The sequence below is a fragment of the Candoia aspera genome, chromosome 1 (assembly GCF_035149785.1).
Source record: "Candoia aspera isolate rCanAsp1 chromosome 1, rCanAsp1.hap2, whole genome shotgun sequence".
Taxonomy (NCBI): Eukaryota; Metazoa; Chordata; class Lepidosauria; order Squamata; family Boidae; genus Candoia; species Candoia aspera.
In genome coordinates, this window is record NC_086153.1 from 148,775,197 (window position 1) to 149,309,737 (window position 534,541).

The 534,541-nt window shown below is 40.6% G+C and overlaps 15 protein-coding genes and 1 pseudogene across 23 annotated transcripts; 8 read left to right on the plus strand and 8 right to left on the minus strand.

Annotated features, from left to right (window-relative positions):
- The first annotated feature begins 3,668 nt into the window (after window positions 1-3,668).
- SERPINE3 (serpin family E member 3) lies at window positions 3,669-15,769 on the plus strand. Its single transcript, XM_063299797.1, has 8 exons — window positions 3,669-3,957; window positions 5,495-5,728; window positions 7,641-7,832; window positions 9,854-10,052; window positions 10,564-10,664; window positions 11,779-11,865; window positions 12,931-13,014; window positions 15,726-15,769. Exons 1-8 carry the CDS (start codon window positions 3,699-3,701, stop codon window positions 15,767-15,769), a joined length of 1,200 nt encoding a protein of 399 aa, XP_063155867.1. The 5' UTR covers window positions 3,669-3,698.
- Window positions 15,770-18,232: 2,463 nt separating this feature from the next.
- On the plus strand, window positions 18,233-73,015 carry WDFY2 (WD repeat and FYVE domain containing 2). Of its 2 annotated transcripts, XR_010068736.1 has the most exons (13): window positions 18,233-18,424; window positions 43,720-43,787; window positions 51,328-51,401; window positions 59,343-59,397; window positions 61,750-61,900; window positions 63,093-63,205; window positions 64,703-64,829; window positions 66,085-66,190; window positions 67,776-67,877; window positions 68,896-69,026; window positions 69,350-69,458; window positions 69,543-69,927; window positions 72,774-73,015. XR_010068736.1 is itself a non-coding variant. In XM_063315306.1 (12 exons), exons 1-12 carry the CDS (start codon window positions 18,285-18,287, stop codon window positions 69,570-69,572), a joined length of 1,206 nt encoding a protein of 401 aa, XP_063171376.1. In that variant the 5' UTR covers window positions 18,233-18,284; the 3' UTR covers window positions 69,573-70,501. The 2 variants fall into 2 exon arrangements, 1 of the variants encoding a protein (XP_063171376.1); XM_063315306.1 differs by lacking the exon at window positions 72,774-73,015 and having other exon boundaries at window positions 69,543-70,501.
- A 283-nt stretch (window positions 73,016-73,298) lies between these two features.
- TMEM272 (transmembrane protein 272) lies at window positions 73,299-76,011 on the minus strand (the record flags this gene model as incomplete). Its single annotated transcript, XM_063315322.1, is given in 5 exon segments — window positions 73,299-73,578; window positions 73,580-73,644; window positions 74,366-74,447; window positions 75,957-75,981; window positions 75,984-76,011. Coding segments are annotated over 5 exon segments (447 nt in total), but the record flags the coding sequence as incomplete, so codon positions are not given.
- Window positions 76,012-88,238: 12,227 nt separating this feature from the next.
- Window positions 88,239-125,637, minus strand: ATP7B (ATPase copper transporting beta). 5 transcript variants are annotated; one of them, XM_063315342.1, is made up of 21 exons: window positions 125,535-125,637; window positions 112,373-113,597; window positions 111,076-111,321; window positions 110,499-110,662; window positions 109,633-109,794; window positions 108,938-109,014; window positions 108,175-108,343; window positions 107,784-108,017; window positions 104,491-104,582; window positions 102,737-102,864; window positions 101,550-101,704; window positions 99,774-99,908; window positions 98,100-98,294; window positions 96,964-97,149; window positions 95,530-95,686; window positions 93,950-94,096; window positions 93,447-93,589; window positions 91,655-91,873; window positions 91,448-91,565; window positions 89,208-89,310; window positions 88,239-89,025 (listed from the first exon to the last, which is right to left on the minus strand). In XM_063315342.1, the coding sequence occupies exons 2-21, from the start codon at window positions 113,550-113,552 to the stop codon at window positions 88,770-88,772; spliced, it is 4,266 nt and encodes a 1,421-aa protein (XP_063171412.1). In that variant the 5' UTR covers window positions 113,553-113,597; window positions 125,535-125,637; the 3' UTR covers window positions 88,239-88,769. The 5 variants fall into 5 exon arrangements, with proteins under 5 accessions (XP_063171412.1, XP_063171421.1, XP_063171405.1 ...); XM_063315351.1 differs by lacking the exon at window positions 125,535-125,637 and adding an exon at window positions 120,668-120,961; XM_063315335.1 differs by lacking the exon at window positions 125,535-125,637 and adding an exon at window positions 115,837-116,443 and having other exon boundaries at window positions 91,670-91,873.
- Window positions 125,638-126,576: 939 nt separating this feature from the next.
- On the plus strand, window positions 126,577-133,039 carry ALG11 (ALG11 alpha-1,2-mannosyltransferase). The gene is made up of 4 exons (XM_063315384.1): window positions 126,577-126,682; window positions 129,290-129,523; window positions 130,539-131,467; window positions 132,747-133,039. The coding sequence occupies exons 1-4, from the start codon at window positions 126,582-126,584 to the stop codon at window positions 133,016-133,018; spliced, it is 1,536 nt and encodes a 511-aa protein (XP_063171454.1). The 5' UTR covers window positions 126,577-126,581; the 3' UTR covers window positions 133,019-133,039.
- Window positions 133,040-133,606: 567 nt separating this feature from the next.
- On the minus strand, window positions 133,607-160,946 carry NEK5 (NIMA related kinase 5). The gene is made up of 22 exons (XM_063315396.1): window positions 160,824-160,946; window positions 158,786-158,882; window positions 157,423-157,520; window positions 155,002-155,085; window positions 154,847-154,917; window positions 154,224-154,310; window positions 153,341-153,395; window positions 151,314-151,514; window positions 150,661-150,727; window positions 149,291-149,421; window positions 147,230-147,426; window positions 147,062-147,128; window positions 146,724-146,837; window positions 144,691-144,774; window positions 141,991-142,095; window positions 140,894-140,974; window positions 140,438-140,509; window positions 138,595-138,694; window positions 137,269-137,391; window positions 135,835-135,972; window positions 135,114-135,228; window positions 133,607-134,227 (listed from the first exon to the last, which is right to left on the minus strand). The coding sequence occupies exons 1-22, from the start codon at window positions 160,938-160,940 to the stop codon at window positions 134,011-134,013; spliced, it is 2,421 nt and encodes an 806-aa protein (XP_063171466.1). The 5' UTR covers window positions 160,941-160,946; the 3' UTR covers window positions 133,607-134,010.
- Window positions 160,947-163,289: 2,343 nt separating this feature from the next.
- NEK3 (NIMA related kinase 3) lies at window positions 163,290-186,832 on the minus strand. The gene is made up of 14 exons (XM_063315409.1): window positions 186,672-186,832; window positions 184,010-184,204; window positions 177,410-177,503; window positions 177,150-177,247; window positions 176,058-176,141; window positions 175,239-175,306; window positions 175,031-175,117; window positions 172,569-172,623; window positions 171,614-171,814; window positions 171,078-171,183; window positions 169,879-169,983; window positions 167,900-168,034; window positions 165,733-165,853; window positions 163,290-164,802 (listed from the first exon to the last, which is right to left on the minus strand). The coding sequence occupies exons 2-14, from the start codon at window positions 184,124-184,126 to the stop codon at window positions 164,685-164,687; spliced, it is 1,389 nt and encodes a 462-aa protein (XP_063171479.1). The 5' UTR covers window positions 184,127-184,204; window positions 186,672-186,832; the 3' UTR covers window positions 163,290-164,684.
- A 6,359-nt stretch (window positions 186,833-193,191) lies between these two features.
- CKAP2 (cytoskeleton associated protein 2) lies at window positions 193,192-205,817 on the minus strand. The gene is made up of 8 exons (XM_063315423.1): window positions 205,709-205,817; window positions 199,789-199,837; window positions 198,530-199,329; window positions 196,995-197,208; window positions 196,334-196,501; window positions 195,917-195,986; window positions 195,339-195,678; window positions 193,192-193,612 (listed from the first exon to the last, which is right to left on the minus strand). Exons 2-8 carry the CDS (start codon window positions 199,789-199,791, stop codon window positions 193,363-193,365), a joined length of 1,845 nt encoding a protein of 614 aa, XP_063171493.1. The 5' UTR covers window positions 199,792-199,837; window positions 205,709-205,817; the 3' UTR covers window positions 193,192-193,362.
- Window positions 205,818-205,966: 149 nt separating this feature from the next.
- VPS36 (vacuolar protein sorting 36 homolog) lies at window positions 205,967-236,866 on the plus strand. Its single transcript, XM_063315636.1, has 14 exons — window positions 205,967-206,087; window positions 208,311-208,379; window positions 217,285-217,355; window positions 217,895-218,009; window positions 218,335-218,424; window positions 220,200-220,286; window positions 223,181-223,213; window positions 223,721-223,798; window positions 224,654-224,788; window positions 230,162-230,227; window positions 231,451-231,515; window positions 233,315-233,399; window positions 235,346-235,422; window positions 235,503-236,866. Exons 1-14 carry the CDS (start codon window positions 205,992-205,994, stop codon window positions 235,594-235,596), a joined length of 1,161 nt encoding a protein of 386 aa, XP_063171706.1. The 5' UTR covers window positions 205,967-205,991; the 3' UTR covers window positions 235,597-236,866.
- Window positions 236,867-242,502: 5,636 nt separating this feature from the next.
- On the plus strand, window positions 242,503-255,519 carry THSD1 (thrombospondin type 1 domain containing 1). The gene is made up of 4 exons (XM_063315436.1): window positions 242,503-242,643; window positions 247,079-248,029; window positions 251,986-252,153; window positions 253,353-255,519. Exons 1-4 carry the CDS (start codon window positions 242,586-242,588, stop codon window positions 254,726-254,728), a joined length of 2,553 nt encoding a protein of 850 aa, XP_063171506.1. The 5' UTR covers window positions 242,503-242,585; the 3' UTR covers window positions 254,729-255,519.
- Window positions 255,520-256,117: 598 nt separating this feature from the next.
- On the minus strand, window positions 256,118-274,973 carry LOC134494616 (fibrinogen-like protein 1). Its single transcript, XM_063299896.1, has 7 exons — window positions 274,863-274,973; window positions 274,188-274,398; window positions 266,182-266,341; window positions 263,971-264,068; window positions 260,831-260,919; window positions 259,601-259,791; window positions 256,118-256,783 (listed from the first exon to the last, which is right to left on the minus strand). Exons 1-7 carry the CDS (start codon window positions 274,971-274,973, stop codon window positions 256,603-256,605), a joined length of 1,041 nt encoding a protein of 346 aa, XP_063155966.1. The 3' UTR covers window positions 256,118-256,602.
- A 20,662-nt stretch (window positions 274,974-295,635) lies between these two features.
- LOC134494711 (phosphatidylinositol 3,4,5-trisphosphate 3-phosphatase TPTE2-like) lies at window positions 295,636-325,847 on the plus strand. The gene is made up of 17 exons (XM_063299990.1): window positions 295,636-295,751; window positions 296,448-296,522; window positions 298,928-299,089; window positions 300,547-300,666; window positions 301,164-301,263; window positions 302,755-302,818; window positions 307,313-307,377; window positions 311,434-311,494; window positions 313,390-313,471; window positions 317,420-317,508; window positions 318,443-318,504; window positions 319,261-319,341; window positions 319,712-319,817; window positions 320,722-320,819; window positions 321,819-321,914; window positions 324,539-324,609; window positions 325,715-325,847. The coding sequence occupies exons 1-17, from the start codon at window positions 295,636-295,638 to the stop codon at window positions 325,815-325,817; spliced, it is 1,551 nt and encodes a 516-aa protein (XP_063156060.1). The 3' UTR covers window positions 325,818-325,847.
- A 2,442-nt stretch (window positions 325,848-328,289) lies between these two features.
- Window positions 328,290-343,088, minus strand: SLC25A15 (solute carrier family 25 member 15). Of its 3 annotated transcripts, none has more exons than XM_063315449.1 (7): window positions 342,815-343,088; window positions 339,747-339,875; window positions 336,388-336,646; window positions 333,577-333,714; window positions 331,431-331,600; window positions 330,892-331,050; window positions 328,290-328,494 (listed from the first exon to the last, which is right to left on the minus strand). In XM_063315449.1, exons 2-7 carry the CDS (start codon window positions 339,799-339,801, stop codon window positions 328,373-328,375), a joined length of 903 nt encoding a protein of 300 aa, XP_063171519.1. In that variant the 5' UTR covers window positions 339,802-339,875; window positions 342,815-343,088; the 3' UTR covers window positions 328,290-328,372. The 3 variants fall into 3 exon arrangements, with proteins under 3 accessions (XP_063171519.1, XP_063171526.1, XP_063171533.1); XM_063315456.1 differs by having other exon boundaries at window positions 342,811-343,088; XM_063315463.1 differs by lacking the exon at window positions 342,815-343,088 and adding an exon at window positions 342,782-342,800.
- A 1,265-nt stretch (window positions 343,089-344,353) lies between these two features.
- On the plus strand, window positions 344,354-364,913 carry MRPS31 (mitochondrial ribosomal protein S31). Its single transcript, XM_063315475.1, has 7 exons — window positions 344,354-344,518; window positions 345,741-345,965; window positions 350,186-350,338; window positions 354,096-354,227; window positions 360,930-360,994; window positions 362,496-362,645; window positions 363,863-364,913. The coding sequence occupies exons 1-7, from the start codon at window positions 344,430-344,432 to the stop codon at window positions 364,120-364,122; spliced, it is 1,074 nt and encodes a 357-aa protein (XP_063171545.1). The 5' UTR covers window positions 344,354-344,429; the 3' UTR covers window positions 364,123-364,913.
- A 26,928-nt stretch (window positions 364,914-391,841) lies between these two features.
- Window positions 391,842-449,143, plus strand: FOXO1 (forkhead box O1). Of its 2 annotated transcripts, none has more exons than XM_063315485.1 (3): window positions 391,842-392,828; window positions 443,681-445,048; window positions 446,116-449,143. In XM_063315485.1, exons 1-2 carry the CDS (start codon window positions 392,259-392,261, stop codon window positions 445,022-445,024), a joined length of 1,914 nt encoding a protein of 637 aa, XP_063171555.1. In that variant the 5' UTR covers window positions 391,842-392,258; the 3' UTR covers window positions 445,025-445,048; window positions 446,116-449,143. The 2 variants fall into 2 exon arrangements, with proteins under 2 accessions (XP_063171555.1, XP_063171565.1); XM_063315495.1 differs by having other exon boundaries at window positions 443,681-445,033.
- A 53,130-nt stretch (window positions 449,144-502,273) lies between these two features.
- On the minus strand, window positions 502,274-504,623 carry LOC134488583 (endophilin-B1-like; annotated as a pseudogene).
- Between the last annotated feature and the right edge of the window lie 29,918 nt (window positions 504,624-534,541).

Sequence of the window (534,541 nt, forward strand, 5' to 3'; positions counted from 1 at the left end):
TTATGAAAAGCTGGTCTACTTGCCGGCTCTTCATTCCGCCGCAGTTGTCAGCTCTGCTAAAAGCTGAGCCATCTTCAGTTCACCATTTCTTCTGCGGAAGTCAGAAAAGGAAATGGTAGTGATTAACAGTGATATGTAAATACTGAGGGACAATATTTAGTTAATTTGGATGTATATCCCACTGAGTTACCTGGTGCATGTAGGATCACAATGTGTTTGTATTAATTGGTTAACACTGATTGATTAAAGAAAAACCATTGTGTTCATCTAAATTTTCCCCGTTTAATACCAGCATGCATTCACAGAGAGAGCAAGAGAGAGTTATAAAAATTACCTGATGTAAGACCAGATTTCATATTTGTTCCAGCTCCCCAAAGCAACATTTGTTACTTTAGAGTACTCTAGAATTCTAAAATTATGAAATGTAAGACTTTAATGCAATCATTATATTCATTGTTAGATTTACTAGCAAAACACTGGAAAACTGAAGTTATTTTTCTTTGGGTCAATGGGAGAGTGTGGAGAATAGCATCAGAGGAAAAATTAATACTATGGCAAAGTGTTTTGAAAAAGTCTTTTGTTAAGGACTCTTTTACTAAAATTTGGCTATTTTTCCCCTTGTAATTTACATCAGTCCACAAAAATATATTTTGGACAGAAATATTAATTATGAATATCTAAATTTTTATTTATTTATTTTGTTTTATGATTTTTTTAAAAAGTAAGTTTGATGATGTAGCATTTGCACATTTTTCTTTACAAATTGCCAAATAAAATGTAAAAAAAACCCAAATACCCAACAACCAACAACAATGAGAAACAAAACCTTTACAAGATCACATGATAGTTAGGAAAATGTAAGAGAGGTAGGCCTGTAACATACCATTCCTTATTCACAAGAAGATCAATTTTATTGGTCATTCAGGCCCAAATTTGTGCTTGGTTTCCTTTGCCACTGATCTCCAAGAAAGCCTAAGGGCCTGTTCAATGATTCATTGCTCCTTGGGAATCATGAGAATAGAGGGCACCATGTTGGGAAAGGCTGGTTCAGTTCCTTAGACTTTCTGAACTTCAACTTTTTTCCTCCTTACAGCTAAGAGCCAGTCTGGTCTAGTGGTTAAGGCACCGGGCTAGAAACCAGGAGTCTGGGAGTTCTAGTGCCACCTTAGGCAGGAAAGCTGGCTGGGTGACCTTGAGCCAGTCCCTCTCCCTCAGCCCAACTTACCTCACAGGGTGGTTGTTGTGGGGAAAACAGGAGGAGGAAGGAGTATTAGGTATGTTTGCCACCTCGAGTTATTTATAAAAATAATAAAGGCGGGATAAAAATTAAAACAAACAAACAAGCAAATAAGGCACTGATTTGCACATTTGATTTCCATCTGAACAGCAATGGCATTTGTGTGCTATTTGTAGCAAATCTACTATTTGTAGTGTTTCTAATTTTAATTATCCACTTTCCCACTTTTAAAGGTCTAAGGCCACCCTACAACATTTACCCTGTTTTAGAATTACAGTAATTTATTATCACAGTTTTAAGCCAGATGTTATAAACAAAGGCTAACTCCCAGGCACTAGACTACAAGCTTCTGAGTATGGCTTATTTATTGACAGTATTCTATTTATTTATTTATTCTATTTATATAGCCACCTGTCTCAAACCAGTGATTCTGGGTGGCTAACAATAATAAAAACCATCAGCAATAAAAACAATACCAAAAAATTAAATAAAATTTAAATACAGCTGAGAGATCTTAAAAGCCATTGGTGTTAACACAACCATGAAATGGGGCTCTTTGCACACTCGGGGCCCCAGGCCCGGGCACAAAGCCAGGTCTTTGGCCTTCCGAAAAGCCAAGAGGGTCAGGGCCATCCTAATCTCAGGAGGGAGGATGTTCCAGAGGCCAGGTGCCATGGCAGAAAAGGCACGTCTCCTGGTGTCCGCCAGCCGACATTCCTTGGCTGACAGGACCCGGAGCATGCCCATCCTGCTGGACCGGATTGGACGGGTAGAAACAACTGGGAAAATTCTGTTCAAATGCCGTCTGTATTTTCTTCTGCTGAACCTGAATGTTGCCAAAGGTGCTCTTTCTCCAAACAGTGACCAGATTTGGAACTGCGTAGTTACAATAATAATGCTACATCATTCCACTTCAGGCAATGCCATGGGACTTTCCTTAGAGGTCAGTAACAGAAAAGAGAGTCAGGTCTCTTCATTCTGCCAGTTCTTCTTGGCACTGTTGATCTCGAAATCGGTCAGTGTTGAAGTATGTCTTACCTGGGGCATCTTGATGCCAGCTATCCACAATAGTTTCATTTTTTGTGCAGCTCAGCTACTGTTTCATATGCATTTTTCAAGTGATTTCCTTCCTCTTCTTCTTAAAAAAGGAAAGAGAGTCATAGTTAAAGAACGGCAAGAGAGACATCCAATCGAGTGGGTCTCTTTTCAGTGTTCCCTAATCGGTAAGACAAAAGGTTTAGATTGGAGCGAGGAGTCATGGAAGTAATTCTGTCCAGCATGGCCAGGCCTTCTTCTTTCTCCTCCTTAATCCCTCACCCTGTCTGGGTTCAGATCAACACTGTGCCTGGTACACACCTGCCACACTTTCTGCTTCCATTAGCAAATCTGTGGAATGTGTCAAATTAGCAGGAGGGATGGAGGCGATGCCGGCAGGTGATACCCTTCTGAGCTGAAGCAGGTCACACGTCTCCTGAGGCTTGAATGGTGCTTGTTGGCTCTTTCTCCCTCCCTCGGTACCTCTCTGGGATTTGCTGGCCCTCTTTCCCTGGCTCCATACAGGAATTTGGACAGGGTGGTACAGACATCGCCAACAGAGTCCCAGGTCATTGGGTGTCTTATGACTAAGACCCCACCTGGTTATATATTGGGGAAGAGGTTAGACCTACAGCAGACATAGGTCTAGCTTAAGCACAACAGAAGGACCCAGCCACGCACTCATCCATAGCTGACAGTAAGTAAACCGTGGAAGTTTTGTGTCTTTCTGGAGGAAAAGGCACAGATAGTGGTAGGCACTGGTGGAAAATGCTGAAACAAACCTAAATATATTATTTTTGGATAGTATGCTTTGATTGTATGCTTTGCTTTTGACCTAAGAAAATTTGATGATAATACACATTAATATTTGAACCATACTACAACATAGCTAAAAAAGAAAAACTTATTTGCGCTTTCCTTGTTACAGATTTTTATACATTGTAGAGGCTGGTCTGTTTTATCACATGCTTACCGAGGTCCAGTCTTAGATATCACCTTTTTAATTTCTTTTCTAAATTATGATTGTTAATTTATATAGTTTATATACCACTCTTTTGCCTGAAAGTCTTTCAGACAGATTGATAGATTAGTATAAATGAGACAGTCCCTGGCCTCTGGCTTGCAAGTTTAAAAAAATGACAGTAAAGGAAAAGGGGATGAAGAGGGAAAATTAAAAATTCAGCCCATGCACGGGCACAAAAGAACCAAATATATCCACAGTTATCATCTTGCCAATGTGTATGATAAGAGTGTCCACATGTTCTGCAGAATGTCTCTCACAGTTGACCTAACAGGAACATGAGGCATTTTGCTATTCTAAACATTATATTATTATAGTATCCAGTTGTCATTATATCTGAAACAGACTATTCCTATTGTTTGTTGCAGGAAGGACTATCTTTTGGCAGTCGAGTCTTCCACCTTCATGCAGTCTCTTTCCATCACTTCCTTTCTTCTGTTATTTTGTGTTCTGAATACTGGAAGCTGTGAGAACAATGACGACCTGAAAAACCGGGAAGCAGAGTTTGCACTCGCTCTTTACCAAAAGCTAGCAGAACATGATAACAGAACAAATCTTGTCATTTCACCAGCAAGCATTTCTTTTTCTCTGGGACTTCTGCAGTTTGGAGCTCAAGGGAATACCTTTGGCCAACTGAAACATGCTTTGGGATATAGCACGCATGGTAAGGAATCATCTGAGAAATTAGTATTTAATAAACACTGTATGCCATCATAAAATTCCCCTTAGAATTTTCATTGTTCTACACTGCCAAGACCAGATAAAGCAAAACTCTTGACCTGCGTCCTCTCTGAACCTACGAATATGTAGTTTTTATCTGATATGCATGGCTTTGTTTTTTACGTGCGTCTAAAATCTTTCTTCCATTCAAAATCAGCCAGCATGTAAATAATAATTTTTTTAAAATTCTGCTTTTGTTGCAATATGTTGAATTTTTTTTCGCTCTTTGTTAAATCATGAAAAACAGTTTTCCCTATAGAATTCATATGCCATTTAAACCTTTGAGAACTCACCCAAGAACCTCCGACAACTGGAGAGGATCCAACAATCATTTGTTTTCAAAGTTAGCAGACTGCAGTGAGTCACTGGTCTGTTGCCCCCAGAAGAGCTAAGAGCACCAGCTAAGAAGACACAGAGTTCTTATGTATTTGTTGTTGATCACAAACAAAAAGAGATTGGGCATTAACGTACATTGACATAAATGTAAACACAATTGTTTTACAACTGATGATGAGGAAGGGAAATAAGATAGAAAGTCAGGGTAATATCCTAAAGATGTAGCTCCCTTTGAAATGCAGAGCACACCTGCAAAAACATCTGCTTTGATGCACAAGAACACCAAGGTCTTAACTGTTATTCTAACAGTTTGACCCAGTGTCCTCCTAAGGAAGAAAGAAGTGGTAAGAATGTTGTTAATCAGCATTTTTGAGAGTGTTTCCCAAGGTTCATAACTTTTATATGAATTTGGGTTGAAAGTCAATTAAATTTGACTTACAGTAAATGCTAGTTTTCCCATGGCAAACACAAATATTTCCTCCTCAAAACAAACAAAATAACAAGCAAATTCATGCCTCCCTTTTCTTTACAACTTCTTAGTCATGGCAACTTCAAAGACTGAAACAAATATTCAGAGATGGAGAGGTTGACAACTGATGGCATCCAGTTGTGTCCAGCTGCAAATGGAATGACGTATGCCAATGGAACAGACTCAACCCTCTCTTCTTCACCTCCACTTATGCCCCCAACCCCAATTTGTTCTGGGGTAAATTTTGGGAGCACACATTAGAGAGAAGAACCAGAGGAAGACTGCTGCAGGAGCAGACATCCAATGTAGCCATTGCATACGAAAACTGGAGGCAGTGTGAGACAAGATCAGCAATTGTATTTATTGGCTCTCTAATAGTCATCTAAATTCTAGCAAAACAGATCTTGGCTAGAAGTGCATTTTCCTAGCGTCTGCTCCTCATTCCCGTTCAACTCCTTCATTGGTAGGACTGCTACTGGGCTTTGGGATAAAAAAGCAGGCAAGTCAGAAGGCTACAGGGAGATGAGGAAGACTGTAGAAGCTATTATTCATTCTCTCCTACAGTATGACCTTCTAAAGATCACAGAGGGGGAAATTCACATTTAGTCGTATTACTTTGTATCGTTATGATTTTCTCCCCTTGTCTAAGATAACACAGGACATTTCTTGTTCTTAGATGAGAACGTCCAGAACTTCTTGCACGCAGCCTACAAAGAAGGAATTAATTCCAACCAAGGTGCCATAGTGCACTTGGCATGTGCCCTCTTTGTTCAAGCTGGGGTGCAGCTTTCACCTCAGTTCATTCAGCATGCCGCATGGTGGGCAAATAACACAATACAGCAAACTAACTTCAGTGATCCTAACAGGACCGAAGCACAGATTAAGGAATGGATTGCCCAGAGCACTGGAGGTAAGCATCGGTAACCCTAATCTGTTGTTCTGTTTTGCCCCTTTGCAATGCACATATTTTGCACCAGCTCCTTTGAAACCTCACCCAAGTACACCATAGCACAACCTTGCTCTGGCGCTCATATTGAGAGGCTGCACTGGGGAGAATTTTTCTAAGAAAAAGAAATTCTTGCAGTCACTGCAGGAACAGAGGGAACCTGTCTGACACCGAGCCAACCTTTGGCCTGTCTAGTTCCTTATTTTCCTACTTGGCTGCAGTCGCACAAAATGTTAGGCCAGGATTCCTTTAACTATTTTTTTTAATTGAACTATAGTGGCTTGGTTCACATATCATGCTAAATTATAATAAGTGGTTTCACACAGCATGTTAGCCAAAATCAGATAAGCCGCATGTAACTTAACATCGCGCTCGAATCAATCCATAGACTAGCAGAGGTTCTCCAGGAGCTCAGACCTTTTGCTGACCTACTGGGAATGAACCTGAGGTCTTCTCCATGGATATAGTGCATTTCCTCTACCAGGGAGATATGGATCTGCCTTCATATCTTTTTTTTCTTTTATTCATAATATTTATATATGCTTTTTAAACTGTATTCTTGAGCTGGTTTTAATCAAAACTAAAAATAAATGAAAATTCATACAGTATAATAAAATCACATGTCATAAAGGAACAGCATGAGAAAGCAGCTATGACAAATTTAAAGCAGGGATGGATTAAAAGAGAAAATAATAAAGTAAGATCTGTCACTAAAATCATCCTCAGTGTACTATATGCTAGCAATTCCATAACCAGGTGACCATCACTGAAAAGACCTTTTCTCTTCACCTCACTCTGTGGGGGCTGAGAGGAGGGCCTTTAGATTCCTATCTAAAGACCCTGTATGCATATATGGATGGAGGCAAGCACTCTTCAGCTTGCTCACCAACTTCCTCCCATTACCCCTTTGGGCTGTAACTTACTGAGGATAGCAAAAGGAGGCATGAACCCTAGAGCAGAAAGGCACTGGAAAAATTTTATTGCTCAGGCTGAACCAAGAAACTCAGAATTTGAGGGCCACACATCTTGCAGGCAAAGGTGTAATCTTCTCTACAGCCTGGGTTTACAGAATTCTGCTAGTAGCTAAGGTTCCCAGGCAAGGCATCCAAGTCAAGCAAGGTTTCTGATGAGAACCAACTTCAGCACAGCTTAAAGTGAAGTATGTGACATGCAAAGGAGGATTATCATGGAGTTGTTTCAGCCCAGGACTAGCATGCAGGAGCACCAGTGACACTGATTGGTCCTAATTATGCTTCCAAGTTGAGCTGCCTGAGCCAGATGCTCCTCTGTGTAGCTGAGCACTTCACACAGAGAGCAGTGGTGCTATAGGCTGGATGGGTGGGACCCCAGTTGAGGGTTGAATGTTAAGGGCCAGAGTTAGAGGGGTGGGTCCTAATGCCAGCTCACCACTGATGCTCGGGCCAGGACTTTCTGTCTCTGAATCCCTGACTCCCTTGTCTTGGTCCTCCTCTTCGTATCCTGAGGATGACACTGCTACTTTAGCCAGAATAAAGGCCCCAGGAACCCATGGGTAGTTTTTAGCAGCCAGACCCCAGTTAAGTACATTGGAAAGGGAATTGTTAGGGTGCTGCCAAAAGAATCTTGGTAGTGAAACTAAGGTTCCCTCCCCCTGTCTGAAAAGGTGCCACCCACGAGGAATAGCTATGCATGTTTCCTATGGACTAAGTATATAGTTCTCTTAAATAAATAAGCTAAAACATCTGAAATGTGCCTTAAAGTAGTTTTCTTTGACCTTATGCACGTCAGGGCTCTGATTCCTTTCCTTGCCCATTTCAAACAGAGGAGGATAAATGTGTTACATTCAACTCTGTTAATAGATTCCACTCTTTTGTTCTCTGTCCTTTTAACGATATAGAAACAAGCTGCCTATCCCTGGACACGATTGAGTCTCCCCTTAGCCAGATAGCTGTGGTAAGCACCATGGACTTCAGAAGCACTTGGCAAAGGACATTCACTTTCACACACACTCAGGCTTTGTCCTTTACCACTGCAGATGGCATCACCCTGAAAGTACCTACCATGTATCTCCGAGCTGAAGTCAATTATGGTAAGGATATTGGGAGTGGTGGAACTCCCTAGCTATGAAAAATGCTCCTCTTCTCTACAGAGAAGTTTCCATCCAGCCACCCATGCGTATGATAGATAGAGAGAAGCCTGAAGAAATAGAGAGCCAGCATGGCATTAAGGCACCAGGAAGACTTAGGACCAAGTCCACCCTCAGCCAAAAAAGCTCCCTGGGTGACTCTGAGCCAGTGACTCTCTCTCAGCCCAACCCACCTCACAGGGTGGTTGTTGTGGGGAACCATGGGGGAGGCAGCACTGTGTTCATTGCCTCAAACCCCTGAAAGAAATGCAAGTTATAAATCAAACAAATGTAAAGACAAACAAACAAGGAACCTCTGAGAATATGCAGCAGTGAAAGAAATCACACCTACGCTAGAGTTCTCTGCACTTGCGAAGGGGAGCCTGCTCTGCACCAATAAAGCAACTAGCTGTCAAGTGCTGCCCGTCAAATAGTCCTTAATGTTAAACTGTCATGTAAGAAAAAACGGAGAGTAGCACAGTGTTTTTCCTTTTCACAACCCACAGCCCTGCCCACCAAAGCTTTTTGTGCAGCCTCCAGTTTCCTCTTGCCAGTTGCCACTTAACATCTTTTTACTTAAAAGCTGATAATTGGTTCCCACCATTCTGCTCAAACAAGCACTCAGGCTGGCTAATGGCATTTTAAAATGCAACACAAAAACGTTAAATGAATGATAAAACCAGCTAAGTATTAAAACCTTGGTGAAACAGATATATTTCTACAGATTATCTAAACACTGATACAATGAGCACCAAATAGTTTCCAAGAGGGCACCTTCTACAGAACAACGCAGAACACACAGTTTTATGTCAGAATTATGAATCTGATGTGTGTTCTGATTTTTACCCTAACCTAACCCTTCTGTAGAGGTGGAAACATATCCAAACTCCTGCGTAGCCCAGATTAGCTTTTGAATGGTGGCCTGATGTATTTTATTCAGGGCTGCAAGGGGGGGGGCAAGTGCGGCATGTGCCCCAGGCGCCACGCGGGGGGGTGTCTGTGTGTGCCAAACTGAGAGCTGGGGGGGGGGTGCCAAAATGGGCATGGAATCCGTGCTTGCCCCGGGTGATACAGAATCTAGTTGCGGGCCTGATTTTACTTATTAAATTCAGAGAGAGAGATGCAACATCTATGATCAGAACTACGAAAGCTAAATTAGTGTCCTATAGTGGCTAAGAGGTTGTGCTGTAAAGCAGAAAGTCCTTGATTCCAACTTCACTTCTACTGTGAATTCAGTTGGCAGCCTTTAACACATCACTCTCTTTCAGTTCAGTTTCCATTTCTGCAATAGGGGAAATGCTACTACTAAACATATAGGACTGTAATGAGGATTCCTAGATAATGCAGAAAACTCTCTTTTAGTATCAGAAGAGTGCTACCAGTATTATTTATTTTTACTTTATTTACTGAAATTTCTATACTACTCCATTCTGCAGGCTCTGAAATTTTTTTTTAAAGGATACATAACTCAACCATATAATCTCAAAAACGTTACTAGCACTATTCACCAGGGTCAGGCCAGATCTCACCATCCCCCAAATGCCCTGATTTCGCCACCTCTTCTTACTGCTACAAAAAGTTGCATCTGATTAAACATAGTTGACATTTTTTAAGAATATCACCCAGTGCATTTATATTTTGCATATGCACATAAACACAAAAAGAGAATGACTTTTCAGAGGGATTGAATATCTAAAGTATTATTTTAAAATCCAGTAAAATATGCAAATAATGGTCAAAGACTAGAAAGAGGTAGGGGGAAAGCTTTCAACCTGTTTGACTACCTAGATGTAATTATTAATCAAGGATCTGGCAGAAAAACCATGGCTTTTCAGAATGCTCAGAACTAAATGAGTAATAGCTCATTAAGCCCTTGGTGAACAATGTTCCACAGCTGAAGTATCACCTCTGAGAAGGTCTTACTGCAATTTTTGAAAATCCTGGTACATTTGTTAATGGTATATCATTGGTTTTCTAACTTGCAGGTGAATTCCTAATGGGCTGTCTGGATCAGATCAGTGTGGTTGAATTACCTTATCTGGAGGAGATGGTTAGCATGTTTGTGGTGCTTCCATCCAACAGGAGAACCTCTCTAGCCAGGATTGAGACTTACCTCTCAGCTCAAACCTTCTTTCTATGGTCCAGCACCTTGAGAAGAACAGGGATGGATATCTTTCTCCCTAGGTAAAGAATCAATGTGCATTCAGTTGCTTCAACATTTGGATCTCTGCTCATGTTTGCTGTGTGTGTGTAAAAATTACAAACATGATTACAGACAAAATGCCATGAATATGAGATTAGAAATATGGTTGGAGAGAGGAGAGGACATAGCCATAGCACCTGTACCTGTGTTGCCTAAAATCTCAAGTGTAGAGAGCCCTGGAGATGACCTTGGAGAAACTATGCAGAAATGGTTACAAAAACAGATGTATGTCTTCAGCCGAAGAAACAGAGAAAGAGAATAGACCCATGACTTATTCTTGTAAATATGAAATATGTAGGGATGGATCATGTGCCCCTGGGATGTTGCTGGATTGCAATTCCCATCATATCTCATTCTTAGCCATGCTAAGTAGGCTGTTGGGAGGTGAAGCTCACTAAGCCCTGGAGAGCCGTATGTCACCTCCCCTCGTAGAGAAGTTACAGTGAAAAACTAACGCAGCACATTTACAGTGCTCATCTACCATCTTTCCAGGTTCAACATTCAAAATCACTTGGACCTAAAGACAATTTTACCTGCCTTTGGAATTACAGACATGTTTGACCAAACTGAAGCTAATTTTAAAGGCATTTCAGGTAAGCTTGTTACTTCTTTAGAATGCCTGCGCAACTTTTCAGGCCAAGCGCCGTATGCAACCTTTGAGGGCTGAGGAGCCACAGTCTAAAAAGTAGGCAGGATCAGAATAAAGAAATGAAAACGCGCCTAAACTTAATTAAAAACAAGTTAAGCTTATACAATAATCCCCTATATATTTAAAGTTTTCCCTCTGCTGTGATATTACAAATTGCAGTTTGTAACATGGAAACTTGTGGAAGATCTTTGGAGCTGCATGTGCTATGTTGAACTGAGGACTCTGATTACAGGTTCTGCTCTGTGCATTCACCACAAAAGACCTTCTAATTGGAGTTCTGGGTCTATAAAACAGTTTTCTAGTCACAGGTGGACATGGATTATTTCCTAAGCAAGATACTTGAAATGTGCCTTGTACTCTGTCCATTTCACACAATGCTTAATTTGAGCCACTGTCACCTACAAATATTTTGCATGAAGCTTACAAATCAGCTATCCATAGAGGTGCATTCAAAAGCTACAGTATTGCTGTTAAAATGAAAACCCTTCAATTGAAAAGCCCTAGGTAGATCTTTAATATAAGAAGAAGGAATAAGTAAAATAGGCAAAGGAGTAGTGACAGAAGATGGTAACAGAGCCTCAGGCGTGACAGGTAAACTAGAGAGAATTAATGCACGGATCTGGAAAACAAGCAAATGGTTTATTATGCACTTCATCATGTGCCATCTCTTGGGTCTTTTTGGTAAGGATAATTGTGTAGAAGGATACAGGACTTCTTCAGAAGAGGTAGAGGTGAAAATGTTGACCCAGTCCTCATTGTAACTTGTGGATTCATTAATGGATGGGCTCCATTTCATTGGGGATACTTCCTAAATTTATATCTGACACCTACTCAGCTTTATAAATTTTGGAAGAAGCCCTCTCTTTTCCACAGGCCTTTATTTTATTTGTCAAACCGCAATACCCAGCTGTCTCAGTACATTTTGACTGAGCACTCAGATAGTTATCTTCCAGCATCTATGTGACAGGAAATCTCTCCCTAGCAGTTTCTTCTTTGGATAAGAAAGTAAAGTTGCTTTGGCTTTGCAGTGGCAAATGATAAATGCTTTCATTTGCTAGAACAAGGAGGTCTTTATATCTCAGAAGTAATCCACAAGGCGAAGATTGAAGTGACAGAAGACGGTACAAGAGCCTCAGGAATGACAGGTAAACTAGAGAGAATTAATGCATGAATCTGGAAAACAAGCAAATGGTTTATTATTTAAATAGTACTTCCGACATAAATAATTCTCCTGTAATCCAACAAAGGTGGCTCTTTGGGGCAATCCATTTGCCAACAGGAAGTTTTAAGACAGCCTAACCCAACCTAGTCAAATGTTATATCAGCCATGCACCTATGATATTTGGAGTAGACCCTGTTTTCCATGTCATGTCATGTCATGTCATGTCTTTTGCTGCTTGGTGGCAAAGGGGATGCAAGCTTTCATTCCTATAGAAGAGCTTCCCATCTGTGCTACATCAGGCTTCATCACTGGCAAGTTCTGGGCCTCTTTTAAAAAACACATTTTTCATGTTGACTTTCCCCAGGCATTAACCTTTTTTCTTTCTTTTAACTGCTTTAATTTTATAATGCTGTCTGGATAATTGCTATGATGTACATTTCAGAATTTCTACAGTGAGAAACGATATACACATAATTATAACAATTCCAAGAATAACAATAGAATTCCCAGTCAACTTGGTCAAATTGGCTGGGAATTCAGGAAGTTGTACTCTGGAGGGCAACAAGTATTTGAACCAAAGAGCTTTCAAATGGATGTGGACAGACTTAATGAGGAAGAGTGCTATGTTGTATCATATAATTCCATATACTATTAATTTTTAGTGCTGCTCCTTATAGTATAGAGCCAGAATATGACCATTCACGCACAAGACAGTTTCTCAAACCCTATCAGTAGACCAGATAAGACAAAACTGAGGGAAAAAACCCCTCGATAACGAGCATGTGCTGTAAGAAGTGCCGGAAAGAAACTAGATGAATGGGTGATGGGTAGATGGATAGAATCAGAGGCAAGGTAATGTAGGGGCTGGCTGGAAATGTGAATAAGAATGTCTTAGCTTGCAACATTCTGTTACTGATCCCACTTCTTCTTACTGTCATCAGGACTGAGATATTTTAATTCTTGAGTAGTAATTTCACTTTCTGTGTGATACCTGAAATTGAACAAATGTAAACAAAGCCAGATATTCACAAACTGTTTTACATCACAGCTATGGTGTTGTTAAAAAGATCGAGGGCTCCTGTCTTCAAAGCCGACAGACCTTTTAATTTCATTCTAAGGCAAGCCAGAACAGGTAAACATGAGTTATTTTAGCCATAAAAACCATTATTATGATACAAAATATTGTTGCCTTTTTTGACATACTAGTAATTTGACATTTCATAAAACAAAGTTCTCTTATTTATTTATGTATTTATTAAATGTATATGGCTGCTCATCTTAAGTATATGACTCTGGGCAGCTAACAATTAAAAACAAAATAAAAATAGTGCACAAAATTATAAATAACATAAAATAGCAGCTGACCAACAACACTAACAGTCATCCCCAATCAATACAGTCCTGAAATGGGTTCACCCACACTACCAGGGCCTCAGGCTTGTTGTGAAACCAGGTTGTCAAGGCCCTGCAAAAAGCAGCAGGGTTGTGGTGAGTCTGATCTGTGGGGGGTGGGGGTGGTATAATGTTCCAGAGAACAGGTGCCATGACAGAAAAAGCTCTTTTCCTAGGTCCTGCCAGATGGCACTCCCTCCCTGATGGGATCCAGAGCAGGTTTTAGAAAACTTTACTTTAGAAAAGTAGCACCTAGACCAGTGTTTCTCAACCTTGGCAACTTGAAGATTCAACTCCCAGAATTCCCCAGCCAGCCAACCCCAACTCCACACATCTTCAAGCTGCCATGATCGAGAAACACTGATCTAGACTAACACAATTTCAAAGTGGTCAATACACTATCTCAGTGGCAAAACTCTAGATAACCAGTAGGGGACAGCAAAGATACAGTTTTCTGTTTTCTTTACAGCTATCTAGTGGTCATTCATATTTTTAGTATGCCTATCTGAATTCCACTCTTCTAATTTTAGCCTATAGAAATCCAGATACTTTTGCCTCATTCATACTAAGAAGCAGCTTCATATACATTAAGATAGTATTTCTTAAAATGGCACTGATGTAATTCAGTTAAGAACAGAAACAGATATCAAGAGCTATACTTTCTACTACAATACTCTCTCGGGCATTGCCTTCGAATTAAATAAAGTGCTCAAGATCTGTTTCAAACCATCACAAAGGTTTCTGTCATTGTCCTCTCAGTGAATTTCCACTACAGGGGAATGAAAGGAAGGAATTGCTCTCTTGAAAGTACCACTATACCAAAGACTAAAGGCCAATCAAAATTAGAGCTTTTCCTTGATATTATGATGTGTGGCTCATTCATACAGCACATGAAGCACTCTGCATTTTTCTGACATTCCTCCCTCTACATTAAATTTTTTTCTCAGGGTAGTTTTATCACCTTTTTTTCAGTGATTGAGAGTTCTGACTGTTCCACTTCAACTCTTGTAAGTTTTAAAATTTCAGAACTTGCTTTGCAACATGACTCCCATTTCCCCCTTTGACCTCAAGAAGGGAAAGGGATCTGCAGGAAGGGAAATCTGCTGTCAATTTTTTCTCCTCTTTGTAACTGTGCAGTTGTGAAAATTTCCATCTCTGCCAAGCTTAAGCTTGAGCAGGTGTGGTGTGTGCGCGTGTGGGGGGCACGTGCAACTTCAAATGGCCATATCATCTTTCTCTCCTCCCACAGTTGAAATGACATGGTTGGCTTATTGCGTGTGCTATATACACATGTGATAAAACCCACACCATCTTTGTTTCTACCTACTTCCACAATGATAAAATTATGCATTGCTCTGTGACATTACTTCGTTATAAATATAGAAGATATGACACTGTATTCATTAATATTTATCTCCAGAATGCTAAATTGAGTTAATGTTCTAGATGTGAACGTTTTATATGAGAAACTTGTTATAGTAAGAGAGATCAACCTGCAGATCTCATTTCTGACATCTGTGTGTGTCAGAAATGAGATCTGCAGGTTGATCTCTTATTATAACAAGTTTCTCATATAAAACGTTCACATCCAGAACATTGCTTTTAGCCACAATTATCAAAAGCTGCATAACTTATTCTCCAGAACAAATGGATCACCCTATTCAGAGCTAGATAAAGTACCTTAGTAACAAATCTGGGATATTTTTAAATTTCATTTCATTTCTGAAGAGCCCTGTTCTAACTTTTTCCTTCCCTTTCTTTTCCTTTTTTGGCTAGCTTGCTTGGGAGTCCCTTTCTATTAGCCATGTTACATAAACAATAGCATTCTGTTTTTTTAAGTTGTAAACATCTTATTTCTTGACCTTCAATATTACTAACTTCCAGTAGTGTGCAGTAAATTTGGCTCCCTAATTCAATGTTTCTCAACCGTGACAACTTTAAAGTATCTGGACTTCAACTCCCAGAATTCCTCAGCCAGCATCTTAAAGTTGCTAAGGTTGAGAAACACTGCCCAAATTGCTTACACAAGATCATTCTGGTCTACCAAAAAGCTTTGCTCAATCTACCATCTTCCAGATATTTTTATTTATTTATTTTATTTTCTCTCCAGCCTTTATTATTTTTATAAATAACTCAAGGCAGCGGACATACCTAATGCTCCTTCCTCCTCCTGTTTTCCCCACAACAACAACCCTGTGAGGTGAATTGGGCTGAGAGAGAGGGACTGGCCCAAGGTCACCCAGCCAGCTTTCATGCCTAAGGTGGGAATGGAACTCTCAGTCTCCTGGTTTCTGGAGCCTTAACCACTAGACCAAATGTTGGGGCTTTATTACTCAACTAAGTCGGCAAGTTAGAGAAGACTATATAACAAGAAATCCATTGAAGTTCAGTTACTCTGCTATAGGCAGCATGTTTAAACTGAGGCTGAACTGATTCTTTTTTCTTTTACAGGTTCAATTCTGTTCATAGGAAGACTTACAAATCCTACACAGTAAACTTAAAATTAGTGTATCTACCTGTCTACTTTTCCAAAGCGTTAAGGCAAATTTATGCATATCTCAGTAGCACATTTGATCTTGGAATATCCAGAGGAAATTGTGGGAACTATAAATCATAGTGAGGTTTTTTTTTGGCGGGGGGGGGGAGGCCTTCAGTGACCAAGAAGATATGGAAATGACCTGTGAAGCCAGTGATGCTACCAATTTTAATTCAAACATATTAAAAAAGATTTGTGATGGTAGGAAAGAACTGAAGGCAGGCACCAGATATAGTAGTGGCTGGGCCATTTCTTGTCTTTCACTAAGCCAGTGCTTCTCAGCCAGGTGTCGTCTTGATCTGCCCCTCCATCATTTCAGTGACTCTGCATTGCAGGGCACAATGTTGGGGAAGAACCACTGGAAAAAACCCTCCTTATATTGTCTCAAGGTCATATGTCGGCCAAAGTGCAGGGACAATCCAATAGATCTAGAAGTCATAGAGTTGAGGAAGCTTATGCTAGATATATGATATCTCTAAAGTTAAGATATCCGTAGCATAGCCTGCATCCCCAAACCTTGGGTATAACACAAAGAGTTCCTCCCAAAGTTTTTACCACATTGTAATTTTTAATGTGTCAGGGGGAGAAATCACTGAAAGTAATAATTGCATTTGATTAGTTTTAAATATGTTATACACACATACACACACACACAGTATATATTCAGTCAAAGTTTGATTTGGTCTGGACCTACCCACTTCTTGGAGTACGGCTGCCAGTATTTGTTCAAGGGGCAATGCTGATGTCCATCTGAAATTTTTTTTTGCATATTCCCAACTAAAGGTTACCTACAAATGTTTATATCACTTGGATTGTTACTGCTGGTTATTTGTAGATAAAGCCGTATTATTTGAACTGATTTTGGATGATAGTGCATTATAGACTTATTTTTTAGTTACCCTGATTGGGCCAAGGTGAGTTTGCAATAATTCTAATGCTGCCCTCTTATTCCTGCTGATTTGAGAATAAACCCATTGATCTCAGTGGAACCGCTTCTGAATAAAATACTCACTTAGAACTGGGCTGACTGCAGCGTTCTCTCAGTTTCTTCATAAGTTAAAAGTTGGCGTGCTTGCTTGCTAAATTTCAGCAGTTTTTTAACTGCTGAAGGAATCCAGCCAAGCAATAAGCCAGAAAGGTTCTCTGACCTTTGGTAGGGCTTTTTCCGAACCAGTAAAACACAACTGAACGAAGAGGCATCTTAAGCGGCTCCCCCAGTAGCTCCTACTACCGGTTCTGATTGGACTTTTCCATAGGCGGCAAAAATACAAGGAATAATTGTTAAAATGCCAGAAGACCCAATTTAGAACCTTTCCTATCAATGAAATCATGACACTTTAGAAGGACTGATGTTCACTGCCACAACCCGTTTCCTCCTCATCTGCCTCAACCGAGCGCTCTGGTGACCTTTTCTTTAATGCGGTTCGTCAAAGAGTTAAGAAAAAAAAAAAGCTCGTTAAGAGTTAGACCGAAAATACCAAAGCGGGCCGGATAGTTGCGCAGCAATCTCGACAGGATTTCCACTCCAAGCCTAATGGTCGGACCTTAACTGTAGGCGCGCCCTTCCAAGTTTTATAAGTCAGTTCGACAGAGGGGAAAACCTCCCGGGCTTTTCCGAACCCTTGTAACCGACAGAAAATCAATCTTGTTGTCTTTTCATTGGGGGAAACGATCAAACCCTTTTCTGTCTGGAGATGGCTTTGGGCGTCCAATGACTATTTTGATTATATATTTTAAAATCCGAAGCAAATAGGGAATGTGGGAATCATACGTCGCCTCCACACGCGCACTCGCGGCCCTCTCCGTCTTCTCCTCCCGAATTTTAATCTCTCTTCATGCAGAGGACCTGGAAACCCGAAAGCGCGTTTATAAGCTTCCGCTTGGCCTAATCATAAACGCCTCAATAGATGGACTTTGGAGTTTTAACTATTTTTGCTTTGGTTTTCGGGAGGAGGAGAAGAGGACACTGTTTTTAGGCTACTGCATCAAAAGAGAGCTTGTCGTTCTTTAGTTTCCTACGGTTTACAAAACAGGTAGATATTGTCTCGGTGAAAACTCTCATCCTTGATCTCTCTCTCTCTCTCTTGTCGAACACGCAAGAGAAAATTGGCAAGAAGAAAAGGGGTCTTCCCCCTCCTTCACAGTTCTTTGTACTTGCGGTGGGAGGGCGGCATAGCGATGGCGACTATTTCTTATAACTGCAATGAAAGTGAGTTTGCAGCTAAGCCGGCTTTTCCTTCCTGGTGGGTGTTATTCCACTGCCCAGTCCCCCTTTTCGGTTCGGCGCACAGATGAGTCAAGCGGCTACACTCGAGATCCGGAAGTCGCATGAGAAAGCCGTTGCGACCGTAGCCTTTTGTGGTCGCCGCTCTCCTCCGGATGCGCAAGCGCGGCCAGAAAGGGTAGGGCGGGCTGTGCGTTCAGGGCTTCTGCTGGCATCGGCGAAGAAACCTGGCCCCGCTCGCGCGCTCTTCATGGCTGCTCAGCCTTCGCCGTCCGTGCCGCTCACTCGGCGGCCCCTGTTGCTCGGCCAAGTGGAGGGCTCGCAAGACGCGGTGACCATGGCGGCCATCGTGCCCAAGGAAGAGGGGCTCATCAGCGTCTCGGAGGACAGGTGAGGAGGGTCCGGGGGCGGGCGGGCGAGGCTTGGCGCGTCGCATGGTCCCAGCATTAGGGGAGGGCTTGGCCGCTGTGCCTGCCTGGGGTTGTGTCCCGAGCGCTGCCTGACCAGCTGCTGCAAGGGCACAAGTTGGCGCTTAATCGGAGACTCAGAAGTCAGCCCAGCGAGGCGACCTGGCGCGCCGGGCTGTGTGCAGAGGACTGAGTCGGGGCTCGCGCGGCTTCCGGGCGAAACAGCGCTCCGCCGCAGGCAGTGCGGACGAGGGCTCCGGAGTTCTGCGCGGAAGGAGCTCTGTGTAGCATCAGGACAAGGCGGCTGCGCCAGGTGCGGCGCCGTCGCTTGCCTGAGTGACTGTCCCCTGTACTGAACCGGCGAAGCCGGGAAGCCAGCCCGCCGATCCGTCAGTTCTGAGTCTCGCAGCTCTGCCCTTAAAGGAGGGTTGGGAAGGGGGCCGTTAAAGGAAGGACTTGGTGGGAATGGAGTAAGCTGCAGACTGTCCTGCGAAGGGCTGCTGAGATCCCAAAGGAGTGGATCCCTTTCTTTCCTGGGTTTTCTGATCCCAAAGCAAAGCTTAGGGGGTTGGAAGTTCTCTTTAACTCTAAGCCAAGCGGCTGTCTTGTTTTCTCAAGCTGTTCTGTACCTGAAATTAAGAAGTTGGCCGACTTGTTGCCTTCAATCAGTATGCAGCCAATAATTGCTCTGGGGCTTTCTCGGTTGACCTGCATTGCCCCTTTGTGGTTGCCAGCTTGCAATGCTGCAGTGCATAGTTGGCAGGATTCTTCGATGTGACTTTTAGAGAGGCAGTGGCAGAGAAGAGTAAGGAACCCTGAGGCTGCTTCTGGGAAAAGGAAAAAGCAGTTTGGGAAGAAGTAGGGATTTAGAGGAGAAAGCCAGCATGATCTGCTTATCATAGCTTCATCCCACTGTTTTTTTCCCTTGTGGGGCCAGAATGCATGTCTTAAGTTAGGGAGAAGCTTTACCAATGCTGCCGAATTAAACTCCCAGCTGCTCTGGTCCCTGCGGCCAAGGGACCTTGGAGCTGTATTCAGCAACAGCAGGAGGACCACAGGTTTCCCAGCCCCATGGTAGAGGATAGAAACAGGCTTGGAATGCCAGATTGGGGGATGGTGGTGGTGGGGAGAAATAGTTGAGGGGAAGAAAATTCATCAGTTGCTGTATCTTAATCTGTATATGTGCTGTAGAGGGCCTACTGACTGATATTTCAACCATCTAAGAATGTTTTTTTTTCCTAAGTAGGCAGTTTTCAGCAAAAATCACAAAGATAGATAGATAGATAGATAGATAGATAGATAGATAGATAGATAGATAGATAGATAGATTAACTCCTACAATGACCAAATCCAAGGTTACATTTAATGGCACTTACTCAGTCAATCAATGCTAGTTGAGTATTTATATTTGAAAAGCATATGCTTATACTTTCTGGATGTCTGTAGTCAATGCAGGTTTTGTAGTACGTGACTTAACTTTCTTTGTTTAAACAATTTTTATGGCCACCTTTCTTGCTGGGGTCTTGGGGAACAAGAATTAAAACCAGGACACAACAAAACAACTCAATGAATTAAAAAAAAAAAAACTGCAGTCATGAATGTGACTCCCCTGAGAACTATTACATTCTTTAGGGTTACACAGAATACTTGATCACTGCTGGGGACTGGAAGTGGATTCTTTGAACTCTGTTTGTGTAACCAGCTGTGGTCCCTTTTATTGCGGCTCCATCCTTCTCATGTGTGCAGCTGTTGCAGTAGGTTCCAGGCTTCATTTTCTAGCCAGAATTTTTTGGGATGCAGGAAATCCCACCACGAAGAGTGCGCTGTCTCCTGCTGCTCTTTCACCACAGGTTAATCCAAAACCTTGTTCTCAGTTGGCTAAGGAACAGTGAGGTGCCAACTCCTGAGGCCTGCTTCTACGCTGTGAAAGTCAAGTCTGAATTTGCCACTGGGGTGTGCCTGTCTTTAATGGCCAAGAGGAGCTTTGGCCATGTAAGAGTCATATGATTTTGAAGCATCTTCCCTGGAAAATATTGCTTGCTCAGCTAATTAGAGCTTGAAAGCCAAATGTATGAAGGATGTAGATGAGAAGTTGCTTTAGCCTCATCGCCTTGTCTTAGCTGAGGGTTTTGTTTTCTGTTTGACACGATGATGTCCTGAACCATTAAGAAGCTAATGATGCAGGGTGAGCCATGGTGTGAAATATGTATACCTGTATTCTCTTTTCTTGCAAATAGGATCTCCTGTCATCTTTGGTTGAGAGATGTATATAGATATAATTTTTCTTTTCTTTTTTTTTTTAAAAATATTACTTGGTATAGTTCAGTCAAATGCACCGGTGGCCTGGCTGTTGGGCGAGTGTGGCCTGAATCAACATGACAGAAAGAGAGCAGTCATTGCAGTGAAATACAGCACTCCTAATTTATTGAGTCACAGATTCCAAAACAGCCTGATCAGTCCCATTCCGCTGCAAGTATCAGCCTAGGCTGTCCTGTTCTTCTCCAGAGAGGATCCATCCCTCCTGTGCATCTTTTTGGATTTGGCGGAGGTCATTGTGAAAGCAAACAAGCAAGTTTATATATATTCCTTCCCAGTCTGAACTCTGATTACATTTGGTGGGGGTTTGCCCTGTTTTATTGCAGCAGTGTTGCCACTTGTAAACCAAGTTTGACAACAGACAATTCTAGCTGGGAAGTTTCTTCCTCTGTTTAGTCAAAATCTGCTTCCTATTGTTCCCCACTGTTGGTTCTAGCCCTGCCTTCTGGAACAATAGAGACCAGACATATTCTTAGAGGCTGCTTCTTCCATTCTGAAAATATTTAAGTAGAGAACGCACATGTTGACAATATTGCTACTATGAGTCAAAATAAATACATAAAATACTTGGTATTTTTAATAACACAGTTGATTGCTGTCAATTTTTCTTCAGAGTTACATATTTACATAGCTTGATGTTTCTGTGCCTAGTGAACATTTAATGGTCCACTTTTAGTCTAAACGGGACTTCAAAAAATGGAAGCAATACAGGAAGTGTTCTAGGTTTTCCTCCTTTGGAAGAGATAACTAAAGTATCAGGAGGAATTGAATATGGGCATGCTTTGGTGGGAGCAGAGTGCAATTAACGTTTATTTATGTATTTAATACCCTTTTATAGCACTTCCCAAATAATCATCTTGAAGCGGAATACGAATAACATAATGTTTGGACTGTGCAAGCCACAGTGAGGTGGGAGATGATGCAGAATGGGGGGGAATTGTGTCATACGTGTGAGCAAGACTGGTGTCTTTTAGGAGAAGTTGTTTTCTTTGATTCTTTTTTTAATGAGCTTCAGCCTATTTTAGGGCTTATACTGCCATCTGTATCTTTTATGTCCCAAGTCAAGAAGCCATCTCATTGGTTTTGGCTCAGGAAGGGTTCTTGAAGCCACAAATATGAAATCTGGGGGCTGCAAGATGTCTACCCCTGCCATAAAGCAACCATCAGAAAGAGAAAGAACTTCCAGGTTAGAGAGTGAGTGATCTAGATAGGTTGGACAATGTAACTTTCTGGGGGGCGGTGGGCAGTGGCAAAATTTGATAAATAAATAAACTTTTAAATTTAGGAAATTAAGGACCCATATAACTGAATTACGTATCTGTGGCTTTTTTTTGGTTATTTGTATTCTTTTATTTATTCTACTTCCTTTACTGCTGCATATGTTTCCCCTTTCCTTTCTTAGACCTAATTGTTCTAGTATCTACTTTGGTTACACATTTTTATTGTTATCATTTGTTTTTTTTTCCCCATAAATTATGTATTGAATTTTTTCCTTGCCTGTTTGGCTTTTCTACTTTATCCCAGCCTTGTTTCACCATCACCATCATTACCTTTTTTATTTTGTTATTTCCTTTGGAACTTTTACCTTGCATTATTCTCTGTCCTCACTATTGCTCCATGTAGTGGCTTTCTCTCAAACAAAAAAGGATGGATTTATGTCCAGCAGGACTTTGTGGTTGGAATTCCTTGTGGAACACATTTGCCTAATCAGAAAACTGCAGGAGTCCCTGTGTTGTCAGAAGAAGTGAGCATTCAAGAATATCTTCCTCTAGGAAGAATACAGTTTGAGCTGAAAGAGAAAAGACATCTAAACAGTGTGCAGTTACCAATTACCATTTGAGAACTGATCCTGCCAGAAACTGGCTACTTACTTCTATGATGCTGTATGCTGAATTTTATGTATAATTATTTTTCATGGAGAAGGGATGAAGGATTGCTTCCCTGCATAGCAGACAGGAGGCATGTACTGATGCCTCCTACATCTGATTCTCTACCCAGTGGACAACATTATGAAGAGATGAAGGTTATTTTGTTGACTGGCGTAAGGCAACTTTGGGTTATTGGCCTTGGAGCGACTATAGAGTTGCCCTCTTTCTCTTCTCCCCCCTCCACTAAGAATTGCCCACTTGCATGACTAATATAATATGACATCAGAAGACTTCATTTCAGCCCCATCACTTTCACAAATTCCAAAGTAGGCTGTAGAGTCCTGAGAAACCATGACAGTCGCAGCAGTAAAATTCAGTGGGGACTTTCCTTAATCAGGCAGTGTCCTCCAGATATCTTGGACTGCAGTTCCTAGAATTCATTGCCAGTATGACCTTTGAAGAGCAGGAGTTAAAGAAGGTTGTTCTCTGGTCTGCTGTCTCCAGAGAGAGAGAGGATCACCTCCAGTTGCATGTGTGAACTGGTAGACCCAGACCCAAAGCTTATTGAACCAGACATCGCCCATGATGATAGTTATTTCCTGAATACCTTCATTTCTTTCAGTAATGTATAAGGCAGCTAAATTCTGCCTTGAGCCTGATCTCCAAATATAACCTATTCTGTTATGGTTTTCCTGCCCCCTGGACTTACAGTACAGATGGATGAGGTGGTGTGCTTTTTCTTCACTGCATTATGGTTCTCATTTATTTTGTCTTTCATGTGACAAGTGAATAGGTATAGGCATGAATCTGAGCTAAAATTAAGAAGAATGTTCAGTTGCCTGGAGTTTGATGCTGCACTTAACGTCCTTGAGTGCATTTCTAGTAATGAGCTACTGCAAGTGACAATTGTCCTCCCAGCTGAAGCCCTTGGGCAGGTCTTGTGTCACTCAGCATAGCTAAATTGGAATGAACAGGACTCTTATCCCAAATAAAATGCTGAATACATAGAAGCCCTTTGATTTCAGTCATACTATACCAATAGTTTTGATTTTATTAATGATAGTTCTCTTCTAGAACAAGCTTCCCTGTATAGGTGCCTTCCACATGTACATATTGGACTCCTATGCTTATCATCCCTAGACTACAAGTAGTCCTCGATATTTGTTCAGCAACCGTTCAAAGTTATGACGGTGCTGAATGAATGGTGGTTATGACCAGTCCTCAGAGTTCCCACTGTCCCCGCATCCCCATGGTCACATGATCACGATCTGAGTGCTTGGTAACCCGTTTGCACTTACAGCCAGTTGACAAGTGCCCTGCAATCACATGATCACCATTTGCAACCTTCCCTGCTGGCTTCCCCAGAAAGTCAATGGGGAAGCCAGCAGGGAAGGTTGCACGTCACTGGGGTAAGTCTCCCTCAGCCGTGCAACTTCCCCCAGCCCCTCTGCACTTGTGCGGGCCACTAGCACACCCCTGCGCACCCTTTTCAACCCATACTGTGCCTCTCATGCACCTTGCCAACCCGCGCAGCACCCCTTGCACAACCTCCCTCACCCTCCCTGGTGCCCTCCCTGACACCCTCCCTGACCCTCACACCTCCTCACACCTTTGTGCATCCTCCCCAACCTGCATGGTGCCTCTCACACATCCCCTCACACCCCCTTCCTCGCACCCTCCCTGAGCCTCCCCCACATTCTCTCACCCCCCTCCCAGCAGCCACTTACCTGCCTGTGGGCCTGAGGCTTTTAACTTCCTGCCTGCTTCTCCACTGACTTTGGTTGTGGGAAGCTGGCAGGAAATTCCCTCGCCTAACCTGGGATTCAGTTAACGACAGCAACCAGGAGTGCAGGGATTGCCATCACTAAATGGTGTGGGTTTGCTTTTCCACTGCATTGCTTAGCGATGGAAATTCTGGTCCCGATTGCCCTTGTAAATCGAGGACTACCTGTATAGATTAGGGAAAGCACCATTATCTTGAAATACATTACCAGGCTAAAAATAAATTATTTAAAAACATTACTTCAGTTGCTAAAGGCCTCTTTATTGAAGTAAGTAAGTATGCAGAAAGCTAAAAAAACCAACTCTTTGAGGATGTTAAATAAAAAAAGATAAAACATACATTTTCCTTCCTTGCTCCTAATTCTTTCCTTCTTTACAGCTCTGGGATGCATTTTTCAACTTGTTCCTGGGCAAGAATGGGCTACACCCCCATCCCCCCAGGGCTTTGAAGTGCATCCTGAATTTAGGCCTCCATCTGTTTTTAAATTGTTTCAGATTGCACGGATTTTCTGGAATGAGTGGGACCTTGCAACTTGTTTTTCTGAATGATGATCTTTGCTAGGAACAATGTGAATTCTATTCTGAGAAATCGGGGTAGGAGCCTTAGAATGACAACGAGTGTGTATTTGTAGAAAAATTAATCTTAGAACTGCACATTAATGGTGAAGTTTGTCCTTTGTCCTTCTGACCTGGCCATGTTTAAAAGTAGTGAAACCTGCTCCCTCCCCAATCTTGCATTATACTGGGTGACCAAATTAATCTGTCAGTGTCTGAGGCAGGCAGAAGAGGACTTCTTTTCCCTGCTCACACCCCCCTGATGGTTATCCTGATTTCCTGATAGGGTAGTGATAATTTTATTTGACTGCTCTCATGTAACAATACATCAAGTAAATAACTACAGACAAGATAACACTCTCAAACTATTCAGCCATCAAACGAGTTATCTCAAAGTGCCGAAACAGATTACATAATATAACTTCAGTTTGTCCAAACTTATCTGTTACATTAGTGTCCAAGTAAGTTTTGTACTTCCGCTTTGTCAAGGCTAAAGTAAGTGCTACAATTTGTTTGTATGACTTGAATCACTTCTTGGGAGTGGATGTGTGTTGAATTTTTTTGTGCACTTCAGAGGCTTGTGGGAACTGTCCTAGGGTGAACATTGTTTGCACAAAATAAAGCTGAGCACCACATTCATTCTCGCACTTCTTTAACACCAAGAATTAGAGGGCCACTACAGGTAGTCCTTGTTTACTGACCACTCGTTCAGCAATCGTTCAGAATTATGACAGCCTGAATAATGAGACTTACAACTGGTCCTCAAAGTTGTGGCTGTTGCAGTGTCTCCATGGTCCCGTGACTGCGATTCAGGCACTTGGCAACCGGCACTTGGCAACCTGCAAGGGTACCAAATTACAATTTTTTATAGAAAAAAAGGCAGCAATCATATTCACTATGTTTACTATGTACATGGAAGGAATATTTCTTACTGGTAATCCAGCCATTGGGGAAGGCAATAGCAAACCACCCCGCTATAGTCTGCCAAGAAAATGTCGTGAAAGCGGCATCCCCCCAAAGGGTCAGACATGACTCGGTGCTTGCACAGGGGGCCTTTCACCTTTCACAATCCAGCCATACACAAAAGCTCTAAGGTGCCAAACCTACTTTCTTCTCTGGTAATTGAATCTTCTGATACCTGTCTGTGTAGGAGAGACACAGATGTGGACTCACCGGGTCAAAGTCTTAAGAGAGCTCATTGTTAGAAAGAAGCAACAAAACTATACTTTGCTTCCTTTTGAACATTTTCAGCTGAGTGGCATGGGAGATTGCCACATTGTGTTATTTGTTTCTTGAATGCTTGCTGCAAATAACAATAATAATAATGAATGATGTGTAGCTTTTAGGTTAATGGCACTGGCAAAGTTTGAAGGGTTTGTTGGTCATCTGAACAAGTAAATTGGATGCTAGAAATGATGCAGTCTACAGAAATCTATAATCTAAAGAAGAAAGAAGCTGCCATGGTGACAGAATTATAAAACCATATTTGGGGCATGGTCGTGTTTGTGCATATGCATAGAGAACTTCAAGGTATTTCTGAATGGTGATTAAGATAGGTAATATTTGCTGGGAATGGCACTGCTGTTGTTTTTTAAGTAGCTGTAATACCTGCCCAGCTAGTATTGTGCTTGTTTAATGCTCAGATGATTTCTTTGGCACAGTTTATATTGATGTACCTCTGTGAACCCACTAACCTTAGCAGTGTATATGAGAAGAGGAAAACATTAATGTGTACAGAAGATGACGGGAAAACACAATATATGACTGGCAGGTTCTATTACTTCATCATCCACAGTATATTCTCTCTGATTTTTGACTCTAAGTCTTGCATGATGGCCATAGCTGTTAGAGCCATGAAGTTGCTAGCGTAGGGGTTCTTTATCTGACATCCTCTGGATGTCAACCTGTAACCTTTTTCTCCTCTTTAGAATGAGAGTACTGTGACTGTATGAAGCATTGTTGTCCAGGTGAACCAGACAAAGGCTCATGACCAACCTTGACCTCTGGGAAGGGTTGGTCTCTTTGCTGAGTTTTGGAAAAGCATACAAGATTTTTGCTACTTCCAACTGTCTACATGAAGTGAAGCTGATTTCTCTAGCTCAATATAAGAGAGAGATCCCCCTCATTAGTAGTCAGTGGTTATGGGAGAAGGCTTCTATTATGTGCTGGGCTTTGAGACAGAAGTGACAGCTATAGGATTTAGTGTTGCTTCTTTGACCTTACAGTTCCATTTTGAAGATTGAAACCTGGCTGTATTAGATGCTTATAAAGCTACAGAATCTGCTGTTGATGTAAAAACAAAGATTGTTATGCAGCAAGGACAAACTGGTCAAATTTAATACCTCAGTTTCTCATTTCTCCAACAGATTCCTTCCTTCCTCTTTCTGAAATTTTGTGCCTATTGGTGCCTACATTTATGTTTGTGTTTCTTCTCACATTTTCTGCCTACAGTTTTTTCAAATAGAAAGACTTCCATTCATTTTTGTTCAGTTTTCATTAAATGCAAAACTGCATTGTAAAATTTAAAAAGTACAAATATTGACTATGGTAGCTTGAGAAATGCCTCTATCATGGCCATACTTCCTCTGGTGGCTGAATGTCAGTTACTTTCTTTATGTATTCAGAGATGGTGTAGTGTTTTTTTCAGTATGGCTTATCTGCAGACAGAAATAAAGAACATGCTTCTTTTATATCAAGAAGTTGGATATTGACAGACCCGTCCAATTTAATGGTAAAGTACTAAGCTTGGATAGAATTCTACATAAGGACAAAAGGTTCAACGCTGTGTTGGAAGACAGCATTGAGAAGCCATGGAAATCGATTTGGTGCCTTATATTTCTTTTTTGCAATCAGTCTGTCTAGCCAGGCTGTCAAACTGTTATTCCCTGGGAAAGAATTGTGTTCATGAGACTTATTTCTACCTCTACAGCCTCTTTATTGATCTGATTGAGAGAAGCAGGGCATAAATAAGAGAAAATCCATTTCTGTGTCCTCTGCCGTATGAATATTCAAAATATCCCTGTAGAACCCACAATTTAAGGAATGGAATCCCTAAAGATAGTTAGCTGTAGCTTAAATCAAAAGCTGACACTTTGCTGATGTGGAATATTATCAAGGAAATTATTTGGCTGGAGATCAGCATTGTTTAGCTGTAACCACTAGCTTCCAAGAGTTGTTTCCCTCATTGATGGTAGCATTAGCTTTTGCTTCAAAATGGGGATCCAGTAATATTTACAGGTAGTCCTTGGTTAACAACCATTTGTTCAGTGACCATTCAAAGCTATGATGGCGCTGAACAAATGGTAGTTATGACTGGTCCTCAAAGTTATGGCCGTTGCAGCACCCCTGTGGTCACATGATCAAAATTTGGGTGCTTGGCAACCAGCTCACATTTACAACCACAGAGTGAGCTTCAACTCCCCCTGCCTATCTCTCCCCATCTCTGCCCTTTTTGCTGCCCTGCATTACACTACTTCTGCCCCCTGCCGCCCCCAGCTGGCCTTCGCAGTCTTCCTCCTGCTGCTGGCCTGGGATCCAGGCACCCAGCATGGCAGGGTGGTGGAGCTCATCTGCTGAAGGGAGCCTGCTGGGCCCAGCTGGGGAGGAGGCAGCACGATGGAGCCAGTAGAGGAGGCAGAGCAGCAGTGCGAGCGGCAGGTCCTTAGGTGAAGGTGGTGGCTGTCAGCGCTTAATGACCCTAATTGGGACTGAAATTTCCATCGCTAAGCAAAGCAGTTTTTAGGCGAAATATCACATGACTGTGCTGCTTAGCAATGGCAGTTCTGGTAATCCTGGTTGCAGTCGTTAGGTGAGGACCTCACACTTCTCCTGCCCTGTGCGAACTGCCAGCTCTGTCCCGCTGCCTCCTCCCTGGCCAGACCTGGCAAGTTCGCTTCGGCAGACGAGGCCCCACCAACCTGCTGCACTTGCCACCCGTGTCCCAGGGCTGTACCCTCTCCCGGTGCCTGGATCCTGGGCCAGCAGTGGTTGGAAGAAGATGGCAAAGCTCAGCTGGGGGTGGCAGGGCTAGTATCAGTAGCAGAGTGCAGGGTGGCCAAAAGGGCAGAGATGGGGGGGAGAGATAGGTGGGTGGGAGGAGTTGAAGAAGAGGTAAGTGTGACTGGGAGGGCGCCTTGTCTGCCAAAGGGAGCTCATCGGGCCCAGCTGGGGAGGAGACAGCGGGATGGAGCCAGCAGTTTGCACAGGGCAGGAGAAGTGTGAGGTCCCTGCCTAATGATGGTGCAGTCTTCGACTAACGACCACAACCAGGTATACTGGAACTGCTGCTGCTGCTAAGCGGCACAATCATGTGATGGTCAACTGCTTTGCTTGGCAATGGAAATTCCAGTCCCAGTTAGGGTCGTTAAGCAAGGGCTACCTGTGTAGACTATGTAGCTTTAAGGCAAAAAAATAGGCATCTTCTTTCCTCAAGGGCTGCATTCTTTCAGGCATGATCTGTTGGAGACATATTGATGGGTAAAGCTGAAATAAGCAGGGTGTGTGTTCAGGGCCACAAGTTAATGAATGGCATCCATCTCTCTCCTGCACAGCTTTCCCCTCACACTCCCAACTTGCAGGGAAGGGACAGGTAGCTGTTAGCAGTCAACTGAACTGACTTCTTGCAAGGACCTTTTGAAATAAAGCCACAGGCTGAATGCTTATTGGCACCTTGTCTTGTTCTTAGTCTGCTAAGGTTGAATGCATTTCTGAGCTATGACCTGTTCTTAGATTATATCTCTCATTGTTTACTCTTTTCTTGTCTACCACTGGATTCATGCAAGTTTGGGCTTGTTAAGTCCTACTGCTGCTTGGATACTCATTATAAAATAGTCAGTGATGGGAGGTTCTGAGTGGCATGTTTGAGATGCTGCCTGTTGTAAATAAAATTGAAACGAGCCACTTGGTTTTTGTTTCTCAAGGATCCATTAGGCCTGATCTTACAGAAGAGAATTTGCTGGTACAGCTGTTCTAGGCTGGGCTGCAGAATTAAAATGTATCGATCTCTTTGATTCCTTTTATGCTAAGTTACATAAAATAGCTTTAATAGAGAAGTTTGTTGGCTGTGGTAGAGGGGAGGTTAAGTGGCTCATGATTCTATGATGTGTGCACTTTAAATTTATTTTTAAGAAGAGAAGAGTATTATAGGTGCTGTTCTCATTCTAGTCTACTGTCATGGAAACTCACTGGATGACTGGATCAACCACTCTCTCAGCCCAATCTATTTCACAGTGTTGCTATGTGGTGAAAATGGGAGGAGGAAGCATTGTGTACTGTAGTTTACCTTGAGCCCCTGAAAGAAATATGGGATATAAATCTAACAAATCAATAAATGCATAAATTCTGAGTAAAAAACATTTACTGGATGTTATTCAGGATCTCCCCATCTCCTCTTGGATTTGTTAATGATTTCGTCCTATCCCACTAAGCCCAGGAAGTTCCTCTCAAATTCTCTAACATCCAAATATGCTAGAATTTTAAAATGCTTAAGCCTCTTGCTTTTGGGCAGTTTTGGTACATCTGGAGTTTTTCCATCCTATGTTCTTCTTTCAGGCCCTCTCTAGAAGTGGCCTGTTAGTTTATATCATGTGGCTCTTGGGGAAATATGCTAAGGTTCAATATTTCGAAGACCAGCCCTCCACGGACCACCATTGCCATCTAGTTTGCATCTTTCCATTTTTTTTGGTCTACTGGCTCTGGGAGTCAGGCCATGGGAATATCAAAAAAAGAATGTTGTATTGTGCCCTGTGTGAGCTTCATTATGGCTGCTCACTGCTTGGAGGAATTGGTGTTCTGTCTGTCTTAACTTCTCTGAAAAGTTGGTATGTAGATCTGGAAACATTAGGGAACTGGGCATGGGGCTGTGTTGCTGATTACCAACTTAGAGTTAAAAGAGTTGTACTGCTTCATCTTTATCACTGCCTGCAATGCAAGCAAATGCAGAAAAGAAGAAATATAATGTATTTCCAAAATGCAGAAGAGTCACAACCAAAGCCAGTTCTGCCCAGTGTCAATGACAGCCTCTCTCATTGCCAAGAAAATGGGGTAACTGTCAGGCAATAAGTGCATGCAAGATTTTGTCTGCTTGTTTTCTTTGTGGCAGTCCCTTGCTTCCTTTCAGGAAGGGGCAAATGCCCTCATTTACTTGGTTCATGTTCCTTCCAGCTTGTCAGCAGTATTCATACACTCTTCCCACCCCTTCACTTGAGCAGATATGTGAAAAGGAAGGGGACCCACCCGCAGTTAGAATGAGATGCAGATCGCTTGCTTGTGGAAGAGGACATGTATCAACTGACATAGAGCTTGGTGAATGAATAAATAAATAAGCAGAGCAATAAAATATAAAATATTTAACAAAAAATTCTGTAGACCAGTAGCTGTTTCTGGAAACATTGCCACAATAGCTTGTTAGTCAATTAACAAACTGGCTATTCTTTCTGGGGAAAAAAACCCCAGAAAGTGTTTTCGCTACCCATCCTCACTTAGATTGTTACTTGAAAGTGTTGATGCAGTTTCACTACTGATTGTGTCAGTTCCCCAGGTTTTTGGAGTTTGTGCTATGGCTTATATTAACCTGGGAACTACAACTTAACAAAATTTATTTGTTAATAGGTTGATTAAGTTTAAATTAAGTATTAATTGCAGATTTTTAAACTTGTATTTTATGACAATGCTGCTCAAGATAATTTTTGAAAGACTGCAAAAATCATGGTGTTAAAAAGATACACCAGTCCAGTAGACTAATTAAGCAGTAACAGGATATTTTCAAGAGAAAATGTAATTATGAGACCAAAAGATCAGATAGAAGACAGACTCACAGGTTTCCTGAACAGAAGAGATTTAATCTGATAGTGAACTTTCTAGTGACAGGCCTACAGTCAGGACCAGAAATAGTGGAACAAGGATAACTGTTTTGTCAGCTGTCATTCAAGGGGTTTGACAAAAGTGGGGCACCAACCATTCAGGAAGTACAGCCAGTGGCATACACATATCCCCATCGTTGGTGGCTCATAAGTAATGGAACGAATGGCTGACAAGCAGCTGCATGGCCAGGTGTGGCCTGTTTCCTGGGTACCCCATGACCAATCAAGCAGATAAAAGGCCTGGAGGTGGTTCGGAGTGTTACATTTGCATTTGGTAGCTGTTCACTGGAACTCTCAACATGAGGTCCAAAGAGGTGGCCATGCGAGTGAAGGAGGCCATCATTAGGCTGAGAAAACAAAACAAACCCATCAGATAGCAAAAACATTAGGAGTGGCCAATACAACAGTTTGGAACATCCTGAAAAAGAAGGAATTGACTGGCAAGCTCAGCAACAGCAAAAGGCCTGGAAGACCACGGAAGACAACGAAAGTGGATGACCGCAGAATTCTGCTCATGCTCATGAAAGGAACCCTTTCACAACATCTAGCCAGGTCAAGAACGCTCTTGAGGAGGTAGGCACGTCATTGTCAACATCTACAGTCAAGAGATGGCTATATGAATGTAAATACAGAGGCTTCACAACAAGGTGCAAACCACTGGTAACGCTCAGGAACAGAAAGGCCAGATTAGACTTTGCCAGCAAACACCTAAAAAAGCCTGCCCAGTTCTGGAATAAGATTCTTTGGACTGATGAAACCAAGATTAACTTGCACCAGAATGATGGGAAGAGAAAAGTATGAAGAAGGAAAGGAACAGCTCATGATTCAAAGCATACCACATCATCTTTCAAACGTGGTGGAGGCAGTGTTATGGCATGGTGTAAGGGTTGCCTACTCCAAAACAATCTCAGACTCACAAGCAAGTGCTAAATAAAATCTGGTTTATTTGAGAATAGTATGCAAGTACAAAGAAAGCTGAGAATGGGAAAAGCATGCCAAATGCAAACTAAAAACCCCTTGGTACAAACAAGATCCCTCCCCCCGTAGAATCTTCCCAGGCTCACAATTCCAGGTGCTCCTAATGGCTCCTGATGGTGCAGTGGAAAAGTCCTTGAGCCGAGCACATAACCCAAACACATTCCATTGAAATGAACATAGATACAGAGCTTGGCACAAGGTCAGCAACATGGCATGTGAAACGTTACGATGTACAGTGCACATTGGAACAGTGAACATGACATACCGCGCCCCCCCCAAAAAAAACTCTAAGCAGAAGGCTTCAAAGGGTAAGCTAAGTGGAAACGGTTTACTAAATCAGGAGCATTAACGTGGTGAGCAGGCACCCACTCAGGGTGAGGAAAATGCTTCCAGTGGATCAGATACTGGAGGGAGTCTCGAAGCTTGCGAGAATCAACAACCTCCTTGACTTCAAAGTGTTGTTGCCCGTCAATCATGATCGGAGCAGGAGGAGGAGGTTGGGGATGCCAGTGGGAAGAGTGGTGAACAGGCTTGAGCAGGCTGCAATGAAAAACAGGGTGCAAGCGTTTCAAATTGTGAGGCAGATCCAACTTAACAGTAACTGGATTAACAAGACCAATAATAGGGAAGGGACCAATGAATTTGGGAGCAAGTTTTTTTGAGGGTTGTGGGGACTTTATGAATTTGGTAGAAAGGTAAACCTGATCCCCAATTTTGAAATCGTGCTGCACAGAACGGTGTTTATCAGCTTGGAACTTGTAAGCAGCCTAGGCATCAGCCAAAGCCTGCTTAATCACCGGCCAGGAATCAGCCAGCTGAACAGCCCAGTCAGAGGCAGAACAAGATTGGGGAGGGGCTTGTGGTAGCTCAGGGATGGGAACAAAGTCGTGCCCAGAAGCCACACGAAAAGGGGTTTGCCCAGTGCTCTGATGGACAGCATTGTTGTAAGCCACCTCAGCAAAGGGCAACAATTCAACCCAATTGTCCTGATGGTAATTTATGTATGCTCTAAGGAACTGTTCAAGGGTAGAGTTCAAAACCTCTGTAGATCCGTCAGTCTGGGGATGCGACGATGTGGACAACGCCTGTTTGGTGCCAATCAATTTTAAAAATGATTTCCAGAACTGGGAAGTGAACTGTGTCCCGTGGTCGGTTACCAAACGGGAGGGGCAACCGTGGAGACAGTAGATGTGGATGAGAAACAGGCAGGCCAATTGTGGGGTTGACGGGATGGAAGCACACGGAATGAAATGGGCTTGTTTGGAGAAAAAATCTTTTACAACCCAGATGACTGTTTTCTTTTGACTGGGTGGTAGGTCTACAATAAAATCCATAGAAATTTCATCCCAGGGGCGGGATGGGTCGGCCATTGGCTGCAGAAGCCCCTGTGGTTTACCCCCTTTTCTTTTTGAGATGGCACAAGTGGGACAGGAGGTAACATAGTCTTTGACATCCCGCCTTAAGGTTGGCCACCAAAACTGACGCCTAACCAAATGCAAGGTTTTGACAAAACCAAAGTGTCCAGCAAGTTTGTCATCATGGGAAAGCTGCAAAACATCAGCCCTCAAAGCTACAGGCACATAAAGGCGGTGTTCCACCCACGCCAGACCGTTTTCAAAAGAAACATTGTCTCTGTTAGCTAGCAACCAAGTGTCAGATTTCAGTGCCTGGAGAAAGTCTTTTTGTAACTGCCAAGGAACCTGCATTTTCTGCTTCCCAGCCGGGGCTGGGGGCAGGGTTGCCTGCGCACGGGTCTGGCTCCGGGTGACAGCAGCCAAGCCCAGTTGTGGTTCAGTGAGAACAGTCCCTACTATATCTGACACGTGGTCAGAGTCCTGAGGTAAACGTGACAAGGCATCGGCCAGGAAGTTTTTCTTTCCCGGAATAAACTTCAATTGGAAGTTAAAGCGACTGAAAAATTGAGCCCTGCGAATTTGTTTAGGACTGAGACGCCGAGGGGTGCAGAGGGCTTCCAAATTCCTGTGATCTGTCCAGACTTCGAAAGGGCATTTAGCGCCTTCCAGGAGGTGATGCCAAGCTTCCAAAGCGGCTTTTACAGCAAAAGCCTCCTTTTCCCAAACATGCCACCAGCATTCAGTTTCAGAAAATTTTCTGGACAGATACGCGCAGGGTTTTAGGTGATTGTCGGAGTCTCTTTGTAATAATATAGCCCCAATTGAGAAGTTAGAAGCATCAACTTGGACCACAAAGGGGCGCTCAGGATCAGGGTGCTGTAGAATAGGTTCAGCAGTGAAGAGGGTTTTTAACCGCTCAAATGCTGTCTGGCATTCAGGTGTCCAATCCAGCACTGCCCCAGGATTTTTCACCTTGCGTGTCTCTCCCAAACCCTTGGTGCATAGCAAGTCAGTAAGGGGCAGAGCAATCTCAGCAAACCCTTGGATAAAGTGGCGATAATAGTTACTAAACCCTAGAAAACTTTGTAGTTGCCGCTGGGTGCGAGGGCGTTCCCAACTTAAAATCACCTGATTTTTTTCCGGGTCCATCTCAATGCCCTTGTCAGATATCCTATAGCCTAGATAGTCAAGTTGGGTCTTGTGGAACTCACATTTGGAAAGCTTGGCATAGAGTTTGGCATCTCTAAGCTTGCTTAACACCTGTTTGAGGAGGCATTCATGTTCCTCCTCAGTTTCAGTGTAAATGAGCACATCGTCTAAATAAACCAGGACCCCTTTAAACAAATGATCATGTAACACTTCATTAATCAATTGCATGAAGACCCCGGGCACCCCTGCTAACCCAAAAGGGAGGACTTTGTACTGAAATGAACCCAATGGGCAATTAAAAGCAGTTTTCCATTCGTCTCCAGTTCGTATGCAGATGCAAAAATAGGCTTCACGAAGGTCAAGCTTGGAAAAAATCTTGCCCTTGGACAAATGGGCTAACATGTCTTTCATTAGTGGCAGAGGATATTTGTTGCAGATCGAGATGGAATTTAACCCCCGATAGTCCGTACAAAGTCTAAGTGTGCCATCCTTCTTTCCCCGGAAAAGTACAGGGGCCCCAACTTGGGAATTAGCAGGTTCAATAAACCCCCTTGACAGATTTTTGTTGATAAATTCCTGCAACGCCTCTAGCTCTTTCTGGGTCATGGGATAAATTTTCGGCTTGGGCAATTGAGTGTTGGGAACCAACTCTATTGCACAGTCAGTCTTTCGATGGGGGGGCAGCTGGTCCGCTTCCACTTCCCCAAAGACGTCTGTAAAGTCTCGGTATCGCTCGGGCAAGCCTTCTAAGTGGGGTAAGCTGGGGCGCAGTGTTGCGATCGCAGCTCTTCCCATCCCCACACATAAAGGTCTCTCCGCTGTGGGAGCTTGGTAAAACCCATCCTTAAAAGTAACAGTTTGGTGCTCCCAATTTATATATGGGCTGCGCGAAGTCAACCAGGGAATTCCCAGAATTACCATGGGATGGCCCATGGGATGAATTTTAAAACCTCCCTGTGGCTGCCCATTTGCATTGCTACATTTCCAGTGAAATGAGTTGCTGGACCCCCACCCACCATCGACCCGTCTAACTGGGTGAAGATCAAAGTCTGCTGGAGGGGAAAGCTAGGCAGGTCCAATGCAGCAACCAGATCAGGGTGGATGAGACACCTTGAACACCCAGAGTCAACGAGAGCCCAGACTTCCATGGCCTTAGTGCGGGAGCCCAACTTCACTTTCACTGCTAGAGTGGGGCAATCAGCACTCATCATAGCGTCTTCGCGCCCATCCTCCTCCACCTGCCTGCAGGTGCTGTTCAGGGCAGGTGGCTGGCGTTTCCCACCGGCTCCTTAGAGGCAACATTAGCCTCCCCGGAGAAGTAAATCTCTTCTTCCACATCAGTAGCCCCCTTGGCCACTGTCATCTGTTGCGATGGGGGGGGGGGGCAATTTGGCCGGCACTTTTGTCACTTGATCTCCAGCCCTGGGTTTTGGGCAGTCTGCGGCTCGATGCCCGACTTTCCACATCGAATACACTGGCCCCGTGTGTAGCGCCGCTGCCTCTCCTCATCCCACATTCTGTAGCCTGATGGGGCAGCTGTTGCTCCGATTCGGGGTCCCCGCATCGCGGTTGGTGGTCGCTCATGCCGTCTGGCTTGCATGTAGGTGTGCTGGGCATGCTCAGCCTTCCCAGCCAGACAGATCCAGTCATGCAACGACTCTGGGTCATCTCTGCATAGTGCCCATTTTAGGACGTCCCGATTGAGCCCGTCTTTAAACCTTTCTACGAAGGTTGACTGAGACCAATCGGGGACCTTGCCTGCCAAAGCTTTGAATTCCAGGGCATAGTCGGCTACTGACCTGGGGCCCTGGATGAGATCCTTTAGCGCCTCCTTAGCTCTTGCCTTGGCCAGAGGATCCTCAAAATGCAGCTTTAATGCTAACATAAAGTCCTCAAAGGACTTGAGCTCAGGGGCGTCAGCCTCCGTTAACTGGACATACCAGTCCGCTGCTCTGCCTTTGAGCTTAGTGGCCACTGCCGTTATCTTAGTCGCCTCGGATGGGAAGCATGGCCCGAATTGCGCCATGTAGCTCTTCGCATTGGTTAGGAAAAAGGATAGCTTGGTGGGATCCCCATCAAACTTGACAGAAAAGTCCTTCACTGCTCCTCCTGTTGGAGCGGAACCGGTGGCAGGCAGAGTGGTGGGACCCCAGGTCACGGTAGTGGTCCCTCTTCAGGGCGGAGATCCATCCCGGAGCCATCCGCGGCCCCGCTCCGCCAGCGGTTCGGGGGGAAAGATGGGGGATGGTTGCGTGAAGCTGGGACTTCCCTCGTACCTCGCCTGGCCGCCCACCGCTAAAGACAGGTTTTTCAACAGATACTCCATCGACTCCATTTTCGCCTCCAGTACTCTCAGCCTCTCAGGGGTTTGAGATTCCTCCCCCTGTCGCACGCCAGGCTGTCTCCCTGTTTCTACCGTGGTAGATTCCACCTCTGGGGTCAACGGGAACCGGTGCTTCCAGGATGCCTGGGGCGTCCCTGGCTGGGGCTCTCCCATCGTATCCCAGGTGGTCAGCTCCGCAGGCGGTCCGCTCGGTGCCGGTTGCTCTGGCTCTCCCCCATCACTAGATCCCCCCAGCTCAGGGCTGGAACTCGAATCCTTCGGGTAATATGAAAGTTTGGGGGGGGCGGCTTGGCTCTCTACTCCGGATTGTTGACTCAGCTAATGGGTTAGTCAGCTCCCCAAGCTCTCCGGGCGCTAGTTTCGACTCTGCCATCGCTAACTGCTTCCCTCACAAGAATTGATCTTGGTAGGAGCTAGCGGTGTACTTTGGTGATTCTCAGCTTTATGTAAGGGTTGCTTACTCCAAAACAATCTCAGACTCACAAGCAAGTGCTAAATAAAATCTGGTTTATTTGAGAATAGTATGCAAGTACAAAGAAAGCTGAGAATGAGAAAAGCGCACCAAATGCAAACTAAAAACCCTCAGTACAACCGAGATCCCTCCCCCCGTAGAATCTTCCCAGGCTCACAATCCCAGGTGCTCCTAACGGCTCCTGATGGTGCGGTGGAAAAGTCCTTGAGCTGAGCACATAACCCAAACACATTCCATTGAAATGAACATAGATACAGAGCTTGGCACAAGGTCAGCAACGTGGCATGTGAAACGTTATGATGTACAGTGCACATTGGAATAGTGAACATGACACATGGGCTGTATGGCTGCCAATAGAACTGGGTCACTGGTGTTTCTTGATGACCTGACTGCTGATAAAAGCAGCAGGATGAATTCTGAAGTGTATAGGGCTGTACTTTCTGCTCAGATTCAGCCACATGCTGCCAAACTGATAGGATGCCACTTCATATTGCAGATGGATAATGACCCAAAACATACAGCAAAAGCTACCCAAGAGTTTCTCAAGGCAAAGAAGTGGGATGTTCTTTAATGGCCAAGTCAGTCACCTGATCTCAACCCAACAGAGCATGCTTTTCACTTACTGAAGACAAGACTGAAGGCAGAAAGACCCACAAACAAGCAGCAGCTGAAGGCAGCTGCAGTAAAGGCCTGGCAAAGCATCTCAAGGGGGGAAACTCAGCATTTGGTCATGTCCATGGGTTCCAGACTTCAGGCAGCCATTGACTGCAAAGAATTTTCATCTAGGTATTAAAGGCGATCCTTATGTTTGTAATGATGTTGGTTTGTTCCATTACTTATGAGCCACCAACGATGGATGTGTGTGTATGCCACTGGCTGTACTTCCTGAATGGTTAGTGCCCCACTTTTGTCAAACCCCTTGAATGACAACTGAAAGTCCTGACTTCGCTCCCATCTGGGTGCGTTTCCTTTCAACTTCAATGTGGTGGTGTACAGAGGCCAAAGGCCAAAACAGTTATCCTTGTTCCAATATGTCTGGTCCTGACTATATACAAATTTCATGGAGAAAGAACTTTCTCAGTGATGGGACCCTGTTCTCGTGACGTTCTCAGCCATATTGTGGCTTAGTTTAGCATGCTGTGTGAGCCTGTCCTGACCCATTTATGGTTAAAGCTCCGTTCCTTAATAATAATCTAAAACCATGTCTTGTTCTTGACTTAGCTGGTTCAAACACAGCTCCATGTTTTGTCTAAACTGAAACAAATGACTATCTTATGGAGGTGATGGAGAGGGCCAAATCCAGAGTTGGAGGTAGAAATCATTAAGGTATCACTTGCATGCACTATGAGAAAAGCCTATGATGATTCAGAATTTGGATGTTTGTGCTCTGATAATTATGGGCTAGATAAAATGACATGACTTAGCTTTACTAAAATTCTTGGACAGTTATAGTTAGAGATTATTGAACACAAAATTCATTTGTAGATTAGATTGCTGCCTTGTGTAGAGAGATTTATTGCAAGTTTTAACAACATAGCTTATAGCAATGGCCCAATAATGTTTAATTTATTCAGTGCTGTGTCAAAGGTTAGTAGCAATCATAGTACATTTATTTAACACATGTCTATAGCTGCTGTTGTGGGGAAAATAGGAGGAAGGAGTATTAGCTATGTTCACTGCCTTGAGTTATTTATAAAAATAATAAAGGTGGGATAAAAATTAAATAAGTCCAGAAGTACAAACAATGTTGAAACTTTTGATTACACATTATTTCATTCTAAAGAAATCATCCAAAATTTCTGCCTTGATTAAGAGTGGAATAGGTTTCAAAGCTAACCAGTAGGATTGCATCAAGGTTTTTATTTCCTGGTAGCCTAGCACCTGTGAATAAAACATTAGCTTGTTCCATGAACTGTTGTGTTAAAGCAATGTAATAGTTGGCAAGAAGTTAAGCCGGCTAATTATGGATCTTGGCTGCTATCAAAGGAGGAATGTTCATGATAGCAACTATAACCAACTCTAGTGCCTGAATTGATTTTTATATTGTCATAATCTTTGCACTGATGGAAAATATGTGTGGAATGTGAAAACATGTAGCATGTGCAGTGATGAGAAAACTGGTTCATGGTAGTGGGAAGGAAAAGATGTGCTAACTTGAAGAGGAGATAACTAATATCAAATACCCTATGTGTTGTACTCAGTTACAATTAATTAGCTCAAACCTGAGGGCTAGGTGCTACAAGGTTTTTACATTTCTATTTTAATTAACTTTCTAGTTTATAATTTCAGCTAGGATGCTATCTTATATTTCTAAGTGGCTGTTTCTTTGATATGATTTATAAGGCCTTCTCCAACTAGGCACCTTCCCTATATTTTGTTCCTAGAATCCCCAGAATTCCTAGTCAAGTTGGCTAAGAATTCTGGGATTTGCAGTCCCAGGATACAGTATCTGGGAGGACAGAAAAGGCTGACGTAATTGGTTGCTGGGAGAGAGGTTTTGTTTTGAAAGTTCTTTGCAGTGCTATTATAAAATGGTGGGAGGACAAAGTAACCTCTTATTACAGCCCCACTTCTTCTCTGGAGGGTGGTGAGATGCTCTAGAGCAGATCTGGTGTGGGTGATTGATATGATGGATTAGGGGATGGTCACTGTCCTCCTGGACTGTGTGCTCCTGTGTACTCAGAGTAATGGGAAATTAGCAACTTTAGTGTGACAGATAAAGAACATAAAAAATACAATGGGAGCCATCCTATTAATATTTTATTAAATGTAGCTGTCGATCGGAAGGTCGGCGGTTCGAAACCGCGCGGCGGGGTGAGCTCCCGTTGTTAATCCCAGCTCCTGCTCACCTAGCAGTTCGAAAACATGCAAATGTGAGTAGATCAATTGGTACCGCTTCGGCGGGAAGGTAACGGCGTTCCGAGTCGTCATGCTGGCCACATGACCCGGAAGTGTCTATGACAACGCCGGCTCCAAGGCTTAGAAACGGAGATGAGCACCGCCCCCTAGAGTCGGATTCGACTGGACTTTACGTCAAGGGAAACCTTTACCTTTACTTTAAATTAAAATTAAATCCAATTACATTTTTATGTTCTCTCCTACCCATCCCTCATGTTTGTTCTACCCCTCTCTCTTTTTGGAACGTGTCTCTCAAAAATTGCATATACCTGTGCAACTGAAGGGATTTCTCCACTTTTACCTGCTTCAGTAGGTGAAGAATGGTCTAGATTAGAATTAGGGCTTGGGGAGTAAAAGAATAAGGAGAATGAATGGAAGTCCAATTCTACCAGTGGATGTTTGCTTATAGTACTTTAGACATGCTCAATAGATCCATCATTGCTCCTTCTGTGAAAACATTGTACTCTACCCTTAAAATAAAGCTAGTTTACCATTTCTGTGGTTATATTTTTAAAAGAAAGTAATGTATTGAAAAGGCATTATAAGCTTATACATTGTAATGTAAATTGTAATGTACTGTAAAAGTTTTTTAAATAAGAAATAAAATACATAGAAGTAGGAATCCAAGCAAAGAATAACCCAGAGATCTTATCTACAGTTCTTAGACAGCTATGGCTATGAACTTCCCTAGCTGAAGGATCCCAGAAGTTGTTTTGTTTTTTAAAATGCTATTTATTGTAATGTTATTGATGCTTGATGATATTACTTAATAGATATGGAGTCCTGAAAGTAGTATTAGCTTACTTATTTATGTAATAAGTACAAAAATAAAATTAACAGACTTTGGCATATCATGATAATGCAAAGTAATGCAATGTGGTGTTTGAGTATTTACCTTGCTTTCAGCAGGCTGGGAATCTGGGAGTTGTTTTCCCACACATCTGGGGGCATCTGGAGAAAGCTGCAACAGACCCAACAAATTGAAGGTGGCAATTACTGCAAAATATGGTGGTTAGCATTCAAAAATCAGCATATGGAACAAGTAACTTACATAGGCTCTTGTCTTTCTGCATCATTTTTCTGACCTTAGCTCATCCTTTCAGAAAAAATTTACAGGGATGTGTTTTTGGAGATATGTGTACTCAAGCGTTAAGTAAAGTTTCTCCCTGGGCATAATATGCATTTTCCTGAAACTGGTTTTTCTGGCTTGTAATCCCCTGATTTGTTTTTCTCCCTCTGAATCTAGTAGCTGCTTTGTTTGCTCTACCTCTGGCTGAATAAAACAAAGAGGCTAATACTGAACATCAGATATAGTTCTTCAGGTATTTCTTTCCCCGATGGCTTGCAGTTGACAGATACGCCAAAGAAGAAAGGCAGAGGAGCAGGAAGGCAAGGAGGATAAGGATAAATGGCCTGCAGAGACAGTTCTTGGAAAGTGGCAGTCAAACAGCAGTTGATCACCATTCTTTCTTTTTTATGTTGCAGTTAGTTGATGTGGCTGCTGATACTGACTATTTTAGCAGTGACCAGATACGCGTAGCCCAATGTCCTTCACGTAAATGGCTTTGGAAGAATTTTGTTATGCATTAAGCGTTCTTTATTATTATTGTTTATTAAATTTTAGTGAAGTGTTAGATCTTTGCCTCTGTCCTGTTGTCAAGAAAATGGATTTAATAATTATATCAAGAACTGTTGCAGATATTCAGATAGTAGCCCATAGGTTCCTAGGATCCAGAATGCACTGACACCTCTTCCTGTAATGGATTGTTTGGGCCACTTCACTACTAGTGGTTTATCATGTCTTCATTGTACCATACAACCATCTCTGAAGTGCCTGTTGTCATTATTATTACTTTTGCATGACCCTGGAAGATGCCACAAGTCCTTAGCGGGGAAATGTAGTCTTGATAGCCGTAAATGCTGCAGGAAGACACATTGCAATTATATGACAATTAGGTCCACTCACCACACTGAGCCAAAACCAAGCAAGCCATGTGTGCTTTCTGAAACCCAGTCTTTGGGGTCTGCAAATCATTGTTTATGGGTTTTTGTGATGTAACAGTCAGGTCTGTGTGTGCATGTGGGGGTGGGCAAATGAAAGCTTTGTAAAATGGATTATCTTACAACATTTTGAAGCATTGAGAATGCCCATGGTTTAGCATGTGCAGTTCTTCACATGCTAAAGTTTGAAAGTACATAATACACAAATAGCATATCAGTAGTATTAAGAGCAGAAGTATTGCCTGTGCTTGCCAAATGGCTTTTTTAAATGCTCTCTCTGTTCTTCATGCTCTAATAAAATATTCCCATTCGACTCTTATCGTTTATAAGGGTAAAAACCTGCCATATTTATGCAACATTAAAATTAGGTGTGTTCATTTTTAGCGGCTGACTAAATATAACTGAATGTACCATGACAAGAATGATCTGGAAAAATTGCATTAGTTCAAAAAAATAGAATGAGGAAATGAATGCAGGATCATTTTGATGTTCTACTTCAACTGGGTGCTAGCTCTGAGTTGTGGCTGCAGTTCCTGCTTCATGTTTTAGTAGAAGGAACAAGGTGACCAATTCTCTCTCATTTCATTCCTTCCAAAGCCTTGACAATGAACTTCTCATAGTTAGAAGTTTTCTATTTTCTTTCTGAGAAGCTTTTCATTGTAGGGAAATGTTATTAAATGTTCTATCCCCTCTTTTGCAGGACAGTTCGGGTCTGGATGAAGAGAGACAATGGTCAATACTGGCCAAGCATCTACCATGCAATGTCATGTAAGTATTTTGTGATATTAAATATTATTTCCCCCTTATTTTTTCTCACTGCCCTTGTTTGCAGTTAAATGTTAGGAACGTATAGTTGAACAGTGCTTAAAATTTGGATTTTCAGAAATACTGATATTATTTCAGTTTGTTCATTTCCGATATTCTAAAAATATTGGAAAGGAAATATTAATAGGAGAGTAGACTAATAAGTGGTAGGTTCTGTTAAATTCTACAACAGACTTGCTCACCTAATACCTAAAGAACATGAAACATGTCCCTCAAACATAGTGGTGCAGAAGCAAATGCTGGCAGGGCTTCTGAAGAAGATGGAATCCATTTAAACTTTTGACTGAAAGATGCATTTCTGTATTAGAGCTCTCTGGGTTGCAGAAAGGGGCATGGTTGATTTGTGTAGTAGGTAATGCATGAAGCCAAGAGACTGAAAACTGTTTGTAAATTCAGGCATATGGGTTGATGGGCAGTATTGATTTGCATAAGTGAGGAATATGGTATGTGGGAAAGATAGCATAAATGGCTTTGAGGATATCTAAATTAAGCTGAAAAGTTGATTGCTATTCCTTTTCTTGTTTAAAATTGGAAATAAGATCAGCCCAAATAGACATCTGATACATTGAAAATATTAAAAATCCAAAAAGTTATAACAGGAGTGAAATATTTCTGATCTGGTTATGGCTGTCAGTTTAATTAATCTGACATGGAAATAATCAAACAGTGCATAGCTACAAGTGTGTCAACATGTATCTATTGCTTGGTATTTTTGTTCATTTTAATTGCTGGTAACAAACAATAGCCAACTTGATCTAAAACATCCAGGGTCAGGACTTGTAGTTATAGTGATGACAAGAAATTGCCCTGAAATGTTTTTATTTCTTTGTTTGTTGGATTTATATCTTGCCCTTATTCATTTCTGGATAAATCAACCTCACATTCATTTGCTTGACTCAGACCTAACCTCTCCTTATGAAACGACAACTGCTCCATCTTCAGGTAACCCTGTCACAGAGTCCAGGAGGCCCAAACAATTCTAGGACCCACCAGCTCTGTGTTTGGTGCTTCGGCTTTGCTGGGTGCCTTGCTTCCTCTCCTGGCTTTGCGCTGATGGTTCTTCCTCTGTTATGCTTTGAGGTTTAGCCTGTGTCTGTCTGTTTCCCCTCAGGCTGTTTTGATTTAGATTCAAGGATCTGGAAAAGTTTTGTTTTCTGTTGCACCTGTGGCTGGCAACTTGCAGGCCTAAGAGTTAAAGTACACCAGCTTCATGATCAGTCCCCACATGCTCTTGTGGTGCGAGTAGGTGGTGCTTGGGAGACGCACATTCCTTCCTTCTTGCTCTCACCTCTAATATACAAGCTCTATCAAGTATGCATTATATTCTATATATTGTCCAGCTAAAGGTAGTTGGTAATTTCATGCCATCTCTCCTTTTTTTCTTTCTTAATCCTATCTGTAACATGCTTATGAATCCTTTCTATCCTTCTGTGTTTTCTCTTTTTTTCTAACCTCCTGGCAGTAACCTAGCTGGGAAGGGAACATCTCAATGCTGCCTTTGGCTCAGCATATCCTGTTTATCAGGAAAGAGGAATTGAGTTTTCCTATATTTGAACCAGGTTAATTCTGTCCATTATTAATCTCAGCCTGATCCCGTGCTTAATCACACACATTGTCACAGCATGCTCAGGAATAACAAGGAGAGGGGGCTCCAACCCGAGTGCACCCTTTCTTCTAGGACCTGTTCTCTGGGCAGCTGCTGTTGAGGGGATGTGCTTTGCATAAGCAATTGTAGGTTACTGCTTGGTATCTAAACCCTTCTCTGGGTGGGGAGGGGACACTCAGTTGGGGTTTGCTTTCCCGGTCTGTGAATCCTGTCTGGAAGTGTTATCCCAATACCTATTGTCTGTTTATTGTCTGACCGCATAAGATGTTTTTGACATTGCTAAACAATATACAGTAGTGTGATAAAGTAACTTCGGACTGTCATTCAACAAGCAGTTGTAAGTCGAGGACTACCTGTATGGGTAGTCCTCGACCTACAACCATTCATGCAGTAACTGTTCAGAGTTACAACAGCGCTGAACAAATGGTGGTTATGACCTGTCCTCAGGGTTCTGGCTGTCCCAGCACCCCATGGTCATGTGATCTTGATCTGGGCACTTGGCAACCAGTTTGCACTTAAGACCGGTTGCAGCGCCTTGCGACCACATGATCGCCGGTTGCAGCCTTCCCTGCCGGCTTCTCTAGAAAGTCAGTGAGGAAGCCAGCAGGGAAGGTCGCAAGCAGGGAGCACAGAGCAGCTCCCCCAGCTGCTCTGTGCTCACACCACACTGGCCACTCATGTACCCTTATGCACCCCCGTGCACCTTCCTTGACTTGTGTTACACCTCTGTGCACCCTCCCTGACCCGTGCCGCACCCTCCCTGACTTGCGCCGCATCTCTCGCACAGACTCTTGCACCCTCCCTGACCCGCACTGCACCCTCATGCACACTCCCTGACCCTCGCCACACCTCTCAGGCATCCTGTTGCACCCTTGTGTGCCTTCTCTAACCCTTGCCATGCCTCCCCCACACCCCCACTCACCCCCTCACTCCCTTCCTTCCCCCTCCCCCGCAGCAGCCACTTACCTGCCTGCCAGCCTGCTGGTGAGCTGCCTGATATTGCAACTTCCTGCTGCCTTCCCTACTGACTTTGGTTGTGGGAAGCCAGCAGGAAGTTGCCTCACCTAACAACTGTGGGATTTGGCTAATGTTGGCAACTGGGACTGGAGGAATTGCTATTGCTAAGTGATGTGGTTGCACTTTACGACCGCATTGCTTAGCGATGGAAAAGTCCATTTCCAACTTAGAATTGCTGTTGTAAGTTGAGGACTACCTGTCACAACATGTCTTCTAGATCCTGCCCATCCTGGCTTCTAATGACTATTAGAACAGGGCTGAACATTAGATTTCAAAAGGAATAAAATAGTCCCTAATCTCTTTGGATGGGTAAATGATAGGTTGCTCCTGAAATGATTAGCCCTAGATTCCAAACGCTGTAGTGGAATGATGATCCTTACATTTTAAAATGGGATTTATAATTCATTGTTGGATCTGTTATTGAAGAATATTGTCATTGTAGTATACACCACTGTAGGAGTACCACGGTACTGAAATGTTGGTAGGAAATATTTTAAAGGAATAAAACCAAAATAGTAAATATTTGCATTGGTTTCCTTTTATTAGAATGTTGTGAATAGTAGCTTTAAAATTATTTGATGATAAAGCAAGTATTATGATTTAATTAGCTTTGTGTTCTTAATTCTTGGAAATGTCTAAATTGAGCAGTGCCAGTCCACCTTCTCCACATTTATTTTAATGCTCCTACACAATTTAATGAGAGAAAAATGCTTAGAAATGGAAGGCAGAGGCAACAGCTTTTGGATTGTGAAGTTTTTGTCATGCATAATTTCTGACCATATTTTATGGCAATTGTACACTGTAATATGGGAAGACAGTTTCTCAAGAAACAGGTTCATTTAAAAAGAACAACAGAAATCAGTTCCAGCTCACATGCATTGTAAAGATAAATTAGCTTGGAATATAATATAACTTAAATTGCTGTAAATTTTCTGTGTTCATCCTCAGAGAGGGTAAACTGCCACATCATGCAATGTGTGGGTGATTTGTTCTCGGATGTTGACACAGGACATTTGTTTTAGTTCTGTAAGAACCCACAGGGAGAAAATGGTCCATTTTTTTTCATTGTGCTTAGAGATTCCTAATTCTTCACATGCAATATTTTGCAAACCTCCCCTAGACAGACAATGAAATAATAAGCCTATTGTGGCATTTCCTGTACCAGGTTATTCTTTGAGAGGTTTCCTGTAAAACATAATCCCTCTGACAGCACATTACTGAGCCTTGCTATGCAGGCAGATAGGTTCTTAAAATGATGGGGTTTACTGTACTGGTGTAATAATGCAAATGTGAAATGGAGATTTCCTGATATCAACTGAGCTTGTTAGGCATGAAGTGTATCTAAACATTAGTATAGAAAGTGCAGCCTACCAATATAGGTCGTCCTCGCTTAACGATTGCCCTGTTTAACAACAGTGCTGAAAAAGTAACTTTATGACCAATCCTCACACTAACGACTGTCACAACACGTAATCTAAATTCAGGCACTTCGCAAATGGTGTTTACAACCATCACAGCGTCCTGCAGTCATGTGATCACCATTTGTGTAATTCACAGCTGGCTTCCAACAAGCAGAGTCAATGGAGAAGCTGGCAGTAAAATCGCAAGTCGGGATCACGTGATGTCTCGCTCAATGACTGCAGTGGGAGTGATGCCATAAGTCCAGCACGGTCACATGATGTTTTGCTTAATGACTGTGTCACTTAGCGATGGAGTTGCTGGTCCCAATTGTGGTTCTTAAGCAAGGACTACCTGTATCTTCTACTTGAAAGTGTGTGTCTATGAGTGAGAGGGAATTTGGGAACCTTTTTGTTTCTTCTGGGGACAAAACAAGTAGCTTAAGCCTGGCAGATGAAACCCATTTTATCCTTTAAAGCTCTGAACTATTCCTGTCCCAGAAGTTTAGCTTCTGTGTGTGGATCCCAGGGGTAGAATAAAGACCCTGCATATAAAATCTTTTTGGTGAATCTTTTAAATGTTCCCTGGCATACCTATATTTGGAGTGGGCTCAGCATGTTGTGCAAAGCATTGATTGTCCTTTAGGGCTTTTTTTGGTGTATGCGTGTGATAAACTATCAAAATTTAAAAAAATTAAAAAGTCTGCTTGGAGTTAACTTCTGGAGACTACATAGACATGTCTATGCAGTTGTCCTAGCAACAACACTAAAATGGTTTGATGATGATGATGATGATGATAATAAATAATAATTTATTAAACCTTTATGCCACCTGACTCTCAACGACTCTGGGCAGCTCACAACAATCAAAGAAATTGCAATAAAATTGATAAAAGATAAAGATAAAAGATGGCAAGTGCAATGAAGCGAGGGGTCTCCCTCTCCCTCACTGAAGGCCTGGGTGAAGGGGCAGGTCCTCATGCCTCTTCTAAAGAAGCAGAGCGGGGGCCATCCAGATCTCAGGATGTTCCAGGTGGCTTTCCTACCCAAGAGGGATCAGGTTACCCTAAACAGAGCCACTATCAGCGCACGCAATAAGGGTGGAGAATATTGATGTTTTGCCACCCTTCTTCCTGGATATTTTTTCAGTTTCCACTCAACCCTATAGCCATGTGCTCTCCTGATGGTCTCCCATCTAAGAACTGACTAGGTCTGACACTGCTTACAGTTTTGGGATCTGCCCATGTCAAGTCTTTTTTTTTGTTGTTTATTCGTTTAGTCGCTTCCGACTCTTCGTGACTTCATGGACCAGCCCACGCCAGAGCTTCCTGTCGGTCGTCAACACCCCCAGCTTCCCCAGGGACGAGTCCATCACCTCTAGAATATCATCCATCCATCTTGCCCTTGGTCGGCCCCTCTTCCTTTTGCCTTCCACTCTCCCTAGCATCAGCACCTTCTCCAGGGTGTCCTGTCTTCTCATTATGTGGCCAAAGTATTTCAGTTTTGCCTTTAATATCGTTCCCTCAAGGGAGCAGTCTGGCTTTATTTCCTGGAGGATGGACTGGTTTGATCTTCTTGCAGTCCAAGGCACTCTCAGAATTTTCCTCCAACACCACAGTTCAAAAGCATCGATCTTCCTTCGCTCAGCTTTCCTTATGGTCCAGCTCTCGCAGCCATATGCTACTACAAGGAACACCATTGCTTTAACTATGCGGGCCTTTGTTGTCAGTGTGATGTCTCTGCTCTTAACTATTTTATCGAGATTTGTCATTGCTCTTCTCCCAAGGATTAAGCGTCTTCTGATTTCCTGACCGCAGTCAGCATGTGCAGTAATCTTTGCACCTAGAAATACAAAGTCTTTCACTGCCTCTACGTTTTCTCCCTATATTTGCCAGTTATCAATCAAGCTGGTTGCCATAATCTTGGTTTTTTTGAGGTTTAGCTGCAAGCCAGCTTTTGCACTTTCTTCTTTCACCTTCATCATAAGGCTCCTCAGTTCCTCTTCACTTTCAGCCATCAAAGTGGTATCATCTGCATATCTGAGATTGTTAATGTTTCTTCCAGAGATTTTAACTCCAGCCTTGGATTCCTCAAGGCCAGCTTGTCGCATGATGTGTTCTGCATACAAGTTGAATAGGTAGGGTGAGAGTATACAGCCCTGCCGTACTCCTTTCCCAATCTTAAACCAGTCTGTTGTTCCGTGGTCTGTTCTTACTGTTGCTACTTGGTCATTATACAGATTCTTCAGGAGGCATACAAGATGACTTGGTATCCCCATACCACTAAGAACTTGCCACAATTTGTTATGGTCCACATAGTCAAAGGCTTTAGAATAGTCAATAAAACAGAAATAGATGTTTTTCTGAAACTCCCTGGCTTTTTCCATTATCCAGCAGATATTGGCAATTTGGTCTCTAGTTCCTCTGCCTTTTCTAAACCCAGCTTGTACATCTGGCAATTCTCGCTCCATGAACTGCTGAAGTCTACCTTGCAGGATCTTGAGCGTTACCTTACTGGCATGTGAAATGAATGTCAAGTCTAGATGCTGCCATTTAGTTAGCCTCAAAAACTAAATATATCTTGAATGCTCAGTTTCACAATTAAACATGTTTTCATAGATTAAGAAGTTTGAGTATGCTTAGTTCAATCAAAAATGTTTTGAAGCTCCACTGAGACAGCACTGTCTTGCCGTGTTTGATGACTTCAAGAGAATTTAGTTTTGGGAAAGCAGGTTATAGTTTGCATACTTTGAACAGAAAGAAAGAATGCATATTAAATGCATTCCTAAAATTGGGACTAAATATCAGGGTTTGTTTTAGCCACTGTTCCAAAGAAGCAGTCTCATAAATTGTGGTACAAATTACAGTGGGGCTACAATAGAAGGGCTCTTTACTGAAATCAGAGCATTGTAGTAGAATACTGTACATTGCAAGAATGGGGCCTGAAAAGCAAAGTGGCTAAAGAGACACAGTTATAGATAACAGTTTCAATGACTAACTATTAATAGGACTTTGAAATATTTCTGGGATTTGTAAATAGAGCTACCTCAAATAATATGGAAAAAAACAACACTCTGAATTCAAGGATATTCCTCATGCGATGGGCAAGCGATTAGATTAATATATTTTAGCATGAAGTTACAAACAAAGCACTCGTTCCCAGCTGGTCCAAGGAGCCCAGATATGGCACATCTCACATAGCCTATTCCTGTCCCAGAAGTTTAGCTTCTGTGTGTGGATCCTAGGGGTGGAATAAAGAGCCTGCATATAAAAGCTTTGTTGGTGAATCTTTTAAATGTACTTTTAAAGTAACAGGTAGTACATACTAGCTCATTTGCTCTGCTTTTTCCCTCCCACCCAATTTGAGCTAGAACAAAATGGGCAACAGAGACTCTATGTGTTCATAAGCAATGAAATAAGGGAGTTCAATGTCACAACTTATTCCTTTTTTTTTTTTTTAACAGCTCCATGTTCATGCATGTGTGTTAACCCGGAAACAAGAAGGTTATCTGTTGGTCTTGAAAATGGTACAATCTCAGTAAGTATATATAATTAAGACTTCCGGTTAAGATCTGAGTTCTTGAAGTTGCAAAACTCAATTGAAATATGGTTTTGGGTAAGGGTCATAGCTCTACACTAGACCACATGGGTTGCCTGCAAAGGTTTCTGATTCAGTCTCTTGTTGTTAACAGATAAGCTAGTAAAAGGCCTTCAGGTTTTGAGAACTGCTGGACTTCAACTCCCAGCTGCCCAGCCAGCATGGCCAATGATAAGGGATACTGAGAGTTGTAGTGCATCAGCATCTAGAGGGCTATAGCTTCCCCTCTCTTAAATGTAAGTAGCACTGAGCTAAGGTGGACAACTGTTGTGTAGATTACTATGTTCCTGAATTCATTTGTCTTGAGAGGGAACAAGCAAGGGTGTTTTGATTTGGCACCCATAGTCTGCATCTTTGGCAATCATGATCATGTTCTTAAGTTCTGGAATGTTACTTGGATACTTGTGTAATTTTAATATTGCTGATTTAAATGTAGAGTCGTGGTGAGATGTATATTACCTGTCACTGGGGAAGGAATGTAGTTGTTAGCAGAACATTAATTAAGCCTGAGAAAGGAAAGAATTATTAGAAAGAAACTTGAAATGACTCCATCTTGAAAGTAGAGAGTGGACTTACTTTTCATGCAAACTTCACTCATTTGGTCCCTGATTTTTCTGTACATTGAAATTCACCTGAATGGAATTAGAAGCCACTACCCAGTTAGGAATTTTGATTGGAGATCCAGCCCCTCCCCCCAAAGAATAACTTTTTAAAAGCAGCATACATTCAAAACAGTGACGTTGAGCATTTATTAATAGAGTTTTTGCTTCTCCTTTCCATACATAGAAACTTCAGAGCAGTCAGATAGAACAGTGCATGATTAACAATGCTGCAACAGGGCCATTCAATTGGAGAGAAAAACTTGCAAGATGTAAAAGCAACATCCTGCAAAAAAATAGTTAAAAAGTAATGCAAAAGATTAACTTTTGTACATCACTTTTAGTTGGGAGCCAAACCATTGGGTATTTGATCCTTTCAATTCTTGCTTCTGAAACATTTTTGCCCCAGATAGTGGTGGTGAAATTGTATTAAAGGTGCAATCCTTATGTGTCAGAAGTAAACCTCATTCATCCAATGAGATTTACTCCCACACAATTATGTAAAAAATTTCAGACTTATTGCTGTAGTACAGGTGTGGTTTTTTGTTTTGTTTTTTTCAGAGACAAAACTCTTGGGTTACAAAACTTAGGACTGAGGATGGGGGAAAAAAACGAAGCAAAATCAGCTGTCAGATTATTATCTTTTTTAAGTTACAAAGTTCTTACGCTTTCTCAGTGCAGTGTAAACAGTATAAGAGGAGACAAGACCAAAAGTCAACTGGTTCTTCAGCTGAGCTGGAATGAATCCATGTTCTCACTTCATTTTACTTCTCCCTTTACTAGGAGTGGAATAGATCCTAGTAAATTAGTATGGGGAAACTAGAGCCCTTCAAATGTGGCTGAATTATAACTCCCAGAATCCCTCACTTTGGCCATGCTTGTTGGGAGTTGCAGTTTAGTCAGCTGTCAGGGGTCTTTTATGCAGAACATAGATACAAAACAGGTGCAGTGCCAGAAAGCTGGAGGGTGGCAGAGGGCCTTGGTGTTTTAGGAAAATGACTAAAGACCCAGACCATTACAGTCACCAAATAGTTCTTTCTACTGAAGAAGATACTAGAAAAAGTGTTTCACAATTGATGAGTAAGCAATTAGCAGTAAATAAAGCTATTATTAGACCACAGCCAAAATGGCATATGAAGAATATAAACCATCCTTCAGGAACCACATACTTTTGGTAAAGTAATTGGCGGATTGAATCAGAGGGAAACAATATTGCAGGATGTTAGAAAGGCTTTTTTGTTGTTTATTCGTTTAGTCGCTTCCGACTCTTCGTGACTTCATGGACCAGCCCACGCCAGAGCTTCCTATCGGTCGTCAACACCCCCAGGGACGAGTCCGTCACCTCTAGAATATCATCCATCCATCTTGCCCTTGGTCGGCCCCTCTTCCTTTTGCCCTCCACTCTCCCTAGCATCAGCATCTTCTCTAGGGTGTCCTGTCTTCTCATTATGTGGCCAAAGTATTTCAGTTTTGCCTTTAATGTCATTCCCTCAAGTGAGCAGTCTGGCTTTATTTCCTGGAGGATGGACTGGTTTGATCTTCTTGCAGTCCAAGGCACTCTCAGAATTTTCCTCCAACACCACAGTTCCAAGGCATCGATCTTCCTTCTCTCAGCCTTCCTTATGGTCCAGCTCTCGCAGCCATATGTTACTATGAGGAACACCATTGCTTTAACTATGCAGACCTTTGTTGTCAGTGTGATGTCTCTGCTCTTAACTATTTTATCGAGATTTGTCATTGCTCTTCTCCCAAGGATTAAACATCTTCTGATTTCCTGGCTGCACTCAGCATCTGCAGTAATCTTTGTGCCTAGAAATACGAAGTCTGTCACTGCCTCTATGTTTTCTCCCTCCATTGGCCAGTTATCAATCAAGCTGGTTGCCATAATCTTGGTTTTTTTGAGGTTTAGCTGCAAGCCAGCTTTTGCACTTTCTTCTTTCACCTTCATCATAAGGCTCCTCAGTTCCTCTTCACTTTCAGCCATCAAACTGGTATCATCTGCATATCTGAGATTGTTAATGTTTCTTCCAGCGATTTTAACTCCAGCCTTGGATTCCTCAAGCCCAGCATGTCGCATGATGTGTTCTGCGTACAAGTTGAATAGGTAGGGTGAGAGTATACAGCCCTGCTGTACTCCTTTCCCAATCTTAAACCAGTCTGTTGTTCCGTGGTCTGTTCTTACTGTTGCTACTTGGTCGTTATACAGATTCTTCAGGAAGCAGACAAGATGACTTGGTATCCCCATACCACTAAGAACTTGCCACAATTTGTTATGGTCCACACAGTCAAAGGCTTTAGAATAGTCAATAAAACAGAAATAGATGTTTTTCTGAAACTCTCTGGCTTTTTCCATTATCCAGCGGATATTGGCAATTTGGTCCCTAGTTCCTCTGCCTTTTCTAAACCCAGCTTGTACATCTGGCAATTCTCGCTCCATGAACTGCTGAACTCTACCTTGCAGGATCTTGAGCATTCCCTTACTGGCATGTGAAATGAGTGCCACTGTTCGATAGTTTGAACATTCTTTAGTGTTTCCCTTTTTTGGTATGGGGATATAAGTTGATTTTTTCCAGTCTGATGGCCATTCTTGTGTTTTCCAAATTTGCTGGCATATAGCATGCATTACCTTGACAGCATCATCTTGCAAGATTTTGAACAGTTCAGCTGGGATGCCGTCGTCTCCTGCTGCCTTGTTATTAGCAATGCTTCTTAAGGCCCATTCAACCTCACTCTTCAGAATGTCTGGCTCTAGCTCACTGACCACACCATCAAAGCTATCCCCGATATTGTTATCCTTCCTATACAGGTCTTCTGTATATTCTTGCCACCTTTTCTTGATCTCTTCTTCTTTTGTTAGGTCCTTGCCATCTTTGTTTTTGATCATACCCATTTTGGCCTGGAATTTACCTCCGATGTTTCTAATTTTCTGGAAGAGGTCTCTTGTCCTTCCTATTCTATTGTCTTCTTCCACTTCCATGCATTGCTTGTTTAAAAATAATTCCTTATCTCTTCTGGCTAACCTCTGGAATTTTGCATTGAATTGGGCAGATCTCCCCCTATCACTGTTGCCTTTTGCTTTCCTTCTTTCTTGGGCTACTTCTAGTGTCTCAGCAGACAGCCATTTTGCCTTCTTGGTTTTCTCTTTCTTTGGGATGTATTTTGTTGCCGCCTCCTGAACAATGTTGCGAACTTCTGTCCAGAGTTCTTCCGGGACCCTATCTACTAAGTCCAGTCCCTTAAATCTATTCTTCACCTCCACTGCATATTCCTTAGGAATATTAGTCAGCTCATATCTAGCTGATCTGTGGGTCTTCCCTATTCTCTTTAGTCTGATCCTAAATTGTGCAATAAGAAGTTCATGATCGGAACTACAGTCAGCTCCAGGTCTTGTTTTTACCTACTGTATAGATGTCCGCCACCTTTGGCTGCAAAGGATGTAGTCAATCTGATTTTGGTGTTGTCCATCTGGTGAAGTCCATGTATAAAGCCGTCTCTTAGGTTGTTGGAAGAGAGTGTTTCTTATGCAGAGTGAGTTGTCTTGGCAAAAGTCTATCAGCCTATGTCCTGCTTCGTTTTGTTCTCCCAGGCCATGCTTACCTGTAATTCCAGGTGTCATTTGACTGCCCACCTTAGCATTCCAGTCTCCCGTGATGAAAATAACATCTCTTTTAGGCGTGTTGTCCAGTAGGTGTTGCACATCCTCATAGAACTGCTCTACTTCAGCTTCTTCAGCATCTGTGGTTGGGACGTATATTTGGATCACTGTGATGTTAGATGGCTTGCCCTGAATTCGAATTGAGATCATTCTGTCGTTTCTTGGATTGTATCCAAGCACTGCTTTAGCCACTTTACTATTAATTATGAAGGCTACTCCATTTCTTCTGTGGTCCTCTTGTCCACAGTAGTAGATCTGGTGGTCATTTGATGTGAAGTGGCCCATTCCGGTCCATTTCAGTTCACTGATGCCCAAAATGTCTATCTTTAATCTTGACATCTCACCAATAACCACATCCAATTTGCCCTGGCTCATAGATCTTGCATTCCAGGTTCCAATGGTGTGTTGATCCTTAGAAGATCGGATTCGCCGTTCACCACCAGCACCGTCGGCCGCTAGCCATCCTTTTGGCTTTGAGCTAGCTGCGTCATCACATCTGGGGCTAGTTGAACTCATCCTCTGTTCCTCCCCAGTAGCATTTTGACCATCTTCCGACCTGGGGGTCTCATCTTCTGATGGTATACTGACATATCTCTGGTTGTACTGATCCATTTAGTTTTCACGGCAAGAATACTGGGGTGGGCTGCCATTACCTTCCCCAGGGATCGCATTTAGCCTGACCTCTCTGTCATGACCTTCCTGTCTTGGGTGGCCCTTCACGGTTTAGCTCATGGCATCATTGAGGTGCTCAAGCTCCAGCACCATGACAAGGTAACAATCCATTGCTGAAGAGAAAGGCTTTTTACAACAATTCAAAATAGAAAAAGTTGAATAATAATTAGAGGACATGATTCTAAAATAACCATTCATCGTAGAAAGTATAGCAGTAAAAGATTAAGGGAGCTGGGAGAGAGAGAAGGCAGAGATAGTTTTATTTTTAAAGGTGATTTGATGACACAACTTTGATGAAAACTCTGTGTGTGCATGTGTAAATATATTTATATATAAATAGTTATTTATCCAAAAAAGAAAGAAGATCAGATGGATGGGATATTAGTAGTTTATTTGCACACATGGAGAAAAGGCAGCACATAAGGCTACAGGAAAGGAATGTTGACTAGATCCTCTGGCAAAAGCTGAGTTCATTTCATGTGTTTGCTGTTTTTTTCCAAGCTCTTGTGTAAACTTAAATTCTGTGACAGGAACATTGTGCAATTTTCTTTTTGTTCCTTATTCCCCATTTTATTAAGCGAATCTGGGGAGGGCTGCCTGCTTTCCACTTGCAAATGTGCTGCCAGAGTCTCTTTTCTGTTTCCCGTCCCTTCAGGAGAGGCAGCTCAAATATGCTAATGTTTTTAGATGGCTTGGCAGTGTGGGAAGCAACAGGGGCATTTTTAAAGTCCCTCTTACCCCTCACTGAGCTTGCTTCACCTTCTTTTTCAAGGAACATTTTGCTTATTCTCAGAACTTTTTAAATAATTGATTTCTGCATGGTGTTTGTCAGTTTATCTTAGCAGATGCTTGTACCAGCATTTCTTAAAAGAAAAAAGCAATTTGTCACCGTAAGTTCAATCTGGCTACTTTGTATGTGTTGGTTAAGAAGACATTTCTGTATAAAGCTTTGATCTTATGGCAATTCTGAACACTTTGTCTCTTCTCCATCCTTTAAAAGAAGGGACTTGTCTCCTGGATTAATTTCTTTTTTTTTTCCCCCTGAAGAGAAGCACTGTGCTAATTTTTACAATATGACAAAGCTGCGTTGTTCCTGGCATGTAAACATTTTAAAACAGTGCTTTATTAAACATTCTGTTTCTCCAAGCCGGAATCAAGACTGCAGGTATTCCCCAAAGTGCATACTGGAAGTGGCATGTTGGAACTGTAACACAAGAGAGTGCAAGCAGAGCATCGAGCGTATTTCTGTTGCAAGGAGAGATGGATACTGATCTGTGCAATTGTCACCTGAGCAGATGAGGCCCGGATTCTTTTTTATTAATGGGTTTCTAGTGATCGCTATAAACACCCTCTTGAAGAGGCCTCATTGCTAATATGCAGCAGAATAATGTGCATCTTAGACATACTATTGTAAATTAGGCTGATTGGAGTGTTAACTGTGTTTCAAAAAGCAATACATGAGCTTATAATAGTATCCAATAACAAAATTAGGCATCTGTGTTCTTGACTTGTATTTTTCTCAGTTCCAGCATAATGGCTTTGATGGAGTTGCCAGTTCTTCAACACAGTCAGATTGCAGCAGTGATGATTGTCCTGCAGTGAAGATGTACATGGAGGCAGTTTGACTTGTTGCCTCTGTGGCAGCAAAAATGCCAAGGTCCTCTTGTTCTTTCTTCCAACCTTGGATTTGAAGACATGACTCCAACTACTTTTTGTGCAGTACTATGTGGCATTTTCTTTTAATGCCACTATGTGGCATTAACATCCCTTTAGGTGGAAGTCATTGTTTTTTAACTTTGCTAACAGTTTCTTCTACTGCTGCATGCTATCCGCCTTCTTTTTGGTCACTCTGTGATGACAAATAAGCTGCAGATAACTGTAATCATCAACCCTTTCTTTTGTGTGCTTCCAGAAAATTGGAGTGATTTCTGGTGACAGTAGCAACTTAATCACCATCCTGTTGCTTACTAGTTCTTATTTTATTTTCTCTGAGCTTTTAAAAAATATTTATCTTGATTAGTCTCAACCTCCCATCATACAACTTTCCATCTGCTTTTCAGCAAAAATCCTGTAGTTAAGTAACTCTATAGAGAATCTGATTTAAGTGAATCATCATCAATTGTGCCTATGAAATGCTTTTATCAGTGCATCACAGGACAGCCTTCTCCAGTTTGAAAAGATAGTGGATTAGAAGCTACTGATTATCCACTACTGGTAGAGATAATTGGGTATAAGGAAATCTGTACCATCTGTCAGTACTCTTGTATAAGCATGTACTAGGCAGAAAGAGCTGCATCAGAATGCAGATTTCTTTGAAGCTACACTAAGCCTCAGTTTGTTTTAACCATAGCTTATCAAATAAATCACAAGTGGGTGGTTTTCCACAACACACTAAGCCAAAACTAGCAAATCACATTCCATCTTAATGTTATATGTGAAGCCAGTCTGTAAGTCAACCATTCCCAACCTGGTGCTCTCTGGACATGTTAGAATTCCTAGAATTTCCTATCAGCATTCTGGGATAGTAGTTCCAACACATTTGGAGAGTCCTAGGTCCAATAACATATGTTTGCCACACAGCTCTTAAAAAGCATGCCTAGATTTTGTTTGGTTCTGAGAAGAAAAACTTTGGTATGCAGATGTTATGTAGGAAAACCAGGATTTCCAAGCCATGTTTACATTTTTCACAGATCCCCCTGAGTTTGTGGGGCGGGGAGGGTGTGGTTGAAAGGGTCAGATTTCTTGCATTCTGAACTGAGATGCCTTCAGTGTTCTCAGACAAGCCAATGAATCTGAGGTGAAGAACTTGCCATTTTCACAGGAAACTAAAGGGATGAGATCCAAAACAATTGACACAAAATGATAAATTCTTGGATTTTAACAAGAAATGTTACATTGCAAACTAATATTTAGATATTTAATACATTCTAAAGTGGCTACTCTGTTATTTTCCAGGAATTTATTTTATCAGAAGATTACAACAAGATGACAGCAGTTAAAAGTTACCAGGGTAAGAGATGCAGTTGGTATTTTAAGAGACAAAGAAACTCCATTTTTTTTCCTTATTCCATAGCCTACAAAAGCAATCAATATTTAGATTTGCTTTTTAAAAGTTCTGGCTGGTCTGAGACTGTTTTCTGGCATAATGCATATTTTAGGGTGGTTTTTAATTCTTTTCTTAAAGCCACTATCTGCAAACTTAACTGTATTCCATTCCTCTCCATTATTAAGTTCTGGGGCTATGAATTATGAAATATTTTTGCTACTACTGTGAGAAAAGTTTGAAACAATATCACCTTTTAAAAAGAAAAGATAATTTTTTTCAAGGATCTGTGTTAACTGCATCACAACATGACCAGACCTTCAACTTCTTGCATTTGTCTGGAATTATACAATGTCAAGCAAAACCTTTTCCTGCCTTTAAAACCACTTGAGGTCAAATGAAGGGGCAGTCTGCATTCTTCCTCCACAGCTCAACACCTTTGGATGACTGGGCATTTTTTCACATCTCAAAACCATCTCCATTCCAGCCTTTAGCTGAGTCTCAGTCAATAACATGAATAAATTCCTATTAGAAGAAATTAATTTAATGTAACAAGTGTTGTCACTTAATTTGGGAATATTAGCTACACTGATTCCAAATACAACACTCTTCAAGATTCCTGGTCTAAAACTGTTTTTAAGTCTTCCACTGTCTGGAAATAATTGAACAAAAAAAAAAGAGAGAGAGAGAGAGAAGAGACATTCTGAGAAGTTTATAGGCATAAGAGAAGAAAACACATGGTTTAAGCATTCAAAGAGTGAATAATTAGAAAGTTAGTTTGCTAAATCTGTAACTCTTGATTGTTTAATACTGATCAGATTTTCTACTTAATGAATACTTCAGCTCCCCTCAGGTCTGGGTCTTCAAAATCATTCATTTTAAATGTCATTTTAAAAGAAAGGTGGGCACTGTGTAGCCGTCTAGATATTTGTACTTAGGCAGCATGGTTTGTACACTTTGAGACAAATTAGGATTTGATCTTTCAAATCCAATAAAGGCACTTCACTATGAAGCCTTCTGCTGGAACAAATATTGCAGTCTGACCAAAGAGCTTGTCCATAATACTATCTCTATGACAACAGGACCAGCTGAAAGTACAATTTTTCTGTCAAAAAACACCTACCCATACAGGATGATTATTTTTCCTTTTTTTTTTTAACTAGCTTTCCTTGGTCCTCTTATAGGACAACTTTCTTCAGTCTGGTGCTGCTGTACTATTGTGCTGGATTACAGATCCCATAATCTTCAGTCTGAACAACTGTGTCTGGCAGATTATGGGAATTATAATCCATGCATCTAGGGACCGTCTAGTTGGGAAAAGTTGCTATAGATTTTTGCCCTCCCCAGAAGACTTAAGCTGGGTTCTGGTCTGTGTGCTGCAGTTAAATTTATCCCATGGTGATTTCGTCACTTTAGTTGAGACATGAGATTAGGGAATGCAAATAGATGGCCTTTCTAAATGGAGTGATTCACTATGAAAGCCAACACTCTGCTTGTTGTGAAGAGGTGATGAGAAACAAGGCTAATTAATTGTTTGGATTCATTAATCGGATGACACTTGTAATAATCAGATAACAAAATGAAAGCTTTATTTAAATTAAAACTGTACATTTGCACCTCAGCTTTGGAAAGTGTAAATGAAAATACAGTTCCATGTGATTGAGCCAGAAAAAAACCAACGTATTTCCACACTGAAACTTAAATAATTTGGGGTTCTTTATTAAAGACATATGGGAACAACTGCAGATGCTTCCATTCTGTCATTAGTGTAGATCAGTGTTACCTGAGCAAGTGCACACCAGGTGTGTTAGGTATTTAAAATTCCCAGAATTTTAGGTCACTCTTTTGGCTATGCTGGTCAGGAATTTGGGAGTTGCATCCCAATACATTTTGAAGAAAGCCAGTGTAGAGAATGAAGGCTACAGTATTGATATCTGAGAGCAAGATTAACTCATCTTCTCCCCTCACTGCTCTTTGAATTAAACTTTGGTTTCCTGTTGTCGAAGCATTTCCATTTGGTGATGACTTGTTTTTAGGGCCGTCTGTGTCACTTTTCCACACCATTGCTCCATTCACATTGCTTCTTCCCTGCTGAATAAGGCATACAGCATGGCTTGATCCTGCAGCTCCATAACGCTTGCATTCCTTTGAGGTCAGTTCAGCGACTTGAAGGAATCCATGACAATAGCAGAAATGGAAGGAGGCTGCTTGAGGACCGCAATAAACTTTAACTAACACAAATATAATTTGGAAGTAATGTAAGTGGACGGAAAAGCTCTCATGTATATGACGTTAACCATTTTGTTCTTCCTCTTCCAGCTCATCAGAGCAGAGTGATGATGGTCCTTTTTGTTTTGGAGATGGAGTGGCTCCTGAGTGTCGGGCAGGATAAATACTTTACTTGGCATTGTTCTGAAAGTGGCCAGCGGCTTGGCAGTTACCGAATTAGCGCAGGCGCTTGCGGGTTACAGTATCCTTTCCAGGAATGGTGGCATTATGTAAGATCTTAAGGGGTTTCCAACTTGCCATTTCATAACATAACAAGCATAGAATTTATAAATGTGCTTCTATTAATTGAAATTATAAACTGATTTTATGTTTCTAATACACTGTAGCTGCGTATTTATGCTGACTAAACAGCCCATAAATATCTTGCATTGGTTCCTGTACAGTATTTTGAAATACTGATTTTTTTTAGGAACTAGAAGTGCAACAGTTGCTGGTTGGAAATGTGTCATCTGTTTGCAGAGCAGACAAGGGTGGGTTGGAATAAATGAAATGATACTTAAACGTTTCTGAGCCTGATGCACTACAGCGGTGTTTCTCAACCTCGGCAGCTTTAAGATGTGTGGACTTCAACTCCCAGAATTCCGTTGCTCTCACATGCTGGCTGGGGAATTCTGGGAGTTGAAGTCCACACATTCTAAAGTTGCTGAGGTTGAGCAACACTGCACTAGAGTATTTGTGGGCCATGCCTTGGAAGGTGTGGTCGGGTTTTATCTATGCACCAGTACATTTGAAATCAAGATGGCTTTCCCCGTTACAGTATTCAACTGGAATGAGAGGAAACTGAGGGCAGAGGGAGAATAACTCCTGTGCCTATAGCAAATGGGTTCTGCCAAACTAACCTCTGCCAAGGGAGCACCACCCACTTCAAAGAGCAGTTTGCTGAGAGTGAGCTGGATCACTGCTGCTCTTGGATTTCACAATGAGATGGATCTGAATCTGAATCACTTAACAAAACATGGGTTGGTGTTTGCTATTAATGCAAGTATTACAGTCAGAGCGGGAACTTGACTGTGCTCCACAGAACATGAATACCCTAGTACAGGAAAAACATAAATGGATCCAGAGCACAGTTCTCCTTCTCTGAGTTGAAAGACTTCCACTGTTCCCCTTGAGGAGGCACTTCTTAGCTTGCAGAGACACAGGACAGAACATTTAGTTTCAACTGTAAAAGCAAAACCTGTGTTACCTCCTCCTAGGCTGGAGGGGGTTTGGGTATTAGGTGTTTTCCAGCTGCCTCTTGCCAGCAGCCCTGAGAGTAAATGGTGGCTCCTTTGGGGATGGCTCTGGGGGGGAAAGGTTCAGTCCATGCAAGCCCTGGAGTGTGGGGAGAACCTGTCCTCGTGCAGTAGGTTTCCTGAATGCCTCTGTACCAGATTTGATGTGGAGACCCGGAATGTTTTTATTGGTGATCATTCTGGGCAAGTGACCATCCTTAAGCTAGAACAAGAAAATAGCAGCCTCATAACAACTTTCAGAGGACATACAGGTATGATTTTGAATAACTTGAATAACTTGTTCTGTGATCAGCATAAAGGGATATGAGGCACTCTACAATAACTGTGTATAACCCTGGGGTTCAAAATTCTGTTGAAATCCTTTCAGTTTTGATTTGAATTGCTTACATGTTGTGGGTGCTTAGAATATCTTGTCATTTTCAGTATTGTGGGTGTCTTTTACAGTATTACTTGAAATGGTTTTTCTGCTATTGTTGGAGGGCTTCCTTCAAACTCTGCCTTACAACCAAATATTTCGAGTAGGAAACAGATCTTGGGAAGGTTAGGAGAAGCTGAGTGCCTGTAGGCAACAGTTGTGGGAGAGCAGGCTTGGGAGGGAACGATGAACAGAAGGAGCAGAGGCTGGGAAAAACAAGGGCTGGGGCTTAATGTAGAAGTGGTTAATCTGCAGCCATAGAGCCAAATTTCCAGTGTTCTCTGGAACTGATTGATTCAGACTTCTACTAAAAGCTACCTATCTCTCCTATAGTCATCTTCCTCTTCTGGGAGAGAAAAGAGAGTGTCAAGGGAGAGTGGACAACATCACCTACTACTTGGGCCCTACCTACCAGAAGGGTCCATCCCAGACAAGGCTCATCTCTGGGCTCCCATCCCACCCACCTGCTAGATGAAGGGACCTCCCAACACCCCCCCTCTGCTAGACCATATTAGGTGGACAGATGCTACCTGTCCTAACTACCAGGAAACACACTGAGACAATGAACTGGTCTCTAATATTTATTACTAGTACTTAACAAGAATCCTAACAAACTGAAGAAGCGTGGGAAAAACCCAGACATATAACCCCCAAGGGTTAAGGCGGTCCCGATCTGTGTCTCTTTGAATGGCTGAACAGTTCCTCAGTGCTACACATGCGCTTGACAGTCTGGATGGGAGCCCCCTGCTCGCCATCCTTACTCATGACACTACCTGCCTCAAAGGCAGTTGCTTCTCAGAGGGAAATTCCTCTTCTGCCTTTGACCTCTCCAAAAGGGACTGAAATTTCAGGGAGAAGCATTAAAGTGTGGCAGAGGCTGGACCGTTCTGTTTGACAGAAGATATATGCTCCTGTGCAGGTATTCTCTAGCAGCTGGGGAATGGCAGATGCCCGCATTCAGCAGTTCAGCAGTCAGAGCTGTGAATATTTTTGCTTGTGCCAAAATCCAGATGGTAGCTGCCCAGAATGGAAAGTAAACCCACTCCATTCTTTGACAAACAATTGATTAGTCGGACTAATGCTCAGCAGCAACCCTGTGAAGTAGGCTGAGCTGAGAGGAGTAACCAACTCGAGTCACTCAGTCAGCTTCCATGGGCTTTTCCTGCCTTAGTCCTGCTCTTTAACCACTAACAAGGTCTGTATTGCCTACCCAGGTTCTAATGTCTAATAGAAAACGGCAGATCCTTAGTTACTCAATGGTAATGTTGTATGTGGCTAATACAAATCTCCATCCTTCTCTTTTTTCTACTCTTCCCTGCCCTCACCTTTTCAGGTGGAATCAGTGCCCTCTGTTGGGACCCCGTGCAACGTGTCTTATTTTCAGGCAGTTCTGATCATTCCATTATTATGTGGGACATTGGAGGACGAAAAGGAACAGCCATCGAACTCCAGGGACACAGGTACAAGATGGGCATCAGATGCTTCTCTCTGTAGTCTTTCCCTTGATAATATCCCAGTCCCAAATGCTTGTTTTGTTAATATACATTTAAGGAGAAGTATATCATTCAGAATTGTGGCTAAACTGAAATTTTTCAGAATGAATGAGGTTCAAGAATAGCCCTTGAAACAGTATGCTCCAATACATTTCTAGCATGTGAAAATGAAATAATCCTGTTTCACGTTAATACAAACCAACCAAAATACAAAGTAAATTGAAGGCCTCTCGGGCTTGTTTCAAACTCTGAGCCACTACAGTCCCTGGGATACCACAAAATTTCAGAGCTCTATGAGAGATTTCATGACATTTTGGACATTTAATTATTTTTGAAAAATTATTTTTGACACCTAAGAACACTGTATGAAATCCTGCAATAGGGCCTGTTTCCTGAAAAAATTGTTGACCCTGGAAATACAATAATATTTTCAGGGATTTGTAGGAAAGCTTGCATGCAAATATGACATATACTTTTGTTTCTGAAAGTTAAGTCAGGCATTTCACTGAAATAATTTAATTATCTTTTTTTAATTATTATTATTAGCAGTAGAATTTAGAGGTAGGCTTCACTTCTAGTCATACTCTCTTTAGGTTATGGCTAATTTTTTAAATGGATGTATGACAATTGAGTAGTTCAGTTACTTCAAATTATTAAACTTTTGGAATCCACATGCTTTGACACCATACAGATTGTTCAAGTATATATCAATGGAGTATAAACTTGGGAAAAGGTTGAGACAGAAGAGAGATTGGGATCTACTCACAGATCTCTGGAGTGGAGCAAGAATCTCCAATTCTTTATTGTTTGACCAACATAATTTTAAGGTCTAAATTACACTATTGGAATCTCTCTCAAGTGGTGGTTTTGCACCTGGCTCTAATTGGTGGATCTCAGGATCCTATTAAAACACGAAGTATCCTGACATCTGTGTTTCCTGTCTTAAACAGCCATAGAGATCATTATTTGATAGAAAAACAAGTGGGTTATGGAGGAGTGTATACTGAAGTTGTAACACTCTCCTATTAAATGCCACAATATATGATACATGCTCTCAATTTTTCTATGGATAAAGGCAGGACATGGAGAGAGCATTACAGAATTCAAAATTGTGTGTGTGTGACAGACAAGAGAGACAGAGGAAAGTTGGCATGTTCCAGTTGCTGATCCTATCATAAATGGTTCCTGATATTGTTTTTATTTTACTCTGTGTGCTCTGCAGTGATAAAGTTCAGTCCCTCTCTTATTCCCATCACACTCGACAACTCATCTCTTGTGGGGCAGAGGGCAAGATCGTTGTCTGGAATATGGATGTTGAGAGGCAAGAGGTATACAGTCAGTTCTTCCCTTTTATATGGTCAGGGAAATTATCGCTTATATAGTCTTCAGAAGATGCATCAAAAGCCATTTAAGCCAAAGGTGACTGCCTGAAAGCTCGATATAAAAGTGCCGTGTTGTGTTTCCCCGTTGGGGGCTCATCTGCTTCACCACTCTCCCCTCTGCCTGGTGCCCTTCAGATGCCCTGGACTAGGTCAGGACCTTAATTTGGAAGGTCGAATAAAAAGGCTCCCAGAAGACAACTGCTTCTATTCCTATTTGCCAAACCTGTTTAAATGGGACCAAAATTGGCCTCCTCTTCCAAACTGTTTTGGGACTATTTTGCAAGGCTGAGGAGAGTTTAAGAGTAGTAATGGAAATTATTCCCACTCTTAATTTGAGGGAAAGGAGAATGTCTCCTATATTTGGTAGTTCTACCAGCAAATGTTGGTGGTACAGTCTCAGATTGCTGGGGGTCACAGGTGGAGTGCTTGAGAGCTCATGCATCCCGTGAATGAAGGATTGTCTATCCCTGCTTTTGGTGCTTTGTAAGGCCATTGCTATTAGGAGTGACAGATATCCAGGGCTGTCTGTCTCTCACACACAAGCACACATATATTATCATTGGAACTACATCTACTGAATATAATTCAGATTGTATTGAATCTGGTGCTGGATACACATTTTTGTTTCTCTTAGAAGCTGGGCTCAGATCTTTAATGGAAGTAGCCAATTCTGTAGTTTTGGTATTTGAGGAAATGCATATAGTAAAAACTTAATTTAACAACCCTCATTTGCCAAACTTCAAATGCAATGGACAAAATTTATGTCTAGGCATCCCCTCAAAATAATAATAGACTAAGTCCACTGTACAATATCCAAAGTTGTCTGGATGATTCACTTAATTTATGTTATTTCTGTCTATTTACCTCAGTTGTGTACATTTGTAAGTATACAAATGATGTAATTTACATAATTAGGCATATTTTCATAATTACATGCTTATATAATTGCTTTAAATTGACATGAATGTTATACATTTAGATTTAACAGACATTCAAGAGTAACAAATATCCCCTCCCCTAAATAATCAAGCTTTTACTGTATTCCTATGGAGGAAATTGCTTCACTTTGCACTCAAGATTTTCAGTAAGGAAGAACAGAATTGGCTGACGGAACATATATTCATAAGCAACAGGGGAAGACATTTTACACCTTCACACTCAATAACAAATGGCTAGGCCATTCCCCAGCATGTCAAGTGGCATTATGATTCTGAATACTAAAATCTAAGGAAAAAATTGAGACAAGACAAACTACATATACAACAGAAGGTAGTATGAGGGAAACATCAGAGGTTGGACTGCGAATCCATTGTTTGGACCTTCTGACTATCAATTTTACATCTAAATTGCACAGTATAAACAAATGTATACATAAATTGTTGATTTACTTAATGTAGAATTTCAAAATAATTTGCTATGCCAGCCCAGAGAAGAATGGAGCAGCACATCTCCTTAAGTGACTAGACCTGGTTTCTATTTGTGGCCTGTGTACAACTGGGTTTAAAGATCCCCCCACCCATTCTCTTTTTAGACACCAGAGTGGTTGGATAGTGATTCTTGCCAGAAATGTGACCAACCATTCTTCTGGAACTTCAAACAAATGTGGGATAGCAAGAAAATAGGCCTTAGACAGGTATGTGTCATGCTGCCTTTTGGATGATTTAAGATAGTCTCCTGTTCCCTTGATGCAACTTCCTGTGTACCATTAGTGAACATTTCAGAAAGGTGGGTGCTTACGGACCTAAAACTACACTACTGGTACAAAAGAGTGTGTCTGTCAATTTGGGAAAACCCTGTGTTCTAGAAGTCAACAAAACATTTGCATTTGAAATGTTTCAAGTATTCAAATTTCATTGGAAGCACCTTACTGAAATGTGGTTCAAAATGTTTTGTACACTTCTTTGTTCAAAGATGGTATATTTTAGGGCTTAGTAACCATAAAATGCTGGGTGTTTGAGAGAGAAAATAATAACAGAAAAAAGGGGTGGTGGTGAAGCTGAATAGATTATGGGACCTGGAGGATGCAGCTGAGAAACTGACTGGTTCAGCATTTTTAGTGAGGGAGGGAAAAATAAACTGAGATTTTTCCAAGTAATCCATGCCATATTCTATTGCAGTTCATTCTTTTTCTTAACACTGATTCCCACTTACAAAACTCATTTATACTTTTTCTGTGTATGATTTGCTAAAATCCCAAAAGTTAATGGGCATCAAAGCAAATTAATTTATATAAATCGGAAAAAAAATGGTGAGGATTCACACTAACTTTTCTATGGAAATAATGGAACATTTTAAAAATCTCATTTCACATTAGAGCAGTGTGATTACCAGTATTATTACTATATACTGTGACTTCCTCCATGAATAAAAGTTGGAAACAGCAACTCCTGTGCGACATGATCTTTGGGCTTGATGCTCTATGTTAATGAAATACTTGATTCTTCCTGGTGATCTACTAGAGATGAGTCTGCTTTTATTTCTTTCCTAAATTAGTTTCTAATTTTTAACTTGGAATGGCAGAGCTTTGGGGGCAGGGAGGGAAACTGATAGGATCCACCCTAGCATGCTTTGATGGGATAGCTGTACATATAGGTACACAAGCTAATCCTTTCAGTTCATCTGGTGAATCTTACGTGCTTTTTAAATTTCAGCATCATTGCCGGAAGTGTGGAAAAGCAGTGTGTGGTAAATGCAGTTCGAAGCGCTCTTCCATACCTCTGATGGGGTTTGAATTTGAAGTGAGAATCTGTGATGCTTGCTATGAATCAATAACAGATGAGGAGTAAGTAATGTACCACCTTCAGTTGCTGGGAAAATTTACACCAGTTTCTGGAGAGAAATGAAATACCAAGACAGTTTTGAAGGTTTTTCTAGGTCTAAGTCAGAGATGGGAAATTTTTATGTTGCCAGATGATAGCTCCCTAAATAATCCACCATGGTTATGGTGGCTAGAATTGTGAGAAATTATACTTCAGTGACTTACTGAAGGCCACAGGGTCTGAATTAAGACTTAATTTGCTTATTTTCAGCATGTAAATATGATACAGTGATCATAACCTTCCAATTCCTGTATTTTCACTTTGTCCTATTGTGTCCTTCCTTTAGACGTGCTCCCACGGCCACTTTCCATGACAGCAAACACAATGTTGTCCACGTACACTTTGATGCAACACGGGGGTGGTTGCTGACATCTGGAACAGATAAAGTTATGAAGGTAAGAATCCAACTTTCCTCAACTGAATCTACAGTGATTGCAGATCATTTTGATAACTGTGTTCTTTTGTCTCCTTTTGAACAGTTGTGGGATATGACGCCAATAGTATCCTGATGCTGGGTTGAAGTGGGAAGCGACACAGTATTAATGAAGAAGAGGTTCTTAATTCTGTAACAGAAAATGAAGCAAGCTACGTACTGACTGATAAACGAGAACTAATATTTCTGGATGCTTTTTTTTTTCAAGTAATCTACCAAATCCAGAGTGAAGACTTTGCACCAAATGATCTACTTCACAAAATGCAGACAGTTTTTTTTTTAAACTTAAAAACTACACTGTCTGGCTGCATTCAGCCATTTGGAACTCATCTGGAAGATTCTGTGTGTGACATTATTTGTGTTTTGTATTGACATGTGGCTGGGGTGGTGGATCTTCTCAAATGTGAGCAGCTGCCTGCAATATTAGACTGGTAAGAGAAAGCTGAGTATTCCTATTTTTTGTTGGTGGCAACTGACCAAGAACTTTCATTATGAAGTACAAAAGATCAGGTCAAGCAGCTCCGTTGCATTTATACTCTAGAAAATGGTACCATGAGTTTGGGAGTGGGCAGGGAGAGAAAATAGGCAAGGTCCAGTCATTTTTCTTCCAAAGCCAACTGAAATGTTTATGTCATTATCAAAATAGCCAATCAAACCTTTCTAGGCCCGGGCACCACCAGTAAGTACATGAACCAGTTTCAACTGAAAAAACATAAAATGGTTTCATAGCTGGCAGTAATTAGTCTCTGGAGAAAGGGCCCGCCATGTGTGTTGGAGCATTACTTCTGAAATTTCCTCTGGGGAGTCTGCTGGAATTGTGCTTTACTGGGTATGGTTTGGAACTAATTGTCCCATTCTTGTCACTTCTCTGGAAGGATGTATATTTTTTAAAAAATGCTGATAATTGTAACTTTTAATTTTCAGTGTAACTCTCAAATTAATATAGTGAAACTTCACATTTTGCATTATTAGGAAGTTTTTCAAAAAATAAAAACATAAATTAAATATTTAGTATTTACTATGCTTTAAATCTCTCAACTAGCTCATAGAGAATCCTAAATTCAGCTAATTTAAAGACTGATATTTCTTGCTTTTAGTTTGCTAAAGAAAACAGACATTGCTACTTTATTTACATGCAGGTGCTACACTTGCAAACACTTAAAAGATACCCTCTTGTACATCAGAGAGCACACTCTTTTCCATTCACTTTTCAACACCTGTGGTGTGTAGCACATTTCTACACAGTCAGATATAAACCACAATTATGAGAAGTCAGGGAGAGGACATGGGCATCCCAGGGTCTCCGCTAAAGGAGGAGACAGAGAGTAGTCTCTTTACACTGTAGCCATATGTATTCGCAACAGAGAATATGCAAGTGGGACATCTCTATTCTGAGACTGCACTCTGAATATGAAACAACAGTATGTCAGTGTAGTCAATGACTGACTCACGTTTGTGGAACTGGGAATCAAGACACTGAAGCCTCTGATATAGAGGGGCAGGAAAGCTGATATTCTTCCATTCAGAAATCTGAATAATTTACGTTGCACTGCTTTGCATGCTGCTTACAATGCCCATGCACTTAGTGCCCTTCAAGTGGTGAACTATAATACTAGGATGTCAGGGCTGGAACAGATCATGGAGATCATCTAGGCCAAGCCACTGCCTGGTTCAAGAATCCGCTAAAAGCACCCCTGAGAGATGGCCATCCAGACTCTTTTTAAAGATCTCAAAGTATTTTTTAAACTCTGGGTTTTAATGGAATTTTGGCAAGTGTCAAGAGGTACAAAATGCCTCCCCCCCACAAAAAAAGGGGTGCTCTCAGTTTGGTCTTACAATGTTTCTCATCTTGGCATGTTACTATTAAGGAGGTGATTGATTAATTCATAGTGACTTGGGTCATGTTGAGTTTTTGGCTGCAACCAGTACTTTGAGATTTCTCAGATGATAGATACTACTTGCAGATTATTAAGACTGTCTCATCCTCATGGAAAAATAAAAAGTGCCTAGGAGTTTTAAATAGCCAACACACATATGATGAACACCCCAGTGATGAAGTAGAAACAGCCATGGAAGTGAATAGAAGTCTTCTTCTAGCCCGCAGCTCACAATCAAAAGTGAGGTCTTTCATAGACTATACTGCAAATTATATAGACTATAACTTACAATAAGAAGTAAATTCAGAAAGAGGCATATTTACACATACATTATAATAAAGAAATAACATTGAAAACATTTGTCTGGATAGCCACTTGGTGTCACAAATACTTCCCCATCCCCATTTGAAAAATTATATCCAGCTGATCAAACAATATTCATTTGTTTGCCTTAAAATATAAAGCATTTCAAGACCATTTCATATCCCATTTGGCAGATAGTGAGGAAGCTTGCATTTAAAAAAAAATATCCCGAGGTGTTTATTGATCAGCTATAATGGCTACCAAAAAAAAATCTTTAAAATCCATACAAATCAACTCAAAAGCAATTGAATGAAAGCAACAATCTTAACTGATAAAAGGTAAATAGCAAAGAGTGGTAGCACCTAAATTAACTCTCACAATTATCACAATTCTCCTGACTCATGTACACACTTAAGCAGGTTATGAACTTAAGCTAACCCAATGAACTGGCTTCATGCAACACAGTCACAAAAAATCCTCTAACCAAGACTGCAGCTAAGGAGGATTAGTGTATTATGCACATGTAGCCTCTTTTCCTTTAACTAGACTGGTTTAGGATCTTATAAGAAGAGAGCCAATGTGTTTAGGAAGATTAGCAAGATTCCCATCGTTATGATGGCCTGTGTCTAAAAGAGGGGTAACGGACAGGTTGCACATTGCAAGAATCCTGAAGGTCAAAGAATGCAATTTTAGGTTTCATTCCTGTTTTAGGGGATTAAAGATAAAGCTGGCAAATGTGCAAATTCAAATTACAATCTAAAAATGTCATCCCACAATCCTCCCAAACAAGGGTGCTCACCCTTTTTCAAGTGCACAGTACACAGGGGTTTTTAATGGTGGAAAGGCCCAAGACAAAACTCAATTACAGTTAATCTTTAATGTTAAAATTTAATAAAACGCAATCAACATGGTTTTTAACCTCCTTTGCCATATTAAGCCTTGCGGTCTGGGGGCAACTTTCCAGGGTTACAATTGCTGCCCAAGGCCTTTGAAGCTATTTGCAGTTCTGGGACTTCAGACTGCATTTACTTTCTGAGTGTTTTATCCAATTCTAAGGAAAATCATTTGTCACTCTGACACTTTCTCTCTCCTTCGAGAAAGCAGTAACAACCTCTTTGTAGCTGATAAGTTGCAGAGCAATGGAAATCAAAGGTAGCTTTCAGCCAAGACCAAGAACATTTTTCAACACCAGACTTTTGTCCCTGCTCGCTCTCCTCAACATCTGCCAAGACTGGGCTTTTTTGGGGGAGGGGGAGAATCTGGCACATTAAAGAGAAGAGCAATTTGGAGCACATGTTGTCTAGCCATTTTGGATAATATATTGGTAGTGGGCATAGATGAACAGTCAGGAACAAAAGCCAATAATTTAAACATTTTACAGATTACATTTTTTGAAAAGATGATTTGATTCCAAATGCACCAGGAATTATGTTAAGCCAAAGGAGTTGTCCAGCCATCGCATTCAGCAAGAAACAAATAAGCCACATTACTGCTCAGTCATATGTGTAAATCAGGGCACACTGAATGTAAAACTAGGACATTTGCTATAATCCTTATGTATGCTATACAACGTTTCCAATAGTTTCATACCCTTGATTTTATACTTCTTAATCTTCCTCTGCAATTTATTGTTGCTTGGAATTACAATAGATGCCTCAGAGGTAAAAGAGAAGGAAGGTCACCCCAGTATGACTAGTCAGAAACATTCCCTGTGCAAAAATGCACAGGCTTTCATCATGGTAATTTTGAAGATGATGGAAAGATAGGATGAACTTTTGCAAGTGGAGTGAAAACACCCAGTGAGTGCTCAGAATGAACCAGGGATAGGGGAAAATGGTGAGTGTGAGATGAATGTAATCTTTGTGGGCATTCTGCCACCATGGATGTTTGTTACTGTGATTTCATCGTCACGAGTGATTTGGAAAGCAATTGCACCATACTAGTAGAATCCAAAAGTAGAAGATATGCCTTTTTTTTTAAGGAAGAATCAAAACAGAAGAAAAACTCACTGAATTGCATGTAAAAGCAATTCATTAAAGTACTGGCTGCTTTGTAACACATGTCTGTTAGTAGCTCCTATGCCTCTTGGTCAAGGTTTACACTTACGGCTATGGTCTAATTAATCTAAGTGCATGAGTTGCAGTCTAGATCACAAATAGTCATATATTTACATTTCAAGAACCTACTACTCTCTCCAGAAAGTAGACTATAGGAACAAGTAGGGTGTTATCTACTAAACATGCCAATATATTTTATTTATACATTTTCCCAGTGTTTTTAACCATTCCTAGCAAAGTAGATTTGGCAAGCTAAAATCTTCCCAGGTATTCATTGTGTCAGGGAATTTTCTTACATTCCATTTCTTTCTGTAATATAGCACAAGTGTTCTGTTGCAAAAAGTCATTTGCTCCTTCTGTGAAATGGTAAAGTTTTCCCCAACCTGCAAAAGGAAATAAAAGGTATTATTAGCCATTGTCACTTGGTTCTTGAGTGCCCTTTCTTCCACATTCTAAATATGGCAATGGGTTCTATCCTGAGTGAAACTTTAATTTCTTCGGTACTGATTCAGTTCACAGGAACAGAAGCAGCTGATGGTTTTTTCCTCACATCTTCTTCAAACACTTCTCTTTCCAAACATCCTTAATCAGAAGTCTTCTCCCTGGAAATATTGTCAGATGAATAACAATACCTTTAAGCTGCCAACCACACCACTCACAAGCAATTGTAAGGGGATTTGTGGCTGGACTGGGCAATTGTCAAAAAAGTCATGCCTGAAAAAAAGAAAAAAAAACAATGCTTAGATAAGTATCTGAAGGTGATGACCAGGGCCACAACTACGGGGGGCAAGCAGGGCATGTGCCCCGGGCACTGAACTGGGGGTGTGTGTGCCAAAATGAGTGCAGAATCCATGTTTGCCCCTGGTGACACAGACCCTAGTTGCGGGCCTGGCGATGACTTGGTTAAAAGGGGCAACTGAAAAATATACTTGCTTAACTGACAGTAGTAAATAGGAGCTAATTTCAGTTGTCCTTCTGACTATTATTTGTAGATATGCAATCTGTTTGTGTAATCTGAGAAAGTTTATCCATCTGCTTTGGAGCCAATTAAAACATTTTATATTCAAATGGTATGGATACAAGAATTTGCTTCAAGAAGGAACATCAGTGATGCCCTTCAGAATGGGTTGGACAGGAGCCCAGTTCCCAGCTGAATGAAGTGTGCAGATAGCTTTTAAAACCCGTTCAGCACCTTGAGCTTTCATAGATATATATTCCACATCTCCAAACTTGAATCAGTTCAATTAGTGGAAACTGAAGTTCTCACAGACAATAACCATACAGAGGTTTCAGTAACAGTGTTGATTCTTAATTCTTACTTTAAAGTGCAGTGTTATATCTGTCTACAGACATAAGCTGTACCAACGTCAGAGATTTTTTTCCCTCAAATGTATAAACTTTTACAAAAACCCTAATGGCAAATTTGACATTATTTTCCTGCAAAATTATGTTGTTTTGCTTTAATTCTATATATCATTCATTTCTGCGTGATTTCTCTAAGTGTCTCAGAAGCAAATTCAGAGCTGCTAAGAGAGAGAGAAAACAATAAATATAGATATTGGTACTTGCATAGAAGTTTTTCTACAAAGGTGAAATTCTTCAATTCCAGCCCTAGGCGCAATAAATATTTTATTGGCATAGCATTGGAAGATGTATCATGACTTGTTCCTTTCTTATGTATTTACTGATAGCTAACCAGATGTATAATCCACGCAGGTAAACATGTATTTTGAGGGTGGGTATCAGTGGCAGTGTGTCCCAGTCAGTCCAGTAACCACCTCTCATGTGAAACAGGTTGCCCCATGAACAATTACTTCTCTCTTAGTGGAGACCTTGAGAGGTTGGATGGGCATTTTCTGAGATGTTTTAGTGGATCCTGCACTGAGCAGAGTTGCAACAGATGACCTCTGAGGTACCTTCCAACTCACTGCCCTAAATTCTGCTAAAGACAACCAAGGTATGGCTGGTTACATGAATACCCTTTCCCCAAAGGTAGAAAAGAGCTATGAATATATGCACTGTGACACTTGGTGGGACCAGGGAGGTTTAAGGAGGAAGTTCTAGGTATTTGGTAGAACAGAAAGCAGGTTGCAGAAACCATGGCCTGTGCATGTGATAAGGCCAATGATATGGGAGCAAGAGATAAAATTAGGTTTGCTGACTATTCTAGTGATACTCTAAGTACGTAATGAACAAAGAGCTCAATGTTTTTAAATAAAAAGCATACCTGTAAAAGCCATAGATGGAGTAATGCTAGAAAAGTAGTAAGTCCAAAAATAAAACAGGTTGTAAGTTAAAAGGTTGTGGCAGTGTAAAAGTAAAGGTTGCTTCCAAATGCACTCTCATGTGTTCATAAAGAGACTGTGGAGCCAACTGCATGATGAGGATGACACCGCTTGTGTCCACACTAAATTTCTGATTTGTAATTGCTTTGCACTCAGTTTTTAGGGAGATTCTGGACCATCTGATGATTAAATCCAGTATTTGCTATGTTGTTCATCTATTCCTTTCTAAGATGTACCAGCGCCAAACTTTCTTCAGGTCTACCACCATTACTGGTGACTATGTTCTTTACTGTCTGGAAAACTTAAAATCATGGGTTGAATTTCAAATATTTTCTCAGTAATTGCACAAATCAATCAAGTACATGAAGTTTTCTTGAAGATTTTTAAGGATCCCACTAAAGCCTTTTTTTAAAAGAATAGTCAGGCCATAGACAAAATATTCCACAATCTAGGGTAATTTGTAGATCTGACTAGTGCAAAATAAACTAATCAGAACAGACATACACATCTCCAGTTCTAAGATAGAATTTTTAAATTTTACTTTAAAAGGAACAATTGCATAGAAAAGAATTTATACAAACATACTTAGATACTGAAAATGTTATTTAAGTATCAGAAGCATCAGATCCTCCATGTGGCAAACCCTGATTTATTATTTTTGGGGAAAAAATTAACACAGTTTAAAATCTCACTGCCACTACCTAAAAATATGATGTTGAGTTCTAATACCAATGTTTCTTCTTACTTACACTCAGTTGTTATCCACAAGGCTTACATTCTTAGAAAACCCTGCAGAAACAAAAACCGTGGTTACTGAAGCACTGATCCTAGTGAGAACGTGATCTGTTATCAGAATGACGTGGAGACTTGTTAACGCAACAAACACTGTGAGAACAAGAATGCAGTTTTCCTAGGTATAGCTTGTGTCAGTGCTGCATGGTAAATCAGACTTTTTCCCTACTGTGCATGGCTGTGTATAGCCGTGTTGAGACCACGTTTGATGAAAAATGGGTTATACTTCTATAGAAGTGCATAAAGGAATCTGCGGAAAGAATGTGTAGATAACCAGGACTGAGTGTACTAGTTCTTTTCCTGCTAGCACAGTATCTTAGATATTAGGAGTTATTAAAATCTATCTCTTAAGAACTCAGGGGATTAGTCGATTCTGAATCATTAAAACTTTCATATGGGTTGTAAGTTATTTCTTTTTCCAAAGGAACAACAGGAAAACTCCTGAGTGCTTAGCTGGAATTATTATCACGGGGGTGAAGAGTCTCTCCCTCTCTCCCTCTCTTTTATAGGTTTTTCTTTTATGGCTATCTTTTCCCCCTTTCTTTTCCTTTTTATTCAGTGCAGTCAAACACCTTTTTTCCTCTCACACTCTGTTTCTGTCATTTTCTGCCCACCATCCATAAAAGGAAGGCTCCCAGAAACTCTTCGTTTTGTCAGAATGCAAAGCATCTACCATTTCATCCCCTCCTTGGTTAAAGCATACTTTGTCCTCTAGCATATCACCGCCACCAGCATCTCACCTATTCCTGCAGATGGCAGTCAAAGGCCCAGAGAAATACTTGCAAACGTATTTGGAGAGAAATAAAATCAGAGAAAATCAAAATGGCGTGTGTGGCCAACCCACAGCTCTGTGCAGATTCTGCAAGGGAGGTCACACACCCAGTACAGCTGACTGCTGATAGCCCAACCTGTTTTAATTGTTGCTTTCTCCTCCCTGCCCGCAAAGCTTTACACGAGAGTGATCGTCTATCACAAAAAAGCACATAGATGTTTCAAACATCCACCAGACTATTCTTTACAGCAGTGGCGCTTTTTTTCCCCATAGTACTTGAGGGCCACCTTTGAAAGGGTGAGGATATAATTATCATCATCACAAGGGCAGGACGGATTTCCAGACTTTTCCCCCTCTGAGAGTGAAAGGGATGTTGTGAATATAAAAATATTTAGGTGTACTATGCCTATTTGAGGCTTCAGACCAGTTTTCTTTTTCATTTATTGCCTGTTTAAGAAATTGCACCACTGTTGTTTGGCAACAATTGCTGTCATCTGCACATCCCAGTTAGATCACCCTGGCCTTCCACTGAATATAATGTTGTTAGTTTCCTTTGAGTCGTTTATGACTCATGGCAACCCTATAAGCTACCATTTGTCTAGTCCAAAATTCTTTCCCAGATCATTACTCACTGGCACTTGGTCTCTTTATCTTTTACTTGGAGATGGCAGGAATCTGAGACATTTTCCCTGAAAATCCTGGCTACAGCTTTTTCCTAGACACACACCAACAATTCAGAATACCACAGATTCTTTCATTGTTTCAGTTATCTTGTAGTTGCAACATTGTATTCTCCAATGTCATTTGTACTTATCTTATTGTGCCAAATACAAGTAGTCCTCGACTTATGACCACAATTGGGACCAGAACTTCAGTCACTAAGCAGTGCGGCCATTGAGGCATCATGTGACTGTGACCAATTTAACAACCTTTTTTGCTGCAATTTTTAAGTAGATCACGTGGTTGTTAAGTGATCCAGCTTCCTCCATTGATTTTGCTTGTCAGAAGCTGGTTGGAAAGGTCAGTCACAAATAGTGATTGTGTGACCCCAGGATGCTGCAACCATCATAAATATATGCTGGTTGCCAAGTGTCTGAATTTTGATCATGTGACTGCAGGGATGCCGTGACAGTCATAAGTGCAAGGACTGTTTCAGCACTGTCATAACTTCAAATGGTCACTAAATGAATGGTCATAAGTTGAGGACTACTGATAAAATGCTGGGAGGAGAAAAGGTCAGGTCTTTCTTCAGGCTGTTTTGGATGCTCTCACATTGTGGACCACTTGCTTTTTGTGAGACAAACCAAGTGGAGCAACCCTTCTGCTGATATGATAAGCGTTCAAATTGAGTTCATTCCACAAACCAGCAACTTTGCAAGGACCTAAAAGGTGGTGGTATTATTATTATTATTATTATTATTATTATTATTATTATTATTCCCTTGTCGACCTCATACACACATATTCTTTCTCATATACATCAGGATAACAATACAGCTTCTTGCCAGACAACATTGTTATTTAAGGATACTACAGAAGGAGAAGTGCTTTGAATATGAAAAACTTGTGCTGCCAGAGGGAAAAAAAGCACTATCTTGCTAGAAGATAAAATTAGATTACTGTGTTGGGTTAAAAAAAAAATCTGGATTAAATCCTCAGGTTTCTGTGGCAGGCCATTATCTCTCAGCCTAACAGCCTTGCAGGGCTCTTAGCTCAGTGTATTTTGTTTAAATATAATTTTTATTGAAAAGAGGCATCTCTGGCCTGATTCATGCAACACACTAAGCCATAAACCAAGCAAATCACATGATGGTTTAGTATGTTGTGTGAACCAATTTTGATTTATTCAACAAACCATGATTAAGCCAACTGTGGCTTAGTACAGTGTATGAAGTCAGACTAAGTATTCCTCTTTGGGTAGCCTCATGGCAAAGCAGGAGCAGGACTGCACTGCTCACCCCATTCCAGTGCAATGCAGTGCCAGATGCTCTCAACCCCAACCTGGTGCCAGCCAGTTCGGTGGGCCTGCAACTTACACAATTCCTGTGGAAGATGGCCAATAGTCAAGCTGCCTGGAGGTTCCCAGAACAAAAGCTGATTGATACTGGAATCCCTCTGGGTGATTGGGACCCTGTGCAAATCAGCATCCTGGGCCAAGGAGTTCCTTGTTCAAACTATCATCTCCCTAGCATCATTCCCAGCCCACCTTAATAAAAATGATTGGTGGATGTTTTCCTGCCAGATGTGGACATTGGGTGCTGGTGGTGGGGAGCAAGAATGTTCATGGGGAAAGGTGAACAAAGCCAAGATGGCAGTTCTGACTGAATTTTTTAAAAAATCCCTCTTTTACATACATGTGACACCAAAAAAGGAATGGGACTTTGACCATATAGTCATAAGATCCCCCCTTGAGTTTTTTCATCCCTTTTACAGACACCCTTGAGGGAGGTAAAAAGACAAGTGGATCCACCAGTTTCTCTCAACTTGCCCTGTATACCATAAAGTAAAAAAGGACCACTTGCTGGCATTACAGGTAGTCCTTGTTTAGCAACTCTTCACAGTTACAACAGTGATGAAAAAGTAACTTTATGACCAATCCTTGCATTTATGACCTTCACAGGTCTGTAAAACAAAGGAAAGCTGAAGTAAGATCATAAGCACAGTCATGGTTTAACTTAGCAACATAGCTTAACAATTGAGTTTCCAGTCCCAGTTGTGGTTGCTAAATGAGGACTACCTGTATATTTTTGGCAGAATAAGAGACAATAGAAGATATGCTTGTACAGTATTCTGCCAGCAAAAACATTGGTGAATAAGGCTTTAACTCAGCTTTGAGGAAGAGCCCTGAGATACTAAGCAATGGCACATATGAACCAATTCATTCTGTGCATGACAGAAGTGGTATAACAATGTGCATCCAAGTTTGAATTTCTAACTGTGAGAAACAGATAAGCAGGGATAAAAACTACACTTAACAAATGGATCTCTGTGCTTTTAAAAGAAGAAAAAAAGACTGAGAGCAGCGGTTATTTAAAATGCATCAGATGGAAAATGTCAGGCTTAGGGTTAGTTTCCATTGAAATCTAGGCCAAAAATGAGCATGATGGAAACATTTTGGGTGATGATTTGGACCTCTAAGACTTCCATTTCTAGTCAATCCTTCCCCTAAGGAAGACCAAGGAGAATGACCAAAAATAAGTTAGGGTTAAAATTAAGCTTTCCACAAGACACAGAAGAAAAGAAATGCAGTGTTAAGATTTCTGGTAAGATTTTATTAAAACTGAAATTATCATATTTCCATGTTCAGTCAGTTTACATTCTGGGACAAACAAATGGGTAAAAATTATTGGAAGGGAAATTAATGACCTCGAATTACAGAGAGGCATCTATTAATCACACAAAAAAAGAAAAATAACAAGAAAGAAACATTGAGAGGACTATAACACACACAGTGTGCATCTAAACACTATTATTTCAGAGATTTCCTCTGGCACAAATTAAATGGGAAATTCCAAATCAGAAGAAAAACTTAACACAGGGTTATTGTTAGGATTAATACAACTCAGGGCAAGATCACAGATTAAAGAGGTTGCTTAACAAAATGTAGCCTCTTACCTACCAATACTATCTCAGGTTTCCACTAGAGAAAAATGCATGGCAAATTCTACTCAGAGATAAAACTCCACCTAGTATTAGGGTCAGGCTTCCTTGAAGTTGGGGCAAAAAAACAATCTTGCAGTTAGATTCTCAGAGGATTTTGAAGGAAAGGAAGGGAGACAGCTTTCTCTGCTCACATAGTTTTGGACCACAGTCAAGTGCATAGAAAAATCCTATTCCAAGCGAAAATTGAACCTAACATTAGGATTAAAGTTAGGGTTAGGGTTCAGCTTTCTTGAAGTTGGTGCCCAAAACCAATATTGTGGTTAGATTCACAGAGGTTTTTTAAATAAAGAGTGGGTGAAAGTTTTCATTTCTGACAGTTTTGGACCACAGTCAAATGCATGGGAAAATCCCATTCCATCTGACCACTGTAGGGTTAGGGTTAGGGTTAGGGTTAGACTTCCTTGACATCAGAAGAATAAACCAACCAGACGGTCAGATTCCCCGTGGCTCTAGTAACAAGGGAAAAAAGACTAGGATTCTTTCTGACTTAATCTTGGCCCTGGGCAAAATGCATGGGCAATTCCCTTTCCCATTATAAATCTGAGCTAGGGTTAGGGTTAGGCTTAGGGTTAGGCTTCCTTGAAGTCAGGAGTAAAAACCAATGTGATGGTCACATCCCCCATGGGTCTCATAGGGAAATCATGAAGACTTGGACTCTTTCTGACTTAATCTTGGCCCTGGGCAAAATGCACGGGCAATTCCCTTTTCCATTATAAATCTCAGCTAGGGTGAGGGTGAGGGTGAGGGTGAGGGTGAGGGTGAGGGTGAGGGTGAGGGTGAGGGTGAGGCAACACACAGTTTTAGGGTTAGGGTTAGGCTTCCTTGAAGTCAGGAGAAAAAACCAACATGACGGTCAGATTCCCCCTGCCTCTTATAAGAGAGGAAGGAAGACTTGGTCTCTTTCTGACTTCATCTTTGCCCAGGGCAAAATGCATGGGCAATTCCCATTGCCATTTTAAATCTGAGCTAGGGTTTGGGTTAGGGTTAGCATTCCTTGTAGTCAGGTAATAAAACCAATTTTATGGTCAAGTTTTCAGAGTTTCTTATAGAAATTGCAGGTTCAGACTGTGTGTTTTTGACTTAATTTTGGCCCTGGGTAAAATGAATTGGACATTGATATTGCCCCTTTAAATCTGTGCTGGGGTTTGGGTTAGGGTTTTGGTTAGGGTTAGAGTTAGGGTTGGGGTTAGGATTCCCTGCAGTCAGAGAAAAAAAACCATCATTACAGTCAGATTTGCAGGGGCTCTTTTAGAAAAGGGTTAGGGTTGGGGTTAGGGAGGGTTAGGGTTATGGTTAGGGTGTGGGCTAGGCTTCATTGAAGACAGAAAAAATTGAATGTTATGGTAAGATTTGTAGGGGTTCTTACAGGAAAGGGAGGTAGAGTCTCTGTCTTTCTGATTTAATTAAGGTTAAACCAACTTTACTGTTAGATTTGTAGGGGCTCTTATAGGGTAGAAAGGCTGACTCTCTTTCTTTCTGACTGAATTTTGACCCTGGACAAAATTCAAGGGAAATCGGCATTGCCATTTTAAATGTGTAATAGGGTTAGGGTTAGGGTTTTAGGCTTCCTTGAGGTCAGGGAAAGAAACCAACATTATGGTGAGATTTGCAGGGGTTCTTAGAGGAAGGGGAGGTGGAGTCTCTGTCTTTCTGACTTCATTTTGTCCCAGGGCAAAATGCATGGGAAATTTGCATTGCCATTTTGAATCTGAGACGTGGTTAGGGTTAGGCTTCCTTGAAGTCAGGGGAATAAACCTATGTTATTGTGAGATCTGCTGGGTTTCTTAGAGGAGAGGAAGGTGGAGATTCTGTCTTTCTGACTTAATTTTGTCCCTGGGCAAAATGAATGGGAAATTCATATTGCCACTTTAAATCTGAACTAGGGTTAGGGTTAGGCTTCCTTGAACTCAGGGCAAAAAACATATATTATGCTGAGATTTGCAGGGCTTCTTAGAGGAAAGGGAGGTGGAGTCTCTGTCTTTCTGACTTCATTTTGTCCCAGGGCAAAATGCATGGGAAATTTGCATTGCCATTTTGAATCTGAGACGTGGTTAGGGTTAGGCTTCCTTGAAGTCAGGGGAATAAACCTATGTTATTGTGAGATCTGCTGGGTTTCTTAGAGGAGAGGAAGGTGGAGATTCTGTCTTTCTGACTTAATTTTGTCCCTGGGCAAAATGAATGGGAAATTCATATTGCCACTTTAAATCTGAACTAGGGTTAGGGTTAGGCTTCCTTGAACTCAGGGCAAAAAACATATATTATGCTGAGATTTGCAGGGCTTCTTAGAGGAAAGGGAGGTGGACTCTGTATTTCTGACTAATTTTGGCCCTGGACAAAATGCATTGTAAATTCACTTTTTCATTTTAAATCTGAGCTAGGGTTAGGGTTAGGGTTAGGGATCAGCTTCCTTGAAGTCAGGGGGAAAAAGCAGTGTTATGGTCAGATTCGCAGGGTCTCTTTTAGGAAAAGGACGCTGACTCTCTTTCCTTCTTAATTTTGGCCCTGGGCAAAATGCACGTGAACTTCACATTGCCATTTTAAATCTGAACTAGGGTTTTGGTTAGACTTAGGGTTAGGTTTCCTTGATATCTGGGTAAAAAAACGACATTACGGTCAGATTCACGGGGGCTCTTATAGGAAAGGGAGGGTGACTCTTTTTGTTTCTGGCTTAATTTTGGCCCTGGGCAAAATGCATGGGAAATTTGCATTGTCTTTTTAAATCTAAGGTAGGGTTAGGGTTAGGGTTGGATTTGGCCTCCTTGGACTCAGCACCCAATGCCATCATCACAGTTAGATTTAGAGGGTTTTTAAGAAAAGGGTTGGTGACAGTGTTCCTTTCTGATGCAGTTTTGGGCCATGGTCAAAGGTGTGGGAAAATCTCATTGGAACTGACAACTCCAGCTATAGTTAGGTTTAGGGTTTGGTTCAGCTTCCTTGGAGTCAGCGCCCAAAAACAATGTGGCACTTACATTCACAGAGGGTTTTTAAGGAAAGGGTGGGTGACAGTTCTCCTTTATAACACAGTTTTGGACCACAAATACATGGGCAAATCCTTTTGCCAATGAAAATTGAAGCTAGGTTTAGGTTAGGGTTAAGGCTTCCTTGAAGCCAGGGCCAAAAACCAACCTCACAGTTAGATTCACAGCAGCTGTTCAAGGAAAGGGATTTACAGTCAAATCCATGGAAATATTCTATTCTCAATGAAAAATGTAGGTAGCTTTAGAGTTAGGCTTCCTTGAAATCATGGATAAAATCTACCATCACGGTTCAATTTTGGGTGGGTGTTTATGGTGGGTTTGTCACCATTATGTTGAATTTTTAAATCCTTTTCTAAGTGTAAAATCCACCTAGGGTTAGGATTTAGCATCCTTGTTTATATTTACTTTTTAAATAAATTTATGTCTGCCCATCTCACTGAATGTTACTCTGACCTGTGTACATCCAACGCTTAGAAGTTTAAGAACATACATTTAAACAGAATATAACCATCATGCATGTTCCCTACAGGATCCCCAAGGCTGCTGGAAAAGCATCATTTTTAGGGTTCTGAAAGGCTAATAGAGATGGGGCTAACCTCACTTGAGGGGAGATGATGTTCCAGAGAGTTAGGGTTAGGCAGGAGCCACAGCAGAAAAGGCACACCATCTGGGTCCCGTCAGATGGAACTCTTTTGCAAATGGGACACGCAACATAACCCTCCTGGACTTGATGCAATGGGTAGATGTGACTGGGAAGAGGCAGTCCTTCAAGAAGCCTGGCTCCATGCTTTAAAGGTCAAAAGCAGCACCTTGAATTGCACCTCGAAGCAAACTGGCAGCCAATGCAGCTCGGAACATAGATGTAATGTGTGCCATCCTAGGGGCAGACATAACTGTCTGCACAGCCACATTCTGCACCACTTGAAGTTTCTGGATACTCTTCAAGGGCAGCCCCACATAGAGTACATTAATTCACTCTGGAGGTGAGCAGGTCATGACTGAGTAGAGCCTTCCAATCCAGGAAAGGACGCAACTGGCACACAACACGAAGCTGTGCAAAGGCCCTCCTAGCCATGACTGCCACCTGCTCAAGCAGGAGTCATGAGTCTAGAAGGACCCCCAGATTGTGCACCAGGTATGCCTGGGGTAGTGCCACCCCCATCTGGTACTAAAGATGGTACAGTCCCAGATCCAGAAGGCCCAACAACCCAGAGCCACTCAGTCTTGCCAGGGTTCAGTTAAAGCCTGTTTTCCCCATCCAGACCCCCACAGCCTCCAGGCACCAGGACAAAACATCTAAGCATTGCTTAGTTTGATAGGGGTGGAGATGTATAATTTGGTATCATCAGCATACTAATGATACTTCACCCCATGATGACAAATGATCTCGCCCAGCAGCTTCATGTAGATGCTAAATAGGAGTGGAGAGAGTACCGAACCTGCAGCACCCCATATAGTAAAGGCTGCAGGCAGAACCTATCACTCCCAATCAACACCGGCTGGTACCAGCCCTGCAGGAAGGAACAGAACCATCCCAATACTGAGCTGCCCACTCCCAACTCACAGAGCCAATCCAGAAGGATACCATGATTGATGTCTCAAAGGCCACCAAGAGATCAAGGAGAGCAAGAACAGATGCACCACCTGCTCCCACCAAAGATCATTCAAAAACAGCCAATGCTGTTTCCATCCCATGCCCAAGCCTGAATCTTGACTGAAATGGGTCCAAATAATCTGCTTTATCCAGGGCCCACTGAAGCTGCTGCGCAACTACCTTTTGCACAACCTTCTACAGGAACAGGAAGATACTGAATGAGAATTGTCCAGGATGGTGGAATCCAGCAATGGCTTCTTGAGGAGGGGGCAAACCAAAGCCTCCTTAAGGGAAGTTGGAAAACCCCCCTCTCAAGGATGAATAAACTACCACTAGAACCCAACCACATGACACCCCCCAGGCAGCCTCAACTATCCAGGAGGGGCATGGATCTAAGGAGCAAGTGGCTGAGGACCCCACCCACTTCCTCAGGTCCAACAGGTTCAAGCGTTCCCAGATAACAGGGCAAGACCATGTCCCAGGCATCTCCACTGGACCTGTACCAAGCTGGCGTATAACGAGGAACTATTCACAGCCTGCACTATTATCCAATTGAGAGCTTCACTGACCGAGAATGATGAGATTAACCCTGCAAGATACCAAGCTGGAAAAAGGCTGGAATAGAAGATTGCTTTGGAAAGCATTGTGGCAGCTGTAATCTATATCCATACCCCCATTGCTGCCTCCAAACCAAGGAAGTTTTAGCATGGTTGCCCCTCACATTGCATAGCTAGGCTGGCAGAGTTTTGAATTCATGTGATTCTCCCAGATGAGAACAGACACAAGTCCTACAATAACTAACGCTGGCAATTGTCTGTGAAAATTACCTGCTCCAGATCCAAAGAGGAACTGGGAAGAATATCAGAATCCTGTGATCCTGTCCAAATATTAGATTATGTATTTGTTAATCCAGTGTTTGTTATGACACACTGCCAGGATAAGAAATATAATAAAGCAGCCTAATGATTTACCCTAAATTCATATTTTATGTACTAACATTGTAACCTTCCATTTTTCTCTATAAGCATGGAGACATTATTTATTACACTGACTCCATCTTTTCTTCAGGGAGTTCAATTAATTTCTTAAACACTCTTATTCATGGAAAGGTGTTTTTCCTTCAGTATTATCTTCTTCACAGCCCTATGCAGTAGATGGTTGAAATCCTAGTGACTAAATCCACCACAGTTTCATGGCAAAGCGATGGTTTCAACTGCTTGTCCCTTTCCATATCCCAAAGTTCAACACTCCCAGCACTTGCTATTTACACAAAAGCTTTCATGACTTAAGAAGACTTCTGTCATGGATCCACCTTGACTGAGTGCCCAGGTTCATTACAAATATTTCTCCCCTCCCTTTCCAACTTCTGATGGTAATTCAGGTCTTTATTGTAAATTAAGGTGTGTAGAATTCATGGATAAATGGCAAATGTGGATTTTATTTAATTTTTCAGATGAGATGCTGCAGTTATATATTCACAGTATGAAAAACTGGCCTAAGAGTAATGAATAATTGGATGAAATTATAAACAAGAAATGCAGTGAGACTTCAAATAATTATTTCTGAACCATGTTTGTGTTGGAATTATCAGGGGTCAACTCAGCATTGTCTCATAAGCATAAGGGGTCTCTCTAGCAAACGCATCTCTATTGTGCTTGTGGGATGTCACATGGGTCACCTGATTCCCACTTCCTCCTTCTCCTTGAGCTTGGGGATTAACAGTCTCCATTACCCTTCTGGCAGACCTGCTAGCTGGAACTGCTGCAGGATGCAGCTCTTGTCCTTCAGAAAGTGTCTACAAAGAACCAGTGATGATTAAATGCTTTCTACTATGAAACTACCTGTATCCAGATCTACCAAATAAAAGTAAGCTATCTCTATTTTTCTTCATCTAACTACAGTGTGAAGACTGAATTTATTTCTGAACGTAATTAAGCTTAATGTGCAAGTTCTCTTTTGGTTCACGCTTCTACTCTGCAAAATTGCTGTTAGCTGCTTGGAGTTCTTTTATTAACCTTTAAAAACTCAATCACTTTGTTGAGTTTTTTTGTTTTTACTTTATGTAGGAGAAATAATGAATTTATTTACTGGAATTTGGTTAATTATGATTGCTTTTAAAATGTCGAATTTTCAACATTTGGGGCACTGTTTTGATTTCAATATAAAAAGAAGGTAGTATAAATTCCTATTAGAATGTTTAGGGAACTGCCATGCCTAACAATACTGTACTTTTCATTTTACAAATGCTCATGTTTCTGTCAGTTGAAGCATAAGAAACATTTCTCTTTTTGTGGAACTTGAGACAGATACACAACATGGGATTTAGCATCAATAAGGGGAAACTAAATATATCGAACAACTTTCCATACACCAGTCTGCTTGATCCAGTATTATAAAAATGCACATGATATGAGAAAGCCCGAAGGTTTGTGCTTCGTTTACTTTGCCATGTTTAAGAAAAAGAGTAAATACACACTGAAAAAAATGAAAATACAGTATACATTAAAAAGTATGCTTACACCCCCTCCCCTCCCCCACCCCCAAATATCAATCACTAGGATCCAGCATTCCTACATTGTGCACTGTTTGTCAATTATGATGTACCACCAGCCTGATCATTCATTTCTGAGCTTTATGGGAATATGGTTTTTCTGGTATTACTTGGTAATGTTTCATTGTCTAAATGTGTAATATTTTCTGGGTAGCATTTGGTACTAAGATGCAAGAACTGCTGTATTCTTTGATACACATACTGTGATGAGGCCGTGTCCTAATTCAGGAGCCACCAGGATCAGCTGAAGGTACATTCTTCCATTCAGGTGAGAACAGGCAGCACAGTGCACACCTAAGCACACTTCTCTATAGGTGCTCCAGAAACAGAATCTTAACAGAATCTTAAGCCTCTCTTAGTCCCATCCTTGCATCTTACTGCTCAGTATCAGATTATATCGTTTAAATATATTGGTCTTCATCCTGACTGTTGGTGAGCAGCGACCATTTGTCTGCTTCATTCTCCAGGCCTCCTGACACTAAGTCTGAAGTCAGGGGAGAAAGAGACACTTGACTGACATCATCCCAGGTGGCTAATTTGGGAGGCTTTGGTCTCCAGTCATCCATCCCAATATGGACACTAACTTGGGAAGGAGTCAGTGGCTTCATGCAGCCTTGAGCCTCAGCTTCATATCTTTCCAGGACTGTTTTCTTGTAGCTATGAAAAGAAAACAAACACACACAAATATATGTCCAATAGAAGCACAACCCCATTAAAACCTAGCACCAGCCTTGACTATTACCAATAGCCTAGATTTAAACTTTTAGGGACAAGATACCCCAATTCTATTTGGTGCCACTGGGTAGAGCTCACTAATTCATGACTAGGAGAAGACTTACCATTTTAGCTGCAGGGAAGAGAGTAATACGGATACTGAAGATGCCGCCATTGCAGCTGACCCCATCCATGGCTGTAGCACAAGTCCTAAAGGCATAAATACTCCTGACACAAGAAAGCAGACAGACAAGATTTAGAACATTGGTTAAATAAAGTTATATGTAAGTATCTCCAAGAATGCAGAATTTAGTCTTAAATCATTTTCTTTTCACCTGCATGTTCAAAGCTGAGGAATTTACTGCAAAATGCAACTACTTTTGGTGCTTGTGTATTCCTTCTCCCACAAATGTATTGCTTGCTTTCTATGTTTCATGCTCAGAATGACATCAGTTCACTACAAATGGAGCTCAGAATTGGCATGCAAGTATTAGAGGGACTTCATCAGCCTTCCCTAGTTTGCTGCCCTCCAGAGGCATTGGACTTCCACTTCCATAAAGCCCTAGTCATCATGGTCAAACAAGATGAGCAAAGGCTATGTAAACTAGGACACTGTTGACATTAAAATCCAATCTGCTTAGATAACACCACAGTGAGAAGAAAAAAAAATTAAATTTACAGGAGATGTGGCTTCCGACTTCTAACAGCAAGGATATACAAAATTTCCGTAATTAGTCTCTTACTCTGTATTAAACCAAAAACACCACATTATTTCTATAAATCATTTCCCCTTAACACATAATAAAAATCACTAAGTATAGTTACTCCTCCCCCTTATATTAAAATAAAGAAAAAGAAAAAATCATATAAACCTCCTAAACATCTTTCTCCCCTCCAAAAAATAAAACATATTTAATTATTCACTTCCTACCATTATTCTATACATTTCTGTCTACTACAATAAAAATCAAATTGAAAGGCAGATAAATTGTCAGCTATTATACTTAATGGTATAACAATTTTAATAATCTCAATCTTAATAAACCCAAAATCTTAACACAAAAAACAAAGCCAGTTCAAGACAGTAAACCCAAATCTTTAAAGGCAAATAACATCAGTCAAATCCTTAAAGCAAACCAAATAAACATTCTTCAACCCTTATCCCACTTCAAAATAAACCAGAGCAGTTACATATTCCAAAGATATGCACAGAGCTTTCTTCTTTAAAAAATCAAACAGCCCAGTTGCCCCCCTCTAAAATTCCAGGTTCTTTTCATGGCATTCCACTAGGAGATCACCCCTACTTATGGCTTGCAGATCACTCTCTCCCCTAGATTTCTCCAGCTCCATTATCCAATCTTCATCCAGCATCTTGACAGAAATCCTAAGCTCAGTCTTAAAAGAAACCTTTCTATCGCTCTTAGATTCCTCAATTTCATTCACCACATCCCCAACCTGATGGCACATTTTAGCTCTCATATTTTCCACAATATCCTGGATTATCTTGCATAAAGGTTTGATAAAAGTCAGAAGATATTTGTTTGAAGTCCTGGTGAAGTCAGAAAGAATCTGTTTGAAATCCTCCATGTCTCACACAGTAGATTATGGTGCCCCCTAGGAACTTAATCAGCAAAAGTCAAAGATATGGGAAAGTTTGAAAGTTGTTTCCACAAAGTAAGAGTGAATAGCAGACTGTTTCCCAGGGAAAGCGAAGACAGAAGGCTGAAGGTTCAAATGAGCCGATTCAACATGTAGGAAAATGCTAGCATCTTCAAATTTAATACAAAAATAATAACAGGAAGACAATTATTTACTCAATCTTTGACATTTCCTTTGGAAGGAAAACAAAATCCAAAACTTAAAGAATTTTTTTTTAAAAGTAATCCCAAAAATAACATTAAGCACCAAGAGAACCAGTTTCTCCTCACTGTAGAAAGCCTCATATACTTAAAAAAAACAACAAATTGGTGATTTAGAAATGGGGTGGCTGGTCTTAGTGTCCCTTTAAAGGCTACAGCATGGCTTGGAAATGGTGACATCCCCGCCTCCCAGGTGCTCTTACTGTCGACCGCAAAATGCTGTTTGCGATCTCCTGGCTGCAAGCCACCGTTCTGGAGGACAAATGGGATAATTCCAAGTATTCTCCTTGATCTGGAGAATATTTCTGGGCTTCAGGAAAGCCTGCCTGAGCCCGAAAAAAGCCACCACACTGTCCGCTCCGCCCACCAAAACAGCAGGCACAGCCGTTCGGTCTGCCATTTCCACCGGAAAAATAATCTGACTGTGATGTTTCTAAATAATTAATAAATCTCTTACTTTCCACCAACCCATCTGCTTGAGAATCATAGTTGGAATAATAAGTTACCTGCTGCTATGGGTATGCCAATGAGATTGTATATTAAGGCCAGGATTAGATTTATTCGGATTCTTTTCATTGTCTTCCTAGACAGATGGATACTTGCAACCACATCAAGCAAATTATTCTGTACCAAAAAAAAAAAACAGAGGGGATTTTTTTTTCTCCCAACTTTTCAAAAAGTCCCAGGAATCTCCCCTACCTCCCCATCACTACATTTGTTAAGCTCACATGAATCAGCACAACATCTGCTGCTTCAATGGCAACATCTGTGCCTGTTCCAATAGCAATGCCAACATCAGCCTGGGCCAGCGCTGGTGAGTCATTGACCCCATCTCCAACCATGGCAACTTTTCTTCCAGAGGTTTGGAGCTCCTGGACCTTGGCTACTTTGTGAGATGGGAGAACCTCAGCAAATACTTTTCTGATCCCAACCTAAATACAGAAAGATATCTTTTGTTTGAATCTACATACTTTCATAAAATAGAGAGTCTATTGGGAAACATAGCATTAAAGCTGGATCTAGAGCTCTTCTGAATCTAGTCTGGCATCTGTTTTCCAAAACAGCCAGAGAAATATGAAGGCAAGAGCTGACATTCAGCAGCATACCATCCTTAAACCCATGGCTGGCATAAAGTCATCATGACTACTACTAAATATCCAACTTTCTTTTCAGAAATAGGAAAGGTATTAATATTAGCTTGTCAAAAGTTTGGGTGGGTGAGGAAAGAGGGAAAGGCAGAAATAAAAAGTACCATAAAAGATATAGTTTTGTAGGAGGCTGACCGTTTTTAAACTTTGCTATGTAAAATATTGCCACACGTACTGAAAGATCCACACAGAACTATACGTATCTTAACACCGATGCAGAAGGACAACTCAACACTCAGATTTAGATTCTGTACTGGATGGTCACATTCTCTTTTGAAAGCTGGTATCTCTAGGTATGAAGGAAATGACCCATACCAGGAAGAGTTTATACTGAGCTTCTAGGCTTCTCTGTCTGGCTGTTTGAAAGATAATTGATAGAAACTATTATTTGGACTAGGAATTATCAATCTGGGCCCTCCCAAATTTTTTGGATTACAGTCCCCACAAACTTGCCATCGCAGTGGTGTCTGGAAGTGATTGGAAGTGAACTCCAAAACATCTTGAGAGTACCAGGTTGCACATCCCTAAATTAGACTGACAGGCTAGAATGAGGATAGTAAAGGCAAAGGTTTCCCTTGACATTAAGTCCAGTCGTGTCCGACTCTAGGGGGCGGTGCTCATCTCCGTTTCAAAGCCGAAGAGCCGGCGTTTGTCCGTAGACACTTCCGTGGTCATGTGGCCGGCATGACTACACGGAACGCTGTTACCTGCCCGCTGAAGCAGTACCTATTAATCGACTCACATTTGCATGTTTTCGAACTGCTAGGTTGGCAGGAGCTGGGACTAGCAACGGGAGCTCACCCCGTCATGTGGATTCGAACCACCGACCTTCCGATCAGCAAGCTCAGCAGCTCAGCGGTTTAACCCGCAGTGCCACTGTGTCCCTCACAGAATGAGGATACTTGGATTTAAATCCCCATGTAGTAACAAACCTTAATGAGAAACCTTGAGTCAGTCTCTACCCTGCCTCACAGAACTTTTTGGTGGCCTAAAAGGATTGGAAGGGAACACATCATGTTATATTCCTGACTTACTTATCTTGAGGAACAGTGAAAAAAAAAGGTGAAAAAACAGTAGAATAAAATATTATCATGCATCTTTAATGATTGCATTATAAACTCTCTGTTTTATTCTACTGAAGCCAGCATTACTTGTTTCTGTTCATTGAACCATTCAGCCTGTTAATTGGTACAATCCAATTTTGGTGTTGTGCTGTATCAACTCTGCAGGATGCAAATTAGTTTTATACACAGTGAGACTCTCCAAGAAATATGAAAGCCATGGTCACCTTCTCAATTCAGCACCCTCTCAATGAGCCACACAAGGGTTAATAATTCTCTTAGACAAAGAACCATACCTGAGTTGCAATTGCTTTGGCTGTTTTCCTATTGTCTCCTGTAATAAGCACCACATCCATTCCCATATTCTGCAATGTGTGCATTGCTAAAGCTGCCTCTGGCTTGACTGTGTCTGCTATTGCCATCATGCCACAAAGTACACCTACAAAAAAACCCATATCTTTACTTACATTTATGAGATCTGTGTTATGGGTCCCCTGGGCAGCTACGTGGTACTCCATACTGTAACCGTCCCTACCCTAGTGTCCTTCAGAGGTGCTGGACAATATCTCCTGTAATTCTTCCATCCAGCATACCCAGTGGTGATTTTAGTGGAAAGAATTAGGGAAGCTAATGTTCAATGCATCTAGAGGGCACTAGCTCGGGGCAAGTTGTTGCAATGCAATGGTTCATTTATTCTGAATTTTTAGCTGCAGAACTGAGCAACATCCCATTAGCATAGCTTTGTCCATCTTTCAGAAGTCAAGCTATTTCTTCCTCTAGTCCTAATAGGTCAGCCTACCATTTATGGCCACCAGAATAGCTGTGTGTCCTTTCATTTCATGGCCGCTCATGGCCTCATGAACATCACTGGAGATAAGCAGGCCATTCCGTCTCATCCATTCCCGATTCCCAATCAACACTGAATAAGCATGAGAGACTGCAGTATCTGTCAGACATAAGAATCAGAACTGTGAGAATTGAAATAGTTTAAAGACTTTTATAAGCTACTGGGAAGGCTTGCTTAAGAACTTACGTTCCAATCTGCTTACTTAATAGGTATCAATCTATATAACTAGATAGGAATGGTAAAATATCAATTTCCTTGTCCTGGTAAGCCAATTCAGAATATGCTTCAAAACTTTCACGATGTTATGAGAAGTACAATGTTGTGGAGCTAGATTTGTAAGAGATCCCTTTACAGCTTGACAATGGTTAAAATCAAGTAGAAAAGAGTACACAAAGCAAATAACTAAAAAAAAACATTATTCCCTGACTATGAGGAACCAGGAACTAGGAAAAAACTGAATTCCAGAGAGAAGGGACTAGATTTCGCAAATCAAAAAGGAACTGCAAAATGGAGTACTCATAATCAGACAATTCAGACCACGCTAAAGCAAACTTCTTTCACTAGGAACTGCACAGAATCTCTGGCATTAAGGTATCACTGTACAGCCCTGAGCTTCTATCTTGCCTATAAACAAAGGGGGGGGAGGGTTGATAGATTTGGGCTTCCTTCAAAATGGGGCAGTTTGGTGCCCTTCTGCACTGTGGCAGGAACATGAAGATGGCAGCAATCCCTGAGCCTTGTCTGGACTGCCCAGGTTGCTCAGTTCCTCAACTTACACAAGCTGGAGATACTTCATTTAGGAATATTCATTTCATTTAGTTCTCCCTCTATCTTATGGGTTATTCAAATTATTTATATTTTTATAATGTATTTTAATTGATATTTTACTGTTATTGTTTTAAATCTTTTGTAAACTGCCCAGAGTCATTTTGAGATGGGTGGTATAAAAATACAATCAATCAATCAATCAATCAATCAATATTCCAACCTTCTTGCAAAACTGATTCCTACAGGCCTTAAGAAGTTTTATGTTAATGAAACAAACTCTAAGGGATTTTGTTTAAAAAAAAAAACGTTCCTAAGCATTATCTATTATCAGTCAGATGATTTACTAAATCTAAATCAGTGCTCTTTTGGTCTTCTTTTTGCCAGAGGCCTGTTGCTTGCTAAATTTGAAGCTGCTGAACAGATCAGAACACTCTATTGTCCAAGCTTAAAAAATTACCTTTTATGATGTCTTCCTCATTTAAGAAACTTAAGAATCCCCTCATCGTTTTAAATGTCTAATTTTGAGATATTCCCGGAAAATATGAAATTAGGAAGGAAAGATGGCACAGCTGCACAATACGCTTTGATTGGTAGAGCATTTGAAAGGCTCTATAATGTCTTCAACTAGGAAAATAGTCAACCTGGGGTAGCTTGACCTACTGTAACTTAGGTCATTCCTTAAGCAAGCCTGCCCCATTTATAAATAGCACCTTGCTTATCCCTTGCTTTGGGGACTGGAGGCCAAAAACTCTGCTCTTTAATACCTTTATCAAGGCCATCAATATGACGGCTGAGACTGGTCACATCCTGATCAACCTCGTCACCCAATATGGTTTCAGTGCTGCTAACGTTACAGCTTATTCCACATCCAGGAACTGTCTGAAAATCTTTACAGCATCCAAGGACCTCTGTGCCAAGTTCCTGCAAAATACATGCTTTAAATATCACTTTGAAGCAGCAAAATGCTTCATTTTCATGCATAAATAGAAGCATTTACAACAGAAACAGTTTTCAAAAGCTTCTCTGAAATGGTGATACGCAAAGTGCATGGAATTAATACCATATGTAGCTATTTCCTGGAAGAATAACTTCCCCAAATTTAAACTTGAAAAGCATGTACAAAATGAAGTGCACTTTAAACTCAAATTATGTGTCCCACTATACTACTTTAATTTTAAATCAAATTAGTCCTACAAACTGGCTTTGAAGAATATTTTACAATTCAAAATAAAGAGTTTCTCACAACTATCCTGAAACCTCAGCTTGGATGTCATGAATTCCCTCAAAGCAAAGCAAAGTAGCCCTTTTCTTTTTCAAAGAAAAGTAGCTATAGCTTTGGGGGATGTTGGACTTGCTTAAGTCTATTTGAGGACCCTTCGAAGGTGACTGAATTACAACTCTTGGAAGCCCAGCCAGGATGGCCAATGGGAGGGATGCTGGGAATTCTGCTTCTGCCATTTTTAGAGGGCTAGGGATTTCCCCTCTCCATTTTAGACAAGCTCATACATGAGAGATACACTGGCTTGGCAACTTTGTCCCCTCAAGGACTGAAGGACTGTAGCCCCTCTTGTTCCAGGCTACTACCCTGGGCCAGCTAAAGGGGAATTGGGTGGGAGCTCTCATCCAGTGGGTTCCCTGTGCAGCCACCTATTCCTGGCTCCACTCAGCTCAGGAGTGGTGCTTAAGAACAAGTCTTAAAAAAGGGAGGCCCACACTTCGTGAAATACACAGCAATCTGGCCATGAACTAGAACAGCAGGACTCACAATATGCCTTTCAGGGTCATTATAGTCAGGCAGCCATGGAAACTAACTGACCACGTTCCCTCAGCTTCAGCTGGAGGTGGGCTGCCATAGCCATAAGAAGGGAGCTTCCTCAAGTAGCGGCACTGGCTCTGAAGAAATTGATCCTAGGAAAAAGCACCATCATTTTTCCAAAGAGCTGGGGAGAAGGGAGGCACTACCATCTCACTTCTCAACTCTCTATTCTTTAAACTGAGAGGGTTCAATTTTCTGATAGCAGTTGTCACCATAAGACATTGATGTCTTCTGCTCTTTGACCGTGCCTCTTTCAAGACATTTAATGCAACTTAAGATGTTTTAAATAAGAGTTAACAATTAAACCATCTTAATGCTTGTTATATACCAAGACAGAACTTTCTACCTGAAGCAGGACTGAATGTCAATGAAAAGAACACACCTTTTTGCAATACTGAGTGACAGCCATTCCTAAAGGATGCTCACTGCTGGCTTCGGCAGTGCCAACAAGAGCATGGAACTTCTTCAGAGGCAGGGTAGCTTCTCTGTCTCCTAGCAAGAGAACGCGTATGACTCTGGGAACACCGTAAGTCAGGGTTCCTGTTTTATCAAACATCACTGTCTTCACCTGGAAGAAGTCATATTGGCAAGTGATGGCTCTGACGGCTGATTTGAAACATCCAGAGTTTAATTCCTTTGTGATTGAGAGGATAAGTTTGCTCATAGAGTAGGGCGTATTATCTAAGAAAAGCTGCCCCAGGCTTTGGCAGTAGAGGGCCCTCTTTCTTTCTTGGGAAAGGGACCAGCTGCCTGTTTTTAGAGATGGCAAAAACATATGCATAATGAGAATTTGAAAAGTGTCCTTTTGAATCAATTTTTTGACACCAAGTATTTTTTGAATACTGAAACATGTAAGCAACAATTCAAAATCTAGTACTTTTCTCTTATCTAATGTCCTTTAGGGAGAAAAGGTTTGCATAGTTTGTACATTTCTTCTGAGTTCTGCACTGGTGGAAATTTTTCTTGTTTATGAAGTAAATTCTTTTTTCTTTTTTTGTGATTTTTTTGTTAGGTAAAGTCTCTTTCAAGTCAAAAACTCATGGACACATCCATGTAGTTTTCTTGGCAACACACAGAAATAGTTCGTCCCAGCCTTCTTCTAAGAAGTATATGACTTCATTAGGGCCATTAATATTACCTGACAGATCTGCTAATGTCTTAAATGCAAGTCAATCTCTGCATTTAAGTCTGACAAAGTTTCACATTTTGGTCCTTCAATGCTCAACCAGGTGCCAAGGACAGGAGCAAAATAACTATTTATCTCTCTGAAGACCAAGAATTGGAACTATTTGCTATGTCAAACCTGAATTCTGGGCATCTGAATTAAGTTGCACACTAAGGCTGCAATTGTTAGCCCCTGGAACCATTCTAGTGTTTACTACTCAGTAGGCATGCAAAGGAACACACGGTAAGCCTGCTTTCTGGTTTGTTTAAAAAGAGAGTGGCACAGGCTATAAAAACTTGCTTCCAGTCTAGGGCTAATAACAACAGTCATGAGTTAGCAATGATAATATTAACCTTGTATGCCATTTCCAGCGGTTTCCCACCTTTGATGAGAATACCATTCTGAGCAGCAACTCCAGTGCCCACCATCACAGCAGTTGGAGTAGCCAGGCCCAAAGAACAAGGACATGCAATGCACAGCACAGTGATGGAGGTTTGGAAGGCAAACCGTAGGATAATTTCGGCTTTCGGGATGTGTTTGCTGTGATTCTGGAATTAAAGCAAGAAATATTTACTTGCAAGAGATATCTAGTTATTGGTAATCCTTTATATTAGCAAGATTACACACACACACATGCTCTCACATACCTTTATGCTGTTCTTTTGGAGATAAATCACTGCATGTGATAATTTAGCCCCTCTACCAATTAGCACACCCAGAACTGTAAATTTCTTTAGGTTGCAATTGACAAATAAGAATATTCTATCAATTGTGTTTAATTGCCTAGTGAGAATACATTGTCTTCTCCTAATAGTTAAATCTGATCATTTCCATTTTGCTCCTGTCCTTAGTACCCTGCTGAACAGCTGCTCTTCTTCTTCTTTAGTAGCATTTTGGGTATTTGAAGACTGACAAATAAATAACTTGGGACACTGCAAGATGGCTAAGATCCAAAGATTTCCTCATTCTGTTTAATTTTATGATTGCTGTTCTGTTTGGCAGCCCAAACTAAACAGCCTCTGCAACTGTACATAGTAACACTAGAACTAAAACTGCTGCTTTTGCCCAAATTATATTTGGCAATTAATCAGATTAATTCACATAGTAACATTCACCAATCATATTAATGTGAGAGAAAGAGAACAAACACACGTCTTGACAGTGAGATGCTATGATAACTGGGTAGAAGTAAAAAAATGTTCCCCTGGATTTGTTTGCATTTCATTCCCAAATATGATAGCTAAGATCTTGCGAAACCCATTTGCTTCTCTCCTCTTTTCAATCCCAATTGAGACGTAAAGAAACTGCATTGGAAACCAGCATGAAAAAAAAATCTAATGCCTTTTCAGATTTGAGTGATAAGTGACAGATATCTGGATCCTGGATTTCATAATTTCCTGGCGATCTTAAATGTATGTTCCAACTTTCACAAAAATACTTCTGAATAATTGCAAAAAAAAGGTACAGGTATATGAATGTAGGGATGTGGTGGCGCTGCGGGTTAAACCGCTGAGCTGCTGAGCTTGCCCATCGGCGGTTCGAATCTGCGTGACGGGGTAAGCTCCCATTGCTAGTCCCAGCTCCTGCCAACCTAGCAGCTCAAAAACATGCAAATGTGAGTAGATTAATAGGTACCGCTTCAGCAGGCAGGTAACGGCATTCCGTTTAGTCATGCTGGCCACATGACCACGGAAGTGTCTACGGACAAACACCGGCTCTTCAACTTTGAAACAGAGATGAGCACCGCCCCCTAGAGTCGGACACGAATGGACTTAATGTCAAGGGAAACCTTTACCTTTACCTACATGAATGTACAACATACACATGTGCAAACCTCTGGGCTGTTCATTGCTAGTTAATTCTCAACTTATTTATACCTTTTATACTCTCCTACCACAATACCCTTATAAGAAGATACCCTGAAAAGTTATGTTTTGGTATTGTTCACTTGCATTTTTATTAATGCATGTTAAAGCCATGTTTGTCTGGATATAAGTAATTACAATAATTAAATAAACAGTACTTACAGGAAAATATTTCAGCACAACATCAAATTGTACAAATCCAATTACAATCCACGTTATCAGTGTTGCTGTTGAAATTATTATGATAAATGGGACAAAATAACTACTAAATCTGTCAGCCAGTTGCTGGATGGGTGCCTGCAAGTCAGAAACAATAGCTTCTTACTGGTGCACAATACAAAAAAGATACATAAAGAGACTTACCTAATCAAGTCTTTTACAAATACATCTGGTTGAGAGAAATAGAGATTTCTCTCCATATTCCTCACCCACTTAAATCCTCTGATTAAAATGCCATTTGTGAATTAACTGAAAGTTAATTTGCCTCTTGAAGGTGTGAGCTGAACTGGACATATTGTCAGAAATCCATCTGATTTAAAACCAGAGGCTGCCTTATCAAATATAAAATGAAACTTCCTTTCCACATGTTTGTGTGTATGTGTGTGCATGCACAAAAGTGCTTTGCTATTTTTCTTCTCTACCCCACTCCTGTAACAAGATTGAACTCAGCTAGAACTAAAGAATTTGAAGCTGTGAGGGGGGCGATGGACAGCCACAGAGCAGCCATGAACGGGATTTAGTTCTCATTATCCATGTGACTTTCTTATGCTCAAAAACTGACACTGGGAAGCAAACTGAAAGAATTTAACAAAATAATTTCCAGTCTCACTAGTTTGCTCCAAAACAAATAGTATTTGATTTGAGGGGGGTCGGGGAGGCTGACAAGTTTCAGACCAGATCCATGATTTATTCTGTGTGCGTGCATAAACCCAAGGAGTTTATGCAGCCCGCTAAGTCAAAGCCTAAACACATTCCAACTTATTATAGTGAATAAACCCAGTTTCTCTTAAATCCAAACCAGCAGCAGTACTTCTATGCCTACTTTACATCTATTGGCTGGCAATGGAAGCATCCAAATGGACGTAGCTCCCACATGCCCTCCAGCACAAATCTTCTAATGCTGAAGAGTAGAACCCATTGATTCATCATTCCAATAGGCAATCTCATGGCGAACAGACATTTTGTCAATCACTACACTGTGGAGAAAACACAGCGTCTCATTTCAGGAGAAGTACTAATTTGTAGTACTAATTTGGATCTAACTCAACTTCTGGGTAACCACCAAATAATTATTGTGCAACAAAGCAGCAGTCTGAAGAAATGCTTTTAGCCTCCTACTGAAAGCAAGAGGATTTACTTCCAAGGAAATATGTTCAGGACTGTAAGGACTAGAGCAATCTATATAAGGTGCTTCAACTAGTACTTCTGTGGTGACGAGGTCCTTGGCCCAGCAGTTGCAACTGCACATGATCTTTCTGCAGTAAGATCATAAAGGCCTTCTGCAGTCTCCTATCTCTTAGCCTGTGCTAACACGTGCTTTCCTTACCAGTTCCCTGTCCCAGCAGGACTGACTAAACCATAGAATCAGGATGGAGAAGACTATGTAGGCCATCTCATCCAACGCAGTTTAACACAGTGGCTTAAGGTCATATTGTGAACTGGGCACAGAAAATAAATAGGATTCAGAAAGCAAGAAGGCCAACTAAGTGGACTAGATTTAGATTATCTTCCTAAACCAGGTCCCCTTCAAATGCTGGCAGAAGCTGGAATTCAGAGGGTCCCAGATGGGGAAGGATGGGAAAAGAACTTTGAGAAATATTTTAGGAGAGGGGTTTTAGTTTCATACAAGGGTTTGGGAGTGGGCTCCAGTAATTTGAACAACCAGATGAGCATATGAACTCAAAAGCCCCCTCTCCGCCAACACTTTGTTTGTTTTACCTTTGACATCTGAGCTTCTTCAACTAGTTTCACAATTTGCGCCAGGGTGGTATCAGAGCCAACATGAGTTGCATTTACAAGCACAGAGCCATGAGCATTGAGAGAACCTGCAATTACTGTGCTGCCAGGTTTTTTAGTGACTGGCATGGCTTCTCCTATAAATAAAATACGTTAATCCACCAACATGTTTTAATAGCATTTCACACATATAGGGGCAGTTACAAAAAATTAGAGGTACATTAAGATATATGCTCAGTTTTGAAGAAAGCCACACCTCAGTGCAAAGTAACAAGATCAAGGTGCAGATGAACTGCAACTGCTCTTTGGTGAAACTGAATCCTAGCCAGCCAACACTTTGTTCTCTGTTTTTGCTATTTTCTTCCCCATAGCAACCTTGCATCTCGTTCTCAACAACTAAGCCACTCAAGCAGCAAAATACAACTCTTTATCCAGAAACTGATAACGTGAACTCTTGTTTTTTCCCCAAAGCTATTTTATTAAATTATTTCTGCAGTTTATTAGGAAAATAAATTTGAATTCCAAGGAATGCCTTCAAATATACTGTAGCTTGTGCAAAGTAAATTAGGAATCAAGAGCTCTGGACCAAAGGGTGTGGGGGCAGAGCAGAAGAGGAGGGAAAAATGTTTGTTAATGCGGATAACTTCATTATTTCACCCAGTTATTAATAGGACCCAACAGTATCCATCTGGGGCTAAAGGGATCCCCTTCCCAATTTCCGTTCCCTTCAGGCACCAAAGCTGCTGGGATTCTTTCTAGACAAGATTTGGGCCATATGTAGCTAATGCAACATGGAGAGAAGCCCAACCAGAGGCCAAGAAGTAAAAATGCCTTCAAATCAAGATGAATCACTTAAACACATCCATATAATTTTCTTGGAATGAAACAGAAGTGGTTCACCTTTCCATCTTCAGGGATCTTTTTTGACTTCCCATTCTACCCTAAACCCTTGGACTTCCAACATGGCTCCCCCATCCAAGTACTAACCTGAGCTTATCCAGTTTAGCCTTCTAACCAATCAAGGTCAGCTAGACGTTACCTTTTTGGATGCTACCTAGCTCTGGTTTATTTCATCTCCCCCCAATCTATCTGCATGTCAGCAACTCTTTGATACAGAGATCAAGGCTTTGGAAAGGTAAATTATTTCTTCTTTAAAAATAAGGAATTACCAGTTATGAGAGATTCATCGGCCATAGAACTGCCTTCAATCACTTTTCCATCAACTGGAAATTTCCCACCAGGGACCACCTTTACAATATCTCCTCGTTGAACTAGTTCAACAGGAATTTGCTCTTCCCTGTAAGATAGAACTCAATTAAAATTCAGTGCAACTTTTTTGTGCTATCCTAATAAAGATAAATATCCAGCAATAGAAAAAAAACACATGTGATAAATAAGTTTTTTTTTAATATCCAAAAACTATTTTTATGTACAGTCATTTGACTGCATATGCCAAAAGATTACAGTATTGGACTAAGGCCAGGGATACCAGCTTCATCTCCACTTTCAACTTCAAAAACTCACTGGGTGACTTTGGGCTAGTCACTCTCTCTTTCAGCCCAGCCCACTTCACTGAGCTGTTGGAGGGAAACCTAGAGAAGAAAGTGCTGTGCATATCCACTTGAGCTCTTGGAGGAAAGGCAGCTAATCTAATATGTTAATAAATTTCAGAATGCTGGGAAATTGAGCTCCTCTCCGACCAAGTACCACAAGACAACATTTATTGCCCCAAGATTTTTAATCTACTTCTTATCTGTAGTCAACTGACTTTACAAGAGAGAATAAAACTAAACACAATCATTTATTTAAATTTTATTTATACTGATTGCTTGCATTTATATTTCACTTCCATCAACTCTCAGCAATGATGAGTTAGAACAAATATAAAAGAAAAGACATGTATAACACTACACATGTAAATTTTTAAAATTCAGTCATACACACACACACATACATACACTGTATATCTACTCCAAAAAAATAAAAGATCTTAAAAAGATCAAATTTAAATCACATTGTTTTAAGTCGGATTTATACAGACATTGTTAGATCCTTTGAGTGTTAAGATTAACATACTTGTTATAATAAACATATTCCTTGTAATAACACTTACAGAAATACTAGATGGAAAGACTCCCTGGAAAGTCTTTAAGCAAGGAGCAAACAAAGGACATACTTCACTTATTTTATATGTCCATCTAAACTAAGGCAGATTTAGGGTCATTGGTGAATGTTTGTAGTGAAGGTATCAAATATGATCAGTAAGAAAATCCTTCTCTACATGTAAACTCTAAACTCATTCAGTAATTTATACATATCTCATTAGAAAATAAAGGGATTAATATTTGGCCCACTAAATAAAAATTATTACCGAAGGTCAGATGTTGCTTCTTGTCAAAATCCAGAAACTGTTGTTTTAAAATGCCTTACTGCACTGTTTTTTTCAAACTTGGCAGTTTTAAGATGTGTAGACTTCAACTCCCGGAATTCCCCAGCCAGCACACTGGCTGGAGAATTCTGGGAGCTAAAGTCCACACAACTTAAAGCTGCCAGCTTTGAAAAACACTGCCTTACTGCATCCATACCAATACTAATAGCTGGGGAGAGAATCCCAAAGGGGAAAAAACAGCTTTAGGCTTTTTCTTACCACTGGACAGTGAAGAGATCATTAATCACAAAGGAGAATTTTGCAGGCACAACTCCACTTAGCTACTTAATCTACATACCGCAGTTCCTAACAGATGGATCAGACATAAATGGATTATTTAAAACATGGAGCTATGTTACAGTGTGCCCTCAAAATCAATTACATCCACCACAATGCATTTACAGCCACCACTTCCATACGAATTTTCCACGTTATTGGAAGAACTGGAAATACTGCTGCATAAAGAAAAAAAAAACATTTGTACCACTAACATACCTCATGATGCAGCCGTCAGGTCCAAGTGTCACTACAACAGCTTCTGTAGCTTGAAGAGAAATTAATTTAGCAAGCGCTTCTGATGTTTTACTCTGAAACAGAGACAAATGTCTGAAGCTAGTCTTCACAGTATACTTGCACCGCTTCCAGCTGAATTACACATGCTGTATTCTAAGAACTGATTGGTATTATTATATACTATATTATACTATTACTGGTGCACAAACAGAGTGGAATGTTAGCTATTCTAAGACGTTTAGACTATAGATCCCATTCTGTAAGTAGTCATGCACTGTGCAAAAGCATTAGTGTTTTACCGAATGGGGGTCAAAAGGGCATTGTGTTTTGAAATACACAAACCAAAGGAAGCCAACCAGCATTTCTGGGAAGCTCCTTTTTCTGCACACTTTAATTGCTATTATTAGTCTGGATGCCTGCATTAGAATTTCACTGGTTTGCTCTTTTTACCTTGTCTGTCTGTCATCCATGGTGACTGCCCATCTCTCTCACCCCCCATTATAACCACTGCTGCTTTTCTTCCATAAAACAATGGAGCACATAAGACCTATTTCTATGCAGTCCTAGGGCACACTAAATCTGCTTAGCTTCACCAAGCTTGCATCTCTGTGTGCAAACAAAATGCACCTTGTAAAAAAGTTTTTTAAAAAGTGAACAATTGAATCCTTTCACCATAGTGTGCTACTGTATGTTATGACAAATGCATTTGATACAAACCCTCAAGCAATTGTATTTGCTTCTTGCTATTATTCCAGAGACCTTCATAAGAAATCCATGTGTCATCACATCCTTGCAACCATCCTGAGAGGTAGCTGGGGCTGAAATGGTCCAGCCGGCCAAGATGATGAGCAAACTTCATAGTCAGTGGAGGATTAAATCCAATTCAGCTGTTCAACCATACAGACTCAGATCAAAGCTACTCTGAGCAACTGAGAGTTTGGGCAAACAAAACCTGCTGCTCTGAATGCCGCTTTCCTTTCAAAACTAAGATGCAGCAGGTGGCTACCAAGGCAAGGGACTTCTTCCGGGTGATGCTTGCTGGTGGAATGTTGCCCATAGGGAGGCTCAGTTGGTATTTATATTAAATGATATCATCTGAGTAGAGTGCAAAGACTGACCTGCCCTGTTCGTCTTTGCCAATTACTTATACCAGCCTGCATTTTTCCATCTCTGATTGCTTTTACATGAGTCTTCTGAATGATATTTTCACTCTACTGCCATTTTAATAGTTGAAAGCCGTGCTGAACGTTTTAAGGACATGGTGCAAGTTTCAAAGAACATATACCTGCCTTATTGGGGGAATTACCAATTATAACCTCCTTTTGAACGATAAAGCAGTGGGGAACCTTTTAATGGCGAGCCCCACGTTTGTTTGGGGTTTACAGGGGAAGTTGCAGGGGATATGCTGATGCAAAAATGGATGGGGCACCACTTTATTTATTTATTTATTTATTTATTTCCCTTTGTTGCAGTCAAAAGGCCAGCACTAGGAATATGCACATTCAATTCTTTAAGAGAAGAATAAAATTAAAAGTAGAATAAAAGTTAAGGCATTAAAACAGTCATTACCCTGCCACATTCTACACTGAGCAGTCATTACTTCCAGAGATAGCAAACCATAGCACAACATTTGCAACCTTGTAGGTATGGTGTACTTTATCTACCAGCAGATATGTATCTCATCTAAAAATATATAAAAATTGACTGCAGTATGCAATCTGTCCGTAGGGTGACGGTAAAATGATCTATATTGTCCCTATTGTCATCAAAACAGGTACAGTGTAAGTCAACAGGAAGAACATAAAGATTCTACTTAATCAGACCCATATGGCTGACATGACTCTTCATTAATGTCTTCTGAAAACACACTGGAGGGCACACAGGTTGGGCCACATATTACACATTAAAGAAGTAGGAGCTACAAGGCATTCAACCTTCAGCCATGGAAGCTCAGACTTTGGGCCAGTCCCTATTTCTCAACACAAACTACCTGACAGGATTGTTGTTATGGGCAAAACTGGAAAAGGGAATGCTGCCTGGAGGAAATGCAGCATGTAAACTAACAAACTGTCATGATCACCGTTGCGATGCTTGTGACATCGCAACGGCTCGCATAACAATACAGGGAAATGGGTACCGGGCGGATTAAGGAAAAAGGCAACTAGCTAACAAAAGAGAGCAACAAGTGCTGGCAACAAAGTATTGACTCTAGCCAGAGGCACGGAGAGATACAATGTTGCAAAGAAGGTAATTGACAAGACCAGACCACGAGGCTCGCCTGAGCTGACAAAGAGATTACCAACCGAGATTACGAACCTGATCGCCGGCAATGAACCATCACCGGCCGGGAAAACAGTCAAGGAAATGCCCGAAGCACAGGAGGGGCTCCACGACCCCTCACCTACCGGCAATGGAACCAACGGGGCTCGGGGCGCACCCGGAGTAAGAAGGGGTGGAGCGCTGACCGGCGCGGGCTATTTAAATCCCGTTCTGGCGCGCTCCACTCACTCTCAGCTTTTCAAAAGGGCATGCATTCTGTTCTATCAATAAAGCCAGAACCTAAGCCCACGCTAGCGTCTGTGTCTTTACTGGTTAGCAGGCAGAGCCTGACACAAACAAACACAATATCAAGGCAGATATTGCAACTAAACATTCATTCTAGTAAACCAATGCAAACAAATTACCTGGAGAACTTGAGGAATCATGGCAGGGTTTTTTTAAGGGAAAGGCTGGAGGAGAATCTTCCAGCATGGAAAGAGAAGACTGGCCGGTTGTCAGCCAGGCCAGAACCAAGAACACATGGGAAGCCCTTTCCCTTCCCCAATTCCTTCTGTCACCTCTCCTTTGTACAACTCTCTCCCTTCTCCTTATCTGCTCAAATGATGCAGGAGATGGACAAGTCAATTGAAGAAGGCCCAGTCTTGCTTTAAGTTTAAACCTTCTCAAGCTAGAAAAGTGACCTAAATGTTCTCTAGGACAGGTGGGCAATGTGCTGCAATGACTGACACCCCAGTAAGGAGCACCTACAAATGCCATTTTTTCAAAATCAATATGAATATAAGGAGTTAAAATGGCTGAAGCCTCGTAAGACATTCCAATCTCTTATATGTGGCTATTGCATGAGATTTCTGTTTTTTACTTGAGATGTAAATCATTAGACTTTGACGCATATCTTATTTTTTGATACCCATGACAACATACGAGATTGTATGATGATGCCTGCTGCCCTAGAAAGATTGTGGATTCTTGCCCTTGAGCCCTCAAGAAATACCAACCTTTGCTATGTGTTCTAGCCATCTCCCAAGAGCTATGAATACAAACAGCATTGGAGGGGTGTCAAAAAATGTGATGGGACTCTGTTCAGCCTCTTCAGTAACTGCAACCATCAAAATGATACATGAATAGACGTAAGCAGTTGATGTGGCCAATACTATCAGGACATCCATATTGGCCATTTTGTGCTTTAATGACTTGTAGGCTTGAACATAGAAGTACCATCCACCCAGAAACTGGAAGAGAGAGGCAGGGGGAGAGAGAGGAGCAGTTAGCATTCCATCACGTTCTGTCTAGGTGGCTCAATCAAATTTGTTATTCTTAGAATAAAGATTTATAGCCAATTATATAACGAGAGATGTTAAAAAGAGAGAATTTAAAGAACCTCCATACCTGAACCAAAGTACAAAGTACAAAAAAGAGAAGGTTTAGAACAGACAGTCCAGGAATCAGGTTTTGCTCCAGCACCATTGATCCATGATCAATGGGTAATAACATATAAACCATTAAGACCAAAACTGGAATACCAAACACCAGGCTGCAAAAAAATGATTTCTTCCATCTGCAAAGGGAGAGAATCCACGCTGTTAGAAGGTGAAGCTTCCCTGGCAACTTGATTGACAAAAGCAAATTATACCATGTTTATGCCTGTGGATATCAGTGTCATCAGATTTGATACAAATGAGCCCTGAACATGGATTTGTGTGCTTCCATGTTTTATTGCGGCACATATGCGTCCAGGGCTACAATATCTGGCCTGCAGCAATCTGGATGGCCACTAGGTGGCAGCAAAAAGCCACCCGGGTTTTTGCAGCTCAGCTATGATAGCCCATACATGCACAGAAGTGTGCAACAAAGGAAATCAAAACTCTACAGTAAAAGGCACAGTGTGTAGTTCACCAATCAGATTAGAAACAATTTCTAGTTTACAAGTGGTAGACTTTTATACATGAAGGGAGGGCTGTCCCCATTTCTCCTCCTCACTTGCAACTCCATCACAGAGTTGGCAACAAAGAATCCCTCAATCTGGCACATTTCAACAATGCATGGGTATTGCAGGGAGAAGGTGCTTTTCAGCGGGCAGACGGCTAACTGGAGAGGAATATCCCCAAAACATTTGTTTATAAAATATTCTCTGGGTGGCAGCTATACTTACTGCTGGATCTCCTGTTTATGATCCAAGTTATGATCTTTTGGATCTCTTTTAGCCAAAGATGCTTGAAAACCAATTCCCTTTATAACAAAAAGCAAAGGAAATGCACTTACAAATATAAATACAAAGGGTTAATAGGTGATCATGTTACACTAAAATGGTGCTTTATTAATTACCAGAGCCACTTTTGCAATGAGTGGTAGAACTGCTTTAAAATAGGTAGACATAATTTATAGTCATGCTGAATACAGCGCAGTGCCCAAATACTGCAGGCTTGCTGACTAGGAATTTTGGAAACTGTAGCCCAATATATCTGGCAGATGATGGGTTAGGGAAGACTACCATATTGATTTGCAACCTACTAAAAAGTGCAAAAGAGCACAGAGGTTACCCGTGGTCTTCCAGTATCAGTCACTCGTCTAGGCAATCCAGTTGAGATTTACCACCTTCCCAGGCCTCTGGAGGCCAGTCCTAGCTGCTGCAGCAGTCTTCCCTAAACATTCCAGAAGTGCGGACTTCAACTCTGAGAATTCTCAGAAAGGAAATCAAAACTCTGCAGTAAACAATAGCAACAGTAGCAACACTGGATTGCGAATTCTGAGCATAAGAACTTGGACCGTTAAACTGGGGAAGATTAAACATGATGTTAGTATTATTTAACATAATGGCTCTTAGAAATGCTTGCTTTAATAGCTTACCTCAACAATTTTTATAATGTCTCGAGGACCAATCACTTCAGGATCATAATGAACACAGGCTTTTGAAGTAGCTAGGACTACAGATGCATAGAGGATGCCAGGTGTTTCAGTGAGCTTGGATTCAATGCTATGAACACATGAACTACAAGTCATTCCTAGGACCTAAAGAGAATTTCAATTAGTTATCAGCATAACTATATTGGAACTTTATATTGGAATTTTATTGTATAGTTATTGTTTTATGCTGTAAACCGCCCAGAGTCCCTCCATTCAGAGATGGGCGATGACAAAATTGATAAATAAATAAATAAATAGGAATGTCCTCTGGGCTGTCAAATCGACCATTGTTCCACTGTATCTGTATCTCCAATGTAAAAAAAAAAACTACACAAAGTTTCCTCAGTGTGGCACTTTAAACACCTTCCTGCTGTTCCAGATCAAGAAGGCATCTACAGTAGACAGAAAATGGAAGAGAAATATAGCCAGTGAGAATCCCAAGGATAAACCAGCCTTCCCTAGCCTAGTGTTTTCCAGGTGTGCTGAACCTCATCACGTGGTAGCTGGGAGACGGACTGGCAATATATTGGATTCTCAGCTGTTATATTTGCCTTTCATAAGCAGCTTTGCAACAATTCTTACACATCCCTCAGTGAATCTTTTTCTTGGGAGCAACTCAGATGCTCATGTTTGTCAGCAGTAGCTGGAATAAACCTAGAATTGTCTGTAGAAATTCTACATTCATTTGTTGTTCTGGAAACCCAAATCTTCCTTCCTTCCTATTCAAATTCCTTGCTGAATATTCACATCGATACTGTTCTGTTTGGGATGAATATGAAGCTTCTAAGTGTGTGTGTCATGATGCTCACCTTAAGATCTATGTTGCCGTCTGCCCCAGGATAATCTTGTAAAACTGAAGCTTCAAAACCCAAGTTCTCAATCAACTGGATTATTTCAAGAGGCTGAATTTTATCTGGCTTATATATTACCTCCACTTTCCCTGCCATCAATGCAACAAGCACAGAGACTATTCCTGTAAAAACAAAGCTGCATCAGACATATACATTCCTTTCTGAGTTACACAATGGTAGCACTTAGTCCAGCCTTAAAATATGGCCTTTATTCCAGCTACCATTTTAGGTACCCTGATGAGGAAGTAGATCTTTCTGAAATCTGAAGGGAAGTAGATCTTCCCTTCTAAGGCAATATATTTACAACACATGTCTAACACTAAAACCATAGCTGCATTCATGTCACTGCTAAGTACTCAATATTTGAGCTAGGTTCATTCCAATACAGTTATTCACATAACAATAAGACACTAAGATAGCCTCTATGGTTTGGACCAACAGCAAGCTATATTTAGATAATCAGCAATGGTTGAAAGCCACTAGTTCAAAAGGAGGACCCAAACGACATAAAGAGAAATGTGCTATGCCATTTTACCATCTTCTTTTTGTAAGTTCTTCTCAATGCTTGAAACACATGATGTACAAGTCATGCCTGTTACAAGCAGGAAACATTTTTCAGTGGTTCGTTCAGTGGACAACTTTGGAAAGTTAGCACGCAATTTCTTCTCCTGCAAAAATACATCTTCAGATGGCAATTCTGGGACAACTTTACTTTTCAAGGAAACAGAGGTTAGCTCACGCAGCTCCGTGCCTCCATCAGTAGGTTTTCCAACTGCTGAATCTAAAATAAGATCAACACTGCATGAATATGTGAAGAGGAAGAAATATTAGCTAATCATTATCCCAAAAGTATCTTAGGTTGCCTTTGGAAGCATTGCCTTCCTTCCTAGCAGTATTATATTTCTGAAGTTAAATGAAGAATTTTAAACAAATACAGTATATGTTGGAATGCAAACCCCAGATGGATTTAACTTTCAAAAGATGAAAAGTATGGAATCAGGACTGAGAGATTTGAACTATTTAAAACATGGGCATTCTTTTTGTGCTGAAGACCACATTCTGTCAGTGGTAATTGATTGGGGGCTGTAGGGTAGAGAGAACAAGCAAGCAGCGGAGGCGAAGAATAGCCATTGTCTCTGACGGCCTCCTTTTTCCTCTTCTTGAAAGCTCTTTCCTTTATTTCCCAAAAAATAAGTTGCAAGGAAGTGACACATCTTTCTTATGAGACATGTGATCTCTACCAAAACAAATTGTGAAGTGTTTATGCCAGTCAGGCCTAGTTAGTACTTTGATGGGAGATTATCTAAGAATACTAGGATTGTAGGTTAAACTGGAAAATCAATCCTAAAAAAGGCAATGGCAAACCTCTTCCATGCTATTACCAAGAAAACTTAATGGAAGTGTCCATGAAGTCACCAGGAGTCAAGCTTGACCTAAAGATGACATTTCAAACATTTGTTATGCTAAGAGACAACAGAACAAGCTACAATGATCTTATCCTACACATGATGGAGTATTCCATCAGCAGCCCAGAATATTAGCATTCTGAAATAATGTTGTTGAGTTTATGGATATGGCAATGTAAGGAAGTCTGTGCTGGACATAGTGTTCGCCTGATAGCTCCCTACGAAGTCTAAGGGGCTTAAAAACAGTAAGCATAAAATTTAGCTTCTAACTCTTTCCAGAGCAACTGAAAGTTAGTTTCTAATTATTTACAGATCATCCAAATCAGAAGCCACACAGAATGTCTGGGTATTTAAAATTCATTAGGTTGACACAAGAGTGTTCATGCACCCTGATTCAATAGCATAAAAAGCTGTATCATACAATACCTGTTAGGACAAAAGCATCAAATCCCATGTCTTCTACAGCAGCTCGTAACTCTTCAGAATTGGTTATAATGGAATTGTAAGATACAACTGCAGTACCTTCAGTTAAAGATACAGAAATGTGCACTACCCCTTTCCTTTGGGATATGGAGCCTTTAATAGAATTTACACAAGAATTGCAGGTCATTCCATCAATTCTAAGGATAGCTGTACTGGATACATTTGCCCCCTGTACTTGGGGAAGGTGACTAGAGAAGGAAGGTAAAGAAGATGCAGCATTTGAGATAAGTAGTCCATTTTGGCCTTCCATTCCACAAGAAAAAACAAGGTTAAAGTCACCAGGGAGAATGGCTTGGATAGCTTGCTGCAATGAAGATGGAATGATGAGTTTCTGGTCGAACCACACAGTAATCTCTTTTTGTTCCAGGGATACTCTGGTGTCTTGTATACCAGGCATCTCTGAAATCAAACTTTCAATATTGTTGGCACAAGATTTGTCATGCATTCCTTCCACTTCTAGCACTGCAACACATGTGCTCGATCCATTGTTGTCCACAGTATTTCTGTCACCACCATGTTCACTGGCCATTTTTACATTTATCTGCTGTAAGCGTTCAGCATCAACGAAACCTAGTTCTAATGGGGCTTGCTTATGCCTTATGGTGCATTCATATCCCAGGCTGTCTATGCTATTCTTTAGTTCTTCAGGCTTAATAATAAGGGGATAATAAACAATAATAGCTTCTTGGTTGTTGAGGGCCACTTTGATTTTCTTCACCCCATGTAATTTCCCAATCTTTTCTTCAATAGTATGGACACAAGACTGGCAGGTCATGCCTTCTATTTTCACCTTAATCAAAGCTTCACAGGACCACTGGCCTGAAGACTGGGCTGCCTCTATAACACTGGGATAAAATCCCAGTTTTTTAATTTCCTGGCAGATCTGCTGAGAGCTTATCTCCAGTTGCAAATATTTTACCATTACATGACTTTGCTCAAGAGATCCCTTGACATTCACAATTCCTGATATCTTGGAAATTTTGTCCTCTATGGATTGGATGCAGTCTTGGGAAGTGATACCCGAAAGATCAATTGCAACTGTGTTTATCTGAGAATGAAGAGAAGGTGAATGACCTGAATCCTCCTCAAAGCTGAGGTTGGTAAAAGCAAGCTTCTGCTTCATCGCCAAGGCTGATTCGCAGGTAGGTAAAAGGTGCTGAGGCACAGCCTGAAGTGGGCACAGAAAATTTAAAGCAAACATGAATTCTGCTGTTTTAATAAATGGGATAAATAAGAACAATCTTCTTTTTTGTGTATGCTTGCTACTTATTTGTTAGCAGTGCTATATTTGGACATTTCTAGAGCTAACAGTTGTGAACGTACCTATTTGCAACATATTTCTGTGCTCACAAAGAAGTTTAACTGAGAAATCACTTATTTTCTTCCAAAAGGGCTTATACTTCAAAGTCTTAGCAAGAGCAAGGAACACTGAAACCAAAATACAATTGTCTGATCATTTTATTAACATATGTTGTGGGGAAAATAGGAGGAGGAAGGAGTATTAGGCATGTTCGCCGCCTTGAGTTATTTATAAAAATAATAAAGGCAGGATAGAAAATAAGTAGATAAATAAATATGTCCCAATAAATACTCAGGAAAAAAAGAAAAAGGATTTTTAGAACTAACATCTAGCAGGCAGTAACAAGATTCTTCAACTTCGTATTTTTAAAAAACAGAGAGTTAGAGAAAAACTTGAAATTGTGCCCCACTCCGAAATAAAATTATTCTATCAATCTAGCCCATAATTCAAGAGCAGTGTACATATATACACAGGTATAGAGAGCTAAACAAACTGAAGACAATGTTTTACATTCAATAGGTATCCAGGTTCTATTTTATATTCACTTTTCTCTACCTTCCTCAACTGATAGCCTCTTGCTGTATTCTGTATTGCTCTTCCAGAGGAAATCTGCGATTGGACTATAAATGTAACTGAAAGTGATTAGATTAGGGAAAATTAATCAAAATATTACGAAATTCTACATTGCACTTCATCTGAATGTCCCTTCACAGAGATACGTCTTCTACTTCATGGAACCAAGGCGCAGCATTTTCTGCTAGATCCTGAGTTTCTCACCTGTGCTTAAAATTCATACCTATATTTGAAATGCATGTCTCTAGTCAAGTATTTTAGTGTTAGGGCTGCCGTCCAAAACATACCACCTGGTTCACATATTGCACTAAGCTACAGTTTGCTTCTTGCCCAAGCCTCACAAATTGTGCTAAAGCATAAACCATGGTTAAGAAAACATAAATTTACCAAGCATGCTAAAATAATTCAACCAATCAATAACTAGGACAGAACTCTAATGAAATTGGTGAGATCTGTTATTAGTCTGCCACGTCTTTGATATTTCAAAGCACATCCTATACTTCTACAGTAAACACAGTATAAAATGCTGGACTTTTGTTGGCTGAAAAACTGATACATCAAAATACAGTCTTAAGCATGGTTTCAATGTTAGGTTTAACCACACGTTCCTGTTTAGGGGACCACTGATGTCAAAGGAGAAAACACGATGGATTAAAATAAGCCACATTGACCCAGGATGCTGTGAGAAAAAATGGGGTGAGGAGGGGAGATCAAATAAGTATTCTGCCATAGACTTCTTGGAATCTGTCACAACAAAAAAGTAAAGTTTTCTGCTCAAGACAGACTAACAAGACCAACAAGCAAAACACCATTTTTTTATTTTGTCTGCTGATTTTTTTTTTATTAAGTTATTTCAAGTTAATTTCTTTGAAACAAGAGACAGGAAACACCTACCGTATGCTTAAGTCTAAAGTGATAAAACTAGGTACAGATGGGTATTATGTATGATCTAAGGCTTTTAAGAAACCTCTAAAATTAGCCTACATATCTACAGAACAGTAGCTGCTTACATTGCTGCAGTTTATTGAACTAAGAACTATTGCTAGTATCAGTTTCCAACAGGGAGCTTATCTATAATTACAATTTGTTTCCCCTTCCAAGCAATTACTATTATTAACACCCTACATACAGTCCATCATCTGATACCCTGTAATAGCATAAGTAACAGTAACAGCCAGAATGCTGGCTGATGCAGCTGCAGAAATGTCTTCTCTACCAACAAAAGAGGGACCTTACTCATTTTTCTATTCTGGAGGGGAAAAAGATATGTTACTGGCGCATACATAAGATTACAGAATCCTGCATAAACTGCTACTAAACTGAATGTTTCAAGAGACCCTGCTGCATTCTGTCTGTATGAAGAGAGCTTACATTCATACCACAACTCGTAACTCCACTGAGTTCCATGAGGCTTCCTTTAAGGACACAGATATTGTACCAGAGCCTGAATTTCCACAAGCAAAAGCCCAAACACACAACCCAGCATAAGGTCAAAGCATGTTAATTTGAATCCCTCCAGCCCCTTTACACTGACCTGTCTGTCACTGAGGTCCAGTGCTCCTGGCAAGACCTTGGAGGAATCGTCCTTCTCTTTTGGAAATGCCTCTCTAGTTCTCACAAGAGCTCCTTGCCCACAACATTCGTCATTTTGCAACACGCATGGCTTTTTAGAAGATTGTTCTTTACAGAAACTGACCAGAGTAACATTTTTGTGGTTCAGAGCTGCAAATGAGGACTGGCTTGTTTTCAGAGACATTTTTTTTTCTTTTTTGCTTTCCTATCACCTTATGGTGCTGACAGCCAAATGAAAGAATGCTGGTTGGTTCATTTGGTACTGCAAGAATTCCTACCCCGCTGCCCTTCGTACTCTCTGGATGGTTAGATCATTGCGTGAACCTTAAACTTCTCCCGTATCCATAGGTTATGCCTGGCTGTGCATGGTTACAAATAGTTTTAATTTTTTCCCACCCAGTCAGCCTTGCACTCATTGAAAAATGGCATTTAATACGATTAATCTTTGCACACGGCTCTCCAGTGCCCTCAGCCAAGGCTGCCTTTCACAAGCTTGTCAAATACGGCCTGGATGAGGCAATCCAATGTATAATTAACTCTGCCAGCCAAACTTATTTTCTTCTTCAATCAACGGCATGTTCAAAACACTGGGAACCCAGATTTAAAGAGATCAGTTTTTAAACATGAAAAGGGTACAATATGTATTGCAGTTTTCCTATGGGACAGAACAGAAAATGCAAGCTGTGGGATGAAGAGTGACCAATCCTACTACCAAATGCAGAAGGAATGAAAATATCAAGTAAAGGAACTTCATGAGTTCTATCTAACAAAAAAAGTTTGAGTAAGTGTTATCTGGCTGTTCTTTCTTGCTGCAAATTACTCCTATCTCAATGAATTCTGACGTCTGCAAACCTCAGATAATGAATCCGTGGCAGTTTGTTCTCTATAGAATTCCATTTCACATTGTGTTTACTGGATGAATCAAAACAAGCTTACTATTCAAAGTTCAGCTGATGTTTGTTTTCATCAAACTCTTCTGAATTTGCATACGTTAACTGGAATACTACTGCCAGGCATCTAGCTCCCTAGTATTTTATCAAACCAAGCTGCCTTTGTCCATATCACAACTTCAGTTCAGCAAGGTTTCATTGTACTTTCTTAGGATGGCCTCAAGATAACTTTTCTGGAGAATCTTAGCCATTTTCAAATTCATTACTGAAGTATTCATCCCAATTCTCCAGTCAGTGAGAAGCTCCCTGGGGCAGCTCTGACTTCTTTTGAAATAAAGTTATAGCAGATTTATTGGCATGTTGTAATGTTTGTGCTTATTTGCACATTTGTAAAGTGAATATAGATATAGGCACACAAACTAGAAGTGGGGAATATGGACCTGCAAATATCACTGAACTACAGTTCCCAGCATGCGTCATTATTTGCCATGCTGGTTGGGGATGCTGAGCTCCTAGTTCATTAAGATCAAGAAGGCCCTGCATTGCCTGCTCTTGTCTCAAATGCTGCACAGCCCAAGTTCATTGAATATCTCTATCCTCTCCCCCCCCAGCATACTTATCTAAGTTTTCTAAGAATATCCTTCCTTAGTGCTCCTAATCTGCAGTTTCTCCTCAGATAAGGACTTGCAATAGAACATCCTCAAGTAGAATGAAAGAGAAGACTTTCCCCTGTTTTTGATGTCTCCCCTTTGATTCATACCACAGCTTAAAGGAGAAGTGTTTTTCCACAGAACCACAGAAAATGTCCTTACAAACTATAGCATGAAAACAGCTAGCTTGTTCTTGGAGGAACAAATACGCCCCTTTTTTATAATCTCTTGGATTCTCTCCCAACAAAAGCTTCTTAAAAGCACTAAACAATAGGAATGCAATTTGAACTTTAGACTCTAGAATAAACTGAAGGGAAAAGATGTTTAATAAGAGAATAGAGATCAGGTGTATTTATGCATTAAAGCAGCTTATTCTCTAAAAAGAGGATGCCTCTACTATAAATTTTTATCAAGATGAGACACATGGTTAGGCAGCATTTTCAATATCTTAATTCTGGCTCTATCATTAGGTGTATCAAATCCAGGTAACAAAAATCCAGATGACCACTAAATAGTAATAAAGAGTTCAAGTTGCTGACTGGTGATCATTCAGAGGTGTGCATCCCAGATATGGTAACCCTATTTCAAGAGGAGGAGGAGGAATCCTCTTATTTTAGAATAAAGCATTATTTGTTGGTTGGTTTAGAGAAATGATGGGTCCTACTGCCTAAGTGGTAAGAAAATAAATTCAACAGATGCTTCCCTTAGAGTTGTCCATTCTGTGGAAAGAATCACATTGCTGGTTAGAACACAGTTACTGTGCTTACATATCACACTAAGCCATGCTTCATACACTAAGCCATAAATTATGGATGTCACTATCATTCTATCAGTTTTAAGACAAGGATGTGAAAGATGTAGTTCTCCAGGTTTTGTGACTTGCACTCATGATTCCCAGCTGGTATAAACATTAAAAATGGAAATTGCAAACCCAAACACTTAGAAGGTCTCTGTGTTCCTATCTGTTTGGTCTTGATAATGTTGGATTACAACCTCCATCAGTCCCCACCATACGACCAAATATCAAGAAAGATAGAAATTACAGTTTAGCAATGTATGGAGAGCACGTGCTTTTAAATGATGAAAGATATAGATCACTATGTACCATTTTACAAAGTGAATTTCTAGCCTAAATGCATGTTCAAAAGTTCACTGTCTTTGACTCTAACATGTCCAGGAAAGCAATTAAAATATAACATAATTGTCTAGAGAATGAAGATACAAAGACAAACCAATGGGTAGGAGTTAAAACCATGTAAGTCTAAGATTATGTCTAAAAACTTAGGACAATGCACATCAGAGAGTGCTGAATCCAACAGGCCCAGTAGGCTGTTGCATTTCATATGTAATAAAGGATCTTTACAATCCTGAGGAGGAATGTAATACAACTTTAAAAGTCCTACAGTACATACACACGAATCCAAATGGATACTTGACGCCTATCGCAAACTGTTGCTGTGCCTGTGATTTTAAAATATGGAGCCAGCTGGGAAAACATGAATACAAGTATAACAGAATGAGTATAGTTCACAATAAAGAAGCTAGCATCATTGAAAAGCATATTAGGTTCATATTTTATACTAACCCCCAAATACAGTTATTTCTGCCTTAGTAGTTTTTGGGGGACCCAGCCATTTTGACTGTAAACCATGGTATATGGATTAGTGTGATGGTTTATTAAACAGTAATTTACTAAATGAACCATTGTTAAACCACTGTTAAACTTTGGCCTTATTCTAAACTTGCACTCTTATTCTAATCTACTCTTCTAAAGCAATAGCACAACTGTTCAAAATATTTTTCTTCATTCCTAATTTTTCCAGGATAACAATGAACCATGGATATTAAAAACAAAAATAAAAAGTTGTTTCTTCACTGTATTTTTCAAGGCCTTTCTAAAGGAAATAGTGCAATGCACTTATAAAACATAAATACTAATTACTGAAGTGATGAAAGACCTATTTCTTTGGCTTCATATTACTCTGTCTTTTAGGAGTACAACTGCATAATTAGTCTTCAAATGATTTCCTACTTTGCAACAATCCTGGAATCCCTATTTTCTTAACCAAGTCTTGCAACTCAATCCTGCACATGTTTGCTCTGGAGGAAGTTCAGTTGAATTCAATGACATGTATTGCCAAAAACCTACACAGAATTACAACATCAACCAGCTTGAGATGCCACAGCTTATTCACAGTGAAACACACACATTCAATGTGTGGCACAAGAAATCTGTCTAGTCTATCAGTATGTCTACTTACTGTGTATGCCTCTAATTTAAAATGTCTTCTGTTCGAAATATTTGAATACATTCTGGAAGCTAAGCATTCAGCATTCCACTGTTGTCAGTACTGCTATAATGCATACCATGAGAAAAGCAAAAGTTGACAGCTTTGCAATCAGGAATTAAAAGCCACATGCTGATCATATGAAGGGACTTATGTTTCATTAATCTAATTTGAAATTTACAAGTTTATTGCATAAAATTGCCTGCATACGTTTTATCCAGTGATCACAAAAATATCTAAATATCTGAAAGGCTGAAAAAAGGGATTTTTTTTTCATTATTTTCAGAGGCCTTTTCCTGAAAACCTGAACAAATGATAACAATTTCTTTTAAAATTATAACATAAAACAATTTAGATAAAAAATGAATTAGACAATGTTGGATACAATACCAAATCAAGAAATAAACCAATATGTGAAAGGCTAGAGAACCTTGTCTCAAATATAAACAATGTTTCAGTTTTCAGAAGTCCAAGAAAATAATACCAATAAACTGAAAGAAACTGATAGTGATATTATTCAGATTCAGAACATAAAAGTAATTAAACATTACATGTAGCAAAATAAGAATTCTGAGACTTGGATTCCCCTTTTCATTTTTTTCTGAAGTTATAGTTTTCTTTAATTCTCCAGATAACGTAATATTCTTTGTTTATTAAAAAGTTGATAATTTCTTGTTTTCAGTTTCTTCTGTTTTGCCTGGTAGGAAGAGAGCTATGTTAGTCTATGCTACAATTTCTATTTTTACACAGTGTATATCTTAGCATAACATCTGTATCTCTGTTCTGAGAGCTTAAGAGAAGATAGACTATATATACCATTCTGATAGCATGTTAGTCTGTGATGGCTAAAACTGGGAGTCTAGCTGCACCTTTTCCAACTAACAAACAAAAGAGAAGGGAAGGCAGGTTGGTGATGCAGATGCAGATTACTTGTAATTACAGATTACAAGTAATTTATCAATTACCAGTTGCAGTGTGTTAAAATCCCCTTGTGTTTGTTGAGACCTTCTGGGATTTCTTGAAAACTCCTGATGTATTTCTCACTCAACAGTGCTGTTAGAGCCCCACTTTTCCAAAACATTGATACTGAGGTCTGCGATGGAGTAACCAGAGAGGCTGAAACACTCTGATATTACTTCGTCCTTGTTTTGAGTCCTGATGTCAAACTTGTATCCATCAACTCTTTTGTACAAAGCTTGTCCCATTTGTAGCAATGCTGGCAGATGATGGCATATACCACCTTGGAGGAAGGAGAAAGGAAAACCTCTTTGAACTTTTACAAGTGTTGGTGCCAGCCTTTGGTTTGATAAGTTCTGCACCTCTCTCTTTTTTGTCTGTTGCCCTTTGACTTTTTAAATCAAAGGCTTCTTGTGCAGAGAGGTAGCAACTGGCTGTACATTTAAAGCAAGTGCATTTTCCTGTATTTAAATATAAGACTGACCTTTTTCCTCTAGCTTACAATTCATACAAGATCCAATTATATACTGAATTATTGCATTCTGGAATAATTACCACTACTGCTACTGAGAGCTCTGCAAGTGGCCAAGAATCGGCATGAACGTATATTGCATACTGACAAATAGGGAGGATTTTCATGTTACAGTCCAGTTTTTCTGCTGGAAAACTGAAAAAGATGGAAAGCAAAAGATGAAAAGCAAAGTCCAAAAGATGGAAAGCTAAGAGATGACTCAAAGTGTAGTAAATTGTAATGAATTTGCTTTGTATGAACTCACAACTGCAACCTTAAAAACTCATCTTCCTTAGATCAAGAAGAGCTCTATAATCAAATGGAATGATAAACACTTCAAAAAATTCTGTTTATCATGAACATCACTAGTTCATTCAGTCTATTCCCACTTGCTTAGTTGCTCCTAATTAGCATAACTGCTGAACAAACCAAAAATTATTTGTTTAGTTAAGTCACTCAAATGCGAACATGTTGACCTGTTCCTTCTCTTATCAGCCAAGCTGGGAAATCAGAATTAAATTGGCTTTTAACAGATAGCTTGTAACAGAGGCAATAAACCAGAACTTCCTGTTTGGGTGTTCTCTCTCTCCCGAATAAATATGGTGTGCCTGTGTGTGTGTATACACACACATAGACACTATAAAAAATATACCCAATATATTTAGAGAATATATTTGTGAAGAGGTGCGGATCTGGAGCAAACGGACTAGTTTATCCTTCTGGGCTTCACTCAGTAATGTCCTTTAATGCTTGGCAAATGAGAGAAACTAATCCTGACATGTCGTCTATTAAATAAAACCTCATTATTTTAAGTTGATGCTAGCTTAAGGTATATAAGACTACAATTCATCTGGTAGCTATAAGAAGGAAACTTTTTAAGAGGGAGCACAAGTGATTTTCTCTTCAACATATCCTCTTTAGCATATTTTTCTTTTCAGTCATGCTGCACTAACTGCTTTGGGCATTCTGCTCCATTACAATGTCACTAGCTGATGACTGGTTTGCCTGTAGCACTATTATTTATTTGTTTATTTAATTTGTTCCCGCCCATCTCCTCCCATCAGGGGACTCTGGGCGGTTTACAAAAAAAATAATCGATTAAAACAGCAATATATAAATATAAAATTACTCTTAATAAATAATTATACAATAAAAGTAAAAAAGTCCAAGTGGCAAATACTTGCTAACTGTTAAAAGCCAATTATATACTATAATTTATAATAGGGTTTGTTCAGTTTTGCCTTAGCACTCTGTGTGTATTCAACCACCATGGTCTGTAAGTCTCATCTATAGCTTAGCATCGTTCATGAACCTAGCCACAGTGGCTTCTTCAACACACTATGGTCACAGCAAACCATGGATGTGTGAAGCTAGCCATGATTCTTGCTATGACATGTCAGCTGTCATTTCTCACAGCCTCTCAGAATTTCATACTTGCCCTATTCCTGTGAAGCTGAATAGGGCAGTTTGACAATTATCTTTTAGTGTGTGCAAAATTTAGCAGCAAGACTGATAACCTGTACAAGGAATGTATGAGGCCTTTGTGATTAATGACAGACTGCTTGCAAAAGAGTTAAGTGGAGATTAGTGTGCAGCAGCAGTCAAAGTCAACTTGAGAAGAGAGGTGGAGAGAGGAAGTTGACAGAGGAAAATATATACTTTAAAAAAAGACCCTGGTGACCCCTGTGAAAAATTAAACCATTATTCTGTAAATAAGGATGGTTTTCTAGACCTCTGGATAGACACAATTTTTTTCCATATCATTTGGTCACACAATGTTATAAGTAAAGATTTAAGTGTTTACAACAATCTAGTCCTCTGAGTAAATGAGAGAGAAGTATAACCCCTCTCCCCTCCTGGAGAAGCACTAATGAGAGAAGAAATATTGTTCAGTATAAGAACTCAGACTTGATTATTTTGAAGTAGTGGCAGCAATAGTTAATCTTCTATTTATTTATCCCCCAATAAAATAAAGATATGCCACTTCTGACCAAATAAACCCATTTTCACCACCCTGCACGAATAACTTAAAAAGCCCTAAATGCCTTAGGGCCCCTTGATGGAACTGCCTCTCCTATTACGAACCTAGACAACTGCTGAGATCTACAGGTGAGGTGTTGCTCTCGGAAGCAGGCAAGGAAGGCCTTCTGCATTGCTCCCAAGCAATGGGACACCATCTCCCAGGTTTTGCATTATTACCTTTTTGTTCAGCATTTCAAAAATCTATGAAGATGGTTCTCTTTTTCCAGGCTTTTAACTGTTAATGGGCTTTAATATTAGTTGCACTTAAACTTCCATATTATCTTTATTAATTCTGAATGCTCATCTAAGCAGGAAGGCAAACATAAATAACTACATTTCTTAAAGCAAAGAAATCTTTAACTTTGTTACAAGAATAATCTGATTTCTTTATCTGGGAGATACACTGAGCCTGGAAGAAAATGCATTACAAATGCTGCCATCTTGATTGACCATTTGGCTTATTTTGATAATAGGCTAGTTTACTGTGAAGCTAATCTGTAGGCATTTTCAGACAGACATCTAGTCCTATCTTTATATTATAGGAGGAAGGACAAACAGAAAAGGAATACTTTATACTGTATTCTAAATAATTGAACAAATTGAGGCTGAATTCACAGTTGCTGGAAGAAAGCATCCCACTGTAAATGGAAGCATCTCATTTTCATAATAATACCATTTTTAAAAAAATGTGCATGCACTGAAAAATAATTTAAAGTAAATCCTTTGTTCTGTATAAAGTATAAAATGAAACACAAGTTCAGGTTAAAATTCTAACTAAACAACTCAAATTAGGATTGCTCAAATGGAATTCGTTGTCACACTGGCTTTCCCCCCTTGTAAAAAAAAAAACAGTTTGCCCTTACCATTAATACTATAGGAAGTCATGAGAACTGTTCAAGCACCTCTGCTGGGCCCCACTGATTCTAGGACTATCCTCTGATCTTTTCCCCATTTATCCTGAGTAGATAAGCTACTTCCATTATAGGACAGTTTGAACAGAGCTCCTGAACAGCTGAAACATTTCAAAGGATCAGAAGCTAGAAAGAATCTGTATCAATATCTCCTTCAAAACTTTGCATCGCCTTGCTGTTTCTCATTCCCAATACATCTCCTTCCAGTGACCTTTGTTCAACTAGTTTCACTATCTTCAGTGTTTCTGAAGGTCTTCTACTCAGCTCGTCTCTTCTCTCATGATACCCCTCTTTTCCTGACACAGTCCTCCAAAATATCATATGGCCACCTCCCTTATTTCCTTACAGTCTCTTCCCCAAATGCTGGAAAGTCCTTAGACATTGTATATTAGCTAAAATACATGCAATAAAAATAGTTACAAATTCTTCCTTTGTTTGCCTCTTCCTCCATTCCCAGACAGTCCTGGTGTTTGTTAAATCCTGTAATCAAATCAGGATTTGAGATTTCAAAGTGCTTGGAGGAGGGATTTCTCAGACTAGTTGAGAAAACCATGCATTGGACAATCCTACAAATAAAATTAAAGGTTATTTTTAGTCTAATTTTTGCCTCATTTTGCCTGACAGATAAACAAATAAAATGGTGGAACAAAACAATTGCTCTAACAGTAAAGCTATGTCTGAAAATGAAAATTAGGTAGGCAAAATAACCATATCCTGATGAAATTACTACTGGATAGTTTATTTTATACTTTTTTTTGCAGACCAAGATAATATATTAGTCAGCAAAAAGCATATTTGAATACTGTGTTTCTTTCATCTGTGATTTTAAAAAACACTCTACCTTCTTTACCCCCTTTGTTAACAGCAAAACCCAGTATATTTCCATAAGCTTGTGATTGTTTTTTTTTTATTCTTTGACTCTCCTAAATACTCACCCAGCTATCCAGCAGGTAGATTTTCAAGCTCACTGGTTTTCATAGTAGTTGGCACACCTGAAGAAGTGTTTTTATAATAACCAGAGCGCAAATTACAAATGGCATAAAATTTAAAAAATCACCAAGATTGCACATGGGGGAAGTAATCAACACATTCAAAATTATGATCTTTTCATATCAAACTTTCCATAGTCTACCTGGATTTTGAAGAAACAGAACATAAATTTCCTTTAAACTATGTTTCAAAATATAATTATTTCAAAATCAGTCTGTGGAGAGTTTAAACAAAATTGCTGAGATTCTTCTCTGTAACATATGAAATATTCTTTAGCAGTGTTAATAGTGCCACAAATTATATTTTCACTATATTCTCATTCCAAGATCACAAGTCAAGTTCCTTAGTATGTAAAAAGAAAAAAGAAAAAGAAACTAAAATCATTACCAACTACACCCTAAGCAAAAGTAATTAAAAATAATAACATTACAGAATGCTCACCAATGCAGGTTTAGTGGAGAGCTTTAGGAGAAAGTATCAGACAGCAACACCTCCTGGACTTCAATAACGGTGAATTCAGTTTCCAGCTCCAATAGAAAGCCTACATAAAACCACTGTGTCATGTTTGTAAAACACTTCAGTTTTAGCTATATTTAGCTATTTATCTATGTGGTCGCTAAGAGTCGACAACGATTTGATGGTACATAATCAATCAAGCTATAATGGTCAATGATTTTTTAAGAAAACTCCCTATCTTCAGCTATAAGCAGAAACTTGAATTCATTCGTATTAAACAGATTTCATTTAAGTTATGCTAGGGTTTTTTTCCCAAGTGGCCCTTAGAATGAAAACTTATTATTTCACAGCATAATACGTGCATATTATCTACCCAGCCAGTGGCTGCCCCTTTCCATGCCTCGCCGCGAGAGTTTCTTCACGAGCCGCTTCCCACCCACAAACAACGCAAGCAAAACACTCCAAATGTTAGCGCGGCTTATCTCTGGCTACTGATTGGCTGCCTTTTCGGCCTTCCAGTGGGTACTTTGTAGGGGGAGAGAGCCGTGAGAGTCTGTGGAGGCCAAAAATTAGGAGGAATCTGGTAACACTTTTTCCGACTGACCGGTTTTGTAAGAGACATAAGCTTTGCGGGCTGCAGCTCACTTCACCAGCTGCATAAAGTGGGTGTTTTTGCAACCCTCCTTGTCATAGAAAAGCAAGAGACTTTTGGCTATTAGGAAAGGACCATAGATCTACGAAAGATGAAGAGGCAGAAATTGTAAATCTGGCGTCGTTATTGGAAGCAGTTGTCCGAATATGTTCTTATCCCGCTGCAGGAAACGCTATTGACGAACAAAAGCGCTGATGTACCCTCCCATCCGTTTGGGAAGGGAACGGTCCCACTAGAAGAGAATACATGTAGCTCAGGTTGAACTGCGGAGTTCTTGGTGCTCTCTGAGCTTGGTTGTTCGCTAGCAGACGTTGCGTTACCTAGTCGGGTAACGAAACGTCGGCCACCGAACCAGAGAACACCAAGGACTCCACAAGGGAATGGTCGTATCACGGCTAGAGCTTCCGGGGCGGACCAACGGCTTCCTGGTCAGGAAAGCGACGGTCCTTCCGAAAATGGCGGCGTTCAATGAGCTGTTCAGGTGAGAGTTGACGCTTTTGTGACATTTTTAAAGAGTAACAAATGTATTATGGTATAAAGTTTCCTAGATGCCTTTCTATCATCAGATGCAAGGAGTATCAACCTTTCATCTTACATAACAAATGTATTATGGTATAAAGTTTCCTAGATGCCTTCCTATTATCAGATGCGAGGAGCATCAGCCTGAAGCAGGATAGATACAATCATGATGATGGTAAAACGAAAAATACGGGAGAATCTCTGAGTTTACTGTTTTACGTATTCGCTCAACCATAATGTCTGTGTGTGTATATTTATATTTATATTTATTTATTCGTTGTAGTTTGGTCGTTTTGCATTTTTCTTCTGCCAAAAGTCTCTTGCGTTTCTAAGACCTAAAATTAATGAGAAAGAGATCTAAGCCATCAGCATACTGCTGAGAGAGGCAAAATGCTATGCCAAGACGCTCCGTCCGCTCTTTTTATTCTCCATCTTTTTCACCCGTATGAATTTGGCAGATTAGCGTTCTGCCTCTTTTCCGCTGAATTGCATACCATTTCACCGGGATGCTCCTGCCCATTGAGAACAGAATATCTTGATTCAAGAGTACCAGTTACTGTGATAGATCTGCATTGACAGTCTACCTGTCTTACATGAACCACTTGTGACTGGAAGGGTTGTTGCAGCTCAGGTACCCTTATTAGAGAATACCTTGGAAAGGAATTCTTTCCAACTGTGCTAGATAAATGCAAATGAGCAGGCCTATATCATAAACTGTATCATTAGTTTAGAGACCCAGTTTGGTGTCATGGTGAAGGTGCTGGGCTAGAAACCAGGGGTGGTGGATTCTAGGCCTCCTTCAGGCATGAAAACTTGCTGGCCTTTTCTTACAAAGAAAAACAGCCAAGCCCGGCTACATTTTGCAAAAACCTACATCAAGTCTGACAAAAGCATGTGGGAAAATGTGTTATGGTCTGATGAGACCAAGGTTGAACTTTCTGGCCATAATTCCAAAAAGTGTGTTTGGCGCAAAAGCAACACTGCGCATCACCAAAAGTACCCCAGACCCACAGTGAATCCTGGTGGTGGCAGCATGATGCTTTGGGGCTGCTTTTCTTCAGCTGGGACTGGGCTTTAGTCAAGGTGGAGGGAAGCATGAGCAGTTCCAAATATCAGTCAGTTTTGGCACAAAACCTTCAGGCTTCTGCTAAAATGCTGAAGATGAAGAGGAATTTCACCTTTCAACACAACAACGACCCAGAGCATACCTCCAAATCAACAAAAGAATGGCTTCACCAGAAAAGGATCAAGGTTTTGGAATGGCCCAGCCAGAGCCCGGACCTGAATCCAAGTGAAAATCTGTGGGGTGACCCGAAGAGGGCTGTGCGCAGGAGACGCCCTTGCTGTCCTGACAGATTTGGAGCGCTTCTGCAAGGAAGAGTGGGCAAAGATTCTCAAGGGAAGATGTGCCATGCTGATAGACTCCTACCCCAAAAGACCGAATGCTGCCATAAAATCCAAAGGTGCTTCAACGAAGTATTAGTTTAAGGGTGTGCACACTTCTGCAACCACATTATTCTAGTTTTTTTATTTTTATATTTCCCCCCTAAGAGATTTCAGTTTGTTTTTCAATTGAATTGTACAGCTTGTATGTTATATTAAAGGTGGAAAAAATTCTGGAGTTATTTATCTTGATGTGACTTTTTACATCTCAAAAACCTGGCATTTTAACAGGGGTGTGTAGACTTTTTATATCCACTGTACATTGCTAAGTACATATAAAAGCTGTATACCAACCCTACAGGAAGCCCCTTACATAGATGGTTTCTTGATAAAAGTGTATTGTGCAGTAGTGGCTGAACCTACAAGATCTGTGGATATGTACTGGTTTTGATAGCTGGCTAAAGCAAAGAGTTGCCATTTGTCTTCCCCATCTGTGCAGGAGAATGCCCCTTTATGATCACTAGTGAGATAAAAAAAACATTCCTTAATGGGGGATCAAATGAATGGACTGTTTCTGGCTTTTTTGTGAAATTTAAGTTCTGCTCTATGGATGGTGATCTTGCAGTGTGGCCCTCAGCAATATAACTGATTTACTTTAATAGATGACAGCATTAATGTATATTATTGATATGAACCCAAATATTTCAAACATTGATTCTTTTTTCTAAGTTTCTGAATAGTTTCCAGAGTTCAGTACTGTCATGTTCACTGTTTCAATGTGCACTGTACATCGTAACGTTTCACATGCCATGGCGCTGACGCACGTTTCTGTTGGGAGGGAGCTGCTGTGAAACCTTGTGCCAAGCTCTGTATCTGTGGAATGTGTTTGGGTTATGTGGTCTACTCAAGGACTTCTCCCGTGGACCATCAGGAGCCGTTAGGAGCACCTGGGATTGTGAGCCTGGGAAGATTCTACGGGGGGAGGGATCTCGTTTGTACCGAGGGTTTTTTAGTTTGCATTTGGTGCGCTTTTCCCATTCTCAGTGATCCTGCATACTATTCATTAATAAATCAGATATCTTTATGAACCTGTTCATGAGTCTGATGGTGTTTTAGATAGGCAGTCATTACAAGTACTATGCATTATGACTATATGTCAACTTTCCACCCTTTTTTTTTCTTTCAGATTGCTATATTCATTGATTATACCAGCACTGATATTAGGTGGATTTTTATGCCTCTGTCTGTTGCTTCTACTGTGTGGTTTACGATTATGGATTCAACGACAGAAAAATCTGCTAATTCCTCCAGGGAATGATGGGAGAAGGCCACTTGTAGTTGCATTTTTCCATCCATATTGTAATGCTGGTGGTGGTGGAGAAAGAGTGTTATGGTGTGCTTTGAGAGCTTTACAGAAAAAGTAAGTAAACATATTTTCATGCTCAGATATATGAATTACAGCCTTATTTTCTAGAAGCTCTTACTGAGAATTTATAAAGATTATTGCCATCAACTGAAACAATTATTTCTATTATTATGTGTTTTTCATTTTACATCTGTATTACATTTTGTGCTTGCTGTCCATCACATGACTAGAGAAAATTACCTGGCCACAAATTAATTAGAAGTGGCTTATGTGTGTCTGTGTGCGTATGTATGTATTTATGACAAGGTCAGTTTTCATTTTAAAAAAAAGTTTTGCAGATCCTGTCAGTTAAGGAGCGTTAAGTTATGAATAAATAGCAAAATGTGTTTTAAACGTCTGGTTTCTAAAAGGGTCCCCGTGGGGGGAGGGAGCAGGAAATAAAAAAAGTCAGCTTCATCTTGACTTTTTGACCCCTGCCAATGCTCCCAGACCCTCTCAGATAAGGGTGAATACAGTACATTTAAGGAAAAAGCCCAGTTGACTTCAGTAGGCCATACTGAATAAACATGCTTAGGATTGCATTGTCATAAACCTAATTTAGAATTGATTTAAACAACTCTATATTGTGCAGTGAAGTGGGCCTTCTGAAAACTTGTATGATGCCCTAAATGGATTGGAGCTGTTATAGCATATAATTTCTCTTTAAGAAACCAACTATAAAACTATGCTATGAGCATAGTGTGGCAGTAGAATTAATCATTTTTCTTCATTTCAAAGATTCTTAAATAAAAACTCTTAAGAAGAAGAAAATAGCAAACTGCAAGGGATTTATGCAGTTAGGAGCTACTTAGATTAAGTACTCATTTTATAAGTTCATTCATGTGTTCCATTCATTTGTTGTTAATTTTTTAAGGAGTTTCTGCAGACCCTGATACTGAAAGCTTTGGGAGTAACTTTCTAAATATCCCGATATTGTATAGCATTAAGCCATGGATTTAAAATTGGCCAAAAAGAGGAAGAAACAATATTGCATCTGAAATATTTTAATAGGAAAACATTTCATTTCCAGGTACAAAGATGCCTCCTACTTTGTCTACACAGGTGATACTGATGCTACAGCTGAGAATATTCTTGAAGGTGCATACAGGCGATTCAACATCAGACTGAAACATCCTGTGAAGTTTGTGTTCTTGAATAGGCGCTACTTAGTAGAAGCTTCCCTTTATCCGTATTTCACTCTGTTAGGTCAGAGCTTAGGATCTGTGTTTCTTGGCTGGGAAGCTCTTATGAAGTGTATCCCTGATATTTACATTGACTCTATGGGTTATGCATTCACACTTCCTCTCTTTAAATATTTGGGAGGTTGCAGGATAGGATGTTATGTTCACTATCCTACAATCAGCACTGACATGCTTTCTGTGGTCAGGAATCAGCATGCTCGATTTAATAATGCAGCTGTTATCACAAAAAATCCCCTCTTAAGTAAAATGAAACTTGTATATTATTACTTCTTTGCTTCCATATATGGGTTAGTTGGTTCTTGCAGTGACGCTGTCATGGTTAATTCTACATGGACTCTCAATCACATCCTTTCCCTCTGGCGGTGTAGCAACCGCACAAGCATTGTGTATCCACCTTGTGATGTACAGACTTTCCTGGATATTCCACTGCAGGAAGAAAAGAGGACTGTAGAACCAACAATTGTTTCTGTAAGCCAGTTCAGGCCAGAGAAAGACCACTCCCTGCAGATCAGAGCCTTTGCTAAATTGTTAGCAAAAATTGAAGGACAGCAGCTATTGCCAAAGCTTATTTTGATTGGGGGCTGTCGTAACCTGGAAGATGACCAGCGTACAAAGGAACTTAAAAAGCTTTGTCAAGAGTTAGGCATTGAAAAAAAGGTGGAATTCAAAGTTAATATTCCATTCGAAGAACTAAAGAAGCATCTAGCTGATGCAACTATTGGACTCCATACCATGTGGAATGAACATTTTGGAATTGGTAGGTATTTTTGTGTACGTTCTGTGAACTGTTTCTTGGCTTCTGTGGGTCATTGAAACAGATTGTGTAATTAAGATCTAATTTGCATTTTCAGATCAAAAAGTGCCATTATATTGTCCACAGCTATTATATCAAATTGGCATGGCGATTTACTTACTATATTGACCTGTAAAATGATCCCTATATATAAATCACCATGAATACTGCCTATTAATAACCATATACTGTATTCTCATCTAGGTTTTAAGTATTATCTCAAGTTTTCTGGGTTTACTCATTGTCCTAAGAAATAGCAAATGCTACTTGCTATGATTCACATAGCATCATAAACATTATACATGATTAACTCTGAAATTTGCTTAATGTTTTTAACATTCATGGCCAAATTGTCAACTCTGTTAAATACTGAAACTGAATTCTTAGGAATTTTAAATAAGACATAAAGATTAGCAAGTAAAAGGCAATCACCCCAGAAATCCATTAACCGTTAAATAAATGTTTTATGGGAGAGATATACTAATATGCTGTAAGACATTAAACATTTCGCTGAAACTTATTTAACGGTATCTGTAACCTGCCCCAATTGTACAGACTGAGTGGTATCTAACATTAAATCAACCCAGTATGAGCACAATATCCATATGAGAGTACATTCAGTACATTTGAATTGGACTCAGAAGCTTATTAGCAATCAATGTAATGACCTCAAAATCAGTGTTATTCTGCTCTAGCAAGGTTCTCCTACTCAGTCTAGGCACCACACTCTGTATCAACTGTAACATCTGCATTGTCTTCAAAGGCAGCCTGGTATAGTGATACAGGGCATGAGTTACTATTAACCAGGGCATCCTTGATTAGGTAGGGCTGAAACTGGTGCACCAGCCAAAGCTGGGCAAAGCCCCTTCTGCCCACGGCCTCCCTAGCTGTTGAGGCAGGAACTGCCAGTCAAGAAAGACCCCCTAGTCACAGACTACATCTTTTAATGTCCTTAGCAATTTACTTGGATTTTGTGACTGCAGGATCAGGACTTGAATATTAGTACAAGCACAGAAATGTACCCCAGTGACTACTTTTTGGAGAGTATACATTATGTGATTTTTGGCTGTTTCCAATTTTCATTGGTGCAAGAGTGATAGGTGCTACTTTAAAATCAGAAAAAATACGAGTCTAAATTGTGCCTTTTCTTTTGCTTCCAAAGTTGCAATGGAGGATGGGATTCTTTGTTGAGAAAGAATGAAAGAACCACAGTTAACAGCACTCTGTTTTATTTCTTTTATAGGAATTGTTGAATGTATGGCAGCTGGCACAATTATTCTTGCTCACAATTCTGGAGGCCCAAAATTAGATATTGTGGTACCCTATGAAAGAAACATTACTGGATTTCTAGCAGAAGATGAAGATGGCTATGCAGACTCTATGGCTCATATCTTTTCATTATCTCCTGCAAGAAGGCTGCAGATCAGACAAAATGCTCGTCAGTCTGTGAAACGATTTGCCGAACAGGAATTTGAGGAAATGTTCCTATTATCTGTAGAACAGCTATTTAAATAAAATATTTTGCTTATAAATATACTTGAGTTATTATGGCACTACAAATTATACATGAACAATGAAGATCTTACTCCTTACATACGGAAGATATCCTGACAGAGCATATTTCTTTGACAAATGTTTATTTTATAACATCAGACAGGACCTAAGGTCCCACTTACTTTCTAAAACTTGTCACAAAATATTCAGCTTTCAGTAGTGATTACCTAGTTCTTGTCCTACTAGCATTGAGCATATATTTTTAATGATTTAATTGTATCATAGCTTAAATCTATTTCATCAGTTTAATTCTTTCCATAATCTGTTCTTTAGTTAACAAAATCTATATAATACATCCAAGACTGAATGCCTAAAACCTTTCATTACATATCAACAGTCAAAATGTTTAATGAAAAATGGCTATCTAAAACCAAATTGTATATTATCTAAAGCTGTTAGATAGTGTATATAATGAAAATTAACTCAAAAAATCAAATTATATATTTTTCTTCAAGAGGATAGCAGAGGCTTATATAACTGAATTCTTCACTCATAAAATTAGTACATAAAACGAAATTAGGTTAGAAACTATCTTAACTTCTGTTATGTTGAGATTTTTTTTCCCATTGGAGCAATCAACTATTTAAGCTCCCTCATCATAATTAGTCCAGTCTGGATCCAGGCTTACCATCTTACCAAGAATTAGATCTAGGTTAAGACAGAAAAATGATACATGGTGAATAGTGAAGCTCTATATTTATAGGTGTTAAAAATTTGGTTATTGGGGTGCACCCTTGAAAGTATCTACACTGACTGCTTATTAATGGCAAAGAGATATATACAACATAGGGCAGAGAAGAATTCCAGCTCTAGAGATTTTTACTTTAGTATACTAGCCTACTGTGTAAAATTTGCAAGGAAAAAATTAAGCACCCACTTTCTAAACTCTTGGTTCTTAACATGCATACAATTGGTTATCATTAATTTTTAAGTATTTATTGCCCAGTAATGTCTTAACTGATTGCACCTTGTTTTTCTCCAGTCAAGTCATTGTCTTCCAGACTTTCTCTAGACTTGCTAAGTTTGCTATTGGCTATACTTTGTTCCTGCTGTTCTGTGTTTGCCGATTCAATGGGACCTTTTAAAATCTCCTCCTCTAGAGAAGTTACCACGTTTTCCAAAGATTCCACTAGTTCATCCCTCAGTTCATCTTCAGATTCTTCAAAGTTTCTGTACAAGGAAAAGAATAATGTTATGTTTTTACTAAATTATCAAACTGCTGCATTCACGAATTGTGTAGCACTTCTGAGCATTAAATGGTAGGTGTGATAACATCTACACAACAGGATTGGTTGAATGCAGAATCCGAAACAGGATTATGATTTGGGCAGAACTGTCAGAATGGTATTTATATAAAGACGTGTTCTTCTAGATCCATTAAATAAATAGTATCATGTCCCTATGGCAGTCTCAGTTCTATTGGTGTTGTAGCGTATATTTGAATCCATTGCAAATAGAAAAACTAGAGTGATACACTGTCACTGTGAGGGCCTTTGGTTATACAGATTCACAGCTCCCTACAATCCCAGCCAGCTGATAAACTCAACAATGGGCATGCAAGCTCCTGGAGATCTCACTGGAGTTCATTACACAGATGAATTATCTATGTGTAGTGCAATGTTTTATGAGCCCATTCAAACAATCAACTTTGAATACTGCAGTTGAGAATTGATTAGATAACTGCAAAATTTAGCTCATCATAACAATTTTGCTCAGCTTACTAATCACCCATATATTGGTGACTTGAACATCAATGTACTCACCATCAGTTAAACTTACATTAAAACATGAGTTCAGTTGTATGTGGGGTAATGACCTTATTCCATTACTTTTTAGACATGCGGAGCAAACTTGATTTTAGTTGGCAGTATTTTAATCTACTGTTTTATTCCAATTCATGTGTTTAATGTGATTATCATTGTCAGCCTTTGCCTATTGGTACACGTATTAAAATCTAGAGTGTTATTAGTTCAATAATGTTGTGTGCTGAACAAAAGACTATATGAACCAGTTCTGTCTGGACTAAGTGACACATCCAGCAGTTACAATAACTTACGTGTCGTCGTCGTCATCAGATCTTGGATCAAGTTTACCTTCATCTGTGTTAGCAGCAGAACTCACTTTTGGTGCATCTTTAATAGATTCCAGAGTCCAATGATTTATTGTGTCATCTGAAAGAAAAGTATTTTTATTAGCTGATTTGATTTCATAATGATCTCAAATGTACCAAGCTATCTTGAACTGATAGCAAAGATAAATTGTTTTAAAAATAAAGTTGTACAGAGTAGGATGAAGGACTGCTTTCATATTTACAACAGGTCTAGACTAATTTTGTATAAACGTACTCCTTATTTGATCTGGTTCTTGCACTGCACTAAAGCATTATGTGCTTAAATCTGATTCGCTGAATATCCCACAACTGATGAAACAAAAATCATGGTTTATATGGTTTACAAGCTACAGTGGCAGGGTTTACCCAGTACACTAAGCCAAAGCCAAACATTATGGCTTAAGTAGACTTGTGAATCCAGCTTATATGTAACTTGGCACTTTCATCTTTAATGGTGAGCATATTACCATTGCTGACCTGTCAGGGTTGACTCTACTCAGTCTCAAGAATTAAAACTCACTGTTGGTGAGCAAAGGATCTTAGAGGCTATTCTGTTTTTAGTCTAGTTCAACCTGTTATGCACAGATATCTTCAGTTATTGCACCACTTATTAAATAAAATTGAACGTTAACTATCAGATAATAAAAGGTGCAAAAAAACAACTTACTAGGTTGTTCAACTTGGCACAAGGTGTCACTGGAGCATTCTGCTTCTGCTAACATGTTCATTAGAGTCTTAGGTAATTTGGGGCTCCATTTTTTTCTGGTTTCAGGGAACTCGGAATGTATTTCGTTTACCTGGCCCACTGAGGAAAAAAAAATGTTATCTTCCTTGTTTTTTGAAAGAATATTAATATAAATTTGATCCTCTTCTCTATACTTTTCCATTTTCCCCATTTCTCCCTTTTTTCATTCCTGGAAATTACTGAATTCTCCCCCAATCAAGATTACTGAATGTTAATTTGTTGATGCAGGCAAAACCAATCTTCTAGGTTGTTGAGGACCACATCAACAGTTCATGAGCTACCTCAAGAAGCATGTGAAGAGGAATGCATGAAAACACAGGAGACAGAAGTACTGCTGAAGATGTCAGTCATTCCATGTTATGCAGCACTGTTGGGCCCTGGGAAATCTAAGTTCTCAGACTGGATTCAGTGTTTTTTGCACCAGTATGAGGACTCCTGGTTCTGCCCAGAATGCTGTAAACTGTAAAATTCTATTTCATTCATAAAAATGTTCTGTCTGGTAGAAGGACAATTTGTAACAACTTTCCCTCCCACTGGAGCTCCTAGATAACACTTCCCATATTGTTCTACAGAATCCCACAAATCTTTGGAACAGATTTTTGGGAGAGCAAAGGGGCCTAGGGAAAACCGGAAGTAGATGAATTACTTTATTTCTCCTCTTTTGCCAGTGAGAGAAGGATACTTCTGTCAGTGAGTGTAAATTTCATACTTCTACCCTTGTTCCCTTGGGGATTGTACCTCAGGTGTTAGCAAACTATTCTTTCTAAATTAGTTTGTATCACTGTTTTGTAGATTGTATTGTCTGCTTTTGTGCTTTATTTAGACTATAAAGTGGGCAGAATACAATGTAATAAAATATGGTTTTGGACTTCATTGGATTGTACTTTTGAAGCAATAGAATTGAAAAGTCAGTTTGGTCTAGTAGTTAAGGCACCAGGCTAGAGACCAGGAGACTGAGAGTTCTAGTCCCACCTTAGGCATGAAAGCTGGCTGGGTGACTTTGGGCCAGTCACTCACTCTCAGCCCAACTCACCTCACAGGGTGGTTGTTGTGGGGAAAAGAGGAGGGGGGAGGAATATTAGGTATGTTTGCCACCTTGAGTTATTTATAAAAATAATAAAGGGATAAAAATTCAAAAAAAAAAAAGCAAACATTTAGTCAGGAATGATCAGGAAAAACTACATCTTACAGTTTTAAACTTGCCAATATCTTTTTTAAAGGATGCCTACTTTATATCTTGAAAACTACTGAAATAATATTTCAGATCATAATGGAAAACCTAAGACTATTGTATTTCATATCTTAAGATGTAATGAACATATTTTATTTGATATAAAAGTATTTCAGAAAGGTCACCTTCATCCATTGTAGTGCATACAGAAGTGATATCTGCATTTTCTAAGAGATTCAGCAGTGTCCGTGGAGTTGAAGTTTGCCAGTGTTTTCTGTCTTTTATTACATTGTCTTCATTGTCAATCTCTAAGGTGAAAAAAAATCTTTATTAGTTTTTGTATCTGAAAGGATACAATACTGATGTTGATTATAGCTTATTCATGCAATTTATCTGTTTCATCCAGGATGTAAAAATTTTTTGGCAGAAGTCTTATGATAAATATCTGTTTAAAATCCATTCTTGTTATGGACTAAATAATCAGACTATAAATTACCCTGGAACTAACAAACCCTTTTCACAAAACATCAACAAGCTGATCAGATGCAGATAGAAGTTCTTGACCAACATAGATGTGGGCATTCTACAACAGGAAAGTGAGTCAGTTCTCAAAAATGTATGTTCATTGATTAAGAGACAAAGATTGGATATGGAAAAATGCAACTACTAATTAATAATAAGAGCATGTTTGTTTGTTTATTAATCTATTTATTAATCAAATTTCTATGACTGCCCATCTATCCAAAGAAGTTCTGGCCAGCAAACATAACACAAATTACAATCTATTAAAAACACAAAACCCAAGTTGAGGCCCCTGTAAAAAATATCAACACCAAAGCTCTGCCTGGAGAAAGAGCCAGGTCTTCACAGCCTTCCAAAAGGCCAGTAAGGTTAGGGTTGTCCATATCTCGGGGAAGGGGGGGGAGGCTGTTCCAAAGGGCAGGCACCATGACAGAGAAGGCATACTTCCTAAGGCCTGCTAGATGACACTGCTTCACCAAGGGAACCCAGAGCATGCCCACTCCGGCAGGTCTTGGTGATGGATCAGGCAGAAACCATCGGGTACAGGCAGTCCCGCAAGTAACCTGGTCCCATGTCATGCAGGGCTTTAAAGGTAACCAGCAGGCCAACCACCTTCTCAATAACCTTCCCCAGAAAACTGTCCAGTACAGCTGGGTTCAGCGATGGCCTCATAAGGAGAGCACAGCTTCCTTCAAGGCCAGAGGAACCACACCCTCCTGCAAAGAGGCATCTGCCACTGCTTGAACCCAGCTACATATCACTTCCTGAGTGCCTGTGACCTACTAAGAAGGGCATGGATCTAACATACAGGTGGCAGGATGCAACATCCCAAGGATCTTGTCCACTTCCTCAGGAACGCAGTTCAGATAATCAAGCAAGGCTGGGCCCCAGTCATCTCCACAAGACCAGCACAGCCAGGGTCTAACTCCAAGCGGATCCCAGTGACTTTATCTGATAGATAATGATGTTAATAATTTCAAGAAGCATACCCATCTTCCAGTGCCATAATTCCTCCTCACAGTTTGCCAGTTTTTTCTTAAGGTTTTCTCCATTTTCAAAAGTCAGTGTTTCGTTAAGTTTATCATGCTGCTGAAATCAAACACGCAAAAACACTATTTTGAAAAATTAATTCACGTTGTTTTCCTTCAGGCAAAAGCAGCAAAAGCATTGCAATAACATATCAGAACCACACAAATTTCATTATCAAATATCTATCGTATCTATTGTATGCGTTTCAGTGAGATTCACTAAAACAGCACTTAAACTCTCTTCGTGGAGTCTCAAATTTATATGAGAAGAATTTCACAGGAGTGTCATACTTTCGGTCAATCATTTTGAGAATCTCTTTTAGAAGGCTAGAAATCAAAACTTGATTCAGAGTGTTGTATGTGCCAATCTGCACACTTTCTGTGAGAGAGATGCCCTATTTATCCAGCTCATGGAAACATATGGCGTAACTAAAGAAGCCTGTGAAGTAATACTTTATTTTATATGTATGTTTTGTGGTTTTTATATTCTGTGAGTGTCCTCTGTGAGGTTATAATATAGCTAATAGGGCTGTGCATCAATCTAGACTCAAAAAGGAAAAGGTGATTCATATTGTCACCACCTCCTTAAATCAAACACAACATTTCCTCTTTGACTCCAAGTTGCTGCAGAGCCCTAGTAACTACGTAGGCTTTTTTTCCTTTTATATTGAGACATAAATCAGTTGTGGTTGCTTTGCTTATAACTGCTATGGCAGAGACGTTCCAAATGAAAATTAAATACCAGCAGTTTAGTTGGTAGCAGAAATCAGTGAAATAAAGCTAAGGAAAGAGCCAGCCTTCTACTTTGAGAGTCTTGCTAGAAGATCTGAAGGCAGGCATTAGTGGCAGATGATAAGCAGAATGCCATGTTGAAAGGTTATAACAAAGCTATGCATGAAAAGCAGAACCAAGGGTCAAGCAAAAGTCTAGCCAGAGGGAAACTTCAAAAACTAGCCCTTGAAACATGACTTTTCTTAAAAGCCAGATGCAGCAGTAGGAGATTGTGCAAGAGGAAGATTGATGAGAATATCTGCTCCTACTGGAATACATAGATTGGTAAGAATGAAGATCAGAAAATCTAAACTGAGAGAAAAATTACTGACAGCTGATATAGCTGAGGAAGATGCCTTTATATATAAGAAGGATGAATTTAAGCAATCCCATCTTTCCAGCAAGAAAAAAAAAAGACACTGTATTTCCTTAAGTAAATTCACTGGGTAAACAAAGGTTGGTACAGTGCTTCAGATTTAAAGGCAAAATGGTACCTCAGAATGTGCCAGCACATAACATAACACATGGCTGTAGCTCCTTAAACCAAACATGCCTTTTCCTGGGATTGCGTAGCTGTGAGAAAAGGCAAGTCCACTTTAAACAATTGCAAACAGGTACATTTGCATCTTGAAGCACCTTTTGCCTTCAAATATGCTGTATAACTCTGATTATCTCTATTTTTTTAATGTGTCAGCTTATCTGTAGAGATGGTGTCAATTGCATGCCAATGCCACAAGAACAAAGCAACTCAGATTTTATAAAGATATGGGAAGTTTATTTTGGCAGCAGCAGATATACATTTTCTAGCTGAGGGTACATTCCATAGCTGTGATATCTAAAGACTTTCTTAAACAATGAGGTAGGAAGTTCCATACATTAAAGCCTCAAAGTTTCAAAAAAGAGAACACTGTGGAACACTCGCCTTCTCTTACCACATAATCTTTACCATAGGCAGGGGATCTCCATGCACAGATTGATGCTCATATACAATCTTATCATTAATTGCAAATGTAACTATAGTCCAAAATTATACCTCATTCTCTTCCTGAATGTTTTTCTCATCTGCTGCATCACCCCTTAGATCAATCTGAAACTTTATACCTCCCTGAAATATAAAATGCAAAAATACCATGTCATGGCTAAAATATAAGTTAGTACATATATATATTGATAATCATCCCTGTTGTGCTAATAAAAGTAGCAACTTCTCTCATTTTCTCCCTCTGGGGAAGAGGGGAGCAGAAAATTAATTAAAAAGGACAAGAACAAGAGGTTTCTCTCCTTTACTTTGCTGAAATGTCCATTACAGCAAAATGAAGGGAAAAGACCCCTTGTTCTTCATTCCTTTAAATTTAGAGATATTGATACTAAAATTCCAGTTGAAATGACATGAATAGAAAGGTGGTATTATTATTGTTGTTAATATATATATATATATATATATATTGAATGAATGAATGAATGAATGAATGATATATATAAATTGAACCTTTGCTTTCTGTTTTACTTCTTGGATATTCTTCTCCAGCCAACTCTGCAGTCCAATTTGTTTCAAGTTTTGTTCCATGTCCTGAGTGAAGGAGGAGGAGAAAAAAGCAAATTGGGCACCGATACTTTCAGTAAAAAAAAAAACCAGTATGCAAGCATTAACATTTTAATAGGCAATCAAAAACAGTAACAAGCCTTATACTGTAGCTGTGGGGAAGGAAGATTTTATAGATGCTGAACTGCTCTAACAGAATCATTTAAAACTACTTTAGTACAGAGTGACAGAGTATAAATCAGAATTATTACCACAGGAATGGGCAATGTGGTGCCCTACTATTCCATCTGTGGCCCACAGGCCTCCCAGTCAAAAGGGCTGATATTTTTAAAACTTGTTTCAGGTGTTCAGATGTTTTAGGGGTGAAATAGGTGCTTTAAGCCTTGAAGAGGCTTAGACAACCCTAAAACCTTGAATTCCTCCCCTCAGTATTTTGGACGGTTTAAACAAGCAGAAGTTTAAACACATCTCTGCAAAAAAAACAATTCAAGATTATTTGCCCTGCCCAGTCCTGTGGCATCAGGTCATTTGGCCATGTGCCCAAAGCCTTAGGAAGGCTCCATGGTCACCTCTCCCCACAAAGACCCAACACTGTCTAGTAGATTTCTGATTATTTGCAGTAGATGGGAAGGGTTTTTTTTTCAACCACCAGTTATTTAACAATTATTTCTAAGGCTGTTAGAATTCCTAATCTGTATTCATTTTGATGTAGATTTGTATATGCAGATTTGTATATGCAGGTTATCCCAGTATATGCCATATGTAATGTTTTAGATAACTAACTCCAACATTTAAGCTATCATTTTATATTTTGCATGGATGGATGGATAGATGGATGGACGGATAGACAGACAGAAAAAGCAGCTAATTCATAACTTAAATTTGCACTCTCTTATTCAAAAAAGATTAAACAAGAACATATCCGCTGGAAATGTCAATAATAAGATCACTGACTTGTTCTTTTATTTTAATCCATGTTAACAAAATAGAGTTCTTCCCATTAATGAAGACACTACAATGTATCAAATGAAAAGTGTTGATACCTGGCCTGGTTCATTTCTTTCTCCATGATTAATATCAGGAGCAGACTGGTCCTCACTCTTTCCCTGTTTCACAATATAGGTTTTGTCCTTTATGTTTTTATTTTCCTTTAAGGTAACAGTCATAAACATAACATGTTATAGGTTCCGCAGATGAATGCAAGTAAAACTGTTAAAACTTTCTTCTACAGGAAGGTTAAATTAAAATGAAAATACTGCCGAAGTAGTTTTACCATGTCATAACACAAGAAATAAATGCTTGAAGAGAATAACATTTGAATATGCATTTCTTCCAATTATTATTTCTAAACTTCTGGAGTATGTGCATTAAAGCAATCTACATTTAGGACTATGCAAAGTGACTTTAACTCTGCAAAGCTAATAAAATATAATGATAGGTTTTTGAGATCTGGCAGGAGATGTTTAAAAAGAAGTGGGTATAATTTTGTCTGACATGAATTTATTATTGACCAAAATTTTGTTCTCTAATACTGATGACTTTGTAGTTGACAAGGATTTGAAATAACATATATTTTAAAAGTGTAAATATACATAAATGCACTTTAATCATTTATTAATATTAACACAATATAAATTCAATTATGCCAACAATAGTATCAGCCAATATCAGCCAACAAGGGAACGCTCCAATGGAAAGGGAATGAAGTTGACTTTTCCAATAGAACCCCTTGGTTAGATATGTTTGCAGTATGTCACAGTATGTTCTGATATTGTTGTTTGGATTTGCCATTTTGGTTTATTTCTCTCATTGTATTTCTATTTATTTTGTTGTACTGTTTTGATGTTATTTTGTACTGTGAGATGCTCAGAGAAATTGAAGTAAAATAAATAAATAAATAAATTCCAAAAAGTTGATTATGTGCCATCAAGTCATTTTCAACTCCTAGTGACCACATAGATTTTCTCCATGACAACCTGTCCCTAACCAGTTCGTTCAAGTCTCCCAATGATGCACTCACTGCCACCGTAACTGAGTCCATCCATCTTGCTGCTGGCCGTCCTCTTCTCTTTCTTTCCACCTTTCCCAGGATTAGAGCCTTTTCCAGAGAGCTGGGTCTTTGCATAATGTGCTCAAAGTAGGGTAAATTGAGCCTGGCTATTTGTGCCTCAAGTGAAAACTCAGGGTTTATTTGTTCAATGATCCATCTGTTTGTTTTCTTGGCTCTCCACGGTATTTTCAGGAGCCTTCCCCAACATTAAAATTCAAAAGCATCAATGGTCTTTCCATCTTGCTTCTTTAAAGTCCAACTTTCACTTCCATAGAGTGTCACAGGGAATACCATGACCTGCACAGTTCTGATCGTTGTAGGTATAGACGCATCACGGCATTTGAATATCTTTTCCAAGGCTTTCATAGCTGCTCTGCTAAGTACTAGTCTGTGGCATATTTCTTGACTGCTTGTTCTTTACTGTTGATGGTTGATCCTAAAAGGCAGAAGCCATCCACCACTAATTTCTTCATTGTGAATTCTAAGGCTGGTTGCTCTACCTGTTGTCATTAGTTTGGTCTTCTTTATATTTAATTTTAGCCCTGTTTTTTCAGTGCGCTCTTTGACTTTTAGTACTAGGGCCTGCAGATCCTTTGCATTTTCAGCTGTCAGGGTACTGAAATCAGCATAGCACAGGTTAATGATGTTTCTTCCTCCAATTTTAAAACCATGCTCATCTTCTTCCATTCCATCCACCCATAGAATTAGGAAGGGGAAAATCTGGCTTATGCTTGCAAGTGGATAATGTCAGTTTTCCAACCAGTTCTTTCTTTTACATCTTTGTAACAGTAACTGATCAAAAATGCACAAACATCAAATTTGTTTATTTATGTGTTTTATAGCCACTAAAATTATCCTTCCAAATCTTTTAAACTCTGACTCTGATATGTCATCCAAAAATATGCTCTCCAGTGTGAAAAGGTAAAATCTTGGTTCCATTTCCTGAACAAAAAAGAATTGAATATTGAGGTTCAAAAGGTAAAAAGGAGGTGTTTTGGGGGAAAAGGTTATGAAAAAAAGAACTCTTAGAGGCTGGATAAGTTTACCCATGCAACCCAGAAGCAAACTTCCATAAACGTAATGATAATAATGAGATCTTGCCCTGCATAAGAACGTAAGATGAAAAATTATTTTGTGTTTTTTCAGGAATCTCTGTCTTTTTAGTGCAAAGCTACCATTTCACTACAACAGACAATAACAATATTCACCTTAAAAAGCCAAGTTTTTAATTTATCACATTAGAGATTCTTAAGATCATAGAAAGACAAATATGAGAAAACAATGGTATGCCAGCACCTGCTAGTAACCATAATGACACCAAAATCACATACACACAGTGACAAATCATGTAAATGCCGTAAGCATGTACTTGTGTCCCAACAAGTAATTAAATCACAACATTTGTATGAGTGACATCACATGCATGTTTTGCCATCTGCCTCCCTTGTCCCCATCCCCCAGACACTCATGTGATATGCATTAGGCCTGCATTTGAAAGACGAGTTTCACATTATGTGTTAGTTTGAATACCCAAACAAGCAGGAACAGCTTTTGAAGCAGCCAGGCTAGTCTTGCAAGCTTTTTTTAATGCTTTGAAGAAAGATCTGTGTTTGGACTAATGTGCTTTGCAAATCATCTGTTTCCAATGCTTACCACAGCCCACCAAGTAACCATTTGGTGCAAGGGACTTTACCTTGAGTGCTTCTGCTTTAATACGAATTTCATTTACTTCACTCTGGTACTGTTGGCGAATTTCATGCAGCTGTTCCAGGTATTCCTGCCAAACATTATTGGATTTGAACAAAATGTATCCATAAAGATATCTTTAGAAAAAATACTTAATATATAAGCAACATATCCATTAACAACACAGTCCTATACAAGTTAATTCAAAACTAAGTCCGACAGAGAATTAACTTCCCCAGAAGTGTACTGTAAGAATTGGACTGCAGTTTTAATATTCAAGGAGACATATGGGAAACGAGTATCTATATTATGGGGATATGCTTGCTTTTTTAAATTTTGTACTGTGAATAGTCTGTAATTTGACTTGTACCGACATTTTTAAAGCCCCTGTAACATTTCAAATTATATTCAGGTCTGTTAATAAACAACTGTATAGTTTCTCTACTATTTTCCCATCTAACAAAGGAACTGTGTTTTACCAAGGACTGAGATAAGTTGAATATAACAGCTGGATTTTATTTTTTTTAAAAACAAGGGAACCATTTTAATTAATTAATTACAGGAGTTATGTGGCTGCCTATGTCATATAATGGTACCAGACGGCTCACAACAATCCATAAAAACAAAGTTAAAAACAAAAATACCCTTCCCAAGCACCAGACCAAACAACTTGTTTCTTTATCCCAACAGTCCTTGTAGAGAGAATTTTAGGTTTAATGTGAAATGTACCTCTACATGCATGTTTACAGTCTAGTTCAACCTTCCATATAAGACTGTAAAAAATGCAGACATGGGTATCAAACACTTTTACCATCTTGCCTGTTGAAAAGATCTTGAGAATGTAAAAGCCTGCACACTATTTTGTGGCCTAACAAAGAATTTCCCTTACTATGGATTTTGTAACTTTTCTTATGGTGAATATAGCTGTATTTTTGTTGTTGTTGTTATAAAAAAATTATACCACCTTTCTGTTGTGGTTTCCCCAAATCGCTCTGCAGGGAGCACTCTTGGACACAGCAAAACACTATGCCCTTGTGGAATCCCCGGAAAACAGGCACTAAAAGCCAGCTGGATCAGAACTCTATTAAGGGTAAATGTAAATACTTACGAGGGCAAACATGCAATGCTCCCTGGGACGGACACCAGGTGTACACGAAATGTTCAGTGATGGTATGTCCATGCCAGGGGACAGGTCTGCAAAGTTTTTATAACTAACACACCGAGCGCTCGTTAATCATGGGTGCAAACAAGCTGTCAATTAGGAATGCGAGAAACTAACTTATTAGCCTATGAAATGCCTTCCCTGTGAATTCCTCAGCACCTCCGCACGTGGCATTTCCCCTCAGGCCAGGCCAGGCCAGGCCATGCCATGCATTTACTACTATTTAAGCTAAAAACCCATGCAGTGGTTAAACATAGCATTAGCTTGGTTCAGAGTATACGTCTTCTCCTTGAGTTCTAAGGCTGTGGCATGCTACTTAGAAAATGGAGGGGTTTTCAAAAGCTTCCCATATTGAAAGATCATAAACACCTGCCAATCAAGTCAAAATAAGTTGTCCTGGTAGTTGTCAAACTGAACAATAGCATAGAAAAGAAGTATATTACAAATTCATTGAAGCAGCTGCTTGGACCATACTCTTGGTTAAAACTAAATGATATAAAAGTAGTGTTGAATACCCCATCATTAAATGGACACTTTTAAAGAAGGATTAGAACTAGATAGCAGAAGCATAGAGTTGAAAGGGACCTTAGAGGTCATCTAGTCTTGTCTCCAGCTCACGCAGGTTCCACTACAGCATCTATGGCAGGTGACCATCTCACCTCTATTGTCCTTCATAAAATCAACACAATCTGTATTCTTTCTTACGGCAAAGTAACATGTGTACAGTAGATTTTGCTATTACTATTTTGCATAGATTCCCTTTGGCAACTGAAATGCATGCTGTATCCATTAAAAGTAGGTATAAAAGTCTATTATTCCCATCATAGTTTCTTCAGTCCATATCCAAATGTACTATTGCTCTGGACAGGCTATCTTACCTGTTGTTTCATTTCATTTTTTTGAGCAAGAGCATTTTTATAGGCTTTGAGCTGTTGTTCCTTCGTTTCTTGATTCTGCAGCTGACAAAAGTCAGTAGAAGATGGTCGTAGCCCCTATCGAGAGGCAAAAGAATTAACAAATGTTAAGAGCAGGGTCTGAAAAAGGCTCTTCTTTCATTTTATGAATCCACTACACTGAACAGGAAAACCAAAATGCATACATTATTACATATAACAGTTAAAGTAGCTTTTCGCGTTAGCACCAAGAAATAAGAATAGGACCTCCAAAATCTATTTCCTCCAATCTGTGTTTTCCCTTGATTACAGAAATTGCTTACCAGTTGCTTCTCTACTTTTAACTTGTTTTGCTGGGCATTGAATCGTCTCTGAAGATACTCTGAAGGCCTGAAAAACATAAAATTCATTGAAAACTCTAAATAGTAAATAAAAGGGGCATCGTGTCAAAAATCAATAGGCGTTTCCATATTCAAGAAAAAAAATACAACCCGTGAGGTGGAGGAGGAGGTGGTTCTTGTCCTTTCTGCTTATAATACTCTTCCATTCTCTGACCAATACAAGGATCATCATCTTGGACTAAAGATCTCTTCTGCAAGTTTGCCAGCTTTACGTAATAATGGTCATAATGTCCACACATTCTAATGACCTCTGATTTCCCACATATTTTAAACGCAGGACCCAAGGGCTGAAAATATCAAATTTATAAAGACAACAAATCCAAAATATTGAATATTGATCAAATCTGAATTGCTACCTATTCTGATATACATTTTACTAAAACATGTTCATTCTGAGCCCAGTGAATGGAAATCAGTTTTACACAAAGTAGTGTGATCTGATCATTGTCCAGATAAAAAGAAACTGAGATCCTCAATTACAATGCTATGTTTCCTCCTAAGCAAAAGCAGAATGTAACAACAAAACATGCAAATTGTTTTCCTGGTTCCTATCCTCTGCTGAGCTTTATTCATTAATCCTTCAGCTAAATATCTGAGCACTGATGCTTTATAAAAATGAATCTTGAGAAGCCAATCTTGGTTCTCAAAGACCTCAATAAGTTTTAGCACAGCTTCCTAAACATCCTTTCCCCCTTGGCACTAAGCCACACAGACTTCTTCCTTTCGATATGACACAGAGAAAGGGTAATTTGCATACACAGGGTTTTCATGTTAGCATTGTGATTAAGGTTCAGGGTAGTATAATAAATCAGTATGACCTTTGCCTGATTACACTACACATCAGCATAGACTCTTAATAGTTCCAAGGATCTCCAATCTGGACTGGGCTCCCATGCATTATTTTAAGTTGGGGTGGGGGGACAGGGAGAGGTGAGGAGAAATATTTCAAGTATAATAATCAAAGAGCATTTAACCTCACATACTTTTTATTTTTATTTGGTAAGCATTAAATGAATTACTGCTACCTATTCCTCAAAGTGAAAGTGCATGATAAAAATAGTCCATTAAACAATTAAATGGCAGGCATACATAGCTTTACCTTAGAGTGAAAAAGGTGAAAGGCCCCCTGTGGAAGCACCGAGTCATGTCTGACCCTCTGGGGGGACGCCGCTTTCGCGACGTTTTCTTGGCAGACTATAGCAGGGTGGTCTGCCACTGCCATCCCCAGTTGTCACCTTCCCCAGCAAGATGGGTGCTCATTTTACCAACCTCGGAAGGGTGGAAGGCTGAGTCGACCTGAGCCGGCTACTCGAGAGAGAATCCAGCTTCCGCTGGGATCGAACTCAGGTCGTGGGGAGAGTTTCAGTTGCAATACTGCTGCCTACCATTCTGTACCACACAAGGCTTTACCTTAGTAAACGACCCTAATTGAGCCTGGAATTTCCACTGCTAAGCGAAGCAGTTGTTGGGCAAAACATCACGTGACCGCACTGCTTAGCGATGGCAGTTCCATTAGTCCCAGCTGTTGTCATTAGGCCAGGACCACACCGTCATTAAGCAAGGACCGCACACTTCTCCTGCCCTGCTGCACTCACCTCCAACTCCCCCCATCTCTGCCCTTTTGGCTGCCCTGCACTCCACTGCCCCTGCCACCCCCCACTCCCCAGCTAACCTTTGCCATCTTCTTCTTCCCTCTGCTTGACAAGGCATGCCTGGCCTGGCCCTTCGCGAGGCAGCTACTGGTCTCACAAGGCCTTCCCGAACAGTGGGAGGAAGAATACGGCGAAGGTCAGCTGGGGGCAGCGGAGAACAGCAGGAGGATGGGGGGAAGCAGGGCAGCAGAGAGCAGAGTGGCAAGGGCAGTGGAGTGCAGGGTCGCCAAAAGGGCAGAGATGGTAGGGAGAAAGACAGGTGATGGGAGTTGAAGCACACACTGCGGTCATAAATGCGGGTGGGCTGTGAAGTGCCTGAATTTTAATCAAGTGACCATGAGGCCATCGCAACAGCTGTAACCTTGAGGACCAGTCAAAATACAATTCATTCAGCACTGCTGTAATTTCAAACAGTCACTGAACGAATGGTTGTTAAATGAGGACTACCTGTAAAAGTAAGCAATATATAACTCTTACGTTAGCAAAAGGTAATTTATACCTTAATAATTGGATCCTGAATCCTTGGAGAATAGCATTCATTTTTATACAATAATTCTTTTCTAGGAAGCATTTCCATCTTGATTTTTGGAGAACAATGACCATGGAGTCTTCGTTTTTGAACTTTAGGAGCTTATGTAACAATACAGTTAAATAATGTTTGGTTATTTACTTCTACTATAATAATTAGTAAGGTAGGGATTGATAGACCAATTTTGTACTCTGCTTATACCTACACTTTGCAATTGAAAAAAACAGAGCCATAATTCCCTTGAAAATCAGCAGCAAATACTGAGTTGGGAATCATTTGAGTACCTCAAAATATGCAGTTCTCCTCTAAATAAATGTTTTTCATTAAGATGTGCAGTAAGAGAGTTAGCCCTGAAATATATAGCATTTCTATTCAGCCAACATATCAAATTCCAGTTATGTTTTCAGGCTCAGTTTCCAGTACTAAGGAAGTCTTTAGTTATGTGCCAACACAACATTTATCAGAGCAAAATTAATCCTCAGGCCAGCTTTCTACAACTACCAGGTATTTTACCATGTACAGGATGGAAAGTTCCAGGCTGCCAACACCCAACATAACCAGCTCAGCTGGTTTTCTCCCCCCAATGTTTTACAGCCATTGTCACCAACTGCCCTCTTGGAAGGATCCCTGAAGGGAAACAGAAGGGATACACCCACCACAACAGATACTGAACTCTTTCACCACCACCCCATCATTATAACCAACTCCTCTGTGGATGAAAAGAGAGCAAGAACTGCTCAGCAGGACTTTTTCCTTCCTTCCCTCCAACCTCACAATTACAGCAACTCTTTGCAGGAACAACAGCAGATAGGTAGTTGCTTACTTTTAAATAATATTTATTTACCAATGTTTATGTTGACTGTGAACTACTTTGGAAGGATTGTTATCCTGAAAAGCAGCATATAAATATTCATAATAAAAAAGGAAATAATAAAATACACATTAGCTTAAATTACAGTATGGCAATTTTAACCATGTTTGTGCTTATAGAAGCAGAAGCAGAGGCCTGAATTCATTTTAGTACAATTCAATTTTAATTTTCTTGAAGGAAGTCACTCCAACTAAAGCAATCCCAAGGTTCCTCAGTGTCCCTCCTCTCTCCTATAAACCAGAAGGACCTATTAAATTTACCCTGCAGAATGGAAAGTATAGCTTTCAAGTTACAGTCCACATTTGCTTAATTTCTACTGCCACATTTTCCTCATTGAAAAGATGCAGGCAAATTTATTTTACAACATCTTCATTTCTTGAAAGTGATCAGAACCAATCTCAGTTTAAAACAAATTTCATTCCAATGGCCAAGTGTAATGTTCTTATTTTTAATATAAACAACCACTTGCCTGATGATAGTGAAGCTAAAGATTTTTTCCTGTGAATAACAGTATGACTGAATTCTGCCTCCATGATCTAGAAACAAATATAACAGAGTGCAATTATTTATTTCTGTGCTATATCAGAGGTGTTCCAAGTAAGTGTCCTAAATGCTAATTTATTCTAATTCAATGCAGGCGGGAACAAACATTCCCCTTTGACTTTTTTGTCCTGGGGAAAGCAAGCAATAGCAACAATTTTTATCTGGCAACTGAATCTAAGTGTAATTTATTTATTTGGGGAATTTATATGGCTACCTATCTTATATATATAACCTTGGTCAGCTAATGATACACAAAAAGAGTTATACAGAAAATAAACCTGTAATCATAAAATACAAAACAAATGTTAAAATAGCCATCATACAGTAACTACCATACACAACACAGCTACACCTATATTGGGCTCAACCAGCATCCTGGCCCAATGCCTGGGGCAAAGGCTAAGTCTTCACAGCTTTAGGGGCCCTCTAAATCTCAGCGGGGAGGCTGTTCTATAATAAACACAGCCAAAGGAATCCTTTTCTTCCACAGAAGAAGAAGAGGTAAAGAAGAACGTTGACCAACAGATAAAGGGTTTTTCAGTGTACCAAGCAACTTTGTTTCTCTCAGCAGATACTCACCTCAGGTGGCAAATAATTCTTTATCTGCTTCTCCAAAAAGTTTTTTTTTAAAATAGAGTTAATAGAAGGACGATCTCTTGGAGATGTTCTAAACAACTGGGATAGTAACAATCTCAGATCAGATGAGTACTTTGTAGACACAGGAATGAAATGGCCTCTGCAGATCTTCATTATAAGTTGGGGCAAATTGTTTCCTTCAAACTATCACATGAAGATAAAGTCAATATATTAAATCAAAACTGTGATTTAAACAGAAATATGTAAAAGTACTTACATAAAATAAAGGACAAACAAGGGCAGAATAATCTTAGTCTTCTCTTAGTAGCACTGTCCAATTCATCAGATCATTTCAGATCTACTATTTCTCAGCTGTGAATTCTTCTGCTTCCTTTATTGCAACTATCGTCCTGCTTATCAAAAAGAACTATTACAACAGCAATCAAGGTATATTCTACTCTACATTATACTCAAATGTTGAGGCCATGTAACTGAATCTTTCGCAAATGGCTGTCACAGAGGAAGAACTTACCCATTCATAAAATGGGTGCCACAGTATGTGTGGCTAGTAACAAAACAATAATTTACCAAAAAGCAAACCAATGAGAATCTTCAATGCTATCCCTTCTAGCTTTCCAAGATATTCCCTACTACCTCCAATCTACCTTTAACTGTTTCCCTGGCAGGTGATTCCTTTCAAACATTGCTATTTTCTTTTCTAAGATGATGATGATGATGATATTTTTATCCTGCCTTTTTTATTATGTATATATATTTATATTTATATATATATGTAGTCAGCTTCCCATTTAATTATGCTTAACTTTTTAGAAACATTTGAAAACATTTGAAAAGAGCAGGGTTTCTGGACTCTCATTTTTTGTACCCCACATGTGGCAGCCTCTGCCAACTCTCCCAATTGCCTTCTTAAGTTCATGCTTAATACTGACAGTATATCATTACCTGGTCAGTCTAAATAGCCCAACATTTCATTTGTTCCATCTTTTTTTTTCATTTTCCATTGCTAAAATAAAATTTCAACAATACCTGAGTTTTAAAAAACCTTAAATATCTGATTTACTGGGCGTTAAGGGCACATGGCTATGTGTTAGACTGCAGTCACAATCATTCATATGTTCAAAGAATCACTTCCTAAATTACTTTTGTTCTTCAAGCGAACTATGGATGACCATAAGTCCCAGCAAGAAAATCTGACCAGATAACTTTAATCTGTTACTTCCCTTTCCATCATCATTCTTCTTTGAAATTTTCCTTATTAACTCTCCACCCTTCACCCAAAAGAATCTGGGTATGCTGACAGACTGAACTCCAGCACTTCCCAAACAAATCAACAAACATAAAAAAATGAGTATGAACTTGTCCACCTTTTTAAACCATGGTTCAAACTACCAGTGGTAAAAATGACAGCTAACATTAAGAAGGTCAGAACTAGAAACACAGAACAGAATATGCACAGCACACAACAGTTGGAATGAAAAAAATATTCAAAAAATAGTTCATGAAGAATACTCATATCTATGTTGTGCTTTTGATTTCACCAATGGAAATTGTAAGAATATACAAGCCATTCTAGATCAGCCCAAAGCCCATCTACTCCACTATTTTACTCCCATGGTAGCCAACAAAATGCTAAAAAACACCCAGAGCAACACACAAATACCACAGCAGAGTTGTGCTCCTAACATTTTACGTCAAGATGCATATTGTTCCAATACTACATACGCAGCCAGTATGACTAATAGAAATTGCTGGCCTTATCAATTGTGAATTTGTCTATTTCTCTTTTGAAATCCTGGTAATTTAGACATTTTAAGGAACATTTTTGATGGAGTATTTCTTTCCATTTGAAAAGGAAAACCTAAATGATCTTAGTACTGTACTATAAAACTGGTATCTTTCTACACTGTCCAAAATGTTGAAGGCCTGCTGTATTTAAGTTATGATTCTAATAGTTGTCACTAAATGATCTTGATAAATATTCTGTTATGAAAGTGTAAACATTTACTTACAGGATGCTTTAAAGTACACAACTCATATAATACACAGCCAAGAGACCATATATCTCTATAAAAGAAAGTAGGGAATTAGGGAAATGGAAACAACATTTAGTAACCCAGCAAAAAATCTATCTCAGCTGTGTACATAGGCAAAAAGCTAATTCTTAATATTCTATTTATTACTATTTATAACATACTATTTATTATTTTAATACTTTATTATTTGATTATGAAAAAGTGGTAACTTCTTCAAAGGCTTCCCTATTTTACTATATTTAACCAAGTTATGCCTGCAAACACCGTATTATTAAAGCAGCTATTGAGGCCAAATAGGGTGTTTCAAAACAGCAAAAATCAATGTGTGCTTCACAAGTAAGCTGATCTTTTAAGAACAGATTCCACAGAGAAGTGTTCAAAAGTCTGAAGGCAAAGACAGCTCGCAACACTATATTTACTGCTCTCTCTCATTTCAAGAACTTTAAGAACTGCAGGTTAATTGCCAGTTGGAAAGCAGTATGAATGAATTATCTATCAAAAAAGATCCTTGGCTTGTGAGAAGTTATACAGCGAACCCCAGGCTCCAAATTAAGATTTGTTAAAATGAAGTTGGAGGAAACAAAAATAACAGATTTATTCTTAAATAGCAGAGAGCCTTTAAAAAAAAATCTTAAAAGCTGACTTGACAGGAGCAAGAGTCACTATCAAGTTTGCACAGTGAATAATCCGTATTTTTAAAACCTGTAGTGCCAGGGGAAACAGTTGAGTGGAACAGGGAGAAACCTCTGATCAGGCTTTAAAAATTAGATTGTCAAGAGTTTTTGCACTCATTTTTTTCCAGTTTCACCATCCCTCTCTCTCTCTCCCCCCAAAGACAGAGGAATGTTCTAAAACTTACGTTTTATTATTATATGGCTTATTTTCACAGATTTCAGGTGATAGGTAATACGGTGTTCCTACACAGGTACTAGCAAATTCCATCGTGCTAAAGAAAATAGCAAACAAAAAATATGTTTTTCATTTGCAAATAAGGGTGGATGAAGCCCTATATGTGATTAAAGAAGCTATCTACGGAAACTACAGAAAATAGAACTCAGTCCATTATTAGGAGTACCCTATATGAGAGTCCACTCCATGCTTCATTGAGATAGCAGGGTCCAAATAATTTAGGAGAATCAGTTTTAAAAAAACAGATTCACACAATGATTTAAATTTCTGGTTTAGAGCATATTAAAGAGTTTCCCAATTTCAAATGTACAGGTAATGGGAAATCACTGTTGTAAAAATGCAAGTTAGTTTTCTACTTTTTTTTCTCACATGCGAAGGAAGGCAGAAAGAACACTTAGATGAAATCCAAAGTTTTACTGCAGTTCTTTTCCATAAGGGTAAGAGATACTTTAAAGTCAATATCTAGCCAATTCTATGCCCTGTTCTCTGGCATTTTAAAACATGTGTGCAATAAACTCATCCATTTTGGACCTAATACTAAGGGAATAACATTGTCCATAAAAGTATGCTTACTTGCTTAACATCCTTGCAATCCCAAAATCTCCCAGTTTTGCTGTTATTCCATTATTGCTAAGAAAAATGTTCTGTAAATAAAATATAACATAATTAAAAGGGAATGGGTATTTTATGTCTCAATGATGAGGTTAAAAATTATCTCCCAAAATTACCTGTGTTTTTATGTCTCTGTGCAGAATCTTCCTGTCATGTATATGCTTCAGGCCTAAGGCAATTTGCACAAACCAACCCAAGATCTATGTATAAAGATAAAATATCAGTACTTCATAAAACACAATTATTATAATTTCTACAAGAATACAGTGCTGGGGAGGACAAAAATATTTCATTATTTTAAATATATACATACTAATACTGAAGCATTAGGCTAATATTGTATTTTTCAAATACAAGCAGAACTTTTGATACAATCTCACACTCCTCAAAGTAGGTCACAGAGCTGATGAGTTCTACAAGGTCAGAACATACACTTCCAGTGTAGACATTCAGGGTGAAATCCAACAAGATACGACTGTGATTTGCTTACTCCCAACCACCCGTGCCCATCTGACCTTGTCTACTCCAGAGGGTCCTCATCCCTCCAAAATAGACTTTAGGAAGGAAGGAACATTACATTCTCCAGGTTCCATCAACAAAAGATCTGCACTAGATTCCACTCTTGGTCAATAACAAAAATGCAAGGCAACAAGATAGATGAGGGGTCTGAAATGCAGTACCTGCCCTGACCTCCAAGAAGCATTCTCAGCCCCAAATTTTTTTTGAAGGGGGCTGAAATCATATAATGTGTTGAAAATATCAAATTAGTTTTTGGCACCAAGACTGTTACTTGATGTCTGAGGGTCAGGCATTTGGGCCAGGGTGTTAGGTGAGTCCTGTCAATTGGATTGTTTGTGGTTGATGTTCTTTGGTTGATTGTAAGATGGAATTATCTGTTTGGACCTCAAACACATATGTTGCCCAGTAGCAGTAGTGAGCTGGGCGGCCATATAAATTGTTTAACTAACCAACAAACGTTGCTGTCTTCTGGGATAAACCAATTCATTCAGGTAGGATTGGCCTCAAACAACTCCCAAATTATTGAAAATATTCAGCGTATAATTGAGTGACATGCCCCACCACTCGAATGCCTAAAGGTCTGGAAACACTTTAGAAAACATGATCTGAACAGCAGAGTATGTGAAATAAAGAGTGTTTCTGAGCTTGAGCCAAATGCTTTTTATTTTCCACTGAGTAACCAAGGTCAGAACCTGCACATATGGTTCCAGGCAGGCCTCTGCTGGGAAACATGCATTTCAGCCAACACTAGCCATGTATTTAATCTGACAAAAAATAACACTGATAAAAGAAGCTTAGGCAGCCCTTCCCCAATCAGGTCTTGGCTATACCCTACACTATCCAGATGCAATGGCTATAACATACACTATCCTAATTTGCCATGCAAAAAGTCATGCTGTCTAGAGAGGGAAGTATATTCCAACAAATGGAGAAGATGTGGAAAAGGAATTATTTGTATGTGTGTTTATATACGTACATATATGTTATGTATGTAGACAAACATTGCAATAATAATACCACCATGCTTTATCAGACTCCCTTGACAATCAGGAGCAAAAAACCAGGAATCTGATAGCCTTTTTTCGACTAACAAATTTTATTAGAAAGCCCAAGCTTTTGTGAACTACAGCTCACTTCATCAGATGCATATAGTGGCTTGAGTATTTTAGGATTTAAAATACTAAAAATTATTTTTTAAAGAGGGAAGGGAAGACAGGTTGATTATGCAGATGCACTTTGCATGTGAGACCTTATCAATTAACAATTGTAATGTGTTAAAAATCCCATTGTTTTTATTTGTGGAGACCTTCTGAGATTGCTGAACTCACATACATCAAAAGGTTTCAGGCAATCTCTCACTCAGTGGTGCTGTTAAAGTCTTGTTTTTCCAAGATGGCCACTTTGAAGTCTGTCCATAGAGTGACCTGGGACTAAAACACTGCTATATTATTTGTCCTTGTTTTGAGTCTTGATGTCAAACTTGTATCCATTAATTCTTTTGCACAAAAGAAGATGGCATGTATCACCCCTAGAGGAAGAGCATGTGAAGGCATTTCTAATCTTGTATGTGATGGCATCTTCCCATGCTGTTCCTCTAATGTGATCCTGGATAATCAACTAGGATTGGTTTCAGCTGAAGCTGGCAATCCTACTGGAGGGCACTTGGTTGAGGAAGACTGGCTTACCCTCTTTCATCGGTGTGCTTTTATTTCAAATGAAATGCATGTTTGGAGTATGCAATCTTGGAGCTGACAAGGTGGAAATACTGGGCATTGCACAAGGTTTTTATCTGTTTTTATCATCTTCTATTGATTTTCCTTTGTGGAGTCTGTCCTAATTTTTACCTTTCAGGTAAATACGATATGCCAAATTGTATCTTGTTAAAGCACAGTTACACTGTAACATAAAAATAAATAAAACAAAATGTAAGCCAGGATCTCTACTTTGAATTTTTTGCTGTGATGAACAATGAAGGGATTATAAATAAAGGAAAAACATTCCTCAAATTGCAAACTTACCTTATCCTCATCAAGCAGCACTCCATGTTGCATATTTATTCTCTTCATTAGGTCACCTCCATCACAATATTCCATCATAATATATAACTTATTTTTCTCTAAAAATGTAATAAATTAGATTTTGAGCCATTTTTTAAAAAAAGAATACAATATAAAACAGAGGGAGAATCCTGCTGGATTAGACCAAAGGTCCATCTAGTCTAGTATTGTGTGTCCTATACTGGCTGGTGATGTACCTGAAAAGCTCACAGGGAGGATATGAAGGCAAAATCTGCTGCTGCTGCTGCCAGTATATTTTGCATTTATTTATTTATTTTATTTTATTTTTATCCCACCTTTATTATTTTTATAAATAGCTCAAGGCAGCAAACATACAGTGGATATAAAAAGTCTGCACACCCTCATCAAAATGCCAGGTCTTTGAGATGCAAAAAAATCAGACCAAGATAAATCACCTCAGAATCCCCTCCACCTTCAATACAACTTAAGGCATGCTACTTTTGACTCTGCAACACACACACACACACAAACAAAACACACATACAATTTTCAAAGCCCTAGCAATTCAGTGTTTCCCCCAGATTTCAAATATATTGATCTAAAGGCTTTTAAAACAGCCAGCATCATTTTATAGATCTGGAGAGGATTTTGAATACAGTCCTTGTGTAGAACTGCCCTGTGACCTCTAAAATTATCTGCTTCTTGACTTCCACTTAAAATGGCTAAATACCTCTTCCCCAAAGATACAAGTAACATCTGCTAATATTCTGTCTTTAATATTTTCCGTACTCATCTCCTCAACCCCCTTCAGTCTAGGCATACATGGCATTAGGTAACCAGAAAAAAAAAAGATATTTATTATTATTATTCTACCCCACTACAATAAAATGACTCTCAGTGGCTTACAAGTTATAAAAACAATAGTTAAAACATCCAAGGTGAGGTGAGAAACAACCAAAACAATCTTAACAATGATAATGATAATGACATCAGCCCCCACAATAATAGGAAACAAAGAATAAAATAAGAAACAAAAAGTAAGATGGCATTCAGTAAAAATTCAAGGAAACAACCTTCGAAACAACTTAGTTTTTAAAAGTTTTTGGCAGAAAGAACTTGTATGTCTTTCAAAAAAGGAAATTTCAGAAGGAACTACTTATCATTGCCCTATTCAAGGAGTTAGCCAAAATATATTCTATACAACAATTAAAGTTACAGGTAGCCTGCTAAAACACTTTACATCTAATCCCTTCAAAAGGATATACACCAATTATTCACCAATATTCTCACTGTTGAGAAAAACAGAATTTATCAAAAGATCTTTTTAAAAGAATAACTGAATAACTATAGATCAAAATGATACCTTGAAGGGAAGCATAGAAGGCTACTATATTGGGATGCTTCATCTTGGCTAGAAGAGTTGCTTCTTTTTGAGATGATTCTTTTTCCTTCCTTGGCATCTTTGTTAATTAAAAAAAAAGATAGCAATACAAGATGTTATTATTTATGTGACTGTATGGTAATATTACAAAGGTATTGAAAGAATCCTGAATGCCACTTAAGAGTAGTTTTCTCTAAATTGATGGTCTATTGTATTAACATTATTTCAGAATTAAAGGTTACTAATTTCACATTATTTAAAGGAGGTCTCCTCTGATTTACCTGGACAGGGCATTCCAAGCTCATTATTTCAGCAGTCTCATAAATAATTAAAACATTTCATCAGTTTTCTTCAGCTTCCTTTAAGAAACAGACTGTAATATTAGGCTACAGCTGATATTTTCAAAACCTCAAATTGCCATGGAACCTCAGAAACAGCAATAGTATTGGACCAAATAACACATTGAATTCATTACCAAAAGACCTCGGAGGTAAAACAAACTCACTTTCAGTTCTACAAAAGTGTTAAAAATAGCTTCCTCAGAACTAAATTGATTTAAAAGTTAATAATTATATAAAAAACTCAGTTTATCTAGAAAATGCATTTACTTGCTATTTTAAACTGGAGTTATCTCATAGGTATCTATTTCATGGGTAAAAAAGTCTAAATTGTGTATGTGTTCTAGTATTTTCCATACACTCATCTTGGACCATTAACTGAAGATACTGAAACTAATTTCTCCCCAAGATCTCATTACTTGCCAGATTCAGTGGGATCAAATAATAACTCCAAAGCTGAGTTCAAAAAGTTAAATTCCTTTTTCTAGCTAGTAACCAAAGCTAAAATAAATGCCAATGGTAAATCTGAAAATATAGGATAATATGGAAATTAAATTCACCTTTTCCAATGGTTGATTGTAATTTGCACGATGAAAGAAGGCCTTCTAAAGAAATGTATTTAGTATCCTGCAAATTCACTCAATATGTAAAAGCTCAAATTCTTAATCTGATGCTAAATATTCAAAAGAATTCTAAACCATCTGTCTAAAGTTTCTTTTGTAATGAAATAATGGATATATTCAAATTTACCAGTTGAGACAGATTCCTGGCAGCAGCATCTGCCAGGGGAGTCAAAATCTGCAGGATGACCATGGCATCACAATCCAAGCCCTGGTCCTTTTGTACATGTATCACTGTCACACAAGCATCCAAAAGGGCTTGGATCTTGATGCTGTATCTGCCATCTTGCAGATTTTGATCCCTGCCCTCACCCCTGCCAGAGGAATCCTTATACTACATCAAAACAAATAAAGGAATCGAAAGACTGCGGGCACCAAATTTTTATTACACGTACACACACATTTGGTATTCAGTCCACATTTATCACCCATTCATTCTTGTCCTACAACACATACTTAAGTACCCCACCCCTATTGCATTTAACTTAGTTTTACATTTCTCCTAACACAGCCAACTTTTACACCTGTACAACAAAGTTGCAAAAAGCGTGTTATACCCAGTACTTTTTGCTTACCTACAATAAAAACGTAAAACTGAAACAAAACCACCATTGAAAAGGATTGTTCCTAAGCCTTGTAGTAATGTGTTTCATCTTTTGTCAAATAATTAATAGTCTTTTTAGGATTTGGCTAAGGAATTTATTACTTTAGACTTCAATTATACTGAATATGTAATTGTGATTTTAATACTATGTATCTTCTGTATACATGAACTCAGCCAAGGATGATGCTAGAGCTGATTACTTATGCACAGTGATTATCACATTTATTTTTTTTACAATCACCTCTTTGCTACCTATTCTCACAATTTTAGGCAGTTTGCAATAAATACAATAAAACATTCATGAAGTACCCACAAAACCAAAACCAAATAAAACCTATAAATATTGTTAATAAAACTGTTGCTAGCATTAAACAGATCTTCCTGTCAGATTGCCCTGTTCACCATGGACTGTAAATATACATGCTATATAGAGTACTATTGTAAAATATAAATATTACCTTGGTTAAATTGATCTCCTTGATAACACATTGTTGATTATCCTCTTTTTTTCTGGCTAAGAATATTTTGCCAAATGATCCTTCTCCAATCATTTTAATTATTACATAATTATCCATGGTTCTGAGTTTTGGAGAAATATCAAAAACAAAAAGAATGTAGCACTTAATATTTAAATTCTAGACTTTACCTCAAACTGCAACCTTTAGTTCTTCAGTTGTAGATTTTTTTTCTTTTTGGAAATTTTATCTACTTTTATTTTTTTAAAAATCTGGGTCAGATACTCACAATTGAAAGAACAGTATCCCTATTCCTATAAGGAGTGAAGTAGTTGCAAAATAGGGGAAATTATTATTTCAGATCAATTATTATGACACATGTGTATGAAATAAAAGCATTATTGGACTCAGAGGTTGAAAGTATGAAAGACAGACATGTACACATCACTGTTTGTAGTCTGGGGTTTATTCCAAGTCAGTCATTCCCAACCTTGTATCCTACAGATGTTTTGAACAATTATCATCTCTTCTCTTCCAGGGAAATGGAAGATACATCCTAATTCATCACCAGGTTGGAAAAGACAGCTACCTGGCACACGACCTATTTAACAGATGTCTGGTCAGGGACTGGATCCAGATGGGAGACAGCTTGGGATCTGCATGTAAGTTCCATGAAAGAAGAAAACTGTAAAGAAATGTACTATATAACACAATTGTAACAATTTGAGACCTTTGACCAGGTATTTTAAGTCCTTCCAGATTCCTTTCCAAGCAAACCAGTCATTAGTCAGAGCATCTCTAGAAAACGGATCCCTTGATCTGTTTTCCCGTGAAATGTGGATCGTACACAATCCACCCATTAGGGCAGATGTGAATTTGAGGTGAGTGGCAGTTCTGCTAGGGTGATAAAAACTAAGCAGTTCTCTTACTCTGAGGAGAAGGCGCCTTAAAACGGATGCAGGCTACAACTTTCCACAGGCTTTGCCCAGGAGTAAGCCCCAGTTACCTATAAAGGCTTACTTCCGAGCAAACCTACGTAAGTTTGCGTTGACAACCTTATTAAAGGGTAGGACACACAGGGAGGCTCAAGTTATCCCCTTCCTCTGCGAGGAGGGGGAGAATCTTCCCGCCTTTCCCAGCTCCTCCCCTTCTCCGTTGCCAAGGGAACAGAACAGACGCGCGCGCAGATTCCCTGCGTTTTCGCCCTGGGCAGCTTTATTTTCTCTCAGTCATCCCCTCGCCGCGGGGACGTTTTTCTGCCCCATGAGAAGGGGAGAAGGGAAGAGTCCTTCAGGACCGAGAACACCAACTTGCAACGCCGAAACTACCTGGACGTCCGCAGCCGACGGAAGCAGTCGCTTCTTCAGCGTCCGCGGGGGCGTGCTTTCTTCACACTCCGCCCTGTTGCCGCGTCACGGATCGATTTCTGCAGCCTTCCGCAACCTGATGCGCTTATGTTAAACTACAGCTCCCATCATCCCTCTTCAGCATGGCTCTATTGTGTAGTCGCAAAGAACTGGAAGGTATCAGGCTGTAGCAGGGCACGTTTGTGGAAATTAGCGGCTCTAAACTCCAGTGTGCACATCATCCCCCTCCCGTGCTTTCAATTACTTTATATTTTCATAAAAATAGCCACATGGAACAAGAATTTCAAAATGCACAGGAACAGAGAGTTGCTTTAACAAAGCTGCACAATACCTACAAAAGTTTTATTCGTTTAAACTGGATTTAATTCCAGGTAATTGAAGGACCTATCTCATTCTTACTTAAATTGTGTGTGAAGTTCAGCTCCCAGAAATCTAGGCAATGTCTTGCTTGCCAGGCACCTACACATCTGAAAGGCACCAAAGTTGGGGAAAGTGGTCTCTTTTTTAATTTCATCAGAATACATTTCTTTTAACATCTCAATATGGTGTCCTGAAGGGGAGGGGGGTCTCTTTCAGCAAAGCATTTTTTAAAAGCTGTACCAGTTTAGCATGTTCAATTAATATAAAATTAATATAATCCCTAAGGGATATAATATTCTGTATGAAAAGAAATTACATAGTTTTGCTAAGGTACTTGGATGGAGAAATTTGCTACTTGAGAGGCACCCCAAAAAAGAGATTTTTGCTTTGTCTCCTTTTCACTGACATCCTTTTAGCAGCTAACAACCAGTACACTTCAGTCCAAAATCACAGTAAACACATGAACTTTCATATGCAAGATAACAGGAAACTGGAGATTTAGATTTTTGGATCATCTATAATCTTTCAGCGGCATAGGAGTTATGGAACTTTTGTTTATCCCTTGCCATTAAAGCAACCTTATTGCATCTATTATGTGCCACATGTTTGAGCTTAACACAGAGATTTCTTTCAGTTAGGTTAAAAACAATCCCTCTCCATAACCATCACTAAAATATAAATTAAAACACATATAGCAGCTTAAAATGATTGTGTAAATGAATGATTTGAAGGTATTATAATGTTTTCAGACTTATACCACACGGTTTATTGCTAAGGGACAACTTCTAAGCATGGGCATCTATGGGAGCAGGACAAATGATAACATGTATACAGTTACATGATGCAACTTTCTTAAGTACATCAAACAAATTTAACCACCTTCCCATTTGCATAACAATATGCATATGTAATTTTGACATCATGGCTTATTGTAGACTAAAGTTAACGTTTCTATTCCAATTCTGAAAGCTATCTCCCATAATTCATACCCAGCATGACCAGTCACTAAACTGCATAAGATGGAAAGAAGTTCTACACGTTAACAGAGATCCAGTTTAGGGAAGACATGTTAAGAGTCTTCAACAGTCTGATTCTTATCAGATCAAATTTAACACATAAATTTGACTGTCAGCATGTTACAGCACCATTTGTAGCTAATTTAAAATAGTTTAATATAGTACAATAACTAATGTATATGAAATATGTAATATGTAATAAAACTACATACTAATTTTAATAAATAAAATTATATACTAATTTTATTACATATTTAATAATATATTATTTATTTATTAACAACTGTGAGCTGCCCAGAGTTTGGTACAAGATGGGCAGCTATATAAATGTTTGAAATAAATAAACACACACACACACACAAGCAAGCCACGGAGGGCTAGCTAGACTCCTTTGTGAAAATCCTGTTTGGACACCACAGTAATGGCAGGGTGGTTTGTTTGGTGGTTATGCTGCCAACACCTATCCCGCTGGAGATCAACTGGCCAGGTCCCCCTGCGGTTTCCTGTCTGGGATAAATAGGGCTCCCCAAGCACCATCTCCCTAACTATGAATTAAGCTCATATGACTGAAGAATAACCCTGAAGTCATGCTGATGAAAGACATGGTTCCAGAAGATACCCTCTTGGAATTAAGGAAAAATTGAAATAAACAGGTTTATTAACTATTGCAAAACACACAATCAAAGAAAATGATAAGATCTAGCTAATGCTAGTATCTATCTAGATTTTGCCTTATTCTGAAATCCAGACTCAATTTTCCTGAAGCCTGGTTACCCTAAGTTTCAAGGCCAGCAGTCCCAAACGCCTGGGAATATGAAATACCAGAGAGGGAAAACAAAAAAGCTGTACCTTGCTGTCTCTGTCAGGCTCTTGGTCAGACTCTGCTAATCCTTGACTGCCCTCTAATACAGTATATTTCTGATTTTGACAGAATATTTCTATATTGAGTAAAGAATTTTGTATAATGAATGCTTATTTTAGTACCTTTAAGAAGAATGTAATTGCTCTATCTTTTTTGCATCAAAAAACCCAACGCAAATTAAATTTGTCTCCTCAAAGAAATACATTTGGAATCTTTATGTGTCAATTAGTATGTTTCTGCTAGTCTCTGAAATCATTCATCAATATTTTTGCATTGATATTGGATTAGTTGTTGGTACTCCTTGCTTTAGTTCCATTGGTTTGGACATCTTTTGCAGTTCAGAAATCCAGTCTGGATCATCTTCTGCTTCAAAATCCCTATGAAAATGTAATAAAACAATTAGGAAGAGGAGGATGAGATTATCATTTATTTTAAATAAAACTAGAACCACTAAATACATATATTTTCTTATTAGGAACTCCCAGGACTTCAGGAATCCACTTGAGATATTTTTCCCATTAAAATTATTCTATAAATTCTAAAATTTTCTGAACAATCTGTTCTGTTGTCCATTACAGTCAAAAAGTTTTTTCTAGCTATCTAACCTAAAGCCTACAGTATGTATATAAACCTGTATACTTAATATGTGCTTGAAAGACAGAGATTATTCTTCTCTGGGGAAAGTTTTAAATATCTGAAACAAATATTTATATCCTCTGTTTAAATTTGCCTATCTGCTTCTTTGAGAACCTTGATTGGTCACACATCCGTTTTATGACTCTATTCTTAATAATCTCCAATATTTTTATTTGTAGACAAAGGGCACAAGGTATAAATCAAACACTTTTCTCCACTAGTGGACTCCCTGAAATTTACAGACTAGTAGATATGTAACAACCATTATGCTGTTACATAAAAGGGAGATTGAGTCCAAATTTCAAGTTCCAGTGATAGCACAATACACTATATGGCAGACCACTCATGAAGACTCCCAATTTTTTATATGTTGAGAGGCTATAATTTCAGAAGTTCTTCAGCATACTACTTGTTACAGTATAACTGCTTCTAAACTGAATTAGGGATATATCACACTGAGTGACCAGAATTCTGCTCATCCAAGCAGAATTGGAGAGGCGGGAAGATAGAATTGGGGGGATCTGATCTAATAGCTGATAAATACAACCCATGGTTGAAAAATGGCATGAAGCTACAGTTGGATTTTGTTTGAGAGATGTTTACACTGAAGCATTTGTTTAAAATAGAGAAGAATTCCAACAATTCGCTTTTCAAACTGTATTTCAACATACGTATCCTCTTCATCTGATCTAGGTTCAAGTCTCTCTGCATCCTCCATAAAAGTTTCACCATCTGGTTCATCAGAGGCTTCATTCTCTCCTGTAAGTGGTCCTCTCAGTAGGTCATCTGAGGCTGTAATATTTAAAAAAATACAAACATTCATGGTTCCTTCCATTCACATATTTATGAATGGAAGTAAGAAAATCAATAAAATTGCATCTTGCTCCATCATTGCACAATCTTTACCCCCTTATTTTTTCACATAAAATTCTAATTAAAATATTTTGTTTGTTTGTTTGTTGAATTTTATTACCGCCCATCTCCCCCTCAAAGGAGGGACTCTGGGCAGTTTACAGAAACAGAATTTAAAATTCAGTATCAATATAAATACAATAATAAATAGACAATAAAAATATAAAAATATAATAAAATATGATAAAATCCAGATGGCTAAAAGTTGTGTTTAAAATATACAAGGTTTAGTCTCACATATCAGAAATGTGTGGTGCTATTCCCTCAATATTTTTTTTTAATTTTGTTGTTGTTGTTGTTGAACTAGCCCCATTACATCCAGAAATTTAGCATTGATTTTTTTAAGATTTTGGGATGGTAGTTTGTTAAAATAGATATGACTTATGTTTTTTAGCATCTCACATCTATTTAGAGCTGGACAGAGAGACAATAGTCTACAGTGAATTAAAGGCAATTTTGAAATACTACCAGTGGTATAAATGTTAGTGCAGAAAATATGTTTATTATACGCATTTATTATTTTTAAAATCTGCAGAATCAATTGAACCAGAGCTAGCAGTGACTCAGTTTAAATATATTTGGTCTCTAAATTAAGATCAATATTATATACTGCTATAATCACATTCTAGGCTCCCACATACTGAGCCCACAATGATATTCAATATTTTTCCATTTCAACACATGGTTGAGGTAAAAAATAAGCCTAATGATTTGTCTAAAATCAGAAAAATTAAAACTACCATCATCATAAGAGAGTTGTAACTTTAACAAAGAAATCCAGGGTATTTGTTCCTTCCATAAAAATGTCACCCTTAATCTATTTAAAATATTTAAGTGGTACCAACATAGGCATTGCTCTCAATATCTTTATCAAGACATTAGGCCCACATACCCTGTGAATGGTCCACACCCTGACTCCCACCATACCACTGCCCATCAATCTTTCTACCTGCCCCTGACCGCCCCCACCCTCATGCACTAATTTCCCCCAGCTCCTGCCAACTCACTTCCCAGGCTAGGGGCCTCATCCACAGTCAGTCCTAGCACATCCACAGCAGGACAGTCAGCACCAAAACGCTACTGATCTCAGCACCTAAGCACAATCCGCCAGTTCCCACTGCCCCCTCATCCGCCACCAATTTGACTCCCTCTTCTCATCAGGGGAAACCGATGAGCAACAGAAGAGAAACAACCAAACAAGCACTCTACAGCTAGGATAAGCCCCCACCCCGCTTTACATCTCCCATCCAGGGGGGGAAATGAACAGCTATAATCCCTATTGCCTACAAACCATACTAAAACTACCAGCTAGCCCCAGCTCCTACTGAGACTCAGTGCCAGGGTTTGATCACATCTAGTCCTGAAAACCTCAGAAGGTAGTAAGAGCAGGTAGACCAGCTCATTCCTGTTATGCCAAAGGGGCAGTGCACAAAAGACTGGTCATTGCTGCTGCAGCCAGGAGAGTAGTCTTCTCCAGCTCTGTCATAATTGACAAACCACCCAACAGCTCAGCTGTGGCATTTAGGAGTAGCTGATAGGTGGCTCTCCTGCTGCTGCTGCTGCTGCTCCACTGTGGCCACATTCACTCTTTCCACCACTTTCACTGCCACCACTGTAACCTCTCCTCACTGTTCTATTTACCATTTTGGAGACCAGCATCCACTCCACTTATAAGACCAGCCACTAGTTCAGCCCAAATCTCAAAGAAGGGCTCCATCTTCCTACTGAAAGGAATCCACGGAATTCAAAACCAGAATCCATAGCAGCCATGCTGGTCTGCTGAAGCTTGGGAAACACTAATTTAATCTTTGTAAGACCTCCAAACCCCCAAACCATCAACTCCACATGCTAAAACCACCTATCCATGATCCCATTCTAAGAAACTTTAACTGAGTCTGTCTCCATGATGGGGAGGGGGGGAATTACCTGCTTTGTGGATTGTGTATGTCTTAAAAGCTAAGCTAACATCAGCACTGTGAAGAATATTCATCAAAGTCTGTGAAGGTTCCTTGTTCCATTGTTTACGTGTGACATTTTCATCATATTTGCTCACATGGCTACCTAATTAAAAGAACAGAAATACTGTATTACTGGAGAATCTACCCTTATAAAAAACTAGTAATACAAAAAAAATATTAATGTGTAACTGTGGAAGCCAGTAGTAGGAACCAGACAGAAACATGTATCTAAAAACATATAAGATGGACATAAGCACAGTTAATTCTAGGGCAGATGGTGGCCACTTTGGTCAAGTCTACGTGAATGGGATTTTCTCCTGCTCTTTATTTATTACATCATTTCTATCCATCCTATACCAAATTACTCCAAGTAGTATAGAACATAAAACAAAATAAACATCTTAAACTATTGCCATAAAACCACCTAAAAGAATTTTATAACACTACATACTTTAAATAAACTTAGGAACACAAAAAATGAAACTCTTTTTCTTCTAATCTGTAGTTCCCATTCTGCTGGAGGACAGCCAGAACTAGATTCAATTTATCTAGATACTGTATGTTTAATGAACCCATGCTAAGGTGTAGCTATGCAGCATGCTTATCTTTTGAAAGAAAGTACACTTTAACTGATCCATTGTGTGCACAATTAACTCACTATCCTAAATTCATTGTACTAAATCACATGCTTCAGTATCCTTAAAATGAAGTGCACATTAGTATATCTCACAGAATCGTTTGAGCATAGAAAATCTAAGGACTGTATATGTCATTCTGATCTGACCAAAAAACAAAAAATAATATAAATCAATATATTGTATTTCACAGATGTTGAAATTGGAATTCTGAATGTACAACTATGTAACAATGTTTTCTCACTGTTTGCTTTCAATCACAATTGTTTGAAAAGCCTAGAATGGGTCCTTGGATAATGTACAGTATGCAAGCAGACTCAGCTTTTAGTGGGTAGTGCTGAACTTCCAAGAGACTACTTATGGCCTGTGGCGAGATAATTAATCTAAATAATCATTAAGGTCTGATGAAATTGTAACAAATCTCTCAGTGAACTTCAGTTCAAGAATTTTATACAAACACAATGATTTGTCTTTGCCCTACCTACTGTCTACAGTATGTTACCAAAAATACATACTGTATTTTTGTATGTAACATACGGTATGTAACAACCACCAATCTCAGTTTAGAATGAGTCCAATCTTTCCAAACTCTACCCTACTCTTGGTTTCTGTCCTCCCAAAAGGATGCCAATTGTATCAGGGAAGTTGGGGACAAATGGCACTAAAGCAAGCAAATCACAAACCCTCCTGGATTTGGGAGGACAATTTAATTCTATTTAAAATTGACATGCTTCTGGGTTAATTTCTGATACCATTCCCATCATTCTGATACCTGGCATCATTCTCCCAGATCAGAGCAAAACCTGTTTCTAGATAAATTAGAAATACATTCTGGATAACCTAAATGCAGGATTATCTAATTAATCAAACAGAATTCTTTTCTCCTTCTGGTTTCCCCTCACTCCTTCTTTAAAATATGATTCTTTTGTCCCAGATTTTTTAATATATTGTAGACTTCTATTTCTTCACCCCCTGGTTTGTGGGACCTATTCCTCTTTCCACATGCTGCACTGACATAAAAAAACATGCAAGCCAAGAGTTGCCAACAACAGTTCCAGCAGAGCTTGGCTGAAGATGTCTGTGATTTTGCCTATGGGGGAAGCTCATCCACTGCTGCATCTGTATTCTCACTCTGTGCTGAGAATGTAGCCCTGTCAGTTTCTCATTCAACATCCAAATGGTCCTTCTCACACCCACTAATATGGGCTGAGATGATTGGTGCAAACATGGGGGGTAATTCCATCTTTAAATGTCACAGTGATTTCTAATGGCAAACAACATAATATGCAAATAAATATGTATATTATCTTACCTGTGTCCTCCTTGGTTGCAATACTGGAAGAAAGCAAAGGTGCATTTTCTAAAATTTTTATCACTGTACTGGATCTTCCTTTTTCCCACTTTTGTCTATAAGGTTCTGGAAACACAGTATTTGGGAAAACGTTTTAAAGAAATGTTTTAGGAAAATTCAGTAGAGTCTTCATACTTTTCCCAGCTTCAACAACCAGTTCTTCAATGTGGTATTTTATATGCGTGAAATGTGATTAAGCCCTTGGAAGAGAATGATTTTTCTACCAAAAGGGAAAGAACAGTGATTCTTTCATGTTAACCCTTATTTCCTACAAACCTGCTTCTAACGCAGAGGTACCTCCAGCATTCTGTTTGTGATTTCCCCAGTACCCAGTGTCTTGCCAGTGACTGGGAACAAAAGAGCCAAAGTTTGTGGTGTAATTTTAGGCATATCTCGGGTAGGATTAAGGTTGATAATGATAGCACTGTCTCCCTCTCCTATTCCTGCCTTTAAAATCTAAAGCCCAAAAGTGGGCAAAAAATATCCAAAAAGGGCAAAAAAAATATCAGCCTGACAATTTATGGTGGCATCCCAGCATCACTGGGTTGTAACTTGCAGCCATTAGGTCAGGAGACTAAATTGTGGCCCTAACATTTTAGAAGTTGTTCTTATCTGTACTAAATGTTTCAGACTTTCAAGAATATAGTGGGGAAGCACAGAGAGCTTCAGGAAGGAGAGAAGAAATTCCTGTTGAGTAATCCTAGGCTCACACAATTCAGATTTCATCTTCTATCACCTGCCCCCATATTAACAAGTTTTAAACATTAAAATATAAAAATGTTAAGACTATATTTAGAACCCTAAGGTACAAGTATTTTAAAAAATCTCCACTATGGTACACATACCAATCTTTTAATCTGTTGTTTGTTTGACATGGCTAAGAAGGTCATTCATTAAAAAGTGCAATCTTACTCAGAAGCAAGTCTCACTGTATTCTGATAAATGTGCCTAGGACTGCAGTCTCAGAAAAGCTTCAGTCATCTGCATTGGTGTAAGCCCCACAATCAACCTTATCAAAACTAATCCCAGGCCCTGGTCCACAAACAGATTTCTTAATTCAACATTCATTCATTCATTCATTCATTCATTCATTCATTCATTCATTCATTCATTCCTCACATTTCTAACACTGCCCATAAGGGGACTCTGGGCGGTTATACCTTTTTGATCCATACTTGTTTTCCCCAGTCCCATTTCACTGAAGCTCTTGGAGATGGCTTCTGCTTCTGAACAGCTATACTTGCTTCCTGCATACGTTCCATCCTCCTTCATAAGATTAAGATAGTATCTATCATTATTAACTTTATTATTAACCTACATAAAAGGGAGGGGAATGCTACATTCAATATTATGTAAGTAAACAACCATTTATATAAAAGGACTTTCCTGTGCTCTTCCTGTGTTCACTCCACGTATGGCCACCATAGCTGCTCAGGAGGATCTCTGAAACTCTTGAGCAGATATAAAAGCTGCATATGAGTAAGACAAGGGAATGGAACTTGGAGAGAGGAACTCATACAAAGACAATGCTTCCTTCACTCACATTTTTTGGGGGGACTGTGTGGCTACTGTGTCTGCCAAGGAAGAGCTGCAGCTTTTCTATAAAGCTGTCAATAGATACAGCAACTGTGCCCACATGAGACTTGAGGTACCTTTCCTACTGACCCAAATACTGTGTTCATTTGTATGCTATTACCTCTGGTAATGAAAACTTTCCAGTACATTTTGCCAGGCACTTTCTTGCAAGAATTGTACTAGCTGATGGACGGTACTTGGGGTTCTTCTTGAACATCTGCTTTATCAAATAGTGAAGTTCATAACTATAGTGTGAGGGAAGTGGATTGTAATATCCTTTACATATCTTAAGTATAAGATGTTTCCAACTCTTAGCCTGAAACTAAATTGAACAAATACATGAAAAACATATAGCTTAGTAGTATTAACATTTATTGTTTATTAATAACTCTACAAATATTAATTCACATGATTTTTGCACCTTTCATGTTAATGATCTAATAGCACATGATACATTGGAGGTGAGAATTCTATTGTCAGGAATGAAGGCAGTGCGACACAATCCAGTGACTCTCAAGCTTGGGAAAACCATTGCATCAACATAGCCCAGAAGCCTCTCATAGCCTTGGGTATGAAGAAAAGGCCAAGAATTTTTAATTTTTAAATTAAATTTAAATTATGTAATTTAATTGAATAAGAGTCTTAATTTTTGGAGCACAGACCTATGCAGTATATAGGCTTTAAAAGCTGTTACTGCAGTTGGCAGATCTTTTCTGGTATATTATTTCATTCTTGTCTGCAATAAAGAAGTAATCTAGCTGTTTCAGATCTATGAGACTTCTGCTGAAAAACACATTTCTGAATATGCGATTTAGTGTTTGGAGAGTTAAGATTTGTTTTCATCTCTGATGTGAAGCCTGACACCTATGATATGCCATATTTTCTGCTTTTCAGTGCTCCCTGCACATTTACTAGGTGGCCTATGGGGCAAATTATTAGAGTCATTACACCCAGCTATATTACACTATTCTTTACATTCTAATATGCATGCATTACAAAATTAAGTGTTGCTCACTGGGGAAAAAAAACATAGGAACTGGATCAGCTCTCGGAAATAAAACATAAAGAATACTCACTGGATGTTTTAGGGTGCACAGCTCATATAAAACACATCCCAGAGACCAAATATCACTAAAAAGGCAAGTTTTAAATATGTTAGCTTAAGATCACAGTTAGCACAACTTTTGCTAGAAATAAGTTATGAGGGTTTTTTTCCCCTTTTTCGGTCCCAAAGTGCTGCATGAGGCATAACAAAACCCATGTCTGTTAGAATCTTGGATACCACAAAATCATTTATTGTAACGTGAGGCAGCTCTCCCTAATAGTTCTTGCCTCAGCAAGAACAAGAGTTTAATATAATAAATAAAGAATTGTGGGGTGTAGGGGATGCTGATCTCTTCCCCCTCTAAACTCTAGTCAGCTGGAGAAACTGGAAGAGAGAAGCAATAAAGCAACATGAAGCAGAAAACAGAACAAAACGTTAAATAGGCTGTCTGAACCCTATCAAAATGTTGCATCTGTTTTCCCCAAACAGCACACCAGCGTGTTGCATGTTGAAATTAAAATACAACTAGACAGGATGACAAATAGGCTCAATCCTGGTCCTGCCAATTCAGCACAATCCCCAGGGTTGAGTTAATGTAAAGGATGGCACAGTGGGAGGTGAGGAGAAAAACTTCTTTTGCTCAGTTCCTTACTAGAACGCAAGTTTCACCGGACTACTGTTGATGCTATTATTTTCAATATCAGAGTTTTTCCTGAGTGAAACTAGGCTTATTTTTTTCAGAAGGGGCATCATTCCTTCTGAGTTTATTTGGGGGGATAAATAAGTGTAATTTTAATACCTCACTGCCAGCACTCCAAAATGGCAACCTCTGAGTTCTTGTATTAACGTTATCTCCGGTGCTATTGATTCTTTTACCGGCAGCCTAATCTCTTAAATGTAAGAATGGGAGGTTGCTATTATATTCATTCATTCATTCATTCATTCATTCATTCATTTTTCCTTCCTTCCTCTTTCTCTTATTCAGAGGATCACTTGATTATGATCACTTTTCTTTTGGTGGAATCAAATCAAATCTGGTATGATGGTCACTGACTAAAATTCTGTAAAGTAACACAATGAAAGTTAATGGGGGGGAACCAAAATACTTAAGAGCTAACTTGCTAAATTACTAAGCAAATAAGATACTAAAATGTTAAAACACTACCCTAACCATTAAACTCAACTGAACAACATGAATAGATAATATAAGATATAATTTACTTCTGTTAGAAATTATCCACAAAACTTACCTGCAATGCTTAACCATAGATTGACTGTCACAAGGGCTACTGGTATTCTCTCTCTCTCTCTCTCTCTCTCTTTCCACACAGAGAGAGAGAGAGAGAGAGAAAGAGAGATTACCTCCCTCTCCTTTCCTTTCTTCTACTAACTCCAACAGTCAAATGCCTCTCTTCTTAATGTTGGAAATTCTCCAAGTTCTCTTAGCTTCGTACCCTGCCCTCCTAATAAACAAGTTTTCTACTAAGGTAACAATGCATTATCACACCACTTCCAAAAATAATTTTTTAAAAAAGTGATTTTAGCTGGAAAAGTAGAGAGGTTCTATTCATACTGTATTTTAAATGTCCTCTTTCACCACCACTTCATAGTTTATTTTGGCAGCAGATTTAATCTACAGTACACACTGTTCTACCTGTCACATCCTCAGGAAGTTTCAAGAGCAATATATGGAATGTCAAAATGTCCTGCAGACTGGCCTAAGCTCTTTGCCTCTATACCTCTTTATAGTCTCTAACACCAGCAATACCCATTATTAGTCGCACATTCGCCACCACAGCTTCCTTGCTTTATGCCAGCCAAATGCCAACTTTGCTTCCATACATAGAATAGTTGTCATGGGCTATTCAAATAGCTGTGAAATGTATAGCAACCAAAATTCATTTTCCTATACAACCAGGGTGTCTCACAAATGAAAGAAGGATAGGAGACATGCCTGTTTTAATGCTGAAGGCTCCATTCCTAGCTTCAGTGTTCCCCAACCAAGCATTCTCCAGATGTGTTAGATTACAATTCCACCATTCTCAACCAAAGTGACCAGGCTAGCTACAGGTGATGATAGTCCAACACATCTGGAGATACAGGAAACCAAAGAAAAGTATTATAAAGAAGAGTGCTGAATGAATGCAGAGACTGTGACTAGTGCACAGATTAGCACATGGAATTCCTTCTGAAATTTGGCATGTACTTATAGAAGGATTTGAGGTTACGAGAACCTGCCTCATATAGTCATCTTTTGCATGGAATACAGTCCCCTTACTTACATTATTTAAAGAATATTTTCTTTAAATATTCATGTTTTTATTTCTGTCAGTTATTCTTTGCCACAAGGATATAAAAATAATACTTGGTTTTGAATCACATTTGTAAACTGAGTAATTTTCTTCAAATTGTGAGTATATGATTTTTGCATTATTTCTCCAATATTACATAGTTATAAAGTCAAGATTCTTGTAGACTTGGATTAACTCTTACCTTTTATTGTTGTATGGCATATTCTCCCAAATTTCTGGAGGCACATAGTAAGGGGTTCCTACATATGAACAAGCATATGCCATGGGGCTAGTCCAAAAACAAATATAAATGTTAGGGATGAACAGGTGAATATTCCAACAGCAGCCAGCTACTACATTTAAAAAATATGTCAAAACAGACTTCTAGTCACAACTTGACATATACTTGCCTGTTAAGAAGAACTGCAGATCCAAAGTCTCCCAGTTTTATTTTCCCATTTTGTGTGAGAAATATGTTCTAGATTATGAAACAGAAATTAGAGTGCATTCTATTATTATTATTACTATTATTATATCCAAATGTTAATCATAATGTCCCAGCTCAGCTTAAACAAAAATCTCCCCTAGTAAATCAGATACACATTAGAAGAATTAACTTATTTCAGATGATGAGACTGGCACAAATGGAGTTCACATCATCCCTGTGCTTTGACGTTGGATAAAGTGCATGCCACCATTTGACTGTGAACTTGGACTCAAATAATATTGTAGAGACGGGCCATTCTGGAGGCTGGAGACACATTTAGAATCTTGAGACCGTGGACAGGGAGCATACTCAATGAATGGTTGCCTATTCTAGAACATCTGCCAGAGTGGATATGGCCAGTAACACCACACTCATTTATCAGAAGGCAACCAGCTCACTAAGGCACTATTATTCCAATAGGAATTTTATGGAGATCACCATGATATTAGAGGCTGGTGCCTTGCTATGCAATATGAAAGTTACTGGTTTATTTCCATTAAAATAATATTTTATAAGTCAAGTCAATAGGGAGCCCAGTGAGCATGAACAGAGCTGTTTTCTGTAATATGGCTTGTGAGGTTTTTAATAAAAAAAGGAAATGATACAAATATTTGTAGATGGTTAAAGTAATACTAAACCATTGAAATTTACAGCACAGCTGCCTTCGTAGTTTTCTGCTTGCTAAACAGGAGAAGTCTGGCAGCAATTTTATAGTAAGAATCATTAAGGAGATTTCAGTTACCTTTGATTTGATGTCTCTGTGCAATATACATTTCTCATGAATATATTTTACACCCAAACACATCTGTGTAAACCACTTAAGTATCTGTGGGAGAAACACAGTGCATGGAAATGAACTGAACTGTGAAGGATATAAAAGAGCAAATACTCTACGAAGATGTTGGTCAGTGGCAACACAATGGGTGAAATCAAGTAAGACATTTACATTGTAGTACTTTAAAATATTCTAGTACTAATTTGCCCTAGTACTATGAATACAACTAATTCATTATTTCATATATGAACTATATTGATCTCAAAGAAATTTTTACATTGGATTATTATGAGCTACTTGGGACATGTCCCATTACAGAAGCAATACGTTAGTGCATCTAAAAAATGTTTAATTAAACTCTTACTCAAGTCTGAAATCTAAAGAAAAGTATATGGATACCATCTACAGTGTGTAAAGTACATTTCCAGATTCTAAAGGATGAAAACAATCCTCAATCTTTTACAAATACTGGCATGCAGATTTATGCTAATTTTAATGTGCAAAAAGCCAAAAATAAATATAGTTTTGAAATAATTTATTCTTTATAACATTTATTTTTCAAAATGAAAAACAAAAAGTTATGAATTCTGTCTGATCTGCCATTGCTAATACAAAATATGACTTAATATTGTATAAAGAAACACTATTAGTGGCCCTGTAGAAGGAGAGCCGTATTTGTTGTAGCCAAAATTCAGGAGGAATCTGGAGCATCCTTCCTGTCTAACAAATTTTATCTGATAAAGAGAGCTACTATATGGCTCTCAAAAGCTTATGCCATTTAATGAAATTGGTTAGTCAGAAAAGCTGGTACCAGACTCCTCCTGATTTTTGGTTATCAGTGCCACAATCTTTATAAAGTTATCCTTTTTACTTTGTACTTTAATTTCTTTGTATTTAGCTCCATTTTTAAAACAGTTCTGGTCTACTGCTATGACTACAACAATAAATCAAGAGGTGTTAATAAAGGAGAGATTATTTCTCTAAAGCCTATGGATACCTCCATTCATCAAAGTCCCCCATCTCAATTATTTAAAAATTTAAATATATTTGGATTCTTACCATATCTTCAGGAAACAATTTCCCCTTCTGAAATTTAATCTTTTGTATGAGATCTCCATCATCACAATATTCCATCACTATATGCAAATGTCCATCAGCTAATGTTTAAATAATTTAAGATTCATTAGTAGTATTACCTCATGTAAAATGTTACAAACAGTACACTGGATCAAGAAGATAAGAAATAAATTTTCAATTCAGCACTGAATAATGCAATTGTAACAACATGTAACATTAATTATTAAAACACACATATTTACCTTCAAAAGATTCTGCATATGCCACAATATTTGGATGTTTCATTTTAGCCAATATAATAGATTCATTCCAGGACTTTTCTCTATTGAGGACAGACTAAAAATATATTACTTATAAGTAGAAATAGATAATTCCTTCTTTTATACATTCCTTATTGTATTTCCTGCTTTTCCTCATCAAAGAGGCTTAACATTTATGAATATATCAAAGTAATATTTTAAAAAAATTAAAAGCATCTTTCAAAAAAATTTACAGCAGTGAGGAGAAAAAAAAACACAAAGAACCAAACATTCTATTTAGCAAAAGGAATTAGAACATAAAATTAAACAGAGATAAGCATTTGCTAAAGAGCACATAAAAATGTTCTCTAACAAGACATTGCCACCAGAACAAAGAGAGAGGAAAAAAAGCAATTTCTTGAGGCAACGAGATCCTCATACAGGGCACCATTAACACAAAAGCCATCTCATGCTTTACCACCAGCCAAAGCACTGAAGGCAGAGGTTAGCTGTTAATTGTGCATCAGCTAATTATACAGGCCTGGCAGATTCATCCAAGATGCACTCACATAACACAAATACATATATATATTTATATGTATTTATATGTATATTTATATTGTTTTATTTTAATAAGTTATTCTCTATTTTTAATTGTTGTAAACCGCCCAGAGTCATTGTTATGTGATGGGCAGTAAAAAAAATACAACAAATAAATAAATAAACAAATGATTTCACATGGTTGGAAACACAGTTAATAACTTATCTGGTGATCTGTCACCAGACAATCTAGGCAGCCATCTCAGGCAGCATCCCTGCTACCTTTATGATAGCTGGCAGACTGTCATTTCTTAGGTGTTTTCTGTTTGACTGTTTAGGGAAAATTTAAATCCACAATAGCTACGCTTATTCACCTTCCCATATATCCATAGGGGATGAAAAGAAAAACACAGAGACTGAATGGGTAGAGCAGCCCACTTAATGGAATTCTCTTTGCCTGGAAGTACATACAACTTGCTTTTTAGAGGCAGGTCAAGAGTCCTAATACTGACTTCCGGTGGGACATGGTGGACTGAACAGCTGTGCTCACAGGCTCCGCAGGGAGAACTGACAACGCGGCAGTTTGTTTTTTGGTTCAGGCAGGTTTTTCCTGAAGCCCAAGAGCATTTTACCAGGAAAGGAAATAGCTCAGAATCAACCCATTTGCCCTCCAGGATGGTGGCTTGCAGCCAGAAGATCACAAACAGCATTTTACACTCGACTGGTAAGAATGGCTGGGAGCCTGGGACATCACCATTTTCCAAGCTCCGCTGTAGCCTTAAAGGGACATTAAGACTGGCCACCCCATTTCTAAACCACCCAATTTGTATTTTTTAAGTTTATGTACCCTAAGAGAGGCTTTCTACAGCAAGGAGAGGTGGACTTTCTTGGTGCTTATTGTTATTTTTGGGATTAATTAAAAAAATCCTTTAAAGTTCTGGCTTGTTTTCCATCCAAATATTAAGAAGGATTGTGAGTAAATAATTATTATTTTTGTATTAAATTTGAAGATATTAGCATTTTCCTACACATTGAATCAGTTGTTTTGAACTCTCAGTTTCCTGCTTTTACTTTCCCTGGGGAATTGTCTGCTTAACACTTTCACTTGTATAAACATACTTTGTAACTCTTTCATACCCCTGACTTTTGCAGGTTAAGCTCCTAGGGGGCGCCATAATCTCTGCCTGAGGCATGGAGGATCTTGAGCAAACTTGCTTTGGTTTCTGCCGAGACTTCAAACAGATTCTGAGTCTTTTCAACTTCTTATGCAAGGTATTCAGGACATTGTGGAAAATATGAGTTTTAAAATCTGTCTCTTGATTGGGGATGTTGGGGATGAAATTGAAGAATTTAACAGCGACAGAAATGTTTCTTTGATTTCTGCTGAAAAGTTGGATGAAGATTGGATAGTCAAGTTGAAGAAATTAAAGGGAGAGATCGAGTTGCAAGCCATAAGTGAAACGGATCTTCTGATAGAATACCATGGAAAAGAAGGGGTTATTATGTATGGGAGGTCTCCTGAGGAGAAGTCAGAGTTTTTGAGGGAGGCAGTTGGGCTGTTTGATTTCTGTAAGAAAAAGCCTCTGTGCATATTGCGGGGACATGTAAATGCTTTGGTTTATTTTGAAGTGGGATAAGGGTTTAAGAATATCTATCTGGATTGTTTTTAAGGTTTGGCAGATTTAATTTATCTTTAATGATTTGCATTAAGATTGTTGTTGTTGTTTATTTGTTTAGTCGCTTCCGACTCTTTGTGACTTCATGGACCAGCCCATGCGAGCTTCCTGTCAGTCGTCAACACCCCCAGCTCCCCCAGGGACAAATCCATCACCTCTAGAATATCATCCATCCATCTTGCCCTTGGTCGGCCCCTCTTCCTTTTGCCTTCCACTCTCCCTGGCATCAGCATCTTCTCCAGAGTGTCCTGTCTTCTCATTATGTGGCCAAAGTACTTCAGTTTTGCCTTGAATATCATTCCCTCAAGTGAGCAGTCTGGCTTTATTTCCTGGAGGATGGACTGGTTTGATCTTCTTGCAGTCCAAGGCACTCTCAGAATTTTCCTCCAGCACCACAGTTCAAAAGCATCGATCTTCCTTCTCTCAGCCTTCCTTACAGTCCAGCTCTTGCAGCCATATGTTACTATGGGGAACACCATTGCTTTAACTATGTGGACCTTTGTTGTCAGTGTGATGTCTCTGCTCTTAACTATTTTATCGAGATTTGTCATTGCTCTTCTCCCAAGGATTAAGTGTCTTCTGATTTCCTGACTGCAGTCAGTATCTGCAGTAATCTTTGCACCTAGAAATACAAAGTCTGTCACTGCCTCTACGTTTTCTCCCTCTATTTGCCAGTTATCGATCAAGCTGGTTGCCATAATCTTGGTTTTTTTTGAGGTTTAGTTGCAAGCCAGCTTTTGCACTTTCTTCTTTCACCTTCATCATAAGGCTCCTCAGTTCCTCTTCGCTTTCAGCCATCAAACTGGTATCATCTGCATATCTGAGATTGTTAATGTTTCTTCCAGCGATTTTAACACCAGCCTTGGATTCCTCAAGCCCAGCATGTTGCATGATGTGTTCTGCGTACAAGTTGAATAGGTAGGGTGAGAGTATACAGCCCTGCCGTACTCTTTTCCCAATCTTAAACCAGTCTGTTGTTCCGTGGTCTGTTCTTACTGTTGCTACTCGGTCGTTATACAGATTCTTCAGGAGGCAGACAAGATGACTTGGTATCCCCATACCGCTAAGAACTTGCCACAATTTGTTATGGTCCACACAGTCAAAGGCTTTAGAATACTCAATAAAACAGAAATAGATATTCTTCTGAAACTCCCTGGCTTTTTCCATTATGCATCGGATATTGGCAATTTGGTCCCTAGTTCCTCTGCCTTTTCTAAACCCAGCTTGTACATCTGGCAATTCTCGCTCCATGAATTGCTGAAGTCTACCTTGCAGGATCTTGAGCATTCCCTTACTGGCATGTGAAATGAGTGCCACTGTTCGATAGTTTGAACATTCTTTAGTGTTCCCCTTTTTTAGTATGGGGATATAAGTTGATTTTTTCCAGTCTGATGGCCATTCTTGTGTTTTCCAAATTTGCTGGCATATAGCATGCATTACCTTGACAGCATCATCTTGCAAGATTTTGAACAGTTCAGCTGGGATGCCGTCGGCTCCTGCTGCCTTGTTATTAGCAATGCTTCTTAAGGCCCACTCAACCTCACTCTTCAGGATGTCTGGCTCTAGCTCACTGACCACACCGTCAAAGCTATCCCCGATATTGTTATCCTTCCTATACAGGTCTTCCGTATATTCTTGCCACCTTTTCTTGATCTCTTCTTCTTCTGTTAGGTCCTTGCCATCTTTGTTTTTGATCATACCCATTTTTGCCTGGAATTTACCTCTGATGTTTCTAATTTTCTGGAAGTCGTCTCTTGTCCTTCCTATTCTATTGTCTTCTTCCACTTCTGCGCATCGCTTGTTTAAAAATAATTCCTTATCTCTTCTGGCTAACCTCTGGAATTTTGCATTTAATTGGGCAGATCTCCCCCTATCACTGTTGCCTTTTGCTTTCCTTCTTTCTTGGGCTACTTCTAGTGTCTCAGCAGACAGCCATTTTGCCTTCTTGGTTTTCTCTTTCTTTGGGATGTATTTTGTTGCCGCCTCCTGGACAACGTTGCGAACTTCTGTCCATAGTTCTTCCGGGACCCTATCTACTAAGTCCAGTCCCTTAAATCGATTCTTCACCTCCACTGCATATTCCTTAGGAATATTAGTCAGCTCATATCTAGCTGATCTGTGGGTCTTCCCTAATCTCTTTAGTCTGATCCTAAATTGTGCAATAAGAAGTTCATGATCGGAACTACAGTCAGCTCCAGGTCTTGTTTTTACCGACTGTATAGATGTCCGCCACCTTTGGCTGCAAAGGATGTAGCCAATCTGATTTCGGTGTTGTCCATCTGGTGAAGTCCATGTATGAAGCCATCTCTTAGGTTGTTGGAAGAGAGTGTTTGTTATGCAGAGTGAGTTGTCTTGGCAAAAGTCTATCAGCCTATGTCCTGCTTCGTTTTGTTCTCTCAGGCCATGCTTACCTGTAATTCCAGGTGTCATTTGACTGCCCACCTTAGCATTCCAGTCTCCCGTGATGAAAATAACATCTCTTTTAGGCGTGTTGTCCAGTAGGTGCTGCAGATCCTCATAGAACTGCTCTACTTCAGCTTCTTCAGCATCTGTGGTTGGGGCGTATATTTGGATCACTGTGATGTTAGATGGCTTGCCCTGCATTCGAATTGAGATCATTCTATCGTTTTTTGGATTGTATCCAAGCACTGCTTTAGCCACTTTACTATTAATTATGAAGGCTACTCCATTTCTTCTGTGGTCCTCTTGTCCACAGTAGTAGATCTGGTGGTCATTTGATGTGAAGTGGCCCATTCCAGTCCATTTCAGTTCACTGACGCCCAGAATGTCTATCTTTAATCTTGACATCTCATCAATAACCACATCCAATTTGCCCTGGCTCATAGATCTTGCATTCCAGGTTCCAATGGTGTGTTGATCCTTAGAACATCGGATTCGCTGTTCACCACCAGCACCATCGGCCACTAGCCGTCCGTTCGGCTTTGAGCTAGCTGCGTCATCACGTCTGGGGCTAGTTGAACTCATCCTCTGTTCCTCCCCAGTAGCATTTTGACCATCTTCCGACCTGGGGGTCTCATCTTCCAATGGTATACCAACATATCTCTGGTTGTACTGATCCATTTAGTTTTCACGGCAAGAATACTGGGTTGGGTTGCCATTACCTTCCCCAGGGATCGCATTTAGTCTGACCTCTCTGTCATGACCTTCCCGTCTTGGGTGGCCCTTCACGGTTTAGCTCATGGCATCATTGAGGTGCTCAAGCTCCAGCACCATGACAAGGTAACGATCCTTTGCTGAAGGGATTAAGATTACTAAGGTATAAAAATATTATTTGGTTTTGGGGTTAATATGATTATTAAAATTGTTATATTATTAAGTATAATGGTAGACAATTTATATTCTTTATAGTTTGATCTTTATTATCGTAGACAGGAATGCACAGTGAAGTAGTAAGAAGGAAATAATTAAATGAATGTTATCCTGGAGGGGGCAGTTGATTAGGAGGTGTGTGTGTGTATTTCTCTTTTAATATAAGGGGATGGAGCAACTATATTTAGTGATTTTTATAATGTGCTAATGGAGTGATTTATAGAACTAATGTGATTTTGGTTTAATATGGAGTAAGGGATTGATCAGAGAAAACTGTTGTATATCCTTGCTGTTAAAAATCAGAAGTCACCTCTTTTTGTAACTTTAAAAAAAATTATTTTCTCTTGTGTTTTCTCACTTTTTAGTTTTTTCTTTTTCTTTGTAGTTTTTTCTTTTTTTCTGTAGCTTTTATCTTTGTCTGAAACTTAATAAAATTCTTATTAAAAAAGAGAATCCTAATATTGTGCCTTTGGTCCAAGTTGATTGGAGATGCCATGATGCATTTAAGAGGAATTTATTACATCAACTGAGGTTTGTTTTATTTGGATTTCCCACCCCCCCTGTTTTGCTGTTCACTGTCCAGAGTCCTTTGGGATTGGGGGAGGCCAAAAACGCCATATAATAAACAAACAACACTCTAGCCTCTTACCTCTGTACTCTTCAAGTTAATCCTCCCTTTTGGGTTCAGACAACTTGAGGAGCCCTGGGTTAGGTGAGTTGCCTAACAACCACCCCTTGGTATCGTTGAGTTGGTTTGGGCATGATCTTCAACCAGAAATTATTAGACTAGCTTGTTTCCATGTTCCCTGAAGATGGCATTCTCCAAGCAAAGGTACGTGGATGGAGCTTACCCTAGCTGGACCAGCAAATACTACTGGTGAATAGGTGGTCCCACAGATATCCAGGTCCTGAGCCATAAAGGGTTTTAAAGATAACAACCAACCAATACCTTGAATTGCACCTGGAAGCCAACTGACAAGTATTGCAATGTGCCAACTAGTGATATTAAATGGGTAAAAGTGGTGCCCCTATAGAACTTAGGGAAGGAAGTAGTTACCTTGGGAAGTCTTATCTCTTTCATTGCATATTTCTGGCTTGTGCTCTTATGCTGGACTAAAAGGACTCTACCAAATGATCCTTCCCCAAGTACCATTAGTACATTGTAATTCTCCATGATAATCAAAATGCTTTAATTTTTGCACATGTCTTCAGAAATCTCAGCAGGTTCAATGTTTCCTTTCATCACAATTTCCTATTAACAAGTATCAAAACAATAAAATACATGTTAGATTATCATTTCATCTTTATGCTATGCTCCATTTCTCTCTCTCCAATACCAAAAACTTTGGAAATTATTAGAATATTTACATATTTATATGTATAACCAATAATTACCCAATTCAGCTATTTTTCCAGTCTACTAAATGAAGAGCTTTGGATGATTAAAATAACGCAGGTCTCCTTACTTAACCCTACATTATTTGGTTTCCCTTGAATGAGAAACTAGTAGAGGCTCATAATTGGTAGTGATTATTTGTCCACAAATATATAAATGAAATATAATAGGAAATGACTCCTACACCACCAGCCAGAACAATCTCTAGGCATCCAACTCTCAAAGGAGGCATAGACAGCTATTACAAGCTACAATGACATCAAAATCATGACATCATTGTTCAAAGGAAAGCACATCACAACTATGCCTCTAAGGCAACAGTCCAATGTTCTGCTGCTTGTAAACTTTAAAAAGCCCAGATCTTAGATCAAGCACAGATAGGAATCTATGCCACAAAGAATACTTTGAGAGTGATGCAAATGAAATTTTCAAGAGCTATTCTTGCACATCCCTAAGATGTGTATCTAGCACCACTTAAAATTGGTTACTGGCTAAAGATCTAGTTCTTCCCCACTGAGCCTATTACCTCTTGTACTAGCAGAGAAACATTCTTCAAGTTGGAGCAGTGCTACAGAATCCAAGCTAACATTTTATGGTCTTCCAGCTGGATTCCTTATTATCCTGGGCTACAAAAAGTCCAGACATTTATTGCTTCAAAGAATAGATGATATGGATATCAACTAGCGAGATCAATAGGATCCCAAATAACAGAAGAACCTGGCTGTTAAGAAGACGTTGAGGCCTGGCCAAATATTTCACATTTCTTACTTTAGTGCTCTTACTGGGCAGATAATGCAACATCTCCTTTTCTGAACAAACTTTGGAAAATCACAATCTACTTTTTGATTATAACACTAGCATTACCAGTAGCGTAGCTAAATTGTGTATTGCTTTGATTAAAACATGCCATCAAATATTGTACCCCCAATTGTATTTTTATTTTTATATGTTTTCTGTTTTCACTTTATTTTATTCTTTTCTTTTAATCGGGATCATTGATCCTAATAAATATTTGCAAACTTGCAAAACAGAGCTTAGCATGTTGTGAATACAGTACAGCCATTATTCCTCTCTTTCACCTTGCTTACAACATTACAGTTCCCGCTCTTTTCTGCAGTCAGTAAAAGTTAATGTTTGTTTGTTTATGTGTTTGTATTCTGCGCTTTTACAGTTCCCACACTTTTCTGCAGTCAGGAATAGTTAATGTTTATGCATGGATATATGTGTTTGTGTTGGGCCCTTTTCCTGTGAGTAGCCCTTATTTTATTCCCACAACCACCACTCTGTGAGATGGGTCAGGCTGAGTGAGGAACTGGGCTCCCCAGTTTAAGTTCAATTCCTTAATCCCTATTACATCATGCATATCTGTAGAGTGTTTCTATGTCAACAAAAACATCAATAATAATCCTATGAAGAGCTACCCTCCTGGAGAACAGGAACAGTAGGGCATAGTCATAGGCATGCAAATGAATGGTGGCAATATGACTATTTTTTTATTATTTATTTTCTATCCCTCCTTTATTATTTTTATAAATAACTCAAGGTGGGGAACATACCTAATACTCCTTCCTCCTCCTATTTTCCCCACAACAACAATTCTGTGAGGTGAGTTGGGCTGAGAGAGAGTGACTGGCCCAGGGTCACCCAGCCAGCTTTCATGTCTAAGGTGGGACTAGAACTCACAGTCTCCTGGTTTCTAGCCCAGCACCTTAACCACTAGAATTCCACAGTCCTGTTCCTTCTCTTCTACAGGACTCTTCTACAGGATATGAGGGTTTTTAAAAATCTGTTTGATTTATATCTGCATTTCATTCAGGAGAATGCAACTGCACTGACAAAAATACTAAACAGAATGGTAAATGTTAACATTAGACATAAGATTTCCTCTGGAATATTCTTCCACTGAGCTCAGGATTTAGTTTTTCTTTCTTGCACCCTCTACTCCTTAGTGAATGGGAATCAGAGATGCATGTTCTGGTAAAAAAAAACCCAACACCTCGCGTTCCCACGATTTGTGGGAATCAACCCAAGAGGCAACAGTTACATCAGGGAAAACAGGAGGAGACAGGTTTGACCAACGTACGGCATTTCCGAGGCAAAAGGGAAATAAATATTGAGCCAACGCTGGATTTCCGAATATCAGGGAGTCTAGAGGCTGTCATTAATAGCGTTATTCACACATTAATAGCGTTCGCCTTCGCCGGCTTTGGAGGCAAAGGACAAGAACTTTTCCAACGCCATCTTTCAGCACAGGAGGGCGGCGGGTGAACGTCGTGAAGAAACCTCAAATCCATCCCTACCCAGCCTGTAATTCCCATCTGACGTCCAGCAACTCCAGCGCGGGGAAGCCAGTTGCGCTGAGGGGAGAAAGCAGCTTTTTCCCTTCCCAACTTTCTTTTGAGTGAGGGAGAGCCGTAAAGCAAGAATCCCCTTCCAACTACAGGAATCTGGATGCACGCAAACCGCTCGCAACGGCCCTCTTGCTTACGAGGCCCGACGCCACTCCCCGGTCACTTACCCAGACGCTGCAAATTCTGGTCTAGCGAGACTTCCCCAGCCCAGTTCCGCGGCGCCAACGAAGGACGGTGGGTGGAGACAGTGGGTCCGAAGGGCGTGGTTTCAATTGAAAGCGCAAAAGTTTCTTCTGCCGGGGAAGATCGCCGCTGGAAGCTGGATTTCTAGTTTCCCCCGAGCAGGTTTTCTTCCAGGCATCCCTTTGGAAATTACTGTGATAATTCCGTTTTTGGTAAGCTCATGAGCTAGATTGTTGCTGCCCAAAGGGCTGTGTGGTAATGGAGGTCGGGCCCGGAGCTTGTTTCAAACACAGGGAGATCAAGCGCTGGGAATAAAAATGGGGACTCTGTCTAAACCGCCCCCCCTCCCCAAATCCGGCTGTGCTGCTTCATCGGGCTGGTGGTGGGGATGTTCCCGGGAGAAAGACGCCTTGGACTCTGTGCCAAAAGTACAGAATATGTTCCCAGCAAGTCACCCAAGGCGCGAAGGTCATTCCAACTGCCCAGTTAAAGCAAGAGGCACCTATATTGGGCAGCAGCGATGTAGGAAGATGGTGGAGGTGGAAGATCATTTTAGTGATGATGGCAAAGGCATAGCTTCATTCTATGCGAGAGAAGGCAGTGATTTTACCAAGAAAATAATATGGGTAGACAATATAAAATGATTGACAGTGTGGGGCCAGATGATGGGCTTCGCAGGTCAGATAGTAAACAAAGGAATGGTATTGCTTTCATAGTCAAGAAAGATACTAGGGTACAATGCAGTCAATGGCCAAATAATACCAGGTAGACTTTGCAGACATCCCTTTATGAAGGTTATCCAAGTTTGATGGAGAAGAAGAGGAGATTGATGAGCTTTATGATCAAGTTCAGATGTACTGTTGTAGTTGAAGACTGGAATGCCAAGGTTGGAAATATTGAGGAAAATGTATGGTCTAGGAAACTGGAATGAAGCAGGAAAACAACCAAAAAGATGCCTATATACATTAATACCACCAGATGGAGTAGACAGAAATCAAATTGACTATATTATTGGTAGAAGGAAGTGGAAGCATAGTATAACAGCAAAGATGTGGCCAAAGGCTAACTGTGGAACAGATCATAAATTGCTCATGTACAAGTTCCAGGTTAAGCTAAAGTGGAAGTAAAAAGCCAGCCAGTTTCCATGATAGGATCTTGGGCAATATACTCACCATTTTCAAGCAGAATATCAGGAATACTTGGTAGAGCAACAGTAAAGGCCTTGGAGGAGATACTCAGATGCCACAATATGTCTGTGCCTACAAAGATCAGAATCATGTAGGCAGTGGTTTTCCCTGTGACATTCTGCAAACAAAAGTTGGACTTTGGAGAAGCAGGACAGAAAGAATATTGAATCTTTTGAACTTTGGTGTTGGATAAAATTCTTGAGAATACCAACAAAACAGATGGATCATCAAACAAATCAACCCAGAGTTCTCACTCAAGGCACAAATGACCATGTTCAAAATCATATTTCAGACACAGAGTTGCAAAGACCTAGTTTTCTGGAGAAGTTTCCAATGCTGGGAAAGGTGGAAGGAAAGAGAAGAGGACAACCAGCAGCAAGGTGGACGGATTCAGTTACAACAGCAGTGGCTGCAATCTATGTGGTTGCTAAGAGTTGACACTAACTTGGTGGCACATAATCAGTGTGTATAAACAAGGTAGGGTAAGTGTGCAGAAAATGGCTTTTGGATTTTTTTCCAATTCCATTACCAACAGCATGTATATTGTGTTATGTCTAATTAAATATTTTTTTTCTGTGTATGTATACTCAAGAATCGGAGCACGTGCTTAGTGTTATTGCCTACTGGCATGTGTATATCTGTGAGGGTCTAATTTTGAGGAATGCATATTTGTTGCCTCCATATCTGTATATACTTTCTACTTCCCCTTTCTGTTGCATCTGTATGTATTGTAGGGCCTGGAAAGCATATGGCAGGTTGCATGTGCTCAGCTCTGGATTATGTGACCGGGAGGGTAGGGAAAAAAGAGAAAAATAGAGTTCAGCTAGGGTCTATGGCAAAAAGCATCCAGCAAAAGTAATACTCCAATGCATACCAAGCAGAGAGGCAGTAGGGCAGGGCCTGTGCATGCTGCATTCTGAAGCCCTCCCTTCCTAGTCATGTGACCCAGAGTGGGGTTGCTATTACGCAATTGAAAAGAATTCTGGACTTCATGTTGTGCATATTTTCCTATTTTGCATTAAGTTTATAGCTTAGCCCACAGTCCTGGGATGTCCTTATAGTCTCCCTTCAAATACTAATCCTGCTTAGCTTTTGGGGATCAGACCAGATCAGTTAGGTGTGCAAATTCCTCAAGGCTTTCTGGATTACTGAGTGTAATATAAAATTAGAAGGCGCATCAGGTAGCACATTTTCTGACTAACAATTTTTATTAAAAGGCATAAGCTTTCATAAAGTATCTGTAAAATGAACGATGTGTAGCTCTCCAGATACTGTGGAACAATTCCTATCAACTGTAGCCATAGTAGGAGTTTAAAACAATTGAACAACCAGAAATTGACCAATCCTAATCTTTAGCTTCATGTTCATGCACATGAAGGTAGACAAAACATGTTAAACTTGATTCTTAGTACTGAGATTGATCCATCAACTAAATTTCCATTTTTAATATTTCCTTTCCCACCATGGCTATTCAATATTCTCTGAATGGGGATTTGCCCCTTTAATACAATATGCCAGGGAAAGAATGTAGGATATCTCACAAAATTATTTAAATGCCAGATAAATCATTTCCCAAACCCAATCAGGATTTTATGACATTATAAGTAAAGCAATCCCTGCTGTGGTTACTTTGGTGTGATGAAGGGAAAGACATCGTGTTTAGTAGTCTATATGTCATGTAGCAAGATTGTAATGCTATTGAAATGCTACATTGTGAAAACCTGGTAATATCAAGCCGTTTGAAATGCAAAACTAATAATTTTGAAAATTGTACAAACTACAGTTAACGGGAATAAAGATATGCTTCCTTGGCTATTCAAACTTTGAAAGAAAAGTAATCTTAAGAGCCAGGGAAGCTCACTTTTATTTCTGTTATCTTAATTTTTAATATTCCAGGATTCCAAGGCTAAGTTTAGTACCAGTAAAAAATTAAACATTCTACAGGAAAGATATTGCATTATATCCATACAATATATTGGTTTCAGTTGTTTGAAAATAAACAAATAGAATTCACAGCAAAAGAGCATTCCTGTTCATTCTCCTTCCCATCCAGTTTTTCTCTATCTTCCTTTCACAAACTTGGCAGCATTTTATGTATTCTAAGAAATTATGGTGCGCATTGGGTTCTCTTACGTGTCCTGAGCTTTTTTCCCAAAAGGTTTTTTTTTTAACTTTTCAAATTGTGACTAGTAAATTGTAGTGTTGCTATGAATAATGTTTATGTTCTGTTGACCCTTAATGGTGAGCTTTGCTCTTTAGATAATAAATTTCTGAAGTCCTCCGAAGAGTCCACTTTGTGACATTATTTTGCCCCAGAGGGCATTACTGCTACATTGTCCATTGTCTACTCTGAATTGCCTTTCTTTTAAAGATGAAGGTTCAGTTATGCTTTACTTTGTGGAGCTAGATGGGACTGCACTGGGAAGAAGTCCCCTCTTACACAGGAAATGAGATGATTGATTTGTAAATGCCCTGCCTACTGGAACAAGTGCTGGGTGCTACAATTCAGTATCTAACTTCCTCTATTTAAATGTGATGTAATTTAATTTAATCTGGTTAATAATTTGTAGACAAAAGGATGAATCTGGCATGTATTACTGAGACCTGGCTGGATGAAGGAGAGCCCTTCCTCATGGAGATCTGTCTAGTCAGTTTCCATGTCTTACATCAGTGTTACCCCTGGGACAGCAGAGATGGTGTGGTGGTTATTTACCAGGAGATCCTGGCTATCGGAAGTACTGTTCTACAGGTGATTAGATGTGAGGCCTTGCTCGTGATGCTGGGACAAAGGGACAAGCTGGGTTGCTCTATTGTTGCTCTTCAACAAAAAAATTCCTTCTGCAGAAAAAGTAAGACGCTCTTTGAGTGAGATGGGCGGTGATGAAATTCAAAAAATAAATGAATGAATAAATAGTCAATCCTTGGCTCTAATAACTGGTATTACTCCCTTTGGCAGAAACAACCTCAAGTAGGTGTTTCTTAAACTGTCTACCAGTCTGAAATTGGGAGGAATTTTTTCCACTCCATGTAGAATGTTTTCAGTTGTGCAATGTTTGAGAGGTTTTTCAAATCACCTCACAGCATCTTGAAGGGATTTAGATCTGGGCTTTGACTTGGCCATTCCAGAACCCTCAATTTTTTTTTTCTCCAGCCATTCTTTGATGGTTTTCTGGGAACGTTTAGGGTCATGGTCATGTTGGAAGGTCTGCTTTCGGCTGAGCTTGTCTTCTGACAGATGGTCTCACATTATTCTCAAACATCCTCTGCTACAATGAAGAATTCATAGTGGATTCTGTGATGGACAGCTGCCCAGGCCAATGCAGCAAAGCAGCCCCAAACCATAACATTTCCACCACCATGCTTTGCAGTTGGTATCAGGTTCTTCTGGTGAAATGCAGTACCAAACGTGTTCTGGTACTGTGGCCAAATAACTCTACCTTTGCCTTGTCTGCCCAGAGCACATTGTTCCAGAAGCCTTGGTCTTTGCCTAGGTGTTCATGAGTAAACTTTTGTCTTGTCCTGATGTTCTTTCTGGACAGCAAATATTTCCTCCTGGCACATCTCCCATGTGGATCTGATTTGTGCAGCTTCTTTCTATGGGTACACTCATGCACTTTGACATTAATAATAGTGAGAGCTACATGTAGGACCCATGATAAAATTATGGGGTTGAGAGACTTCTTTCAGCATCTTACATTCTGCTCTTGGGCTGAAGTTGTTGGGTTGGGGCAGCCTGACCTGGGCAAGCTGGCAAATCTTTTCCACTTATAGATGATTCCCAGACAATGACTGACATCCAATTGTTTGTCAAACTTTTAAAATCCCTTCCCAGACTCACAGGCATCTAGAACCTTCTTTCTGAAGGCCTCAGACAGCTCTTTTGATTTGGCATGGTGATACCACACATTTCAACAACAAAGAACAAATCAAACTAAATGTCTATGTCTAAATGGACTACCAAATGTAAATGGTGTGTATGTGTTATATTATATCCCCTTTATAAATATTGTTGAAATGAAGAGCAAATATCTGTTGAAATATATGGATAAAGTCAAAAATTTCAGTGGGGGGGTGCTTACTTTTTCACATGACCATACAGCATATGTAAATTCTGTTAGCTGCCTAGAGTCTTTTTAGTTTCAGTTGGTACATGAATCTCAACTCTTGATCAATTTGTAAATGATCTGGGGCTGTAAATGTCTATAAGCTTTAAGTACCCTTGAGTCAAACTCCTAGAGACTGCATGTACTTCTCTGAGCAACAGTATGAAAGTGGATTGCCATTGCCTTCAATCATCTTCATGGATTATAGCTGATTTAAACTGTTACTCCTAATGTCCTTAACAGGCACCCACATTGTTATATTCAGTCATTAGCATATTACCACTGAATTATTTAACTCTTTTCAGAAGAACTCAATTCAAAGAACTGACCATTTCCACAATCTTCTCAAAGTTATTAATGTTCTTTATTTCAGTCTCTTTGCCCACCTAACATACATACATATATACCAAGAGATCATATAACTTATAGGCATGTTTTGAAAAAGATAAATTTTAAACTTTTACAAGACCAACAGTTAAAGTCATTTAACATATAAGAAATGCACAGTGAAATTATTATCAAATAGTTATTGCCAATATTTGTTAAGATTTATCTCCAAATGTACAAATTAGATACAACACTCCTGTGTTCCTTGCCCACAAAGTTCAAGTTAGTTAAATGCTAACATCTCGCTATAAGATTAGGTTAGTGTTGCCAATGGTCAAGATTGGTATAAATGTAACTCTTTCACATGGTTAAAGCACAGGAATCCTTCCCATATGACAGATATACATTATCAGTAAAGCTAAATTAAAAGTTATAGTTAAACTATGGCCAATGGTCAAGATTGGTATAAATGTAACTCTTTCACATGGTTAAAGCACAGGAATCCTTCCCATATGACAGATATACATTATCAGTAAAGCTAAATTAAAAGTTATAGTTAAACTATGGCCAATGGTCAAGATTGGTATAAATGTAACTCTTTCACATGGTTAAAGCACAGGAATCCTTCCCATATGACAGATATACATTATCAGTAAAGCTAAATTAAAAGTTATAGTTAAACTATGGCCAATGGTTAAGATTGGTATAAATGTAACTCTTTCACATGGTTAAAGCACAGGAATCCTTCCCATATGACAGATATACATTATCAGTAAAGCTAAATTAAAAGTTATAGTTAAACTATGGCAGCATAACATCTGCACTGAATTAAAGGACTTCAGCTTAAATAAAAACTTGTGCTTTCACTTTTGGCTTTGCTCATGTTGACAGATAAAGACTGTTTGCAATGCATTGTTTGGTCTGTAGATGAAACCAGTGCCTTCGTCTCCCAATTCTCCAAGCTGTTCAAGCGAAGAAACACAAGGGCTATGGTCTTTCAGCATACTTGGTAACTTACTTCCTTTTTCATGGATGCGGCAAGACCGCCTCACAGGTGTTAGGAATTTCAGATCTTTAATAGTAGAGTCATCACACTGCAGTTTTTTCTTCGTGCTTGGGATCAAAGAGAGAAACCATTTAGGTATTTGCAGAATTAGAATGCAATAATTCAGTGTGGTTTGGCAAGTGGGCAGCCTTAGTATATGAATAAAAATAACACAAATATTAATTTAGCATTGAATATTTGAATGTTGTAAGGAAAATACATTGTTTCTCTGCTAACACATACACTTCTCTTATTACAGCCATGTATGATTTTAGGAGCATAAAATCATGCCAATTTAGACTGTGATAATTTTGACTGCCATTGCTGGTTTAGAATTTTTCAAGGTTTCAGTTTTTTGGCCAAAATCATAGGTCTTATTCACTGTTGTTACAGACTTTATATTGATATAGATCCAGATGGCTTGTTTTCATTGCCTCTAAAAAGTGAACGGAAATTCCCTAAGAACTGATTCAGTGCTTTGTTATTAATTTGCTGGAGGTTTGATTTATGTGATCTGGTTTAGGTAATAACTCGTAAGCCCCAATTTATGACATAGCACCATATGTGAACACAGTCATTTTAGATTACTGAATGTGAAATACTTTGGATATTCTAAATATGCTAGATCAGTACTAAATATAGTGTTAGCATGGTCACTTATTTTTTATGTGGCTTCTGGACATCTAGTAGTAAAAGAGATTTTGCCTGAGAATGTACACTATTGTTCAGGAAGCCTAAAGAGAAGACAGATATGGCCAATATAGTTAAGTTTGGTGGAAGTCTTTTAAATGTATGTCACATTAAATTCAAATAGATTATTCCCCAGTAAATATGCATAGCTGGCTTTTTTCAAGGTCTCCAGGTGTACTAAACTAGAACCACTCATTATCCTAGCTAAAAATTGTTATCCTGTTGGTCTCATTTTTTATTGTTGGTTCTTTTATATATTTTTGCGGGTTTTCCCTTCTCTTTTGTTGATTAATTATATTACTATGACACTGTTAGCCATCTAGATCCTTTGAGATTGGGCAGCATATAGATAGTAAATAAATCATGAGATCATTATCACAACACATTTGGAAAGCACCAGGATGGGAAAAGTCAGCACACAGGATTCTGGAGATTATATACTGTATGAAAATACAGCACTGGAGAAGAATCAATACTTAGTATGGGAGAGGCAGCAAGGATATTGGTGCTAATGCTTCTGTAGACCGTCTCTGTGGTGACATTAAGACTTGTGACAATATCTTGAGACTATTGTCTTGGAACTGCAAGTCAGCAAAGAGCTGTGGCAAAAATCCTCTATGAAGTCTAAATACAGTAATCAAGCTTTCTTCAACCACCACCCAACCACCCCAGTGTAGCAACAAGTGAAAGATCCCTTAGTGGGAAGACTACAAAATTGTTTTGCTTCATTGTACTGTACTGTACGACAACAAGGACTAAGCGCTGTCACTGACTTACAATTGAAGAAAAGAACAAGTGCTGTTGTTCTGAAGATGCTAGATTATAACTGAGAAGCTGAGACAAACAGGTAAACCTCAGCAAGGGTTTTTATCTGCAATTTTCACTATTCAGGATTCCTGTAATGGTTTCCAGCTATTGCTGTTCTCAATCATACATTTGAGATTAAAAAAAGATTTTTCAGGGTCAACTGAAATTGGTCAGGTTTAGTTTTCTCCAAATACTTAGATATTATCTACACATACTGAGCAAGGTAACACATTTTTATCCGATTAACAAACCCCACATCCTCAGACGGTATATGGATGGGACCATGTTAAGACTCACCTTTCCAAATGGGAAGTGGTTGACAAATTATATTTTATTAAATATGAGCCCTTTTCATTTTCAGGAGTTTCAATCTGTAAGATTCCATCTTTCTCTGCATTGGTACCAGCTTGTTCATTTTTTAAGTCTATAGATTTCTGCTTCTGTTCTTTATTTCTGTTCTTTTTTTTCTTGGAAATGCCTTGTTTGGTTTTTGTGCAAACTTCTGTTGATTCTTGAGAAGCCTCATTACTATACTCCACCTTGTTATTCAAACTGACTTCCTTAAATGCTTCTTCTATCTCTGTTTCAGATACTGTTCCCTCATGATTTACAGTATTTTCTTCCTTCACACATTCTTCTGAAAAAATATATTGTCATAATATAAGGCAACTCAGAATTTATACCTAAAAGAAACTCAAAAGTTACTAATGATGGATGGCAAATATAAGTTAAATATAAGAAATATATATAACAAGTAAAATGCAAGATGAAGCATTAGATTTTTCTGTTTTCCTTTGCAATAATGGCAACAGGACCAGGTTTAGCAGGGAGAAGGTGAAGATTTGAGGAAACTAATCAACAATGTTAAATCTTACCATCAGATTTTGGTAGATCTCTTCTAGCCCTTATAACATCCGTAAATGTATGACGTAACTCATCCTTAGGCTGAAGAAAACATTTTTTTATTAATATCTAGTTAGGTTAATTGTAATTAGTCACAATGTTATAAGTGATCAGTGCTCAAATAAAACTGGAGAGATCCAAATTTCCTCAAAATAAAAAAGTTTACTGTAACCTTAGGCCTGTCACTACCTCATAAGATTGTAGTAACAGCAATAGAAGTGGATTGAAGAACCAACTATACCAGCTTGGTCTCTTTAAATAAGTGGTAGAATGTTTCTATTTAACTTAAGCAGTTAAAATATGAGAAAGTTTATAAACCTATAAATCTCTCATTGGCAAAGCTAAAATTAAATCTGATATTTTAGTGAAACAGATTTAGGGGTGTTTACCTGTGCTCCTGCCTGAATTGCTTTTTCATAGATACTGATTACTTTTTCCATGGAGCAAAACTGTTCAAGACGCATCTGGCACACCCAGTACTTAGCAAGCTTTTTTACATCTGGCACCGACACTATCAGCTTTTCCAAAGTGGAATGTATTGTTTTACCTACACAGCCCTGAAGAGAAATAGCAAGGAGAAAATGTACTGAATTACTTTGAACTGTATGAATTCTAGAGAAATGGCCATGTTAGTATGTTGAATTAAGCACAGGCTAATGCATAAGCTTCTGTGAACTAGTTTACATTTTCATAATCCAGAGTAGAATGAATACCCCTTTATTTAACAAAACTTCAAAGAGTCTTCTCTATTGTAGTAAGAAACATCTCACTCTGTGTTGCACAAAGCACTTTAAAATGCAGCCATTCAGCCATTTTTCTCTTTAGGACAGATCTGTCTGATTGCTCTAGTTACAATAGAAAAATGACATACAGGAAGATTTTGTCATCAAGTAGCCTACCAACTCTTTTCACGTTTATCTATTACAGGCAAGTTGTCTTGAAATTCCAGGTTGGCTTCTACCTCCAGAGTTTATAGAACTGAATAAAGTACAGGGATGTTATATATGAAGAAGCTAATTCGTCATTACAGTGGTTTATTAAATGTCTTACCTTTTCAATGAGGTAGAGACAGTCTGCAAGTGTCTTATTGACCCTATCACTGAGTAGTCCTTGTTCATCTTCTTCAACTATTGTAGCCCAGAAGGATTCAACTGGTTCTTTTATAGTTTGCTGACATGTTGCTGTTCTGGGCTGGCTATTTGCAGGTATGGAATGAGGTAGCTTCTTTATCCCCTTTGAAGCCTGCCATTCAGCTAGCTGAGCTCTAAAGTTAAACGTAAAACTTAATTAGCACTTCATTTTGTTCTCTAGCTAGGAAGAGAAACAAAACATGTAACAGCTACCCAGTCATCTAGCCACAGGGAAAGGAAAATGTCTGTTGAGTTGATACTCAGCTCTTATAACTATCCCAAAGAATTGTTTATATTGCAAAAGATATAATCAACTATTAAATACAGTTAATATTCAAAATTACAATTACAAGTCATGACCATCAGAAAAAAAACAGTGCAAAGATAATTGCTGATTGCAGCTACCATAGCTAGGCTGAAAAAGCCAGAATTTCCCGTATCTTTGTGCCATTTAAAGGGACGCGGTGGCGCTGCGGGTTAAACCGCTGAGCTGTCGATCGGAAGGTTGGCGGTTCGAAACCGCGCGGCGGGGTGAGCTCCCGTTGCTCGTCCCAGCTCCTGCACACCAAGCAGTTCGAAAACATGCAAATGTGAGTAGATTAATTGGTACCGCTTCGGCGGGAAGGTAACGGCGTTCCGTGAGTCATGCTGGCCACATGACCCGGAAGTGTCCTATGGACAACGCCGGCTCCAAGGCTTTGAAACGGAGATGAGCACCGCCCCCTAGAGTCGGACACGACTGGACTTTACGTCAAGGGAAACCTTTACCTTTACCTTGTGCCATTTAGTGGTGAACTGGACAGTTGCAGCTCAGATCTGAGGGCCCTACCAAAAAGAAACACTCCCAATGAAAACAGAAATAAGCTTGTACGCCTGAAAGGCACTCAAGATTTCATACCTATGATTATATTAGATCATGACTAGATTATCAGGAATGTGGTACTAGAGTGAAAGAAATCTGATTTATGCTAATGAGGGGAGGAAGCACTTAATTGAAAAATTTATCTTCTGTAATTACACATGTAAAAGCATCCTGCTTTCAAGCCCCAAACCTCAGTGTATGCAACTGCTTTAAACTGATGGCTATTCAAGGCTAATTTAAGACGAAGTGAGTAAAAATCTGACAGCCCTAAATATAAACATGTTATGGTGAGATACAACGGTTTATTTTCTCTTTTGTGGACTCAGGCTGAGTTTCCATACTATGTTCAGCCATAAAGCCATTTGCTTGGTTTTGGCTTACTATGCTGATCAAACCCAGCTAACTATGAGTTATTCAATAAACCCTGTTAAGCAAACCACAGCATAGTGTATTGTATAAATGCATCCATTTTGACAAATGCATATTTTTAAACCACCGTGTGGAAATACTCTGAAAAATTTCAGATTTCTACTTTTTAATGTTATATTGTCTCAGTGTGTTTTGAAACAAAAAAATGCAGGCATTTATATTACCTTCTCACATCTACAGATGTTGGAACTTTGCTGTTGTCAGTTGGTTTTGAAGCTGACCCAATAGCATGCTTTTCAGAAAGTGGCGCTTTTAGGCTTCCTGGCACAGTTTTAGATGGAGCAAGTTTCTTTGTCCTATGGACAGAATTATTAGCAGTGGCTGGAACAGTCTTTAATAGCGGTTTCCCGTTCCTGTCACAGTTTCTTTGGGCTGCCCCATTATTCTCCATGACACCAGTGGAAGATTCTTTCTCATGATTCAGAATGGCTTTGGGATGGTAAACAGAAACTCTTACGGTTCTGGTTTGAAAAGGGGTAGAATTTAGGAGCTTAGGAGGACCAGTGTTGCCACTGACTTTAGCATCTCTTGCACTTGTAGTGTTAGTTGTGGGCCCTGTCTTTACTCCTGATTTAGGCAGAGCACTCTGAGAATTTTTTCTAGCCCCCTCTGCTGGAACTTTCCTGAATGAGTTTATCTTAGAAGGGACTATTCTGCCACGATATGAGCCAAGTATGCGCTTCTCCGAAATGCGGGGAACAGAGTTGAGGATATCTGGTTTCGTCTGTTGCTTTTTTATATCTGTTTGCTGTAAAAAGGTCTGAGTGTATGACATAACTTTGGATTTTACTGCAGCAGGTTCAGGATCTCCCACTGTAGTATTGTTTAGAGAATTGCAATTTGTACCTGGCATAATTTGTTTCAATACAACAGAGGAATTTACGATTTTAGGGGAAACAGAAGTGTTGTCAAGTGTACTGCCCACTTCATTCCATACAGATCTGTTAGCATTTTCTTTATCTTCCTGAAAAACATTAACATAGCATTAATTCACATTAACATTTTGCTCTAAAATACTTTTTAAAGGAAGTGTGGCATGGGGCACATGGCATCTTAAAAACAAAAACAAATATATACATACTTGGTCAATGTAGTGCACTTTTTTTGCACTTTTCTCCAATTATAACATATTAGAAAGCTATAGTATCAGGATACTGGAAAAGCCAGTCACAAGAGTAGGTTCACAATTTCTTGCTTAACTTTTCTATTCACTGCATAATCACACTTGAAGAAACTTTAATGTTCAAGAACACTGCCTGGCTTATAAAATAGATAAAAATCCTTCCTTATATTTCATATATATTATTTTGGCTTAGCAGATTTTTAAACACAGATAATCCCTTATTCTGTCTCTTAATTGCAATATAAATCTGCCTTCAGCTCCAAATCTAAGGTAATATCAATGATATCTTTTAGGACTTACCATTTTTGCGTTGTTGACAGAATGCAGTTTTCCAACTTTCCTGGATTACCTATATAGGATCAACAAAATCACTTGCAGTTTTCTTTAGTATAAAGCCTCATTTACACAATAGAAGAAGCTCCAAATGTGGCAACTTTTATACATATTGTTTGCTGGCGTTTCTTCTGAAAAGATTGCAGAATACACAAACAGTTACACCAGACAAACCCACTTGTGTTGCACGAAATAACCTTCCAGATAAATTTCTCAAGCTGTCTTATACCTCAGTGAAAACAAGCGGAGCTCTAGGCATCACCGCAACGAGAAGACTGAAATCTGTCCTCAGAAAAATTAAATCATAACCACCCACGCGCCCAACAACTACCCCCATAGCAAGACCCTCTTTCCAGCTTCGCTTCCTCAGCTGGAATCGACAACCAGACCCAATAAAGCGGAAACGCTGTCCCTCCACCATACCCCAATTAAACTTGCTTCTGCTTAATTTTTTAAAAGCTGCACCCCATCCGACCATTTCACGGCGCTTACCCACCTGCCCGCCTTGCAAAGAAACGATTCACCCGCAAAAGCAACACCCAACACGGCCGCCCGTTTGAATTTAATCAGGCGCCAGGTGGTCACGTGGGCAACACGACCCTGCCGATTGGTGCAGCCCCGGGACTTGAAATTAGCCAATCAGACACAAGATGATGCTATTTGGCGAAAATATCAGCGCGCTTCAGCAGTCTCTGTGGATCGTTTGAAAATTGCGTGCGGGTTGTTGCGATTTTTTTTCTTCGACGGTAACAGTCCAAATTGGATACTAACTATGCTTTATGCATGTACAGCTCTGTGTGTGTCTATATCCTGGTCCTACCTCGCCTTTTTTTTCCTGTACTAACTTGTGAGCTCTTACTTGGAACGAATGCATGCTCCAGACGTTCACTTCGTAGTGTAGCACAGCTGTGTCCAGTTTCATTTCCCGTCTCTTCATTTTGGAAGGGAGGAAGAAGTCTTGAAAAAGGGATGTTATTGTCCCACAGTTGCCTAGAAACTCAGACACCCCGAGTTTGGCGTGGAGTTGATAAAAACGTGGTCCCTGAATTTGGGTGGGAGACTAACTTTTCAAAGTGGCTTTTTTGCCTACCTGAAAACATGAATCTCACAGCAATTCAGGCAAAAGCATTTATGGGGGGGGGGTCAAGTCCTTTTATAGGGTACAGAGACAAATGATACATACATTTGGTATATGTGATACATCATAAAGCAAGTAATCAAACAATAAAAGACATGATTACATGTGAGAATTGAACAATAGAAAACATTGATTCTGGATAACCCATAAATTTGCCACTTGCGGAATGTTATGTCACTCCCTTACCCAGCTGGGTTTGTATCAAACTTGCAAGTGTATTCAAGGACTTTCAGAATACACCCTCTATTGTTTAGAAGTCTTGAAAAAGGGGATGTTATTGTCCCACAGTTGCCTAGAAACTCAGACACCCCGAGTTTGGCGTGGAGTTGATTGTTTAGTTGCTGAAAAGGCTAGTTTTTGCTCATAAAAGAAAAAAAGGGTTTGGGGTAAAAGGAAAACATGGTTCCTTGAACTTGAAAAGAAGGCGTGGATACCGTGCTTAAATGCTAATATCACCTTTATTAAAAAGCTACTAATGAAGCTAAAAATTCCAGGTAACAATTCCCCCATTTGGTTCTCAAATTATTTATAGTTTGCTGAACCACCATTATGTACAGCAAAGAAATGAGTGGTTAACATTTGAAACTGCATATGGCCTATGGTTGCATTGTGTTATGGAGCAGCTTTAAAAGCATAGTGGTAGCATTGCATGGCAGGCAAATATTGTATTAGACAACATCCAAGTATAGCAAGAAGTACCTGAAACCATTAGTGGACAGCTAGGACCACTGAATGGAGCAGAGCTTAACAGAGCAAAAGATGAGCACAGAAAAGGAATATTATCTTAAATAGCATTAATGAGCATGTTAGAGAAATACAGGTTATTGATCTTACACACTTAGCCCACCCAAGCATAAAGAATTACACACCTAGACAAAGTAGTTTCAAAAGTATGTAAAAAGAAGTCTTACTGATGTATTTGGTCCAGTTACATCCATCTCAGAAGAAAAGTTGATTATTCTGGTTTTTCTTTCTGTTCCCTAAACTTAATTTACCTTCAGCCCTCACTGCTGCTGAAGGCTGCGTGGAGGAAGGGGAAAAATCCTGACTCTAGGCCCAAGCATATGGCCCAGAGATGGGGAGAGCTGCAGCTTCATGCTGCTTCCCAGATGGTGAAGAAGAGGAAGTGAGGAATGTGGGAGGGGCAACAAACAGCTTCCTCCAGAAGCACATGGAGAATTTGCATCCTAAAACGAACTCATCCACATGCCAGTGAGGCTTGCTGATACCTCCAACAGTACCAAGACTATAATAGTAATCACATGCCAAGCAAAAAATGTTTCACCCAGCCCAATCAGGTAGCCAAGAAGTGAGCCAATCCCACATGGATTAGTTGTCCTGCTGCTGTTCTTGAAAATGTTCCCTGTCCTTAGTTAAAGAGGCAACCATGTTTTATTTATTTATGTTACATTATGTTAGCTAACTTCTCTTGTTGTGTAATCAAGCCTTCACTTGTCATGAAACATGCAGGTTTGATTAATATAGACACGAACTCCTCCATGCTCTACTAATACCTGACCTAAGGCAAGCCTATTTTGCATTACTACATTTTTCAAAGAAAGGATTTCATCCTGAAGTAGCTTATGGCTTTGTGAGGTTTCATTAATAAAGACCTCAAAAGCTACAGACACGTTTACAACAAATACAAGAAATGATGAATGTCTTCGTAGTTTCTAGCAACTCCCACAGCTGGAAATATTGCCCTCCCAATTTGTTTTCCTCTGGGAAATTTTATGTCAGGTGTAATTGCCCTGCATGTTCTATAGTGATGTCTGAATTACCATTTAATTTCTGGTGTGAGTGGGTGAATCCATCCTGCCAATAAATTGTACAAATTCCTTACCAGGACTTTGGTAGAGTTTTAAAACCATGTATGCCACAAGTCCACCATAAACCATCAGGTGATTTGATGCCTTCAATGTTATATGCCAGGGCTTGGGAAGTGCCGTTCTGTTGGGCTGTCTGCCCTGTACAGACTTGCATTCCCACGTCCCAAGCTGCTTCATCATTTACTGGATCAATACAAGTATGACAGAAATACCACTTGTGTAACAGGGCTGTTAGTGTCCTTTGAAAACAAATTAGGGCATTGGAGTGTTCCTGCATAATAGTGAAATCAAATGCAATAATGTGATACCAATCGAAGTGAATATTGTGATTTACCCACCAATCAGTGCTTAGAGCACAGGAAAAAGAGTTTATCCTTGACCTCCATTGAGTCTGTAAGAAGGAAATCCAACAATTTTATATTACAGGCCAGCATTTTTGATCGCATGCAGCTTGGGCTGAACAAGTTGTGCTTTCCCAATTTGTCCCTCCCCCATTTGTAGCATAAAAAGATTATAAAAGATGCAAAAGAAGCAAAAGTCCAACAGAAATCATGGTTGCTTAGTAATAAGTCCACAAATAATTTTTTTTTAAGTTCATCAGGAAGTTCCAAGAGTCTGACAATCGCCACTTGCAAGGAGTCCAGGAACCTTTCCTTTGCACAAGGACAGTGGCTTTGGGTAGTCAGCAAAATCTGGAATGGGCCCTCCCAGGTTGGATCGAGAATCTTGCAATGGAACTTTTAAGTTTGGCCAGTTTGGTCTAGCAGTTAAGGTGCTGGGCTAGAAACCAGGGGACTGTGAGTTCTAGTCCCGCCTTGGGCATGAAAGCCAGCTGGGTGACCTTGGGCCAGTCCCTCTCTCTCAGCCCAACCCACCTCACAGGGTGGTTGTTGTGGGGAAAATAGGAGGAGGAAGGAGGATTAGGCATGTTCACTGCCTTGAGTTATTTACAAAGATAATAAAGGCAGGATAAAAAATAAAAAAATAAATTAAAAAAATTCTCCCAGCTGGAATGGATGGATCTGGTCACTCAGAGGAACTGTAGCCCCCACCGCCTTCCAGAACTCTCTGTGCTGCTTCTGTAAGGATAGAAACTGTTTGGCAGTTAGTTCATCCCCCCCCCCCCCGCCAACCATAGATGCATTGAGATGGCAGGAAGCCCCCACTTTGTGAGTCCTTGGCCTAGAAGAAGCTCCTGGAAGTTTCCACAAGGCTCCAGGAGTAAGCCAGTGTACAGTAACTTGAGTGCCACAATGTCCTTTCAGATGTAGTTGTTGAGCCAGAAGATGAAGAAAAGCACATGGGACAACTGGTTGTCCATTAGGAACCATCCAGAAGGAACCATTCCAAGAAGCATCATAGAGACATTGCAAGTAGCAGTCCCAGCATCTGAAAGAAACTTCTCATAAGCAATAGCACAGGAACTTGAAACACAGGTGCAAAGACTGAAGACACAAGGTTGTTGAGCAGCCTTCTTAGCAACCTCTTCAGCAAAGTGATTGCCTTTAGCAATAAAAGGAGAAGTGCATCCAAAAGTGAAACAACCAGGCCTTTGAGACCTTGGTGGCCTAAGGTGGTGAAGAATCTTCTCAGCTTCCATAAGACATCTGTAGCATGGCAAACACCATAAGTCAGTGAAGATACTAACAGTTTTGTCTCTGGCAATACAACAAGCTTGAATTAAGGCAGTAAGTTCAGCTGCTTGGGCCCCCAAAGAAGGTGGCAAGGGTTCCACCCAGCAGATGAAAAGAAAATAAATAAAATTGCAGCCCCTGTTAAATGGACTCCATCAACCAAAAAGGAAGACCCATCCAAAAAAAGTTCAAAGACAGGATTCTGTAGGGGCACATTTGTAAGATCTGAGAAAGCTTTCTCTACCAGAATATGGTCTGCAAACAGTCATGTTGGTAACTTCCTTCATCTGTAATCTCAGGAAGCAGAGTTGCAGGATTCAAAGTCATACACTGCTTTAATGTCACATGTGGAATAGCTAGAAGGTTAGGGTTAGTGCAGTTTCCAACCATGTCTGGCCTGAAGCCTGACTGAAAAGGGTCCTGATCATGGAGAGCCCTTTGGAGCTGATGCTCTCCCACTTTCTCAATTAACTTCCCTAAAGGGGGAATGTTAGAGACTAGGCAGTAATTGTCCAATACAGCTGGATCCAAGGTTGCCCCCTTAAGGACGTGGTCTTCCAATCTCCTCTTCAAGGACCCGGGTATCTCCCCTTCTTGCAGTGGGACATTCACAAAAGGTTGGACCCAGCTTCCTATTCTTTCCTTGAGAATGCACACATTGTCATCCTTTGAGTTGAGCTGGACTCCTTGTGACTTAAAGGGCATTTCCATATAGTTTCCTTGGCAATCATATGAAAATGGTTTGCCATTGCCTTTGGGATAGTTTTTCAGCTTCTCAGTCTGTCTTTTGTTCTGAAATGTCTGTGTGATCCCCTATTCATGTACCAACTACATCCAACCCTGACTAGCTTTTTGAGATTAGCCAAGTTCCTTGCTGGGCTTGCCTAGCTACTGAAGAACTAATTTAACAGGGCAAATAGATGAGAGATGCTAAACGATGTGGTGCAACAGGATTTCATCACAAATATATAGCAGTGTTTCCTGTAAGTGGAAGGAGGTGTTTTTTTTTAACAAATAGAACAACACAAGTTCCCACATCTTCTACACCATTTCCTTGCTTCTGTTAAAGAATGAGTTGTTGAATGTGTTAAACACTAGTAGTGAATGTATAGACTCTATATAAAAGTGCCATTCCTTCTTGTGATTTAGTGGTGCAATTTGCAGGCCTGAAGTCCAATCTGAGATATATTCACTTGAAAAAAAATTCCACAGACTGAGCTTAGGATAGACATCAAATTTCCCCTTCGCCACGAACTTTTGGGAAAACCTCTTTCCTTCAGCCTCACCTCTCGTATTCTGGAATTGGAGAATAAAATTCCCCCCCCCGTGCAGTCAGAAAGCTGGGCTGACTGTCACTCACAGTATAGGAATTATCGCCGGACCAGTCTGGAGAGAGTGTCTGGCGGGGGTGGGCGCAATGCTTAAAAAATGACGCCTATAGGCCTGCAGCCAGTGATGACACCCGACGTCATCCTCGTCACCACGAGCACTCAGTCAAAGGGGAGGCGCCATAGGCGGGGCGAGTCGTCTCTGCTGCGGGGAAGGGAGGCGCTTGTGCGCGGCGGCTCCATGGATCGCTTTGCCTGGACTAGCGGCCTCTTGGAGATCCACGAGAACCTCGTCACACAGCAGCGCGGGGTCCGCCTGTACGATGGGGAGGAAAAGGTCAGGGCGGCTGTGGAAGCTGCGCCGGGAGGGAGGGGAGCCGGCTGCGCGGGCAGGGAGGGCGGAGAGCCCGGGTCTCTTCTAAAGGCAGCCGGCAAAAAGGAGAATGGGGATTGAGGAGCCCGCCAGGAGGTTCTTCGGCGGGAGAAAGCCGCGGATGCGCTGCTGGGGGTCAGGGAGTCGTCGCGTAGTAAGAATCCGCTTCCATCCCGGATTCCAGGCCCCAGCGAATCAGGCGTGTCTTTTACACGTCTGGCGGATCGGCATCCTCGGATGTCGTTCTCTCTTCGTTTGATTAGCTTTGCCTCCTTTATTCATTCCTCAAAGTGGCAATTAGATTCACATCGATTTCTGCATGCCCTTTTGCACGGGGCACTGGTAATGTCCCTAATCCCATTATATAGACATGTAACCTCTAAGGAAAGCTCTTTACATAACTAATCTGTTAGGAGTTTTTTGTGTCCCTTTTTTTTAGTTCAAATTTTATTACTGCCCATCTCCCCCAAAAGAGGAGATGGGCAGTAATAAAAGCTGGGCGGTTTACAATAAAATTGATGCTATAACAATAAATGTTAAAATCACATAAAAAATAAAAAGTTACAAATATAAAATACAATATAAATAAATTTGTGCTTGTGTGTTGACTTTTGGGGCATGTGTGAAATTGTTTCTTCAGTATTATAGTCCACCTGTTACCGATACACATTTATCTAAAACAGTTTACAAATACAGGGAAAACATAATGATAAAATTCAGTATTTTTATTTATTTATTTGTGTCAGAAGCATCACAGTTAGAATAAGGCATATTATAAAACACAGAATTTAAAATGTGAAAATACTGGAATGTAAAAAGCCCCCAAGATCTTTCCTACAGGGCAGTTGCTATTGTTTTCTATTTGTAATCCCTCCTGTGTTTTCCATAGGTTCCTTCATTGTTTGTTTACCAGCAAAAAGGAGAAAAAAATCCAAACCCCTAAAGATAAAAGATTGCTAGCACTTAGAGACATTCATTAGGAAGTAGTTGTTTTAAATACTCAGCTTACATTTTCCCTGGGTAGAATCAGTAGTTATGAAACAAGAGACATACAACTTTGTTTTGGGATATACATGGTATTACAGCACTCCCTGTTTTAAAAGAAACATTCCCTCCTTTGGTTTGGCTTGTGTGAACCCATCTGCTATAATTTGTAAACCATGGTCTGTGAACACAAATTTGTGGTAAACAGAACATTGCTTAGTACAATATGTGACTGAATCCAGTAATAGTATCCTCACATCTGCTGCTTAACATTTTATATTACTGTAAAGGGTGACCATGTCTGAAAAAGGAAGTAAAAAACTTCAAACTTGTTTCTAGGGTTGGTGAAATATTGCTCAGGGAATGAAGAAGGGTTTTCTGTACATGTCTAAGTGCCTTGGGGATGGGCATCCTTAGAAGATTTTCATGTATTCTCAGATTAAGCTTTCACTGTACAAATGCTTGGCCTACTGTACTTTGCTGCAGTACAGGTGTCATGGACTTTCATTCTAGCCACTTGTATTTTTCAAGTCCTTTTCTTTCTTTGTCTTATAAGAGATCCTTGAAAGAGAGAAAGCTGTACAGTGGTTTTGAATGATCCTGCTAGGACCATCTAGTTAAAGAACTCTAAAACTGAGACCATATGTGATATATTAATAAGGCAGAGTGGTTGGGTTCATGCTAAGCAAAAAAATAAAGGAATCATAAGACAGGCTAGTACAATGTGTGAACTCTTGTATTTTTGACTGAGGGATCCAATAGATGGATTAACCAGATCTGTTAAGAAGATACCTTGGGGAAAACATACAGAGTTGTTTAAAATGGCTTAGGTTTAGTGACAAGCAAATATTTTCTCTTGCATAAATGTACTACAAAACATAGGTTCAGCTACCTTTTGGTAATAGGTCTTTAAATCTTGAATTCTTGTGTGGCATTTTCTTTTGACTGTTCTTTTGGGACTCTTCACCTTTTACTTTATTATTTTTCCTTGGGAAATGGATGCACGTCATTAAATTAAAAGCAATGTAATCGCTTCTCCCTTTCTGCTGTATAATTTTGTAGATTTTACTAACTGAATACAAGGTGTTCACAAAATATTTGTCTAACACATCATAGTATGATTCTACAAAAATAGCATCTTGCAGGAAGCACAGGAACCGAGTATCTTAAAATCTACTTTTTTCTCTCTTTTTTCCTCTCTAGTTGAAGTTTGATACTGGAGTATTGCTCCTTAGTACACACAGATTGATCTGGAGAGATCAGAAAAATCATGTAAGTAGATTTATTCTGGCATATGTAATTTTCCTATAATATATGATAAAGTTTGATGTGATAATTGTATGATCAAAATAAATTCTTATGCTCAAAGTTTTTTCAGTTGAATAAAAAAAAACAGAGCATTTTTAGGGAGATTTATGAAGTATGCAGATATAGCTTAGAAATTAGTTATTGTGATTTTTCTGGACCATTCAACAAGTTCTCAAAATAGCTGTGGGTTATCCTAGATGCTGATGCTAGGGAGAGTGGGGGGCAAAAGGAAGAGGGGCCGACCAAGGGCAAGGTGGATGGATGATATTCTAGAGGTGACGGACTCGTCCCTGGGGGAGCTGGGGGTGTTGACGACCGACAGGAAGTTCTGGCGTGGGCTGGTCCATGAAGTCATGAAGAATCGGAAGCGACTAAATGAATAAACAAAACAATCCTAGATGCAAGCTCTTCTCCCAGGGACTGGGACAAGAAAACCAAAAACATTTCTAGGGCCAGCCATTCTCTGAGAAACCAATAGTTGCAGGAGATTTACATCAGATTCTTTTGGAACGTTCTGCTTCAAATGCTTGGTAGCTAGAGAAGCTACTGGGAGGAGAGTTAGGTCTTGGTCACCCGTAGCTCAAGGACAAAAGAACACAAAAGCTCTAAGAGGCTATATCTCCTTATCCCCAAGAAGATTGTGTAGATCAATATTGTAAGAGCAGCTATTGCCATAGATTGCTAGCTCAGTAGTTCTGTACAAAATCTGGAGAAGCCATATTATTTTATCATTTCAGTGACATAAATAAGTCATTTATTTCTGTGAATTGGATCCTGCTTATGGAATGAAGGGGAGTAATTCCGTTCTTAAAATTCCTGTGCATTCTCAGAATCAGCTCTGGAGAGTCCCTCAACCCACCACAGCAAGTGTTGAGATGAGGGGGGACTTCATGGGAAAGGATAGTAAGATAGTAAGAGTCAGTGTGGTAGTTGGACTAGCACTGGGGAGACCATCCTCAGCTCCAGAAGCTTATTCAGTGAGTTTGGGCCAGTCACTTTCTCTTACCACAAAGAGTTACTGCTGTGGGAAAACATGGGAGGAGGGAGCAATCTGTTTGCCATCTTGGGCTCTTGAAGGAAAGGCAGGATGTTAATCTAACAAATAAGAAAAAATGTACTGAGAGAATAGAATCTGCATGTGTAACTTTGGATTCTGTTCTACGTGTTTAGTGGGAAGCAAGTCCTTTTAAACTTTCCTCCAAGTACCTGCATGTAATTGCAAACTGAATTTGAATGCAAAAATATGCATTTGCCTAATCACTTATTCAGTTGTTTGACCTGCTAAGCCTTAATATCAAGAGTCCAATGAACGTTTCAGAAAATTATATTAATAAACTAATATAAACTTTATACAGTACCTTATATTCTATCCAATGTAATGATTGCCTACCCTAACAAAACCAGACTCACAAGTAGAAGCTTAATTATATCTGATTTATTAAAGAATAGTATGCAAATATAAAGAAAGCTGAGAATGAGCAAAAGCGCGCCAAATACAATCTAAAAACCCTCGGCACAAACGTAATCCCTCCCCTCGCCCAACCGTTTCAAATTCCCCACCCCAGGTGCTGGTGACAATTCCTGCTGATGTCCTGGGAAGAAAACCTTGAACACACAAAATAACCCAAACACATTCCAACCCTGCTGAGAACAGATAACATCCCAGGAGACAGAGTCCTCCTCCCCTCCCAAGCGAAACACGCATCAGCCAAATGACATGCGAAACGTTACGATGCACTGTAACATTGAAACGCTGAACATGACATACCGCTCCCCCCAAAATAAGTAAAGCATTAGGGAACAGGTTTCAGAGGATAAGCCAAATGAAAGCGTCTAACTAAAACAGGAGAATTAACATCACGGGCAAACACCCACTCAGGGTGGGGGAAGTGCTTCCAACGAATCAGGTACTGTAAAGTTCCACAAAGCCTGTGAGAATCAAGGATCTCCTTCACCTCAAAATGCTGCTGCCCGTCAATCATGATTGGAGCAGGAGGTGGAGGCTGCGGATGCCAACGGGACGAGTGGCTGACAGGCTTGAGCAAACTGCAATGAAAAACAGGATGCAAACGTTTCAGATTGTGAGGTAAATCCAATTTAAATGTAACAGGGTTCACAATCCCAACAATGGGAAAAGGACCCACAAACTTAGGAGCCAATTTTGGGATGGTTGTGGAGACTTAATAAATTTGGTGGAAAGGTAAACCTGGTCCCCAACTTTAAAATCAGGCTGAAGGGCTCTCCATTTGTCTGCGTGCAGCTTATAGGCAGACTGAGCATCAGCCAACGCCTGCTGAATCACCGGCCACGAATCAGCCAGTCGAGCAGCCCAATCAGAAGCAGAACAGGGCTGGGTAGAGGGTTGTGGCAACTCAGGGATAGGTACAAAGTCCCTCCCAAAAACAACACGAAAAGGGGTGTGCCCCGTACTCTGATGGACAGCATTGTTGTAAGCCAGCAAAAGGCAGGAGATCAACCCAATTGTCCTGCTGACAAACGCCCTCAAAAATTGTTCAAGGGTCGAATTTAAAACCTCTGTAGATCCGTCAGTCTCCGGATGCAACGCAGTGGACAATGCCTGTTTTGTGCCAACCAGTTTTAAAAATGCCCTCCAAAATTGGGAAGTAAACTGTGTCCCATGGTCCATGACCAAGCGGAAGGGGCTATCATGAATCCTGTAGATGTGGATTAGGAAAAGACGTGCCAATTGCGGGGCTGAAGGAATGGAAGCACACGGAATGAAATGGGCTTGCTTTGAAAAATAATCCTTGACCACCCAAATCACAGTCTTTTTCTGACTAGGAGGGAGGTCAGCAATAAAATCCATAGAAACCTCCTCCCATGGACCAGAAGGGCTTGCAACAGGCTGCAAAAGCCCCTGCGGTCTACCCTGCTTCCTCTTCGACATGACACAAACAGGGCAAGAAGCAACATAATCTTTTACATCACACCTCAAAGTTGGCCACCAAAACTGGCGTCTCACCAGATGCAAGGTTTTCACAAACCCAAAATGCCCAGCCAGTTTATCATCGTGAGACCTGGTTAGAATTTCCTTCTGCAAGTCCTCAGGCACATAGAGTCAGTTTTGTCTCCAAGCCAACCCCTTGTCAAACGTAACATTGTCTCTATTCGCCTGCAACCAAGTATCGGATTTCAGTTCCTGGAGAAACTGTTGTTGCAATTGAGAGGGAACTGACCTCCTCCTCCCCACCGGCAAGGGTGAAGCCGTCGGCTGCTGCGCACGGGCTTGGCTGTGAGTGACAGCTTGGAGCCCCAGCTGGGGCTCCGTCCACACAGTACCCGCTATTTCAGCCGCTTGGACCGAATCTTGGGGTAAGCGAGATAGAGCATCAGCTAGGAAGTTTTTCTTGCCAGGAATAAACTTCAGCTGAAAATCAAAACGACTAAAGAATTGAGCCCAACAAATCTGTTAAGGACTGAGTTTGCGAGGGGTGCGGAGCGCTTCTAAATTTTTATGGTCAGTCCAAACCTCAAAAGGGCATTTAGCCCCCTCTAAGAGGTGACGCCAGGCTTCCAAAGCTGCTTTGATTGCAAAAGCCTCCTTTTCCCAAACGTGCCACCTCCGCTCAGTTTCAGAAAACTTCCTGGATAGATAAGCACAAGGCTTCAACCGATTGTCAGAATTGCTCTGCAGCAAGAGCGCCTCAATTGAAAAGTCAGAAGCGTCCACCTGCACCACAAAGGGTCGCGTGGGATCAGGGTGCTGCAAAATGGGTTCAGACGTGAAAAGGCTTTTAAGTTTGTCAAACGCCGCCTGGCATTCAGGAGTCCAATTTACTGCCCCCGGGTTTTTCACCTTGCATGTGTCACCCAAGCCCTTGGTACGTAGTAAATCAGTAAGGGGCAATGCAATTTCAGCAAACCCCTGGATGAACTGGCGATAATAATTAGCAAATCCAAGGAAACTTTGGAGGTGCCTTCGGGTACGTGGGCGCTCCCACCCCAAAATGGCTTGAATCTTCCCAGGGTCCATCTCAATGCCCTTGTCAGAAATCCTATACCCCAGGTAGTCAAGTTGAGTCTTATGAAATTCACACTTAGAAAGCTTAGCAAACAGTTCAGCGTTTCTCAATTTGCTAAGCACCTGTTCTACCAGGCGCTCGTGCTCCTCTTCAGTTTCCGTATAAATCAACACATCATCGAAATACACCAACACACCTTTAAACAAATGGTCATGTAACACTTCATTTATCAGTTGCATAAACACCCCAGGTGCCCCCGCCAAGCCAAAAGGTAAGACCTTATACTGGAAAGAACCCAGTGGACAATTGAAAGTGATTTTCCACTCATCCCTGTCCTAACAACCAGGAAACACACTGAGACAAGGAACTGGTCTCTAATATTTATTGCTAGTACTTAACAGGAATCCTAACAAACTGAAGAAGCATGGGGAAAACCCAGACATATAACCCCCAAGGGTTAAGGCGGTCCTGATCTGTGTCTCTTTGAATGGCTGAACAATTCATCAGTGCTACGCATGCGCTTGACAGTCTGGATGGGAGCCCCCTGCTCGCCATCCTTACTCATGACAATCCCCCTCACTGATGCGGAAATAGGCTTCCCGCAGATCCAATTTGGAGAAGATTTTCCCCTTTGACAGATGTGCTAACATGGCTTTTATTAACGGCAAAGGGTACTTGTTTGATATGGAGACCGCATTTAATCCGCGGTAATCCGTACAGAATCTCAGAGTCCCATCCTTTTCCCCCCGGAACAACACGGGGGCTCCAACCGGCGAATTTGCTGGTTCGATGAAACCCCTGGCCAAGTTCTTATCCACAAAATCCCTCAATGCCGCAAGCTCCTTCTGAGTCATGGCATAAATCTTGGGCTTGGGCAGCTGAGCGTTGGGGACCAACTCAATGGCACAATCAGTTTTTCGATGTGGCGGGAGTTGGTCCGCTTCCATCTCACCAAACACATCCGCAAAGTCCTGGTATCTCTCCGGCAAGCCCTCCAGTGATGTCACATTGAAATGCGGGGTTGCTGCCGCCGCCCTCCCCACCGCAGCGGACGGCACTTGTTCCGCTGCAGGAGCTTGGTAAAAGCCATCAGAAAAAGTCAAAGTCCTGTGGACCCAATTTATGTGGGGGTTTTGCTGGACTAACCAGGGAATCCTCAAGGTGACAAGGGGATGACCCACAGGTGCTACCACAAATTGTAACCCCTCAAGGTGGCTGCCCAATTGCAACGCCACCGTTCCCGTGAAATGAGTCACCAGTTTCCCTCCCGCCGTTGAACCATCCAGTTGGGTGAAGATCATGGGCTGCTGCAATGGGAAGCTGGGTAAATCGAAAGCAGCCACCACGTCAGGGTGCATTAAACATCTGGAACACCCCGAGTCAATTAACGCCCAAACCTCAACGGTCTTCGTGCGGGAGCCTAACTTCACTTTCACATTCAGCGTGGGACAATTTGCACTCACAAAAACATCTTCGCGCCCGCCATCCACCACCTGCCCACAGGCGCTTTTTAGAGCAGGTGGCTGGCGTTTCCCGCCGGCTCTGTTAGATCGTGTTCCTCCTCTCCCCCGAAGTACGGAACCTCCTCCACCTCGGTCTCTGCCTTGGCTGCCTTCATTTTCCTGGGCAGTGAGGGCGATTTGCCCAACGCTTTTCCGGACCGATCGTCTGACCTGGGTTTTGGGCAAGCAGCCGCCCTGTGGCCCTCCTTCCCGCACCGAAGGCACTGCCCTTTGGCATAACGGCTCTCCCTCTCCTCCTCCCAGGCACGCTTCCTGAGTTTTCCAGTCGTGGTAGTGGGTCTGGATCCCTTGCTGAGCGCCGCGTGTCTCAACGCCTTCCTACTGTGTGCGAAAGTCTCGTGGGCATGTTCAGCCTTCCCTGCCAACTGTATCCATTCATACAAAGTATCTGGGTTGTCTCTACCCAACGACCACCACAGGACCTCCATGTTCAGCCCGTCCTTAAACAACTCTATTAAAGTGGCCTGGGACCAGTCCTCAACCTTTCCAGCCAAAGCCTTGAATTCCAGAGCATAATCGGCTACGGATCTTTGCCCCTGGCTGAGCTCTTTAAGAGCCCTCTTTGCCCTTTCTTTGGTTAACGGGTCCACAAAATGCAGTTTCAATGCCCAGAGGAATTTTTCGAAATCCTCCAGTTCAGGAGCATCCGCCTCATTTAACTGGACAAACCAGTCAGCAGCCCGCCCCTTTAGTTTGGTGGCAATGGCATTGATCTTGGCCCTTTCAGAACGGAAATACGGTCCAAATTCATCCATATAGCTGCTTATGTTGGCAAGAAAGAATGACAGCTTAGTTGGATCCCCGTCAAATTTGACTGTAAAGTCTTTGACCCCCACTCCCAGCAGGCCCCTTGCCCCATCTGGGCGGTCTGACTTTCTTTTGGGTACTGGGGATCTCCGCTCTTGAAGAGGGGACCTCGGAGTTCTCACTCTATGAGATTTTGGCTTAGCCCTGTGCCGTCTCCTTTCTCTTTCCACCGATCGAAGGGGGGAAGAAGGGGACGAATACCTGGGGCTGTGCGGTTGTGGCTCAGCCCAGTGCCTTCTCCTGCCTCTTTCCACCGAGCGAGGAGGAGGAGGAGAAGGGGACGAATACCTGGTGCTTGATTCTCCTCTCCCCCTCTCCTGAGGCCCCAGTCCATTGACAGTTTCTTTAACATATATTCCATCGACTCAAATTTGGCCTCCAATAGTCTTATCCTTTCCGGGGTTTGAGAATCCTCTTTCCCTCCCCCGTCCTGTCTCACAACAATTGGGGACATTGGGTACCGCTGCTTCCAAGACGTCTTGGACGTCCCTGGTAGGGGTCCCCGTGCTTCATCCCAAGTTATCATCTCGCCCGGCGATCCTTCGGTAGGGGCAGGACCTCCTCCAACCTCCTCTTCTTCCGGATTGGAACACGACATCTCCTGTATCTCCGATAATTCTCGAGTAGGGACCCTCTCCGTTCTCCTCACCGTGGAGTCGGGTTCCCCATCGCTTGTGTCCTCGCTTTCCTCGGTTTGGGGTTTTGGTTCGGTCATCACTAGCACTACTCCCTCACAAGATAAATCTGGAAAGGGGCTAATGGTAAATTTTTTATGATTCTCAGCTTTATGTAATGATTGCCTACCCTAACAAAAGCAGACTCACAAGTAGAAGCTTAATGATATCTGATTTATTAAAGAATAGTATGCAAATACAGAGAAAGCTGAGAATGAGCAAAAGCGCGCCAAATACAAACTAAAAACCCTCGGCACAAACGTAATCCCTCCCCTCGCCCAAACCGTTTCAAATTCCCCACCGCAGGTGCTGGTGACAATTCCTGCTGATGTCCTGGGAAGAAAACCTTGAACACACAAGATAACCCAAACACATTCCAATCCTGCTGAGAACAGATAACATCCCAGGAGACAGAATCCTCCTCCCCTCCCAAGCGAAACACGCATCAGCCAAATGACATGCGAAACGTTACGATGCACTGTAACATTGAAACGCTGAACGTGACATCCAAGAACTTTCAGTCTAAGCTGCTGAAATATATGTGTCCAAAAATGTTCTGAGATGAATTAGTAAGAGTTGGTTTTTAAAAACAGCCTGTTGCTTATTTTTATTAAAGTTATCAAGTAATAGTAACACTTTCTTCCAAAGGAACCTGGTAAAGGAATCTCAGTTTGTTTCTTGAATGGCCAAGAGAGAACAATCCACAAAGAGAATTTCCCATTATTAGAAACTATAAACACCAACCAGGTTTAAGGATCCTGTTGTTTTTCCAGATTATTGTTCTTTAGCTCTATCAAAATGAGAATTATGACAAAATAAATTGGGTCCAATAGACTAGCATACACCAAGGATCATACAGTACTGAGATACAGTTGGATCATTTTCTGTCCATGAGCTTGATTATTCTCTCCTGCTCTCTGGACCAGCCAGCAAATGCTCCCCTGTTATTTAAGCTTCTGTCCTTCTTTCCAAGTTACTTGATAGTAATTACATTTATAAATATGTCACTGCCCATTGTCCTCTTCAACATATAGATAACTGGAAATCAGAAATCCAATGTTTTTCTTGATTTCTCTTTTTATGCTATTGAAGTACTGAAGAGAAAAGTTTAATCAACATGAGAACTGTGGAATTGGTGAACTATCTTGTCATATCCCAGATGTTTGTCATATAATTTGCAGTGCCATCTTATTTAGAACTATTCAGTTGTAAGCCCAATAAGTTCCGTGGGCCTTATTCTGCATTGCTGCAGTTAGAGACAAGAATAAGTTCAGAATTTTGTAATTTAGTTATTGAAGGGCACTCAAAACAGTGATTACACATTTACTGTATTTATATCCTGCTTACTGTTCTTTTAAGATTACCCTTTGATATTTGAAGAACAGATTTCATGATGTCTGTAAGTAAAATATTTAAGTCAGTGTTGCTGCTGAATAACTATTGACTGCCGTTCCAAGGTAGGGCGTGATCAGATGAAAGAGGAGGAATCTGCTGGGGTATGTTTTTCGCAGTGTGTTGTTTTCCAGATCTTTTGGGGTCCAGGCTCTCAAATTTCTCAGGCAGCATAAAGGGAAATAGGAAGTTAGTGCTCGCAGATGGTCTTTGTTTGACAAATGGGTGCTTTTAAGCTTTTTTTAAAAAATTGCCAAGCCCCTCAAAAAATAATAATAGATTTTACTGGGTATTAGTTTTATACAATAAAACTATAGAAATAGAAATAAATACTGTTTATCATATTTTTGCACACAGATATCACGTAATTTAATGTATACTTGATGACAGACCCTTTTGTGGGAACAGTGTTGACTGTCTACAATTTCTTAGAAGAGACACTGTGTTCCATCGAATATGTCTTTGCTTTAGCCTTTGTGTCTTGTTGCAGGAATGCTGTATGGCTGTTCCTCTTTCCCAAATTATCTTCGTTGAAGAGCAAGCAGCAGGGATAGGGAAAAGGTAATATATCAGCAGCAAAAATGAAGGGTACTAAAGATGTATTAAATTGACCATTGCTGGCAGCTGCTTGGTCACTTTCTCTGAGAACAGGGATGTCAGGAAAAGTGGGAAGAGTATGCCACCTTGAGCTTTTGAGCTTAAGGCAGGATATAAATCTCATGAATATTTGCCTCCTATCCACTTTATAGCTTTCTTTCTGGGACTTTATGCCCAATGCCAACCAATAATTGGAAAGTTTGATTTGTAGTTCTTGGGATTCAGAGGTTCTAAGGTTGTGCCTTAGTTTGACCAAGCATTATGTATCTGTCCCAAATTTTCCAGTAAATATATTCAAAGTGTAGTATTTTAACTGAGAAATCTTTTGATGTTTAAAAATACAGAAGAATTGAAAGGGCATGGAAAGTTTCTATTATATTCCCCCAGGTTTTTTTTTTTTACTTGTTTTAAATGAAAGGTAATCTGAATGAAAATTGAAAATTGCTTTTTGATTTTAGGAATTTATTCTTTAATAACAAAAAATATTCTTTCTATATCTTTAGTGCAAAAATAGTAGTTCATCTTCATCCAGTACCTCCCAGCAAGGATCCTGGTCCTTTCCAGAGTAGTAAATACTCATATATCAAGCTTTCTTTCAAAGAACATGGTCAGATCGAGGTAGGTGTGCTTTCTAAATGGTTGTTGTAGAAAAATAACACCTGAAGAATTTTCAGCATGGTTAAAAGCCTTTTAAGGAGAGATAATGGAATTCATTATATAGAATTCCAAAATTATTATTCTTGTTGCATTTTTCTGTGTTTTGTGCCAATGTGGACTGCAGCACTTTTGGATTCTTTTATGAGTAATGCACTAAATTTCATATTATTACCTAGTTTAAATTTTATGGGAACAGCTTGATCTATACCAACATACTCAGAGTATTAGAATTTAAGTTTCAGTGCATTTCTGCAATTGCTCTCTTTTGGACATCATCACCATACAGTTCTTCAGGAGGCTTTCTGAAGAAATGTCTCAGCGCAGGTGGGAGAACATGCCAGCTTCTCAAGCCATAGAGGTTAACAGGGGTTCACAGGTATGTATGCAGTTTCTGACACTTGGATATCTTATTTCTAAGTAAGATTGATATTTAAGACCTGGAAGATAAGACATCAAGGAGGAAGAGACTTCCTGGGAGCATAATATGTGATGTATTACCAAGAAATTTTATTGAACTAATACAATATAGTTGCAAGTGAACCTCTTTCAAAATAATATAAAAGATATAATTAGGTCTTTATTTCATAAAGAGGTACACATTGCAAAGTTGATAACTTCTGTTATTAGGGAAAAGAGAAAATGTAGTTGTCTAGAATGCCAATATAACTTGGTGTGCTGAAAAAGATTTTAGGAAATCAGTGATACTTTGCCTTTATTTGGACAATGAGTTATGGTTACAGTGAAACTTTGATTTAGCAGACTTTGTATGGAACAGACAAAATTTCCATTGTATTTCTGTCATTTTACAAATTTGCATAATGATATGACACAGATAACCATTTAATTTAACAAATAATCAGGAATTATGGGCATCCATTCTCCCCAATTGGTCTGTTAAATCAAGGTTTCACATGCACCTTCCTGAGCCTTAATCTCATCAGTTCCTTTCCTTTTCTGGCACAGCCACAAAGAGGAGACTGGGAAGTGTTGCTTCCCTTTTTAATTACCTGGAAATTAGCTTTATCTCTGAGCTCAGCAATCTATGCTTTCTCTTAACAATGGTTTCCTGAACTTTAAACTGTGATTTTCACTTGGATTCAGGTCCGGGCTCTGGCTGGGCCATTCCAAAACCTTGATCCTTTTCTGGTGAAGCCATTCTTTTGTTGATTTGGAGGTATGCTCTGGGTCATTGTCGTGCTGAAAGGTGAAATTCCTCTTCATCTTCAGCATTTTAGCAGAGGCCTGAAGGTTTTGTGCCAAAACTGACTGATATTTGGAACTGTTCATGCTTCCCTCCACCTTGACTAAAGCCCCACTTCCAGCTGAAGAAAAGCAGCCCCAAAGCATCATGCTGCCACCACCAGGATTCACTGTGGGTCTGGGGTACTTTTGGTGATGCGCAGTGTTGCTTTTGCGCCAAACACACTTTTTGGAATTATGGCCAGAAAGTTCAAAGAAAAACATCCAAGCCCGGCTACATTTTGCAAAAACCTACATCACATCTGACAAAAGCATGTGGGAAAATGTGTTATGGTCTGATGAGACCAAGGTTGAACTTTTTGGCCATAATTCCAAAAGGTATGTTTCTGATTTTTTTACATCTCAAAAACCTGTCATTTTAACAGGGGTGTGTAGACTTTTTATATCCACTGTACGTTGCGTTCATATATTGCTTAAAGTCATTACGCAGCTATTTGTTTTTGGCTTGGTATGCTGTATGATTAAGAATATGAGAATAAACCATGTTTTGCTGTAGGGTAATAAATAAATAGAATTATTATTGATAAATAATGAATCACTCTGTGGCAAACTTGGCTTGTTGGTTTATTTTCTCTATTATAACTGATGTTGTGAACATTTTCCTTTCCCATTTCTGGTGTCTCTTTGCACCCCACCCAATTCACAGACACAAAGCAAAAGAAGCCAGAAAGGAGGCAAAGCAAACTGGGAAATTGTCAACATTGCTTGCTTGCTTGTCACTGTGGTTTTCCCCCCTAACTTGTTCAAACCATGGCTTTAGTTGGATGCATAAAGGCAGTCACAGTGTAGCCCGCATCAGTGCTTCTTGGATCTTTCCTTGCTTTTGACAGTGATGAGGGAGCTTAAGCTTTTCCTTCATCATTTGCTGATCTTATGTGTTTTGTTCTTCAGAGTGGAAGACTAAGAGCTGCAGGGATTGTTGGCATTGAGAGGAAATTGGAAGAAAGAAGAAAAGAGATGGATAAGAATATTTCTGAGGCAAGTAATTTTCTGTAGAAATAGTGGAACTGTTTGTATTCATTTATAGTTTAATGTTTTGAGGGCCCAAATTCTGCATTCATTTTCAGGAGGGGTGGGGGGACAAGCTTGCCTTTTAACTGTTAAAAATTCTTTATAAAGAATTTTAAAAAACATGTGAATATTGTACCAATTTTACCCATTTGTGACAAAAGACAAAAGGTATAAGTACCATTACTCAAGAAAATACTTCTATTGTGGAGAAATTCTGTTTCTCCAGTGTTTAAGAGAATATAAGTTGTTGCTTGGAAATCTTAACTCCACCTTCATCTTCTGCATGAGTTGTGGTAAAGCATGCAGAGTGGAACATGTGTCACCCCTAAGTGCCCAAGCTGACTTTAATGGTGAGTGATGGAACTGTGGGACTAGGTTCATACGTCGCACTAGGCCATAATGTGGTTTGTATGGGTTTGGCTTAGCATGTTGCATAAACCCAGCCACTCTATCTTTTTTAAACGTATGGTTTAATGCTATGTGTGAATCCAGCCTTAATGCAGTATGTGAACCATGTGTCCTTGATTAGTGACTGCCTTGTACAGTGACCATTCACAGTTACAACAGTGATGAAAAAATAACTTTGCAACCAATCCTCACATTTACAACCTTTGCAGGTCTGTAAAGCAAATGAAAGCTGAAGTAAGATCATAAGCATGGCTGCGGTTTCACTTAGTGACCACTTTGCTTAAATACTGAGTTGCCCGTCCGAATTGTGCTTGCTAAATATGGACTACCTGTAGATCTCTTTCTCTCTCTCTCTCTGTCTCTGTCTCTTTCTGTCTCTCTTTTTTTCCTTTGAGCATCTAAAATATTTTACTGCACGGCTGGGGTGTTGTTTGACTATGACTTCATAGTTCTGTTGGCTGGTGTTAACTGGGAGTGGGAATCCAGAATCACACAGAAGACTGCTCTAGGGTCTGACCACCAATACCCATTATACCATACTATTTTGAATTATGTGCACTTCAACTCCAATGCTTGTTTCTCATGATTCTTCATAAGTAAGTAAATACGTGTATGTAGAACCTCCCGTACTGTGCTTGGGACAGAGATACAGCCCTGCTATTAATGGATTAGGGTTGGTTTGATGTCTGTTAACAGGGACCTTTTCCAACACCAAATGTTTTGTCAGGGTTGGGAAGACAAAGGGCAGGTGTTCGGGGCAGGTGAAAAGAATGGGAAAACCTGAGGATTTCCTATTGATTAGTTTCTTTCTTTTCTTTTTAATTTGTAGCTGTTGTGATTTTATTCTCTCTTTTTTCTGTTGTACTTTTGGTTACCTTATTTTTGGATGTTCAATTTTAGGAGAATGAAGACTCTTGCAGAAAATGATTATTGCTGGAAAATGTTACTTTGTCATTGGATGTATTTCTAGTCACAATTCAGGATTATGTACATGTTTTATTGAGCACAGATTAAGTTCTTTTAAAATGCAGATGTTCCCTTAGGGGTAGGCCAAACTATTGCTGAGCACATAAGCAAAAACTACAACATGCCCCTTGCTCACACATGCTCATTCAAGGGGGGGAACTGTTCATTGCTGCTTTTGTTAAACCATAGCTTACTCTTTTGTCTGAACTGAGGATCCCGGTTGAGTACATACCCTGATCATTTCTAATATAAGCCAACTTTTAATCATAGGTTCTGACACCAACTTTTGTAATCTAACCATCATTTGTATTGAACTATAAGTCTCCGATTCAGATGATAAAGTGAAAGCGAATACAGTTGAAATCCATTTCCTGGCCATACAGGGATAAAGGCAAACCCAGGGCTTTCAGCAGCTGGCAGATGTTGAGTCACATCCAATTAAGCACCCTGCAGCTCTACGGCTATATGCATCTCTCTGCCTAATTTCCTACAAACCTTGACAAAAGATCAATCATCTCCCCACTACTGTTCACCCTGTGAACTACCAGGGCCAAGAGGCTCTCCTAGCAGATTGACAAAGATGTCCTAGGGCTGCTGTTTTCATATCATCATGAGCCATGTCATTATGTAGCTCTGCTCTCTTTCCTCCTCTGTTTATCGGAGGATACGAGGAATGGAGGTCCGTTGAGTGAAATAATGCTAATGTCAGATCAGTTAATTCCAAAACTGGTGCCCTGAATTCTAGAATGAGCTTCCTGCACCTGCTGGTTGTTGCTGATTTTTTTTAAAGTGGTTCCCTTAGTTCTTTGTTTGTCTCAGGAAGTTCCTTTCAGGTGTGTATGCATTCTCCTTTGTACTAAAGCCTGAATCAAGTAGAGGAAGGATTATTTACATCATGTCTGTTGATCTAGATTTTCCTTTTCTTCTTCTGTTGTTGGGTAAAAAAATTGTTCATGTTGTTGAGAGCATAAATGCATTGCTAAATAGGCAGTTTTGATTAACACTGTGAGTTTTGCAAATAAATACAGAAAAAACAACAACATGGCATCATGCCCTGTTAAATGCTCCCAGATTTTCCTGTTGTGTCAATTTATTTTCAGCTGTAAAATTATGTATAAGTATAAATACAAACCTTGTACATACCAGATCAGATTGTTCTGGTTTAGAGCAACTATTTGTTTTTCTTTCAAACCATGCTGAAAGTGAGTTGCCAGAAGATGGGAGGTTTTTTCCAACTCAGCCCCCAGTGTGCTTTTCTATGAAGATGTAAAATCTGTTTAGATTACAAAGCAGAAGCATGTTCTAATAACACGAATGATTTATGTATTAAAAGTACTGGTACTTGAACTCCAACAATGGTAAAGGATTGTTTTTTAGTTTTTTTGAATTTGGGAGGAAAGTTAACAATGGAATTACTGGTGTGATGCATTGCATTTTCTTGCTGTATAAAGAAAGTGTGTATTACTAAATCAGTTTTATTATTCCAGGCTTTTGAAGACCTCAGCAAACTGATGGAAAAGGTAGTACCTCCACTTTATTAGTACCCTTCAGTTTAAATGTTCTGCCTACCACATTAAGGGCACCCTTAGTGAGCATGCTGTGCTGTGCTTAGTGTTATCAAGATTAACTGGGACTGGAGAAACTAATTTTATTCATCAGAATAAAAGAGGGGAGGGAGGTTCTGGGACTCAGTTATATGGAAGTATAGCATGCATCATTCTATATATAAACACATACACATGTGCATTATTTGAATCTCCATAGCTTTATGATTACTTGTCAGGTGTTATTGATGGTAGGTCCAGATGGTGGATATTTGTCTATACAGCAGTTGAATCCAGCTCAGTGGCACCTGAGTTGCGAAGGAAGGGGAATGCCAGCCAAACCTAGGCCAGGAGCTCTGTTTCCTAGCTTTGTCCCACTCAGCAGTTGTTCAGCACTCAAGACTGTTCCACAGAAAGGCTGATCTGACTTTAAAGGGGCAAGATTGTGTTGCATACTCAGCAACTTTATTTTGTGTCTTATAGGCAAAGGAAATGGTGGAGCTGTCGAAATCAATTGCTAGCAAGATCAGAGAAAAGCAGGGTGACATCACTGAAGATGAGGTCAGCTAATATTCTGCTATGTTCAGTCTGAACATACAATTCCCACATCATGCTAAGTTGTAATACAGCTCATTTGTTTTTGATAAACCAGGTCAATGTGGTTTGTTTGGTGAACTTTGGTTAAAAAAAAAGTTCCTGGATTAGTATTGTGTAAATGTAGTCAATATGGTAGAGCACGATGTGGTCCTCAATACTACACTAGTTGCATAATATGATATTGCAAGTGGGGACTTGTCAAAATTCCATTTCATCCCATTTCTGTACTATATCTTATCCTTGAGTTGAGACCCTTTCTTTCCCTCCACCCCATCCTTAATAAACACAACAAAGCTGACACTCCCGTATCATTAGGGGAAGCTTCTCAAAAAAGAATATTCTCATGGAAAACTCACGAGTCACTGCATGGATTAGCAAGCTTCCTCAAATGTAGATCTGCTTCAGAAAGTGAGTGATGAAAAAGTGATGGGGGATCCTGCAACATCCTTTTCCCTAGCTGGAAAATGCTGGTGGTTTTCCTTTCCCGCAGTTCCATTGCACTTTCTCCCAATAGCCTTTCTTTATCCCTCCCCTGAATTAATGCCTGCTTTCAAACATGCCAGGTGTGTGTCATGACCATGTCAGGCTGAGGAATAGTTCCTTTCAATTACATCTCGTTCATCTTTCGGCTTCCTTCCTTCCTATAAATGCTGTTCTTGCTCCTCTGTATTGGGGCATCATTCTTTTATGTTTAATTTTCCCTCTCTTTTGGTGCATTAGGATCTTCCAAGTTCAGATAATCTATTTTAATTAACTATTGTTTAGTAAAAAATCTGATATTTTGTACTATTATTTAAATTTGTCATTATTTTTTTTTAGACAATAAGATTCAAATCCTATTTGTTGAGCATGGGTATTGCTAATCCAGTTACCCGGGAAACCTATGGATCTGGCACTCATTACCATATGCAACTGGCAAAACAATTAGCTGGAATTTTACAGGCACCTTTAGAGGTAAGGTACTTACCTGTCTCTTTTTTTAATGTACAAACGTATATACCAGCATATTGTGACCTTGGCTGATCTCAAAAAGCTAAGCAAGGTCAAACCTAGTTAGAATTTGGATCAGAGAATATTAAGAAATCCTGGGGTTGTAATCTGAGATACGGAATTTGAAAAAAACATCCTGGAAAATGGCAGTGGCAAATCACTTCCAAACTGGTGCCAAAAAACTTACAGGGACATGCCTACAAAGTTAACAATATTTGAACCTGATCCAAAGGAATCTTTATTTTATACATAATCCATAAATCTTGAATCTACAGAATCCAGTTCCTCCAGGTAACTTTTTGTTTTCCTTTGTGTTCAGTGAGATTCTCTTCTTTCTCATTACAGAGAAAGAAAACTTAGTAACTTGCCTGATAAAATACATAAATATACTGCTTTATAAAATTAACTCAGAACTGTTTATAAATAAATCCATAAAAATACAGGTAGTCCTCATTTAGCCACCACAATTGGGACTGGCAACTTGGTTGCTAAGTGACACAGTCACCAAGTAGAAAACCACGTGACCATGACTGTGTTTCCAATTTTACTTCAGCTTTCCTTTTTTCCTCCTAACCCTGCCCTTTGGAATGTTCACCCAGCACTGGAATAATTAGCATAATTAGAATAATTAGCAAGGAGAGAATTATGTCTCTACTTACATTGATTGGAGAGGAAAGGATTACAGCACAGCAAGGCAATCTCTCCACTCTGGGAGGGGAGAAAATAAAAAGCTCAGGCACAGGACAACACATGCTAACTGTAATGAATGCCTATTCTAAAACACTCTCAGACTCACGAGCAGGAATGCAAAGATATCTGATTTATTAAAGAATAGTATGCAGGATCACAAAGAAAGCTGAGAATGATAAAAGCGCGCCAAATGCAAACTAAAAACCCTCGGTACAAATGAGATTCCTCCCCCTGTAGAATCTTCCCAAGCTCACAATCCCAGGTGCTCCTAACGGCTTCTGATGGTCTGCGGGAAAAGTCCTTGAACAGATAGTCAAGTTGGGTCTTGTGAAACTCACATTTGGAAAGCTTGGCATACAGTTTGGCATCTCTAAGCTTGCTTAACACCTGTTTGAGGAGGTGTTCGTGTTCCTCCTCGGTTTCAGTGTAAATGAGAACATTGTCTAAATAAACCAGGAACCCTTTAAACAAGTGATCATGTAATACTTCATTAATCAATTGCATGAAGACTCCGGGCGCCCCTGCCAACCCAAAAGAGAGGACTTTGTACTGAAATGAACCCAGTGGACAATTAAAAGCGGTTTTCCACTCATCTCCAGCTCGTATGCGGATGCGGAAATAGGCTTCACGAAGATCAAGCTTGGAGAAAGCTCTTGCCCTTAGACAAGTGAGCTAACATGTCCTTCATGAGCGGAAGAGGGCACTTGTTGCAAATTGAGACGGAATTTAACCCCCGATAGTCCGTACAGAGTCGAAGCGTGCCATCTTTCTTTTCCCGGAATAGCACAGGGGCCCCAACTGGGGAATTTGCAGGTTCAACAAACCCCCTTGACAGATTTTTGTCAATAAAGTCCAGTAATGCCTCAAGCTCCTTCTGAGTCATTGGATAAATTTTTGGCTTGGGCAATTGAGCGTTGGGAACCAACTCTATTGCACAGTCAGTTTTCTGATGGCGGGGGTAGCTGATCTGCTTCCATTTCCCCAAAGACGTCTGCAAAGTCTTGGTATCGATTGGGCAAGCCTTCTAAATGTGCCAGACTAGGGCGCGGCATGGCAATTGCAGCCCTTCCAACCCCCGCACGTGAAGCTCTCTCCACTGTAGGAGCTTGGTAAAACCCATCCTTAAAAGTCAGAGTTCTGTGTTCCCAGTTTATATATGGGCTTCGATAGGTCAACCAGGGGATCCCCAGAATTACCAAGGGATTGCCAACAGGTGCCACTACAAATTTCAAAGTCTCACGGTGGCTGCCCATTTGCATTGCGACAGTTCCAGTGAAATGGGTTGCCGCCGCCCCCCCCCCCCCGCCGTTGAACCATCCAACTGTGTAAAGATCAAAGGCTGCTGGAGGGGGAAGCTAGGCAGGTCCAAAGCAGCAACCAGATCAGGGTGAATTAGACACCTGGAACACCCAGAGTCAACTAAAGCCCAGACTTCTGTAGTCTTTGTGCGGGAGCCCAATTTCACTTTTACTGCTAAAGTGGGACAGTCAGCACTCACCATAGCATCCTCGCGCCCATCCTCCTCCATCTGCCCGCAGGCGCTCTTCATGGCAGGTGGCTGGTGTTTCCCGCCGGCTCCTTAGAGTCATCTTCAGCCTCTCCCGAGAAGTAGAATACTTCCTCAGCGTTGGCTGCCCCCTTAGCTGCTGTCATCCGCCGCGAGGGGGGGGGGGCGATTTGGCTGGCAGCTTGCCCGCTCGATCTCCAGCCTTGGCTTTTGGGCAATCAGCTGCTCGATGCCCTTCCTTTCCGCATCGCAGACACTGACCCCTTGCATAGCGCCGATCTCTCTCCTCTTCCCAGGCTCTATAGCCTGGCCGGGCAGCAGTTGCAGCACTTCGGGGTCCCCTCATGGTGGCTGGTGGTTTTTCAGGTCGTCTGGTTTGCACGAAGGTATGCTGGGCATGCTCAGCCTTGCCGGCCAGACAGATCCATTCCTACAATGACTCTAGGTCATCTCTACACAACGCCCATCGTAGGACGTCCCAGTTAAGTTCCTCTTTAAACCGTTCTATTAAGGTTGACTGAGACCAGTTGGGGATTTTCCCAGCTAAAGCCTTAAACTCCAGGGCGTAATCAGCTACAGACAGCTGGCCCTGGGTAAGATCCTTCAGCACCTTCTTAGCTCTTGCCTTGGCCAGAGGATCCTCAAAATGCAGCTTTAACGCCCCCATAAAGTCCTCGAAATACTCAAGTTCAGGGGAGTCAGCCTCACTTAATTGAACATACCAGTCAGCCGCCCAACCCTTCAACTTGGTGGCAAGGGCAGTTATCTTAGCCTCTTCGGAAGGGAAGTATGCTCGAAACTGCCTCATGTAACTTTTAGCATTGGTTAGAAAGAAAGATAACTTGGTTGGATCCCCATCAAACTTGACAGAAAAGTCTTTCACCCCCACTCCTGTTGGAGCGGAACCGGCGGCTGCTTGAGTGTTTGGGCCCCAGGTTACGGTAGTTGTCGTTCTGCGGGGTGGAGATTCATCCTGGAGCCGTCTCCGGCCCCGCTCCGCCGGCGGTCCGGGTGGGAGGATGGGGGATGGTTGCGTGAAGCTGGGACCTCTGTCGTGCCTCCCCTGCCCCCCCAATGATAGAGACAGGTTTCTTAACATGTACTCCATCGCTTCTATTTTGGCCTCCACCACCCCTTAGCCTTTCAGGGGTTTGAGATTCCTTCCTCCCTCCCTCACGTGTTAGGCTGTCTCTCCGTTGATACCGTGGTAGATTCTACATCTGGGGTCAGCGGGAACCGATGCTTCCAGGATGCCTGGAACGTCCCTGGCTGGGGTTCTCCCATTGCATCCCAGGTGATCAACTCTGTGGGCGATTTGCTGGGTGCCAGTTGCTCTGGTTCTCCCCATCGTTAGATTCCTCCACCTCAGGGCTGGAACTCGAATCCTGCTGGAAATCTGAAGGTTCTGGGGTGAGGCTCTGTTCTCCGCTCTTGACGGTCGACTCGGGCATCAAGCTAGCCAGCTCCTCAAGTCTCCCCGTCGTGAGCTTGGACTTGGCCATCGTTAAGTATTTTCCCTCACAAGAAACTGATCTTGGTAGGAGCTAACGGTACAACTTTGGTGATTCTCAGCTTTATGTAATGAATGCCTATTCTAAAACACTCTCAGACTCACGAGCAGGAATGCAAAGATACCTGATTTATTAAAGAATAGTATGCAGGATCACAAAGCTGAGAATGATAAAAGCGCGCCAAATGCAAACTAAAAACCCTCGGTACAAATGAGATCCCTCCCCCCGTAGAATCTTCCCAGGCTCGCAATCCCAGGTGCTCCTAATGGCTTCTTATGGTCCACAGGAAATGTCCTTGAGCAGAGCACATAACCCAAACACATTCCATTGAAATGAACATAGATACAGAGCTTGGCACAAGGTTTCACAGCAGCTCCCTCCCAAACAGAAACACGCGTCAGCGCCATGGCATGTGAAACGTTAACGATGTACAGTGCACATTGAAACAGTGAGCATGACACTAACTTACTGCAATGGCAAATAAGTCACTGAGATGCTACAAAGATTGTAAATGCAGGCATTGGTCGCAGAGTTACTTTTTCATTACTGTCGTAACTTTGAACCGTTGCTGCCTGAGGCAGTTGCTAAGCGAGGTCTACCTTTACAGCAAAAAAAAAAAAACCTAAAATGGAAAACATGATCTATATTTGCTCTCAAATGCCTTCTCAGCAATTCGTTTTCTCAGGACTTGTATTCCTTATTTGCCCTGCATTCAGATATGTCTCTTCTTAGCGTGCTTGGATGTGGATAACCACTCTGGCATCCTCTGATCATCTTTCAGAGTGTCTTCTTTATTCTCTAGCATCCAAATATAACATTTATGCTATGTTATTATATGAGGTTGAATAACACTAAGAGTAGAATAGAAGAAGAAATATAAAACCACCCAGGTAGAAGCTAAAACTCAGTGAAATACATGAAAAATAAAACCCTTGATAGTGTGGCTGATGCTTAAAGAGAAGAAGCCAACCAAAACTATCCAAGAGGGATTTCCTCAACCTGAACATCATATAGAATTTTAAAAACCCATTGTAGCATAAATGTTATATTTGGATGCTAGAGAATAAAGAAGACACTCTGAAAGATGATCAGAGGATGCCAGAGTGGTTATCCACATCCAAGCATGCTAAGAAGAGACATATCTAAATGCAGGGCAAATAAGGAATACAAGTCCTGAGAAAACGAATTGCTGAGAAGGCATTTGAGAGCAAATATAGATCATGTTTCCATTTTTTTCCTTTTAATGTTTTGTGCAAAGCTGAATCTTAGCAAAGGGATTCCTGCTTGTCACCATCAGTCTTTCATATCTCTGCTGGTGATAAAAAGAGACTGTTGATTTGAGGTGTATTTTTGGCAATGTTGAGCATCACTGGCAGAAAATGACTGGAAGGGTCTGACACATTTATGGCTCTGTATTGAATGTGCTAGTAGGCTCAATACCACTGTCCTCCACCTGTTGGTTTTGGCAGTAGTCTCTTGCTGCTGTGAAGCTACATCTGTTTGGACTATAACTTTAGCACCATTTTTAATTTTCCAGTCCTCTCTCTGAAAATATTGATATTGTCAGATTGCCAAATTTGCTTTGGGGTAGCATCATTTGTGTTTTAAGAGCTGTTCTTACATCAACAGGAGCGGGGAGGTATAATGTCCCTCACAGAGGTTTACTGTCTGGTGAATCGAGCTCGTGGCCTAGAGGTGAGGAACAGCTTATCTTCTGTACTTTGGCAAAACTATTTGAGTTTCACTAAATATCCCAAGGTACCTTCTTTCTGGAGCAATTGATGATGGCATATACTCTCTTTGGTACTTAACTGTTACTTTTTGGTGTTGAAGTTAACAGCATGAAGATTGTCCTAGTGTGATAATCCATCTAGCACTGCATCGGAAATCAGTAGAATGGGAATAAGTGGGTAGACTGGAGTCCATAAGGCTGCAACTCTGTACAAATTTACCTGAGATGAAATTCCATTGAACTCAATAGGATTTATTTTTAGGAAACACATATACCATAGTACTGTAAAATGCAAGGATCCTGTGGTAAAACAGCAGAGAGTTTTATAAAACGAAAGCCAGAAAAAGGTGTGCCTGCAGGTTATTAACGTGTGTGTGTACATACACACACACACACACACACACTTTTGTTTTGAGAGCCTGGGGTTGTTGATAGAGTAAAATATATAAAAGGTGTGCACAAACAGTGGTTAGAAGATTTTAAAATCTCACAGAAGTTTATTGAGGAAACCAGAATATCAGTAATGCTTTCTGCAACAAATCAGCTAGCAGGGGACCCAAGGGACACATTGCAAATAGCACCAATGTCTATACTGCATTGCCAGCACCTTGCTATAGAATTGCCAGATACAGAGGAGGAGAGATGGATTCCAGCTATTGTGCATTTTGAGTTGAGTCCTGGAAGGCTAGCGCATTCTAAACAGCTGGCTTGAAACAGAAGCATGTAGTGGCGTATTCTGCTCTCCATTGTTCTTTTCAGAGGCTCAGTGGCATGCTGGCAAGGTAGGACAGCCTTCCCCAACCTGGTGCTGGCCAGCTGCATCAGATTTTAATGCGTGTCATCCCCAGCCAGCTGGTAATACAAACTGGAGGACTGTGAGCATTATAGTCCAACTCATCATGTTAAATGAATGAGAGTAAAGTATTCCAAAAAGACCACTATGCGTGTCTTCAGCAAGTATGAATCATCTGAATATGTGTTGGTCCCTATTCTTTAAGTGTCACACGTTCATGTTTGTAAAGAAAGAATGGGGATTGTGATATATGTCAGCACCACTCACCTGTAAACACTAGTCACTTAATTGTTTTTTAAATCTTGTAAGGGAATGCAAAAGGCTTTGTTGAGATACACTGAATGCAAAAGTGTACTTATTATAAGATTAAGCATGTGTATGTTTTCTCATTAGTTGCTTTCTCCTGAAGATCTAGTAAATGCTTGTAAGATGCTGGAATCACTAAAGTTACCTCTAAGGTAAGAAGTCTTCAAAACGTAATGGGGTGCGGGGGGAACCTCTCAAAGGGTGGGATGGGGCTCAGTCTGTTCCCTGTATTTATTTGTTAGATTTACATCCTGCCTTTTGTTCAGGAGCTCCAGGTGGTGCACATAGAACCTTTATTTGAGGGGTTCCTCAGATCCTCATAAACAAACCTATATGGATAAAAGCAAGACTTAGATTCAGGAAACAGCAAAGAAAAAACAAAGGCATGGGTGCAGTTTTCTCATCATATGAAAATGCCTATGTTATTGTCCAATGTCATTCTGATAAATTGATTTGTGAGCAGTAATTATGGCAAATGCCTACATTTCTAAGGAGCATAGGTTTGAATCTTTTCCCCCCACTATATACACATTGCCAATTTGCTTGGCTAGTTGAGGGGAAATGATCTTCCCTTCCTTTTGAGGACTCAGAAGAAATTGCAAGTAAAGCTGACTGTGCTACTTCCTCACGCACGTATGGAGTGTAGAAACCATACTAGACTAGAGTTTTCAGTTCTTCCTCAGCCCTGTTATGTCTTTAGCAGCACTCTGACACATGCAATTAAGTTACCCAAAGTTGTTATCACTTTGTCCCCATGTGTGGAAAAAGCTTTGCCAGCAGAAATCTGCTTGTTGGGCTATTAAAGGTACAGGAATAAAGATGATCAAAAAAAGTTGACAACTATGTTCCAGACTGATGAAATGGAAACACTACAGAGAGATTTGATTTGACTTCTTTGCCAAACATACAGCTATTTATCTTATTAATTGGTGTGTGTGTGTGTGTGTGTGTATGGAACCTCCCAAAAACCTTGAAGGGGCCAGGTTTTGGAAGACTGATATTTGCTAGACTAATAATTATATGGCAGACCTCTTTAAAATGAATAGTTTTGTAGGTTTTATTTTGAAAGGTAGAGGACTTAGCAATTCACACTATAAATATATGAAGAAAGAGATAGTGACATTTGGATTGAGATAAAAGCTCACACACAGGGAGGCTGTAGATCAAGCAGAGTTTGCAAGACATACAGACATTATGGATGCACAGTGTGGAAAAGTCATTGGAAAGATAGATAAATAAAGAGTAAGATTTGAGGAACAGGAAAGAGGAAGTGTGGAATTGAAAAGAAGAACCTAATAGATGAGGAGGGGCTCTGGGAAAAGCCTCCACTGCTCTTCAGATCAAAGCAGGCTGCATACAATGAGGAAGGAGGAGGAGTTTGGAGAAGGCTAATTAAAATGGCTAAAGAATGCAAGACAAAATAGCCCAGGGTAGGAAAACAGGAACTTGAGGAAACCATGGGTGATGGAGATATGAGAAAAGGCAGAGCAAAGAAAAAATCTGGGTAAGGGCTCTGCCCACTCACAAGGAAGGAGCTCAGCAGGCACAAGTATATGGGAGGCAACTTAACTTTAAGCTGTTTTCATACAATATTCTAAGACAGATCAGTTACAAACTTAGGAGCTACCTTTACGCAACATGCTAAGCTTAATTAAGTTTTTCAATGTATTAATGTGGAGTCAGCTTGTGGTTCAGTTTAAACCCAGAAGACGGGTTAATTTAGTAACCAGCTTGAACGTGTTGTGTAACTGCAGCCATAGAATTGCAAGGACTTCTGCCTCTAGATCCTGATGTGGAAGTATTCTATATCTGTGTGCCCTTCTAAGCATAAAGGGGAAGCAGAGGGTACCAAAACACAGGATTAGCACTAGACATCGTATTTGAGCTAGCCCAACTCCTTGGGGACAGAATAGAGTTCATACTTGCGTTTTCCTTTCTTTTGCGGATTTAGGTTACGCATATTTGACAGTGGTGTTATGGTGATTGAACTCCTGTCACATAATGAAGAAGAAATGGTGGCTTCTGCTTTAGAGACAGTATGTATTTTGAGGGAACAGTGACATTGTTGTTGCCTAACTTTGCATCTAGGTGGGCTTCTTCCTGTTCCTTATTATCTTTTGTTGAGCACACATCCGTTGAGACGCATGCTTTAAACCTGCCAGGAGAAAAGACATTTGTCCGGTGAGGGCTCAGCGTATTTAACTTGAACGGTGACAGATCCCCTGTATCTGCATATATTATTTCCTATCTTTATTGAAACAGGTTTCTAATACTGCAGATACAGACAATTTCTGTAATATTTTAACTCCTGTTTCCACCTAGACTGCTCATCATGGAAATACTTGTTTGGGAAAGCTTTTGAATTCATTCTAAACCCCCTGTTTTTAAACATTAGTCAGAAATGTTTTTGTTTTACTTTTTAAAATAATAGTTGAATTTGTTAAATTAAATTTCAAAGCAGGAAAGGCCTGGTATTTGACCCACAGTTTAGGGGCACAGGCTTAGCTTCAAAAGGTTTCCTGTTTCTGGGAGTGGGAATAAGCTTTATGTGAAAAAAGGGACAGCCACTTCACATGTACTGAAGACAAGCTAAATATTTATCCAATTTGTTATCCCTTTTCATCTGCCAAGAACGTTACTTGATTGTATATGGGCCAGCAGCATCCATAGGATCTCTCTGTTTTCATCATCACTGCTTTGTGCCATGAATTCTACTCATTTTGGGTGCTCATGTCGCATTGCAACACATACAGAAAGGGGGCAGGGCTTGCATCAGGACACTACAATGCTGCTTTCATCAGTCTGAGTCCTTTCCCTCCCCATAGATGCTGCTGATATGGGGCTATCACATTGACTCACCACATTCTGGGGAAAAAGGGCAACAGAGAATTGTTTTCTCAGAACTCTGAGAATTTGTCAAGGCCAACAAGGATTGTTCTCATGTAAACCCCCCAGACAACTTGTATATGGGGAAACCCCAAAAATACAAGCTTAAAAAATGTTCCAAGTTTCCTTAATCCACAACATACTTTTCCTTATGTCATTTGTTAGATTTATGGCCTGTATGGCAGGCCAGTTTGCATGTCTCGTTAAGTCGTTCAAATCATGCGTAGAGATGAATCCTTCTGGGAGAAGATGGTTGGCTGATAATGTATTCTTGGCTTGATTAAGCAAGTTTAGCATGACATGTGGAAGGCAGTATTTTGACCTTGCCCAGGGGAAGCCAGGTAACAAAGTTAGTTATAAACTTACCAACCTATTGTTAAAAATCAACAAATTATGGTGTTTCCAGTTTCTTTTGGCTGGATGGAACTAGAATCCTGTTTTTGCCCATCATACTAAGCTTTGCTAAATATGCTACTGATGACTCGTGAGCCTTAATCATCCAGAGGTGGAATCCATATGTCTGTTGATGGGAGTGTCTGCAAAGCCAGCCTCAGTATAATGCACAAATGCAATCACCGTGCTCCTTGTGACATGCAAGAATCATGCTTGTCTTTGTGACGTACTCCCTGGTATCACGGTTGCCAACAGAAGCATGCAATCTTCTTCAGAAGGACAACTGGATTATGGGAATTCTCTTCGCCTTATTCTCTCCTCCTTTTATCAACCACCCTTAGGGCTTGGGGTGGAGGAAGTCCAGCTTTTGGGTTGTTTGATTTCCCACCTTTCATCTAAGGCTTAAGGCTACAGTCATAATATCAGTGTCTTATATCCCTAAACTCAGTGGTGCTGATTCCTAGTAGCTAGCTATAGAACTGCATGAAAACTCAAGACTTATTTCCATCTTGATAGAAAGTTTGCATGAAAAAATGTGTGGAAATTTAACAAATGGTCAGAATGGTAAAGCTGTTGAATCAAAGACAGTAGAAAAATAGATACTTGCTGAATAATAGACACATGAAAAAACCAACAGGACGGTAGAAAAGTATTGTAAAGTACAGAATATTTATTCAGTTCTGAACCTTTTCTTTCCTGTTAGGTCTCTGAGAAGGGATCTCTTACTGCAGAAGAGTTTGCAAAACTTGTAGGAATGTCTGTGCTTTTAGCCAAAGAAAGGTAAACCCCTCTTCATATTCTGATTTTAATAACAGAAGCAATTATGATTATAATTCAAAAATATTTTACTCTTTTTATAGGTTGCTGTTAGCTGAAAAGATGGGCCAACTTTGCAGAGATGATTCTGTAGAAGGCTTGCGATTCTATCCAAATTTATTTCTTACACAAAGCTGATTATTCATTTGCTCTCTTTTTCTCTTATTTAAATATGTTTGCTAGATGCAGTCAGAAGAAAAGAATGCAAGATATATATCCACTGATATCATGGTTTTGCTAAGTTGTAATGATGCACCAGTGTTTTCGCTGGGGCAGGGAGGAAGGGATTAGTAGTGTGTAGAAAGAGAATAATTACTCATAAAAGCTTATAGAAATCATGACCCTGAAGCCATTTCAGGTCTTGAGGGCAAATTGGCTGTGAAGACCTATTTAATAACTTTTTTTTTCAAGAAGGAAGGAAGAAAATAAGTGATTTAAAAAGGGGGGGGATTAACTGTGGTCTATTTTGCAAGGCCAGACAAATCAACAAGCAGTCTATTTATTAAATGTAGTCTCTCTATTCCATTTTTTGCCATGGATTTGCATCCACAACTTGAAATCAATAGAATATTAACAGGAGGAAAATCATTCTGGGTCAGTCTAATGCAAAATAATGTAAATAATGTAATTTATTCTGGAAATGCCCATATTTTAGGAACAAAACTTCCATCTTTACATTTGCTTGTAATTATTTTCAAAGGAAGAATGAACCTGTTACAAAAAAAATGTTCTGTGTGTGGCTTTGTGCTGGATGTTAAGACAAGGAGCATTGTAAACTCAAATTTCCTTCCTTCCATTCTCTGATTGTTGATTCCACAAAGTTTCTATTTTTGTCTTTTCTTTTGCATAGCTGTGAAGGACATTCTGCCATGTGTCCTTCTAAGCCAAGCAGTGTTTTATGTTTCATATTTATGTTAAAAGATAAAGATGAAACATTTGTCAGAGCACTCATTCTTTGTCTTGGAAAAGGTTGCTGGTACTGTACCAGTTTTTATATGAAACAAACTCATTTGAACAAGACGAGAACTCTTTGGTTTCACAACTAGTGTATTCTTTTTTAGTAAGATTATATCCTGTCAAATACCAGTAATCTCATTGCCCTGCTATTCATGTAAGGTCTGTTTTCCCACCAGATCCACAGTTCACACTTGGAAAGAAGAGGGTTTTGGCATCAAGAGTGTCTAAAACACCCATTAATGCCAAACCATGGTATTAAAGTTGTCAGTGTAGCTACTTGTGTTCATAGAAATCCTTTGAATTTTTACTCTGATATAAATTAAAATTCAATTTAAATTTAAATTTGTAAACTAAAATGCAAATACAAGGATTGTAGTTTGTTACATAAAATTTCTGACTGTATGATTGTATTTCCAATTGAATCCACTGAGATTTTAAAACCTAGAGAATACCCGTCACTTTGCCAGTGCAATCTGTTTAAAGGGTGCCATCTCCCATTTTCATTGTATGATTGCCTGGTGCAGCTATGATTTTGCTGTGGAATATGACAACTAATTTTATACTTTCTAATTTTCTGCTACTTTTCAAATATTGAAGTGTATGAGAGACATTCCTGCTAAGAAGAAAACAATACAATACAGAAAAACAATATTTTTCTGTGACTACAGTTGGCAGCAATTTTTGTGGATTTCAACAAATCTGTTTAAAGCAACCAACTTTTAGATTATAAGTGTTATGCTTGTGAGGGGGTCTTCTGAATAAAATGTAGCTAGGCGGGCTCATTTGGAGTTTGGCTGCCCAAAACTGGGAAAAATACATTATTAAGTTTATTAACTGTTCACATCTTAATTTGCAAAGAGAAGCAGTGTCTTTGTTCTTGATGTTTTTTTCTTCTTCAAGAAAATATGTAAAGAAGTAGGCCAGCCCTTCCCTTCCTTGTGTGATTCCTAGATTACATTGAGGGAAGGGCACTGATTATATATCCTGTTGTTGAGACTGAGGTTTTTTGTAATCTTTTTTGCACACACTGTTAAACCAGTTAAGAAATAGCCCTTGTACCTTGTTCTGATAATTAGAAAATTGGGAATGTCCCTTTTTAAATTTCTCAATAAAAGTGAAGTGAAAAGTAAACCTTATATAGTAGAAGGAAGATGGCATATATCATCTTCCATACAGCTGGGAATCTCATCACCTACATATTATCTTTGGCTGCTGACTTCAAGGCTGCCAGGGAATGGAATTAGCTGAGCTCCTCAGCCAGTCCAAGTTCCTCATCTCATTCTGGGTGGCAAGGGGGATTGAAACTCCATTGCAACACTCTTCTCTGGCTAATTGAGCAGAATTATTTGCCCTTATTTAGGTGAGCCCACAGTCAGAGTTCAGTTCATAAAACAGCTATGGGGAGAACGAAAGAGCAAACGCTTCCTTCTCCCCTGCAGTCATTTTGCCGGTATGTACGTATGTATGTATTTTCCTGGTGCAGAAATGTATTAAAATGGTAGCAAATCTTAATACAAGAAGAGTCCTGGTGATTCAGACCACAGGTTTATAAACTCCTGTGACCTATTTTGTACAATGACCAAGGAGATGTCTCCAGGATGCTCACATGAAGGACAGAAACCACTAGTATCTCTTCATGTTGCCTATCAGATAAAAATACAGCTATTATAAGTAGAGCCTCAATCTATGTTACTTTGACTAATCCCATCTCAAAAGCATCTAAGTTGGTAGTAACATCTGGAAGCAAAATGCATGAAGAGTGTTTAAATGTTGTGCTAAGCCATAAGGCTGGTTTAGTGGAGGATATGTCCATGAATGGTCTAGCTAATAAGCTATCCATGATCAGGTTAAACTTGATAAGGTGATGCAGGACTGGCTTCATCTCACCATACACATCCAGGGAATGGAGCTATGTTTTGATCTTATTGCTTTGTTGGCTTTTTCAAGCCAGAGTCCTATTTCATATTTAGCCCAGTGAGTGGGTCATTAGATGCATGTACAAACTGGCCCTTAGTTTAACTGCACTGGATGAAGAATGCTGGTTTCTTTTTGTCCTGAACCTCCCTCTATTCAGTTTCATTCAATAACACACTGAAATATAAAGCAACCCACACAGATTCACACAACATATGTGGTTAAAAAGTGGTTGGCTATGTGATTCTCTGAGGTAAATAATCCGTATGTTGCTGAACGACAACTCCCAGCATCCCTAGAAAGCATGACCAATGGTGACGTACAAGGGGAGTTGAAGAGCCTTCATTCCTTCACCCAAGCACTAATTTTTACTTAAGATTCTTAGGAATTCTTCAATATAGTTATACCTCTTATTTTTTTCTATCCCACCTTTCCTCCAGGAGCTTAAAGCATATAGCCTGGGGATCTTCATTTTATCCTCACAGCTGCCCTATAAGGAAACTTGGGCTGAGAGAGTCGTGGGCCCAAAGTCAGCCAGTGAGATGAGCTTCCATAGCCATGGGTGGATTTGACCTCAGGTATCTCCCTGCTCTAACCATGGCACCACACAGGCTCAGTAGTACAATGTACTGTACTGCAGAAGTGTCCTTGGTTATACAGGGCAGAGCATATAGTTCAGTTAATTTGATTAAAATTAATTAAAAATTAATTAAAAAGTTAATTTGAGAGCCAGTTTGGTCCAGTGCTTAAGGCAACGGGCTAGAAACCAGGAGACTGAGAGTTCTAGTCCCAGCTTAGGCATGAAAGCCGGCTGGGTGACCTTGGGCCAGTCACTCTCAGCCCAACTCACCTCACAGGGTTGTGGGAAAAATAGGAGGAGGAAGGAGTATTAGGTATGTTAGCTCCCTTGAGGTATTTATAAAAATAATAAAGGGGATAGAAGATAGATAAATATACCATCTGATTGGGAGGAAGTAGCTGTACGTCTTGCTTCCACCACTGCCTGCTTATTCCCCACTGATCCTTCACCGGTCAAGAGGTGCAAATCATCCTAACAGAAACCAAGTAGATCACCCATTACTGGTAGTCCTACTTTAGTGACTGCCTCATTTAGAGCCCTTTCACAGTTACGACACTGATGGAAAAATAACTTTACAACCAATCCTCACGTTTATGACCTTTGCAGGTCTTTAAAGCAAAGGAAAGCTAAAGTAAGATCATAAGCACAGTTGTGTTTTCACTTAATGACTGCTTTGCTTAATGACCAAGTTGCAGGTCCCAATTGTGATTGCTAAACGAGGAGTGTATCTCCAGCTTCCTTATATGCACCTATTTTATTCGGCCTCTACTGTGCATTTTCAGTAAGTCTGTTCATTTATCACAGGGAGCACTTGTCTTTGTTCCCTCAAAGGTTATTGATGTCCAGCTGCTGGCAGATGGCAGGCCCCATTTCCTCCTCTAGCTTATAACCTTTTCCAGCTGAACAGGCTCTTAACAAGCATTTTTAGCCCTTTACAGTAGTTTTTAACTAACGTGGGAGGCGGTGTGTTCACCCGTGTTCGGATCAACTGAAGGTCCTTCAATTAGAATTCATTAAGTAAAGGAATAACCATTCGTCCTGCCAATTGTCAAAGCCCAGCTCCAGTGGAGAAATCTTGTCGGCTACTTTTAGCTGAGCTTTAAGAAGTGAGTGTGCGCTGGTATGACTGCTGTTGTGTGTTTCTGTGCAGTGGTGAGGAAGTCTTGTGTATCCGGCTTCTAGCTCAAAGGAAAAAGAGCCGGTGCGCGGACAGCGACCCTGCAGCCTTCAGCAGCAAAACCCTTCGCCCATCTGTGCTGAAATTCAGGCCGACTCGCAGATAAATACGTCCACCGCACCTTCCATCGGCGATCGAGTCAGCCTATTCTCAAAGCCCTCAAAACTCCCGGGGAAAGGAAACCCACAAAAAATATCTTCTCCGCCCTTCGCGCCAATCTTCCTTCCACCTGTCTCAGAGCATTCTGGCCGCAGCGCCCAGGACCTCCGGGCCCTCCCACCGCGCTCGCCTTCCCGCAGGGAAGCACGCGGAGATGTCCCTCCTTTTTTTTAACGCTTAACCACGGAGAAACTTCGCGGGCTGGGTTGGCACCATCACACGCTTGCTGCAACACGCGTTCCGCTGCTTCGTGGAAGGTCCTGCCCCGCCTCGCAGTCCCGCAGAGCCGTTCTGAGCCGGGCAGGGGGGCGGCCTTCCCACGCGGAAGGGCGCGGCGGGAGGTGGCAGGGCGCGCTTCTTTCCCGACCCGGCTGGGCTCGGCGGCTGCGCCAGCGCTTTCCAGTGGGGCGGGCCAGCCAGCCTGGCCGCTTCCCGTCTCCTTCTTTGCGCCACGCCCGAGGCCAGAGGCGCATCTCTCCCAGTTCCAAGAGCGCAGAGGCAGAGGGACGGGGGGGGGGGGCGTCTTGGCGGCAGCGGCAGTCAGGCGCGTCTCCTCCGGTAGCCGGGAGAAGAAGTCTTCGCGGAGCTCCCGCTCCAGACATGAGCCCCCAACGCGGGGAGAAACGGGCGAGAGGTCGGCGGCGGGGCCAGCTGTTGACGCTCCCGCGGCTTTGGCTCCTGAACTTCTTCACCTGACGCCCTGCTGCGGAGGACGAGCTCCTTCACCGCGCGGACTGGAAAGATCCCCTTCGAGGAAAGTTTGGACTTTACCGCCTGCGCTGCGAGGTGGCGCAGCCAAGGAAACGGCGCCCGCCGTGCTTCAGTGCGCTGGCCTGTCTCCTGCGGTCTTCCTCGCGTCCCGCTGTTACGCCTCTGTCCCGCAGAGGTTGAATTCCCGCACGCTGCCCAGCGCGCTTTTGAATCACTAGGTAGGCGCTGAGTTACGATCGCAGGAGAAGGGAAATGCATTACATATTCCAAGGACAGTGGAGGGCTTTGTTTTCCCTTATTAGATGGGTTGCGCTTTGAGAATACAATTTTTTAAAATGTTTGTGGGTTGGTTTGTGTGTGTGTGCGTGCGTGTGCAGCAATCCATTTCTCCGCTGCAGTTTTGTACATTGATCAGTTCAGTTAAAATCTGGTCATCTGCAGTTGAAAATGAACAAAAGAACTCTTGACTTCTAATTCCAACATGATTTCTGGATTTCTCACTTAGCATTTGGTTGATTGCCCTAATACTCTCCCCACCTGTTTTTGTTGTTTGTTTTAATTCAAATTTTGCTACCTCCCATCTGCCCCAAAAGAGGGACTCTGGGCTTTTTCCCTTCTCTTTTGGAGTGAGCTTTTGAGCTACCCAATAATTCCTGTGCAAACTAATAAAGTACATATTTGAAATCCAGACTGATAGACAATTGCAGAAAACACTAAAAAGAATAAAAACTGGAGCAAGTCTGCACTGGGAACAGAAATTGACTGTAAAGAGCTAAAATAACTTTAAAGGATTGTTCACATTCTAGCTGTCATAAATGCAGGGGATAATATGTTATTGCCAGTACTGAGAAGTATGTTAAAGGGCCTGGCTCAGCTTTCTGTTCTGAAATGGAATTGCATTGTCCATGCCTGTCCCTTCATGGTATCTGTGGGGAAAGCATACATGCAACAATTTTGCACTGACACAGAAGCTTTGGTTAAATACATTGGTAAGGTCCAGTCTGCTAGAGGCATGGATTGTTCCTAGACCGTGGGACACCTCATGGGATACAGAAACCACTTATGTGCAGATGTATTTCTATTCTGAAGCAATGACATTGCTGTTTAAGAGCATTTTGGATTGCTTGTGGTGCCAAGGCATCTTTTAGGATGCTGTTTGGCATGCTATGGCAACACAATTTGTAGGTAGCCCAGGCTATATATTGAGGTGCATAGCTGCTGAGATCCTGAATCCATTTAGTTAGCTTTTGTACCACTGCATCAATTAACTGTTTCAAATGTCTGGCTCCCAGAGGTCTTCTTTATAGTTCTTAGTTTCTTAATTGCATGAAAGTCCCAAAGATAGCTACGTGGTGGAGCCTGTCACTGCAGCTACTGGGACCACGGACTATGCTGGAAGAAGATGATGGTCATTGTGTTGAAAATACATCTTCAAGGGAAGGTGGCACCCTGGAAAGTCTGAGAATTAGGACCGCAGGTCCTGAGCCCTCCCAGATCTAATAGTTATCACCTGATTTTTTTTTTCTCCCTTGGCTTTCAATTTCAGAAAATTGTGTAAGAGCTGAAGTTTTTTTTGGGCCTGGAATAGGACATGAAGAATAAAAGGAGTTGGGAGATCATCAGATCAGGATGAAACAGGGGTTGAACATTTTTCCAAACCTACTGCTAGTTGTGCTCTGTGACTATGGTGAGTATTATGGTAAAATTAGCTGGAGATACATCACTCTTGTCATTTTGAAATGTCATATCCAGATGAAGTGGGCTGGCAAATCCCATCATTCCTAGATGTCTAATATATCGGAAAGCACCAAGTTGGAAGAGGTTCAGTAGGTGACTTGAGGACCTTATTCTCCTTGCCTATAAACTCTACACACCTGGAGGAAAACTGGGGCAAGCAGACTAGCCTGTTGTCCTCTCTGTTTTCTTTGCCCTCCATATATGAAGGGTGACTTTCTGTGAAAAGGACCTTCCCTCAGTTGTGGTTTTGGGTGGGGGGAAGAGGGAAGCAGACAATGTCATGGACCCAAAATCACATTTCTTAATGAATTTTAGATTTAACAACAACAGTGGCTTGAATTACATCAAGCAGAAAATAAAGTCTCTTACCATGGTATACACAAAATAGTGCTTAAGTGTTTTCTTTGGTAAATGTCAAGAGAACTAATTAAAGTTTTAGCTGTCAGCTTCTTTTTTAGCTAGTTAATGTTTTTAAATGTTTAACTTTCTAGAAAATCAGTAAGATGTTCTTTCTAAAAACTTGAAATGCAGTTGGGGAGAGGCACTCAAAAGTAGTGGAGGTAGGTTTGGCCAATTTAGTTGCTCTCTTTTACACTGTATGATGTAGCTAACATTATTTGTTCATAAGAATGCTAGGGGAGAGAAGATTTAGGAGGAAGGAGAAGGTGGGGGGTTTTTTGCTTGTGGTTAAGAGATGTACTTACTTTTCTTAAAAACAGCTGAGAATGAGAAAATTACATGGACCAAGCACATTATAAGTGCAAGTTGATTGCTGCAGCTGAATAGTTGTATAACTCAGCAATTGTGCATATGTGCACACTTGGGATAGAATTACTATCTTGAAAAACAAAATCGGGCTTATGAATCTTTAATCTGTTCTGCATATGAACATTGGTATTGTTGTTGTTGTTGTTTATTCGTTCAGTCGCTTCTGACTCTTTGTGACTTCATGGACCAGCCCACGCCAGAGCTTCCTGTTGTTGTCAAAACCCCCAGCTCCCCCAGGGACGAGTCCGTCACCTCTAGAATGTCATCCATCCATCTTGCCCTTGGTCGGCTCCTCTTCCTTTTGCCCTCCACTCTCCCTAGCATCAGCATCTTCTCCAGGGTGTCCTGTCTTCTCATGATGTGGCCAAAGTATTCCAGTTTTGCCTTGAATATCATTCCCTCAAGGGAGCAGTCTGGCTTTATTTCCTGGAGGATGGACTGGTTTGGTCTTCTGGCAGTCCAAGGCACTCTCAGAATTATCCTCCAACACCACAGTTCAAAAGCATCTATCTTCTCTCAGCCTTCCTTATGGTCCAGCTCTCGCAGCCATATGTTACTACGGGAAATACCTTTGCTTTAACTATGCGGACCTTTGTTGTCAGTGTGATGTCTCTGCTCTTAACTATTTTATCGAGATTTGTCATTGCTCTTCTCCGAAGGATTAAATGTCTTCTGATTTCCTGACTGCAGTCAGCATCTGCAGTAATCTTTGCACCTAGAAATACAAAGTCTGTCACTGCTTCTACATTTTCTCCCTCTATTTGCCAGTTATCAATCAAGCTGGTTGCCATAATCTTGGTTTTTTTGAGGTTTAGCTGCAAGCCAGCTTTTGCACTTTCTTCTTTCACCTTCATCATAAGGCTCCTCAGTTCCTCTTCACTTTCAGCCATCAAACTGATATCATCTGCATATCTGAGATTGTTAATGTTTCTTCCAGCGATTTTAACTCCAGCCTTGGATTCCTCAAGCCCAGCATGTTGCATGATGTGTTCTGCGTACAAGTTGAATAGGTAGGGTGAGAATATACAACCCTGCTGTACTCCTTTCCTGATCTTAAACCAGTGTGTTGTTCCGTGGTCTGTTCTTACTGTTGCTACTTGGTCGTTATACAGATTCTTCAGGAAGCAGACAAGATGACTTGGTATCCCCATACCACTAAGAACTTGCCACAATTTGTTATGGTCCACACAGTCAAAGGCTTTAGAATACTCAATAAAACAGAAATAGATGTTCTTCTGAAACTCCCTGGCTTTTTCCATTATCCATGGATATTGGCAATTTGGTCCCTAGTTCCTCTGCCTTTTCTAAACCCAGCTTGTACATCTGGCAATTCTCGCTCCATGAATTGCTGAAGTCTACCTTGCAGGATCTTGAGCATTACCTTACTGGCATGTGAAATGAGTGCCACTGTTCGATAGTTTGAACATTCTTTAGTGTTTCCCTTTTTTGGTATGGGGATATAAATTGAATTTTTCCAATCTGATGGCCATTCTTGTATTTTCCAAATTTGCTGGCATATAGCATGCATTACCTCGACTGCATCATCTCGCAAGATTTTGAACAGTTCAGCTGGGATGCCGTCGTCTCCTGCTGCCTTGTTATTAGCAATGCTTCTTAAGGCCCACTCAACCTCACTCTTCAGGATGTCTGGCTCTAGCTCACTGACCACACCGTCAAAGCTATCCCCAATATTGTTATCCTTCCTATACAGGTCTTCTGTATATTCTTGCCACCTTTTCTTGATCTCTTCTTCTTCTGTTAGGTCCTTGCCATCTTTGTTTTTGATCATGCCCATTTTGGCCTGGAATTTACCTCCAATGTTTCTAATTTTCTGGAAGAGGTCTCTTGTCCTTCCTATTCTATTGTCTTCTTCCACTTCCATGCATTGCTTGTTTAAAAATAATTCCTTATCTCTTCTGGCTAACCTCTGGAATTTTGCATTTAATTGGGCATATCTCCCCCTATCACTGTTGCCTTTTGCTTTCCTTCTTTCTTGGGCTACTTCTAGTGTCTCAGCAGACAGCCATTTTGCCTTCTTGGTTTTCTCTTTCTTTGGGATGTATTTTGTTGCCGCCTCCTGAACAATGTTGTGAACTTCTGTCCAGAGTTCTTCCGGGACCCTATCTACTAAGTCCAGTCCCTTAAATCTATTCTTCACCTCCACTGCATGTTCCTTAGGAATATTAGTGAGCTCATATCTAGCTGATCTGTGGGTCTTCCCTAATCTCTTTAGTCTGATCCTAAATTGTGCAGTAAGAAGTTCGTGATCTGAACTACAGTCAGCTCCAGGTCTTGTTTTTACCGACTGTATAGATGTCCGCCACCTTTGGCTGCAAAGGATGTAGCCAATCTGATTTTGGTGTTGTCCATCTGGTGAAGTCCATGTATAAAGCCGTCTCTTAGGTTGTTGGAAGAGAGTGTTTGTTATGCAGAGTGAGTTGTCTTGGCAGAAGTCTATCAGCCTATGTCCTGCTTCGTTTTGTTCTCCCAGGCCATGCTTACCTGTAATTCCAGGTGTCATTTGACTGCCCACCTTAGCATTCCAGTCTCCCGTGATGAAAATAACATCTCTTTTAGGCGTGTTGTCCAGTAGGTGTTGCAGACCCTCATAGAACTGATCTACTTCAGCTTCTTCAGCATCTGTGGTTGGGGCGTATATTTGGATCACTGTGATGTTAGATGGCTTGCCCTGAATTCGAATTGAGATCATTCTATCGTTTTTTGGATTGTATCCAAGCACCGCTTTAGCTACTTTACTATTAATTATGAAGGCTATTCCATTTCTTCTGTGGTCCTCTTGTCCACAGTAGTAGATCTGGTGGTCATTTGATGTGAAGTGGCCCATTCCAGTCCATTTCAGTTCACTGACGCCCAAAATGTCTATCTTTAATCTTGACATCTCACCAATAACCACATCCAATTTGCCCTGGCTCATAGATCTTACATTCCAGGTTCCAATGGCGAGTTGATCCTTAGAACATCGGATTCGCTGTTCACCACCAGCACCATCCGCCGCTAGCCGTCCTTTCGGCTTTGAGCTAGCTGCATCATCACGTCTGGGGCTAGTTGAACTCATCCTCTGTTCCTCCCCAGTAGCATTTTGAGCATCTTCCGACCTGGGGGTCTCATCTTCCGATGGTATACCGACATATCTCTGGTTGTACTGATCCATTTAGTTTTCACGGCAAGAATACTGGGGTGGGTTGCCATTACCTTCCCCAGGGATTGTATTTAGTCTGACCTCTCTGTCATGACCTTCCTGTCTTGGGTGGCCCTTCACGGTTTAGCTCATGGCATCATTGAGGTGCTCATGCTCCAGCACCGCAACAACTGGGGTTAAATTAAATTGGGATAGCAAATCAAAGCAGTTAATAGTTTGAGGGCCATGTGTTATATAGGTTGGGGTAAGTACCAGCAACCTTTGGAGCCACAACTCTAGCATTCCTTCCCACTGAGTATGGTTTTCAGGGATGTTGGGAATTGTATTCAGTAACACGCTTCATGCCTTGGATGGGCTGCTACACTTGGTTATATTGAATTTCCTGAAAAGCATCTAAGTTCTCCTTCTTCTTCATGCTCTCTGCTCATTAATTATGTGTCAAATCTCTTCTTTTCAGTTTGCGGAGGAATCAAACTCCTCTTGGAGCAACAGACTCATATAGCTTTAAGCAATGTTACAGTATCTGTTGGTTTTCAGAATAATTATGATGGTAATGGCACACTGAAAAACACTTCTGTTCTACTGATGGAGGACAGCACCAACCAAATTGTTGCCAAAAAACAGCTTCCAGAAGACCACAATCAAGGCGTAGTTGTTTTTGAGTGTTCTCATTTTAAGAGTGCTGGAAGTTACTGGTTCAAAGTGGATCCTGAAAACATCAGGGGGCTTAATCCCCAATGGAACGGAGAGAGTCTTCTACTCAGTGTGAACTGGCCTATATTTAACTTTGATTTGAGGAGGACTTCAGAAGGACATGGGAATTCCCTTCAGCTTGGGCTCTTTACTAATGAATATTTATGTCCGCTAAATAAGACAGTGATTTCTTTGGATGTAATACTAACCAGCAGCTTATACAAACTAGAGACATTGATCTCAAATGAGACTCTGGGCCTGAGAACAAGGAAAAGCCTTTCTCTCTTGGAGTCACAGTGGGTGAAGTTGGACTGCCGTGTGATTAGCCCAGAAGCATATATTGCTACATTACTGAAATCATCAGAGACAGGTTCAATCATTGCTTCATCAGGACCTATAGATCTTGTGCACCAATTTGGATACAAACTAGTTATGGCAAAAGAAGTATTATGTGAGTCTTCAGTTGTGGCTTCCATCATTTCTCCTCCATGCACATCTTCTGCTGGGCGCATTGCCGTGTTTAAGCATAACCCTTTGGGTCAAATGGTGTCAAAGCTATACGAAAGCATCTTGAATCCAGAGGACCACCAGATAGAATTCAGTTGCACATTGTTTGACAGAGGCACAAATAAATACTGTTTTGAATTTAGTCCTTCCAGCCAAGTGAACTCCCCACCATGGGCAAAAGAATGTGTGCTAATCCAAAGGAATGTCGGTTTGTATCACTTTCAAAATGTCTCATTTCAGACTGAAGGATTTCAGTGTCTTCTTGGATATATATTCAGCATATGAACATTGGTATTAATGTTCATGTGCATAATCCATCACTTTCTGCAGATAGGACTGCACCAGTGCTAAGCTGCACACACAGGATAGGATTCCTGCTAAATGGGGTAAAATTTTTGCATTGGCAGTTTGTTAGATGGGTGAAAGGAGAAGGGGAAAGGACTGTATTCTATGTTCCTATACCTATTAAAAGAATGAATGGCTTACAAATTTTAAAGCATATAGATAAATATCCTACGTAAATCCTCTCCTATGTATGCAGTTCTGCACTGTAGATGAGGCTGGACTATGCGAGTGAAATCCTGCCTTTCTTATTTAAAACAAAAGAAATTTCCTTGTAGAATATTTTCTATGGCTTCTAAATTAGAGGTACCAGATGAGAGCTGCAGAAATCCACAAGACCACAAGATGGCTGCAAAGAGCATGTATTTTCTGTATGTTTATCTCCTTCCTTCCATCTAATAGCCAGATTTTTGCAACCCAGTGCTGTTAACCATCTAATCTGTGTCCCCTGCCTCACTCCTACTCATACATCTCTTGGTTTAGCTCAGTTTAGTTTTTTTTTAATTATTCCCCATTCTAGAAGACACACATGATGATGAGGCAACTCAAGTAAATTTAAATAATACAGAAATGCAGAATTTGAAAGTATGAGCGTTGGCTTCAGATCCAGATTAGTCACAAAGTTTTTCAGGTTGCCTTGGGCAAGCCATGGTAAGCCACTTTGATTTTCTCCAAGACTTCATGGTGGAAACATAAGCTAGGAAAAAAAGGAGTATCCAAACACTTACAAGAACATGCCAAGTTGTTCTGGTGAGATACAGGTTGTTTGCTGCACCAACTGGGAAAGTACCTCTCTCTTTCACAATCAATAGTAGCAAATGTCCAAAGACGTTTGATGATCCTGATTGCTGTGTGATGTGCAAAGCATGTCTTTTTTCTCAGCATAGCCTCACACAGTCTTGGGAAGAAATGAACTAAGAGCCATTTTGAATCTCTTCACATATTAAACAGATGATCCTTAATAAGAAGATTGCTGTAGAGATGATGAATCACATGTGGTGTCTTGCAAATGTGTTGGGATTACAACTGCCAAGATTCACAGTTCAACGTATCTGCAAGGTCCCAGGTTATGGCGGGGTGATATCTGTGTATTATGGCACTCTATGCTAGGGCTCTGCCACCAAACTCCTACATAGGGCCGTACGTTTCAGTTTCCATTGCCCACCAGTACAAATGGTGTGTTTGGGGTAATTTGGACTGAGTCTTCAAACTCAACTTGAATGAGTTCCAACTGGAAGAGTGTGGGCTGCTGCTTGGCATTGTTAGAAATCCCTTTTCAGGAGGGCAGTGCACCAGGCTGTTGCATGATGCTTGCTCAACAAATGATTCTGGCAGTTGATTATGTCACTGCTTGTTATCCAACCTTCAGGCTTCTCTGTGAGAGAAGGCTTCAAGCATAGGTCATTGGAAATCATACAGGTGTAATTTCTGTGGTAAAATGTCTGATTCATTAAAAGTTCTAAGACTATGGAGGTTGCGGTCTCTAGCTGCCAGCTTTTTCTTACTAGTTCTACTTCTTTTCCCCTCAGCAGCCCAGCATACAAAAATTAAACATACTTCCGTGCCAGGAAATGAATCACCTACTTAATTTCTCTGCATGAAATTGTTACTAAAGGCATAGGACCCGGACTGTCAGCATAAACCCTCTAGCAATTCCAGTAGAGCTGCATTTTCTTCCTGGCTCCATCACTCACCCATGCTCTGCTCTTACTTGTACAGACAAATTATAAGTGTAGTGGACAAGAGGGAAAAAATCCATGCCATAAACAAGGTATGTCTCACAAACCATCATGATCAATATATTGGCATAGCTGCCCTTAGTTTGAGGTGGCCTGGTTGTAAAAACCCTTCCCAACCAACCATTTCAAATCACTTGCAAGAGTGATTTCTCCCATCCCAGCAGCCCATTGGCCAGGAAGGAAAGAAGGCAAAAGGAAGTGATCCAATCTGCCATCCTGACCCAACAGGGAGGAAAGGGGCCCTTGACAGCATCCTTGACTCTTGATATAGCGGGTATTTGCTGACCAGGTTCTTCCAACATGGTAACCAATGCAGCTAACCTGGGGCCTTCTGATCTGGAGAAATTTGATGCAACTGACAAACGGGGGTTTCGGAAAGTTGACTCAAGTGTTCCACTTGCTCCCAGCAGTTCCAGAAGATGGAACTCATTGCTGCTCTTTGTTTCTTTGTGGCTATGGGATCTTTTAGAGGAAGGGTGGGAAGCTTATAGCCGAACAGTGACCAAAGTAGTTGGGAATAATAGGGGTTGGAATCCAACAGTTTGTGGACAGCTACAAATTTCCCCCTTCTTCCTTGAAGTATCCTGCTCTGTATGTTTTGGAGGTTAGTGGATGAAATTACGAGCCCAGCTTCATCTGCTCCCATCTTGGATTCTTACACATCTTGGTACAATCCAAATTACTTACATGAAATTGGACCTAAATCCAGGCAGGTCTGTTCTTTTCACCAGGCATTCAGGTATTTTTTTTCTGTTTATAGAGGGATTATCTGGAGATACAGACCAGAACTAGCATATTACAGGGATCTCCTTAATGAGAAATTGTTGTCATTGAGAAGTACTTTGTTTGAACAGACTTTGAGCAGCACAATTTTCCATATGATGTTGGATCTACATTAAGTGCTCACAATGTAGAATTTAAAAATTTATATAACATCAAATTGCTTATTGGACCAGCTGCCCAGGATTGCTTACTTTGATAGGCAACAATTCTCTAGAGTCCCTCCTATCACTTCTTACGTGTATCTTCTTAACTGGAGATGCTGAGGGACTGAATCTGAGACCGTCTGCATAGAAGAGGTTTCCTCCCTCACTGCCTACAGTTCCTCCATCATTGCCACTCAGTGACAGCCACTTAATGCTTCAGCACACATGACACGTCACCTGTTAGGAACTAGGTGTCAGTTTGTAAAAAGAAATTGTAGAGTTTATCATCACAAAGTGGACTTTTTTTCCCAGGTCAGTCATTCCACACATGGGTTTTACTTGTGCAGAATGCTGAAAGTGATCCAGAGACAAGCTGGCATTGAAGATGGCAGAATATTTGCTTGTAGAATTAGGCCATATTATGCTGTAGCTAAGAGAGTTTTTGGCTTCCTGTTTTCAGGTTTAAAATGTAACTACTAACACCCGGTTGGTAACACTTTTTATCTCCAAGCATGTGTGCATGTTTGGTAAGGGCTGAAGTGCTGCTTAAAGAACAAATGTCAGTGTACAAAGTGTACAGCTCAATGGAAGCAAGGATGGTTTGCAAGGATAGAAAGGCATGGAGCGGGATGGCAAATAGGGTAGAAACTTGATTTATCTCTATTTTTTTATCTTATGACTTCCATTTTTTTTGGACTTACTATTACTCATTTTCTTGCTGCATTTTGCATAATGTTGCTTACCCTAAAAGGAAAAAGTGTGAAGGGCATATGCGTATGCATATGTATATAGATGCTGCTTCCTGCTAAGCAGCCTTGGGTTATTTCCTGGTTGGTGGAAAAGCAAGCGCACCACAAAAATGCATTTTCCAGAAAGGTCATCAGCCTCAGCCATGTTACCTTGCTGTACATTCATATATCCTCTGGCCCTCTGCTGCCATTTGCAGTCGGGTGGATTTGTCAGGTCTTTTGCCTGCTCCACTGACAACTGAACCCACTAACTGTCTTGTTTGGGGAGGTAATTTGTTTTCCACAAGGAGTTTCAATCCATCCACTTACTAGGTGGTGGTAAATTAATCTGTCCTGCTTTTTCTGCAGGATGGTTGGTATCTTTAAGAGAACGTCTCCCTGCAGTAATGTAATTTTATGTATTCACAGGAGGATCCTGGAGCATTTGGCAAGCCTGGAGTTCATGTAGTACCACTTGTGGAGGTGGCATTCGTGAGCGTTATCGGGAATGCCTCATGCCTTTCCCAGTCCAGATGATGCAAGGTTGCCTGGGGAGGCAACAGGAAATCTCTCCGTGTTCTTTGGAGGAATGCCCCGGTATGTAAACATGATTTTCAGAAACACTATGGTCTATACAACTTTACATTATTTTTATATAAGAGATCTGTCTGTCCCAGTATATATTGTCAGGGGCCAACAGTCAGCATAGAAGTCTAGGGCAGGTAGGAATGAAGGAAGAAAACCCAAGTATAGAACTGTTGAAGTCCAGACAACTTAAAGTTGCCAAGATTGAGAAACACTGCTCTAGCCCATGCCTGCTTAACTTTGTAAAACTTCAAGAAGGGACAGCAGTGGCCTTGATCCACAAGTAAGACTTGGGCTGCAGAACAAATTCTTAGCAAACACATTGGTTGTCCAGTCACACTTCTCACCATGGAGAGAAGTGTTGTATTTCTGTTCTAGTATTTCTAAATGTGCATTTGTACATGTAAGTCAGCAGCGGCACATATTGTGCAGAACTGTGTTTTCTTCTGACCTCTTTTGTTTGCAGCCCATAATCAGGGTGGTATTTGTAGTTAAAAACGGGAGGCGGGACTGCTATGTATACTGCCTTGAACTCCTGAATGAAAGGCAGGATATAAATCTAAAAAACAAAATAATCAGTAACACATGTCATGAACAGTTTATACATTACATCTGGCAGGATAGAACTTTCCTGGTCAGCGGAGCATTCTGTGGGCCCAAATACCTAACCTAGTTTTGATGGCATGATATGTTTTAGCTTGTTTCTTTTAAGCAATCTTAATTTACATATCTCAAAAAAGTTTCACAAAATCATGAACATGAAGAGCACCTCCAAACTGTCTCAGTAAAGTAGATGTTTATAATAAGTGCCTTGTTCCCTGAATAGCCAGAATAGCTGTCGTTGTTCAAATGTGCCTGTTACTTCTGCACAAATCACACATTTGTACAGGTGTTTTAGTAGTGTGATAAATTTTAGTTACGAAAGAGGGAAGAAAAGGCTCCAGTGTTGTTTTGGACCAGCTCTAATACCAAGTCTGAGTAATAAGCAGTGACTACGAGGCTACACATATCCAAGCATCGGAACTCAGTCCATTAAAAGGCAGCGTAGACCGTTTAGTGAAGTCCTGGCATGCAGTGATAGCAGGAACCCAGTTTTGAGACAGTACAAAAGGGCTTTAAGGCCATAAAGTGAGAAGTAGCAAGCTTTTTAATTCCTTGGCTTGATTGGCACTTATAAATGGCCCGTTATCTGAAGTATTTACTCGTTTCAGTTACTGCAACTGCCCTCCTCACACCACTGCCTCCTGGAACAGGAAGAGAGAACGCTGCCAATAACCTAGTAGCTGTCACTGGGATATCACTGTGCTTGTCTATAATCTTTGCAACCATCCTTATCACCTTGTGGAGAAAGCTCTGCAGGGCCCAGAGGTGTAGCAGTCCAATTACCTGTGACTCCACTCATTCATCTGGCTTCCGAAAGAACTCTGATGAAGAGGACATCTGTCCAGACAGACACCAACAAGAGAGCTTTTCTGAGGGAGAAGCCTCTTGTTCTTCCCCAGGAGAACCTTCTGACAGACCCTTGGATTTCAGGAGAAGCCTTCATTTTGTCCCAGAAGGCGGAGGAGGATTAGCTCATGAGAGCTTGCAGTCCAGTGCTCAAAAAATCCTCCCTCCCATTTACAGCTACCGCCTTGCCCAGCAGCAGCTGAAAGAAATGAAGAAAAGGGGACTTACAGAAACAACCAGAGTTTATCATGTTGCTCCAAACCCTCCCACGGACACAGTGGAAACAGAAAACCGAGAGGCAGCAGCTGCCAGTAAGTTTAGAATCAAATTTCCGTTTCCAGAGCAGCCACCTGATTATCTAAAAGTATCAGGGGACAGACCCCATCCCAGAATGGATTGTACATTATCGCAGGCCAATTCCATGTGGAGCCCCAGTCACTCCTCAGTGGGAAGAAGCCATCCCAGACATTTCGATAACCAGGGAGAGTCAACAGAAAGAGGGTACCAAAGAAGTTCACAGTTCAGAAGGACAGCAAGTTTTCATGAAGCTAGAAGAGCAAAACCATTTCGGCAGAGAAGCATGTCCACCCTTACACCAAGTCAGACTTCATTCAACCACTGCAGAGCCAAAATGTGGAATCATGTTACGGAACCACAGCATTGCATGAAACCTAAAAATACAGCACAGGACACTGTGGAACTTGAGTTGTATCACAGCATTCCTTTAACTACAGAGTCACTGAGCCGGTGGGGACAGATTCCTCACAAACAGAAACTTCCAGAGAAGAAACCAGATCTGGTTAACGATCATCCACCAGGATCTCTTATATCTTGTGCTGATAAATCAGAACATAAGAGAACCAGAAGTGGGCATTTTTCAAGTCCTACAGGTGCTTGGAGGAAGGAGTCTATTTTCCTAACTCTCAAGGATGGTCACCAGGAAGGGGAGACTCTGAGTCTTTCACAGCACAGAAAGAGCAAATGCCAAAGCTTTCCATCTGATACTGGATGCCACTTCTATGACAACACTTCCTTTCGTCTGACGGATTCAGAACAACAAATGTTTGACCTGCCTGGATATTTTGAGTCAAAGGAAGGTGAAATAAGTACTTTAACTGTTGAAAATTTGGTAATCTGAGTTTCTCGTGGGCAAATGTGAAGCTGCGGCATTAGCAACTGCAAAAGCTCTTGAATTTTCAAAATGTACTTTAACAGATTTCTCTGTAAGGAGGGAAGGAGGCCTAATTATCATTCCGTTGAAGCAGGCCAAGTACTTGGGAAAAGTAAATGATACCCTGACACAAAAATGACGACTAAATATGTACTTGTGTAGAGTCTTTCTCTAAACGATCTCAGAAATAGACCTCTTAAGGCCAAATCCTATATGCTGATTTATACAGTTTACAGTACTGGACTTTCCTATTGGATCACTTAATACATTTTAAATTGGTGACCCTTCTTCTCCTCAGCACTCCTTGTAAATGACTGCTAAGTGACTGTGAAAACATCTGTGACTTCCCTACACCATGGCATTCAGTAGCCTATAAAATCAGGCTTGGAGGTCTGCATTTGGTATTAGTTAAGAGGTTAGCGTGGTTACAGACACAGCTGGAATACAGCCGGTCTATTCTTTTCTGTTGGACATGCCCTGGATGCTTCTTTAACCACTGTTGGCCTCACAGCAACTCCAATGGCTAACTTGCCAAGTCTGTTAGATATCCTCTCATGCTTCCCTCGTTCAGTTGCAAAGCAATATTCTGCTTCAGAAGAGCCATCCTTAAAAAATATTATCCCTGCTATGAGGAAACATGTCCTTTACGACCTTCAATAAGTTTCAGTTGAAGAAACTGTTTAAAATTAAGCAGTTTGGGCTTGGTTTCTCTCACTGGCGAACAGTTATAGAAAGTGTTTCCCTCAGAAAAACTAAATATAATGTGAAACAAGAAATGTTATTAGTACTTTATAACAGACAAATTCTAGACATTGATAAACGATGAACATTTATTTTTATGCTATTTGAAATGACAATTATATAATTGTGATTACATCTTTCTGCAATTGCTGCTGCTTTAATTGCATTAAATATGGATGATGTAAATATACTTGATAATTTCTCACATATTAGGAATTAATATAATCATTCACATTTTAGCAGAAGGCTGAGAGAATATCTGTCCCAAAGCTACACTCAACCCATCATGGAGATGTAAGATTTTAAACGTTGTAAGTTGAAAAGTTACAGCTTTAAACACATGCTATTTATTCAGAATAATTAAAAAACCTCGTGTGACAATGCACGTCGAGCTTTATATTTCATTTGGCAGCTGTCAAGGTTTTTCGTCTTTCTCTCCCTTTCTTCAATTTAAGAAAACCATCAATTTTGAAAAGACAAATTAAAAAAAGGAAGAAGGGAATGCCATGTAAATCCGCCTTCCCCATTTAACATCCTTGATATGTGTTGGAGCAGCCAGCAACCCGTTTCTTTCCCTAGAAGGACTTGGTGGGATTCATACCACCCTCTAAGGAAAGAAGGATCTCGTTCTCTCTTTATGAACCATAAAGCTCTTTCTTCCTAATGGCTCACAACATTTTCTTTCTCTGCATTTCCCTGAAAGGTGGTTAATTTTTTGAAGAGGGGGAACAAAATATTGAAAGCAAATTTTAAAATATCAGCTTATGCAAAGCTGTATTCAACAATTGGATATGTTTTTCTAAAGGAAAGGTAAATAATAAGCGGGATTGTCCTTTGTGCACTCAATAAAGAAAAGGGTTTTTTTCCCCCCTAGTCTACTTTTAAGGGCAGGTTCTGTATGTAGGAGAAGCCATTTTTAATTGTCAGCTGGAGTAACAATACAGGAATAATACAGTGATTGGAAATCCAAAGCAAAATCTAACATGGATGATGGTCCTTACTGTAAGAATTTTTCAGTGTGCTCAGTCTTAAGCCGAGGACCACATATACAGTAACTTTGGCTTGCCTGTTTCTCTTTCTCAGATGTGCCTGTAAACATCTCAGTTAATTTCACCATTTCCACTCTCTCCATCCAGAAAGGACTGGAACCTGATTTTCATAGCTGTATATTTCAGGGAATACCATAGGCCTCGCCAGGTTGACCAAACCACTCCATTATCAGAGGGACCAGTATATGTCCCCTTCTTGTAATATAGTCCATTGAGATTTGCTGCATGGCACCTTGTGGAAATGCCAGAGGAAAAAAAATTAGAAAAGGATTTTAATGAAAGGTCAGAGAATGGCCTAGATGCATACAACTAGATAAAATGATATAAATCTTAATTATTACCAGATATTACATTACAACCAATTGGATTTAGAAATCTCTTTCAACCAGATGACCTCCAACTGCATTGGAGCAGAACAGAGGTTTCTGGGAGTTGTGTTCCAACACAGCTGGAGGCACCATATCAGGAAAGCAGCATACACATTTTGTTTAATATGAAAAATCACAGTTTAACTAGTTGTCCTGAGATAAAACTGATCACTTTCTATAATAAAACCACATGAAATGTTTTATGCTGCCAATTGGCCTGTTGCCTGACACTGTATTTTCTTGAATTCATGCTATTTTCATTTGGGGCCCTTCAATAAATGGTAACCCCTTCTTTTAAATGGAAGATATATGGGAAGGAAAGATGGATTAAGGATTGCAGGATTGGGAAAGGAACATAGACAGTGGTGCTTAAAGGTTTGTGAAACTTTCTGAATTTTCAATATTTCTGTATAAATATGACTGAAAACGTGATCTGTTCTCCACACAAGTCCTAAAACTAGATAAAGATAACGCAATTAAACAAATTAGTCAAAAACATTGTGTGGGAGGTCCTGCCTTATTTAAATAACATAATTCTGAGTATTCACTATCTAAGTCTAATCTTCACAACACAGGCATGTGGAAGTGTGTCATGGCTCAAACAAAGGAGATTTCTGAGGACCTCTGAAAAACAGTTGTTGATGCTCACCAGGCTGGAAAAGGTTGCAAAACTATTTCCAAAGAGTTTGGACTCCACCAGCTACCTGCCAGGCAGATCATGTAGAAATGGAGGCAATTCAACACCATTGCTACCCTCCCCAGGAGTGGTTGACCAACCAAGATCACATCAAGAGCAAGGCGCGTAATACCCTGCGAGGTCTAAGGAACTAAAGGCCTCTCTTGCATTGGCAAATGTCAGTGTTTGTGAGACCACCACCAGGAGAACATGAATAACAATGGTGTGCATGGCAGGGTTGCAAGGAGAAAGCCACGACTCTCCAAAAGGAACTTTGCTGCTCATCTACAATCTACATAGATAAGCCAAAAGGCTATTGAAAGAATGTTCTGTGGATGGAGACCAAAATAGAACTTTTTGGCTTGAATGAAAAGTGCTTTATTTGGTGAAAGGCAAACACTGCATTCTAGTGTAAGAACCTTATCCCATCTGTAAAACGTGGTGGCAGTATCATGGTTTGGGCCTGCTTTGCTGCCCATGGACCAGGACAGCTTACTATCATTGACAGAACTATGACTTCTGAGTTGAACCAGCAAATTCTACAGGAAAATGTCAGGGTATCTGTCCACGAACTGAAGCTCAAGAGAAAGTGGCTCATGCAGCAAGACAAGAACCCAAAACACACAAGTCGTACGACCAAAGAATGGTTAAAGCAGAAGAAAGTTAACGTTTGAAATGGCCAAGTCAAAGTCCTGACCTTAATCCTAAAGAGATGTTGTGGAAGGACCTTAAGTGGGCAGTTCATGTGAGAAAGCCCACCAAAATCCCTGAGTTGAAGCTGTTCTGTAAGGAGGAATGGACTAAAATTCCTCCAAGCCAATGTGCAGGACTGAGCAACAGTTATCGGAAACGTTTAGTTGCTACCTGGGGGCAGGGGACCAGTTACCAAAAGCAAAGGTTGACATACTTTTGCCACACATCACTGTGTAGCTTTGGATCATTTTCCTCAATAAATCAAGGAACAAGTACTGTATAATGTTTTAAACATTTCTTTAATTGGGTTCTCCTTATCTAGTTTGAGGACTTGTGTGGAGAACTGATAACATTTTAGGTCGTATTTATGCAGAAATATTGAAAATTCAAAAGGGTTCACAAACTTTTAAGCACCACTATATAAAGGTAAAGGTAAAGGTTTCCCTTGACATTAAGTCCAGTTGTGTCCGACTTTAGGGGGCGGTGCTCATCTCCGTTTGAAAGCTGAAGAGCCGGCGTTTGTCCGTAGACACTTCCGTGGTCATGTGGCCGGCATGACTACACGGAACGCCGTTACCTGCCTGCTGAAGCGGTACCTATTAATCTACTCAAATTTGCATGTTTTCGAACTGCTAGGTTGGCAGGAGCTGGGACTAGCAACAGGAGCTCACCCCGTCACGCGGATTCGAACCGCCGACCTTCCGATCGGCAAGCTCAGCAGCTCAGCGGTTTAACCTGCAGCGCCACCATGTCCCTGATACCACTATATAAAAGCACTACATAATTCAGCCCATGAAGAGAAGCCACATACTTTCGTTCCAACTGCACACACACATTACAATTTTCCTTGTTCGCTTTTTGCCATGTATAGTTGTTAATTATGCTAAACTTTTTCCCTAAACCTGCTTGCCTTTGAGCATATCAGCAACAGAAAGGGGTGGTGATTCTTGTGCTCCCTTCCTGCAAACATGGAGGTAACGCTGGTGCCTTTGTGCAGCTCTCTCTTTTTATAGTCCACCTTCCCTCCAAGAAGTTTTGGATGGCTCTCTATCCTCTCCCCAGTCCTGAGGGATGCGTTAGGCTAAGAGATGGACCTCAGGTTACCCAGTGAGCTTCCCAGCTGTGGAGAAGTATGAAACCTGGACTTCCTGCCGATCTCTGTACTCTGTCTTTCTCTAGAATTGGCAATAGCTGTATCTGTGACACACAAAATTCCAAACAGCCTCCCCAGATTCAGACATGCAGGAGGGAGGCCTGTCTCGATTGCCTGCTCTTTAGGTGACTTCAGAAGGGTGGCTGCTGATTAACTCACCTGTTAAACCACCAGCCGCATTTGTTCTCCTCTGCGCAGTTGCCCGCCAGGAACCTGTCATGGTCCCTGTCAGGAGCAGAGAAGGGCATGCCATTGAGTGATGAGGACCACTGGCTCTCAAAGTTGCTCCCCCCAGACAAAGCATTCCCAGCAGTCCCAGAAAAAATGCCAAACCATATCCTGTAATTGTTCTGAAGGAAAGCCACAGAAACCTCTTGTTACTAAGTTTCAAGATTAAGGAACGAGTCATACGTCACAGACCGCTGCCACCACAGCATACCACAAAACCTCAGGGCTTAATTACATGGAAGCCAGCTTTTCTTAGTCTTAATTAGCTCCCTGTTCAAGCTTTTAACTGAATAGTCAGAAATTGGAGCATTCCATAATTCCCACCCAACAATGGTACTGATTAAACACTGAGCCCCTATGAGCAGCTGGGGGAAACCTCTGGATCACAGATGAAGACAGCATGCAGAAATTCCCCACCTAGCCTTCTACTACCTCTCCCAAGCTCCACCAATGCTCTCTGGACCCTCTCAACATTCAGAAAGGCAGCTTTCTGAATGCCAACCCCATACTTGGCATTTTTCCATTTCAATGGAGGAAGGGTTGGCAAGTGGTAATTGTGGGGAAGGGGAGCCACCTCCCTGGTAAAGCAGAAGCAGATGCAAAGGCCATAATCTCCCTGCCTTCTTCTGATTCGCTGGGGTAATGGGTGTAGAATCTGGATATTAGATCATTAGGCAATAGCACAGCCACTTTTGCCCAGGGCCCTAGTTTCAGTTTAGACAAAATCCAGTGTTTCAGACTACAGAAATACCAATCCCAAAGAGATGAGAAAAATATTCTGGTCCCATAAGAGTTTCTAAGTTAGGACAATTCATTAATATACTGTATTTCACCTCCCTTCCTGTAGTTCTAGCTGGTTCTTTAAAATTATTTATTTATTTATTTATTCAAATTTTGCTGCCGCCCATCTCCCCCAAAAGGAGTTTTGTTTTTGTAACAAACGAAATAATTGTTTGTGACATTTTTCTGGACACATTATTCTAGAAGCTCTTTGATTTACCAATAAGGAGGACCTAAGTATAGGTCTTTGGTCATATATTTCATTTACTGTATTAGCTCACTGGAATACTGATGAGATAGTGTCACCATGCTGTCTGCTAGCCTCTCATATGACAGATCATTAGGATCAATTATTTCATTCTCATAGGTCAGGCTACTCACTGTCTCATTTCTGATCTGGAAATCATCATAAATTGCATATCGTCTCTCCCCATGCCAGTCCATTAGATCAATTTTTAGTGAGATTCCTCCTAAAATATTAAAAAACAGCATCTGGCTAATAAGGTGTATAGTGGACCATTCACTGCAATTATTGCAAGAGTAAGCAATGTTCCTTCACTTGGGGGACCACATTTTTTAAACATTATTTTCGGTGGGTTGGAACTACGGGGCAGGGATGATGTTAAGATATTATGCAAATGGCCATGGCTAATTTTTTCAGTGAGCTATCTTAAACATTTAAGGTGTGCAAAGCACGCCTAAAGGCTTTGTTCCCTCTTTTTCCTCTTGAATTTGATGGCAAATTGTACAAATAATGATTAGTGATTTGCTGCCAACTTTTGATGGTAAAGTCCTGTAGGGGTTACAATTCTGCCACCCTGTGTGGTCAGCAAGGCAATTGTTGTTGTTCCAGAATTTTTGTAACCATGTTACATGCAGAAAGAAAAGCAATATTACATTGTGAACCGAAAAACAGCCCAAGGAGAAAGGATTAGCCACTCTCTTCAATGGTTCTGCATAACTACACTAACATAAATGTTGTTGTTAGTTCAAATTCTATTCTGCCTTTCTACTCTGATGAATACTCTGGCACTGAACAAAATATATAAAACAAAGATAATATGGAAATTAAAAATAGAAATTACCATTAATACTAAAATTAATACTGAGATCATTTAGTAATGAAAAACTTGGCAAAATGGATGCATTTTCAAAGATTTTGTAAATGCAGAGAGATGGGAGACTAGATGCAACTCCTGAAGAAGTAGCTCGGGAGTCATGCAGAAGAAGGCTCTTCCCCACGTGCCAGAAGGACATGCCTCTGAGAGTGGAGCAATTTCAAAAGGGTTGCTCCTGAGTATCTTCATAAGAGGACTGGTAATCCCTAAAATAATTAGGCTCTAAATTATTTAGAGAATCAAAAATCAATATCAGCACCTTAACATTGGTCCCAGGAAACAATTGGTAGCAACATCTGTCTGACCTTAGCTAATCACAAAAACAAACAGGGTCCGACTTGGTTATACTTGGATGACAGGCTGCCAGGACATCCCAGAGCTGTAGGCTAGACTGGGCGGTTAGAAAACATCTTGGAAGAAGGCAATGGCTGGCTGTTTGCATTTTGTTGCTGAGAAAACCACATGCATGTTCCATGATGTCCCTAGGAATCAAGCTTGACATGAAAGAAACTTTCAAGCAAATCCAATGGAAATGGGTCCTGATAAACAGTATTATTCAGATGTGGTTGGAGTTACAAGGCTACAGCTTGATAATCCTAGACTATTTGAATTGGACGGAATCTTAAAAATAATCTAGTCCAACCTGCTGTTCAGTGCAGGAACTTAATCAATCCCGACAAGTGGCCATCTAGGTGCCAAATGAAACACCTCCAGCAAAGGGCAAGTGGGAGCCCACAACTGTTCTAAATGAACTGTTAGATGCTCAACAGTTGTTACCATCAGGAAATTCTTCCTAATATTCCACCTAAATCTCCTTTCATTGCACCTTATTGGTCTTGGTCTGCCCTTGGTTTCAACAGAGAACAGGCCCATCCTACCTTGCATATAACATTATTTTAAATATTGTAGATTGTTATTGTATCCCTCCACAATCTTCTTTTTTTGCAAACTAAACGTGGCCTTTTTTGCAAACTAAACATTTAACTATTCCTTATAAGGCTTGATTTCTATACCCACTGTCACCTTGGTAGCTTTCATGTGTTAATGCAATCCAAGATTTCACTTGCCTTTTTAACTGCTGCATCCCATTGTTTGCTCAGATTCATCTGGGTGTTCACTAGGACTCGGCAACCTTTTCACACCTACTACTACCAAGTCAAGACAATCCAGTCCTGTATTTATGCATTTGATTTTTCCTACTGAGATGCAGGAGCTTATACTTGTCACTGTGAAGCAACTTTCTGTTGGATCTGGCCCCATTTTCATGTCTGTTGATTACTTTTCCCAGAATAAAAATATTGGGGACTGTCTATAATTGTAAAGATATCCTAGTTCAAAGAAGGGATTTTTCAGAAGAAGTCTCATAACTGCCTATCTTAGGCAGGGGAGAATACATTGCACCCCTAAGGAGATATTGATAATCTTCTTTAATAATGGAACTAGACCTGTTCTGGCCATTTTAATCATAAATAAGATTATCCGGAGTCACAAAAAACAAGTATGGGCAATCTGACCCATGAAAGTCTGCACTGGATGTCAAATAGGCCTATTGGGTCATATAATAAACACACCACCTCTGTCCCCCTGTACATCTGATACCAGGTCAAGCCTTGGTAATATACTGTACTTGTCCTGACAAGCAGGAACCACGCCGAGATGAGGAATAGGTCTCTGGTGTTTTATTACTGCTACAGTAGACAGAAAATCCTATCAAACTGAAGAAGCATGAGAAAACCCATACAGATAAACCCCAAAAGTCAAGGCAGGTCTGTTCTGTGTCTCTTTGAATGACAGCTCAAATTCTCTCTACTACGCATGCGTTTTCCCCCCTGGATAGGGGCCCCCTCCTGCTCACCATCAGTGCTCATGACAGTACTCCTCCTTCCAATACCTTCACACTTAAATACACCTAGATTCTTACATTGCCTCTCCTTGATGTTTTCCAGCACTATGCTTCTTGTCATTTTGTGGGGAGGCAAGAAGAAACTATGAGGCCAAACACATTTCGACCACTATACATAGTTTATCCTTAATAGACTCTTCCAGCATTTATCATGATAAGAGAAAGGAAGAAGATCTAAAGGCCTGCATTCACTTATGGGCTGATACAGGAAATTAATTTATTTGGGTTTAAATTAATTGGTAGATATCCTTACTGCCCTACCTTAGAGCGAAGAACCACACTGAGGTGGTGTCTTGGTCTCTAGTGTTTATTGAACTATTCTAATAGACAGAAAATCCTGCCAAACTGAAAGACCATGGGAAACCCACACAGATAAACCCACAACTCAAGGCGGGACTGCTCTGAGTTTCTTTGAAGGAAGGTTCAAAGTCTCTACGCATGCATTTTCCCCCCTGGATAGAGGCCCCCTCCTGCTCACCATCAGTACTCATGACACTTACCGTTGAAAAGCAGATCATAAATCTTATCATTACCAAGCCAATATTCGTCATCCTTGCCTTGAAATTGTCCAAATCCTTCTTTGTAATCAAGCCATTCTCTGCAACAAACACATATTAGCCTCAGTACACCATTTAGGGATATGTAATATGAGACTGTAATATTTTTATGGCTATTACATTTATATCACATCTATCTTTCATCATAGAATTCAAGACAGTGTATATGAGATTAAGGAATATTACCAATGACTTGCTGCAAAAATGGAAGTTATCATACAGTATGTCTTCCGGTCATACCCTCTAATTCTCAGCCAATTGCCTACAGGCCTCCAACTTGGTTGTGCTAATTTTTTGTTTGATAAATACAAGTGGATTATTATATTTTTCCATCTCTTGTATTACAAAAAAGAGAAAGTCAGACATAGAGGCTGAAGAAATATCCATATTCTCAATTAACAGGAGGTAGGACAAAGATCATTCTCCTCTGCTTCACCTTTCCCTTTCCTTTCATATTTACTGTGGGAACTACTGTTAAAGAGCTTTGCATCAGTTCAGAATAGCTCTGGACCTGCCTGACTTCACACTGTTGGCTGGGTTCAGTAGCCAAGTCAAATTAATTTTGGTCTAGCTCCAATGTATTTGAAACCATAGTCAAAGTGGATGGTGTCTGCATTGTTACAGCCCTGTAGGAATTATGGAGTGGGCTGCTTGCCTATCCTTTGCAGCACTCTGCCTCTCTTTCATGGGAAATTTTTCAGTATCACAGAGGAATGGCAGCCTATCAGCTGTCCTCAAAGCAATGCTTCATGCTTAAAGACTGGCAGAAACTAAGATGGCTGCAGGTTGGCCTCAAACTGCTTTTGAGAGGCCAGAGAATGGAAATGAGAGTAGTGTAGATGTGGCCTAGGAGTAACTGAGACAATTGTCAGCCCCATAATCAGGTTGCACTAATAACATGCACTTATGGTATGTAAAGTAATTATTTTTGAAATCTTGGGATAAGTATTTGTAAGCATAGTTTGTGCCATTGCAAGATAACATAAAGCATTAAGAGGCAACAAGGAAACAGAATGATCACTGTTACGCCTGCTAAACAAATGACATCTCTCTGTTTTATAAGGCATGCTGTTCCCTTTCACAATAAAAAATAAAGGTAGTCATGTGACCTATTTTGTATTTTGAAGAGCTATCCAGTCTTAGTCTGGTTTAAAGACCAAAAAATAAAATAAAATAAAATCCTAAGAAGAAATCCTGAGGACACTTCCACAACACCACCACTTCTATTTTCCAGTCCCCCACAAAACAGTTTGAATCTAATCTTAATCATCACTTCCCTGATCATTAAATGCTGAGATAACAGAGAGGGAAAACCTTGAGTCAATCAGTGTTCATCCACAGCTAAAAAATAAGACCACCAAAAATGCTGTCCATTGTCCTGCCTCCTGAACTACTGCAGGTACAGGGACAACAAAAATCATTGTATCTGTGCTTCATATAAAGGGAAATAAAATCCACTTCTACAGCCTCCCCTTCCACATTTCTAGTTTACAATGTTTGCATTTGTTTGTGCCCTGTTTAAAAAAAATCTGAACAGTTTCTCTGAGGAAAAAGCTATCTGGTTGCAAAGCTACATTCTGCATTTAAAGCCTTCTTGTATATTGTGAAAGTAAAGAATGTCATTTTTGCAACCAGATACATAGCCAAAAAGCCCTAACCACAGTTGTATGCTCCTATGGCAGCTCAAATAGAGGAGCGAGGAAGATACTTTGCAACCATTACATACAGAGAAGCACTAACAACAGAACACTGAAACTCAGAGCCAGGAGCCAGGAACTAAATCAAGAATTCTTGCCATGGGAAAACAGTTTGTCCACAAATGCTGCAGAACTGCCACGTGGCAAAAGAAAATATCAGCTTTGCTTGGTCTTCCTGTGTAGAGCTATAAAGCAAAACAACTTGGCTTTTGAATCCTATAACCTTGCAGGAAAACTGAGGACAAGGCTTAATTCTGAACTAGCTGGGGGGTATGTATTCTTGCATTTCATTTTGAATTTTTTTTCCTAAATATATATCTATACGATTCATAGCAAATAGCGTCTACAAATTTAATGCACCTTTGTCTCTATGGATGTATTTCTTAAATTTTGGGCGATGCATAAAGAAACCGCAGAGTCTTTCCAGATGCACTATTAATTACACTCAGAAACTTACCGGTAGAAATTTTCTTTGCCGTTGCTCCGCCGTTGGATTACAGTCCACCCTCCTCCATCTGACATATCACAGTACACAAGAAAAGGTTCTCTGTCCTCTCTTGGTTTAATTCGATAGTACCCACTTTCTCCTCTTCCTCTGTTAAACAGCATTGCGCAATCTAAACAAAGCATCAAAACAGAACACAACAAACAGCCATAGCTCCAACTGATGGAACTACATCCAGCAGTCCTGCACAGTACATGCAAGTATATCATCTCTTTTGCCTTCCTTCACCTACCCCAAATTCATAGGCCATTGCTGTAGATCTTGTTAAGGTTTCCCTACTAACAGATTAAGCTACTTTTATACCTAATCATTTGGCTGGGTGAAAAGGTTGCAAGTGATTGTCTCCTCTCACGTACTTCATGCAAAATAGCCTGGGGGGAGGACCTGCCCGGACTTGTCTTCTCCTTTTTTTTCTCTCTGCCGGCATGTAGCAAGCCAGGTAGCTCTCAATGAGAGCTAAGTCCTTTAAATATGTTTTTGCTTTCTGTAAATAAATTATTTTTATAGAAATGCTTGGTGTGTGACTTTTTTGACCTCTCCTGGGCTAAAGGCTTTCCCAGCATCTGCAACAGGTTATGTGCCCAGTAAACAACGCAATAAAACCCAGAGAGAAAAGAGAGGTCAGCTCCACACCTCGTGCACAATTTAAAGGCAGGTAGCAAAGACCTGTGAAGATTTTCTTTGGAGCCACCTGGAGATTTTCCAGCAACTGCCGGTCTGCAGGACTTAGAAGCTAGCTGAGGTGACTTGCAAAAGAAGGAAGAAGCCATGGCTACCTCCCAGCCCTCAGCGATGCCTCTGGAGCGCCTATCAGAGACCAACTATTTGAATTGGGCCCTGAAGATGGAAATGTATCTTCGCAGAGAGGATCTTTGGCTGCCAATTGGTGAGCAAACCCTCCAAAATCCCAATGCTGAATGGCTGAGACAGGATGAGCGGGCTAGAGCCACCATTATCCTGGGAGTTGAGGACAATCAGCTAGTCCACGTGCGAGGCATGCAGTCTGCAAAGCAACTTTGGGACGCTTTGAGAGACTTATATGTAAAGGCAACAGCAGGGAGTAAAGTTACTCTGACGAAAAAGCTGTACAGAGCCTACCTTGCAGAAGGAGATAGCCTTCCTGAGCACCTGCATTATATTCAGCAGCTGTTTGTTGAGTTGCAGGAGAGAGGAATGGAATTTACACCTCTCACAAAATCCTATATCCTCCTGTCCTCACTGAATGAAACGTGGGACACGCTGATTTGTACCCTGGAGGCTATGCCTGAAGCAGACCTCACCCCATCGTATGTTACACAGCGCTTACTCGCTGAATGGGAGAAGAGAGAGGAAAGATCCCCCCCCATCTCTTCTGGAAAGCTGCAAGACCAGAAAATGAGGGAAAAGAAGGGAAAGGAACCTGAGGGCACAGCGCTAGCAAGCCAGAGATGCTTCACTTGTGGTTCAGCTGGACATTTGCAAAGAGACTGTGCCATGAGACCCAAGAGTAGAAAGACAGAGCAGAAGAACACAATGGCAACACAGAAGAAGGCTCTTCAGACAACCCAAATTGCACAGGTTGCTGAGAAGGGTAATTCTGATGTATGGGTGTTAGATTCTGGGGCCAATTGTCATTTATGTAATTGTAAAAGCTCTTTTGTGTCACTGTCTAAAACTGAAAGACAAAGTGTATCTTTGGCTGATGGGTCTGTCACCAAAATTATGGGACAAGGTGACTTGTATTTATCCTGCTTAGGAGAAACTGTAAAAGGTGTGTTGTATGTGCCAAATTTACAATCAAACCTTTTATCTGTGGCACAATTGGCTGCAACAGGGTATATCATAACATTTAAGAAAAATGGTTGTGAGATACGTAAAAATGGGAAATTGTGTGCTACTGGTATGTTAAAAGACTCCTTGTACATTGTGCAAAATGCAAGGAAGCCAAGCTGCAAGGCTGCAGTTGGCAACACACCATATCATGACCAATGTGTACACCTGATGCACAGGAGATTTGGTCATGCTAATATCAAGTATATAGCACAAATGCCACAGCTGTGTGCTGACCTAAAGATAAAACCCTGTGATAAATACTTAGATTGTGTAGTTTGCAAAGAATGCAAAACACTAAAAGCTCCTGTGAGTAAGCACAGTGACAGAGTTACAACTAGACCTTTGGAAATTGTACACTCTGATATTATTGGTCCTTTTGCTCCAAGTCTTGGACAAGCAAGGTATGCAATGACCATCATTGATGATTTCTCAAGATACACATTTATCTACATCTTAAAACATAAAGATGAGGCATTTGAGAAATTTAAAAGTTTTGTGACATGGGCAAATGGAAAATTCCCTAGGCCTGTATCTGCACTCCAATGTGATAGAGGAGGAGAATACCTTTCTCACAAATTCAGAAGGTTCCTAGTGGAAAAAGGGATAGAACAAATTCTTTCTAACCCGTACACCCCTCAGCAAAATGGTGTTGCTGAAAGAAAGGGCAGAACCTTGCAAAATGCGATGGAATGCATGTTAAAAGATTCACAATTATGTTTTACGTTCTGGGGAGAAGCTTTATCGACTGCTTGTTATGTTCAGAACAGGTTGTATAACTCTATGATTCAGGACACTCCATTCCATTTGTTTTATGGTGTGAAACCAAAGGTAAGCCATCTTAGAGTGTTTGGTAGCACTGCTTGGGTTCACATTCCAAAACAACAGAGAAGGAAAGGAGGCCCCACAACAAAGAAAGCCATCTTTGTTGGCTATGAACAAAGCCAGAGGAGCTACAGGTTCATAATGGGAGAGAAATTAATAATTAGCAAAAGCGCATCTTTTGCTGAACAAAACTGGGGGAGATTAAATTCTAGCTCTCCAGTTGAACTGACCACCACAAGAGAACAGCAAGGACTTGCTGATGGTGATCTTTTGCCTGATGAGGACATTAAACCAGAAAAGCAAACTGAAGATCTGTCTGATGAGACAGATGCTTCTCAGGAAAGTGATAGGAGTCAAAATTTAAGCCCTGTATTACCTCGCAGATCTCAGAGGAGTAATAAAGGCGTTCCTCCATCACGTTTTCAGGCTGAAACAGTAAAGGCTTTTCACATATTCACAGAACCTGAGTCTTTAGAACAAGTGAATGCTTTACCACCTGAGATTGCACAAAATTGGCATTCTGCCATGCAACAGGAATTAGCATCCTTGAAAGAAAATAAAACATGGAAACTGGTAAATCTACCTCCCAATGAACGCTGTCTGGGTTGTAGGTGGGTTTTCAAACTGAAAAGGGATGCTGATGGCAAAATCCAAAAATATAAAGCAAGGTTGGTTGCAAAAGGGTTCACTCAAAGGAAAGATTTAGACTTTGACAAGACTTTTGCACCAGTTACTAAAGGTGAATCAATTAGATTACTGTTAAAAGTTGCTGCACTCAAGGGAATGTCAGTTAACCACTATGACATTCAAACTGCATTTCTCTATGGTGATTTAGACCACAGATTATACATGCAGCAACCCCCTGGCTATGAAAAAGGGGAGAATCTAGTCTGTGAACTGCAGAAGTCAATCTATGGGTTAAAACAAGCTGCTAGATCCTGGAACCAAAAAGTAGATGAAAAACTGCAGAATTTTGGTTTTGAAAAAGGAAAAGCAGATCCCTGTGTATATATGAAGAAGGACAAACAAGGCTGTATGTATCTGTGCATTTATGTTGATGATTTGCTGCTATTCACATCAACAGAAAAACAAAGGCTTGATTTTGAAGCCTGCATGAAAAGCCATTTCATATTAAAAAGCCTTGGAGTTGTGACCAATTATCTAGGTTTGGAAGTACACAGAGACAAGGATGGTAGCTTTCTGTTAAACCAACGTAGTAAAATTCAAAAGCTCCTAGAAGATTTTAATATGCAAGACTGTAAACCAGTCTCTACTCCGATAATAGATTTTCAGAAAGATACAGGAGAAACTCAATTAACTGAGGCAGAGAACTATAGATCTGCAATTGGAAGTTTACTGTACATTGCAAATCATTCTCGCCCAGATATCTCAAATTCTGTGGCCATTTTAAGTAGACAGGTAGAGAAGCCTACATCTACTGGAAAAGCAGCATTGAAGAGGTTAATGAGGTATTTGCAAGGAACAAAGAATTATTGCCTGATGCTAAATGCCTCTGGAACTGAGAAATTGCAGGCTTTTGCCGATTCTGATTGGGGAGCAGATGTCAGTGACAGAAAATCCACTTCTGGGATTTTAATTCAATTTGCTGGATCTAGCTTAGGCTGGCATTCTAGAAAACAAACACTTGTTGCTCTTTCCACTGCAGAAGCAGAGTTTTATTCTCTAACACAAACCTGTAATGAGGTTACATGGTTTAAACATTTGTTAAAAGACATAGGCATGGAAGTGAACCAGCCTATAACTGTTTATGAGGATAATCAAGCTTGCATTGCTATGGCAAAATCTGAAGCCTGCAGAAGTAGAACAAAACATATCGATATTAGATATCAATATATCAAAGATATGATAAGCAAAGGAGAAATAATGTTAAAATATTGTGAATCAAAAGACATGATTGTTGATATTTTAACCAAACCTCTTCCTGTACCAAGACACAAAGAGTTGTCAGAGAAGATTGGTTTGCATCTTAATCTGTAGTGTAAAAAGGGGAGTGTTAAGGTTTCCCTACTAACAGATTAAGCTACTTTTATACCTAATCATTTGGCTGGGTGAAAAGGTTGCAAGTGATTGTCTCCTCTCACGTGCTTCATGCAAAATAGCCTGGGGGGAGGACCTGCCCGGACTTGTCTTCTCACTTCTTTTTTTTCTCTCTGCCGGCATGTAGCAAGCCAGGTAGCTCTCAATGAGAGCTAAGTCCTTTAAATATGTTTTTGCTTTTGTTTTTGCTTTCTGTAAATAAATTATTTTTATAGAAATGCTTGGTGTGTGACTTTTTTGACCTCTCCTGGGCTAAAGGCTTTCCCAGCATCTGCAACAGATCTAACACATGGATGTATTTATCTGATTGACATCACATCTTTTGTTGAAGAGCTAAAGGTGATACGTAATCGCTCCCTCCTCCCATTCTCCATACAATGACAACCCTCTGAAGTAGGCTGGGACAGAGTGACTGGCCCTAAGTCACCCATTGAGCTTCCATAACTGAGAGTGGACTTGAATCTGGGTCTCCCTGATGCCACGCTTTAGCACCACATCCCCCTGGCTGGTAACTCACACTCAGGAGCTGCCTCTCTACACGCCTACTCAGGAGCAAGTTTCACTAGATTCAGAGTGGCCACAGATATACGTATCCCTCATGCTATTCCCTTTCCAGGTAAGCAAAGTTTTGCAAAGACAAGATAAGTGAAAGGAAAGAACTATAGCTAAACATAGTTTTCATTCAAACCACTCATCATACTTCTCTGTCCTGACAAACCATTCTTGCTTCTGCCACATTCATACCCAGCTTCATACATTGTCTATTAAACACCTCTCTCTTTTTCAGGATTTCATCCATTTGACTGAACAACTTATTTTCTTGGTGTTCATCTCAATCTATTCACTTTGCTTTCATGTATTGTATTCCTTTCGTTATTAAATCCTCATTCATCCTCTCTATCAGACAAAACCACCTCAAGATACTTCTTTCAGACTGGTCACACTCACTTTATACTTGATCCACATTCATTCATCAACCACTCTTGATTGTTTTACCACATTCACTTCTTAAGCAACCCATTCCCAGTGCATTCAACTTACTATTGTGTTTCTAAAGGCATACCCAACTCTCACTTCCATATAACAAAATAGGCAGAAGCATGCTCCTGTATAAGCTCTTTTTGCTTCTTTAATACACATTCTTTTCTTGCAACAGACTACATAGCACTACTCGCTATCTTTCTATCAAGATTTATATAGCTTAAAATTTCTCTGTTTTCCCATCTTTAGTAAATGTTCTATCAAGGTACATAAATTAAACTACTTTAGTTTTTCAGTTATTTATTCCATTTTCCTTGTGAAACACAACTACGACTGTCTTTGCTACATTAATTTCCAAAGCCACACTCCTCATCTGCATCATACAACTTATCCTGCAAATCGTTTGGGTTCCCACTGATCAACCTAGTTTTTGTCTGCTTATAGAAATATGGGCATGTTCACATCCCTGACCAATGTACACTGCCTCTATTGTCATTACAAGCATTCTTTATATATGTACCCATAAATACGTTTAAACAACCAAATATCCTTATCTTACTCTGCTCAATGTTGTATCATTTGCTAAGCATTCCATACCTTTTCACATTTTATTTCTGTCAAGTATATCTTTATCAATTCAGCCACCAACTTCAACTCCATATTCATGCAAAACATTCCATAATTCAAACTTATTCACTATCACACTTTCTCGAAATCAACAAATGTACAATAAACATTCTTTCCCGTGTGCATACATTTCTCAATGATGAAGAGCAAAAATCTGGCCTGCACACTCCTTCCCACAAAGCATAGAATCATAAAGCTGGAAGGACATTTATATCACTGAGTCCCATCCAGGAATCCAAATTAAAGTGTCCCCAACAGCTCCTGCTTAGACGCAAGAGGAGCCCACCAATTCTGCGGGCTATTGATTTCACAGTTGACCTATTCTTACTGTAGGAAAGGCCTTCTAACATTCTACTGGAATCTGCTTTCTTGTAACTTAAATCCACTAATTTCATATTCTGTGCCCTGGAACAATAGTCATGACCTTCTTTATGACAGCATGCTCTTCAACACCCGTCTTATTTTCCTTTTCCTTCTTTTTTTCTGATCAGTACAAAACCACCTATGGAAGTACTTTTACTTTTCTCTCTATAGAAACTTTGGCTAAATTGCCATCTCTCCAATCAATCCTATATGTACCTATACTGTACAGATGAAAAGTCCAACTGTAAGCTAGGCTTATTTCCAGATAAAAGAATGGTAAAAATGTATCTTGTTTAAAAAGGATTAAACAACAAGCAGAATCAGACAGCACTACTTGCATACATCTAATGATGAACGTTCCTTTACATTCCCTCCTGCCCTTACTCATTGGCCTTACAGTATATAAACAAAAGTTCATAAGGAAAAACATACTTATAAATTGCATCTCAGGCTGCATGCATCAGAACTTCTAAAAGATAGCAAGGCTTGTAGCCATTGCTCATTGATAAACTCCCAAGTTTCTGAGTGCAAAAGGAATAGCCAGCCCTACAATGTAGATGAAGGGCAAAATATGAAGAATTTACTGTTACCGTTATTAGGTTGCTTTTTTCCCTAAGTAGGTGTAAAAAAAAGTGTTTTTATAAACAGAAGGAACTTGAATCCATATAGCAGGCTTCAAAGGATCATGCCAGAAGAGTCCCTTGAGAGGACATATAATAATTTAAAAAAATTAAAACTAATGTAGTCTGGTGAATAGCATGAAGCTATTCCAATCAGATTATTTGCGGATCCGGATTTTTCCAGGGAAAGATTTTGCTGCAGGACAGTAGGAAATTTGCTGGTAGCTGTGATAAATGCCAGGTAAATTAACATTTTCTTCCAGAGCAATAGTAGATTCATATCTGGTGCTAGTAACTTTTGAAAAATAATCACTAGATGTTTGACTTTTAGAAGAATAAATGCTGCTCTATGATAAAAAATAATAATCTAATGTATTAAAAACTGGCAGTAGCTATTAACTTTTCATTCAATAAAATCTCTAAAGGACTTTACCTGTTTAAAAATATAAAAGAAATTATCTAAACCAACTAAGGTTAGCATATAGCCATCCCCAACTCAGTGGTCTCAAGGCATTTTGGACTACAAATCCCCACTTCCTCAGGAAATGTGGCCCTTAGAATGTTTGGAAATAACTCAGGTTATTATCCAATACATCTGAAAAACAGGAGTCTACAGAAGGCTATCATAACAAGGTAATTTTCAAGAAAGACAAATTCATCCCTTAGACAGTCTACCTTGATCATAGACTAGGAGACTTCCACTAGTTGTGGGCAAAAATATATCCAGGCTTGCTATCTTAGTGGTAGAGAAAACTTTGCTTTTTCTTCTGTGATAGTTGTTCCCCAGCAGATCTTTCAACTGAAATTCACATAACTGGAATAAATCTTGAAGCATTTTCAACTTCTTCTGTAGTTTGTTGTTTTCTAAGAGGCACTCATCCTTTTTCTGAAAGTAAGCAGAAAAATATTTGCCTGAAGAACAACATCCGTCTTTAACTTTGCATTTAGAGTAAGGTATCAGCAGCAAAATAAGGTTCCTAACATGATCCTCAGCCTTCATGATGTTCATTCATTCAGTCTGCAGTAGTCATGATTACTCAGCAGTAGGATGCCAGCAGGTTTAGCTGTGTGCATATGCACGCACACACATATGCCTCCATGTCATGTAGGACCTTTCCAGATTGAAGGCAGCGTCTTATATACCACAACAGAGGTTGCACATTATTCAACAAGTGTGTGTATTTATTATATTTTTGAATTTTGAATTTAAATGTTTAGGCTATTATGATCCTCAGCAATGGCCTCAGTGTTGACCAAGCCAGCAAACTAAGTCAGCAGTTTTACAGCCATTCAGGATTCTTTCCTTTGAGTTAGTAGAAAACTCATCACATGCATCCAGTTTCTACGTACCGAGGGTCGTGGTGCAGGTGAACAAAATGGTCCAAGGAACAGCAGAAGCAGCAGCAGCCGAATCATTGGGATATTCACTTGACAGAGCTGGGAGGTGAAAGGGGAAGACATGGATATTTTGTATTTATTACATGCTGATGGTAACTTATTTTCTAAGCCTTTCATGTTACATTCCCTTTTTGACACTGAGATTTTAAGGTAGTGCTCCAATGGATGAGGAAGATGGTGTGGGGGGACGGGATATCCCCATGCCTTCTCTTCCCCTTGTTTCTCTAGAGCAGTGTTTCTCAACCTGGGCAGGTTTAAGATGTGTGGACTTCAACTCCCAGAGTTCCCCAGCTGGCTGGGGGACTCTGGGAGTTGAAGTCCACACATCTTAAACCTGTCCAGGTTGAGAAACACTGCTCTAGAGGATAACTAATTAAAATCTGTGTTTTAGGCCCAGCTTTATTTCTTTTTATGTTTACATCTTTTATTTTGCATTTATTTGTAGTATTAGAAAAGAGAGATGTATATCATTTTGCATTTTCTATGCATTTCCCACTGGGTGGCAGCAGAGATGCAGAAAGTCTTTTTTTGTGCCTTGACACTGGAATTCCTCAGTATACCTATAATTCAAATTTCTTGGGTAGTTTGTTGTTAGTTTCTATTAAAACAGAAACAAACTTGCTGTCATAAATTATCCTCTGCAAATTTGGATGCCAGATTCTGACTGGAGAGTCTCTAAAAGGCACAGACTGATTTATAGTTCATTTGGTGTGTAACAGGGCCTCAGGGTCTCCTCTACCTTTTGCTGTTTATTTATCTGCTCAAATCACCTTCGGCCACAACAGTCCCCAGATTTATAGGCAGACAGTATTGCTGCCAGATTCTATTCCAGAATGGCTGAAATATAAAAGCATCACAGCCAAAGGAACAATGGGAGAAAAGCAGCTTCCTTTTTTATTTGCTGTGGCAGCAAAGGAGCTTTCACTATGGTAAGTTGTCGTAACGGTTGCTTAGCTGATCTCCAGATATTTGGGTTCACACATTGCTCGGAGTCTCATGAGTGTTGCGTGAGGACCGGTTGATTAGCTGAAGCCTTTTCACATATTAGTGCATCAGTCTACAGTGAGTCAAACATGAAAATAAGCACCACTGTATGCCATTGAACATCAATATATTAAACTTAACTGCAAAACAAAGCTACTTGAGAATCAGAGATATAAAGCAGACATTTCATCCTGGCCACTTAGCTGGGAGCATTTCTCATTAACCAGTTAATGGTAATATTTTTTCAAGATAATATCTAAGATGATATAATCTGGAAAACCCATCCTACTAGGAGCTGCCCAAATCCTGTTTTTCTTCTCTCTCCTAGTTGAGCAGAGATTGTTCTCTTTCTTTGATCTTCTTTTTCTCCTTTCTCCATTTCCTGGACCATTTCTTGTAGCCTAACCTGCTCTTCTACATGGTGCTCAGAGCCCAGCAGCTCACTGGGCAGCGTCATTGTGGGCCACCGAAGGTATCTTGGAGAACTGCGTGCAGCCCACAGGCTTAGAGTTTGAGACTCCTGATCTAAATCATAAAACCTGAGTGTACAGTCTTCCATGGTGATTGAAGTGGACTGCGGGCTGTAGTGGAAGGGCAGTGATACAAAATGGCTGGGACTGTGTCATGTGTATAAATAGGGATTTACTTCTCCCCTGTCCTGTTTTAGGGACTGGGTTTTATTTAAAAAAAAATGTGTTAAACCTATTAAAAACGACATTACAGATTTAATGTGCTCCTGCTTATAATGACAGGCAACTGAACTACAGCGGTCAGACCCAAGGTCATGAAAATAGGGTATGGAGGGCCTTGTGAGGTTCTGCCCTAGACTTATAGTCTTCCATAAATTTGGTTACAGACCAAAATACAATAGCTGATGTCCATGCATTACAGAAACCAAAAACTCCACAAACCACATCATGGTTTAGCACAGTGTGTGAATACAGCCAGTGAGAAAAGATGCAGAGAATTCTGTAGGCTCCGCTGAACCCTAGTATACCCATTCAAGTATACCCCAGATAGTGGCACCTGCGTGATCAAATCCATTCATGTGACGGCTTATAGCACAAATGTATCTGGGTCTGTTCATAAGGAGCTCCCACTGATAAGTAGTTACAAGATTGCAGCCTTCCTGTCTGAGGTAAATCTAGATTTCTGCCAGTGCTTTACAGATTTTGACTGAGACCATGGGCTATTTCAGATATTATGCAAACCCACATTTGCAGCTGTGTAAGGGCATATAACTGCAGCCGTTTAGGGTTCCCTTGGTAATGTTCCTATATGACATATTTGAAAGCAAACACACCTAATGTTCATATTTACCTCTACAAAAAATGCAGAGAACGTAAGTGCACAGAAAAAGGGTGACCAGCTGTGATGAGACCAAAAGCACTGTTATCATAACACACTAAGAACATTTTGTTCTTTCCCAAGATAGCCATTTTGAGATTCTGAAAGCCCTTTAAAGTGTGCCTGCCAAATGTACTCCCTTTTCCAGGAAGAGGCAAAATTTGGAGTAAATCACTTCCCAGCCCTGTTACATTAAAGACCCATTAATATTAATTTACTGGTGAAACTCTGAGTAGCATTCAAACCATGCACCTATTCATCTGGCAACAATGTAGATTACATAAATATGCTCCTTTTTCAAAAAATGAAATTTTAACAAGTAATATTCTCATCAACCTATTTCATAAACAACAGAGTTCTCAGAAGACAGCTGCTTCACTGCTCTCAGTGGTTCTGTGGGCAAAGTGAATATACTGGCCAGGTTTACATATCACGCTGTTTAAAATGTGATATGTATATTTTTAGCTTAGTATGTTGTGTGAGTGTAATCAGTGGGGGTTGTACATGTGATACATAGTTAGCTGGATATGTGAACCAGCCAATCTCTCTCTCTCTCTGAAAACAGGCCTAGAATAATAATAGTAATAATAATAATAATAACAACAATAATAATAACAACAATAATAATATATTAAAGGCAACACATAGCATGGATTTATAAAAATAAAAAGAGGTAAATGGCTGCTTTCAAATAATACTGTAAAGTGAAACTAAGCAAGTTAACTTCAAATATAAAAATGTAGGGTCCTTGGTGCTCCCTGAGCTTGGTTGTTTCTTTGCAGATGTTTCATTATCCAACTAGTAATCATCACCAGTGTGAGGGAGTGTGGGGTTTGCTCCCTGTTTATATACAGTAGCTTGCCCTGCCAGTGTTGGTGGGGGTGTGGCTTTCTCCTTGGTAGCTCCTTGTTTAGGGTATTGTTTGTCTGCTGGATTGTTTGTCTGCTTGTTTGATTGTTTGTCTCCTTAGTAGTTCCTTGACTGGGGCATTGTTTTCTGCTAGTTGTTTATCAGGTGTTAATCCTTGCTTATCTGGGTGTAGGCTGCTGGAGAGGATGTGTTCTGGTCTTTTTTGTTTCCTTCTTAGCTTTTTCTTGTTGTCACACTCCCTGATCAAATGTTCCCAGAACACCTTATCGGATTTGCACCCATCTTTGAAAAACCCGTGTCAACCTGCGAGTCACCGGCTGGGAAGGGGAGATGGATTGGAGTGTGAATTGTGTTGTTTGGGCTAGATACTCTTTGCCCCAAGGTCATCAGGAAAGAAACTGTTCCAGCCATCTGCTGGCACGGAGAGAGGAGGTGTGCATTCCTAGGTGGGCAGTGGTGGGGGAAGACTGGAAGTGGTGATTTTAAACTGTAGAACACGCGGGAAATGCCATTCACAACTTCTACCCTGTCCTGGACACTTCGCTTCATTAAACAGATGTATAAATAACTCTTATGAGTTGTGATTGAATGAAAGCTTGAGTGGATAGTTACTTACACTTGTCTCTTTTGAACAGTGTGCAAATATGGTTTATTTCTATGTGTCTATTGATGGCTGAAATGTAGATTTAGAGTATCCTGACTGAACCACATGTGCTCTAGCACCTTTACCACATGAACAGTGTCTGCGGGTGTGGGGTAGGGCAGAAGACTCAAAAGTAGCAAGATGTCAGATATGGAATCACAATCTAAGCCCTACGCCTTTGTACATACTTGTGATGTTGATGCACATGCAAAAGGGGCAGGGCTTGGATAGGGACAACGCATCCACCATTTTGTTAGTTTTGACACCCTCTCCTGCCCCCCTCCCCACTGCATAATACTATTCCCACTAGAAAGAAGCTGAGCATTGGGCTTCAATGATACTCTTCATTAGAGCTAGGCAATGCTTCAATCCCAAAAAAGTGCTTTGGGACTATGTCTTTTCTCAGGATCACATGATGGCGGCAGCAGCAGGTAGCTGTATGATCTTAGGAAAAGTGCCACTGCTTTAAAAAGCTGCAGGCAGATGTTCCGTACATGCTCCTGGAATCGAATCGAAGCACTGCATACCCCTAATAATCCGGTTTCTCAGCATTTGAGTAAAATCCTAAGGGCCAATCCCCCTCCATTGAGCGGTACTGTATACTGCAGGGATAGGAAAAATGTGGCCACCAGATGTTGATGAACTGCGACACCTATCATTCCCAACCATTAGCAATGCTGATCTAGCAGACCGTGATTCTCATTCTGTTGAGAAGATACTCTCGTTTATTTTTCCTGATATCTTAGTTGTTCAGCTTTGTTTTGTTCCTATTACTTTTATTCCAGTAATAAACTTCATACCTTCCGGATGTGTTGGATTTCAGCTCCCCTAGTAGCCAGAGCAGGCATACAAAATAAGGTAAAAACTCTTATTCTGAGCTCCAGACCAGGTCACTACATGGAAATACACATGCAGTTTTCTTGACAGCAATACAGAAGTGATTTGCCACTGTCTTCTTCCAGGGTGGTTTTTTTTTTTTTTTTTGATTTCCCAAATGTAATCTACAGTCCTAGAATTTCTTAGTGGTCTCCCATTTAGTACCAGCCAAGTCTGAGCCTGCTTTTTGGGGGATCAGCCACTTGCTGTAAAATAAGTAGAAGCTATCACATTAGTAACAGGGTCCACTAAACACATGCTATTCTAGAGGAAAGCAAATTAGGGAATTCCTATCCTCTGTTTTTTAGAATGTGGCCTAGATTATCAGCCGTTAATGCTGCAGAATTGACTGCCGCTGAAGATTTGGCTGTTTACTCAAGTATTATGTGAAAACTAATTATACAACATCATCTTCTCTCTATCCCTTTGCCTTTTTTATTTTCCTTATTTCTTCTGTCCCACCAACAACTTAACCAATTGTATTCCTGTGTCTTAGCTGCTGCATGGCAAGCAGAACTTCAGCAGCTCTCAGCCTGGACACAAACTGGATACAACTGAGTCAACAAGCATACCAAACCCCACCCCAATTGAGCAACTTGGCTTGTTATTGAGGACAGAAATGTTTAGATGGGTAGAAGTGTTATAGCATGGACCAGCATCTGTTTCAAATAAATGAATAATAAAAATAGATACTGGACGTTTCTGTGGGACTTAGCGAATGAATCTGCAAAGCAACTCACTGCTGTTAACTCCCAGATTGTAAATACGGGATTGCCTAAAGCAGTGTTTACTTTAGGCAATCATTATATGCTTATCGGAGGAAACCTTCCTCAGTGCAGTAAACATGTATAGGATCATGCTATGAGTTAATTTAGTGAGTTTGTGGTAGAAATGAATTCTTGTGTCTTTCCTGTTCACGCTCTCAAGCTTTTCCTAAATGTTGGTTCCACATTCAATAAACATATAGAGGCGAGAATAGGATTGCACAGCCTGAACACAAACAAACATCTGTAATTTCAGACAAATCTCTGAGATCACAGCATGCTTACAGGCTGTTCCTAGGCCACGGGTGTGTTTAGCCAGTCTCAATCATCTGCTTCTGAGATATCTTGTACTAAACAGAACAGTAAGACTACTTAGTAGTGTCCTAATGCCCATGCAACTTCTGGTCCACAATGAATATCCTGAGGCAAGAAGATAGGGCCGTTCAATGAAATCACAAGTCCCTTAATGCAAAGCACAGCCTCTTTTTTCTCCCAGCCTTTCCCTCAGCATACCACCCAGGGTTTCTCTACAGTAACCATCCACTACATCGGACTTGTTCTTTCTTTAATTTTGCACGCAGGCAGATGCTTCTACCAAGCTCCTGTATGTGGTCTTTCCTGCAGACCAAGTCAAAATGAGGGCAGTGCCCAGTGACCAAGGGGAGTCTAAAGGAGGTGGGAAGACCCCCTGACCATGACATCAACTACAACACTGATGCAGCATGCTAGATCACCCAAAATTGTGTTAGGAGAAGAGAGAAAACACCACTTAGAACCAGAATAGCCAAAGATTGCTTTGTTACATCAGCTGTTGGCTGGGGATGAAAGAAAAGCAGCATCATGAGGACGTGGCATTTAAAAATGTTTACCAAGGCATGTTCATGATGCAATTAAAGGGATGTGAGAAATACTGTAGCTCTCTGTCCTAACAGTCAGAAATCACACTGAGACGAGGAGTAGGTCTCTAGTATTTATTACTGCTACACTAAACAGAATCCTAACACACTGAAGAAGCGTGGGAAAAACCCAGACAGATAAACCCCAAAGGTTAAGGCGGGTCTGATCTGTGTCTCTTTGAATGGCCGCTTAACTCCTCAGTACTACGCGTGCGTTTTCCCCCCTGGATAGGGGCCCCCTCCTGCTCGCCATCAGTACTCATGACACTCTCAGTGGCATTTCTTTGTTCTATTAGCAACAAATGTGAGGGGGAAACGCAACAGGTACAACTTTTCTATGCATGAAGACACATTATCCTGTTGAATGGACTCATGTACAGACCAAGGAGAGTAAGAGGTGGAAATCTTGAGTATAAATTTAAAACAATTAAGGTTTACAAAATTGCTTGCCCTATCCCGTTCCTGTCCTCTTGTCCAGAGCTATTGGAAGTTAATTATGGGCAGTTGAAAGAAGAAACCTCCTGCAGGGTTTTCAAGTGGGATATCACTTCCAGCATGCTGGAATTTGCACAGTGCAGTTTTTAATAGGCTTCTTTGTAAGAATTATGTCACATCACTTGGAAGGTACTTGCAAAACATACTCAACCATGGCTAGTACAAATCATGGAAAAATTACTTTCCAGTAATCCAGCAGCAAATGATCTAGAGGACTAGATCAGAGGAATACTTTGGTTTGCTAGCTGGTAGCCATTTGGGCTGGAAACCCAGCCATTTTGGCAATGGCTGTGCAACTGCAAGTTTTAAAAAATGGTGACAGAGCCACCATTGAGAAGATGGGAAAAGTTGAACTCCCCCTGCCCTTTAAGTTCCTCTTACATCAGGGTGTTTATGTGTGATGTGGAGATACAGAGATAGAGCAGCTGAAGCAGCCTCTACTAGTCATCTAGTGGAGAGGACTAACCTCAAATTTATCTTCTTAGTCCTAACTGTTGGAATTATCAGGGATCAACTCAGCATTGTCTCATAAGCATAAGGGGGTCGCTCCAGCAAATTGCATCTCTATTGTGCTTGTGGGATGTCACGTGGGTCACCTGATTTCCTCTTCCTCCTTCTTCTTGGGTTTGGGGATTAACAATCTCCATTACCTTGTGGGCAGACATGCAAGCAGGAGGTGCTGTAGGAATGCAGCCCTCCCCCAACCATCCTCTGCTACCAAAAACCAGTGATGATTAAGTGCTTTCTGCTATGAATCTACTTGTATCCAATTAGAATAAAAGTAAGCTATCTCTATTTTTCTTCATCTAACTACAGTGTGAAGACTGAATTTATTTCTGAACGTAATTAAGCTTAATGTGTAAGTTCCTTTTTTTTTGGTTCACACTTCTACTCTGCAAGATTGCTGTTAGCTGCTTGGAGTTCTTTTATTAACCTTTAAAAACTCCATCACTAACAACACTCAAAGACATTTTAAAAAAATGTTTAAGTAACATTTCTTGTTTGGCTGTCTTTGCATGGCACCGGCCAACTACCTTTTAGTCTAGCAGATACAAACTATGAGATTAGTTCAGGACATTGTGTGAACCCACAAAATTGAGTCGAAGAAACCTTAAGATATAGTTATCTTAGGTAAGTACATTTTGCAAACACAGCTTTGAAGGAATTCAAGCTGGAAAAGAAAATGGAGAGTAGGAGAGGATTACAAGGAGAGAAATCCCAGAGATGGGAAGAACAAAGCACCACCCACTGTAAATTGTGCTCCTCCCCCTTTCATATAGGAGAAAGTAGAAAAACCTAAAGTCCTATATCTGGGTCCATTGAAGAATATACAGCAGAACCCTCAGAACTGCTATAAGTAAGGGAAAATGCTACTTAATGTGATGACAAGATCAAAACACTTATTTTTAAAAAGTGATTAAATGTAAGATTTTCTTGAGCTCATTCCCTCAAACTTTATAAACAACGGGCAAATATTCACAGGAAAAATAACTGCAATAAATCTATCTCAGAGCTTTTTTATAATTAAAGATAAAACAAATATAAAATGAACATACACAAATGTGGTAGAAGGATATAAATGAAAAAAAAGCTTACCTATTTGTGGTGGTTTGATGTACTCAAGTGCTTGAGTGGCTGAATACGCATGAGTATTGCTTCTTCTGTAGAGATAGCATGCATGCTTCCCTATCTTCCTCCCTCCCTACCCTGTCAACAGATATAAATTTATATCTAGAAAAATCACAAATATTTCAAAAGCTCTATTAAGAATACTTTCAGCTCCCTCTACTGACAGCAAAGGGCACAAATCTTTTCTGGAAATGTTATAATAGATTATTTCTTTAATAATAATAATTTCAAGGCCTCAAAATGCTGAAAGGAGAGAATCTGATTATTTTTTGTTCTTTCACTAGAAAAAGAGAAGAGAGAGGGAGGGAGAAGAGGAAAAATATAGGCCCAAATTCTCTACATTTATGTTGGTGTAATACAGCTTCTGAAAGCCAGTGTATTGTAGAGATTAAGACATTGGATTCTTCAGCAAAGGATCGTTACCTTGTCGTGGTGCTGGAGCTTGAGCACCTCAATGATGCCATGAGCTAAACCGTGAAGGGCCACCCAAGACGGGAAGGTCATGACAGAGAGGTCAGACTAAATGAGATCCCTGGGGAAGGTAATGGCAACCCACCCCAGTATTCTTGCCGTGAAAACTAAATGGATCAGTACAACCAGAGATATGTCGATATACCATCGGAAGATGAGACCGCCAGGTCAGAAGATGGTCAAAATGCTACTGGGGAGGAACAGAGGATGAGTTCAACTAGCCCCAGACGTGATGACGCAGCTAGCTCAAAGCCGAAAGGACGGCTAGCGGCCGACGGTGCTGGTGGTAAACGGCGAATCCGATGTTCTAAGGACCAACACACCATTGGAACCTGGAATGTAAGATCTATGAGCCAGGGCAAATTGGATGTGGTTATTGGTGAGATGTCAAGATTAAAGATAGACATTCTGGGCGTCAGTGAACTGAAATGGGCCACTTCACATCAAATGACCACCAGATCTACTACTGTGGACAAGAGGACCACAGAAGAAATGGAGTAGCCTTCATAATTAATAATAAAGTGGCTAAAGCAGTGCTTGGATACAACCCAAGAAAAGACAGAATGATCTCAATTCGAATTCAGGGCAAGCCATCTAACATCACAGTGATCCAAATATACGCCCCAACCACAAATGCTGAAGAAGCTGAAGTAGAGCAGTTCTATGAGGATCTGCAGCACCTACTGGACAACACGCCTAAAACAGATGTTATTTTCATCACAGGAGACTGGAATGCTAAGGTGGGCAGTCAAATGACACCTCGAATTACAGGTAAGTATGGCCTGGGAGAACAAAATGAAGCAGGACATAGGCTGATAGAATTTTGCCAAGACAATTCACTCTGCATAACAAACACTCTCTTCCAACAACCTAAGAGACGGCTTTATACATGGACTTCACCAGATGGACAACACCGAAATCAGATTGATTACATCCTTTGCAGCCAAAGGTGGCGGACATCTGTACAGTTGGTAAAAACAAGGCCTGGAGCTGACTGTAGTTCCGATCACGAACTTCTTCTTGCACAATTTAGGATCAGACTAAAGAGATTAGGGAAGACCCACAGATCAGCTAGATATGAGCTCACTAATATTCCTAAGGAATATGCAGTGGAGGTGAAGAATCGATTTAAGGGACTGGACTTAGTAGATAGGGTCCCGGAAGAACTCTGGACAGAAGTTGGCAGCATTGTTCAGGAGGCGGCAACAAAATACATCCCAAAGAAAGAGAAAACCAAGAAGGCAAAATGGCTGTCTGCTGAGACACTAGAAGTAGCCCAAGAAAGAAAGAAAGCAAAAGGCAACAGTGATAGGGGGAGATCTGCCCAATTAAATGCAAAATTCCAGAGGTTAGCCAGAAGAGATAAGGAATTATTTTTAAACAAGCAATGCGCGGAAGTGGAAGAAGACAATAGAATAGGAAGGACAAGAGACCTCTTCCAGAAAATTAGAAACATCGGAGGTAAATTCCAGGCAAAAATGGGTATGATCAAAAACAAAGATGGCAAGGACCTAACAGAAGAAGAAGAGATCAAGAAAAGGTGGCAAGAATATACAGAAGACCTGTATAGGAAGGATAACAATATCGGGGATAGCTTTGACGGTGTGGTCAGTGAGCTAGAGCCAGACATCCTGAAGAGTGAGGTTGAGTGGGCCTTAAGAAGCATTGCTAATAACAAGGCAGCAGGAGACGACGGCATCCCAGCTGAACTGTTCAAAATCTTGCAAGATGATGCTGTCAAGGTAATGCATGCTATATGCCAGCAAATTTGGAAAACACAAGAATGGCCATCAGATTGGAAAAAATCAACTTATATCCCCATACCAAAAAAGGGAAACACTAAAGAATGTTCAAACTATCGAACAATGGCACTCATTTCACATGCCAGTAAGGTAATGCTCAAGATCCTGCAAGGTAGACTTCAGCAGTTCATGGAGCAAGAATTGCCAGATCTACAAGCTGGGTTTAGAAAAGGCAGAGGAACTAGAGACCAAATTGCCAATATCCACTGGATAATGGAAAAAGCCAGGGAGTTTCAGAAAAACATCTATTTCTGTTTTATTGAGTATTCTAAAGCCTTTGACTGTGTGGACCATAACAAATTGTGGCAAGTTCTTAGCGGTATGGGGATACCGTCATCTTGTATGCCTCCTGAAGAATCTGTATAACGACCAAGTAGCAACAGTAAGAACAGACCACGGAACAACGGACTGGTTTAAGATTGGGAAAGGAGTACGGCAGGGCTGTATACTCTCACCCTACCTATTCAACTTGTATGCAGAACACATCATGCGACAAGCTGGGCTTGAGGAATCCAAGGCTGGAGTTAAAATCTCTGGAAGAAACATTAACAATCTCAGATATGCAGATGATACCACTTTGATGGCTGAAAGCGAAGAGGAAGTGAGGAGCCTTATGATGAAGGTGAAAGAAGAAAGTGCAAAAGCTGGTTTGCAGCTAAACCTCAAAAAAAACCAAGATTATGGCAACCAGCTTGATTGATAACTGGCAAATAGAGGGAGAAAATGTAGAAGCAGTGAAAGACTTTGTATTCCTAGGTGCAAAGATTACTGCAGATGCTGACTGCAGTCAGGAAATCAGAAGATGCTTAATCCTTGGGAGAAGAGCAATGACAAATCTCGATAAAATAGTTAAGAGCAGAGACATCACACTGACAACAAAGGCCCGCATAGTTAAAGCAATGGTCTTCCCTGTAGTAACATATGGCTGCGAGAGCTGGACCGTAAGGAAGGCTGAGCGAAGGAAGACAGATGCTTTGGAACTGTGGTGTTGGAGGAAAATTCTGAGAGTGCCTTGGACTGCAAGATCAAATCAGTCCATCCTCCAGGAAATAAAGCCAGACTGCTCACTTGAGGGAATGATATTAAAGGCAAAACTGAAATACTTTGGCCACATCATGAGAAGACAGGACACCCTGGAGAAGATGCTGATGCTAGGGAGAGCGGAGGGCAAAAGGAAGAGGGGCCGACCAAGGGCAAGATGGATGGATGATATTCTAGAGGTGACGGACTCATCCCTGGGGGAGCTGGGGGTGTTGGTGATTGACAGGAAGCTCTGGCGTGGGCTGGTCCATGAAGTCACGAAGAGTCGGAAGCGACTAAACGAATAAACAACAACAAAAGACATTGGATTGGAAGTGAAAGATCCAGGTTCTAGACCTCTCTTAGCCATGGAAGCTGGTTGGGTAATTTTGGGCCAGTCATTCTCTCTCATCCCTAGACTGGGAAGTCCAATAACATCTATTAACCATTCTGCACTGGACCAGTGTAGTAGATTATGGTCCTTAACTATTTATTTAATTATCAAATTTATAATGCCACCCATTTATCCACAAAACTCTGGGCAGAGAAGATAAAGTATAAAACATGGACACTTGTAAAGCATGTATGCAAAAAAATTCAGTGCAAGTAGTGTTAGGTGGACGTACCCAATAACGCATGCGCTGCCACATTCTGGTCCAGCTAAGGCTTCTGAATGCTTTTCAAGGGCAGCTCCAGGTAGAGCATGTTACAGTAGCATGAATGACCACGAGCAGTGCCTCTTCATCTAGGAATGGGAGCAACTGGTACACAAGATGTTTTTGTGTGAAGGCCCCCCTGGCCACAGCAATCAGGAGGACCCCTGAGTCCAAGGGGACCCCCAGACTGTGCACCCACTCTGCCTGGAGGAGTGTAACCCATTCAGAATTACCAATGGAAAATTACCAGATACGGGGAGCCTTAAAACCCATAGCCATTCAGTCTTGTCAGGGTTTGGCAGGCCTGCAAGTAGACCAGACTAAGAAACTAAAGCCATTAGGTCAGGACTAGTTTTATTGTACAGCTATGGTAACACAATCTTCCCAGTCTAAATGTACTTCTCCCCTCCCTTGCTTTATCTTCACGCGAACTAGGGAGGAGCTTGTCTGAGATGTTTTCTCAAGTTAGTTTCTTGGCCCAGGCTCAAGCCCTGCTTATCTGACTGTTGCCTTGGTAGCAGATCTTCCTCCTGTCCTTCAAGGCCATTCCATATTCTCTCTACACAATTCAACCCTATCCAGAAATACACAGCCTCCAGGCACTGAGAAAGCACTTCAACAGTATCACTTGGATGGCCCAGGGCAGAGATGTACAATTAAGTGTCATCAGCATTTATTTTATTTATCAAATTTGTCACCGCCCATCTCCTCCCACCAGAGGGACTCTGGGCGGTTTACAACAAAATAATCAATAGAACAATAAATATACCATACAGTTACAATATTTAAAAATACAATATCTAAAAATACAATTAAAGGTAAACAATAAATTACAGATAAAAATAAAATCCAAATGACAGACGATCCAACTCAATCCTTGTATGCGATGAGCGCTCACCCAGTGCCGATGGATAACTTATACAGTTGCTAAATAGGAATGGGGAGAGAGTTGGGCTCTCTGGCATCCCACTTAGCAGAGGGCTAAGACTGAATCTCTCCCCGCTCCCCAAACACCAACTGGAGGCAGCAATGGAGAAAGAAGGCGAACCACTGAAGAACAGTGCCTCCTGCTCCCAGCCCCCTCAGCTGTGAAGCCAATTTAGTGGCCTGCTAGAACCATTGAAATGGAGCAGAGCTAATAACACAGCTGAGAAGCTGGCACAGAAAATTATTTTAGATAGCTTCAGTAAGCATGCCAGAGAAATACAGGTTATGGATCTTACACATTCAGCCCTCCCAAGCATAAAGAATCACACGCTTAGACAGATTAGGTTAAAATAAGTAAAAGAATGTCTTACTGATTTTATTGTTGCTTCTGTTACATCTATCTTGAAGGAAAAGGTGAAGTTCCTTTGTTCTTCTTTTTTTTCTAAATACTTAGTTTGCCCTAAACCCTCAGCCCTGTTTGCTGCGAAGGGCTGTGTGGAAGAAAAGGGCAGAATCCTTCATCAAGGCCCGAGCACATGGCCCTGATGAATGGAGAGCAGAGCAGCATGCTTGCTTCTCCCTGGGTGGAAGGAGGAAGGAGAGACAGGAAGTGGGAGTGGCAACAAACAGCTTCCTCAGAGTTGCATTGTGGGACAACTCAATTTACATGCTAATTCACATGCTAATGAGGCATGCTGGATTTGCCAGGACTTCCAACAAGCTGGCCCAGAATCAATGGTATTGAAAGTCACTGACAGATCAAGAACGGCCAGGATGGATACCCTACCCCTATCCTGAACTCTCCAGAGGTCATCCAAAAGTGTGCTTAATGCCAACTCTGTGCTGTATCCCAGCCTGAACCCTAACTGCTATGGGTCCAGATAATATGCTTCCTACAGAGTCCTTTGAAGCTGCAGGCCTACCACTTTCTCACCTACCTTCCCTAAAAAGAAGACAGGTGAAACCACACCCTCCCAGAAAGAGACATTTACTACCACTTGAACCGAGCTCGATGTCACCTCCTGGGAGGGAGATGAATCTAACACCCAGAGGGCAGGACTCAGTGTCCCAAGGACCCTGTAACTAGATTAAACTCAGGCCAGATAACCAGACAAAACTGCAGACTTCAGTGAAGAGGCCTTTATCCTGCCATAGCATGGACTAATTCAGGCTTATAGTAATATAGTTTCCATATGAGGCTGTTAAAATACAACCATTCTGCTTCACAAACTGAAATTTGTAGGAAATCCAAAAGTTGCTGTTTTCAATTTATACTCTGCAAAGTTTTTCCATCATTGAGAAGGATAGAAAAGCTATACAATATTTTTGAATGCTAGTACAAGGAGTGGTCTGTTTGAAAACCCTTCCGATCCCATTTAAATTACTGTAATTAATTTATGGGTATAGCTCTGTATTGTTGGAAGGGTGTTGGGTTTTTAATATTTATTATACTGAAAGAAATGACTGACATGGAACCCTATGCATGTTGGCTCAGAAGTGAGTTCCACTGAGTTTAATGGCACTTATTCTAGGAATGTTTGAATAGGATGGAACTTATGATTGAGCTCAGAAACCACATATGCATAGTTCCAAATAGCCAAGTTCATGCAGTATACAAAGAAATAAACCCAGGAGCAGTAAACTTTTTTGGGATTAAGGAACATACTTAAAATAAATAAACCTGGCCTCCAAACTCATGACAATGATTTAATCAAAAGCCAAACTGTTCATCTTTTTTGTGTTCATTGTTGGGTGTGTGTACTTTTGCTATCAAATTAAAATGCTTTAAGCCTGGAAAAGGCTTAATGCACTATTTTAGGCATATGTTAATGAAAATGAAGAAAAACCATGTAGTTTTCAGCAGTGTAATTTGAGAAATCTGGGGGTATAAAAAAAGAGCTGGAGGCCATGGTTGCGTTACTGTCAGCATAGTTTTACAAACCACAGTGGCTGAGTCTATACATGGTGACCTTGGCTTCAAGCAGCTGTTGGTAGTAAGATCCTGTTCATCCATGGCTCATCTGGTGCATGCTCCCCAACAAATTCTCTTAACAGTTAATGGTCCCCCAATGTTTTCCTATAGAAGGCTCTATGTTATGGGACAGCTTCCCTCCTGAGGTCAGATCAGCATTCAGCCTAATGGCCTTCCAGAAACTAGTAAAACTTGAGCCTTTTTTAGAGAGCATTTGGGAGATGGGTGTGTATCCATTGTAATTCCTTCTTTCTGTTTTATTACCTTGGTTTTAATATTGTTTTATTGTTGTACATAAGGCCAATATGGCTAAATATGACCAAAAGGCCATATAGGTTAGAGTTTTATGTACTGTAAGCTGCCTGGAGTCACAAGAAGTAGGTGGTATATATGTGGGTAAATATATACCTGATCAAAATAAACATGCTAAATCAGAATTCAGCACCCAGTCTTTGTGGATTTCTCTGCATAATGATTAAAACAAATCATGGCATATTGTAATGCACAAATCTACAGATAGGTTTGTGCTAAGCCTAGATTTATTAAAGACACAGGGTGGCTTGCAAATCAAGTTCTATGGCTTAGCATATAATGAGAATCCAGTCATTGAACCTTAATCCAAGTTATGTATACCATAATGTCTTTTTATTTTGTGGTGTATAAATACAGCCAGTTTTCGTGTAATAGTTAAACCAAGGTTTAGGGTTACACGTGACACCAGCCAACTGTGTTTTTTCAACAGACCGTGGTTAACAAACCCAAGGCTTATGCGAATCAGAGTATGGTGTTCCTGAGGCAGACGTGCACCGACTCAGAGGCAAGTCCACCCGCCTTGCCCACAAGCGCTCTTCTGCGCCGCAGAGCCCGCGCGCATCCCTCACGCGCCTCGGAGGAGGGAAAGCCGGCGGCGGCCGCGATAATGGCCACCTTTGACCCGAGCCGCGTGGCCTTGGCAACGGCGTTCCACCGGGGAATTTCGCGGGAAGCCGCCACCGCCGCGGCCGAGCGTTTTCACGGCCCCGCCGGTGATGGCAATAATCAGGCGCGAGTCTCCGTCCGTGGGTGTCGCAGCCGAGCCAGCATGAAGCTGCGCCCCGAAAGGGGCGGCTTCTGTCAGCCATTCCGGTTACTGCTGCTCGTAGCCCGAAATTGCCAAGCAGGGGCTCCGAGGGGTTGACCCGGAGAGCCTTGGGGGGTCATCGCAGGTGAGCGTGAGGCCGGGCGGCTGGGCGGGAACTTGGTTGTGCCCGGCAAAGCCACACCAGCTTACCGTCCGTGGGAGCTGAAAGAAGCGTTTCCTCTGTGCGCCTTCCTCCCTGTAAGCCCCGACCCGGTGAGTGAGTCCCCACATTGGTTTCTCTTAGGAAGGAGAACAGAAAAGTTAAGGTGTGGAAAACTCGGAGTCTTCCTCCCTCTTTTCATTTTTCCTGCGGTGATTGGATTCTCCTTCACCCCAAACTAGCCCCTTTCAGTGAGCCCTCTCTGATTTGGGGCTGTGGTGGGAGCAAAAGGCTATTTCTTGTGGGAGGTTCACAGCGTGCGCCATCGCAAAGAGTGAGGTTGCTATGGGTGGGCGCCCCAGGAGAGGGGGAAAAGACCCACCCCGGTGGTGGTCCAGGTCTCAGAGCTCCCCGGCCATAGCGGTAGGCCTGAATTCCGTTCAAGACGAGATTTTGGTGAACCGGCGGGCGGAGTCCAGAAGGGAGGAATAAATCAGCTAGGGTAATTGTTACCGAGCAAAGATTAACCGCTTTTCTGTGCTCATATGAAGGTGTTCTCAAGATTACCCAGCGCAGTATTGGGATGTTGCTGAAAATCCTTCCGATTTTAGACAAAAAAAACCTATTATCAGTTAAACTAAGAAACGTTATTACGGATCAAATCAAAATATTTTCAACGAATAATAATGTGCTGAATAGTCCATTCAAAAGGGGAAAAAATCAACTTAATAAAAGGAAAAAGCATTTAGTATATGCCTTCAAGAGACACACATCAATATTGTAAGTCTGTTGGGATGTAAACATTTTTGTCAAAAATATGTGGCTTTGGATAGACAAAAAAAATGACTTGGCTGTGTATGTGAAAAATTTACCCGGGATTCCAGAAAATCATGAGGTTGATGAACAATTTATTATACTGTATTACATTTTCACTGAATCTGGTAAACCATCAATTGCCTCAGTTTAGGCTGCAAATGATAATAAAACAAAGTTCTATGAACAATTTTTTTCAAGCACTTCTTGAAATTGCAGAAGTGCTTTTTTTATTTTGGAGTCATGAATGTGGGCTTTTTCCCCATACACAGATAAAACAATTTCATCCTCTTCACCAGATTCTGAGCTTCTGCCAGCAGGAATATTTTCAAAAGGGTTTTCCTTTTGATATAACTAAGTAGGAGAGGTGATCCTTCAGGCCCTAACCTATTTTGGATGTTAAAAGTCAAAAGGCATTTGGCAATTGCTGCAGGTCTTTCAGTATAGACAGCAGGCAATGCATTTTCTGCATCTTGCATTAGTCAGCAGTCAGCTGCATTTTGTACCAGTTAAGCTTCCAGAATAGTCCATATAGAACACATAGCAGTAGTCATTTCGGGTTGTAACCAAGAGATAAGTAACCAAGTCTGACTGGCTCATGAAAGGTTTCAGCTGGCTTACTAGCTATAGATGTGCAATGCACTCCTTTCCACAGCTACTTTTCTGCTCTAAATCTTCCACAGAAAAGTTAATATATTGGGAAAGACTAGGCAAGAAGGTGCTTCTTTTCAATTTGCAGGAAATATTTTTAAAAATTGATCAGCTGAATTTCTCATTCCAGTCTGAAGTAGTGGTGCAGCCAAATGCACCTGTATGAAAAATAGGCTGAAGCCAGCTTTCTCTAACTTTGGTGTTCTTCAGAAGTGCACCTGCCATCATTCCTATTCAGCAGTGATCCTGCTGATTGGGGCTGGGATTTAAGGGATTTGTCATCTGATGTACAGTAACTGAAGTTGGGGAAGGCTGGCCAAAGTGAAGGAGCATTCCAGATAATATTTGGTTACAAAAATGGTTACCTTCCATTTTTGGTACTGTATGAAGGGTCTTTTATTTGTAAGCCTTTTGTATTTTCTCCTATTTTTTTCTTTCTGAAAAACAAAACAAATTAAAGAGCAGAAATGGAATACTCGTTTAATTTATTTTCTTTGGTAGTACTCAGAGCTTTCAATCTGGAACCACGTATAGTGAAGCATTCCAGACCTGCATGTGGCGTGTTAACCAAGTTACAGACTATATGCAATCGATTTTGGTGGATTAACTTAATTAGCCTGTATGTATACATTAATAATTTGATTTATTAAATTATTTATTAAGCAGATAAATTGTACATGTAAAATACCTCTTTTGTTATTCTGAACAGTTCCTGTGTTTTTTTCTCCTCAAAGATTGTATCCCTGCCTTGTTATGCTCCATAAGCAAATAAAATAAAATGACAACTGTAAAACATGAACCAGAAGGCTCTCTTCGGTGAGTTATTCTGGTTAGAATATAAATGTAACCATAGTTCAATGGCAGCACCCATGTTCTGAATGCAGAGAATCCCAGATTCAGTTGCTGGTACCTCAACATATCTTCCCAAACCATATGAGAATATGGCTTGAGTCCAAGTTATTGTACTGTGAAAGCATGAATTAATTTAATTGATGCATGTTTGGTTTGTGAGATTTATAAAACCATGAAATGTTCTGTCTTTTCTCCCATCTTCACAATTGTTCAATTACATTTTAAAACTTTTTTTGTTGTTCTAAAAACAAAAAATTACATATGTGGAAGTTAAGTTTTACTCTGTTCGGTCAGATTTATCTTTAAGTGCATGTGATACTGCTCTCTTCTTTCAAAACATTAACAGATTTGCTAGCTTCTTGTCCCGGTTTTGTTTTTTGGAGGGGGGGGCAGAGATGGACAAGTTAAAAATAGCATCTTAATAATACTGTTATTAAGATGGATTTCCCAGAATTGCATGTCATATTCTAAGCATGCTTATGTCTGTTCTTTCTTTTTCTGGAGACAAGAAGCAAATCTGTTGCTTTTAGCTCTAGTCTCTACCAAATAAAAGTGCAAACATTAGAAATTTAATCTAGATAATTTACCCCATTGTGGATTTTCAGGTATTAATAATAATGTTGAGAAAGATAAACCATGCTAACTTAAGTATGGCTACAAAAGCTATTCCAAATAAGCAGTGTTTTAAAAAGAACACTGAACACTGAAAATTCTTAGCCTCTAACATAATGGATGTTATGTTTTTATAGATTAGTTGCATTTTACTGCTTGTTAACTACCCAGACTGCTTATTGGGCAGATTATAAGTATTATCAATAAAATAAAAATGAGATGAAAGAAATGGATTTCAGATGTTTGCAATGCAGCTATTATACTTTTCTGGCTGTTGCTGCTGAATACATTTTGTGAATATATAAAAGATGGTGGTCTTGGTGACTGGGGAATGTGTGAACTTCATGGGATGGCCAAAATTATTCAGAACTGCATAATTAGTTCCAAGCTCTTTGTGTGTGGCAGCACCTAGCTGGCTTGGCCTGGCTTTGGAAGCTAAGCAGATTAAGACCTTGATGGGAGATCTCTAGGAATACCAGCAGGGGTGCCTTGGAGGGGACAAAGGGGATCCAAGTGATGCCAGCACTGTTGGAACATAAGCTCCATGTGTCAAGACACTGCAGACATGCTCCAAAGGGGTAAAGCTTGCAGCCTGATACTGCTTTTGTCAGAATAAGTCTGCAGATAACACTGAATGCCAGGGCTGTAGGCTAAACTGAAAAGGAAAAAAAGAATCAAAATAGGTCAGTGGCAAAGAACTTCTGTTTTATTGGCAAGAAATCTACATAGAAGTGTCCATGAAAGGATTCAGGGTCAAGCTCAACTGGAAGAAGACTTTATATTTTAGTTAGTTTCAAAAACTGGGAGTAGAAATATCATTCAAGATGTATATATGGCTGGTTTCATACATCATAGTAAGCTATGGTTTGCTTTAACATGCTTTGTGGAAAAAGCCATAATGGCCTCTTCTGCATATAATACTGTTTTTAAATCACAGTGGCTGCATTTGTTTATCATGTTAAATCATAATCAAATCAAACCACAGTATATCCTATCATGATGTGTGAGTCTGAATAATGAAATTCAGTTGTGCAAATTGATAACTTCTTTATTATCTAATTACGTTTTTCCCTCCCCATTATTATTTCAATGGCTTGAACTGGGCAGTAATACAAAGAGGCAAACTTCCATATATTATGATAGATGAGACATTTCATTTGAATGTCAACTTGAATCACATTATGTTGTGACCATCTGATGTGAGGGCATTTTGTACTTAGGCTGAATGTGTGAAGAACTTGGTAAAAACAAGTATGATGTAGTAAATCTCTTGACATTATTAATCTGCAAATTCTTCTACTTGAAACTGTCTCAGTCTTACAAATGGATGACTTGCATTGGGTAAGCAGAAAAATCTATGCTCTCAGTGACTAGATAGCAAAAAGGATGCATTGATAGAACCCCTTTTCAGGGTGTGCCCTTGGCTGTTCCTTCCCAACCTTGACTAGTGCTTTTGATCCCTGAAGTTTTTGAAGAAAGAGGAAAGTATATGTTTAGAAGGGTGAGCTATACTGTATAAAAGTGCTGGCGTTATAGAATGGCTTTTAATTCAGTGTTAAAGCAGCATCTGCCAATTTAGTACCTTCCAGATGTGATGTAGTAAAGATAAAATCTCTCTTAAGTCAAACTCAGTTCCTGGTGATTATAAGGACACATCCATATGGAACACCAGTATGAAAGTAGTTTGCCTTTGCCTTCTGGGATGTGTTTTCCACTTCCCATTGTTTAGGCTACAATCCTAGAATGTGACATCTGGAGGGCAGAGATTAGTATGGAGGAGATGACTATGTTGTCTTTGAAGAATAAATATACCTATAGCAGCTTGACTGATTAATTCTGTGGCAGAAATCAACGGACCAAGGAGCCTACTGAAGCGGATTGTAATGCAGACACATGTACTAAGTAAGTTGAACTTCCTGAACATGCTTGACAAATTTAAATAACAAGTCATTTGTCCTTTGGATAAATGGAGATGATTATGTTACCATTGAAGAAGGAATATTATAATAGCGGCTTGACTGATTGATTCTATGGCAGAAAAGAGCTAACCAAGGAGTCTATTGTTTCTGTTGATGATGGTGTTGATGAAGACGATTCTGACTCATGGTCTAGGTAAGTGATAAATTTAAATAATGCACAGTATATTATAAATAACAATGTCCTTTTCTCTTTCTCCTTTTCTCTGTTATTGAGTTGTTTGTTGAAATAAGAAAATTGTAATAATTATTTTTTCTGCTTGCATTTAGCTAATTCCAAATAGTGGGCTCCATAAAACTTCACCAGATTATTTATGCCTTTATTTCTAAAATGTATAGGCCACCCCAAATTATGTAAAGTAAATTCCATGTCCATATGTACTGAAATGGCAGTATGGCCACACAAGGTTGCAAAAGTATAAAATCTATAGAGGGAAAATGGGGCAAGGGGAGAGATCCAGTTCAGATCAGAAGAGATTAAACATTTCATTAGGCATGGAATGTTGCCTTCATTGATTGAGGAAGACTGGTGTTTGAGAACGTACCTTATTTGTTCCTGGTCCTTTTCGGTTTATCAGTTCATCTAAACTTAAAGTGTGTGTTCAATTTTTAAAATGTGCCCTTAAAATGTGCAGTTGTTCTGGAAAATAAAAAGCATTCCCCAATTGGCAATGTAGTTATGAGTACCTATAGTAAATAACTATAAATAAATAGTAAAATAGCATTGAAATCCACCATTACATAATTACAAATACTAGAACCATAGAAAACAAAAAAAGGCTTAGGGATATAATCTGAGTACCATAAACATCAGACTCCAGTTCTTGGGAGGTTGCTTGCTTAACACAAGGTTATGCAAGGAACAATAATGCATCTTTGGATAAGAAAAGCAGTCTTTTCTATCTTTCAGGCACAGTTGATCTATGCAGCTGAATCCAGGGTGTGTGCATTCAATTAAAAATATACAGTGGTTTTCTCAATAGGATTCTGTTAATAAAGTTTATAAATGTCAGTTTAGTTATCTTTTAAAGCTTGGATTAAAAAATGCTTGAGACAAGTAGAAACAACTGCTTCTTGGAGGAGTTTTAAGAAGAAAAAAAGAAAATATAAGATTGCTAGGAAGATTTAACTAGTAGGCCTAGAAATGTTGTAAGTTTTGCTGTGTATGTGGTTCTAGACTTTGTGTTACAAATACAACAAAAGTTTCAGTATCAAAAAAGGTGGAGCCTTGGAAAAGCAGTGTGAAAAACTTTAAATGCTGAGAGGTAAGCACTGGAGTTTCAGGCATCCTTGATGTCCAAATTTATATAATAAACTCCAGAAATGATCAGTTTGCTAATAACTGGTAAACTCTGGAATCGATACCACAACTTAAACTTGATCAGCGAGATCAAACGTAATTCTGTTTTGATAGGCTTGACTTGTTCTTTGAAATCTCAGTCAAAATCCTTAATAATTTTCTTTCACTCCCTTTCTCCCCCAACTATCCAGCAAGATTAAAAAAGTGGTATCTCCATGTGTGATGTCTTTTGGATTCAGGTAAGTATTATGTTTAAATGTACTGTAATAAAGTACAGGGAAGGAATTGTACAGTGAATTTAATTTTTCCTTTTCAATTTTCTACTTTCAGAATTGTGGAAGTCAGAATTGCTTCCATTGAATGAAAGCAAATTATATTAATTCTTCTATACATCTATCTAAGTACAGTTTGTGCACATGTACTACAGATTTACTGTGTCAGAATGTATTGCTCAGTTTAAACGTTTTTATAAACCATGGTTTCTTCAGTAAAACAGTTTGCTGGATTTACTCAACTATTAAGCCATAAATTATACTTTGCAATCCATAGAGTCTGGTTTCACATGACACCAAACAAACCATGTCATGGTCTAGCACAATCTAATGACCCAGTCTGTAATGCACATGCCTCCAGCACGTGATTGTGCTATGTGCTTCTTGATAAAATATTCTCTAATCTTGGGCCGCTATCTGAGTTTACTAAAATATTTGCATTAATACATGTGATTGACAGTTTTCCCATGTGCTTTCAACTGTTTCACTTGTGGCTCCCTGGCACCTTATTACACCACTGAATTGGTAGGGTTTCATAGGGCATTTTCTCTCCAAAATAAGAATCCCCAGAATTTATTTCACTATAGCTCACATTATCAAAAACTGTAACAAGCCATTCAGGTGTAGGGACAATGCGGCCACCCTGGAAGACATATATGGGGTCCCCTTACCAACCTTTGCCCAGACTGAAGAAGCTGCTTGGACAAGCAGCGAAACATTTCAACCAAAAAGAAAGAAATCCAGTTGCCATGACTCAACCTACAGACAATTCCACCTGGATGACTGAGAATCTTCATCAACATATCAAAAACTGTAGTTAATGGTAGCTGGAGATAACAGAAGATGTAGTCGAAAAACAATTGGAACTTAACATCTTCTGTAATAGGAAAACAAGAAGTTTAGAGTTGTGATTTGCATTCTTTTTGTTTTGAAATATGTCTATGTTTCTCATCTCCCTTGCATTTGCAGATTTTTTGGTTTAGTGCTTATTTTTGTGGACATTACACTTATGATTCTTTCTCTATTGATTGGTGACTCATATGGCTCTGTTGAATACACAATTGGAAACATCTCTTTGAGTATAGGGCTATTTTTCCTCGTAGATATAATCCTGCAAGTGTTTATTGAAGGGTAAGAGCATATGTGCATATAGAAACCTGCTGATTTTATAGAAGTCTTAATGGAATGAAATATGGGAATTTAGAACTAGCCCTAAGGATTGAAGGGAGATCTATAAATTCTTAGAGTAGAAGTGCATTGGAAATAAAAATATTTTAAAGTTTTTTTTTAAAGGTTTAAAGGTTTTTTGGGATCTGTCAAAAAAAAAAAGTTTGGACTGCAATATATCATTGAGCTTCTGTTTTCCTTTTTTTAATTTATATTTTTATGGTAGAAAGAAAAGATGTAAGAATTGATGAGGAAAATACAGGAGGCTTCTAAGTGGAATTTTACATCATCTTGACTTTCTGTAAAATGTCATGAATGAGGCAGGGCAGTTACACAACAAAGGCATAATCTAGAAGCAACCTCAGTTTCATGTCTCCTTCCAGTTTTCCCCCCAACAGTCTGTAATTTATGATCACTGAATGTGATCAGTGCTGAGCTGTTTCTTGTAAAGGGATTGTGTGTCTAGCTTTTCAAAATCACTTTTTTTTGTATTTTAAAAATATTGTGCTTCCCCCAAAGATGCTGATGCCAACTTCTTATAATTCAGCAACTCTGTTTTGATTAAATACGGATTCTGAGATGATAATGTATATCATATGGGTCTTGCAGCAGACCGTTGCAGTGTGGAATGCTGTGGCGGGATTTTATTTATTTACTCACTCACTCACATTTAGCCACCGCCCATCTCCCCCAGAAGAGGGACTCTGGGTGGTTTACAATAAAATTCCCCATAAAACATAAACATTAAAATCACATAAAACAATTATAATAAAACCCAATAAATAAATAAAATCCAAGAGAAATGTAAAATCCAGGCTGGTGGGAGGGACTCTATTTTTGAACCACAAATAATCAGATTGAACCAGACTCAATAAAGTCTCAAAGCATGAGAAACCTGCTGGTTTTGGTTTTTGAACCTCCCTTCAGTGGCTGGGGGAGACTTACTTTGCAAAACAAGGAAAGCTAACAACAACAAAAAAAGGAACTATAAATTATAAATGCCTTCAGCTATTTCAGAAATGAGTATCATACCACTAAAACTATATTCCATTTTAACTATCTATTTTCCATAAGCTCTTTATCCACACTTTATTCTGTATCTTCATATCTTTCTATTCTATATCTCTAATATATTGATTGCTGACCCCTATATTTCTTTTGTTTTAAACCCTATATTGGCCCTATTGTTACTCTCTATAGAACTACACTTTTTTCTACAGAGTTCAGTCTGAGGGAAGAAAAATAAAGGCTCTCTGCAGAGCTCCAGGTAGACATCTTGTCTTCCCTCCTCCTCCCCTGCTCAGCCTTGCAGTTTTATTGGCGGCAGCTGTATCATTTTTATGCTGGGAGAGGGCAACTACAGTATTAAACTATTGTTACTTATTTAATGTTTGAATATCCTTATCTGTTTTGCATTTCAGCTTCAAAAAGTACTTCCAGTCCAAATTAAACATTCTAGATAGCACCATTGTTGTGGGTGCATTGTTGATCGATATTATTTATATTTCCTCTGACTTGGGTGGAATTACGCTAATTCCAAGGTAAGAAATATGCACCTGAACGGCCCAACCACAAAGGAAAGAAATACAATGTTTTTGTTCATTCCTATTTGTTAAAGATCTCAATTTTTATTCTTTAAAAGGGAGAGGTGGGCAAATTGTTAACGATCACGTCTTGCATGCACTGGTTTTACCTACCTTACTGTGGGAGGTTTTTTTTTTTTTTTTTTGTATATCCTGTCTGTCTTAACAATATTGGCTCTTCTTTCATTTGCCCCCAAAACAGAACAGCTATCAAATGGCATTCTCACCTCCTCTTCTACCACTTCAACTCTGATATCTATAGATTCCCACACTGTCCTTATCCATGGGAAGATGTGGCAGGAGACGAGGTTGTCTAGTAGTTTGGCACGATTGAAACTTACAGGCTCCTAAGCTTGAAATACCACTGGGGTTGGAGCTAAACTGTGAGCTAGGTACAGCCAATGTTTATACCTTGTGCTAACATGCGATATCATCCCATTCCTTCTACTTCCCAGGACAGTTATCATTTTTCGAATGTTGAAGGTTATAATTCTGATAAGAATTTTTCGATTGGCTGCTGAGGCAGAACGATTTGAAAAAATGGCCCGGAGGATGGTAAGTAAAATAGAATTTTGTCAGTTCTGTGCCCAGATTTGCTGGATTCACTTCTTAGGAAGGTTGATACAGTTGTTTACATGCTTGACTTCCTGTAAACAGGTAGACCGTACTTTTTGTGTATATATTCTGAAATCTCCAGTTGGCTGTTCTTCCTTTTAATAAGCATGAATATCTTCATTTATTCTTAACTGGCTTTTTTCTTAAATTCTGTGGTATCTTTGTAAGGAAGATAGGATAGAAGGACTTGAGGACTCCTTCACGGGAAGATGGGAGGCTCAGATCACATATGATGGTATTCACTTCCTTGGCTGTTTTGTAATGTTTGGGATTTTGTAATGTGTGGGATTTGCAATTCCCAGATCTCTTAGCCTTTGGTCATGTTAGCTTAGAATTGAGGATTGCATTTCCAGTCAGTCCAGAGAGCACCAGACAGGAAACATTGAGGTCCTTTTTTAGAAGCTAAAGATTTAGACCTTTTCAGGCCTTGTGATTCCACATAATATTCAGGTTTTCATTCAGCGTTTCAGATAACAGATCATCTGCTTCACAGTGGTTACAAATTTTGCTCTTGAAGCTCTTATTCTTGAATTACTGAAGAACCCATTACAGTCAGGCTGAAGCTCTCACATCAGGGTCTTTGTGAATTTTATGCACTGAAAGCCTGAGCTCAAAGTAGCGTATGTATATGGTCCTGCATTTTAACAGTGATGTAGCAGAATTATACATTTGCAAGTGGGTGACAGTGCTATGTCCAAACACATCTCTTTGATTTTCAGTAGATTTTTGCTTAGTTATACCACCTGATTTTAAATGTTTTAAAAAAGAGGTAACATCGTAGATGTGTAAATTGTCTGAGGATATATTTTAAAAAGCCACATAGGCTGGGATGAAGACTTGGCTGCAGATAGTACTTTCTTGCAAATAATCTCTCTCTGACTTCCAATATTTACATTTCCATCCTAAACTGTGACCAAACAACAGCCTGATTTTTGAAGAAAAAAAACCTGCTAATTTTGGATAGCTTATTGTAGAGGTTTAGTGGAGGGTTTTATTTTATTTTATTTTATTTTTTGGTGGATAGAGCATGTACCTTGTGTTTAACACAGATTACTGTTCACTGAACCAGCCTTTGCAGTGCTTTCAGAAAAGTGCTTCTGCACCTGCTGAACTAAACTAAGTTATGATTGTGAAGCCAGAGGGCTTCAAAGTTAGGCAGGATCAGGCCTGATTAGCATGTGAATAAAAGACCATCAAGGGAATACTAATACTGCTTTCCTAAACTGGGATATTGGAAAAATTTTCCAGAAGTGTTTAGTGGAAAACCATTTCTGCACTGTTGTGTGGGGTAGTTACCAGGAGCTGAGTGATTTAAAGGTGCCTTCATCTTTCCATGGGATAATTTCTGGAATTTCTGCTTTCATGACTGACCAGTTTGTTTCCTAACATCGCCATTTAATATTATTGGATTTTTTTTCTTTTGCCTGGCAGGTCTCAGAAAATAAAAGGCGTTACACAAGAGGTGGCTTTGACTTGGATCTCACTTATGTCACTGGTTGGTATTTCTTGACTAGTGGACAAATTGGTTATAAATGGAAATCTAGGCATCCAAGGATAACGGAAGAATGTGTGTAAGAGAAAACCTCCTCTTTGTTCCATTTCCCATCTCTAGAGACTGAAACTAGGGAAGTGTAGTCATGCCTTCACTATTGCTTCTTTGTGTTGAGAATTATTGATTGCTGAGGTAGACCTTGCCAATTATACTGAGCAGTTAAAGTGTAACCATGCACAACAGGATAGCTGTAGAGCTAAGAATCACGTAACAAAATCTTAATGTGGCCGGCCAAGAGCCAATGCCGCCTCTTTTTGGCCTTTTATATTTATATAGTTGTGCCTGTCTTTGTATCAGAAGGAAATTAGATCTTTAATTCTGTCATTATGTTTGGCTATACAGTGTTATAAAATAGATAATCTTTACGCATACACTTTTGATATCATGGATCAGTGATGTTCCTCACAAAGGGCAGAATGCTGGTCCCAGGGAATGAGGAAGAATGGGGGGAAAATACCATTGTGTGTTAATTGCATTAGCAGCTTTTGCCAGTGGACTGTGGAGTCATCTTCTCTTGCTAGTAGTCAATGAGTGACTAGATCTTGAGCAGGTCCTTCAGCTGTAGCCTGAAAGAAACTCTAGTCCAGTTTTCCCCATTGTGATGTTCTCCAAGTGTTTGGGATTACAGTGCCCAAAGTATCTTAAGTAACATAGCCATTGACATGTTGACTGGCAATTCTGGGAAAGTTGCAGAACCTAAAATTGGATAAGATAGATTAGTAACATGTCTATCTTTTTCGTGGACCTTTATAAATCCATTTGTACTGCATAATATGAACAGTTACTGATCGATTTAGGGATTTAGATATGTTCCAATAAAATACTTCTTTTACTTTAAGAATATTCTTTTTTCCTTATTCTCAAACATTTTTTGTTTATTTATTTAATTTATTTTATATCCCACCTTTATTATTTTTATAAATAACACAAGGCAGCAAACATACCAAATACTCCTTCCTCCTCCTGTTTTCCCCACAACAGCAACCCTGTGAGGTGGGTTGGGCTGAGAGAGAGGGACTGGCCCAGGGTCACCCAGCCGGCTTTCATGCCCAAGGCGGGACTGGAACTCTCAGACTCCTGGTTTCTAGCCCGGTGCCTTAACCGCTAGGCCAAACTGGCTCTCTTTTTGTTGCTAGAGAAATAGAATTATTTTCTTACCTGTAGCACCTTTTCTGTATGTCGTAAGAGTTCTGATGGCATGACACTGATATAAATTGCTTGATCCTTCACTAGGTCAGATGGTGAATATGTTTTTCTTTTTATTTGTTGGATGCCTTTTATATCTTCACTGTAATGCCACACACTTTTTCTGTTTCTTTATTAAAAGCAGCAAGTTTATAATTCTAGATTTTACTCCTTCACATTTACAAAATTTGCAAAATCTAAAAAATGCCGGGCTTATTATCTTTTCATCAGTCCATTATGGGGAGAATAGGTTATCAGGTATCTATATCTTTTTTTTTAATAAAGCTTTATTAAGTTTTTCAACAAATACATAAAAACTACAAGAAATGAAATAAAGTATACTACAAGAGAAAAAAGGAACTAAAAAGCTTGAAAATATAAAAAATGACTACTACATACTTAACTAACTTCCGACTTTCTACAACAAAGATATAAATAAGTCAATATCAATTTCTTACTCTAGTTTATTTATTTATTTATTCACATTTCTATCACCGCCCATCTCCCCCTAAAAGGGGGACTCTGGGCGGTTTACCATAAAATTCACCTTAAAACCTGACATCATAAAATCACCAATATTAAAATAATAAAAATATAAATATAAAATCCAAGTGGGAGATTTCCATTCCGTCGGGAGAACTCTACATCACCAGCTACCCCCAGGAAGAACTATTGCCCTTCCCATCCCAGGCGAGGCGGCAAAACCAGGTCTTCAAGCCCCTCCGGAAGGTCGGGAGTGTTCAAACTGGAATGAGCATTACTTCTATAATACAATTCCATTCTCAATATAACATTTTCTCTAAAACACTATTTTTCCCTTAAAATGGATATATATAAAAAAGCATTTTATAACATAAAAAAATTCCCCCCATAATACACAGGTAATCAAATATTATCCTTCCTCATTACACTTTTACTCCTCACCAAAACAGAGTTAAACATATCCTCCTTCATTACAATTTTACTCCTAACCAAAACATTTATATAATTAAACATTATACAGTATCTAATCTATATCTGGAATGGTCTGGAGAAAGCCTTTTAAATTGGGGAAGCCAGTCTGACATATTGGGGAAAAGAGTCTGAATTGCATATTAAGCTTAGAAAAAAATTAAACATCTTGAATTGGAGCAAAACAGTCCAACATTTCCCCAGCCTGGAAGTATCCTGACTCTGTATCCAGTATCTTCAGTCCTTTTTCATTACATTTGTTCTGCATTATTAATGTAAACCATGGGGTATTTGTTAAGTCACTGACACACACACACTTATTTCCTGCCTAAAATTTGGTGCTTGCTTAGTGTCCTGCTTCTGTTTTGTTTTGTTTTTTTTATCTTTTGTACTTCTGGACTGGTTAAGTCACTAATTAATCCAGTTCTCTCCCTTTAAGAATGTTTTACCAGAGTTATATCTGCAGCTATGACCATAGGATCTCAAGCTGTCACGTTTGTGCATGTACAAATTCCAAACCCCAGAGATTTATGTGACAGGAAGGGGCTTGTCGTAATCTCTAAAATTATTTAATGGTTTCTCTTGCTTTTAATCTACAGTCATGTGAAAAAGTACACTCCATGTAAAGTTTTTTTCTTTTTTAACATATGTGGGCATATCAATATTTTGTCTTCATTCAAACAGTATATAAATATAAAGGTGATGTAATTGAAGAAAAAAAACCCTATAAAATTGACTTTGCAATCATTATTCAACAAAAAAATGAACAGATACTCCATTTCCTTCTCTGAAAAAATAAGTATGCTTTTGGCTCTAATACCTGGTATTGCCCCCTTTGGCAGAAACAACCTCAGTAGGCATTTCTTATAACTGTCTATCTTTGACATCAGCTGGGAGAAACTTCTTCCCATTCCTTCATGCAGAATTTTTTCAGCTCTGCAATGTTTGAAGGGTTTCTTGCACACACAACCCATTTCAAGTCGCCCTACAGCATCTCAATGGGATTTAGATCTGGGCTTTAACTTGGCCATTTTGGAACTGTCCATTTCCCTTTTTTTTTTTAGTGATTCCTTGGTGGATTTACTGGGATGTTTAGTCATTATCTAATATGACACTGGTCATTGTCATGTTGCAAAGTCCACTTCTGGTTGAGTTTCAGTCTTCTGACAGATGGTCTCACATATCCTCAAGCACCCTCTGGTACAATGAAGAATTTCAAGTGGATTTTGGGATGTTAAGCTGCCCAGGCCCTGATGCAGCAGAGCAGCCCCAAACCATAACATTTCCACCACCATGCTTTTCAGTTGGCATCAGGTTCTTCTGGTGAAATGCTGTCTGTGGTTTTTGCCAAACACGTCTTCTGGTACTGTGGCCAAATAACTCTACCTTTGCCTTGTCTGCCCAGAGCACATTGTTCCAGAAGCCTTGGTCTTTGCCTAGGTGTTCATGAGCAAACTCTAGTCTTGTCCTGATGTTCTTTCTGGACAGCAAAAATTTCCTCCTGGCACATCTCCTATGTGGATCTGATTTGTGCAGCAGCTTTCTACTGGTAGACTCCTGCACTTTGACATTAATAGTGGCAAGAGCTACCAGTAGATCCTGTGATGAAATTCAGGGGTTCTTAGACACTTCTTTCAGCATCTTGTTTCTGCTCCTGAGCTGAAGTTGCTGGGACTGCTTAGCCTGGGCAAGTTGGCTGTTTGAAATCTCCACTTGTATATGATCTTCTGGAGGGTGGAATCATTGTTGTCCAATTGTTTGGTGACCTTTTGAAATCTCTTTCCAGACTCATAGGCATCTATACCGTAACCTCCTTTTTGAAAGCCTCTGAGAGCTCTTTAGATCTAAGCAGGGTGATATCACACACATCAACAACAAAGAGCAAATCAGACTAAATGTTTGAGGTTTCAATAAAACAGGTTCAATAAGACCTGATCTGGTACACCTGATTCTAATGTTAGGTATCTGAGGTAGTGATAAACGTATGGGTGTACTTAGTTTTTCCACATGCAAAATTTGCATTTAGGTTTATTTAAATTACACAATGGACTACAAAATGTAAATGGTGCATGATATTTGTTATATTTTATCCCCTTTATCTATTTATATTGTTGACATGAAGATCAAATATCTGTATGTTGAAATACGTTGAAAAAGTTAAAAAAAATCTATGGGGTGTACATACTTCTTCACATGACTGTATTCAAAGAAGTGCTGAACCCATGAAAAATCTCACATTTGTCTCACAATGCGAATCTTACCTTTTCTTTCTTCTTTTGCTTATTTGTATTTATCCATCAGCTCGTGTTATAGCAATGTCGTTTCCATCTTCTGGGCAGCAAGCTTTCTACAGGAATCCTATCTGGGTAATTTAAAGTCTAAAAGAAGATGGAAATAATTTCTGTCATTCTGTGAATCTTCCTCTTTGCTCTCCCCCACTCCCAGTTATAATTATTATTGGCTATGTTTAATGTTAGTAAGATGGTAAGTCATGTTAATCATAGAAGAAAGGACCTCTTGGTTGTTAAAGCTTTACTGCAAAATAAAAGAATATTTTTTCCTCAAAGCTTTAGTCATAAATCCATTGAAAATAGTTTTCAATGTTAAGCAAGGAGAAAAGATAACTGTACTCGAGACAGTTCACTATTTTTCACTATTTTCACTATTTTTGTTCACTATTTTTTTGAATGCTGTTACTGGTATTACCGCTTGTATGTGTCAGTGAACCAGTTTTCAGCTAATTGTCGATGCATGCAAGGAAGAGGGTCTGATTGGTGAGTGGGTCCTTCGCAGCTGACTAATGCATGCAGGGAAGGGGGGTTGCTGCTGTGAGTGGGCTGTTGCCATATCTATGCAAGGAGGTGGAGTTGAGGCCATGAGCAGGCTCTGTCCCATGAAGATGAAGAAACTTATTTATTTTATTTATTTATTTTCTATCCTGCCTTAATTATTTTTTATAAATAACTCAAGGCAGGGAATATACCTAATACTCCTTCCTCCTCCTATTTTCCCCACAACAACCACCCTGTGAGGTGGGTTGGGCTGAGAGAGAGTGACCAGCCCGAGGACACCCAGCCGGCTTTCATGCCTAAGGCAGGACTAGAACTCTCAGTCCCCTGGTTTCTAGCCCAGCATCTTAACCATTAGACCAAACTGGTTATCTAGTTATACTATTAAATGGACCTAAGTGGACAAATAGCAGTCAGTGTGCCACTTTTTGAGAGTTGATGTCCTGATTACCAGGAAACACACTGAGACAATGACTTGGTCTCTAATATTTATTAGTAGTACTTAACAAGAATCCTAACAAACTGAGGAAGCGTGGGAAAACCCAGCCATATAAACCCCAAAGGTTAAGGCGGTCCCGATCTGTGTCTCTTTGAATGGCTGAACAGTTCCTCAGTGCTACACATGCGCTTGACAGTCTGGGTGGGAGCCCCCTGCTCGCCATCCTTACTCATGACAGTTGCTTTTGTATGCTAGTGGTATTAAATCCCTCTTCCAAATTGGTGAGTTGACCTTTAAGGTCTCTTTTCTGCAGGCCTCAGAATGCTGACTATCTGGCTCCTTCAGCAATTATCAAATTTAGCAGTGAAAAGTACATTCTTTCCAGTTTGCAAATCAGTATGATCTGCAAAATCAGTATGATTTGCAAAATCAGTATGATCTGCAAAATGAAGATTTGCTGTAGGTCCTCACTATGGGTTATAGTATGAGAAGCACATACCCATATATACTTGCAGTTAAACCAAGCGTTTTAGTTCCCAAAATTGGGTTCAGCTTATCCATGGATGGGCTTATCCTTGAGCATATATGGTTATACTTTTTTAAAGTACCTGTATATATTCGCAAATAAGCCAACCCTTGAATTTCTAACCAAAATATGATGAAAAATAAGCCATCTGAAGATAAGCCAATTGTGAAAATTAAAACATACAAAAATTTTGAGGGTCAACTAAAAGTACAGGTGGTTCATTTTTTATGGTACGGTATTTTGATTAAAAATTCAAGGGACAGCTTATCCACGGATGGTCTTATCTGTGAGTATATACAGTGTATTTACTTTGGTTTGTCTCTCCTGTTTTGTTTTTTTTAAAGTAGTAATTGACATGTTTATTTAAACCCACACTTCCCCAAAGAAGTGCTTTAGCTTACTGATGGAATCTAGCTATGCCAACATTTATAATTCTGTTTAGGCATGCTGGTTAGAAATTATGAGAGTAGAAGTCAGGTTGCAGGAGGTTGCTGTACAGCTCTATACGTGAATATAAAAAGTCTACGCACCCCTGTTAAAATGCCAGGTTTTTGAGATGTAAAAAGATCAGACCAAGATAAATCACTTCAGAATTTTTTCCACCTTTAATATAACATACAAGCTGTACAATTCAGTTGAAAAACAAACTGAAATCTTTTAGGGGGGAAAAATAAAAAATAAAAAAACTAGAATAATGTGGTTGCAGAAGTGTGCACACCCTTAAACTAATATTTTGTTGAAGCACCTTTGGATTTTATGGCAGCATTCGGTCTTTTGGGGTAGGAGTCTATCAGCATGGCACATCTTCCCTTGGGAATCTTTGCCCACTCTTCCTTGCAGAAGCGCTCCAAATCTGTCAGGACAGCAAGGGCGTCTCCTGCGCACAGCCCTCTTCGGGTCACCCCACAGATTTTCACTTGGATTCAGGTCCGGGCTCTGGCTGGGCCATTCCAAAACTTTGATCTTCTGGTGAAGCCATTCTTTTGTTGATTTGGAGGTATGCTCTGGGTCGTTGTTGTGCTGAAAGGTGAAATTCCTCTTCATCTTCAGCATTTTAGTAGAGGCCTGAAGATTTTGTGCCAAAATTGACCTGGTGCGTTACTTGGGGGTCCTCTTGGATTCATGGCTTCTGCTTGAAGAGCAGGTGGCAGCCTTGGCCAGGAGAGCCTTTGTGCAGCTACGTGCTGTGCATCAGTTACACTCTTTCCTGGACCGGGAGGCCCTTCGAACAGTCACTTATACCCTTGTTATCTCTCATATAGACTGTTGCAATGCACTCTACATGGGGCTACCCTTGTAAAGTATCCAGAAGCTTCAGCTGGTCCAGAACGCAGCCGTGCGAGCTGTTTTTGGTGCCCCCAGAAGGGCACATGTAACACCGCTGCTGCGTGAGCTGCATTGGGTACCAGTTTGCTTCCGGGTCCAATTCAAGGTGTTGGTTATCACCTTTAAAGCCCTACATGGCATGGGGCCAGGTTAACTGAGGGACCGCCTCTTCCCCATTATATCAACCTGTCCCACCCGATTGTGCAGAGAGGGCATGCTGCAGACCCCGTCTTTAAGACAACTTCATTTGGCGGGGTCCAGGAAGCGGGCCTTCTCTGCAGTAGCTCCCGCCCTGTGGAACATGCTGCCCCCGGAGGTGAGATTGCCCCCTTCGCTCCTGACCTTTCAGAGGAGTCTGAAGACCTGGCTCTGCTGCCTCACTTGGGGTGGAGAGGGGAACAGATCTACATGGGAATGGCTGCTATAGACCACTCCTCCCACACTTGGACTGCTTTAGATTCTTTCACCACTTAGACTTTTTATCTTTACTCTTATTTATATTATTTATTATTGTAATTTTATACTGTATATTTTATGATTGTTGTGTTAATTGATTGTTGTAAACCGCCCAGAGTCCCCCAATGGGAGGAGATGGGCGGGGACAAATTGGATAAATAAATAAAAAAATATTTGGAACTGCTCATGCTTCCCTCCACTTTGACTAAAGCCCCAGTCCCAGCTGAAGAAAAGCAGCCCCAAAGCATCATGCTGCCGCCACCAGGATTCACTGTGGGTCTGGGGTACTTTTGGTGATGCGCAGTGTTGTTTTTGCTCCAAACATACTTTTTGGAAGTATGGCCAAACAGTTCAGCCTTGGTCTCATCAGACCATAACAAATTTTCCCACATGCTTTTGTCAGACTTGATGTAGGCTTTTGCAAAATGTAGCCGGGCTTGGCTGTTTTTCTTTGAACTTTTTGGCCATAATTCCAGAAAGTGTGTTTGGTGCAAGGAAGAGTGGGCAAAGATTCCCAAGGCAAGATGTGCCATGCTGACGGACTCCCAGCAGTCAATTATTCTAGTTTTTTTTTTTATTATTTTCCCCCCTTAAAGATTTCAGTTTGTTTTTCAATTGAATTGTACAGCTTGTATGTTATATTAAAGGTGGAAAAAATTCTGAAGTGATTTACCTTGGTGTGATTTTTTTACATCTCAAAAACCTGGCATTTTTAACAGGGGTGTGTATACTTTTTATATCCACTGTAATTGGCATCAGAGACCTCTGTCTGAGATTTGAATCTTCCTTGAAATACTTCCTTTCTGTGGGAAACCCATTACACAAATAAAGTATTTAATAATTCACACCTCCTTGACAATTACACTACCTTATTCTCTTTTATAAGGAAGTTGCAAAGCTCTTGGATACAAAACACGAAGACCACTACAAAGTCTACAATCTTTGTAGTAAGTATCATTTTGTTTCTTAGTTACCAAAACTGGAGCAGACAGGAAAAACGTTATCTGGATCTCTTCTAATCACAAATCAGGGCATGCACCACCTTCAGTCTTAGCTTTGTCTTCTAGCTATGCAGTGAATTTCCATAGCTGATGGGGGACATGAACCTGGGTATCACTCTTCTAATACCTGAACCACATCACACTAAATCACTATCTGCTTCCTTTTAAAATTAAGTTCTGAGTGTTTTAGAACTCAGTGTTTATGATAATAGCATTGAGATACCTACATATTCCTTCCCACTTTTTTTAACCTCTTCAGCACAGTGACTGTTACTTGGTCTTCCTCAGGTCATTTTTCCCCAGCTTAGTGCTTAGTATGATGGGTTCAAAAACCTTGCTGGCTGAAAATTCTTGAGTTGTGATGTTGTGATGTCAAAATATCTAGAAGGTACCAAGTTGGGAAAAGCTGCTTCAGCTAGGGACTTCACCTAATCTGATTTGTTCAGGTCACTTCTTAATGTCCAGCCTCACTGTGGCAAGTGTTGAATCAAACTCTTCTGGGTTAAACTTGATTTACAACATCAGTACCAGATTCTGGAATGCTGTTCCACCAAGTCTAATGCTGCTTAGTTCCTGTTTCTGCAATTAGAGCCAATTTTCACCTTCTGGAGCTTTAGGCAGAGTGCTTTATGTTAATTACCACCGTCGCTTCCACTTCTACTTACCAGGTAGCAGTGACAGCAGCAACATTAAAGGAGTGTCAGGAAAATGTCATTTAATTTTCTCACTGTGCCCAACAATTTTACCTTAACGTGAGAAATTTAAACAAGGAAACTTCTGTATTCAGGTGCCCAGCATGGAGACTCTAGGATAGATATCGAATTAGTGACTTATTCTATAGCTCAGCAACTGCCTAAAAACTGTAGATACTGACTGGAGGCTGTTTCTATTAGCAACAAAATCTAGTATAATAGGGAGGAGGTTTGTGCATGTTGCTGTTTGCTATCCTGTCAACCCCAATGGAAATTTGGGATTGCTGTAGTTTTGTTTTCTTCTAGACAGTGTTTTTTTCTAGACAATTCAGTGGTATGCATCCTTATATATGTATTTGATGAACAGTACAGGTGTTGACACTTCAGATGGCCATGAACTGTTGGGCTTTGAATACTGAGATGAAATATATGCTGCAAGTTGATACAACTGATTCTGTAAACATAACTGCAATATAGATGTTTTTGTTGCAAATAAAAAAATCCTTCTCCAATCTGTTAAAAATGGAACTCCCATCCATTCATTAGAGGGAGGCAGATTTATCTCAAACTCACATAAAATTTGGTATAGATCAGAGGTTGCCAGCCTTTTTGGAGTAGGTATATTTGGTGTTTTAAGAACAAGGGTGCTGTTTCAAAACAATTGCTGGTAAAGATTGCCTATTCTCAAAATGGCTGGCAGGGATGTAACCAATTTCAAAGTAAAGAGTTGCCAGAATGTTACCTGCCATACTGTTAGTATTCCTTTTGCTGGATGTGCTCTATTGCCCTGGCTTAACTTTATCCTTTTTCTGAGCAGATAGGTGTGCTTCCAGGTAAGCATGTTGATTAAAGCTGCTCAACATTTTAATTTTCTTACAGGACCCAGGTATTCAGGAAAGTACAGATAAGGATGAAGGCATGCAGCTTCTCATTTTAAAAATTGTGTGTGTCCATTTTAATATAAAAAATCAGGTGGGGTAAGGAGTCTGATGGATGCTCAAAGGAATTGCTGTGGATTCATTGGTGCCCTCAAGCACCATTTAAGGACATCGGGTCTAGATATTTGAGCAAAGTATTGCTTTGGAATCTTCCTAATGGAACTTTATCTGGGTTTATATATTTAATATTTGTATACTTTTTTTCCTGCAGGTGAGCAGGGATATGACCCACAGTTTTTCCATTACAGAGTGGAGCGGATGTTTATTGATGACCACAGTGTTCCCACTCTAGCGTAAGTATGATTCTGCAGTGGTTCTGTGTAGATTTGACAAAATACCAAATAGCTGAATAAACCAAATCCAGTTGTGTACAGTGTGCAGATATCTGTAGCCTATGAAAAACATCTTGAGAAAAAATTAAAATAGCCTATGCTGCTAGTCCTATTCGGGTGTTCAGAAACTGTATCTCTGGCAGAGATATGGACCATGCATTCCTTAATCTTCTCCAACATTTTTTAAAAAAATTGAATTTATATACTGTTATCTCACTACTCTTGGCAGTTTACAATAATAAACTACAATTAAAACATCTATAATAAAAACATAAATTAATTAAAACTCTGTACAACTGAACCCTGCAACATTATTTATCACTCAAAGGCCCTCTGGAATAACTTGCTTTTAAGTTGCTTCCTGAAAGCTGTAATCAATGGACTCGGTCTCATCTCCAGAGAGAGGCCATTCCAGACGGCAGGGGCCATCACAGAGAAATAGTGCCTCTGGACCTCAGCCCCACCGCTTCCTAGAAATAAAGCAGTACCAGCAGCTTCTCCCAGGAGAAGAGCCTTGGACGGGTCAAATCCACTTGAAGGAGGCCACCCTGAGTGTACTAAGTGCTAAGCCATGAAGAGCTGTGTAGGTTATAACTAGCACTTCGAATTCCACCCAGAAACCACCAGGGCACCAGTGCAAGGTTTGCAGAAATGGTATAACATGGTCATAGTGTCAAGCACCTGACCATACACAGACTGCTGCATTCTGGACCAATTACTGTTTCTGAATGGTCTTCAAAGGTAGCCCCATGTAGGGTGCTTTGCAATTATCCAGGCAAGTGGTGATGAGGGCAGGAGTCACTATAAGAAGCTCTTCCAGCTGAAGGCAGGGCTGCAACTGGTGTACCAGCTGAAACAAAGGACCTCCTTGTCACAGCTTGACCTGCTCCTCTATTAAGAGCTGTGAGTCCAAGAGAAACTAACTCCTTCTTGCTGGGTTTAACTTAACCCTGTTTTCTCCCATTCAGATCCTAAGAGTCTCCAGGCATTGGTCAAGACTTCTATAGCATCTCCAGCCAGGCTGGGAGTGGCAAGATATAATTAAATATCATCAGCATATTGATGGTGCCTTACCCCAAAGCACCAGATGACCTCTCCCAGTGATATACAGATGTTTAAAAGTAGAGGAAGTAGCCACCAGGCCAACTTCTCGTTCCCCATTACCACAGACTGGAACCGCCTATTCAGGAAGGAACAGAACCACTGGAGAATAGTCTTTCCAACCCCTAGCCCTCCTGGGTGATCCAGAATGATGCCACGGTGGATGGTATTTAAAGGCTGCTGAGAAATTTGTTAGGACCAGGAGGAGTGCACTTCCTTCATCCAGGTCCCAGCAAAGGTTATCAGCCAGAGTGACGAATGCCATTTTGTTCCCATGCCTGAACCCTGACTCAAAAGACTTCAGATAATCTGTGTCTTCTAGGGCATTCTGCAGCTGCATCCCCACCACCTGTTGCATAATCTTCCCTAGACAGGGAGTGTTGGAGATGAGGTGATAATTGTTAAAACAGTTGGATCCCAGTAGAGTCTGTTAAGAAGGGGGCATACCACAGCCTCCATCAAAGCTGCAAGCAGTGCCTCCTCTTAAAACAAGACATTCACAGCCTCCTGGGCCCAGCCTGTCTCCTGCAGGAACCAGGAGGGCCATCGTACAGGTGATGGAGATCATGCTGGAGAGCAGCCTATCCCCTTCACCAAAGTCAATAGGTCCCAGATAACACAGCCAGGTAATACTCCACTCACTCTATTGGACACCATGCAAGGCTTCAGTCAATTGGCAAAGTGCTATACAAAATATTTGTTGTAGTCAAGCAAGCGACCTAGCTGATCATCCTTCCCGAAGAAGGAATTTACTGTCCAAAGTAAGCCTGCTGGCTTATCACTGCATTAATGGAGGAGAAATAAAGATGATTAGCCTTCCTAATCACTGTAGTGTAGCTTCTAACGTGAGCTCATACCTGTGCTTGGTCAAAATCCCTTTTAGTCTTTCTGCAGTGATGCTCCAACCATCGTTTCTGTCACTTTCTCTTTGGAGCTCCTCCATAAACAGATGAATCCCAAGATTGGCAAACAGGCTGCTTTGGAGCAATCTCATCAAGACCCAAGTCTCTTCCTGTTCCCAGCAGTCAATTAAGCAGCTAGCAGAATTGCTTGCTGGTTGGCTGGGAAACTTCCCAAGTGCCCTCCAGAAATACTCCAGATCCATTCTGCATCTGGGACAGATGTTCTAATTGGTTTGGGTCCTGGAGAGGTCCTGATGGCAGTCAATCTTAGTTGGATCAGGAAGTGATCTGACCATAACAGATAGTTAAATATAATGCCATCCATATCTAGATCACAAAGCAATTGCTCAGAAGTAAAGTATAAGTCTACCTGCATTGTCAAACCAGAGATTACCTGAGACAAGCCTATGGTTGCCATGGAGACCATGAATTCTGGGCTTTCCCTTACCCAGCTCCCAGGGCCAGTAAAGTGAGGTCACCCAGTACCAAAAAGGGAGAGCAGCCAGCCAAAAGACCAAGATGCTCAGCAAGGGAATCAGTTGAGCAGGAATCCCTACTGCCTAATTCAGATACAGACATTTGCACCCTGTTGCCTCTGGAGCAGAGCCCTGCTGGCAAATAATGCGTCTTTTAAGAACAGTGCTGCTTCCCTCTCTGGCCTTTGTGTCAGGGTTGCTGCAGGACCCCAAACCAAGGAGGACAGATTTTTGAAAAGGTTAACATCCCACCAAGTTTAGGTAATACATGCCAGTTCTGTTCATTCATTCACAACTAGATTGTGGATAAAAGTGGTTTTATTGTAGGTAGACATGGCATTTACTAGCAGCAATTTGGGACCAAGGTCACTGATAGTTATTTTAGTAGTTTTTTTTAGTGTGTGCATATAATTAAGCACAATAAAGGGAAATTAAAACATATACAATATCAATATCACAGTAAAACAATATAGTAATTACTATATGCATTTCTTAAAACAATATAATCAATATAACATTTTATAATACTAGCACAACCTTAGTATATGTAATGAGAAGAAGGAATGACTTTGAGGGACAGGAAGAAGAGCTGCTAGCAGGACAAGGGTTAGATAAAAGAAACCCGAGTCCAGGGCAGAACTGTAACCTGAGAAAATGTCTCTCATAAAACCCTCCCTTGTTCTCACAAAGATACAGGGAGGGGCAAAATACATTCGGGCTTGCAAGATTCTGTTATAACTTTATAGTAAAAGTAGTATTGGCCTGCATACTTTGGATTTCTAGTCTGGTCTACCTTGAAGGGCTGATGGTATAAATCCAGAAGCAGGGATCGTTGCCAAATTGTTGATCTGTCTTCCCACAGTTGCTCCTCTGGGCCCCTCGTGTACTTCTCAACCATCACAACCAGTATCATCCTGCCACCATCCTTAACGGTGTGGTCACAATACTTATCCCTCCCTTACGAGCCAGTTAACCGATCATACACCCACACTCTGGGGCCAGTAGTCCAGTTCTCTGGCCAAGCCACTCTGGCAGGTTATCCTACCCCGACCCTTCCTCTGATCCCACAACCTATCACAACGTATCTTAAAATACCCTTCCTGACAAAAGCCCTCCAGCCCAATCGGTCTGTGTCCTCTCCCAGGAAAAGAAGACTGTTAATAAGTTTAGCAGGTTTCCAGCTGTGAGGAGCAGTGCAAGCCCTTTTAGTCGAAAGTAATTAAAGTTTCCTCTATGAACTTTGTGCTTCATGTGGCTTCTCCCTAGAGGCAGTTTAAAGATGCTTAAGTGGGAAGAGTGTGTGGTGATAAGAAATTCCAGTGCTAGGTGGACTTGTACTGATTTGATAAATGAGAGGACATTTTAATTTTTCTACAGTAATATCTAGAATGGATAAGCTCTTAAATGAGGCATTCTTCCTTTTCCTTAAGGGAGATGCTCAAATTTACTGCTAATGTGAGGCAGTGGATGGAACAGGACAACCACAATGTTGTAGCAATACATTGTAAAGGTGGGAAAGGTAAGTGAACTTTCTGGTTTGGAAGGCATTCCCAAAGATCCATTTGAAGTCTTTTGAGAATTACTCTGGTGCAGGAGAAAGTGTGTACAATGATGCCCTGAATTGGACCCAGAGGCTAGCAGCTGTCAGTGTGAATGCTGAAGGGCTGATAAAATGTTTCCAGATAACATACTAAAGGTAGTCCTCACTTAACGATCATTCATTTAGCAATGGTTTGGACTTAACGACCACACTAACCTGACTTATGACCATCTCAGCTTCCTGTGGTCACGTGATCATGATTTGGGTGCTCGGTAATCAGTTCGCATTTACGACCATTGCAGCATCCTGTGGTCACAGGACCACCATTTTTTTACCTTCCCAGCCAGCTTCTGGCAAATAAAATCAACAGGAAACCACATGATTTGCTTAACAACCATATGGTTCGCTTAACAGCTGCTGCAAAAATGATTGTAAAGTCTGGTCTGATTTACTTAACGACCTCATCACTTGGCAACCAAAATTGTGGTCATTAAGCAAGGACTACCTGTAGTTAAGGGGTGTGCTGACTGAAGCCTTATAAGGTTTTGAGAAATAGCCCCAGGCAGAATGCAATGATCCAGTCTCTTTCTTTATAGACATGCTTAGGGAGAATGTTATTTTTAGCCCTTCTGAAAACCTCAGATCCTCAGTAATTATCTGGGACGTATGGGAAACCTGGTTCTGTAATAGATCCAGCATTCACTGACAGTGGCTGTCTGCAAAGGCTATTTGCATCACCCGGTGGTAGATGTGCAAAGTGAGCTTTTGGTAGGGTCAGGTGCTTTTCAGATTTGTTAGGAAGTGCAGGGGCGGGGGTGCTTAATACTGATGCTGTCATAGCCCTGTCCTTGGGAACAAGTAAACATGACAGCATCATTATTTTTAAGTCACTGATTTCCCCTTTTTGATGCAGGTAGGACTGGAACTATGATTTGCATCTGGCTTATTGACAGCGGCCAGTTTAAGAATGCGAAGGTACCAAAAGCAATGTTGATATTTTTCCTTTTGTTTCTGAGTGAATTAAAGTGTCTGAAATGACTATGCAGAGCATGTGGAAAAGTGCTGCCTCCCATAATTTCTTCTGTGTGGGTTCCAAATGTAATATAGAATTAAAAACTGATACTCTTTCAGCGTGGCATGGCCAAACCACATAGCATGCAGCTTCTTGTTTGCTCAGTGTCATCTTCGATAAGGCCTTTGAATTTGCCACCTCCAGGACTGCATCTAATAGAACCTGATATGCTCTTCTCTTACTGTGTGAAATTCTTTCAGCAAGGCTTCTTCCTGTGTGTGTCCAGTTGTTTTTTTCCCTGATTACTATTTTACCCGTTTGCCTGCAACAGACGTTAAGCTGACCAACTTTTACTTACTTGGATCTCTCCTGGAACCCTTTTTAAAGTTGGTGTTACTTTCGTGCTGCCCGTAGAGTTCTTCCAAAAATCGCTGCTGAATTGTAATTTATAATGTGAACGAAAAGGAAAATAATTAAATATGTTTCTTTAATTAAATCCAAATCAATTTTCACCCCACTCTGCCTACTTGGTTTTCTTGGGCACATCTATTTTCTGAATTGTAGCTCTGACATGCCCTCAAAAGTCATGTGTAGCTCTGAGACATCCTGCCCACCCCAAGTTGCGCACTCTTCTGATACAAGATCTCTAGCTAGTTGTTTTTAAACCAAGTACTATAAGATGCTGCAAAGCTGTAGTAACACAATTCTCAATTTTTAAGGAAAGTTTGGACTACTTTGGTAAAAGAAGAACTGATGAAAGTGCTAGCACCAAGTATCAGGGTGTTGAAACTCCATCACAGGTAAAAATTTCCTATGAAGCTATGTGTAAGGTTGAATCAAAGAACTAACACAGTTGATTGGCACAAACTAGCTGTGTAAATAAATAGTTATTTTCTGTTTTCACCTTGCATTTCTAACTGCTGTTTCACTGCCTTTCATCCAGTCATATGAGCTTTGGGTTTGGTCATGTTTTGGTTAAGCAAAGCTTGGGAGATGAGTATTAAAATTTTTCCCCTTATGAAGTCAAACATCAGAGAATGATGTCTCCATTTTTTGGACTGGCGGGGCATTTGCTTTCCTTAAGATTTTGACTTTGTAGAGATAGAAGGTATTATAGATTTCTTTGTAAAATTATTTTTGTCTCAAGGCATTTCCAAATTTTATTTGCAGAGTAGGTATGTTGAATATTACGCAACCTTGAAATTAGAATACAACCTGATCCTCCCGCCAGTGAAGCCTTTCAGAATCAAATGCATAAAAATCTACGCTATCCAAGGTAAGTGCAACTAAAAAGCTGTAGGAAAGAGATCTTCCAGTTGATGGTGCAATCCCAGCACTTAGGTGAGATGGCCCCCCTCCATCGCACAGTACCATCACTTCAGCAGGGTTGCAGCTGCAACATATCCTTGTGTTGGTGCTGTTTAAGTCCACTAACGTTACTTCAGGAAGTGAACTGACCAGCTGCCTTATGTTTCAAGAGATCGGTGCTCCCATTTGGTGGAGATTCTTTCCTCAATCTGTCTCCCAGCATCTTAGGGTACCCATTGTAGAAATCTGCCAGGACATTTGGGGAAAGTACACAAATACAGAACTGTTGGTTTGGCAGCATTAAAAGGTTCAGGGGTTGGAAGGCAATCTATGTTTGCTGTGATGAAGCTGGAAGCTGTTGAGATTTTTAGTGCACTTGCAATTTTTAAGCAGTCTATCCCCCAATTACACAGCTTCCCTTCAAAGTATAACTGCATATTTTTTCAAAAGCAATGGATACATAACTGTATAGACATACATGAAACAAAGAAAAACACCCTATCAGTTTAGTGTGTTTTCTTTTTGTGAAGAGTGAAAGAAATGCTTGCTTAGATGTGGACCAAGTAAAAGGAGGCAGTTATTGGCCAGCTTGAAAATAGAGCAAGCTAGGAATGATTGATTGATGGTTCTCTATGAATTATAGACTGGCAAACCTATAAATATTACTAGATTTCTAGCATTTATATGGTCAAATTGTCAGAACAGCCCAGATCAATCTTGGGAGCATTTTAAACTGGATTGGAAAGGACTGGGAGATGAAAAAGCTGGTCATTTTGCAACAGATATTTTCTGTCTGAGATATGAATTCTGCTGTTTGGTTCCATTAATTATCTAATACATGTTTTTGTCTCCATCTCCCACCCCCCACTTAGGAGTCGGTAAAGGCAATGGGACTGATTTCAGGATAAAGATAATCATGGAGAAGGAAGTAGCATTTCAATGTAATTGTGCAACCCAAGCAAATTGCAAGGTCAGAGCTTTGTGTTAATTTAAAGATGCTGCAGTCATGAAGGATGGGATTTTGTCAATAGCATTCCCGCTCATTTCATGTTCAGCTGCAGCACAGATCTGTCTGTTGCAGTGACACTTGCATGAACCCTTGCTTTGAATTCACTCATTGAGCAACTCCAAATAGGCAGTAATGCATAAAGTAGTGAGAAGGGCCATGCTTAGTGGTGTGCATGCCAAATACTGTATATGCCTCAGTTTCAGTCTCTGGCATCTATAAATGGGGAGAGAGGAACTTCTCATCTGAGATCCTGGAGAACTGGTATTGAAGAGAAAGCACTAGGCGCACAAGTAGTCTAACTTGCAATGAGACAGCTTCTGCTGTTCCTTCTTGTGCTATGTTGTGAGAGTAAGAGATTCTTTTCCAGATCTTCACAAAAATAGCTGTTGTTCGTCTAACATCCAGAAAGGCTTTTAGATGATTATACTGTGCGTCAGTTAAGTTCCCACAAATAGTGATAAATTAACTAGAGGTGTATGAGTGGGTTCGCGGGAGGGAGATGTCACTAATCCACCTGAGGATCAGAGAATGTATCTTTAACGCTCATAGTAACTTTTGAGAAGCAAATTAAACTAGGAAAAGCTGCATTCAAAGTAGAGCTAATCATTACCTAGAACACTAGTGGAGAGCTCTTAATTTTGCATGGAACTATAATGGTAGAACTCTATAATCTATTCAAGAGCTAAGTGGCAGTTTATGGCATGACTTCTTATCCCCAAAAATTCCCTCTGTGCCAGAATGCGTAATGCAGTATGCATATGGCTGTCAGTCTCTCACACACGTAATCCTGTCCTCTGGAGTGGAGAGACCTATTGAAATATTAACAGAGAATGAGCTAGACCTCCCCCCAAGCTCCCCCATGGTGATTTCAGTGCATGAGAAAAGGAATTAGTAAGCTACAGCCTTGCATTTTAAGAAACATGGAGTGGGTGAGAGTAAGATGGATATGTTTTGTTTCAGTTGTTCCTTGATCTTGAAAATGACTTGGTAGTAATTGGTTTGAAGAACTGTCCTGTCATCAGAAATGATGTGAAAGTCAGATTTGAAGCTACTTCCGTAAGTTGAGAAACGGTGGATCTTTTGTATACCTTTCACCTTTGGAACTGAGCTGAAACAGTCATTCCATTCTATCTCAGGCACAAAAGCTTTAAAAGATCTAACTGTCCTGTTGCCCTTATGCCCACCTACCAAACTTGGCTGATTCTGAAAAACTAAGATGGGCAGGCCTGGTTGGGGGTCCACCAGGAAATGTGAGTACTGTGAGACTAAAAAGCAGTGGCAAACATCTTCCATATTGTTGCCAAGGAAATTACATGGACGTGTCTTGAAGTGACCAGCTGTTGATCTTGGAGTGAGAGAGACCTCAGGCTTTTCTCTTTTGCAGCCTTAAGCCGCTGGACTTCTCTGCATAAACTGACCAGAAATGACCAGTTTAAGACATCTTGTTATGGATTTCAGTTCTTCCTATGGTTTGGCTATGATCATGGTTCTGTCCAAGCCATATTTATCGTGCCCCTGATTTTAATCAGTAAACTTGCACACACACAAAAAATGTTTATGGAGGGCAGTGACCAGAGGGGAGGGGGTGTTCCTGTCACAGTGCATAGTAAGGAAGGTGTTTTCCTTCAATGTAAAGTGCAGCAGGTGAACTGGACGGTATGCTTGAGCAGACGCCTGTCAGTAAATACTACTTTTGTATATATATAATTTTTATTAAGAATTTTGTTTATAATAGTAAAATCTAATACAAACTAAACTTAAAGAGATGAGAAGAAGAAAAAAGGAGTAAAAAGTACAATGAAAAAGAAAGAAGGAGAAAAGTAAGACTATAATAAAGGAGAAAAGAAATATATAAAGAAGTGACTTCCAACCTTCATCACAAGTATAAACAGATTTAGTGACTCTTCACTCCCTTTAAGGTTACAAACATTTATCTCTTCATCCCATATCCCATATCTTATCTATAAACAAATCCATAAAACATCTTTTCAGTCCTGGGGTCAGCAGGAAATCCATAAAGGGTGGCCAGAAGTAACAACGTTACTTATTTTAGCCTTGATCAGATGAACCAATTTTATATCCCTTCTTTTTACTTCTAACAGTCTTAATCTTTAGTTCATTCAAATAGTTGTAGGATTTGATTTCCTTTCTTCTTTGTTCCATCACACAGAATTCTTCAAGGCTTTAACAAGCCTCTTTTGTAAATCCAATAGGAAAAAATTGTCCAGGTCACTCTCTTGGTTTGTCATTTATATTTCCCTTTTAAATTTTAAATTCTTGCCCAATTGCTTTTTTAGATCCAGTGAAACATCCTTTTCTAAATCATTCTCTTGGCCTGTCAGCTGTAAATCCACTTTCAATACCATCTCTATCTTGTCAGATAAAATTTGTCCTACGGCTGTCATTTCTTCAATAACGTCTTTTGGACATACTGTAGTCTCTCCATAGAAGCAGACGTCATTACTGACATTGTTGATATTGTGGCTATTATTTTCTGACTCCATTTTTCAAGTCTCCTTCAGTATTTTCATTGTTAAAATGTTTTGCATCATTTTGAAGGCTTATATTTTTTCTTCTCTACCTAAAATCTTTAGTCCCTTCTAGAGTCCAGTTTTTAAAATCATGAAATTACTTATCTTTGTGATGTCTTGCAAAAACCAAAACAGGATCTATTTCCCACAAGAAGCTGTTTGTTCTTTATAATTAATTCCAAAATCTTATTGTAAAAGTTTCAATATTACAATTTTTTCTGGCCCCTTAGTCTGTTTATAACTTTCTAAGATCAAAATCTTATTTAGCTTTTTGCTGTTTATTTCAGATACTCTAAATCCTTGAATGTATGATTAAAATTTTCTTTCATTTAGGATTGAAGGCAAACTCACCTGGCATTTTCGAACTTGTCATTCCAAAGGTCTCTAATAGCTTAGAAGTAGTTAATGAGTAATTTCTGAAAGTGATTAGCAAGTGAGGTTAACGAACTTAGTGGCCTTTAAAAGGCACCAACTGCAGTTGTGAGCAAGATGGCTATTCCCATCTTCTCCCAGCGCTCAAATCTTAGGGGGAGATGGGCGGTAATAGAAATGTGAATAATAAGTAAATCCACAGGAGACTGCTGTACTGCAGTCTTCTTGCGAGAAGCAGCTGTCTGGAACACGCGTGGGCGATGCCCCATCCTCTCCTTGTCTGGAGATGTTCCAAAGAGCGGGTCTGCCCACCAGCTCTTTGTTCTTCACTGTCATCAGCTCTGCTTTCGCAGAGATGTCTTCAGTCCACCATTCCTCCCCTGGATCCACCATTTCTCCCCCAGAAGCCAGAAAAATGCTACTTTTGATATATAGCAGAAAAATGTGGGTGGAGGTTGCTTCCCAGTGCCCTGGAGGCAGGTAGAGGACCCATCAAGCTACTTTTTTGCTTTTGCTGTATAAACTCATTAGGTGGTCTTGGAATGGTTTGCCTATCTCAGCTTTGGTATAATAATATGTTTCAGACTTGTAAAAGTGACAGCGAGGTTCAGCCTTGCCTCAACCTGCTGCCCCTCAAATGTATTATCGTGCACTTGAAGCCAGCATGGCCCAATTAGTAGATGGGAGTTGAGGGAAGATAAGGTAGATAATGCAGATTAAGTCATTTGAAAGCTTTCAAGTAGTATTAACTGTATTTTTTGTCTTTTTAAAACGTAGGACATTCCAAAAGGCTATGACGACTGTGCTTTCTTCTTTTGGTTCCACACAGCTTTTATACAGGACTATCAGTAAGTTGTGATATTTGAAAGCACACATGTACTGGAAAAGAAAGCCAAAATGCATCCAGGCTTATGAGCCAGGGTGTGAAAGACTTTAGGTTTACAAAAGTTTAGCTCAAGTCTCCACAGACAAGAGAGAGGCATTTCTTTATTTCTATAGGGTTGTGTATTTTTTGTTGATCACTCTCACAGTCTATAGGGAAAGTGGGGCCTGCCATTTAATATTGGTGACTTAGTATGAACCAACTTTGCGGAATGCCAGCTTAAAAAAAATTGCCTCTGCCATGTAGAGGTCCATATGTTCCTATTACTGTTTTTCCTTTAATGAATTCATAAAGCTTAGTAAGTCTCTGAGAAAAGTTATGTGATTATTTAGTAAAAGCTCAAAACTCCTTTTTGGAAAATAATTCCTCACTGGCTACCATTGGGTTTGTCACTGTGAATAAGTAACTTTCATTTGCCATGTAGGAGATCAAAATACTAAGGTGGCATCTAACTGCTTTTAAGTAAGGGGATCGTTTCTGTTGCAAGTGTCCAGTCTCCCTTTCATTAGTAGGGGCTATTTACGGTATGTTCCATATTGCTTGTTTGCTAATGAGGGAAATATAATAAGCATTGTCTAGAATTCATTTTGCATGCAGGCTACTATATTCTTTTCCCAAACTATGCTCTTCCCAATCTATATTTATTTTGGGGCACTCATATACTCTTTCCTCCCAATTGCATCTATTTGTTTTATCATAAATAAGTATTGCTGAGTGCCTATACTCATGAATGTGTGAGTTTTATGTGCATGAAAATTCAGCTTTCTTAGACATGCCACAACTTTCTTAGATATGCCACAAGCATTCTATTAGTAATGTTTGAAGGTGAATGATAGCACTTGCAGAGCCACAGTGGCACCATCCATGCACCAGGAGGGAGGCATGTGCATTCTTAATGGGAACCCAAGGGTTGCTGAAGAGCTGAATATTTTTCCGGGAACAGAAAACAAACAGGCTATATTGTTATCCTAAAATGCAGTGTTATGAGAAAATATATTTTGCTCTGTTTTGTGCATGAATTTAAATGGTTTTCATTAAAGAACTAGTTTTTTTTTTACTCTTTTCCCTAGACTTTACCTTCTAAGAAATGAAATCGATAACCTAAACAAGCCAAAGATGTGGAAGATGTTCAGGGAAAATTTTGCTGTTGAGTTGAATTTCACTGATCCATGACTGAAGCAAGCAGAGACAGCTTTAACTGGGGATTGCACAGTAATTCAATCTAGTTTTGCACTTGCTATGGAATTGCCTTTTGATACTGTTCCTTCTCAGTATGCAGAAAGAATCACCTTGAATGGAAAATTTAAAAGTGGCCTAGCGTGCTATCATTACAATTAATTTTGCCATCTAGATTGTGTGTGAGAAAATTAGACAGTCTTCAGTGAGTTTTACTACTCTTCTGTTCCCGCCTCTCTTTGTAAACTCAATAGTAAATTCACAAGTTCTTCATCATCTTAATCTGGCCTTTTAAAAATCTTTTAACTTTTTATCCCCAAATGGGTTATTTGCCGGTTTCCAATGGCAGTTTATGACTGGGAGTCTGGAGATGAGGTTTAACTGTTTTGTAATGGCTTCTAGTGCCAGATACATCTGGTGTGGGCCTTGATATCCCAAGGTTTGAGACCAAAGATTCTGTGTGCTGCTTCTCTCTCTGCATTCCATGGGCCTTTTACTGAGTTTCCTAAACTGATAGTGGATATTGACATGATTACTTTGAGGTAATTTGGACATTCTTCGTGCCATATCTGGGAACTCCATACGTTGTAGGATCGGTTAATTTTATATTTTGCACTGACTTGGAAGGCTTTCAACTCACAAAATTTCCAGCCAGGATAGGGGAATGCATATAGAGAGTATCATGTTAGGAGAAGTTGCTATAGGAAGTAGAGCTCTGTTGTCTTTAAAATGGTTGGAATTTATGATATGTAATGATGATGGCTCCTCCACCATAGAAAGCGTATAGGAATAGTTACATTACCTCCCCAAATTTTTCCTTATAAGCACCCTTTCTTGTTTTCTTTGTTGAGCTGGAAATTCTTACCTGTTGATCTAGTTACAGTGTTATATTTGTTAATGAATTCCAGTTTGGCAGCTTTATATTAGTTCCACATTGACTTGTCATTTCATATATATTATCACTTCAAGTTTGCAGCACAATATCTTGAAGGGGTGAAATGCTTCCCCCAGGGCTTTGCTTAGATTTAATGTGTGATTTGTATAAATTTACAGTTTCATTTAAACTATGACATGTTGCCCAAGATTGGAATAGATATGTGAAAAATAACTTTTGATGATAAAATTGGTAGTTGTTTTTTTCCCTTGAAAGCATAATTCAGGTGGAATACTGGCATCAAGAAGTTATACAGCATGGTAATGATTTTGTGTAATGCATAAGGACAGGTTTAACACCCAATATCCACAAGAGTCATATTCTGTATTTTTCATACTGAAATGTTCATTGTCAGTCCTTCGAACCACCTGTAGGAAAACCTGTCAAGCAACATTAGGTATTCTGTTATATAATCTAGTGCAGTGTTTTTCAAACCTGGAAACTTTTTAAGATGTGTGAACTTCAACTCCCAGAATTCCCCACCTAGTATCCTCGTATTTCTCCTAGAAATTCTGGGAGTTGAAGCCTACACATCTTAAAGTTGCCAGGTTTGAAAAACACTGATCTAGTGGTTAGCAAGTTATTACTACTTTGAATTTCTGAAATTAGCATGTAATGCAGAATTTGCTACCATTCCGAGATGTTTGCCACTTTTAAAATTAGTTTGTAACATGCATATTTGTGAAGGATATTGTTAAATGCATGTTTCAGCTAAAAGCTTGCTCTAGAGGTTGAATCCAGATGGAGTGTCAATGAGCTAAATGCAGACTGCAATATCACCCACTCCAGGGCATTGTTATAGAAGCAGAGCCAATTGATATCCACCTCAATACTAATAATATGCTACAATTAAGCAAATATAAAATGATTATAACCAAAGCACAGCAGAGGATAGTTATAGCTTTTACTTTTAAGAGAAATGTTAGACGTGTAGATTTTATGTCATTACAGAATAAAAAAAGTCTGTCTGCACAATTCTCTATCAAGGTAAAAAAGGAATAAATTTCAGTAGTCCATTGGATAGTTCATTTTTTTGGCTTTCAAAGCAGACACAGCATATGATTTCTCTAATCAACCAGCTGTCACTTCAGAACAATGGCATTGCATTCTAGGAACAGGGAAAGGTTATAGAGAAATATTGGATACTGGATTCCAGGTGATTTTTTTTTAGAGTCTGTTTGTGCGTAAGCTGCTTTCCAATGCTCTCTGGTGTGTAAGAATCAAGTAACCAGTAGGTAAAGTTGTATAAAATTTACAAATGTGGAACATTATGAAAACTACTCTGCAATGCACCTCCTGCCCAGCTTCCCAGCATATTAAGACTATATCATACTTCTGGTGCATTCACTTACGTAGCAAGCTGTTAGTCCCTGGGTCTAAAATTTCTACAGAAGTATTTAAGATCCTTTACAAGATCATGTATTAGTGGTGATCTAGATGTGTAAGTCAACAAGGCACACAGCATTTAGAAAATATAGCATGTTTACTGAAATCTTTTTTTAAAAAGAAACTCCAGTCGTTTCATTCTCATTTCAGATTTTAAAACGTATCACTTTCACTTGGGCAATTGCTGTGGTGACTACACGTACTCCAGTGGTGTCAGTTTATGATAAAATTTCTAGCGATCAAACTGGTTCACCATCAGTTTACGGCTGTATTCATAGGCAAGGAACAGTGCACCGTTGGCTGGGAATGCACGGATCATAGTAGGTTTCAGTCCAGAGTACAAGGCAAACGCACCTACGAGCAAGAGTTAAGTATTAGAAAACCTATCTGAGAATCCCACTCCCATCACTTTCTTAAAACTCAGACTGTGTGGTAATACTGATTTAAAGCTGAAGAAGGAAATTCAGCAAAAACTAAAAAATTCCAGCTTGCCTATAAATTCAGAAGAAATGGTTAAATATTATGAGATGAGCTGTCCTTATCTAAATTTGTCATTATTTATCTTAATTTAACATATCATTGATAATGTCCAGAAATGTGTTATGTAATATGAATGATTTGAGAAATTGAAGAAGAAATTGTACGGCTCAAGCGACTGGGTTATAGAACTAATAAAAACTATATAAATCTATCTTGCAGTTGATTTGCGTTTGAAAGGAAAATTAGGTCTAAGGCTTTACCTGGACCATGGCTATCATGGGCTGATCATATGACCTTAGACTGGTTAAATTAATCATGGATTAACAGGTTATGCAACCCAACTTTCTTACAAAAAATGAGACCAGAAGGCTGCTCAGTGCATGTGAAGGAATCTGAACAATTACTGAAATGATTATACAATTCATAAAAAGCCACAGTAACATCAAAATGACATGTAGATGTCATCATAGCAATGATGTGATTATGTAATGTCATCATATCTGACTCAAATATGTAAGTTGCATCATTTACATGATGACATTATGATACTCATTATTTGTCCTCCACTTAGGTGCCCTTGTTCCATTCTAAGGCCTTATATGATTCGGTTTTGGATTATTGTACTGTGATATGGAAACCTGATCACTGTGGCTTGTTCAATAAATAGTTTAAAATACTGTGCCAGTCATCCCCCTTTGTAGTTAGGGGCATGAACTTTAAACACTTAAAATTCAGAGATCTCTTAAAAGCTTTGCTTGGATATGCTAGTCTCCTAGGGCACTGCCGTTTGCAGCCATCCCATAAAAACATTAAAATGGTTGAATTTTGGTTGTGCATTTTTTTTTCCAAGAAAGGGTAGAAATAGGAGCAAGTGGTCATGGGAGACCAGTATGCTCCCATTCCTACCCTTTAGCCTCATTGCCCAGAATAGTGGTGACAAAATGGAGCTATTTTGCTACTAAACTTCAGTCGCATGATTTCAACCTTTTTCCAGAATGTGAGGGTTTTAAGGGTGGACACAGAAGCAGTTTTCCTCCTGTTTCCACTATGAACTCCCCTCCCACAAAAAATGGCCTCCAAAATTTCATCCCTGTCCATTCTAAAAAAGTTACTGAAAAGTTTGGAAGGCCCCAGATCTGTAAGGAGTTGTCTATCCCTGATGTAGGTCCAACGAACTGATTTCTAAAATTTACTAGACTCTAGTATAGCTTTTCCTAGCCTGGTGCTGATCCCATTCAGAAGAGTTGGAACATTACTGGGGATGATGGGAGCTGCAGTCCAAACTTGCTGAAGGGGGCAGGTTAGGAAAGCTTGCTGTATGTGAAAAGAGGTTGTTCCTATGACTATTAGGGCATGGGATGATGGAGACAGACAAGAACTGCATTCACACATTATACTAAGTTCAAATGTTGTTTGCCTGTCATTCAGGCTCTTGTGTTAACCCAGCCAACTGCTTTATTCAGCAAACCATGATTTAGCATGATGTGTGAACCAGATCAAGGCGAGTGAGTTCAAACCTAAGACATGAAAAATCTACATTCTGTTTCCATTATTATACACATTCAGTGCAAAAACAAATAGAGGGAAACTGTCCTACAACAATCTATGACTAAAAGTTGCATTTACATCCTACACACTGTTGCAGGCTTATGCAGCAATAAAGAACATTTTAAATCTTGTCCTTCCAGTCTCCTGCAACCTCAGCCTTGAAAAGTAAAAGGGTCTTAACTCCTCTCTTCTTGGCTGTATTCAACCATCATTGTTAAAATAGAATTTAATGGATGTCTGGTTCTGATAATCTATCCTGTCCTAATCTAGTCCTGGAATTTCACTGATACAACCCCTTTCTGCCATTGCAAAGAAAATGAGTAGCAGCAGCAACAGATGTAAAATGACAACTGTTGAACCAGCTGGTTCTTTACAGCTAAATATGTGGTGCAGCCACATGCTATTTTGAAGAGGCAATCCCTGTACTTCTGAAAATGGGAGCTAGCCTAATGTTGCCAGAAGTAAGCATATGACGATCACCTGCTTTATTGTAGTTTTCTGTAGCGATCAATCCATTTTCATTTATTGTAAGCAGACTAGTGGCCAGTATGCAAAAACGAAAACTAAGTAAGTGCTCTCTGGAAATAGCCAAGTTTTTGTTTTTTCCCCCTTGCAGGCATAGACTCAATTCTATAGGAGGCAGCTATTTCTATAGACGTGGTTTTGCAGATGTTGAGAGAGACCCTCACCCATGGCCCCATTAGTTTTGTTTCATATTCTAACCTTCATTCCGGACAACACTTGCAAAAGTTCCCATAAAGCCAGCTTGTTTTCCTGCCATGGAAAGAACCTGGATTCTAGATTTGATGCAGTCCACTGGGTAAACAGCAATCCACAGACACATGCCACCAAAGCCACCACTGAGCATCAGTGCAACAGGACCTATAAAACCAAGCAGCAGGAACTTAATATATTGTTGTATGATAGCAGAAAACCCAAGTGAGTTTTGCCCCCACCTGCAATCCAGTTCTATGCTAAATCTCTGACTTGGCCACTGTTCGATTTTTTTTTTTAAATGCAGGCTGGGGACTGAAGGAAGGAATGGGAATTGGCTCTTCTGCACCTAATTTGGGTTGGGTTGTTTTTTTTTAAATGAACAATAATTCTTCAGGCTACTCTGAAATGTTCCATTTATATGAGAGAATTTCGAACAGGCAGCAAGGTTTTCTATTATGCAGAAATCCGTTAGCAAGGCTAGGATTGAAAGAAGCTGTATTTATTTCAAGACAAGGATGTCATATTGTTAGCAAGCTAAGACATACCTAATTCCTCTTTTGGTCTGCCAAATGCAAAAAATGTCCGGCTCAATTCATAGCCTCCAAAGAATAAAAAATAGCCTGGAATTTCACGGAGCAAAGTGCTGAACCAACCACGGTAGAAACCAAGGGGGCCATCCTTCTGCAGAACACCTTTTATTACTGACCAAACTGTACTAGGAGAAGAAAAAGAAGATTGTTACAAACATAGTTTGTCAGTTAATGTGATGAGTTGTTTCTAGGTGGGGAAAGCTGGCTGGAAAAGCTGCATCCAAAGATGTCTGGTTCCTGTCTACAGCCAACACAGGCTCTGAAAAGGGTAACACTGCCATACATCAGAAACATCTCAAAAACAATGTGTCTTCTGACTGCTAGTCGGTGTTCGTGGATGTGCCCTGCTAGTCTCTGGCCTGTCTGTCCTACATCGTGGCTGTTGCAGTCCTTACGCTGCATGTTGTAGATGACTCCTGTTATTTCTTCTTGGGCTCCTGGGTCTTTTGGGTTACTTAAGATGTTTTGGAGGGCTTTAGTTGGTTCGTGTGCTATGGTGATGCCATGTGGTTGTAAGAGTCTGCTGGTTGTTTTTGAGATGTTTCCGATGTGTGGCAGTGCTATCCTTTTCAGAGCTTGTCTTGGTTGTCCTGTAGACAGGAACCAGACACCTTCTGTTGACATGTTGCTTTTTTTTTTAAAAAAATCAGTAACTACTGTACATGTGTATGTTTGCAGCTTTGTAATGCAGACTGAAATTACTCTTCACAGCTGCATACTTTAGTAGTCAGTCAAGAAAAAATACCCATAAATACTATAAAACTCACACATTTCCTACCTGCAAATCCTTTCCTGTCTGTTCAAGCTGAAAACAGAATGCAAAAATCTTGCAAAACTGTTTCTACAGCTTTAAAACCGTTCCCATCCATATGATCAGAAAACACAATACATCCTAGCACAAGAAAACTACTTATAAAAAAAAAAAACAGTGCTCAAAGTGAATTGGGGAAAAAATGGAATGTATAGTGAGAAACAGCACCAGTATAGGGACAGGCAAGTATATTGTGTGTTGTGTTAGCAAGACATAAATCAGGGACACAAATCACAGTACTGGGCTAAACTGCTAACACTAGCCATAAGTGTGTTTTAAAAACAGCCTGTCTACCAGGGTATGTATGTATGTAATTAATTGATTTATATAGCTGCCCTACTCAGCACACAACTCAGGGTAGCATACATAATAACGATAATAAACATTTATGGATTTGAAGATTAAGAAAGATGCAGATTACATGACAGACTGAATGGATTTGTATAATATCTAAGAGGGAAGATGGACTATAAGATTGTAACTATCTGTTGAAAAGATGATCGGAAGTGATGATTTATTTATATATATTATATAACCGTATATATTATTTATATTTATTTTATTTATTTATATTTTGAATTTTGTCACCGCCCATCTCACTCAGAGTGACCCAAAGGCGATTTACAATAAAACTAAGATAAATACAGGTTAAAATACAATAAAAACAATATTCTTAACTAAAAATATAAAATCCAAGATAGAGATGTTAAAAAGTTCTTAATTTAAATTCATTTAATTCACAGAAGCCTCTTCAGGGCGTTAACCGCCCCCATGGTTGGTTACCCCTCCTCACACCCCAAGTGAGATGGCAGAGCCAGATCTTCACCCCTTCCCAGAAGGCCGGGAGAGAGGGGGCCCACCTCACCTTGGGGAAGAGTGTTCCAAAGGGCAGGGGCCACAGCAGAGAAGGCCCGCTTCCTGGGCCCCGCCAATTGACAGTCTCTCATGGACGGGGTCTGTAACATGCCCTCTCTGCCTGACTGGGTTTTCCTTCCTTCCTTCCTTCCTTCCTTCCTTCCTTCCTTCCTTCCTTCCTTCCTTCCTTCCTTCCATCCATCCATCCATCCATCCATCCATCCATCCATCTATCTTTTACTCTATGAACAGTTTTAATAAATATAAATTAAAATTAAAAAATTAAAAAAAACATAATAAAAGAAAATATAAGAAACATAATCCAAAACAGTAACATACAAACATGTAAGTGTGGGGAAATAAACTCATCCAAAGGGTCATACCACTTCCAGACCTGGAAAAGGCAGACAGGGTCAAGGCTAACAAAGTACTTACTTGTGCTGTTGCACTATCTTCCCAGATAATTGCATTTCGTGCATGGTCTGCAGGCGGCACTTCACAAGCTCTGTAGGGCAGAGGGCCAAAGTGGCAAAGGCAGAAGCAAAGGAGCCAGCTGCTGCATTTTGAAGGTCACTGCAAGAAAGACAGTGTATCTAGTACATAGGAATCACATGCAGCTCAAGGCTGGCATGCTTAAACGCAGTCTCTGTTGCAAGTAACTCGGGAAAATGATAGCAAAGGAGCATTTTACAGCGTTATACTGGAACCATACCTAGAAGCTGGGGAAGGAGGGGTGTTGTTAATGGGCTGCACCAGGTGATCTCCAAAGACCGTTCCAATCCTTTTGTTCTATTATTCTGTGATTGAGGCATCCACAGGGTGATTGTTGGGGGGAAAGTAGGAGACAGGAGTATTAGATATGCTTGCTGTCTTGAGTTATATATATAAAAGAAGAAGAAAGGTCCCCGAGTCATTTTCTGACTCTGGGAGATACCACTTTTGCAACGTTTTCTTGGCAGACTATAGAGCCGGGTGGTTTACCATTGCCTTCCCCAGATATGTATAAAAAGGTGGGATAAACTCCTCATGCTTTCAAAGCAGCATCAGAATTGGATTTAATGAAGCATCTGCTATATTCCCTGCTATAAAGCAGGATGTTGCATAATTAAGCATCATTAGTAGATAACAGTCTTCTTGTATTAAACAAAGAGTGGTCTGCAACAGCTCCAAGTAACTTACTCCATACCAAAATGCATATCTAGATAGCTTCAAAATTCCTTTTTTTAAAAGCATAGCCTCTTTTTGCTGTCTTCAACGGGCAAGTGGTCAACAGGGATAAACATTTCCGATGATGAAATGAGGAAGGAGGCAAGGAAGAAGTTGATAGAGTTTTATACCCTTCTTCAGTTGCCCTCCCTTTTTGCTCAGTGGTCCAGCAAATTTCCATGGTATTTCTATTTCTGCTTTGCCCACCCTTGGATGTCTACATGGTCTAAATGAGGCAGTCCTCCAAATCTTTTAAAAGCTCCAGATTATTCAAACTCATGTTGGCTTCCATCTTTTATTTTTCAGGCCTATCTATTGTCCTTAGTGTTCCATACTTTTAAAAGCTTCACATGTCTTGCATCCACCTTCAAGACTCCTTTCACTTAACCCAACTCAGAGGCATTAAGGGGTGTTAATACTCCCTCTCAGTTCAGCAACTTTCACACTAAGCTTAGTAGACCCATAGCTGCTCTGCAATCTACTTGGTTTTAAGAGAAGCTAATATTATATATTTCATTTCTGTTATTTTAATTTTGTCTTAAGATTTTCTTATGATTTATGTTGTCAACAGTTACCATTAAAAAAAAACATTCATTGATCTTAAGAATAAACAGGTGATCCAGTCATGTGGCTGGATGACTGTCTGGTGACTCTGATAGTAAGTTACGTATTTGTCAAAGGTCACAGGTCAGATTAGCAGATGCACAGTGGATCTACTGGAGCCTCACATGATTCAGCCAGTTGACTAACAGTGACTGCAAACAGGTAAATTCCAGATATAATTCAAGGATTTAAGACATGGGATATGGAAAGAATATATTACCCCTCCTGTTGCTGAGCTGAAATCTATCAAACTCAGAAATACTGTAACCAGATTTTCACTGGAACATCTTTTGCTATAGAGATCTGACTACTAAGAGGTAGAAAAACCTGATTTGCAAAGTCAGTTCAAGACAGGCTGTGAAGAGAGTGGATTGATCTAGTTTATATATTATGCAAAGCCATGATATGATTTGATTTTTGGTTCAATGTATCAAATGAACCCAGCCACTGTAATTTGGGAACCATGCTTTATTGCTTATCACGTTGTTTGAACTCAGCTATTTAGGATTCATTCAGCAAACCATGGTTTAATGCAGAGGTGGGCAACTTCTTTAGACTGGGAACCTCAACTCAGCCTCCTGATTTTCTGGAGGGTCACAGGAAACCATCCAGTGATGCAGTGGGGGAGGAGCTGAATATTTTTTGCCTGCCTTTCAACGGTTTGATGGGGGAGTACAGTGGGAATGGGAGCAAGCCACTCTTATCCGCACCCTTATATTTATCTAAGAACCCCACCCCGCAAACAGGGTGAAATTGCATGGTTGAGTTTCTGCTGTCCACTTCCAGCACCAGGATTTCAGGCCCATTTTAGGCCTCTCAAAGGCTTCCTGCCCGCATTCCTGCCCTTACATTTGAAAAAAAGAACAATCGTGCCATCCAAATTCAGACACTTTGCCATTTTCCCAGCCTTGGTTTAAGACAAAGGCTGACTAAGGACAGAAAGTGCCAACTTAATGGATAGCAAGTTTTCTTGCCATTCCTTCAGGAATAAGGCAGCAATGAAAAGGCTTTGAGATTTTTTTTCCACACGATGAAAGTAGTAGTTCTTGTAGACTCCTCTTTTAACAATCCCACTGAGAAAGCTGTAGCAGTAGGCTGGGTGGCCCGGAGTACTATCTGACCCATAACCTAATTAAGTAAATTATTGGGAGAAACTTTATGGCTCAATTGACCAAAACTTAAATAGCTTCCATCCAGAGCTATTTAGTTTTTAAACTACTGTCAGCTGTCCTGAGTACCAGAAATGCAGAGGAAAAGCAAGATGTAATTTAAAAAACCTGTGCGTCAAGGAGCAGAGTTTCTGTTTTAAAATGATCCCATTTTCTGCGCTGGTGTGGAAACTGCACTTCTGCTTTGAGCTGCGATACTTTTTTCTTTTTTAATTTTACCATCTATTAGTTGCAGAGTGGTTGAAGGAATAACACACTGATTGCTAACCTCAGATTTGCTCTCCTGTCTAGGCCAGCAATCTTCCTCACAATGTTTTGGCAAAAGCCGTAGCACATAAAGAGCACGGCGTTTTCAGCAATGTTTGCCACAAGTGCAGGGGTGGTCCCCTTGTAGAAGCCCCGGAGCCCCACTTGCTTGTATGTCTTCACGAAACAGTCCACAAGCCCTTGGTACATGGTGGGGAATGTCTGCATTTTCACCTTCGCGGTGTCAAATGGTTGACCGGTTATCACACAGGCTGTGCCTCCTGCATGAGAAAGGAAAGCAAGAGCGTTAGAAATGTAAGTGGTTAGGTGGGGTGTTTTGTTTTGTTGCAATTACATGACATTCTCAGGCGAAATGAAGTGAACTGAATAAAATTATGCTTGACAAAAAAGGCACATATTAATTTTTTTATATTTATATAATGATGTATATAATATTTTATGCTTGAAGTTAGGGACAAGCAGAATACGTGCTTTGCTCTAGGAGGTATCAGTTTTTCAGACAGGGCGCCATCTGGTAATTTCATATGGTGCCAAAGCTCCCCTCACCTTAGAAAAATTAAAAACTAAAAGCCAAATCTTATGACCTTTCAGGCAAGAACACAGATTTTCTGAGATTTGGATTGTTTTTCATTTTCCTCACTCCTTCCCTCTTTCTAAATAAATAACAATATGTATTTAAATTCTGTTCTCCCAATTTATTTATTTATTATAATTAATACATTATTTATTTTCAAATTAAGGGTCTCAATAAAACCTTCGTCATAGAGTGGTGTTTGTGGGGGAAGTAGGAAGCAGGAGCATTATATATGCTACCTTGAATTGCACAATATTAAGGTGAGCTGAAATAATAATAATATGAGCTGAATCAGTGTAGTACAAGCTTTCACTAATCTGGTGTTGTCTGGCTACTTTAGACTTACAATTTAAAAATTGCAGCTTTTGGCATGCTGGTGGGAAATATGGGTGTTGCAGTCCAAAAATATATGGAGGACATCACATTCTAGAAAAGTAGCACAGAGGGCATTTGTGGCTTGACTCAGATCTAGGAAACCAAAGTTCAATTCCTCACTCAGTCATGAAAAAGAATCATGATCTAAATCTAATCTGCATCAGTACTGTCATAAAAAAAAACGGTGGAACAGCCGCTGATGCTTGCTCTAAGTTATCCAAAAGAATGATGGGATTTCTGCATGTAACAAAATATAATAGTATGAATTGCTGAGCCTGAATCCCAGTACCATGTTTTTTCTTCTGAAGAAATCACAGTAGAGAACACTGTAACGTTTACTCCTCACTTGGCAGTACCAAGTGATCAGTGTTCTAGAGATCTAGAAGAGGGGCACAATACCTCCAAGATCAAAGAAAAGAATTGAGAAAAGCTCAGGAGTGGCACTGGGGAGCTTAATTTGGTGAAAAGAAAAGAATAGGAGCGACTTCTCCCATGAAATCCTGCTACCCTGAACAGAAGAAACGCTTGTGACCAAAAAGTTATCTTCCCATCCTCCAACCCAAAGAATGTCACCTGGAGGCTTTCCTGAGTGAAATGCTTTGAACTATAAAAAATAATTCTTTGCATCTGAAGACACACATTTTACAAAGGAAACAAAATATACTGTACTCTTGACAATCGTTTTAAAAATGGAACGGACTGCCGATAAACAGCCCGTCCCACCCCAGTGGTGACAACTACACTTGCTGAAGAAATGCAAGCGAGGCATGAACTTGGCACTGTCTTGGATGAGGCAAGGTCCGACATGGATGTGGGTATTTGTAGTACCTGCCTTTCCTCCCTTCTCCTTAAAGAACAGGACAAGCAAGCAGCCAAATGATTCCTGTAAATTTCTCTGTCTCTCATCCTTGTCCTGACTTCTGAATCCTTGTCCAGAAATACAATAGAGACTCAAATATATGCAGACACCTTTCAGGAAGAACTCACGTGATCAGCCCTCAGATAATATGAGAGGAGGATATTAGCCACTCTCAAAAAGATCAGCAGGGTTTTGGCTGAGGGACTCCCCAAATTCCTATCTATAAATAGGGAAATCCTCCTATAGGAAGGATTTCCTATAGGAACCACTGTTCTTATCTTATGATATACAGGAGTATCACAGACTGATCTCTTCCGTGAATGTTTAGTCCCAGTATCTGCAAAGGACAGCCAAAGTGGTTTTCCTCCATGGTAACATGCTATATAAATCTCTTCATCTTTCATTTAAGTGGCCCTGGGAAGGAAGCAGCTCTCAGCTGTGGCCCAGATCTGGCTGGCTCATACCAGCCAGGGGAAAAATGTGTCTGTATATGAAGGGGAAGCATTTTCTCAACCTTTAGCATCACTGGATGCTGTACTTTCAATCCTGTATACAATTAAAGCAATAGGCAGCAGCAGCATAGGATATTAAGCTTCACTGATTTCAGTCTGGCATAGCCAGCTCAGACCTAGCAGAAGAAAATGCAGTTCTGGATCACAACCTGTTTTGAGGGGCTTCTGATAGCAGTAGCATTCTCTCTCTAGGTCTCAGCAGCAGGAGAGGGGTCTCAACAGTAACTTCGAAACTTTGAAATTTTACCCAGTCCACTGGTCTGCACTTTAAAATACTATGTGTCCCCCATCGGGGGAGATGGGCGGTAATATAAATTTAATAATAATAATAATAATAATAATAATAATAATAATAATAATATGTCTCTTGTGTTTAGCTTGTGGGCTTTCCACGAGCACCTGCTTGGCCTCGGAGGGAGAAGGCCCCCGCCAAGGAGGGCCCCATGCTCCAAGCCAGGACAGGCCTTGTTCTGTGTCTGTGGCTGAAAGGCGGTCTTCACTCTTTCACCTGGGTAACAGCTGAGGCTATGGAGAAGTGCCAGTAGCTGCCATCTATAGAGTTGTGTTCCTGAAATATTTGACTGCAAACAAATAAAAGGCAGTTAACTGACTAGCACACCACTTAGCTATATTAAAGCATGCAAAACAAAACAAAAATTATCTTGTCTCTCCATTCACCTGTTGCTCAACTTTTCCTCGTGACATATTTTGAAATGCTCAAGTGAGCATGAAATAAGTGCCCAATAAATTAAAAGCCTCAGTTAGGAAATTATTAGACAAAAACGCTTACACATTTACTTTTCCTGTGTAGGAAGGGATTTGACGAAGGGAAGCAAATCACGGGAAGCTCCTAATTCAGGGCAAGGTCAAAACGTTATCTCCCTTTAGTGTCCCTTTGCTATGAAAGCCACTTTTAGGACCCACGCTGCTGTCATCAGAATTCCTTACACCTCCGGGGAAGGTCTTTGTTTAAGGGGCATAGAAGCCTCTGCTATCAGTTTTCAACAGGATTTATGAAAACAGCATTTCCTAAGACCTACCTACAGCCCCAGCTGTGAGGTCAACGGCAGCTTGGATGACAGGATTCGTTTTCATATTTTCCGCTTGTTTTGTGGTGACCCTAAATCATAAAGTTTCCTGTAGCTCACAGGGAGCTGTGATGGGTATCTCTAAATTGGATTTGGAGAGAGAGAGAAATGACAATGTTAGTCTGGCAACAAGTAAATGATCCACATTGAGCACCATGCTGTATTCAAATATATGCTTAGTTGTTCAGGGGTGTGTGTGTGTGTGTGTGTTTAACAAAAAGTTACTCCAATGTATAAATTATTGGGATTGGATCTCTCATCCAAACCACGAGGGAATGTCATGGGAATACAAGCAAAGTTAGCAAAAAGAAAATACAGGCAGCATTTATTGTAAGGATCTAAGCACAGTGATTCAGGAACTATACTTTAGACCTGAACAATTTCATTGATGTTTTCCAGAAGTTAGCTCCCAATAAAAGCATCAGACAGAATAAAGCCATAGTACAAATTACCATCAAATTCTCCTGCCCAGCATCCTACTATTTCCTGTTCATACTTTCTCAAACTCTACTGAATCCTGCACAGTTCTAGCTCTCTCTCTTGCTATAAAGTGACGGAGGCTCAGTATGGCTAAGGAATTGTCATTAATTAAAGTTTACTCTAATGTGGTTTTAAAAAAATCTTAAGACGGACACTTTTAAAATATATATATTTTAAGATACATATTTTGATTTCTTTTCCACTATGTATCAGGTTGAGGAATGATTAATTTTAAAATAACCATAAAATCCAGAACGCACTGAAGACAGTGAGTCACACTTTTGCCTCTATCAGCTAGACTACTGCAACTTGCTTCATTTGAGGCTGCCCTTGAAAATAACTGCGAAGCTGCAACAGGCAGAGAATGACACAGGCTACTTGCTGACTGGTGCCTATCAATTTAACAGGGCAACACTGATATTGCTGGACCTACACTATTTGCCAGTAGGCTTATGGCTCAATACAAGGTGCTGGGGATTATCTGTAAACCCCCAAATGGCTTGGGAATGTGTTACCTTTAGGACCATCTTCTTCAAACAATCTGCCTGCTCTACAAGGAGTGTCATCCTGAAAAAAATCAGGGAGGAGAGGATGTTTGATACCCACTCTGAAAGAGAACGGGGGTTGAGATATTCTCAGTAGCAGCCCCTTCCTCTAGAACAACTGGGCCCCTGAGGCCAGATGTGCTGGTACTCTGATGTCTTTCCACAAAAAGGTTAAAACAGTCCTTTCCAAGGGACCATTCAGATACAAAGATTAGTCCATCAGTAGCAACAGTTTTGACTGCAATTTAAAAAAAATTACTAATGTTTAATGGTTTTTAACAGGTTATTATTTTTAGGAATATTTTATGGATGGGTTATTGTATTTATTATAAGCTGCCTAGAATTGCAAGAACAGTTACAATAATTTTAATTATTATATAAATAATTAATATATAAATACTAAATACAAGAATCCCATCACTAGCTAGCTAAAGTTGTGTCTTCCAGGATGATAGCAGACAATTGATGGCAATCAGTAAAATTATTTAATAAATTGTTATTAAATAGTGTTAATAACCAACTTTAATGTAGAGAGATATCAATGCAAAACAACATTTATCTTTATTTCTACTCTCCCTCTTATAGAAAAACTTGGCACCCTAACAACAAAATTTGCCATCTACCTACCAGTAATATCTTTAGTGGTATGAGAATTTTACCACTCAGTCAGCCAACAAAACAAAAAATATTAAGTATCATATATCTATTCAAACATTTAACCTTTGTATTATTAAATCTATCATATTTATAAAACTGATGATCATCAGGACTGAGAAGTTTGCTATTTAAGGCACTACAACGTAATGCTATAATGGATACATTATTTTCCTTTCTTTTGACTCCTTCATTTCTGTCCTTGAATTTAATCAACATTTTTACTCATCTCCAAAATTTACCAAGGTTTTGTCATCTTTTATGTATAAACTGAAATGGAGGAAATCAGTGTAGTGATTTAAGGCACCAAACTAGAAACCAGGATACTATGATTTCTAGTCCTGCCTTAGGTATGAAGCCAGCTGGGTGACTATGGGCCAATCTCTCTCTCTCAGCTATAAGCTTAAGGCATCCTAGTTCTAACACTTTAGTCTTTGAGATAATTAAAATTAAAATTACCCGTTGCAAAGGAATATCTTGGGATATCTTGATCATATTAACTTAGTTAATATTTTACATTGCTCAAAGAGAATATATTACTGGCAAAAAGTATAGTTTTCTTATTGAATGTCTCAGAAAAATGCATACATGTATTTACTTTTTTGATATGGTCAACTGACTAATCAATATAGTTATTCATTCATTTATTTACTTCAAGGAATATTAATTGTAACCCTTCTCTTCAGCATGCATATTCTCAAGGCAGTTAGCAACAGGTAAAGCACAATAATAAGCTGATAAAAACACAATTGATCACATAAATAGGAATGACATCTTTGAGTTACCTAGAAAATTTAGAAATATTTCTGTTATCAAGATCCTCCAGGAGAAGCCATTGCCACAACCAAAAATGTATTAATTACTGTATACCAGGGAGTGTGGGGGAGGGGGGGCTATATGGAGATTATACACAAAATGTGTGCTGGTATGTTAATCTGTAAATTATATACATTTAGGCATATGGTAAATTCATGTGCCATGCTACAATATGTATGTGTATACCTAAATTAGGGCTGGGCAAGGCTTTGGATTCTATTCCAAAAAGGAGAAGGGCATGAACGTAGGATCTCTCTACAGCTCTTTAAAGTGGCTGCATCTTTCCCTGGGCTTATGGGCCAGCTGATCCAGGGAAAAGACTCAGCTGTTTTAAAGAACTGCAGGCAGATGCTACATCCATCTCACCAGATGCAAAGCCAGAAGTGGCTTGAGTCTTCCAGGAAGGCAGTAGACAACCAAGCGATGCATTATTAAAAAGAAGCCGGCACCAAAACGAGATGAAAGACTAGACCACCGAAGACCACCACCCACCCGAGCGCCAAGAAAGCAAGACTTCGCACGGACCGATCCCTGCAGACCGAGGAGGGGGAGGAGCAGCAGCAGTTCTCCGAGAGAGAGAAAAGGAGGGACGGGCGCGCGGTCTCCCACGTGAGTGTCCGCTGCAGCCGGCTAGTTCTCTCTGCTGAAGGCGCCACCGAAAGCCCCGCGCTTCCCTTCGGCTGCCTCAGCTGCATCGCCTCTCGAAGGGCTCGGCTCGCTCTCCTCGCAGCGAGCGCTATATACCAGCGGTGGAAGGGGCGCTCGCAGCCGACGCCGGGCTCAGGGAAGGACAGGAGGAGGGGCTGGAGCTCGGCCTGGGAAGCGGAACCGGAGGTGGTGGGCGTGTCGCCGCCGCCGCTGCTGCTCCCGCTCCCAAAGCCCGCCCCGAAGGCTGACCCCTCGGGTGAGCGTGGGAGGCCGGGAGCTTCTGGGGTGCTTTGCAGGTTACCTTAACTCTCCTTGGATGCATACGGACTGATTGTCACCTCACGCGATGCAGAGGATGGCTTGCTCGGTTTGTGGCTTACGGTGTTAGGTGAAACCATAGTTCGTACCAGTAACAATAAATAACGATTCCTCGTCCACCTTTTTTCCCAATGGTTAGTAAAATGTGAATAAAATATGGAAAGAAGAAATGAAAAATACACGGGCCAGTATGAGAAGGAAGCGGGTGGGGGAACATTAAAGGGAAATAAATAAAGTGACCCCTGTAGAAAAAACTTCGAGACTAAACTCTTAAAGCTGAGCCCGACTTCTGGAGACTCTGGATAGGTCAAATCTGTCAGGTCCCTATAACTTCGTTGGCAACAACACAAAAGTGATTTATCATTGTCTTTTTAAAGGATCCTTGTCTAGCCTACATAGCTTAGCTTTGACATTTCTTGATGGTCTTCCATTCAAATATTAACCAAGTCCAGCTCTGCTTAGCTTTTCAAAATTTGCCAAAGCCCGCTAGGTCCTTTCACCTCGCCGGTGAAGATAACTTGCGCGTGCAATTAGTGTCTAGCGACTCATTTAAACTGGCAAATGCATCCAGACTCCACCAAGTGTTACATTTTGAAAACGTTGGCTAGGGCCCAAAGACAACCAGAATGAAATAATTAAAAGATAAAGAAAAGCCAATGGAAGTTAAAGCGTTGGATTAGGACTGGGTGGTCGTGGGAAAATCGCCCAACCTAACCTACCTCACGGGATGGTTGTTCTAGGAAAAAACGGGGGAGGAAGTGCTGTACGTGCTGTTTTGAATGAAGGCAGCATATAGATTTACTGTATCAAGTAAAACAAAAATCTATCTTATACAAAACAGACTCTAAGGCTTTTGAAATTTCGTATCCCCACCCTCTTGGTGCTTTGAACATTAGAGTGTATGCATTAGCTATTTAAACGGCAGCATTCCTTTCACTCCTGTTTAGGAAGCATACGAGAAACGTCGGTTTCCAAAATAGCTCGAAGGTTTCCTTCGCTGGAAGTAGCGCAGGCTTCCCCTTTCAACGCCACAAAGCTTATCTAGCTGCGGAACCAATATACGGGGCGCGTGCGTTCCGGACGGACTGGTGTAAGCATATCGGAATCTTGTGGCGGAAGCACTTTGTGGTGTAGAAAAATTGAGTGTGCGTGACTGCTCGCTGCTGCGAGAACAATGTGGCGGAGAAGCGTCAGGGTCCCCGGGAGCTTTTGTGCTCTTGTTCGCTTCGGCGCTCCGGGGGAGGACGTTGTGGCCTTGTACAGGTACCACCTGGGGGATAAGAAGGCGGCTTTCCCCCATAGAATATAGCAGTTTAATGCCCCATTTTAAAGACAGCTAACATTCTCCTTTCAGATATTTGCAAGGGGGTTGTCCTCTGCATCATTCTTTTTCCAAATGTTTGTTGACGAAACATGCACGGGCAGTAGGATTTAGAGGTGAGAGAGTGATAAAATGCCTCTTTTATAGTAATTGCAGCTCGCTCAGAGTTAGGAATCCATATCCTAAGGATTATGCAAATCAGCTATGAATTTATGCATGCAGCACAGATATAATTGTACCCTACTCAGCTATCTGAGGTAGCTTTTCCACCCTCCCCTTGAGTAAGGAGTTTTTGGTTAAGTTCAGGAAAGACATTAGGCTTGGTTGTGATTGCTTACAAGTTCGACTAATTCAGTAAACCAGAATAGTGTTAATGTATTGTTTGATCGTGGCCACTGATTCAGCAACAGTAGTTTTACACATGTATTATTACAAATGATATAAAACCTCAACAAAACACAGCAGTGTGTTTCAGCTACTTTAAGATGAACATCTCCAGTCTAATTCTCTTTCTTCAAAATTCATACTGTGGGAATTTGGGGATTCCTCCTTGTCTCTGTCAGCCCCCCCCCCCCATTCCGCCTCCAGTGTCATCTTTGGGAATTTCTCAGCTGATAGCCCACATTCTGTAAACCCTAATAGGTTCTTGCTAGTCAGTTTTTATATGCAAAATAGCATCTGATTTTCTGTTTAAATTCAGTGTGCTATTTGCAGAAGATACGGTCCTTCTCCAGAAAAATATTTGCATAGAAACCTTAATCATTAGAGAAACTCAAAAACAAAGATGTGATTATTATCATTAAATGATGCTAACAGCTTTATACTGAAACATGTTATATCTTTCCTGGAATTGAGTTTTTTAATTTAAATTTTAAGAGTAAAGGACAGTAAACACTAGTATCTAGTGGAGTTTACTACAGATGCAGCTTTATGAAATGAGGCATATTTTGTATGTTTTGACATTAGGGTACTTTGACATTTAAAAAAAACCTGGAACAAACTGACCATAAACACATTACATGTTTACATGTATTATTCCATTTGAGTCTTGTTGCATATAGTTGCACAATCTCATAAAAATCTCTTGTTAAGATAGTTAAAGTTGTAGAATTTAAAAAAAAATCAGTTTGTACAATTAGTCTGTGCTTTCTGTATCTTTTCTAGTAAAGCACACAAATTCTTTAGCACCACCACTGTCTTCTGCACTAAGGAAGATAACCCACTCAGCTGCACCAGTACAAATATTTCATCAAATCAGGAGCAGAAAACACAAGTAAACACAAAGAAAAATTTGCTGCAGTTAATTAATGGAATGAAAATAGAACTAAGTACAAAGAAGAAGATCATGGACAATGCCAGAAGCAGATTGCTGGAAGATGATGAAAAAAGGTAAAGTCATGGAAGTATACTTTCATGCTAAATAATAAAAAGCCAAAAGGACACTTGGTATGTATTCTGTCTGATTCAGAAATGGTTGGGTTTATGCATTGTGCTGTGAAAAGAAGGAAAAACGCTTCAGACTCCATGTTCTGATTTTGTATGGAGTCATCCTCAGTCAGGGATTCATAACCTGTGGGCTGGGTGTGACCCCAGGAGTTCTCTCCTTAAATTGGTTCTGAATTCTGAATTCTGCCAAATTGTGGTGGCAAGGAGCAAAGAAAAAAGCTGAACCAACTGCCAGGAACTAGACAGTCCTATTTACCAGCCTACCTGCTGCTGTTTCTCTTGGCATTAGCAGTTTATCATGACAGTTCTGCAGTAGCACAGCTAAAGCTTTATGCAGGCTCCCCAACATTCCCAGGTTTCCTTATGTTAATTTTTTTCATCTCCCTTTTCATTTTGTTTTTCACTCAAAGCACTGCCTAGTCTTGTTTCCTGCTTGTTCCAGTGCCCTGGCTTCTGCCTTGTGAATGGCAGATCATCCACTAGTCAAAGAACTGTGGTCAGCTAACTAGGCAGAAGGAGTTCTGTCTGCTACTCATGAGAAGGACTAGGATATGAAAAGATAGTGTAGGTAGAAGAAAGTAAATTAAAACTCATTTAGCTGTACTGGATAACATCTGGAATGAGCCACCAGTGGTCCTCCAGATGCTGTTGCTTTACTGTAACTGCAATTAATGAGAGCTAGAATCTAGCAACATACAGGGTTCTGTAGTTTGATTACTTCTGGGTTACACAGGATATGCAAAGATGCATGCAAAGGTTACTGATACATCTTTGTGTACAAACGTGTAGGTCTTTTTCTTAGAGATAAAAATATGAAGATAACCAGAATACTTGTTACGCTGCATTCTGTTAGTGCTAGTACTTTGTAGTTTTAGAAATATGCAATGTTATCTGGAGTCTGCCTGATCTTGATTTTATCACAGGGCTGGATCTAAATATCAAAAACCATATATTTGGGTTTGATTCATTTTTTAGAACAAACTTTCCTGAGAACAAAGATTTTGTGTTATTAATAGTGATGCAAATTTCCCAGGGGGGAAAAAGGGGGAATTTTACGCAAGTTTAAGGGAATTTGAATAGGAAAATGGCCAGTTTGAAATGGAAAGTTTTCTGATCAAAAGAGTCTATAATCTAAAATATTTGCTTTATCACCTGAAAAGATTATGGCAACCAGCTTGATTGATAACTGGCAAATAGAGGGAGAAAATGTAGAAGCAGTGAAAGACTTTGTATTTCTAGGTGCGAAGATTACTGCAGATGCTGACTGCAGTCAGTAAATCAGAAGATGTTTAATCCTTGGGAGAAGAGCAATGACAAAATCTCACTCAAATAGTTAAGAGCAGAGACATCACACTGACAACAAAGGTCCGCATAGCTAAAGCAGTGGTATTCCCAGTAGTAACATATGGCTGTGAGAGCTGGACCATAAGGAAGGCTGCGAGAAGGAAGATAGATGCTTTTGAACTGTGGTGTTGGAGGAAAATTGTGAGAGTGCCTTGGACTGCCAGAAGATCAAACCAGTCCATCCTCCAGGAAATAAAGCCAGACTGCTCACTTGTTTTGTTGTTTATTCGTTTAGTCGCTTCCGACTCTTCGTGACTTCATGGACCAGCCCACGCCAGAGCTTCCTGTTGGTTGTCAACACCCCCAGCTCCCCCAGGGACGAGTCTGTCACCTCTAGAATATCATCCATCCACCTTGCCCTTGGTCGGCCCCTCTTCCTTTTGCCTTCCACTCTCCCTAGCATCAGCATCTTCTCCAGGGTGTCCTGTCTTCTCATTATGTGGCCAAAGTATTTCAGTTTTGCCTTTAATATCATTCCCTCAAGTGAGCAGTCTGGCTTCATTTCCTGGTGTATGGACTGGTTTGATCTTCTTGCAGTTTTCTGGAAGAGGTCTCTTGTCCTTCCTATTCTATTGTCTTCTTCCACTTCCGTGCATTGCTTGTTTAAAAATAATTCCTTATCTCTTCTGGCTAACCTCTGGAATTTTGCATTTAATTGGGCATATCTCCCCCTATCACTGTTGCCTTTTGCTTTCCTTCTTTCTTGGGCTACTTCTAGTGTCTCAGCAGACAGCCATTTTGCCTTCTTGGTTTTCTCTTTCTTTGGGATGTATTTTGTTGCCACCTATGAACAATGTTGCGAACTTCTGTCCATAGTTCTTCCGGGACCCTATCTACTAAGTCCAGTCCCTTAAATCGATTCTTCACCTCCACTGCATATTCCTTAGGAATATTAGTGAGCTCCTATCTAGCTGATCTGTGGGTGTTCCCTAATCTCTTTAGTCTGATCCTAAATTGTGCAGTAAGAAGTTCGTGATCTGAACTACAGTCAGCTCCAGGTCTTGTTTTTACCGACTGTATAGACGTCCGCCACCTTTGGCTGCAAAGGATGTAGTCAATCTGATTTCGGTGTTGTCCATCTGGTGAAGTCCATGTATAAAGCCGTCTCTTAGGTTATTGGAAGAGAGTGTTTGTTATGCAGAGTGAGTTGTCTTGGCAAAATTCTATCAGCCTATGTCCTGCTTCGTTTTGTTCTCCCAGGCCATGCTTACCTGTAATTCCAGGTGTCATTTGACTGCCCACCTTAGCATTCCAGTCTCCCGTGATGAAAATAACATCTCTTTTAGGCGTGTTGTCCAGTAGGTGCTGCAGATCCTCATAGAACTGCTCTACCTCACCTTCTTCAGCATCTGTGGTTGGGGCATATATTTGGATCACTGTGATGTTAGATGACTTGCCCTGCATTCGAATTGAGATCATTCTATCGTTTTTTGGATTGTATCCAAGCACTGCTTTAGCCACTTTATTATTAATTATGAAGGCTACTCCATTTGTTCTGTGGTCCTCTTGTCCACAGTAGTAGATCTGGTGGTCATTTGATGTGAAGTGGCCCATTCCAGTCCATTTCAGTTCACTGACGCCCAAAATGTCTATCTTTAATCTTGACATCTCACCAATAACCACATCCAATTTGCCCTGGCTCATAGATCTTACATTCCAGGTTCCAATGGTGTGTTGATCCTTAGAACATCAGATTCGCCGTTCACCACCAGCACCGTCGGCCGCTAGCCGTCCTTTCGGCTTTGAGCTAGCTGCGTTATCACGTCTGGGGCTAGTTGAACTCATCCTCTGTTCCTCCCCAGTAGCATTTTGACCATCTTCCGACCTGGGGGTCTCATCTTCCGATGGTATACTGACATATCTCTGGTTGTACTGATCCATTTAGTCTGACCTCTCTGTCATGACCTTCCCGTCTTGGGTGACCCTTCACGGTTTAGCTCATGGCATCATTGAGGTGCTCAAGCTCCAGCACCACGACAAGGTAATGATCCTTTGCTGAAGCTGCTCACTTGAGGGGATGGTATTAAAGGCAAAACTGAAATACTTTGGCCACATAATGAGAAGACAGGACACCCTGGAGAAGATGCTGATGCTAGGGAGAGTGAAAGGCAAAAGGAAGAGGGGCCAACCAAGGGCAAGATGGATAGATGATATTCTAGAGGTGACGGACTCGTCCCTGGGGGAGGTGGGGCTGGCGACGACCGACAGGAAGCTCTGGCGTGGGCTGGTCCATGAAGTCACAAAGAGTTGGAAGTGACTGAACGAATAAACAACAAATCACCTGAAAAACAGTAATAAAACGTTGAAATTTTCCTAATACTGTATTATGCAGTTGGCATAATTTAATTATTACTAATTAGATTATGACATTTATGAAGCTATTTTTCAATAGTAAAATTAAGGCCTGGAAAATGTTTCCTTCCCATCACTAATAAGGAATTGAATGGACATGTGTCTTACTTGACAGAGAACAGTCCTCTATTTGAAGGGTTGTCAAAAATCTTGGAGAGAATAAGGGATAGAAAGGTCCTTGAAGTTGCCTGTCAATTGTACATTGCTAGTACAGTGTGACCATCAGAAGAAACTGGATGATGATGCTTTCTTCTACTATATTTTTAATTTGTTTTTAACTTGTTAACTTTGTTGTAAACTGCCCAGAGTCCCTCTTCTGGGAGGAGATGGGTGGCGGCAAAATTTGAAAAACAAATAAATAAATAAAATATTCATTATTAATTTTCTGCCTGTTTTCAGTAGACTAATAAAATGTGGACAACAAAGAATGTAAAATGGATGTTTATACTTTGGATTTCTTTTTTCAGCAACGAGCATATTCCAGAATTGGAGGCAGCAGCCTCTGCTGTTGCATCTTCACTCCCTTTCGATAAACAAAAGACAACTTCAGAACTGTTGCATTTGGTAAAAAAGCACAAGGAAGAAATGAATGTGCGTAGAAGTGGAACTGCTGACCTAAGGTTTGTAGTTATAATGCTGTTCCCATAATATGTTTGTCGCATTGAAAGGCCCAAATAGGAATAATTGCTTTTGTTTGCCTTCTTTTGCTTTATTTTAAAATGCAACATTTCCCCCATGTGGCGAGCTGTGCTCTCTTTGCAGAGCCTTCGGAAGAGAGCCTTGGAGAGAGCTCTTCAAAGTTTGCACAGACTTTGGAGAGCTGCCCTCTCTTTTCAGAGCTTTTGGAAAGAGAGAGTAGCTCTCTGAAGTCTGCACAGACTTCGGAAAGCTACCCTCTCTTTCCAAAGGCTCTGCAAAGATAGTGCAGCTCCCCACGTGGAGGAAACATTTGCAGGAGAAGCTGGGTCTGAAAAGGAGTCAGCAAAGGCAGCTGGGTGAACAAATGCTTGTTAACGCTTGCTGGTGCTTCCTAACCGCTGGGGCTTGCTGGAGTGGGCTGGAGTGACTGAGGCTTCCAGGGGCGGCTGCGGCTTTGCACTACGCTGTGGCTCAGGGCTCCTTGCAGTCCCAGAGCTGTGCGGTTCTGGGGCTGCTTGCCGCCCCGCAAGGCAGGGTGCAGGGTGGCCAAAGGGCAGAGATGTGGAGGAGATAGGCGGGTGGGAGGAGTTGGTGGCAGTCCTTTACCTTACTGAGGCTCAGGGCTGGGAGGGACTGAGCCTGGAATGGTTTGGATTGGGGCGAGTGCTCGGCTAATGACCAGTGGAATTTGGTTAACAGTGGCAACCAGGAGTGCCGGGATTGCTGTCACTAAGCGATGCGGTCACATGACATCTCGCTTTATGACCACACCACTTAGTGACAGAAATTCCCATCCCAATTGTGGTTGTAAGATAAGGACTACCTCTATTCCATAAAATGGGCCCCACAGAGAAAACTGAATTGTTATCAGTGTTGAATATATCAGTCATGAGAGCTGCAAAGTGTCCAGGATGAATTGGCAGGAGATGGTCCTGAAAGTAGCTTGGCCCTAAGCTGTATGCAGCTTTAGAGGCCATCATGAACATCTTGAATTGGGTTCAGAAGACAATCACTGAAGCTCTGTCAACACAGGTTTGGACCCCAAAGAGACCTTGCATAGTATTCAGGCTGCCACATTCTGAATCAGCGGCAGATTGATTCATTCATTCATTCAATTTAGGGTTAAGGCACTGGGTTTTAATTCATTCAAACCCAGTGCCTGAGTTGCCACAAGCCTTTAATCTCAACTTCCACAGGGCCATTCTCCTCCAGATGTATGGAATTAAAGCTATTGACCCCTATGTGGCGATAATCACCTTTCCCATTGGCAGGACAGTGGTTTGGGGAAACTGCTGGCTTTTGTTGCCCTGTATATATCTGAATCTGATAGTTCAGGATAAAATTCTTCAAAAATTTCCACGGGTAATTTTACTTTTAATAAAAGATCTTCAACATGCTTAGATAATGGCAGGTAGGTTTCTCAGGTTGTTTACTCTTCAGATTTTGGTCAAGCCTGGATATACAGTACTTATAAGTTGCTTTCATGGACATTTGGCAAAGAGTTTACTTAAATACTGTGTACTTCTTATATTCTGTCTTATATTTTAGATAGCTCTTTATTTGATGCTTCCTGATTCAATATATTTTCTAGATTTCTTTTACTATCCCAGTTACCAGTAGCTGAACTATATATTAAAAGTCATTAGTGCTTTAAATATTTAAGTGTCTTTATTCAAAGAAGGAGGAAACAATAAAAACAAAATGAGTCTGTTGTTGTCTTCTACATAATTATTATGGAGGGGGAAGAAAGGCCTCTATTCACACCCAAAACATTAAGTTGAAGAGATGGAAGTTGTAAGTCAAATTGCACATTAAGCTGCAGGATGCCTTCAACTGAGGCCTCCTATTGACTTTGTGGGTGATGTGAAAAGACATTTGATCCTCCTTATGTGCAATTATTATTCCATCATCCTTCCTCAGTCAGAACTCTGCTGCAGAATAATGCCTGGCAAAAGAGGAGGGTGTGCATATGCCCTCATACCTTAAACTGGTGGTGTCGGAGGGAGATGAAGGAAGGCTGAGCGGTATTTGGACAGTCCTCAAACGTTTTCTTTCAAAATAGGTGGTGGCCTGTTCTCCTCCTAGCCTGTGATTAGTCCCTGGCTTATCCTCAGGCAGAGGACTCCCTTTATTAATGTGACATGAGAGGACTGATTATATCTTGAGCATGTTATATAGAGAAATTACACTAAAACTTGGAAACTTGCCAGAAAGACCATTTTCAAAACAACAGTGTGATAATAGTGCCAAAGGTAAGCAGCAAACTCACAGGGGCACCACAGGATATTTTACTTCTTAATGACTGTAACTGTTACTGAGTTTGCTTCTGTGCTGTGGCCCACAGTTTGGGAACCACTTGGGATGCTATGAACTGAGAAAGTTTGGGAACCTCTGAGCTAGAAGATTGTGATAGGTATAGCTGATACCTCTTTAAAAATGAGCAAGGGAAGCTTCCTTCAAAACAACCCAAAAAACTAGAGCAACCTTCTCCAACTTGGTGCTCACCAGATGTGTTGGGACTATAGTCTCAGCATTCCTAGATAGTTAGATTAAAAATTATGGGAGATGTAGGCCCAGTGTTTCTGAAAGATACCAAGTTGGGAAGGCCTGCTGGCGTGTTGTGTTTCTTAGGATCCTTGTGCTGGTAAGACTGCTTAATATCTATAGGAAGAGCCAAGATGGCTTTATGGAATAAGACGTCATTAATGTGCTGTTGATGCCAGTAATGTTATTAACATCTTGAAGCAGATATCTGAGAATAGCAAATACAGCCCTCAGGTCAGTTGATGTAGTATATGGTCAATATGAAGACTATAGTTAAAGCCCTATGCATTCTTATTTATTTAAAACCCAATATGGGGATCTGATCTGGGAATGTGATTAAATTCAGTCTTGCTATTAGAAAAATAGGTGGCCAGGTATATCTCTTCAGATATGCTTCCAGGTTCTTGTTCTACCATCCATATGTTTGTATACTGGAAAACTGATGCTTCCTTTGTAAACACTCTGGAAGTTTACTTGATACAGAATGTTCTGCCTGTTCTCTAGGTCAGCAGTCAGGTGCATCTTCATAGTTCATTGAGGGAGCTTTACTGACCTTCAGCAGCCTGGTCTAGTTAAAGTGCTTGTATTGATTTTAAGAGCTCTTTGTGGTCTGGAGCCAGTCTATCTTAGTAACTTTATTTCACTCACTTGTCTAACTTCCAATCTACTACTTACAAATAATATAGGTTTAAACAGAACTTTGTCTGTTATAGCTCTAATTCTTGGGAAGACATTACCACTGAGCATTGCCAATATGTGCCTGTTCCTACTGATTTCCAAGAAAATAGGGAAGATAGGCTTGTTCTAGTTGATCTTCCAGAGGAAGGTAAACCAAATGGTATTATTTTGTAAATTGTGTAAAGATTTACACAAATAAACATGAGGTTTATTTGTTTGTTTAAAAGCATTCTTGGCACTGTTCTTCAGTTGAAAAGGTTCCTATTACCACAGTTCAAACACCGAAAATATAGCTATTGCTCTTAGGTTTCCAGTCTGTGACATTACATAGATGAAAAAAAGAAGGGGAAGATGGAAGGGGAAAATGGAATAGGCTTCAGAACATCCACACAATTGAATTTCTCTCTAAATTTTCATATTTGTGTTCCTTTTCTTTATCCCACCAGAGTAGCTAACATGAACAAAGAATCTGTACTGGGCATCCTACTTAATAAATGCTAATATTCTTAATTTCAGCAAAATAATGGCAAGCATGAAAATTAGAAAAAAACCTGTTAAACGAGATGTCTTTAGAGCATCCAGTGAAATTGAGTGTGATGAAGATGAAGATGGCAATTGGGCACATATTAAAGAACACAGAATTAAAAGGTACTTTACTTGATTATTTTTTGCATGTATCTCTTTAAGTATATATCCTGAATTTACAAATCATTGTACAAGGATGGTCAGATGTTGCTATGTTGAAGCATTCCACGTTCTTTGTCATTATGACCCTTCTGTATTCAGATGTGCCACAATGGATTAAGTTTGTAACATTTTTAATATGTCACAAAAATCGGAGTTAATAAAATAACATGGCTATCTGGTCTGTAAAATCTAATATGCAGATTTTTGAGTTCAACATTATTCTTCAGTTATGGATATCCAACAGGAACAGAGGGGATGCCTATTGTGGACCTGATGTTGGCCAACTATGCTATATCAGTGATGTTTTGTTGTTGTTTATTCGCTCAGTCGCTTCCGACTCTTTGTCTTCATGGACCAGCCCACGCCAGAGCTTCCTGTCAGTCACCAACACCCCCAGCTCCCCCAGGGACGAGTCCGTCACCTTTAGAATGTCATCCATCCATCTTGCCCTTGGTCGGCCCCTCTTCCTTTTGCCTTCCACTCTCCCTAGCATCAGCATCTTCTCCAAGGTGTCCTGTCTTCTCATTATGTGGCCAAAGTATTTCAGTTTTGCCTTTAATATCATTCCCTCAAGTGAGCAGTCCTGGAGTATGGACTGGTTTGATCTTTTTGCAGTCCAAGGCACTCAGAATTTTCCTCCAACACCACAGTTCCAAAGCATCGATCTTCCTTCTCTCAGCCTTCCTTATGGTCCAGCTCTCGCAGCCATATGTTACTACTGGGAATACCATTGCTTTAACTATGCGGACCTTTGTTGTCAGTGTGATGTCTCTGCTCTTAACTATTTTATCGAGATTTGTCATTGCTCTTCTCCCAAGGATTAAACGTCTTCTGATTTCCTGGCTGCGGTCAGCATCTGCATTAATCTTTGCACCTAGAAATACAAAGTCTGTCATTGCCTCTATGTTTTCTCCCTCTATTTGCCAGTTATCAATCAAGCTGGTTGCCATAATCTTGGTTTTTTGAGGTTTAGCTGCAAGCCAGCTTTTGCACTTTCTTCTTTCACCTTCATCATAAGGCTCCTCAGTTCCTCTTCACTTTCAGCCATCAAAGTGGTATCATCTGCATATCTGAGATTGTTAATGTTTCTTCCAGTGATTTTAACCCCAGCCTTGGATTCCTCAAGCCCAGCACGTCGCATGATGTGTTCTGCATACAAGTTGAATAGGTTGGGTGAGAGTATACAACCCTGCCGTACTCCTTCCCCAATCTTAAACCAGTCCATTGTTCCGTGGTCTGTTCTTACTGTTGCTACTTGGTCGTTATACAGCTTCCTCAGGAGGCAGACAAGATGACTCGGTATCCCCATACCGCTAAGAACTTGCCACAATTTATTATGGTCCACACAGTCAAAGTCTTTAGAATAGTCAATAAAACAGAAATAGATGTTTTTCTGAAACTCCCTGGCTTTTTCCATTATCCATCGGATATTGGCAATTTGGTCCCTAGTTCCTCTGCCTTTTCTAAACCCAGCTTGTACACCTGGCAATTCTCACTCCATGAATTGCTGAAGTCTACCTTGCAGGATCTTGAGCATTACCTTACTGGCATGTGAAATGAGTGCCACTGTTCGATAGTTTGAACATTCTTTAGTGTTTCCCTTTTTTGGTATGGGGATATAAGTTGATGGTTTCCAATCTGATGGCCATTCTTGTGTTTTCCAAATTTGCTGGCATATAGCATGCATTACCTTGACAGCATCATCTTGCAAGATTTTGAACAGTTCAGCTGGGATGTCGTCATCTCCTGCTGCCTTGTTATTAGCAATGCTTCTTAAGGCCCATTCAGTCTCACTCTTCAGGATGTCTGGCTCTAGCTCCCTGACCACACTGTCAAAGCTAACCCCGATATTGTTATCCTTCCTATACAGGTCTTCCGTATATTCTTGCCACCTTTTCTTGATCTCTTCTTCTTCTGTTAGGTCCTTGCCATCTTTGTTTTTGATCATACCCATTTTTGCCTGGAATTTACCTCCAATGTTTCTAATTTTCTGGAAGAGGTCTCTTGTCCTTCCTATTCTATTGTCTTCTTCCACTTCCGTGCATTGCTTGTTTAAAAATAATTCCTTATCTCTTCTGGCTAACCTCTGGAATTTTGCATTTAATTGGGCATATCTCCCCCTATCACTGTTGCCTTTTGCTTTCCTTCTTTCTTGGGCTACTTCTAGTGTCTCAGCAGACAGCCATTTTGCCCTCTTGGTTTTCTCTTTCTTTGGGATGTATTTTGTTGCCACCTATGAACAATGTTGCGAACTTCTGTCCATAGTTCTTCCAGGACCCTATCTACTAAGTCCAGTCCCTTAAATTGATTCTTCACCTCCACTGCATATTCCTTAGGAATATTAGTGAGCTCCTATCTAGCTGATCTGTGGGTGTTCCCTAATCTCTTTAGTCTGATCCTAAATTGTGCAGTAAGAAGTTCGTGATCTGAACTACAGTCAGCTCCAGGTCTTGTTTTTACCGACTGTATAGACGTCCGCCACCTTTGGCTGCAAAGGATGTAGTCAATCTGATTTCGGTGTTGTCCATCTGGTGAAGTCCATGTATAAAGCCATCTCTTAGGTTGTTGGAAGAGAGTGTTTGTTATGCAGTCTTGGCAAAATTCTATCAGCCTATGTCCTGCTTCGTTTTGTTCTCCCAGGCCATGCTTACCTGTAATTCCAGGTGTCATTTGACTGCCCACCTTAGCATTCCAGTCTCCTGTGATGAAAATAACATCTCTTTTAGGCGTGTTGTCCAGTAGGTGCTGCAGATCCTCATAGAACTGATCTACTTCAGCTTCTTCAGCATCTGTGGTTGGGGCATATATTTGGATCACTGTGATGTTAGATGACTTGCCCTGAATTCGAATTGAGATCATTCTATCATTTTTTGGATTGTATCCAAGCACTGCTTTAGCCACTTTATTATTAATTATGAAGGCTACTCCATTTCTTCTGTGGTCCTCTTGTCCACATTAGTAGATCTGGTGGTCATCTGATGTGAAGTGACCCATTCCAGTCCATTTCAGTTCATTGATGCCCAAAATGTCTATCTTTAATCTTGACATCTCACCAATAACCACATCCAATTTGCCCTGGCTCATAGATCTTGCATTCCAGGTTCCAATGGTGTGTTGATCCTTAGAACATCGGATTCGCTGTTCACCACCAGCACCATCGGCCACTAGCCGTCCGTTCGGCTTTGAGCTAGCTGCGTCATCACATCTGGGGCTAGTTGAACTCATCCTCTGTTCCTCCCCAGTAGCATTTTGACCATCTTCCGACCTGGGGGTCTCATCTTCCAATGGTATACCAACATATCTCTGGTTGTACTGATCCATTTAGTTTTCACGGCAAGAATACTGGGTTGGGTTGCCATTACCTTCCCCAGGGATCGCATTTAGTCTGACCTCTCTGTCATGACCTTCCCGTCTTGGGTGGCCCTTCACGGTTTAGCTCATGGCATCATTGAGGTGCTCACGCTCCAGCACCACAACAAGGTAACGATCCTTTGCTGAAGATCAGTGATGTAGCATACTTATTTTTAAAAAAAGAATATAAATAAAATTCATTAAATACGTCATTAATTTTAGAGATTTCTCTTTAGGGCTATTTGCAATCAACATCATCCCCATCCCACTATTTCCTTTTGGGGTGAGCAATGTTTTGGGGTAAGCAACCTTATTCAGAAAGGAACTAAGAAATAGTTAGCAAAGACAGTAAAGCATGATATAAAAATGAAAATGAAATAAAGCTAAAGTTAGATTGTACTAACAGCATTCAGTGTACCTCTCCATACTTTCCTACCCTACAAACCTTTGTTGCCTCTACCACATCCATACACTCCTTCATACGTTGCCTTTTGTTCATTAAATTTCTCACCATTTTCTTTTTGAGGATTTTATCAATTCCATCTTACCATGATTTTCTTGATCTTCCCCTTCTTCTCATCCCATTCACTCTACCTTCATATATTTGTTTTACAGTTTGATCCTCATTCATGCTCTCATGTGACCAAACCATCTCAGCGTACTTTTGCACTTAACACTTTTGTATACATTCTTGACCCTAACTCTTTTTGTTTTACTCTCCATACTAATTAAGTATCTAATTCCCTCTACATTCTGTTTACTTCTGTGTTTTTCCTGACATACTCAACTCTGATGTCCGTATAACAAATTGGACAGAAGCATGCTTTTATACAAGGCATTTTTGCTTCATTTGACAAACATTCCTTGCTGCAGACTACATTCTACATACTACCCTTCTACCATCATTTGCATATCTTAAAATTTCTCTATATCTTTTCCTGTCTTTCGTGAACATTCCTTCAAGGTACACCAATACAGCCACTTGCTTTTTCCCCATTTATGTCTGATGTGAAGTTCACTCCATTTTCCCTGTCAAATGCACTAACTATATTGTTCTTTGATATATTAATTCTTAGATCCATTTTGCACCATACAGTCTCTCTAACCTTTGCTGCAAATCATTCAGGTTCTCAGCTAACAACATGAATTTTCATATTGAAGAACTCATTAGTTCACATCCCAACTAACACATCTCTCCCTGTGACCGCAAGCATTCCTGGTCCTTTCCCTGAAACAATGCCATCTCTTGGAGCCTAGGAGGCATGGCTTTTTGGTTGCAGCGCCTGCCTTGTGGAACAGTCTCTCCCCATGATTCAACTGGCCTTCCAGACCTGTTGGCCTTCAAGAAGTCTTTGAAGACCTGGATATTCCCTCAGGACGTTAGGTGGCTTATCTTGAGAGGATGAGCGTATGTGGTTATGCCCCAATTGTGTGATTTGTTTTGTTATCAGGGGTTTTGTTATTGTGTTGGGAAACTGTAATTTGATGGTTGTATGCTGCCCAGAGTCACATTTTGGCAAGTTGGATGGCCATATAAATTTTTATAGATTAATTTAATTTATTTAATTACATTAAAAACCAAGGATATATCACACATTCTTGTTTTACCTCTGCTCAGTATTGAACTGTTTACTAAGCCTCAGGGAACCCCTGAACATTCAGGCTCAAAGATAGGCCAGAAGTTACAAAATCATATTTGTTTCATGGGTAGGCCTGTAAATATGCATTAACGGTGTTCTTAAGCTAAAAATAAAGAATGAAACTTGCCTCTTCAATGTGACGTTGCCTGAATTTGAAATAATTTTTTAAATAAAGCGTGATCTCCCAAGGAACCCCTAGTGACTTCTCACAGAACCCTAGGGTTCCACGGAACCCTGGTTGAGAAACCCCGCACTAAGCATTCCATTTGTTCTCAGGCAAGCTTTACTTCCACCATATACCACTCTTACCACATTCAACACCCACCTTCAATTCCTTATTTACACAAAACTTTCCATAATGCAGCCTAAGTCAGACAACATGCAATAAGCTTTCCTTCCCACATGAATGCATTTCTCAGTGAGCTGCTGAAGAGCAAAAATCTGATCTGCATGCACCTGCCCAGCAAAAACTACACTACACTTCCTAAATTGTGTTCACTATTTTTAACCTCTTGCATCCCTTGGATCAAGTCTGCCAAACACCTTCCCAGCCACACTTAACAAACTGAACTTTGGTAGATATTGATACCCTTCTTTGTTTATAGGGGAACAGTACAGGTAGTCATTGCTTAATGACCACAATTGGGACCAGAAGTTCGGTTGCTAAGCGAAGCAGTCATTAAGCAATTCCGACCCAATGTTATGACCTTTTTGGCAGTGGTTGTTAAGTGAATCGCCATGGGTGTTAAGCAAACCAAGTGGTTGTTAAGCGAATCATGCAGTTCCCCATTGATTTTGCTTGCCAGAAGCCAGCCGGGAAGGTTGAAAATGGCAATCATGTAACCATGGGATGCTGCGACGGTCATAAATGCGAACCAGTTGCCAAGCGCCCAAATAGTGATCCTGTGACCATGGGGACGCTGCAATGGTTGTAAGTGTGAGCATTGGTCATACGCTTCCCAGCACAGTTGTAAGTCCGAACTGTCACCAAATGAATGGTTGTTAAATGAGGACTACCTGTAATAGCTTTCCCTAATAGTAAGCACAGATGCAGCTTTCACTCACATTAAAGAATGACAAACCACTTGGTAACACCCACACGTTTTAACGTTTCTGCAGTTTTATACCATCTACATGTGAGGCCTTAACACTTTTCAGCATATTCATAGCAATTTTATTTCCTTTATATCCATTTTTCTTGGACACTAATATTTATAGCATTCATTTGAATCACGTTCTTCAATATAGCATTATCATTTCTATACAAATCACTAAAATATTCCTTCCACCATTGCCTCACTTCAGGGTCATCCCAAATCATTTCATCACTTTTATTTTTTAATTTCATTCGCCCCCTTGAAGGGTTCTTTCTTTAGCTCTCTTTACCTACTTCTAAAACATATTTGAGCATGCATCAAAATTAACTGTAAATAGATCTTACAACACAATTATAAATATATAGAGGTCTGGATATGATGTCAATACATGGATTCAGTCTTCACTTTTACATGCTTGGAAAATGTGTGGGCAATGATTGCTTGAAAACTGACAGAACAGAGGAGTATATTTAAGATTTCACATGGTTCAGGACAGAATTCAGAATTCTTCATAATATGGGATCCTTTGACTTTTCTAGCAAAATGAGAATTTTTAAAATTTATTTTTTTCTTAGGAACCTCTTTTCTGGAGAAAGGCTACAGATTTTTACTCCTAAGCCAGAGGGAGCACATGAAACAGGTCAGTGGCAAAACAGTTACAATAATCATACCAAGAAGATAATTTGAGTGTCATAAAACTCACCCATGCTGTGCTCAATGCATTAGTCTTGAAGATGCCACAAAACATCTTAATCAGTGTTCAGCCGACACTGATTAAGATGTTTTGTGGCATCTTCAAGACTCCCTACGGAAACTCCCTATGTATTTGGAGAAGAGGTCAATTGCTTAACAGCAGTGAAGAATTTGGAACTAGGTACCCTAAAAGACAGTGTAAATCAATAAAAACTTAGAGGATTTTACCTGCTATTTGAATTGAAGAGTTGAAAATTATGATGAATGCAGACATTTGGCTCTCAGCCAGGAAGGGGATTTTACTTCAGTAATTGAGCATATGCTTCGCGTGTAAAAAGTCTGTTTCTAATTCCTGCCATTTCTAGATATGATTTTTAAAATCCCATCTGAATGCCTAAACCAGCCATGTCCAGTCTGACGCCCTCTAGATGCTTTGGACTACAGTTCCCAGAATTCCTTGCCTGCAAGTGACTGAGAGATGTAGGCCAATACATTAAAGGGCACCAGGTTGGAGAAGCCGCTCTCAACAGTCGCACATAGCCAAATAGTTCAATAATCTAACTTGATCTAAAGTAGCATCCTAGGTTCCCAATAATGAGGAACTTGTGGCAGATGTTGCATTTTAGGTTGTAATGGGATTTGGAAAGGGTATTCTTACAGGCACACATTCCAAAGCACAGCTTCTTAGATATTTGACAGCATTGACATGCTTAATATACAAAAGCCATATCCCCAGAAGAAAATTGTCCATGCTATTCTCTGTCTCTCTCTCTTTTGAAACATGTAGTATTTCAAAGAATTCATCATCTGAGTTGTTTTCAAGTCATATAACTATGACATTTGTTTTAAGAAATAGATTCCTTACATATATAAACTAGAAAAAAATTACTCCAATTTTTTATATTTCACTTCAGACTGAAACACACAGAAATAAAGTTGTAATGTTCTCTTGCTGTTCCTGCGAGTTCAAATAACGTCAAAGAAACCTAGAATCATCATAGCCCTCTTCATTCATGTAGCATTTTAAACCAGTTTTTAAAATATTTAAAAATAATTATTTTTAAAATTGAAATACCTATTATTCAGTCAGTTTTGAAGCTAAAAAGGCAAACTTTATTTTTATTTTATTATTTTTTCTGTAGGGAAAATTGAGGAGAAAAAGTGATAAATGGTGATAAACAAAAGCATAAAAATTTATAAAAGCATGTTGCCATTCATAATGTTGACATCAAATTAGCTTTTATTGCAGCAGCAGCGGTAGCAGCAGAAAGCAGCCAATATTTTGGCATTTTGAAACTGGCTGGTTTTTTGACAATTCTAACAGCCTTGACAACTCTGATACTTTTTGTCAATTCCAGGAAATAGCATTTCTGTGGCTAACTTGGCTTACTCGCATTTACTTGGTTTGGTGTTTGTTTTGTTTTGTTTTTAATACATTGACCATTTAGACACAGTAGCAATACCAACACTTTGGGATCTGGAATTTGCCAAAACTATTGCATCAAACTTTCAGCATCCACCACAGAATGGTTTTGAGGAGATGATACAGTGGACAAAAGAGGGAAAACTTTGGGAGTTCCCAATTAACAATGAAGCTGGTGAGTATCCAAAAGGGCTCTAAGCTTGGTTTTGCCCAGTAAATGTTGGGGACGGAGGTTTTCAATTTTTTTGATTTGGGGGGAGCTGGAAAAATGCGTTGCTGGTGAGATCCTGCCTATCCTGTGAATTCCTCCCAGACTGAGATGAAGGGATAGGGCTCTGGACAGAGTCCTTCTTGGGGCTCGTCCCATTCTGTGGAACAGTTTACCCCTGGAGATTTGTGAGGGCCCAGCCTGCCAGCCTTTAGGGAGGTCATCCTGTCCCACTGAGTATGTAGCTGCTAATGGTGATTAGGGACCATCTTTCCAATAAGGCTATCTTTGGGGCTTGTTTTTAGTAATGGTAGTTTTATCAGGATTTTTCATCCTTTTCTTTGGGAACGGTTTTCTTATATGCTGACTGTACCATGGCTCTTAAAAGTGCCCAGAGTCTAAGTGGTATACAGAGTCCTATGCAAATAAACAAGTACATAATATATAATGAACTGAAAGGTGGGTAAGTCATTTGCAGAATTTGCATATTGTCTTTGAGACTTAGTTTTGGCTGGTGTCAAATATAGCTGTTTGTAATGCAGTGCAGTGTAGTGCAGTGTAGTGTAATGAAACACATCCATGCCAGCCCAATTCTGAGTTAGCATCACCTGCTCATAATAGTCTCTGACAAAAGAAGGGGATGGATAATCGTCCCTTCCACTTCATGTCCTTAAAATTATGTCATGAAAATAAAGGGCTACTTCAAAAATTTGGATAGAGGCCACAGGAAATAGTTTCACTTGATAAGTGAAAAAAATAAAACTACAGTATGTGTATGTGGTCCCCTCAGATACACCTTAACCTGCTCTGCTTCAGTTTTACCAGTTTCACTTTTAAAAATCCCTTTAATAGAATATAAGCTGAATGGCAGACTCTAAAATGTAAATGTCTCTTTGGGACATTCAGATAGCAAAGAGAACGCAGAGAGCTTTCCATTCCACTTTGTCAGCTGAGCAATGTACTGAATTTTTAAAAAACATTACAGTATTTTTAAAAACAAACAACTATCAAGCTGGCTTTTTAAAGTTCAAGAGTATGAACATGAATATTGGGCTTTGATGACAATACTAACACTCATAATTTGCAAACTATAAGACGAGGTATTGAAGTCTGCTGAGGGAGGTTGTAAGTTTAATTAAATGCTTTTACAGTTACTGTATCATTCTTTTCCTTAACTTTGACAGGACTTGAAGATGACACTGAATTTTATGAACATATATTTCTGGATAAGCACTTGGCAGACTTCCCCAAAGAGGGACCGATTCGCCACTTCATGGAACTTGTAGCATGTGGGCTTTCCAAAAACCCATACTTAAGTGTGAAAGAAAAAGTAGAACACATTCAATGGTTCCGGGATTATTTCAAGGAAAAGGAAGGGTTGCTTAAGGAAATTGAAGCTCATGAGAAGGAAGCCTTGATTGAAATAGAGAATATATTGAAATGAAAACTCAAAAGAAAGCCATGGCTTCATATAAATAATCATTGGGCAGTTGCACATCATAACCTGGAAAGAACCTGATTTGGAGATATCAAAACTGGCAAAGGTGGTTTAATCTGTCTTGCAAATTGTTGAGTAAAAATTTATACTTGTCTGCTTATTGTATTAATGTTTGTAAGATAGTCTTTCCAGTTTTTTGCCCTAAAAATATTGGAGTGAAATCAGTCCAAAGATTAGACAGAAATCACAGCCTACAGATTTTCATTGATAATGATTACTAATAGTATAGCACTTTAGGATAAACTTTATTGTTACAGAGTTTTGTGGTTTTATTTCCCTATTTTCAGTGCAATTTAAATAGTATTAGATCACAGAGAATATTCAGTTTGTTTACAGCTTAAGATTTACTCCAGAAAAGAAATACCTTGCAAAAAGATAAGCTGTTCTTCTCCACTTAGGTCTGTATACTGCACCAACTTTTGTCATTTGCATTCATTCCCAACTTGTATATATTTATCCAATTAATCAGGTATGTTAAAATAAGATTTGATTCAGACCCACTGATTGCTTCAGAATTTGAAGAAGGTAAGAAATAATACTAGATACAGCTGCTTGATATATTTATAGTTTTAAAGCAAATCTGATTATATAATGCCATGTATTTCTCAGAGTTTTCTGGTTTTTCACCTTTCCCATACTTCTCAGAGTTTTTCAAACATTATTTTTAAAAATAATTTTACCTGTATTGTAAATTCCACTTTTTGGCCAATTATACCACTTCAGTTAATGTTTCTGTATTTTTCTGTCCAATAGCTTTTGAACAGTTCTCATGAGATCAGCATACATATATTTGAATCCCATCGAATAAGCAGCTTAACTAATATCATTCCAATTTTCTTAACAGTCCAAAATAAGTTTATGGTTTTACAAGGACATGATAATTTATGAAAATGAGATCCTTTCACTTCAAAGGAAATGCTGGTTGCTGAGCATGATATCATGATTTATTTGTCTAGTTTTTAGGTTTCTATCCTGCTTTTCATTCAGGAGCCCAAGGCGACATATATATTACTCCCTCCTCCCCTTTTTCTGCATAATAAGAACCTAGTGGGTTACATTGGGCTAAGAGTGATGGACTGGCCCAAAGTCATAAGGAAATACTATGTAGATGGTCAGGAATGATAAGGTAAAGCCAGTCAAATTTTTATGATGGTGTTCGACCAGCATAAGATAGAAATATCAGCACAGCCATAGAAAATAAGAATAAAATTTAAATTATAATTTAGAATATTAGGTAAAAATTCTTCAAATTTTAAAAAATGAAATAAAACAACTATCAACTACTACACAACAAAAACATTTTAAAAGCAAGCTATACAAATACTGCATTTTGTATCTATATACCAAGAAGGCGGATATTATCTGGCAGTGTCCTGAAAATTTTATGTGTTTTTGCACAGAATTTTGCAACCTTCTATATTACAGAGAAATTGCTGTTGGAATTTTTTTTTAAAAAAGATAAAATTGGGTAGAGTGACCTGATACCCTAGACAGAATTGGGAAAATAAACCACTGCCAATATCACCACAGAACTGATGGTACAGAAACATCCTCAACTGTCCATCCCCACAGGGGCACAAACACTGTAAGAGGAAGTTTTACTGTATTATATCTTCCCAGGGAGAGCCGTGCAAGGAGCTATCTTCTGTGGGCAGGGACTGTTAATTTTGCAAGCTACTTAGGAGGTCTAAATCTGCTTTTTGATTAGGTAAGGTTAGGAAATCTCCTTAAGTCAGTCTCGTTTTACATTTATAATGCATGGCTTAAGAAATGATATTGCCTGATCATAACCCTGTGGGAGTAGAAAAGATGGTGTAAACTTAAGTGCGGGCAGTTTAGACCTAAAAGATAACTACCACTTGGATTGAAAAACATCTGTTGGTATTAAGGGAGAAAGACTCGCAAGGAAAACAGAATCTAAGCCAATAGTTAAATATAATTAGCTACATACACAAACATTTAGAGAATGGGATTTAATATAGTTCAGACAGTTGAGGATTATAAGCAAACATTGTTTGATTATTACAGGAAAGAAAGCTATACCACATTTTTCACTTCCACAAGATGTCAGTATTGACCTTTCACCATGCTAAGGTAAACATCTCCCCAGACTCCAATGAAGAATAACCCTGTAATAGCTAAGCAATAGCTTGTGAAAGAACTTATTACTAAAGCAAGATACAGTGAAAACAATTTTTTTCTGATTTTTAAAAAATTAATGGTAACTTTTATCTCTGATTCTAAATCTAACCTTTTTTCCTGAACAAGATCACAGACATTTGAATTTAAAATGTCTCCATGCAATCCAGTTTGGGGTAGTGGTGAAGGTGTTGGCTGAGAAACCAGGAGTCTGTGAGTTCTAGTCCCTCCTTGGGCATGAAAGCCGGCTGGGTGACCTTGGGCCAGTCACTCTCTCTCAGCCCAACTCACCTCACAGGGTTGTTACTGTGGGGAAAACAGGAGGCAGGAGTATTAGGTATGTTTGCCATTTTGAGTTATATCTAAAAAAGACAAGATATTATTATTATTATTATTATTATTATTATTATTATTATTATTATTTACAGTACCCTCCCCATCAAGTCCTGCTATGCTACTTCATCATGGTGGTGGGGGTGTTCTTGGCAGGAAGGAATAAAGAACACCAGAAATAAACTTCGAGTAGGATCACCCAAGGCATGAAGGTCATTCCAGCTGCTCAGCTAAAGCAAGGATCCTCCTATATTGGGCAGTAGTGATACAAGAAGAGGCTGACAATGGGTAATCATTTTAGTAACAATGACAAAGGCGGCATTTCATATTGCACGGGAGAAGCAATGTAAACAACTCCTGTATCTTTACCAAGAAAACCACATGGACAGAAAATATTAAATGATTGACAATACAGTGCCAGATGATGGGCCCCTCAGGTCAGATGGCACTAAAGATGAGGAAGAACTGAGGATATTTCAGAGTACTAATAGTGTTTATAATGTGGTTCAATTAAAGCCTTCAGGACATCTAGTTGGTGATGTTGCCATGCAGGAGGAAAAAAATCCAAAGTGCAGATAGAGAATGGCAATGGGAACATGAAACATAAGAAGCATGAACATGGGAAAGCTCAATGCAGTAAAACAAAATGAATCAGCTATACATTGACATCTTAGGCATCAGCAAATTGAAATGGATTGGAACTGGACATCTTCAGTCGAGTATCGTGCTGTTTACTACTCAAGACACAGAAAAGGAACATTGTTGCTTTCATAGTATAGTAGAATTCAGCAAAGACAGTACTTGAGTACCATGCAGTCAATGACTGAATAATATCAATTTGACTTTGCAGACAACCCTTTAATATGACAGTCATTTCAATTTATGCTCCAACCACTGATGCAGAAGAGGAGATTGACAAGTTTTATGGTCAAATTCAATCTGACATTGACAAAACAAGCAAGATGTGAGTCAAATTCTTAACAGAATTTCAGAGAGCTGTTAAAAGAGAAAAGAAGCAGTATTACAACTTCTGTAAAGACACTGAAGATGGAAACAGACATGGAAAAACAAGGAAAGTCTTCCAAAAGATTTCCAAACTAAGAAGGAGGTTCCAACCTGGAACTGATATGCTAAAGGATGCCAGTGGAATTAATGAAGTATCTATGGCAAGTAACAGAAAAAGAATCAGTAAAATTTCTTCTAACCAAACACTGCCAGCAAATCTGGAGAACAACACAGTGACCAGTAGATTGGAAGACATCAGTCTTCGAACCAATATCACAGAAAAGAGACTTGATAGAGTGTGCAAACCATTGTATAACATCCTTAATTGTATATGCTATCAAAACAATGCTTAGGATTTATTTATTGCTTGCTTGCTTGCTTGCATCATATTTATATAGCTGTCCATCTCACAGAGAACAACCCTGGGGGGTGTACAACACTCAATTAAAGAGAAAACTAATAAATACATATAAAACAATCATTAAAAACTATAAAAACTATTTAAAAAAAGAATCATCCAATGCAGATTAGAGCTCTGCAAGGAAAGGGATATGCCAGATGTTCAAGGTGGTGTTAGAAAAGGCCAAAGAACAAGATACATTTTTGCTGATGCACGCTGGATAACAGCCAAAAAATAGCCCTAAAAGTCAGTATGTGCTTCATTGATTATTTTTTTATAAGAATTTTATTAAGTTTCAAGGAAAGATAAAAGGTACAGAAAAACAAAAAACTACAAAGGAAAAAAAACCTAAAAAAGTAGAAACACAAGAGAAAATTTTTCAAAATTACATAAAGAGGTGACTTCCAACTTTTAACAGCAAGGATATACAACAATTTTCCATAATCAATCCCTTACTTTATATTAAACCAAAATCACATTATTTTTATAAATCATTCCATTGGCACATTATAAAAATCACTATAGTTGCTCCCTCCCCTTATGTTAAAAGAAAAAATATATATAAACCTCCTAATCAACTCCCCCCCCAATGATAACATTTATTTGATTATTTCCTTCCTACTACTATTCTATACATTCCTGTCTACTATAATACAGATCAAACTAAAAAACATACAAATTGTCTGCTATTGTACTTGATAATACAGTTTTAATAATCATATTAACCCCGAACCGAGACATGTATTATTTTTTCTTATACCTTAATAATCCAAATGAAATCAGACAAACCCTAAAAGCAATCCAGATAAATATTCTTAAACCCTTATCCCACTTCAAAATAAACCAGAACATTTATATACCCCCACAATGCACACACAGCTTTTTTCTTTAAAAAATCGAAGAGCTCAACTGCCCCCCTCAAACTTCCCATACATAATAACCCCTTCTTTTCCATGCCATTCCATCAGATCAATTTCACTTATGGCTTGCAACTTGATCTCTCCCTTTAAGTTCTTCAACTCGACTGTCGGATCTTCATCCAGCATTTCAACAGAAGTCCTGATCTCACTCTTAGAAAAGACATTTCTGTCACTGTTAAATTCCTCAGTTTCATCCATGACATCCCCAACCAGATGACACATTTTAGACATATTTTCCACAATTTCCCGAATGCCTTGCATAAAAAGTTGGTAGGAATCAGAAAGTAATCTGTTTAAAATCTTGTTGGAAGCCAGAGAAAGTCTGTTTAAAATCCTCCATGTCTCAAGCAGTAGATTATGGTGCCCCCTAGGAGCTCTGCTTCACTGATTATAGAAAGACCTTTATTGTGTTGATTGTGTAAAGCTGTAGAATTTCTTTTGGAAAATGAGAATCCCAGAACATCTCATTGTCTTCGTGTGAAACCTCTAGACAGAACAGGAAGCCACAGTCATGATGACGCATGGAGAAATAGCCTGGCTTCAAGCCAGCAAAAAGTGAGACAAGGCTGTATACTCTCTCCTTATTTATTCAATTTATTTGTTGAATATTTATTAAGGGAGGCTGGATTGGAAAAAGATAAGCATTTTAAAACTGGAGGAAGAAACATCAGTAACTGTGGAGTCCTTGGTGCTCTCTGAGCCTTGTTGTTTTCTTGTAGATGTCTCATTGCCAGACTAGGCAACATCTTCAGTGTGAAAAGGGAGTGGGACTTGCTCTTTGTTTATATACCTTGGTTTGTCCTGTTCTCTTCGATTGGAAACATCAGTAACTTGCACTATGCTGATGACACTACTCTGATAGCTGAAAATGCAAATGATCTCCAAGCTCTGCAAGTGAAAGTCAAGGAGCACAGTGAGAACAAGGGACTATGATTAAATATAAAGAAGATTAAATTAATGGCAACAGGTATAGCACCTAGTCTTAGAGTTGATAATGAAGATACTGAAGTGGTGGAGAGCTGCTGCCTTTTAGGACTGAGTATCAACCATAAAGAATAAGAAATATCCCACAGACTAGGACTTGGGAGAGTGGCAATGAAAACCTTGGAAAATATATTCAGATGCTGTGATGTGTTTATTTTTACAAAGATGAGCATTGTGAAGGGACTTTTTTTCCTTTTGACATTCCATGGAGCAGTTGGTAGATAAATCAGGGGAGTGCCCTTCTGATCTCACTTGCTGTTGCAAGTGAGTTTGGCATGCCCGAGAGTCAAATGTAATGCACTGTTGGTCTCAGAGGATATCTGAATTGTGGATTTGAAGCCAGTCCCTCCCCAATACTATAGGGAAATGTAAAGGATAACCAAACAAAGTTCCAGAGATTCCTGATGGTTGTAAATGATGAAAAGAGAGGCTGTGCATTCTGAAATTGGTCCAAAGTGGAAGAAGAGCCTGCCATCAGTAGTTTTCACCCTAACTGGTGGTTTTACAGGCTAAATGGCCAATGTTTGTGGATGGAAAAATATAAAATTGCCTATGGCACCAGAATTTCTTAGGGCCTGAAAGTTTATTGCAGAGCTAATGAGAATAATAAGAATGATCAAATGTCAGTACTTAGTCCCCTCTTTCATCTGCTAGACTCTTTAAAATGATTAACTAAGGTTTGTTCATTCCAGTCCGCATCCTGAGCATGCATTTGAAAATCAGCCACATACCCCTACACTTAAATTTATCTTGTTATAAATGTCAGATGTCATGGTTGGCATTTGCTCAACTTGCAGAATCATCGAGAGCAACCCTCAGCCTGGCCATGAATTTAGTATCATTCTCTAGATCTGCACTTTTTGGTTGCCAAAGAGGACTTGTCCATTTTGCTGCTTCTCTAGTCAAAAGGCCAATGATAAATCTAAGAAAATTTATCTTGATCTCAAGGGAGATTCATAATTCATACTGAATTATTAGGTAAATGTCTTCAGACTTCCATCATACTTGTATTATATTGTCTTTTGTTAATAATATTTATTAAACTTGTATGCTGCCCAAGTCTCAACAACTCTGGGTGGCTCACAACACTCATTAAAATCAGTAAAGCATAAAAAATAAAGATAAAAGATGGCAAGTGCAATGAAGTGAGAGATCTCTCTCTCTCTCTCGCCAAAGGCCTGGGTGAAGAGGCAGGTCTTCATGGCTCTTCTAAACAATATACTGACCAGTGAGAACCTAAATCTGATGCATCTATTGTGCTAGATTGTTCCTTATTTAATTCAGTTGCTCTGTCTAGCCCAGCAACCTGATCCAAAGTAAACAGTGCTGTGATAGGGTTGGTCAGCACAGTCTCAGTCAATGAACTCACGTTATTTTTTTCTCCCATAAAAGTGAGCATAGAGTTACTGGATTTGTTGTCAGGCTTCTTCCAACCGATACTAGAAGCCTCGGCAGTGATTCAAGGATGTGGATCTTTCATGTTATGTTTATTGCAAGAATGATTAAAGCCCTTAAAATAGAAATCCAGCAACTGCCAAGTGTAAAATGCAAGCCCCATTTACATTAGAAGCAAGGTTCAGTTTGTATGCTTCTTTCTCTCTCCTATGGGACATAACAGGCTGAGAGCCTTGTGCCTTTAGGTGAGAAGAGCGGTTAACTTCTGCATATTGTTGCTGTAATAGACCAGTCTGGTTTCAGGCTGTTTGCCCTATCTAATCTTCATAGATTAACCATCTGCCTTCTTGTGGGACATCAACTATGTTTTAGCTCATTTATAATGAGATTCTGAGTATTGTAATGAATGCAGTACTTTAACTTCTAAGTTGAAATCTTCATACAGCCAACAATGGTGACACTTAACAAGAAACAGTCTATTTTATTTATGTAATGACTGTATTACTCAGTCTGCCATCAAATTCGATTCATACGTAATTATAGTAGAAATCTCTTTAATGGAGTGGAGCATACAGAATAGTGAAAAAGTTGTGAATGAAAGTTTCCGTGTTTTCCCCAAGTTAAACAGCCCAATGAATTCAAACCCCCTCCCTTTCTCAGGCATGCAGCCCCCCTCTTCGTGCCAGTCAGTTCAGCTCCATGCAGATGTCTTCAACGACTCAGCAGCTTGACCTTGGATACCAAAGATAGTCCAAACAAGATGCTTTCACACTCTGGCATGTTCCCCCTCCCAATTCTGCTAACTCACAAGTCCCAACACGTGTTAACTCCATTCATGCATGCAAGTCCAATCAGATGTTCTGAGAACATTTGATTGGGGAGCATGACATATTTATCAGTGCTAGGGATACTTAAGCATTGGCTTATAAGAGGTGTATATACAAATTCTGTTAGAGTGACAATAATCTCCAAGGTACTGGAATCTTGAATGGCTGCAGCTCCTAAACAAGACTCTACTTCCATAATATAGCACAGAATGCCTTCCTTTATGTCCAGGAGGGGGAAGAACTAGTGTATATCTAATACAGGTGTAACAATGCTGTTATACACAAGTGAACATCTACAGCTTTTTGTCTATACTTTAGTGGCATATTGAGCTAAGATTTAATAATGAGCACTCAACCCATTCTTTCAGCAATAGCTACATGTCCATCTTAGGGGGATTATTTATTTTTAAATGCTTCCCTACTGAACAGAAGACGTAACTTGATATGAAACACATGACGTTTGAGATTCCTCTCAGTGTTACCCCACCCAAGTCAAAAGAAACATAATGCCATCCAGTGAAGCCCAGAAGAGAACAAGTGCCCAGCAGCTGAGTTTATTTGTTAGATTTGTATCCTGCCGTTCATTCAGGAGTGGCACGCATACTGCTTCCATGTGTTCCCACGACATCCCTGTGAGGTACTGTAGGTTGGGCTGAAAGACAGGAACTGAGCCCACATCACCCAGGCAGCTTCCATGGCTGAGGAGGAACTAGAACCTGGGTCTCCTCAGGCATAGCCCAACCTCTTACCCTCTGTGCCACACTGCCTCTCCAGAGCAAATAAATGATAAGCAAGGGAGCCATGTAGGATCTTTTTTCCACCTTTTGAAACTGAACTTGGGGTGGGGAGGGGAAGCGTAAACATCATATTTTATTCTTCTGGCAGCTCTGTTTCTGAAAAAAGAATAGACTGAATTTAAAAACTTATCAGTAGCTGCCAAATTGTTATGTGTAGGTTTGGTTTACATATAACCACAGGTGGCAGTTTTTCTGCTCCATGCTTGATAACATTGTTAAAACAAACTGCACGGTTAATCCATTTACAAAAGAGCCCGATACGATGATGCTCTGGATTCTTAGGACGAATCTTAAATTTCATGGTTGGCAAAGACCTAAATATAGAGCAAAAGGTCCTTCACAGGTGCTGCTTGAAGCTAATTCAAACATCATTTAGCAATAGTGGGAAGCTACAGCCAATTCTGGGTCCCTGGTGGGTGACAATAATAATAACTGGGCAAGTACAAGGAGGTTCACCCATTAGTTGTTGTGGAGGAATAGTGGGATCAGTGGAACTTGTATAGCTCCAGGCAACGGTTGCCAAGGGATGGGAATTTTGGAGGAGAAAGGAGGGGTGGGAAGGACATTCAATTACCACTTTGAGAGTGTGCTTCTCACTGACTGCATGGGTTTAATTAAGTATCCTCATGCAGATATAAGCTTAGGAGATCAATTTTCACACAATAACATTCAGGATGCATCATTCAAATGCCACTGTGGAAAGGTAATGTCCCAAGATCTGTGGAAGGGAGAAAAAGATGCCTAACATCTGGCATCAAAATGGAGACTACTTTACAACAGCCGCTCACCTAGATGTCTGACAGCAGCCAACCTCATCAAAATGTCACTGTGTTAAACCTCAGCAGTTATCATTTCACCCATTCTCGGTATCAGTGAGAAAAGGTAAACACGAATGTCTAAAACCTGACGTGTGAAATACCCAGAGTGGTTTAACTAACTCAGTTGTTCTTTTGTTGGCTTCTTCTCCCACACCCAGTTTGGTTCTGTTGTGTTCTGTTTGGGGTGAGTTATTCTGTTGACAGATGAATAGATGTCTGGACAAATAGAGCCCAGAGCCCCTTTACATAGTCTCTTTTCAATGTTTTGTTGAGTTGGATTGGAACAAATTAAAAACAACAGGTGGCTTTTACTCAATGCTGTTTGGAACTGTGACAAACAGCCCAGAAAAAGTAAAGGTAGACGGGGATGGCAGAGAATAACACAAGAAGCCAGTTTTGTGACTGGTCAAGTCTATCCTACCACCCATTTTTGTGAGAATGCCCATGGCATGCTCTTAAAATTCCTCATTTGTTTGCCAGTTCCTAAAGAAACAAGATTTTATCATTGTTCTTCAAAGCTAAAATCTGCTAATATTTAAGACCACAGATGTGAAGCAGATGCTTTTAGAAAATACAAAGAAAAATATGAAAACAACAGAAAATGGGATACAATCAGCTGACCTTATTTCATCTCATTAGAATTATCTTGCCAGATCCAATCAAGTGGGAAAAGCTTACATTTTTGACATGCAAAACCAATAAAATTTCACAAACATCTGATGCCTATTTGGTAACCAGGTGAGAGAAGGCACAGTGACTGCTTTATGGGCTCTGGAGTTCTTCATGATTGGTTTTAACTGGGTTTTATTTGTGAGTTACTTGCTATGTATGTATGTTTTGTTATGTATTTATTGTATTTAATTATATTTTCATTATTGTAGTTAGTTGCTTTAAACACCAGGAGGTTGAAAAGAGAATGCAGCTTCAACATATAAAATAGTATAAACTAATGAATCTGCTCAGTACTTGACATTTACTATAAATTCCAGAAATATGCAGTTTTTAAAAATAAGTATAGCATTTTTCATTGGAATAAACCTTTTATGACAGAGAAGCAACTGATACACTAAGTAGGATTTTAATCAAGACAAAAAAAAGCAACTTTAAAAAATCCCCATATACTATGTGAGAAGTACAATTTAACAAAAAGGTATAGATCACACAGAAAACCAGGAACCAAAATTCCCATTTCTCATTTTGAATATAGTACCTGGGTCAGTTGCTTTAAAGTAGAAATCAAAAGTCATATTGATAGAATAAAGTAAGGTAAAGATAAAATTATTACTGTAAAATTACAGAGTACAGGAATTAAAATGCAAAAAAATCCTATAAAATTAAAATTTTATAATTGTATGAAATTTAATTTTACAATGAATAATCTAAATGTTATAAATAACTAGGACAGACAACTGTGAAAGGACATAAGCAACACTAGAATTTTTAAAACACCAGGAGAATGTAAAGTTCTGCTAATTTATATTAACTCTAATACGTGCTGAAGCCCTGCTAGGGTTTGTGGGGATTAAGGTAATTATGGTCCAATCAGTTATAACAAAGAAATAGCAAAATAAAACAAAATGGTATGTGTATATTTAAAAGGAGAAGAGAAAAAAAAAAGGGGGGGAGGAAGGAAAAGAAAAAAAAAGGAAGAGAAAATATGTTGAGTTATGGAAGCCTAGTGTCATGAGTAAGGATGGCGAGCAGGGGGCTCCCATCCAGCCTGTCAAGCGCATGCGTAGCACTGAGGAACTGTTCAGCCATTCAAAGAGACACAGATCGGGACCGCCTTAACCCTTGGGGGTTATATGTCTGGGTTTTCCCCACGCTTCTTCAGTTTGTTAGGATTCCTGTTAAGTACTAGCAATAAATATTAGAGACCAGTTCCTTGTCTCAGCGTGTTTCCTGGTTGTTAGGACAGCTAGTTAAGGTTCAGCATCACCTCATTTGGAGGAGTTCTTTATGTTTAATCATAGCTCTGACACAGAACGGGGATACATTGTCTGAAATCCCTGCTGCCTGGTCAGCTAGCAAGAGACTAAGGTAATCAGCCTCCAGCCTACCCAGGTATTGAGTTATACATGGGGAAGTATACATATCTCATAGCTTTCTATAAAAAAGGCATCGCAACAACACAAGACCCACAGTTTCAATTTCCCCCTCAACCACAGCTCTTCTGCTATGTTATAGAACCTTCCCTCCAAAAGGGTGGAGGGGAGTACATTACAGCAAGCAAGAGTAAAAGCTCTTCTGAACTTTGGGGAGACAATATTGTTGAGGTGATGTGCAGGAGCAACACTTTTTTGTGGGTTCACTGAATATATGCCGAAGCCTGGCTAATATAATTTTGGAGGGCCATATCTCTGGCACGTTGCTTGAAAGATGCTTTGGCCTGATCAAATCCCACTGGAATCGATCCATTGGAGGAGAATCCACAACGGCTTAGGCTGGCACCAAGTAATTTTTGCTAAGAAGTCTGGAATTTGTCTTGAAGAGTCAAAGAAGCCAGACAACCTGGGTTGAAAATTAATTTGAGCCAATAACTAACATGTGCTATTTGGGCACAAGTTTTAATTGGAACGATTCCAGCTTCAGTCCGAAGGGTTGAGTTAGGAACACAACAAGGAAACAAAAACATGTTCCTTAGGGAGCTGGACTGTACAGTTTCTAATGGTTCTAGGTTCTTATAGGCACATATTTGGAAGCTGTAGGACAGCTGCGATATTACTTTGGCCTCAAATACTTTTAATCCACCCGGTATATAATTACCTCCTACTGTGTGAAAAAATCTTAGTATGGCAGCTTCATTTCTTCTGACCTTCTCTTTTAGGGACTGAATTTGGGGCCTCCATGATCCAGTGGCATGAAAAACAATTCTGAGGTATTTGAAGGCCTGAACTTGTTCAATGTCATTCCCATTTATTTGCCCCCCCCCAATTGTATCTAAAAGGCTTCTTTGAAAAGACCATATTTTTTGTTTTTTCATAATTAATAATTAAATCATTGTCTACGCAGCAGAAGGCAATTGATTTTAGGGCTCTCCTTCAACTGAAGGGTGAACTAGAAAAGATGGCTGCATCATCTGCATACAAGAGAGGTACAGTAGGTCTACCAGTCAGGTTTAGAGGATGATGTTTTAATTTCGTGGGTCTTGCCACCATATCATTAATATAGAAATTAGATAAGAAGGGGGCTAGAATACAGCCTTGCTTTCCATGCTTAGGAACCAGGTCAGAAACATGTCCTTGGTTGTCAAGTCTTACTTGGATTGAAGTATTGTTATGCAGCATTTTAATGAGTGCTGACAAGTGTCTATCAATAGAAGATCTCTCCAGTTTCATCTACAGTCACTCTCTGGAGACTGAGTCAAAGGCTGTTTTAGAATCAATAAAATCTTTACCAACTTTTGGTAAAGATATGTTGTGGGTTTAACTTCCATCATAGATTCCATCAGATAAGAAAGCCGTTCAGGTACCTTTGAAGAGGCCAAGGCCTTTGGCCCATATTTAGCCATCAAAGCAAACTTAGATTGAAAATACTGATACTGCTGTGAACTAGGGAGACCAAATTCAGTTTGAAGCTGAGAAAAATCCTTAAAATAATCATTACAAAATTATTGATTTCAAATCAGTACCCCGGCTTCTGCTATACTTTCCAATAAAACATTTTGCCACATGCTGCATCATTTTTTGATTTATAGAAAAGATTGCCATTTCAAAAAATCTGCAGACTTTTTTGACTGTGTCTGCAGTTGCCACTGTGCTCTATATTAATCATAGTTTAATAAACACACACCCAGAGAGAGATGCAGGAAGTTTATAAAATCCTTGTGCAATTTTAATTTCTAATAACTTCACATATATAAGATATTAACAATGTGTAAAATGCAACAGAGAGGGAATTGGTTCAAGATTTAAATAAAATGGATGTTGGAAAAAATGCTAGGATAACAAATGTGACCAGTCAAACAGAACTGCAGAACACATTTGGAGAACTTCAAAATTATGTTAAGCATTGTATCCAAAATGATGATGGATATGTTGAAAGTTAACTTTCCTACAAATAAATATGCTAAATCTTAAATAAATTCCCTCTCAGTTACATTTTACACATTGTTCACGTCTTATATAAAAGTGAAGTTATTAAACATTAAAGCTGCACAAAGTCTTTATAGATGTGTGTATATGTATGTGTGTTTGTGTAAGCCTCTGTATGTGTGTAAGTCTGGTCACTACTTAGAAGAAGAAAGGTACAGACTCTTAATTGAAAATGTGCTACTAATCTGGATCTGAACCACTTTCCTGCTAAGAAGCTCAGCCAGCTTCTGGCCTCAGAAGTGCAACTTGTGGCAAGCTCTAGTTCAGGATTTCTCAACCAGGGTTCCGTGGCACCCTAGAGATCACTAGGGGGTCCCTGGGAGATCACGCTTTATTTTTAAAAAATTATTTCAAATTCAGGCAACTTCACATTAAAGCGGTAAGTTTCATTCTTTATTTTTAATTTAAGAATACTGTTACTGCATATATACAGGCCTACCCATGAAACAAATATAGTCATTTTGTAACTTCTGGCCTATCTTTGAGCCTGAATGTGCAGGGGGTCCCCAAGGTCTGGAAAATATTTCAAGGGTTCCTCCAGAGTCAAAAGGTTGAGAGAGGCTGCTCTAGTTTTTGGACAGGGGTTTCCCAGTGAGAGTTGCTTTCATGTAAAAGGGCTTAGTGTGTGACACTCTAAGTGTGAGTGAGCCACACCAATTACATTTCCCCAACGTATATTTTATTGTTGAGGGAGTTGGGAGGCCCTGAATCTTTATGGAGTTAGGTGGCTCACCAGGTTTGGCAAATCAATCAATCAATCAGTAGCTCAATTTGAGATAATGCTAACATTTGATTTACAGATATATACATGAGTCAGTCTGGTGTAGTGGTGAAGGCACTAGGCTAGAAATTGGGAGACTGTGAGTTTTAGTCCTGCCTCAGGCACAAAGCCAGCTGGGTGACCCTGGGCCAGCCCCTCTCTCTCAGTCCTAAGGAAGAAGGCCAGGGCAAACCACTTCCGAAAAACCTTGCTGAAAAAACTGCAGGGACTAGTCCAGGCAATTGCCAAGAGTTAACACTGACTTGAAGGCACCAAAACACCACAGGTTTCAAGTTGCTCCTTTTTCTTCCTCTGCTGCTGCTATGGTTGGAAATGCATGCTTCTACTTTTAAACTAACTGAAGTTCCTTGTTATGCCTAAACTCAGGGGACTCTGGCTAGTTTTAAATATGGCCACCGAACAAGCTGGGGTCCCATGCTACCATTTGATTCTGGCTTCTGCAGCAGTCCTTAATGATCTTCCATATACGGTGTACTTGTAAATGCTCACAACGTGATAGGATTTTGCAGTCTTTCCTGGAAAAACACTGTTCTGAATAGAGCCTAGCTTAATATCTCAAAATATTCCTAATTGCCAATAATCTTTTAATGTTGGCTGAAAACAGTTCCTTTAAGATCATGTGACAGTACTTTATAAAGATCTGAGTTCGCTGCTCAGGTCAAGTTTCATAGGATACATTGTCATGCAGCCTTCTTTAACTTAAAGATAGGCATAAGTGCCTTTAAGAGCTACACCTTTGAAATTGTTACCGCAGGAGATATCACTGACAGTTGCTATAGTGGCAGTTTTTCTAACCAAGTCATCAGCTCTGAGTGGTAAATGTAGCTATCATACTGAACTTCTGAACCATTAAAGTCTGATAGGATAAAATTGCAACATAAGCAATTACCTACTTGACTTCCTTTCAATGCAAGAAGAAACTGACAATTAAAACCCAGAGAAAGCAAACCCAACTAATCACAAAACTTAGTGGCTTTATACCTGTCAATCTATATGTTAACAGGCAAAATCAGGGGCAATAATCTATATATTTAAAAGCATATGTACAAGATTGGCCCAGTGCTGGTGGCAGAGGGATCACAGTGAGTGCAATATAAGGGCTCCAGGAGGGAGGAAAAATTACAGAACAGCTGCTTTAATCTCAGCAGATCATACTTTGAGAGTGAAGGTACACTAATGAGAAAACATGAGGGAAAAGCTTACTAACTGAGATACAAATTCATGCTGGGTTTGCATGGATCTTTTCACTTTTCAGCTCCATCCTTGAAATGGTTTTGATGAAGCTGAACATTTCAGTGCTGGGCTGGAATGATTGGAAATGCATCACCCCACTACTGCCACGTTGTTTATCAGCTCATTGGAAAAAGTTGTGCATGAGCATTTGCAGGGTTTCTTAGGGTATACATATGTCTATACCGGTGTTTTTCAACCTTGGCAACTTTAAGATGTGTGGGCTTCAAGTCCCAGAATTCTGGGGAATTCTGGGAGTTGAAGTCCACACATCTTAAAGTTGCCAAGGTTGAGAAACACTGGTCTATACACTTCTTTCAGTGTGCACTTCTGCATGGAATATACCAGAGAACACATGCACAAAATTGCCATTTACTGTGTATATTCTCTGGTAATACGTGATAGACAAGTTGCATGCAGTGAGTTACAAACCTCACTGCAAAATTCTGAAAAATGTTAATTTTGGCATGGATCCAATCTTAAGCAAGAGGTTTGAAATGTATTTATCCAAATATACATTCTCATGTGATGAATATTTCATCCATCTCTAACTCCATGTGGAACGAGATAAGGACTCTTATAAAATCATTCCTCATCCTGCACATTGCACCCAGGGACAACAATGTGCCCATCGACATAGGTATTCTCAAAACATAAAATGGTGGGTGACCAGAGCCCACTGCTTTGTTTATCTTCTGTGAGATGGATGTTTCATGACTGGCTACACCCACTTTTTCAGGCTGGTGGCACCCAATATGCCCACCAGCCTGAAAGGTGAGGCACGTCTTGAGGTAGCAGAGCTAAACCATAGGTGGTCAAGCTGAGTCTTGGGCCTGCATATGATCTCTAAAATTTTGCCTTCAACCTCTGGAAACCTTCCAAAGTTGTTATAAATGTGTAATTTTTAATGTGCCAGAAGGAAAAGTGTATTAGCTAAATAACTGGAGAATAATCTTATTAACTGCATTTAACTTTAATGAAGCTTAAATGTAAATAAAGTCAAATTTAGTTGTTCTCTTTGCCACCACTACGAGTCTGATACTCAAAGGCCAAGTGCAGGCTTCAGTCCAGAACAAGCCAGGCATTCCTGATTTAAATTAATAAAAGGACCCTGCGACTATTACTATCAGCTAAAGGGTTCCCCTGCAATAAAAAGGGGATGAAGACCCCCTTGAGTCAAGCTTGACTCTGGGGGATTACCTAGACATGTCCATGTAGTTTGATTTGCAATAACATTGAAATGGTTGCCATTAATGGCTTCCTTCCAGGATGTTTTTGCAACTTTAAAATTCTGGGATTTCCTGGTAACCTCCATCCAAGTACTACCCAGGCCCAGCTCTGCTTGTGTTTTTTAGCTGTGTCAAGATTAGCTGGGCACTGCCATTTGTCATGACACAAGTAATAATAATCTATAGCCGTATTTAAATAAAGGGCTGGTAGTTACGTTTCTGGAGCCTCTCTCACTGCTATAGAGTTTAAAATGGTGTCAAACCTGATTAATCTCTGCAAGCAGAGTTAAGAACAGTGTTTTGAAGGACATTTGGTGACTAAGTCCAGCAACTTTGTGCTTTTACTCTTTTTAAAATGATAGGCAATGTGACAAGTACACCATGACATGTTGGATTATATACTGTAGAAAATGGGAAGAAGTTTACTTTACTGTCAGTGAAGTAAACAGAGTTGTAAAACATTGTAAATGAATTTAATGCTAATCCCCTTGCAAAACTGACAAATGACCTGAGATTTTTTAAAAAATGAATCGGGGTGTAATGTGTCAAATATATTGTTTCCAGTTTATTATTCAAGCATCAAAACTATTTAATATACAAAGGTGCTATGTTCAATTAGACTCTTCCAGCATATTGCAATACAAAAATAAACAAAGGATATATCTCAGATGTGTATGTGGGCAATACTATAATAACTGTCCTGCACATCAAAACAGCAACATGATACCATGAAAAATACATAGCTCTTAGTGCTGCATTTATTCTCAGGTACATTGGCCTTTGCATATGGGTAGACCCACATCATACAACCAAAACTGAAACATGATATACTTTAACCTCTTGCGACTACACTCGGCTCTTTTTAAAGCAGATGAGTTAGGTTTTTGAAAGGAGGTTTATTTCATTTATGCATGAAATGTTTTACTTCATTTTATTTCAGAGTGATGAACAATACATGGAAAATAATGAGTCCAAGCAATATTTTCAGAAATGTATTTTTAGATGTTTTGATACTGCCAGATGGTAATGTCTTAATGATGGGGTGGGGGTGGGGGTATTGGATAGCCAGGGGAATAGTAACAAATTAATACGTGCTTTGAATCCCTACAAGTCTGCAAACCTTTACAATGTTTAATTTAAACAGCATTAATAAATTATGTATTTGTTACTGAAATGGATTACTCAGTTTAAGGTTGTATACAAAATATGGTCCTGAATAGTCAGAATGACTTCTTAATTGCAGGTGGTCAAATAAGTCATGTTACTGATGCTGCTTTCCAGTTGGGCAACCGGTTGAGCAATTCTGACACGAATTGCTTGTTATGTGCAAAAGTGCCATTCATCCATCCACAGCATCAAACAGACCAAGGAAAGGCTAGGACTAAAATACTGCTTCTTTATGGTCCTTCTCCCTTAAAGGCCAGGGCCAGAGCAGAGCTGCCCAATGAACTGGGGGCAAAGGGTGGCATCAGCATTTTGAATGAGAAGCTGGAGCTGTAGACAGCACCAGGACCAAGATGTGCTCGCACCCAGGAGCAGAAATAAATTGGATCACATTTCACTGAAATGTAATTAAAAGGACACTCATGCCCCAAAGGCCGCAGTTTAGCAGGTGTAACTCTTGCCTACATTTCTGCAGTTACCTTATTTCTAAGGTATCTTTAATAATAATGTCCCATGTTGGCCCTCTCATTAGGCAGCGAGGCAACTGCCCCAAGTGATGAGGAACCCAGGGGGATAGGCCCAGCAGTCTCCCGAGTCCCCTGGCCATTCCCCTCTCCTGGACAGAACTGGGCTTCCTTGACTCCCTCAACAGCCTAGCCTTAGACAAGCCAGTTATAGGTCCTGAAGATTCAATTGCTTGTCTAGCCAACTGCTTTGTCTCGGGCAAGAAAAGGGTGTGGCTAGCTTTGTAAAACATGGCACACATTTTGCCAAGTTTAATTTGGTGATGGTTGCTACTGAGAGATTTTCATCCCTTTTTCTGTTGTTTTGGTTTTCTGATGAGAAAAAGCTATGGTGAGGGAGGGGAAACAAAGCTTACCGTAAGATTCAAGAGCCTATTCTTTAATATAGTAGGATAACATTGCAAAAAGGAAGCATACATTTCTTAATATAACTTCTTTTTGTCCTTTTTAATAAACAAAATGCTCTCATATGCATGTTTTTCTGAAGCAAATGAATTTGTGCTTTTGGTTGTATATGTGGTGCATACCAGGAGTCTGCAGAACAAGCGAGCTGACCAGATGTATAGGTGCCTCTGAAAAAAAGCACAGGAAGGAAGTGACAGCTTACTTCACTCTTAAGAAGCGTCCTTTGGGGTTTTTTTTCAGTCATTTCTATCAAGAAGGCACCCATTTCCCAATTTTGAAATGAATTTTCTAGCGGGGTTAAGTAAAATTTGGTGAAAATTTGCTGCAGGCTATAGCACAACAATGCATATTTGTAATTGGATTTGTTATAAAATGAAAACAAAAAAGACTGTAAAAAACTAACCATGGATATTTTAATTTTTGTTTCATATATAATGTAAACGGCCAAGAGTTGTTCTGATGGTGAGATAGAACGTGATAAATAAATAAAGCCCCCCCCCCCTTATTTTTCTTCCCTCCTATAGGGAAAATTCAAAATAAAAAGGAAAACAAGTGAAAGTGTAGAAAAACCCTGGACTGCATAGAGGGGGTTCTACTGAAGCTGTGTATTCCCCCGCCCTGGGAGAAAGATATGGTACTTTTACTGTCAGGGTCCTCTCAATCATTGCCTATGACTGGACCATAACACATATTTCTCCCTTCAACTGTCACAACTTTTTTATTTCTTCCAAGTCTGGCAATGTTGGACTTCCTGGGAATCATGGCTTGTGGTGGACACCAATTCAGGTCTCAGCAGGAGGGTCTGCTCTTGTACATATTCAAGTCAGTCGCCCCACACCAGCCTCTTTTAAAATATTTGCTGTTGACTTTTTAAAAATAATTAAGCGTGATAATGAAAGGATTATAACACATGAGATTTTCATGAGGGCATATTCATGTTAATTAAATTTAATCCCATCTAAAACTATTCATTCTTTCAGCATATATGTACGTGCGGGCATACACACACACACATGCTCTTTCTTGACATTGCTATTCCCTGCAAGCATGGAAACAGGGACTTACTGTTCTGGATAAATTTGTGTGCTTTCCTATAAGGGAAATGGAACAATAGTTTAGGCTTCTGGCAATACAACTTCTAATCTCTCCTGAGCTCAAAGTAACTGACATCCTGAGAGGTGTCTATAGCCTTCCATTTTTGTGGTCGAAATTAATTGCATCAGTCTCACTGTTCTAAACAAGCCCATATATAAATAAAGGGAAGAAAGCATACAATTAAAGTTTCCACAAATCATAAACTCCTTGTATGACCTGTGTCAGTACCTCCTTCTAAGCTTAATTGCTCCACAAATTGTTGTGATGCAGCTACGTTTGCTGCCAAAAGCTGGGTACCTTTGTCCTTGTGTTTATATTCTGGTGTTCAATAGATTAAAATGCTGAAAATGTCCTCAATAAGTCAACCCATGAAGGTGGTGTAGAAACCTCAGCAGGGACCCAGTCTTCGGATATTAGGTAATCTCTAGAAGCATAGGCCAACAATCACACCAATCATACGTCCTGGAGTATCTTCATTTGTAACTTAATTTAGCAGGGAAACCAGGAAAGTGAAAGTTCATGTCTTTATTATTTATTTACTATTTAAAACAGAGATATATTTCAGAAAAAGATAATTTCTATAGATGGACAGTTAATTACTGATGTTATACAATTAATGCTCAATGTAACATTCATAAGAGATACCAGAGTACATTGTTTTCTTTCTTTCTATCTATCTCTATCATCTATCATCCATCCATCCATCCATCTCTCTCTCTGTCAGAAATAAGAATTTTTGATCTTAATACCAAAATCTCCATGATATTATTTATAATAGTTAAAATAGAAGAAAAAGGAAAAAAGGGAAAAAAATTTCCATACCCTACAAACAACATATTTAATTTCTGACTTCCTCCTTCTTTGTTCTCCAACCGATTTACAGTATCTATTGGTATAAACCTTAGCAACCATACTCTACAGTATAGCTGGTCCTCAGGTTATGACCATTTGTTCAGCAACCGTTCAAAGTTACAATGATGTTGATGAATGGTACTTACGACTGGTCTTGGAGTTCCAGCCATCGCAGCATCCCCATGGTCACGTGATTGTGATTTCTGACATTCCTTGCCGGTTTCTCACAAGCAAGTCAATGGGGAAGTCAGCAGGAAGTCATGTTTATGTGAGGTCCTCACTTAGCAACCCACATAGTCCTTGGGTTACAATGGCAACTGGGATTGCCAGAATTGCCACTGCGGAGCGACGTGGTCATATGATGTCATGCTTTATGACCTCATTGCTTCATGATGGAAATTCTGGTCCCAATTGCCATCATAACCCAAGGACTACCTGTAAGTATTTGTATTTACCTTGCTGTGTAATGTGTATTGCCATTACTACATATTCCCCAAGTTTAAGTTCCCAATCAAATATCACTGGGATTATGTCTTTTTTTCCAGTATTGTGCAAAATCTGTTCTTGCAGCCATAAGCATAAATCTTAATAAATTATGGCATTTTTATTGATATGTTCTGGAATTATACTTAATAACCTCCAATATTTTTATTCATATCCTGAATATCAGAAAGAAACTGGGCCACTGTCTCTCAGCCCACCTACTTCACAGAGTTCTTGTCCCTAAAGGAAATGTGTGATACACATATAAATAGTTTTTACTATTGGGAGAAAAATTCTAACCATCAGGATAGCAAAGCATTGTCTGTCTTTGCACTGTTAGATTCTCCTTGTTGGAGACATTTAAGCAGGAGCCAGACAGTGCTCTATCACAGTTACTGTACTTGCATCCTGCATTCCAGATACTTTGTTTTTGCATAACATAAATAACCATAAGCCAGGGATGACTTAAAGGTAGAAATGGGAACCGGAGAACTTTAGGAGGCAAACAACTTTCATTCCCACCATTAAATTCCCCTAAATTCCCACCCCCCAAAATGGGCCAAAATCACATCACCAACATATGAAAATCAGATGTCAGGGTGGCATCAGATGCAGTCCATGAGGTGCCCATCCCTACCAGAAGACAAACCATGGTAGATAAGCCAAAATCAAGCAAAGTGCATTCTGCCTTAGGATACTGTGTGAACCAGGCTATCATATTTATTTATTTGTTGTGGCATAACATATTATATTAATTTTGGTTTGTTCATTATGGTTTATGGTTTTTGAATGGGGATTGGACTTGATGATGCAGTCAAGGTCCCTTTCAATTCTACAATTCCATATACAGATTGCTTTTCAATTGTGGGTCCAAATTAAAATTCTACTTATGCTGACACTCTCAGGTGTTCAGCAGTAAGCTGGTAGTACTTGCTCTTTAGACTCCTACCACCCAACAGACAATGAATTTTGTTGGCCAAATTGCAGAAACTATGTTTGGTATTGAAAAGAATAGTCTGGATCAGTAAGTTATTGATGCCAACAATGCCATTGTGGACAGGCAGTCACCGTCCTTACACTGTTTGTCTTTCCATGGGAGCTTTGAGAAGCTATGAATTCTGCATTCCAGGGGTACAGCACATTCAAAGGGTGGCAGGACACATGGCCTGCCCCGAGTTCCTCCTCCTGAGAATCATCTCTTGGGCTTCCCACCTCTTTTGCCTGATTTAAAGGAATGTTTTGAACATAGAAATTTGGTGTGTAGTCAGCTTTGGATTCCTGCCAACTTCTTTGATAGGAAATGAAAGGATAGGAGCCCCATGATGTGAGGAGAGCAATAGGAAATGAAGAGCTGGAAGTACCCAGATGGGCAGCCAAGGGAGCAAATGGTTGGAGGATTTATGGTGGAATGTGGAAGTGGAGTTAAGGTATGAAGAAGAGACTGGAGTGGGATGCAGTAGTGGGGAGAGGAGAGTTCTGAAAATGACAACAGGATCTCCGTTGGGATTGTAGAATAAGAAAAAGAAGGAAGAATGATGGGAAGTTAGATTTAAGGATGGATTATATGGTGGTGAAAGTGGAGTCATCATACAGAGGGGGGAATGGGACTGACACCAGGAAGCAGTTGTGGCATCTGGAGCTGTTTGGCTGGACATAGTTCAGGCAGGTGGGGTGAAGGACCAACTCTAGAAAGGAGGGAAGAAGGAAGCTTGCAGTTTTGGTAAGCATTCTCTTCCACTGGTGAGAGGAAGAGAAGGATGTGGAACTCTAACTCCCTGCAGTGAGAGGAAAGGGGCCTAGTAGCTGGATTGGGTGGGGGGAGGTAAATTGCCCATGCCCTGGAATGAGAGACCTGTAGATAGGAGGCAGAGGAAGGACCTAGTAAGAGGAAGTCTTGGGGAAGTAGGTTGGGAGTATCCTATGGCCCATTCTGCTGGAGGAGCTTCTTTCTTGAAGCAGTGGGCCACTTAGGGGCACCACCAGGAAGGGTGATGTGAATGGAAGTTGGGAGAGGCTCTGAATGGAGGCCAAGAGAGACTGATGGAAGATTGGAGAATGTGGAGAAGATTCTGGTAGTGATGAGTAGATGGAGGTGGGATGAGAGGTGGGGGATGGGCAATTACAGCAGAAGTGGAATGGGCAATTTGGTTCCAAGCCCCTCTTTCAGGCCCACAGCTTCAAACCATGGTCCTGGATCAGGCCCGCAACTAGGGTCTGTGTCACCCGGGGCAAACATGGATTCCATGCCCCCCCCACGGGTTGGAGAGGGAGGCGTTAGCAAGTTTTATTGTGGGAATTATTGTTGTTTATTCGTTCAGTCACTTCTGACTCTTTGTGACTTCACGGACCAGCCCACGCCAGAGCTTCCTGTTGGTTGTCGCCACCCCCAGCTCCCCCAAGGATGAGTCCGTCACCTCTAGAATATCATCCATCCACCTTGCCCTTGGTCGGCCCCTCTTCCTTTTGCCCTCCACTCTCCCTAGCATCAGCATCTTCTCCAGGGTGTCCTGTCTTCTCATTACGTGGCCAAAGTATTTCAGTTTTGCCTTGAATATCATTCCCTCAAGTGAGCAGTCTGGCTTTATTTCCTGGAGGATGGACTGGTTTGATCTTCTTGCGGTCCAAGGCCCTCTCAGAATTTTCCTCCAACACCACAGTTCCAAAGCATCGATCTTCCTTCTCTCAGCCTTCCTTATGGTCCAGCTCTCGCAGCCATATGTTACTACGGGGAACACCATTGCTTTAACTATGCGGGCCTTTGTTGTCAGTGTGATGTCTCTGCTCTTAACTATTTTATCAAGATTTGTCATTGCTCTTCTCCCAAGGATTAAGCGTCTTCTGATTTCCTGGCTGCGGTCAGCACTTGCATTAATCTTTGCACCTAGAAATACAAAGTCTGTCACTTCTCCCTCTATTTGCCAGATCTATCAATCAAGCTGGTTGCCATAATCTTGGTTTTTTTGAGGTTTAACTGCAAGCCAGCTTTTGCACTTTCTTCTTTCACCTTCATCATAAGGCTCCTCAGTTCCTCTTCACTTTCAGCCATCAAAGTGGCATCATCTGCATATCTGAGGTTGTTGATGTTATTTCCAGCTATCTTAACCCCAGCCTTGGATTCTTCAAAAACTCAGCACGTCGCATGATGTGTTCTGCATACAAGTTGAATAGGTAGGGTGAGAGTATACAGCCCTGCCATACTCCTTCCCCAATCTTAAACCAGTCCGTTGTTCCGTGGTCTGTTCTTACTGTTGCTACTTGGTCGTTATACAGATTCTTCAGGAGGCAGACAAGATGACTTGGTATCCCCATACCGCTAAGAACTTGCCACAATTTGTTATGGTCCACACAGTCAAAGGCTTTAGAATAGTCAATAAAACAGAAATAGATGTTTTTCTGAAACTCCCTGGCTTTTTCCATTATCCATCGGATATTGGCAATTTGGTCCCTAGTTCCTCTGCCTTTTCTAAACCTAGCTTGTATAAATGCCAGGAAACATTCAGTATACAAACACTATTTTGTTATTTTGGTGCCCCCCACAGCGCGTGCCTGGGGCACATGCCCTGCTTGCCCTCCCCCCCAGTTGAGGCCCTGTTCTGGATGCTAGATAGATGGGACCTTGGATTCAAGTTGGCTGTGCTAATGTTAGGTCTGTTTGTAATAAGCCCCTTTTCTCTACAACTTAGTACAGGTAGTCCTCGTTTAGTGACTGCCTTGGACAGCGACTGCAGTTACAATGGTGATGAAAAAGTAACTTTGCAACCAATCCTTGCATTTATGACCTTCCCAGGTTTGTAAAGCAAAGCAAAGCTGAAGTAAGAATGTAAGCACTTAGTGATCACTTCACTTAACAATCGAGTTGGTGGTCCCAATTGTGGTCGCTAAACGAGGACTACCTATAATGGAGAAGAGAGTAGAGCTAGCGTGTATTGCAGAGACTTGGGCCAAAAGAATGGAGGGGTTCCCTCTGTCCAAGTTCTGGGAGATGGATTTCAAGTGGTACACCAGCCACTGCACCAGGGAACGGAGGAGGGGTGGCCATGATATGCTGTGAGAATGAGATGTATTTTTCCTCAGGTAGCTGAACTGGAAGTCTTATAAGTGACTTTGGGTGCCAAGCACAAGGTGGGGGTACTGCTAGTGTACTGGCCTACGTAACATCCAGTAGGCTCCCTTCCCAAGAACTTTGATTTCATTGCCATTTGCACTTCGTTTACTGGGACTGGGATGGGGGTAGTGCACTTCTACTACTGTTGGATCTCTAGGTGATACTCATTCAGTCTATTGACCATGGTATCATTTTGGACTACCTATTAAGACTGGGGATTAGGACACTGTTTTGCAGTAGCTCTGCTCTTTCCTGAGTAGGTGGTTCCATTTGATGTTGGTGGAGGAGGAGAGATTGCTCAGTTATACATCTCCACCCCAGGCTGAACAGGAGATGTGGTAGAGGTCTTGATCTAGTGCCTGGAGGCTTTGTGGGACTGGATGGTGAAACTGACTTCCAGCTTCTATTGGTACAGAAGTCCTCAGCTACTATGGATGATCCATCTATAGGTCTTGATGGAGTTGTGCTTCATTTGAAGGATTAGGTGTACAATCTGTGGGTTCTTCTGGACTTCTGGCTCCTGCTAGAGCAGCAGATAGAGGCTGTAGCTAGGGGAGTCTTTGGCCAGCTTTGTGTGGTGCACCATTTGCTATCTTTTCTAGATTAGAAGGCCCTGAAGACAGTGAATCATGCTGTTGTCATCTCCTGGTTAGGCTACTGCAAGTTGTTCTACATGGAGCTGCCCTTGAAGTTGACCTGGAAGCTACAGATGGGACAGAATGTGGCTGAGCTTCTTGCTTCCTTTGGGGTGGCCTGCTTCAAGTGGAAACTATCTGCTCAATACATAATAATGGGGAAGGAGCACTGCAGGTGTTCCCCCTAAGAGATTAGGTGGCAGGACTCCAGAGCATGGTCTTCTTGATGGCAGCCCCCTCATTCTAGAAGAGTTTGCCTGCTCCAGTCAGGAAAACCCCCACCCTCTTAACACTCTGTCTGCAAACAATGTTCTTCCACAGGGAAAATCCCCATTATAGGGAGAGTACAGTATTGAATTTATTCAGGGTTTTTAATTATTACTATTTTTTTGAGATTATTAAGTGTTTATATTGAAGGCCACCTAGAGTCTTGCAAGCAGGTGGCATGCAACTGACCTGATGATTAATTCTTTCAGACCCCTCTCCCCTTAGGAAATTAAACAGCCAAATAAAGAGTGACTGGACTGAGAGGAGGGTGAACACTGAGGAAGGTGTAGTTGGAAGCAGTTGATGAGATCCTCGGAAAGGTAGTAAGATCTGGCTTTTGGTTTGTACTGTGTGTAAATCTAGTTTGTAAGCATAGAAGTGTTTGGAGAGGCACAGAGAATGATGTTGTAAACTTGGTTTACTTGGATTCAAAAAAAATCTTGTGCCTTTAATTTCTTTGGTTTACTTTTTATGTTTTGCTTTTCATGAGTTGCTTACTCTGAGAGGGAACAGTGTGCTGAGTATATAGGTGTATATTTTTTTATTTGTAAGGTCCTACATGGCCTGAGTCTTGGGCATGCATTAGGGTCTTATTGTGCCTGAAGGGGAAATTAACTCACCTGCCCAGCAGCAGGGTCTCCTCCTCTCAGCCTCCCTTTGTCCAACCCTAACCCTGAACAGCCTCCCTTCTGCAAGTAAACAACCACTTTTAAACTGGTCTTCAGACTCCTGTATGCCCTGTATTGTGCTTGTCTCCCGCTCCCCTTATTGTTTTCGTGTTACGTTTCATTCCGAAAGCCGCCACAATATATCGATGATCAGAACGTGTTCTGTATTTTTAAAGAGATCTAAAGCTGGTTCTAAAACCAGCTTTAGATCCCTGGCGAGTACCCAGCTCTAGCGTGGCGCCTCTCGCATGCAGTCCTCGCTTGCGCTTTTCGCTCACACCCTCCACCCGCACATCCTGCCTGGCTCACCGCAGCCACACCCTCACCCCCCACGGCCTCTCTCGGAGGCACACCGTCGCTCACGCACGCGGGGGCTCCATCCCACGACGCGAAGGCGAGCTGAGTCCTAAGCCGAGCGCGGCCTTGGCGGCCGAGGGAACCCTCCCCGCCCGACGTCGACCCAGGAAGGAAAGCGGGACGCCTGGAGAGGGACCTCAAGAAGTCCCCGCTCCTCCCCTAGGGCAGGGACAGCGGCGGCCCTTCGGTTTTCCCGTTTTGGCGTGGGCTGCGAAAGTCCAAAGGTGGGGTGATGCCCCAACGCGCTTCCCTCCCGAGCGCAGAGCGCCGCCCACCTTCCTCCACCCAGGCAGGCGAAACCTGAGGGGCGTTTCCTTCGGCCCTCGGGCCGCCCCCTCGCGCTCGTCCCTTAGCCCGGGGCGAAGGGGGCGGTGCTGCCGCTCGTTCCTCAGCCAGGACGCTGTGCTAGCTGCGCCAGCCAGCCAGCCAGCCAGCCAGCGGCCGAGGGACGGAGTTGGAGTTTGTTAAGTGGCGTCTGGCGCTCTACAGGAGGCCGCTGCCAGACAGAGGAAGCCGCCCGCCCGGCTCAATAAACCTCGCTCCTTTCCTCCCGCTCCTCCTTCGCCTCCCTCGCCATGGCCGAGGCGCCTCACCCCGTGGAGACCGACCCCGATTTCCAGCCGCTGGCCCGCCCGAGGTCCTGCACTTGGCCTCTGCCCCGCCCGGAGCTCGCCCCGTCCAGCCCGGGACAGACGCCCACTGCAACTCCGGCGAGGGCCGCGTCTCCGTCCCGCTGCGGGCGGGTTACGGCCCTCGGCGCCTCCTCCACCGGCGGTGACCTCCTGAGCTTGCTGGAAGCGGGCGGAGGCGAAGGCTTCGAGGCGGGCACGGGCAGCTCCGCTGCCGGAGCGGGAGACCTCGGCGTTTCAGGCGGCTGCCTCTGCGGGGAGTTCCCGTGCCTCCAGCACCCCCAGCCGCAGCAGCACGCAGGGCCCGCCGCCTTGGCCTCGGTGACGGGCCCTCGCAAGAGCAGCTCTTCCCGCCGCAACGCTTGGGGCAACTTGTCATACGCGGACCTCATCACGAAGGCGATCGAAAGCGCCCCCGAGAAGCGGCTCACTCTCTCCCAGATCTACGAGTGGATGGTCAAGAACGTGCCGTACTTCAAGGACAAGGGGGACAGCAACAGCTCCGCCGGGTGGAAGGTGAGCAGGCGGGGGGTGGGGGGGATTGGCCCTCGCCCTCCCAACTCTGGCCAACTTGGCTTTGGCGCGTAGGAAATGCAGAAAGGCACAAGCTCTGCCTCGCCGGGAGGTAACGCGAGGCCGGCAGAGGAGGGGAGGGAAGTGGAAAGAGCGGAGCAAGAGCTGCCCGGGACCCTTGGCGCTTCCTCCGCTTCCTGCCCCCACACATCTGCGGAGCCAGTGGGATAATCTCTGGTTTGCTCGCCTGCGTCGCCTTTCCCCTTCCCACTGACGCTGGGGTGTCTAGGGGTAGCTTTGCGCCGACTTTTATTGTCCCACCGCGTTCTCTTTCTTCTTCGCCAGCCCCTGGTGATGGCAAACGAGGAGCCGCCGAGGCAGCGTTAGGTGGAAGAAGGGTCCCCAGATCCTTCTCTCCTTTCCTGTCTTTGTCCCAGTTGCTATACATAACTCGCTAGACAGCTGGTTTCAAGCACAGCTGTGTCATTTCCTCTGGTATTTTTGAGAGGCCCTTCAGTGATCCAGGCGCTTGAGCAGCTTTGCTCGACTAAAGCCGCCTTTCCGAACTTGATGCTCTTTGAGTCGATGACTCTCACGCTCCCACACGATAGTCCAGCACATCTGGAGGATGTCACATTGGGCAAGGCTGGGTTAAGGAGCAGCTGGATATTGCAGGCTTAGCTGTATTGCCCTGTGTGAAGTTGACTTCTTTCTATATTGCTTCCACATCCCTGCTCTGAAAACTGCCAGAGTTCATAGCCACTGTCACTTAATTCATGTTAAGCATCTGTACACGAAAGCTTTGAGAGTGTACAAGGTAGGAGAAACAAATATAACAGTTCTCAACAGTGTGAATTTGTTTCCTTTTTTAAAGAAAGGCACTGCCACACTCACACTTCATTAATGTACCTTGGTGCAGATGTTCCCCGATGAAGTGAAATGACTAATTGATATGCTTGAGCTTTTGGGGATTCCTCCTTTTTTTTAATAAGAATTTTATTAAGTTTTGGGGGTTCCTTCCAATGGGCATGATATTACAGCTTACTAACATCTGAGAATTTCTCTTGGGCATGGATATGATTTTTTGGCTCCTGAACACGCACTATCTGTATACGTCCAATATAGTATGGACATTATCCACACACTTTCCAAAAGTAAAATTAGTTTGGAGTAGAGCCCTGACATTTTTTGGTAAGTGGAAAAGAACTAAATTATTAATATATTAAGGAGATACATTGCTGATTCACAACAGATTCCCAGTGATATAGTGTGATGATGATAATAAAAAAAAGACAAATGTATGAAGGGTAATCCTCATCAAATTTAGCCTTTTGGTTGTGCCCAATATTGCCAATCCCAGAAGAATATGATGGAGGTATATGAGCAGTAGAATGTGGTAGCAGGCCACCTGGGGGAAGGAAATAGTTTGTTGGATTTCCCATCTCCATTTCTGAAAAAATAAAACTAGTTAGCAGTGATCATTTGCTTAGCTAACAGATTATTAAACAAAGCAAAATTGCCAGATTTAGAGTGAAATTTTAATTTCATATTACATTGGCTTTAATTCATTCTTTATTTGCAGTTCTAATAACTAGATCCCACAAATACAATGAACATGCCAATTTTCTTTCAGGTTTCTTTTTCAGCAAGGGAAAATAGGAAACACGCTTCACTGAACTCATGGGCAATCCAGTAAAGTGGTTGTTCAAATGTTTACAGAATGCTGAGTATTAAAAGTTCAGTAGGAAATTATTTCCAGTTTCCTTTTGTATGGACGTAATTTCAAATTTAATCTATCATTCTGTGTATGTAGACAGTCATAATGTGAGTGTGTCATAAATACTGAACTTCTCTACAGAAATCTGGTATGTACTGATACAGTATGAAAGCAGGAAGTGTTCATGCCTTTAACTAGTTGAGGCAAAAAAGTGCTTTTCTTGTGGAGGGAAACAGGATTTTACCCAGGAAAATGTATGCTGATAAATATTTTTACATAGCGTGGCTGTGCAAGGTTTTAGCTGCTGATGTCTACTTAATAGGCCAACATAGGGTGAACAAATATGTATTCAATATTCTATAACATGTATTTATTCTGTCTTGTTCCCCACTCAGTGTCTGAATTGTTTAAAAAGCCAATACAGATGTTTGTGTGCATTTTAGTATGACATATTCCTAAATATTTACATTATTTAGCAAGTACAGTCCAACTCACCTCACAGGGTTGTTGTTGTGGGGAAAATAGGAAGAGGAAGGAGTAATAGGTATGTTCCCTGCCTTGAGTTATTTATAAAAATATTAAAGGTGGGATAGAAAACAAACAAACAAACAAATAAAATGCCCTTTTTTATATAATTCCCCTGAGAGTACATTCAACGGTATATGCATTTTTAAAAAATTGCAAGCCAGGGACTACTATGTTCCGGTTTGTACTAGGAAAATTCAGTTTAATTTGGTTCATGTTAAATTCATATGAAATGCATATACCCTCTTCCTAGACACAAATAATTGTGCATTTGATTGATGCATAACCAAATAGTACTTACACTTATTCTATTACATTTCTATTCAGCAATTTTTGCATTTAAGTAAAATCTAGCTTTGATCATTCTTGATAATGTATTTACTTTGAAATAATGATACACGATAATAAAAAAACCCAATTATACCTGCCTTTCCTGAATGCTGCTGTAGCACTCAGGGCTTTCAAGTCTGTTTAATACAAGCTGAGAGTTTCAGAATGCTATGAAATTCTTGTACAGTATAGAAGTAGACTGGGATCTTTATGCCGTATATTCTTGCTGCAAGTGGCTTGGATTTCTTGCTAGTTTTTGAAATAGTATTAACGTTGTAGTATTAACTTTGACATTAGTCTAAAAGAAGTGGGATTTTCATAAGCAACAAAATTTCTAGTCTGAGATCTACATTATATGAAATTATTCAAGAAGTGAATGTTTTAAATTACATTTGTTTTAAATTTCCTTTCTGCAATTTTTCTTTTTTTTAAATGGTAACATTACTTTAGGATCAAATTTTTATTTTTCATGATAAAGGGGGATTAAGGCATTCCTGATTGTCCATGCTATTACATCTTAAAGATGAAAAATGCTTATACAATAAAGTATTTTCCTTAGTTTTTAACTTGTTATAAAACTTAAGTCAGTTACTGCAAAAACAACTAACCAGACTACAGTTTGGCTTAGCAAAAGCTGCACCTTTCATCAGCTTGTTCATGCGGTGTCTGAATCCACTGAATCATACAATAAAGTACAATAATTAGTATGGAAGAAATTAGAGAAATTAAATCAGATCTGGGCTGTTAGAATCCCTGTGGCCACTGGATGGCAGGAAAGAGACACAGAAAACCAACCTTTTGCTTCCATCGAGTAATTGTCCTGGGTTTTGCAGGCCAGATCTGGTGACCCTAGAAGAAATGAGCAATCTCTATGTCAAATCTGCATATAGATTGCAACCTGCTGCTCATGGTGCTGCAGGAATGCTGTTTGACTTACCTGAGATTTCTGTCAGTAGAAGCAGCCAGAAGTAGTTTTTTGCATTTCCAATATGCTCTGGAGGCTTCAGAAAAGCATGGAAAACGGTGTAGTGAATTGTACAGAGAGGGGGAATTGCCAAAATACTATCATTTCTTGTTCTACTTATGGTGGCCTCTGTGGATTTCAAATGGATAAAAACCTGTCTTTAAAATTCTGTCTTTCCTTCAGTCTTTTTGGTGATATAACCTAATAAATCTAATCCTCAAGACAATATCTTGGGATTGTAAATTCTGGAGAAACACAATTTTGTCCTTTGAGCGCTAAGAAGCTTGTGTGAATCAGTTTGAGACTTTAAACAAAAAACAAAAAACCCTCAAACTGTAACCTGTCCAGGTTACGTATCGATAACAATTTGTGCCATTTGTATACAGGAACTGGTTTGGAAGGACTAAGGTAGGATTAAAAGGAGACTCCTACTATAGGATGTGGATCTCTGCCAGCGTTTCAGCACTGCAAACATGCTTGGAGATGCAGCTATTCACACCCACTCAACACCCTCTGCCTGAACTGATGGATTTGTCAGTTCGATTTTTGCGTATTTATAGGTTTTAATCAAAACTTGAGCCAAATGAAATAGACTTACTCTTCCATACATCGAAGGGATAATGCAGATTTCATTGTGCTCTAGATTCATAGGTCAGTTTTTATGACAAATTACCCGATATTCCTGGTGAAAGTTACGTGAAGTCTGTGTATTTGATTCAGTTTACTTGTTTTCTGGACTGAAAAAGGAGGACAGAATTATAACTATCAAAATGGGAGCTTCAGCATATGCATGTGAGTTAGATATTCTGTATTAGAAAGGGATATACAGACAAAGCAACAATTCTTCTCAGTTTTGAGAAGAGAAATCATCTGTTGCCTGAATATTTTTATTTTCTCATTGCTTAAAATATTGTATCTGTTGCTAATGGAAACTGTGACTCTCCCATGCTTAAATGTTCATTAAACGTTTGAGCAAAAGTTGGCAATTTGCTGCTTTTCAGATGTTTGGGGCTATAATACCCATAAAGCCCAGCCAGGATGGTCAATGGTCAGAGATAATCTGCAGTTTAGAAATATCCAGGAATCAGAAGTGCTTCCTTTAGGGTTCATCTCAGTAATTCTCAAAGGTGAGTGTTGTCAAAATGGTATAGAAGTTGCCCTGCTTCTCAAGTACATGAATACGTTTCCCCTGCCCCAAAAGGTTGAAATGATATAGTAGCTACTCAATTTCAGAGCTGATTTTTTAAAAGGAGGTTTTTAAAGAGATATCACTCTATATAACAATATGTGAAAAAGGTGAAAGGTCCCCAGTGCAAGCACCGAGTCATGTCTGACCCTTCTGGGGGACGCCGCTTTCGTGACGTTTTCTTGGCAGACTATAGAGCGGGGTGGTTTGCCACAGCCTTCCCCAGTTGTCACCTTCCCCAGCAAGCAGGGTCCTCATTTAACCGATCTCGGAAGGATGGAAGGCTGAGTTGACCTGAGCCGGCTACCTGAGAATCCAGCTTCCGCTGGGACTGAACTCGGGTTGTGAGGAGAGTTTTCAGTTGCAATACTGCTGCCTACCACTCTGCGCCACACGAGGCTCCTCTATATATACTTTCCTAATTTTTGTTTGAAAACAACAAAGAGCTTCACTGCACCCACCTTTTGAAATACCAGTGTTGCCTCAAGAAGATAAAAGCTACAGTCATCTGTACAACTTGGGATCTGTCCCAGTTGTACAGCGTGAATTGAAAGTCCCCTTCTGTTTTCTGATCTTCTCATATTTTTTGAAGTATTTAAGTTGTGGTGAGGACCTTTCTGTATAGGCTGGGCAGGAGAGAAAAATTCCACTTCTTTTCCAAGTTTTTGCAACTTGGAGAAGTTTGGGGAAAGGGAGATCAAGATAGTTGGACAGTGGAATTATTGTGAAGCTCTGAGAATCTTCTGATCCGCCTTTCAAGCGAAGTGAGAAATGAATTCTGAATTATCTGTGTGTGTCAGAGGCACAGACATAAGAAAGTATACAACTGACAATTTCTTTGTCTGCAGCTCGGATTTCCTGGTTTCATTTGACACTGTGACGATCTCTCACTGGAGTGGAAAAAATGACAGCCTCTTATAGGAAACAGTGTAGAAACTCAGGATCTCTGTGATGCGCTAATAATGTCTCCCCCTCATCCTGTTTTCAAAAAGTAAAAATCAGAGCCAGGGATCTGTATTTCTTTAAACCCCAATCATCCTATGTTGGAAAACTATGATTTTCCTTTAAACAGCCTTGCATATGTTTCCTATGCTGGAAAGATGGAAATACACTGGTCCAGTATTATCGTAATATTGAAGATACTATTTTTGTATTATTCATACATACAACACACGTTTATCAGGTTAGTTTCTAATATCCAGTTGTATGCTGGTGTTTCAGGTGGAGCTCACAGTCATGTCTCCCATTTCAGGTGGAAGCTGAGGTTATTAATGTCTTATAATAAATCTCCATTAATAAAATATTTTAGGAATTGTTACCTATTTAATCTGTATGATCACTGTAATGCTAAACACAGTATGAATCTTATAATAAAATGGTGACAATAAATTTGCTTATTCTTGAATAAGCTTCTCTGCAGAAAAAATGCTGGACTGTGATACACTAATTCAGAGCCCACCGATAGGAGGGTTCACAGGAATAGAAAACAAAATTTATGTTATATATTTAGAACTTCTTAAATTCATATTTGTAAATAAACCATTGCAGCTTGCTTGTTTGTTTAAATGATTTATGTGGCCACCTATCTCACAACAGTGACTCTTTGTCATTTATTTATGGTTTAAATTAAATGAGAAAAAAATGTCAATTTTATCCATGTAAGTTTATTTGCATGTAAAATGCTGAATTGCAGGGCTTTCCTCTCTGGCAGACCGATTGGTTTTTATGCTGGGCCCCCCTAGGAATAACACAACAGCTAGCACCCTTCACCTGCACATTATTCCTAGTTGCCCCTGGCTGCTAGGCTAAGGCTGCGGTACTTGTTCAAGGAGGAATAAGGAGTGCTTTAATGGATATTCATCTTATATATTCAGATATGGAGAAGCAGCTAAGATAAAAAAAAATTGCTTTGCTATCCACTTTGCAAGCTTGTAAAAGATATGTAAATTTCCAGCACTTCACATCTGGGAAACTGCTGTTAATATCAGAAATAGCATTGTGTTTTTTCACTTTGGCATTTGAACTAAGTTTTATCTTTATCGTTTAATGATTTCGTATAATCTAATAACTCCCTAATTCTATTCTATATTTCTTTGCCCAAGAGGATGTTGTTGCTTGGGATAACATAGTTACTATAAAAATCATGAAACAGGTATTCAGTAGAAAGTTACAAAAAGTATTTTGAACCTTTTCTGCGTAAGTCAGGGACTTTTTTATGTATGTATTATTGTCTTAAAGATAGGCTGGTAAAGATTTGCATTCCTGTGTACGGAACCATTTTTAATCTGGAAATCAGTGAACCTTAGCTGATGTCAAAATGGCAAGTTGGACTGGTTAGTACTTCGTTGGGAGACCACAAGGAAAGAGCAGGCCTATAAGGTAGACAGGGAAGTTAGGGAAGAAAGTACAGCAATGGTAACCACTTCTGTAACGCTGCCAAGAAACCTACAGGGATGTGCCACAAACATGAGCATTTGAACTCAACTTGACTTCACTTACATATTCAAGAATGTTAATTGAGAGCATGGATGTGATTTTGAAACCTGTCTGCTGTACAACCTAAGCATTTGTAATGTTAGTACTAGTTTTATGTACTATTTGTATAATAACAATGATAATCACCACAACACTAATAATTCTAGCACTAATCAGAATAATGCTAAGAATATCTTTTAGTAACTAAAAATGGATGGGCTTTTCTGCAATTAGTTTCTTCCCTCCTCCGTTCTTTCCAATATAATTAATAATAACTTATTAAATTTATATGCTGCCCAGCTCCCGGCGACTCTGTATTATTTCCCAGCTTTCATTACTCTTCCAGAATGTATTGTTTCCTGGCGCAAATAGTAGAAAAAATCTTGAGTGTTCTACTATGTGGTCCTGTTTGTTACATTTTCACACATTACTGGAGAAGTGGCTGATCCAGTTCAGTTTTGTCCAATCTGGTACCTTCCAAATGTGTTGGAATACAGCACCCATAATCCCCTGCCAGCCTGTTGATGGGGAAGGCTGGACTAATTTACCTCACAGAGAAGGGATGGAGGTGAAGTAAGTGAGACTCATAATCTTCTTTATTTTTTAATGTTTTATTAAGGTCACAGACCAGAATTCTCATAATCTTCTGAAGTGCTCTGTAAGAAAGTTTCAGGTCATGTCTGAAAAAATGAAGAACTGACTGAGGCTGTTTGAGTTGTGAATTGAAGCATCTTTCAGGGGGTGATACAAACAATTCAGTTTGATGAAAATCCCATTCTGTATTACCTCTCTGCTTTTGTCCTATATGGCTTGCTAAATGGTTAAGCTAACTGGCACTGATAAATTATTTATTTATTTATTTATTTACCAGATTTTTATCACTGCCCATCTCCCCCACATGGGGGACCCTGGGCGGTTCACAGTAAAAACAATTTAAAATTCAACAAAATTATAAATAATACTAATATTCCAATAAATATAAAATACAATATAAAATACAATAAAATCCGAATAAGGGCAGATCAATTCAGCCCATAAGGGATAAGGTTGGTCCCTGCAGGGCTAGGGAACTAACGAGCCCCAGGAATGGCTCTTCCTCTCCCCACTCCAAGCATGGTGACAAAACCAGGTTTTCAGCTGTTTTCTGAAGTCCAGAAGAGAGGGGGCTAACCCTATTTCCAGGGGAAGGATGTTCCAAAGGGCAGGAGCTACTGCAGAGAAGGCTCACCTCCTGGACCCCGCCAGATGGAATTCTCTTGCAGACGGGGTCCGTAGCATGCCCTCTGCATGACTGGGTGGGATGGGTTGATGTGACAGGGTGAGACGGTCCCTTAGGTAACCTGGACCCATGCCATGTAGGGCTTTGAAGGTGATAACCAACACCTTGAATTGGACCCAGAAGCAAACTGGCACCCAATGCAGCTGGCGGAGCAGCAGAGTTATATGTGCTGACCTTGAAGCACCTAAAATAATCCGCGCAGCCACATTTTGGACCAGCTGTAGCTTCCGGATACTCTTCAAGGGTAGCCCCATGTAGCGCACATTACAGTAGTCTATATGGGAGATGACCAGGGCATGAGTGACCGTTCGAAGGGCTTCTTGCTCCAGGAAGGGGCATAACTGGTGCACAACATGAAGTTGCGCAAAGGCCCTTCCAGCCACAACTGCCACCTGCTCTTCCAGCAGGAGTCGTGAGTCCATGAGGACCCCCAAGTTATGCACCGGGTCTGTCTGGGGCAGTGCAACCCCATCCAGAACTAAAGATGGCAAATTCCTGGGAACCGAGGGGCCATTAATCCATAGCCACTCTGTCTTACTAGGGTTCAGCTGAAGCCTATTGTTCCCCATCCAGACCCCAACAGCCCCCAGGCACCTGGAAAGGGCAGCCACAGCATCACTTACCTCACCCGGGATGGAGATGTATAGCTGAGTATCATCAGCATACTGATGATACCTCACCCCATGGGGACGGATGATCTCACCCAGCGGTTTCATGTAGATGTTAAATAGGAGTGGAGAGAGTACTGAACCCTGCGGCACCCCACAGAGGAGGGGCCGTGGGCCCGACCTCTCCTCCCCTATTAACACTGACTGGGATCGGCCCTGGATGAAGGAGGTGAACCAGCGCAAAACTACGCTCCCCACCCCCAACTCCCTGAGCCGACCCAAAAGGATACCATGGTCGATGGTATCGAAAGCCGCTGAGAGGTCAAGGAGAGCCAGGATGGATGCACTGCCTCCATCCAGCTCCCGCCAGAGATTGTCCATAAGTGTGACCAATGCTGTTCCTGTCCCATATCCGGGCCTGAATCCCGACTGAAAGGGGTCCAGATAATCCGCTTCATCCAGAATCCTCTGGAGTTGCAATGCCACCACCTTCTCAACCACCTTCCCCATAAAGGGGAGGTGGGAGACTGGACGAAAATTATCCAGTACAGTAGGGTCCAGTGATGGTTTCTTGAGGAGGGGGCACACCAGCGCCTCCTTAAAGGCCGCCGGAAATACCCCCTCCCGCAAGGATGTATTTACCATCAACTGGGCCCAACCACACGTCACCTCCCTCATAAACATGAGTTACTCTCACATGTAAAGGTAATGGCAAACCCCTTTGGTGTCACTGCCAGGAAACTGCATGATCATGCGCATAGAGTCACCAGGAGTTGAGCTAGTTTTAAAGAAAACTTCACTCGCCTGTTTAAGGCAAGGCCTTTTGGGGGAGATGGGCGGTAGCAAAATCTGAATAATAAATAAATAAATTGAGGACACGTGAGTGATTTTGACACCTGCCCACTGTACAGCTTAAAGAGGTGCAGTGTTAAAAGCAAACCCCAAAGGGAATTTATTAATATCAAAGAGGTTGAAAATGACAGTATGCTGCCATCCAATAACTGGCTGCCGAGAGGCACGTTTAAAAACATTTTTTTCAGGATGTGCTTTCCCGTCTGTTTTACTGCCTCAACATTTCCTCCTCCTGATTACTGTAATGGTTCTTCTTCTATATGCTAGCCCAGCAATTTAAAGCCAGTCAGGTTAGATGAAAATTACAAGCAGGATTACTGGTTGTGCTATCTCTATACTTTGTAAACATATACATATTAAAGAACACTATTAAATCTGTCTTATCCAGGGAAAATTAAACATAATACTGTGTTCCTAGAGCTCACCTTTCTTAGGGAGGCAAGAACATGGATGATTGACTGCATTTGGTGAAACTGTACATCAAAATGCAATTGAGTGTACATTTTAACTAAACACATTGGTAGCATGATTTTCTGGTACTTCTGTACTAACCCTTTTCTCTGATATTGCTATTCTTGCAGGGGCATCCAGAGGGAGTCAAGTAAATATGGTGGCTGCAACCATGTGGTCGAAGTCCCCCTTTTCATCTGTGTAGTATGTAATGTGTGTAAAAAGGGGTGGGGCTTCACTCATGCAGTTGTGGCTGCCACCTTGACTTTTTTGATATACACCCCCCCCACAGATGCCTCTGTATTCTTGGATCTCTTGATCTGTGCGGACTCAAATGATTTGTGTTGGCCGTTTGCATTTTAACGTTTTATAAACCACCTGTATTCTTTTGTATAGCTTTTGTGGGCAAGTGAGTACTTGAGGTGTTATGAAGGGCCTCTGCATCTTTACATTTTGCTTTTGGTTTGTGCATGTAATTTATACCCCACTTCTATCCAGTCAGGGTGATCAAGCTGACTGGCTTAAGAGATACAAAACAGTGTCCAAAAGATGGGATTAAAATTTTAAAAAGTCATCATAAAAGGCCTGATTGAAGAACCAAGATTTAACTTCTTTTCTAAAAATCAAGACCCTGGGGAACAAACACGACTGTAAGGGAGTACACGTAAGTGATGCAGGAGAAGGCATTCTTTTGCATGCCAAAAAAAAAGACACCTCCGAAAGCAGAATTTTCAAGAGAAACTTTACTTCTTGCTGGTAACCCAGTGACTGAATACATTTTGGAAAAAGAATGTCATAAATACCAAATGAGCCAAGTTTAGTCATTCCTTCATTGATTAAGATCTCGTTGATTTAGACCTATAATAACATTTCAAGAATGATGTATATCTGCTTTATTTCATAACCAAGAGAATCTCAGTGTTTAAGACTAATATTCAGTGCAATATATTAAACAAATATCCTTCTGCACTGAAGTACTAGATGTGGATTCTTAAAACAGTTGTATTGAATTCACAGGTGTACATTTCATACACATACATTACCATTTTTTTTGGTTGCTTTTTTGTCATATATTTATTTTTCTTTATGTATTTTTTCAGGGCTTGTTTTTTGCTTTGCATTTTTAAATAAAAAGGTGTTTTCTACCAATACTAGCACCCAGGCAGGTTCATATCAAGAGGAGCACTCCATAGATAGGTCTTGAGCAAATGTTAGAAAGTACCACTTTAAAGAGTTCCTGAAAAACAAATGCCCTCAGCGCAGATCTTTCAGTAGAGAGAGGATAAGGGGCCCAATACCGTATATCACTGTATTTTTCTCCAGTGGAACTTCTGGATGCTTCTGTGTAGACAACCCTGCCATGGTCTAATCATGAATGTGTGGAGGACTATTGCCAGATCAAACTGACTAAGAAATATTTGTAGCTGGTATAATAGGTGTAATGAAAGGAAACAAGCCTTTCTACCACCACCAACAGAAGTAATTTAGATGCAGCTGAAGATCAAGGAGCCTTGCAGATCTAATCTTTTAATGGGAGTGCAGCCATATGCTAAATAGGCTGAACTATGTCCTAAATTAAACACTGCTTTTCTGCTTGCAGTTCATAGTCTGGTGCTTTTCTGTCTCCCTCTTTTTTTTAAAAAAACTGGGCTGGGGAAATTACAAATGAATAATAATTCTGATGTGATTCTTGAACAGAGTCCCTACATTGTTCAGATGTCACTTTCTCTTCCTATTTGGGATGGGGTGGGGAATCTTACTGAACTCTCATTTTTTTAAAAAATGGCACTGCTATTTTTAATAGGCTTGTCACTTTAAAAAAATTAAAGGAAATAATTGAAATGTCCCTCTGCAGTTAAGCCCCTAGAGATATATAAATATGGGGAGGGAGATGGGGAGGAAAAAGGTCTTGGGATTTCCCCCAAGATTTGTTCTGGCCTATATATAACTAGAAAAGAGACTGATATGGTTCAATTTTAGTGAGGCTGTTCAAGGGTCAAATCAGAAGTGATTTGTTACTAGTCTAACTTGGACTAGCAAGAAGTAGTAAAATAGATTGACCCTGCAAACGGGGCATTTAGAAGCATTAGTAAGGGTCGTTGTTAAGTGAAATTAATATATTAAATGCTCATAAAATAATTTACAGTTGGTATTAAAAATATAATAGCCTAAGACAAGATGACAAAACCATGAGAACAAATGCACATACAATTAATAGACATTGCAATTGGGCAAACTGCATTTAAAAACTGAAAGAACCATTAGGTAAAGAGTGAATTATGAATAGATTTTACACAGGCAGCTGTAGGGAAAGGCATTGATTGGTAATACAGTTCTATATTAAATGCTATCTGGAGCTTTGATTTTAATTATACTTTTAGTTGCTTCTAATTAAAAAAAAAGCAATTCCACACTTTATGCTAAAGGACTCTAGTATGGAAGGTTGAATCCAAGTTATTCAAAGTACTTTACCAGTAAAATTATTATATGCTGCCTACTAATGAATAAATATTGAACTTCCCACAGGTTTTTTTTGCTGCTCTTAATGTAATGGATTAAACTGACAACATGTGATTTTAATTGTTGGCAACAAACTACATGGAGTGCTAAGAGCAGGAGCCCCAGCAGTGTTTGGTTAAAACAATGGATGAAGTCCCATGGCAGGGCTGAGAAAGGAATAGAAAACAGGGTGACAAAATACAGGATAACTAATTGCAAGCCAGGGCCCAAGGCAGGAAGTCAAAGCAGCTAGAGAAACCATTTCAGAGAAGCACATCGAGGAGGAGGCTGGAAAATCAAAAGGTAGGAAAAGTTAAAAGGTAGGATAGAAGAGGGGGCTGATGGATCCTTCAAGTAGAGAGACAGAAGTGACACACACAAAATATTTCTGGTACTCTGTAGAGATCCAGGTCTGAATAGCAAATACAGTGAAACTTTGATTTAAACCACAAATTGGGGAGGAGCAGTCCACTAAATTGAGGAGTATATCATCTGTAGTTATGTCATCATGCAAATTACATTAGTAGGCAAGTTGACACCATGGAAATTTTGTCTGTTGCATCTCAAGTCCATTGTGGTGAGGCTTCACTGTATTATCACTAACCCAAGTCAAAGAGGATCATTGGCTTATGGCAGGGAACATATTAAAATTTCTTTTCTTTCATGAAAATTGAGTGGCAATTACATGGGGTATATATAAAGTGGGAGGTTCCTGTTTGAGATGATAGCAGATTCTGCCCTTTGGTAATTAGCAGCATTGAAACATTGGCAATTAGTATTCTCAGATAATTAAGATATCAAATCTTTTATTTAAACAATTTATAAACTTTTAAAAATGTAATACATCAGAATGCATATTAGTGTTATGCAATTACATGTACTTTGCAGTTCGAAGACCTATAACTTCCTTTCTCTCTCTCTCTCTCTCTCTCTTTCTTTCTTTCTTTTTCTTTCCTTGTCATATTTTTATTACCACCCATCTCCCCCACTTGGGATATGATTGCTGTATAAAACTGTGTAGTAGAAAATCAGTTTTAATTGACAGGGAGGAAGAGTATTTGTCTAGCCCAGCCACTGAACCAGCTCCTGACATCTCAAGTGAGTCTCAGTATGGGCATCAGGAATGATCACCCTCACCATTTTTGGGTTTGAATGATGTCGCTCCTTACTTCTGATCAGCAGTAGATCAAGGAGAAGCAATTTTGTCTTTTCAGAAGTCCTCTGTCTGGGAGCACCGAGAAGGGGAAAATTGTGTTTTTCACAGAATGAAAAGGCAGGAGCGTCCATCCCATCCTTCTCCTTTATGCGGAAAGAGGTTCCTTTCTCCACTGGCAGCTGAACCAGGGACCAGTTGCTCCTTGTCTCTGTGCCAGGAGAGAAAGAAGCTCCTCTCTCTGATCTGGGCTTGTTCTGCACAGCTGGGTTGACCCAGTGCAAGCACGAGCCACTAAGCATTTCTCGGGCAGGAACTCACATTGCCATCTGATTGATTATGTACCATCAGGTTGTTGTTGACTCTTAGTGGCCACATAGATTGATTGTCATCCTTATCTAGCCCACTCCAGATCACTGGGAGGGCCACCCGCACCTGTCTCTTGCATCAAAAATAGTGCTTTCTGACTTCTTCTGGGGCCAGCGGTGCTGTCTGTTGAGGGTCAAGGTGCTGCATTACATTTTGTGGTAGGCAAGTGCCTCCACTCCAGTTGGACACTGTGTGCTGAGGAGGAAAGGATACCTCTTTCCTTCCAGTTACTGCCCCCTTCTAAGGAGACTTCAACCAGTGAACCATTTTTTGTTTCCCTGGTGGACCAGTGAAATTCTGGATCTTCTTGTGTTTTTGTACAAGTTCAGTGGTGGAATGAGGAAAGGCCAGTCTTTTTCTTTTTGTGCATGGTGGGGGATGCTGATGGTGGGCCCTTTGCTAACCGGGTGAAATTGACAGGAGTTCTGCCTACTTCCCTTTCTAGCCTAAGTGACAGGAAGAATGGCAAAGCGTCCTCCCTCCCTTCCTCTGCCACTGGTGAATGCATCACGTGGGCTGGTGTCAGGTGTGAGGGGGATTCTGACACAAGGCTTCTCAGCGGAAGCCACATCCTTAAAGATTTGCCCACAGAAAGGAAATAAATGGAGCTTGCTTTCCCAGCATGAATGGGTGGAGCAAAGAAATAAGAAACTCTGCCAGTCAAGTCCTTTGATATGCATGGTCCAGAGAGAACAGCAGGCCATCACCGTGGCCAGGTGGAGGAAGCTGCAATCAGAAGAGGGGTTTCTTGAATGAACTTAACTTCTCGCTGGGTTATGCTTGGGAGTCAGTCAAGCAACCTAAAGCTGCAGTGTGGAAAAGCTTTCAGTCTGGTCCGGCAAGTTTAGGAGGAAATGTTTTTGCCCTTGGGCCAGATTATGTTCTCCATTCCTTTAATTAATGCAAGACAACCTAATTGCCAGAACGTGTGGCAAGTGAGTTTTAGGATAGGATGCCCGTCCATCCAGAAGGCCCCAGTGATATTTATAGATAACTCTGGAGGAAGAAATCTGACAGTGATGTTTTTTCTTCAGAAGAAGAGAACATTCAAAGTTACTGGGCATATATTTCATCTGAACAATGGAAGCTCTGGTGGGAAACCATGAAATGGCAACAAATGGAAAAATATGTTGCCTGGATCCTTTGTAATAATAAATGAATGATAATATTTTTGTCCCAAAACTCACAGATCTGCATGACTTTCTTAACCTGATAGAAATAAGTGTGGCTGAGGCATACCTGGCCCACTCATAGACTCACCTTTGCAAGGAAGCTGTTGTTTTAAAAGCTGTTGCTCTCAAAAGCAAAAGCAGAAATCTCCCTTATGGTCAGATCTGGGTTAGTTTGTTTGTTTCAATTGTGACTCAGTTCTCATCACCCTGCCCTGTTATTTCCAGTGCTTAATAGAAATTGTAGGCTGAAAGAATGGAATTAGTTTTGTTTGAGATGCAGATAGTATGATCAAGCAGTTTTTTAGACTGTTGAAGCTTGAGATTCATATTTCCAAGAGAAGTAGTGGTTGTGGATGGAAATAATACAGGTTGCTTATGCTTATTATAGGTTTCTTCAGAAGACCTTTAGATATTGGTGAATAATTTATGTTTGCATGGTTTTACTGCCACAATCTTTTTCTCTGGAATTGCTATCATTTATCATTTACCTCTTACAAATAATGTAGATGACACCCAAAATGACTATACAGTTTTCCAGTGCTTTCTCTATTGCTTTTCTCTGTTTTGTTGCCTAGACCTATTTATGATTATTTGCAAAAAACACAACTTATGAAGGACAAAGTATTATAGAAGCTTTGAAGGGTTACTGTATCTGGCCTCCAAATACAGCTGATCTGCAGCTCCATTGGCAGGTGACATGATCAGTAGGGAAAGACAATTGGAATTATGTTACAACTACATAAGTAAGCCACAGATTTTCTACCCTTGAATTAAAAGTTTACAGTGCAGATTTTGCCAATCTTATTGCTTCCTATTCAGCTTGACTAGGGATTAATGATTGCTTCTTAATTAGTTGACTTAATTCTCTATATATGCATACAGTGGAGGGAGGGTATTCGTTATTGTCTACCTTGCATTATCTTTTTATTTCTTCATGGTAAAAAAGTGATATTTCACTATAAGAGAAAGTCATAATACAAGGAGGCCAGTAACTAAAAAAAATCTCCTGCAGGAAAGAAACACTAATTAAAGGGATATTAAATACTAATCATACTTAACCTGCAGTCATGGATAACTGGCCAGGATGAAAGAGGAGAACTTGCAATAAGGACAATTTTAATTCACATCGCAGGAAAACCTGCTTAGCAGAATGTTTTTAAACATCATAGAAGAATCTTGACTATGGAGAAGGACCTTGGTAATATACAGAGCACTCTCTTAACCACTGTGTGAAAATTCTGTTAGGAGTGCAATTTTGTGTATGTCTGAGTAGCCCCACTGAATCTAGCACTGCTTGTTTCCACCTCATGGAATTTAGATTTGCAGCTTGAAGTGTGCCTTTGTTGATTTGTGGAAAAACTGTTTCAGCAGAACCAGAAGAATCTTGTATAAATACAACCTACATATGAGCCTTTTTTTAGAGTTAAAGGACAGTTGCTTGTAGAAGGAGCTATTTTCTTCAGCCTTGTCAAATTATGTTTTGCTAATTTTTTTCCTTTTTTAAAAATAATTAGGGGTTCTGTTGTTTCTCCTCTTAAGATGCTGTTTCCTTCTAAATTCACTCAGTGTGTTGAAAACATGTCTTTTCTTTCCCAATGAATTGTGGGATGGGGCTTTGTTTGAATGTGAGTAGCAAGGCAAATTGATTCAGTTATTTTTAAACTTTCCTGTGAAAACAGCATCTGTGAATGTATCACAATGGGTCATGATGTATTTCCTTTACCGGGATGAAAAATAAGCCATTTATTATTTCAGCTATGACTTACTGTGAACTTTTTGACTCTTGGGTCTTTTAAAACAAAATAATGCAGGATGCTAGGAGAGCAACCTGGGTACCAAATCACACCTTCTTATTATATTGAACTACAAACAGGATGCTTCTGACTTAAGAAAGAACGTGGTATACAGTATCTCCTTGCAGGTGTAATACAGGTAGGATAAAGCAAAGTAATTTCTTTTGGTTCCTTAAAAAAGTCAAAATTTTCTAATTGATTGTAGGAGTCCCACTTTCCTGATTTCTAGAGAAGGCAAAGCCCCCTCTAAATCCCTGGATTAGAGGACTCCGTTATCTTAGAGGTTGGTCTACTTCATATCTAACTCCAGTTCACCCTCCTTGTTAGATGTCAGTGCTGGCATCATGGGGAAGATGAGATGGAGAAATCCTGATCAGAAGATCTCTCAAGCCACTGGTCTGATATGCCTTTTTTGTTCATTCCTGCACTGTTTTAGCCTTTCCTGTTTCTCTTTTAGACCTGTACTCTCTCGGTCTTATATTCTGCATTATGTGTCTTAATGATATTTATTTATTTATTAAGTTTCTCTGCCGCCCATCTTGTGCACGACGACTCTGGGCGGCTTACAAATACTAAAAATAGCAAGTCACTAATACAATTCAATATAAATACATAAAAAATACAAATACAAAGTCTAAAATATAAAATATAGAGTATAAAATATCTTGAAAAAAATAATTTAAAAAAGAATAGCTGCATTCACTAGATACATTCCCCATGATGGTTGTAGAATTTCTTGCAAGTCTGGGCCAGATAGCATGAGTCAGGCACTGCTCCTTGAAGTGTTAAAGCAGCTGCTTCTTCTGGAAGACTCAAGTGAATGCTTTGAAGGCTGTCCTCATGTACTGTATAGTCAATACCTCACGTGAAGTAGCTGTGCAGCACAAACACACTTAGGTGGCTAGAGATGGCCTTCAAAGCAGCCACATGAGCCTTCCAAAGGAAACAGTTGCTTTAACACTTCAAGGAGGGATGCCCTAATGTGAAGAATCCCTTTTGAATGCTTTGCATAGTGCTGATTTCTAGTTTTTTACACTGAGATTTCCCATACCTGGAGTAACTAGGGCAAGCTTTCACAGTTGCTATTCGTAAGGAATGGGCCATACTAGATATACCAGGATAAGCAACTCAAGCCCCTAAGGTCAGATGTGGCCACATGACTATTTTTTGCAACTTCCAATTCTTTTCAACCACAGTGGCCAAAAATTGATAGTAGTAGGATGGCCAGAAAAGGGGAGGGGGGGGCAGACAGAGCAGTTTTTAAGATGGTGTAGTTTCCCATAGTTGTCAAGGACTGATGGTTAAGCACTTTATATTGATCAGGAAGAATAGCCCTTATGCAAGACATGACAAAGGTTTGGCTACAGTGATAGTGGATGCAGATAAGTAGGCAACAGGGCAACAAGATCTAATGATGTTCTGAAGTTGTTCTACACAACTTAAAAGTGTCAGTATTCCCTGTATTGTAGTTTGCAGCATGTTCATGAAGGTTGATGACCTGCTGATGAAAATCATCTAGATAAGGGCAGTTTGGTGCAACCCAAGAGATCACTACTAGCTCAGCTTTCCTCACTGTGCCCTCCTTGTATAACTAAAGGCCAGAACCATGAATCCCATGGTAGTGACCATAAGCAACCTGAGACTCCATAACGGGGATGAATAACCTAGTAAAAATCTAATTTAGTTGGTAGCTGTTTAGGGACCCCTATATGTGATTCTGATAAAAGTGAACAGTGAGGAGAAAGCTATGTTCAACACTTAGAGAAAAGAAAGCAAATGCATTCCAAAATTGCCTAAGTTTTTCATTTCTTCAGAATTTCTCTTTCATCTACTTATATGTCCAAGCCAAGATGACAACAGATTTTTAAAGTCAAGCCCAGCGTTAACTCAAACAACAGTAATCTAACCAAGAAATCTACCTTATCCTGATGTAGGAAGTCAGTTGCTACCAAATTTGAGACAGAATACCTACAGAAATAAAACTAACCCAAAAATAAATTGGGGAAAAATAGGAAAGAAATAGTTGAGTCCTGAGTCTCAACATGGCAACCTTAAGATGTGTGGACTTCAACTCCCAGAATTCCTTAGCCAGCCATGGTTTAGTCTCTAAAACATGGCTCCAAGAGGAAGGTACAGCATAATGGATGGTCTGGTATTGAATTGGTCTAATGGACTCTTCTGTGCCTTTTTTCTTGTGGCCCTAAGAAGCAAAACCATACAAATAAATAAACAAATGGGTAAAAGAGAACATCATAGCTCTGAAATAACTAAGATGCTTATGGTTTCCAAATCTTGTTTCTTGCTGAATCAACTGATTCCATTCCCTGGTGGAAATACCTACTAAGCCAGGCCAGCCAAAACCAGAACTGAGAATTCCTAGAAATAAGTGTCTGGAGGTTGAGCAAGGGCCTGTTGGAGAGTCAAAGCTATTTATCTAAAAAAGTTCCAATTTTCAGAAAGGCCTGGCAGATGGAATTGATGAGTACATATGCTAGAATTGAGTTTATCCCTGTAGCTATAAAGCCTTTTATTTCACGGTCAGAAAAAGACTTTCAGCAGCTCTTAACTGAAGAACGTTAAGCATCTTTTACCAGAACATGTTGGGAGGTTTATCAGTGGAGTTTAAACCTGAGAGGATACACAAAGGTCTAGTGGATTGAAACTACCATGTTAGGAAGTTCTTCAAAATAGCTGCTCTGATTAGTCCTCACCAAGGCAGCCTTCAGACCCCAGAGTTGTTTTGGTGGGGAGAGGTGTCCTGACCTTCATTCACTAGATACTACAAATTAATACATTTCCCTCTGAGTGTATGTCAGTATGCTGCTTATACCTCTGAGTTGGTAGGATGTGGACAACAGTATGTTGGCTTGCAAGATAATCTACTGACTAGAGATCCTAGCTTGCATGGAATAGCACAGGATTCTACTTGCTTGTAGTACAAGTGAGATTTCTTTGTGCTTGTGGGATATTGGAAAAAGTATACCAAAACTGACCAGTACTGTCCTTAGCATTAGCAGTTAATGCAACATGTGGCATGGGTATAGCTAAAGATGGTCCACACCCTCTATCTTACTAGAAAGTATTACACAAAAATCTTGATTGACCAAAGTGACAGTGATTAGTGGTGGTCAGTATCTGTGGGCCCACTTGATGACAGCCAAATCATATAGAAGATTATGACTTGGAATGCAGGGTAAGTAAATGGTAAAGAGCATGAATTAGTGAAAGAAAGAAAAGAAAGAAAGAAAGAAAGAAAGAAAGAAAGCAAGCAAGCGTGGGAGGGAGGGAGGGAGGGAGGGAGATTGTGCATCTGAAACTAGGAGGAAGGGAAATGATATAATTGATATGATGGAAAGTTGTCTGATGAATAGAAGGGTTGATTAATACATGCAGGAAAGTGATATATTTGGTAGTATCAAGAGTAGATCTTAAGAAAAAATGGACAGGAAAAAACTCTAAAATGCTAGAATGGGTATAGAATATCTGCAGGGAGAGACATTATGACTATTTATGTAAAATATTAATTTTCTGTCAGAATGAGTGGAAAGTGGATGTAAGGAAGGACAGTGTGGAAATGGCTTGCAACAAAGTGGAAGGAATTACATACTGCAGAACAGCATTATACTAATGGTAAGTATGAGAAAAGATCCTTGGTGGAATGATGAATTTAAAGAGGGTATGGATGAGAAAATAATGCATATATGAGATGACTACTGCAAAAAATAAGGATAAGAGGAAGATATTTTATAACATGTATAAGAAAGAAATAGAGAGTTACAAAGAATGTGAAAGAGAGGAAGGAGAGATTAAAATTAAAAGAGGCAGAGAAACTGCAGAATGATTTTGATGGAAATTTAAAAACGAAGTTTGGAAGTGGGTAAAGAGGGCTTAACAAGAAGCTCCAGCAGAGTGAAAGTTCCTAGAAATAAAAGTGGTAAAACATTTGAGATGAAATTGAGTGAGGGACTACCGGAAGGAATATTTTAGGGATTTGTATGGGAATGATAGTCTTATGTTGAAGAGTGGAATTAAAACTCAGGTTGTAAGTGTTGAAAAATGGTAAAAAGTTGGAGTTGAAGGCTGGATGTTGAATGAAGCACAAGCAGTATATGATAGAAGTAAACCAAGTGTTAGAATAAATTGAATATTAGGTGAGTGTTGGATGTAACAGGAGAAAGATAAGGATGTGTAATGTCTCTTGGCCATCACTGAGCAGAAAGTAAGATAAGGATGTGTAATGTCTCTGATCATTTTATATATTTCTGGAGAAATGTATTAAAATGCTCTTGATGGTAGAGATTCACTGGTTGAGGATGTCAATGTAAAACTATGTTTGTATACAGATTATGCCATATTGTTGGCTGAGCACCTGAGTTGTATGCTGCAAGGAATGAATGTTTGTCAAAAGAAATGAAAATGGTTGAGCATAAGAGCATGCATCTGTCCAGTTACACGGAAGTGAGCGTTGGATGTAACAGGAGAAAGATAAAAGTAAGTTGAGTGCAGTTGGAACGGGGTATATCAGAAGCGTGTGTTACATAGAACCAAGAATGAATGGATGTGAATGAACATGGAATGAATACAAAAGTGAATGGCTTGTATGAAAGAAAGACATCAAGGTGGTTTGGGCATATAAGAGAATGAATGAGGATCAGGTTGCAAAACAAATATATTACAGAAGACTGAATGAATTAAGAGGAAGTCTTGTTTGCTTGGAGTTGAGATCCTGAAAAAGAAAAGGGTGAAAAGTTTAAAGTAAGCCTACAGTTCTGACATCAACATTTTATTGTTGACAAAGCAATTTAATGAACATGATAGCAGACAATACTCAAAAGTTAATCAGATTTCAGTATTTTCAATAATTTCTGAAGAAATGCACCAGAATGGTATCAATTTATCAGAAGATAGTTCCAGTGATTATCATAGTATCCTTGGGAAAATTCTGCAAGAATTGTATGACCAAGTAATATTCTGGCCAAATTTTAGTTGAGTAATTACTGACTGCATTCTAAAATTAATCCAAGTTATAGCCAAAGATAATTCAGCTTTGTTTTTATTGTCATGAAGTGCCTAATCTAGATCTATTTAGCAATGTCTGCCAACTTTCATTATGGAAGTTATGGACTTTTAGGCAAGACAAATTCTTGGGAAGAAGCATCTCATTATGTTCTATAAATTTATATTTTTATAACAAAACATACTTCTATTGTTTTCTTGGCTGCATTATGGTAAATTGAGTAATGTTGAGTTTGATTCTGTTGCCCTTGCTGCTAAAGCCAATTGGATATTTTAAGCAAACTTGTATTTCTTATCCTAATCTATTGCATACTAGCTGTAAAGATAAAATAATGCATGATGCAGCCTAAGAATCTAAAGTGGAATGGAAGGAAGTTTAAGAAGGAAGCCTCTCTTTAAATTCTGATTACATAAGTATACATAAGATACATTCAGATTTCTTTTTGTCTCATCCTTGGTTTTCAGAGATGGAGCAAGGTTTGAAAATCTATCTACTGTAATAGCAACTCTGCAAGTGTATTTTTGTTCTCTATACCACTCACTTCCTGTTCTACTTCCTAGGTAGAAAGAAGAGAATTCACATATTACAACACTGCTTTTTCAAAATACATACATTTTCCTCACTTTATCTCCCTTGTTTGCCATCCAAGTGGCAGATAAGATCCACAGCTGCTTATCTCCAACAGTGCTGCCCTCTATGGTACTTTGTGCCATTCACTTGGCTTGGCATTCCCACTTAGAAATATAATTCTAATGCCTTCAGTTGGGTGCTCTATAATCTACATTAGCCTTTCTCAGCCTTTGACCCTGGAGGAGCCCTTGAAATATTTTCCAGACCTTGGGGAACCCCTGCACATTCAGGCTCAAATATAGGCCACAAGTTACAAAACTATATTCGTTTCATGTGCAGGCCTGTACGTATGCACTAACAGTGTTCTTAAACTGGGGGGAAAAAATGAAACTTACCTCTTTAATGTGAAGTTGCCCGAATTTGAAATAATTTTTAAAATTGTGATCTAGGGAACCCCTAGTGACCTCCCGCGGAACCCTTAGGTTCCATGGAACCCTGGTTGAGAAACCCAGCTCTATACAGTGTTGGTTAATTACTTCAAAAATCATATAGAAAGTCGCAGTTTATAATGGGTAAGGGGGATCTTTATTGTAACTGGTCCCTTCCCCAGAAAACCTGAGGTCCTGTAATTGCATAGAGGGAATTTCATATGTATCCTTTATAGGTCTCTGATAACTTTATAGCTTCAAAACCTTTTTAAAAGGTTTATTAGAAAGCTCTCCTTTTTGTATATACTTTCCCACCCTAATACTGCTTCATCCAATATTGTTCTCCTGATTTAACTCTGTGACTATCAAAATTACAAAGTCAAAACAGCAACAGCCATATGCAAGCAGGAGATACCAGCTGACTTGGGAAACGCTGAAATCTATTCTAGAACCCCCCCCCCCCCAAAGAAGAAACTTTAGGGGAAAAAGTCTTAAAAGGGGGAAAGCAAAAATAGCCCAGTGAAGACTGGGCATGCTTACTGCCCATAAAAAGCTACCTTCCTGTGGAAAAGAAAAGAAATGAAACGGTGGAAGGAAAGCCTGGAATGGGAAGAATTCCTCCTAGAAGCTTGCTGGTCAATCACACATCCATTTTTCATTTTCCCACCTTTTCTTTTAAAAGAAAAAAGGCCTTTTGGATTATCTTTCCCCAGATGTCTGAGGAGTCATGTGGAGCCCAAAGGGACATTCTGAGGAGACATTCTGGGGGGAAAAGAATGGTAACTGATAATTAGAAGCCCTAAATTGACAGGGGTGTGTACTTATGTATGTGTGTCGAAGGAGCATAATTCAAACTGGGAAAAGTCTGGGATTGGGAAAAGTCTGGGAAAAGTCTATGAAATGACTAAAGCAAACTTCGTGCTTACTGTGGACCCTGATGGGAATATCTGTAGGGAAGATAGCAAAAAATAAGGCTTTAAAGACCAAGATAAAGTAACCAGGAGAGATTTATGGGAGTGATTACACCTTCTAAGAGGCATTAGGGAGCGAATAACATTTGCTTAGATGGCTGCCCCCTGCCCTGTTTCTGATTGCTGATAGGAGTGAATAAGATGAGTCTGATTTTCCTTTTAAACACCTTTTGATGATGATCTAGTTTTATATAATTATGCTTTTATCACTTTCCTTTTTCCTTCTTTCCTTCTGCAGCAGTCTAAAGTTATCATGTAATTTGTGTATAATAACCTAACACTTATGTCTGAATTAATGTATTAGACGGAACTTGGATGGTGATAATTCAAAACAGGGCTCTTACCATGCAATTACCCCACCTCAGTCATGCACCCCCTTGGTGCAGGGGTCTCTCCTACATTTTTTCCCCATCTGTCAGCATGGAAAAGATGTAATAGCTGCAGGTAATTTTCTGAGGGATAGCAAGGGGAACCTTCTGTCTGGAACTAGCCTGAATTGCTCAGTATGGTATGATGGCATTCTTTATTTTCTACATTTTGCACCTAGGTTTACGGGAGAGTTCAGGATGAGCTGGGACACAAATCTTCTAGCTTGTTCTTCAGCAACTGATGTATAGAGTAATACTCTATGTAATACCAGGGATTGTATATAGGCATCAGAACTAGTAGCTGTTAACTTTTTAAACTCCTTTTAAAAGCACTTTTATATGCAGATAATCGTTAATTAAGATGAATATATGTTATTTATTGTTATTTATAATTAAATAAATAATGCATTAGCTGATGATAAATTATTGGCTAAAAATCCAATTTTTCCCAGTTGGTCTAACTCCTTTAGTCCTAGCAGATAATTTCTCTTCACCCTGGAAGCAGGCGGTAGAATATAAGCTGGCTTCGTATGGACTCTCTCCTCTATTCTTAACATCATTAGGCTATGATCAAGCCAAACAAATAGTCATCCAAAGAATAAAGGACATGGAGTTCCAGAATGAACTCAATAGGCTCCCACCACATAACAGAATTTGGATAAACAGGGGTGTATGGGATCCAGCAAGATATCTCCTAAATTTAACATTTCCTAAGTTGAGAATCGCATTCTTTAAAGCCAGATTCAATGTTCTCCCCTCTGCACTGCTCCAAGGCAGATACAACAAAGTCCCCACAGCTGAACGTATCTGCCCATGCAGTGAAGAGGAAGTAGAAACCATTTTACATGTACTACTACACTGTAAATTTTATAGGGATATCAGGTCAACTTACATTTTGCCCCTAATAGAAAAACTCCCTGGGTATCCAGATAATTTTTACGTGAACTATCTACTTCAGGATTTAAAACCTTACATTACGTGTACAGTTGCCAAATTCTGTGTTGCTGCAATGAAAATAAGACAAATCCAGACAAAGAAATAACTCCCTATTTTAAAAAGTACTTTTAAATTTGAAATATTTTAATTGATAAATTGTCAGGGGATATATATTTTTACTTTTATTTTATAAGTTCTTACCATATAATTTCTAATGTTTTAGGCTCACCCCATAAGGTAACAAATGTATTAATACAGTAATAGCAGAGTGAATACTGTATTATTATGTGATATATTTTGTTAGTTTGCAGTTTATTATTGTATTTCTTGATTGTACTTTGTTTTTTCTTTTAAATTTTGCTGGTCATTGACCAAATAAATACAAAGTAAGTTATTTATAATTAAGTAAATAATGCATTCCTCATTATTTATAACCCACCAAGGTATGCTTTATGGAATAAGTAATTTGCTCACGTAGCTGTTGCTCGTAAAATTTTGATGTAAGCTCAAAGAATCAGCAAGCAAATTGTAACGCACAACAAGTAAATTTAAATAATCAAGAGCACTGTACAAGCAGGTTATAGTAAAATAATATTGAAAAAGCTAGATTTTCTGGGGAGAATGCTGCAGTCTCTTATTTGCTTTCCATCTATTTATATATACAGAATATATGGTTGACTGAGTATGGTGAACGTTATTTTTTTTACATATAGCAGGAAGCAGATGGGTGATCATTAATGACCTGTTTAAAGGATGAATGAATTTGGGGCCCCTGCATTCCTAATTTTAAATGTTGTAGGTTGGTTTTGTTTTGTTTTGTTTTTGCATTTGTCACAGATTTTATTATTGCTTTACTTCTGCAAGACGTGTGCATGTGGGCAGGTGGCACTGGAGTAGCTTTGTTGTGGAAGGTTAAGGACTTTTTTCTTCTAATATTCTAGGCTTCAGATAAAACAATTGTTCCCATAATATTCCTGAATTCTTAAGGGAGGCTGGTCTTTCAGGAAAGGAAGAGAACTTGGTTGGGACAGATCCTGTTGTCTTCTTAGCTTCTCTAGTCTGCCTTGTATCTCCTCCCTTAGCCCAGTCTTCTAGAACACCTTAGCCAGTCCAGGGGAAGGGGATAGGAGAGGTTATATAACCAAATGGGCTAAGAGAAGGCATTTGTTTTTAATGTACTGTAGGCAGCTGTGCCATACTGTGAAGCTGATTATCAGTGAAAGTGACAGTCTCATCAGTTCTTGCAAGAACCTTAAAACAGCTGTGAGCTCCTTTCCTTTTGCTTTTATTTCTCCCAGTTGTAACCATCAAGAAAAACCTCTGACTGGCAAAGAGATTGAATTTTGTGTGGTGGGGCTTTCTAGATGTTTCATCTTGACATAAAACTAGTTATCATGGTAAAGGCTTTGAATCTGTTACTTAGCTGATGATCTAAGAATACTTTCATATAGAATAAGCTATTTTCTGATTGCTTTGGTTTCCACTTTCGGCGTCTGAAATCATTATCCCACTGAAGGAGCACAGACTGAAGTACTAATAAAAGCAATTGGGAATGAGAAGCATTAGCCATCATTGGACTACACGTTGAGGGAGAAAACTTAAGTTTCAGAATACAGAGAAGAAGAAAGATGATCTTGACAGAAATATGCAAGAACTCTTACCCAGGTAAAGGGGGCTGAAATATTTTTTAAACCCTGAGATACAATATTCAGAAGCGGTTCAGGCAGATGCTTCCCTAATTCACTGGTGCATGGGGGATGGGGGCGGGGGGGACAGGATCTACAGCACAACCAGACTTGCAAGATTATGTTGTTATAGACAATCTCAATAAAAGTAATTTTAGCCTTCATGAGTTGATTTCCTGGTCTGGTCTACCTAGTGGCACTGACACAGAAACACAATTTTTAATCCTTCACAGATCTGATCTTACACAAAGTTTCAGACTCATCATGACTTTAACCTGGATTAAAGAGATCTCAGATGGCATCTATTTGAATTCAACAGTAGACAATCTGAAATCTCTGAGGATTAAAAATGGCATTAGTTGTGCTTTTGCTACCCAAAGTTTCTCCCCATGGTATGCAGTGTGTACAGAGATGTTGTGTTACCACCATGTGAATGAATAGGGGGAGAGATTCTTTTCTTTCCTCCTTTTACTTATTGGGTAGCAGGGTTAATAGAAGCCTACAATAATAGATGAAATCACTTTTTATATATCATTGTGAGGATATGGTAGCTCTTCTAGTGAGATGCTCCTGCACGTTTAAGGATAAGGTGAAACAGCTACTGTTTGTGTCATTTGGAAGACATAAGAAAGTTTCTATTGGGAATAATCACATCTACCCAATTTGTTGATCTGAAGCAGTTCCTTATGACTGTACAGAGTCCATGAAGGGGAAAGAAAGAGAGGGAGTGGGAGAGATCTTATTATGCTGACTATGATAACAATAGCATGAAAAAAGCCACTTCTACTCAAGTCCATCTATTCATTTAATACTTAACAACTTCCAAGTCATTATTTCCATTCCAAGATGATCAAAGCAAAATCCATCATTCAGTGGTTGAACACAAATTTAATCCATGCTTACATATCATCTTTAATTTTTATCTTAGAGAATAGAGAGATTAATTCTTGACTCCAAGGCCATATATAGTTGCCAGATACTATGAATTTGTTAGGGCTTTAAAGCCATCTTCATTGCTGTAATAAACCATCTGCTATCCAATTAATCATGCAGTAAGTATAAATTATGTTTTTAACACAACTATTTGCTGGCATACTATCTACCAGAGATTATTAGTCCTGCCAATTTTAATAAAAATAAAAAACTGGAATTATTAATGTGAATAATATATTTATTACAGTTTTGCTTATTTGTGAACAGGTTGTTGCTGGACTTAGAATTACGTAACACTGGAAATTAAGTATCAAAAATAAAATATTGTAGAACTGGGCCATTCCTTACAAAATAGATCTGATAATTATTGGGGGCTATGCTGATTATTAGTTTTAACTAGTAAAGTTGAAAGGCATTTTATATTCGTATTAAGATGAATCTGTGTGTGTGAGTGTATTTCTCCTTGTTGAAGAGTACAATGGAATGCCAAGGAAATAAACAAATGGATCATCAGACAAATCAACCCAGAGTTCTCACTTGAGAGACAAGTGACCAGGCTCAAATTATCCTACTTTGGACACATTATGCAAAGACCTAGCTCTCTGGAGAAGGCTGTAATGCTGGGAAAGTTGGAAGGAAAGAGAAAAAGAGGATGACCAGCAACAAGGTGGATGGATTCAGTTACAATGGTGATGAGTGCAGTGTTGGAAGACCTAAAATTCCAGGTTAGGGACAGATTGTCATAGAGAAAATCTATATATGTGGTCACTAAGCGTCAACATCGACTTGACAGCACATAATCAATCAATCTCTATTTAATTAAAATATATTGGATCGAAATGTTTTCATCCTTTTTTAATAGACAAATTGGATTCTTAGCAAATAGCACACCTTTGTACTATATGTAAGTAGGTTGACTTCAATGCTACCATGTCCATTTAATTTTCTGTATCTGGAATTCTCATTGTTATAGATTAAGACTACATAATAAGTGTATCTGAATTATTTAAGACTTTACTCATCTAGCACCACAGCCTAAATAATATCTAAGTCCAAATAATGTCAATGATAGCATGTGTCCTGATGATTCTTCATACTTGAAGTTACAGCTTATTTTTGTGCACTGCCATTACAAGGAGGCCCATCCAGATCAAAAGTTTTATAAAAAGTCCAGCAAACACCAGCACCAGCAAACACTTGCTGGTGCATCTCCTTACCATTTCAGGGACTGAGAGCCCAAACCTCCTCCTTCCCCAGATAACCACTCAAACAGTGGTAGCCCAAAAACCCACATCAGTAGCTGGATTGGTATGGGGATATTGGACTGATGGTCTATGTTTTTCTTTTATTCATTCATAGATAGGTAGATAGATAGATAGTAGTTAGCCAGTCATAAACATTTACTTTAAACATGTCATCCCATTTTCTACAATAAATCAACATTGCTTTCCAAGTAAATGTGTCTATCAGATAACCTGTTTGAGAATTGCAGGTAAATCTTTGTTGGGGGTTGGGGGGGGAAAGATGGTTAAAGAAATAGTGTTAATATCCTAGTTTATTTTTAATTGTTTTTTTTTTTAAATTGTGCTATAAGAAGAATTCTGTCTAAAAGAGTAGAATGGCAGCATACATAAATAAAACATTGTTTGACTATACATTTTGGACTTGTACCACCAGCACACAAAACTCTTAAATTATTATTATTATTGGAAATAGTTTTGGAAGATTTTAAGAATTTTTTTTTTAATAGAAAAGTAAAGAATATTTTGCAGGTGGGTAGTAGTAATTTGCAAGAAAAATGGAAGGAGGAATTGGAATATCCCGTCTTAATTAAACAGTGGATTTGGCCTTTAAACGATGTTATCTATCTACCTTTTGCTCTAAAGTCATTTAATTGAAGAAAAGTCTACAGTTTTTTTCAAGTGTATTGAAGCTGCTGTATAAAAACAGTTATTTTCTTATATATGTGCCATATTATGTATATAATTTTTTTTTGCCCCATTTATTTAATTTCTGTTATGTTTTGGTTTTCTTTTTCTTCATGTGTATTATTAGGACTAAAATTACTTTTTTTTAAAAAAGTAAACATGTTTCACATTGGCAGAAGCAAGTTTTTAATTCCCACACTATAGTTACAATGTGTCATGTTCCCCGTTGCAAGGCATAAGTGCATCACAACGGGGAACATGCCCATCAGGAAAGAGGAAGGGATAACCATTATCCTTTAAACACACGCATCATCTCTTAAGCACCCAAACTCCTAAAACAATCACCAGGACAATAGAAGCGCACCTCGGACAGGACATGGAAACCATTAACAGATCAGGGGAACTCCCACACGTTACCCCGGGGGATGCACCTGCACCGGACGAAGGCAAAGAGACAAAGGAAACCATCGGAGATCACCCGAATCGCCCATCGTCAGACCCATACCAATTCAAATCACCTATCCGGACCCGGCTTGGGGAACAATGGGGGGTGGAGGAGGACAAGGTCCACCACCAGGGTATAAACGGGGTACCCTGCTACCACGCCCGCATTCCCATCTTTTTCTCCATATGCATTCTGCTTCAATAAACCCGGAAATCCTTAGACCCTCTAAGTGAGTCCGTGTCTTATTCGAAGTAAGGCTACCCTGACATAAAGACGGGAATCCAAAATTTTTTTTTCCACTAGCACCAGTCCAGATCCAATCTGTGAGGGAACCAAGCTAGTGATGGAAGATTTCATCTCACGGCGAGGCGGCTACCCGGCGACCGGCAACGGAACTCCCATCCCCAAGAACGGCAGATGCCTGAGGCCCTGACGGCGCGAGGTCCAGGAGAGCTCAGGATCGAGTTCGGAGGGGGAAGCAACGACAAACGCCACCCATGAGTCCCAAGGCGCGTGGGCCACCATTGACGAGATGGAGGGATCCTCACCTGGATCGCCCGGAACCCCGGAGGAACCGCGGGACATCCCATCATCCACGGCGTCAGGAACCGAAGGAGAGAGGAGGGGCAACCGCACCAAGAAGGGCTCGCAAACGGCGGCAAGGCTGAGCGCGGTCAAGGACAAGCTGGAGGCGATGCAGCAGCTGCTCCAGAGGTTAGCAGAGGCATACGAATCCCACAGCCGGGGCGCGGAGGGGCCAGGCACCAGAAGCCCGACACCCCTTACCCCCCCCTCGGAGACGCACCAGCCGGAGAGACGGAGGAGAGGTCCGGAGGACGACACAGCGCCAGGCAGAGTCCGCTTCCAAGGACCCGCCAGATGGGCTGCACCCCCCCTCCCACCCCGATGGCGAGACGGCTGGAACGAAGCGGGAGCCGGCAAGAGATGGTACCAACGCCAACTGAAGCCCGACAGAGGGAATCCCCATGTCTAGACCAAGGAGCCCCGACTGCCTGAAGCACACCTAGACGCCCAGATGTGGCTTGGAGCCCACCGAGCGCGGCGATAAAGGACTTCGGCATTAAGTTCGATGGGGACCCCACAAAACTCTTTTTCCTCACAAACGTGAGGAACTATATGGAGGAATGGGGTCCCTACTTCCAAATGGAAAAGGGCAAAGTAAATGCCATAGCAATAAAATTAAAAGGACGGGCCGCTGACTGGTATGTTCAGTTATGCCAGGCAGGCGCCCCGGAACTGGAGGACTGCAATGAGTTCCTCTGGGCAGTAGAACTGCACTTCAGGGACCCCCTGGAAAGGGAGAGGGCGAAAAGAGCCCTGAAAACCCTCAAACAAGGACAATGTTCCATGGCAGATTATGCCATGGAGTTCCAAGCCCTGGCCGGTAAGGTCGAAGTATGGTCCCAGTCCACCCTCGTTGAGCGGTTCAAGGAGGGTCTAAACCTGAATGTACTCAGATGGGCACTGTGCAGGAATAACCCCAACACTATGGTGGAGTGGATCCGGCTGGCAGGAGAGGCAGAGGATGCCCAGGACACTTTCCTCCAAGCAAAGAGGGATGCACAGCATGCAGAGGCGGTGAGAGGACCCCGGACAGCAGCAGGACCGGCGAGGTCGAGACCTCAGCCCTGGAAGGAAGAAAGAGACCGTCGGTTCGCCAAGGGTCAGTGTCTTAGGTGCGGGAAGGAGGACCACAAGGTGGCGGTCTGCCCGAAAGCGAAGGCGAGGGACAGCTCGTGGAAGGCACCAACCAAGCCAACCCCAGCACCCAGGAAAATGCCAGTCGCGACGGGTGAAACCGCAGCAAAGGACTTCCCTTACTTCACCGAAGAAGAGGAAAGCGACAAAGACGAACTGGCGGGAAACGCCAGCCACCTGCCCTAAGGAGCGCCAGAGGACAGGTGGAAGAAAACAAGAGGTGCGACAACTTCGGGGTGAGTGAAAATTGTCCCACCCTATATGTGAAAGTCACCCTAACCCACGGTGGAGAGATGGAAAAAGTTTGGGCACTAATTGACTCTGGCTGCTCGAAGTGCCTTATGCACCCGGACCTGGCGGCCGCGCTAAACCTCCGCTGCTATCCACTTCAGCAGCATATTGTTTTTACACAGTTGGATGGATCAGCAGCGGGAGGGGGCCCGGTCACCCAAAACACGGACAAAGTTGCGCTGCAGCTCGGCAGCCACAAGGAAAGACTGCCGTTCATCGTGGCACCAGTCGGCCAACCCCTAATCATCCTAGGAATCCCGTGGCTAGTGCAACACAACTCACAAATAAACTGGACAACCAGGGAAATCATGTTTTCGGATGGGCGCTATCAAGCACCCACAGGGGATCGGGTTCCCCGTGCTGCAATGGGGAGGGCGGCGACTACCTCGATGCATCTGGAGGCAGCGACCCTGGAGGGCCTGCCAGCCAGATATGCAGAGTTTGCCGATGTGTTTGGCGAAAAGGAGGCTGACAAACTCCCACTCCATAGAAAAACAGACTGCACCATAGAACTGGTCCCTGGCGCACCCTTACCAAAGCCCAAAATCTATGCGATGACCCAGAAGGAGCTGGCAGCATTAAGGGAGTTCGTCGATAAAAATTTAGCGCAAACTCACCAGTCGGAGCCCCAGTCCTCTTTTGGGAAAAAAAGGACGGGTCTCTGAGGCTCTGTACCGACTACCGTGGTTTGAATGCCGCGTCCATCTCAAATAAATACCCCTTACCCATCATCAAGGACATTCTTGCCCACCTGGCAAAGGGCAAGATATTCTCAAAACTGGACCTGAGGGAAGCCTACTTCCGAATACGAATATGGGAGGGGGATGAATGGAAGACGGCTTTCAACTGCCCGTTGGGGTCGTTTCAATATAAAGTTTTACCATTTGGGTTGGCGGGGGCACCAGGAGTGTTTATGCAGTTAATTAATGAGGTCCTGCACGACCACTTATTTAAGGGGGTGCTTGTCTATCTCGATGATGTTTTAATATATTCAGAGACCGAAGAAGAGCACGAACGCTTAGTGAAGCAAGTGCTCAGGAAACTCCGCAAGGCAGAGCTATTCGCCAAGCTCTCCAAGTGCGAGTTTCATAAAGAACAAATTGACTACCTGGGCTATAGAATCTCGGCGAGGGGAATCGAGATGGACCCAAGTAAGGGTGCTGGCGTGGGAGCACCCATGCATGAGGAGGCAACTCCAAAGTTTCCTCGGTTTCACGATCATTCATAAACTATCAACAGGACAATTGGGTGGACCTGCTACCTTTTGCAGAGGTAGCCTACAACAATGCAGTGCACCAGAGCACAGGTCACACCCCATTCAAAGTGGTTTACAGCAGAGACTTCATTCCAATCCCGGAACTGCCCCAACCAGACACCTTGCCCTGTTCCCCAGATGACTGGGCAGCACAACTGGCCACGGTTTGGCCCATCATCCAGCTGGCTCTCGCAGATGCGCAAGCTACATACAAAAAGTTCGCAGACAACCACAGGGCGGCGCAACCGAACTACAAAGTGGGAGATAGGGTCTACATCTCCACTAAGTACATCAAGTCCCCACAGACCTCAAAGAAACTGGCACCCAAATTCATTGGACCATTCCCAATCATAGAAATTATCAACCCAGTGACTTTCAAGTTGGAGCTACCCCACAATTTGAGGCGCATACACCCAGTGTTCCACTGTGCCCTACTGAAACCGGCCACCCCTTCAAAATGGCACAATGAAACCCCCCCGCCCCCACCCATCATGATAGATGGGCAACAACATTTTGAAATTAAGGAGGTACTAGACTCCAGGAGGCTAAGGGGCACCCTACAGTACCTCGTCAAATGGAGACATTTTCCCCACCTGGAGTGGGTCCAAGCGCAAAATGTTTCAGCAAAACGGCTTGTCAAAAGCTTCCACGAAGCATACCCGGACAAACCGGCACCTTAGAATTCTCTTAGGGGGGCAGCATGTCATGTTCCCCATTGCAAGGCATAAGTGCATCACAACGGGGAACATGCCCATCAGGAAAGAGGAAGGGATAACCATTATCCTTTAAACACACACATCATCCCTTAAGCACCCAAACTCCTAAAACAATCACCAGGACAATAGAAGCGCACCTCGGACAGGACATGGAAACCATTAACAGATCAGGGGAACTCCCACACATTACCCCGGGGGATGCACCTGCACCGGACGAAGGCAAAGAGACAAAGGAAACCATCGGAGATCACCCGAATCGCCCATCATCAGACCCATACCAATTCAAATCACCCATCCAGACCCGGCTTGGGGAACAATGGGGGGTGGAGGAGGACAAGGTCCGCCACCAGGGTATAAACGGGGTACCCTGCTACCACGCCCGCATTCCCGTCTTTTTCTCCGTATGCATTCTGCTTCAATAAACCCGGAAATCCTTAGACCCTCTAAGTGAGTCCGTGTCTTATTCGAAGTAAGGCTACCCTGACACAATGTGACTATGGGAATGGAGTTATAATTATTTAAATAAGTTTAAAATGTGAAACGGCACATGCTCAGGGTATTTCCTTTCTTTGTTTCTTTGTAAGTCTGTGTTGGTAGACCTTTGGGGGCTGTTCTTTTCTTTATCAGGGATTATAAACAGGTCTAAATCAGGAGTAATAAAGGGAATAGAGGAGAAATATTTGTTGGGTGCTTCACAGTTGAAAAATTTGGAAGGGGTGATCCTGTATGACTATTAAATTAAATTCAGAATGTAAAATTACTTAAATGAATCACAGGGTAGTCTATTGATGAATTGCATTGCATCATCTATGTACCCTAGTGGGAAACCTCCCCCCCCCCCCGAATGTTGGTTATTTCCTTTTAACTGTTTAAATTGGTCTGGAAAGTAACTATGACAAGACTGAAGGAAGAAAAACAAACATTCTGAAACGGAAAACATATTACATGCCTAATACGTTTATGTGTAAACAAAATATTAGGAACCTGGACAAACCTCTCTTTAAAAGAAAAGGTCACAAAGAACTGTTAAAAAGGAGAATTGTTCTGAGCAGCAGAACAAAAGTAGGGATATTGATTGCACTGTTTTGCCAGCAGTGAAATAAATTCTTTGTGTAGAATAACACCATGCCCGTGCAGTTAGTAACTACTTATGCTAAGCAGAACTTTATAGTCTAGTGCATGCTGCTTTGATAAATCCCTCTGGGCAGTTTGCATGCCTTTTGATCTCAGCTGTTGCCTGTCCCATTCATAAACTTGAAGCTAGGGTTTGTGGCACTGCAGGAAACTTTCAAAGGCTGAGCTGAGTTCCTTGGAGGTTGGGTGGAATACAAATGTAACAGGCTATTTGTCTTTCTCATTATATGTGTATGGCATGTTTTTCCCCTTGGTGTTTGTAATACAGTACTGGAATTTTTGAGGAAAACTCATCCTGTGAGGGGAAAGGGAGACAAAGAGCGGGTGAAGGGAGTGTGAATGGATGCCTGGCCTGTTCTACTTCCATTGTCATTTCCAGCATGTTGTGCCAATTCTTGTGGGCCTCCATTGAAAACAATGGAGGTTCTTGGCTTAGGGCCTGTCATTCCTGTTTTATGATTCTGAAGTTGCAGGAAATACTAAATAGGAACAAAATATAAGCTAAAGAAGTTTGTGGTGTTTCATTGTCAGCTCAGAAGGGATATGGCTTTTAAACAGTGACCTTTTAAAAGTGTTTACATGGCCTAGGTTGACAATTAAATGACAGCTTTCATCACTGGTTCTAACAACTGTTTCCTTTGATACCTAAATATCTGCAGTTATAATGAACAGTTCATTGTAGGTGTACATATTAAAAACATATGGGCCAGGCCTGAATGCTTATGATATGCACTGATACAGGACTCTTGATCCACAATGAAAGCATATTTTTCCCTCACCCTCCCAAAAATTATCTGTGAATAATCTGTAATTTCATATTTGTAAAATAAGGCACCTTACATTGAGGGTGAGGTGCCTTATTTTACAGATAATTTTAATAATAATTAATTCAATTGTTTTTTTTTCATCCTAGAGTATTTTCAGACTGTTTTTCTGGCCAGTGCATTTATACATATATTCACATACATACACAAGGTAGGTCACAAGCACACATTTATTGGATGGGGAAATCTCCAGGACTGATTTTAATGGCGATTGGCAACCCTAGTTGACAAGGTAGGAAATCTTGGTAGTGTACAGAATTTTTGTGTTTATATCCCTTTTTCTATTTAATCTTCCTTTTTGTGGGATATAAATAACATCTCTTTCAAATCAAATTTGACTGTTGATGACTTTATGTACATTTCCGTGTAGTTTTCTTGGAGGGCCCTCATTTTGGAATATATTTTGGCTTCCTAATCTAGTTTACAGTATTCTGGTATTCGTGGGAGGGGGCATCTTGAATTTAGGGGATCCTGTCTTTTGGGTTAAACAAAGTAGTTGTTTCCTCAGCTACACTAGCTTTTCATTACTTTCTAGGAAATGCATGAGGATTTTAGGTTTGACTTATCAGATCTATCATTTTGTCTTTATTTAGCCTGGAGATTTTCCAATGCAAAGGAGTTTCCTATTATCTACAACATAGATTGTATAAACCAAATGGCAAGAGGCCTTCTTAATGGGCAATTTAGATCTATATATAAAGGAGAACTGCTCAGAATTAGCAATAAACATTTGAAAAGCATGATAAAAATGTATTAAAATACTGGGATACAGAGGCTGAAATATCATGAGGATATCAGTGTGAAAAGTGTGTGTTGTGGTGCATGAGTGAGGCAACACAATTCAGCTGAGTTTTCGACTTAAACCTAGCCAGGTAAAGGTCTGGCAACTGCATTCCTATAGTAGGTTAAGGGCTCTTCCTCATGGCCATGGCAATGTATTGTCCTTCCATCCTTGAGTTGGGAAAAAAGTGTGTCAATAGAAAAAATGCTGCTCCTGCAGCTTTTCTTTACTGTGCCTCAGCGATAAGATGGGTCATCTCTGCTGCCCTGGCCCAATGTGTAACCTTGGGCAGTGATTGGTAGATTCCCAGCTGTCTTTTCCCTACCTGCCCAGCATCACTCACTGGTAGGAAAATACACTACCAACAACTGTTCATACATGTTGTGGGATGGGTTTCAGATTTGAGCTATAATTTTTATTATGTAGCTATTTTTTCTTACCCATTTGCTGCATGCTTATTGTGGCAAGAAAGCAGACCATACAGGGAGCAGACTGCTTTTCTTCTTACAGGAGCTGAAAATTATGGGATGTTTTTAAAAAGTTCTAGCTATACAAATATTGACCTCTTGAGTGTCTTCCAGAGCCATTCTATTCTTTATACCTTGGGACTTACATAGGTTTAGTGATCCTGGTGATCAGGATAGTAGTTCTGACTCCTCTTTCTCACCAATGGTCAGAGGCTCAAGGATGATAATGAAGGACTATAAAAGGCAGTTCATGCCTCCAACATTACCTCTTGAAGCCCCAATCCACCAGCTTTACTCTCTTTGCTCTCTCCTGGTCCCCATCAGAGGACCAGAGCACCTTGGTAGGTCCACTTGGAGGGAAACTACTTGCGTCCCTGGCTTGGTTGGTTTCTTTTCTTCATGATAGGGGTTAGGTCACTGCCTCTGGCCAATGCTGGATCACATGCCAACTAGGGCTGGAATGATTTTATCATGGTAACCAAGCATAGGCTGTCCTGAGGACCCCAATTGCCAGCAGCCAAAGTCAGGACAATAAATACTGTCTGTGCTTCAACACTAGGAGCCAGGCATGCCATAAGGTGAGGCTCTCTTGATGTCCCTCCCAGCCTTTGATTGTTTCAGTATTTGGGATGGTGTAGCCCACACAGTTGTCCCCTCCTAAATTCAGCAATCCTCTAGAACCTTTTAAGGGCAGTGCTTCTGAGGTTTATTTTTGCTTGTCAAAACTTACATCTTAAGTTTATTTTTATTTTGCTTACCAAATGAGGAAGGCTGTATATGGTCTTCCATGAGATCAATATTCCCATATCTGCAAATCCCAGAAGAAGAGAAATTAGGCTGCACAAGTGAAATATCCTGTCTCTCCTGTAGCCACAACAAAAATGTCCATGAAGGTGCAGAGACCAGCAGCCAAACAGGAGGGGATGGTGTCACAACTGATCTTCCAGGTCAACTGGGGCCAAACAGATTGCCCAACCTGAACATGTCCTCCAAAGGCTGCTCCTCTATATGATTTAGAATGTCCATATGAGAGGTTTTGTGTCACAATATGAGGGAAAACATCACTTTTCAGACCACAACATTTTAGACCAATTTCAGCCTGGCTCTGCAGTGGCAAGATAGAGGTAACCTCGCAAGGACATGTCCATGAAAAATGATTAGTGGGGTGTCTTCACACAAGCAGGATATATGAATGAGCCCAAAGCTGGTTTAGTGTTAACTTTGGAATGGGAGGGTTATTTTGTTTTGTGGCTTAGCATGTTATGGAAAATCAGTGTGTTTCGTTGTATGTGGCACAGTGTGTTAAATGAACTCAGAAAATGTTTTAATTAAGTAATCAGGTTAGATATGTTGTTTGAATGCCGTAATTTAGTCCTTGTAAAATCATTTGTAATATGTGGTTTGGGTTTTGACTAAACAAGATTTTGTGCCTCTTGCTACCTTGAGTTTACATTTCTGCTTTTTGAATCTATTTTAAAAACCCATTTTACACTGCACGTTTCACTTTCATTTAAAGTGAGACTACATATATTTCTTAAAACGAAAACCAAAAAAAAATGTAAACAATGCATTGAACCATATAGAGAATTAAGAAATAAACGACTAGGGTTTTATCTCACTTGCTCATTCATAGATGCATACACAGACATAGACACACTCACAGTTTCTGAGTTCCCTTCTAATTTCTGGGTGGTCCCAATTCCGCTATAAATAGGACTGCATAATAGCCAATGAAGCAGATGTTCAATTCCCCAGAGATGCAGTTCATAACTGACTTCAAAAATATTAGAGTCTTTTAAAGGCATCGCCTGAAATCTCGACACAGGGAATTGTCATCTGAAAAGACAAGTACTGCAGATCACCAAAATAACTTTCTAATTTTGGAATACTGTTTGAAAATCATTTTCTGTGTATCAGAATGGAAAATAGTTACCAAATCCTGAAATGTAGGGTAAAATCTGGAGAACCTTTTTGGTACCATTATATGTATATCAGTATATCCATGATCTGTTGGATAAATGATTTTGGCAAACAAGCTTCTAACTAAATCCATCGGTATGAGTAAGTCTTCAAAACTAACATGCAGATCTGCTTTTACATAGTTTTATTATTTGCATCATTTAAAAAATTCCTGATAAAACAGTGATGTCTTAAAAGATATGGGCTAGTTTGGTTATAGAGTTAATGTTAGTGATCAGATTCGAGCTTGCTTATTTTAAAATGCCTCAAAACTATTTTAAATGGAGTGTAAAAGATTCAAAAAGTGATATTGTAATACCATTATTATAAGCAATACATTCATTCCTGAGCAGATCATCTCATACTTTTTTTAATGGAATAGCAATGGTTTTCCCCATAGATGGTGTTATTGCTAGAAATGGAGAAGACTTTTAAGGTTTAACTGAAACTTTGAAATGCCAATATATCATGGATGGACAAGCTATGGTGTAGGGTCATAGGCAGTCCTAAGTCACTAATGTGACCCCTGGAATCCTAGGAACTTGGTTTACCTTTCCTGCTGGCCAGCTAATCAGCACGATCAGCTGGCTGGCAGGAAATGGATCATTGGTTTCCTGCTGCTGTTAAGGCAGGAAACCCAACAATCTGGTGTCCCAACTGCTTGCTGATTACTTAGTCAAAAGATTGGTGAGGATCAGGCCACTGGTTTCTGGCTACTAGTAATTATTGGAAACCAACAATCATATTAAGCCGTAGGGACCTCACTGGGTCAGATTCATCTCTATAGAGCTCTCAGCTTCCAAAGTTCAGAGCACCTCCTTCTGTACACAGAAGTTCATACTCCAGGTAACAGGAAGCATATACTAGCTTTGCTGTGGATGGACATAAGTGGGGTTCAGATTAGAGAGTAGACAAAAGATTAATGTATCTGATTTACAGACCCAGGAACATTGATCAGGATACAGTGTGCTTCAAGTGCCACAAACATTGGTAGCAAAATTGCTAACAGCAAAGCAGCAAGTTCAATGAGTAATATTTGAAAAGGATGGAAGTGGTGGGAAGTCTTGTCTCCCATTTCCCTGATTCTATCATACAAATGCTCTTGTGAATCAAGAAGTGGGCTCATCATCTTCCTTTTTCTCTCCACAATTGTCATACTAATAGTGTAGTGAAAAGAATACATTGCAGCAATCTTGTCTGTATTCCCTTCCCCTATCATTTTTTTTCTATTTTCTGAACATTTATGTCACTGTGCTTTTCTTTCTAATTGAATGCACACCCATGTAAGGAGCATTTATTTCAAATGCTGTTCTTTTGGGAGCAGGCTTCCAGTTGCTTGACAACTGTGACTGCAACATGAAGAACATACGCTAGTCTCTTGTCCTCCATACATCTAGTTCACCATGCATGCAGGGCCCTTCATACCATGTGTCTACTTCAAAGAAATGTGACCAAGAGGAATGAATTGATGACTGTCAGGTTTTTAAGATAACTCACAGTTTGCCCAAATGTTGTCTCTAGGAAGATAAGCCTGGGTTTTCTCTCTCTTGTTAGGGCATCTACCATTGAGCCATATATAGCACAGCTCATTGCTAAGTGAAATCATCTAAGTCACACATGGATGCTACCTGTTTAGATTTAGCCAAAAGCCTTTTGCTGTGCTTGAAATAAGATAATGAAATCTTTCTTACAGTGTATGATTTTGTATCTGGAGACCTTAGGGGCAGGAATTCATTACTGGTATTCTGTCTTACAACTAAATATTGGGAATCATTCCTTTGCCCTTGAAAGTTGTTACTGTTGGCGATTAGATGCTGTTTTCAGAGAAGAGTATAATAAAATACAACTGTTTTCTGTGCAGTGAATTAATTATGCAAAACCAAGATACTTGATATTTTTACCTAAACTTTGTTCAGCTTTCCAAACCTGGGTATGCATTTTCTGCAGTTTTTTGGCTAGAATTCTATCCAAGTTCTTTGGCTAGAATTATTGAAAAAAAAAATCATTGAATAGACAACATGATTAGAAACTGAAGAGATTGGAATAAGAGGGTGTTGTTGCTAATCCTTGAAGACCATAGCAACATAGAGTTCCTTTGGAGATGTTTGTGCCAATCCAGCATTGGTGCTGTGTTGCTGTATTCACACAACCTTATCTTTCTTGAATGTATGAGCCAGTTGTCTTCTGGATTGGCTGCAGACCAACTCAAATAGCAAAATTTCCAGTTGCAATTTATGATGCTGGAACCCTGCAAGGATTAGAGACGGGCATTTTCCAATTCAGGAAAACAGTTGCTTCAACCTTCCTTCCACCATTTAAACTCAACACTTTCTCGCAGATTTTGCAGGCAATGTTATAGGGGCTCTACAATTCCTGTAAAAAGCTGTGTAGCTTGATTTTAAGAATGGAGCCTTGAACCCAATTTAATCCTTCTGGTCGGTTTCACAATCTCAATAAATGCCTGCACGTTTTGTTACATTTTGCAGTATGCATCAGATTCTTCCTTACCACGTGTCCAAACCTCTGGGCTCAAGCAAGCCATTGCACTCTCTCTCTCTGCTTCCATATACTGCTCTACAGTGTGACCTATAACTGTTGGGAAAGAGGCTAATGGTAAAATGATGGTTTTATGCCTTCATCACGGCATTCAATGGGAATTTATTTGAGAAAGTCGTGATGGTCAGACAACTTTCCATCATACCAGAAGCTTAGATCTGTCTTTCTATCTGTGTATCACAAAATAGCCAAATGCACACAGCAAAACATGGGCTAAAATTTTTAAATTCCCCCTTTTTCTGGGCAGAGGACAAGGGGATTTTTATTACTATAGGAACTGCTGTAACTCATGGGAGGGATATGGGTTGGTAGTCCTTTCCACTTGGCTGACTGGAACGGACACTGATTTGCCTATGGTATATCCTGCCTGTTCTTCGCTTTCTAAACTTGGCAGGAGGAAAAATGGACACACAGACCATCTTCCAAACATAATGGAGGGATCATGAATAGAAACATTGATGTATGAAAGTGGCAATAGAATAATTATGCCCACATGCAAAAATGTTTCCAGAGCGATGCTTGCAAAGTTAGAGAGAAACTTCCACTGGAGTTTTATTATGGTTGAAGTTGCAATCAATCCTTCCAAGAAACAGACCAATAAAATTTGACACACTGAGTTGATGCTTGTACTTCAAAGTGAAACTCCTGTTTATTTTAGAAAAATGCCACCTTTCATTTTCAGTGTTGCTGAAGTTCTTTCTAGGCATAAGGGACAGACTCCAAATCTGGTCACTGCACTTGCTGGCCCTGTTGCCAAGTCCCAGTGTTTAAAATTGTACTATTATCAGGCCATGTCTGTGTTTGGCAAAGATTTGTAGACACAACATCAATAACTATGCTAAATATTTTTGCAATACTTATTTCTCTTCCACACTTTTTTCCAAGTAGTAAATCATAGTTTCTTTAGTCTCCCCTGGCTATGTGAAAAACAAGAATTTATGTAACAGGCACTCTGCTGCAAACTTTTTCCTGTTTGGAACTTTTGTTGTTGTTGGCAGAATTTGGAGATGGCTTAGCTACTCCAAAAATGACCTTGAATGTCCTTTGTATGAGAATACTAGATTGTAACTTTCTGATGACTAAGGAGGTCTGCAGTTTCTGCAAAATACTAAATGGTCTTTATGTGGATGGAGTGAAAAATTTGCACAGATATTTCTGCACACAAGATTACATTCTCACTATAAACAAACTTTAAGCTGTGGTAAGGTGGGATATACAATGGCTACGAAACATCTTTGGTGTCAAATTCTTTTTGGACTGTATTAATGGACTTTATTCTGAGCAATCCAGAGTGTTGTGTTTTTCAAAAGCTTTCCAGACCTCATATCTTTCCAGACTGAATTATCGAAAGCTGCTTCCAAAGAGTGAGCCACTGATGCTACTAGGGAAAAGGCATCACACTACTATTCTGTCTCTCCTGCTTTAAGTTATTTTCAGCAGAAAGAAAGGAGAGCAAAACACGATGGTTTGAATAAGGAAATGACAATCTCTGGGTTTGTCATTGGGTGAATGAAGCAAGTTAACAGAAGCCTTGGCTAGAAGCATCCTGGAATAGGGAGGCAGCCGGGGCCTTGGACAGGATGGCACCTGTGCGGCCTCTCTTGCCCCACCCAACCTGACACTCCCCGTGGTTTACGGAGGAGCTGAGGGTTCTGAAGAGGGTTAAGAGACACCTAGAGTGCCACTGGAGGAAGACAAGGACCGAACCCGACCAAACCCAAGCTAGAGCCACTATTAAGGCCTACCTTGTGGCGGTAAGAGCAGCAAAACATCAATATTTCTCCGCTCTTATTGCATACGCCGAATGCCGCCCAGCGGCCCTGTTTAAGATCACCCAATCCCTTTTGGGGAAGGTGGGCCTACTGACCCACCTACAGGGCTGTGCAGAGTTTTCTGGGCACCTGGAGGATAAAATTGCTTGGATCTGTTCCATGTTGGATGGCAAGCATGGAGCAGGGTCTGGGGAGATGCCTGGGGAATATACTTACCCAGTTATCTCGGAACAGTTTGATCCTGTCGGGCCCGAGGAAGTGGACAGGGTCCTCCGAACTCTAAATGCCACCACTTGTCAATTAGATCCATGCCTCTCCTGGCTGGTGAAGGCAACCTGGGAGGTGATGTGTGGTTGGGTCCAGGGGATGGTGAATTCATCCTTGAGAGAGGGAGTGTTTCCGGCTGCCTTTAAGGAGGTGCTGGTGCATCCCCTCCTCAAGTGCTGGACAATTTTCATCCAGTCTCCCATATCCCCTTTTAGGGAAGGTGGTTGAGAAAGTGGTGGCATTGCAACTCCAGAGGATCCTGGATGAAACGGATTGTCTAGACCCTTTTCAGTCAGGTTTCAGGCCTGGATATGGGATGGAAACAGTATTGGTCGCACTTTTGGATGATCTCTGGCAGGAGCGGGATGGGGGCAATGCATCCATCCTTGTTCTTCTTGTCCTCTCAGTGGCTTTCAATACCATCGACCATGGTATCCTTTTGGGTCGGCTCAGGGAGTTGGGGATGGTTGGCGCAGTCTTGTGCTGGTTCACCTCCTTCCTCCAGGACTGGTCCCAATCAGTGTTGATAGGGAGTGAGAGATCCGGCCCCTGTCTCCTCCTTTGTGGGGTGCTACAGGGTTCAGTGCTCTCCCCACTCCTTTTTAACATCTACATGAAACCGCTGGGTGAGATCATCCGTCACCACGGGATGAGGTATTATCAGTATGCAGATGATACTCAATTGTACATCTCCATCTTTGGTACTGGGTGGGGTTGCACTGCCCCAGACAGAGCCGGTGCGGAACCTGGGGGTCCTCCTGGATTCATGACTCCTGCTCAAAGAGCAGGTGGCAGTCATGGCCAGGAGAGCCTTTGCTCAACTTTGTGTTGTGCACCAGTTATGCCCTTTCCTGGATCGAGAGGCCCTCCGGTCAGTCACTCATGCCCTAGTCACCTCCCACATAGACTACTGTAATGTGCTCTACATGGGGCTACCCCTGAAGAGTATCGGTAAGCTACACTCGTTCAGAATGTGGCCGCACGAGCAATCTTGGGTGCCCCAAGGATGAAGCATGTAACACCTTTGCTGTGGGAGCTGCATTGGATGCCAATTTGCTTCTGGGTCCAATTCAAGGTGTTGTTTATCACCTTTAAAGCCCTGCATGGCAGGGGTCCAGGGTACCTGAGGAACTGTCTCAGCCCCATTACATCGACCTGTCCTACCCAATCAGGCAGAGAGGGCATGTTACGGACCCCATCCATGAGAGACTGTCAATTGGTGGGGCCCAGGAAGCAGGCCCTCTCTGCCATGGCCCCCGCCCTGTGGAACACTCTTCCCCAAGGTGAGGTGGGCCCCCTCTCTCCCGGCCTTCTAGAAAGAGGTGAAGATCTGGCTCTGCCAATTCATGTGGGGCGTGAGGAGGGGTAACCAACCCTGGGGGTGGCTAGTGCCTTAAAGTGGTTCCCGGGTAGTTAGGAATTTAAATCAGAACTTTTAATATTGCCATCTCGGATGCTATTTTATATTTATATTTAAGATATCTTGTTTTTATTGTATTTTAATCTTTTTTAGCTTTACTGTAAACCGCCCAGAATCTCTCTTTTGAGGGAGATGGACAGTGACAAAATTAGATAGATAGATAGATAGATAGATAGATAGATAGATAGATAGATAGATAGATAGATAGATCCTACAAGATAACTTAGGCATGTAGAGCAATGGGGTGTTTCTCCCATTCATTTATGAAAGGGGGGGAAGGGTCCTACTTCTCACCCAAAAAAGTACATGCAAAGGAGGGAAGTAAAATTTGACACTGCACACTCTCCATTTCTCCCTGTTCTGTGCTGCTTTAAACAGTTTACTTCTAGTCTAAATCCATTACCAAAAGTGAACCAGACAAGGAAGGCGTAGTGCAAGAAAATGGGAAAGGGAGGTCAGGTTTCTGTTCCCCTACAAGAAAGCCACAGAAAGCCCCCCCCCCAGAACAGCCACACCAATTTGGTCTTTAGCCTACATCTTATGCAAAAAATCTTGCAAAAAGGGGAGTTCGTAACAAATTAGGAAATTGATAACCATATATACCCCTAACCTGACCATTTCTAATGAGTTTACAGTACTTATTCAAATGAAATCTGAATACTATTGTTCTGGTTTTATCTTATTCTAATCTTAATTCTTAGTGTTTAATTACAGGCATATATGAGAGCCAGTCTGGTCTAGTGGTTAAGGCAATGGGCTAGAAACCAGGAGTCTATGAGTTCTAGTCCCACTTTAGGTATGTAAGCCAGCTGGGTGACCTTAGGCTAGTCACTCCCTCTCAGCCCAGCTCACCTTACAGGGTTGTTCTTGTTGTGGGGAAAATAGGAGGAGGAAGGAGTATTAGGTATGTTCCCCACCTTGAGTTATTTATAAAAAATAATAAAGGAGGGAGAGAAAATAAATATATCTATATTTTACTGAATCTAAAGTTTGCAAAACAATTTGATCAGTCTTTGTCCTTGCTACTTCCAAGCTGGCCAAGAGTGGATTGTGCATCTGTCTGCATATTCTGATCCCACCCAAACAAGTCATGAATTAACAAAAGCCATTCCATTTTCACAAAAATAAAATAAGCTTGCTTGTGTTTCCCTCCGCCCTGCCACAATCAGTGTCACATCTACATGTATTACAGTAGTCTACATCTGTCTGGAGGTATGGCAACAAGAACAACAACAAAAAATCCCCTAGGGGGCTGCTCTATAAGGGGTGGAAGTGAGGAAAGATTGATTGTAAAGAATATAAATGAAAGATCTTGGACCATATACCATGGTTTTATGTCAAGAGACTTACATACAGGCACTCTTCTGATTGGTTGCAGTCAAGGTGGCATAGCAACAAACCAACAAAGTGCTTTCATAGGCTGCAGCAGCATGACAGAGATTCTCAATATTATGACAAAACCAGATAACATTTGAAGGTTTCAAAAGAAAGCTGATTTCCAAAACAGGGAGAAACATATATCAGGTTAAAGGTGGGATAGCTTCTGCAGTGTGCAGAATTACCAGTAAATAGGATATTCTGCTGATGGACTTTAAAAAAAAAAAAAAAACCTCGGCCATTTTTCATTTTTGTTTGGAGCACTTAATATCTATGCTTTGAAGTTGTGAGAAACTTCAAATTTTAGTCTAAAACATTACAGTACACAGAAGTTGTTTCTCATCAAGGGCATGATATAAAATTCTTGTCTGCAGCTTGACTGCCCAGAAAAACACTGGAGGAATTTTTTTTGGAAATTCAGAATTAGTGGTATCTGCTTCTGATAAGGACTTTAAATGGGAAAACAGAAGTTTGTAAAATATAGCTCTCTGTTTATTAGAGAAGCAAAATACTGGAACCATCTACTAGGGACTGGGCTTTATTGATTAGTTATTGGACCTTAAGAAAGCACATCCAGGCTTCCTTATTTGAAATTCCAACCACCTAGGCTTGGTACCCAGTAGACCTTCTGGGACTGATCTACACTTCTGCTCATACAGCCTGTTTTAAACCATTCATTTGTTTATCTAGGACAGTGTTTCTCAACCTTGGCCACTTGAAGATGTGCGCGCTTCAACTCCCAAAATTCCCCAGCTAGCCACGCTGGCTGCAGAATTCTGAGAGTTGAAGTCCACACATCTTCAAGTGGCCAAGGTTGAGAAACACTGATTTAGGAGTTTCGTCCAGGTGAAAGAGTGGGCTGCCACAGGATGGGTGGAGCTCCCTGCATTTTTTTCCGGCATGCTGCAGCATTTCAGTGCTGAACTTACAAGAGGTGTTTGACCTGTTGCCTGACCAGCATAAATCTAAGGAGGCTATACATAGGGAAGGACTGCAGTGCTCAGCTCCTCTTTCAGCAGCCCTTTGCCTGTCTATGCTGGTTGGGAAGGAGAGGTGTGTGTGTCCTCTTAATCCAGCGTAGAAAGCTGGTCAAGGTATGGTGAAGCACTGTGCTGTTTCTGCAGGGGCCAAGTATGGATCCAACTATGTAGACAAAAATAAGCTTTTTCCTTCCACTGCCAGCATGCTGTATTTGCATGCTAGAGGCAAATCTCCCATGTGTCTATCGTCTGAGGGGGAGAGCCAGTGACCTGTTTCCATGCTGGATAAGCCCACTGTCTTATCTTTTATAGAAACATAGCAGGCCATGTTTCTATAAGCATAGCAGAGCTATTTGCTGCCAGCCCACCTGATTCCAGTCCTTCCGATGTAGAAAGAGTGGGCTGAGAGAGGTGCCCAGGAGTGCTGGGAGAAGGCTTGTTTACTCTCCTGCAGTCCTGAGCCCTTTCCCTATTTCTCATAGGCCAGGTGATGCAGGGCTTGGTGGGAATGGACGGCTGGCTTCCCACCCCCTTAGCTGAGATAAAATAGCTCTCTGTTCAGGCCAGTTAGCTGGTCAGCTGGCGAAAGCAGAAATGGTAGTGGGTTTCATGGGTCACCCTTTTGAGGCCAAGGGCCACTTACACGGTTCCTGTGTCCTTTGATTCCTCTACGCAGCCCTTCCTCCTCCTTTCTCTGCATTTGCGTTAGTCTAGTCTGTTTCCTGAGAAGTTTGTCTTTGAGCTGACGGGATGGAATTATTGATGAATCCAGACTTTCCAGTTCCTCTTTGAAAAAATCTAGCTTTTAGTCTACAGCAGATCCTGAAATTTCTTCTCCAGCTATGCTCCCACAAGGAGGGTGTTTTGTACAGCAGTCTGGCTGAAAGTCTGCTGTCCAGACGTTTGATAACCTGTGGTGTTAATTTTCAGTTGTAGCAGGTGTGGCTTCCTGGATGTGTGTGTTACTTATTGACAACTAACTGAGAACCCTATTGATTCTAATAGTGAACAGTATTATTATTTGTTGCGATAAATTTGGTGTGACAGCTACTGTGATTTGCTGACCTTGATTCACCCTCTCCATGTCCCTACAAGAATGATAGGTTTTGCTGCTGATACTTTGGTAACATAGAAATGCAAGTTAGAAGTATATATATTATGGATGTCCTGGACTCAGCTGGCATTTCACATTAATATTGATATAAGCTGTAGGTCCAGAGCTAAGGCTTCCCATGGGGTTCTGTGTTCACAGGTGTGACCATTGCACAAGACTAGAGAGCCAGTTTGGTCTAGTGGTTAAGGCAACGGGCTGGAAACCAGGAGACTGAGAGTTCTAGTCCCGCCTTGGGCATGAAAGCCGGCTGGGTGACCTTGGGCCAATCCCTCTCTCTCAGCCCAACTCACCTCACAGGAAGGTTGTTGTGGGAAAAATAGGAGGAGGAAGGAGTATTTGGTATATTCGCCACCTTGAGTTGACAGATACGTACGTTTTTAAAAAGGCGGGATAAAAATATAACAATGATAATGTCCTGCTGTTATTATAGGGATCTCTTCAGGTATGCCTACAACTTTTTCTCTATCCCCATATGTCAGGGTTCCAAAACTGTGAGGTGTACCTCCCTTGGGGAGGTGCAGACAGTCCAGGGAGGTGCAGACAGTCCAGGGAGGTATGAAGATCTTAATTTTTTTTGTGTCTTTATTAAAAATAAAGATTCATTGTATTGTTTTCATTGTTCATTTGCGTTCATTTTGGTGTTCGGATTTTTAGAGTAGGTGTGTACATTAAGATTATGCTAAAGGGAGGTATGATGGCAAAAAGTTTAGGAACCCCTGCCACATGGGAAAAGTGTGATTTCATGATTGGAGTGTGGTGCTCTGTTAAAAAATATGAGTTCAAAAATTTGTGCTGTGTCTCTGTCAGACAAGCCCAATTTTGTATTTGCGCAAGAGAATAATTGCAATTCTTCAGTTTGTAAACAGATGCTTTGTGGTGTTCTGGGGCTTGTTATCACAATGCTTCTTTAGAGCTCCATGTGTACCATCTGTCCTTTTTTTTTAAAAATTGAACTTTATTAAGATTTCAAGATAAAAAGATAAAAGCTAACAAGAAATGAAAAAAGTAAAGTAAGAGAGCAAAATAGGAAAAAAGGGAAAAGAGCAAAGTCCAAAATTGTACCATCTGTCCTTGTTTGAGATTATCAATCCTGTTTTCAGATCCTTAACTGTATAGGTGTTGGGGGTACCTCCCTTGCAGAGTTATGCTGCAATATTAGTTTGGCCCCTTAGAGTGTTGCCTGCAAGGGCAAGGGGTAAGTTTCTGAAAAAGAATGGTCATAGCCTTGGGATCAGAACACCTCCCCTGCCCCCAGATTTCCCTTTATGAAATCTAATTAAGGTAGAGAATAGAGACTGTAAAAAAAATCATCTTAACAAATTTCTACAGAATTGTAGAAATATTCTCTTAAACCAGAAACTGGCCATAATAGGGATACCAACATCATTCTTAATTTAAAATCAAAGGAGAAATTGTGTGTTTTATGTGGGGGATGAGTGAGAAATTATGTTGTGGAATAACATTTTTTTTCCCTCATTCGATGGACCTGATGGATTTGCTTTTGGGACTGGGGATATATTACTGTGGTAGAGCAATTCAATATATTTCTTACATTTGTTCTCTTTTTTAGAATTCCATCCGTCACAACCTCTCATTGCACAGCAAGTTCATTCGAGTACAGAATGAAGGAACAGGAAAAAGCTCTTGGTGGATGCTCAATCCAGAAGGAGGCAAAAGTGGCAAGTCTCCCAGGAGAAGGGCAGCCTCCATGGACAACAGCAGCAAGTTTGCAAAAAGTAGGGGGAGGGCTGCAAAGAAAAAATCAGCTCTTCAGGCAGGCCAGGATGGAAATGGTGACAGTCCAGGAGCACAGTTCTCAAAATGGCCTGCGAGCCCCAGCAATCATAGTAATGATGACTTTGATAACACTTGGAGTACTTTTAGACCTCGAGCCAGTTCTAATGCCAGTACCATCAGTGGAAGGCTTTCCCCAATCCTGCCGGAACAAGATGTCCTCGAAGAAGGGGAAGTGCATTCCATGGTCTACCCTCCACCCGCCACCAAAATGGCTTCAACTCTGCCGAGCCTTTCCGAAATGAGCAGTTCAGAAAATATGGAGAATCTGTTGGATAATCTGAATCTTTTGTCTCCTAATACATCATTAGCTGGATCTACCCAGTCACCACCTACCACCATGATGCAGCAATCCCCTGGTTATTCATATGCATCGTCCAACACAAATATAGGTTCACCAAATGCAGACTACAGGAAATACAGTTATGCCCAGCCTGGCATAACTTCTTTGTCCCAGATACCTATGCCAGCTATTCAGGACAATAAATCAAACTATGGAACTATTAACCAGTATAACTGCCCAGGGCTTCTTAAGGAGTTGCTTACTTCTGACTCACCACCACATAATGACGTCTTAGCATCGGTAGATACTCATGTTTCCCAGCCTAGTAGCCGAGTGCTGGGACAAAATGTATTAATGGTCTCTAACTCTGCAATACCGCCATATGGCAGCCAGCAGCCCCATAACAAAATCATTGCCCCTGGTGCTCGCTCTCACCAAGGGCACATCCAGCCAACCCCAGTAATAAACAGCCATACTTTGTCTCTCACCCTTAGCACTGTGTCTCACGCTTCAAGTGTGAGTCGTTCATCCCCAGCGAAAACCTCAGTACAGGGTCCTGTGAGCCACCCGATGCACATGAACAGCATCAGCCCCTTCACCACTGTGAACAACTGTAATGGGTATGGAAGAGTGGGGATTGTTTCTTTCCATCAGGAGAAGCTCCCTAGTGACTTGGATGATATGTTCATTGAACGGTTGGACTGTGATATGGAATCAATAATTCGTAATGATCTGATGGATGGGGAAACATTAGATTTTAACTTTGACAGTGTGTTACCTAACCAAAGTTTGCCACATGGTGTTAAAACAGCAACACACAGCTGGGTCTCGGGATAAGACTGGAAGGTTAGTTCTCCTTTTGTTATTTGTGAATATGTTGCAATGGAATCATTATCTTAAAAATTTACAGTAGTAGTATGTTGACAAAATTCAGCTTGGGGTAATTTCTCCCATTAGAAAGAAAAGCTGCACGTAAAAGTTCTTTTGTTTTCATGAAGTTATTACACATAGAACTGCTCCTGTTAAAGGAATTTCTGCGCTGGAAGGAAGCTAGACAAAGCAAAGGGGAAGGCTCAGATGTTACATGCAAAACATTGTCAGTAAATGCCATTATATAGTTTGGTTATATGATTCGAAGCATATTCTAGATCAGAAAGTTTATGAACACACACTTTGCCTTATTGATGAAAGATGATTTACAGCTACTTCAAAAAAAAATTATATACAAGCTAGAAAAAATGCTGTCTTATGAGAAATGATAGGATAGTTTTCTAGAAACAGGAAAGTTGAATTTTAATAGCAATAAATTGTTATGAGAAGTGTCTTGTGCAGAATAAACTTAGGTGTCATTTGGCCACAAACAATATAATTATTATCATCATCATCATCGGAAAGAGAAACAAGAAAACGAAAGAGAAACAGATACTTATTTTCCTATTAGTCTAGGCATTTTAATGACTTGATTTCAAAATTACCATCATGCTTTTCATTCTCAGTTTTCTAAAACTTAATGGTTTGGGTGGGATATTCTTACATATTTGCTGTTGTTTTGTTATATGATGGAAAGCATGTTGGAGTGGAATTACATCTTGAAAATGTCTAGGAGATGAGTTGCAGTGTGTGATGTTGGGCACAGTGCCACAGAAGGGCGGTTCGTCAAAAGGCAACAACAGACATCAAATAGGAAGCTATCATGTGAAGTCAAATATAGTTTCATCTTTACCTTTCTTTGGATAAAACCACAGGAAGGTGAACTATACCAATCACTAAGGCTTGGATACCTCAGTATTCTCACTGACAGACTCATGTCAAAGTTGTAAAGTTGCTGGATCCTGATTAAAAAGTAATTCATAAATGTACTTTTGTAAAGGGATTTGCTCAATCAAGAATGCTTTCTATCATTGTGTGTTTTCTTTCTATTGTCCTAGGCTTCAGACATCTCTGACTACAAGAACTGCATATGCATAAAGAAGTCCAAAGATGTTCTTCAGCTTCTTTGCATTTTCTTGTGTAATTTTTTTTTCTCTTGTCAGTCTTGGCTGCAGATTTTTTTTTTTTTGTACAAAATGTTTGCCAGATACTTGCAGGTTATTTGCTGCTGTAAGTAAGGAATGTGCCATTGGAAGTGTCTTTATTTGGAAGTGCCAAACTCACCACTGTCACTAACGTCATAGAAAAGCAGAAGATACTTGAGCATCACGTGTTGGCTTTATGCTGCAGCTTCCCCTACATAGGTGGCTTCCAGATGTATTAAACTTCAAATCCCGCAATCCCTAGCTAACATGGCACCAGTATGGGCAAAGTGGTGTATAGAATAGGCTGCAGAAGTAAGCTTAATTTCTGTAAGATCATATTAGATGTAATTAAACTTATGGAACATGGTGAACAGCTTGATTAATTGTCTTTTGGTGAGTTAAAATTGCTGTACATTTTATATGAAAAAAAACCATTGAATATGACCCAACCAAAGTTTTGGCCATTCAGATTTCTATATTAGTATGTTGAAAAGCTTTGTTTGCATATGTAGTAGACTTATTGTAGAGCTCATTTCCAGATTGATTAATTTTATTAATAAACGTAAAGTTTGTAATAGACCTATAACTATTTTTCTTACATCTGTTGTTTTACAGGTTTCTTAAAAATATGCAGAATCCAATACTTAAAAAAATTCAGCATATTTTATACACAGTATTTTAACAAGATAAGAGGAGAGAATTTTTATTAGCACTCTGTAAGATTCATAACCAGAAGGTTTTTACATATAAAATTTCTGGTTTTTTTCTGGCATGAAGATGTTCTGTATTGTTAGTACTATATTGACTATCCAAAAGTCTTAAATATTGTTAAATACTTTGTATATACAGATCATATTTGTATTTATTTTATGAAGTTTTATAAAGATTGTTAGGCATCTGTGTTAATAGTTTCATTAATAATCCATTTTAATTTCTTTTTTTAACTGCATGGTCCCTCATTTCTTTTTTTATTACTGCCTCCTATTTTGATTTGAAGAGATCATACAGCTAGAAACTTGGTTTACACTAATTATGATATAATAATGTATTTTGTAGAAATGAATCTTGATCATAATAATATAACAATAGTTTTGATGGGGTTTACTGACCATTGCCTTCAACATCTTACAATGATCAAGAAGAATTCCAATAATTTACTCTTAGATTGATAAGAGCAGGCTTACAATATATAAATAAATATAAATAATATTGAAATTGTGAGCTATATCTTATATCTCTGATATAATAGCTGTGCTGTGTATCCTTCTTTTGTATGATCTTGAACCTCCCCTTTCCAAAATCCAAGCAAAGGAAATACTTGTTCAAATATTTGAGCACCTGAGGAAAAGGCAGCAGTGACAAGGGGATTGGCCCAGAGAAATTGCCAGATCTTTTTGTTTCAGTGTTTCGGAGAGAGAGGCAATAAGGACTTGCCACGGATGGTGTAGGGGAGACTAGGTGAGGTAAAGCCCCTGAGGGACACAAAACTACTTAATGTATCACGTGGTTCAACTGCACACATTTAACAAGGTGTTCTTTGAAGACCCTGTGGTTCATTATATTTTGATATAAGGCCCCATGGTGTACTGCTAGAGTATCCCTAAGAGGAGAATGGTCCCATAAGCATATTATACACCTAAGAATATTCTAATAATTTTGGCACAGAATCCTGGGAAAGACTATTAAATGCTCCCGTGTCTCTGTCGGTGTATGCTTTAATTCATTATGAATGGTAGTTGAATATGGTTTGCCCAGATAAGGAAAACCTCTGCTCATTTTAAACACTGACAATTAGTGTTACCTGGACTCAATGCTCAGTAACGCTGTAATAGTGCAGGAGGACTCTCCCTTTGTGACCGGAGGGAAATTGAACATGTCTTGGAGTGTGGTATTACAAAAAAATGATGTGAAGACTGATCATACATATTTCTGCTTATATCTTATATTCTGTAGCTTAAAAAACTAGATATGATGGCTTTGTGAAGTGTGTCAGTTGCTTTTCCAAGCAGCCAGGCTATTCTCTGTCTTGGTCTGTAAGAGAAATGTATTCTATAATAGAACTGTTCCAATTTAATGTATTGTTTCTACTTACGTTGTATTAATAATTGCATTAATGAGATCTCTGCTTTGATAAACTGACAAGTTCTATGAAATGATAAGCTAATGTACTGTTGAATGGTGACAACTCAACAGAACATAGGTAAAGAAGAGATGATTATTAACATAGACCAGTTCCTTAAAAGTCTTACAGTGCAATTCTGCACATGCTTGCTGTGATATAATTCTGACTATTCAGTGGGTCTGACATCCTAGCAAGCATGTCTCAGGGTTGCAATCTTAAGTTTGCACTTGTTCCAGTAAAGTGGATTGGTGATGCTGTGACTTTTAAACAATTTAAGATAGCAGGATGAAAAGTTCAGGCTTGTTAATTTTTCATTGATATTCCAAGGAAGTGATTTTATTTGTTTTTATAAGGCCTAAAACTAATGATGTAGGTTAGGGAAACAAATGTAACTGCATTACAACTAGATCTTTTAAGACAGAATTCTCCTCCTTTTGGGTTTCCCCCATTTCTGCCTTACCAACATACTGACATCCGAATATTTCAGATGTCATTTCTGTGACTTATAAAGAGAAGGCAATTTCATTGCTGAACACCTCAAACTATCTTTTGGATATTTGTGGGAAAGTGCCTGATGTTTTTCCAAACAGAAAATAATCCTTTGTATAAACCCATACATGTATATGCATTACTTTAATGATCTTGTCCTTCATATGGTTAATCTGTATGCTGATAAAGGATTCTGTTTATTTGTTATTGTTTGTAATCATTCCGATATGCAAAGGGATTTAAAATCTTTCTAATCTGTCTTTATAGTAGTATCATGAGAAGAGGCTTTTTTTATTGGAAAGATAATATATTTTATAAATAAATAAATAATATTTTCTTTTTAATATATGGGGACCTGAGACTAAGGGGGCATGCTTTGCTAATGATTACCCGGGAAGTCAGTGGCTGAGCCCAGATTTGCACCCAGATCCCTGGCTGTGATTCCCAATTCTGCATTCACTCAGTTATGTGTGAGATTATTTGCGTTCCTCGTCCTCTAATTTTCTCAGCAAACCCTTGTCTCAGGCTGTGTGACATTTACCATCCACAACCAAGAGTCAGCAATAAAAGGACACCACTGTAAATTAGTTTAACTGCTGTACCGCCTTCTACGGCTGGACTCTTGATTTGTGTTCATTTGGCGCCCTTATTCCCAAAAGTGTCCCTGCTGGAGTTAGCGGGAATCATGACAGCACTTCAAAAAAGAGGAGATTGAGATGCCCAAACAGAGGTAACAAGCTGCTCCCATGAACCTTGGGTTGTGTTGACTCGAAGTCTTTTCCCTTCTCCACTGGTATATTCTGCTGCACAACAGACTTCCTGCTTCTAAATCATCTTCCTCATGGCATTTAAACCAGGAAACTTGCTTTAGGGCTGCTCTAAAGGAAGATACACTTACTGCGATTTCATAAATCAAGCATTCTCCTTTGCATTTAACCATTCCTCATTATGGCATGCTGGTGCTCATGGTGAAATGCCTGAGAAAAAGGCTTGATGGGAACTTAGGTTGATAACTCCAGTGCTGCTCTTAGAATGTTTTACCCCCTCCCCCAAAATGGTTATATGCTGATCAGTTTTTTAAAAAAAAAACACTGAGAAAAGGCACTAACAGCAATTACCGGAATAAATTCTGTTACGGAATGGGCAAGTACCACTTACTACTAATGAAAGGACATCATCTCCCAAAGCCAATGTCTCAAATAGAACTTCTTTTAAAACGTCTGTATTTACCTCTCTGGAGTACTCATATCATAATAGTGAACCACCGGTGGAAAAAAGCCAGCCAGCCATTCTTTTTGGCAACTGATCTGCCTCCCTTTCTGCTGGGGAGCATCTGTCCTGCCCTTTCACTGTCACAGGAGATGCACAGAGTACAGTTTAGCCAGTACAGTGCAAAGTAGTACTTGCAATCGTATTTTATACCGCTGCCTCTCCTGTTGGGGAAAGTTGTGAGGCCTTCTGCATGGCTCCACGTGCAGCCTTATGTAGAGAGGACTCTGCTAATGGAACTTGGACATTACATGGACTGTTCCTGATAGAGGTGGCATTTGTGTTTCCAAGAGATATAGGTATACCTGAAGAAAGAGATTCGAACTAACGCTTGTTTTTGTTTGAACTCATCTTTAAGTTAAACTTTTAATTTTATCTTTGTTTAATGAGAAGGTGCAAGTCTAAAGCCAACCCAGCAAAAATGGAAAGTGCAATAAAAGAGTGTCTTCTCAAGGAGTTTCCCCAAAAATAAATGAGACCAACAGAAACATGACTTGGGATGCATGAAAATGCAGAATGAAACACAAAATAATGCTGCTACTTTCTATTATAGACTGCCTTTGTTTTCAAAGTGACAGTGCTGACATGTGACTGGTTTCAGTGGTATCACAGCATACCAGGTCTTCTCATAAGCCAATGGAGCCACTTCTGGGGCATTAATTTGTCTGCCATTCTTTGACATTTTACTTAGGAATTTTCCTGTTTTTATTAAGCTAACATCAACTATCTTCAGCCTTAGCTATCTGCTTAGAGCCTTTGAAACACCTAGAGTCTGTGGCTCTAAGAGTGCTTCCAATGTCTACTACCAAATTGTAATTTTTAATAAAAGATATTAAATATATTAGAAATAATATATTTAATCAAGGTAATGTAATTTTTAATTTAGTTCTGGCCCCATTCACTTTGCCCTGGTCTCAGGTATTCTGTGAAGTGTGACTCCTAGCACACCAGTTTAAATCATGAGTCTTACCTCCCCATCCCCACCCCTCACCAAAATTAGATACCTAATTCAGAGGAATTCAAAAACTCATTAAACAAAGAATATAACAGATACGACTTTGTGCCTGCTGCTTTGCAACCCAGACATTTTACCATGTTTATTGGGAGATTTCATATTACAGAGCAGTGTTTCCCAACCTCTGCAACTCTCAGAATTCCCCATTGCTGAGAATTCTGGGAATTGATGGCTATGCATCTGAAAGTTGTCAAGAAGATTGAGAATCACTGATCTGGAGGATGAGATAATTAGTATTAATAAAACTTTTCTAATAAGCATCCTGCAGCCCACAAAAACAGTACTGTATACAACAAGTATTGAACATAATATAATGATATATTATGTCTTCTTGCTCATCTCTGGTGGTCTGAGTTACTGAGAATATTTCTCTTTTTAATTGTACATGTGGTAGGTGTTTAGTACCCCTTTTAATATCAGAAAAAAAAGACATTCAGTGTAGTAGAGCTTAATGATTTCATCAAAAGAAACGGCAGGTAGCCTGCTGTTAATTTGATTGCTTAATTCAAGTCAGTGTGCAACTTGGGCCTCCTGCTCCATTGCATTCTAGGTCACAGGATTGCTGTAGCAACAGAAGGCTCTCCACAGCAGCATTCTCTCATGCAGGCAGTAGATCTCCTAGGACTGGGTAATGGATACAAATCTAGATCCTCAGAGCCCAGGCCTCCTCATACATAGTTGCCAGAAGAGATCACTTTAGCACATGAAGAAACAATGGCAAGAACTGGCATACCACAAAGTATTCAGACTCTGGCTTAATTGGGATTAAAATAAAACTTGAGTTAGTGATATGGAAGAAGATCCAGTGTCCTACAGTGGTTAAGATGTTGGTGCAGGACTTGTGTCCATGTGGGCCACGGAAGATCATTGGATCAACATTCTTTCTCAGCTCAACCTACATCTCAAGGATGTTATTGAGGAAATAAAATGTTCTTTCTCAGCTCAACCTACATCTCAAGGATGTTATTGAGGAAATAAAATGAAGGAAGATCTCCATGGAGGCTGCCTTGAGCTCCTGCAGAAAAGATGGGGTATAAATCTAAGGAATACTAGAAAGCTGACTGGCCAGAGTCCCTAGTAGGGAACCAGAAAAGTAAGTGCCCAGGTGTAGCCCTGTCCAAAAGAGGAGGCAAAGGTGGGCATGAACCAAGCTATACAAAGGATTTTTTGTGTTTTAAAACAATATTTACAACCAGTCTCTCTGATTTTGAAGAAGACTTCAAGCAAACAGCCATAGCACAAAGGGAAAAAATTTGGCAGAATGGATGAATATAATGTAAATGTGTTTCCAATTTTCTGGCTTCGGATTTTAAAAATACATATTATTACTGCAACTGACCAATCATGGTTTGCATGAGAGTAATACACATCCAGACACATGTCCCTGCAGTAGGTTGTTGCTGAAATTCACACTCCTCCCTGATGCTTGCCTCCAGAGTTAGTTTGTGGGACACCTTTAGAGGCAAAAAGCAGCTCAGGAGGGGGAAGTTCTAGCAGGAAGCTGCTGAGGGTCCTCCTTGGTTGAGATTTGGAGCAGTTACTAGAATAGGAGGTGGCTGCCTGTTGTTTAAAAACAAAGTGGTCAGTTGAAACACCTAGAATGTAAGGATGTTCTTAATCACAGTTTAAAATACACTGGCCTTGAGCTTAAGGAACCAAGTAAAAATGCAGATGGAAAAATGGAATGGAGACAGAAGGCTGGAAGAAAAATGAGACATCCAGTTAGCAAGCGTGCCCACACACGTGGTTCTACTCATCTGCTGAATAGGGGGATTGTGCCAGAAACTCCCTTTCTCCTTGCTAAATATTTAGTAAGGACCATGAAGGGTCTGCTGCCAAGGCTTCGTTCTGGTTCTCCAGAGGGTTACTGAGCTGGGAAGATACTGGAGAAGGAGAGCTGTGTGAGGCTACAGTGGCAAAAAGTCAGGAGGAGTCTGATACTACCTTTTTTGACTAACCAATTTCATTCAATGGTGTAAACTTTTGTGACTTGCAGCTCTGAAGAAGTAAATGGCAGCTCACAAAATCTTAATGAAATCGGCTAGTTGGAAGAGATGCACCAGGCTCCTGATTTTTTGGGAAAGTGGGAGTGGCTAGCACAGCTGATACCTTGGAAGCAGACACTCCTCACACAGCACCTCTGCTCCAGGAAAGGTTAAAGGGGAAACTGTGTGATGAAGGCACTGGGCGCTGGACACAGTTGCCTATTTCAAGGGTTGGTGCGTCATCAGCTAACCCTTGCTTAACCAATCAGGGTTACGGCATATGCTATCACACACACTAGTCTTTATAAATTACTTGAGAAAGTGCTTCAGGGCATTGCACTCCTCCCCAGGAAGAGCAGATTCACAGTTTGGGGGTACTCCTCCTCTCCTTGACCCCCAGCTGTCACTGGACTTATGAGTGACAACTGTGGTTAGGCACATGTTTGCATAGTTACCATAAAGATATGTGGGAACAACCTTGGGAGACGGGGAAGAGAAGCTGCCGAGGGAATGATCAGATAAGAGAGGGCACAGCCCACAGCTGCATAACGGGAGGAGAAAGAAACTCAGAAAGGAACCTCCCTAACTTATCAGGCTGTAAAAGAGATCTGGGAGAGTTGTACTTTCAGCCTTGCAAGATTGTGTTATGATAGCCTTACAATAAGGTAGAATTAGCTCATCTGGTCGTGTTTCTGTCTGGTCTGCCTGGGAAGGCTGACAGTTATGGAGAGAGCACGGGACTGACTATCTCTGGGACCAGGTCTACCACTTGAGCCTACCTGGTTTCTTAGATCAGGAGGGGAAGCCCTTTGGAAGATGTCCCTGCTACCTGAAGTTCGGTTCATTACTAGGTGGGAGAGCACCTTCTCCTGAACGGACTACCCATCCACTAAATGTATTCCCCAAGGAGGTGTAGACACTGCCTATCTCCCAGTATTTTGAAAAGCAGCGACAAACTTTTGGCTGGTGGAACTGACTTTCCATTTAATGTCACTGATGTTAATTTTGCCTTTTATTGTATCGTTTTTTAGTTGTGTTTTGCCTTGAGCGTTGCATAGAAAGAAAAGCAGGAGATAAATTATATACATAGATATATGCATGTTGAGTGAAAAGAAAACCATCATTCAGGATGACTTACATCTTATGAACCCTGTCTTCAGACGCAGCAGAACATGAGCTACCACTACCAGTCACAAGCAATACCCTGGGGGCAGTATCAAAATGAGATTTGCTTTGGCAAGGAGTTAGGTAATTATATACATATAAATAGACAGCAGCAGACTAGATTTGTAGATTATGGAAACTCTGATCAAACTTTTTTGGCTTCACACTGCCCTTCGGCACTGCTGTCTGCAAGTTTGCTTTGCTTTGAATCCCTCCTACTTCTAATCATTCCCCAAATTATGAAGGCTGCTACAGTTAGGATTTATTTATTCATGAAAACTTTTATCTTAACCTCCATCAAAAGGATGAACAAAATTATCCATACCATTACATGCATATTATTAAAATAACAAATAATTGGAGCTAGCTCAATGGAGAAGGAAAAAGGGAAAGCAGCAGTATTTGTGGAGGGTCAAAAAAGTCAAGATGGTGGCCATGACTCCATGATTCAAGTCCTGCTCTGCCCCATTTTAAGTGCATCTGACCCCGACCCATGTAAAAAAAAGGCACAGGGCTTCAGTCACCTGGTTGCAGACTCCATCTTGACTTCTTTGCTCCCTCCTCACGGATGCCCCTGAGTTGAAAGAGAAAGAAGAATTAAAAGGCAAAATCAGAGATGCAGAAACAGGGAAAAGAAGCAGCAACCAACAGCAGTGACTATAGAATAAGGCCTCAGCAAAGAACCAAAATCAAACTTTGACTAGGTTTCCCTCAGACTGAACCCTTGGGCGTTTGCTCATTTAGTCTTCCTGTTTCAGACATGCACCTAGAACAGTGTTTCTCAACCTCAGCAAGATGTGTGGACTTCAGCTCCCAGAATTCCCCAGCCAGTGTGCTGACTGGGGAATTCTGGGAGTTGAAGTCCACACAGCTTAAAGTTGCTGAGGTTGAGAAACACTGAGCTAGAGCACCAATGTCTTTTATGAAGTGCATCCAGTTAATTTCTTATTGACTATTGACTGCTGTGTTAAAATTGCTTTCCATCATTGTCATAATAAACGTTTAGCATTTTTCCAAAAAAGAGACAGGCGGGATAACTCAGGAGCTAAGGGAAACTACATTTCAAAAAAGTGATATAACAATAGCAATTAAATAAAAATCGAAGAATGACACAGGCAAAAAACCCTCAGTGATGTGTTTAACAGCTTTTCCATGTCTTATTAATTATTAGTGCAAAATTCAGCTTGACTAATTAGAGACTCTGTTAGGGAGGACAGATCCAATTTTCCCTTGTTTCCAGAAGGGTTTGTAATATTCCAGTAATAAGACAGTGCAATAATCATTTATAATGTCGATTTGTATGCCTCATCTAGCAAATGCTTGACTTGAAAAAAACCCCAAACCAAAAAACCACTGACAAAACGCTGATCAGAATGAAGATGTACTTGGACATTCTGCTCTCAAGTTAAATCCCTTAATGCTAATTAAAGCCATGCTCTTAGACTGGGAATTTTCACCTTGCAATTAAGGATGCTGATTGCAGCAGGTAATCACCATGTGGGTAAGATGGGGAAATAACACTAACATCATCCTGAGTAAGCAGCTGAAATAATTCCTGTGGGTCTGAGTTTTATGTCTTTCCACCCTGCTACTCTCCCTGTCCACCCATGACAGGTTAAACTCTCTCTTCTCAGCATCAGCACCAAAGAATAAATGATTAGTCTTCTGCTTTCTCTCTTGATGCCCTGATTATGTGCCATCAAGTCAGGGTCAACGCTTGGTGACCACATAGATAGACCTTCTCCAGGATGACTCGATGCACTACATACCCCCGTACAGTAAATCAAGCTGATAAAAGATGCTTAAAAATGTGTTTCTACCCAAACAACCAGAAAACTAGGAGTGGGGCATGTTCATATGTAATGTAGTCCCCTTACATTTTGTACGCTTTGTGCAGAGAAAGCTGAAAAGCCAAGCCAAGCCCTGCCTGCCATTGGGGTAGCTCTACAGGGCCATACATGTTGTTGTAGTTGTTGTTGTGGGGTTTTGTGGGTTATATTTATTTTGATTTTATGGAATGTTGTTGTGAGACACCTAGGATTATCATGGGTAAAGTGGATAACTGCCTTCTCTTGATCCTTGAGTTCAACTCATCCTCCGAATCAGCTCTTTGCCCTGCCTTTGTGACAGGACTTTCACACAAGTGTGGCTTGTGCTGCTGGGCATGGTGTGACCCTCTCCCTTTTTCTAGCTCTGTGCTCCTAAAGCTGCATGCTACTTAGGTCAGCAGGACAATCTAGCTTGGCGTTCTAATGTTATTGAAGTGATAATGAGACAAGCTAGATTTGGTTTGCTGTTGAGATTGGGATGTGTAGACCTAATGAATAGGCAAAATACCAGTGAGGTGATGGAAAGAAAGTAGCACCTCCATATCTACATCTTCCAAGGAATCATGGATAGGAAGGATCGTTTATTGATTTCTTTAAGAAAACACTACTGTAAAATGTACACACGCAGAAAAAGGGGATTATTGTCTGTACATGTTCACCACTGGAAAAATAGACTAGCCCCCTTCCCCCCACTATCACTCTTACTGCTTTCCAGAAAACACCTGACTTTTCACCTTCCTATTTCTCTGGTACCTGCCTTTGCTTCCATGGTACTCTTTATCAAGTGCCTACTAAGCAACCATCACATTTTGGCACACTGCAGCATCTCCTCTCCATAAGAAGCACATGTGTAGCTTCTGTCAATAAGAAAAGAACAAATTGTTGGAATGATCAGGGATCAACTCATCATTGTCTCATAAGCATAAGGGGGGTCGCTCTAGCAAATCGCATCTCTACTGTGCTTGTGAGATGTCACGTGGGTCACCTGACTTCCTCTTCCTCCTCCTTCTTGGGCTTGGGGATTAACAGTCTCCATTACCTTGTGGGCAGACATGCAAGCAGGAGCTGCTGCAGGAATGCAGACCTCCCCCAACCATCCTCTGCTACAAAGAACCAGTGATGATTAAGTGTTTTCTACTATGAACCTACCTGTTTCCAGATCTACTGAATAAAAGTAAGCTATCTCTATTTTCTTCATCTAACTACAGTGTGAAGACTGAATTTGTTTCTGAACATAATTAAGCTTAATGTGCAAGTTCCCTTTTTTTCTACTCTGCAAAATTGCTGTTAGCTGCTTGGAGTTCTTTTATTAACCTTTAAACACTCCATCACAAATGATGGGGAAGAATGAAGAAAGAAGCAACTTAAATGCCCATTCTTTAAACTTGTCTACATGGTAGACAAGACCATCCATTGCTAACCACAATAATGTACAGGTCCTCCTAACTTCCTGATCTCCATGCCTTATCTGCCATGTCCCCAATATGCTGCCTTCATCTAATCCCCAGCCTATATTTGAGACAGCATTAAGTTGCCCTTAGCTAATCTGGTTTCAAATCTGTGTTTTCTCCTTTAATCGAACAGCAGCCAGCATCAGTTTCAAGATGTACAAAATATCACACATGTTACTGCAGACAAGCAGATGACTGTGGGGGGTGGGATCAGCCTGGCACCTACAGGCTGAAGTGTCACACCCTGCAGTCCCTGGGCCCTCTTGCTTAGGGTCATTCCAATTTAGAGAGATGGAGAATCTGGCTCTTTCCAGCTGGGTCTCGCCTGACTTTTCACCTCTTGGAGTCTGCAGATCTGAGAGATGGTGGGTTAGAGACAGCCAGATTCTCCTGCTGTACCCACCACCTTCCCAGACTGCAAATCAGCTATCCTGCAGATCCAGGAAGGAGAGCTAAGCCCAGGTTCCAAAGAAGACCACAAAGCAGGTGATTATCACACTGCAGGGGGGGAGAGCCCCCCTGGATCAGATGCTGAGTGGCTTTGACATCCAGCTGAGTGCTAATCCCTCTGTCGAAGAAAGAAAGAAAAGCCAACCAGCAGCAGACTGTCAGAGGTGTCCAGTTAAAGCGGGAGAGAAGCCCTCTTGCTTTACTGGGCAAAGCCTCCACTCTGCAGATGAGCTGTCTGCCAGGCTTAGGGAGATACCAGGCACTGGCAGATGGCTAAACCCGCAAGTCTCTGTCAATCCCACATGCCCAGTTCATGGTTTCCTCCCAACTGGTGATGTCCAGAATGGAGAGGTCAGCAAAGCCAAAGGATTTAATCAGTGCCTTTGCTTAACATACTCTGCCCTTTGGAAATCAGGATACCATTCCTCCGGTGACAAGCCAGAACAGAGGCAGAATTGGGGTTGGCAGCAGGGACAGCGAATTTTACACTGTGGCAGTTTTCTGCCAATGGAAGGGTGGGTAGATGACCCTTTTAGCCATGAGGAAAGTCCTTTAAAGAAGGAATTGTTCTGGTAGTATTAAATAGATCTAAGAAGTTATTGTGAGTCTCTAGAAGCAACTGCTAAGTCATTGGATATGAATGTGAAGCTGGAACTGAGAAAGAGACTGCACAGTCAATCCCCCAAGAAAAAGGATTTAACTAGAGCAGGATCTCTCTAGTGGGTCCTTTTGTTCCTGAGGAATTGCTACAACTGGTCTTTTCCCCCCAAAATGCAGGCGTTGCTTGGTGAGCATGTTAATGAAAGCAGACTAGCATTCATGGAACGTATAATGGAATCCTGTGCCTGGTCTTCTAAATACAAAAGAAACAAGAGAAAGATTGTATTTTATTACTTGAGTGTGTGAGCACATGCCATGAGCACAAAAGATCAACCTGCTATTTCTGATTACTCAAGACTCAGGTAACCGTGAGCAGCTGTGCAGAAATGTTGGTTGCCTATATGAGCTCATGGATTTAGTTTCCTCCCAATTTGTTGTCCTATGTTAATATGGCTAGTTTTTCCTTAAGCTGTGTAAACGTACGTGCAACTCTATGGCTGCACAGTAATGCTGATTTTAAAATAAAGGAGGCCTAGTTATTCACCGCTGTGCAATGATGAAGTATTGTACAGTGAAAAATAGCCTTGTACACACCCAACATGGATTTCCTGCCTGCACAATCCCTTTCCCCCTCGTTGAGGTGAACGGAAAGGTGGTCAGGAAATGTTGCAAAACAGGTTCTGTGGTTTTTCATGGAGTCCCGTTGCCGAGAGTTAACAATATTGCTGGATTGGAGCTCATCTGATCTGGTAATTCAGGGAAGCAAAAAAGCTACCATAAAAGAAAATGTGGAAGAGAGCAAGAGTGAAATGAGAAATGAGTAGACTTACTTTCTTTGGAAATATCTGCAGGTCCTACAATGCTTCTCCTTTCTCTCTTTCTGTCCCTGAGTTCAAATCCAGATTGTCATAGGTAAAAGGAACAGCTTTCTTTCCTATGAAATAATCTGGAACATGCAAAGGCAATCCTCTTCTTTAGTTTGGGTTATCGTGGCATCCACCCCTAACCTAAGGGTTGTTGACTTGCTCTTACTGCATTGGGCTGATCACAGAACCCTAAGAGTTGCAAGGTGGTGGTCTGGTCACATGATCCATCCCTGATCGTCTGCTATTCCGTCTCTGCTTCAATGCATCTAGAGAAGGGAGCATCCCACGTCATAGGTAATTGGTTGCACTGTCCAACTGCTCTCACTATTAGAGAAGATCTCCTAACAAATAGTCGGAATCTGTCTTCCTGGAACTTGATTGTCACTCCATGTCCTGCGTTCTGCGATTATGACCTTCTGGGTAACAGCCTTTCAGCCGTTGAGGACTGTTCTATCTCCTCTCAGTCTTTTCTTGTCAAGGTTAAACATGCCTGTTCTTTCAATCTCACCTTGTAGAAGTCTTGAATCCCCTAATTTACTGCCATTCTCTAGACCCATTCTGGTTATTTTCAGACCAGGATCTGACCAGCATCAAATAGAATGAAACAACTGCTTCCCATTTTGGAGACTTATTTTTATTGATACAGGCTAGTATGAAGTTTACCTATTATCCACCACTATTATGGTCATGTTTTGGCTATGTACCAATTTTAAAAGCATTGTTGCCTTATTTATGATGTGGAATACAGTTTTCTTGGGTCAAAATGGCACATTGGACTGAATAGATGGATTAATTGCCTGGAGGCTGGTAGATGGATGCTCATTATGTTGAAGCTAGGGATTGGAGACTCTATCATCTTAGTCCTCCAGCTTCTTTTCTCTTTTTTTGTAATTAATTGTTTTATTGTATTGTAAGATGCAAGTAATACATTATAGAATACAGATATTAGTTGGTACCATGGTGTTTGTACAATATGAACTAGAAATAGTTAATACTATAATAATTTAGATAACTTAAACCTTTAAAGTTAAGAAAAAAGTTAATATCAATGAAAACTATAATTCTGAGATGTTAATGGACATAAAATTGTTTGAATTCTACAGCTGAAGTTAAGTGTGGCATTGATAGACTATTGCAAAATGCATTGAATTATTTTGTAGTAGAATAAGAATTTCTTTCTTGAACTTAATACTGTGGTCTCCACCGAATTGTTATTTATTGTTGATTATGAAAACAGAACAAAAAGGAGAAAAATTAAAAAACTGCTTGGAAAAATAGGTAACTTCCCCATTCTTTAGACTCCAACCAGTTGGCAGTATTTATAAACATTTAGACCCCCTTAGACACCATATTCTGTTTGTCTTTGTCTTCCTGCATGATGCACTGTATTGTACACATGGAAGCCGTTCTTGCTTAAATTTAGTTAAACTTCTGTTGTATTGTTAATTATAAACAATATAATTATTATATTGTTAATTTTGCCATTGCTGTGTATTCTCCAAGTTTAAGTTCCCAATCAGATATTGCCAGTGTTGTATTTTCCTTCCAGTATTGGGCAAAGTTTATTCTTGCAGCTGTAAGTTTGTATCTCAGGAAACTGTAATATTACTTGCTGATATACAGTACTCTGGAATTTTAACCTAGTTTTAAAAAATGTGCTTTCATTTCAAATTTAATTTCCAAAATTCTCTGAATGGTATACTACTTCGCCAAAACTTTTCAAGTTTTTTTCACGTCTACCACATGTATTAAAATGTTCCTTCTGTTTCATGGCATTTCCAACATTTATTATCGTATGATGTAACTATCCTGGAAATGATTGTCAGTTTCTTTTAGATTATAACTTGGAGTAAATGTTATAGATTTGGTCCATAATTCTTCCCATTGTTGTATTGTGATTGCTTCTTTAAAGTTTTGCATCCATTTTATCATGAAGCTTTTTGTTTGTCATATTTGAGTAGGAGCTTATACAGTAAATGTGCTCTAACTGATGGCATTGGTTTTGTAGGAGCATTTCAAGTTCTGTTGTCTTTCTTACTGTCCCTCACACATTCTTACGATCAGATGTTATCCTTCTGGCAATTTATAAGTACATCAACCATGGTATATTCTGGCCTTCACTGAGTAATTCCTCCTGTGACTTTAATCTGTTCATGGAGTCTAAGTGAACCATATTTGCGTGTGTAATTACATTTTTCTTACTGTGATTGTCTCCAATATGGAAAGCATTTGAAGGAGAGGCTAATGGTGAAATTGTTGGCATTATGTTCCTTATGGAATTCCATGCTTTTATCAGATTTTGTCTGATAAGATGTCCTTTTAGATTTTTGTCCTCTTTTATATCTCTGTACCATAAATATCTGTCGAGTCCATTGGCTAAGCCAGTATCCTTTCATGTTCTACTATTCGGAGTCCTCCAGCTTCTGAATCGGAAAGGAAAGGACACATGCATATAAATAGCTTATTCCCTGTCTTATATCGGTATCCCCAAAAGCCTTCTCTTGCTTCAGGATACTGTGCATGTGTACAGAATTATTATATCAAAGCCATAGAAGGCTTGAATATATGTAGTAAGACTTGAATCCTTGAGGATTCTCTGTAAGACCTACAGGAGAAAATCTGCTAATATCAAATGGAGAGGAAGGATTTAAGTGTTGCAGGTTTGCTTAACATCTGTATACATGGCCCAATTTCTTGCACACTTGACCTCCCCTACTGAAACATGGTGGTCTTTAAAAGCTAAGCAGGGTCAGACCGGATTAATACTTAGTTGGGAGACTAGCAGGAAATCCCAGGGCTGAAGGCTAGAATGGGCTAGCAAATCTCCATTGTCACAATGAAAAATACATGGATGTATCCATGAAGTCACTAGGGATCCAGTTCAACGTGAAGGAGTTTATTTTAACAAAGCCACAAAACAGCACCTCCATCATCCTCTGTCATAATCAGACTATCATTTCATCTTCTTTTGTTGATGGTGTGTGGTAATAGGTGTAGAAACAGGTTGGATCTCCAAAGCCACTTGAGAACTGGAAGAAAACAGCACCTCTCACCCTTTCTTCCTAGGTGTAGTCAAACATCCTTGGTTTGGATTGTTTGTTTGCTTTCCTCATATCAATCTATTATGTATTAGGGCAAATCAGTGTTTCTTTACCCCCATTTCTGCCTTTAAATAAGTTTAAAAGTAAGCCAGGTGTTGATATACTATGTGTGCTAAAGGATTTTGATCTAGACTAATAGAGCATACCAAGGATTGATGGTCATAGACTCATTCAGAATTTGGGCAATATTTTGCCTTTCTAGGATGTCTGCATTTTCAATGTTTTGAGGGCACATACATTAAGAAATGGGAGAGGTGGATCAGCCTTGTGTCTTCCTGGAACCTTCTAGATATGTTGAACTACCATTCCAATCATCCCTAGCTAGCATACAAAGATGGTTAGAACTGCAGTCCCACATACCTGGAGGCAATAGTTAAGGGAAGTTCCACTCCCAGAATACCCTAGCCAACATTATCATTGCCAAGCATTCTGGGAGTCGCAGTCCGTATATATGAGGAGCACCCCATTTGGGAAAGGCTGATGTAGAAGGTGACTACTTTCGCTGATTCCAAAACAAGACTCTTCTATAATTTTCCAGATGTATATTTAGTGTTAGAATCATAGAATTTAGTGCAGTTTATCAGGCTAGCCCAGTGTTTCTCAGCCTCAGCTACTTTAAGACGTGTGGACTTCAACTCCCAGAATTCCCCAGCCAGCATGGAAGTCCACCCGCCTTAAAGTTGCTGAGGTTGGGAAACGCTGGGCTAGCCTGATGCAGGATTTAAGTGGGATGAGGCAAAGGGGGAACGAGAGGGGAAGACAGGGCAGTTATGTGTCTGATTAGTACCTGGATGGGAGATTACCAGGCAATCCCAGGGCTGTAGAGTACAAAAATGGACAATAAAAAATAAAATGATAAACACCAAATGGTAAACCACTTCTACACTGTGGCCAAGAAAGCTTTATGTCCCTGTCACTATCAGAAGCCAGCCTTGACTCAGGGGCATCTCTATTTTTCGTCAGGATCTCATCTGTCCTCTGAAGCCTCCGAAGAAGGAGGCCTTGCAGAACTGCTATTGAAATTATCAAATTTTCTTAACAGTACCTACGAATGCCCCCTTTTACTGTCCCTTTATTTGTCTTTACCAACCAAATCTTCCCTTTTAAAGTGGGGTGGACAATCATTTTGCACAAAGGGCTATGCCTTGCCCATGTCTCCACCACCCCTTACCTAATCCACTCAGCCGTCCATCTAGTTAACTCTCTTTGCTGGTGGTTCTGGCAACAAACACATCATCACACTAACTGTGTAATGGAGTTAGTGTGTAATGGACAAATGCTTTGTCAGCTGTTGTGGAATTCCCACAACAGCGGGTGGAAACGGGTATAACCCTGTGCCAGACTGGGGGTTGTTTTCTGCTAAATCAAACCAACTGTAAGGGTATTGGTCACCTCCCTGGGCCAGTTGACATCCTTTTGGGGTCTTCAGGAATAAGGGTGGATAGTCAATAAATCTCAGCTATACCATTAGATACGCCATTACCAACTTAGAGTACTGTGAAGCATTTCATGACCAATTTCTAATGAAAGATACCTCCATCAAAGCCACTCTCTCTCAGCCCTAGGAAGGAGGCAATGGCAAACCACTTCTGGAAATCTTGCCAAAAAACCTGCAGGGACTAGTTAAGTCAATCACCAGGACTCGAAGGTACACACACACAGGAAAAATGTCTATGTACCAGGTGGGTTAAAATAGTATGACCAAATCTGTGTTTGTTTTTTTAGTATTTAGGTGGAAGAAAAACAGGGATTAGTTTTTATGTTAGCATTCCACTTTTCTTTGTAGTCTGAACATGACAAATAGGTTATTACTCCACACTAGTGACTGTTAGGTTGAAACTTGTGTAAGGGGCATTAGCTCTATTTTTGACCCACTCAGAACCTTGTATGACTGTGACATCAAAGGAAGAGCTGCACATTATGGACAGCTATGATCCTGATGGATCTTGGGGTGTGTGTGTGAAGGGAGGGTGTACACTTGTGCATGCAGAGACAGGCTGCCTTGAGGGATTGAGGAGATGGTGAAGAGAAAGTCTTTAGGAACTCACTCTTTGTTGCCATGTGGCTCCCAGGAGATTCTCAAGAAATGCTCTAGAACCTCCAACTGTTTTCCCTCCCCCTGCTTTAAGATGTATAGGAAAGTTGCAAAAAATTACTTCATCCACCCTGGAGCTTTTTGACCGACCTGATAAACTGAAGGGACAGGAGGAATGAGATTTTTGAGAGCGTGGGGATAAATTTGAAGGCCTAAGACATGGATTTTAGCCCCTGGGCCAGATATTTCCAACTTCTAACTTGAGGTTTATCTCCATGAGCTACAAGCAGGGCTGGTGCCAGTCCTACCACCCGGGGAAGGAAGAGAACTTGCCACTTCACCTGCTGTTGCTGTCCCCATTGTCTATTCCTACCACAGTTTCCCTCCTTTGTCACCCATTTATTGGCTGACCAGCCAAGTGGCACCAACCTGCTGAGAGCTCCCCTGAAATGGGTTCCCTGAGGAGTCCCTCAGAGGCACGATGCCTGCCATTGGGCTGGGGGGGAAGCTGCTATGGAGAGCCAAGTGCTTTAGGAGCCATCAAATGGCTGCTCCAGAGCATGGCCCCAATTTGCTGCCTTTCCCTGGGCAGCAGATGTTGACTTCAAACTGCAGTAGCAATGGCTTTTTCTGTGTGAGTCTGCATATGTGTAGAATTTAAATTGTATCATGGAAGTGCAAGCATACTTATAAATTCCAAGTATAAATTATAAATTCAGCCTGAGCTACTTCTGGAAGTGTGTATACAGTAAGCGTTTTCCCTGACATATGCCTTCCAATATATTGGACCGCAACACCCAGAATGCCCATCCTGGAGTATGCAACTGGTGCTCCAACATTTCTGGAAGGCACCATATTGGAGAAGTTCAGGGTATAAAACCACTGCAAAGCACCAGTCTCAACATTTAGGTGGCGTCATCAGGTTCATGGGTAATAGATTTTGCTAGAATTCTACAACATGAAGGCTTTATAAATTCATATTTATTAAGCGTTGTGTGCAAAACAATGTATGGTTGGGATAGTTGTATTTCAATAAAGCGTGTCATGAAACATCTTTTAGAAAAAGCATACATTGGGAAAGTAGCATTTTTAAAAAGCTACATTATTAAGTGATGTACATTGCAAACAACCATCCTTTCAAAGCTGCATATAGAGAAAAGTATGAGTCAACTATTTGTTTTAAATAATTGATTGGAAAAATGATGGGATGGAATCACATGTGAGTGTATGAGGAGCTGAAACTGACCCAATTTACCATGGTTCATACAGCTCATTTTCCCACTGTGATTTCTGTTCTTTTTCTTGCCCCACAAAATCCATGAAAGAAAGAATTATGTACAATCACTTTTGAATGGCCGTGTTATGATGGCAATGTCCCTTCCTTTAGCAGATCATCTGATGTTTAAAAAAAAAGTTGGAAGAAGGGTTGAGAAAAGGAAAAGAGGGTTGCAAATTAAAGGCTGTGATATCACGTTACCCCTTATATAATTCCATAAAGGAGGCAGACAATTGTGCAAAAAAGCCATGTTCAAATGTGTCTTTGGAAAGGGAGAGGAAGAGCATGTTCTGAGACCTTTTGATCACAGTATGGGAGGGATTATTTCTACCCCTTCAGCTCCTTCCCCCAAGGATTAACCTGGACTTCGTTAACCCCCTTCCAATGCTGCTCTTTTCCCCCACAGAGTAACCCCCCTCCCACCACCCGTGACACAGGGACCATCTTCATCATCTGCATCAGGAAAGCCCAGTGACAAACGCACTGTCACTGTCACTGTCTTTTGAAATTCGCATTTTTGATGCCCTATCTCATTTCTCAATGCGGAAACTTTTGGCTCTGCGCGAAAAGTCAAAAATAGAATGAAAAACACTCTGCTGCTTTGGTCTGATTAATCTTGAATCACAGCCACTGCCCTGCAGGGCCTCAGGCAATTTTTTGAAGCAGGTCATGGATTTCCTGCTTTTACTTGAACCACCCCTGCCCCCCCTCCCCCAGGAGAAAAAGCCATCCTCGTGATGCAATGAAGGAATATGTTTTTATCTTTGGCACGCATGGTATGTAGGGAGACTCTGGGCCCAAGGAAGAAAACACCTCCTTTTTGTACATGGGGAGAAAGAACCCTCCACAACAGCCCCCTGACTCTACAGTGGCCTTGGATTGTCAACCAGCAAAGCCAAGACAGGCTTCACCAGGTGGAAGACAAAGGCAGCTTCTGACCTCTGGCTTGAGATGTAGAGGACAAAGCAATGTGTTCCACCAGGTGAGCCCTTTGCTCTCTACGATGGGCTGCTGCACAGAACATTTCCCCATCATCACTGCTTCCTTATGATCTACAGAAGAGGGATGGTGCCATTTTGTCCTTTGTGTTAGGGCCAAAATGACTTAGATTGGCCTTGACCAAAACTTGAGCTGTCTTCCAACTTCCGTGGCTGCCTCATCCATACATTTTCAACCTAGTTTTTGATAGTGCAGGAAGTATAGGGATCTGCTGTTTTCCCCCCAACTTACTCCTAAATTTGGGTTCTTCTCTATTAGCTTCCTTACTTGGAAAATTATATGTAAACCAAAGCTGTAATGGTGGATGCATGCATGGATACTCAAATGAGAAATGTTCTTCCTCAAATGAGTTTTTCTGTTTGAAAAAAAAAATTTTTTCCCCCTGGGGACTCACATAAAATAACCAAGTATACATGGTGAGTGTAGTTCTCAAATAAATGAAACTCTTCGGATCTTGGGGCTTGTTAAGCTTGGTTTTCTTCTTGTAAGCGTGTCATTAACAAACGAGGCAACATTGTCTGTGTTGGGGGGGGGGCTTTTGCTGGCTCTGTATATGTGGCAGCTTGTCCCACCTGTCTTGATGAGGACTGCTAGAGTTGGCTTGGTTGGCAACCAACATTTCAATCTGAACTACGCATGTTCACCAGTAAAGGCAACTCTTCCAAAGCTACTCTGTGCTGGTGCTGTCATAAAGCAGTCATTTCATGAGACTATTGTCATTACTGAGGCACTGTTTCACTGATTTTGACCTCCACCATCCTTTATTGGTCATAAAAACTGATCTCCACTGCAGGGAAGCAAGATGGTGAGAGAGAAGTGAAATTGTAGCGTTTAATGAATTTCAGACATAACATGTCCTAGCATGTTCCTGAACAAAATCCACTATGCAAGAGTCTCTTTGTGCTTCTTTTTAAATCCCCCCAGAGGAGACTTCTTTCTCTTCATCCCCATTAGTTTTGTCATTTTTCTTGATATGCAGAATGCACAGCCTAGATGGGAGGATGTATATGGGTGCTGTAGTATTCTTGTAGAATACATAGATTACTTATATTTATTTTTTATTGCAATAGAATACATGGATTACTTGATGGATCATGGCTGATAGAATCATGATCAACGTGAATAATAGACAATAATTGTCAAGTCAACTTCAACTGGATTATCTTAACTGGGAATAGGCTGGGACCAAATCTCACTTTAATTGTTCAGAAGGATGAAAGCTACTTTGGCGGAGGGGAGGAATCTCTTATTTTGTACTGACAGAAGCTCACAAGTATGATATAGAAAGCAATGGCTATCTCTGATATTGCCCCTGGATTTCCTCTCATGATGCCTGTCAGACTTCTGGGCAAACATCCAGTCACTATACTTAGCAGGACTCCCCCCCACCCCCGCCCCCACCATGGATTTACCACTAACAAGGAAATATGTAATATTATCTAAAGAGATAAGGAGGAACCATAAGACAACTTGAAGTAAAGAAACTATTGTCCATTGTACTGTACCAGCCTATATTATGATTATTCAGATTCTAAAATGACCTTCATACACCACTGCATGAATCCATATTGAGAAGGCATTTCCTTTCCATATGTGGAAGCTGTATTTAGCCATTCCCACAGCTAATGGTTGTGGACAGAATGACCCATGGAGGAGGAGCCCAATCCGTTTAGGAGCCATCGTCACAGCTTATGGACACTGCATTTCATTGGTTAATTAATTCCCTAAGTTGTAGGAAGGAGGATTGTCTTTTGTCTGCTTTGAGAATGAGTGTTTGCCACTTTCTTTGGGTGGCCCAAATTCTAGATTGAAGAAGGGTGGGTTGGAAAAGCTCACTGTATCCTCTTTCCAAAGCAATCATAAATCAACCTGTTGGGACTGAAACAAAATATTATTGGGTGTATGTGTTGCTCCTCAGGGTTCCAGCCAGCCAGCCATTCAGTCTCTTCCAGAAAATGGGTCCTTCCATTCCTTCCTTCCTCTAATTTTCCACTTTCTTTTCCCCAGAGCTACCCAGAAATCCATTCCAACTGAGCATATTTTGGTCTCTTGCCAATTTTCTTATTTATTTATTTATTTGGCTTTTATTTCCCCCCACCTTTTCCAAAACACTCTGGAGCTTTCATGAGCCTTCTGATCCTCTCTGATGTGTGAATGGCACTTGGATGGTATTACAGAGGGGAAACGAGGATGATGTTCCCCTTAGAGGCTGGTGATCCCCATTAAGCTACTTGCATGCCAGAATGTCTAGCTAAGCTTGTCTCACGCATCCCCCAAATAAGCCATCCCTGCAAGCTTGAAGATCTCCCTGACTCCTGGCCACTCCTGTGCTGCTGGGTGGGAGGTAGCCATTTTTGACTCATCCTTGCCAAACATCTGCTTGCCTGCCTTGGCTCTGGTTCTGTGATAGCAGATAGCGATTCTGCCCAAGCATTTTGAGGGCAAGCAATTTGAAACACACCATGCAAAGGACCATCATTTCTTTATCCAGTTTAATTATTTATTTGTTTTCTAAAGAGTAATTATTAAATGTTGACAAGTGCTTTGGTCATCAATCAGCTTAAATGCAAACCCTTGTAGAAGGGTTAAACTTCTATAGAGGCAATTATCTATGTTAGCAGAGAGAGAGATGGAAATAAAGATGAATTATGCAAAACAGAATTTTGAATTTGCAAATAAACTGGGGAAATGGTTGGCATATAAGTTGTGAAAAGAAAAAGAAAAGAAAGTGATATTAAAGTTACAAGAAGGAAATACTGTAATAATAGATAACGCAAATATGCGAAAAGTGTTTCATTAGTATTATACTACTTTATATAAAGGTCAAGAAATTTCCTTGGAAAAAGTAGATGAATATTTACATAAACAGAATCTACTGAAGATTGCAGATAATCAGACAATTTTTGAATGGACCTATAACAGTAAGGGAAGTTTGTGAAGCTATTAAAAAAATTAAAACAGGAAAGCCACCTGGTCCAGATGGTCTGTTGGCCTCCTATTATAAATGCTTTGAGGATGAACTTTTACAACCTTTACAACAAACTATGAATATTATTTTACAGAATAGAAAGATTCCTGACAGCTGGAAAGAAGCTAATATAGCATTAATACCTAAAGCCCAGGACCTGACTTTAACAAGAAACTACCGACCAATATCTTTATTGAATAATGACTCTAAATTATTTACAGTGATTTTGGCTGAAAGGTTGAAAATTATTTTACAGGACTTTATTCATGAAGATCAATATGGATTTTTACCTAAAAGACAATTACGAGATAATATGAGAAGTGTTAGATATTCTGGAGTATTTGGAAAATTGAAAAACAAGCTGCATTGACCTTCTTAGAGGCAGAGAAGGCCTTTGATAATTTGGATTTTCTTGTTTAGAGTTCTGGAACATATGAACCTTGGAGATAAGTTTATTAAATGAGTAAGATTGAGTTATACTTCACAGAAAGCACAGATTTGTTTGGAGAATATGGAGAATTAACAAAACTTTGTGAGATTCAAAAAGGGACAAGACAAGGATGCCTGTCTCCACTCTTGAGGTACTGAATAGAGACATAAGACAAGATGAGGGAATTGTGGGAGTCAAGATTTGAAAAGACACTTGTAAGCTAAGGGCATTTGCTGATAATGATGATGATGTAGTTTTGGAGGATCCATTAAAGAGAGTAGAAACATTAACGGGAAAATTAAAGGACTTTGGTATGCTAGCAGGTTTTAAGATTAATAATCAAAAGATATTAACAAAATACAGTATATGAAAATAGAAGATCAAATAGAACTAATAGAGAAAGCTGGTTTTAAGATTGAGAAAAAAGTAAAATATTGGGGCATTATGATGATGAATATGAATTATAAGTTATTTCAAAATAATTATGTTAAGATATGAAATAAAGTTAAGTAAAGTTAAGAAGGATATGTTAAGTTGGGAGAAATCAAAATTGTCACTGTTGGGGAGAATTTCTGTGATAAAATGAATGTTTTGCCTAGAATGATGTTTTAGTTTCAGACAATACCTGTTTTGACAACTGATGTACCATTTAAGCAATGGCAAAAATGTGCATGGTAAAGGAAAAAAACCCACAAGTTAAATACAAAGTATTACAAGATGCAAAGGAAAGAGGAAGATTGGGTTTACTGGATTTGAAATTGTTTTTTACAGCTTGTTGTTTGGTTTGGATGGAAGTATTGGTGTTGCCGAGAAACAAAAGATGTTTAGAATTAGAAGATCAAGGCCTAAGGCTTGGATGGCATGGATATTTATGGTTTGATAAAATTAATGTGGATGTAAAAAAAAACATTTTATTACACATGCCATATTGAGAATATGGAATAAACTCAGGTTGTGCCCAAAAACACCTCTATGGATCTCAGCACAAGAAGCATTTTATAGAAGAGAAACAACAGGCAAAGAAAATGGTTATTGGAGGATCACCAATGGGAATATAAAATTAAATCAAGAGAGCAACTAATGGCAGAAGGATATAGTTGTCAATGGTTTTCTCATTTATAGTTATCAGAAAGATTTAAAATGGATAAAAAGACTTATGGTATGGAGCAAAGTAAGACAGAATTTGAAGTGCAATTGTGTACCAATGATGAACATGGAATTGCTAAAATTTATAAACTTTTGTTGAAAATTGAAATGGAAGAAGAACAGGTTAAAGAATGTATGATAAAGTGGGCTCAGAATTTTGGTTATAATATACAGATGGATCAATGGGAAAATATGTGGTTAAAAGGGTTGAAATTTATATTAAGTTATTATTTTTTTTTTATAAAATGATATACTGTTGGTACATGATGCCAGAGAAATTTTCTAGAATGTATAAAGACATTTCAAATGTATGCTGGAAATGTGAACAAAATGAAGGGACATTTTATCATGCTTGGTGGACATGTGAAAAAGCTATTAAAAATGGATTCAAATATATATATTGATACAGAGGATTTTAAAGACTAATATTCAATTGAAGCCAGAACTTTTCCTTTTAGGACTGATGGAGAAACAGAAAAGAGCCGTAGAAGATTATTTCAATATCTGATTCCTGTGGCAAGATTATTGTATGCACAAATATGGAAGATTCGGCATTACCTGCAATGGAGGACTGGCTGGTGACATTGACAGAACCTGCTGAGATGGCCAAACCGACTTCTTCGATTAGAGAAAGGACGTTACTGACACATTGATCGATGACTGGAAACCCCTTATGGACTTTTTGCATAAAAAAGAAAATGATTTTGTGACTTGTGGTTTTGATGATTAGAAAGAATTGGTTATAGAAAGAAGAAAATTATGATGTAATCTTAGAGGGAGTTGTTTGATTAAAATTGTATGTATAACTGCCAAGAGGAAGATCGGAAGCCATATATATATATATATATATATATACACACACACATACATACACACACACATACACACACACATACAGACAATATACACACACACACACACACACACACACTGATTTTTTAATTTTTAATTATTTAATTAATTTTTATCCCGCCTTAATTATTTTTTATAAATAACTCAAGGCGGCGAACATAACTAATACTCCTTCCTCCTCCTGTTTTCCCCACAACAACAACCCTGTGAGGTGGATTGGGCTGAGAGAGAGGGACTGGCCCAAGGTCACCTAGCCGACTTTCATGCCTTGGGTGGGACTAGAACTCTCAGTCTCCTGGTCTCTAGCCCATTGCCTTAACCACTAGACCAACCTGGCTCTCATATGATGATCATGTCCATTCAGATTTTTTTAAAAAATATTGTATATTAATCTTTTATCATTATGATGTTGATATGGAAAGAAGGCAAAATTAAAATGCCTCAATATGCTGTATTACGGGACTATTAACAGGAGCCATAGAGTCCAAATCATGGGAAGTAATTGACTCACTGCTCTGCCTTGGTTGGGCCCTACTAAGAACATTGTGTCAATCTGGGACCATTGCAGTCCTAAAAAGGACATTGTCAAACTAGAGGGAGTTTAGAGAAGGACTACCAAGATGAGGGTCTTGAAACCAAGCCCTGTAGAACTCTCAGTCTCCTGGTTTCTAGCCCAGCGCTTTAACCACTAGACCAAACTGGCTCTTTTCTGTCCTTTTATTTTCTTTTTCTTTTTTCTATCTCCTCTTTTCTTTGTTTTTTCTTTTCTTTTCTCTTTTCGTACTTACTTTACTATACTTTTTTTCTTTCTTTGAATGTATTTCTTACTATCTATGTAAAATATTTTAATAAAAACTACTTTAAAAAAAGAAAGTGCAATGATATCATACTTGCCCTTCTGCAAGGAGGCCATGTTCCTAATCATGGTTGCCTGATGCTAGAGTAGCTGGTGTGGGAGAGAAAATCCTAAAAAGGAGTTTCAGGAATTCCACTTTGAAATGTACTCAGGGTTGGTCTGGGCTGTTCTGACAGTTTTCAGATCCTGAAAAGTCTGCCTCTGGGCACAGAAGTCCAGGCACAGTCAGCAGAGTGAAATTAATTAACAAGCATTTGGCTGGGGGCCAGGTATGTAAAGTGTCAGCTTTCTTGAATGATTGCCTTGAAAGGACATGGCTTGCTTGAGCCTGGGAGCCAGAAGGAGGGTAATAATAGGAGTTCCTACCGATGCAAGAATGGACCACCCACAATTCTCACTGTTACAAAAGACAAGACCAGCTTTGTTCTACAGTAGTTGAAAATAAACCAGCATGGAGCCAGAAAAATGCTGACTCGGCTTCCAAAATGAGCCAGGATCATTTGATCAGATAGTCCAGAGCTGATTTTGAGCTGCATAGTCCTTGTATGGAAGTCTCCAGGCCCTAGCAATGGAGGGGAGCATTTGTGCCACCTGTTAGTAAGGCCATCATAGGGTGAGTAGCTGTTGGAGAATTGGAAACTAGCTTTTGTACACAAATAAAACAGAAATGGGGGCAGGCTGGTCTTTCCCTCTGATGATTTTATTTATTTATTTATGTATGTATGTATGTATGTATGTATGTATGTATGTATGTATTTATTGTTCACTTTTCTATTACCGCCCATCTCCCCGCAAAAGGGGGATTTTCCTAAGATGCAGCAGGTTCTCAGTGACCTTGGATCTTGGCCAGTGGCAACCCATGGTTCCTTTTTGATCAGTTGCCTCAGGGCAACTCTCGGGAAAGTGGGAGGGGAGACGTGATCACTGCACAGCGATGCTCATGTTCATATGTGTCAATGGCTGCATTTGAACATCACTCTAAACCAGAATGCTGAGAAATACTGGTTTTGAACTGACTGCTTGGCTCCTCCTGCCAGTGGGAGAGTTCACCAACCATTGACATATCCTCAAAAATAAGAGACTGGAAGTACAATCACACATCATTCCAGGGAGAAAAAACGGGATGGCAGCTTAGTTGCACATGAAGCTTTTGAGTACACAAGTTAAAAAGGATGTGTATCTGAAGTGGAACATGGGGGCAATGACCAAAGAGGTGTACCACCAAGTATCTAATACCTACAGAAGGAAAATCCAAAAGATTAAAATTCAAAAGGAACTTAGGCTTGCAAGGAAAGCTAAGTCGTTAGAAAAAAGGAAGAAAAAGAAAGGGATGAACTTGCTATAGGAGAGGATGATAAGACAGTAACAGGTGAAAGTGGGAGGGCAGAGCCTTCAACTCCTACTTTGCTTCAGTCTTCTCCCTAAAGGAGAAGTGTTCCAATGGACCCAAACAGGTGAGTAAAGGAGGGAGCATCAACCCCAGGTAAGTAAATAGGTTTAGAGGTTTTGGGAGCACCTGGCGACCGTGAATGAGTTCTAAGTCTCCAGGGCCAAACCAATTTGGTCTGAAAGTCCTGAGGGAGCTTACGGATGTCATCTTGGAGCCTGTAGTGTAATCTTTGGGAAATCATGGAGAGTGGTCATAGTGCCCGAGGACTGGAGAAGGACAAATCTCCAAAAGTCTCTTATATTCAAAAAGGTAACAAAAGAGGATCCAAGTAACTACAAAGCAGTCGGCTGGACATTGATAATCAGCAAAATTTGGAACAAATGATTAGGCGGTCAGTTCGTGATCATTTAGAAAAGAAGGCAATGCTTGGTAGGAGCAAATGGGTGTCATGTTCACCGTTCCAATGTTGCCGGTACATCGTAACGTTTCGCATGTCATTTGGCTGATGCGTGTTTCGTCTGGGAGGGGAGGAGGATTCCATCTCGTGGGATTGTATATGTTAGCAGCTGGATTGGAATGTGTTTGGGTTATCTCGTGTGTTCAAGGTTCCTTTCCCAGGACATCAGCAGAAACAGTTACCAGCACCTGGGGGGCGGGGAGTTTGCAACGGCAGGGCGAGAGGAGGGATTACGTTCGAGCCGAGGGTTTTTAGTTTGTATTTGGCACGCTTTTGCTCATTCTCAGCTTTCTCTGTATTTGCATTCTATTCTTTAATAAATCAGATATCATTAAGTCCCTACTTGTGAGTCTGAGTCTATTAGAGTAGGCAATCATTACATAAAGCTGAGAATCCCAAAAATATTTCCGTTAGCCCCTTTCCAGATTTATTTTGTGAGGGAGAAGTGCTAGCGCTGAGCAAACCAAATCCCCAAACCACGGAAAACGAGGAATCAAGCAAGGGGGAACCCGACTCCACAGTGATAAGAATGGAGAGAGTCCCTCCTCGAGAGCTTTCAGAAGTGTGAGAGGGGTCGAGCTCCAGCCTAGGAGAAGAGGAGGTTGGAGGTAAAAGAGCCCCTGAACCGACCGGTGAGTCACCAGGCGAGCTGTGTTTCACCTGGGATGAAACACAGGGATCCCTACCAGGGATGTCCAAAACGTCTTGGAAGCAGCGATACCCGATGTCCCCAACCGTGGTGAGGCAGGAGGGAAAGGAGGATTCCCAAACCCCTGACCATATAAAACTGGTGGAGGCCAAATTGGAGTCACTAGAATTTATGTTTCAGAAAATGTCCATGGACTGGGGTCCCCGGGAGAGGAGGAGAGAGGAGTCTAGTAATAGGCATTTGACTCCTTCTTTGCCCCCACCTTCCCCAGAGGAAAGGAGTAGGACCTGGCACAGAGAGGAAGTAAGAGCGCCAAGGGTGAGAATTTCAAGGTCCCCTCCTTGAGAGTGGAGATCCCTGGGAGCTAAAAGGAAGCCCGACCGCCCAGCTGTGGCGAAGGGACCACCCGGAGTGGGGGTTAAGGACTTTACCATTAAATTTGATGGAGATCCAACTAAGCTATCGTTCTTCCTTACCAATGCAAGGAGTTATATGGATGAATGGGAACCGTATTTTCGTTCAGAAAGAGCCAAGATTAATGCCATTGCCACTAAGCTCAAGGGGCGGGCTGCCGATTGGTATGTGCAGTAATGTCAATCGGATGCCCCCGAGCTGGAGGAGTTCGAGGAATTCCTGTGGGCGTTGAAACTACACTTTGAAGACCCATTAGCTAAAGAAAGAGCAAAATGGGCGCTGAGGGAGCTTTGCCAGGGGCCACGATCGGTGGCAGACTACGCTCTGGAATTTAAGGCTCTGGCTGGGAAGCTTGAGGATTGGTCCCAATCTACATTAATAGAACTTTTTAAGGACGGTCTGAACACGGAGGTCCTGAGGTGGTCGCTCGGCAGGGATGACCCAGATACCCTGTATGAATGGATACAGCTGGCAGGGAAGGCTGAGCATGCCCATGAGACCTTCGCTCACAGGAAGGTGATGAGATATGCTGGGCTCAGCAAGGGTTCCCGCACTGCTGCGCCTACTGGAAAGTCCGGTCAACATGCCTGGGAGGAGGAGAGGGAGTGCCGCGAAAGGGCAATGCCTCCGATGTGGGAAGGAAGGTCACTGAGCGGCGGCGTGCCCGAAGGGAAAGACTGATGATCGCTCGGGGAAGCCGTCGGGGAAATCTCCCTCTCTACCTAGGAAAATGAAGGCAGCCATGGCTGAAACTGAAGTGGAGGAGGTTCCTTACTTCAGGGGCGAGGGGGAGCCCGATCTACTCCAGCCGGCGGGAAACGCCAGCCACCTGCTCTAAAGAGCGCCTGTGGGCAGGTGGTGGAGGATGGGCACGAACATATCTCAGTGAGTGCCAACTATCCCACACTGACCGTTAAAGTGAAGTTAGGCTCCCGCACAAGAACTGTTGAAGTTTGGGCATTGATCGATTCAGGGTGTTCGCGTTGCTTGATGCACCCTGACGTGGTGGCTGCTTTGGAGTTACCCAGCTTTCCACTGCAACGTCCCATGATTTTCACCCAGCTGGATGGTTCTACGGCGGGGGGGGGGGGGAACCAGTCACCCATTTCACGGGCATGGTGGCATTGCAAATGGGCAGCCACCGTGAGGGGCTGCCATTTGTGGTAGCGCCTGTGGAGCATCCCTTAGTCATTCTGGGGATTCCTTGGTTGGTCCAACAAAACCCATATATAAATTGGGTGCACAGGACTTTGACTTTTGGGGATGGTTTCTATCAAGCCCCTGGGGAGGACAACGCTCCGGAGGCTGCAGTGGGGAGGGCGGTGGCAGCAACCCCGCATTTTGCTGTCACCCCACTGGAGGGCTTGCGGGAGCAATACCAAAGCTTTGCAGATGTGTTTGGTGAGAAAGAAGCAGACCAACTTCCACCCCATCAAAAAACTGACTGTGCGATAGAGTTGGTCCCCGACACTCAACTGCCCAAACCAAAAATCTATGCCATGACGCAAAAGGAACTGGCAGCGTTGAGGGAGTTTGTGGACAAAAACTTGGCCAGGAGTTTTATTGAACCAGCAAATTCGCCACTGGGTGCCCCCATCTTGTTTCGAGCGAAGAAGGATGGGACATTGAGACTTTGTACAGATTACCGCAGATTAAATGTGGTCTTGATATTAAACAAATATCCTCTGCCATTAATAAAAGACATGTTAGCACATCTGGCTAAGGAGAAAATCTTCTCTAAGCTGGATTTGCGGGAAGCCTATTTCCGTATCCACATACGGGAGGGGAATGAATGGAAGACTGCTTTCAATTGTCCACTGGGTTCTTTTCAGTACAAAGTTTTGCCTTTTGGGTTGGCGGGGGCACCAGGGGTGTTCATGCAATTGATCAATGAAGTGTTACATGAACATTTGTTCAAGGGTGTACTGGTCTATTTGGATGATGTTTTGATTTATACTGAAATGGAGGAGGAACATGAGCGCTTGGTGAAACAGGTGCTTAGCAAACTGAGAAAGGCTGAGCTTTATGCTAAACTTTCTAAATGTGAATTTCATCAGACTCAGCTTGACTACCTGGGGTACAGGATATCTGACAAGGGCATTGAAATGGATCCTGCGAAGATTCAAGCTATTTTGGGGTGGGAGCGCCCGCGTACTTGCAGGCAGCTCCAAAGTTTTCTTGGGTTTTCCAACTATTACCGCCAATTCATCCAGGGGTTCGCAGAAATTGCATTGCCTCTCACTGACTTGTTACGTATGAAGGGGTTGGGGGGACACATGCAAGGTAAAGAACCCGGGGGCATTGCTCAGTTGGACACCTGAATGCCAGTTGGCTTTCAACAAACTTAAAAGCCTGTTCACTGCGGAACCCATTCTTCAACACCCTGATCCCACTAAACCCTTTGTGGTACAAGTGGATGCTTCCGATTTCTCAATTGGAGTGCTCTTGCTGCAAGCGGATGCTGATGACCGCCTGAAGCCCCGTGCATATCTGTCCCAAAAATTTTCCGAGACGGGAAGGCGATGGCATGTTTGGGAGAAGGAAGCTTTTGCAGTCAAGGCTGCTTTGGAGGCATGGCGCCACCTCTTAGAGGGGGCTAAATGTCCTTTTGAGGTTTGGACTGACCATAAAAATTTGGAAGCGCTCAGCACGCCCTGTAAGCTCAGTCCTAAGCAGATCCGCTGGGCTCAATTTTTCAGTCGCTTTGACTTTAAGTTGAAATTCATTCCGGGCAAGAAAAACTTCCTGGCTGATGCGCTTTCCCGCCTGCCCCAGGATTCGGTCCAGGCACCTGACGTTGTGGGTACAGTGTGGACCGCACCCCAATTGGGGTTGCAAGCTGTCACACGCAGTCAGACTCGTGCACAGCTGCCCCCAGCTTCGGTTTCACCGGCTGGGGGAAGGACGCCAATTCCCTCGCAATTGCAACAACAGTTCCTGCTAGAGCTGAAATCTGACACTTGGTTGCAAGCGAATAGAGACAATGTTACATTTGACAGAGGCTTAGCTTGGAAGCAAAACCGCCTCTATGTCCCTGACAGTCTGCGAAGGGAAATTTTGATTAGGTCTCATGATGATAAAGTGGCTGGTCATTTTGGGTTTGTCAAAACCTTGCATCTGGTACGCCACCAATTTTGGTGGCCCACATTGAGATGTGATGTAAAAAGTTATGTTGCTTCTTGTCCTGTCTGTGCCATGTCAAAATGGAAGGGGGGTAAACCGCAAGGGCTGCTGCAGCCGGTGGCCAGCCCCTCCCGTCCTTGGGAGGAGGTTTCCATGGATTTCATTGTGGATTTGCCTCCTAGTCAGAGAAAGACTGTGATTTGGGTGGTAAAGGACTACTTTTCTAAGCAAGCCCATTTCATTCCATGTGCTTCGATTCCGTCTGCGCAGCATTTGGCCCGCCTTTTTCTAATCCACGTCTACCGGATTCACGGGAGCCCCTCCCGCTTGATCACGGACCGCGGAACACAGTTTACTTCCCAGTTTTGGAGGGCATTTTTGAAGCTGGTGGGCACCAAGCAGGCGTTGTCCACTGCGTCGCATCCGGAGACTGACGGATCTACGGAGGTTCTTAATTCGACCCTGAAGCAATTTTTGAGGGCATTTGTCAACTATCAGCAGGATAATTGGGTTGATCTGCTACCTTTTGCTGACGTGGCTTATAACAACACCGTCCATCAGAGCACAGGGCACATCCCTTTCCATACTGTTTTTGGCCGGGATTTTGTTCCCATTCCTGACTTGCCTCAACCCCCCACACAGCCCTGCTCCGCTTCTGATTGGGCTGCTGAACTGGCTGATTCGTGGCCAGTGATTCAGCAGGCATTGGCGGATGCCCAATCTGCCTATAAACTGCACGCTGATGAGCGACAAGCCCTTCAACCTGCTTTTAAAGTTGGTGATAAGGTCTACCTTTCCACTAAGTTCATTAAGTCCCCTCAGCCCTCGAAGTTAGCTCCTAAGTTTGTTGGACCTTTTCCCATTGTGGGAGTGGTTAACCTTGTCACGTTTAGACTGGATTTGCCACACAATCTGAAACGTTTACATCCTGTTTTTCATTGCAGCTTACTCAAGCCTGTCAACCACTCAGATCATTGGCATCCACAACCCCCACCTCCTGCTCCGATCATGATTGATGGACAACAACATTTTGAGGTGAAGGAGGTCCTTGATTCTCGCCGACTACATGGCACTCTGCAGTACCTTATTCCCTGGAAGCACTTTCCCCACCCTGAGTGGGTGTCTGCCCGTGATGTACAATCTCCTCTTTTAGTTCGCCGCTTTCATCTAGTTTATCCTCTCAAACCTGCTCCTTAATGTTTTTGGGGGGGCGGTATGTCATGTTCACCGTTCCAATGTTGCCGGTACATCATAATGTTTCGCATGTCATTTGGCTGATGCGTGTTTCGTCTGGGAGGGGAGGAGGATTCCATCTCGTGGGATTGTACATGTTAGCAGCTGGATTGGAATGTGTTTGGGTTATCTCGTGTGTTCAAGGTTCCTTTCTCAGGACATCAGCAGAAACAGTTACCAGCACCTGGGGGGGGGGGGAGTTTGCAACGGCAGGGTGAGGGGAGGGATTACGTTCGAGCCGAGGGTTTTTAGTTTGTATTTGGCGCGCTTTTGCTCATTCTCAGCTTTCTCTGTATTTGCATACTATTCTTTAATAAATCAGATATCATTAAGTTCCTGCTTGTGAGTCTGAGTCTATTAGAGTAGGCAATCATTACAATGGGTAGGGCAGATCAAAAGCATGACTATAGGATGGGGAAGGAACATACAATACTTATGAAAAAGTTCTAGATGTCTTGGTGGACACAAGCTGAACATGAGCCAATAGGTTGCTGCAAGCTCAAAAGAAAAAGAAGAAGAAGAAGCCAATGCAGTCCTAGGCTTCATCCATGGAAGTGTAGTGTGAAAGTCAAGAAAAGTCCTTGTTTCTTTCAATTCTATGTTGGTCAGACACACCTGGAAGATTGCATCCAGTTCTAAACACTACCTTCTAGGAAGGACATTGACAAACTGGAGCATGTTCAGAAGAGAGCACCAAGTTGATAAAAGCCTGGAAGGAAAAATGAGAAACAGTTGACGGCATTAGGTATATTTAGCCTGGAGACTATGGGGAAATATGATAGCTATTTTCAGTTATCTGAAGGGCTTTCATTTAGAAGATGTGGCAGAATTGTTCAGGGTTGTTTCAGAAGACAGACAAGAAACTACTGATTTAAGCTACGAAGAAAGTACATTTCAGTTGGACATCAGGAAGAATTTCCTAACAATTAGAGCTGTTCATACAGTGGAACAGACCCCCTCAGAAGCCAGTGGACATTCTTTCACTGGAGGGGTTTAAACGGCGACTGGATGTTGAGGATGCCGTGGTAGTTTCCTGTACTGGGCAGTGGGCGGTTGTGTGAGATGATCGCCAAGATACCATCCAATCCTTCCATTCTATGGTTCTGTAATTCTATGAAATTGATCACTTCATATATGAACAAGGACACCACTATATTGATCCTTACCTATGGTGTGCAAACCAGTATCTCAGACTTGTCTCTCCTAAACAAGCCAGGAATTCATACTCAAGAACAAAAATGGAGGGGAAGACGCTTACATTCCCATTTTTTTCACAATTAACAAACCATGGAAGGAGCATCTGTGATTCTTTAGCTAAGAGGATCTTAGCAATGTTCTGGTGACTGAAGGCAGAATGATGTGGTGATTTTGCCTCTTCCTTCACTTTTAGAAGTACATTATGGCTATTGGAGACTTAACATTATACTTAAGCCCATTATACTTAATTTCCCACCAAAAATTGGCTGAAGATGTGCACTTTTGCAATTACTGCAGATGTTATTTTTATGGGCTGTTGAAAACTGGAAGGTCATTTGTCACTACTCTGTGTGCTTCATGGAAAAACACACTGTATTTCCAGTATAACCAGTCTGCCCTCATGGATGCAGTGAAGTGCTGACACATCCACTATGGTATGTAGGTCAGGACAGCAGATGAATATTTAGTGTTGGTGCATTTAGTAACAAATATGACAAAAAGTGGGCCAACACAATTTCACATTTCTCTCTATATCCATTCATTGAAAAGAAACAGCTAGGAAGTAAATTTGTAAGGCAGTGACTACCTGTTGACCTTTTAATCCCTGGTGGAAGCCTTGGGATTTTTAGTCCACTAACATTAGTTACAGTTTCACACCATGTTTTAATTGTCCTTGTTCCAGTTTTGCTAATTAGGATTAATTACTTGAGCCTTTTCTATTGCAATGGGAAACAACCTTGCATCTGGCAGTTGGCATCATTTCCTCCTACCAACCTTTACCCTGGGTGACTTCTGTGGATCTGATTCCAAGGAAGACTTACATGATGTGACCATTTGGGATCCAAACTCTAAATGATCTGGCTGGCATCGATTGGTAAAGAACACTGTCGATCTGGATAATTTGGACAAAGGGTAATGAAATAGAGAAACAGCAAACAACAAGACATATCCTACTGTACTTGATCCTCAAGAGAGCAATATTCTGATTTAAACAAGTTCTTTTCCTGATTTATATACATGGGTATGTAATAATAACACCATATGCATTTAATAAAATGCCATAAGCAAATAGGCTCATTTTGCACATGCTATGTTGCTTGCTTTGTTTCCAAGCCACCTAAGATTTGAAAGCAGGGGTACATCCAAGGGTGGCACTTGATTTTGGGGTGTCATGAAGGGAGGGAGGCACACTTCCAAAAGTAGGCAGGACATAGAAGTGGGTGAGTCTAGGCCTGAAACCAGATATAGCTGATGTAATTTATTTAAATGGAAATTTAATTAAAATTAAATTAATTCAATGCAGTTAATGTGATTTTCTCTTCCTGTATTTAATCATCACTCTCATTAATCACCTTAAAAGAAAATCCCCATTCACCTTTTGGAAGAGCCCCTGAGGGAATCACACTTGAGGCTCTGAAGGACTGTACATGGGCCTGGGTTCATGGATGATGCCCTGTTTGAAGGAAAGAAACAGCACTTTGGAGCTGAGCTTCTTAAGGGGTGTTTCTAAGCAGTTTTCAAAGCCATCTGCATCAAGTCTAACCTGGAGATATCCAAACACAGAGAAGTGAGGCACGGCTCCCACTGTCTGGGGTGGGTGACAGGCAGCACATCAGGTGGAGCTGCGCCAGCCCATACAAATCACCTGGGCTTCCAGTAATAAACTAGATCTACCAACACACCCTAATCTGCAATCCTGATCCTTTAAGAGGGCAGGCTAGGCCCTGCCTAAAAAGTAAAATCCTCACCACTTGGACAAACAAGTCACCTGCCAATTATATTACTGGATAGTACTGTATGTGCAGATTGCTTGAAGGGATGTATTAAAGGGCAAACATCTCAGAACTGGGAGCAGTCTCCTTTAAAAAAATGAGAGGCAATGGTTGTGTTTTCAGATAAAAGCCTTCTGGATAAATAATCAGATCTTTGGTAGCTGTGGATTTTTTTTTAACCACTTTTGAAGTCAGTTTTAATTGATGCCAAGCAATTAAGAAAGGATGAGCATTGTTGCATCATGCATCAAAGCCATCTTCTTAGTGACGTGCAACCACAAGAGATGGAGAGATGATTTCCTTTCTCTCTATAGATGAAGATGCACGCGCTGGTTGCTGTTCAGATTAATCAGCCAGTGTGTTCTTATGTAAGTTGCTTTCAGTATTCACATCCTTTCACCCTTGCAATGATGTACTTGGATTTTGGAGCTAAGGGCCACAAAGTCAGCTAACCCCCACCTTAGAGAGTTAGAGGTATTACACTGCTTACTTCAAAATGTGTGTTTTGGGGACCTTCTTTCTTATCTTAGCAAAGATACATGGCTAAATAGGGCCATGAATCTTTGCCCCCAGAACTAGGTCTAAGCATGCCATGATGCATCCCTTTTTATTTAAAACATTTCCTAGGTCCTCTTAACCAAAGGCAGCTTAATTTTTATGTTGTCAGTTTTATCAGCTGCTTTTACTTTTGTCTGTTTCAAGTTTTTCTTACATTTATTGTCATTTTGATTACATATCAACCATCCTGATCATTTTTGTGTGAACGGCAGGATTAAAATAAGCAATGAAATGTTAGCTACTGCATAGCTAAAGAATATAAAATTATAAATTATTTCCATTCTTTCAGTGCAGCTTATGCTGTCATCATTCTAATATGGTAGTGACTGCAAGCCCTAAATAAAAAGGGTAATTTCGATTATGCACTCTATCATAAATTAAAGGATAAAATAATTCAGGTGGGATGGCCATGCTTCTACATTAAGGCACACATTCCCACTGAAATTGCTTTTGGCCCCCATTCCCCCATTTCCCCGTTCAGAAAATCTATAGAGACCCATTTCTTTAATTAGGCTCTGAAATATTAGCCAACGTTAATTTTAATTAATGCTTTAATGTTTTTTTTTTTTTTACTTTTTAAAGTGAACTATCTTAAATACTAATCTGAGTAGAAAAACAGGGAATGGATGAATGAATGAATGAATGAATACCCTGTACTTTGGAAGAGGGCAGCCTTATGCCAATTGGGGCTCATGTTTAACATTTTGATGGGAGTGATTGACCACAGAGGGCAGAACTATGATGCAGAAAGGGCATGACCTCATTATACACATTTCTCAGGTTTGAGGTGCAAGTGAAGAGTTTTCTTGCCCACTTTGCAAACTCAATTAAGTCTATTTTTAGGGTAGATACTGCTGTGTGCATGCATTTCCCACTTCACATTGGTGAAAATTTATGCCACCAATATTTAATGGTAAGGTAAGAGAGGTCTCAAAGGATCAGAAAATGCAGTTTGGAAGCCACCAGCTGCCTATCTCTTACATACAGTACATACTGGGAAACTGGTAACATTCATCTTTTTTGCATCCTTTAACTGTTCTGAATTAGGCAGAGGGAATTAGAAAACGCACTCATGGAACACCTCCTGGGAATCAGTGGGTTAATCCTGTGGGTAAATTGCAGGTGCTTTCTTCTGGAAAAACACAAGCCTGCACTTGTATGTGCACTGTTATTGCTTCTATCTCATATCAGGTAACTCATTCTTAACAAGGTTGCTATTACTATAATTGCTTAATATATCCTCTCCCCTTGTTATAATCTCAGGTGACTTAACTATATGCTCTGCTGACACAAGCTGTAAGGTAACAAAATAATGTTTCTTCTCTCAAACCTCTTGGGAAGCATCCATTTAAATTTTCTAAGATAATTCTCTACTTTCTCCATTCATCTGACAGCATTCCAAGTTAAGCCTTATAAAATACAGAAGGGGAGGTGGGTGGAAGAAAGCAGGGAGAAATCTTGGATGACAGACAGAAGACAACAAGGAGTTTTAAGGAAATCAAATGAATAAAAACTGCTGAATGGAGCAAAACCACCCAGAGTCCCTCTTTTGGGGGAGATGGGCGGTGATGAAATTTGATAAATAATAATAATAAAAAAAACCATTTCCCCAGAAGGGTTGAAATTACCATGATTGGTATTGTACTAAGGCAGAGCTAGAATGACATCCAGGGAATTAGGAAACCTAGGAATCCAACCATTGGGCCTTTATCTCTGCTGAATTAAAATGCTACCCATCCAGCATTCAATTGGAGGAAAATTATACCAACATAACAGTGCTGTGCCCACTGCTGATTGATTGATTCTCTTTTGGTTTTCTGCCAAATCGTAGCATCTTAATTTTGTGAGTGCAGAGCAAGTTAAGCAAAGCGATTTGTTAAACTTTCTGGCTTTGCTGTCCTCTCCCTTTTGGGACTTCATCAGCTGGCGATAATCTGACCAACAGCATGCCAAGGTGGGGCAAGGGTGGGTCTCAGGGAGATGCCAAGTTTCGGTAAGTGCTTGACCTGCTTCTCCTGCTTTACAGCGCCTGTCAAAACTGGGGGATCTGTACAGTAAGGTGGGGAGCTGGATCTCTCAAAGCCCAAAGGCACACTCTGTGGACCACCCAACAGTTTGGGGGCAGAGTGGGGGAATGTGTATGAAGGGGGAGAGTTGGCTGTCTCGAAGCCCAGCAGTGCAAGCTACAGAGTTCTGAAAGAAAGCTAAACCTGTGCTTAAAATGAGCTAGCCAAAACCCAGTAAAAGCAGAAAGACAGTCCAGCTTATTTGCAACATAGTACAGCCCACCCAACAGCTGTTCAGTAGGCTGTGAGGAGCTGTTGGTACAGTGGCTGGTAACTGTGCCAAGTTCTTTGAGCCCACTTCCCCCCCCCCCCAAAATAAGGAATGATGAGGAAGAAGACTGCCTGGAATCTGAGCCTGCATCAGCCTGCAGTGGCCCATAAGTACCAGGATGTTCCCACCAGTTCTGGGACACCATTGGTGGTCAGCGCCACCAATGGAAAAGTTGTGAAACATGTCAGATTTTACATACCTTGAAACTGCCACAGGTTGCTACTGGCTTAAGAGGGTAAACACTCCTTTAAAACAGGAACAACTAAAGACGACTTAAGTCTTTCTCATTTGTGAACTGAAAACAAGATGAAGGCAAAGACATGGGGATGTGGCAGAATAAAGAAGTTGACAGGGCAAGTTCATAGATGCAAGCTGGAAAAGGCCCGTAAAAGGAGCATTTACTGCTTGTTTGTGGGAGAAAAAAAATCCTAAATGCCAATTGGTAATATCTTTCACAGTCCCATAAACAGGAGGACTTTGGCTGAGTAACATAATTACTGTACTGTGGATGCTGTATGAACAGGTCAAGTGTCAGAGTCCTCTAGGGACAATGCAGCTAATCTCAGCAATCTTTCCCTTTCCTTTCAATTTTTAAAAGCATTTGATTCTGAGGTGGCTGCTTGCCATCCAGCCCTGTAGATTATTACAAATATTTACTTGATTTTTTTAAAAAAAGTATGTTCTTTTTAGAACAATGTAATGGCCCTTATTGCCAAATAAATGTATATAACATCAGGTTACAGAAATACACCCTATAACAATGTTTCTTAGCCTTGGTGGACCTCAACTCCTAGAATTCCCCAGCCTGCACAACCATTGCTGAGAATTCTGGGAGTTGAAGTTCACACATCTGGAAGTTGCCAAGGTTGAAAAACACTATTCTATAGTATTCTTGCAGTCATGGAATGGGATGCGTGCTTTATGTTAAACTAACGAACATGAAAAAGAGGAGGAAATTTGTTCATCTTTCAATGTTAAGCAGACATTAACTAATTATAACATCTTAATTATTAACAGAAGAAACACCACACATCGCTTTCTCCAGCTGGTACCTTCCAGGTACTGTATGTGGTCTTCAACTCACAAATAAAATAAAACTAAAACAGATTTTGCCTTGACCCTGCACAGTTTTTGGAGTGTGCTCTCCCCATTTCTCCCTCTATGTCCTTCCAAAGGAAAATATAGTCCTGGGCCTGAAAAAGTTGTGCATCTCTAGTGTAAATTTATCTAGTTCTATCTGGGCAACTCCTACTAGTTTCAGTAGATCCAAAATTCGATACAACTTGATGGATTTTGCATTTGGAATTAATTGCTTTATTTCCATTGTAATATTTGGGGATTACGTTTTAGCTGTAACACCCAAAACAGTCTCTGCTTTGTATGTTTTTAGGTTATTTTACTTACACTATATCCTACTTTCCGTCCATAGTAAATTACTGGGGTTTCTGAAGAACTGTATTCTGGCCATTTTTGAAACAACAGATTGATATCATTCACATATCTGATTTCTGTTTAATGCTCCCCAATACACACACTCATGTTCTAATAGTTCTTCCGAATTTTTGTTTGTTTTCCCCCCCTGAAATTTTTGTGGAAGATTACACTCAAAGCTTTTTGTCTGCTGTTACTTTAGAGCATGGCAATGTGCAGAACCACCATATTTATACACTAAGAAATGTATGTTACTTCTATGTCAGTTTCTCGAATGCACAACTATAATTGGCTGGCTAAATACAGAGTGCAACAAGCGTAGAGGATGTGTGGTAACCATTGATTTGTACAACTGGGGCACTATTCCATCTAGGTTCACTGGCCTGCTACTTGCTGTTTTACTCAGCTCGTTCAGAAGCTCATATTTTTAGTGGTGAGCAGGCTGCCTTGTTGCTCATTTCCCTCCCAGGGAGGCTGGGTGGTATGTCAAGACAGTTCCACAAGGGGCAAAATATAAATTCATCTGGAGCTTGTAAATTGGTAATATTGTCTGTCAAATGTAAAAGCTACTAATTTAATCAGGGATGAGAAATCAGGGATGGACTCAGATGGGTAAAAATAATAATAATCAGGGCCATGCAATAATTGCAGCAATTCGTTTTTGAAAAAGTGGGGCAAGATTAGACAGGCTAGCAAGCGGCAAAACAGCAACAGTGAGTACGTCATTGTTGAGTCAAAACGTGAAAATCTTGGCCTGGTTCACACAAAAGTGCATGATGTGTTTGGTTTGGTTTGGCAGTAGCATGCTATGTGAATCTAGCTATTTATCATTAATTCAGGAAGCCTGGTTAAACAAACAGTGGCTTAATGTGATATGTACACCCACTCGGTGAATCCCTCGGTTCACCTTCAGGGATAATCCCAGCTGCTGATGAGATCCCACAGGATTTATGCTGGACTGGAGTCTCTTTTATTTGTAAGGGAGTGCCTGCACAATCCTTGAGCCAGCTGCGATTGCTTCTCTGTGGACTCAGGGCAGCTGTGATCATCTTCTAAATGGCTAATCTCAAAATGCTGGCAAGGAACAAATCTCACAAGTTCCCATAGATCCTGTTCTATAACACACACACACACACACACACACACACAGAGCAAATTCATACAGAATGTCCTTACTTTTGGCCATTTGTCTGGTTGTGGGCAAAAATAAAATAAAATAAAATAAAATCCAGCAGTGCTAATGAAGGGGAGCTATGAAGCTATGAAGCCACGTTTCCCTTGGGAAAAAAATTGAAACCCAGAAACAAGGTGCAGAGATCAAGCATAAATGGAGCAATGGACTATCCACAGGACCTTTATTATCACAAATGAAGATTAGAGACATATGTTTAAAAAGCTGGGGAAATGCATCCTTTTCATATCTTGATTATTAGCCCAACATAGCAAGGGAAAACCTGGATTGAGGAGATGAGAACTGGACACAGCTTTTTTTAAAAAAATTTGGTTGGTGTTATAGTGCTTTTTGATACAAAAAAATTATTATAGTATGGTTTTGTTTTCATGGATAAAATTGAAATATGTGACGGCCTTGTTGGGTGGGTCTGGTACCAAATGTAGCTCCGCTAAATTTCTTAGAAAAACTTTATTATTAAAAACACAAATCATGTTGTCTGGGAAAATTCAAGGGGGGAAATGTAAAGAGATGAGGGAAAATATATGGCCCAGGAGCACACGCTCAGGTTCATAAACTATCAGCTGGAAACAGAATTCCGTAAATATGTTTAAAGCTGTGTCTTTGACTTTTAGATGTAAGTCAGAAACTTCTGGTGTGTAAGAACTGACACCATTAGTCCCAATAATGACCTGACTCATGCACAGTTGGAATATGCAGAATTCAGATTTATTGAGATCCAGTGTACAGAACGAAAGTAAAGCTGCGATTGAAAGATTCCCACCCAAACTAGCTAATTAAAACTTTCCAGCACCCCGCTCTCCCCAATCTCTTTCCCACCTAAGCTCTAATGGTCAGCCATGCCAGGCACAGATGTCTCTGGCAGTACAACCATTCAGCCCAAACAACAAAGATTCACACTCTCTGCAGTTCCCCCTCCCATCTGGCGTTGCCTCATCATGGCAAGCAAACACGATCAGACGATTCAGCAATCATTTGATTGTGGAGTCTGAAATGGTGTGCAAATGGCTCATTTCCCTTCTCCCTGCCTTGTACAATTGTTATCAGACTTGTCCAGGCACTTCAGTCCCATCCAAATATAGGAACCTGGCTAGCCAAGTGGGGGATATTCATGAGGACTCTTACAGAACAGAAGGATTAGATCCCTGCCCAGCAGTTCGAATCTTTCTTACTGATAATATTTAAAGCAGGCCTTTCTCAACCTTTTGACCCTGGAGGAACCCTTGAAATGTTTTTCAGGCCTTGGGGAACCCCTGCACATTCAGGCTCAAATATAGGCCACAAGTTACAAAATCATTATATTCATTTCATGGGTGGGCCTGGATATATGCACTAACAGTATTCTTAAATTAAAAATAAAGAATGAAACTTAATGCTTTAATGTGAAGTTGCCTGAATTTGAAATAATTTTTTAAATAAATCGTGATCTCCCAGGGAACCCCAAGTGACATCTCGCGGAACCCCAGGGTTCCATGGGACCCTGGTTGAGAAACCCTGGTTTAAAGGATATGTGCAATGACTAGTTTTGAGTTGAACACTATATGAAATTTGAGGTTTCTCTAAATGGTGCACCCCCACATTGAATTTCTACTGCAGAAATTTGCTTTATGCGGAGGTGTTTCAGACCATTACAGGAACGTGCACAGCTTAAAGCTTTAGCATAAATCTCTTCCCTACAGTCTGCAAAGCATATGTTACCAAAGGGATTAAACTCTTGCAGTAGGCTTCCATTGGAATTATTAGGAATGTAGTTCAAACACATCTGGGTGGCTTCTGCTTGGGGAAGGCCATCTTAAGCCATGCCTTCCTGCATTATGTAACAGATTTAAGATTTCTAGGCCTAGTAACTTGGGATGGGCTTGGAGATGGAGCATGTAACTAGGTGAGAAGACAGCCTAGAAAAGCATAGCGGTTTTTTTAATCAGTGAGGGTTGAGCTCATTGCCAGAGCTGGTTGGCTGATTGTTCTTAAAATCAGGGGGAAAAAAAAGGTTCTGAGCAAAGAGATGGCACTCTTTGCTCCCTGTTTTTCTGGCAAGTAGCCTGAGAGAAAAACATCTGGTCCACTGTCACTGTTTTTCCTTTCCTAGTTTATTGGCTACCTTAAGCAGCATGAGGTAGGAAAAAGCTGAGGTAATCAAACGTATTTTACCACTTCAGACTGCAGGTGTCCTGCAGAATGCTCTTCAAAAAAAACAAAAACAAAAAAAACCCTGAAACGAGGAACCTAGCAGCAGAAGAAAGCATTTTTGCCTGCTGCACTGATTTTTGGTTGTTTTATTTGGAGTACTGGTTGAGCAACAGATGGTGAACAGGCCAATATGGCCAAGTACATCCTTCACTAGATAACCCACAGGTAATGTTACTATCACAGCTAGGGTGGCTAAGAAATTTAGGAGATGGTTCAATTTCTCTACCCACCTAATCCTAGGGTGAAGCTATTTAGTGGCCTGCTAGAACCACTGAAATGGAGCAGAGCTTAACACAGCTGAGAAGCTGCACACCAAAAAAGAATATTATCTTAAAATAGCTTTAACGAGCATGCCAGAGAAATACGGGTTATTGATCTTACACATTCAGCCCTCCCAAGCATAAAGAATCACACACTTAGACATAGGAGGTTTAAAAGTAAGTGAAGGAATATCTTACTCATTTTATTCTTGGTCCAGTTACATCCATGTTTGGTGAAAAAGATGAAATCTTTTTTCTTCTTTTGTCCCTATACACAATTCACCCGTAGCCCTACAGCTGCTAAGAGCTGTGTGGAAGAAAGGGGCAGAATTCTTCATCAAGGCCCGAGCACATGGCACTGATGAAGAGAGCAGCATCCATGCTGCCTGCTTGATCGGTAGAAGAAGGAGGAAGAGAGAGAGAGGAAGTGGGAGTGGGAGTGGCATCAAACAGCTTCCTCAATAGCATGGAGAATTTGCAACCTAGAGCAACCATCCATATGCTAATGAGGCATGCTGGATTTGCCAGGACTTCCGACATAGGGAAGGGGCACAGTGTTTGAATTTAGTAATAACATTAGATACAGATTGAATCAGATGGAGGGCCTTTCATCACTTGTACCTGATTATGGTACAAACATACCCAGCATCATGACATTGATGACCTTCATCTTATCCCAGCCCATAAGAGAGACAAACACTCTTGGCTGTTCCAGTTCTAAAGTAGTATTTCCCCACTTATTCTGACTTCCTCTAAGAGCAGCCTCAAGATGTGTTAAATCTGTTTGGCTTTATCACTTGCTCCCTTGGAAGGCACTCAGTGACCGGAAACAGAAACAATAGAGGCAGGATTGGAATCAGTGATTTAATGCCTCTACGTTTTTTGGCTGACTCAAGGATGGATTAGAGTCAGCAGGAGGGAAAGGCCCAGAAAGGAGATGGAAACTTTTGGTCTATTAGTGAGAATACAGAGTTGGAAAGAGTCGTTCAGAATATTGAATCCATTTTGTGGTGCTGGCTGTCAATGGAGACTCGTTGAATTAAACCTTTGAGGCCATAATCCAATGCATGCTTTTTGGGAGTAAGTCTCACTGAAACCAGAGGGCTTCTGGACAAGTGTTAATGAGATATCTTTCTATGTCCATAGTGATTTATGCATGGCAGATCCCAACCTTATTGGGATTTTAATTTGAAAATAATTACATTGAGTCCATCAGATTTTAGAGGAGGTCCAAAGGACATCAGTTCTCATTGTAACTTCCTCTTGGCTGTCAGCCCTTTTTCTATCCTTTTACATTCCTCAGAAAGTTTGTTCAGCAACCAAGGAAACATCTGTGAAAGAAGAGAGAAGGGGTTAAAATGGGAAGTACATGTGATTATTTCAATAACATGTACTTTAGTTTAATTATGGTAGAATATTAGGACTGGAGGTATGTTTATGCCAATGCTTTCCAGGCAGAACTGCTCTTCTACAAGGCAGAGTAAATCTTTTGCCTCAGGCAATGGATCAGAAAGAGTGATAGATTCTAGCTTGAGGCCTGTTGCCAAACCTTCCTCTCAAAGACCAACCACCAACACCACTCAAGGTTCCATCTTAGTCCTCAGAATGAAGTATTGGTGTGGACAGGTATTTCAGTGAGCCCTGCCTGCCCTGAAGTCTTTCTCTGAGGCATCCTTACAACGAGGCTCAGGCCAATTGAACAACTGCTGTAAAGTGCCCTGTCTGCTGCATTCTTGCTGTGGCAAACACTAGGCACAACTCCCTTCCTCTGAAAGATCATTCTTTAGAGCAAGACATTGGGAATGAGATGACTACGTGGATCAGCTGTGGATTGTCCATTTCCTCACTCATCCTACGTTCCAAAACAGTCTGGTAACGAATTATAAGCTCCACAGGGGGCTTGTGAAGAGCATCAGAAACACTGTTTCTCGTTTCAGCAAGGGTAACTCTTTTAACCTACAATCTGTCAATCAGGCTATTTGTGACTGGAATTCAGTTGTTACTTTCACTGAGAGGAAAGTGTACATGTAACTGCACATGTAATTGAACTTTTTTTTTTTTTGCTTAATCTGTGACTTGATGCAAGAGAGCTGGTGCTGTCAGCAAGTGATCAAGGAGTCCAGCTCTGACTTCATGGTCAGCTATACCCAGATGTAACCTGTGGAGTTCTCAGAATGATAGGAAAAGGCAAAATGGTGCTGACCCTCCCAAACTAATTATCAGTAATAAAAAGGAAGGCTATGTGAGGGCTGTGAACCTGTATAATGCCCGCCTGTGCTCTCTGAAGCACTGAAGGCAGAGGTCTCTGCAGCAGCCAGGTGTCCAGTCACTCAGGCACCCAAACCAATATGACTATGGAGTGAGGTTCCCAGGGACCAGAGGGCAAGGGGTGTGCCCACAGAAGCCTAATGGTCAACACAAGCTGGCCATCTGCCAGCCCCTAGCTATTTCATCCACCTCATCAGAGATGGAGAGTCTTCACTGCATCCACTGCAAAAACGGTACTGCTGCTTCTGCTACGGGCCAAGGATGAAGAGAAGGTGATGTCATGAGCAGATGTCATTTCAAAACTTCTTTATGCTGTGGTTAGAAGGTCCTGAGGAGAAACCCTAAAATGTCTTTTTCCATCTGTAGTCCTACGAATAAACTGGGATTATAACTCCCATGCTGGATTTTATCTTTGGTGTTCTTTGCCATATACAGGAAGGCCCAAAGTAAGGTCTCTCCAAGCCTTGCGTACAGTCCCTAGTCTTCCTCCTCTGTAAATTACTACAAACCCAATTTTTAAAATGACAGGAAGGGGAAATTATGACATATTTAAGGCATAATTGTATTAAGCACATTTGATTAATTTTAATTCAAATTCACATTAAGTTTTCATCACCCACTTCTTTGTCCTGGCCCTGCCCCCTTTGGAGAGCTCCCCGGCTCGATCCTCCAAAGAAAGTGTGGCCCTCAGCTTGAGAAAAGCTCTCCACCTAGATGGTGTTACCGGCTCTGTGGTGTGAAATCCATTTATGCAGCTTTCCCTGCGTGGCAAAAGAAAAAGAAAATCGGGTAGCCCCTTTTTCCAACCAGAAATTTTACGAAAAGGTGTAAGTGTGAGCTTCTGCTGAGCTGACTCCAGTCAACCCCAGAGCCTCGGTAATAAGGAGATGAACTGGAGCACAGACAATTGCATTCTCTCCTTGGTCATCAGAATGGAGCAAGTTGCCTTACGCCAAATCAGGACATTGGCAGCGAGACCTCTGGGTTTCAGGCAATCTTACCGTGAGCTGCTACTGCAGCTGAACTTTCTGTGTGAAATGTTTCTGCTCTGAGCTACCTCCCTTCCCTAAATCCATAATTACAGAGTTGATTAGATTACCTTAACCTTTACACCCAGCCTTTGTGGTCCAGGAAGAAAACAAAAGGGGGGCTTCCCTCATTCCACTCCTAGATTGTTGATAGGACATTCAATGGCTGCAGCTTGTCTGTGCTCTCAAGGCTTACTGTAGCCCTCCCCATTCCCACCCCTCCTCCCATTGGTGTTGTCCTTCCTGCCTCGAGTCCAGAGTCGAGTGGAGCTCTGCTCCTTCCTTCCTTCTTTCCTTCCTTCCTTCCTTTCTTTAGAGGCCATGGTGGGGTGGATATGTGTTTTCTGCCTTCATACATTGCATCTGCTGCTGGGTTTCTTGGCCTCTTTCCAGGGACCAAAACAAAGTGGAAGATACAAATCTTAGAATAACATCTGAATCTTGGAACGGGCTCAGGAATAACACTCTGAACCGCTTTTGTGCCTGCATTTGAAAGCAAATCTGCGCAAGATCCAGCTCCAACGGTAGTTAACAGTCCATAGTCAGCAGAAAATATATCAATTATATCAGTCTGTCTGTTGAAGGTGTGGCAGGAATGGTGCAGATTTTGTATGTGAATTTTGGTAGTGTTGGGATACATGCTTGGGTGTGAGGTGGGGGATTTCAGAGCGTCTGTATCTTCTCCAGTTACCACCCATTTAGCTTCATCTTTTGTTATTTTTCTTGGACTGGGGATAGCTGGGATAAGTTCCTTACTGAAACTGAACCAGGACCTTGGTTAGGCTTGTTTGTGGTTTAGCTGATTGTGCAACCCCATCCAGATTAGTTTGTGGTTCAGTGTAGCCTGCCAAGCCAGAAAACGAGCTAATTCAGTAATTCAGTCTGTTCCCTGAATGCAGCCCTCTGAGAGTCTCAGAAATGCAACTGAACTCCCGCCTGTCTCTGACTTTCTTCTAAAGCTGACTTCTCCCCTCCATCGTTTTCCATCCTTTGCCATCAGTGGCCCTGCGTGAAAGAGTGTGAAAGCATGGATCCCTCCCAATCTAAACTGTGGGCTGAACGAAGCTGGGCATGACTCCGCCAGAATGCACTGATGCTAGCCACCTCCGCCTGGGGCGGGGGGAAGGGCGTTATCAGCAGCAAAGGCAGGGGGGGCCCACAAGCCCAGGGAGCCTTGTGCCTTCAGCCGTGCTGATCTTGCAGGGCCCCAACAGGAGCCACAGCAGAGGACTGGCACAGCAGCAAGGCGAGGGAGAGGGGGGCTGCTGCTGCCGCTACACCCCTTCCTCGCTCTGCCGCTGTTCCCGAGTCAGCGGTTGCCTCAGCCATCAGCAGCCTCCCTGCCTTCCTCGATCCCAGTCTGTCTCAGCCTTGGCAACCATGAGACGGGTGGACTTCAACCAGTTTTGCGCAAAGCCGGCAAAGGCACGCCCCTTCATGCCAAGGCACACCACTTCGTGCCCCTTTGCACAAATGGCAAGCAGCTTCTCCAGGAACTGGCTTTGCACAAAGAGGCAATAATAAACGACTACTACTACTACTACTATTATCGCCCCCTTGAGCAAATGGCAAGCGGCTTCTGCAGGAACTGGCTTCATGCAAGAGGGAGCCAGAAGACAGCCAGGTGAGCTGGGGCAATGGAGGGCAGGATGGCAGTGTCTTGGGGGTGGCGAGGGCGGCTGTGGCTGGGACTGGGCTGGGGCAGCCGCGGCTTCCCTGGGCATGGCAGTAGCCCCAGAACCACACAGTTCTGGGCCTGCTTGCCACCCCGCAAGGCAGGGTGCAGGGTGGCCAAAAGGGCAGAGTTGAGGGGAGATAGGCGGGTGGGGGGAGTTTCAGTGCCTTTTGTTTGTTCTTTGGTAACTCAAACCACACCACACATGATTGGATTGTATTTTTTTAAAAATAAATGAATATGTAAAGAATTGTTTCTCTTTTGTTTGGGTGTGTGTGTGTGTGTGAGAGAGAGAGAGACACCAGCAGAGTCAAGTTAGGCATTTTTTGAACTTTTGACACACCGAGCCCAAAAAGTTCACCATTACTGGGTTAGACCCTCCCAAGTCCAGATGGGAGATTCCACAGAAGGCCATGGAGAATGACAGGGCTAAGATCCTGTGGGACTTCCAGATCCAGACAGACAGGCAGGTACTGGCCAATCAACCAGACAGTGTGGTGGTAGACAAGGACCAGAAGACATCGGTGGTGATAGAGGTAGCAGTGCCAAGTGACAGCAACATCAGGAAGAAGGAGTATGAGAAGCTGGAGAAGTACCAGGGCCTGAAGGAGGAACTAGAGAGGATGAGGAAAGTGAAGGCCAAAGTGGCCCCAGTGGTGGTAGGGGCACTCGGGGCTGTGACCCCCAACAGATCCCAGGAGCAACATCAGAGTTCTCTGTCCAGAAGAGTGCAGTGCTAGGAACAGCTAAGATACTGCGCAGAACCCTCAAACTCCCAGGCCTCTGCTAGAGGACCCGAGGTTGAGGAAGACACATATACCACCCATAGGGGTGGGAAGGGAATCAAGTAGTAGGCTTGTGGCTACTTTCAATGGAATCTATTGTTAATTTTGGACACTTCAAACTAAAAAGATCTAGTTGATGACTCTCTTACAGGCAAATCTTTGATCTTCTTCCTTCCATCTATCAAAGACATAGCCCCTGAGCCATCTGCATTGGAATGTTAGGTCCCATGGTACTTTCTTCTTCAGTGAGTCTTCCTTTAGCACTTACCATCAAACATGTCATGGACTTCCCCCACTCAGAACCAGATGAGCATTCAGCAGTGGCCTTAGAATGAAATGGCTTTAAAAGATAAATGAGTGGAGCCTGGTCAAAAAGAACTGTGCAGTATGCAATTCAGAACCATCAACCAAATATTGATGAGGTGAGGTGAAGAGCCTTTTCAGTGGATTGCTATCTGTAGAATAGCTTTCCAAGATTGCTTAGGAAGAGCCTACTTTAAGCTCCTGTAGATGACAGGTAGAGATCTTTTCATTTTTCCAGATGTTTTAAGAAACCATTTTAATGCGGAATATGTATGTATGTATGTATGTATATACACACAGTATATATATTCCACCTGACACGGATCTATAGTGAGGACATTGGGATGTCATTCAGATTGGAGAAGTGTGGCCAGATGGTAGTAAAGAGAGGGAAGGTAGTTAAGACCTAGCAGACATACAGACCAGCTACAGGTACCTTGGTATCCCACAGACACATGGGAACCATGATGAGGAGGCAAGGAAGACAGCAACATCCAACTACCACCAAAGAATAAGACAGGTCCTGAAGAGCCAGCTCAATGGGAAGAACAAGATCCATGCCATCAACACGTTCACCCTGCCATCAACATGTACACCCTGTCAATCATCAGATACCCTGCCGGTACACCAGCTGGAAAGAGGGCGGGTGGGGTCTGGTGAGAGTCAAAACCACTGTCCTGAGTGAAACTCAGAACATCCAGGAGTACATCAGTAAGATGGCACCCAAAGATGAGCTGCTGAGAGAATGCCTGAGGCGGCAGCAGCAGCCATGGAAGGAAGATCAAGCAGAGGAAGTGCCATGGCAAGACAAGACCCTGCATGGAATGTACCATCGACAGATAGCTGAGGTGGCTGACGTTGGGAAATCCTATCAGTGGCTGGAAAGGGCTGGACTAAAAGACAGCACTGAGACACTGATCATACCAGCACAAGAACAGGCATTAAGCACCAGATCCATAGAAGCAGGGGTCTACCACACTAGACAGGACCCGAGGTGCAGACTGTGCAGAGAGGCCTCAGAGACAGTCCAACACATAGTGGCAGGGTGTAAGATGCAGGCAGGAACAGCATACACTGAACAGCACAACCAAGTATTTGGCATTGTGTACAGGAACATCTGCACAGTGTATGGGCTAGACCCTCCCAAGTCCAGATGGGAAATGCCACAGAAGGTCATGGAGAATAGCAGGGCTAAGATCCTGTGGGACTTCCAGATCCAGATGGACAGGCAGATACTGGCCAATCAACCGGACAATGTAGTAGTAGACAAGGACTAGAAGACAGCGGTGGTGATGGATGCAGCAGTGCCAAGTGACAGCAACATCAGGAAGAAGGAGCATGAGAAGCTGGAGAAGTACCAGGACCTGAAGGAGGAACTAGAGAGGATGTGGAAAGTGAAAGCCAAAGTGGTCCCAATGGTGGTAGGGGCACTCGGGGCTGTGACTCCCAAGCTGGGAGAGTGGCTCCAGCAGATCCCAGGAGCAACATCAGAGCTCTCTGTCCAGAAGAATGCAGTGCTAGGAACAGCCAAGATACTGCGCAGAACCCTCAGACTCCCAGGCCTCTGGCAGAGGACCCGAGGTTGAGGAAGACACATACCACCCACAGGGGTGAGAAGGAAATTCCAAAATTTTAAAAGAACTAATACAAACTAAAGTAGAAAAGAAAGAAGAAAGAGAAAGGGGGAAATAAAAGAAAAAGCTAAAAGTGCAAAAAAGAAACAGTAGAAAAAAATAGAAAAAAAGATACAAAGAAGTGGCTTCCAATCTCCTTCACAGCAATTATAAGCACATTTATATATTAACCTCTCTCCCTAAGGTTACATCATGACTCTCTTCTTTCTATAGTCTATCCTGTCTAATCATCAAAACCCTAAATCGCAAGTTTGTTTGTTTTCCTCTTTTTTATGCAAAAAGTCCATAAGGGGTTTCCAGTCACCAAGGATGGATCAGAAGTTCTTGACCGGTTGCAATCAAGGCCTGTGAGAATCCATTTCCTTATCTGCACAGGCCAGCCCACAAACATTCTGGGGAGGCAAAGGCATGAGAGAGCAACAAAATACATGTCCCATTCTGGGCTCTGGATCCCCAGCACTGGGGTCTGATTGCACTTTGGAAGCTAAAAGCATTCAGAAAAATTACCTAGAGCAGGAGAGACTTTGACCATCATGTCTTCAGTGCTCTGAGCTCACCAATATCTCATTGGTGGCTCAGGGAGCACATGACCCCATTTCTAACTCCCCTGGCCTATCCTGTCTTTTGTGTTGCTGGTATTTCTGCTCCCCAACCCCTCAAAACACACATGAAGGTCCATCAGCGGGGAAATGGAAGAGAGGGAGCTGGGGTTCCTGCCAATGGGGGAAGAGAAGTGCAGGATTTCATCGCCTGAAAACCCAAACCAAACCAAACTGAACCCAGAATGGGTTCCTACATTTTTACGTACACGGCAATGTAATGGATGAATTTGCTCCTGGACATTGCTGCCACTGTGATATCTGGAGCTAATTCCAGAGTGTCACAGTAAGACCTCATGGGGAAGAGCCCAAAGGGTTGGCTGATCCCAGCCTCCTGCTGCAAGGCAGCAATTGAACTGATGCCACAAATGCTCTCCAGGTTACTCAGCTGGGCATTAGGGAGGGGGGTTTGTGTGCTGCTCTTTGTCTTGCACCCATGTGCCTGCATAATTCCCACTTCTCCCATCCCCACCTGGTTAGGTGGACAACAAGGTCTGAAGAGGTTACCACTTGCATGGGTTGCAAACAGTTCTCTGTTACCTGGGGACCCTGAAAAAGTAAATCACTACTTCACAGGCCGCCACGTGACATGACAAAACCAGGAACTGCAGGGAATAGGGGCCTGCACAGGCATCCCTTCCCTGCCCTTCTTCCACGGGAATAAAGATCCTGCTTGCGCGAATGCTCTGGGTAAGGTGAAGGGGGAGCAGCGCTATCACAGGTTGTGCTGCAGCACACCACACAATGCTGTGACTTCTGTTGCATTACCGGCGAAAGGCAGTGAAAGATTCAGAATAGCTTCATCACCACCTACAGTCTGTGTCTTTAGTTACAGAGCTGCACAACATTTGAAGCCCCTCTGTTGTCAAGGTGAAGGGGCTCTCTGGGTCAGACAACGGACCCCACTCCCTCCCTCCATTTGGCCTGCTTAATTCATTTGTTGATTCTGTCTATCTGTTGCCCCTCCGCCCCACCTTCTCTCTCCTCTTCCTACATATCTATACACCACCTTTCCCCTGAGCATTCAAGATGACATCCATTTTATCCTCAAAGTAACAATCCTTTGAAATCGGTCAAGTTGAGAGGGCAAAAGTTCTTCAAGTGGGGACTTGAATCTGGACACAGTTCTTCTTAACCGCAAGACATTCTTGATGTTTTTTTAGTCATCATTAGCTCTCTGGCTTGCTTTCTTCTACCACATTTATGACATAGGCTTGATAAACCTATCTGAGCACCATGTAGCTTACCACAGCCCTCTCTACCTAGTGCCCTCCAGCAGGGTTAGAATATAACATCAGTAATTTCCACAGATCATGGGTGTTGTACTCCAAAACAGCAGGAGGGCAAGCAAACAGGCACCAGGTTGGGGAAGATAGCCTCAGCAATCTCTTTGATCCAGATGATACTTGCTGCTTTCCTGTTGCATCAGAGATTAACATGCACTTAATGGATCACTGAAACAGAATAAATCAAAGCTAAGTAATTTGTGGCCATTTATAAATGTCCCCCATGAGAATATCAGAATATATAGCTTAAACAATATTATCATAAGCTTGCAGGGCTGGATATGAGTGAATTAACTGGCAGATCTATTAGCTACTATGATTGGGTAAATCTTTTGTCTTTTTGGAAAGGCACCAGGCTAGAAACCAGGAGATGGTGAGTTCTAGTCCCACCTTAGTCATGAAAGCTGCTGGGTGACTTTGGCCCAGTCAATCTCTCTCAGCTCAACCCACCTCACAGGGTGGTTGTTGTTGTGGGGAAAATAGGAGGAGGAAGGAGTATTAGGTATATTCCCCGCCTTGAGTTATATATAAAAATAATAAAGGCAGGATAAAAAAAGAGGAAGAACTGATTTTGGATGCTGTTCCAGCTTTGGAGCGGTGGTGTTGGGGAATGTTGCCAGCTAGGTCTAGCTTCCAGCACAAGACCCCCAAGACCCAGCTTTGGGGAAAGCGAGGGGCAGTGAGTGACGCACAGTTTCTTGATAGTGTTTGATTTGTGAAGTGGCAGCTTAATCAAGAGGTGGGGAAGTGGGTGGATCAGAGTTTCAGGAAGGTGAAGGCATTCACTTCAAGTGCAGTGGATCAGAATGGGAAGCCTGGCAATCTGGATTCGACCCATGGACTGGTTTAAACTATGCCAACCCTGATTTAAACTATGTTTCTACAATGCTCAACCTGTCTATCTGTAAATAAGCCACCAAATATTGCAAAATATCAATAAACCTTTGATCACCCCTTTGCAAACGGAACTAAAGGACCATGCTCTGGACTTCTTGTGACTTAGAAAATTAAGTGTCTTTCTGTTTATTTTTCAATGCTTAATTATTTGTTGTTTGGGGCAGAAGCTTCCCATTGTGAAAAATTCTGTTGCAAACAGTTCCCTCTGCTTGAAAGAGTAGCGTTCCAGAAGCAGAACACTGTTATTGGTAAAAACTCTGAAAGAAATAGAAGTATGAGCTTGGCACCTACACCAAAAGCATTTAAACATGTAAGAACTAAAAAGATTATCCACCATACAAAATATTGTCAGACAGACCTATGTCTAATAGCTGGTACTTTTATCTATTAAGGCATTAACATGAGAGATACTTAAAGCTGCATTATTTAAAGTTAATTGCATATAAATATGGTCTTGCCATAACCAGCAATCTGTATACCAGCCAGCCATTTAGTTTAACTCTTCTAAGTAAGTACTAAGCGTTTTGCCTTTTGCATTTCCTTGTTCACCCATCAACCAGTTTGAATCCATTCCCAGGATACTGTACACTGTTATTACCTCATCGGCAAGAAGTGATAATTCTCTGCAATTTGCAGCATCTTAATCATGAAGTACTCTGGCTTGTCTACCACCACTTGGGGATTTCAGTTCACCAAAGTTTGAAGCAGCTGCAGCATTGCTTACTGTTGAGAGCAAGGCTGTAACAGAAGCTGAGGGCCTGGGAATAGCAGAACCACTTGGGGCACTGGCTGAAGATGACTGGCTGGTGCTGACAAGAAACCAGGATGGAAGGCATCCAAGCTATTTCTGGAGGTCCAGCATGTAGCAGTAATAACAGTGAGCCTAGAAGGTCAACTGAGCCTTTACAAAATCATTTAAACAGCAACGGTGATGAGCAGGAAGTCAGCATTCAATCTTAGCCAAAAGGCCAAGAAGCTATGCATATTGCCAATCCTTTCCAAGAGAAGTCTGGTAAATTCTGCCTGCATTTTGGGTTCTCCTGACTTCCTGTTCAAAGGAACTCAGATCTCTGCTTTTTTGCCTCCACACTCATGTCAAGACTTTTATTTTGTCAAGTTTACAGTCTCTAGCCATTGGTCTATCATTTCCCATAACATTTCTTAGAGGGAGAAGGAATTGTATATAGCAGCTGTCTGTTAGCTGCTCCAGTTCATACGTAGGTTTCTCCACATTTAATGAGAGCGTTTCTATCCATCATTCTCAAACCAACTTGTTCCCAGCATGCTGGTCCAGTTGTTCTAGCTTATTTATACAACATGGAGCTTGGCAGTCCAGTTTCTCACAACTCTTGACATTTAGATCTGGCTGCAAGAGTTGTGTCTTTTTAATGATCTTTTTCTTTGGTACAATCTGCTTTGCACAGAAAATTTCCTGACTGAACATCTCTGCTTGCTCAACCTCCTATCCTGTGGGCAGCAGAAATGTGGCAACCTTGGCCATCAGCGTCTTCACACCAAAATCTATGATAGTCTCCTCTAGCAGGAAATGCCAATTTAACCCTGTTGTTGGCAGCATCTGCCTGTCATCACTGTGCTCCCTTCCTTTAAAAACTGCTGGTGAAGGGGGCAGCTATAGCGAAGGCAGCAGCCAGCTGGTAACAAAGCAAGAGATACTTCCTGAAATGACCTTTGCATTTGCATATACCTGCACCCCCTCCCCAGGACCCGCGTGGGACAAGCTGGAAAGAAAGCCAAGGGGATGCCAAGGATTTTTGCTCTGGACTTGCAGGCACATTCAGGCAATGTGACTTGTCAGCAGCATGGACTGTTGTGCCTGTCACAGCTTGAATCCAATCTGACTTTTAAGGAGACTTCCAAAGACAGCTGGCTGTGTCAGAAGTGCAGAGAATAAGGCACTTAGTGTGAAGCAATGATACAATTGAGTAAAGTGTTATTTATTTTTTTAAAACCCAGCTCATTTTCGGCCACACCACAATTTAGGCCAGTGTTTCGCACTGCTTTAGAAATAGTATTCCTTCCAAACAGTAGGCTCTTTCATCTCAAAGTCTTCCTGTGCTCGCCCAGCATCCACAAATGCCAGGCAAGATAGGTATTTCTTAATTACCCAGAATTCAATCCATGAAAAGAGAATGCTGTTCAAGCGAAGTCTTGATAAAATGATTGAGAGATAATGTTTTGGGTTGGTACACATGGTTTGAGTGATAATTTCTATGTGGCTAGAGAATCTGCAAGCACATTTGCATTCCTTGAGGCTGCATGGAAAATATGAAATTGGCCCAACTAGCTGTAGGCCAGATGCCATGACAGTGGCGGATGCCTGACCAGGCCATCATCTGAGCATAGTTAACTCACTCAGATACAGACAAAGATCATGCTTCTAACCAAATGCAAAATCTGAATATCATACCCAAAGCACTGAAAATATGAAAAAACCATTAGTCAACCTGCCACACATAGCAAGAGATTATAGGAAACTGTAAGGGGATGATATGAAGCTACTAACAACCCCCCAGAAAATACCACCCTCACTGAGGCCCAGGATAGTAATAGTACAGCAAGTACAAACCACCCAAAATGCCTTTCCTGATGGTGCTACCCCACATCTGTCCATCCAGCTCTGCCACAGTATATTTACCTATAACACCTCTGGTTTTGGAGAGAACACATTGCTTTAGATCAACAGAACAACCATGGGCATTTGTATGAGCCCTTCATGGCTAAGAACAACACTCTCCCAATTCCTGACATTTTCCAACGTGAGATATATCAACATCTATCAGCAATGCCCCATTGTGCTCCACCCTGCACCTGTTAGCCATTCCCAGTGCAGAATAAGACACTCATGGAATCATAGAGTTGGGAGGACCATGCAGGCAATCAAGTTCTACCTGCTTTGCATAGCAGTCAAAATAAAAATATCCATGATAAATCTCAACCCAGCCTCTGCTTGAATAGATCCAATGGAAGGGGGTTTTACTCTGAAGAGGTTTCCTAATGTTCAGTCAGAATCTGCCTTCCTAAAACCAATTATATTCCACGATATCCTGTGCTCTTGAGTTTCTTTTGTGTGATTCCTCTTTAGGCACTTGACGAGAGCTCTCCTATCCCATCACAAGTATATTCTCTCTTAGTTCTAAAGCTATACCCAGATCCTGTAATTGCTCCTCTTAGGATTTAGAATCTATCCCCTGCTAATCTTGTTGCTTTCTTCAATCTTCTCCAGTTTGTCTGATACTTTCTAAAATCTGGTATCTAGAAATGGACGCAGTTCTCAGGGTGGAGTCTTACCAATTCAGAATAAAGTGCAGATGTTACCTTTCGTGCTTTGGGAACTAAGTGTCTATAGCAGTGTTTTTCAACCTCAGCAGTGTTAAGATGTGTGGACTTCTAAATTCTAAATCAGAGGGATAGAGAACAATCTGACTTTCTTTCTTTGTTTTTAGATATATATTGCATCTTTTCTCCAGGATCTCCATCCTCTAGTTTTCTCCATCACAACCACCTGATGAGGTAGGTTGGGCTGAGAGGGACTAATGGGCCCAAAGTCACCCAAGGAGCTAGTGGTCCTAGTTCAACCTCTTCACTACTGCAAATGAGAATGCACAACATTCTATGGGGTGAAGAGCTACCAGACTTGTTTATACTTGTGATGAAGATTGGAAGTCACTTCTTTATATATTTCTTTTCTTTCTTCTTTTTTTACTTTTTCTTTCTTTGCACTTTTTACTTTCTCTTTTTACTTTCCTTTCTGTGAATTTCGTTTGTATTAGTTTGTATTGCTTTAATTAAAATCTTTTATAAAATGGATTACAGTCCATCAGAGGTATAGAGTATTGTTTTGAGAAGAGCATGTATATGAACTTATGATTTCTCCCTCTCCATGATGGGGAGGATGGAAAAGGAGTAAAGAGTCTGTAAGAAATACTTGTTGGTAATGGCGGTTAATTAAACTGAAATTCTGAGTTGGTTAATCTCCATTGTTTGTTAAGAAGTCTTGGCCTCTGAAAAATCCATGAGAACTAATGCTAATTCTCATGATGGGTCTTAGTTCTGGTCTTTTGTGTTCACTATAATTTCTTTATTTAAGAATGGACCCCTGGAAATCAGTGGCACAGTATCCCGAACTCCCATAGATTGTTGTGCATTTTACATTGTTCTTACTGTTTTTAAATTGTCATAGTGTGCTGGTGTTTTTATATAGTTTTTTAATTGTTTGTGAGCCACCCAGAGTCATATGTTTGGGATGGGTGGCTATATGAAGTTGAATAATAAATAAATAGTCCATAAAAGTTAATGTCTGCTCCCCTGAGTAATATGATTCTGCTCCCATACCTGTGATTCTACTCCTACCATTCAGCATGATGTCTGATCCCTAGCAGTTATAAGAAAATATTCTCAGTATGAATGAAGATTATTGGGTGAAACACATTGCACAGTTTTGATATGAGATGGTGAATTTGTCAGGTGGATTCTGAGGATTATCTGGGATACTTTTGACAGCTAGAGGCTACATAAAGTTCCTATTTTTTGATTCTGGGGGGTTTCTGACAGAGCTTTTTATAATGCAATTGCCAAGCCTTACTCAATGAATTTTATGAGGAACCAGACAATGGCAACTCTATTTGTTCCCCTCCTAGATTCCTAATCATTAAATTCCATTTCAAAGGGTTCAGTGTAGACTTTGTTTTAGTAAAATATTATAAAATGCTTTTGTAGTATAGGTCTAAATTTAGATGTCATTTGGAGCAGGCTTGTTTTTAAAAGAAAAGCCATTATAGCTGAAATTGCAATAAAAGATTAAATTTAACTTTTTTGCTGGTTTTCTCATTATGATTCTATAGTCATGCTTTCCTACATGTGAGGAGACCAACTTACTCATGTTGCATCAGCAAATTCAATCTATTTTAACTGCATCCATGGTTGCCTGTAGATGAAGGCTTTTTGCACTACTAGTCCAAAGAAATTTCACCACTATTTGTTCTTGAGCTCCGTGACAGGAGCTTGACACACACATTCCATCTGTGTGTGCACGCATTTTAAGAAACAGGAAGGTTACAAGCAGTAAATAATACCTGTCCCTCCCATAAAATTCCAGGAATGAAACTGGAAAGATTGCATGATTAATACCTTCTCTGTTATTTTAAAACATTGTTACTAAAAGATAATGTTATGATTAAAAAAAGAAAAAAACAGAATGTGGGTTTAGTCTGGGTTTAAAGATACCAGGTCTCCCGGTATGGAAAGTAATTGGGTCATATCTGATGCCTGCTTGCAGACACCAACTATTGATATGGAAAATAAAAAAAACGTGAGAGCCCAAACAGTATTGGAAGGGCCACTTCCTCTTCTGTCCCTGATAAAGCCATGTCTCAGGAGAAACACCATAATAAATCAAATTACCGATTAGATGAGACGTTTACCTCAATTAGCTTCTGGTGGTATCTTAATTTGCCAAAAAAAGATGCTAAGAGTTGCTAAGGGCTCAAAACAGCTCTATGACCTGTGATGAAAATAGGGCTGTTCTGTCAAATTGCAGGATATCCGGACATTGTTTGCCATGGCTTCTGCCTTGCTGATTGCTGGGCTGTGTACCTCTCCCCCTCTTGCTCATTTTCTTTTCTCTTTATCTGTCTCTGTGTAAGTTGACCCAGATAAGCAGCAGGCCACTTCTTTTTTATCTGCCAGAGACACATCCCCCAACCTGCTGGGGGCTGCGCGAAGAGCAAGACTGAAGCAAACTCTGGTAAGTCCAGATCCACACATGAATGGGGACACATTCTCTCTGACAACCTCCCTTCTCTCTCGTTCTCTTTCTCTGCAGGGAAGAGACGGGCAGCTCTTCCAGGAGCCTAAATTGATTAGCTGAGAAATGCATGAAATTCACTTATGAACCACATTCAGAGGAAGGAATCAAAACTTACATAAAGAGGGGAATACATGTCAAAAAAGAGAACTACTTTGGAATTCCAGGGTTTGGTGTGTGTGTGTGTGTTTTGTGTTTTAAGTATATGCCCAGTGGGAAAAAACCTGTTGTGTGCTTGAGAACTAACTTGGGGAGAGGGAGGAAGGAAGAACAACAGTCATCACTGTAGATCCATATAGAGATCTATCTAGCTCTTACCCTGATGATATTCCAGAAGTCCTTAAAACTCTGGCTGTTCTCCCAGGCCTTGGGGTAGGGTAGCTGTGGAGCCTTGGTTCTCTGTTTGATGTGTGGTTTGTCCAGACACATAGGTCATTCATTCATTCATTCATTCATTCATTCATTCATTCATTCATTCATTCATTCAAATCTTTAAATGTAAGCCACCTAGTTTCATTCTGGAGTTGGGAGCCCTCTAAATTGAATGGATGGGTAGAGATGATTGAGATAGATAGATAGATAGATAGATAGATAGATAGATAGATAATGAGAGAGAGATGATAGAGATGATAGAGATAGAGATAGTTGATAGACAGATAGAAGTTCAAACTACATATGCCTCAAAATCTACACAACAGTACATTCCTGCTTTGGAGCACTGAACTTCTGGTTTAAGTGTTTGGGGCAAAATGGACTTTCTCCCCTGAGCATTTAAAACAGCATAAAAGGAAGACAAAACATGGGGTAACAACTAAAGAATAACAACATCTTCTGGAAATTACAGTAATGAACTCTTGCCAGCCTGCCTTTGAATGTAACATGCCCTCTGGATGTAACTCTTGTGTTCCTTCACAAAGACCTACCGGTGGAGAGTTCTTGTCAATCTTATCTGGGCTGTTGCTACTCTTTCCTTGAAAAGTCCCCCAAGAGGCTCTCTAATCTAACCAATTTTGCAGTCTCAGCAACTCTTTTTCCTCCAGAATATGGGTGATATTTCTACATGCCGAACAAATGAATTGTCACAATGAAATGCAGTAAAAATTAGCAGAGCCTAAAGGAAGGGATGCACTGAAAACCTGATAACCTAATAAAGTACTTAGTAATAGGATACTGTACTCAAAATGTAAACAGTTCCTAAAAGCCACTAAGTAGTTTGCAGAGATGGAGAAGGCAGCCCATTTCACAGTGGATAATTAAGCCAGCTTGAAGGATAGAGCTTACAGTAAGCAAGGGGAGAATTAACCCAAAAGCCTGTGAAAATGGAACAGTAAACATAGCAAAATGCAACGGGCACCATTTCCAACAGAACACCAACTCACTCATTTTTATTTGAACAAAAAAAGGTACTGTGTAAAATGATTCTTTTAAAGAGTGCTTGTCATAGCACAATGGCCACTCTTTTGTTTTTCCTTGTAGAGGTTTTGGGCCTGTAAGAGATGCATGATCAACAGTGTCATAAAATATTTTCTTCCTAAGTCCTGATAATGCCAACTCACCCTTATTCTCGGTTCCCATTTTGTAGCCCTCCACCATGGAGGGAGTATAGTGGGAGAGGAGGGGAAGTGTTGATTTCAGAGCTTTTTTCCTTTTACTTCTGCTCAAGTGGTTTTCACTTGAGCAAATCTGAGAAATGGCTCTGCTTTATTTTATTCTTTAAATAAAAAGTCAGGAAAGTCACCCACTGCTTCTTGCCTTTGAATTCTAAGGCATAACCTACTACCAATCTTCAGTTTGAGGCCTCCCTTAGGCATGAAAGCCGGCTGGGTGACTCTCTCTCAGCCCAACCTACCTCACAGGGTTGTTGTTGTGAGGAAAATAGGAGGAGGAAGATTTGGTACATTCGCCCCCTTGAGTTACAGTATATATAAAAAGATGGGATAAAATAATAATAATAATAATAATAATAATACCACCAATCGTGATTGGAGCCTTTGGAGCAATACCTAAAGGATTCCCTCAATATTTGGAAATTTTGAATTTATTGGACCTGAACACCCTAATTTTACAAAAAAATAGACACTACCTTAATAATTCTTAGTTGTTGGTTAGGACTTGAATTATTAGGTTTTCACCAGTCTTTGACTGTGAATCTAATTGTAGATTACAATAATAATGATAATAATAATAATAATAATAATAATAATAATTTTAACCCCCCCCCAAAAGCTGTTCGTCTCACTCCCACTTCCCTTAAACTCTGCCTTGTGTCAGATCCAGCCTGCTTAAACCTTCAACAATCATTCACAACCTTTCTATTCTTATTCTTATATCTGAGATGTTTCAAATGAGCTTATTACAGATATTGAATATAACTGTAACTAACTATAACTATAACTATTCCTATATACTACCTATTTACTGTACCTATATACCTATATAACAACTATATAACTATATGAAACTATAACTCACCACTGAAAGTACACTGCAGCTGAGAGACATGACAGCAATAATTATTTGTGAATACTGTTGGCTGTTATCATGTAATTGACTTGTGTGGCTTTTGATGGGCAAGGTGGTCAGTCATGGTTGTATAAAACATTAATCAGTACATTTCCTAGACCACAAAACGTCCTCCAGGCACACTTTAATTACCAATCTTGTTTTCTTCAGCACTTCTAGACAAGGCTTTTATTATGCAACTACACTAGCCCATTCATGGTGTTTTATGGTACAGCTAGATGCTACGTCTTTCGTTTGTAACTTTCCTGGGCTTTTCCCACCACTACTTTCATCTCTCTCTCTCTCTCTCTTTTTTTTTCACAGAAATCTGTTCAGTGAGAAGAGATTGAATAGCTGTGAACATTGATTTCTAGCCAGTGATGCTATCCATCCTGAAGCCCCTTTTATCTGAAACAAACAATGCTCTGTTTATTTGAAATACTCAATAAAAGATTTTTGAAGAAAGCTTGCCTGATGTCTGTAGTGTAGGGTTCTCATAAAGCTACACGTATGCAGGGTCAACAGTTGTTTAATAAAACGAAATTCACTAATTCACCCGAAAGGAATGGTAAGTTAAGATGCTGCTTTAACATCTGTCTCATCTAACAGTGAAATATACTGTGCAAAACACAGATCATTTTTTTTCTGAAATAGAACTGTAGCACTGTGCAGACAAAGCAACCATGTAAATGAAAAACTCAAAAGGGGGCAAAAAGCCTCAATCCTGGCCTACATTTGGTATTTAAATTCACTGTGTGTGACCTGAGTGTCTGAACTCCATTTGGGGTACCTGTTTAATGTGCTTTTCTCCAGTCCTTGAGGGGCCCTCAAAAATCTGCTCTGGGTGTATAGCCAGCCTCTGCTCTGCCTCAAGAATGAAGGCAGTGAGTGGTGCTGTCCTTTAGAACAAGATAAGGGGCAGTGATTGGTGAATTTTCCTAAGGAATATGCAGTGGAGGTGAAGAATAGATTTAAGGGACTGGACTTAGTAGATAGGGTCCCGGAAGAACTCTGGACAGAAGTTCGCAACATTGTTCAGGAGGCGGCAACAAAATACATCCCAAAGAAAGAGAAAACCAAGAAGGCAAAATGGCTGTCTGCTGAGACACTAGAAGTAGCCCAAGAAAGAAGGAAAGCAAAAGGCAACAGCAATAGGGGGAGATATGCCCCATTAAATGCAAAATTCCAGAGGTTAGCCAGAAGAGATAAGGAATTATTTTTAAACAAGCAACGCACAGAAGTAGAAGAAGACAATAGAATAGGAAGGACAAGAGACGACTTCCAGAAAATTAGAAATATTGGAGGTAAATTCCAGGCAAAAATGGGTATGATCAAAAACAAAGATGGCAAGGACCTAACAGAAGAAGAAGAGATCAAGAAAAGGTGGCAAGAATATACGGAAGATCTGTATAGGAAGGATAACAATATTGGGGATAGCTTTGACAGTGTGGTCAGTGAGCTAGAGCCAGACATCCTGAAGAGTGAGGTTGAATGGGCCTTAAGAAGTATTGCTAATAACAAGGCAGCAGGAGACGATGGTATCCCAGCTGAACTGTTCAAAATCTTGCAAGATGATGCTGTCAAGGTAATGCATGCTATATGCCAGCAAATTTGGAAAACACAAGAATGGCCATCAGATTGGAAAAAATCAACTTATATCCCCATAGCAAAAAAGGGAAACACTAAAGAATGTTCAAACTATCGAACAGTGGCACTCATTTCACATGCCAGTAAGGTAATGCTCAAGATCCTGCAAGGTAGACTTCAGCAATTCATGGAGCGAGAATTGCCAAATGTACAAGCTGGGTTTAGAAAAGGCAGAGGAACTAGGGACCAAATTGCCAATATCCACTGGATAATGGAAAAAGCCAGGGAGTTTCGGAAAAACATCTATTTCTGTTTTATTGACTATTCTAAAGCCTTTGACTGTGTGGACCATAACAAATTGTGGCAAGTTCTTAGTGGTATGGGGATACCAAGTCATCTTGTCTGCCTCCTGAGGAATCTGTGTAACGACCAAGTAGCAACAGTAAGAACAGACCATGCTGGGCTTGAGGAATCCAAGGCTGGAGTTAAAATCACTGGAAGAAACATTAACAATCTCAGATGATACCACTTTGATGGCTGAAAGCGGAGAGGAACTGAGGAGCCTTATGATGAAGGTGAAAGAAGAAAGTGCAAAAGCTGGCTTGCAGCTAAACCTCAAAAAAACCAAGATTATGGCAACCAGCTTGATTGATAACTGGCAAATAGAGGGAGAAAACATAGAGGCAGTGACAGACTTTGTATTTCTAGGTGCAAAGATTACTTCAGGTGCTGACCGCAGCCAGGAAATCAGAAGACGCTTAATCCTTGGGAGAAGAGCAATGACAAATCTCGATAAAATAGTTAAGAGCAGAGACATCACACTGACAACAAAGGTCCGCATAGTTAAAGCAATGGTATTCCCAGTAGTAACATATGGTTGTGAGAGCTGGACCATAAGGAAGGCTGAGCGAAGGAAGATCGATGCTTTGGAACTGTGGTGTTGGAGGAAAATTCTGAGAGTGCCTTGGACTGCAAGAAGATCAAACCAGTCCATCCTCCAGGAAATAAAGCCAGACTGCTCACTTGAGGGAATGATATTAAAGGCAAAACTGAAATACTTTGGCCACATAATGAGAAGACAGGACACCCTGGAGAAGATGCTGATGCTAGGGAGAGTGGAGGGCAAAAGGAAGAGGGGCCGACCAAGGGCAAGGTGGATGGATGACATTCTAGAGGTGACGGACTCGTCCCTGGGGGAGCTGGGGGTGTTGACGGCCGACAGGAAGCTCTGGCGTGGGCTGGTCCATGAAGTCACAAAGAGTCGGAAGTGACTGAACAAATAAACAACAAAGGAAAAATATCCACCAATTGCTCCCCCTAAGTGGGCAGGGGCGGGAGCTGCAGCTGGAGGAGGCGGGTTTTGACAGAGTTTAACCACTTATCAGAACTGTTAAGGATAATTTCTGCTCCGGTGATTTGCTAAGTGAAACCGCAACCGTGCTTACAATCTTACTTCAGCTTTCCTTTGCTTTACAGACCTGCGAAGGTTGTAAATGTGAGGACTGGTCACAAAGTTACTTTTTCATCACCATTGTAACTATGAACGGTGGCTAAACAAGGACTACCTGTATTTCCGTTACATGTCATCCCTGAACATAAAATAGGCCTCCTCTCTGAAAATTCTCCAGCCTGTTTCATGTAAATGCAAACACTAATCCAATGTATGAAAAAGAATTAAACAAAATGTTTTAATAGGTATGCAAAGAGAAATAAGATTAGCATTTTTTTCTTGCTTACTGTATCTCACATAAAATGCTTACTGATTGTTAATTTAATTATAGTTCCCTCAATTAAGCCAATCAATGTTTGCATGATATACTGTACCATGAACTATCCAGATAATACTGTGCAGTGTTTTGGATTGAATTTCAAAAGCTATGTTGGAGTGTAAAGTGCAAACATCTGCCTGTTTGCAACTCTTTAAAGTATTTATCATTCCTTGGTAATTGGTTCCATCGTCAAACTGCTCTTAGTCCCGCTTTCCTTAGGATGTTTTCTGCCTTTTGCACTCTGGGATGATAGAGAAGAGATCAGGCCCTTCTTCTGGGGGGTATCTTTTCATACCTAAAGGGGTATTTCCAAATCAAGGCTAAATATATCCGGTTCCCACAATTCCTCCTCAGAGGTCACCTCACCTCTTCCAGTTTGTCTGGTGCCCAGAATTGGAGACATGACTCAAGCGGTGATCTGTCCAAAATGATAATTGAAGTATTCTGGGGTAGAGATCTAAAATCCCTTTTTAAATATGATTTATAAATCACCAGTCTTTAGCCACCCTTTTACTAGCTCCATGAAAGCTCACCAACTCTGCAGGCCAGATTTAGCAAATGGACTTCAGTGTCTGCAAACCCGCAGGTCTGTCTGATGAAACACCTGAAAAAGCTTGGGCTGGCCTTCTTTCCCTCCCAACTGCTACCTTCCCCGTCATTTTGTGAGAAGTTGCCTAGTTGTCCGAACCCCACAACACTGTGAAAGGGAATATCAGTCTTGTAGTTAATGAGCCAGGAGAAGGCAAGCTGGCGACTTTCCTGGTGCTGAAGGAGTCTGTCCCAGTGGTCCATGCTGAGCCTCACGCAGGGAACAGCAGTCACAGCAGCCCAGCCACGCTCTCGCTGTCAGCTCAGTGGCCCGTGGAGTCGACAGTTATCTGTCCCCATTATGGAGGGAGGGAAAACAATGTCTCCCAGCAACTCGGAAGGGTGCTTTGCTAAAAGAGCCAAGAACAAACAGGTTTAGCCACATTTGGCTCTCCATGGCAGAAGCGTATCTAACTTATCTAGCTATGTCTGCTGTACATATCCAGGTATCTCCCCCGTCCAGCAAACTCCTGGTCCGCCTACCTAGTATATATATAGACCCATTTCCACATATCCATTCCCGTGTATATATTTGCATATAATTTCCATTCACCCACAAACTCCAAAATATGTGGAATTTCACCCATATGAACTATAGCTAACCATGAGGGCTGGGTTTACCCAACAGGCTAAGTAATTTGTTTAAGAAAACAAGGTTAACACTAATCATATTTATACACTGTGTGAATACAGCCTCTCAGTCTTTAATGACTTGATGAAGTGTGTTGTCAGATCACAACTGAGTTGATGAAGCCTCAGAAGCAACACTGCAAATGCAATCCTACTGAAACTCTAGGTCAGTGTTCTCAACCTTGGCAATTTTAAGGTGTGTGGAGTTCAACTCCCAGAATTCCCCAGCCAGCATGGCTGGCTGGGGAATTCTGGGAGTTGAAGTCCAGACACCTTCAACTTGCCAAGGTTGAGAAACACTGCCCTAGTAGTCTGTAACAACCAGGAGAGGGTTGGACAAAAATGCCCCATTTGCAGAGACTGTCTTCAAGCTAGGGCTGCTGCAAGAGCCTGAGCTGAAGCTGTGCCTGAGAAGCAACTCTGCTGCACCCAGCTGAGCAGAAGTGAAAGCACTGAGCTGTCTGAAACAAAGTAAGGCAGCTTTTCACCAACATCTGCATCATAAGAGTTGTCAAAAGAAACCCTTCAGTAGATGAGCACACCTACCCCAATCTAGGCCGGCTCAAGCTTTTGAAGAGATCTGTCATGTGGCTTCTGAAAGCTTGGTGCAGATGTGCAGTACCAAAGTCTGGGGGGCTGAATGTGAAGCTGAGAAAAGGTTCTGGAGGACCAGGGCTATCTGAATGCACGGTAACACAGGTACGATAACAGGCTCACCGGTCTCTTTGGGACAGGCGTGTGGAGCACTGACAAGGAAAGACTATTTCCATGGATGCAACCGACAGCCCAAGAAGCCTGAGAAAGACAAAATGTGCACAGCATCCAGGATCTGGTCATACTGGTTGCTTTGGGAGGTACACAGATCATGCTGAAGAGTCCAGTGATTGCACATTTCAATGCCAGATCTAATGAATCTGAGTTGATCTTTTACTTAATAGTTAATGAAGCTGTATGATTTGGGCCTCCTCTGATGGCTCTATGAAATGTCCCCTTGTGGACTTCAGTGACTACATTTTTCTACAATTCTGTAGAAAACTCCCAGTGTAATGATGGCATGTCAACATTTGTTATTTAACATTATGGTCAGAGAAAAAACAAAGAACAGAAAACATTGGGTTGCTATTTTCAACAGGAGCCACATAAACCCTACAACAATGACACATAGTTTAACTTTAATCCAAAGAAGGAAGCAAAGTATCTTGTGAGATATGCAGACAGTGATCATTACCTCAAGATGTGACCATTCAAAACATAGGTGCTCATCACATTGTCTACATTTGCCTTATTTTATTTCCCTCTGTCCTCTCCTGTTGTTCTTTCACACCACTCCAATCATGGCTGAAGATACAGTAATCTCAGGATAATAATCCATAAATTTTGTAAACTGACCCATTGTTGTGAAAACTCAACAAAATAAATGTTTCTCTGTAGGTTGGAAAAACAGTTTTTGTGGTTTTTACTGCAACTGGTTAACACTGCTAAGCTGTTGGAAAGTATTACCCAAAAGACATTTTTACCAAACACTTTATTGAAAAGAAAACAAAAAGGGTGAAATAAAAGTTAAATTTTAAATGAAAAGAAATACATGACTAGTCTTAAGCAAGTCCTTTACTACTATTTTTGGGTTTGCTTAATCACATATATGTGAGGTGAAAGGTCCCCTGTGCAAGCACCGAGTCATGTCTGACCCTTCAGGGGAACACTGCTTTCGTGACGTTTTCTTGGCAGACTATAGAGCAGGGTGGCTTGCCACTGCCTTCCCCAGTCGTCACCTTCCCCACCAAGCTGGGTCCTCATTTTACCGACCTCGGAAGGATGGAGGGCTGAGTCGACCTGAGCCGGCTACCCGAGAGAGAATCCAGCTTCCGCTGGGATCGAACTCGGGTCGCGGGGAGAGTTGCAATACTGCCGCCTACCACTCTGTGCCACACGAGGCTCTTAATCACATGTATACATATACTTATTTGAGAAAAATTTCTTAATTTGTAGGATTTTACATAAACACTTTGCAGAAATTTTATCAAATAATTGTCTAAAAATTAATATATTGAATTATTGAAAAAACAGTATAAATATTGACACTGTTTAACTGATTCCCAGAAAAATGTTTCCATTGCTTTCTCCAAAGTTTCTACTTCTTTTATTACCTTAAAACCAAACAAACCAGAAATTGCTGCTCTGACCATCGAGATGAGCCCTGAGAAAGTGGAATCAACAAGAAAATCTACGGGTCACTGAAGAGGCCGAGTCTAGCAACAGCTGGGTAAAATGCACTCTCAGGAGAAAATGAAGAAGTCTGCACCAGCTGAGGACCAGAGTAATTGCTTTAAGCCACATAAGGGATAAAAATAAACATGCTTATTTTCTCCCAATGGAGCAAATCTTAGGCATGTCTCAGCTAGCCAGGCATGTCTCTCACTCCCAGCCATGACAAAACACCCCTCCTGAGAAGGTCTCCTGATGCAGTGCCTTCAAATTCTTGCTGGTCTCCTGCTCTCTTTAAAAGTTCCTTCGAGGCAGTCTTTCCCCAAACTTGATATCTTTCTGTTATGCTGGCCATGCCAGTTGGAAATTCCGGGGACTGTATTTCTGACCTACCTGGAGGACAGCAGATTACAAAAGGCTGATTAAAGGCATAATCAAAACGCTGGAAAGCAATTTGAGCCTGTGGAGCAAACCACCATCTTCTACAGATGCACCTCTTGAAATCACACTTTGGTTTTCAAGTCTGGTTTCAGGATGGAGGCTATTTCAGATCTGGATGGCACAGTCAGTCGCAAACCTCAGTTACTGAGCTGCACACATTGTGGGGATAACCTGCCCCCTCATTAAGTGAACTTGATAATGTAGCATGTCAAGCTGATGAGTCCAAATGCTGTTTTCAGCCTCACCATGTTCACGGGTTCCACAAAACTGCTTACGGGAGACTTTCTATTTGTTCATTTCATCTGTGGTTGCCTGACTAAGATCTTCTCGACCACCACCGCCCAGTTGCTCTTTGCCTAGCTCTCTTTCCAGAAATGAGTACTGCAAATCACTACACAGCTTAGCTGGCCGCCCCAGTGCTGCTCCAACTTGCATCTGTTCTTAGACCTTCTCATGGCTAGTTAGCTGTGGTGGTTTTACTTCTTACCTTCTTTCGCTTCTCAGTCCTTTAAAGTGTTTCTTGGCCCTAGCTTCCCCTTTCCACTCATCTCCATTAGTCTAGTCTTCCGAGCAATGAGACAAGCTGAGGCTGCTGCGCAAGCCAGCATTTTCAGTATTCTCTCTGCACTAATTGTTAGGCCTTTCATCTTACTTGCATATCAGCTGAAGAATTAGCAGTGACTTTGTTTGTTAGGACACTTTATATACTTTGATTCTTGGTACGGGGGAGGGGAAATTTTATTTTTTTTCAAAGATGTCTTTAATAGTTTCTGGTAATGCACACAAACTTGCACCATGTTCAAACTGGCCAAACAACCCAGCGCTATACAACCCTGTGATCGTAGGTGGGTGCCAGGCATGCATCCCATTACTCTGTGTTCCCAGGGTGACTGCAATCAAAGTAGCCCTTTCTGGAAATGGTAGGTGGGAGGCAAGCAAAGTGTGCAGCCAATCGTTCTCTGGGCTGTCGGTTAGAGTCAGGTTGATCTTCCTCTCTCCCTTGCTTGCTGTGCTGCCATTCAAGGGTGAAAAGCGCTGTAAGGACCATCTCCCAGTGGTCCTTAATCCCCCACTTTAGGAAGTGGTTCTGTGGCCTGGACCAGAGATGTGGATCCTCATGGTCCCATCCAGCCACAGCTTCCCCATCTTTGGGGTTTATGTCTTGTCGTCTGTGTGCTTAGAGTCTCCCGTATCCGTACTGTAATGTACTCGGATGACAAAATTTGAATAATGGGTAAAAGTAAAGTACAGTAAAACCTCAATTTAGTAGACTATTTGGGGGAATGTCTATTAAATCCAAATTTGTGCATAATTTACATAATTTATGGATAATTATATATATATTTTTCTTATTTATATACATTGTCCAAACTGATCAACTAAGCAATGGGCTTTTCTGTTATTCGGGAGCAATGCCCCAAGTTAGATCTTGTCCATTGCATTCAAGGCCCACTGAACAGGGAACAGGGAAATCTAAGATTTACTGTATGTGTTTGGGCACTGCTCAAAGCCTTCTTTCTCTAGCCTTAAGGCCGGTAGGTACAGGGCTTTCAGCATAAGCATAATATGGGGCCAGTATCTTGCAGTACAGCTGACATGTTTTTTAAAATTCTCTTTGCTTTAGTATAAAGAAAAAAGAAAAAAGAAAGTGGGCCACTCTTTCAGAAGGGGAGGAGTGAACAACTCCATCTAGAGTAACTCATTTTTCCAGAACCTAGTTTAGTCCTGACCAATACAATCTCTGTCCTGACTCACCATTTTCAGCTCCTTCATCCTCCTCCTCATCCAGCCCATTTTCCGACACAGGGAGCGATCAAAGGATTTGACTGTTTTCTTGGAGTTTGATAGCAGGTGCATCAAACCTGCTTTTGGGTGGCATCAGCATATGGATGTCATCTCATTCCATAATCCAGAGGATCTCTCCCAGCGATATAGAAACCACACAGCACAGCACAAATGGAATCCTGTAGGATACCACAACCCCAAAGCCTAACAAACAATATTCCTGCAGCACCACCTTCTGGTTACAGCTTAACTGGAAGGAACAGAACCACTGCCTAACAGTGCCCAAGCGCAGCCCCACCAGATGATCCAGAATGACACCATAATGAATAGTAAGAAAAACTGCTGAGAAGCTGCAGAGAAATATCAGGGCCACACTCTTCCCATCCAGCTGCTGGTTTGTCATTCACAAAAATGTCCAAGGTAATCTTGGTTCTATATCCTGGCTAAAGCCCAACTGAAGTAGGCCCAGGTTATGAGTATCCTCCAAATAGATCTGAAATTACAAAGCTACCATCTTCTCAATCACCTAAGACAGAAGTGGAAAATTTGAGATAGGCTTAATTTCCCTGATCTCCTGGTTTTAGTGTGAGATTTAACATGACTTTCTTGGAACAGCTAAGGACCTACTCCTCCTGCAAAGAAGCATTAATAATTATCTTTAACCATGAGTCAGTTCTCCCTTGGCCAATTTAACCAGCCAGAAGGAGCAAGAAGCAAAAGATCAGGTGTTAGGCCTCACCCTCTTCAGATGCTCTGCTGTTCACATCCTTTTGAAGACCCCAAAAGAACAGGACAAACAGTTCCATCATCATCTTTTCCTGGCCCAATCCCGAAATCCAAATTCACTGGAATCTGCCTACTCTGTTTGCAAAAAAGTACAGTAACTGGTCCCAGCCTGCTCTGCCTGCCCCTTCCTGAGCATCTTGCAACTATGAAAAGGCAAGGGTAAACACAAGTACTTCCCACTGTCTCCACTACACAGAACAGTGCTCTAAACAGGATTTAATCTCTGCCTGTTCTGATTTGCTCAGAGATTCCCTCCATGTGCACTCAACCTGTTGTGCCTTCTTTGATGTCACTGCAGCAAGTGAGAAACTGCTGCAGGGAAAGCAAACATTCCTCTGATGGCCCAGTACTCTGAACCCTCATTACCCAATTTCTGCTGTGATGAGTGAGTGGAAGCCAACTGCTCTACCCTTGAATTGCCTGAAGCGTAGGGGCCACCTGGGGCCGGTCGACAGCCATAGGAAAAACCCAGGGGCCCATAAGTCTATCAGAACAAGGGGAAAATTCCTTCCATCGCTCTTACGACACAAGCAAAGGCCGAACTGCCCTCCAAGTCGCCTTCTTATCCTTTGCCTTCATCAGAACCTGCTCTCTTTCCAGAAAGGAAAAGGAGAAAAAAGAAGACAAAGCTGCACTCACCCAAACAGTCCATCACCGCACTCTTCCCAATGATATTGTTTATAAAATAGTGTAACTTTTAAAAAAACAAATAAAGCAGATTCACTCACCCAGCCTAAAGCTTAACTTGCAGAATTATCAAACAATTAAAAGAAGCGGTGGTTCTGGTATTTACATTCAGTAAGGTTATGTTTAGTTAATATTATTATACTGAATTTATATATTTGTTGTTTTTATCCCTTTGACACAATGGTGGATAACTCTTAGCTGGGGGCCAAATGGGACCCTTTGGCCCCATTATGTCCCTGTAGCCCCCCAAGCTCATGGTAGTAGGTGGAGGGGAAACTGTCAGAACTTTTGTTTGGTTTTTGGAATTTTAAGGGGTTCTAGCATCTATAGCACCACTCTGAAAAATGCAGTCCCCAATCTGGGCTTACTGCAGTACACCAGTTTCATCCCTAAAACTCTGAACCCCCCAAACAGAAATGAATTAGCTCCTCTCATTCCAGTGATGTGATACCATTGATTGATTGATTCATTCATTCATACTATTTTGGAGGCATTATAGAGACACTTGGCAACTTATAAAATATTAAAAATGTAAATATTGCAAAGAACAAAATATGAAAGTATGTAACACCTCCATAAAAAGCAGATCACACTGGGGGCAATCAAAATTCAAGTACACAGTATTAGATGGGTTCTTACAGCATCTTGGCCCAATGCTTGAGGGAACAGCCAGGTCTTCTAGGTCCTGCTGAAGGGCCACCTGATCTCTGGGGGTGGGGTGGGAGAATGCAGTTCCAAAGGACAGACTTGGCAACAGAGACCACTTGCTGGCCTCTCTCCCTGAAGCTTAGGCAGTGTGGAAAGAGCAAATGTAGTCATGGAAACACTTACCTCTGCATTAAACATTACAATGTGTAAAAAATTTGGGAGGTCTCTGGGGCCACATGTAAAGTTTGGGGCCCTCATGTTGCCCTAGGATTGTAGCTTGTGCACCTTTGATGCCTAAAATAACCAGCCAGTTTGTGACAGGACAAACATCTTCCTCCTCCTCAATACCAAAACCAATGAATTTAGTCAACCCCTTTAGGTTAAATGGAAGAAAATTGGAATTAATTACAGCACAGTGCTCACTAGATATGCTTATCCCAGGCCATGCTTGAGCAAACCCAGGCAGAACATAATCAAACTTTTCTGCTTTACAAAGTCAAGTCTGGGACTTAGAGGGCAGGGGCTCAAACGCATGGGCTGAAGGGCGCAAGCAAGTCTGCATACTTTAAGCCCACAAGGCAAGGAAACTTGTGAATTCGGGTTTGGCAGGTCCTTTTTAAGATAGGCAGAAGGTAGACAAAAATCATGAGTCTTTAGCATCTTTCCAACTAACAGATTTTATTAAAAGGCATATGTTTTTGTGAGCTGTAGCTCACTTTGTCAGATGCATGGAGGGGCTAAACAGATGAGGTATTTAAAGTGGGATGAGGCAGAGGGCGAAAGGGAGGGGAAGACAGGCTGGTTGTACAGATTCAGGTTACATGTGACAGCCTGAAAAAGTGCTACCAGGCTCCCTCTGATTCTTGGGCTACCATAGACTAACACAGTTCTCTTCCTACAACATCAGAAGATTGGAATGGGGAGTATTAATTTGAATCCTCCTTTATTTCTCTCTACCTTTTGTGTCAATGTAATCCTTCTCTCTCTCTCTCTCTCTCTCTCTCTCTCTCTCTCTCTCTCTCTCCCTATCCACTGAAGTCAATAGCCTAGTAAATGAGACTGTGTGAGAGAAACCATTAAATATTGCAATAATTCTGAGGTTATGTTTGCACTGATTTGTGGTATATAACCTCTTCTGATTATTTTAAAGACTAAACTGTAGTTTGAATGGTGCCATCTGTACATGTGGGTCTCAGAGCAGGTATCCCACGCCCACTAAATACTACTGGACTTTGCATTTTTGCTCAAAGTATTGCACATATATGGCTGTAGGCAGGATGCTTCAGGCTGTTAATACTGTCCAATATTCCTTTACCATACATGGCATAAGAAGATAGTGAATAATGAAGGAAGTCCTGTCTCAGATTACTGTAAACTTCCCAGAAGAATTTGTCAGCCTGACCACCTTGAGTTAAATGTCAGAGCTGCAGGGCCATAGTGCAGAAACAGAAGTTGGGTTTGGTAGATCTCTTAATATTGGCATCTCAGGACTGGTTGTTTTTGCTCTTGGTCTTAACTTTGCCACAGAGATATCCACGAATTTACACAGTGCCTCCTGGTTTGGAAGGTGGTGATGAGGATAAAGAGTCACACAATGATAATAAGTAATCTGAGCTATTGTGTTACTTTCTGAAGGTCACTCAAAGACAGTTATTCAATGTATTGTTTGCTAATAGGGTAATGTTTATAGTGTGATGTAGACTCAACAATCTGGGGTTATTGTGTTTTGGGCAATGCCTTAACAGAGCAAAAATGTGTTTATTATTCCCTCGAAGTCCAATATAACTATGTAAAGCATGTGTAAAAAAACATCCAACTATGTTTTCATCACTGTTATTTTCCTCACAACCAGCATTGTTGCTATACACAGTACCTTTAGACTAATTCTCTGTTAAATAATAAAGCTTATACATTGGGGGTGATACTTCCAGAAGAAGCTTAATCCAGGTTACTTTGGGTCAAAACAGACTTGGTCATGCAACACTTGTTGGGTAGCAAAACTTTAATAATTTGTTTTATTTAATAACACAGATTTATTTATTTCAAAATACGGGAGCTATCCACTTTATTAATGCACTGTGCAGGATAGGACTCTGACTTTTACACTGTTGGCTTAGACTGAAATTGAAATGCATAAGTATGACAGGACAGTCAGAGAAATAGAGGCACAACAGTTGATGAATTCTGAAATTCACATGGAGGTTTATTTTGTATTTTTTACATTTTATTGATTTTATTGTTATTTCTGTGTTTGATTGTTGTGAGCCACCCAGAGTCGTTGAGAGTCAGGTGGTGGACAAGTTTAATAGATGATGATGATGATGATGGTGATGATGATGATGATGATGATGACAACAGAGAAAAGGTAGTAAAGCAGATATGGATTCATAATGACAAGAGAATTGAAGATAAATTATCTCCAAGTATCCTACTTCACTGGTGTCCTAGGTTTCATCTTGACACTTCTTTTTTCCTTGGCCACTCCCTTCTTCAGTCCAAAGTTATACCAGGATAGGTAAAGGTAAAGGTTTCCCTTGACATTAAGTCCAGTCGTGTCTGACTCTAGGGGGCAGTGCTCATCTCCGTTTCAAAGCCGAAGAGCCGGCGTTTGTCCGTAGACACTTCTGTGGTCATGTAGCCAGCATGACAGTCACAGAACGCCGTTACCTGCCTGCTGAAGTGGTACCTATTAATCGACTCACATTGGCATGTTTTCGAACTGCTAGGTTGGCAGGAGCTGGGACTAACAACGGGAGCTCACCCCGTCATGCGGCTTCGAACCGCTGACCTTCCGATCGGCAAGCTCAGCAGCTCAGCGGTTTAACCTGCAGTGCCACTGCATCCCATTATACCAGGATAGTGTAAAGCATTTTGGAGAGATGATCCACCAAGTCCATTGGTGCGAACAAAGCATTCCTGAAAGCACTAAAGAAGCAGCTGTATCCTCAGGAAGGCTCAGTGCAGCTGCTTTGAAGACTTCTCCCGGTTAACCCTGCAACCATATCCATGTGCAAAGAACACTTCTGATGGAACTGGCACTGAAGTGAAACCACTGGCCACCAAATGGTTGTCTCCTTCTGATTATAGACATCAGAATAAAGGAAAAAGGATCTAGTTTATGGCAAAGGTTGGAACCTCTTAGATATTAACCTGAATAAAGTCACCTAAATCAATTTATCTTAGTATCCAAATTATCATTATTAGCATCTGAATCCCAGCTATATGGTTTAATGGCTAGAGTAATGGGATAAAAAAAATGTGCTTTCTATATTTTCTCCATAGGTTTTGCTCTTAAAATCAGATTTCTATCCAGAGGATGCTTTGTGAAAATATTGGGCTCATCTCACATCAGAACCTGATTAAAGAACCTATTATTGTGTCCGGCAATGGGATGAATTACACTCAAATTGCTAATATCTAGAATGATTTGCTGCCAAATTTTAGACCATTAGTTTCAGAGCAGTATTATATATTACTGTACATATTATGTTTTTGTGACTGTAAACTGCCTGGAATCATATAACTCTGGCAATATATGGAACAGAACAGAACAAAACACTGTGTGTTAATAATTATTAGTAAAAAGCGGTTAGGAGAATCAGTTTTTAACCCATTGGTGAAATCTGGATAATATAACTGGTAGTACTTTTGATATGCGGTAAACCTAAAGGCTTCTCCCAAAGGGAGGAGGATTGTGACATCCAAGTGGGATGCTGCTCTCCTCCTGGTTTCCATGAGGTCGTTCTCATGGTGTCTGGACGGTCCAGGCCACTGTGAGAAAAACTGCAGAGGGAAAGTATCTCAGAAAAGGTGGGTTTCAACTTATCACAAGATTTCCAGTTTCTACAGGGAGAAGCTATAAGAGGCTCACTCTATGCTTCACAGCCTCTGACTGTGAAGCTGAACACCTGATATTCTTTTACTTCAGGTTTACCTCAGGTGTTTGGTGTCAACTAGATGAGCTTTCGGGTTGTTAAAGAAGTTGTTAGTTCGGTCAGGTTCCTCAAGCCAAACCTCTTCCAAATGTGCCAGGTCTCGGAGTTTCCCAGCCAGCATAGTCATGGCTGAGATTTCTGGGAGTCAAGGCTCACATATCTGGACAGGATCTACTTTGGAAAACTATATTTCATTAATCACCAGCTGGCTGTCTATTGTCTCTGCTACCAGAAGCAGTACACTCACATCCTGTTTGGGACTTCCTATAAGCAGCTGCTGGTGAACTTTTCATGAGGATTTGTCTGCTGTTGTGGAAAGACAGAGCCGACTAGATAGGTTTCTGGTCTGATCCCACAAGGCGTTCACATTTTTATTATAGAGAATGTGGAAAAATAAAAAGGGAGATATAAGGTCCATAAAATGGATCTACATTAAAGCCCTAATGGCTAAGGGATAGGAGTTGACCCCCAGAGAAAGGAAGACAGCTGTTTTTGAGTAGCGGGTGAAAAAGTAGTGCTACTGGAGGGGAGGGGGCCAAAAAATCTTGGCAGCAACTGAAAATAGTGCCCGTTGGCAGCCTAGACATTACACAGTGCTGAGACTTTGCCATAGCTGCTTAGGCTCAGCATTTATGGATCAGTCCATCAGATCAACACCTTGGGAGAAGACAGAACGCCTTCCTCCAGTTTAGCAGTCAATCTCTGTGCACTTGTGCACTGCTGCTGTATGCCATCCAACAGGGAGATTCATCTCTTCATTGCCACCACCAATCCCCAACCCTTCCGCCTTCAGTCACTGGGGGTAAAGATGACTCTGGTGACCTCATCATCCCAAAGTCCATTACAAGTAAAGATTCATTAAGATGCATTCAGCTCAATAGGTTTTGTTAATCTTGATGGAGAAAAGCAAAGGGAAAGGAAAAGGGCATTTCTTTTATATTGACTTTTAAATTAACTTAAAATTATATTGACTTTTTAATTTGGGTCTTTTATCCAGGAATCTATGACAAGGCATAAGAGGGCAATTTGCAAGATAAAATATATAGATGTCTCTGCATATTTAGCCTAGTGCCTCCTCCTATTGCACCCCATAAAAAAGATGCAGACATTCAGAGAAAACTAGAGACAGCTTTCATTCGCTTTCATAAATTTGCTTTTTAAATGCTTCATTCAGGCAACTGAATAGATTTCCAATACTCAAAAAAATTAAACACAAACCTGTTTTTAAAACTTTTTTGTCCAGGGGCAAGCAGGGAGGCATTAAAATGAGAACTATGATTCAACTTCGCAGCAATATTCTCCTACAAGCATTAGTAACTTACTATATTTGTTCCAAGATCTCATAAAATTATTCCTTTCCTCCAACACATTATTAAAAATGTGAGTGGGCCAAAGCGTCTGAATGTCTTATAAAACTCAAGAGGGAAGGCAAATTTCCCTGAAAGATTGTTGCCATTGCTCAATTCTGTCACTTCCTGCAACATATAAAAGTTCTTCAGCTAAATCAGTGGTAGAATGGATAAAGGCAGCTCTCTGGGAAACAATGCTACTGTAATTTCTCATCAAAGCAGCACAGTTCAATAAACCTTCCAAAACTGCAAAGCTGATGGAGCCTTGCATCTCTGTGCTTCTTTGAGCGTATTTGACACTAGGGCAAATGTCAAGAAATGGATAAAATGAAGGCTCTTCACGCACACCGTCCCAGCTTCTGTTTCCCACCTGGTCAATCGTTAGTTAAATGAGTCTCTGTGTCTCTCTTGTGCTTCCCTCCCTTCAAGAAGTTCAGACAGAAGGGCAGCTTTTTAATCTTGGTATGTTTCTCAATAAAGCTCATTTTTATTTCAAATATAAGGAATGTCTGTTAGCATTCACTGATAGTTGGGTGGATACTCTGCATTCAAAACAGCTACATTATTTACTTTGCTAAATGGGACACTGTTGTCTCATTACTCACTATTTTTTCAGCCCTCTGCTTATGTTCAGAAGCACATCTTCTAACAAGAGCTTCTGCTCAAATATATTCTCCAAAAAAGCAGCTTCATGGCTATTAGACTAGGCTGAGCACTACGACATCAACATCTCCTTCAACAATGCTAAAAGAACTTTGGGGTTCCTTTATGCAGTCGTTAAGAGAACAGAATTGATGCATCTCTGAATTTCACTGAGGGCCTTCAGGTTGCCAACTTCTGATTTATAAACAAACTGAATTTCTTATCGAAGTTTAATCCGGTGAACGGGCAAGTCATGTATAAAGGAGAGTGTCTGTTCTAGACAGTGATCACATTTATCTGGAATAAGTCCCATTGCATGCCTTTCAGCAGACCAGCTTCACAGTAAATACTCTGTAACTGAAATTTTGATGGAAAAAACTTCCTATTTTTGCCTTTCCATTTTCCATTTTGTTTACTTGACTATCAACAATCTTATCAACAAAACCTACTACATTCACTGCATTTTTTTTATTGTAAACCCCACAGAGTCCCTCCTTTGGTGGGGGGGAGATGGGTGGTGATAAAATTTGATCAATAAATCAATAAATAAAAAATTTATATTGAGCAGTTTATAAATCCAAATCACTTCCATTTTCAACTCTTTTCCCATCTCTCTTTTTAATGCCATGGTAATTATGCTTTCCTCAGATTATATCAAAAGCAAGTCAAAAACTTCCATATGTCCTGAAACCAGTTTAAGGTAGGGATAATTTCTTTCCTTAAAATACAAAGTGGCATAATTTGTTGCACATTAAAAGACAATTAAAAGCCAGTGGTTTGGGAAAGGCAGTGCTTTGTGCATACCTCCCACTTCCGACAACATGGACTTGGGAATAATTTTTGTTAGAAAGAGATCACTGAGGTTTATGGCATTTCCACGATATGTTATTTATTTACATATATATAACGGCTGAGCATAAGGTGAAGGTTCACAGCATTAACACTTCAACACTTCCTGTATTGGAAACAAGCCATAGAGGTGAGTCAATATTAGTGATATGATTTCATGCTGGAATGGAAAATCGAGATTAAGCGTTAGAATATTTTTGCTCTTTCTGGAATGCTTGTTACCCAACCTGTTCTTATCTGGTCTCTGTCAATTATTACTGTTAGAAGTTATCTGCTGGGAGTAATCAGAATCCTCCCTCATGGCTGTATTTGAGATTTTCTTCTTATTGCACATTTTTATTGAATATTTCCATAAAGTAAATATAGTTCTAATTTTAAGAACTCAACATCAGTCACTGTCTGAGAAACGTGAGTTACACAGGAATTAGAACAGGGCACTAGCTTCTTTCCATCCAACCCCTAGGACTCAGCAGCTCCCTACCTCATTTTCTGATCCAGTTTCAACACAGTCTGACTTTCTGCTTTGCACACAGAGCTCAGTCACCCACATCTCCACCTCTAGTCGAGTGGAAGGAAGAAATATGTATTCCTCTGCCCATCATTTCTAACTCCTCCTCAGAATCCCACTGCCTGTGAGTCTTCTGGATTGGCCTTAAGGGGACTGGATTATAGAACTGCAAGGAATGCCCAGCCTGGCTCTCTCAAGTATGTGTGAACTTCTTTCCCAGAATCCACCAGCTCTTTTACCACCATCTGGAGATGGCCCCATTGGGGAAAGCTGCAATAGGATCATCTCAGTTCAGCCCTCAAACCCATAACACCTGTTCAGAGTAAGAGTTATCACCCTGATATTTCTCCCTGTAGTCTGAAGAGAATGCAGACAGATCTTTTTCTTTGGATCTGATTTACTTCCCGAAAATATAATCTGGAGAAGCAGTGATTGTCTATACTGTGCTGAAGGTGAAGCTCAGGGGAATCGAGGGCTTGCAGTCATCTTCTATGTTGCTTCCTGAAAGATTCCTGCCTCCTCCTTGAATCGTCAAGCAGAGGGGAAATCCCTGCCAGTGGCATCAATATGCTACGATCAGGGTTTATGTAATCACTTGAACTTGCTGCTGTTGTGTGGCTGGTGTAATATCCTGAAATATCTTGGACTGCTATATCTTGCTAGGCAGAAAGGAATGCTTCCTTTTCTTCTTCAAGGTTCTCCATTTTTGTGTACTTCTCTGTCCTGCCTGTTATACATTGCATTTTTCAAAAGCTCCACAATGATTGCAGACATCTCAGCTGTCATTGTGGGCCTGCCGCCAAAATGAGTAAGTCATGTGAACTGCTGGAAGAGATATTATGTCAATAAATGACTGCTCCTGATATTGCTCGATTGAACCAGCTAGGCCTTGCACCTTTTCTTGGGTATTCACTATTTCAAGTATATCTGTCAATGTTTCCTGCCAACAGATAATTTCGGCCGCAGCGCCATAGAATTTTTAATGCATTGCGGTCAAAAGCAATGATCTGAGATATTTAGCTGAATCTTCCCTCTGCCCCTGGGTCTCCTCTCATTCTGCTTGCCTATTGTTGCCAGCATACTGCCACTATTGGAAACCAATGTGGTTGGCTGCATTTGAGAGAAAGCAGGGATCTTAAAGGCCTCTTCTGGTCACCAACCCAGGAACTGAGGATGCTGTCTTATAGTAAGTCAAAGCATTAATCCATTAGTTAGCCTTGTTGACAATGATTAGTGGCAACTCTTCATGGTGCCAGAGGTTCTAGGAATTGAACTTACGATCTTCTACATGCAAAACAGGTGCTGTACTACTAAGTCATGATCTTCCTCCACAGTCTCACGCTTGACTGTTTAAATAGTTTAGCTGTTTCTCAATAGGTAATATGAAATGTAAAGCCCCCTCTTCTTTTCTGTTCTGCACACCCAATACATTCTAGAGACATCTCAGCAGTCCACATGTGGAGGAATCATTTTGTCATTGGCGCCCATCCAAGTCATGGACAGACACTGTTTGATTTAACCCCATGAGAATGCAGTGCTGGGATGGGCTCCAAAGGGAACCGTGATGAAAGCTGTTAACTAGGAGCTATTCGTTTTGATTGGAGCCCATCCCAACATTACATTTGCACCATTCCAAATATATCCGTGAAGTGGAGGATGCACAGTGTGATGTATATTCCCTCTTGCCAGCCTAGTCCAGCTCAGATTCACTTGTGCAGATTCATCAGTGCTCTTTTGAAGATCTCTATGAATTGTTCTACTTCTGAGATGTGAACTTGGAATATATATTTCACCCACCTTACTGGTGAAATTATCACTGACTGGGGACTGGGGACTGGAGAATAAAAGTTAGCCATCAATCTCCCAGAGAAATCCTAGACTTCCTTCTCCTGGATTTTATGACATGAAGAAGTCAGCTGGCAAAAAAAGATTACAGGCAGAATGGGACGTGGTGTGGGGAAGAACCTTAGCCAAGGATATTTTCTCAGTCTCCAATTGTAAAATTCTAACCTCACTTGTCCTGGAAAGGGAGCAAAGTATGTTATAAACCTAGGATTGGGCAAGCTATGGCCTGCAGACCATATGGGTCTTCCAGTCCCCATTTGTGGTTCAAGAACCTCCCAGACACCATGGTACACCTCTTTTTTATTTTGGCAGTTTCGGGTTGAGTTAAGGGGCAAAATGGTGTCTTAAGTCTTGCAAAATTGTACAATGCCTGTATCATCCCTACCACCACCACCCTCACCCCCAAAGTGAAGTATTTTTTTTCCTGGTTTGGGAGAAAGATTAAAGAGCAAAAAGGGTTACAATGTTAAAGGCACCAATACTGCCACTTAAACCTGCTGACACCCACCCCACCAAAACAGTCCAAAAATTTTGCCCATGACCTGCTGGATCTCAAAGAGAAAGTGCTCCCCACTGCAGTAAAACCACCATAAAACAACGAAACAGTAAGGGCGGGGAGAGGAAGAGCATGATGTGAAATACAAGAAAAATTGTGGAATGCATACAACCCCAAAATAATATAATGGGAATATTTAAAGTCACAAATAACTACAAAATTGAAGTTTGAGCTGCCTCATTCATATTTACAAAATGCTGTTTCCTGTACCCACATATGCCCATTTCTAACCTTTCCACTATAAAAATTGCTGTATTTCTATTTCCTTCCTCATGAGAAACCTATATGTTTTGCTTTGGGCTGGAGGAAAATCCAAGTAATTGATGGCTGAATTATTTATTTATTTATTTATTACATGGGGAGATCGGCCCATTGTCTTTCTCTGGGCTCTCCTCATATCCCTCTAGCTGAGAGACAAAGTTGACTCACTAACCTTTTCTAAAGGACAGGTCCTTGGGACATTACCTTTGTCTCATCCCCAGCCTGCTGTGGAAGCAACTTTACTTCATCTTTAGTTGTTCTAGTTTGAAAGTGGTGTGCTCCCTGTTCTCCTGACACAAATCTTGCTGTGTGAATAATCTATGATGCCTCATTGCTAATGGGGTCAAAGGCTGGGATTGGCCCAACTCCTGTAGGTAACTTTAGGCTGGTGCCAACAAGCCTCTTCCTTTCCAGTGTTGCAACACTGTCCTCCATGGCTATTTTGGCTTGGCCTGCAAGAGAGACCAGACCCCTGGTTTCTGCAGAGGAACCTGCTCACATGACACGTGAGCCTGACCAGCATTTTCTGAAACACATATCAAGAGTTATGTGGGTGCCTGTTGAAAAAAAAAACAGGACAAATGTTCTCTTGATCAAGTGCTAGTCCTTGGAGATGTGTGTATGTTTGTGTGGCTGTTGTGGGCTCCTTCCCCTACTCCATCTGCAGGCTGGCTTGTGGGGAGGGGCTGCTGATAAGGTTTCAGCCTCTTTTGCAGTTGGGCTGCTGCAAACCTCAAGTGTATTTTTTTAAGATAATATCCTCTTGAATGACGGCAGACAGCAAGCAAGACAGAGTGTGCGTAGGTACAAGAAGGAGAGAATAGTAACTTCTCTTGATGGTAAGTTCCATAAGTCAAACACTGTCTTTGCTTTCCTGGAGGCATCTGGGGAAGGCAGGGATACAAACATTCTATCCCATTCATCCAGGAACCCATGAAAGAACCCCTGTGGAATTGAATTTTGGCACTGGAAAATGGCCAAAGGTTGGCCAGCTAATCCCATCTCAGTTCAGCGGATTCTCTTAGGACAGCCCACCCCCATCTCACCTGCACCTTCCGTTCCACTTCCTCCAGTCCCCCGGCACTTGAATGAACATCGGGCAAGGCAAAGACACAAAACAGCGCCTGCCCTGGGTTTCCCCAAAGCTTGTTCTGGGTCAGAGCTGTGAGTGGGGGAGAAATGGAGCCCCTTCCTCTGGGGGTGGAGCAATGGAACCCAGATCTTTTTTGAATTTATGCTGTTTCACAGCACTGCTATTCTAGAATAGTACTAAACTGGGCCCAAAAGGGTTTGAAAACAACCATGAAAAACACACGCACAAAACCAAAGCAAGAATTGGCACATGGCATAACCCACTTACTAGCTCTTGGTCAGAACCCACCTCTTCCCCTTCCCATGTTGACAGTGCAGTTGACTGCTGCTTTTCCCACCAGCTGGTGAAATTTGGTGGGAGGACAGACAAAGCCAGAGAAATCCACCAGTCCCTCTTTGTCCCCACCAACATTGTAAGGACAGCCTCACTTCCTGACTTGGGCAGAATAGGGTACAGCTCGGTGCAGCGGTTGAGATGTTGGACTATAACCAGGACACTGGGAGTTCTAGTTCTCCCTTAGGCAAGAAAGCCAGATGGGGTCATTAGTCATTTTCTCTCAGCCCAGTCTACCTCAGAGGATTGTTGTTGTGGGGAAAATAGGAGGGGATGTTATATATGCCACTTTGAGTTGTATAAAATAATAATAGTAATAGTAATAGTAGTAATGACGCAATGAGGGCAGTGCAAAGTATGCTGGCATATTTTTCTGCTATTTCCAGGCCTGGAGGAATTTAATTAATTTAATGGGGCAGTGAGTAACAGCATTTCATCTCAACAACCCTAAATGTAACCTGAAACCTAACACGACTTAGTGACATTAATTGCCCAGTCTTATTTATGGTAACTTAGAAGAAAATGCTACTAAGCTCAATGGACTTTTTCCATGATTATGTGGGTATCTGTCTCTTCCCCTGCACCCTGTGTGTTGGTCATCCTTTATGGTGTGGATTCTAGACTGAAGGAGAATTTGAAAACTTGTTTGCTATTTGGTGGCTTCTTGGTTGAATCTGATACAGATTTGTTTGTTTGACTGACTGATATCCCACCTCTCATTCAGGAGCGCAAAGTACTGTCCAGAGCACTGGGCCCTCCATGTGAGGTAGGCACAGCTGAGGATGACTGGCCTGAGTCCCCCAGAGGGGTTTCTGACTGTGGGGTTGGGAATATTCAATAGTATGTTTTTCTTGTACAGACAAACGAGTTCTTATACTCCCCAACTGGGCTAGATTCAAGCTAAGCTGCTACTGAGTGGCGACTTTGGCCCCTCTCGTGTCCACCTGCTAAGTCTGGTCTTCAAGAGCTGCTGGATGGAGGCCAGGAGAGACATTAGACCCCTGTATGTTTGGCAGCAATGCATCAGCTAATCCTGTCCTGAACATGCTGCTCTTTGCCTCTCCTGCACCCCTAAAATACCCCGAAGTTATAATAATCCACCCACTTTTCTCTCTTCTGCAGTCCTGCCACCCACACTCACATTACGCCTGCTTCTTGCACCAGTTCTAGTTCCATTAGAGGATCTCCAACTAGAGGATCTCCAAAGTCCCTTCCAACCTTTATGGTCAATGATTCAATGATTGGGTAAGTTGGGGAGCATCATTAAAAGAACCCAATAGGCACTCTGAACTGATGTGATTACTGAAAGCTGTATCATGCAACACACCTGGTTTTGCTCTAAAACACTTAGTGTAGCCATGGGCCATGAGCCTGACTTTAAGGAGGACAGTTCTTTAGTTGACCTGTCTCCTGTCCAACTCAGGTTTAAAGACAATGTTATCCAGATCTGTGCTTCTATTATTGTTTTTTGTTCATGTTTGCTTTGTGAGGAAGGTCATGCACCTCCTTTTTTCTGGTGAAACGCAGATGGCCACCCCACAATTCCACCCATCCATTCATTCCCAGTTTTATTCTCCTCCGCTCTGGTCCTGGTCTGCCATTAGCCTTCACTAACTTTCTACATCGTTCTTGAAAACTACTCAATGTTCCTAATTTACAAAGGATCCCTAGTTAAGCAACTTCTGCCCATATCTGGAGGAGAGGAAGGGTCTTAGATGACCTGGTCCTGCTCATAAAACAGGTAGGTCTTCCCAAATGTGAGGCCCTCCAGCCATATTGGCTGGGGAAGTCAAACAGATCCAGAGAACAACAGATTAGGGAGGGATGTGTTATGTCTTGGCTTCTTCCTACTAGATAAAACTCTGTGCTAAGCTTCATGCAGGACTGAGGGTGAGACCTAGATGTTGAGAAAGGCTACTATAGGCCTTCTACAGC

Bases quoted from the DNA above. Each gene is read 5' to 3' on its own strand.
- SERPINE3 (XM_063299797.1), top strand. From the start codon at position 3,699: ATGCAGTCTCTTTCCATCACTTCCTTTCTTCTGTTATTTTGTGTTCTG. The intron at 5,729-7,640 runs GTAAGCATCGGT...TTAACGATATAG, and splicing joins GATTGCCCAGAGCACTGGAG to AAACAAGCTGCCTATCCCTG. The intron at 7,833-9,853 runs GTAAGGATATTG...TCTAACTTGCAG, and splicing joins CCGAGCTGAAGTCAATTATG to GTGAATTCCTAATGGGCTGT.
- WDFY2 (XM_063315306.1), top strand. From the start codon at position 18,285: ATGGCTGCTCAGCCTTCGCCGTCCGTGCCGCTCACTCGGCGGCCCCTG. The intron at 64,830-66,084 runs GTACAAGATGGG...TGTGCTCTGCAG, and splicing joins ATCGAACTCCAGGGACACAG to TGATAAAGTTCAGTCCCTCT. The intron at 69,459-69,542 runs GTAAGAATCCAA...CCTTTTGAACAG, and splicing joins GAACAGATAAAGTTATGAAG to TTGTGGGATATGACGCCAAT.
- ATP7B (XM_063315335.1), bottom strand. From the start codon at position 116,058: ATGTCTCTGAAAACAAGCCAGTCCTCATTTGCAGCTCTGAACCACAAA. The intron at 109,795-110,498 runs GTGAGCATCATG...AATTCTCTTTAG, and splicing joins ACGGCAACATAGATCTTAAG to GTCCTAGGAATGACTTGTAG. The intron at 98,295-99,773 runs GTAAGTACTGTT...CTTTAATTCCAG, and splicing joins TTGTGCTGAAATATTTTCCT to AATCACAGCAAACACATCCC.
- ALG11 (XM_063315384.1), top strand. From the start codon at position 126,582: ATGGTCGTATCACGGCTAGAGCTTCCGGGGCGGACCAACGGCTTCCTG. The intron at 126,683-129,289 runs GTGAGAGTTGAC...TTTTTCTTTCAG, and splicing joins GCGTTCAATGAGCTGTTCAG to ATTGCTATATTCATTGATTA. The intron at 129,524-130,538 runs GTAAGTAAACAT...TTTCATTTCCAG, and splicing joins TTGAGAGCTTTACAGAAAAA to GTACAAAGATGCCTCCTACT.
- NEK5 (XM_063315396.1), bottom strand. From the start codon at position 160,940: ATGGATAATTATGTAATAATTAAAATGATTGGAGAAGGATCATTTGGC. The intron at 154,311-154,846 runs GTAAGCATACTT...TATTTTCTTTAG, and splicing joins ATTGCAAGGATGTTAAGCAA to CACGATGGAATTTGCTAGTA. The intron at 144,775-146,723 runs GTAAGATAGCCT...AATGTTTGGCAG, and splicing joins AAAATGAAATGAAACAACAG to GAATACCTGGAACAGCTGCA.
- NEK3 (XM_063315409.1), bottom strand. From the start codon at position 184,126: ATGGAGAATTACAATGTACTAATGGTACTTGGGGAAGGATCATTTGGT. The intron at 171,184-171,613 runs GTAATAGCATAC...AATCTTATGAAG, and splicing joins GAAAGTTTTCATTACCAGAG to GAGGATGGAACGTATGCAGG. The intron at 168,035-169,878 runs GTAAGATAATAT...TCTTTTAATTAG, and splicing joins TGCAACCAAGGAGGACACAG to GTAGCCATGTGAGCAAATAT.
- CKAP2 (XM_063315423.1), bottom strand. The intron at 196,502-196,994 runs GTAAGACATTTA...ATTTCTCTTCAG, and splicing joins GTCTCTACCTCATTGAAAAG to GGCTGTGTAGGTAAAACAAT. The intron at 193,613-195,338 runs GTGAGTCTTAAC...TTTGATCCCAAG, and splicing joins ACCACTTCCCATTTGGAAAG to CACGAAGAAAAAACTGCAGT.
- VPS36 (XM_063315636.1), top strand. From the start codon at position 205,992: ATGGATCGCTTTGCCTGGACTAGCGGCCTCTTGGAGATCCACGAGAAC. The intron at 208,380-217,284 runs GTAAGTAGATTT...GTCTTGTTGCAG, and splicing joins GGAGAGATCAGAAAAATCAT to GAATGCTGTATGGCTGTTCC. The intron at 231,516-233,314 runs GTAAGAAGTCTT...TTGCGGATTTAG, and splicing joins TCACTAAAGTTACCTCTAAG to GTTACGCATATTTGACAGTG.
- THSD1 (XM_063315436.1), top strand. From the start codon at position 242,586: ATGAAACAGGGGTTGAACATTTTTCCAAACCTACTGCTAGTTGTGCTC. The intron at 242,644-247,078 runs GTGAGTATTATG...TCTTCTTTTCAG, and splicing joins AGTTGTGCTCTGTGACTATG to TTTGCGGAGGAATCAAACTC. The intron at 252,154-253,352 runs GTATGTAAACAT...TACTCGTTTCAG, and splicing joins TTCTTTGGAGGAATGCCCCG to TTACTGCAACTGCCCTCCTC.
- LOC134494616 (XM_063299896.1), bottom strand. From the start codon at position 274,973: ATGTCTTCCCCTTTCACCTCCCAGCTCTGTCAAGTGAATATCCCAATG. The intron at 274,399-274,862 runs GTACGTAGAAAC...GCTTACTTTCAG, and splicing joins CACCTGCACCACGACCCTCG to AAAAAGGATGAGTGCCTCTT. The intron at 264,069-266,181 runs GTAAGTTTCTGA...TGTTTGTTGCAG, and splicing joins GGCAAAGAAAATTTCTACCG to AGAATGGCTTGATTACAAAG.
- LOC134494711 (XM_063299990.1), top strand. From the start codon at position 295,636: ATGTGTGAAGAACTTGGTAAAAACAAGTATGATGTAGTAAATCTCTTG. The intron at 302,819-307,312 runs GTTGGTATTTCT...TTTATCCATCAG, and splicing joins GGATCTCACTTATGTCACTG to CTCGTGTTATAGCAATGTCG. The intron at 320,820-321,818 runs GTCAGAGCTTTG...GTTTTGTTTCAG, and splicing joins CAACCCAAGCAAATTGCAAG to TTGTTCCTTGATCTTGAAAA.
- SLC25A15 (XM_063315449.1), bottom strand. From the start codon at position 339,801: ATGAAAACGAATCCTGTCATCCAAGCTGCCGTTGACCTCACAGCTGGG. The intron at 336,647-339,746 runs GTAGGTCTTAGG...TTTCTCATGCAG, and splicing joins CCTCACAGCTGGGGCTGTAG to GAGGCACAGCCTGTGTGATA. The intron at 331,601-333,576 runs GTAAGTACTTTG...TTCTTCTCCTAG, and splicing joins AAGATAGTGCAACAGCACAA to TACAGTTTGGTCAGTAATAA.
- MRPS31 (XM_063315475.1), top strand. From the start codon at position 344,430: ATGTGGCGGAGAAGCGTCAGGGTCCCCGGGAGCTTTTGTGCTCTTGTT. The intron at 344,519-345,740 runs GTACCACCTGGG...TATCTTTTCTAG, and splicing joins GACGTTGTGGCCTTGTACAG to TAAAGCACACAAATTCTTTA. The intron at 362,646-363,862 runs GTGAGTATCCAA...TAACTTTGACAG, and splicing joins CCCAATTAACAATGAAGCTG to GACTTGAAGATGACACTGAA.
- FOXO1 (XM_063315485.1), top strand. From the start codon at position 392,259: ATGGCCGAGGCGCCTCACCCCGTGGAGACCGACCCCGATTTCCAGCCG. The intron at 392,829-443,680 runs GTGAGCAGGCGG...TCTCTTTTTTAG, and splicing joins ACAGCTCCGCCGGGTGGAAG to AATTCCATCCGTCACAACCT.